This window comes from Lampetra planeri, chromosome 3 (assembly GCF_965212315.1).
Source record: "Lampetra planeri chromosome 3, kcLamPlan1.2.h2, whole genome shotgun sequence".
Classification (NCBI taxonomy): domain Eukaryota; kingdom Metazoa; phylum Chordata; class Hyperoartia; order Petromyzontiformes; family Petromyzontidae; genus Lampetra; species Lampetra planeri.
In genome coordinates this window covers 17,058,934-17,540,264 of record NC_136109.1, presented here as the reverse complement: position 1 = coordinate 17,540,264, position 481,331 = coordinate 17,058,934, and the positions used below count along the sequence as shown (strand labels likewise).

At 44.2% G+C, this 481,331-nt stretch overlaps 8 protein-coding genes across 27 annotated transcripts; 5 read left to right on the top strand and 3 right to left on the bottom strand.

Moving 5' to 3' along the window:
• Window positions 1–4,001: 4,001 nt before the first annotated feature.
• Window positions 4,002–6,983, bottom strand: LOC144734677 (uncharacterized). The gene is made up of 2 exons (XM_078616975.1): window positions 4,896–6,983; window positions 4,002–4,009 (listed from the first exon to the last, which is right to left on the bottom strand). Exons 1-2 carry the CDS (start codon window positions 6,838–6,840, stop codon window positions 4,002–4,004), a joined length of 1,953 nt encoding a protein of 650 aa, XP_078473101.1. The 5' UTR covers window positions 6,841–6,983.
• An 18,935-nt stretch (window positions 6,984–25,918) lies between these two features.
• On the bottom strand, window positions 25,919–49,101 carry MINDY2 (MINDY lysine 48 deubiquitinase 2). 2 transcript variants are annotated; one of them, XM_078622256.1, is made up of 10 exons: window positions 48,893–49,101; window positions 47,140–48,706; window positions 45,571–45,628; window positions 43,833–43,903; window positions 40,577–40,735; window positions 40,114–40,216; window positions 37,689–37,831; window positions 35,767–35,946; window positions 33,263–33,439; window positions 25,919–32,208 (listed from the first exon to the last, which is right to left on the bottom strand). In XM_078622256.1, exons 2-10 carry the CDS (start codon window positions 48,685–48,687, stop codon window positions 32,077–32,079), a joined length of 2,571 nt encoding a protein of 856 aa, XP_078478382.1. In that variant the 5' UTR covers window positions 48,688–48,706; window positions 48,893–49,101; the 3' UTR covers window positions 25,919–32,076. The 2 variants fall into 2 exon arrangements, with proteins under 2 accessions (XP_078478382.1, XP_078478388.1); XM_078622262.1 differs by having other exon boundaries at window positions 43,839–43,903; window positions 48,893–49,100.
• A 45,772-nt stretch (window positions 49,102–94,873) lies between these two features.
• LOC144739274 (hepatic triacylglycerol lipase-like) lies at window positions 94,874–121,958 on the bottom strand. The gene is made up of 10 exons (XM_078622246.1): window positions 121,621–121,958; window positions 119,829–120,034; window positions 116,262–116,441; window positions 112,710–112,827; window positions 108,933–109,166; window positions 106,852–107,094; window positions 103,358–103,484; window positions 99,004–99,228; window positions 98,568–98,678; window positions 94,874–97,801 (listed from the first exon to the last, which is right to left on the bottom strand). The coding sequence occupies exons 1-10, from the start codon at window positions 121,712–121,714 to the stop codon at window positions 97,792–97,794; spliced, it is 1,548 nt and encodes a 515-aa protein (XP_078478372.1). The 5' UTR covers window positions 121,715–121,958; the 3' UTR covers window positions 94,874–97,791.
• A 5,951-nt stretch (window positions 121,959–127,909) lies between these two features.
• Window positions 127,910–133,530, top strand: LOC144739264 (uncharacterized). Its single transcript, XM_078622236.1, has 6 exons — window positions 127,910–128,036; window positions 129,614–130,040; window positions 130,896–131,098; window positions 131,254–131,413; window positions 131,739–131,845; window positions 133,259–133,530. Exons 2-6 carry the CDS (start codon window positions 129,614–129,616, stop codon window positions 133,373–133,375), a joined length of 1,014 nt encoding a protein of 337 aa, XP_078478362.1. The 5' UTR covers window positions 127,910–128,036; the 3' UTR covers window positions 133,376–133,530.
• A 617-nt stretch (window positions 133,531–134,147) lies between these two features.
• Window positions 134,148–141,268, top strand: LOC144739259 (uncharacterized). The gene is made up of 5 exons (XM_078622223.1): window positions 134,148–134,275; window positions 135,680–136,106; window positions 137,389–137,457; window positions 138,073–138,174; window positions 139,999–141,268. Exons 2-5 carry the CDS (start codon window positions 135,680–135,682, stop codon window positions 140,583–140,585), a joined length of 1,185 nt encoding a protein of 394 aa, XP_078478349.1. The 5' UTR covers window positions 134,148–134,275; the 3' UTR covers window positions 140,586–141,268.
• Window positions 141,269–144,778: 3,510 nt separating this feature from the next.
• On the top strand, window positions 144,779–152,694 carry LOC144739238 (translocon-associated protein subunit beta-like). Of its 2 annotated transcripts, none has more exons than XM_078622209.1 (6): window positions 144,779–144,933; window positions 147,761–147,924; window positions 149,346–149,444; window positions 150,083–150,191; window positions 150,627–150,704; window positions 152,183–152,694. In XM_078622209.1, exons 2-6 carry the CDS (start codon window positions 147,761–147,763, stop codon window positions 152,291–152,293), a joined length of 561 nt encoding a protein of 186 aa, XP_078478335.1. In that variant the 5' UTR covers window positions 144,779–144,933; the 3' UTR covers window positions 152,294–152,694. The 2 variants fall into 2 exon arrangements, with proteins under 2 accessions (XP_078478335.1, XP_078478341.1); XM_078622215.1 differs by having other exon boundaries at window positions 144,781–144,933; window positions 150,627–150,769.
• Window positions 152,695–162,346: 9,652 nt separating this feature from the next.
• LOC144739097 (talin-2-like) lies at window positions 162,347–406,966 on the top strand. Of its 3 annotated transcripts, XM_078622086.1 has the most exons (58): window positions 162,365–162,554; window positions 237,807–237,882; window positions 246,684–246,844; window positions 266,308–266,405; window positions 268,224–268,353; window positions 269,764–269,994; window positions 297,149–297,291; window positions 298,362–298,489; window positions 303,616–303,679; window positions 305,103–305,207; window positions 306,862–307,017; window positions 308,992–309,093; window positions 309,494–309,570; window positions 313,378–313,558; window positions 315,583–315,696; window positions 317,204–317,312; window positions 318,186–318,394; window positions 323,950–324,048; window positions 326,012–326,179; window positions 327,094–327,496; window positions 330,162–330,328; window positions 331,956–332,084; window positions 334,507–334,620; window positions 335,865–335,978; window positions 337,222–337,356; window positions 338,758–338,889; window positions 339,724–339,826; window positions 345,196–345,404; window positions 349,162–349,281; window positions 350,437–350,634; window positions 350,897–351,036; window positions 352,360–352,453; window positions 354,497–354,586; window positions 357,917–358,039; window positions 359,053–359,196; window positions 359,859–360,020; window positions 360,453–360,593; window positions 361,059–361,240; window positions 361,916–362,048; window positions 363,599–363,700; window positions 365,368–365,538; window positions 367,615–367,668; window positions 370,608–370,754; window positions 372,070–372,171; window positions 374,282–374,401; window positions 376,421–376,734; window positions 378,170–378,353; window positions 379,569–379,694; window positions 381,678–381,794; window positions 382,995–383,180; window positions 383,841–383,948; window positions 387,457–387,562; window positions 389,939–390,063; window positions 393,631–393,756; window positions 395,362–395,424; window positions 396,664–396,846; window positions 397,656–397,781; window positions 404,021–406,966. In XM_078622086.1, the coding sequence occupies exons 3-58, from the start codon at window positions 246,709–246,711 to the stop codon at window positions 404,147–404,149; spliced, it is 7,872 nt and encodes a 2,623-aa protein (XP_078478212.1). In that variant the 5' UTR covers window positions 162,365–162,554; window positions 237,807–237,882; window positions 246,684–246,708; the 3' UTR covers window positions 404,150–406,966. The 3 variants fall into 3 exon arrangements, with proteins under 3 accessions (XP_078478216.1, XP_078478212.1, XP_078478223.1); XM_078622090.1 differs by lacking the exon at window positions 237,807–237,882 and having other exon boundaries at window positions 162,347–162,554; XM_078622097.1 differs by lacking the exon at window positions 367,615–367,668 and having other exon boundaries at window positions 162,366–162,554.
• A 3,544-nt stretch (window positions 406,967–410,510) lies between these two features.
• Window positions 410,511–469,474, top strand: LOC144739124 (tropomyosin alpha-3 chain-like). 16 transcript variants are annotated; one of them, XM_078622108.1, is made up of 10 exons: window positions 410,511–411,042; window positions 414,256–414,381; window positions 443,734–443,867; window positions 444,572–444,689; window positions 445,354–445,424; window positions 448,483–448,558; window positions 449,944–450,006; window positions 450,858–450,927; window positions 452,633–452,711; window positions 453,551–454,391. In XM_078622108.1, the coding sequence occupies exons 1-10, from the start codon at window positions 410,929–410,931 to the stop codon at window positions 453,552–453,554; spliced, it is 855 nt and encodes a 284-aa protein (XP_078478234.1). In that variant the 5' UTR covers window positions 410,511–410,928; the 3' UTR covers window positions 453,555–454,391. The 16 variants fall into 16 exon arrangements, with proteins under 16 accessions (XP_078478234.1, XP_078478243.1, XP_078478239.1 ...); XM_078622117.1 differs by lacking the exon at window positions 448,483–448,558 and adding an exon at window positions 447,384–447,459 and having other exon boundaries at window positions 410,626–411,042; XM_078622113.1 differs by lacking the exons at window positions 452,633–452,711; window positions 453,551–454,391 and adding an exon at window positions 467,563–469,474 and having other exon boundaries at window positions 410,626–411,042.
• The last annotated feature ends 11,857 nt before the right edge of the window (window positions 469,475–481,331 follow it).

Below are 481,331 nucleotides of genomic sequence, written 5' to 3'. Positions count from 1 at the left end.
CATGGCTATACGGTATTTATACTCCACCCTTTACAAACACATTATCCAGTCCATAATTTCCACAGTATATACATTTTGATGCTGCCGTGGTAAAATGTTTAGAAGATTGGATGTGAAAATCCACAACGGTTGCCAGTTCGATATCCCGGCACGGGCAGTTGAAACAATGGGGCGAGTTTCTTAAAACCTCCTGTATCTGTCCACCCAGGAATATGAATGGGAACACAACAATTAGCCAATCGGTAGGTGGTGGGGTACAGCATGGTTACTCCCACCTCTGCTAAGATATGTATCCAACGTGAAAAAGTAGGCCAAATGCCCTCTTTCAGGGGCTCTCTGCAACTCTCTAGTTGAGACCCTGTTCCTTTATCATTGCCGTTCATCTATTGTGTACCGTAAACAGAATGTGACATTAACTGCAAGTAACCTGTCAATGGTTGAGTTGCCCGCATTCGTTATACCTTGCACAGGATCTCATGGAAAGGCGAGCTGACCCATTACATCGCACGCACACTCTGTCACATTGCAGCAAGAGACATTGCTTTTGGATGCAAAACATTCACCGCGGTAACAAATCTAGCATTTTATCTTTTTTCATAGTTTTCTGATCTTATTCTTTAGTTGTATTTCCATTATTATGATTCATTTTTATTTATAGGGTTTTAAAAAAAAAATGCTTTCACCTTTTCATGTTCTGGGCCTTCATGTTTATTGTTTGTTTTCACAACATTATTTAATATTTCAGGCGAATGAAAGCGTACATCAAATGATGTTAAAATTGAAGTTGACGGCACTAAGGTGCCAGTAACAGTGCATTTAACACCATTGCCTGCTTGGGGGGCATTCATTTAGTACGTACGAATGGAGGGGGGAGGGGGGTTAGGGGCCATCCATAAATGACGTCACGCGATTTTGGACGATTTTTGACCCCCCCCCCCTTCGTCACACAGCATCACAAAAAGTCAGACCCCCCCTCAGATATGACGTCACAAAGCTCTGCCCCCCCAAACCCCCCCAAAAAAACATGCTTCAAATCGCTTTAAACTATTGTCATTGTAGTGCGTATTTAATGTGACGCTGCACTCTGATGTTGTAGGTTAAAACATTTATTAAAAAGTCTATTTTATTAAGTAGAACGTGTTGTCTATATTTATTTAAAGTTGCGCATTTTGATGTGACGTCACACTTCTCAAACCCCACCCCCCTCGTCACACATCGTCACAAATGTCTGACCTCCCCCCCCCAGGTGCGTGACGTCATTTATGGACGGCCCCTTAACCCAAATGCGTACGCTTGCGTATGGGGGGGTCTACTGACAATAATATGTCTACATTGGCCTTCAAATGAGTCAGATAGTCCGGCGGTGGACTATCTGTTTGCTTAAACACGTTAATATTATTAATCCTTCATCGTTTCTGCGTGGATTAAATATCGGCCGTTCTATAGGATTCGGGGGGGGGGGGGTGCTTCAGACGTACGTACTCCGGTGGGGGGGAGGGGGGTGTAAAAAGTCCGCGTGCGTACAGGGAGAGGGGGGTAGGGGTCAAGTTTTGACAGATTTTTGTTGCGTACGCACTGAATGGATGGCCCCTTGCGCGCGCGGTGTGTGGCATTTTTTCTGGTTAACGACAACACCCTTCTGATGTTGTAACATGCGGGTGTTGACATCCTCATCCCTCCCCGGTATCCACACAATTAGTGCCGCCTATTCGAGAAAACATCCGCGCCCGAATGTTTCTTATGGAAGGGAACGGCCGGCCCCCCCCACCCACCCCATCAAAGGAATGCAGAATTTCCACCGCTGTCTCGGGGCCACTGATGGCGATAAGCAAGCGGGCAATATTTGTTTTGAGTCACGGAGGGAACTCCACATTTAAAAAGAGAGAGAGAATGCGTCCGCAACCGGTGGGATTTCGTCTGATTTGACACAGCTCAGACGAGTCGAGATTACAAGCGCGCTGTGGTTCACGAAATCTTCATCCTTGAGCTGTACAGCCCTGTTTTACGCGTGTCCGTGCCCCCAACTACATCCTCCTTATCCGTAGAAACAATCTGAGCTCCAACTCTTAAAAAAGTAAATGCTTTTTTTTTGTCTCTTAAAAGCGTCGCCTCCACTGGCAAACCACAGTCCAAGACGTTTCGGGACGTGTCCCCGTTGTGGGGAATCACCAAACACAAAGTTGCGCTCGCGGATGCAATTACAGCGCGGATGAAAAATTCATCAAGAACTTTCGGTCACGTTTCTCCAATTTGCATGTGACTTCGCATACTCACTGGCACACTCCCCCCGCCCCCCGTCAATCACATGCATGGAATCCCATTCCCTAGCAGCGCAGCAGCAAGCACTCTGCTTCTTTATCTTTCATTCCCCTCTATGCCTTCACTTAACCGCTGTCTTAAATAAAGACGTTGGCGCAATTGTTCACTGATATATATTTTTTTTTTTACCGGAGCAAATTGTTGTATTGAACAGAGGATGGACATACCATTTGCTTGCTCTGCCTTTTATTTGTTTATGTATGATGATAATAATAATGTACTGCTTTATACAGCCACTGCTGGGTGAAGGCCTCCCCATGCACACCGCGTTAGTGATATTTCAGCTGTTTGACCACTCTTCACCATGCTAGTCAGTGTGGTCTGGTGCAGGCAAGACACCGGACTTTGTTATGTTGTCACTCGCAACTAATGATAGTCATGGATTCAAATAGCAAACAGATCACCAGGTTCACAGTCCCGTGCCACCTCCTTACCCTTGTGTATGTGTTTAAAACAACTAACACTAATTTTAAGTTTGTTTTAACGACCGATACGATTAAACACATTTTATTTCATGTAAGATCGTGTAGGTATAATGCACATTGTTTTTGCCAGGTGCACGCCTGTCATCCAGGCACTGAATAGGCGAGGGTTGGTGGATCACGCAAATGTTGTGAAACTCCCTTCCAGTAGGCGTCAAGGTGCTATTATTATTACAGAACACCGATTTATGAGTTCACAAGCACCCTATGTACGGGATTGAATGTTTCCCCCTTGCACGCGTGGGTTTTCTCTGGGTGCTCCGGTTTCCTCCCACATGTAAATACTAATGAATTGGATAAAACACCTTCATATATAGAGGACCACTGAACTTGGGAAATAGTTAGCGCCCGTTCACCGCTTGCCTGTGATTTATTGAATCCCCTGAGTCATTTTCTCTTTGAGAGTAAGCGAATACTGCGTGCATTACCAGTTGAAATTATCATTATAATTATGATACATTTTAACTATAACCCTCCAGCACCCGACAAATACAATAACATCAAAGTTGTCACATGCGCAACGAAGGAAGGGATTGTGGCAGCAGTGGATAGGTCATGGCTCCTGATTATGATTGGCAGAGGTTTATGGACACAGGCTGAAAGCACAGTATTGCACTGACATTTGTTGTAGTTAATGGACTTATAACCGAATTTTGCAATATGCTACTTATACGGGCAATGAGTCATCCTTCAGATCAGAGAACACAGAGCAGTAGAGTTTCTGTGCACCTTTCACCGCTGCTGCAAGGCTTTTAGAACATAAGATGTAGCCGGTGGAATTCACATTAAAACACTGGCATTTTGTCTTTATTGTTATATTTCATTCCAACATATCTGCCTGTGTTTGAATAAAGGGGGGGATATTTGTTCTGGAGTGGAAACAGCCTGCAGGACGCCATGCACAGCCCACTTTGTGTGTCTACCAGGGGAGATGTGTGATGGCACTGTGTGTCTATAAGGGGAGATATGAATCGCATTGTGTCTTCCAACATAGATGTTGACGATATTGTATCTACAGATGTGCACAATGGCAGTGTCTACCTGGAGATGCATGATGGCATTGTGTATCTACCAGGAGATGCATGATGGCTTTGTGCATTTCCAAAAATGTGTGATTTACTTGCGAGAGAATACCCAATAGTGCCCTCGTGAACGGCAATGAAAGTTGTCGTGGAAAGATGGACCGAGGCCCAAGGTTGCTCACATACCTGTCAACCCACACGGTTTACCCCGCATTCATGTACAGGGAAATTGAGCTTTCAGGTCCGTATGGCATACAGCCGTTTCAGTACGGGACTTTGTGGGATGAACGTTGAGATGTATAAGGGCACGGGGGGGGGGGCAATCAAGGGCAGAATTGGTCTGTAAACACATTCCTGCGGAGGGAGCTGGTAGGAACGTTGGGTTGCTCGGTCAATGGCCAGGGTCAACGACGGCGTGGTGTATTCCGCAAATATGCCCGACTGTGAGGATGGGCACAAGCCGGCGTGAGTAGGTTAAACGTTGAGTTTTATAAGGGCACCACAGGGTGACCAGCCCCTCCCCACCCTCCCCACCCAGCCCCTCCCCACCCTCCCCACCCAGCCCCTCCTCACCCTCCCCTCCCCACCCAGCCCCACCCTCCCAACCCAGCCCCTCCCCACCCTCCCCTCCCCACCCAGCCCCTCCCTCCCCACCCAGCCCCTCCCTGCACGACGGACGGACGGACACAATAATCCCCTGTGGGCTGGTGTAACCAGGAGGTTCCTACCAGTATAAGGTAGGCAGTGATAACAGGTATGTGCTCATCACAATTGCGTGCTTCGTAATTTACTTTATTTTCCGCAATATATATAAGTAATATCCTCTGCCTGGAATAATCAACAGAGAGAGAGAGAGTCAACGTTTAATGGCATTGCCCGACATGCAGCCTGAACGTATATTACCCTAGTGCACGTAAGGAAGGCGCCTCCCCACCCCGCACGCACCCCAGCAACACGAGATGCCCTCCTACATCAACACACACCCGTTGGCAGCACCGACAGTGCGTCGTTGTTGGTTGTATAGAAATCCTCTCGCAAAGCGTGACACAAAGCGGGCTGGTGGCAGTTTTACCTTTCTTGACCGTAAACTCCCCCTCGTTCGCCTCCGTTCCCTGGTGGTAGAACTCGTCCATGAGGTCGAACGAGGCCGTGCGGACGATTTCGCCCGTCATGCCCGCCTTGCCGCCTGCCTCCTTTTGCCGAGAAGCTTTCTTCCCCCTCTCGTCAACCTCTTCTCCCTCCCCGTCATCTTCATCGTCCTCCTCCACCGGCTCCCTTCGCTTCTTGCTTTTGTTCTCGCCCCGTTTCTCCTTCTGCTTTGCTTTGTCTTTCGTCCTGACCGGGTCCGCAACGTCGCCGTTGGCAGTTCTCTCCATGTACACCACGTCCTCCGCTGCCTCGTCCTCTTCATTCACCTCGGCTGGGTCAGCGACGGGCCCTTTCTTTTTCTTGCCACCTGTTTTCCCCTTTTCTTTGCCTTCCCGCTTGCCTTCGTCCTTTGCTCTCTTCTCTTTCCTCGTCCCCTTTTCTTCTAGAGTTATCGCCTCCGTGTCGGCAACTGTTTCAGAATTACTCAGCTGCTCCTCATCCACATCTTGGCTCGGTTTCTTTTTCTCCTTCTTCTTCTTTGTTTTGTTCCCATTGTTATCTCCGTCCTTTTCTTTCTGCTCCATATCTCGCTCTTCCGAGGCATCCTCTTTGACTCCCTTGTGCCTATGCTTCTTTTTAGATTTTTCAACACCTAAGTCGCCATTTTCAGAAACCTCCTCTTTTGCCTTTGAGGAATCTTTTCCTTCCACGTCTTTGCTTTTCCCGTGACCATCTTCCGCGTTCTTACGTGACTTTCCCCCTTTCTTTTTATCCACGTTTGGAGCCATGTCTGGCACGTGCTCTGCATCTCGGTGAGTGTCCTCCTCCTGTTTCGATTTTCCCTCCCTGCGTCCGCCCACTTCCTTGCTCTTGCTTCTTTTAGACTGCTCTTTGTGTTCATCATCCTCGGCAGCTTTTACCTCCAGCTGCTCCTCATCCACCTTTCCTTTCCGCCGCTTCTTTCCTTCCGCAACAGGAGGTTCAACTTCTGGCTGCCCTTCCGATGGGGCACTTTCCCTGGCTTCTTTTTTGGTCCCTTTGCGCTCTTTCTTCTTACTCCGTGGAGCTTCTTCCAGTAATTTTTCACTTTCCTCATCGCCTCCATCCTTACTCAATCTCCCTTCCTTTAATCGAGAAGGTTTCTTTTTTGTGGCCACTTTCTCCGTCTCATCCTGATCGTCGTGTGACCTGCCATGCCTCTTGTCTTTCTTTGGTGGTTCACTTTCACTCTTCTCTTGTTCGTCCCTCACTTTCCTACGTTTGGGCTTCTTCTCAGACTCCTCCTCCACGTTGCCATTAGGCTTTGCCTCGACGTGCTCTTCCACACTCTGCTTTTTCTCCCTCTTCTTGGGTTTATCTGCTGCTGCTGTTTCGGCTTCTTCATCCAGAGGAAGCCTTTTCTTTTCCCTGCTTTTTGCATCCCCTTCACCCTTACCCGTCGGCCGCCTCTTCTTTTCGACCTCGGGCTCCGAAGCATCATCGGCGGGAGCATCGTCGCCCCGCGAGTGATCCCTGCTCGGCGACTCCCGAGCAGATTTTTTAGCTTTGCTCCTTGGCTCGTCCTTTCTTGAACTGCGCGAGCGTGGCCTCTCGTCCTCGTCCCCGTCACCGTCGTCCACGGGAGCCTTTTGCTTTTCTCGCTTTTTCCCCTCCCTGTGGTGCTCCTTCTTGCCATCCCTCTCCCCGGGCATCGCTGGTTCGGCAGCAAAGCTCCAGACGGCAGCGAAAACTTCCGCGCGTCCCCCACCTCTCTCGTCCTTCTCGCACTGGTCCCTCGCCACGTGAGGCTCGGGCATCTGTTTGAACCTGATCAACCACAACGCCTGGCCGAGGAAACCCCACACTCGAGCCCATTTCATAATTGATGTTGATGAAGCAACCTGAGCATCCCCCATAGTCTGCCAACATACCCCGCACAAGCATCCCATATGTGTCCACAAACCAACTCCATTATTTACCTTGCGCGTGCGTGCGTGTGTGTTTTTGGCACGCTTACTCGTTATGCATTGCTACCGTGGTATATTGCGGAGGATTTAAAATAGCATCGACCGAGGATCTGCCATGTCAGGTCAACAGTGCGACTCCTGTCCACGTTGTCTGCCTGTCAACTGTCAGGTGGCATCGCATGGGATGTGGAGAAATGCTGCCACCTATTGGTGGCTACTTCCTTGACGTCTGCTGTTTTTTGAATGATGCTTCGTGTGACAAGCCAATGTTCCATCGCGTTTTTGTTTACACTGCAGTAAAAAAAGAAACAGGGGACAAAACACAGACTGGGAGAGGGTCTGGTTTTCAAAGCAAATGCCTTGAAGACATGCACTATTGCGTGTCATAAGCTACAGTGTACATTTTTTATGCAAACAAGATAATGATCAACCTTATAAAATACAGTATTGCTTTATCCCCAATGTAGCCCAACTGGATTCCATTAAGATTAACAAACGAGCCTCTAGACTTGAGCAGCATTTCAAGTCTTTGTTCAGGCATCCGTATTCAACAAGACATTGCCCTGTGGAGGAGGCGATTCTTGAACAAATATAGCATAATGGTAAAGACAAATATGCTGTTGTTCTGTTTCACTGGATTTAATGAGGTTTTTTCTGCCTTAACAAAATATTTCACGTGGTACACTCTTATTAGTTAGATTTAGATGACACACGTTACATTTATTAATGACGTTTATCGTGGTCCTATCATGTTTTCATTACGCATTATGGTTCACCAGTCCTGTTATATATTGCTGCTCTGAGATCCGTTATAGTTCTTGAACACATAATAAATACACATTGATGGTGATAATAATGGCTAAAATTGTATTTTTTTCTTTCCTTTTGTCCCCAATTATATATCAGTTGTGCTATCGTCTTCCTTTCATAAGATGAAGCAATCTCCGTTTTGAACAATACAGCCAGCATTACATCACCCTGTGTCAGAAAATGGCCCCAGGAGTTTGTATCAGATCAGAAGTGATCCGGTCGAAGTGGTCTGGTAAACATCTTGGTTACCGGTTTTCCGCATAGGTTTAGTCGTAAAATATGTTTTTGGCATTTTTAACTGAGAAACTAAGGGAGTTGCCGCAGTGTAATGGTTAGTGCAGTGGACTTGCAATCCGGAGGTCACTAGTTCGATTCCATCTCCTGACGCTGTAATTGAAACATTGGGCACGTTTCTTAAATTCCCTCGACTCTGTCCACCAAGCAGTGCAAATAGGAATGCCACAGTGAATCGGCAGGTCGCGTGCGGTGGGGTAAAGTTTGGGTACGTCCACCTTTTCCAAGACCAAATACTCTCTAGAGCAGCGGTGGTCAACTGGCGCATCACGGGCCGCATGCGGCTATTTCATCCACCACATGTGGCTCAATCGAAGGGGAATAACGTAGAACGTGCTATCACGGTTGCAAAGAATAATAATGACTGTCTCCCATGGTGTGCTGAAAACTCTCTGTGTACACGTGGCTTTTTGCAGAAATCATGGGTACTTTTTGCTCTCGGTCTTGTTACAGGTTGGCCACCCCTGCTCTTGAGTAAGCAAGCAAGTAATTGCACGGTTGTACATTTACCTTGTGATTGACAATTGAGAGCAAATGTACATGTAGCATGTGGTGTCTTAGGCAGTTGTGCCGTTTTGTACCTACGCGGTTGCAATCAGTGCATCAGTTGATGATTTTGGGAAGCAGAAATTGGCTATGAAATGTTACCGGTGTACAGGTTGTCATTAACAACCATGGCCTCTTCATAATACATTACTATGTAGCCAAACTGTTCACTAAATGCATTGGCTTGTTGTCGTGGTTACTGGGAAATGTAATTTTGCAAACACTCCAAAACGTGTCATCAATTACTTTTAAGAAAACACGTCTTTCAAATGATAGTCTACTTATTTTATGTCAGGAGACAAATACCCATGAATAGATCTGTCACAGCAAGTAGTGCATCACCTTGTGTCTGTATTACCCTGCAAGATGAAGCAATTCATAGTAGGTGTCTTATGGACACTAGGTGGCACATTCTTGCATGTTCTGTAGACTGTAGAGTGTACAGAATTTGTTGCATGGAAATAACACTCCAATGTTAAATTTTTATTTCTAGAATATGGCAAAACTAGCAGAAACCCACGGAACTGTGGCCGTAAGTAACAACCCAAATATAACTGTTTTTTTTAAAGAAGTCATTGCTGGCCGTTCTGAATATATAAAACTGCTACACTTGAAAACTGTGTTTCAGCATGAGTGGTTGCAGTGACGTATCCAAAAGGGGCTGATGGGGGTGATCACCCCTTCCTTGAGACCCCAAGAGTTGGCACATTTCATTGATATTGACCAGAGAATATACTGTACGTGAAATGTTGTTGTTATTATTATTAATGTCGGGGCCCTATTAAAATAAAATGATTTTGGGAATACCCACCACCCCCTCAGGGAGCTCTAGATTTGTCTCTGCATGACTGACTGTCACCAGGCCCATCTACTACTCATATTCAACATTTAAAGAAGTAGGCATTTGTATCTTTCATTCGTTCACCTCATGCACGTTTACAATGTTTTCATGAAACACAAAACTAACATCACCATAAGTGTGTGTTTATTACATAGTAAGCCATGCACACTTGTTTTATAAGCTACTAGCGGGAAGTATCCGGCGTTGCCCGGGTGACAAAAATATATTTCAAAACGTCTCTTAAAAACCTCATAAATACATACACAGATACTAAGGTATTGTGAAAGCCGTTTGTCCATTTCTCCACCAACAAAATTATAAGAAGCTTGCAGAAGTCCTAAAAGTTATATAAAGTGGGGGGTAAATAGTTGATGTTAAAGGTTTCCGAAAATTGTCGACCCCCCCCCCTCCTCTCAAAAAATATCTTTACCCCCGTGTAGGTGTATATGCCTACACACCCTACATACAACAGAGTAAGTAGTATCTATTGACTCTACAGTTGTATCTACTGACTGTACAGTAGTATCTACTGAGCCAGTAGTAGCTACTGACTGTGTAGTAGTATTTACTGTCGGTAGCAGTAACGACTGACCGTAGTAGTAGTATTTACTGGCCCTACAGTAGTATCTACGTACTCTATAGTAGTAACGACTAACTGTATAGTAGTATCTGCTGAATCTATAGTAGTATCCACTGGCTATAATAGTAACTACTAACCCTATAGCAGTATCTACTGACTATATAGTAGTTGTCTTGCCTCACGGCAGATGTGGAGCGTGCGTTCACAGGAAGTTCCTGTTTTTTTATGCTAATGTTGGTCACGTGACCAGGAAGTGACGATGTTAGATTTCCACTGTACCACGCGGGCGTCAGCCATTACACAGATAAGTCAAGATGGCGGCACGCATCGCATCTCAGTGAGACCACAGCCGCACTTGTCCATTGTGGGAGCTTAAGAAGCATTATCTGTAAGTTGTTTATATTCCTATGATATTGGAAATGCTGTTGTAATGTTGGAATGACCGTTATAGCAATGTAAATGCCTTTATGGTGCCGTTAAGTTGTTGTAGTAAATACGAGGCCTAATTAGTAACGAAGCCTGTGACTTTCCTTATTGTGGATGTTACTTGTGATTTAGTAGGTCGAGTCAGACTTGTGCCTATGTTGCGATCCTGAGAGTGATGACGAAGTATCTCATCCACAGTTTAGTGTTAAGTGTAATGCTGTACATTTGGGGTGCAGTGGGATGAACTATGTGCCTGTATGCAACGCACCAGCTTGTGCCTTTGTCTAGTTGTTCAGGGGTAATGTGGGGGCCTGGTCCTTCCAGGATCTATTGTTATCTGAGACAATGTTCTGATGCTGTGGTGTTCATTGTGTGGGTGTTTCCGAATTATAACAGATGCTGTATCTGTGTTTTCTCACCAGTTTTACCTGTTACAATCAATAAATGACGATCGGAGTTGGACGGTCATCCTGGCTCCGAGGGTTTATTGAACACATGGTTATCTACTCGACTAGCGGTGCAACGCAGCGCACAGTGAGGCCGAGATAGTAGTATCTACTGACTATAGCAGTATTTACTAACCGTAGTGGTATATACTGACTGTTTAAGTATCTACTAACTTTATATAGCAGTATCTACCAACTTGATAGCAGTATTTACTATCACTAAAGCAGTGCATACCGACTGTGATGGTTCCTGCTATCACGACAGCAGTATATACCGACTTTGGTGGTATCTACTATCACTACAGCAGTGCATACGGACTGTGGTGGTCCCTGCTTTCACTACAGCAGTGTATCGACACAAGCACTGCTTTCCCCCTATGTTCCGTTTGGAATTGATAAAAGCTACCATACTGCCTCTACTTGATTACTGTGACATCGTATATAAATCAGCCACCAGTACTGTACTGAAGAAGCTTGACTCAATTTATCACTCGGCTTTAAGATGTGCATTGAACTGCCCATATAGGACCCACCACTGTGATCTCTAAATTGGGTCAAACATAACATCTCTTAATGATCGACGGCTTGTGCATCAGATCTTATATATTCACGATGTACTTACATAAAAATCCACAGACTACCTGCTGGATCTCCTCACTGTTTCGAAGAACAAATGTGACCTAAGGTATTCGCTCATTTACCAGATTCACATTCCTTATTGCCGTACAAATACTGGAGGAAGGGCGTTTGCAATTGATGCCCCCAGGGTCTGGAATGCTATCGCCAAATAAACTGCAACTTGGATCACTACCTGTGAGATCTTCACCCAAAACTGCTCTAGAGGAGTTGTACACCCTACCTGAAATCAAATGTATCGCTCCGGATGACCGCTACAACCGGATCCAGTTGGATCCGGTTGGATCCGGTTGTGGGTAATACACGGTGTCTTGGATGGATACCAGTTCCGACTATAATAATCATTATTATGGAAATTTGATGTAGTTTAGGGATCAGTACACTAAGCCAGCACCACTGATATCCTGGGTTTCAATTCAGGTTTTGAGCTACTCGTTGATTCAATCAGATTCTCCAGTGTAGGGAGTTGGTGGTCTCATCCTGGTCACAAATGACCACACAAAAAACATAAACAAATTTTTCAAAATAATGACTCTTATTCCAGTCCTGAGAGTGAGAAATGTTGGTTTTTAATATGCAGCAAATGATCTTTGCAGGGTATTAAATTGTCTACTGCCAGTGTAGATACACAGGACTATTCAAGTGACATCAGAAGTGTTCCTGTGACATCATTTTCCAGAGCTCTTCCCTGACAGTGTGATGCACTGCTACAGTGAGGGAAAAAAGTATTTGATCCCCTGCTGATTTTGTACGTTTGCCCACTGACAAAAAAATGATCAGTCTATAATTTTAATGGTAGGTTTATTTGAACAGTGAGAGACAGAATAACAACAACAAAAATCCAGAAAAACGCATGTCAAAAATTGATTTGCATTTTAATGAGGGAAATAAGTATTTGACCCCTCTGCAAAACATGACTTAGTACTTGGTGGCAAAACCCTTGTTGGCAATCATAGAGGTCAGACGTTTCTTGTAGTTGGCCACCAGGTTTGCACACATCTCAGGGGGGATTTTGTCCCACTCCTCTTTGCAGATTTTCTCCAAGTCATTAAGGTTTCGAGGCTGACGTTTGGCAACTCAAACCTTCAGCTCCCTCCACAGATTTTCTATGGGATTAAGGTATGGAGACTGGCTAGGCCACTCCAGGACCTTAATGTGCTTCTTCTTGAGCCACTCCTTTGTTGCCTTGGCCGTGTGTTTTGGGTCATTGTCATGCTGGAATACCCATCCACGACCCATTTTCAATGCCCTGGCTGAGGGAAGGAGGTTCTCACCCAAGATTTGACAGTACATGGCCACATGGCCCCGTCCATCGTCCCTTTGATGCGGTGAAGTTGTCCTGTCCCCTTAGCAGAAAAACACCCCCAAAGCATAATGTTTCCACCTCCATGTTTGACGGTGGGGATGGTGTTCTTGGGGTCATAGGCAGCATTCTTCTCCAAACACGGCAAGTTGAGTTGATGCCAAAGAGCTCCATTTTGGTCTCATCTGACCACAACACTTTCAACCAGTTGTCCTCTGAATCATTCAGATGTTCATTGGCAAACTTTAGACGGGCATGTATATGTGCTTTCTTGAGCAGGGGGACCTTGCGGGCGCTGCAGGATTTCAGTCCTTCACGGCGTAGTGTGTTACCAACTGTTTTCTTGGTGACTATGGTCCCAGCTGCCTTGAGATCATTGACAAGATCCTCCCGTGTAGTTATGGGCTGATTCCTCACCGTTCTCATGATCATTGCAACTCCACGAGGTGAGATCTTGCATGCAGCCCCAGGCCGAGGGAGATTGACAGTTCTTTTGTGTTTCTTCCATTTGCGAATAATCGCACCAACTGTTGTCACCTTCTCACCAAGCTGCTTGGCGATGGTCTTGTAGCCCATTCCAGCCTTGTGTACGTCTACAATCTTGTCCCTGACATCCTTGGAGAGCTCTTTGGTCTTGGCCATGGTGGAGAGTTTGGAATCTGATTGATTGATTGCTTCTGTGAACAGGTGTATTTTATACAGGTAACAAGCTGAGATTAGGAGCACTCCCTTTAAGAGTGTGCTCCTAATCTCAGCTCGTTACTTGTATAAAAGACACCTGGGAGCCAGAAATCTTTCTGATTGAGAGGGGGTCAAATACTTATTTCCCTCATTAAAATGCAAATCAATTTATAACATTTTTGACATGCGTTTTTCTGGATTTTGTTGTTGTTATTCTGTCTCTCACTGTTCAAATAAACCTACCATTAAAATTATAGACTGATCATTTCTTTGTCAGTGGGCAAACGTACAAAATCAGCAGGGGATCAAATACTTTTTTCCCTCACTGTAGCTGCAGATTTCCAAATGGAATGTTCTTCATTTCACGACATGATGCCGACAACACAATAAGAATATAATTTGAGAAAAAAGTACATCATCATCGTTAATTTGTGCTTGTCAAGTTCTCCAAATCTATAATTGGTTTCTGAACACTCAACACATATTTTGCAGGACTGTGGAACTACTGTATAATAGACTGTGGAAATATAAAAATCAACATATCCATGGGAAACCATATTTTTTTAATGTAATATGTGCCATATAAACCAAGGTAATAAGAATGAACTACACGAGATATTTGATAAGGTCAGCCAAAACAAACTACGTCAAGTCAAATAAAAACAAGATGTGTACACAGCACAATATAACTGCACCATGGCTATATTTGTTCTAGATTTGCCTTTTCTGGGTCTTGTACCTCTTTCAATAAGTGTGCTTTAAATAAAGATATCAAAATCACTCATACTTTGCGAATATAATCAGAGAAAAATGAGAACGTGGAAGTTCCACAGCTGGTCCAGGGCAACTAACAGTAAAAACTAAATCTCACACCGTGTCACCAATTCATTGGTACGTAGAAGTATAATTAATTTTAAAAGCATTCCCGTTATATTTGTACAACTGGCAATGGCTGTCTCATAAATCACGAACGGTCTGCACACTACAGCCACGCTCGCCTGTAGGGCTTGGCTCAACGTACCAAGATCTATACTCCCTGTCAATGTAAAATATCGATGGGATGGGTCTCTTCCTCACCATGGCTTGCCTGCTGGAAGGAGGGTTCACAAGACACTTGTGATGTATGGGGCATTCGATAGAGTAACTCAACACCGAAAGCATAATACAAGTAGTCCTCACATTGTGAATGAGTGTTGGTAAAATAGACTGAAAATTCTAAACATCTGTGTACACAGACAATAACTCTTGGACTGGTTTCAGACTAGAAACTGTTGGGCCGCACAGTGATTGTGGATGGCTCTTACCTATAACATCAGGCAACTCGGTGGCATTCATGTAACATGCTGATGAGAGTAAGTGCAGCCAAAACCTATCGCGTGTTTGACCTTTTAACCAAATGTTAACACGGGTTAATTATGTGGAATGACAATTTGTCAATAAATTAACATTATATTGATGCTGAAACCAGCATCTTATATTTTTATTCACTTTTGATCATCTTCAATCCACTGGGACGGAGCATTAATTTTGCATCTGGCGTGTCAACATCCTGGGATAATTCTGGGTGGGGTGCCCCTTTGCTTTTTATACGTTTTATTAACAAAGCCCTCTATTTACATGAAGTCAAATATTTAGATAATTTACAGCTTAACATAGTATTTAAATATAATTTCATATAATAAATGCATTATTTGAATTATTATGCTTGTTTGCCCTGGAAAGCCTCACTGAGTCTCATGATTATTTTTCAGGAGAGTACTGGCACTTTTTTTGTAGCAGGAGGCGAAGTGTAATTAATTGCTTAAATAATCACGTTGCCCAGCACGAATACAGAGTGCGCGCATACAGTGGTCTTGCTGTGCAACAAAAAGCACTTCCTTTATAAGCAGTAATGCTCAGCAAGCAGAGAGAATGTCGTTTTTATTTGCACTAGAAATTATATTTAAATTCCGCTTAACGTGCCACGAGAATTATTAGGAATTAATTTATGGTAATATATAATCTATCTGAAGATGATGCGCGTCCATATTGAATGTCCAACTCCTGACACACTTCAATAACGCTGCGTTTGCCCACGGTGGCAATAATTTGTTTATGCATGAAAAACACTTAAGTCAAATTTGCGTTATTCAAGTCCCAGAACTGAATCGTGTAGGGTTGAAATTAGCTTTTTTTTTTAAAGCTTTGCAAATATTCATAAGTCTTTTGTGTAAAGCTATGGGGGGGGGGGGGGGGTGCAGGCTTAATGTTGGGGAAGCTGAGGAAGGAGGCATAATCTCCCCAGACAGCAAACACTGCCTCCACAATGCCCAGCAGGGGGTGAGGGACAGGCATGACGATTTACTTTCAAGAGGAGGAGCTGTGTCGGCTGGACCTGCTGCGCATTCGTCTATAATGCCGGCACGAAGCACGCCCAAGTGCACCTACGGATGCAGGTTTCGGATTTAACAGCAACACAAAATAGCCGACCCAGCATTCATTTTCCCTACCATCAAAGAAATGAGCAGCTTCGTCAAAAATAAATGAATGAGAAAGAAAAATAAAACATCGCTTGACCCGTGTAGTAGTAGGTTTTTACCCTTTAAACTGGTACAAAACTGACACCTTTATACAAGGCATCATTGTTTGCAATAACCGCAACACAAGCAGTCAAAATGCAAACAAAAAGAAACAACTCTGATAATGGTAATGATATGCACTGTCCCTGAAGTTGATTGGTCCACACCCGAGACAGCTTTTCTTTGAGTCTAGTCTCCATTGGTGTTGGACCAGATGACGCCAAAAGGCGTACAACTCAAAAACAGTGCACTATCAGAGTATTGAGAGCTCGGGGTAAGCACTTACACTATGAGACCTCCTTTACCAGTGGCAAAATATAGTAGTAGGTTTTTAACCTTTAAACTGGTACAATCGCTTGACCCGTTACAATGAACGCACCTGCCATGGGCTATATATGTAACACCATGCCTGGGTAATGTATTGTGCATATTGTGGAATTCCAGTTACATTTCGTAAACTAAGTGTTCACAAAAACACCTGTAAATGCACACAAGCCTTTGACACAACTAAACAATGTACTATCATTTAAAATTACATCACAGGTTATAAAACTACGACCAAATCACTTGCTCTTGCCCGTGTCCACTCATTAGTAATTTAGTTCCTGGTCCGATACAGATTTTGATCCATGATTAGGAACTGCCCCAGGTATACACACTCGAGTGTGTTTTACCGTTGTGTCCCTCTCACAAATAGCTGCATTTATTTTGTTGATGAGCGAATTTGTGCATAGGTGACTTTGGTTTTGTTTCTTCTTTATCTTGAGCCCAACTTAAAAGCTCTCTTTAAAAGGTTATTCAACCCTGAAATGAGTTTCCATTGCTATAAGGATTTTGTCATGATAAAATCTGAGACAGATAATGTATGTTTCCATTCATTTTTATGCCTTAATTTATCCTATCCATATTTCAGAAAGTGCTTTCTAATGTCACTGTGCATGACTTTTGTGCGTGTGACTCGACTACTTATGATATGTAACCTGTTACTTTCTTCGTATAATTTCAGTGTAGCTCTTCTACATACTGTTAAAGTATTGTTGTCATCTCTAAATGTCTTATCTATGCCTTGGTTTGCAAGAGCTTGCATGACTGCATCAATTTTATATTGATTAAAATGCCTTTTCATAGTCTACAGAAGCTAGGTATGATGGTATTTGTTATCCATCAGTCTTTACCAGACTCTGAATGACAGTATGTATGCGGTTGATTATAGAAAATCCTTTCTTTTTTATTTTACAAACGTTTATTTTGTTTTTGCCAGATACATTTAAACATCCACACAAATAACATCACTAGTATACTGCGTCCCTGCCCTACACACTCATATTGATAAAGGGTTTTTTTTGTTGGGTTAGATTGCATAAATATACATGTCGTTAACCCACCAGCACCCGACAGCCAATTAGTAAGGTTCGTCACATAAATAAAACATGCAAATTAGTTACTACTTCAGCACACCGGTGCGTTGGAGAGAAAACCTACATTTACAATTTTAGTCCGTCGTTTCATGAGTGATTACAACCAACTTCCTCAGGTGACTTGCCAGAATTGTATGAATAATATTGGTTGCGAAATCCTACGTGCCCTACAGTCCGTTTGTTCATGATATTGGTGGGGGGGTGGGGGGTTCAGGGAACTTGGGGTGCTGAGTTAATCTCATCTCGGTAGGTTCAAGAAGGTTCGTTCTCTGTACTCCTAATGGTTTAATGTCTAATAACATTATTTCTATTGATGGCATGAGAGCAGCGTGTCATTGGTTTTATTTCAATATTCACAATGGCCGAATAAAATTGTATATCCGGGAAGACCCAAAATGCGTGCTCCTAAGTTTGAACTCTACTACAGGAGCAACAGAGACAATCGGGTGAGGTTTTTTAATTAACTTTGCCACATATTGGTTGTGAGATACGTTCCGTGCAAGAAGAAAACCCTTTCACAACCCCAGTTTGCTCGTGCGGTTGATTTTCCTCTAAATTGCCCATTATTCTTTTCCCAATTATATTTTGTGAACAATTTATATACGCGTCATAGGAGGCTAGTAGATCTGATTCTCATTTGGTGGGTGTTTTTTTTCTTCAATTTTACAACAAACACACTTTTCCACATGCGGTACAATTGTCACCTGATTCGGCGGATTTGGAGCTCTCTAGTACAAAGGGGAAAATCATGAAAATTTAATCGGCCTTGATTTACTTTGCTCCTGACGACGCAAAACGCTCCGCTGGTTCTGCATTGTGTCCAATGCCGTCCATTCTGTCCTTTTCTAATTGACAAATACCCACGTTATTTAAAAACGTCACCGCAGTTAGAGCGGCCCTCGTGTAAAATTGTTATGGCAATGGCGGGAGAGGTATTTTTATTGCCTCATTCAACTTAGATATGTGCTAAAAATGGAATTGATACTTGAAACTGATCAGAATTAACAATCAGAATGTTTAGTTAAATAAATAATAGCTATGGAAAGATGTATCCTCCTAAAGCCTTCAAACATAAATATTCTGCATAAATACACAAACAGTCTGCATGTAACTCAAAACAGCTGTGTGTGGCAAGATTTCAGCATTATTAATCGCCATTTAACAAACGCATTTAAATTTAATTTTCGATTTGTTTATCATAGACTTTCCCTCGTATTTGATATTGGATTCTTGGATACAGGTAAAATCTTAAAACTCATGAAAACAGAGCAAGCAATGGATATATTGATGCAAAATGATCATTCCTTGACACATCACACTAAGCATTGCATAAGCCAAATTGACATCGGCCAGATTGTACCACTGCAATATTTACATATTGCACTTTGTTCACGTGCTGTGGCAGATCACTTTACTCAGATCATAAGTTTAAAAGTTCAAATCCCAGTCAAGAGGTCAACTCATTGTCCTACCGAGAAACTGACACCACCACTGTGGGTATTTCTCAGGGCTGCCATCGGAGATGAGTGCCACCCCATATTTTGATGGGGCAGCTGGTTTAAGGTTTTTATATAGAACCTGCATTCGTTGCCATTGGGCAAAATTCTGCAGCAGATGAAGATCCCAAGGCTTGTTTTGGCGAATGGTCCACAAGTAGGGTTCTTATATAACGAGCGTCTAATTTTGTGATGGGCAATGCCACAGCAAGACGTTGGGATTAAATGCATACACATGCAGTATTTATGTCTTTGCTTCTGTTTCCACTGAGCATTTGTTCAATGGACTAGATTTTGAGTATTATATGACATCTGATGTGATGAATAATTTTTCTGCAACTTGCATCATTAATGATCATGCACTCAGAGATATTGTGCAGTCTTATGTATGCTGAATTATGAAATGTTAAAATTCTATCCCTCAGTACACACAACACTGTACACAAGGTTTGTACAAACATTATTAAAATGGGATTCTAAAAATGCTATGTGTTTTCAGATATCACGCATTATTAAGGCCCAGGTTTATTATTGATAAGCTGTAGAATAAAAAATAAAAAAAGAGATATTTTAAAAATAATTGTTTTTTTTTTACTAAAAGTTTAGTCTTTGACAGAAGATTTTTCTAAAATACCAAAGGCTTTAATTGCACATTGAGACGATGTCATTTACAAGAGAGTCCTGGAAATATTTAAATATATAAAGCTCACATGCCACCTATAAAAACTAAATTGAAAGTCACATTTCAGTGATTGCTAAAAAAAATTACCTGCTTGGGTAAAAATTCGCTGTCACGTATTATAAAAAATGCCGTCACATATGAGAGTAATGTACTCTTCAAACACAGAAGCAATTACAAAAAGCTCATTAGGATTTCAAGAGCAAGTGATGAGATGGTCAATGTGTTGGCAAAACTTATATCGTGATTTAAATCTCAATTTTCCAAAACATCATTCACCTGACAGATTTGTTAACGTTTATTTTCCCTACAACTCCTTTTACAGACACGGATGTGGGTAGCGTTATTTAATGTGGTCCATTTACAGATACCCCCTTTAAAATAATAGCGAAGAAATTATAGAGAAAAAGCGTCTGCCGGCAATGTCAACACTTTTAACGCTCCCCTCTGTCAAGATATGGAATGGAAAGGTTGCTTTCACAATGTTTGATCGCGCGTTGAGAAGAGGGTCACAAATCAGTCGGGGTATTTATAAACGGATCTCCGTGTACAGTTATTAGAAGGAGCACATTCTAATCTGCAGAGACATACCACCCCCCCCCCCTGCTGTGATATCACTGAACGCCACAGTGGAAGCTTGCACTGAGAATGAAGCACTTTATTTACATTAACAAAAAACTATTATTTTCAAAACACATCTGCGTCTGAGAGGGTAGAGTCACTCACACAGAAGGTGCCAGGTAAGTCAATTACCGACACCAAATTGGTGATGCCAGTGCATTTTAGTATTAAATGCTCAATCAAGTGTGTTTCACTACTGCACGTTTCTGCGGGCTACACACACACAGCGAATTCGCGTCCTTTGGTGTCACGTGCTGGGTACATCGTGCCGAATGACACGCGTGGTAACCAAACTATAAACTAAATTCTCTTTTTTTTTATTTACCAGATAAGGCCCCACTGAGCCGTGTAGTTTTTTCCTTCTTCCAGAAGCGACCTGGTCACAAATGATAGCTCAACGAAAGAAGCTCAACGTGTGGCAATGTCTAGCAGCCAAATAACTCCAAAGCCGTGCGATGTTGATTCTAAATGTGGAGGGGAAAACCGAAGAACCCGGAGGAAAATCCACCCAACATGCAAACTGCAAAACTGCAAATATACAGCAGCAGCAGCAGCAGGCGTCAGGGTCGGAATAAAACCCACAACCTCCTGCATACCAGGCGAGGTAGTTAACACCTCGCCACCGCGTTTGTTTGTTGAACTTCGTTCTTAACCGTACGTCTTTGCCAAGAGTAGCTGCTATTTAATCGGAGGTGCGGGGGGAGGACAACAGACTAAACACACAAAGGTGGCTTGTGCATCGCTCCAGTACAGCAACAGCACCGCCGTCGGGATGAACATTCTCTCCGTGCTGCTTGCCATTGACGCTCTCTCCTGCAGGTGTTCAACTTACTTGTTTTGTTGTCCGGGTCGAGCAACATGCGACGCCACCACATCGCGGGCGGAGTTCGAGCAGCTGTCTCGCTGCTCGGTGCAGGTGAAGCTCCCCCCCTCTCCCCTACCACCTACCTACCTGTGTGTGTGTGTGACAATGTTGAACTTCTTTCGCACCGTACGTAGCCCCTGTCCGAGAAGCTCAGCGACTAACTCCCGTTCCACGGTATGCTTCTTGCATCACGTCCTACCAGCACATCATAGCCACGGTAACACCTCTTTCTCTCTCTCTCTCTCTCTGCCCCCCACCACCCCCTGGCCAGCTCAGACTCCCGAAAATGAAACTGGGGGGGGAGGTGTAGGGGATAAAACAAAATTATGAAATAAAACAAAACAAAAAACTCGCAGATGAAAGAGCGAGGCGGTGCACGCGAAGCGAAATGTGTCTGTCGGTGGCATGGGGGGGGGGACGTCTGTCGAAGAGGAAACTCACGATACCCGCCGCTGCGTGTGGACACCGTGAAGAGCACTGGATACCCTGCGCGGAGGAAAACGGAGCCGCTTTATGAAGACAGAGAGAGCGTGGTGGCCATGGTGTCACCATAGCGCAGTGACGAGTGTCACTCTGGACAAACTCGGGCTGAGCACGGGGCGTGTCGTGTTTTCATTCTGAAACAACAACAACAACAACAAGAAGAAGAAGAAATACACCGGGCAAAAAAAAATAAAGAGCCACTTCTTTTGGGTCTGCAAAAAAAAAACGACGCCGTGTTCGGCGATGTGAAATTGCACGGGGTAGGGAAAAACAAGGAAACTTCTCTTTTGGAATGCTGCTGCTATAGAAAATATACTGCAGTGTAATTACATTGGTTGTTTCCATTAACATGTAAAATCATGGTCGCTTTTGAAATATCTAATGCACAATAAATGAAAATGGTACGTGGTTGTCGCATTCTGACTGTTAATTGGACAAGTTTTGTCCTCCATAATTTTTCATAGGTATAAGTGATAGTAATTCTGCTTGATTGTAAAACAATTATATTTCAATTAACTGAGCTCAATTATGTAAATACGTGCTTGCATATGTGCGGACTGGTGGGTAGGCCATTGCATCACCACTTGAGCGACCCAGGCTTGATTCCAAGGCTTACACATCACTTACTTGAACCTGCACTGAACTCCGACAGGTTGACTCGACCTAAAATAAGTTGTCTCTTTTACGGTCAATATCGACAGTGGGGAAACAAGCATCTTGGACATAGTGCTGGCATTACTATTCCATCGTGTGCCATGTCAGCCTGAACTGGTGCCAAAGGCAGTTACTCCGACCGTATGATACGAGCACATATTTCTGATTGGTTTTGTTGTATGCGTTTGCCATAACTTTATGGGACGTGGCCGCTCAGCTGAAAGGTTATTTTCTCCCGTTCATATTTGGAAAAAAATCAACCACACCAGACCACGAAGGGGGAAAACGATAAGTTAAAAATGCAAAGTTAGTTGCTCCTACGAGAGCAGTGTGAAATTACAAACTTTGGCAGCCGCCCGGCGTGGAATTGGCGATTTAGTAACGGACACTGCTCAACGCGACACGTACACCTTGACTGGGTGAGTGTGCCCACGTCTTTGCCAAGAGTATCTGCTATTTAAATCAGCCGATTAGAATGCATCGTAATACAACCATGCATACAATATTCACCGTCATTAAATGTGTTCAATATTTGTAATTATATTACCTAAATGTTAACTTCTAAATAAGCCACAACTACCATATTTTCATAGATCACTCTTCATTGTGTCACACAAATAAGTGTTTGTAATGCATTTGGATATTTGTTTACATTTCGTCATCAGACGATCCACGTTTGGTTGCAGGCTTCCCTCATGAATCACCATTCTTTACGATCCCGTGATGCTATAATCCTCGATACTGTCTCTGCACATGAGCTGATCTCATCTCTCCATCTCCATGGCAGTCTTTCTATCGGACGTTCAATTTGTTTGGCTGCTATTCTGCCACCAATCTCATCCATAAGACAATGCCTTCAAAGCACGCTTATTTATAACTTAAAACTTTCGTGACTTCAGGAATTCATATTCGTGGTTCTTACGGTAAAGTCACGGAGATAGAAAAGAAATAAAATTCAAATAAAAAGTTAAAATAAATAATTAAAAAAAATAAAAGCAAAAGAACACGTAAAAAATAAAAATTTAATTCAAAATAAACTGAAAATAATAAAAGCAAAAAAACCACGACGTTTCGATCGCAACACAAGCGGTCTTCATCAGGCGGAGAGAAAAGAGGGGGCAAGCCTCCAAATGTAGCTGCTTATAAGGGTTCCAAAGTGAGTGGGCGGGGGACGAGAGTTGCGCACGCAGCACGCTAATGCAGGAGCACAACAAAGGGGGCGTTGGGAGGAGGTGAGCTTGTGCAGGGCAAACAGCATTGGCGGGGCAGCCAATCAGCCAGCGCTAATGTCGGAGCAGACAATGGGGGGGGGGAGGAAGGGAGCAGATACAGGAAGAGAGGGGGGGTAGAGATTGGGGGGGGCATTGCACCTCGCTACACACATCCACACTGCTGACGGTAGAGGTTGACAAGAAAACACAAATCAAGTCATGACCCGAAGTGGTTGATGACATCTTTCCAATGATTGCTGAGTTTATTACCGTCGTCTCGGTTGAAATTGTGTCTGTATATATGGATAGCTTCATAAACGAATCTTTGTTGATAGCCAGTCGGCTTGCAAAGTAACATCGTCTTAGAGAAATACATTTCATGTGAGCCAGCCGCATTAAAGTAATGATCAGCCACGGCAGAAGTATTGGTCCTGCCGTGTTTCAGATCTGCCTTATGTTCACAAACACGGTCCGAGACATATCGCTTAGTTTCCCCAATTTAACTGCTGCCGCAGATACAGCTTAGTTTGCAGACGCCGGGATATTGCATGTCAGTAATCTTGTCCTTCACAGATGGGATCAGGTCACGAATTTTATGCAGTGTTAAATCGGACCTGGATCTTGTGTTGGTTCAAGATTTTTGAAAGCTTTTTGGTTATCTCTGCTATGTAAGGCAAGGTGATGGTTTTGATTTGATCTTCAGATGGCTCCTTCCTAACGGTTGGGGTGATGGCTTTGCGGATTGTATAGTCAGAATATCCATTCGCCTTGAGAGCCTGGTGTACGTGTTTGAGTGAATCTTTGTCCCTTAGTGCAATTCTAATGAGCTATTTTATGCCCCTTTGCACAATTCAGATTGTTCAAATTTCTGTTTGTTTTTAATCCATGTGTCGTAAAAGGTATCGTATACAATTCTGTAAAAGTTTCCTCCTTCGGCACAAGATTAGTGCTGGATATAACTACATTTGCCAATGTGATTTGTTCATTTGATCCTTACCCATCTATCAAATTACATTTTAATGTGCAATTTTATTCAGGGAGTGCTTTTGTTGCTTTGTTAACTTTCCCAAGATAAAATCTTGACTTAAAGTTTTCGTGACTGCAGGAATTAATATTCTTTGGGTCTTTCGGTAAAGTCACGGTGATAGATTCAAAGAAAATAACAAAAAACTACGACGTGGCAGCCCTTTAATTGGTGGAAGCCCACCCCACCGGGACCATCACTGCCCTCGACTACCATGACCACTAGCAGTAGCCCTTCATTGGTGGAAGCCCACTCACTACTCGTGCCCCTCTACGAGTAGCATCACCTCAAGCAGCAACCTCCACCGTCAACAGTGTGAGTGTGTAAAGCGAGGTGCAATGATTACTCAGCAGCCTCTTCTTGGTTCTTTCGGTAAAGTCACGTAGAAGGGAAATAAAAAAATTATAAAAATAAAACATAATAAAATAATTCACACGACGTTTCGGCCGCTGCTAATCCTGCATAATGCACAGGCATAATGACTTTGAAACCCCCCGCCCACCTCCTACGCATTCCACAAGTAGTGACTAATCCCATATCTGCATTTCCCATAAATATGCTAAATTCCTCTTGATATGGAAATTCCTTTGTCAAGGCGCTCTTCCCCCTCCAACCCAGCTTAAATATACGCTGCCATGCCTGGTGGTGTTCATTCAGACGCTGTCTTTCCGACAGACCTGTTCTTCACCTGAGGACGGCTGCTTGCGTTGTGGCCGAAACGTCGTGAGAATTATTTTATTGGTTTATTTTTATTATTTTATTATTTCCCTTCTACGTGACTTTACCGAAAGAACCAAGATGAATCCCTGCAGTCACGAAAGCTTGAAATCGAAACTCGGCAGCTCTTTAATTGGTGGAAAGCCACCACCAGCGCAGTGGATGCCCTATACGAGTACCACCACTCACATTAACATCAGCTGCCCCGTCCATGCTGATGACACTTGGGCTACGCCCATTTCAAACCTTTATTAACAGTTTGCCTTTCGAGGCGAACACCCTTTTCCTGATGACGACCGCTTGTGTTGCGATCGAAATGTCGTGGTTTTTTGTAATTTTATTTGAACCTATCTACGTGACTTTACCGAAAGACCCAAAGATAATGATTTCTCAAGCTTGTATTGTGCAGAAAAATCGCAGGAATGTATGCACTTATGCAATTTGTACTTATATACTTTACTTATTTGTATTTCTTTTTAGTGGCTTACTTTTTCTATAATTTGCACTCATGTAGTTTTTTGGTATTGGTTGTTGTTGTAACTTGCCGACCCGCCCCTACTGAACGTCTGTGAAAGAGTTTCATAGCTTTTTGGCATCCTCAAGGATAAATAAAGATTCTGATTATCAAATTCAGTTTTGGAAAAGCACTCCACCATGCTTGCCTTTTTCATATTCGGATTCCATTCGCTTTGATAATTTCCCTGCGTATGTATTGGTGCTGACAATTTAACTCGCGTAACATTTTAGCGCAAAAAACACAAGACACACAAGTTACTTTTGTTAGGTTTTATTGAAATATGTAAATATTTAGCAATTAAGCGCTTTAATTTTAACCTTGGTGCGCAGCAGAAAACTTCACGACCGACAAGTTATTAAATGCTTAGGTCAAGTGTTTACAGTATACATTAAGATTCCAAAAAACAACACTTTCCATTCTACTACTCAGGCACTAATAAGCCATTTGGACAAATACCGGTTTGGTCACCAGAAGTGAAATCAAAAGTCAACGCATCTACAACCCAATAAACAAACTTGTCGTCCAGATTTTTTTGCCATTACATTAAACCAATACTCAATTCACACATTATCATTGAGAGACAGCTTAGGCTGTGTGTAATTCCAATAAATATTTACAGCATTAGAGTGAGAAGTGCATAAAAGTTGAGTTTTAGTATATTATTGACTAAATTTAATGTACTGTAGTCTATATTCATTATGCCTTTTAAACGTTAACGGATTACCTACAACAATTTACATTTACAACAATGTATAAATAGAAACTTTATAGCACACAGCCAAATTCGGTTGACTTACAACTTAGTAATGTAATTAAAAAACCCAATTTAGACATTTTTCTACCTGATGCATTCCGTTGCCTAATTACAAAATTATACGAAGGAGCACATTAACAGATGCTCCATAGTTAGCAAAACAAACTCGCTTCGACGCAGTAAACACACATACATTCTTTTGATGCACTTTTCGCTAAATGGTACATTTGAATTCACCATTTAACAAAATGTAACCTAAACACCGGTCAATACGCGAGAACCCTGAAATTCCCATCCCGACCTCTGACCTGACATCAGCTCTCCACCATAACCCATTTCTCCATGTACTCAATTCCACATCCCCACAAAAAACATAATTAAATCTGATGCAACTGCAATAATTCAGACCAGGAAGTTTAAGAACAGTTTTTGTAAAACAGAGGTTAGGATCGTTTCAATAGCCAGGTGTTTTGATACAAATTGCTGTACATTATACCCAGTTCATATAACTATGATTTTATGAAATTGAGCGGACTAAAACCTGTTTAAAGGTAATGTCATGGGGAGGAAATGGCCTTAATGCTCCAATGTAAAGAAGCCTATTGGCTTTTTGTAACAAGCTACATCGGTGATAAAGTATATGTGACTACAATTTAACATACTGCAGAGTATATGGCGATAGGTTACATTATTCATCAGTAGTATGATTTAACCAAGTACCCTGGTAAAGAAAACATAGCCACTAAATAACATTTTAATTTAAACAGGCATGATCTACTATCTAAAGCCATAACGTGCCAATGTGAAGACATAGCTCTATATGAGGGCATTGTCATTGAGGATGAGACAAGTCTTTACATCTGCGGGCAGGAATTTCAGTGGCAACATGGCACCAACGAGCCCCCACCACAAAGTTAACTCTACCACCTCTATAACATTACCTTAGCCACTGTGGCCAATTTGAGATCTCACTACTTAATATTGAGATAGAATCTGAGAAAATATGGCTCCGGCATTAACAAGCAAAAAAGCCAGTAGTTGATGTGTACATTTAACATAAATTAGTACATGTACAATCTAAAAGGCCATGCACCTTACTATAATCTCATTAATGTTTTTTTTAACAATTGGGAATTTTTTTTGTTTAAATAAAAGATAAAACCAATTTCTGGACATAAATGTAATGTATGCAGGAAGCATTACTGGAGGGGAACAAACAGCACACGTTGAGACAGCAAACGATTAAAACTTTAAGTGGAACGTATCACAAATGGTCAAGCATACATTACACGACAACACGGCAATGACACACACAACGCACTAAAATCTCAACGCTTTTTTGCCAACGTTTATATGGACCAAGCAATTATTACTGCATAAATTCTTATATTTAATTAGACTAGGCATTATATGGCATGCATCATTAGACTAGCTAATAATTTCTAAATAAAATGATTCAGAAGTTATTTCATAGCCTTGCAAGATCCCCGATCACATTCAATGAACTGACTAATTCGTTTTTTTTGACATTTTCCTCAAATTAAATAATCCGTTAACTTCATGGCAAACTTAAACATTAGTCATATTTAAAATTGTATACTGTATTGTATTTGAATAAATGCATATTGTTGATTCTAAGAGTACAGTACTCGCTTATCATTAAATAGGTGTGCAACAAAAAGACTACATCATCAACATTATATCAATGCCCGATAACAACAGTGACTTGAAATTGTCAAACACATTCGATTTCGTGTCTGCAAATGAATGACAGTGCGTCATCTAAGCAAGGGCAACTTCAGTATATTTAACAAACTCATATTTTTACTTCGGCACAGAACAAATGGTGCTTTCACTCCTCATGTTACTCAACTACGGTGCACACAGTCATCGACACTGCTTGTGACAACTTCATAATCATTCTGTCATTTTATATTTTAAAGACAAAATGGATCTTTTCCGTACAAATCTGCACACTCGATCAGGACTGGCCTAAACACTGTTGTAGCATTGCTTGATGAACGGCTGAAGAGTTGAGTTGATAAATAAGGTCCGATTGGTTTTAATAGGTCATGTTGACTGCTTCAATGGAAAGCTGGAAGATATTCCTTGCGAAGATGCTCAGTACGGACTGCTTAAAATGAACATAAGCTACAGCTGATTTATTGAGCAATATACTTGCATCTTAACAAACCACTCCTTAAATAATCCACTCAAAAGCCACAGCACCTGGATATAACGTATATTAATTAAATGACATTATTGTTATTGAAAATATTACAACACATTTTGGAGTTTATCTGAAAGAGTTCTCAATGAGAGATGTGATGATTATACAGCTGGTGTACAAAAAGTAGGTTAAATAAACATAAAACAAATTAAACAATAAAAATGATGCCTGAAATTGGACCCCCATTACAGATAAAATACAGATGACCCATTATGTGCAGATGCGTACAGCATGACTGTTGCTTTTTAGAGACCCTTTCAAATTCACAAGTGTTTCCCCCAGTAGCTTTCGCTACATTTATAACACAAAAGCATAGATTTCAAACTAACTTAAATTGTAACTCCTAACATATCCACAACTGAAAAAGCACGCCTAACCTCTATTGTAAAGTCTTTCTTACAAACAACCTCATGCTATAACACAAAAAACACAGCTATCCAGCCATAAGTTCACTCCGAGTCATATCCCTGCCATGGAAATGGGTTATTGTTTTTCTATTTGTTCATATAAAGTATGGATTGACTGATAATTATTTTGCATTAATGTACAGCCCTTTGTCAATCCACTTCTGGATGAAAACCTTTGCACACTCAGCCATAGGGGGTTGTTTGACCATACTTCACCACACTAGTCAGAATTCAGATATCACATGCCACCAATGTTGGTTGTGGCCAAGAATCGAACTCGGCGCAATGTGCTAACCACATTGGGGTTGTGGTCACATTAAAATTGTCTATTCAAGAGATAGACGTCTAAATTGCTGGCACTGAGTAAGAATTCCAATATGCTTCAGTGAGAAAGAACTGGATGCACTTGCATGTGCCAACTGTGCCATTTTACACCTTGAACTGGCAGCATCTTACACCAATTTATACACAAGCTAGCGAGAGCCATCACAATTTGGCTGCTCGGCACTCCTAAGGAACTCGATTTTGCGTAAAATGTTCATTTTCACACTGGCTTGCACAAGTTATGGTACAGGACCTCTTTGATTTGACATCCAAAAGTGCCCCTTTGAAAACCCTCAAGCCCTTTAACTGCCCAAATGTTCAAAATTGCAGTGAGTAGCCAGGCGTTACAGCTGGGATGGCAAAAAAAGTGTTCACGTTAGCTCGCTTATCCCGGTTGGATGAAAGAGAGTCACAGCGCGTGTCCACTTACCCAGCTCCACCCTCTCAAGTGTCGCCTCTCGTTCATGGCAAGTGTTGAAAAAAACCCACCTCATAAACAAAGACTTAATCCATAACAACACACATTCCATAGCTAAGGGCTGTTGCATGAGGAAAAGTCTATTGGATGTTCTGTCCGCAAATTGTTTACAACTTTTGATGTCTATTGGCCCAGTATAGGAGTGCTGGCAGGCAATGGCATTTAACAAAGTTTGCTGGTTTTTTCTGCCAGAGGCTTATATTAAGCTGTCCCCAACAGAGATGCAGTGTACATTCAAGCAGAGTTACTGGCTGTGTACCAAGTAATTTGGTTAGAATATGAATGAGTATAAAGGAAATCCACTCTCCCTGTCGCCCTCCCACCAATGTGGCTAAGGATCGATTAAAAAAGTGAGCCTCCTCAGTTTCTCGATGGATGTTTGCATAAACTCAAATATCTATTATTAAATTAGTGTCAAGCATGAACTTGGGTTGATAGAACATCCATTCATTAATTTCCATCTAAATATTCATCCAGTAGAAAAAACACCCATCCATATCTTACCGCCTATCCTTCTCAGGTGTGCCAAGTGCTTCAGATTCAAGTAATTCTCTAGCCTAACAGGCAGCACTAACTGTAAGTTAATGACACACGACTTGAGAAAATTGTGGAGACACACAGATGTTTAGCCATGGGCACAAAACTATACTCTGGAGATGTAGGGCCTAGCTTTTTTGACTTTGTAAATGCCTTTTCTATGGGTTGTGGGACCTTTTTACTCAATCTACTTTGAAACACCTAAGCATTGCACGTGGCAAAGTGGCATTTGTCCCTCCAAAATGAAGAGATGAAGGTTTTCACGACAACAGAAAGTAATGGATGGTTAAGCAAGGGATGGAATTAAACTCTACCTCAAATTAGCAAAGAGTGTCAAGACATTTTTTTAAATAGTCCACTTTTATGCAGTCCAGTGATGTTAATGCAGCAAGCATGGACACGCATTACGGAACGATGTTGGCAGTGATGTATAAGCACAAATAACATGAAAACACCTCGCCAAATTTATAATTAATACTGCCCTTTAAAAAAAAGAAAATGTGGTTGTTGTTTTTTTTATTTGTACTACATTACTTTAAACCAAAAGGTTTTAGTTTAGTAAGTTTAGAAAAAATATCACATCTTTCAAACATTACAAAACTGTACAACATAACTTCGATAAGAAGACACCGAAGCCTGTATGAATCCTAGAATGCTAGAATGCCTTAGATACGAATATCCTGAAGCTCTTACCCGGGGGCAAGCCAACAGCAATCTTTGAAAAAAACCCAGTCAACTCTTTGCTAATCATAACAAAGTTTAATTCCTTTTCTCTAGAGGCACTTATATATTTTAAAATACTGAGAGTATGGTTGCCAATAGGATTTGGATAAACTTAATCTGGGATTCAAGAGCAGTTTTTGTATGTTTTCATCTCAGTCTATGAAGACCAGACTAATCCTCTCAAGTGGGTGCCGATTATGACATTTTAAAACTGAATGCCACATGTCACCAAGATGCTAGCACAAAGCAAATGATGTAAAACGGTCCGAACACGACACTCAATACCAACACGATGAGGTTTCACCAAAGTGTGACCATCTTAGCCATGTGTAGGCATTTACAAATAAGATTTTGTAAGAAGTCATTTAACAAATGCACCTCACAAAGTGGCTTCAAAAGGCAGTCTAAAACATTTCAACCAGGCAGCCCTCTGTAATCAAGCAATTGTTTGTGTTTGAACCACACAGGAAGAGCTCTTCTAGTCTCTCTTTGGTGACAACTCTCAACTCTGTTGTTGATGCTGAAACTGGATAACACATGAATTCAGCACACTGCAGGCATCTAATTTCACCCGACATCATTATAGGATAGGGCACCGTTTCATACTTGTCCCTGTGTTGCCAAAATGTTATCAAAATAATAGCTTTACATCAAAACTTTATCTATTTATATATGTATATACGCATCCTAGTGGGTCATACCATAAAGTGTGAGACAGCGGTTCAAAATAAGCCACTTGGTTCATGTTCCAAGAAGAAATATGGTCGACGTGCTCAAACCTCCGCAAGTGGCTATCGCTAAACGTATTCACATATTGCACTCGCACCCATTCAACGTGGCACCTGCTTTTACATTGGTGGGCGCTCGACACGGCCGCACTAGCACCGGCGCCGGCTGCATGTCAACGCAGACGGACACGGCGGGTCTTGGCGTGCGAGCGCACGACTGGCGACCCGTGCTTACAGGATGACGCACTTGCTCTTATCCTCCTGCCTCCGGGGCCGTCTTTCCCGCTCCGCGCTGCCAGCCGCCGGCGTTGAGCGGTTCTCGCCAGGGGAGGGTGGCTGCTGCTGTTGCCTCTGTTGCGGTTGCTGCGGAAGGTGAGAGAGGAATGGATATTGGCACAAATGATGCTGTCATCCGAACTGTCCAGCAATGATGCCCGACTGAAGCTACATTGACGACCGTTCCTTATCAGGCCAGGCGACACTATAGTTTGAGCACTTGACTTACATTTGAAAGCTTGACAGTTTGTTTGCATGCGAGGGGGTCGACAGCCTATCAGCTATCCAGGGTCGATAAAATTAGTAGAAAGTCAACAGTGGTTGGCCTAGAGAGAGATGAGCCCGCACAACAGAAATATGGCATTTTCGCCACTGGCTAGGGACCAACAACGGTTATGAGCACTGCCCACGGAGACTGTCTTTTCAACAGCAAAGACCAAAATAACATATTAGTTAATGGAACATCTCAGGGGCATTATGCAAGTGTTGGACAGCCTGCTGACTGGAGTTCTTGCCAAATTATGTTTGCAAACAACTCGGCTGCTCACACTTCATCGAGTAATGTTCAAAATTGTTGATTTACAAAGGTTATGAATGTTCATGAAGTTATTTCATTGTATTTTCAAAAAACTTGGGAAATATAGATCAACATTTGGATGTTTCCAATGAGTTACATGTGAAAAGCTGTAAAAATGTTTACTTCCATCACTAGCCTTCTTTACATTTTGTCGTAGCATTCTGATCACTCCCAAGCAACCATACAGGCCACCAACTAAAGCTGGGCCTGTCCACGACATGAAATAAATGTGGTTTATTTTTTTGGAGAGAAGTTTATTTGAATCCGAAAACTTTTTTCAGGAGGATCCTCCTTTGGGATGTTTGGCCATTTCCTTTTTTAAATGCTCATTTTGCATGTGAAAGACTGACTGTCGTGCCACGGCATGAATCCATGCATATGCAAAGCTAATACTTAAAAAAGCTGCACAGACAGATCATAAACCCATGTGTTGTAATGCCATCTCCTGCCCATTTGAGCCAAGTGGATTTGGATGTCTTTTCAGTACAACATTTATTTACATTATTTATCAACCCTGCCTCAAGTGCTGGAAAATGGCTTTGTGCGCCACAACTGCCCCTGTACCTGGGGCGGTTGCGGTGGCTGCTGTGGTTGCTGCTGTCGCTCCTGCTCCTGGAAGTACTGCGCCGCACGCAAATTCTCCTCTTCCTGGAGCCGCTTGGCCAGATCGAGGTCGCTCTCCGCAGCTGGCAGTTCACTGCCACCCTGTTCTTGCTGCAGGGACAGTGCCACCAAATAATCCTGCGGTAAATAAAAAACAAGATGCAGTTATTATTTGGTTCTTTCGGTAAAGTCACGTATAAAGAAAAAATAATAAATTAAATAATAGCATACGACGTTTCGATTGCAACACAAGCAATCATCATCAGGTATAATGAAATAGCGACATAAAATCTAACCAGAAAAAATTATAGACAGACATATAAGCAGACAGATATCACCAAGATACACAGAGCGGGCAACACAGGTACAGAGAGGGGTGATCGTCTCTGTGGGGTGGCCTTAAATAGACAGAGGGGGGCGGAGGCAGCGAGAGGGAGGGGTTAGAGACAAAATTTACATGTCAATGAGTACAACAAAAAGGATTGAGCAGGCTTAGGGGGAGAAAGAAACACACTAAAATTAAATAACCTAGCAAAGTATCAAAATGTTAAGTAAAACGACACAGAGAGTCGGTCAACACACAATTAATGCATAGCCTGGTCGATTACGTATTTCAAAGATTGCTAAGTTTGAATTTAAGTGTGAAAATTTCAAAGAAAGACAAAACATAAAAACAAGAGGAACGGAGACACACAGACAGAGCAGAACCTAAGAACGACAAAAAACGAGTGTAGACAGAAAAAATTACACTAAATAAACAGGCAGAGAGAGAGAATAAAAAACCCAGAGAGAGAGAAAAGGTAAACTTGGAACTTCCCCGTAGAAGTGGTTCAATCTTAACTTTGGAGCTTTCGTGACTGCAGGAATTATTATTTGGTTCTTTCGGTGATATCTGTCTGCTTATATGTCTGTCTATAATTTTTTCTGGTTAGATTTTATGTCGCTATTTCATTATACCTGATGATGATTGCTTGTGTTGCAATCGAAACGTCGTATGCTATTATTTAATTTATTATTTTTTCTTTATACGTGACTTTACCAAAAGAACCAAATAATAATTCCTGCAGTCACGAAAGCTCCAAAGTTAAGATTTAAGATGCAGTTAATTAATCAAGAAACACATTACCACCAGTCCTTGTTCCAACCCTGTTTTTTTCACTTAACACAGTACCAAGTGGTGTAGCGATTAAATCACTTAACAATCACAAGGTTCATCATCAGCCGCGATGTATCAAATTCTAGTTAAAGCATCACCGTGCAATTGCCATCCCTCATTGGCTTACGATGCCACAATAATCTCGCTCCTACACACGAGTTGTGCTCATTGCTCCATCTCCATGGTGGTCATGCTCTAATCTGTGTTCCCTCCATTGTTTCTGTCCTTATCCCTATAACTGATGTGCCCTAACTACGACTGCTTACCTTTAGAAATAGTCAATGATGTCAAATTTATATTTGTTCTCTAACCCACGTGTTTTTGTCTTTCAGGGTAATTCCCTGCACATATCTCTCCATATTTTTCATCCTTTGTAGCATTGTTTTTCCATTTTCCCAGCATCCAGGTGGAAAATTCAATGTATGGTCTGTGATCTGCTCAGCAAATCAATCCTCTTGAATCACAAGAGCAGAACTTTGTGGGATGTTAACTGTGGTTGTCCTAGGCACAGATTGGTTCCCAACATAACAATTTGAAATGTCCATCACTTGCTCCGAGGACACCAATTGCTCTTTTGAGCAGGGCAACACTTGATTATATTAATTGTTCAGGAATTTAAAAGTCTGAGTTAGATGTTAAGCACATTTTTCCAAAATCCATTCCTCGCACATCCATAACATGGCCACGGTTTCCATTTTTATCAATAATTAAATTCAAGCAGTGTACCTCTTAATTTTGTCTGCATGGCTTAAACCCAAACTCCTGCAAACGTGCCTAATTTAAATTACTGTTGCTGAGCACAGGTACAAACCACCAATTGGTCGGCAATAAACAACACAAATGAAGGTGTAATAGAAAAAGTTAGGACATTGGTTGATTTGAGCAAGGATTTAAGGAACTTATGAAAAGAGACGATGTGACGAAATTCCAAAGTCGAGCAGTGCTAGGAAAAAAGTAACCAACAAGTACTCTTTAGTTATTTCGGTAAAGTCATGTAGGTATAAATAAATAAATAAATTTTAATACTAAACAGAATCAGAATAAATCAAATCACGACGTTTCGGAGGCACCTGATGACGGAGGCTTGTGTTGCTTCCGAAATGTCGTGATTTGATTTATTTTTATTCTGTTTTTTATTTTATACCTACGTGACTTTACCGAAAGAACTAAAGAGTATGGATCATTGCAGTCACGAAAACTTAAGATTTAACCAACAAGTGTTTCACCCTGCTGTGTGGTGGATGAACTTAATATTTGTCCATACAGCGCTTGTCCATGTGTGCATTCTATTCGCCCACGGTGGACAAACCTGATCAATCTGCTCCTGGTTGACTCCAGCAGGGAACAGGTTTGCGGGGTCTGACGGTGGGCGCAAGTTAAAGTCGGAGTCGCAAAAGTTTCCATCGCCATCCACACTGTGCAGGCTTTCCCACACCACCGACTCCTCTGTCAAGAAGCCCTGGTCTGTTACCAGCAGGAAGAGCTGCCCCTGAGTCCAGCAACGCACGCACACAGGAGTCAAAAACACAGGAAAAAGGATTATACACATCCAAAAAAATACGTGCTTAGCTCAGAATGTTGGCTCAAATAGCTGATTTTATAAGAAAAACGATGCAATTAATACTTAATGGTGGGCTTTGGGGTAAACCAAAAGGCGTGCAGAATAGAATATATTCGTGTATATATTATTGCTATATGGGAGAACGTCTCGTTCGAAATGCACGATGACTTAATTTACTAGGGCTGGACCATTTTAATATTTTTGTTCAAAAGCACTTAAAATCAATGCCGATCTAACTGCATCTGCCATAAAACATAAACAAGTATGATCAGCCACATGCAGCCGTGTGTAAAACATGCAGTGTTTTTGTTATGATTAGCAAATGGTAATTTCCCACAAATTAATGCCAATGACAAACAATTTAACGATTTGTGATGGACAACTGTTAATTTGAGACCTTCACAAATCACCAAGGATACTGGTTAAATTTTCGAAGCACGAACCAACGGCAGGAGCCTATTAAATATTACGTTCACATATACTTAGCAAGGAAAGCTGATAAATGTATTTGGTTGGGTATGCCTGTGTCTGCCTACCACAGGAGTTTCTTCATTATGTGACATTTGTGTCCTACAAAGTTATCGTTGAAAACAATCTCTAGTGACTTTTTAAAGAGCAAATTGAAAATGTGCCACATTGAAATACGCAGGCAGGCTATTAGTAGGCATGCAATACAATTTTCAAAAACACTCTAATTGCGTGACTTATGCCAAATATCAGTTTAAGGACTCATGGGTTTTAAATGTTTTTGTAAAATTATTTATGAGAATACAATTTGGCTACTGCCAAATGACCTTTCAACATATTTTGTTTAGAATGCTCAAAGGCTAAGTACATGATGTTGCTGCAGGGCACGGACATGTTTTGTTGGCAATGAAGACAAGCGTATGGTACATTGCTATTGGTCCATTGCTAGACAAGTTTTTCATGTCTCATGTGCTGTTATCTAAATATTGTGCAATCTTTTTCTGGCTTCTTGTTGTAAAAATAACATAGTTCCCAAAAACACAAGTCTGATTTCCGGTTGTTTTAACCGTGGCTTTGATGCTATGTGTGAGCAGCCAATATAATGCAGATGCAAGGTAACGATTTTTATAGAAACAGTACAATCATTGACACGACCTTAAAAGGTGGTATTTCGGGCGAGTTGTTGAATTATAACTACGAAAAGAAAGCAATTGGTTTTGATGCCCAGAAATGCTTGTCAATGAAATTTAACTCTGATCCTTTTGGAAAGTCTCAATGAAATGATGACAAGAGCCTTGGAGCTAACATCAGTGAAAAGTGAATGCCAATAATTTCTGAAAGCGAATGCCAATAACAATGCGTGTGCATGCGATTGTGTGGCAAGCGGTCCAAACATAACAAATTATTTGATCCTGTGGTTGGCAGTGGTGCAAACTAACAAGCACCCTCACAATTGTGCACAACGTTCCAGGTAATGGTTCTTCTATGTCACGCATAGTGAGGGCCAGATAGAGATGTCATTATCACCAGAACCCTATGGTGTTAAGTGCGATCTCCTACGCTCATCACCTCTCTCCGGTCTCTTGATGTACTACGAAGGGCCCATTGCCTTAAACGTCACCTATTATACATTTCTTCAGTTTGAAACTCCACATGACACAACAACCAATGTACCCATGAAGATGTTCAATTAAATTAGGCACCTTATGCTTGTAGATGGTGCTGAAGTGATTGTTTCGAAAGAAGACACAAATCTCTGCCTCTTTGACATGAATGTTGAGCTCGCAGAGTCCATGATAAGTCAGCTGAGTGGCTGTGCTGTCCAGAAACAGCTCTGCCACCATTCCTGTGGGTGTTATGATGACAAAAATATGCATGATGTTTGGAAGCCAACCAACACAATTTAAAGTATGCAATTAATTCAAGGCACGAGGGAGTGTATTCATATTTAGAAACGCATCGCTCTAGCCAATTATTCATAGTTTAATACTAGAACCCTTGAAAAATTAAACGAAACAGAATAATGTACAACTAGAAAAGCATATTCTGAAAATCGCTAAGGCTACCAAGACAAGAAATTAAATAACGGACCAACTCTCAGTAGCTCTTTAATGTGTATAGAAAATAAATGGAATCAAACATCGCATAATGGAAATGAAAATATTAAATCACTGAAAGATCATAGTCTGTAAAAAGTTTTTGTTACTATGCATATAAAGCAATACATTTTCTGACAGTGTACTAAATAAACATGCATCTCTCTGATGGTATATAATTCAAACTGCCATATTTCCACATCATACCCACCTCTGCCATACTGTACCATCCTGTCATCAATTTATAGCCATTACAAAGCATTGCAACACATTCCACGGCACGCCAATGCTACAGCTTTCCAACGTAGGTCAAGTGGCTGCAATTACAACTTATTTATATACGTCATTTGTCTCATTAGTTTCTTAATTCGGCAAGCATTTCTGTAATTTATCCAAAGTGTTATTTTTATTTTTACTAGCAAAGTCTCTTTGGAAGTACAGTTAACGCTATCTCATCCTGTTTTAACTTCTCTAAATAATTAATCATGAAGATAGAATGAGCATATGCAGTACAACAAGTTATGTAAATGTTTGATTTACTTTCCTCCCATCATGTGGGAACCATACTAAATTGGCAGATGGTCAACACTCAGCATGTAGTGAAGTCACGAGGTCTGTGTGGGTCTGGTTGCAAAATATTATTCCAGGGGTGGGGCCCTTTCCAGAGTTTCTGTTGAATGCATTTGGCAGTATGGGTTTAACAGAGTGTTATTCACCCAATAAAATTTGAAAACAATTCGAGATTAAATTTCTGATACCACCAATAGATATGCAGACAATAATTCTCCTTCACAAATATGTCTCTCCACTAAAGAAAGGTATTTTAAAACACAACCCATCAATCAGCAAAACGCATACCACCAATGAAGAAGATTAGTGACAGACTTGCAGACAGTTGTGTTTAAAAATAGCCACTGCTGACAAGGCAACTGCAGTAAAACTGGTTTTAAAGACACTTCAGGCCCAATGCAGGAGCACATGATCAAAAACTACGCGTGATGGCAACGTGCTCCTGCAGTTTAATTTCACAGTTTTACACCACAATGCATGGCAACAGATTTACCACGTACAGTACTATGCAGTACTTTATTTATCTACCTTTCAGTCAGCCACCAAGGTTAGCGACAGCCAAGCATTGTCAGCACAGCAAGAAACAATTCTTAAGCACAGCTGGGAGTTACTTTGGATTTTTTTCATTAGAATAATATCAAAAGTTATGACAACAGAAAAAATAGACTTGTGTTGTACAGACCATCATTCTGTATTCTTTATTTTTACATTGAGAACATAGCTGTAATCTGCTATGCCATATCTGTGGGACTATGTAATTAGCAATGTTTATTCGTAGCGTGTGTAGGAATAGCCCTAATAATACAGAACTACTTCACTCTGTACCACTGTGTGCAGCATACAAAGCATTAACTCAGCCTTAGGGGCAGTGGTGAGATGAAGGATTAATTTAAGCAAACTGCTCTTTGGATCAATACTTGCTACAAGCGCCAGACAGGGGAGATGGCCGCTTGTTTTTGCATTCCATGCAAAGGGTAGAAACTTACTGAATACAAATTTTCATCTGCTCCAAAACACTTTTTTGAGTAATGTAAAATGTATGTATAGGCAGATTTCCATATCTATAAGAAGGACATTATGTAAGTTGCACACGGTTTAAAAGCCACTGCCAAGGCCATTTTATCTCGAGCTAGGGGCACATGTTCAGTGTTCCGAATCCATGCTTTCCAGAACCTTATTGGCTGCATTGTAATTAGCTGGAGGCAAGAGGCAAAACATAAAAACAAAAACAAGCCTTAGGTGTCCGCACAGCCAATATAAACACAAAGACCTTACTCACAATCAGCATTGTGTTACGGTATTTGTTACATTGGAGCTTGCGGCTCTGTTGTTTTCTAAAGTGCCTACCATTAACACGCACGTTGTTGATTTTTTTGCAATTCGCAGCCAGAGTGCCTTCATTATACTGTTGCTCCTGACAACCAAGGTCAGTTAGGGCAATGGAGTAGTGTTTATCACTTACCCTCACTGAACTCTTCGCTGTTTTGCGATTGTTTGCTGGAGATTATTTTTTCAACCAGTTGGTTATAGCTGCACTTGCCCACCGCCTTGACCACATCAGAATTCTGGAGGAAGAGAAAGCCTTCTTTCACTGAACCACATCAATTAAACATCCTTAATTGCACTACGACTATTAAAAGGCTGGCTGTGTACAACATTAAATATAAACCCACTGCTTGGCCAATACTATGAATAAGTAGATATAAATAACTGAGAAATATCAAGCAACGGAGTTTTATCTAAAAATACAAAACTCCAAAAATAACAGCATGTTGTGATATGCAAATATATCGCCAATACACAAAAGCTATAGTAAAATATAATTGATATTATTTCCATATATCAGAAGGACCACATACAAAAACTCAAAAGTTGATGTGGTTTATGTCTTTCATTCCTCCCAATGATGAAAATGGGATGCTTACCTGTGGGTCGACCAACCAGCCATGGTATAGAGGCAGGCCCAGCAGGTCAAACACAATGCATTCGGGAGTGTACTCAAAATCCGCCACGCCCGTGAACCGCACGTTGACATCCAGCCCTGTCTGTAGCTTGTGCATTATGGTCATGGCATCGCTGATGTTCTGTAGACACGTGTACGCACAGGAGAAAACGATCCTTCTTTCAGTCTTGGCAGGCAGTGGGGGTAATTACTGCTCAAGTTCTAACAAGTATTGGGGTGATGAGTATTTCCTTCAGAGAGACATTGCAAGAAATTCCACATTACCATGGTGGAGGCCAGTCTCTCTATTGGATGACAACTTTTCAAAGTAGTACTCATTTTATTTACCTCGAAAAAATAAGAGAGGCCAGGCAGGCTAATTCGAACTCCAAGCAGAATTTCAACCATAAGTTTAATATGCAGTCAGCCAGGTAAATAAATTAGGTTCAGTACCTGTTAAGATATTAAGACAGAGTTTTAAGTGTGGACAGCACCATGCCTAGCTACCTGTGTCCCCTGAATGCTGATAACGGACCAGGTACTTCTTCGAAGCAGAGGCCAGCTAATGGCGTCCCAGTATAGGTTCAGATATCCAATTCCACCTGTGCTGTGAAGTTATGCATGGCGAGAAATCGTACCAAGGTCATTACGAATCTATAATGAAGTTGACTTGTGGAACCCTTCCCCACTTACATTTTATTTAGAGAAGACATTTCACAACAATAACAAAACTCAAAGTTCAAACTCAGGTATAAGTGCCAGGAATGAAAAGTAATTGAGCACCAATGCATGTTACACTCATATATTGCAGTAAAATAGCCAAGCACAATTGACATGGCCTTGTGGTCACGCATTCACCAATTGGTGCAAAGGTTCACGGTTTTAATCTAGCGGCTGCTCTGATTAAAACTGCGTCTGTATTAAACCCAAAAATAAATTCCGTCTGCTTCACAGTGGACGTTGGAAAGCCTGCAACGTCATTTTCAGGAGTAGGCCATCATGTGCCGACGTCATGGTCCAGATTTACCATATTTGAAAAAAATCACACAAATCATTTGATTGAAATAAGACATACATAGCAATCATTGTCCCATACTGCGAAAACTTGGCAAGACCCTCCAGAGAAAGAGTCATAAGGCTCACATATGTATGCATGAATGCTGAACTTATTTTGCACCATATGTAACCAACCATGCTAATCAGGTGCGGGGGAAGGACAACTAAACACAAAAAGCAGTTTGAGGCTGTCCTGACTGAGGCTGTCCTGACTGAGGCTGTCCTGTGTAAACAAGCATAATAATACTATTAAAGCTTTTATAATACAATTTAGCATGACCTGTATAAACCCAGCAATGGAATTCGCATGCTGGAGAGAGTGTAGTGCTGAGTACAGTGTTCCAATATCAAACAATATATATTTCAGAGATAGCATGGCAATGCATTATGGCCAAATTCATATCCATGAGGAAGACAATTCCACCTTTGCTTTTGGAAACACAATTCAACTGTAATTGCCAGGTGGGATCTGGAAAAGGCAACTTAGTGGTATCACAGTTGAAAACTGCAGCCAAAAGGTTTAGTTCAAGGACAAAATGTAGGTCCCACAGACAACTTGAAGATCATAATCAACAACTTTTGAGTGACCTTCACATAGTGTTTTCATAAGCCAAGTTCAGAGATGTGGCATTTAAGCGTGTACATTGCAAAGCATATATAGTGTAACAAAATGTGTACTCACTTTTCTGCAAATTAAAATTAAGGGTTATCATTATAAATCAATGGTGTAATTACATAATTCTTGTATTGCTTTTTGACTCGGATGTCACTTGAAAGAGTTTTTGCGTCAAAAATTGTAAAAAAAAACATGACTTAATGCAATTTATTTAAAAAACTATATCTCCAAGCAATACCGTGCCATCACTCTTCAAGTGTCATAAAGTGATTCAGATTGTGCGCAAACGTAATGCACACATGTTAACCGGGTACCTTTACAACTAATGATCAATTGTTCCATCAGCACTTTAATGGATGAATGCAACTCCAGTTTCAATGGACTATTAACTCTGTAATGAGGTTACATCTCCAAACCATTTAAATTTCTCTTGCAATTGCCTCAAGTCACTTGGGAGGCATGCATGCTAATGTATACAATGTAACGTGTACACAAATAACGGCAGATTTTTTTTCAAGTGATTTCAATGAGCCCACAAATACTTTAACAGGTGATAAAATGAGGACCACTTTGTGGGAGGTCGACTGTGGTCATTCTGTACCTTGAATGACCCCCGCCAAGGCCAGAAAATATTAAATTTTAATCACGGCTTTGGGGCCGGCCATGGAAAGTGCTGCATTCAGTGATCATTTGAGCAGAGACGCTGCCTTTTCAACTCCACACAATTATACAGAATAGCTTTCTTATTCTTGGTTTTCAAGGATTATTTTCCAGTTTGGCAAACTTCATGCTTCAATGTCCATTTCACATGCATAGCAAAGAGAAGCCAGGTTTTATTTTCCAGACACCACACAGCAGGTGTTTCCAATACAGGTAATTGAAAGATTGATTGCATTCGTGCAACCCATGTGGACTCAAAATTGAATCGTGCGTTTGAATTTGTTACGGACGGTCAGCCATTTGATGCAGTTATAGCAAGTATTAAACTAAAGCACTATACACAAAAATTGTCAGCTGTTGGTGAAAATAACATCTAAATTATTCACACTTAAATAACAAATGTGTCAAGCAGTGTGCATCTGTGCAATTATGGATATAATGTACTGGTTTATTTAGCCTCATTTAAATATCGGGCTGTATTCAAAGCCTTTGTTACAATGGTACATTTGCAATAACAGCTAAATCACAGATGCAATAATAGCCCAATCTGTAAGGTAAAAACATCTGGCATCATGACTCACTGCCATACTAGTTTACAATGTAACATAGCAAAGTGGCTGTCCTGTGTGTGACAAGATAATTAAAAATTTGCCTATTAGATCTGTGACTTTCTTCCCCCACCCCTTATGTCAACTATTGCACAGGATGCATTTTAAATAGTTTATTAAGCGATTTACAAATAAAATTCTGTGCCAAGCAAGCTGCACAAATTGTTCTTTCGGGCACATAGGAACAATATCCCAGAAGCCAGCTCAGCATTCCTTACTATGAACATGATGAGGCCAACAATGCTGTTAGCCGGCTGCAGAATGGCAACTGGATATTGTCACAACATCAACTCACTCACATTTACCTGCTCATAATTGAGTCGCTGTGCCTCGGAAAATTCTTTTGGCATCGTTTCCAAGATGAAGTCACCTGCATAATGATAACAGGCATTAAACCGTCTCAACGACAATTGCTGTAGAACATTTAACGTTACTAAATTGTTCTTTCATAGAATATGCCTTGATGAACTTCCTAGAAATTTTTTATGTAATAAATTAGTTTAATGCTGCGACGGACGCTGAGAAAAAAATTGCAGCCACAATAAACACAAGCAACTAAATAGTTGTATTGAAATTCGGTTGAGAGGATGGTGAGATACAATAGCTCTTTCACAATGTACCATGACCTGCTATCACTAATAAAGGTCAGTAATCACATAAAGGTCAGTAATCGAAACTCCTTGTTCAAATATGCAATACAGCATTAATAGTCTTCTTTGGTGCTCTGAGCCAGTGTTGAAAATTACACATTCCCTTAGCTGGAGCCAGTATATCCATAGGTCAACCACTGTTGGCTTCTCAGAGAATTGTACCCATTTTGTTTGTCCTAGAGGAATTCATAAGCAGTGTCAATCTCAATAGGGATTTGCACTTAAAACCTTCAGAAAATGTTAAATGTTCTTACCACAGAGGAACCCAGATGGCTAAACCCAAAATTATAGTTGTAAAATACTCCATTCAACATCAGTAAGCTGCGATTTTTAAGAACATACATATGCATTATAAAATGACTCATGCATATGAATAACGACTATTTTAAACATATTTTTCTCATTTCACTTTGGAAAACATAAAACGGTTTAATAATACGAAATCTTTATTGTGGAAAACCACAGTTTAAGACTGAAAATGGCACTGCTCAGGATTCCAGGTGAAGTCTAACATATTTAATTGTTGTAATATTTTGATTTAAAGCTTTCGTGACTGCAGGGATTCATATTCTTGGTTCTTTCGGTAAAGTAACGTATTTATATTTTTTGTTATTTTATTATTTCCCTTCTACGTGACTTTACCGAAAGAACCAAGAATATATTGTAATATTATTACGATGCTCTCAAGTGACCGATTGAAAACATGTCACTCTTACAGAATATGTTGGTATACAACTACAATAATCTGCAAATCTCTGTAATGCATGGTTTATTGGTGGTTCACAGAGCTGCAGGAGTAGAGCTTCAGGGAAATGCAGAGGGAAGTTTTGTCTATTTAGAATCGTTTTTTCATCAGTACAGACTAGCTGTGCTGATAAGCTCCGTAAAGGAAACCATTTATAATTATTTAGACTTGGATATTAAATACAAAATGTAATTCCTTAAGCATAGATGCTATGGCACATTTGCAACATTTGGGTCTTCGAAAAACTCAACCTCCTAATCCACAAATTTAGCAACGATTAATTTAGTTACACGTCATGCAACACGCTTTCCCTATTAATTAAATTGGGCAGATAATTTTTACAATGCAAGGCACACCGCAATCACACATTTTTGTTGCAGATCACAGGATCCACAACACGGTTCCCCATATCAATGCAATTTATAGAGTTTGTTGTAATTTTCCCACAATACTGTAGCTATATCAGCTTATTACTTTTACTTCACAGAATCGTTTGATAACGTAGCATACACATCTCGCGCTTTGCTTGAGGACAGGTTTCACTCTAAAAATCACATTTCTGACAGACTCTTTCAGAGCAATCAAGTAAATCATGTTTCGAAGTCGTAGCAGTTGTGCTGTCAGGAGATAAGAACTACTCACCGAGACATTCCATTAACTGTTCAGCGTTAATGATTTCCATTCCAGCAGGGAATCGGATCTGTCCAAAAGAACGTGACACATTTTAGTACAGCTCTACATCTGAAAAACTGCGGATGTCATACAAAGCAGCAACGCAGGTTAAAGCAGTAATCAAAGCCATATTTTAAAATATCTTGAAACTAATCACAAGGGCTGGAGTATAGTGTAATTGACCCCAACATTTTAATGAAAAATACAAATAATGCTGGAATAAAATACCATTTAGAATCAAAGCTAAATTATACAAGGCAGTTACAGAAATAGTAGCATGATTCAGTGGGATATACACAGGCTCAAAATAACCAATACTTGTTCTATAGCAGCTCATAAATATGTACATACGTTCTAAAAAAAACAGAAAGGTGATCATATGCGTACAAATTAAAGCAATGACCTAGTTTAGTATTATTTGGAAACATTTACGTGTGCAAATAAGGAAGTAGGAAACCACACTGCTCTACTTATAAACGGGAGGTACTGACATTTGATGACGGTGTTAACCAAGCTTGGGCTCGCTTGAACACAGTATTTTGTTACGATTAGACCACTTTTCACAATTACCATTTCAGAATTATATTAACTGAGCGTGCAAAGCTCTTTCGAAATACAGTTATCCAAAGCAGTACTCCCTTGTTTTATAATGATTATAATACATGTGCACCAGAATCCATTACAATTGTGTAATGATAATGAAAAATACCTGCACGGTTCGTTTTGGGAAAGGAATCATGTAGAAGAAAATGAGAGGCTTTAATGCTCTTATTTCAAGTGCCAGCGATGAATTAAGGATTATAAACTGAGCAATCACGAAAACGTGTACACATTTACCGAAATCATCATGGAAAGTTCCACAACTGAACAGTTAATATTAGAATATAAATACACAGATTAGAAAACTAAAAAAATATATATCACACGAGAAATTAACAACAAAAATGTAGGTAGAAATGTTGCTGGAAGCTAATGAACTGCTCTAACCACACCTGTGTTGGAAAAGCAGGTAAATGAGGGAACACACACACACCAAGAACAGAACGAAGTGGTTAGATCTTGTGGGTGCAATATGCATATAATTTGCACAGCACTGTGAGCAGAGGTCCTGTACTAGCGTGGCAAAAGACACCCAGCCGTAAAATGGATGATGCCATCACATGACATACACTGCAAGGATGTAATTGTGCCAGATGGTTGCCTTTACAGGACTTAATGCACTTTCATCATTAGCAATCAAACACTGCACTGAACTGCAATAAAGCAGTACTCCCTTAAGTACACGTGCAGCACAAGAATCAATTATTTACAAATGCTCCCAGACAAAAAAAACCGAGTTACACAAATTACCAAAAGGCTGAGCGAAATCTCTCTCTGAACTAACCAATACGTGCTTCTCCTCTGCAATGTTTCTAAAATCTCAAACCCTGGTAAAACCTGAAAGGACTTGCGTCGTTCCATACAACTAACAGGACATTTTAACGCAAGTTTAAACGAATCACATCACTCGTCTGCAACTTAGAAACAATTCATCGCTACCTTCCAGGAAAGCAGCAGCACATTCATGATGGCCAGCAAAGGACAGGGTCCATTCTCGTTCTGCGTTATAATGGCAGTGCTCTCCCCTTTCCACTTGATCCACTTGATGTGATAGATGGACTGTCCAGGGAACTTCTCCTTAGCGGCCACGGCAGTCTGCTGCTGATGCTTGTGGAGTGGAGTGGCTTCTCCTCCTGTCCCTCCTCCCACGGCAGGATTGCCCCTTGTTGTTGTTGTTGCCGCCTGATGTTCGTCCAAGCCATCATTTGTCTTTACTGCGGCCTTGACCTCTGCATCCAAAGAGGCCGGGTCTCCTTGGCTCGCTGACCTTTCGGGGCTCCGTGTAGGCGAGGAAGTGTCCATGACGCTCCTCTCTAAAGCCCCGCACCTTTCTGATCCACCATGCGTAGAAGCCTGCACGTGCACTGCTGCTCCTGCTGATGCACCTGCTGCACCTACTGCTGCTCCACCTGATGCACCTGCTGCTACTGCTGCACATGCTGCTCCACCTGCTGCTCCTACTACTGCACCTGCTGCACCACCTGCTGCTGGACCTGCTGCTGGACCTGCTGCTCCACCTGCTGCTGCTCCTGCTCCACCTGCTGCACATGCTGCTCGACCTGCTGCACCTGCTGCACCTGATCCACCTGCAGCTCCACCTGCTGGACCTACTGCTGCTCCCGCTGAAGTTGCCATTGCTTCTTCAAAAGTTGCAGGCGCTGTAGCTGTTGTCGCTGCTGCTGCAGCAGTAGCAGCAGCAGCAGGTGCTGCTTTTGGCGATACAGACGTTGCCGATGCGGCTGTCGGTGCGGACGTTCCTGTTGCTCCTCCCGAGGTAAACGATGCAGCACCAGCTGCCGCTTCTCCTGCAGCAGTAGCGGCAACTGCTGGTGCACCTACGGCTGCTGCTCCTGGAGCAGACGACGACGATGATGATGATGAGGTCCCTGTCGCTGAAACCGCCACTGCTGCTGTGCTTGCGTCGACTTCTCCAGCGGCGATTGCTGCTGCTGCTCCTCCTCCTGTATAGGCGGCCGCTTCTGCTTTAGCAGCAGACACGGCATCGTCTCCTGCTCCTCCTGCTCTGCCCGGCGCCTCGGTCGCCGTGGCCCCGTGGCCCCCGCGGCTCGGCATCACCCGCCGCGGCTCGTGGGCGGCTCCGTCGCCCACGCCCCGGGCTCGCAGGGCCGAAGCCTCGGCCTGGCCTGCTGCGTCCGCCGACAACGAGGGCACTACCTCGGCAGTGTTTACAGCGGCGGCTACGGCCGATCTCGATGAGGTCACCTCTCGGCCGCTTTCGTCCGGTTTAACCTCACGTACACCGACGCCACCAGCGCCGTCGACAGCAGCGCGATGTCCGGCTACGCCCGCGGTTGCCTCCGTTATGCCGAATCCGCCCAGCGCCGCCTTCTCCCGGTACCCGGGCCCGGCCGCGGCCTGGTCGTGACTCGGGACCTCGCCGTCGCCTAGCGGCCCCGCCGACTTCGGATGCTCGTCCCGGGCAGGGAGGAGCGGGAGGAGGGCCCCCTTCAGTCGCGTCTCGGACATGGCTCACAGGCGCGGCGCCCTGCGAGACGTAAACACGGATGACGACAATTGTGAAAAGAACAACACAAAACAACAAATAGCCGAGTGTGACAACAACGTTAGTGAGAGAAGGCTATTGGCGAGATTAGACCGATGGGTTTATTATGTTTACGTAACGTAAGCCGACGGTGACGATGACGGGGGTTGGTGATGTGGAGCGTCTCACCCGCTCGCCATGTCGCCTCCTCTAATTCGCGGATTAAAAAAAAAGTTTTATCTCCTTCGCTGGTTGCGTTTGAGGAGGACAAAGAAAACAATGACGAGAGGAGGAAGAGGAGAGGAGGGGGGTGCTGATAGTGTTGTTGTGGTTGCTGCTGTTGCTGCCGCTGCTTTTGGAGCGAAGTGGTAAAATTGAAGCCGAGACGGGCGGGGTCGCGCCTCCCTCCCTCTGTCAAAACCACGCCTCTAGAGTCGCCGCGTACAGACACAATTACACACAACACTCTCTAAGAGACACAATGTACACAATTATACACAACACAGCACTCTCTAATATACAGTGTACATAATTATACACAACACAGCACTCTCTAAGAGACACAATGTACACAATTATACACAACACAACACTCTCTAATAGACAGTGTACATAATTATACACAACACAACACTCTCTAAGAGACACAATGTACACAATTATACACAACACAACACTCTCTAATAGACAGTGTACATAATTATACACAACACAACACTCTCTAATAGACAGTGTACATAATTCAACATAACACAGCACTCTCTAAGAGACAGTGTACACAAGTATACACAACACAACACTCTCTAATAGACAGTGTACACAATTATACACAACACTCTCTAAGACACAATGTACACAATTACACACACCACTCTCTAATAGACAGTGTACATAATTATACACAACACAGCACTCTCTAAGAGACAGTGTACACAAGTATGCACAACACAACACTCTCTAATAGACAGTGTACACAATTATACACAACACAACACTCTCTAAGACACAATGTACACAATTACACCCAACACTCTCTAATAGACAGTGTACATAATTATACACAACACAACACTCTCTAAGAGACCGTGTACACAATTATACACAACACAACACTCTCTAAGACACAATGTACACAATTCAACACAACACTCTAAGAGACACAGTGTACACAATTACACACAACACTCTCTAAGAGACACAGTGTACACAATTACACACAATACAACACTCTCTAAGAGACAGTGTACACAATTATACACAACGCTATCTAAGAGACAGTGTACGCAATTACACACAACACTCTCTAAGAGACACAGTGTACACAATTATACACAGCACAACACTCTAAGAGACAATGTACACAATTATACACAGCACAACACTATAAGAGACACAGTGTACACAATTACACACACTACAACACTCTCTAAGAGACAGTGTACACAATTATACACCACGCTCTCTAAGAGACACAGTGTACACAATTACACACAACACTCTCTAAGAGACACAGTGTACACAATTATACACAGCACAACACTCTAAGACAAAATGTACACAATTACACACCACTCTCTAACAGACAGTGTACACAATTATACACAACACTCTCTAAGAGACACAGTGTACACAATTACAAATCCACCCATATAGCCCCACAGTGTACACACAGTGACAGAGCACACACACGTCACATTTCTCAAACCCCCCCCCCCCTCGTCACACATCGTCACAAATGTCTGACCCCCCCCCTTATGCCTCTGCAACCTACATAATTACACGACTGTAATACGTCAATGTATTTCTAATCCTCCATAGACATACATTCCTTCTACAGGTAGTCCTCGACTTACGATGGAGATGCGTTACGACGACCCCATCGTCGTAAGTCAAAAATATCGTAAGTCGAAGATGGCCTAGCCTACCCAGCAGTCTTAAAGAATGGTGACAATTTAGCAAAACAGAGCAATTTACAGTACCGTACTGTATAAACTATATACTGTATGTTTTTTATTAATTACAATACAGTATATATACCATAAACATACACTAAACACATTGACAGTATCTTCTTGGTTCCATTCTTCGTGACTTTACCGAAAGAACCAAGAAGATAAATCTCTGCAGTCATGAAAGCTTTAAATCGAAACATTGACAGTAGTTATAAAAACTACACGAGACTATAGTAGAATATAAAACAGTACCACTTAGCAGTGCATATACTTGGCACTAAAGGTTTTTAGCACATTACCATAGATGTCCCCAACTCTTTGATGCGCCTAAAGGTCTTATTACATATGCATTAGACACACACTAGCTTGCGTACACGACTCTATCGTCATACACTTACATTTTAGGCATGCCTTCATGTTGCACTGTACACACTAGTTAATATAACAACTATACTTGCCTCTGTAGTGTCATTCACTAGATAGAGATATATAGATATACGAGTATCGTTCTGCATGTAACATAGCTTCTAGATCTCTATCGCCGTGCACACATTAGCATCGATGCCACGATCATCATACATTCCTGGACTTTTGTGCAAAAGAGCTTTGTTGCTCGTCGGATTTATCGAGGATGAATAAAGATTCTGATTCAGTATAACCACGCTTCATCAATGTCCAGTTATCCACAACCTTCACGAGTTATCACCACTGCCACACCAACACGTGTTACAGTTGTGCCTTTGTGTTATTGAAATTAGAGACGGGATATCCAATTATTTAAATTCAATCATCGATTACTCCAGATTATTGGTTCGTTAACACGACTAATCTCGTATAAAATGGAAATAGTTGTTGGGGGGGAGGTGGGGAGTACAGGTTGGTACACATGTCTTGTGACCATTATTTAACTCTCTAAAACGTAATATAATTATTGTCAAATCTTTTACGAACATCTTTCATATTTTTTTCTGGTTTGTGATCGTTAATGTGCCCATACGCTCACTCTAAGCCGTTCTATATGAACTCGTATCAGTCGTCTGAAATCAAAAGTAAGGTTAATTTAAAACAGAAATAAATATGCAAAGGCAACACAAAATGTTCGGGGGTCAATTATTTAGGGGGTCACAAGACACCTGGACCACCCTGTCGAGTAAATGACATCAGTTTTGCGCACGTGCCACGAGTCTTGGTGCCGCATCAGAAGCCACGTGGTGTGTATCGGGGGGTTTCCCGCCTTCAATATTCAGGATATGGGGGCGGGGGAACGTCGTTCATAATTTTGACTAATCGACCTAAGCGACTCGTCCCTGCTCTAACGTATCCACACCTCCCAAGGGTTATCAGCACTTCCACATAACGCTATAAACTTGCATGTTCCACCACATTTCCTCATCATGCACAAACTGCACATTGCTCATTCCCCGATAGGAAGGAGTAATGTACAGAGAGGTATAATACTGTGTTAAAGTTATTAACACGTAACAATTGCTAGAGTTACACAACATAATTATAATCAATATACACACAGTTATCTATTGTTACACCTACGGGTGCCTGGGCCTAGCAGCAACGCTTTCACCAATTATTGGAGAGCTTCGTGGTTCGATTGCAGTGGCCGCCCTAATTATTACTGCCGGTTTAAAAAAAAACACGGTGATACTATGCGCCATCTGCTTCACAGTGGACGTTAAAAATCCCGTAACGACATTCGCCCGAGAAGGCAATTACCAGGGTACAAAATTGCAAAGCTTGAAAATTACCCGCAAATGACTCCATTTGGATTATGCGCAGCAATCATCGCCCCAGGTCACTCCCTCTCTTGAGTTCTCACCTGGTTAAAGTAAACTTGACCTTGAACTACCCACGGTTATAAACGCACGTCTTTCTCGTGTTAGAATCGCACCCGTCTCGAGTAAGTCCAGTATCGTAAACAAACATAGTGTTAAATCGCATCCCTCTAATGTCAAACTACGCCTCCCGCCATAAGTATAACTTAAAGGCGATGTATAACTACAATTTGTCTAGGTCAGTGGTTACTTTAACCTTTGCTGCAGCCTTGCACCCCTTTGGTTCTCAATCGTAAAAAATGTGTCATGTTAATAAATACACATAGGGGGTTTGATGAAATCAAGTAGTTGTGCTTACGTGCCCGTCCTTAATTTGTGTTTCGATTATTTACTTTTAAAAACATCTCCCCCAGAAAAGACATCTCGCACCCCCAGGGGGTGCGTGCACCCCAGGTTAAGAAGAACCACTTACCTAGATCGTTATGATCACAAACCATTCTGCTTCCACAACACCGCCTCGTGTTTCCCTCGTTGTGTTTCACGCTTCTGACATTTCATGTTAATTTGGACGAATTTGCCATGGCCTCAAGTTATGATTAAAACTAATTATGTATTTAAACCATGTTAAAGCCTATTGAAACTACTTATGCACTCATATTTAAGGGAGCTGGGATAACATCAATTCAGAGGTGCAAAAACTGCAGAATAATGAACGTACGCACGTGAACATTTTTCATACTCAAAAATGTACACCCTTAAATTTAAATATAAAAGTACAATTCAATACTCTTTGGTTCTTTCGGTAAAGTCACGTGGGTAGACAAAAAATCCGTCTTCAGGTGGCGGATGCTTGTATTGCGACCGAAACGTCGTGATCTATTATTTTTTCTACCTACGTGACTTTACCGAAAGAACCAAAGAGTATGGATTCCTGCGGTCACGAAAGCTTCAAATTAAAATGCAATAGTTTCTTAAACAAACGTTAAGATTAAATATGCATATTAATCGGATCGAGCAGTAGTGCAGCCGTTAGCACGCTGCACTTTGGACCAGTGCCCTGATTTTAGTTTCCAGCCAGGACTAATGTAAGTGTTGCATGATATCTGAACCGGTTCTAGAGTCCTACCTTCAACACCTAACACGGACCTACATAGTTAAGTTTGGTTGAACAATCTCCATAACTGGAGTGGCATGGGTCTTTATCCACCAGTTGATTGACAAATTACTGCAAATTTTGGTTTAATCATCGGAAAAAGAGGAGCGAACGTTTTATACACAACAATATTGTTCCAAAAACTAGGTGTGAGCATGGTTTGAACATAAATAAAAATTATTTAAGTAGAACATTTGAATACGAAAATATTTTATTCTGAAATATATTTACGGATATTATTTGTAACTTGGAAAGTTTTTACCAAAATAGTTAATGCATAATTTAGTCATACATCTCTCAGTTACAATGATCCAGTTATTGGAAATAAATATTACATTCGTACACTCTGCCATCAAAATTTAATTTCAAGTTGTACATTGGCAAACACGGATGTAATTATTTGTAGAAGCTCATACAGGGAACTTTGGAAACCTATTGGTGAAAATGCATTTACGTTTTTACGCGATGTTGTTTGAGATTCTATTGTCGGGCTTTTTGTGCTCCGTATTTTTTTATTTTGTTTTTATAGCCCCAGTATTTATATTTAGGCTGAGTTTGTCATTTTTTTATTATTACTGTATAGTATTGAAATTATTAATAAATAATTGTTATGCAAAAATGAAACACGACTCAATGTTCAAATGAACATCTTAATTTTTGGTGGTAATGTGGTATCCGTGGAAATTCCACATTCAAATGGTAAGCAGGTATCCGCTGTTAACTTCTTATTAGGTGTTACTCTGGATGAATGACTAAATGTCCCCAGCTGTTGAAATATGCAATATTACACGTGCAATACTGTGGTCATTCAATGGTTCCCGCAATAGAAATGTAAAATTTCCATCACTGGTTCAGGATCATTGGTCGAGATTACTGCTGCCCCCATTGCTTATTTGAGCAGGGAGAAACTCTTTAACATTTAACTTGAATTCTACATTAAAACAACAACCATTCAATCCACTGCTGGGTGAATAGGGCCTGTCCACGCAGTGTTAATTTTCAGGGTTGATTCACCATATTTCACCGCACCAGTCAGTTTGGGTTGGCGAAGGGTTTGTCGAAGACTCGTTCAGATATTAATCACCACAGATGTTAGCCGTGGCCGGGAATGGAACTCACAGTGCCACCATTGCATTCCAAATGCCATTGCATTATACATTGTATAAAGATGTACACCGTATTTAGATGTCTCATTTGCCTCTATTGGATGTCTTTCACTGCACCCACACTATTGCAAGCGATAAGTCAGCCTTGTTTTAAACCCCCAACCCACAGGAGGATAAATGGTATACAGTACTTTGCACACATCATTTGTTGGAAGCTTGATCAATATCATTAGCTGGTCATTAACCTAATTAAGCCGAAACTGGGCTACTGATGTTTCAGCCTGTTTCGAGGCAATGCACTGTTTAGTAAAGTAGTGCGTATTAAGAGATCGTAGCAGCCGAAACAGTACTTAAATAATGGTGAAGAAATGTGCATTGTAGTTGATTTACACATCCGTAAATGTCAGAGGACACAAAAGAGGATATTTATATTCCAGAGCCAATTTTGTTCAGCGTCTGTAAGCGGCTTTATCATGTGAGGCAGGGTCATGCGACTTTTGTCCACGTCTATTTGGCAGCCACTCAATTGTTACCAATCTGCTCCATATTGACCCTTGTTATAGTATAGTGACAACAAATTAACAACACACAAAGGTATGCATTGCACGTACAAAAAAAAAGCTTGCAACCTTTATGCCGTGATGGGTTTACTCGTCATTTAGCGATTTGAAATATAGTGAAAGGCACGAGTTTGCCTAAATTCCACAGTATGCGTATGGGCTGCTTATCCAATAAATATTGGCCGCTTTGTATACCTTAGTATAGCACAGGCTTTCATGCGTATAATTTTTGACAATAGAGTATGTTGCAGAATGTGCTTTGGAACCTACAATTTGCTGGTTACTTCGTGCCTTGTGTGCATGGTGCATACTGTCTTTTATCTTTTTTTATTCATGATTTTTGGCACGTTAATTTTTCTGTAATTTTGAAACACCTTTGGTTATCAAGTTTGAAAAATTATTAGCCTATTGTGAAAAGCAGGCAGGCCTTCCTGAAGAATAATAGTTGAGATTCAACGAAGCTTTCCTGTGTAAACAATTACTAATACATTTATTCAAAATCACAGTGTAGTCATGTTGGCCCTAATATTTAAAAAATATGTCTTCATTATTAACATGCATACATGATAGTATGGTAATTGCATACACAATACCCTTAATTCATTATTGTATTAAATTAAGGTTGATGATTAGCTCTACAGCCCTTTGGCTCTGATAATTTACCTCCCCTCCCAAGTAACAGGAAAGCAAAGTGATTGCCTGATGTATACGGTATTTCTGAATTTGTTTACTTTAATGTATATAATTCCTGCTTATTGGTATCATACATCCATTAATATGTAAATTGAATTAACAAGGTAAACGTGCATCTCAGCATTTGCTTGCTCGTGCCACCGTTGGCTGAAGCGCCTCCTTCACGAGACAGCGCCCTGGATTCTGCCATGTGTAATGGTTCGTAAATGATATTTAATTTTGCTACGTGGCCAAATTTAGTAAACAATATGGTTTTCCTTTTATGCTTTAATGGTTTTTTTTAATAATTGCCTCTGCCATAACACGTTTCATTTGTGATCATTATTTACGCAGAACAATATTAGCTTACACAAATACACATATCTTAATGTGCACAAGACGAATCTGTTAATTGCAGAACTTGTCCACCGTACGTGTCAAGATGTCAGTTACTGCCAATCAGGTCACATTTTGTCGTGGTGTAATTGAAAGAGAAGTTGAATGTCACGTTTCCATTTGCTGCAGCAATACTGACCAGTGGTGGCGTATGCACAATTTCCTGATGACTCCACATGTTGATCAATCACAGCACATGCTCATTTTTGTATCTATTCCCGAAGCAATGAATCCCAAACAAAATGAGATCTGCCAAGGCAAGTAAAGATGGCTTTGTGTCATGTTACTCATGCTCAGATTCATGTTATTGTAATCCCCCGCCTCCGTAAAAAAACGCGATAAACAATAATGAAGACGATGGAGGAAAAACATAATCTAATCGTAAAGATTCGAATCGTAGAGCGCAGTAATAATCTCGTAAGGTGGAGAGTGGTACGCTGTTTAACGTAAAGCACCTTGACATCCGTGGCTAGTTATATCTATTTAAAAACTATGAAACCTTTTTATTTATTTTACCAAGTAAGGCCCACCGAGCTATGTAGCTCTTTTTCAGAAGCGACCTCGCCACAAATGATAGCTCAACAAAGTGGCTTATCATGTGGAAATTTATTGCAGCCAAATACTGCATCTGAATTGGTCATGCCATTTCCCCGTGGCTGGCATGGCATGGAGAAGCCTTTTTCCAGCAGTAAATTTACAAAGGGCTGTAAAAAATATAATAATTTCAGCATTTTCTTACTTTTGAAAAAACAGTGAACTTGTCCTTTTACGTTTCATCATTTATACATCTGTGAACTATTTTAATAATATAATCACATTTAATCGTTTGCACTGAGTTTATCTGTAAAGACTGCACGTTTAAAATAAATAAGATAGATTAATGGTGTAATTAGTTGCCCAGTAGTGCTTCTAGCCATAAAGATAAGGCAACATACAATTTATTGACTGAAAGGTCATGTTTCTAATGTTCTTTGCAGTCGGCAGCATTTGCTTGCAGTGCAGCAATACAGGTTACCCTTGAAGATGTAATGTATGTCATTTGCTTGCACTTTAAATACATCAGGCAAATCTCCTGAGATTTTATATAAACTACCTGAAACACTTCATGCTTCTTCGAAAAACTGTCTTAATAGTCAGGTCTAACGAGTCATCTTTGGCAATTTAGTGATCTAACCAGGACAACATAATGGCCATATCAGATGTAAGTGTGTGTGTACAAAATAAGTACCATTTCCATTATGGCAGGGCTCACAAAGTTGTGCAGATGTTTCCATTGCACGTTTGCAAGGCCGGTACATATTCACCACAAGTGTGGCAGATATGGGACATACATGTAATAGGAAGCAATTGCACATTTTGTGATAATAAAATGAAATAATGACACTCCATTAAAAAATATATAGTGAACATTGTTTTAAGGAGGGAACTAATCTGGAAATAAAAATACCATTATGGTGGCCACCTTAGAATTCAAAATGTCCACCATAAATCATAATACTGTATGCCTAATAATCTGAAATCCGAAGGCGTAGAGGAGGTGGATTTCAATCGCCATAGTCGCGTAATTTCGAGCCAAGAGAGCTTGAAAAAGACACTTTTTTAATCGATCAGTCATCTTGTATGACGATGGCTGCCATTTATTCAAGATGGTCATCATTTATAAATAATTGACCATATCCCACTTGACCGTATCCAGTCTGCTCTTTACCATAATAACGATATACATTTTTTCTCTTTCATTTGGTGAGGAAGGGAGGTGCTTGGTAATGCTCTTCCAAGCAAATTAAATTCAATATATGGACATTGGCAATGGGTGGCGGTGACTCTTAAGCCTACAACCGTAGCAGTTTTCAAAGAGAGTAGCTAATATTGCTCATTGTCTGAAGCATATTAAGTAAGAAGTATTTGTTAGTATAAGAACATCAGCTCGTCATAACACAACAGTCGTTGGTTGTAAAACGTTGGCCAAGAACCTGAGTCATTTTAGTTGCTTGCGTTGTTTGCCTTTCAATATATCCAGGTTAGATGAAAGGGATTGTATTCAAGACACTCTCATATAGATCAGTGCTAGCTAGAGTAAACAATCTGTATATACTGTATTACAGTACAGCAAATCCAGCATCCAGAGAGCGTAAAAGCAGACATCTACAGGGAGGAATGCTTCCAGCTTGAACGAGAGTAAGAATTTACCTGTGTGAGTGACCTTCAGTGAATCTACTAAGAAAATAAAATGTTTATTCTGTGATGAGGCTGATGGACTCTGGCTCCCTTCTCAAATGTTGTACCTTTTTCATGGGGTACAGATATACGCAAGCGTATTCTCTGGTTACAAGACATTTGTTTACTTACCAGGCATAGTGATGGAGCTCTTATAACTTAAGAGGCAACGTGCCATGTGTGATACCTTGTCGGTATTAACTTTTTGCACACCAAGGTACTTTGAATTGGCAAATCAAAGTGTGAATTACACACTCTAGCCATCCAGCATGTGACGATTTTATCGCCAAACAAGCGATCGAATTGTAGTAGTAGGTTTTTACCCTTTTAAACTTGTACAAAAACTGACATCTTTACCAGTTTAAAAGGGTAAAAACCTACTACTATATTTTGCCACTGGTAATAGAGATCTCAAAGCGATCGAATGTCAACAGTTTCCAGTGTTGTCATATCACACGACAGCCTGAGCTGCTCATATCAGACCATTCACACGACGCATCATGGCTACCTGTCCACATCTGTGATATGGCTCACTGCAGGATAAAAACAAAACATCTGCACTTATAGTGTAGAGTTTGCCGAGGGGAATTTTGTCATTCACAGGACCCAGCACAAGTTCTGAGAAATTCGTATATTTGCCTTAGAATTTAGGTTTTAGGTATATTGGTTGCTGATGGTAGCAATTTTTTTTTTATTATTTTTGGAAATTACGAAACTACGCCTTAATTACGTTATTTCAGCTTGGTTCCCTGTATGGAAATATTTAGTATACAGTACAGGAAATATTTCATATTCCACCAACTGTCATGGTCTTGCCCCATAGTGCACAATTGTTTTACAAATCTTTCCCACGACATAATGTCAGTTTATATTGCCGGATGACACTGGCAAAATGACTGACATGACAATCAGAAGGTATTAAAAAAATTTCGTCTTAGGGTCGACTCAACTCCAATGTCTCTGTAAGGGTCGATAAAATAAATACAACTTTGTAGAAAGGTGGTCGTCCTATGGAGAGATTGGCCTTGTCATAGGAAAGTAGAATTTTCAAGACTGACTCAATGTCACCTACAGAGATGAGCATGGAGACACTTTGACGTTTGACTTTAACCATTGTGCTTGCATCAGTTGAGTTATAACATGCTGTTTTTGCAGTCCAGCAGAGGACGCTCTGAGCCATTGAATGCAATTTGCAATGAACAGCTGCAGCATTAGTTGGTCTGCCTCGACTGTCACAACATTCTAATTGAATCATACATTTAAATAATTTCCGAAGCCATTCCCCTTTAGCCAATCATCTGTTTTATGGTTGTAATGGAAGAAAATAGATAGCGTATACTACGAATAATATTCAACTTCATGAAATTATGTTTTTTTTCATCTGGAGACACGTATAACATTTTAAAAAAGTCGTGTGCATTGTCTTCATATTAAGCATAAACATTTATATTTTAATTAAAAGGAAACATAAATAGAGGATAAGTTGCTTAATTTACACGATTCTGCTTGATGATTTCACCCTAACCCCTGCCCACCCTGGACCATTTAGAAATTGTGGCATGAGTAGTGATGGAATGGATGTTTTTCATTCGCCCAACAAGTGGCCAAAATAATTACTTGAATAAGGCCGTTTGACTTTATTACAAATGCTAAGACCTATTAAAGGAACTCCTATTTTTACACTATTTTCCGAGAGTACAATATATCAAACAAACAAAAATGTAACGAAACTATTTTTAATTTTACCAGGTAAGGCCCACTGAGCTATTTGGCCACAAATGATAGCCCAATTAAGTGGTTTGTCATGTGGACATTAATAGCATCCAAATACTCGAAATGCATGCTCCCAAATGTGGAGGGGAAAACCGGAGGACCCGGAGAAAAACCACGCGACCACTTGGAGAGCATGCAAACGCCAACTATTCAGCCATCAGGGTTAGTGATCGAACCCACAACCTCCTGTATACCAGGCGAGGTAGTGAACATCTCGCCACCGCGACACCACTATCAATATTCTATATAACTATGAAGACGTCATCATAAATGTAGTACTAGACTATAGTTACTAACTTCTACTTATGCCTGTTAAAAAATAAGATCACAGACACTAATATTTAACTGCCCTTGTGATTACACATCACATGCGCTATACAGTTTGACGTGTTTTTACGCCTGCTGTGTTCAGGGCAAGGTTTCCCAATGTATATTGCTCGCGACCCACCACGCTGCGTTTTTGTCGCGTTTTCCAATATACTCCCCGTTGAAATACAAATTAACTCTAGATTTGAAGCTTTCGTGACTGCAAGGATTCATACTCTTAGGTTTTTTCGGTAAAGTCACGTGGGTAAAAAATAAAAAATAAAATAATAAAAAATGCAAATAAATCAATTAAAGCACGACGTTTCGGAGGCAACACAGTTATTTAGCTGTGCCTTTTTTACACCTGATGAAGGAAGCTTGTGTTGCCTCCGAAACGTCGTGATTTTATTGATTTCTTTTCATTTATTTTTATTATTGAATATTTTATTTTAATTTTTTACCTACGTGACTTTACCGAAAAAACCTAAGAGTCCAAATTAACTTGTTCCACTTTGCACGAGCTCGATGGTCGTTAATCACGTCCCGCGTGACGCGCTACGCAATTGAATGGCGTCTCCGTCGCCTGGAGCACGTGCTCACAAACGCACGGACGTCTCAGTCTTAACTTGAATCGGCTCTAGGAACGCGGACAGCGTTAATTGTCGAGCGTGTCACATGGGACGTGTTTAACAATTATCAGGCGCGTGCAGCGCGGCACGCCTTAAATCTTATTTTTAGAGGGAATTGTAAACGTGGAACATTGTATCGTCATGGGTCACGAGGCCTGGCGTTTCGAAAATCCTGGATTAGCAACTGTAGGTCACCATGAACTTCGCAAGTCAAAGACACGCTTATAATTATTTTGATTCGATGGAATGGTCCAATGGTTTTATTTTGATATTTCTTAAATCAGAGGTTGTGTGTCTTTAAATGTATTTTCCTAGCCTCGTAAAGTATACCACTGTTTATTAATACTAATATTATTTTAACTACAGGTATGTAGGAAAAACTCACAAGTCAGTAATCTCCCTGGCACGACAGTTTGAAACAATCGGCACGGTTTTTTTAAAATAAATTTAAGAGTAGGCCAAAAACTATCCAGAGAGGTTTTCTAGAGCTCCCTCTAGTGGAGGCCCTTCCGTCAGCTGTGGCGTGAGCAGGAAATTCGGCAATTTCAGGACTGCAACTTTCCACTTAGTTACTGCTCCATGTATCTCAAAAAGATGCAAACACGGCATGTTTAATGTGCAGGCCATTTACCAACACAAAGTAGTGGCTGGTTTTGCAAGGTCAAGCATTTAATTAAAAATGTATTTAAGGTCACAATGACACAACATAACAGTTTTAAAAATATTTGTTTGCAGCTCATAAGATTATGGAGAGAAAAAACTATACACACAGCTATGTTGCTAATTTGCTTTCAAGCATGCAGGCCAGCAGAGGGCAACGTTTAATCAACTGAAATGATTAATGTTGGTGTATAAGCACCAAAGATTGTGGTTTAAAGGATATGCATTCTAATTTCCTTTGCTTAGGTGAGAACCCTTTAAGATGTATTCTTTTGCATTGGTGATAGGAATAATCATAGGTATGTAGATACATTCTGTGGGTTTTTGTATTTAAGTAAGTTATATACTTTTATAGGTAGATATGTTTAGACTAGAACATAAGTTTATCATTTTCAACTTTTTTACGATTTCACCAGTTTTTCAAGAAATCGTTATACTGGTAATGTCCCCCCCAAAACACCAAAGAGTTTCAGGAACTGAACCTTTGACACTGTGAAAACTGACCATGTGGTGCATGTGTAAAGACGACTTGACACACTTTCTTGAGATGGTTTATTTTATTGTAGACACGTTCACTTGAACAGGCGGAGACCCCACTGCAACAGCCCCGAGTCTCCCACGCATCTCCCTTATATACGGTCCGAAGCTACGCCCCCATTCCCGAACTTGCTCGCTGGTTATAGACCGCTCTCTCTATCAGCAAACTCTATTGTACTCTTCCGTCACCTGGCCACGCTCCTATTCTCGATCATTCCCGAAGCCACCAGTCCATTCATACTGCAAGCTGACTCCCCTGTCATTACCCTGTGGCCACCAGTCCATTCATACTGCAAGCTGACTCCCCTGGCATTACCTCCCGTGGCCACTAGTCCATTCGTACTGTAAGCTGATTCCACTATCATTACCTCCCGTGGCCACAAGTCCATTCGTACTGCAAACTGACTCCCCTGTCATTACCTCCCGTGGCCACTAGTCAATTCGTACTGCAAGCTGACTCCCCTGTCATTACCCCCCGTGCTCACTAGTCCATTCGTACTGCAAGCTGACTCCCCTGTCATTACCCCCCGTGCTCACTAGTCCATTCGTACTGCAAGCTGACTCCCCTGTCATTACCTCCTGTGGCCACTAGTCCATTCATACTGCAGGCTGACTCCCCTGTCATTAACTACCGTGGCCACTAGTCCATTTGTACTGCAGGCTGACTCCCCTGTCATTACCTCCCGTGGCCACTAGTCCATTCGTACTGCAAGCTGACTCCCCTGTCATTACCCCCCCCGTGGCCACTAGTCCATTCGTACTGCAAGCTGACTCCCCAGTCATTACCTCCCGTGGCCACTAGTCCATTCATACTGCAAGCTGACTCCCCTGTCATTACCTCCCGTGGCCACTAGTCCATTCATACTGCAAGCTGACTCCCCTGTCATTACCTCCCGTGGCCACTAGTCCATTCATACTGCAAGCTGACTCCCCTGTCATTACCCCCCGTGGCCACTAGTCCACTCACACCGTCGGTTGACTCTACTGTCAATACACTTACACGATTAACAACCCTCGTCACAGTAGTAGGTTTTTACCTTTTAAACTGGTACAAAACTGACACCTTTATACAAGGCATCATGTTTGTAATAACCGGAACACAAGCAGTCAAAATGCAAACAAAAAGAAACAACTATGATAATGGTAATGATATGCACTGTCCTTGAAGTTGATTGGTCCACACCCGAGACAGCTTTCCTTAGAGCCTAGTCTCCATTGGTGTTGGACCAGATGACGCCAAAAGGCGTACAACTCAAAAACAGTGCACTATCAGAGTATTGAGAGCTCGGGGTAAGCATTTACACTATGAGACCTCCTTTACCAGTGGCAAAATATAGTAGTAGGTTGTTACCCTTTAAACTGGTACAAAACTGACACCTTTATACAAGGCATCATGTTTGCAATAACCGCAACACAAGCAGTCAAAATCGTCACAGTTAGTGAACTACCAGGCAGTTTTTTTTGTCGCTTTTTCACAGACATTGAAAAGGGCAGAATAAATAGGACTACGCACGATGTTTAATGACGGAACCAAGTTAATGTATGAATGTTCAATACTGTCATCTTTCAGAATGATGTTACAATGGTATTGAAATATATAATTTTAAATATAAGAAAATGTGACAGTTATTTGTATGCGCTGAATGAGTACAGAGCTGGTTGCTGTGCTTTATTTGGTAACAATATTAATTCGGCTGAGAAGCATTGTAGTTCAAGTATCTGACCCACACTTGAAAGTTGATATTCCAGTGGGTTGTTGATTCTGGCCAACATCATCCTGGGGTTGATCAAAGTAGTTCTAATTCATGAGAAATCAACAGTGACTGTCCAAATTGTGGATTTTCCACTATTGGCTCTGAGTCACCAAATTAGTTGAGCATCACCCTGTTGCTCGTTTGTACAGGGAGACACTTTAACGTTTTCACGTTGAGAAGGGATATTCAACGAGCATTTGTGGGAAAACTACTACAAACTTACACTCGTCACCGACGAAAAGGGTTGAGGTGCTCTTGGATTTAATGTCTGCTCTGATAGTAATATAACACAAAGTGATAAGCGTGGAAATTATGTTTTGCCCAATGTGGGTGTCACGTTAAATTCCAAAATAATTACATTTATGGAACGACTAATCAACAAACCATCCACCCAGTTAGATAAACACTTTATTTATATTCAGGAAATCTTAATTGCTTTTTGTGTAAATAAACGAATTAAATAAATTGTGGGAAAACTACTACAGTATTTGTTTAGAATGCTGCGATTCAAAAGGTAGCGTTCAAGTGACTCCCTGCTTATAAAATAAACTATCGGGTAGTGCTCTTCTCTATGTTTAATCCTGAGCTAGTGTTGGAAATTCCACATTTCCATGGTAGGGTCATTTTTCCACAGCGAAAACTGTCCCGTTGTCGCACAATGTGGTATCGTTTCTATCAACCAGACAGATACTAGACTGAGTAGAACATGTTCAGGATTAGAACTTGCAACCTTTTCCAATTGTGGGTCATGTGCTTTAAGTACAGTGTCACCTGACCAGATGTTCATGATAATATTATCGTACAAAGACGACGATGCTAAACACGATTAAAAGTGGTAGCTCTGATTGCTGTGTGTGGGCCACTTTAAGCAATGTAGTGGAAAATGGTTTAATGGAAGAGACAGATGGGCCGACCAGTACATATTGACATTAAATAATGTTCTGTCCTATGAGTGGTGTGAATGCGAGCTTGGGACCACGTGACATTTTGACAGCTGGTGCCCAGAGCTACATGGGAGCCACGTGGTTGAAGCCAAAAGGTGATGATGATGATGGATTATATTTGATAACGCCACCCCATTTAGAAAGATGTGGCATTTATGGGGTTACATTGACCTTCAATGCCATGTAACAAAGTGATATTTAATTTGTAATTGCCGAATATTAACGCAGCCAGGTGGTGCGTTTGTTAATGTGTTTGATTCACTTTCATAAGCAGGGCTTCATTTCAGTCTGGTCTGACTAGGTCAGAGACCCGGAAAATATTTCTGCATCCAGCAAACCACATCCCGTACACCTCTTCCAATGGTTGAGGCAACACGTCACGTACCTATTCCAGTCGAATTGCAGCGACACGGAAATTATTCAGTGAGAAATCAATCCCTGGTCATAAGGTTGTGAATTCATATGTTGGTCTTCAGCTGAATCAGTTTGCCATTACTTCTGTGGTCAAAAGAATTAGCTCCACTTTATGGTAAGTCAACAGTGGTTCTCATATTGAGAAACCGGCCCCCATAATTTTTAAGTGGATTTTTTGTCCAATGGCTCAGGGTTACTTCATAACTGTTGTCCTCAAACACATTTTTTAATTGGAATCGGCAAAAAGATTATATTGAAATTGATGTACCATGTATCACATGAACTCCGGTCATCCTCGCAGCGGCTTTGGGTTGGCCATCTAACAAAGACGGCCACTGCATCATTTACTTTCAGATGCGCTTCTGTGCATCTGCCGCCGTCTGGAACACTCTTCCTTCCGATATTCGGAAGCCACGGCAGCTATGCACTTTTAAATCTCGATTTTAAAAAAATAGAACTGCTTTTTGCCTTTAGTTTGCCCCCCCCCCCACCTCTGATTAGCAGTTGGCTACGCACGGTGCGAAAAAAGTTCAACACACATCCATTCATAACGTTTGTATCTCAAACAACTTATCTCATTTTCAACGTAAAAATCATATTAACTATTAATAACTGGAAGAGGTAGTCATCATCATCAGCCATGTTCTATTCACTTCTAGATGAGAGCTTCAACACATTGTCGCTACTCACCATGGTCCCACAATATCACAGTCCATCTCACTCTCGCTCAATAGCTAATCTGTCCACTCCATCTCCACAGTTGTTGTCCTCTAGGGCAGGGGTCCCCAACCCCCGGGCCGCGGGCCGGTCCGTGGCCTGTTAGGAACCGGGCCGCACAGCAGCAGGAGGTGAGAGCGGTGAGTCCGCGAGTGGCCCGCCCCCATTGTTTTATTATTCACCACTTCCGTCCGCGCCTCTTTCCCGCACTGCGCGCTTGTCTAAGTCACAGTGTTGGTAAGCCCACAAGCTCTAACCCCAGTAGCCAACATGAGCAAAAAACAAACGTCGCTGGAGAGCTTCTTTGAAAAGGGTCGAAAGACCCAATGATGACCCCCCTGGTCCGTGAAAAAATTGTCTTCCACAAAACCGGTCCCTGGTGCCAAAATTTTGGGGACCGCCGCTCTCGGGCATGTACTTGACTTTTTTGCTGCGATTCAGTCATCAGTGTTGTCCATGGGGCATCAACCCTTTTCACGATCTGCCCTCCTCCTGCTCACTAATATTCCTCGAGGGATGTCTCAACACGATGTCTCTGATTTGCGTTGCTCGACCAATGTGTTGCATACTTTTCAGATGTTGCTCAGTTTCATGATGAGTTGTCCATGTTTTGATCCGTATGAAGAATTAGAACATTTAACATGATAACATTTGCAAGGAAGAATACTGCGGCAACAGTATAAATTACCCATACTCTTAGGTTTTTTCGGTAAAGTCACGTCGGTAAAAAGAATAAAATACAATAATAATAAATGAAAATAACTAAATTAAATCACGACGTTTCGGAAGCAACACAAGCGTCTGTCATCAGCTATTCAAGACACGTGTCTTGAATAGCTATTCAAGACACGTGTCTTGAATAGCTATTCAAGACACGTGTCTTGAATAGCTTTCTTCACACGCTACAGTAATTTTACTGGAGCAGTTACAATACAAATCTTCATATCTCTAATAAAAACACGTGTTTAAAATGTATTTCTCTCTTTAGTTACTTTCAACAGTTTTTCTCACTTCTTCTTTACTTGGTTGCTGTCAACTTTTCTCCTCCTTTCCATGCACAGCGCCCTGAGAACGATTGTTTTTAGAGCACTTTATACATTTGTATTATTATGATAACATTTCAAAGACAATGTCACGAGGCCTGTGGCGATACTCGAGTGTCGAGGCACTTATTTGCAGATCCCAAATGTTTTACACAATTACTCGTGTAAAATCCCGTTCTCCAGAAGAGATCTTTCCTTGGCTGTTGAGCTCTGGGTGCGCACCTCCAATTCCAAGTCTCTATCACAGAACGGAAGATTCAGCGACGTTTCCTCTATGATTTTGTTTAATGGAATGAGCCCAAGGATAACTGCGAACGCCTTGAAATACAATCACTCCTCTGTCTCATTATTGCCCGCAGCTGTTGCCTGGGATTTTAAAGACAACGGGTACAACACACCGCCCTGTGTTGTTATATATATGTGGTGTGTTCAGTCACCTTTGCCTTGACCTCAATGAACAGCAGCAACGACTCACAAGAGGCAGAGCTGGCAATGTTGGTTATTACTGTAGACTCACCAAGGTAAATGAGACACACCTTGATTCATTAAGGGCACACATGCAGGGCCACCGTCTGCTCTGCATTTCACCAAACGATTCCTTGCAGTTACTGCGTGGCATGAGACCACTCGCTTAATTCCCCCGTTTCCCAGCGCGCGGTCTTACCCTGGCTTTTTCAAGTCGATGCAACAGGATCTTCTGCTTTCGAGGGAGCAGCTGGTGCAGTTAAGTAGTGCACGCTACGAGATATTAGCCAGGATGTTATCAAGGCATGCGAACAATTGGTGAGTGGTCGCGTGGGAAGAATGAGCAGGTAGTGGATGAAACATTTAAAAGGGCGACGTGCACTCCTTGTATGACCGATTACTCTATGCTGCTGCTGCTTGCACATTAAATTGTAATCGAAACATTAATCTGCAGCACATTCTGTTCGACACGGGTGATTGCAGAGATAATTTGTTCCAGCGTTTGTAAAATATAGATAACACAATTTCACGCTTCTGCATATATTAATTAAAAGGTTCGGGACATCTAATAATAACGACATTGTTATTTTTGCAGACAAGCCCACAACTCAGCGGCGCGGAGCCAAGCTCAGGGCTGCTTGAAAGCCTGACCAAACACAGAGGCCTTTAGATGTTTACTTGAAAGTCAGAGTGCATTTGATGTTGCGGATGTGCAAAGGGACAGAGTTCCACACCGAGGGGGTGACTGACAGCAGATAACCCACGTGAGGTTGTAAAAATTCGACACCTTGGTGTCCGAAACAGATTTTGAGTGACGCTAAAATAAGTACCGTCATTTTTAAATGCCACGCTTTATTTTGATGCTTCATTTTTAAGCAGTAACGTGTGTTTAAAATCTATGCAAAACCATTAAAAAAAATCACGTCAAAGCATCTCTCTCAATGACCACAAGCCATTGGTGAAAACTTCCAAAATGCCATACAGTGGACCGCTCTGTCTTTAACAATGATAGTCCCCACAGAGTAGTATCTATTTTATCCATCCTGAAGAAATGATGGGCTGAGTCTACCTCCAACCCAGAATTTAAACTTGCAATTTTAAACAAGCGCTATAATTGTAGTACCACCAACCAGATAATATAAAAATAAAAGCACGTTAATCCTGTATGATATTTCGTAAAGGTATCAACAAATGTATATACAAGTAGCAGTGTCTGCTGAAGGTTCGCTTCTCAATGGAGCTTGATAATGACTTATGGAATAGTAAGGGCATTTTCATTTATCAAAATGTGCTTGCTAGTTGAATGATAAGGACGTTGTTCCAGTGTTTTTCCTGGAAAGTTTAAGCATGCTGCTAATTTTCCTAACAACCCAAAAAGTTAATTTGATTACTCAACCACAATAACCACACACATTTCACACTCACGTCTGCAATATTCACGATAAGCCCCGCAGAGACATACCGTGCCAGATTAAGTTTATATCTGCCGTCTTTGTCTTTTCCACGTTAATCCTTAGTCCTGCATCCTTTCCTGACTTATTCAGCATATGAACACTTTCCTGCAGTAATACACAGCTTTATTCCATCAGATCTATGTCATCCGCGAATCTCAGACATACTTATACCTGTGCCGTTATCCTGAGTGGCATCCATCACTCTTCAAATGACAATGCAATCGACATTGAGTCTGAAATTGTGCAATACATAGTTATTAATGATCTGAATGTCGAAAAATAGCTCAACGTCATTTATTCTTAACTGAGATTTGTTTTATCTGCCAAGATTTTCATTCAGCGGCAGATTGACGACGAGCTTTGTCAAATAAATGTGCACGTTGGGGCTTTAAAGACGTGTACTACACTTCAATGGGCAACGCCACTGTATACGGTCTAAGGATACAGCCTTCAAGGGTGCAATAATGCGTGGCACAATCACCAAATGTGAGGGTCATTGTCTGGAGGAAACTTAAAAATTAACCCGTAAAAACAAAGTTTTTCACTATAAATCCTTTATATGTGTGGCAACACAAACAATCGTCATCAGGAGAAAAAAAGATGACGATTGCTTGTGTTGCGATCGAAACGTCGTGATATTTTTTATTTACTTTATTTTTATTTAATTTTTTTCTATCTACGTGACTTTACCGAAATAACCATAGAATATTAAGTGAATCTGAGGAGTAGAAGCTTGCACACACACATATACGCACTGTAGTTTACAAACTTAAGGCTGGCGCTGCAGCAAGAACACTTGATTAACGGTTCGAATTTTGCAAGTTGAAATCGGGTTTTGGTATCAACTCGGCCTATCATCCATCTGGGGTTGCTAAAGTAAGAACCACTTTGTCTGTAGTCAACGGAACTCAATTTGTGTTGAAACTCCTGCCATGGGAATGTAGAATTTCCACGACTGTATCATGGCCATCTACAGAGATGAGTGTAAACCAATTTATCATTTCAGTTGGGAGATCAACTTTATATGAAGGCATGTATGTAGACTTTCTTTCGCACCGTACGTAGCCAACCATGCTAATCATATATGGCAAAAAGTCTGAAGATGCAAGCTTGCCGTAAAATGTAAAAGCTAATGCTAGAAGCCGTATCGTGTCCACAACTTGAAAAGTCAAACACGTGCGGATGAACCCATTGGCTGTCCTCACATGAGTCGAGGTGCATAGTTATTTCCAAATGACCGTGAGTGAACTCGGTCGCTCGTCTCCCTCCGTCTTGAGCCAATGGCAGAAGGCGTCGTTCGCACGTCAGAGCGACGCCCGAAACGCCGGATTCTCAACGATCGCGTGACAGTTGCCTGCCATGCATGTTGTTGTTGCCGGCTGCGCAGGTGATGTTTTGATTTATAATGTGGCCACTGGCTTTAAAATAGTCACAGCACGAGTACACAACAACAACTATACCGGTCCTATTTTTCGATTTAAAGCTTTCGTGACTTCTTGGTTCTTTCGGTAAAGTTACGTAGAAGGGAAGTAATAAAATAATAAAAATAAAACATAAAATAATTCTCACGACGTTTCGGCCACAACGCAAGCAGCCGTTCTCAGGTGAAGAATGAAACACCACCAAGCTTGGAGCGTATATATACCGGTCCTACTCAGATTGCCCGCTGAAACCTTGTGGCTCTGGCCATTGTTGCTTTATTTTGGTGATTTCGAAAAGTTTACTGGTTTGGCCATGTTTGTTTGCTGTAGTACGGAGTAAGACTGATGGCCATAATCTAAGTTGTCTTGTGGTTGTTGTTTGACCTGCTGGGATTTTTGCACACAACGTTGGTGTACGGTGTTTTTTTTCTGCAATATTTTGCTGTCTTTTCTTGGATTTTCTGTTTGCACTTAGTCACATATTCACTTTAAGATGTTTTCTTGTTCATGTTTTTGTTTTTTGTTTGTTGCGGTTGCACCCGATTCAAGAGCCGAATGGCTCACAGGGCTATACCTAATAAATGAACTTGAACTTGAATCTCAGCAAAAGGGAACAAAATGTCGAGTTGGATGGCTTATCGGTCTGCAAGGAAGTAACGGCCATAAAATATTACAGCTCCGCTATTTACTACAAACTTCGTGTTTTCCCTTTGTAGACCCTTTTATTATCTGACAGATAACCGCGCCTGTATAACTGAACCAAGGATGCAAGTTTGTATTTAAAAAGCAAAAGGCATTTATGGGATGCTGGGGTTCATGTCATAAGGTCATTGTGTGATAATGCAGAAGTTTAAATGGTGAAGTCTCCATACTCAAATTAACATAGGCCTGTGCTCACCTCCTTTGGAAGCTCTGAAATGGTGGAAATTCCACATTTCTGCTATTCTGACTCTCCAAAGTTTCCCTAGAGGACAACCACTGTTGACTTTCCACAAAAGTGTTCTTGATTTTTTTGTGGGACCTCAAAGGGATGACGGCTGAGCTCACTGCCAATCAGAGTCTGAGCTCACAATCTTCTGATAGTAATTCAAACAAACAATCGAACCACAGGGCAACCAAAACAGAAAATGCAACACGAATATACAGTAATGTCAAATCTGTCGTATGTTCAAGTCAATCTGTGGTATTGTTAATGTATAGTAACATAAATGTGGCCCAGTGAGTTTGATTCTCGGCCAACAAAAAATAGGAATGGCCAGTGATACCTGAACCTGCGTCCACCAACCCCCCTAACCAACGTCAGAGGAGGGGGGGTGCCAGTGGCCTGTAAATAATTGCTTTGTAAATGTTAACATGTAATAGGCCATGCAATGTTGATTTAGTGTTCAATGGAACTGTTTCGTGCAAACAAAGTGGACAGAGCATCTAATAATACCCAGAATTCTCAGAGAGCATGTGCCTTGACGAGGAAGTCAATAACTTTGCCTGTCGCCATATTTTACACTCATTTGCTTGAATTAAGTCGAGTTTCTGTCTTTAAATGGGAAAGGAGCTTCAGAATTACTTTGTTACTACGGTGGCGAGTTGTTAACTACCTCACCTGGTATACAGGAGGTCTAGGGTTCGAGCCCTACTCTGTCGATGCCTGTATATTTGGAGTTTGCATGTTCTCCCCATGGTCGAATCGATTATTCTCCGGGTCCTCCGGTTTTTCCCTCCTCATTTAGAAACATGCGTTTAGAGTATTTGACTGCTATAAATTTCCACACAATAAGCAACTTCGTTGAGCTATCACTTGTGGCCAGGTCGCTTCTGAAAAAGAGCTTTATAGCTCAGAGGGCCTTACCTGGTAAAATAAAATAATTTAGTTCAACTTGAAGGTGGTGGTAGGATATATCTTCTGTTTAAATATTTAAGAAATCTCATCGTTCCATTATAGGTATTGACTGACACAACATTCTTTATCCAGGAATAAAATGCAGATGAATGATCATCCAGCAGAAAATCATCGTAATGAATACAACCTATCAATAAAAAAGTAAAATATAAAGTAAAAAAAAACTGACAACTATGAATGATATTAACCATAAATAGTATTTTCAGAAGCTCCGATTGCGAAATCTGTAAATGTATTATTTCTTCCCTCAACATTTAATTTGACTTGTTCATATTTATGGGTCTATTTTATTATTTAATATATTGCCACACGCAATAATAGAATAGCCCCATAAATAATAAGGAGTTTTAATTAATTATTATGTAAATATATAATACATTTCCAGATATTTTTCAACAGGAAAATTTTAAAATACGTTACATAATGAGGCACATTACCTTAATGAATTAGAACATTTAAACTATGACATAATGTGACCTAACTGAATAGTGGAGCAGAATCAATTTCTAATGACATTTAAAAATAAAACGTGTAAATGTTATAGATTTATTGTATTTCTCACCTATAATAGTAAAAAAAGCTTTAATATACATGTATGTGGGACTTGGATTTTTTTTATAACATAGAATATAAACAGCACGTGTATAAAAAGTATGTATTCTTCCGGTATTCCCAGTAACAACAAAGTCTACAGACCAACACCGTTTTCACAGATGTCTACTGTAGGTTTTCCAAGCCAAGTGGAAACAACACATTTTGAACAGATTTAGTCAACAACTAACATTCAGGTGCCTATGAATCAAGTAAAGCGCTGCACATGGGACTCGGAAAACATTGCCACCAATTGGCACGGGAACATTGGGTTCGTGGAATTGAGGGTTGCTGGTCTTTACCCATGATGTAAAACTCCACCCCACCGCGCACACTCTATTTATATGGACAGCGGAAACATGATGGTGTGAGGATCCGTAGCGAATCAGAAAAAGCCAATCTCCTTTTGGTGGCCAGCCCCCAAGGTTGTGCAACACTGACCAAAGGGAAAGTCCGTGGGTTTATCTTTTGCATCGGATAATTATCCTCCCACGCCAGCGTTTCCATGCTTTGAGCTCGTGGTTTTAGCGTGGCGTTTAAGGGCTTGTTTTAAAAGTGTTACAGTTGTTGTTTTTTAATGTATAACACTTGTTTAGATTGTTGTTGAAAGGTTATATTGTGGGAGAATGCGGCTCGTGCGATGACTTAATGCTTGGCATGGACATTGAGTGGCCCGTGGCAAAAATGATTGCAATTTCAAAAAATTACATGCCAAATTATGCACTGCGAATATAAATGACCTCGGTGCCTCTGAGTGTCAGCATTAAGGAGCTTAAATGTTACATTGATATAGGGACTCAGCACGTTTAAAAAATATTAAGCTGCACATAGCTTTTGGGAACCGCATACAACTTGTAAGCAACCCATTTTACCTTGTTCCTCTTACATCAGTGGCTTTCACCCGGCGAAGGAGATTCCACCAAGTCAAGCATTGCTCAATAATTTCGAGTGCCAGACTCGCAATTGAAAGGGGTTGACTCTGCCTCTCATTCCTCTAAGGTCAAGAAAACAAGTACCACTTTTTGTGGGCACAACGGTGGTCGTCATAGAGAGACAGTGGCATTATGTGAAATGTAGAATTTCCACTGGTGGTTCAGGTTTTGCATTCAGTGTAAATTAGGAGCCCCATAAAATAAATGATGCTTAACTTGTGAGTAGACATTACAAATAATCATTAATAAGGTCCATGAACCCATAGGAAGGAATGTAAATGCAATGTTGATTAGTGACCTTGCCCTCATGCCCCGATTATCAAAGCCCCGAACTGATAATAAAAGTGTCTCGTTCCTTCAAACGAACATTGTGCGGTGCCCCCTTTTTGGCAGTACTCAGGCAGTATTGGAGATGCCACATTCCCATGGTGGAGGTCAGCTCGGCCACATTGTTGACTACCCACAAGGTGGCGTTCACTTATCCATCCTGGAGGAATGATAGACTGAGTCGATCTCTGATTGGAAATGGAACTTCCAACATTTAATTTTTCAGTCAAGCGCTCCAAAAATACTTCTACCGAACGAAATGCATGATACACACTTGTTGACAGTCTGAAAAGTATTTATAATGCTTTTAGCAAGTAGAATTGAAAATAATTGTATTCTAATGTCATGACACCTTTTTAATGAACCGGGTCAGATGACAGTTATTCTGGATATTGTCCTGAAGATGTTTGGTAAACCTTCAAGCAGGACGTCAAATCTAATTGCTGAATTTTGTTGTGAAAATTGCTCAACTTACCGGTGAGCTACAACAAAAATTATTTGTGATGCTTGGACACGTGACAATTGTATTTGTTTGGCTATGTCGAGTGGTGGGAGATTCCTATGACAGAAATTTGGCCAGATAATTACATGGCCTAACCCAAACATTAAAAAACCTAAATCAATTTTGAATTCATAGTGTTGTTCGGAGGTGGCTTCGAGTCATCACTGACACGACGATATTAAGCCAAGTTTGGCAGACCCTGTTCAGACACACCTGGATTCCAGATTTTTGGATCCAGAGTTTACACAAATATCTCTGTGGATCACACAGAGATCATTGTGTGTGTCTAACGCCCACTCGATGGGAAAAATGTGGAACCAGGAGATGGCAGGACAACAAGTAGGTTGCTGGCCTATATGCTTGTGGGTTTTCTCTGGGTTTTGTGTTTTTATATATGAAAGATACTCGTAAGTACAAATTGGCTGAACATTCAGAGCATAACTTTCCTGGGTGGCAGTGTGATCATTTCATGTTGATGAAATAAACTTGTAGCACTTTGTGGGAAGAGAGCAGTGGTGGTGAGATGTTAACTACCTTGCCTGGTATGCAGGAGGTTGTGGGTTGAATTCTGATCCTGATGCCTGTATATTTGGACTTTGGAAGTTCTACCCATGGTCACGTGGATTTTTTTCCGACATTTAGAAACATGTGTTTAGAGAATTTTTGCCGCTATAAATTTCCACTCAATAAGCCACTTCGTTGAGCTATCATTTGTAGCCAGGTCACTTCTGAAAAAGAGCTATATAGCTCAGAGGGCCTTACCTGGTAAAATATATTTTTAAAATAGTTTAGTGTTCTTTTAAAGAGACTGATCTCTGTCACAGATATGTATAATTTCTATCACTGCACCAAGCCACTTTGAGCATGGAAGCACTTTCACTTTTAATTAGTAATGAATATAATAATTAAATATTTTGTTGCCCTTTCTCAATCCACTGCTGAAGTCTTTCCCACACCACGTTGGTCATGGGGGTTGTTCGACCAGACTTTACTTTGCTGGGAATTGCAGGTTAATGAACGAGGGCTCCAGGACGAGTTCAGATTCTGCTCGCCAATGATGTTATCCACGATCTGGATTCGAACTCAGCTGCATTTGTCAAATAGTCGTGCGCTAACCACGTATTAGTCTTTGTTTTTTTTCGGTAAAGTCCCGTAGGTAAAAACAATCAATCAAATAAAATAAATGAAAACAACTACATTAAATCACGACGTTTCGGAGACAACACAAGCTTCCTTCATCAGGTGTAAAAAAAGGCACATCAAAATAACTGTCGAAAGTAAATTCCCACTCAGCTTGTGTTGCCTCCGAAATGTCGTGGTTTAATTTAGTTGTGTTCATTTATTTTATTTTATTGATTGTTTTACCTACGTGACTTTACTGAAAAAAAACAGAGAGTATGAATCCTTGCATTCACGAAAGCTTCAAATCTAAAATTAACCACTTATTATTTGTCTGAAGACCAGGGCTGGATACAACAGTGCCGTGTCCTATATGTGAAGGGTTTTTGGGCACTCTTGAGAATGGCCTATGATCAAATCAGTCAGAATGACCCCAGTCTCAACAGATATTGGAAGTTAAGCAGGTTTGAGCCTGGTTAGGGCTTGGATGCGTAATCACGATCAGCAAAAGGCAGGTGCAGTTGGTGTTGTTGGCAGCGGAGGGCAGTGAAACAAACTCCATTGTTCGGGAGTGGTGAAATATAACTAACTTCACAAACTGGCAAAATAACCCTCAAGCTACACAAGGTGTGGAGTAAGGCCGTCATCCAGCAGTGCATTGACAAAACGGGCTGTATATGTTGTTAAGGCCATAGACATGTGCTTGGCACCCCTGTGTATTCATCCTGCACTGTAATTAATGACCGTGCTTGTTGCTTCTGGCTTGGTGTTCTCCATAGGCTTTAATGACATCAATTTAACTAAAATGCGAAATGATGGGTGGCACATCTGGATGCGATTGCCACCAAGCAGCATTGGGAATCTGTGTCAACTTTAAAATGTTTTTAAACAAGTAAATTCCCACTCAGCAGTGGAATGAGAAACACTGTCGTAGCTGTTTTTAATTCATGAACTCATACCACAGTGTCAAATTCACTTTCATTAATCGGTTAATGACACGGAACGTTTACACTGGCAGGGCAGCGGGCCAGCTATTGTGTCTGTCGCAGCCCAATCTGGAGTGGGGGCGATTAGGAGTTCAGCGAAGGTTATCTGATGGACACGCGCCCAGCAATTGCAATACAACGCAATCTCACTGACTCGGTGACCGAAACCAGAGCCAGGTACATAGAGGTTGTGTACTCACGCACACACACACGCAGGCTTTCATATCGCTGGGATTGGGCGTTTGGTTTGCGTGTGCAACTCTGCACGTTGGGTGTTAATTGTAGCAGTCACAGAGAGGGCACATCTGTGCATGTTTAACATGGTGAGCTGTGTGGCAGACACTGTGAAGTCATTCACTCTGTGGTAAAAGGGCAACGTTTTCTCCCTGCTCGATCGAGCAGTTGGGGTGGTCATTGTCTGAGGCAGTGGTGGACATTCCGCATTGCCAAGGTTGAGGCGAGTCTCTCCGTGGCACATCCACGATTGACTTTACACGAAGTGGTACTCGTTTTTATCGGCCCCACCACAGGGATGATGGACTCAGTCCATCATCACTCAACCACTTTATGTTGCAGTCGTTGTATTTTTCTCATCTATGTGTGTGTTGTATTTTAATAAGCCGTTTTACTTCTATGTATGCAGAAAGCCTTGCTGAGTTCTCCGTAACATTCTCAAGATGGGTCTTGCATTGCGATGTTTAGGCAATTGTGTTTTTTCACGAGTGTTTTGTGTGAGATCAAAATCGGTAGTACCCATAGAAAACAGATGCATAAGCGGGGGTGATACGGAACCATCTATCTGTACATATAGGTCAGCATGTTCTTTTGTAGTACTGTCAAATATTGGCTACATTGTAGTCTTGTTATTTGCTTGGATGTTAACTCCCTCGCCTGGTATGCAGGAGGTCGCGGGTTCGGTTCCGACCCTGACACCTCCTGTATATTTGGAGTTTGCATGTTCTCCCTGTGGTCGCATGGATTTTTCTCTGGGTCCTCCGGTTTTCCCCGCAACATTTAGAAACATGCGTTTACAGCATTTGGCTGCTATAAATGTGCACATGATAAGCCACTTCGCTAAGCTATCATTTGTGACCAGGTCGCTTCTGATAGAGAGCTAAATATCTCAGTGGGCCTTGCCTGTAAAATATAAATAAATAAACACCGTATGCACATTTTCCCTATGTAGTTAAAATAATTAGTAAATACTCAAGTACATTGAATGTGATATATTGTATGCTTCCTGTCTTGGTGTGGTCTGGGACTGCTCTTGCTGTTGTTTTTCTGCCTTGCCCAAACTTGGCAATTGGTATACTCATGCAATTCCGACCTATATACTTAATCGATTTTACATATGCATTCATAGAGATTTGCTTTCCTTTCCTATACTTTGTACTGTGATCGTTTTTTGTATAGTTTTGTTGCTGTAACATTCTGACCGGCTCCTATTGGGCATCTGTGAAAAAGAGCTTTACAGCTTATTGGATTTCTCCAGGATAAATAACGATTTTCATTCTGATGGACAGAAGCATTTGGACAGATAAGGCAGTAGGTGTTTTACTTAACTGCTCAAGTCAATTGTACGATTTATCTTTGGAATACATTTTGACAATTTGATAGATTGCATTATTTATCACATAGCCGTGCTTACATCTTTCAGCACAGCCTTAACCATGTAGTCCTACAATTGGCATTTATTACTCAGTGTATGAAAACAACTATTGTTGTCTTATGGGGACCCTGGTCCCTGTCGTGAAAATGTGGAATCTCCACTTTTGATCAGGGTGGAGATATGGGGTGACAATCATCCCCCTTTAGTTGCTTTGAACCAGTGGTGTAAATTCCACAATCCTATGGTAGGGGCCAGATCGTCCGTAGTGTGTTTTTGTTATTACACAAGTCACCTACTTGTTATGACCATTCCTATTTAATTTCAGTTCACATTGCTGATTCATTTAAAATTAATTTCACATTTATAATACGCAGTAGTTCTTTTTGTCAATGCTCATTACACTGTATATTGCTAAATCGGCAACTATTGGTTTGAAAATTATTTTACCCATGAATGTGCTCATTTTGCAATGTGGCAGTGGGTGAGACGGTGGTATGAAGAGGAGGTCCAGCAGCTAGACGGGGTCACAGGAGCCACAATGGAGAGACGCTTATGTCGCGACACACATTTGGAGTTCGGTTCACACGCCAGACAGCCATAATTAATTGACAGGATCGTGTAAGCCCAGGATTTTTTGTTTGTTAGACATATCCAAGTCAAGTCAAAGGGTCTCCCTGCTCAAACCAGCACGTTTCAGCACTCATTCGTTCGCGGGCTTGATCCAGCATTGGAAATTCCACATTCCTATGGTGAGCCCCAGGCTATGCAATGGACAGCCTTTGTTGACTTCTCACAAAAGTGGTACTAATCACATTGACCCCAAAGGAATGGTGGAATCTTTGTCAGACTGTTCAAGATGTTTACTCTATGTGTTCATGATTAAGAAATATATTAACGCACAACTGCGCAAATGAACATATGTAAATATACGCTGCCAAGCCTGGTGATGTTCATTCAGATGCTGTCTTTCCGACAGACCTGTTCTTCACCTGAGGACGGCTGCTTGCGTTGTGGCCGAAACGTCGTGAGAGTTGTATTTTATTATGTTTAATTTTTATTATTTTATTAGTTCCCTTCTACGTGACTTTACCGAAAGAACCAAGAAGATATGTACACACAGTTACATGCACGTAGGGTGTATAAGATGGTATACATATGCACGCTCGTGCGCATGTGAAATGTTACATTTGTAATGCGGGCGAAAGCGACCTTCCGGATGTGACGTCACGAGGAGGCGGAGCCAGCTGACGTGGGTGAAAGGTAGGGGGTCCTTAAGCGGGTAAACCGGAAGGAGAAGGCAGTCGGGGTGTGAATGGAAAGGTGTGGGGCCACGCGGGCGTACGAGCCGAGGGGGCACCGTCAGAAGCGGGAGCCAACCCTGGGAACAGTAGGGAGCTACTGGGAGGTGTAAAGCTGCAGATAGAGATAGGCAGTAAGGCTGTGTGTGAGGGGCAGCGGGGTGGCTGCCAAGAGTCGCAGGAGCGACGAGAAGGCGAGACAGCACGAGGCTGTCAGAGCTGCAGCAGGAACAGCCAAGGGAGCTGTGTGAGAGTACAGCAGCGGAGCTGCTGTGGGGCTGCAAGAGCGACAAGAACAGCAGCGGGGCTGCTGATGTGGACTGGAGTGACATCGGAACCAGCACAGAGAGAATAAGAGAGACAGCCGTGTGGGAACGCAGTACGGACCGAATAAAGGACACTGAGCCAGAGATCGTGGTCAAGTCTTTTATTACACTGGGGTCAGAAGTGAAACGGCATGTCTAAGCAAGTAAGGAAGAAAATTCCCCCGGCGCCAGCATCGGCTTCTTCGTCCGACGACGACGAATTCCCTCCGACCACGGATTCTGCTGGGGTGGTGGAGGAGAGCCCTGCTGAGGCGAGCACGGGGACGGGCGTGGAAGATGTCGGCGCGATGGCGGGTCCGTCAACAACATCGGACGCTGACCAAAGATGGCAACAGGTGGCAGAACAACTGGAGACACTCAAGGACGTCCTGGCGCATCTATGTCACCTCGTTACGCCAAGGACGACGATGGAACGAGATGGTGCTCCACGGGCCGCCACGTTGCCTGCCCTGCCGCCGCCATTGGCCACGCGGCAAGAAGACGCCATCTTGCGCGCTCCGCGGCGCCAAACCGCCATCTTGGCCACGCCGCGGGCCGACGCCATTTTGAATTTGCCTCCAGAACAACGATCATTGGAAGACGGCGTAAAGAGGAGTCGGAGTCGCCACCTTACTACAGTTAAGGAATTCTCTATCGGGGGCGATTGGAGCGCTTTCGCCTGCCGATTTTTGGCGGCGGTTCGTTCAGCAAGATGGACCGATGCGGATGCCTTGGAAGTGTTGCCGACTCTACTGGACGACGAATCTGTTCGATTTTTCCGTTCCATAACGGCCGATAAGAAGAAGACTTTATGTGGAGTTTTTGAGGAAATGGCCGACGCCTATGAGCCACCTGACGACGCGCATCGGCGATTCGCTCAACGACAACGAGCACCCGAAGAATCGCCCGTGGCGTTCAGGGGTGCGGTGTTGGAGCTGGCCATGGCAGCATATCCTGACACGCCACAGGATCTGCTCGAGCCTCTCATATTGGGAAAAATGCTGGAGCTGTCTCGGGATCTGGGGATCCCCATGCCTGTGTGTGGGCATGAGAAGCTCACGTCCCGGGCGGCAGCAAAGTGTCTGGATGCGCAGTTTAATCTCCGTCGCTGGAAGCAAGTGGCGGCATGGACGGGTGGGCCCGTCAAGGAAGGAGGCGCGATGGGGTGGGACCCCACAAGGGCGATCTATGTGCCGGATGAGCGGGGTCCACAGGAGCTGACGGCTGCCTCCTCTCCATGGTCGGGACGCGGAAGGCCGGGGCCGCGCGCTACGCCATCGGGACGGGGCCGCCGGGATGCAAGACCTGCGCTTCGGCGCAACGAGGCCGATTGCTTCCGCTGCGGCCGTAGGGGCCATTACGCCAAAGATTGCTGGGCCCGCTTCCCGGGTCCGCCGCAGCAGGAGCCCACAACACCGGACAAGCCGACCAAGGAACCTCCGAAACAGGCATGTCGGCACGCACCAGACACTCGGCAAGGCTTTACACCTCACCCACCACCTTTGTTGCGCGATCCTATTGTTGTTGTTAAAGAAAGGCCATCGACGGGGCCTTGTCATTCAGTTACGCAGTGGCGCAAATTGGCACGGAGAGTTGTCGCGGCCGCTACGGGTTCGTCCACTGTACCGGGGTCCATACAAGGTGTGGACGTGCGCATTTTGGTCGACTCGGGAGCGTCTGCGACTATTATATCGGATGTCATTTTCCATCTGTTGGGCATTCCGCCGGGGGCTGTGCGTCCGGTTTATGGGTCTTGCGTCGCTGCGAACGGGGGTAGTATGGGTATCGTGGGCCAGGTGGATGCTAAGATATCTATAGGGGATGTGTCGGCTTCGGGCGTTGTGTTAATATCGAGATCTTTGGCGGTTCCTTGCTTACTAGGCACGGATTTTTTGGCTAAGATGCCCATTTTGATTAAAATCAATGAGAATTGTATTGAATTGCCGGGGGGCCGTCGAATCTCGTTTCTGCCGTCGCCCTGGGGGCGACCTGCTTCGGCCGTACAGGTGCAGGCGCTGTCCGTCGCATCTGTGGACATCCCACCTGGTTCACAGATGCTTATACCCTTGCGGTATCGGAAGCCCCTGCCCAATCGGCTAGGAGCATTAGGGGTCTTGTTGTCACCATCCGCCACGATAACAACGGGATTGGCGTTAGTTGGGGCACAGACCATCGTCCGGCCGGATCAATTACCGGTTTTACAGGTGCTTAATGCGGGGGTGGAAAACATCCGTGTTCCGGCCGGTACGGTTGTGGCACATGCCACTACGGCGTTTGCGACGCACGATTGTCCGCATCGCCGGGGAGTGGTCGCTGGTGTTTCCGAGCCAAGGGGTTCGGATAATCGTTGGATCGCTACCTTATGTGACGAAAATTCTTCCCTGTCCGTGGGGCAACGTGATGCGCTGCGTAAATTGTTGCTGACGTATTCGGATGTGTTCAGCTCCGACGATTTGGATTTGGGACGCACATCGTTGCTTTCCCATCACATTGAGACGGGCGACGCTGCCCCTATTCGGTTAAATTCGCATCGGATGAGTCCAGCGGAGCGAGAACACGTTCGGGGGGCGGTGGAAGACATGTTGGCTGCGGACATTATATCGCCATCTAACAGCCCATGGGGCGCTCCTGTGGTCTTGGTTAAGAAAAAGGATGGCAACTTGCGATTTTGTGTCGATTTCCGGAAATTGAATAAGATATCGGTGGCAGATGCGTACCCCCTGCCGCGTATGGACGACTCCCTTGACGCATTGTCGGGGGCTAAGTTCTTTTCCACACTGGACCTCTCTTCGGGATTTTGGCAGCTTCCCCTTGACGAGTCCTCACGGGAGAAAACCGCATTCCGTACGCCGCAGGGGTTATTTCAATTCAACTGCCTCCCGATGGGATTGAATGCGGCCCCTGCTACATTTCAAAGATTGATGGAGCTCGTTTTGACGGGGTTGCAGTGGGAGACGTGTCTTATATATTTGGACGATATTATTGTGTTCAGCCGCACATTTGAGGAACATTTAACGCGGCTGGAGACAGTGTTCACGAGGATGCGCTCTGCCAATTTGAAATTCAAACCAAAGAAATGCCACCTACTGCAACGGTCCGTCCGTTATTTGGGGCACATTGTGAGTGCAGAGGGGGTGTCCACGGATCCGGAAAAGACGGCGTGTGTCCGGGATTGGCCGACTCCGGCCTCTGTGGGGGATGTTCGGCGGTTTTTGGGATTTGCCTCGTATTACCGAAGATTTGTGCCGGGGTTTGCGACGATTGCGAGGCCCTTGCATCTCCTTACGGGTAAAGGACGGAAATTTGTTTGGGGAGAGCCGGAAGAGGCGGCCTTTCGGAGTCTGCGTGATCTATTGGCTACGGCCCCGACATTGGATTATCCCGATTTTGATCGCCCTTTCATTCTTGATACGGACGCGAGTGACACAGGTATTGGGGCGGTATTATCACAGTCTAAAGGGGGCGTAGAGCGCGTCGTGGCGTATGGTAGCCGAGTCTTGTCACCTGCGGAAACACGCTACTGTGTCACTCGTAGAGAACTTTTGGCGGTTGTTTTTTTCCTACGGCAATTTCGACCGTACCTTTACGGTCGTTCTTTTATTGTGCGTACGGATCATGCGGCCTTGCAATATGCACTTAAAATGGACCAGCCATCGGGACAGTGGGCACGTTGGTTGGACACGCTGCAGGAATTTTCCTTCCAAATTCAACATCGGAAGGGAGTGCGCCATGCGAACGCTGACGCACTTTCCAGATTACCAGGGCGCGCCCCTTGTAAATGTGCGTCGGGGACGCATAGGTGTTCGCCGATTCTGAACCCCCCTCAGCCGCTTACGTTGGCCGTCGGGAAGTCGGATACTCCGATGGAACCGGGACCGACTGATGGGGTTTTGAATCTGCCGCGGTCTGTCTGGATTCGGGAACAGATGATGGACGAGTCGTTGTTGTCCATGCGGAAGCGGTCTATGAGGGACAATGGGAGTCCGAGTTCGGCTGTGGGGCCGCGAACCGCTCTCCGAGATGGTCTGCTTATGTGGCAAGAAAGGTTCCAGGAAAGCTGGCGTGTGGTGGTACCAACGTCCTTGCGATTTGAGTTGATTAGAACTCTCCATTGTGACACACTATTGCATTTAGGGGTGCAGAAGACCTTGTTGACGTTACAACGTCATTATTTTTGGCACGGCATGGCGACAGATGTCGTAGGGCACGTGCGCGCGTGCCCTGAATGCGCCCGGCGTAAGCCGCATAAACATCCTTACGTGCCGCCTCTCCAGTCGATTCAGGTGTCTCGAGTCAATGAATTGGTGGCACTGGACATATTGGGACCCTTCCCACCATCGGCGAAGGGAAATAAATATTTGCTGGTAGGGGTTGAGTATCTCTCCCGTTGGCCGATGGCCTGGCCGTTGCCCGATCAGTCGGCCGCGGCCATCACCGACGCCTTTTTGTTTGGGTACATTATGGACAAGGGGGCGCCGGAGAGACTCCTCACGGACCAGGGCCGAAATTTCTCTTCTAAATTATTGGCTGAAGTGTGCGCAGGCCTTGGGACTAAGAAGATACGGACATCTCCATACCATCCGCAGACGGATGGTATGGTTGAGCGGCTGAACAGGACATTGTCTGCCATGCTTTGCCATACTGTGAGTGAACAGCAATCGGATTGGGATCTGCACATCCCCGGAGTGCTTTCGGCGTACAGGATGACGCCCCATGCGGCTACAGGGTATTCGCCGTTTTACCTTATGTATGGTCGGGAAAACGTGCCTCCGGTGGATGTGCAATTGGGTACTGGGGTGAAGGGACCTCGTAAACCACTCCCTGAATACATTCAGGACACGGTTCGCCGGGTTACGGAGGCGCGGGAAAACGCCCGCGTGGCTACGGCCAAAGCCCAGGCCCGGAACGAGCGGTATGCTCGGCGGTCTGAGGGGGAGTGCCCCTGGAAGGTGGGAGACCTGGCCTGGCTCCATTGCCCGCAGGTGCGGCCGGGGACCTCTCCTAAATTGCACAAACCTTGGCATGGTCCTGTGCGCCTCATTGAGGTTCCCAATCCACAGTCGGCGCGCGTTCAGTTTGGTTCTCGCCGTTGGTTTGTTCATACGTCGCGGTTGAAACCATATGTTGCTCCCCTACGTGATGCGTCATCTCCCAATGTTGCCTTGCCGGGGTCTGTTGCTGCTGACTCTGACTCTTCCCCGCCTGCGTCCATTGATCTTGCTAGAGCGCCTGTCGTACCTGTTCCAGACAGGCCGACCGTGACACCGCGGGGGAGGAGTGGGCCTGTTCGGAGGGCGCCTGCCAGGGCTGCGGGACCTTCAAGCCCGGCGACCCTTCCGACCCCGCTGCAGGCGCATTCGCGGAATACGACCAAGACTGATTCGTCAGGGACACGAGATGTCGGTGGACTTCCAATCGCAGCAGGGGAATTACACCCTGTCATTTCTCGTGTTCCATCGCGTCCCCGTTCTATAAGTGGGCCGCCGACCGTCCGGGACGGGCCGGCGACCCGCACTCGTTCCAAATCGCTTACGTTTCGTTGATTGTATATTGTTCTTGTTCTTGCCGTCGTATTTATCGCATGCTTTCGTACGTTCGTCGATGGTACTTGTGTGTTGTTCTTGTTGTTATATTGCATGCTTAGTGTCCTTTAAGGGGGAAGGTCGGTTCACCGCATTACGCTTTGGTGTTGTTCAGCCGAGGTCGGCTGGGTTTTTTCTATGGGGGAGGGTGGTGTAATGTGGGCGAAAGCGACCTTCCGGATGTGACGTCACGAGGAGGCGGAGCCAGGTGACGTGGGTGAAAGGTAGTGGGTCCTTAAGCGGGTAAACCGGAAGGAGAAGGCAGTCGGGGTGTGAATGGAAAGGTGTGGGGCCACGCGGGCGTACGAGCCGAGGGGGCACCGTCAGAAGCGGGAGCCAACCCTGGGAACAGTAGGGAGCTACTGGGAGGTGTAAAGCTGCAGATAGAGATAGGCAGTAAGGCTGTGTGTGAGGGGCAGCGGGGTGGCTGCCAAGAGTCGCAGGAGCGACGAGAAGGCGAGACAGCACGAGGCTGTCAGAGCTGCAGCAGGAACAGCCAAGGGAGCTGTGTGAGAGTACAGCAGCGGAGCTGCTGTGGGGCTGCAAGAGCGACAAGAACAGCAGCGGGGCTGCTGATGTGGACTGGAGTGACATCGGAACCAGCACAGAGAGAATAAGAGAGACAGCCGTGTGGGAACGCAGTACGGACCGAATAAAGGACACTGAGCCAGAGATCGTGGTCAAGTCTTTTATTACACATTTGTGACGATTGGTTCAGCTGGAATGAATGTGGAACTCGCCCTTAACGCGCGAGACTGGGGAAGGTCTGTCTGGTAGGGGTGGAATGACTCTAATGACGATGAATTGTCACCGTTCAAGATCGTAATTCAATTAATGAATTATTGATTGTATGAATATTGCAGTGAGGAGTAGCACCGATAGTGGCAGTATGAGTGATGTACAGTTATAACATGCATAATGTAGAAATGTAAACATGGTCGGTTCTTGCACACGCGCTTCGAAGTATGTATTGCGATCTTAAGAATCGATATTAAAGGGTCACTGCGTGGTACATTGGCAGAACCTAATACAATGTGCCTACAGGCATGGGCTAGCTTGCTCACCAACTAATCTATGGTTTTCATATTTCTTGACTGGTAAACCCGAGTTTTTTATTGGTGTTTTCACAAAAATACATCGTATTGAACACTTTTATTGCATTATCCCTTCTGATGATTCTGAGTCCATGCTTGGTGGATATTTAGTTTCATGAGGCTCTGATTGTTGAATTATTGTTTTTTTATATTTTATCATTCGACAAATGCTTAACACATCCCACTCACCGGGCAGGTTGATACCAGGCCCGGCTCCAGCTTCTCCCGGATGTGCGTGGGGGGCCATTGTTAACCGATGTTTGTGGGGGGGTCCCAAATGAAAGTGATTCACATCACTAACCAGAGTGCACTTGGGAGGCTCAAAAGGACATGTGGTGGTGCAGGGCCCACCCCAAACACCCTCCTAGCACCGACCCAGGTTGCCACCCTCTGGGGGGCCTCATGTGCCTGTGCTGCTGGCAGGGATGCAACTGTGTGGAGAGGACAGCTGGTTTGCTTTGGATGCGCTCGTTGCGCCGGCAGCCGGCCGAATTTCTCCCTGCTCAGCGTTAGATTGATTAGCTGGAATCCGACACTGCGGCGCTGGACCTGAGATGTGAAGCATGTGTGACGCGAACCCTCGTGGCGACCTAGCCGCCGCACCCCCAGCACGTTTGCACCAGCCTCATTTCTGGTGTCCACGTGTCGCCCGGGGTCTACGCAGAGGCCGGCCGTCAGGGCCAGAAAGGCCTTTCTCTGCTGGCCTAGAGATTGTCAGAATCAGAAAATTATATTTTTTAAATTTCGATTTGAAGCTTTCGTGACTGCAGGGATTCATCTTCTTGGTTCTTTCGGTAAAGTCACGTAGAAGGGAAGCAATAAAATAATAAAAATAAAACATAATAAAATCATTCTCACGACGTTTCGGCCACAACGCAAACTTCCCTTCTACGTGACTTTACCGAAAGAACCAAGAAGATATATTTTTTAAATTTAATATATATTTTCAATTAATGCTGCATATATTTTGCAAAGTTCGTTCCCATCAGAATATGAACGTCATTTCATTGCTAATCTCGCCCTCAGTTGCGCTGCTTCCAGTGCAGCTCATAAATTGGAGCGTTTATCCAATCGGATTTCCACCTGTGCTGTCTCCGCCTCTCAGGGTGAAAAATCTACCCTGAGGCCTTCAGAATGTTGAGTGAATCCCCTCTGCTGTTGAAGCAAATGGGGACGATGTTGTTGATTGTCATTCTTTAACCAATCAGATTTCGAGTTTGCCATATTGGGCATATTCTTTGACACGCTGGAGCCTTCTAGCTGGCCTAGCCGCCTACGTTAGCATTTTTCGTGTACAGTATTGCATTGTGTATTATTATTATGCAACTGACAAACCACTGGGATTTTGAATGTCTCAGGAAGACTTTTCAGGACAGCAGCTTGTTAAAAAAAGAGAATGATCCAGCAAAAACCAGTACAGGTGGCAACCCTGACTCCAGGCCATGTGTTTCGACATAGGTGTGGCATGTTTAAATTTCATAAAAAATAATATTTACAAACCATTGCCTACGTAGCGCCACTCTGTGCCGATGGTTCACTCAGACCATGACTCACAGAGTAGCCTCTCCCAATAGAGCTTTCATTGACCATGTGAGTGAAACATGAATTTAATATAATTTCAATTTTAAAAGATCTTGTATGTCCATGTTGCTTCACACTGGCACACTGTTGTGGTTTCAGACAACAGACATAACCACAGTATACGAATACAATTGACGCGTTTCATTAATCTGTTATTAAACGAGGTTTCAGACTGATTTTGCAATGCGTTTTAATAGTGTTTATAGTGTGCCAAGGAGAAGACCTTGCTCAACTGCTCATGAGACACAGTCACACCCGTTCCGTTGTACAGTAAAAACAAATCAAAAGTGGTGTTTATATTTTCGATTGTTATTGTAAACGATTGGCCTCTGAGGTGTTGGCTGTGCTTGTCTTACAGATCGAATTCTCGTGCTAGAATATTAAGCCGGTATATTTCTGTGTCTGCATTTAATTTTCACGGGTGGAATAAGCAAAAAAACAGAGTTTAATAGATGCAGTCCAGGTTCTGATGATTGTAGGTGTCCATGGCACATGTTGACCACTCACATTATTGTTCATGCAGTTTCAAATAGTATCGTTTGTTGTTGCCTAAATAACAACAAAAAAGTCCCTCAAAGTTTTCACGGGGCGTCTTCAAACCGCATTCTTCTTCATAAAAGACGAATTGGGTGAAATGTACACATCTTGACTTTCTCTCAGTGACAGAAAAACATGTGTTTTTAATGCTTAGCTTGCTATTGGGGTGGAGTGGTGGTGCAGCTGTTAGCGCACTGCGCCGAGTACGTGACGTGAGCCTCGCCACGGCTCACATCAGTAGCGAGCGATGTCTGAACCGGTTTTGTGCGCCCTCTTCTTAGGTTTTTTCGGTAAAGTCACGTAGGTAAAACATCAAAATTAATGAAAATAAAATAAAATAAAAACAAAAAATCACGACGTTTCGGAGGCAACACAAGTCTCCGTCATCAGGTGGGACCGTCACAGCCGAATTAGCTGCATCAAGTGAGGTTGATAGGTGGAATTCCTCCCCGTAGAGGGCATTAATTCTAGATTTGAAGCTTTCGTGACTGCAAGGAATCATATTCTTAGGTTTTTTCGGTAAAGTCACGTAGGTAAAACATCAAAATTAATGAAAATAAAATAAAAACAAAAAATCACGACGTTTCGGTAGGCAACACAAGTCTCCGTCATCAGGTGGGACCGTCACAGCCAGATTAGATGACGGAGACTTGTGTTGCCTCTGAAACGTCGTGATTTTTGTTTTTATTTTATTTTATTTTCATTAATTTTGATGTTTTACCTACGTGACTTTACCGAAAAAACCTAAGAATATGATTCCTTGCAGTCACGAAAGCTTCAAATCTAGAATTTGTACACCCTCTTCACCGGCCCACACTGACCAGCATGGTCAAGTGTGGTCATACAACCCCAACCATAGGAAGGCCTTCATCCAGCAGTGGATTGATAAAGTTCCATGAAAATAGTTGTTATATACAGCGGATAAACAATGGGAGTTGTCCTATAGAGAAATTGTCTTTTGCAATCTGAGTGTAGAATTGTCTCACTGACTAAAGAAGCACGGTTTGGCGAGAGAAGTTCAACATACATGACCACTACCAAAAGCTAATTTGAACAAGGAGACAAATCTGCAAGCTACCTCCCTGTATCACTCTGGTCAGCGACCTACAAGTCGATGGAAAGCACCCGACCATCACGCCTTGCACCCCTGATAGAGGCTAACTTCCCGATTGAACAGGCAAGCAGGCTTGTTACATGTCAGTTTTGCGAAGATACTGTTTCCCTTCCGTTACAAAGTGACATGCATGTAAGGGTAGCTCTGCAGATCTCGAGCAGGTAACATATCATATTCCTGGGCTCATTTGCATCGCAATATAAATACATTTATTCAAATGTGATTTGCTGGTTAGACTCGCAATGTTTAAAACATTCCAAGCATTATTTTAGTGACGTGTACAGAACAGGAATAATACATGTCATCTGTTATAACAAATGTGGCTTTCACAATAATACCATGCATATGCTGCATGACCACCTCGATATGTCTCACTTCCTGATGTAGATAAATTTTCACTTCTCTTCAGAGACCTCTTTATTTGTTTTTAAAGAAGTACATTTGGTCTGCTACTCATCCGAAACCACAAATTGTAACACAGCACGCATTCTAACAGTGCGTGCAACAGTGACGCGTCCTGAAGACGAAACATGGGTGCTGTGGACAAGACAGGCATCGAAATAGTACGCACAAAATACTATAAGCAACGATAGTGAATGTTTAAAAACAAACAAACACTCATAATGTTAAATATTAGTTCAGATAATAAATAATTGTCAACAGTAAAGTATCTGCTCGTTCAAACAATTGTTGTACAATGGTCATCCTTATTAGTGGCCCTTAGGTGTGGAATTTCCACATTCCTATAGCAGGTACCAGTCTTGCCAGATGGATATTTTTGTGGATGGGGGGGGGGTGCAGGGGGCCAAGATCAATTTAAATATCGCGAATAACTGCTGTTAACCATGGCTGGGAATAGAGCTTGAGCCACCAGGTGACAGGTGCACAGTGCAGTGCTTTTGGGAGAGAGTAACATTCTAACAGGCGGTGTGAATAAGAGAACCTATTTATAAAAGGACGTTTCTCTGTAAACGTTGCAGACAATACACGTAATAGAGACTTATAGCAATCAAATGGAACAATTAAAGAATTCTTCAGTCTATTAGAGAATCAGCTGATGTAATGTCAGCTACCGATGCTGAATGAAACATTTAAAAGATGTTCAATTGCATGTTATGAGAACATAAACATTATTCAATAATCTACTTTATTTTGGAAAATTTGAATGAGTCTCAGAATAATTTTGGGAAGGTCCTGTATTCGGATGTTTTACCATTTACATTTTAAGCAGTGGGAGGAAACCAGAGGATCTCAAAGAAGACCTCAACATATAAGGGTATAACACTCCAAGGTCCACACAGATGGGGTCATCAACCAATTTTTTTGTACTGCCATCTTCTGGTCACCTCCCAGTCCAGTGTTTGTTTGGGTCTCTTACACATGTATGATGGCTTTGCGTCTAACCTTCGCCTTTGTCCTCCAATAATTTCCTCCCACCTTTTCATCCGTTGCCTCCAGATGACCAGCATGCCCCACCAAGTCCACCTCATTCTCTATAGGGCACAGGACCGCCACTGTGGTCGTGAGTGCAACTGTGACCTTGATTGTTGGTAGAATGCAGTTGGCATCATTGCCGAGCACAGTTTGCAACATTGAATTATATGCCAAGGGTCACCAAATGCATTTACAGACGGGGACAGACAACAATGAAGTCAAAGGTCCTGACAGATGAACGATCAGAGGTTTCATAATTTATGTTTGGGTCAGATTTCGTGAGTAAAATGCCAGTGGATGTCGTACACCTCTCCTCCGCCAGACAGCCAGGAGGGTGCATGGCACACGGTGGCATTTTTCTCATGCGATCTGACCTAGCAAAAATATAAATGATGGGTCATGATATTGGTTGCGATCGCCTAGTGTTAAAATTAGATGTTTGATTGACATGCCAGGATTGGCCAAGCAGCGAGAGCAGTGGGCAGGCTGGAAGACAATCTTGCCGGCAGCCAGACAGCAACAAAAATACACCTGATGTTCCAGCATGTGAAAGGGATTATGACCAGGTACGTGAGTGCATAGACGGAGTTTGACTTCTATATTTTGGAGGGGTTGGAGGCGGCAGGGGTTCACTTTGCCCTTCACATTTGGAAGAGCGGGTGCAAATAAATAAATAATCAGGCTTTAATCGTTAACGTTAACGACTGAAAGTAAATTAATAAAAGTGTCAAGAATATTTTTAGGGCATTGCCCTTCCCGTGTGCCCCCCCCGCCCCAAGCTCTGCCCATGCGTGCAAGGCCATAAGTTCAAATCTCGCTCGAGGACTGACTCGTGCCAATTTCCTTTGAGGACTGATAAAATAAGCACCACCTTGGGGAGCACAACCAGTGCTTGTCCTGTGGAGAGACTGGCTCCAACCATTAGAATGTGAGATTTCCACCTCTGGCTCAGGACAGCCAGTAATGACACGCAATGCCCAACACTATTTTGAGTATTGAGGGGGGGGGGGGGGGCAGGTCCACTGACGTATTATTGCATTAATATCACTGCCTACCAGCTACTACATTGCATTACATCTTGGGTAAGGATTTGTATATACGGTAGACTCTCGATTATCTGTGTTAATGACGGGGAGGACGGCCACGGATAATTCAAAATTGCGGATGATCCAAAAATATACATTTTCCCTGGATCTCTATGCCAAAAAACACTAATATAGGAATACATTATATTTAAGTCACGTGACAACCCTTACTAGTTGGCTGTGTCGGGTGGTGGCGGGTTTTAACGACACATTTATATATTTACGCGATGTAACCCAAAAACCTCTATTATGGATGATACTGGTCGCGAAAGCCTACGTGTTGAACTGAGAACATTGAGTTTGTTAATAAACAAAACAAAAATTGTAGTAAGTCCATGAAACACACACACTCACTTTAACAGGTTTGAAAAATCCTAAAATGAATTTCTGCTTCAATGAGCTAGCTTCCTTTTTGCTACTTGACGTTTTTAATCGACGCAATACCAATTTGTCAGAAAGGAGCGCATCATCCTGCTGCTCCAAATAAGCAAGAAGACCCCTTGAGTTATTCATTCATGTCAAAATCTCAGGTGCGCGGTTATTCCGCAAATCGGATAAACCGCACACGGATAACGGAGCGTCTACTGTACATGTAAGGAATGAAATATGACAAGCTGTCGATTGACTTTACAAAACAGTGATTGTTATGAAAACGTGGGTCACTTCATAAGTCACCAATAGCATGCTGTCCTTCACGCATTTTCCAGTGAAAACAAAATGTTTGTGCGTGGATAGGGGCCGTCCATAAATGACGTCACGCGATTTTGGACGATTTTTGACCCCCTCCCCTCATCGTCACACGGCGTCACAAAAAGTTAGACCCCCCCCCCTCAAATATGACGTCACAAAGCTCTGCCCCCCCCCCAAATAAAACATGCTTCAAATCGCTTTAAACTATTGTCATTGTAGTGCGCATTTAATGTACCGCTGCACTTTGATGTTGTAGGAGAAAACATATATAAAAAAGTATATTTAATTAAGTAGAACGTGTTATCTATATTTATTTAAAGTTGCTCATTTTTATGTGACGTCATATTTCTCAACCCCCCCCCCCTCCTCATCACACATCGTCACAAATGTCTGACCACCCCCCCCCCCCCAGGTGCGTGACGTCATTTATGGACGGCCCCATAAAGCACCACTCCATTTCTTGAGTGGGATCCTTCTCTCTTTGACCTGCCTTGAATATATTTCACCACTCAAACAATCGCTCTTCAAATGATACCTGACCCGAGCATGAATGGAAATAACTGACCAATGCGGAACGTAGGACTGGATGTGCTGAATGGACTCTCATGGAAAGTCACCGGTCTGTGTGTACCAGGTTGAGTCATGAGACTGTCAGACTGCTTTGTGCCTCTGCGCGCTTATGTAACAATCACGTGGGTTTTCGAATCGAGTGCCCCCAGCATGGGCTCCATACGAAGACAAAAATCCCCCGTATAACCTTAACAAACTGTTGGGGCAAGTGTTGTTAGTGAGTGTCTATGATGGCACGGCACACAGTCAACCCATGTAAAGACTGAGTGCTGCCATGGGAATGTGGAATTTGTACAAGTGGCTCAGGTCTTCCAACGAGAGTGAGTGCTCGCCCAATGTTTGAATGAACACGAAGGCATTTTAAGTTTCCATTACATTCATAGCAAAACATGTTTTAAAATGTATTAAAAGCCCTATGTCAACTGCTTAGGTGAAGATGTTTACATTCCATATCATGAGGATTGCTAGACCTTATTTCTTCTAGATTTGAAGCTTTCCGGACTGCAAGGATTCATATTCTTAGGTTTTTTTCGGTAAAGTCACGTACTTTTATTAATTTTAATTTTTTACCTACGTGACTTTACCGAAAAAACCTAAGAATATGAAGACCTTATTTCACCAAATTTGTCCTTGCAGATTGGTAAAGGTGGATGGGATTAGGTTTTGGACCAGTTCAGATATCACTCACCACTGATGTCAACCGTGGCCAGGAATTTAACTCAGGTCACCAGGTCCAGAGCTCAGTGAGCAACCATTTGGCCACTGCTCCACCGTGATTCATGTCAAATGTGACCTATTTCCTAGAAATGCCCCCTTTTACCAATAATATAACAAATGCATTTCACCTAAAATAAAAGTATACTGTATTCAACAAACATTCAACAGAGCACAAGCGTATGTTTTATGACAATCTATTAATCGAATGCCAGTTACTAGTCAATTGACATCTTTCAGGTATGTTTTTGTTTTCCGTTTTATTTCAGTACAAAGCCAGAAAGCAAAACTGTGCAATATTCCATACACGCTGTTGACAATGTTGACGTTGTTTGAAATGTGTTGACAGAAATTGTAACATTTGTTTCCAGGAGCTGCACAAAATAAATGCAAACAGGCTGAAGATGCAAATTATTCATTAGTCTGATGCACAAATGGTATTGTAACGATGTACACACATTGAGAAAGTGAGCGCATTTTGTAAATATTTTCTTTATTAAAAAGGGATTTTTTTTTTCTAATTTGCAAACTTATTTAAAAATGAGCAATGGAATTGCAATTGTACGTGATGACCTTTTAATAAAGGGCAATTCACTAAACGACGAGCACATCGATTAAATGTGATTACCAGACTAGATAATGCCCCCTCTGTTGACTGGCCTTACCAACCAACCAGGCTGGTAAAAACGTGTGCACATGAATAAGGCCCAATATGAAACAAAATTATTTTTAAATTGTTAATTAAATCACACGTGATAATTTGATCACGTGTTTTCTGGCTAAGAACACATCTTTATGGAGACTTTGTGAAATGAGTGAAACATTTTCAATGCATTTTTTAATAGTATTTGTAACATTACACATTGTGCTTGGAGCTCCGGTGTTTGAGCACTAACAGGAGTGTCTTTTTAAAAACATGTAATTGCCTGTCACTATTATGAAAACTAAGAATAGGTTTTACTCCTTTCTGGCAATAAAACAGGTGTGAAGATGTTCAAACACCAAATAGGTACCATTTGCAAGGAATTACGTCAGCATTAACCACACTTACTTGTGGTGAACATGCAAACAAACATGCTCTGATAATTATATATACATTGTCTTTGAGACTGATTGACCTACACCAGAGACAGCATTCTGCCGTTCACTATTCATAGACAAAGGAGATACTGGCTATATGTGAATGCTTTACTTTGGCACAAATGGTACTATTGTGAAAAACACACAATGAGCGATGTGGCTGCAGGTTGTACTGTTAATTGTTATTTGCAGGCAATGCCCCTTCACAGTGAGGAGACGCAACGCAGCAGTTCCACGGTACATCACAGCAAGTCCAATAAGACCCGAACGGCGTGCGTTTGCATATATTTCATAAAGCTTCTACCACACCGCTATGTGGACAAACATCACTTCACGGTTGCAACAAAAAAAAATACACTTTTTTGTGCAAACAAATATTTGTATTACCATTAATAGTCTTTGAAGATAAAATCGTTTATTTTAATATCGTTACGTGCCAACACAACCATTGCCCATGTCAAGGTAAGGATACAGTCCATATTTTCTCATTTATAATTCAGTGCATGCAGTTAATGTACATTGTTTCACATCGTTATTAGGAATGTGCACCTAACTGGACTTGAACAATAGTGACTGACATAGGAATATGAACTGTCTGTAGCCCATGGAAGCCTTCAAGGCATTCAAGCAAAGTGAACAAAGGACAATCTTAAGAAAGAAATTCATGTCGGGTTGTAAGAATTAATTTGAGGGCAGATAGCTCTTACGGTGAATGCAACACTATACTCAAGAAGAGAGCTCAAGGCCAATTAGGAGGCATGACCAATCATAACGTGCAATGGTGTTAAATGCAAGATGATGCTCGATTGCAAGTGGAATTGTTGACACTGACATGGAGAGGGGAGGCGTCATCGAGTGCTGTGTTTGGCCGGCAGATTCTGGTTGTCCACGTTTGCAATGCCAGCCGCCACTCATCAGGGCGGTTATTGGAATTGCTATACCTGTACTCCGGCAAATGTGTTTGGATCTTTGAAATATGTGGTGTCCGTGATCAAATAGCATTTATATCACATTTACTTTGACTGCACCGGGAGAAGTATTAATTAATAACATTCACATTGTGGCCGAAAACTATGTTGGCTGGTCTTTAGCATTTCGTACCACAATTTTTAATCAAGCATTAATTTAACAAAATACATTTCAGTATAAATGAATCAAGGTATTTGATAAATCCAGGTCCTTGTTGCTGTTAATTAATACACCAAATTCGTTAAGACTGTTCATTCATCGATATCTGATTCGTATAATTATTTTTTTGCAATTGGTTATCAATATTTTTCCGACACTGTAAATATGGGCATGACATAATTTACCAACTTGTTGGTTCTTTCGGTAAAGTCACGTAGAATGGAAATAATAAAATAAAAAAATAAAACACAATAAAATAATTCTCACGACGTTTCGGCCACAACGCAAGCAGCAGAGTCTTTTCTGTCTTCTCGACAGACCTGTTCTTCACCTGAGGACGGCTGCTTGCGTTGTGGCCGAAACGTCGTGAGAATTTATTATGTTTTATTTTTAAAGCTTTAAATCGAAGCATAATTTACCAAGTCAATTTAAATACAGCACAGCCTCCTTCATAATAAGGTGGTTGCTCAATTGGTCCGGTGGGGATGATTGTTTGAAATTATTCTGCCTCTAAATTATTAAAAATTGACAGTGGCTTGGCCATTCCATTTAGACCATGTTTGCCTTTTGTTCTGCAAGCTCACATGAGTGAGTCTGCCCCCTTTGCCCGCGTGTCATTGGCACAATGTAATTCTGCAAATGAATAGGCAGACTCAATATAGTGGCATATTGATTCATATCTGGCTGTCCTTACTTAAGGCTCCAGGTGTGTGTGTATGTTTATATACATCCGTTTAGTAATACTATGCTATGCTAGCCATGGGCAAAGCGGTTCAAAGTAAAAATGCAGTTTAATTTTGATGTTGGCGAGTCTTTGGTGGTTTTTAAAAAGTGTGCCGTGCTCCCGGCAGGGTTAAACCCAACTTGACCTCTCCGTGCCGTGCATTTTTTTTCCATTCTTCACTGTGAGCCTCCTCAGTTCGTGTTTTCTTGGATGACATTGAATCTCTCCTTCAGACAGATCTGAAAGAAAATAAAGAGCAGAAGTTGAAGCAGTATTCGGGGACTTCTCTCCCCACCCCCCTACATGGGTGGCTAAACACCGACAGTCAAAAGAGCAAAGTCAAAAAGTCGTTCTCGTTTATATGAACAATAGGGTGGCCACTCATCTCTGTTTGTGGCCCTGGACTAGTGGTCAAAAGCACACATTCCCATAGCTGGGGCCAGACTCTCAATAGGACATATACAGTGAACTTTCCTGAAGTTGATCCTCAATGGGATTTGAACTCACAACCTACCAATGCCAATTCAAGCTTTACAGCTATATATGTGGGTTTATTAACAGATTAATGTGAACAAACCCAAATATATACGTTGTATGCTTACAATGTAAATGCAGCACGTTGTGGGATCTACCTGATGGGACATAAATGTGCCGGCAGCTCCTGTTTGCGAGCGCATTACAATGTCACATATCGGACCAACACATGTCCACCCTAACCAAGGAACTGCCCACACCTCGTGGAGTATTTGTGCATGGTGAAAATGTCACTTTGTATAGATGTCCACAAATATGACCTCAGATACAGGAATGTATTCTTTATCTGGCGTACATTTAATTTATTCTGTAGTACAGAAAATCATGTTCCCATATTTAAAGCAGCTCCCACTTAATTTTGTCCAGTAACCTACTGATACATATCTAACATTTTACCATATAAAGTAGTCCTCAGCGAGTCGGACATGCAATGTTGTTGTGTATGGATGGATGTGAAAGCTGTCTCATCACCTGGCATGCCGACGGCGAGGCCGATCCCACTCCTCTCGACACCTCTGGAAGGTCTGCTCCAATTCGGGACTCAGCTCCACTTTGTTGAAGTCGCTTGAGCAGAACGCTAGCCTGTGAACACGCGACAAGTTTGAGACCCAATGTCTGGAAGGAGCACTAACCTGTGCTCTCAACCATTGTTTAGTATGTAGGGTCGAAGGTTGATTTCAAACTCCAATTACCACTAAAGTTGGACATAGCAACCAGTCATCAAACCCAGATCGCTGGGACCCGAGTACAGTGCCCTAAACACCATAATAAGTTTAACTACACTGTCAGTTATGAGGAAAAGAAAATCTATTCCATTCCAGTTACATGGTGGACGTCTATTTCCACATTGGCAAGTGACACAGTGGAATTCAACTCTTGGCTGCTGGCACGTCATCCGCTCGCTCACCTCTGCTGCGATTCGCCCGACTTGACGCGAATCTTGCGCAAGAGCAGCTGATTCCCGTAGTTGCCCTTCCCTTGCGCCCACGGCAGAAGAACTTTCATCTGATGCCAGACACTTCCCCAGGTGCTCGTCTTGTCCCAGCGTATGCGGATTTGCAGCAGATCTCCCACCTCCACGTCCGTCGTCACAAGGAATGAGTAGGTCCGGTTCGGACTGACCTTCTCTACCCTGGGGGTACAGAGACGGTAGAAATCCGTTAGCTCAGCCCAGATGTTTCACTTGTCAGCACGTATGTTGAACTTCTTTACCAACCATATTTAGCCAACCATGCTAATCGGAGGTACTGATCAGGACCACCACAGGTGGAAGAACTTCCGTGGTTTTAATTTCTTCGTGTGGTCAATAACCGTGAATGATGTGATTGCCATTTTAAATGAGAGGGTTACCAAATGACTCTCTCTTATTGGCCGTGTACATACATCGGCGCGACTAATGTTCTGCGCACCTTAGGTAGTACTGGTTTCTGCTCTGGCCCATGGACGACAGCGAACGTGGGTGATGTGACAGCAACATCATTGTCATCGTCACCGTCTTCCTCGAGATCGTCACTCGCTGACTATGTACAGCCGTAAGCAGCTACGACATTGACTCAGTTTATGGTAGTACTCTACTCAGCAAGCATCACACTGGCTTTGAAATGAAAGTGGGATCTGTAATGATCGATGATCCGATGTGAATGTTGTGGGGGGGTAAGGGTGGGGGAGGGGGCAAATAAAAAATGGCAGTGTATCCATATGCTCGTTGTTAGTACTCTCGGATATGGATACGAATATATATCTAGCGTATACAAAAGGTATCACAATAACAAATCTAAATCTATTATAAGTGAAAAGAATGTCATCTAAATAAAGTTAGTTATGTGAATATTTATGGCATATGGCACTGTTGAAAAGCTGCTCAATAAAAGTCAATGTTCACAGTTAATTTTCCACTTGATGAGTGCACACAAATGGGTCCCACAATGCCTAGGCCAGGGGTCGGCAACCTGCGGCTCCGGAGCCGCATGCGGCTCTTTTGAACCTTGACCGCGGCTCCGGGGCGGATGCTAGCGAGGGGAGGAGGCGCACTGTGACACCTGCTCTGGCGTTGCCGCTGCTGACAGGTCGCCGCTCCGCTCCACACTGCCCGCCCGGTGACAGGCAATAACGTTGCCGTTGCTTTGTCACATGTTTGGAAGAAGTAAAAACCTTCCTGGGCAGCAAAGAGCTCACCTTTGCTGAGCTGGAACAGCCAGAGTGGCTGGAAAAATTACATTTTATGGTAGACATGACAGCACATCTAAACACGCTAAATACAACCCTTCAGGGGAAAGGAGGCACAGCCCTGCACATGCTGGAGGAGGTTTTGGCATTCGAGCGCAAGTTGACAGTGTTTGTCAAAGATTTACAGAGAGGTACACTGTCTCACTTTCCCTCTTTGAGAGAGTTCAAACAAAGTCATGATACGATAAATTTGGAATATTTCAAGTCTGCAATCACCACAATGCAAAGTTCGTTTGGGAAACGATTCTGTGAGTTCAGAGAGGAAAAAACGACATTATCCTTCCCTGTCACTCCCCTGGCGATCGATCCATCCCTATTGAATATGACTGCATTTGCAGGTGTAAGTCAACCTGATCTTGAGATGGAACTGGCCGATATAGCCGACAAAGATATATGGGTGTCCAAGTTCAAATGCTTGACCGCTACTCTTGAGGATGTTGCCCGTCAGAAGGCCATTCTGGCTCAGAATCATAAATGGAGTGATATTGAAAACCTTCCCAAACAGGACAAACTTGTATTCGAAACATGGAATGCCATCCCCAACACTTATATAAACATGAAAAAGTATGCATTTGGAGTCCTGTCGATCTTCGGCTCCACATATGTATGTGAGCAGGTCTTCTCCAACATGAACTATATTAAAAACAAACATCGATCACGCCTCACAGATGACAGCTTGCAAGCCTGTGTGAAAATGAAGGTGACGTCTTACAGCCCTGATGTGCAGACACTGTGCACTGAGGTTCAGGAGCAAAAATCCCATTAACCAGGTAATTTAGCTATTAATTTGCAAAAATATATTTTACATTGTTAAGTGAAAAAGTCATTTTTTTATTCAGATTGACAGCTGACTGCACGATCCTGTATATAGCAATAAGGTAAGAAACAATATATGCAGTGTTATATTTGTTTTAATAGTTGCAATGGTTTTGCGGCTCCCAGTTTATTTTTTCCTTCGGAAACGGGTCCAAGTGGCTCTTTATGTCTTAAAGGTTGCAGACCCCTGGCCTAGGCTCTGTGTCCTGTTCTGCAGAAGAACACGATGTGGCCATGTGCATGCACAGTCCTTTATCTAGTCCACTGCTGGATCAGGGCCAATCGAATGCTACAGTATAGTCACACAATGAAATCACTGCTTTAACATCAAATAAACAGGCTTAATACAAATATGTAAAACGCTCTGCCTCGAACAGTGTTCTTCATTGCAAGGCCCGCAGGCTACCAACGACCCCTGGTGGCCTTTAGTGCGGCCCCCGACAATACACGACAACGTGAAAACACCCCCCCCCCCCCCATCGTCGTGCTGTCAAAGCCGCCAATGGTTTGAAAGATCATATCGGTGAAAGTGGCGCCCCTAAGAAAATCAGTGAAGAAAACTGTCCTAGAAGCTGTATCCGGTGTGGCATGTCAGATTTGTATTAGTAGATCACAGAGTAAGATGGAAATAATAATTTGACCAAGGGCAAGTTGAATGGTAAAAACGTAAACAAAATACACAACTAAACCCCACGAAAACATCTCTTGAGGATCAAAAGTCCTCCTTTGCTGCTTTGTCACCTGTTTGCACAGAATGTACACTGTACAGACAATCACATGAAAGCTTCTACGAAGACGTGCATTTGCAGAATGTCTTGCAAGTACATGGTTGTTGATGAAGGCAAATGAGCGAGTCACTACGTTGCTTATGAATGCCTAGCTCGTGATGTGGTTAGAGAACTCGACCCACAATACACGATTAGAACTCTGTGAACAAGAAAAAAACAGCAACAGTGGTTGCCCTATGGAGGAACTGGCTACCACCATGTGAATGTGAAATTTCCATCACTTGCTCAGGGTTAAAACAACAGATACGATTGCCCTAGGGCAGGGGTCGGCAACCAAAATAACAAGAAGAGCCATTTCTTTCCAATTCGGTACAAAATTCAGTATTTCAAGAGCCGCAATGCATCTGAGTACATACTGTACATACGTACATATTGTCAAGAAGCAGCCCGTAAAGAGCCGCATGCGACTCCGGAGCCGTAGGTTGCCGACCCCTGCCCTAGGGAGATTCAGATGTGACGAGTTTTGTGTTGAATTAGCCACCGTGACACGAGGATCATTAATGGCGAAATGAAGGCATCGTAACCTTTGCGTAGGCATTTTCCATTCACTACAGAATGGAACCTGCCATTTGCTACTGCTACTAGGCCCATGCAGCTCTGGAATCGGTCAATTATTTCAATCAGTAAATTTTTCTACAGTCTACACTGGTGTACGAGAGTCATGAATGCAGCATCCCATGATGAATGCATGAACCTGTGAAATAATGTATGGATTAGTGAATGCTATAAAAAATTAACACATCAATTACTGTTAGCAGTGATCGCTGGGGTTATTGTCGTGGTAATATTGTATTGAAAAGGGGCTTTAAATTATGATTATATTGGCTTTACATTCATAGTTAAAGTGAAAGTGTACCAATGTTCAAAATAAACATAAGCAAGTACTAATTTCAGTGGTGGTGAAATATTCCACATTCCGGTTGCTCAGGATCCACCTCACCTGCTTCCCTGCATATAACACAAAACTATGAGCAAATGCATCGACTGCAGAACAACTTTTCGCCTCCGTCGAGGACCCAGTAAAAATATTGAGCGATCGTCTTTAAACTCGCCGTGGCTTCTGTTTAGAATGGAACCAGGATGCGTTACATTCTTCTTTCATACGGCTGATGTAGTAGATGCAGAGCAACAACGACAATTTCCCATTTAGGTGGTCAAGCCAGATAACTGGGATGTCTCCTTCGTATTTGTGGATCTGTAATTGTATCTTTATATGCTGTACGGTCTGTTCTGGATTACCACAGTCGCGCACGGGAGAGTTTTCCATTTGTGCATCATCACGTATCCACATCTGCCATCGTTTGTGCTGATGCGGTTTAGGGTGAACCATGAGCTTCGTGGAAGGTCAAACGTGACACTGATAATAACGAGCCGGACCTTCGAGTGGCACGAGCGGTCTGACCGCGCGCTTATTTTCTACAAAAAACGTACGTGGACATTTTGAGGTCGTTTGCCTCTCCTTTGGTGCCAAAGAGCGAGACGCTCAGCGCCGGTTCCAAAAACTCCTCGACCTTCTCGGTGAGCCCCATCAAGTGGACCTTCAGCTGGTAGTGATACACTGGGAAACAGGCACAACATCGACGCACGTTATCGCAGACAGCTCGCACGTAGGAATGATAACACTAATATTGACAATACTTAGCAATGCGTTCCAAAGCAAGTCACATAGCCGATTCTTCGGTGCTAATATGCAGTTTAAGTAAACACAACGAAGAATTCTGTTTTTTTACGACAATGTTACTCTTCTTTCTTGAATGTTGCAAAATATAATTGCGGAATGGTTACAAGTTGAACTGCTGTAACCCTGAGCTCAATAAAACATTCGCTTTTTCAAAGTTGCAAATATGTAGGTACAATCGTCATTGTGTTTGGGGCATAACATTGCATGTTTAGTACACTCTCAAGAACACACTGTGATGTTTGCAAACGATATTACGTCAAAGGATACATGTCCTTGTGCTGTATACTATATAAGCAGAATTTAATTATGCATCTCCATAACACACCTCTTTTTAGTCTAGCTTTTTTGTTTTCCAGAGGAATATTAACAAGCAGCATTTGGTTAAGCAAGCAAACCCGAGACCGGTTTTGACCTTCTGGGTCTAATCAGCATAGTCTGGCATGTAAAACAAATGCGAATGGATCACAGGGCGTTATTGGCAAGCGAGCTTCCTCTCAACTATGGGACCCCATTAAATTCACATCGCGGTTACAGTATCCTTGACAGTAAATACGTGCAGCAGAAGCACACAGTCGCAACACGACGATGTGTTACCCCATCAGCCCCGGCGTAGTCCAGAACAACATTTTATTCACTAAGCATGTTCGTGATTGATTATGACCATCATAAATGCATTGAATCCTGTGTGACACAGAATATATGAATGGCTGTACAGTGTATGCAAATTATATATAATACATTGGTGGCAGTGGTTAGTGCACTGCACTATGAACTTGAGTTTAATTCCTGGCCACGGTTAACATCGGTGACGAGCGATATCTTATCGGGTCCTAGGTGCACTGCCGAGTAAGGCGAAGTGTGGTCAGACGGCCGCATGGCTGACACGATGCAGGGAATCCTTCATCCAGCAGTGGATGGACATTATTTTTTGTTACAAAATTTGATCACGTTAAGGGAGCAAACAAAACCGTACAATTGAGACGAACTTTTTAAAAGAATACTGTGCAGTTAACATTAAACTAAGAAAATAACAACGTATTCTTGGATCAGTACACACATTTCTGAGTGGGTGACTGCATCACTACTTAATTGCCTTATACTGTACAGGATTCGCATTGGACTCGGCATGAATATTGCAGTCTCGAGTCCTCAACTCGCATTTCTAAAGGCTTGCCCTATAAAATCCCATTCGGAGTTTCTACTCAGCCTATCATCTTTCCGTGGTGAGTAAAATGATGGGAAGTCCACAGCGTTCACTCTCTACAGAAGCCTGTCCCCAACCATTAACTTCAGCAAATTTCTCAAGTGGCTCAGGGCGTGCCAGCCAAGGTTAGTTGCCACATTTCAGCAGGGCGACACCACAACTTTGGACTTGAATGCTAATTACATCCAACTCATTATCAGCTAATGCACAGAGAGTGATGCGCACGAGTAAGCTAGGTTCCAATTTACCCTCATTTGAGTCAGTCTATCGCAATTGCATTAATGTGGCCCACTTCTGTGATGCACAGTTGATATAATTATTATTATTGTTATTTAAGCATCTGCCAAAAAAAAATCAATATTGCTTGCCTAGACGCAACAGAGATAGCTTGCCAGAGGGTGGTATGAGTTTGGCACAACTTGTATAATTTACTGAGCATATACACACGCAGCTGCATCTCCAGACGCTGTACATATTTGTGGGACATGTTTCATGGTGAAAAGGGATGCGTGTGTGTGTGTAGCGGTTAGCTCCCTGCACTACGAACCCGACGACCCGAGGTCGATTCCCGCTCACCGCCAACACCGGTGACGATTATCTGAACGGGTCATGGGCCTCCCCTAGGTCGACTCAGCCTCAAATGAGTACCTGGTGCGGTGTGTAAAAATTATTGCCTCTGGGGAGACAAAGGCGGTCGGGCATGGTGCTGGCCACCCACCCCCTCGTGTACCGTGCCGGTCTTCATCGGTGCTCGCTAACAGCACTTACACTAATGGTCTGTTAACGCTATACGGGGGATTTTTGTCTTATATGTATATTTTATAAAAAAACTAAAACATGAAAGAAACAAAAACAGCCAAAGGCAGTAGAGTAGTAGTGTACAGTGTTGGGAGATAACAATGACATTGTCTTAGACCATTTATTTTAGTGTATCCCCACATAATGTTTTAGTGTACCCCCACATAATCTCAAAGATATTTTACACCGCATGCCTGCGTATGCCCTCGGCTGCACCTCTGATATTATTGTTTATAGAGCAATCATCTACCTGAGAGCGTTAAAAGTGTTACTTTCCCAGGCCCTCTCCTCCCCCTCCCCATTGCCCATGGGTGTGGGGTGGGGAGTAGAGCCCTCGATCGGGTGAGGTTACCCACGGGTGGCCCGCAGGAACTCAATCGTTTTACGGCTTGCCTCCGTTTAACTAAACTACTGAACTTTTTTTTTTTACCAGGTAAGGCCCACTGGGTGCAGGTCGGGTCATGTTCATTGCATCGTATCCTCCACGCACCCGGAACGGCAATCTGTAAACACCACTGAGTTACGACCAGCTTTGCGGGTCACCCGCAGGTATCCGTGAGTATCCAACCCGATGAAGGGCTCCAGGGGGGAGGTAGGATGAAAGGTGCTGCGAAAGGTGTGGTGACTCCAGGTACAGGGGAATTCAGAGGCAAAGTATCTTACTGAGCAAACGAACACGGCGCATTGCTCATCCCCAATAATGGTCCCTAAAGCAGTGGTGGAAATTCCACGTTCCTCTGGTTGTTCGTTAGTACAACCACTCTTGACTAACCACAGAGTGGTACTTATTTTATCAACCCTCGAGGCATTCTGGATTGAAATGACAGGCAATAAAAAATATTATCATTAAATATTCGGCATGTAACAATTTACCTGCCAAGCGATTTCTGATGTGGGGATGCATTTAGAAGCTATATAAATCTAAATTGTACTGTCAACTCAAGGTTACTGAGATATGCCACCATCATCACTCAATATTTAGACCGCGCCTCCTATGCAGTACATTTTGAGGTGCCCCGAAGCAGGAGACCCCCCCCCCCCCGGTGGCAGCTTTCCCTGTGAGGCACATGTTGAACACAGCACCAGGCTACAAGTTACTCTGCCAATAGTGGGTTGCTGTGGAGCTCGCTTGCCAACTGTGAGATTCATATAAATAGAAAAAAGCGTTCCGCCCCTCCAAAGCACAAATGAGTGACCCCAGTACACCCGACGGTACGGCCGTGCAGATCCCAGCGGACGTACCCTTGAACGGCATTGCGGCACTTGTGCGCAGGAAGAGCCTGTGGCTGCGCCTGGGCCGCACGCGCTCCACACCGTAGCCCATTCGGTTGCAGCGGTGCCCGCCGCAGCTGAGGCACATGCCGCGCTCAAATCGGCCCATGTCGGTGCAGCGATAGGCCATGCTCTGCTGGTCGGGGTGCAGCAGCGAGTCGATGAACAGGTGGATGGAGCGCTCGTGCTCGCACTTGACAGTCTCCACGATGCCTGTGACGGGGGAGGGGGGGGGCGTGGTTGGGAAATGTGAAAAGATTCGCCACTGGAGCTACAGTGGTGGTGATAGCAACAACGACAATCGAGCCCATGGAGCGCCGGTCAGTACAATGAAAAGAAAGAGTACAAATGTCGTAGAATCATCACCATTCAATTGCATAACCAACGACTGAAAAGGGTAAATACGCCTTTTAAACCGCAAATCCGTAAAAAAAAACACAAGCAGTACAAGTTCATAAAATGCATGGATGCACATTGAGTCCTTAATATATAGAACAATTCATGGAAGGTAGAGCATGGGCAGGCCGAAATTGAAATAGAATATGTACAATATATTGGGAATCATGGGACACTAACCACCTTCAACTCTGTAAAATCTTTCCACAATAATAATATAATTTCTATGTATACTCGGAGTTGGTTTTACCTCAAGTGTAACTAAAAAGTCAAAGTATCTCCGTGGTGACCCTGAGCTAGTAGTGTCAATTCCACTTTCTTATGGTAGAGACCAGTCTATCCACAATTGACATTCCACAAAGTGGTACTTTATAGTCCATAGAGAGATAAAGCGGCAATGTGGCACTCTGCGATGGTGTCACATGGTTGATCTAAATTTCCACCGCATAATTCTTCTAAATGCTTAGTAAATCTCTGAACGAACCTAATTCCTTGACTGCTTTCTCTCCCAAAAATCAAATTGGATGTGCACGAAGTTAATGCCCTAGACAGAATGACTGAAATCACAGCACGGCTCTGCTAACATCTGCTTCCTCTGCAAATGAGGCAATGGTGCCCTCACAGAGTGTATTATAAATGTGCTCACAATATCGGTTTGGATTTCCCCAAGGATGTACTGCATGGCAATATATTGTTGACGATATTTGTTGTTGCTTTCATCCGATAAACGGGACAACATGTTGTAATCCGTGGCTGTGAGATGACACAACCCCAAAGCTATGTTACATAACCATCATGAGGCTATCAGTGGTCAGACAAACATTTTTAAATAACACATTTAACTTTCGCCTCAAATAAATTCGAGATACAATCTTAGTTTTGCGTTGAGTGTTCTTGGCAATAACAACTGGTAATCTAGCAGCATTTGTTTATCAAGCCTGACTCTGATGAAGAGGCCCAGAAATGTCAAAACTGATCCAGAGTTTGCTTTGCCGAAACCAGTGCTGCTTAATACTATTGGGCTAAGCCAATATAAGCAGATTAACTGACTCTTTTATCTATTTTTAGGTGGAGACACAAAATGGAACTGTTTATATTTTAATTCCAGGATTGCAAGTTCCCCATGTAATGTGTTGCTGTGTCTCACATACAGCATTGCAACCTAACGTTTGCTGTTACAATGCACAAATTGTACCTTTCAATCTTGATTTGAAGCTTTCGTGACTGCATGAATCCATTCTCTTTGGTTCTTTCGGTAAAGTTACATAACTACGTGACTTTACTATGTGACTTTACGTTACCGAAATAACCAAAGAGTGTGTGTACATTTCACTCCAGCCAGGTGGTGCTGCCAGTTTGACTCACAAATGGAAGGTTGCAAGATTAAATCTTGGTCAGGTGTTGACCCAGCCCCATCATCCCTACCAGGTTGACAACATGTAGAAAGCCAACGGAGGTTGTACTATGGACAGACTCACTCCCCTCATCGAAGGAATGTGAAGTTTGTGGAAGGGATTCATCCAGCAGTGGATTCATCATGGCTAATGATAGCAAGAAACCTGATTGAAAATATGCAATACATAATGATAAATAATTATTCTGGTTGAAAAAAACCCAACAATACAGCGAGCAAAGGCACGGTGGTACCGGCGTACCCATGAATCCCATGTCGGCGATGTTCTTGTAGGCGTTGGTGAACACGCAGCCCGGCTGGAAGTGGCCTCCGTTGGGGTAGAAGTCGGCGTGAGCCACGGGCTGCTGGATGCCGATGCTGAGGCCCAGCGTGCCCCGCGTGAACGTGTGCACCGCGTCCACGAAGTGCGCGTCGTTCGGGGACAGCCGCTCGTCGTCGAGCATTCCCTCGAAGGCTGGCCCCGCCGGGTCCAGGCCTGTGGATGGTGCAGAGCGCGGAGTTGCGAAAGCTGCACTTTAAAGCAAAAGATAAAATGGGCAGCCCTGAAACTGTTTGCTCACGCAGCTGCTGGCGGGAGGGCCTCCGTTGGAGGGAGCTCTGCGGAGATCCCCTCTAGAGGATATTTTGGGCTACTCTTGCCAGCTGGCCAGATGTCTTCAAAGACTTGGGAATATGCACAAGAATACATTGCTATATGTGAAAATGTTGAACCATCTATTGATGTGAACATTTATGGAAATGACAGCTACACCATTTACACATGCAGGTATCCCTCGATTTACGAAAGGGATGCGTTCTTTAAAAAAACACGTAAAACGAAATTTTGTAAATCGGAATGGCTTTTCCCATTAACTTAATACAAAACAATTAGGAATGCGCTTCGGACAGTTATTCCAACTCTACTCTGAACCTAAAAATATATACCTTCATCACTTTTCACAATAAAACAATAATAATAAAGAACATGGTGATGTGAAGGTGTTACTGTTGCACTGTAGTGATACCGTCACACTGTAGTGCATGGTTCTTGTTTGATCTCATGGCGTTTACCGTGCGAAATTTCGTTAACGTAGACATTCGATTTCGTTAATCGAAAAGTGTCCATAATTTGTCAATTGCGTTAATGCAAAATTTATCAGGGTAAAAAAATATGTAATGGTCGGATGTGTGACGTTTAGTATCATAATTTGCATGAGAAACCTGCTTGGGATGTAAGTCAATATTTGTTTTCCTGCAGAAACGGATGCATGCATAGATATTACATTCAAACCTTGTACCTGAATACGAGGTCCATATTTGCTGTCATATCTCCTATGGCCACCTCATTTCCCTGCAAGTATGTGTGTCGATCTATGACTCAATTTAAAGTTGAGAGTGATGAGGCATGGAGCAGTGCTATTTCCGTTGGTGGTAGAATTTCTACCTTCCTATGACTGAGTCCAACATATCTATCGACCAACCATTGTTGATTGCTCACAAATTTTAAAAATTATTATTACAAAATCCCAAAATACAGGGTATCCATAAAGGTATCATTTGATATTAATTTGGACAGCTGTTGGAACTACATCTGTAAAACTACTCTCACACACAAATATGTTTGGTGTCATGAAGATTTGATCGAATGAGTCTCATCCGTTTAAACCTCCACGGGTCGACATCGTGTTGAGATTAGAGAATCATCCCAGGTGGTCATTTCAGTCGCATTGGGCTCGAATGTTCCTGTCCTGTCCTCTCGAAGAGCACTCGGGTTTTTTTGTTGTTTAAACAACTCAAGAATGCAACATATGAAAACACAATATAAACATAACATATTATACCCAACTGCTCGCTCATATAAGTTTTATATAATGAATACCTTTATAAATACTGCATAACTCTGCCTGTAGAATTCTACAAATATTTTTCGCTTTCAATTGCCTGTGGAGGAAGATAAACTGTGTATACTTACGTGCATGTGTTGGATTGAATATGTTGCACATGCCTCGTAAAAAAGAGCTGTCTAACAATAATCCGAGCTATCAACACAGAGTCAAGCACTTACCACAATGTGCCCCAAAATTTAAAGTTCTAAATTGTGCGATTGTATTTGCAAATAGAGACATATGGTGCACATTACGTAAATATATTTTGAAATGTGTTCCATTAAATAAGAGGAAATGTCAAGTGGGGGAATATTCAATGATCACATCATGTGCACCCTCATGCAGACACACTTCCAGATGAACATTCTCACATTCAGTCATATCCATGGATAAACTGCCTTTGTAGAACCAAATAATGTTGAGTGTAGGGTGGATTCAGCAATCTGCCTGATAGACAGTGGTATATTCTCGAAATAATCCCATGCATATTCTTTGGGTCTTTCGGTAAAGTCACGTAGATAAATTTAGATTTAAAGCTTTCGTGACTGCAGCGATTCATCTTCTTGGTTCTTTCGGTAAAGTCACGTAGAAGGGAAATAATAAAATAATAAAAATAAAACAATAAAATAATTCTCACGACGTTTCGGCCACAACGCAAGCAGCCGTCCTCAGGTGAAGAACAGGTCTGTGCGTTGTGGCCGAAACGTCGTGAGAATTATTTTATTATGTTTTATTTTTATTATTTTATTATTTCCCTTCTACGTGACTTTACCGAAAGAACCAAGAATCACGTAGATAAGTTAAAAATATATACAAAACTACGACGTTTCGATCGCAACACAAGCGGTGGTCTCCACCCGATGACGAACGCTTGTGCTCGGAATTCAATCTTGTGATTTTATTATTATTAGAGTTGCACTTAAATGTGCTAGTATTTGGCACTCTGCCAGAAGCCCTTCATTTAGGGCACATCTAGTTCTTCACTTGAACGCAGTGTTCTCGAACTTACAATTACAGGAAGTGAGTACACATGTTTGTTGTTGTCTTATTATGTTAATTTACGTGTTCCTAGATCGTCAATTATTCCATAACAAGCCTAAAATCTCCACTGCAGCTTAGACACAATTCCCCAAACCCCCATATCTACATTACGTTAGCAAGCAACTATTTTGCGCAGAGATTTTTTTTTTATATAACAGCATTGATACTACAAACACCACCAATTATGTATGGCATCACGCAGTATTGGCATATGGAAAGTGTTATTAAGTGGCAGCATATGTTTGTGTGGCAAAATATAAAGTGATATTTGTGTTTACAGTGTTCCTTGAGAAGATATATAAGTTCAATTTTAGGACAAATACTTATCATTGAAATACACTTAAAATAATAATTAAGACATGTATTACCTTGTTCAGACAATTCCCAATTAATTTCATCCTAAGCATCATTCTGCTTGGGATTTATATTTTTCTACATGGGAATACACCAGGGTGCCCAGAGAAAAACACTGAAAACTCCGTGGAGATCAAATAATTATTTGATAATTGTTATAATTAACCGAATTACTGTACTGATTTATACTGGCACCTTGCTAATGCTACATATCTTGGTGCTTTAGAGCTCAGCCAACCTAAGTAAGAGCTTTGTGCAGCACATATAATTAAAGCAGTCAGTGGTATCCAATGTTAATAGCTCACGTTCGTATGCCTAGCGCACATCTGACTTTCGAGCAACACTGACCTTGGCACCCACCTCAATCACAGTCCTTTATATCCATGAAATATCGTGTCCATGTTATAAATTGCATTATTATACTAAATGTGTAAATATTTACAAATTATGTGATGTGTAGGTTTTCACTATTTAACCAAACAGTAATTAATAATCCACATTCCTTTGAAAGGGGTGAGTATATACAGAGGTTAGCCAGTGTTGACTTTCCACAAAGTAATTCCTATTTTATCCACCCTGAAAATATGGATAAAATGTTCCATTGATTCTTGATGCTTATTAAGCCTTTCTTGAGTAAAAGAAAAAGACAACCACTGCATAAATGGTATCATGTAAAAGAGTGCAGAGAGAGGTGCTGGTCATTGAGATGGTTCCTTTGTCAATAGGTGTCAAACAGGAGTATCATCAGACAGCCTTACCAGTAATTCGGCCGATTTTGCCGGGGCTTGTGATGAAGCTGCCAGCAAATCCGGCGACATGAGCACCAAGGCTGTACCCCAGGAAGTGTATTTTCTCCAGCGACACGTTGGTCTGCTTCTGTGTAAAAGCCAGCGCATGGCGATCACAGAATCCATGCGCACACAGACAAACACAAGGCAGCGTGAGTACAGACTACGGAGCATCACATCTCATTCAACTAGTGGACCATTTCGACATTTCATAAATGCTCCACTGCCATTGGGAAAACCACATAGCTAGTGGTGTCAAAGTTCACAATGAGACAATTACAAACTGCTGATGAGAATGTTCTCTGTAAGGGGGCCTGCAATAGGTGGCATTGTAACATTCGAATCAGAATGTCACATTGACATCCAACATAAAACTTGTAGGGGGTAGGATGGGAAAAAACATATTTATGGGGCCCCTGATGCCTCTGCTTCCCCTGCTTATTTAGAATTGGCAGGAATCTACGGCAAAGCAAGTTGCCAGCATTATTTGTAACTTGGCATCAAAATTGAGCATATAATGGGGAATTGCACTGTACTAATATGGTTTTTCCCCTTTTTCTGGCAACAAAACTGACACCTTTTGCAAGAAATCATGTTTACATTAACCACAATACTTACAGTCAAATGCAAACAAAAAACAATACTCTAATAATTTATGCATTGTCCTTGAAACTTATTGGTCCACACCAGAGACAGCTTTTCTTAGAGCCGAATCTCATATGGTGTTCGACCAGATGACGCCATCTGCGCCTTTTGGGGTTAGATTGTGTACATATAAATGTGTCGTTAAACGCGCCACCACCCGACACAGCCAATTAGTAAAGTTTGTCACGTAAACAGAACATGCCAATTCGTTACTCGTACAGCACATCGGTGTGTTGCAGAGAAAATCCACAACATTAATAATCTGAGTACAGTACGTTTCATATTCTTAGGTTTTTTCGGTAAAGTCACGTAGGTAAAACATTAAAATTAATAAAAGTAAAATAAAATAAAAACCACGACAGCTGTATCAAGTATTTGATACAGTTGTCGTGGCTGTGACGGTTCCACCTGAAGACGGAAGCTTGTGTTGCCTCCGAAACGTCGTGATTTTTATTTTATTTTACTTTTATAAATTTTAATGTTTTACCTACGTGACTTTACCGAAAAAACCTAAGAAAATGAATCCTTGTAGTCACGAAAGCTTCAAATCTAGAACAGTACGTTTCCCCAGTAATTGCAACTAGCATCATGAGGTGGACAAATAAAAAACCTAGAATGTTTTATTGTTATGTTTCTCATTTTTTACAAGTCCCTTGTACAGTTTTGTTTACTCCCTTACCCTAACTGTAACTTTACGTAACATTCATTATGGCTATGAAGGAGGGCCATTGCCTAACATTTTTCCTTTTAAGGCCGCAGCATTATGACAAACGTGTCGAGTTTTTTGCTAATTTTTCTTGTGTACCACTGCCAATGTAGCATCGCCAAATTATGTTGTCTAATTGTAACATTCGCGTTTTATCTGCATGTAGGGAGCAAAAATAATATTATCGCGCGCACAATGTGATGCACGACCACTGTAAAAAACAATGATTGCAATCGATGATGATTTGATGCATCGTTAAACACCCAGTAGCCTTCATCAAATGTTACAGAGAGGTCGCCATAATTGCAAGTTAAATGACAAATGTGCAACTAGTTAGACTACAGTGGTCTTGTGCCATAGCATTGCAAAGGCCGTGACGGGTCAGCTCAGCAAGAAAATGTGTTGTGACACCCTCAGTGGGTGTCTGCACGTTCTCTCACAGTCACATGCATGGTTCATGATCTCCACTTTATGACCTTTAATGTGATTTATTCTTTGCACAGCTGTGAAAGTATGACACAATGTCATACCAGAACCAAACCAAATCCACACACAAGATGAGGCAGACTCTCATATTAACCTCAATTGTAACCACTCAACTGTTAACCATTCCTTTAACATAATTAAATTTTGGAGCTTTATTAAGCACGTAATGATGCGCAGATCGATATATTAATACCGATTCTCAAAGATTGTCAAACAAGGCACGGAATCGTGTGTGAGAGAATCAGTCATGTGATTTATGCAAATGACAGTATATGCGAATTACAAGCTGATGTTATCCTTAGGTGAATGGAGTTAACAAAATTGCACGACTGCGACGGGAATTTTTTTTTGTTAGAAAGAAACAGGAACTCAACAGCGGAAACTGGACAAAAACAAATCATGATTTGTTTAATTGAATCGCGACCCTGAATCACGGTAACTGCTATGAGGACGACTTGTCACACGCTATAGTTTGTATCTAATCACAAAACCCAAGGCTGTCTATGTACTGTATCTGACTATTCCCTCCGATGAAACAAAGTTTAAACAACGAACTCTATTCTGTTGAATATGAACTCATGACTCACTGGCGAGCTGAGCACTCAACTAAGAGTGGCATAGCTCGATTGATTCACGCATGGCCTCAATTTATACTCACTCTAGCCTGTTGTAAGAAACCCTTTTGGAGGGGTCATCTATGGAGCTAATCCCTTTACTTACATCGATATTGGCAATAGTGTGGCTGAGTGGCAATAATTTGATGAGGACAAAATGCGGAGTATGTCTTTTAAAATAATCTCGTTAATTGATGTTTTAATTGCAGTAATAAAATCATCATCATGGACATCTTTTTTACGTGCAACTCACATATTGTCTCATATATTGTCTCAAGTTTTTTTGTGGATGTCACTTCTTTGCTTATACATTCCTATGGGTTCAATACATTTCGTGCAAATTTGTGGGAACTCGGCAGTGGATGTCCGGTGGAGAAACTGGGTCCTACTATAGGAATGTGGAATTTCCACCACAGAGAATAAAGTGCCGGCCCAATTGCTCAATATCACATGGAGTACATGCACAGTCCTTTGTTGATTGACTGCTGGATGAGGACCAACCCCACGCTGTGCAGGTCATGAAGGTTATGTGGCCATACTTCACCATACTGGTCAGTGTGCGGAGCATAGACACAGGTGCATGTGAATACAGTGCAACAATGGATTTTGCTGCATTGCTCTCTACTGCTCACATTGTCGCCCAGCAGTAGCCTATAATACCTGCTACACACTAGAGTTGACCTTCGAAGTGGACCACGACCCTCAAAGGAAAGGCGCCACCCCCCCCCCCCCCGCGGTCACCCCCGTGATACGTGGGATCAGACAAATCACTCGATCGAGACACTGGTATGGCAGCAAGAGCAGTCTGTGCGAATTCTGTCGCAAGAGGTCACACGTTTGGCGCAACGGTCCTTCGCTGTGAACAATGCGTGAACAAACCAATGCACGGTGCTCGACCCATCCAAGCAAGCACCATCCAGGCTCAAACTTGCCGAAAGAAGAGGACCCCCCCCCCACCCCACCCCGCGCGACAATTCCATCGCTGTGAAAATACACGGCAGCAGGAGACACCACGAGTGGGTGGACTCATGCCCCCCGTCTCTCCCTCCCTGCGTGCAGCAGGTAGCTCACGTGCAGCCAGTCGACGAAGGCGGCGATGTCCTTGCCCACGACGCGCGTGTTCTGCACGGCCAGCGGGTAGTGAAGCCGTGCGCGCCCTAGCCACTCCACCACCACCACGTTGGCGCTGCGGTCGATGTTGTAGAGAGCCACGGCCAGCTTGGGCACCCACGGCTCCAGCACGCCGCTCATCTGGCGACCAGACAGCGGGAGATCACAGAACCGTCAAGACAAAGGGTGTTCAAACAAGCCCCCCCCCCGCCCCCCGGGGGAGCTCACACCAGACTCATATTGACAGGGGCCGGTACTGACCCGTACTGCTAAGGCAGGCTGGAGGGGGCTGAGCCCCCCCCCCCTCCCTTCCTTCCTTACTCAAGGCTCAACCCCCCGATTGAAATGGTTGCAGTGAAGCTAAAAAGTGTTGGTGCAGTACTGAACACCGGTGGTGGTTTTTATTCAGCCTTGTGTCATTTACGTCGTGCGTGAGAGCTTAACATCTGCCTTAAGTTTGTCTAGAATCTATAATATTGCCCCTCCCCCCCGGCTGGGTTTCTGTATGCCCGCCACTAAAGGAGGACGAGAGGTCACCTTAAAACAAGGTCATGTTGCAAAGCTCTCCCTGGTGGCATGGTGACACACTGCTGGTTAATGCACTGCGCTGTGGACCCAGCGAAATGAGTTTGATGACTCAGCTATGGCTAACATTAGTATCGAGTGACATCTGAACTGGTCCAGGGTCCCCTTACCCTTCACCAACCTGCACTAACTTGGGCAGTGAAGAATGGTGGGGCAAACAAAAAACATACGCCCAAGGGCGACACGGTTTAACTAACGGATAAAGATAATACTTTATTGTTAATCTCAATTAGGGCTTCATGGGCTGTATGAACACCGTTGACTCCTTGTAAATTGTCACTCATGTCAGTGACGCTGAAGGGACGTTACGATGAAGGGGACGGACCAGCTGTGAGTCCAGTGCTCTATTCATCAGCCTCTGGAGCCAGGGAATGTGGGTTCAAATCTCCTTAGGGTCTTCTATTAAAAAACAATACCATATATTTATATACGAGATGATGCATGTTTAGATATGCAATCGATTTATAATCGACCCTCTTACTTTATTCTCAATGCTTTTTAGTGTAGCTATGTTGGACAAAGTATACTCGGAGATTTTTAAAGGATTTAATACGTTTTCTTGAGATTGGTGGAAGACATGTAGAGGCTGTGAAATAAAATGTTGCTTTCTCTACAATTTATTCCCATAATGTATTGGGGATATCTATAGATGGCTCACCATGTATACCCGGTGATAACAAGCATCACACACTATAGTCATGCCCACGTTTTGTGAGAAGTACGATTGCAGAGAGAAAAAACTGTTTCTGGGATAAGTTTTGAACTGTTAATGTCAGGTGCAGCCAACCCTGAGATATTTTATAGTGCGTATGACAGAATTATATTTAAACGTCAAAATACACACGTTTGCATAAATCCAATCAGATGCACCTAACCATGGCTCTCTGCCATTAGTAACAAACATGGGCAGCTTGGCAGGTACACATCGAAGTTATTTCTATCCCCACATGTTAGTGGCACTCATAGTAGTGCGAAAGGAGCCAACACATCTTCCTATTCAAATGAGCAATGGGGTTGTTCTTCTTTCCATTGATAGCCCAAAGCCACTGGTGGAAATTCCACATTCATCTACAGTTATGTATTATGCAATTGGCAAAGTTAGGAAAATTAATACCGTTAACGCAATGACAGATTTTTTTTTAGGCGTATAAAAGAAAAAAAACACATTTAATTACTTGTGACTGCAACTCTACTAACATCATCTTCAGTCCTTTGAAGTGAGATGTAATCATTTATGTTAGTTACATTATGTTGGTAGTGCTGCAGTACATTACTGTCAAAGATGAAGACATTAAATAAGTTAAAGAGCGCTTTTTGGTGGAAAGACAAAGTTTTTTCTAACAATTATATTGTAACACCATTTTTTGTATAATTACATTCTATTAAAACATGCAATGATAACAATAGCTGTCATGGTGGTTTAATAAAAACATAACATTGTAAAATAAAATATAACTCAAAGTGTGTGTGGGTGGGTGCTATATTCAAATGTATGAATGTGTGGTTGAGTTAGCAAAATGCTTGCATATTTCAATGTCACACTGCAGACGTCAACTTGACCACTGATGGATATTATCCCAACCACAGGATAAATTGTAGGATTGTAATCAAGCTATAGATGGATGTTTCAAATACTTTATTGCAACCAAAAATTAGGTCGTTACAATTATCAATATGCATATCACTCAGCACCAGCCCTTGACAAGAGGAATTGAGTGGAATAGTAAAAGGATATAATTAGGAGATGAGGGATTTGGATCCTTTAATCTTGACATGCGAAAGTAAATTTCATAGACTATAAACCACAATGTAATACAGTTAATGAAATACTTTAAGTGTTGTGGCTTAACTGAAGTATGGCATTTAATTCAGATTGTGTCATTGTGGCTGAGGTGGGTCCGTAGTGAAAATGACACATTAACATGGCAGGGGCCAGGCTCTTTATAGGGTGGCCACTCTTCAGTTCCCACAAAGTGGTTCTTATTTGAGTAATCTCAGGAGGATGATGAGCTGTGTGAAATTAATAATGGGGTTCAACTCATCTCCTACGTGTACATGTGCAGTAAAACTCATCTTATCCATGGCCAAATTATCTGTTTTTTATTATTAGAAAGTCTGAGCTGATTATTTCTATAAAGATCACAGATTATTTCTATAAAGAGCTTGCCAGATTTGGCCACTGATAAAAGCAGTCCTCGTAACCAATATTAATATTCTAGATTTGAAGTTTTCGTGACTCACTTGATACAGTAATTTTGCTGTGACGGTTCCACCTGAAGACGGAAGCTTGTGTTGCCTCCGAAACGTCGTGATTTTTTTATTTTTTACCTACGTGACAATATTCATATTTCTAAAATTTGATTATTTGGCCATGCCAGAGGATTAAATATGCCACAATTGTAAACGCTATAACTTAGTTCTATGATGTCTGAGGCTGTATATACGCTTTATTCATATATACGACTATCAAAGGATTTTTTTACGTGAAAATAATTATTGTTTTTCTTTTGCAAGGTTGCACATTCTCTGATGTCATTTAACTGCCACCACTGCCAACAATATTGGTGTTTGGTCGTTCTTGTAAAAGAGCTGAAAGAGCAACTGAGTCTAAAAGGAGTGGAATATTCATCCTATTATCCACATTTATACTCGGACAAGAGTCACTCAGAAGTGATTTTGCAAAATTAATCTCCATGCACATTTTTTTGTATCACGCATGACAGGAGTTGCATGGAAAATGAATCCTATTAGCCACAATCCCTTTTAACGTAGGATTGTTTTTATCACGGATGAGAGTTCTACAGAGCTACTTTAAATAACTACCTTCTACAGTAGAACATCTAATTCACCCAAAGTCTACCGCCGACAGACACAGTTATGGATGAGGATCGATCTAAGGAAAGATCGTGGTGAAATGTCGAGAAATGATCTGAGGCCACCCACCGACCACCCGTGAATGATGAAGAAGGTCTTAGCCGACGCGTTGAACTCGCACGCATCAAGGGACACAGGGTTCTCCAGCACGAGGAGGCAGCCATCGTCCTCCTCAATTCCTCTCTTCAAAAAAAAGTTGGTGTTCGGTTCGGCTGGAACACCGATGATGCTGCCCATGAACGCAGGGGCATCTGGGAAGAGCTTGGTCAAGATGCCTGCATCATCAGAAGGGGTTGTTGGGAAAGGGTGGAGAGGATTGAAAGCCTGAGACGAGGGAGCTTTATGAGATGTACAAATGGCACATGTTGTTGGGCTGATGAAGAGTCAGCCACGCACATATCCAGTGGCATCCCTGAGTCAGTGGTGGAAATAGTGAATTCCCTTAGGCAGGGACCAATATCTCCATATGACAACCACTGTTGACATTCTGCAAAGCAGTACTCATTTTATTCACTGTGGAATGATGGGTTGTGCCAATCCCTAACCACACATCTAATTAACTAATTTTGAAGGTTGAGAATGACACTTGACTTTTTCAAGGTTATAAGGAATTTTAAAACCGTGCTCGTATCGTGGGAATGAGTAAAACCAGACCGCAGGCTCGACGCAGTCCACCTTTACATGTCACTATTCCAACAGGTGCACGCCTGTGCTTGCCATCCTGTGGGGAACAACTGAGTGGAGGCAACTGGCTGGCAAAGTGATGTTATTAATTTCCTGTGCAAGGTAATATTGACCACAATAAACCAATAAATATGGTATAAGACGATTACATGAATCGGTTTATACATATTTTAACAGAATAAAACATGGTTTTAGAATTTGCAGTTAGCATCATCACAATTATCAGTGATACAAACATTGTCTTTGTTATCACCATAACTACTATAACTTTCATCATCATATTAAATATACAGTACTCACCATCATCATGAGTATCTCATTAGGGGCAAAGGCATGGTCCCAATTTAAACAAATATGTCAATGCAATTAATTTTGATATCTAAAATATTTTAACACATTGGCCAAGAAATCGACTTTATAAATAAAATATTATATGTCCATGGAAATTACTATATTTTCAGCTCACTAATCAAACATTAGTCATGATGATGGTATAGATGAATTTGGCAACACTTAATTGCCTGAACCATAAAATTAACCCATAAATGCAATCCTGCGAACACTAAAATACAGGTCATAGAGTTTCACCAATTATAAAAAATGGTTAACGTGTAACCACACGTCACATATATTACTCAAAACTGCATGTACGTCATAACTGAGCCGAGCCATGTTTTCAATGATGTCTTTCATGGCTTCTGCAATATGGGTAAAAACTATCACCATCACAGAAAACCTGACTGTAGAATACTACACAAACCTCTTTATCACAGCAATTAAATGCTACTCAAGACATCTTTTCACAGCATGTTGCCAATCTTAAAAATAAAATGTGGCATCCACAACAACACAAGCATTGTATTTCCTTTAAATGTTACATAACACTTTGGTTTTCGAGCTATTTATATATATTGTGCATTGCTATAATAGATAACAGACGATGCATGTAAATATGATTGATTTTCTTATATTTGACATATACCGTATTTTTATTAAAACATGATTACAAAAGATATCGTTTTCCTTGAAATGTCTTTGCCTACAAAGTTACAATATTAAGACTAGTGTTCTACGTTAATTTACACAATGAAAACTGTGTTGTGTGTATGTACTCCCATTGTATATTAAACGACTTAATGACAGTTTCAAAAACGGACACAGAAGCATGCACACATACCTGAAATTCCAGAGGCACTGCTGTTCACGTTTGCTGTCCCGGTCTTTAATAAGCATAACAAAAATAAACACACCACAGCAGTCCTCATGTTCATCTTGGAAATGTTAGTCTTTTTGATTATTTAGTAAAATTCAAACTAATCGTTTGCAATGTATTGTGTTTTTTTTTTATATCAATGTATATCGTATGGCTTGTGTTCACTTCAATTCGGCAATACTATGAGTCGTGTGTTACACTCGGGGTGGGATTGCTTTGCGTGATGTTCCAAGGTGAGAGCACGAGTGCATCTGACAGCCGGGCCAGAGAGCTGTGGTTTTAGACACCCATCCCAAGAGGAGAGAATCATCAGACCATTCATACGGGGCACTTGCTTTGGGGCAACGCTACCATTGGATTAGAGCTGTGGGTCTAGGGCGGTCCAAAAATATGAACGATAGTAACCCTCTCTCTCTGTGTGTGTTTTTTAGTTGATTCCAGTGTTGCCACATCACAGGATTTACCTCTGAACGTAGAGCTTTAATAATACTGCCCTTTAGACAAGCCACGTGAGGGCACACAAATACGACTCTTTTATACGAAACACGTTTGGAAACTAAAACACATAATAGTAAAGCGAAAAGGGAAGACAATACATACAGGGTATGTCCTCTATATAATAATGCCCTTTACCTGGGAAAGTCACACTGAGTTTCAATACCTTTTCAGGAGGGCCCTGCAATGCTATGTTTGGATAATTTCTTTGTGAGCAGTGTTTGGCTTCTGGGAGGAAATTGGAATATGCAGTGAACACCTATGCCTACAAGGTGTTAGCACTCAAAGCGCAGCACGCAGCTTCAATAATTAATTGTTGTACTGGCATCTCTTGGCCACACGTATATGTTCTTAAATCATTAAAATGTGTAAGTAAGAAATTACCAGATTTTTTTTGATGAACACAAATAATATATATATAATATTTATGTAACAATATATATTTATATTATATAATATTTTCAATAGAAATCTTTTTTTTTTATATTACAGTTTAATAATAAAAGAAAATCCTTAAAATGGCGTTAAACAGGCACCACTCATCGTTCTAATAAACTTATAATACCACGAGTAAAAACATTCAAATATTCAGAACCCTTTAGATTGCTTTAAATGTTAGTCTTATCATGCAAACCAAAATTTAAGGAAACATGTCTCCCTGCTGAAATTGTACTAATCTCGATTGATAGGCCTGGGTCAGTGATGAAATTTCCACATTCCCATAAAGCCATTTTTTTTTATTTGGTAAAAAAATCTATATTTCAAGAGGCCCATTGAATGTGAATGAATATAAAACGGTCCTCAATAAGTCGTCTTTAAAGAGCTGCAGGTTGCTGACCCCTACCATAGAATGTGTTCCTCTCATAGAACAGCGACCTTCGACTTTCCACACAATGGTGCTCGTATCGTTTACCGTGGAAAAATGATCAGCAAATCAACCCAGAATCGGGATTTGAACACACAATCAACTAATTTTGAGTAAATCGCTCTAATGCCAGTGTCAATCAGTCAGACTTTTGATTTATTATTGGTGTACTGCTATGGCTGGCAATACTATAGTGTAAGTTTTTCCATGGATACACGTGGCAAGTAAGCAAACATCGTCTCCTTCATGTGACACCTACAGTTGATGGGAAAAAAAGCCAATATTAAGATTGACTACAGATCATTTGAGGCCGTAGATAACGGGAGTGCGGTATTCGATATTAATTCTATCGATATTAGTTCCATCAAAACCAAGTAAAGTACTTCATTGGAGCCTAGTAGAGGCACTTCATTGAAGCTAAAACTGTATGTATGTTGAACTTCTTTCGCATCGTACGTAGTATACAGTCAGTGAAAACACAAACCAACCAGTCCAAAGTACAGCATGCTGGTTTGCGTAAAACGTGTTGTGACCCGTTAAGAAATGTGCTCGCCTCTCAGTGACCACATACTGGAGTCAAAAGACGTGGGGGTGTGTGTGTGATTTGTCCAGTTTTATGTCTACACAAAGAGTTATACAGCCGGATGCGTAGGCAGCCACTTTTTTAGTTTTACAGTTTTTCTTACAGGGATCAAAATCCACGTTCATAGAATGTTTGCCCCAAACCCATGTTCAAAGCAATACTCTCTAAGAAAGCCATTAAGACAGTTATGTGGTCGAGTGTACATAAGAAGTGATTGTAGCAGGATATAGTTTGACTTTGTAGTTTTAATATTTATATTTAATGTAATGTCTCTCTATGTTCTGAAACATATTTAATATACTGATATATTTATATTATAACAGTCTCAAGTAGCTAAAAGCTGAAACTGTTTTGTGACAACTACCCCAATGGGACAACTACAGTACCTTATAGGCTAGAATCCAACACGCTCTGGTACCGATTAATGCTATTTTGGATACCGTTCTGCCACATTTTGGTGGAATGATGGCCAATTCCACATAGAATCGGAAAAATGAAACAATCTTCAATTGTCATTCAGCCAATTTTGCTGAAAAATAGAACCATGGCACAATTGCCAGGCGGTGGTGACGCACGACTGGAATCCAGCACTGTGGAGGCAAGGGTTGTCAGATCACATAAATTGCAGATCACACAAATGTTGAGAATTTTGCTTCCCATGCCCGGGCATTGCCAGAAAGTGGGAAATCAAAATGTGGACTAAGCTCTATTTGATCAATCTGTGTGGGATACAGTATTGCCCCCTCGCACACGTCGGATTTATCCAGGTTCTCATGCATTGATTGGCTGAAAAAATATGAATAGTTATAGGACTGCGGAGCTTGGATAAAGATAGATTTCAAGTGTGATTAAATACTGGAATGTACTTTCTCTAACACAAAAGCACCATTTCAATATATACATTTACAGTACAATCCGTCATTGCCTATTTGCTATACATACCTGTTGTACATACTCATGGACAGAGCTAAATTGAAGGCCATGGTCGCTGACACCTTTGAGAAAGGACATAGCAGATAGACTCGTATATAACCAGGTAAACATTTCTTATAAATGACATAATACATGAATCCATGCATGTCTATAAATGTAATAAAGTAATAAAGGATGTTTTAATATGTATGCAGATTACATGCTGTTGCAATGCTACATTTGGGTTAACATGCAACATTTTGTGATTCGTTTATGTGCAATGGATTGTGATATGGGTGTAGAGTGGTGATTTGGGGAGGAGTGTCGAGTCGTGAGGATTTTTCGATTTGGACATGAAGTCTAAAGAAATGCAAAAAATATTTTACAACGATAAATAAGATTTGATCCATTTGGGTTCAAGAAAAACTGGTACTGTATTTTGCGAATTTATTGCAGATTAATTTTGCTGCAAGGCACGCACAATATTTGAGCGCCCCCTGATGGACAAACTGTAATGTAAACACTCTATGCTCGTCAGTGCAAGACATCGGGATATTTAGGGATACACTATAAAAGCATTCACATGCCGCCACCTAGCGAATCTTCTTCGATATTGTAATGTGCAAAGTAATCTGCGTCGTGGTGGAAAACGTAAAAAAACTAATTCAACTGACAATTCAGCCTCCACGTATCTGTCACTCCCATTAATTTTTTTTATGTTTACACCTGCCACCAGCTACACTGCCTCTGGTCAGCAGAATATGTTTAAAACACTCAAACTCTGGACCGGTTTCAAGCAAATGTCAGGCTTGCTTGAAACCAATGCTGGTGAACTTCGGATGTTTGAAGATGCGAGACCCCCTCATGTTTGATTCGGGTTCTCGTGTCTTATAGTACAAATCGCAACATTGAAAAATAATGATACCCTAAGGCTTTATATTCCAAAGCGGACGGTGGGAGGAAGTATATTGTGTTAAATTATATTTTTTTGTAGTATTCATGAAAGGTCATGGTATTAAAAGCTTTACATTTTGGGACTGCACCAACCACCCCATGGAAGGGTTCTCAATCTGCCTCTGGTCATCTGATGTGGCTGTTCACTGTGAAAATTCTGTCGGTCAGTGTCTGTTACACGAAGATGTTGCTGATGGCACTTGTGGAGTATAACAGAGGGGGCGGGGGGGGGGGGAGTGAAGACTTTAAAAAGACAAACTATTTTCTTTAATAACTTATGTATTCAATCTTGGAATGTTTCATGCAGAGCATTTCACAAGAGTGAAAAGTTGAACTGCATACCCACATTGTCTTTTCCAAATTAAGATGAGTGGTGCATCATCTGTATCGATTTTGTAAATGTCCAGCAAAACAACACCCCTGGCTTCCCGTGTTGTCGCACATCGCTTCCCCCGTCTATTCCTCACCGGGAAGTCCGGCGAATCTTGGTGTGATGAGACTCACACACACACAAGGGTATTGGTGCACGCGTGATTCATAGTATGCGGGCTTGTTAAATACACGAGTGGTAAATGTGTGTGCACTTCAGCTTATAGCCCTGATTAGCTGCTTAGGAAATACTTATCTATACCCAATACCGGCGTGGAAGGAGGAGTGTTTCAGTACGTTCTAAACCCGCCCCTGATGGACGTCTGTGAAAAAGAGCTTTATAGCTCATCGGATTCCTTTCCGATTCTGATAGAGGCGGGGCACGGTCAGAGCTCTAGGCGGAGTGCTGCGCTCACAGCCAAGGTGTGAGGAGGATGTGTCTACCTGCTGATGCTGCTGATGGTGATGTTCTTTATTATTACTGATAGGAACCTCCTGGTTACACCAGCCCACAGGGGATTATTGTGTCCATCCGTCGTGCAGGGAGGGACTGGGTGGGGAGGGAGGGGCTGGGTGGGGAGGGGAGGGTGGGGAGGGGCTGGGTGGGGAGGGTGGGGCTGGGTGGGGCTGGGTGGGGATGGGCTGGTCACCCCGTGGTGCCCTTATAAAACTCAACGTTTAACCTACTCACGCCGGCTTGTGCCCGCCCTCACAGTCGGGCATATTTGCGGAATACACCACGCCGCCGTTGACCCTGGCCATTGACCGAGCAACCCAACGTTCCTACCAGCTCCCTCCGCAGGAATGTGTTTTAATAGACATTGTGAACGTGGGAGCTCCTGCTGGCCGCATTACAAATGGGAAACATACACCACCGGCAGGATCTCCATACCGTGCCTCGCCACCGCCAGAAGTCACGCAGCGAGAGGTAACCTCTGAACCCGCGGACCTTAATAACCTCCCAACAATGCCACCTCAACCCAGGCGACGATGATGCTTGGAAAGCCGATAGGGGGAATCGTCAAAGAGTCTCGCGAGAGACTCCGACGCAAGATGATCCATCGCTCACGAAGCTTATGGACCACAACCGAGATTCACGTGGGCGCACGAACATTTAAAACATCTCTCCATCAGATTTGAAGCTTTCGTGACTGCAAGGATTCATACTCTTAGGTTTTTTTCGGTAAAGTCACGTAGGTAAAAAATAAAAAAGATAGAAATAATAATAGAGGTAAAATAATAAATGACTATCATTATTTTATTTATATTATTATTTATCAACATTATTTTATTATTTTATTTTTTACCTACGTGACTTTACGGAAAAAACCTAAGAGTATCTCTCTCCACCAGTGTGCGTGCCGTAATCACCACCCAGAACAGAGAACTCGTGGAGCAAAGAACGACTCCAATGCACGTGCAGTTTGTTGAACTTCGTTCGCACCCTGCGTGGCCAACTGTGCTAATCCATAGCTGTCAACCCACACGGTTCAACCCCGTATTATTGTACAGGGAAAATTAGTTTTCAGGTCCATACGTCGTACAGCAACAAAAAAGATTGTCCCATTTGTTTGAACGTAGAGATGTATAAGGGGCACGGGGTGACCAACAATGTCTGAATTGGCCTGGAATAATGCAGGGCCACTGATAAGATGTTGACGGGTATGAGTACACACAACAAACTATTCTGTAAAAAAAACCCAATATTTTTGTGTTGCCTATTTGTTTGTTTCTCTCTTGTGATGGGACTTTTGCAGGATGAACGTTGAGATGTATGAGGGGCACGGGGGTGACCAATGCGGTTATAAATTGGTCTGCAATAAGCCAGGGCCACGACTGATAAGGGGTTGACCGGTGTATGCTCATCAATGCCCGATTCACAATCACTAAAGGAGGCCGTCCGTCAACGGCGGTGACACACAACAACCACAACGTAAAAGCCGCGCTCTCGCTCGCCAAATCCGCCGTCGACGTGAGCCGTGAAATAAGAAATTAAAGGCCGGACTGATCCTAATCCACGTTTCGGGGCCACACGGGGGGAGAGTTCGATCCGCGGTCCGGGGCCCGCATTTGATCGGTGACATTCGCGGTCCAGGGCCGCCCGCCCAAGCGGTGGCCGCTGCGCTTTTTCGTGATCCTGCCACTTGTCTCTCGTCAAGTTCGCAGACTGGCGGACAATTCTTCTTCATCTTCATTAAAGAGGTAGCCGAATGGCACCGCTGACATCGCTGCCCACCCGCACCCACATCGCACCGTGTCATCACCTCCTCCTTCTACCCGCTCGCCTCCCCTCACCGCGACGCGAGAGGGCCCCCTGGCTGGTTGAGACTGGCGGGGGGAGGAGAGCGCCTATCCGCTCTGCGGAATTGTAACCGCGGTGTCAATGCGCGCTGCGATTTTCAATGCGGAGCGTTCTGCCCCCCCCCCCATTAGTCGACTGTGGCGTGGACGACCGAACGCCGTCTTCGTCTTTCGCTGCTGTTCGTGGGAGAGTTTCATCTCTGTTTCTTTGTTTTTATCTCTGTTTGTTTTTAAATAAACAAAAGCGCTTGCCTCGGCGGTACGCGGCTTGCAAGCCGTTGCGTTTGAAGGCGGGAGTTGTGTAACTTCTAATGACAAAGCTGGCCCTGATGGTGGTGGTGGTGATGATTTGCCGGGTTGTATTTATTGGTGAAACGACGCTACTCGGATTTTAAATGTGTGTGGGTTTGCTCTCTCTCTCTGTCAACACACAACGTTCTGTTTTAAGTGGCAAGCCTTACTAATTGGCTGGTGGTGGGTTTAACAACACATTAATGCGATTTAACCTCCCAAAAATCCGTTATTCTAATGACAAACTGCATCTCGGGACAATAAGTTAAATATTCTTGGTTCTTTCGGTGAAGTCACGTAGAAGGGAAATAATAAAACAAGTTGCATACGATTGAATGGAGGGGGAGAGTTGATGCACATGAGCATCCAATAAAAAAAAAACGAATTCTAGCTTTAAAAAATATATACCGCATACATTACAAACGGGGATAACCCTTTGAGTTTGTTCACTTGCACCTTGTTTTGTGTTCGTGAAATTCACATTAGGCTTCTCAGTTTAGTCTTTTAAATACAGGGCCTTGTGCGAGCTACAAAATACAAAAGTTCTGAGCCCCATGCGGTGTATGCATTACAATTGGGGTTTGTTTGTGATACGTGGAATAAGAGGGCAGGTTACGACTGTGAAGGGGTACGCTATCAGGTAGTGGGTGCTGAGATAACATCAACACTTGATACGTGAACCACTGAGAAGGCATCATCACTACACGTTCACCACTGATATAACATCAGCACTACAGGTTCACTGCTGAGATGGCATCAAGACTCCACATCCAACCCAGTCAGTGGTTGATTCAGCCCCTTATACCTTTGGGGTAGATACAATCAGGACCACTTTGTTGGAAGTAAAGCATGGTTACTCTGTAAATTGTCCCCCTGTCATTGTAAAGTTGAATTTTCACCACGGAATCAGTGCTGCAAACAGATACGAGCACTGACCCACTGATCTTTCGAGTGGGTTGACGCTGACTTTGACCTGTTCATGTTATCCTGTTCCATCTGGTCAGGTGGAACACAGCCCATTGTACCTGACCCACAATCATAAGGTCGAGATTTATTATCCTGTGCCAGGGTAAACTCAACCAATCATTACACCAAGGTCGATCAAATAAATAACACCTTTGTAGTACTGTATAATGTAAAGAAATGGACCTGAACGTCCAATTAATCTCTGTATCTGAATTGTACAGATGGAGTGCGAGGTGGCAACCCCAGTGCTGGAACCGAGTGGGGACTTCCCGGCGTGGCTGGAGGCGCAGGGTGTGAACGCGGAGGTGGCCCGGGCCATAGACTCGGAGCTGGGCATCCGGGACTACGGGGTCCTTTGTGCCTGCGTCGGGGATGGCCTCGTGCGGGCTGAGCTGCTGGCCACGGCACGCGACCGCCTGCCCTTTGGCTACTACGCTGTGCTGCGGCATGTGGTGAAGGGCCTACAGAGTTCCGAGCCCCATAATGAGACGCGCTGGGACACCGCCGCGTCTCCTGGCGATGTGTCGCTGGGAGGTCTCGTGGACGTGCTGTTTGCGCTGTTCAGAGGCCTGAGCCGGGAGCTGCTGCTGTCTGTGCAGAGGCTGGGAGGTGATGGTGGTGGTTGGGATGGTGGTAGTTGTGGCAATGGTAGGTACTGTGGTAGTGGTATTGCTGATAGTGTTTATGAGGATTATGTATGTATGTTGAACTTCTTTTGCACCGTATGTAGCCAACCATGCTAATCGGAGGTGCAGTAAGGAATAGTGGGAGATGTGCTGTCGATAGAACAGGTCAGACTTTCAAAGGACTCATACCCACATAGGCACGGCTTCAGTGAATTTTTGTTACTTCTCTTTTACATGTGTGCCATTAAAATTAAAATAAATAATTTCTTACATTAATGCGTGTTTACGCAACGTGTTTTCGTTATAATGCGGTCCCATTAGGAAACGCTTTTTGCACAACACCGAATGTGCCCGTTATAATCTTGATTAGAAGTTTTCGTGACTTCAGGAATCCATACTCTTTGGTTCTTTCGGTAAAGTCACGTAGGTATATTTATAGGTATATTTATACCTACGTGACTTTACCGAAACAATCAAAGAGTATGTGCCTGTTATAACACGGAACGCTGCCGTTATAACACGGTTTCTGGGCGGTCGACAACAAACTATTTTCTTAAGCTGCCCGGCTGAGTGCTCTGACACAGTACACGGAAAGATACAGAAACGCTGCTGCATAGCCTCAGTTATTTTTTTTGCTATCTTTCTGTTTGTGTGTACATACATCGTATCTTGCCAAACTTTATTGTTACATGAATTATGGGGAAATAGTTTTCGCTGAACATGTCCGTGTTAAATGAGAACTGACTCGTAATTTATGTCGATAGTAGTTTATACCAGGAATGATTTTATTTTATCACTGTGAATTTAACTGCAGAAATCAACATTGACAGGAATGTCAGCACTAGAAAGAAGAATGAATATGATTCCTGTGTTACAGATTTCCAGAGCCAAGTCCTACTCAAACTGGACACCATTATAGAAAACCAGATGGAGCAGTTATGCCTTCTGCAAACACTTGCGAACAGAAGTGTTGTAAATGAGGGCTTAGATGATGTCCTCCCCAACCCAATCAACGACACGGATGAACTTGAAGAGCTTTGCTGTAGAATTACCACGGATGAAAACCTCAAAATGGAAATGGTATTTTACATCTTTAGTAAATGCAAAGAACACATTTGCTTTATATTTTAGACAAGCTATCTGTTTAATGTGTATCATAATAAAGTGTATGCTATATTCGATTTAGTAATTTTAAGAACTGCTTTTTTTCAAAACAGCTTAAATGTACTTCACAGATTTCCTATCTGAGTTCACTGGGTGGATGTAATGTTCGGGAGAGTGTCCGGCGAATGATGAAAAGGCTCGGCACCAATGCACTGTGGTCAAACTATAGCCTCAGAGGGAGAAAGGGAAAGACGCCCCTCATAGAGCTTCCAGTTTTTATGGTGTTGACTAGTAAGTATATGTTATAAACCTTGCTTTTTCCCTATTTTGTCAGAAATCAAACCTGTTTCTCATGTTATTTTTATTTAATGATGCACAAGATTTGTGGCAATGACATCCATTCGAAAACATACAATATTTATACGTATGAATTGTGATATATTTAATTTTTTTCGGCAGTCACTGCAGATAATTATAAGTTATCTTTTGCGTGTCTGTATCCCAACAAGTTAAAAGTAATGATTATGCAAGCTTTCAACTAGCTAAAGTGTTTTGTTCACGTCAAACAATATCTAGAGCATGAATCAAATTCTACGTGTTTCCACTTTTTCTACAGGAGCTTGCTTAAAAAGCTACCCAAGAGCAAAGGTGAAGGAGATAGAGGTAGAGATCGCAGAAACCCTGAAGCATTCCCCGAACAAACGAGGAGGTGCAAATTACAAGGTGATGTTCATGCTGCTAGTTTATTTTTTTTATTGTTTAGAAATTTGCTTGGGAATGGTGAATTTTTCTGCTTTTGTTTCAGTTTTGACTTTCAGTCCTGTAAATGATTGCAAAAACAAGTCTTCACTGTTACATGTTCTTCAGACATCATTCAATATTTAAATGTACATTTATTTGAGAGATGGGATCCTGTATTAAAGTTTGAAACCTTTTTCAAAAGCATTTTTCTTCCCCGTTTGAATTTTGTAGTACTATTTTATTCTCTTCCACAAACAAAATTTTATTCCAGAACTAGTTCATGAGGTCTGTCTTTGCCAGGCAAAAGTTGTCAATAAATATAATAATGAACCTGATATGATTTTTTATAATATGTATCTACGATCAGACACTTAACAACTACCTAAAAAACAATTATTTTTCCGCAAAAAAATGTTTTTTACTTGATTCAATGTATCTTTAAAGACGTACCCATCGGAAACTGCTCAATTTAAAGATTCCATTTTTATTAGAAAGAACACAAATTAATGGATTTAATACCGTTTTCGAACTATTCAGGTTTGAACATCATGAAATGCATATTTTTCGTTCAAACCCACTTTAATCTGAAATCAATAAAAACAAAAGGTAGAACAATGGTTCTCGTTTTAATATTATTTTCTGTTTAACGCTCTATTAAAGGAAAAAAACGAAATCGTATATATTGAACGGTTTCTGAATGACACGCACAAAATGTTTATCGGACACTTAAAATCGAGATTTGGGGGTCTTAAAATGAAAAATCTCAGTTTTTCGGATGTTCCTGTTTGTGTCCTAAAAGCTAGCTATGTACCAAATTTAAGCTTTCTACATTGTCGGGAAGCACCATAGAGTGTTTTACACATACAGATTAAGGTATTTATATATATTGTATATATTTCACGAGAGAGTACGCTTTGTGGTAGCATTTTGTAAAGCCATTAAACGCTTATTTCTCATGCTTTTATAAGCCACATAATTCGGTTTATCGTAGTGTAATCTCTTAAATCTATTAACCATATGCTGTTTTTGCACAGGTAAACTTATGTTTGGAAGGTTTAATCAGAAATAATAGGAATTATTTTTTACCAAATTGAAGAAAAACTATTTTCTTTGAATTGCATTGCTGTAGAAACTGATTAAACTTTGTACCCGTAATACTCTAAAGTATCTTACATACTCAACGTGTGAAAAGAAATTGATTGTCCTAAAATGTATATTTAAATAGCCCAATACGTATTAAGCGTGAAAAAAACCTATATTGTATACGTACAAACAGGCCTTGGGAATTTGCAGGTGGCTATTGAAGTATTGTACATAATACAGCCTGTGTTTGAAAGCGTGAAAACAACTGCATCTAGTTCACATTGTTTCTAATGTAAACCTTATTCCTTTCAGGAACCTGAAGTCATGACGATGAAGAATGACAACCAGCCCAGCCACCCCGTGTCTTCCTCTGACATTGTGGAGACACATGGATCTTGTTCTTTAAAATGGCAATCAATACAACCTTAAAATACCATTTATATACGTTTTATAGCTAGAACTATATACATACATTTTTTGTGGCAGTTAACATTCATGACAGGAGCATGCCATCTTTAGTGACTTTTGTTTAAAGGTTGTATATTCATTGTAACTTTGTGAGTTTAAATAAATCTTTAATATAACTACATGTTGCGTGCATTTTTCTTGAATATTCAATTTCTCATGAGGTTGTAGAAATGTAAAATTGAAACGTCATTCTCCAATGTAGTGGTAACGTATTTCAAAACATACAAATTAGCCCTGCCACAATGTTGATGCCCAATGTTACCATACCGTAACGTAGCAACGTAGCAAAAACGTACACCGCCGCTTAATTACCCTGATAGCTGTAACCATCGGATGCCAGTAGTAGCTTTGGGTTTATTCTTCATGCGTTCAGGATCCCTAATCTGCCCATGATCATCAAAGGGCCTTCTTCCAAGTTGGTGGGTAAGCCTGGGTAAAACTGACGGGGCCGAGATGTGCGAGTGACTTGCAAGCTTCAACAAACATCGGTAGAGTCAAGAACAGAGGCCACAGTCGCAGCAGCTGAAACACTGCTGGCGTAAGGGTTCACCGGGACCATCTCCCCCACAGAGACCACCCCATCTCCCCACGTCCCCCTGTCACTTGGTCAGCGTGTCTGGTTTCAATTCACGGTCCGGGGCCAACCCGGGGGGGGAGGTGGGGGGGCTTCCAATTCACGGTCCGGGGCCAACCTGGGGGGGAGGTGGGGGGGGCTTCCAATTCACGGTCCGGGGCCCGCACTTGACCGCTACATTCACGGTCTGGGGCCACCGCCGACGCCGAACGACCTGAAATAATTCCCTCAATATCTCTCGTCAAGTCTCCGCGCGGGGCCATTCGCTGTCCGCCTTCATCTTTGAGGTAAACGAGGCAAGACGGATGGCGCCGGCGTCGTTGCCGTCGTCCCGCGCTCTCGCAAATCTCCGCCCGCTCCGCGCAGTGGCAGCGAGCGGTGGGGGACGCGGGGCCTGTGGCTGCTTGTGCGGTCTATAAAATACAACCGCCCTCGCCTGTGCTGTCTGCGAATTGTAAACGCGCTTGTTTATGCAGATTGTGACTTACAAACGCGCTTACCTCGGCAGTATAAACGCTTGCGAACGATGCAATGTACTCGGGTTATGTAACTTAAAAAAAAACCTGCATTTAAAAAAAAATTGCAAAGAGTGTTATCGGGTGCACTGTCAAACGTGACCGAGTGAGTTGGTTCGTGCGATCAGCTTTGCTTGTATAATGTTACATTATACATTACAAAGGGATTCTAGAGGTTTGCGAAATTCACATTGGGCTTCTCTGTGTGGTCACTTGCATACAGGTCCTTGTGCGGTCTAAGAAACAAATGCAAAGGTTCCGAGCTCCATGCGTTGTTATGCATGACAATAAGGGTATGCGAAATGTGAAATCAGAGCAGAGATTACTGAGTCGACAATCGGGTGATGGGTGTTGAAATGACATCATCGCATTTATACATGAACCACTGAGGATCGTATCATCACGACACATTTCACCACTGAGATAACATCAGCACTCCACGGTAGGAGGTGCTGGGAATCATGACTGCATTAAGCACAATGCTTGTGGTCAGAATGTAAACAAAAAACATACTCTGGTAATATATGCATTGTCTTTGAAACTGGTTGGTCCACACCAGAGACAGCTTTCTTTTGAGCCAAGTCTCTGGTCTAACACCGTTTTGAGACTTTGCTTGAAAGAAAGCTGTCTCTGGTGTGGACCAATCAGTTTCAAGGACAATGCATGTATTATCAGAGTATGTTTTTGTTTGCATTCTGACCACAAGTATTGTGGTTAATGCAGACATGATTCCTTGGAAAATGTTTCAGTTTGGTGTTTTAACATCTTAACACCTGTTTTGTTGCAAGAAAAAACGGGAAAACCTATTCTCATTCTTGCAATTGTCACTTATGCCAGTGCCCTGCTGTGGGATCACGTGAAACGCCACTTTTTTCAAATTTTCTTGCTGTGAATTTGTATTGTTTTATATTTATATTATTTTATTATTTCTCTTCTATGTGACTTTACCGAAAGAACCAAGAATATGACATGTACCTGTTTAGGTTATTGCGTTCCATCTGGACAGGTGGAAAACAGCGTTATTGCACCTCATCAGAAGTGCGAGAATTAAAATCCTGCACGACGGTAAATGCGGCCAATCATTCCAGCGGGGTTGGTAAAATGTATAACCCTTTACAGTATAATGTAAACAAATTGACCTCAATGTCCATTAATCTCTGCCTCCGAATTGTACAGATGGCGTGTGCGGTGGCCACCCCATTGCTGGAACCGAGTGGGGACTTTCCAGCGTGGCTGAAGGCACAGGGCGTGAACGCAGAGGTGGCCCGGGCCATAGACTCGGAGCTGGGCATCCGGGACTACGGGGTCCTGCGTGCCTGCGTCGGTGACGGCCTCGTGCGGGCTGAGCTGCTGGCCACGGCGCGCGATCGCCTTCCCTTCGGCTTCTACGCCGTACTGCGGCAGGTGGTGAAGGCCCTGCAGGGCTCAGAGCAACATGATGAGACCCGCTGGGACACCGCCGCCTCTCCTGGCGATGTGACGCTGGGAGGTCTGGTGGACGTGCTGTTTGCGCTGTTCAGTGGCCTGAGCCGGGAGCTGCTGCTGTCTGTGCAGAGGCTGGGAGGTGGTGGTGGTGGTTGGGATGGTGGTGGTTGTGGGGATGGTAGGTACTGTGGTTGTGGTGTTGGTGATGGTGGTTATGACGGTTGTAGTGAGGACTAGTGATGGAAGTGCTGTCAGTCGAACAGTGGTGGGGATGGTTTGTGAGTCATGGTAATGACATTGCACGGAACATTGGTCTACTAAATCAGTGTTTCATTCAGTAAAGAGACTTCATTCTGTAACCTATATCGGTGAAATGTTACTTATAAAAGGTTGCTAAAAAAGGCGTGACACTGGTACATATGTCCAGTACTCATTTTTCACTTTTTTCCACTTTGTGGTACACATATAATGTGATCAATGATGGTTATGTTCTTCCAAAACTGCACTCCTCAGAGTGTGGACAAGTGATTTTATTGGGCAGTGAAGTTGCCATTTGGTAGCAACTGTATGGATTCTGGCAATGTTTATAAAGGGGTGGAACAGCAGCATTGAGACAAGACTATGCTTTTACATGCAAATTAGCAAATAAAGCACAAACAAGAATACTGCTTTCTATATGGTCTTACATTAATATTTCCTAACATTCAGCTTCGCATGGCTTATTGATTGAACTATTCTCACACTTATCCCTTCAACTGCAGATATGTACTCGCAATACGAATTACATTATCTGGAGCGGTATCATCCCGTCTACCACTTTTGTCATCACAAACATGCTCACATCCGGAGTGCAGGCATTCTACACATTTTGATTAGACATTGCCATGATTCATTCAGTTGTGACCATATTGCAGCTCTTTACAACCTCAGGATAAAAAAACATTTCACCATTCTTGCAACTTCATCATGGGACCTCCTTTGCCAGTATCAAAATATGAGAATAGGTTTTACCCTTTTTTCTTGCAACAAAACAGGTGTTAAGATGTTAAAACACCAAACTGAAACCCTTTACAAGGAATGATGTCTGCATTAACCACAATACTCGTGGTCAGAATGCAAAAAAAAACGTACTCTGATAATATATACATTGTTTTCTAAACTGATTGGTCCACACCAGAGACAGCTTTCTTTTGAGCCTCGTCTCTGGTCTAACACCGTTTTGAAACTCGGCTCAAAAGAAAGCTGTCTGTGTTGTGGGCCAATCATCTCTCATGTCTATTCTCTTGACACGCGATGTGACACTGCTCACTGTGAAAGTTTTAAGACAGAAATGTATTAATCTCATGATATTGCTCTGATAGCACAATTTAATATTATTGGTAGAATTACGCAACTATAAAAACCACCTTGAATATATTTGAAAGTTTTATACTGTTAAGAAAATGGTTGTTTCTTGGCAGGGCAAGTTGAAGAGGATCCAGTGCAGGCTTGGCATGAAATTAAAACTGAACATGAAGACTCAGATGAAGGTAGAAGTGTAATTTAACAAATGCAATACAGTGCAATACATTACATACAATTCACCACATTACAATGTTAAACAATTCTCTATTGTACTTTGTAATATATAACATTTTAAACATGCCACGTGACAGTATTATCAACTGCAAATCACTGCACTCATATACCAAACTACACTAATGCACTCCCTTAAAACACTACACCACACTACATGAATGCAAGGCACGCTAATATACTTACGCCACACTAATTCGCGAATGCATTTTAGGATGCTAATTTCCTCACACCACACTAATACAAGATACATTACTAATATACTAATACTAACCTAAAACACTACGACTATCTTTATACACTGATGCATTAACAAACTTCACGAATGCACTAAACAATCACTTCACGACCTCAAATCTAATAATTAAACTAATGCACTAGCACACTACACGAACACTATTTCACTACTCATATAAGACCCTAGAAGTGAAGTCTCCTTTGGCCACTGCTCACACTGAGTCAAGTAATAGGAAACACGTTCATCCTTATCTCTAACGTGTGCTCCCCTGCTCCCTGTTAACCATATCAGCACTCGTGACAGAGCTGATCACAGTAATTTGTGCCAACAGGAATCACTCAAGTGTCGGAGCAACGCGGGGTGAGACCCGGTCTCTCCAGATCTGAGATGGAAGCGCTGACAGCAGGAATTCCTGCCCATAAACAGTTCGCTTGTAAGTGTGGCTGATATTCCAAACCACGGGGGGGGTGTTGTCTCTTAAAGGTCGGTGAAACTGTAATCTAATAGTCAATCAAAGTCCAAGTGTCTCAAAGGAGAATTGGTCAGTCCTCGTTGTGTTTGATAGCTCTACTGGAGGTGGAAATTGTACACACCTATAATTGGGGCCTTTTCCTCCATGAAGTAACTACTGCTGGACTACCCACAAGTTGGAACTCATGTTAGATATTCTAGGATGGTGGCTTTAGTATACCTTATCTGCAATTTTAACCATCCGACCGGTTTTATGCGCTCTATTTGCTGACCAAATTTACCTGGACATACTCAAGTGATGGCAATGTGAGTTTTAGGCCATTATGATGTTGTATACCTGCATAGCTCCCATCATGCATTCAAAGTTGCGATGTCGCTTGGGTCATGAGGTTCTGACATTGTCAATGGTGACTTGGACTCCAGCTACTTACCTGTCCACCCATATGGTTTACCCGCATTCTTGTACAGGGAAATTTAGTTTTTAGGTCCATACGGCGTACAGCCGTTTCAATACGGGCAAAAAAAATGTTTTGTTTATTTGTTTGTGTTTCTCCCTTGTGATGGGACTTTGTAGGATGAACATTGAGATTTATAAGGGCACGGGGTGACCAATAAGGTCCGAGTTGGTCTGTAATAAGGTTGGCACTGATAAAGGGTTAACAGGTATGTACTTAACAGTCCTTTCATCAACTTATGTTGGGAGATCTCACCAAAGCTGTGGTCGTGTTGGCGTTGCAATGATTGTTCACTGTGCAACTGTACGGTGTTTTCAGTCAAACATTCTACGATCTAGACACATTAGGTCGCACTTCAATATTATCACTGGAGGTCAAGATGGTGACATGACTGAATATCGCAATTTCAGTCAAGAAAGTGCATTTCTAACTGAAAATATTTAACCGTGCTTCCAACTGATTTCCAGGATATGTAGCCTTGGTGTCCCACTAGATAACTGCAGTATGGGCAATGCATTGAGGGTCTGGCTTTAAGACTGGTCCACTCAAGAGCATTTTTTTTTACAAATCAACAAAGTAGGGAGTGTTGCGAAAGGTGCTTTTCAAGGTTGCTTTGTGTAGCATCAGGCATTTTTTTCACGTGACATCAGCGTGTTAAAGACAGGTCAATTACTGAAGACTGTGGTCTAGTCTTGATGCTGTGTCCATGAGCCATGTATTTAGAGTATTTGGCTGCTATAAAATTCCACTTGATTAGTCAATTTGTTGAGCTATCATTGTGAGCAGGTCGCTTCTGAAAAAGAGCTACATAGCTCAGTGGGCCTTACCTGGTAAAGAAAAAGGTTAGTTTAATAAAGAAGTGATGCCACTTCCCAAGATATTACAGGAAAGTGCATCACACATGCTCTGTCATTAACTTGTGCATCTTTAGACATGTAAAATTATTTGGGTGTGTTAACAAATTCAAATGGGAATTCTGGGTAATAATTACAAGTTGCAGTCACTCAAATAAATTGTTAGTGTCAACTCAGCTTCGGGGTGGCTAATGCCTGTGTTGATACACTGAGCCAGCACCTATTGACTTCCTTGGTTCAAGTCCTGGGGCTGGCTACTCATGGGGGTGATGCCCATGTTTGAGCACCTAGCCCCATATTATGGTGAGGACTAAATATTCAGGTTTAATGCCTTGAGAGTTAACTCTCGGAGACCAGGTTTCATAATTTTTGTCCTACTTGAGACTCGACTCCAGATGACACATTGTCACTGAATCTATCGTGTTAATTGTGCAGCACACGACTGTATATACATTCCTCACCATTTTGCATCGACAGCTGAGAATGCAGGAGGAGGGATCTCGGAGCTGAGCATCCAGGACATGGCAGCCCTGCACGTGCAAAACTCTCACCTCCCATACGACGATGACAACGAGGATGATGTGGCCACGGCCATAATGCAGCAGCAGCAGCAGCAACAGCACGGCTCCCAACCCCGGGCGAAGATGCCGATGCGAGAGAAGGTCCGGCCCCACAAGTGCCCGCACTGCGAAAGCCGCTTCTTCAAGACGGACGACCTGAAGCGGCACCTGCGCACGCACACGGGCGAGCGGCCGTACTGCTGCGAGGTGTGCGGGCGCGCGTTCTCGCAGCACTGCAACCTGAAGAAGCACTGGATCACGCATACGGGCGAGCGTCCCTTCCGCTGCGACGTGTGCGGACGCGCCTTCGCACACTACTCCAACATGAAGGCACACTGGCGCACGCACACCGGAGAGAAGCCCTACACCTGCGAAGTGTGCGGCCACACCTTCTCGCATTTCGGCAACATGAAGATGCACCAGCGCATGCACCACGGAGAGCAGACAGGAGATTTGGCCAATGTGGGGAAGGGAGATTGGGTTTCAGGATCGGTGTTGTCCTGAGATTTTGACTCCCGTAAAAGGTTTACGATCGGTGTCTTGAGACCCATGTTCAGAAGGCTGGTTTTCAAAATTGGCTTCAGGATATGCTGTTATAGTATTGGTGTTTTTAGACTATTTTGAGAAAATTTGACCAGTTTTTAGTAGCTGAAACTTGCACCTTAGCTCCAGGGGAAGTGGTTTCAGGATCTTGTGTTTTGAGACTTGGCTCTAGGACTCAGTTTCTGGGTTCATGTTTGGGGACTTATCTTCAGGAGACCTGGTTTTAATAATGGTTTCTTAAATACGACTTGGTTCATGGAACCAGGTTTAATAATCAGTGTTTTGCCATGTTCAGGGGAGTAGGGTTTGATTTTGGATTCGAGACATTATTTGGCACTATAATGTGCGCTTGTTTCTCATCAATAGTAACTATACCTGTACCCAGGTCACTCTTGCAAATGAGACTATCCTCATCTCTTACATTCTCATCTGGCTAATGGAAATAAAGTATACACTTGAAACTGTAGCTTCCCAACCCAGTTGCTTAATTACAAATACACTATTAGTTCCACTGAGGACAAGTCCTAGAGTTAATTCCCTACCCTTTTCTCGCCTACACACTTTAGTCATTGAAGCTCACCGAGTTCTAACAGAATTCTTGAGATGACTGTCTCCGAAAAATAATATAAGGTGAATCTGACTCCATTATAATACAGTCACCATCATCATCACCACATTGGTGAGGGCTTAGGCCATGAATAGCTTGTGAGCTGACAAGTGCTTAAAGATAAAAGGGCGTGCTAATGAAGGTACTATGCTGTTCATATCGTGATTTGGCTGATTGGCATCTTGGCAGCGCAATATAGTTCGTATCTCCGCGTTAAACTCGACCCATCACTCAGGGATCAATAAAAAATTACTACCACTGTGGGAAGTCACTAGTGGTTGTACCAAGGGATAACTGGACCTTCTAATAGAAATGGGGAATATCCGCCACTGGCTAAGAGACCCACAACTGAGATGTGCACACTCCAGTTCTTGAGTATGGGAACACACTTTGTTTTGAATTATATCTTACATTAGAAAATTGTGATATTTTTTTGGGATCCATTAAAAATAGGATTCATGGATGAGGGTTTTGTGTAAGAGGATCATATATAGGAAGGGTTTTCCTTTCGTATATTATACAGTACAAGTATCACTTTATATCAGCTTTACTGTTACACTCCATAGGAGGCCAATTACTTGTTTCACTGATGATCGGGAGTGTCCAGTATGCATTTAGTACAATACATAATGCAACTGAGAATGATAAACTGACCTTGTCATAAGAGTAAAACCAATCAAACTCCGTGTTATAATTTTGGAAGCCCAAATTCAAACATTTTGGTTTTCAATTATTTTCTTGTGATAAGCAGACTCAACTATGTGCCAACTAAATGTTTTCTAGCCCACCTACAATATACAGATTTACATCAGTAACCGCCGTCTAAATGTATTAGATATCCACATGTACTCAAACTCGAGTGGTTATGTTGGAATTGGTGTAGACAAAACACCTCACCACCATTAACACTGCCGAAATACAAAACAACACGTCAGAGGCTAATGTTTTGGGCAATTGTTCTGCCATGTACCATAGTGGCAAAAGGTATTAAAAAAATATCCTTTCCAGGAAATGTCCCAGTGCCTACTTACGAAAGATAGCAAATTCACAAAATTTGCACATTTCAACAATGTTTCTCCGTGCCATTTATTGCATGCACTTTTTGTTTTATGCTGATGCACTCTTTGAATTCTACTTGTGAATGTCTGTCAGCTGTATTCGCGTCCTGATGGGCCTATTTGTGCAATGGTGGTTTGTGCAATGGCTGTGAATAAAAACGTACTGAATTTTCTTGGCAAAATGAAAGACACCTTACCACTGATGAAAACACCTCACCACCGCCATGAATGTTGCCTATACAGAATACCTATTTATATATACATATAGCACAAGACACAATCATTTTTAGACGTTGAATAAGTTCCAGATGTGACATGACACCTGAAAAAAACAACTACTGGACCAGATAAGGATAACCTAAATTAAAGAAACTGAATCAGTTGTTGGATATCAATATATGTGAATGAGCGACTTCCACGACACATCGTATAGCGGGTACTTATTTATTTCTTACACTGGGCACAACACAGGCCAACACTGGTTCTTCCTCTCTGAATATAACTCGAGTCAATAACACCTCTACAGGCTACACGCACAGCCGGTCACTGGTGGCGTGACGATGACGGTGATGGAACCCACGCAGGAGATCTTCCACGTGGCCAGACAACGGAGAGAGATGTCGGATGAACAGCGACACAGCCAGGACCCAGGACCCCACACACGAGCTCCGAGTCCGCTCCCCCTTATATCCCCCCAGGCATGGCTAGGCCCCGCCTCTGGCCACGCCCTCTCGTGGAACCTTCAAGCAGGTTCTTGGAGCATCTCGGCTAGCCCCACCTGTTACCTTGACCTTAGATACGAAAAATATGTAATAGGGAACCTTACGGACAATGGCTCTTCTGTGCTATTAGGAAGGGTCATTGCCCAAAACGTCGCCTAATATATTTTATACTTTTAAGACCACGGTATTTGTGACGAATGCGGTTGAGTTTTTTTGTTTGTTCGTGCAAGCCCTGACCAATGCAGCCGCACCAAATCAAGTATCTGTAGAGGTGGCGAGATGTTAACTACCTCGCCTGGTATACAGAAGGCCGTGGGTTTGATCCCGACCCTGACGGCTGTATATTTGGAGTTTGCCTGTTCTCCGTGTGGTCGTGTGGATTTTTCTCCGGATGTTCCTTCTACATTTAGAAACATGCGTTTGAGAGTTTTTGGCTGCTATAGATTTTCACATCATCAGCACCTCCAAAACCAAGACCATGTCTGTGGCGCGGACTCAAGAGTGGCAGAGCGCCTCTTGATCTACGGTTAAGTAGTGGAGGTCGGGGAGTATTTCTCGAGGGATGGAAGAAGGGAAAAGGAGATCGAAGCGGGCCACCACAGTGATGCGGACCACGAACCGGCATGAGGTCTCAAGACGGGAGCTGAGCCTTCAGGCAAAGCTCTCAATCTATCGGTCAATATTCGTCCAGATTCTGACCTACGGTCCTGACGAGGACACGCTCAAGGGTGCAAGCAACAAACATGGGCTTCATGCGCAGGGTGGCAGGGGCTTTCTCTCTCTCAGGGATCAGGTGAGAAGCACGGCTATCCTCCAAACTCAACGTCCGGTTAGGGCACTATTGAGCGAAGCCAGCCAGCTACGGTGGATGGGGTCGTCTGCCAAGGATTGTGAAAGAACGACTCCTCCGTGGAGACGTTCGAAGGCCGTCCTCCAGGCAATAGACCCCAGAGGCCGCCCGCGATCGTGCCGGGAAGACCGGGGCCGAGGAGAGACGGGCGATCCGGGAGCCACAGATGATGCCAGCTGGAGGGGGACAGGGCGTGGTGGAGAAGGGCCTTTGGTGGCTTTATTTTGGTGATTTTCGAAAAGTTTTTTGGTTTGGCCATGTTTGTTTGTTGTAGTACAGAGTTAGACTGGTGGCCTTAATCTAAGTTGTCTTGTGGTTGTTGTTGTTTGACTTGCATCCCACTGGGATTTTTGCACAGTGTTGGTGTACGGTGCTTTTTCTGCAATATTTTGCTGTCTTTTCTTGGATTTTCTGTTTGCACTTAGTCACATAGTCACTTTAAGATGTTTTCTTGTTCATGTTTTTTGTTTGTTGCGGTTGAACTTGAGTCTCTGCCCCAATTTAGTTCGAAAGAGCGGGCCGAGACTGATTGAGATTTCCACGTGTTCAGCCACTTCGTTCAGCGTTCATTTGTGACCCCGAGTCGCTTCTGAAAAACGAGCTGCTATATAGCTCAGTGTGGCCTTACCTGGTGAAATAAAATGAATGCAAAGTTGGGGAGAAAGCTTCAAATCAAGAAAGTTGGGAGAATTTGGGTTTCCCCCACTCCCTTACCAACCACTCGACACTTACGGGGTCTTTGCGACAGCGCGTGCGACGTTGTTGATTTACGACAGCGCGTGCGACGTCGTTGCTCTACGGCAGCGCGTGCGACGTTGTTACTTTACGGCAACGCGTGCGACGTCGTTGCTTTACGGCAGCGACGGTGTTGGGGGCGGGAAACTTTTTGACAGCAGGGGTCGGGGGAGGGGAGCTTTACGACAGCAAGGGTGGGGGGGGGGGCTTTACGACAGCGAGAAGGGGTAGCTTTACGGCCCTTATCCCTGCATGCACTGGACCCGGGCGACGTGGCTCTCTGCGATCGCTGACGTGGTGGTGGTGGTGGCAGCGGCATTAAGCGCAGCGAGCGAAGGTTCGTGGCTTTTTCTCTTTCTAACATGTTACAATAAGCGCTGAATTAAGTCAAAGATTTGTACTTTGTATACTATGCCGCGTTGTAGTGTTCATGCTGCGTTTGTTCATTCAACCCCGCGATGCGTGTGATGAATCCGTGCAGAGTCGTCTTGGCTTTGGCTTTAATTAACCTCATCAACGAGCTTCGGTATATAAAAACACAGTCAAAGGTCATAATATCTAAGTCATTTATACGGTCGTTTATATAAGTATTGTGTGCAGATGCTGTCTAAAGCTTGCGAGCTTCCTAATTGATTATCGATACGTGAACCATGTCGAGTTGATTGATAATGATTTTATTTTTTTCTTAACCGTCTCGATCTAGTAACCCTTTGAGGCATGTGGCAGTCGGTTAAAGATTGACGTCCTTTTATTAGAACGCATGCGAGGCCCGCTTGTGATTATTCATCATCGTCGTCGTTACTGATCGACGTCAGCGATCTTTGCTGTCAATTCTAACGATTGACCTTTTCGTAGAATTGACACTCATTGAGATCCAATATCTCTAAATTAGTTTTATTTTTAATTCGATGGTCGATTTTTATTATATTTTTACCGACGTCATGTATTGTACAAGGTTATATTTATTATACAAGATAAGTGCTCATTGAGCCTTATTCATTTGAACCACAGCCATGCGATGGGCTGAATGATCGTCCCTTGTTTAACCGTGTGTGCCATACAACTTAATGTAACCATTACATTTTGTCATTATTAGGCTTATCCTGGAGGGTCCTGTCAAGTTTTTTTGCAGTAGGGGGCGATGATGGCTATGTATATTGGATTGATATTTATCTCTCTCTTACATCCGGTAGTAATTAACAAAAGAATCAATCGAGTTGCATTATCTCTTGGTAACATGTGTTTAATCATGTGAGCTCCCATTGCGATTCAGTATCTTGGTGGATGTTTAATTTGCCAACATCAGCACCACGAACTTAACTTTCCAAGATTGTATCAGTTCCGATGTGTCATTTGATTTATGTAACAGTTTCCTGCTTAGTATTTTCTTTTGTTAACGAACGACCATTGTATTTTTTAAAATGTGCCCCCTGATTGAAACACTCCTTACGTGACGTATCTTGAGGCCAGGTTGTATTTAGATGCTATGCAAATTGAAATTATTATTGTTCTAGATTCTTAATTTGACTAAACAGTAGTGATGTGATGATTAGTACAGTGCGATTGCATCTTTAGATTATAATTTAAAAGAATTGATTTCAATTTTAAAATAGTATTTATTCAGGTACACTTTATTCGTGTAAATTGTGTACAGCAGAAATTCATGAAGCCACTGTGGGGGATACCATATTGCGGATCCTGTAGCCAAAGCAGCGTGCCCGCGGATCACAAGAGGAATTAGCCACACAACCCCATTCACAAAAAAAAAAATTGTGCGAATTACATAGCGGCTAAATTAATCCCCGATAAATTATTGGATTTTGAAGTTCTAATTTTTCTAAGACATCTGCCATATGGTTCTATGCGAGGGGGAATTTTGTTTACATTTTCTTCTACCAACCAAATCACATCAGCGCAGCTAGTCTGCTGTTGAAAGCAAAAAAAAAAGGTAAATTATTTGCATTTTCGATATATTATCGATAGGTATGCTATTCAGTTTAACACGTAGGCTTTCGCGACCAATATTATTCATATTCAACGTTTTTGGGTTTAGATCGCGTTATTTATAAATGTGTCGTAACCCTCCACCACCCGACACGGCCAATCAGTAAAAAAGTGTCACGTTGACAAAAGACAAATAGTTCACTGCTTTAGCCCACCGGTGTGTTGAAGCGTGAAACCACAACATTTACAATTTGAGTACGACGTTTCGCTGGTAATTGCTTCCAGCATCATCGGGCAATTCGCCAGAATGGTGAGGCTCTGCTGTGTCTCCCGTTCTTATATAGAGCAGCTGCTCTATATAAGAACGGGAGACACAGCAGAACTATTTGTCTTTTGTCAACGTGACACTTTTTTACTGATTGGCCATGTCGGGTGGTGGAGGGTTACGACACATTTATAAATAACGCGATCTAAACCCAAAAACGTTGATTATGAGGTATGCTATTCAAACACTGAACAAAGTTTGCATTGTAAAGGAGCTGGAAAACCCTTGGCAATTTGAAAGTTTTACAAATATATAATTTACATTGCAAAGAAGTGCTTAGATTAATAAATAACATGGCTCACATTGCATAGCCGCCTTTTTGCAATGTGCATTCCTTTAAAAAACTGTATAATAACATTTGCAATATCATTATAGCAAATTAAAGTAATCCAGGGACGCCGCCGATGCGGTGTGCCGTGGATTACGGGAGGAATTGGCTGCTCCTGGAAGAGAATCAGAAATCCGCTATTTCTTGGCATATTTTAGGATCAACGGCCCCGCTGATTACAAGATGAGTTGTGAAATGCAAGAAATCCGCAAATTATATGAATTTGCGCATTCTTAGAGCGTGGATGTTTTGAGTTCTATAGCTATTTGACACGTGAATGTATAGGCAGGAATCGCTGGATTATACACTATTCAGCGTATTTACTGCTCCAAAAGCAGTCTTGGTAAGCAAGGTGAGCTTTTGTCATTTATCGCCTAAGTCATGAATAATCAGAACACAATGGTATATATTTTGAGGGCATTCAATGTAAATTTTTTTAATCATAGAGAAATTAAAGGAAGGCAAGTGTGATAAACACAAAATTAATGTAAGCTTTCAAATATACCCATGCGGATGTGGATTTAAATGTCATGAGACGCATGTGGTCTGTTCCTGCCCTTCTTACAGATGCGAGTGTCACTATCCCTGTGGGTGGCTGTGCTGTGCACTCTGGCACCAGTGCATGGAGGAGACGAGGCCAGGCTACTGGCTTCTAAAAACCTGCTCAACACATATGCCGTGGAAGGTCGGGACTTGACCGTCCAGTTTAACATTTACAACGTGGGCTCCAGGTATGGCCAGAGAAAGCCTTACTATTGTATCACTCACTGTGCTGTAAAAGCACAAACACCTTTTGAGATAGTAATTGCTCAAAGTACTAATGTTCTTGTAGGCGCTGTCATACTAGATACCTTTTTTAAAATCCTTTATATTAAGTTCGCTTGCTTGCTTGCTTGCGTGCTTGCTTGTTTGCTTGCGTGCTTGCTTGCTTACGACCGTGCAAATCTTTCGGTCGTTTTTTAACCCACTTCCCGTGATCCAATCGAGCTGACATTTTCCACACAGACTCGTTGTGCGAGACAATTAATGTTCGTAAAAAAAAATTCCCAAAATTTTACACTTTTTAGGCAAAAATTTTTTATTTTACATATATTCAAATATAACTCATTCATGGCTTTGGCTGAACGTCACAGTGTAAGAGCCCACAGTGTAAGAGCCCATAGCGTAAGAGCCCATAGCGTAACCCCTCCACAGGCCGTGGCGGAGTAGCGCAGTTGGTAGCGCCCTCGCTTCCCATGCCAAAGGTCGCGGGATCGATCCCCGCGTCCTCCACAGGCGAATATATTTTTAAATCCTTTATATTAAGTTCGCTGCCACGCGCATATAAAGGATTTATAGTGAAAAACTTAGTTTTTACGGGTTATACTTATTTACAAGTCAGATTCTTGAAAGACTTTGGTTTCAACGTATACATTGCTGCATATCATACTGACCTCCTAATGTAGCAATTACATTCGAGATGGAAGATAAGGCAAGGACAAAACGCTTATCGCACGATAATGCCATCAAGCTGCACAGTTTAGTAATTTACAATAGCCACCTTAAAATATAATATTATACCTTTAATATACTAGTGTGTCCATTTGATTATAAAACTAAGATTAAAATACATATGTAATAAATGGCTGCACTGCACACAAGCTTGACAAAATCCCCTGCTTTACACTTGCGTAATTAAAAATTGGATATGTATCATTATTTTTCAACGGTGCATTCATGAGGCATGAAATTAGTTCATACACACATCTTGTTGAAGGAAAGTATTATACATTTTGATACATTTATTGACACCCCACTCATAACCCTCTTCTGCAAGTGTGATTTAATATTGTGAGAGGGAACGTCTGATATATTTAATCTCATGTTCAAAGAGATTGGTAGAAGACCGGGTAGAATCTTTTAAACAAAATGTTGCTTTCTCATTTCTTTGCACTATATTTATGGGTGACCCGTACTGCTCTTGAGCCTACAATATTCACAATGGTAAATTGCTGTGCGATTGTTATTTGGAGACTAGTTTTGAGTGAGGAGGCGGGTGTGGGAGCCGTGCAGGTTGTGGGGTGGTCACTGTGTGTGATGTGCGAGACTGGCGTTAACGGCTGTGTACACGCGCGGGGTGCTCGTGTGTGTGTGCGCGCCGTGTCCTGCGCAGTGCTGCCCTCGATGTGGAGCTGGTCGACGAGTCCTTCTCGCCGGAGGACTTTGGCATCGTCTCCGGGGCTCTTACCGCCAAGTGGGAACGGATTGCTCCGTATCCTTGTGACGCCTCTTGACAGCCTCCTATATATAACACTGCCTTATTAAGCTCTCCACTGTGCTGTGTTTTTGTTGTTGTCAATGTTTGGTCATTTGCTCTTCGTTCCAGTTAATATTGTCGCTTATATCTGGTCGGATGATGCTGAAGCAAGAGAACTTAACTCACAATCGGAAGGTTCCAAGTTTGAGTCTTGGCTGGAGGTTGTCCCAGCCTATTATTCTTCGAGAATAATAAATTCAATACCACTGTGGAAAAGGCAGCAGTGGTTGTCCTATTAAAAGCCTGGCTCCCATCATGGGAATTTCCAAAACTGGCTTAGGGCTACCAACGGATATGCGTGCCGCCTGATTGCTCATTTGGGAGAAGCTTTGACTTCGAATACTTATAACTCAAGCAGTAATAAAACATTTATCTTAAAATTTGCTTAAGAAAATAAATGGCATGTGCAGTGGAATATAATGGTGCATATTATGTAATTATATCAATTTAACTTGGATAAAAGCCTATGAGAATAACATTTATTTTTCAGAAATACCCGTGATATAATATTGCAAAGTACAAACATTAAAAAGGAATTTCTTTAAAACGTACTGTCATTCAATATAGGCCCTTAACTCCAAGTCCGCTTTTAGATCGAGCAATGTTACCCACGCGGTTGTGTTGCGGCCATTGAAACCTGGCTACGTCAACTTTACGGCAGCGACAGTCTCCTACCTCCCCCACGAGGGCAGCAGCGTGATGGTGAGTCAGCTGTTGCCTTTCCCACTGTGTGACCATCTGCTGTGCATGGGTAGCAATAAAACACGAACCGCTGATAATTTAACATTGTGGTGTGGCAACTTTCGTGTGACAGTAGGGCTGGGGTGGTTGTCCCAGTGGTGGTTTTGTTGAGTAGGCAGGCATCTTGAATTTCCCCCACAGTAACAGCTGTGTTATCGAGGAAAGAGTTGTCACCTTGAGAGGGAACGTTTTAGATTAATTGCTTCCCGCTGTGTGCATTGAATTTACTGTGCGTGACTGCTACTGGTTTTATTCATACGACTTGGATACGCTAACAAAAACTAGTGGAAAGAATTTGCTGCGCAACATTTTATCCATGACATGTTCTCTCTGTGGAGTTTGCATGCGAGTTTAAAATGCAGCGAATCACACCTGTGTTTGTGTCTGTTTCCACAGGTGGGTTTCACCAGTGCTCCTGGCCAGGGTTCCATCTTGGGCCAGAGGGAGTTTGACAGGAGATTCTCTGCCCATTATGTACGTACAAAGGAGTATCTCTCTACCTACTGGATTTAAAGGCATCTTATGTTACTTAAAAAAATGTGAGTTGTATTAGCGTACTCAAAAAAGCGTTGCATACAACGCATCTCTAGTTAAGCACTTTTATCTTCGGAACCCTTTTTGCCAGTATTAAGAAGCTGAAAAAGAAAAGGTCTTACCATTTCTGGCAGTAATACAGGTGTTAAGATGTTCATCTTAATTCTGGCAATTAGTGGAGATTACATATTGTCATGCCAAATGGATTCGACCAATACAAATTTAAACTCGAAATAGGTTGAGATTATGTCACTTCATTTATGGGTGTCCATTACAGAAACTATTTCTTCCCTAATTTTTCTCAAATTCCTACATGTTTCTCGTGAATGAAGCTCCTTTAAATGTATATTGGTAAGTCCAGGTGAGTGAATTAAAGAAGTCAAGACGCTGGGTCTGGGTAAAATCAAATGCTCATCAGGTTTCCAGTATTTTTTAAACATGTGTTTTATTAATTAAAATTGATATTTTATTGCTTTCACATATATGCATTTTTCTTTTGTTTTCATTGTTTTATACGTAGATATTGAATCCAGACCTTCCTTTTCTGCCAATGTCTCATGTCTATAAAGTGTTCATATATGGAGTTGGATTTGTCATTCTCTCAATCTGTCACCACACCATAACAGTTATATAATGTCACAAATGCCTCAATATGACCATAAGAATCCATGAGGATTACATTTGATGACCTCCAATCTTTGACTTATGCATAAAACATTGCCTACAAAGCTAATTGAGTGGTGTGCCCCCTGTTGTACTTATTGTGCTATTGCATCTGTACATTTCTAGAGCTATGTTACCGACAATGTGCTATTCCTGAGTGGTGAGCATTTCATGTGTGTGAGTGGCAATTGCGAGTGCTTGGTGAGGGTCAGGTGGGTGGTGATTGGTGAGTGAGTCGTATGTCTGGTGTCTGCTATGTGACTGGTGAGTGTCTATGGTAAGTCTTGAGTGTTAGCTGTGTGCTCAAGTGTCTCGTGAGTGACTAGTGTCTGGTTGGGGTCAGAATCAGGGGTGAGGCTCCGGTGAGTGGTGAGTCTCCTGTATTGAGTGTCTGGTGAGTGTGTCGTCAGAGTTGTGAGGATCAAATGAGTGGTCGGTGTCGAGTGGTTTTGTCAAAGTGAATATCTCGTGAGTGCATCTAGCAGTGGAATGGTGGGACCAACAGAATCGGGAGCAGGGCTGATGGGGAAGTCACCCTACCCTTAGGATCGATTTCCTTGTGGTCTAACAATAAATATATCCGTTTTCTCCCCGTGTCCTGCTTTGTGTAGTCTCGATGCAGCTCTATTTAAATGCTCCATGAATTGTGAAATAATATTTTGTACGTCGTATTGTTAGCAGCAATCCCACAAAGCCTCTGCTCGTGTGTGTTTGCAACAAAATGTGAAGCTTGTGCTCCGACCTGTGCTGTGCAGCTGGACTGGATGGCGTTTGCAGTGATGACCTTACCATCCGTGGGCGTCCCACTGCTGCTGTGGTACTCGAGCAAAAGCAAGTATGATGCACCCAAGGCCAAGACGAAGTGAGCAAGCGTGGTGCCACAGAAGAGGGGGCACTGCCACCGAGCCCAGACGACATGCAAAGAGTTTTCCTCAATGTCAGAATTTTACTAAGAAGCCAAGCAACATTTGTACATCTGGCTGCATAAAAATATAGACCCTTAAAGCATATGTGCCAATTGCATAAATTATGTATGCATTCCACTAATGTCGGGCCTTATTCTTTTGACAGTTTTTTTTTTTATAAATTCGCAAGTTTGCTTTGATATACTGTAATTGGGAATGTAATACATTGAAAAGAAAATTACAAGAATTCATGGTCTTTTTGGACACATGTTGTAAAATGAATTGTGGCACCATTTCAGAGGGAGATATTAATGATGTTTACTGTCCTGTGCCATATTTTAATAAACTTGTGTTATCTCCCATTTGTGGACTGTATTGCATCATTGATGTTTGACACATTGGTGTCATACAGTAATGCACCATTCGTATGTGTTTAACTGTTGAATGGGCTCCTTAATTTAATTATGTCACTGCCACTTTGCATCAGGCTCGAGAAGCACATCCACAGGCAGCAGTTTAGATTAAATTTATCCAAGGTCTGTTTTCAATAAAGATGGGGTTAGGGTCAGAGGAGAATATTGTTTACAGTCAGGTTTGTGTATTCTCTGAAACCCAGAATATACTTGGGATATAAAGAAATGTTATGGACATTTTTTTTTGGGAAACATGCTTTTCAACACAGCTGTTGTGAATTGTGTTTCCAAGCAGTAACTGTTAATGTGGGAGATCTTAATAGCTATTTTGAATTGTTTTTACAAAATGCAATGATTACATTTTAACGGTTTTCATAAGCTGAGTGATACCAAGTTAAATATTATATATTAGATTTATAATTTAATAATACAAGGAAATAAAAGGCTGCATGATTGCGTTATAACGTTGGCTTTGTGTATAATATCCCAAATGTCCATGACCGCAGGCTGCAATATCCTGGGCAAACGGACTACAGATGTTGGTGCAAACTTTACACGTAATTTGTTAAAGCCTTTATGCAAAATATTTGTCTCCAGCGAGAAGCACTCTCACAATAGCAGGTATTTTGGAGAGCTTTAAACGTCAAAGTGAAAAGAATGGTCATGAGTGATTTGACTCTAATTCTAGTTTGATGAGTGTGTAGGCCTTTGTCTTGCTCTCCAAAAAGTACATGGTGTAATATTGTTTTCGCATGTTTTAAATTGTCAACAAGCATACTTGGGTATTGACAGTAAATGACCCGTTGAAACTAATCCGAACTCCCATATTAAATCCAATCGAGGTGATGCTCGACAACCATGATTTTAGGCTGCACCTCGCTGGTAAACAGCCGCAAGAGAATTATGAACAATGGCCTACCTCAAGGCCCACTACTAACATTGTCACTGACATATACAAGTGATCTGCCGTGTACATATTCTCATAAGTTCACATGCAATTGACAGCCCATTGCTGCACACAGCACAAACCGTGAAAACATTCCCAATCCTCTTAGCTGAGCTAATGTTATTGTAGGCATATTTTAGTGACTGGAGGCTGACTGAATTACTTCAAAACCAACACAAGTGCTTTTCACCTGAACAATCGTGCAGCAGATGCCACCCTTAATGCGACCTATGGTAGTAAAGTTCGCTATGACCCCATTCCAAGATATCTCGGGGTTATGGACAGAAGGCTGACTTTCAAGCGTCATAAAACAGATCATTGAAATGTTTTCAATTATCCCTGCTACAGAAACGTGTGTGAACAACCTGGGATGCCTCTGCTGATGTGCTGCGAACTGTCTCCCTATCGCTGATCTCGGTTGTCGTCGGTCAGTGTCCCCCAGCCTGGTTCGGGAGCTAGTACACAAAACAACACAATTTACAGCGCAATGTGCATCGTAACCGGAACACCGAAACCAACACGAATCCCCTGGCTCCCAACATTCTACCACCAAATATACGAAAAGACACTGCAAGGGAGTTTACACGTTTTCTTACCAACGATAACCAGCTACCCATCGCTCAAGGTATCAACAAAGTGCCTCGCAGCCAACTCAAGTCCTGACCCCCCTTTCTGGGATCACGCGGTCACCTCAGAATCTCACCCAGATCCGGAGGAATGCTAGCGAACAGAGTGGAATGCGGATGTCCGGAATAAACCTCATTTGAGACTCAAATATCACATCTCCTGGCTTTGACATTTTCTCGAAAACTGGTGTACCATCAAATGCTTTATAACAGCGTTCATTGAAAGGGGCCCACAGGCCACTGGAGGCCCCTGGTGGCCTTTAGTGCGGCCCTTGACGTGCGTCCCCCGACAATACACAACATGTGAAAACACCCCCATTGTGCTGTCAAACCCACTGGTTTCAAATGCCTGGCGGCCCTCACATTAATGTCTTATTGTTGAAAGTGGCTCCCCTCTGAAAATGAGTGAGGAACACTGTTTTACAACAACAACAACAACAGGCCGATACGTACATCTTCATTAACGACATTTTTAAGGCAAGCCATCGTGTGATTGTGGCCATACAACTCGAACTAAGGACCACAGAGTAAACCAATGTGCTATTTTAATTGGAAGAATTGCAAAATTGCACAACCTTCTCCTGGAGCCCTCTCATGATGAGCAGACCTCGAAATTGTAATTTAGCTCCTGAAAATCTCGCCATACACATTAGAATAGTATTCTCAAAATATGTTCTTTGTGAAACCAAACGCTTGTTTAATGTCTATATTTATCGTGGCTGGGTTTGCTTGCATGTAAACACGTGGTCCCTAACATCTGGTTTGGAGTTTGCGGGAGATATACAATGACGAAATGTGCGTGTAAACAAGACGTAATGGTTGAGTAAATGACAATGTCTGGGTTGGCTGTGTGGTCTGGGGACCGTGCGGTAATTGCGTCAGCAATACTCGGTACCCGACAATTTCCACCACCACCTTGTTAAAATGAGGTAAATGGGATGATCGCTTGAAAAATAGAAGAATTACACGTTAGGATGTGATGCAAGCATCAAACGGTCGCACTCAGTGTTTTCCCAGTTAAAGGATACATTCTCTGTCACCATGACATTTGGTACCTTGTGTACAACAGCTGTATTTAAATGGCTGTCAAGTAGTTTCTCCATGACTTGAATCAAGCCAAAGTAAATGTTATACATAACCATTGACTGAACATTCTATGGTTACATCATCTGAATTAACATTGGGTAACAATTAATTTCATGGATACTGCTGTTTAGCTTCCATATTTCAAAATGGGAGTATAAAATGATGAATCATGATTAAACTACAAGTGGTCATATTCTCATCACTTGGCCACATTTTCAGAGTCGATGGTTACATTTCCACAGGGACATAGCCATTTCTGTATGGCAATACTCTATTACTAAAAGCACTCCCTCTACTTTAAAATTGGCATTCAATTCAAGGTGACATCCTCATTCCCAAGAGCAGAGTATTGTGTCACGTCTCCCTTGCAGAACAGATCTCGATGTACTCTCAGCTGGTTAAAAACGGGGCATTTAATTCAAAGGCCTTCACCGATGTTAAATTGATGCGTCACATTTCTTTTTTTTATAAATGAAACGTAAAACAATAATGCATCGCGTTTGGTTATTGTGTTCAATAAACATACTGTGGATAAGCCCTTCGGGATTGCCAGGGCAGGTCATTGTACAGGGTTGTCCTAATGTTTTGTGACCCACATTTAATTGTCTAAAACTTAATATTGTTAAAGTAAGATTGTATTTAAAACATAAATGAATATGCAAGGAAAACATGTTAAGGGTCAATTAATTGGTGGTCACAAGACATCTGGACCACCATATAGTTTGAAACGAAACGCGTGGCTTTTAATAACATTTGTGGTCAAAAACAGTGAGCGTTTTTATGACATTCACGAACAACACTTTCAATTACTCAAAATGCATATTCGCCTGGTAGAAATGTCTGAAAAACTCTTAAAACTTACAGTGAACTCTCTAAAAGAAACTTAAAATAAAATTGAATAGGCTTAATGATGATCACTGTTTATCTAGATACGAACATCATGGACGAGTGCCACACTGGTAAAGTCAATAGTAAGTATCCTGGTCACCACCATAGGAATGTGGATTTTCCATTACTGGCTCAGGGCTATCAACCGAGATGAATACTGCCCCTTTAATGTTTGAGTAAACACATTTAATTCTAGCTTTGATTGTACAATACTGTACCATTAGCTACCTATTTTACTAGAACGAATGTTATACTGTACTACGAATACTACACCACTTTAAATTCCTTTAATGTGGCGCCTTAAATGTGCACAGTTCAACTCAATACTTCCCTGCTGTGCTTCTTGACAACAACAAAAAGTCGAAATGACCTCGGTATCCAGAACCCGGTGAAATAAACTCACAATTACCACCGAGATCCACCTGTGTGCTCACTTGTATCTAAAGCCCAGGGGAAGTAGGCTCCCCATGAGCGACACCAAAAGGGCAACATTACAGGGGGCTTGGAATAATCACACAGCAAGTAGTACTTGCTGTGCCTGCAATCCCAGCGTGTCTCATCGCCTGGGGGCCACGCAGAGAGCATGCACGTGCACCCAAGCGTAAATTATTGAAAGAGCTGCCATCATTTTGTTCCAACATATTTGTGATTTATTTAAGTGATGAGTTCCCATTACGGTTTGCATTGTTACATGTTTTCTCCATCAGGGTTATTGATCTCACATTCAATATTTGTAACAGATGTAATGTTTTACTTGTACAGTTTTCAGTTTCAGTATGTGAACAGTACTTGCTATTATAGAGTTACATCTTTCAGGCTTTGGATGTGTTTTCAGGGTTGTTAAACGATCGTCGTTTTCAAACGATCATCGTTTTCAAATGGAAATTTGGACAGTTGTTTCAACTGGAATTGAAGTGGCTCCTTCTGGATTGCAAAAATCCAGAAAGTTAACCAATGGACCATGGCAGTTCCTTTCGTTTCTCAGTTGATTATATAACACAGTTATGTTGTTACTTCATGGGACCTCCTTTGCCAGTATATGAGAATAGGTTTTCCCCTTTTTTCTGGCAAAAAAACAGGTGTTAAAACACCAAACTTCTAGTGTTGCAATCGAAACGTCGTATTCTATTATTTATTTAATTTAATTCCCATGTGACTTTACCAAAAGGACCAAAGAGTAATTCCTGCAGTCACGAAAGCGTCAAATCAAGTTATGTTGTTGTCCTGAAGATTGTCTGGCAAACCGATAACCGTTTTTTTCTTGCGGTTACCCGAAGTAGAATCCTCGTTTTACTCGGCATCTCCTGTGTTCGTATTATTACCAGAGGTGTGGACTCGAGTCATGTGACTTGGACTCGAGTCAGACTCGAGTCATGAATTTGATGACTTGCGACTCGACTTGGACTTGCATAACAATGACTTTGTCCCACCTATGAGATGTGGACTCGAGTCATGTGACTTGGACTCGAGTCAGACTCGAGTCATGAATTTGATGACTTGCGACTCGACTTGGACTTGCATAACAATGACTTTGTCCCACCTCTGATTATTACACTCCAACAAGTGCATACTATTAAATACGCTCAAGCATATTACGACTGCAATACAATACTATATTAATAGCAGTATTGGAGTACTGTATACTGTAGATGTAATTCTTTGTATTCCTCTTCTAAAAAAAGTATTCTAAAAAGTTGTACACCGATATCCAATAACTACACTACACCACATCTCAACCACTCAAGTTTAAAGTTTCCAAGTTTCATTTATTAAGTATAGCCCTGTGAGCCATTCGGCTCTTGAATCGGCTGCAAACAAAAAACAAAAACATGAACAAGAAAACATCTTAAAGTGACTATGTGACTATGTGCAAACTGAAAATCCAGGAAACAAAAAACATTAAAAAAATTCCAGATAAAAAGCACCGTACACAAACGCTGTATGCAGAAATCCCAGTGGGATGCAAGTCAAACAACAACCACAAGGCAACTTAGATTAAGGCCATCAGTCTAACTCCGTACTACAACAAACATGGCCAAACCAAAAAACTTTTCGAAATCACCCAAATAAAGCCATAAAAGCAATGTAACAGTGATCATAGGAACTGTGACCGAATTTTCACAATAAACGACATAAACAACATGTACTGAACCACCAAACCCTACATCCATAGCTGGCTGCATGAGTCACTCCACAACATCAGGAGCATCCCATGTACAATTGAATCATTTATGTAAAGCTCCTTTGAATAAGGCGCTATATAAATCTATATAACGTAAGATGTCCATTCCGACAAAAGGTAAAAAAAACGTTTAAATCCCAGACCCCCTCTGCAACGAGGCCACGTGCTGGGTCAATGGACTCGACTGGTTTAAAGCCACGTGTCTCTCACGTGAACACACTGCACTTTAAACAACTCGGCTCACAAACTCAAGTTGCGATTGGCTGCGCCAGGCACGTGCCGGTTCTTGGGTCCTGGCGATTGGTCCAGAGATTTGGGGGCGGAGGGAGAGTCTCTGTCCAATGTAAATTAGGGAGATTTAAGCCACGCCCTCAATCCTAACCCCGCCCCTCGACCCCCCCCCCACCTCAAATTGCACTGCCCCTATAAGTCACAGATGCCACATCAGAGGTTTTTTTTTACCTTTATACATGGGTTTCCAATCAAAGACTACGAAGAAATTAGCATGAGTTTAAGTGTATTTGATTTGTTACTAGTTGCCCGGCTATTTGACAAGGTAGATCCGTGGTGCGTAAGCACTGCGGCAACAAAATCAAAATACAAAAACATCGTTAATGCAGAGAACGAGGACAGGGTTCTTTCGGAATAGTGCACAATTAACAAACGAGGTTTATATACGGAAAATAAATAAGCGAATTAATAAGCGGACAATTTATCTCCATATATCTGTCCATCCGGGAGGACTTCTGTCAGTGAATCATTTCAGCAGCCTTGGTTCAAAACAACCAATTTCGGGACCGGTTTATCATGCAAATACAATATTTTTCTTCATTATTCTGTTGACGTTTCAGACTAATCCCTGTGTCACGCAGCATTTGGTTAAGCAAGCAAATTCAGAACCAGGTTCAATCTTCTGGTTGACGTTTGCCTATAAAAAATGTTCATTGATGTTTGTCTGGAAAGCCAACTGAGGCTGATTGGACTCAGTTTTGTCAACATACATGGATACACAAATCAGTACTTTATTTGTTTTTTTTAAAACGGGAACGTAATTATGTTTTTAGAAGTTCAATTTATCTTACAGGTTTTAATATAGATGTTTGTTCAACTCGAAAGTATATTCGCAAAACAATGATTTGCTGTAAATGAACGTGCTTAACGCTAGACGGGCAGTGTTTAAAATACTTCGCTGTTAGAAAACATTTTGTACGCAATATCCATATTTCTTAGCTTTTGCATAAGGAATTTCGTCCAAAGTGATGAGCACTGCCCCATTGTTCGTTTGAGCTGGGAGAATGACCACGTTTGACTTGACACATTAATGCATCGTATTAATATGTCAAACAGACGATTGGTACATTTTGCATGAGAGTGTAGAATGAACGAGGTGACTACTCGCGTTCGCAGTTAGGAAAGATGTGAAAATAATGAACACTTAATTTATATTTCAAGAATCTAGGAAAGGGACGTGGAATAGCCAAATGGTGAAATTAGAAACGAGATAGACGTGTTATATATTTATTATAATATATGTTTAAAAAATCTATCGAGTCACGTGAAATAATGTAGAAACTTCATTTGTTAAAAAAGTTGCCAAAATGTATTGTTGGATTATATGGCTTTAAGTCTAATAAGTCTGTGTCAGTGCTGAACACATTCTAACATATTTCATAACTCGTTATTTAAATTTTAAAACTGACTGCAAATTATATATTCATTATACTAAAGGTGATGATGATAATAATTAGTATAAAAAATGTAGCAAGTGCTATCTGCATGCACTTATTGCGTGTAGCATTGGTAAAGAAAGCAATCATATTAAAGCATTGAAAATATGAAAAATGTACACATATTACTGGTGTAGATGTGTATGAAAAGCTGTAAAATCGAGAAAGTTTGAGCTAACCTTCTGGTATGTGCAGCTCTGTGCGTTTCCCATTTGTTGCTGCTTGTCCATCCTGGATGGCTGCTTGACATCAAAAGTCAAACCATTACCAGGTTCGGTGCTACCGTTCCGCTGACTTTCTGTAAATTTCTGAAGGTAATTACATCTGTCAATGATCAATGCCAGCGTCCCTGAATGCATTTGACGAGTGGTGTCTGCGCCGGTTACTCTGCATCCACTTCAGCGGGCCTTGGGGGACGCCTCGAGTGATCGCACCAGAGCCCTGCGCACCATCATCAATGGGCCACCGCGGGACTGGAGGCAGCCTCAGGGCAGACCACTGTCGACGTGGACGCCCACTATTGAGGCTTACGTCAAACAATACCAAGGTCTTTGACTGTGCTCAGAGTGGCGGTGTGCTTAGAATAGGGCCCCCTGGCAGCGTCTCGTGGAGACCGCTATGTTCCAGCCAGGGCCAGGTGATTGATGATGATAATACTCTTTGGTTCTTTTGGTAAAGTCACGTAGGTCTCAAATGAAATAAATTCAATCACGACGTTTCGGGCGCATCAGGTGAGACAACCAGCAATTGTTTCTTGCTGTGGTTGTCCCACCTGATGACGGACGCTTGTGTTGCGCACGAAACGTCGTGATTTTAATTGATTTTATACCTACGTGACTTTACCGAAAGAACCAAAGTGTATGGATCCCTGCAGTCACGAAAACTTCAAATCTAGATTGATGATGATAATGATGATGAATTGCATCTGTCGGTAAAAGCTGTCAATCCACTGCTGGATGAAGACATCCTCACATGATGTTGATCAGGGGTGGGGGGCAGGTGAGGCAAGACCAGTTCAGATGCTACTCGGTACTAATGTTAGCCCTGGCCAGGAATCAAACTCAACGTCATAGTTGAGTGCGCAAACCGTTGTGCCACCGCTCCAACCCATGAAACTATTACAAAATATTTAATGACGGCTGAGAAACTGATACTATACCTGTCAACTTGTAAATTGTCGGCATGTACAAAAACAATTTCCATTAAAAAATAATGCAAACATGTGCAATTCAGTTTCTTATCAATATTTTTCTAAACTAATTCGAATTTGAATGAATTTGGTTTTAAAAATAAATCCCCGATATCTGTATTATAAGCTCTATCTGTAAAGCTAATGCTCATCTGGAAAAAAACAGCAATGCTGACTGTTTTGAGAATCTATTAAGTCCATGAGTCCCGACCAGATATTTCACTTGTCGGGAGTGGCTCCAATTTTGTATGCGGCCAACAGCGAATTATGTTGATTTGGGCCATCGAATAATTCACGACTATATTAGCCGGGCAAATTAATTGGTGCAACTAAAGTTGTGATACCTTATGTGGTACCAACTTCTGCTCTGGCCCATGGACTAATATGGTTTTAGGTGTTTGTGCATTGGTTTCAAGGTTTTTGTGCAAGGACATCTGGCAACACAGGCAGTCCCAGCTGCATGATCGTGGTTATGGGGGGGAGTGGCTATCGGCGGGAGGGGGGGGGGCTCTGTGTCTATGAGGCGGAGTGTTGGAGCCAGTGGCGTATAGCGACGTGTTGAGAGCTACATGGGAGGTCCTGGACCCAGAGGGGGGGTGTGATTCTGAAGTCAAGAGGGCGTGGTCCTAGGGCCAGGGGGTGTGGCCACGAGGCCGGGAAGGCGTGGTTCCCGCCCGAGGGGGCGTGGCCACGAGGCCGGGAAGGCGTGGCTCCTGCCTAAGGGCCGTTGCCACGTGGGCGGGAAGGCGTGGCTCCTGTCTGAGGGGGCGTGGCCACGAGGCCGGGAAGGCGTGGTTCCTGACTGAGGGGGCGTGGTCACATGCGTGTGGGGGGAGTGGACTTGGCGAGGGGCGTGGTCATTTGTGGAGGGGCGTGGATATACACTAGGGGCGTGGCCTCGTACTCAGGGGGCGTGGTTATGTGCAAAGGGGGAGGGGGGTGGGCGTGCCCCGGGCAGCCTCGCGGGCTATGGGGCTGCGGGCACGGGCAGAGTGGGCAGAGCGGAGCGCGCATCCCACCACCTCCTCCTCCTCCACCTCCTCCTCCTCCCAGCGTGTGAGAGCGATCGGAGCACACAGAGCCACGGGACAGCACCGCTCGCCTCGTCTCCCCCCTCCAGCCACGGAGCAGCGGCAGCAGCCAGCGAGCCCCCCCCCTCTCCGTGGTAGGAAGATTCGTCCGCACGTTGCTCCTACACCCCCCCCCCCCGTACGGAGGTCTGCAACGTTCTCGCGTCCGTCCGTGCTGAGATGCGTGCGCATGTTGCTCGGTGCCTCTGTAGTGTTGTTACTTCAACCCAAACGTGCCCACAGCATGATGCCCGGCGTGAGCTCTCCCTCTCTCTCTCTAGACGTCGCTGTGTGTAAGTTGTATTGCGTCGTGTTTAATGACTCGTCCCCGCCAAAGGAACGTTGAATTTCCATCTCTGGCACAGGGACGGGATGACTGCTTAGCAGCAACGCCGCATGATAATTCGAGTATGGAGAAACGCCGCTAATCAGATTTCAGAATATGTTTACATGTGAATATTTATTCCAGCTGCGCGTAAATTGTACACGGTTCTTGGACGATGTGTGTCATATGTTACCTGTGCTGTCACACACGTGCGCTATAGTGCAACAACATGCACAACACAATGTATGTACACCGTGTGTGTGTGTCAGTCTGTAGTACGTACGATGGTGCTGTCAGTGCACGTCTGTGCCGTATACTTCACGTGCCCTGTACTTCTACATTCGCATGTGCTTGTGATCGGACATGCGGTGTAGATGCGCGTTGTACTTTCCATCAAGCCATGAATCTTCCGTCCGCACTGCTTGCAGCGCTGGGCTAGAACACCAACAATGCGACAACATAGCGGAGGAGTTGTCGCGCTGCCTTTTAATTGTTGCTTCCATAACAAAAATGCATCTGTTTCCATTTAGAGTTCTAGATTTGAAGCTTTCGTGACTGCAAGGATTCATACTCTTAGTTCTTTCGGTAAAGTCACGTAGGTAAAAAATGAAATGAAAATTAATAAAAATAAAACAATAAAAATCACGACGTTTCGGAGGCAACACAAGTCTCCGTCATCAGGTGGGACCGCCACAGCCAGATTTGCTGCATCATTTAGAGTATTTGACTGCTTACTCTTTGGTTATTTCCGTAAAGTCACGTAGGTATATTACCGAAAGAACTAAAGAGGATGGATTCATGCAGTCACGAAAGCTTCCAATCAAGATATTTTACTGCTATTATTTTTTCCACGTGATAAGCCACTTCGTTGAGCTGTCATTTGTGGCCAGGTTGCTTCTGAAAAAGAGCTACGCAGATCAGTGGACCTTGCCTGGTATAATAAAACATAGTTGTATAGTTTATGCCAGACTGATAGAGCCGTATGATTACTTACTAATGTTTTCTCTTGCTCTGACTTTATTAAAGAAAACCCAGGCAGCTCACTCAAACAAAACTAAAATAGATGTCAGATTGTTTTTCTCTTTCTCAAACGTTGGGTGGATGAGTGAGTACGTATTGGATATCTTTTTGTAGCAACCAGGGAGACTATTTGTGGATGCTTTTTGTTTTGCCAAACAAGCTGTGGGTGGTTCCGTTAATAATTTTGACACTCGGAATGAAGCTTAACACTGCTGTGCTGCATTGTACCGTAGGCGTTCAACATTTGCCACCACTTGATAGTTTGAAATACGTAATAATAATAATGCAATATATAAAGGGGCCACGGTGGTGAGATGTTAACTACCTTGCCTGTTGTACAGGAGGTAGTGGGTTCGATCCCAACCTTATTTGGAGTTTGCTTGTCTCTCTCCCTGTGGTCGCATGGATTTTTTCGGGTCTTCCGGTTTTCCCCTCCACATTTATAAATATGTATTGAGAGTATTTGATTGCTATACATTTCCACATGATTAGGGGCCGTCCATAAATGACGTCACGCGATTTTGGCCGATTTTTTACCCCCCCTCCCCCCTCGTCACACGGCGTCACAAAAAGTCAGACCCCCTCAAATGTGACGTCACAAAGCTCTGCCCCCCCCCCCCCCAAAACCATATTTCCATTTTGAAAATAAAACATGCTTCAAATCACTTGCAACTATTGTCATTGTAGTGCGTGTTTAACGTGGTGCTGCACTCTGATGTTGTAGGAGAAAACATTTATTAAAAAGGAGGCGTTCGAAAACTTACATTTAGCATAAAATCCACTTGAAAATATTCAGCGTCTAACTAAAACTGCAGATGTTCAGAATACTATATTGAAATTATCTTATAATTATAAAATATTAAAAGTAATTATAACTAAAAAAATACTTGAAACTTTCTAGTAGAAGGAAGCAAAATAGAGAGTACAATTATAACAATCACATATTCATTTCACAGAATGAAAAGCCATGGTAGAATCATTAGAATAAAAATGTTTAATAACAATAATTATTTTTTTGTACAAAATTTATTCTTCTCCATTCTCCCATGGAGAGGCCAAATGCTCCTTCATGGAATAAATAAAGGTGACCTTAGTAAATTGAAATAATCAAATAGTTAATAATGAAAATGTATCAAAATTTGTGTTGTTATAACCGGTCTATTTAATGAATATTAATTTAAAGTTGCGCATATTTATGTGACGTCACATTTCTCAAACCCCCCCTCCCCCCCTCGTCATACATCGTCACAAAGGTCTGACCCCCCTCCCCCCCTAGGTGCGTGACGTCATTTATGGACGGCCCCTAAGCCACTTCGTTGAGCTATCATTTGTGGAAACGAGCTATGTAGCTCAGTGCGCCTTACCTGGTCAAATAAAAAATAGTTAATAGTTGTTAGTTTAATATATAATTATGATAATACATGGTAACAATACATTAGAGTATCATTGGTGTTGGCCTAAACTTCCCAATACGGGTCCCACTTGGAAAACACTTTCTGGACACAGTTTGACTTTAGTGGGTAAATAAGTAATAAATCATTATTAGGGCGGTACATTTATAATTTGCAGCTCCAGTAGCTGGAATCTGCGTGAGACCAGCAGCAATGGCATTTACTTGGAAGTCTTAATCGAGCAGTAGATTGACCATTTATTATTTAGTCTTTAAGAATGCATCATGAGCATCATCAATCCACTGCTGGATGAAGGCCTCCCCAATTTTCCACCTAATTTATTGGCATATTATGATCATTAAGTTGGAATGTGTCGTTCATGTATTCACAGAAATTGAAATAAACATGAAGACGTTAATAAATAAACTAATAGCAGCCTAATGAACACGACTATCGTGATAATTGTGGTAATGGTATCAAACGTAATTCGTATTTGCATCATAATTACCAGCACCGCTTACATTGTATTTCGTTACAATACGAGTCACTGCGGCAGATTTAATTATAGTCTACCCCAAGGAGGCACACCTGTTCACCTAAAGCTAAAGGAAGATCTCATTGCATTTGTAATCCCCAGCCCAGCTCCCTCTCTCGCACTCCTTCTGACCTTACTCCGCCTGGACCGAGTGGCGAGGCTGATTGGATGAGGCTTGCAGATGGATAGGTGGCAGGCAAGGTTGTTTGGTGGGCAGGTTATGGGTGGGTAGGTTGGTTGGGCGTACTTGTGGGTGGGCAGGCTAGGCTGGGTAGATGAAGGCTGGACAGGTTTGCTGGATGTGTGGGTGGCTGCCCGCTAGCTGGAGTGTTGCTGGCGTGTATCTGGGTACAGTAACGGGTCAGACTCTCATCTCGGCGAGCCATCTGCGTGGGACAGACGTGAGCACTCCCATCTCACCACGACTGTGTGCATGCCCGTCACCGCACTGTGGGGCGTGATTGTGTTCCAGAGGCAGCAGCTGTTGCCTCTAGCTGACTGGCGCTAAAGCGACCTGCTTTTTTTTTACATTGCCACAACAATTTTTCTGTGTGAGCAGGAGTGTTTAAAAAAAAAATTTGGATTAGTCTTTTCGTGAATCCTGGGATGCACTTCTTTCCCCCCTCTTCCACTTTTTGGAGAGGGGTGGGGGGGGGAAGGGCAAATATAATAACGACATCAAATACGTAATAAAGTCCAAATGTTCGCATATTCAAACGACCAGTGAGTAGTGCTCGTCTGAATGGACAGTCCTTGACAGTTGTTGACATTGTTACATTGCTTTGGCAGAGACTAGTATCTCTGAAGGATAATCCACTGGTGACGTTCTGCAAGTCGGTACTCTTTTTAATAATCCACATAAAGACGATTGGTTGTGTTGACCTCTCGAACTGCGATTTGGAATGGCAACCCTCTAATTGAGAGCTGTGTGTTAAAACCGAATAGAACAGGACTAACGGATCGTTTAAGCGACCGAATATTCTTAATAATCATCAGTTTGACGGGCAGGGCTTGGGGATGTCATCAGTAGCATCAGCCAATTACATTTATTGCAATATCTAGTTGATTAATCGACTATTCGTCCCGCTCTAATTCCAAAGTACCATCCCAAATATTGAACTAGATTTTATTAACTCTAGTAAAATGTGTGCAGTTGTACCAGAAGTTATATCTCAAACTCTTGGAATCGGCATGAACTAGAGGCAATAAAATTAACATGGAGAAACCTTACGCCGGCAGTCGATTAAGAAGGGAATAATACTTTTGTCGTATAAATAATTCACTACTGTATTTATCAGCGATATAAGGTGGATAGTTTCTTATGATTTGGAATTAACACGGATTAATTTTTTTGCAAAGAAATAGTTTAAAAGTTATTATAGTACCGTTTGTTTATTTTAGTTGCAGTTTTGGTGCAATAAACACACTTCAGCATTCCAATTACTAAGTAAACACAAGTGAGGTATTCACAGTGGTAAAAATACCAAATTGCTGATGCCAGCCACTATATATAATATCTTGAAACAACCATAATCGTAATTCTGCAATCTTAATAAGACAAGAATGTCTTTGTTTCAACGCGAACATTCACCATATGTACAACAACTGCACAAAAACACAGTCTTAATATAGTAACGTCAAGTAACAAAAGCTGCAATTAATATCGGACCTTTCTTTGCCAGTATCAAAATATGAAAATAGGTTTTACCTTTTTTGGCAATAAAATAGAAAGGGCAAAACTTATTCTTATAAAAAGCTGCAATTGCGTACAAAAAAAATCCAGTTTAAAATCTACCAGTCATTCCACACTGCCTGTTTTTTTCTCTCTCATAATACTTCATACAGTGCTATGCTCATGGGAATTGAGTTATGTCTGACGTGAAATGTGTTCCTTATTGCACCCATTATTCCACCTGTGGCTTTAAAAACTAGCCACTGCCATTAACGTCTGATGCTGCTGCTAATGCTCTGTTATCTCACACAAAACTTGGCACGTCATCCAATTAACATCTATTCACATGGCGTGTCCAGGGGACACCAGCGCATTAGTTATCAACGCCCCCAACGAAGCGGTGACCATTTGTGAGCAGACGTCAAAAAAAGAGCAACGAGTCATGTGCTGCTTTCCAGCCATAGCCTGGAATGTAGAGGCCAGGAGGCCCCTCTGGGTGCTGGCTTGTGCTCTGGGCGTGGGCTTTTTTCTCTCCTTGAGTTATAACGGAGCGCAGCAACATCTGGAGTCGTTCAGAGACTGAGCCATTCATTGGGTGTGGTGGCGTTGCCGCAAGGCGGGTGGAGAAGGGCTTCTCCGTGGAGGGAAGGGAGGGGAGGGCATCCTGGATTTTGAGTTTGTTGGCAGTGTTGTGAGCTGAAACCATCTGCAGCTCCTAAGGCCCGGTGAGAAAGGGAAAAAAATCTATTCGTTGTCAAAGCAACATTCTATTCCTGTTTTAAAGACCATGGACTTCTAGCACGTTTATGTAACGTACAGTAAGGACATCGTTGCAGATTTCAGTGTTATAATTGTAGTGAGTTCAACTGAGTCGCAGACGTACTCTTGGAGGCAACACATTTATTTAACACCAACACACGGGCTAACTGCCCCTTAACAGAATAACAACCTATGGTGGTGACCACCAGGCTAACCACACTAATCACAACATAACTAGTGTAGTTAACCAGGTGGTGACCACCAGGCTAACCACACTAATTACAACATAACTAGTGTAGTTAACCAGGTGGTGAACACCAGGCTAACTACACTAATCACAACATAACTAGTGTAGTTAACCAGGTGGTGAACACCAGGCTAACTACACTAATCACAACATAACTAGTGTAGTTAACCAGGTGGTGAACACCAGGCTAACTACACTAATCACAACATAACTAGTGTAGTTAACCAGGTGGTGAACACCAGGCTAACCACACTACTTACAACATAACTAGTGTAGTTAGCCAGGTGGTGAACACCAGGCTAACTACACTAATTACAACATAACTAGTGTAGTTAACCAGGTGGCGACCACCAGGCTAACCACACTAATCACAACGTGACTGGAGTAGTTAACCAGGTGGTGACCACCAGGCTAACTACACTAATTACAACGTAACTGCTACTACGGACCGGGACCACAACTCGGGTCCAGGTCCACGTGTTGGAGACTCGGAGAAGGTAGAACGTAGACGAAGGTTTCTTCAAGATGAACAACAACGCCGGTCCCTCTGGAGGACCCGGCTTATATTCTCTGGGCGTGGCTGGCTCTGCCCTTGGCCACGACCACCTTCCAGAATCCTGCAGCAGGATCTGGCCCCCGACCACGTGACCACCCCTAGCCCCCACTTGGGGCCCCTTTGTAGACTTAACTGGTCACGTGTCCTCTCATGTCAACCAGAGTGCCATGGCCTTTAGTAACCTCATTCCTACGGCCGGCACTCCCACACCCTATCCTGTAGGGCCAAGCGTGGTGCCATCCAGCGCCATCAATCAGCGCTCACAGAGCCCCTCTAGGGCTGGTACTACACCCTCACCGTGTGGTATCCGCGATGTCGTTATACCGTACGCCGTGCCTCTCTTGGGCCGGCATTACACAGTGACATCCCGCGATGTCACTACATAATGATAACAGTACTGTCATTCGCAGATGCTTTTTATGTACTAATAGATGTGGGTGTGTTTTTTATTATTAAGTTTGTAACGGCTATCTCTGCATTTGCATTGTGAAACCGTTCACTGTACAGTCCGCCTAAGAGGCCATTAATCAATTTTTCGACTGGAGACATCTGGCATCAACAAAAAGGAATGCACAACATCACAGATGACCTCTTCACTGGACAGCAGCTGATATTTTACAGAACACAACCCAGTGTTTAAGTAGCTTTTGAAATTCTTCAAAGAGAAGGCTTTTTTAAAGTAGTGAACTGTAGGCATTTGTACCCAATTTGCTTTTGACATCTTATGGGCCCCAGGGAACCTTTGGCAGCCAATATGCCTTCATGCAAAACCATAGTATTACCCCAATAAGCATATGGATAATCCCCAAAAGCTGCTTACTTATCGAAGGCTGAAGTCCGTCGCGGCACAAATGCAGGGTTGTCTTCAATCTGTCAGTGATTTTTTTTTGACAAGTGTCTGAAAGAATTGAGTACTTGAATGGCATTAACAATTGACAGCACTTTGCAATGTTGAACTTCTTCCTCGGCAGTGGATTGCATTCGCTCGCCCTGCATTCACACGACTCAAGGTATCCACCACGGGCGGCAGATGGGATTTGCAAATAGCGTATTTTACACCGGCCTAAATCAGCAATTATGTTGGATATTTCTGGCCGATGATGATGTTGTTGCTGCTTGTCGTGGGCATAGATTGTATTTATAATTGGACTATAATTGGCTTTGTGTAATCACTATGTGGATACAAAAATATCCTCATCCTTTAAATTGAGTGCTCAAATGTTAATTTTAGAAACTTCAAGCTGATGAAAAGCTCTTGGTGTGTGAGTTTTTTTCTTACCTTTGTAATATTTCAAAAATGTGTTTCAGTGATATAATTTAGCGTTCTTATTTTTTTTCTCACTGCGACATAAGCGCTGCATATATAGTCAGTATAAAACTATTGTAAGAGAAGAGAAAATAAAATACGATTTGAACAAAACAGTCATGCAGGCCAGCTCAAGGTATATCTCCCAGTACTCTTTGTTAGTTGCTTTAGTTTGACACGATGAGTCTTGGGTGTTTCCGTTTAGCATCAAAAGAAATGAGTTTTCAATTTAGAAATTAAAAGTGCATATTCCCAGTGGCTTCCTTGTACAGGACGAAAGAGCATTCCAGATGTCCGTAGAAGTTCATCTAAATGCGCGTGATGCAGTGACTGCCTTTGTTCTTACCAGTTGCTTGTTTTCTCCATTTCTCGAATGAACAGTACTTTATATGAATAGTAAAAAAAATGGCAATTCATAAAGAGTGTTTAGTCAGAGTTGTTTGATTTTGCTAAGAGTTACAAATCGACTTTGCGGTAATAGCTGTCACTTGTGCAATGGCAAAATAACTAAATATTAACGATTTTCAGCCCGGCGACAATCTACTGCTGGATGAAGATAATGATGGTTGTTTACCAATATTTTAGCACGCCAGTGAGCGCAGGCGTCGGTGAGGAGGGCTGTACTCGTGACCACTTTGGAAAACCCTCTCCCATGGACTTTAGCCTTGGCAGGAATCGAACTCGGGTCGTCGAGATTATAGCACAGTGTGGTAATCACTGTGCCGCTACCATGCATCATGGTAATTCTCATAAAAGATCGACGGAATAAAATGCAACTGGTGGTAGTAAGATCCCCCAGTGACAGAAACTAATAAAGAACAGATATGACAAGACATAGTACAAACTCGGTCATTTATCATATTGCAGAGCACTACGTTGGAAATATTCTCTAAGCGTATACTAGTACAGTACAAAAAATTGCTGCATCGTCACTATAAAATGCTGATTTAAAAAAAATACGCGCATATGTTTCCAATCGGGGGAGGGTCGTTCAAAATTACATCCAAATATCTGGGCAAGAGTGTGCCCACGTAGTAGGGGCCAAGCGGCTGTGGTTTTCGTTTTAGGTTTTGCGAGAACAAAAGCGCGTGGGCCGCCGCGCACACAGCGAGACTCCGCGCTGACTTGGAATGTCACGGGGGGCACTGCTCCCCCCAGCCCCGCTCCCCCCAGCCCCCGCTCCCCCCAGCCGCCGCTCCCCCCAGCCCCGCTCCCCCCAGCCCCGCTCCCCCCAGCCCCCGCTCCCCCCAGCCCCCGCTCCCCCCAGCCCCCGCTCCCCCCAGCCCCGCTCCCCCCCAGCCCCCGCTCCCCCCAGCCCCGCTCCCCCCAGCCCCGCTCCCCCCAGCCCCTGCTCCCCCCAGCCCCGCTCCCCCCAGCCCCGCTCCCCCCAGCCCCGCTCCCCCCCAGCCCCCGCTCCCCCCAGCCCCCGCTCCCCCCAGCCCCGCTCCCCCCAGCCCCGCTCCCCCCCAGCCCCCGCTCCCCCCCAGCCCCGCTCCCCCCCAGCCCCCGCTCCCCCCAGCCCCCGCTCCCCCCAGCCCCCGCTCCCCCCAGCCCCGCTCCCCCCAGCCCCCGCTCCCCCCAGCCCCCGCTCCCCCCCCAGCCCCGCTCCCCCCCAGCCCCGCTCCCCCCCCAGCCTCCGCTCCCCCCAGCCCCGCTCACCCCCAGCCCCGCTCCCCCCAGCCCCCGCTCACCCCCAGCCCCGCTCCCCCCAGCCCCCGCTCCCCCCAGCCCCCGCTCCCCTCAAGCCCCCGCTCCCCCCCATCCCCGCTCCCCCCAGCCCCGCTCACCCCCAGCCCCGCTCCCCCCAGCCCCCGCTCACCCCCAGTCCCGCTCCCCCCAGCCCCCGCTCCCCCCAGCCCCCGCTCCCCTCGAGCCCCCGCTCCCCCCAGCCCCGCTCCCCCCCAGCCCCTGCTCCCCCCCCAGCCCCCGCTCCCCCCAGCCCCCGCTCCCCCCCAGCCCCGCTCCCCCCAGCCCCCGCTCCCCCCAGCCCCCGCTCCCCCCAGCCCCCGCTCCCCCCCAGCCCCCGCTCCCCCCCAGCCCCCGCTCCCCCTAGCCCCATGCCCCCCAGTCTCGCTCCCCCCAGCCCCGCTCCCCCCAGCCCCGCTCCCCCCAGCCCCGCTCCCCCCAGCCCCGCTCCCCCCAGCCCCCGCTACCCTCAGCCCCGCTCCCCCCAACCCCCGCTCCCCCCAGCCCCCCACCCCCCCAGCCCCGCTCCCCCCCAGCCCCGCTCCCCCCCAGCCCCGCTCCCCCCCAGCCCCGCTCCCCCCAGCCCCGCTCCCCCTAGCCCCGTTCTCCGCCACCGCCGCATGCTGCTGGCATCTGCGGCGGCTGATTGCTTCGCTTGCTGCGCTTCACCTTTCGCCACCTCTTAGCAGCCCTCCCTTGTGCGAAGTGTTTTGCTTCGGGGAATTCTTAGTGGCTGCTTTATTGTAATCATCCAGCCAGCCAGGTGGCGCTTTGGCAGACCCCCTCCATACCCACCGCCGTCTCGCTGTTCGAAGCTCCCGAGTGCAAATCCCCCGGCTCTTGGGCACGATTTGTTCCATCAACCTTGCTGGGTCGATAAATTGGCTACCGCTCAAAGTCTGCAGTTGTCGTGCTATGGGAGTGACTCGTCTTCAACAGAGTAAACTGGAACTTGTGCTTTTTTCGCCATTCGCTCGGGATTAACCCCCAGGGTTAGGCACAACCATGCTAATTTTAGTATATGGACATCACCATGACTCTTAAAAGCTTTACTATACTTTACCCATAGAAGCATCACTCAGTGTTAAGACTCATTGCTACCCATTTCAATGAACACTAAGGAGACGATGAGCTCAACCTAAGCCCTAATTAATCAAGACCGAGTGGTAGTAGTCATTGTCTTGACTATGGAAAGAATGTTAGGCCAAGTTAAACCCTGGCCAGGATTTGAACTCTCACAAGGTTATAACCATAGCGCCACGTGGCAAGTTATAGAATGCTAAGTCTGAATGCTTATAAATATCTTCCGCAAACAATAAAACAACAGCTAGAATGTGCAGTAGGTAGACCAATCGGTATGCAAATTAAATTCTAGGCATTGGATTCACATGTATTAGCTTTCACCATGAACGGCATTTAGAATGATTGCAGATGTCACTTTGTTTCAAGTTAAATGGTGTTCACGTAAAATAAATAAATACATTTTCCCTGCCTATCATTTACACGCGCAGCGTTGATACGCACGGTAATTATAATCGAGTAGAAATGTTTACGATTGTTTTTGTTTTCTGTTTTTTTTCTGTCCTTGATTCTCAGCATGCACACCGGCTGAGCTTTCGTTCCCTGTATTTCAAGTGTCTGTTTTTACAATGATGCAGCAACATGTCAGTAATGAACCCACAATTCATGTTTATGTTTGCTTTGTTTTTCTCTTCCTCTTAAGTATTTTTTTAAATTCACAATTCATTGGCATTACGTTTTAATCCCTGCTGGCCTTGAAAAGGCATTCTTTATACAAATCCAATCTGAAAATCTCATTAGCAAGTGGAATTAACACACTAAAATGCTTTATTCGTGCATTTAATTATAGGTCTATATGCCTTCACTCAACAGTGACAGTCCTATGGAGAGACTGACTTTTGTCATAGGAATATGGAATTTCCACCACTGGGTCAGGTCACTAAGCAGAAATGAGTACCAACCCCATGCTCGTTTGAGCGCAGATACTTTATGTTATGATGCCTTGGCTGTTGCATAGAAGGCATTTTTCAAGAAGTAATTTACAAACTTTTTGTTCAACACTGTAATATAGAACGTAAGACGCATTTCTAAACGGATTGAAGGCACGGTGTTGTATGTATGTTAAACTTTTTTCGCACCACACGTAGCCAACTGGGCTAATCGGAGGTGCGGATTACTTGGTGGTCATTGCACTGTCACTTAGCCAGCTCCTATGGGAGCTAATAGTTTCAATCCATTATCTCTGGTAATTCTGAATTTACATCTCTTAAGCACTCCCCCACTGAGAAGCGTGGACAGTAAAGACCAAGTGACATAACCTTGCAAGAGTAGGCATCTGCTTGCTGGTGTTGTGTGGTCATGTACTCATGTTATCAAACCTATAACGACAATGGCCTGAGCCGATTCTCAAACGTGATTTGGTGTTGAGTTGAGAAACTTACCATCGTGCCATGCATCGAACTCCACGACTCGATAACATGCTTTCTGGCTGCACCATCACAGTGGGTCTGTCCAACTTGAGTCATTCCGAGATGTGCAGTACTGTGGTTTTGTTCCAGGTATTATGAACAAGCGGCAGATACATTTTCATCATGGTGGTCCTAAGATGTAAACTTGAATTGGGAAAACCTGGGTTGTAATCTCACATTTCAGGACTATGTGGCTCTCTGATCGTACTACCCACCTAAATGTTACCCTAATAATTATAATAATTGAGAAATCAAACTTTTCTCCCATACTACTGCTCCATTGATCAGGCCCTCATTCATTGGTCTCTAACTTGTGAAATAAACTGAATGAGCATCTATTAACACAACACACTGCACGAGTATTCTTGTTTGCAGAAAATCGATTACATCATCCACAGTGGAACGCCAGGCAGAACGTTTTTAGTCCTAAAAGATGAGAGAAAAAAAGGTACGTGTTGTTTGTTTGTGACTGATGAGAAATCGAGTGTTGTGCTGCATTCTTCAAAAATTGCTGAAATTGAACAAGGACCACTTTGACTTTATTTGAACATTCCACATTCTCTGTGAAAACGGAAACTGCACTATTTCACGTTGACTAAGTGAAATGTTGTGTTTGATATCGGTGGGCGGATAAATATTATTCATATGTAGCTTTGAAGGCTTTACCGCACCTCCGATGAGCATGGCTAAATACGGTGCGAAAGAAGTTCAATATACATACGTACCGAAAATGCTACTTATTCAAAGTTTGTGTCTTTTCACACTATGTTCGAAAAGTCATTCGTACACAAAGGCAGTCAATGGGCATTCCTCCAAAACATATAATTGCCAGCGACGGGCATGACATCTTTGTGGGAATACGAGCTACCATTGACCACTCAACCACTCTCCCACTTTGCCAACTCACGCAACCCAAGGAAGCACTTAAACTGTGGCAACCAACTACCCATTTTCACTATGGGCTGTCCCCCCCCTACCCCTGCCAATTCATATTTTTTTTTCGTCTCCCTGTTGCACGCAGCTTGGTCAGCAAGAATTTCTGGCCAGAAACATGTGCGTAGTGTTAGGGGGGGGGAGCAGGAGGGAGGGAGGGAGGCATTTGGGGGTAGGAGCTTGGCGTTCATTTGCGTGCACTCACTGGCGAGCGCGCTGGGAATTGAAGAATGCCGAGCGTGAGGAAGGCCATGGCCGTCTTTGTGTCTGGCGACCGACCTTTGTGGGATGGCCCGGAAAACTTCACAGCGATGCTCGCGCAAGGCATTTTTCAACTCGAGAAACTGCATTTTGTTGTTGTTGTAATATCCTTGCAAGCGCTTGACCGAGTCCACGTTGGACAGCGGTGTAGTTTTGTAGTTTTGACCTGGCCGTGCTTTTGGGCTACTTTACTCCGCCTCATTAAATTTTAACCCCCTGGGCATCTTACCGAGTCCATGCGGCGTGCAATCTCCACCGCTTTTTTACTGCCTGCATGGCACAGGCACATTTACCTTTTAACATAAGTTAAAAGGTAAATGTCTACCTACAGATTTGAGAATATAATATTGGCGTGCAGGGTGCGCCGAAAAGCTCGCGATTGATGTTTGTTTTTGGACACGGAGCAAAGAGAGTTGAGTTTTATTTCACGCCCGCTGCTTGGGGTATGGCTGAGCAGGTACTTATTTCAGGCCGAGTCAAACTCTGCGAATGCCCTGACCGGTTATGGACATGCCGATTGAAGGACTTTAAAATGGCCCTGGTGTGGGGGAGGTTGAAATCTGAAACCACGCGTCCTTGAGAACGTCACATATGGCCTAACATTGGATGAAATGTGGTGCAGTTTTTAGCCCTGCCGCAAACTAAGAATGTAACGGTTATTGTCGAGTGAAGTTAAATTGTTAATTACTTGATTGAAATGAAGTCCATGAAATGAAATCGTAATTTTTTTTTTTTTTAAACACATACAGTTCCATTTTAGTCAAAGTCAAGTTTGTGTTAGCGTGCTCATTTGAACACGGGTGCAGCGCTCATCTCCATTGGCAGCCCAAAGTCTGCGTTGTAAATTCCACATTCTAATGACGAGGGCCAGCATATCTGTTGGACAACCACTGTAAACTCACAACAAATTAATTCTCACATGAACGACCACGAAAGGGGTGATGGGTTGAGTGAAAACCCTGTCTGGGATTTGAACCCGCAGTATTGTAGTTATGAGTTGAGTGTTTTCATCCGCAGTGCCTCTCCCTGGCATATTTAATTTGACTATGAAAATATTTACCTATCACACTTCAAATCGCAGCTGCTGTGCATGCTGTTGGCTGTATTACAAGACTTGTTTTTATCTCTTTCTCTGGATGTAAGATTGTCGCACGCAGCATGATGCGATGTCCAGGGAGGACTCGTGCTGCCAAGGAAGAGAGATCAATGTCGATGCCTGTTTAAGTTTTCCCTGCAGAGCATAGCCGCAGTAATATGGTCCCACCAGCTCATACACCACACACTTTGAGTTGTGTGCTGCTGCTGGTCTCTTCAGCAATGAACGCCGTACGCGTCCGTGCATTACATACGAGGGGGTCATTAATGGTATTGAGAAAGAGGATCAAGTATTAGAAACATTTACACCACCCTATGAATATTGTTTTCAAGTCCCGATGCGCTCTACTGCTGCTGTGTTTGTCGAGGTGGTAACGTCATTGTTCAGACGAGCCTTGGGCGGTGCTCATCTCTATGCCCGCTTCTGTGGTAAAATATAAAGGTGTAGCCCTACAATTGCTCGTCTCGTGCCACTGCTGGCAGAAGGGCCTCTTTCTAGTAGCGATAAAACCACTCGAGGCCTTCTCTTGCACGTTGACGTGATGTCTTTGAAAAAGAGGGAGTAATGACACTTTACCCCAGCACATGTGGCTTGCCGGTCAGCTAACTGTGATGCAGAGGTCGCAAATGGGTTTTGATTACTTACCCGTACCCGGCCGCACCAGGGTCGCAAACGGGTACCCGTACCCGTACCCAGCCGTACCCGTACCCTACCCGTACCCGGCCGGGTACGGGTAGAGTACGGGTATCGGGTACCTGATTGCGACCTCTGGGATGAAGCCATGTTGCAGGTGCGGGTGGGTTGATTCTAGGAACTTGAATTATGAGAAGAGACAAGACGTTGGGAAATGAGTGACAAACAGTTACTCACCAGTGACTCACGGTCTACCCGTACCCGGCCGCACCAGGGTCGCAAACGGGTACCCGTACCCGGCCGGGTACGAGTAGCCGGGTATCGGGTAGGGTACGGGTATCGGGTACCCGGTTGCGACCTCTGCTGTGATGCCACCCAATTATACTGTTGGGTGGATACAGGCGGTACGGTGGGTGGGTGGTGATTGCCCATTGCTTTAACTGCCACACCGAGAAATGGAATTGAACCGGCGACGTCTAGATTATAAGTTTCATTGTGCCTACACCACGGCAACACCCTGTCAGCATATTAACTGTCTATTATTGCGCTCAACTCACTCTGAAGGTAAAAACGAATTCGTTATGTATGCATGTGCATTTTTGTTGCATCTCTAAGGTTACTCAGAAGTCAGGATTCTTGAAGAGTAACAGCGAGAGCAGTGTGTGCGTGTTTTTTTTTCCCCCAAACCCCACGGGTGCGCATGCAAAACAAGGCCTGCTTGTGCATGCACTGCAATGTTGGCTGACCTCACTCCAAGGTACTCTCTGAAACGTGCGGCATTGTTCACATTTGGAGTGCCGATTTGTTTAATATAAACTCAATTTGCCGCCAGGCGGAGTGTTTTGGCATCCTTCGCATATAATCAGTCAATATCAAGGTGACGCCTTCCTCATAAGTAGCGTAGTGCCATGTTCATCGTTGTTGGTGGTCCTTGGCCACTCAAGGATGGCTCAGTCTTAATAAAGAACAATGACTTCTCACAAATTGGGACTTATTTTTTTTTGTCCCCGTAGGAGTTGATGGGCAAATTTGGGTTCCAACCTGGGATCCAAAATTCTTGCTTGAACGGAGATCTCAACATAACCACGGTTACCACCACCTTGTCAGATTTGTATGTAGAGTAATAAAGTTTACTGAAAATTAGAACGGAGCACCATGTTTATACGATATTTCATTCTTTGCCTTTAAGTAACGAACAAGTATGAATATGGAGCGTGGTTGAGAAGCCAGGGCTGCAGTTTATAAATATGGACTGTTGATTTAATACAGCCACTGACTGGCCAGGCTTGCAGCGAGGGACCGATCCAGCATTAAAAAGGTGTGGACCATCAATTAATAAAAAAAAATGTATATGTATATTTTTTTAATTAAAGAACCCAGAATACAAAATGTCTGGGCTCACTGCCCTACCCACGCCGCTGTAGGGGTAACGATCGGGGAGCAGCATTACAAAGCGTGCACGTTTAAAACAATAATCACGCACGGATCCGTTCACTGCCACGGTCCTCTTGGTTGAATCACAGCGCAACTGCGTTGGCGACCGTCTGCCGGCAGTGAAAATGGCACATGCCCGTACCGTGGGCCAGGACATTGATGTCCCACAAAGCGGTAGGCATTTTTATCAACCTCAGAGTGATGATGTTGATAGACTGGTTTGACCCCTGAATGAAATTGGAAACTAGCGACGGCCGTTTGATTGCAACATCAAGTGGCTCTGCCAAGACCCGCACCTCACCCCAGTCCCACTCCGCCAGATTTTCCATTATATTCTTTACGCTCATTGAAAGGATTGGTCTCCACGAAGTGTGGGCTGCATGCGCGCTCTCTAATGCTGGTTAGCCGTTCGAAATGACATGCAAGGCAAGAGAACTAATGAAGTAAGCGAGATGAGGGCCAGTGCGCTTCGAGCCGTTCCCAAGTGGGTGCTTGGGAGCGCAGCTACTTGCCGGCTGTTTGCGCCCACGTGCAATGCTTTTCCGCATTGCAGTTTTTTTTAAGGGTTAACAATACATTTTAAAAACATATATATAACGCTTATATATAAGCGTCATCTGGTCCAACACCATGTGAGACTAGGCTCTAAGGAAAGCTGTCTCGGGTGTGGACCAATCAACTTCAAGGACAGTGCATACATTATCAGAGTTATGTTTTTTGTTTGCATTATGACTGCAGGTATTGTGGTCTATGCCAACATGACTCCTTGTAAAAAAAAGATGTCAGTTTTGTTGCCAGATAAAAGGGTAAAATCCAATTATCATATTTTTTTACTGGCAATTGAGGTTCCAATGGTATATAACGCTTGTCAATGTAATCTCATCATTTTTTTGAGAATCCAGGTTTTTTTTTGTTTTCCCTCTCTGCCGGTGGCCGATTGTGCACGCCGCGTGTCTTTCGATTTGCGGCGTTTGCTCGAGATTTGTTTTTGCTGTAAGCAGGGAGCGCGCATCGCACCGCGGCGGCGGCGGCTGTGGCAGAAGCGCCCAATGTTCACTAATTGTGCCATGCGACTCCTGGCCGGTTTCCAGGTCAAATTAGCATCAGTCGTGGAGACAAAGAGGCTCCCAGGAGCAAGAAGGGGGAGGGGTCGAACAACAACAAAAAAACAAAAGCAATGCAGGGAGCTGAGGCTGGCAGCAGAGGCACGCGTTGTTTTTTTGTCAGTTCGGCGGGCGATTACACTGTTTGCTCAGCGAGAGTGGCATGTTTTCACCCGCCTCCTTGTTAGGAGACATAAAAAAAAAGCCACGGGTGGCAAGTGCAAGGGGCCTCTGTCTGTCGTTCGTTCAGGAAAAATGCAGCTTCGTCGGCAGATCTTAAGAGTGATGTCAGTGACAAAGCAAAGGACCGGGCTGGGGAGCTGGGCAGAAGATTGTGCTAATTGCTCGTAACAAGCTAAATAAATAAGTGCAGTCAAATGCTACAATGTAGGCATGTTTTTTAGGCCGTGGCCCTTTGCAACGTGCTGGAAATTGCACGTTGCGTCTGAAACACCCTCCGCTACATAAAGAAGGGGCATGTCAACCTGAGTTGTGATTCGTTGTTCTTTTCTTTATAAAGTGGAAATAAAAGTTGCTAGGAAGGTGAGGGGGGGTATCTTGGTGGTGTTTTTCTCTGGGGCAGCACGCTCCTTCATGCTAACGACTCATAAGTCAAAATCCTGACATGCGAGCCATGTGTATCCACGTCTCACGGAGGGGGGGGGGTGGTGGCGGTGGGAGGGTGTTTTGGGCATCGTCAGTTTTTTTGGTTAATATGCACATGTTTATATTAGGATGATTTGTTGGTGAATATTAATGCAACATTTAACATTTATGCGGAGGGATACTCTTGAGCTGTCGAGTATCTTGGGTTAATTTCGGATAGCTTAATTAAATATGTAGTTGAACGTCATGATATAATTCTCACCAAAATTGAACACGACTGCGATTAACACAATAATTATGATTTGTTTATCCAGTCACGAACGCGTTGAGGTGCAATCTGTTCATCACATCGCCGACCACTGCCCTATTATGCACTTACACGGGAGGTACGAACGCTGAATGTCAGACGGCTCCTGATGCAATCAAATGGATTTCCAGATTCTACATGAAGTCATTATATTTTGTCAGTTGCATTTCACATCCCAAACGGAAGAAGGGTCCAGCCTGAGCCCTTGGCTGTGGGAAGGGGTTGACTCGGCCCATCATCTGCTGAAGTCAATAAAATGAGGACCGTTGTGTGGGAAGTTAATGGTTATTAATACAATGGAGAGATTCGCCTACGCCATCGGACTGTGGAATTTACGACACTAACTCGGGGTCCACCAACAGATGTGTACTGCCATAATTCTCATGAACAGAAGAAGAGACACTGACTTTTTTCCTTGACTCACAAAAACGTGTCCTGTATTTATGTTTTGCTCAATTATTGTATTTATTGGTTTTACGCATGTAAGATTAAAGCAAACGGCTGTTTTCTTACGGCATTTCATAGGTGCAGCTGAATAAATGCACTTTTCAAGAGGCAAGAGTTTTAGTGGACGAATAAATTCAGGTCATAAACGGTTGTGGCCCATAACCATTTTCATGTAAAATATTCCTCGCGAGGCTGGCATGAATGTTGAAACGTTTGGGGTCCGGGGATTAAAATTTTCTCAAAGTTTTGTCACGGTGGAACGCAGGGAGGGTGGCAGGAAACTGTGATTGCTGGAATTTCCTGCCGAACAGCATGGGTTTTCACTCTTGACGAGGGTACGGTGCGGTGGGAGCCACAGCTTCGAGCATTTTCCATCACTGCCAATATTGAAACATTTTTTTGCCTCTCATCTTCAGAGACCGGCAGCTCATTACCTCCAGCTGTATAGACACTGCGCTGCATGCATCTCCTAAAATAGCTTGACAAATGCATAAGTGCATGAAGCAGCATCATCATCATCATAATCCTCGTTGCCCGACGACTATTCATTACTGAAAGATGTTTGTCTCCCGTTTTCATTATAAAGCAACCATCGCCCCCCCCCCCACCAAAGTCGTACAAGAGTAAGAAATGCATGGGCAATCTAACAAGAAGCGTTTGTGCTTCACTGCGAAAGTTTTTTTTTTGAGAGGGCGGTGTTCTGATCTGGATGAAACCACTTACAATCGAGAGAACTAACATCTTTTGGCAGCCCACTGCCTCACTGCCATCTGTGCATCGCAAAGCACAGATAGCGCATTACAGCGTGAACAACAATGCTCGTTTGGACAAGGTGAAGAGGGAGAAGATGGGATTGTGCAGATCATGCCTCATCCACCCGTTGGAGCGAATGGATTCAATTTGCGGACGCGGTTGTCGTAGCGAGACAGCGCTGAAGCTCAGCTCGAGTAATTCTACGGCGCATATACATGACATGCATTATCCAGCAGCGAATTGATAATTCGTGCTCTATATTGTTACATGTTTATAATGGATTAAACTGACCTCTGCAGCCACTAGAGGCATTGCCCTGAATTCGGAGTTAAAATGGAAATTTATTCTCTAAACAAATCGCAACCCTAAATCTGCATGGGGGTAAATGATTGAATATTAATCGTATATATATGTTTATGTTCATGTAACTTAACTTAATTGTAATTGTGTTATGATCATTCAGAAAAGAATCTGCCCGAGTCGACTTGGATTTATGTCCGTGTAATATTTCTGATTCTCATCTGAAACGGTTGTCTTTTCACTGATTTCAATTTGCTTCATCGATGTACTTGAATTTAGTTGTTTTGCTTGTTGTGATTTTGGTGACCCTGGCCACCCTTGAGTTCTCATCTGGTAAAACAAAATAAACTTGAACTCGTCTTTCATAATCTATTTTGCAGCAAACAATCATGCACTGGAAATGGATTGTAACACAGTTATCGAATACCATTCTCCAACTGTCAACCCCCCACATAAACCGACTTGGCATTAAATACGGTGACCGTGAGGTTATCTGCTGTAAAGATCAGCAATGCAGCACTCGTGGTAATTAAGACCAGTGTAATTGTGTGAGTGTTTTGGTGACTGTTGATGGTCTGCATGCGTGACATTCCTCAATGGAACAACACCGATTTGACGCGCACACGAGGCTTGAGAGCACGCGTGGATACACCGCCTCGGTGAAACTGCCTTCTGCAGCGTTCCACTTCCACCGGTTCATACACATTCAGGGTGTCTGGCTTCTGCAGACCACTGCTCACACTGGCTCGTACATACCCAGCGAAATTTTCTTCGGTTCAGTCTGCAAATAACGAGAAAGCCCGTCATGATAGAAAATTCTACTTCTGTAGAGCACTTATTTGCTCTGCGACATGTTTTTGAGCTATCACGGCATAATGGTTAGCTCGCTTAAATTGCAATAGAGAAGTCGCCGGTTCAATTCCGCCTCTTGGCGAGGCGGTTGAAACTTTGCAAGTTTCTTAAATCTCCCCGCCCCTGTGGTGGGATAAAGTGTTGGTGCTGCCACCTTTTCCAAGATGTCTTACCAGCGTGGAAGAGTCGGAGCTCCCCATCGTGTAGGCTCTACCGCCAGCAGTGGTGAGAGGCAAGCGACTGCAGGACTGCACCTTTACCGTTTTTACGTTCATGTGTAGCGCTGTGCACGTTTGCCTCTTTACCCTTGTGCTCCGCATGTGAGCCCGGCTTTGTGTTGTTTTTAAACAAGGATGTATAAAAAAAAGTTTGCGATGATGCAGTATTTTTTGGTGCAAATGCCATATCTTTTCTCTGTCCTTTGCCTATCGCTGGCAATTATCTTTCGCATTTTGCATTAAAACCTGAACATTAATAAGCATGCCGAGTTGCATTTTCATCTAATTTCATGCAAAAATGTGTGCCGCAAGCAATTTCGGCTCTTTGCAGCAGTGAGATTAAGAAAGGCAGAAAACAGTGCTTTTGTGTTATCGCTCCGTTTTCTCCGTGTTGTCAGATAGCAGTTACTCGGCATGTACTGGCCGATCATTACCTATGTTATTATAATTTTGCATGTTTACTCAGGAAAGCCTCACTAAGTCTCACAACTATTTTTCAGGACGGTCCTGCCAAGTTTTCGCAGTCGGGGCGATGATTACTATGTATATTTCAAATGAGTAATTAGCAGGTAATTTTCGAATTTTAGAAAATATGGACGATAACGGCAGCGCACAATGGCCTACTCTTGCCGATAGCATCACAGGATCCATAACATCCATGGTGAAGCACACGGAATGCATCTTTACGTTTAATACACGGGCAGTAATAACCAGGGCAGCCACTGAATTCGAACCGTGAACATCTGCGACAAGCGGCAATGCCACTGAAAAAGAAGACAAACTATTTTAATAACAAAGTGGGGGGGAAAAATCGTATTATTGGCTTCGGGTTATGTGAGGATAGCAGTAGCCAGTTTTGTAGGTCATCCTACAGAACCTGAGGTTTCTTAAACCAACTCCTTCCCCACGGCCTCTGTCCTCCCAGCAGTGTTCATTTATGCGACCACAGTTAGTTGATAAGCATGTTGCATGCCTGTGGGCTAGGCTGTGGGTAGACCTGCCTCTTCCAAGACATCTGGCCACTGTGGAAGAGTAGACCAAGTAGACTCTAGAGGGGCTCTCTTGAGCTCCCTCTAGTGAGCAAGTAATATCAGCAGGACTGCGTCGTTACCAGAACTCGTGCCGAGTTTAATTTAAGGTAATGTTTGACAATCTTAATAAGATAATCACAATTCATTGGATTGCGTTGCTTGGAAAGTATCAAGTATTCGGATGACGTTATTTGTAAAAGCTCCAGCTACCCATGACCAAATACAATACTGACTAGCCCCTCTGTCACCACCTATGGATACAAGGCTTGACGTGCCCCCAACGCATCGCTTCAGTTTACGTTGATTGTGCACATTTATTATCAGTATAAACTGTTTATTGCACTACGGTAAATCAACATTCATATATCCACGGATGGAAAAGCCCGTTGCTGATTCAACGTAGCACATGCTTACTGCCCTAAATAGCCAAGCGCATTAATGGAATTTGTTTTAATATTTAATTTCGTATTTATGATCAGCGATTCGCAGGAGAAACTGCGTGTCAGTCTGGTAATGGACTCTATGCTCGCACGAGAGTGACAGGGTTAATTGGCTGCAATGATAATGCGTGCCCGACACATACTGCTGGCGCTATATTTTCCGACGACGTAAAAAAAGTTGTCAATGTTCAAATGCAGCCGACTTGCAATGCGGACATTTGGCATAAGGCAAGTAATGATGCATGGATCGTTGGTTAGCATCTACTCGTATGCTAAAGATGTATGTAGAACTTCTTTCAAACCGTACATAGCCAACAATGCTAATCGAAGGTGTGGGGAAGGACAACAAAGTAAAGACTAAAATAAGTTCTTAAGAAATTAGTTGTTTTCAATCTAGATTTAAAAGTGCATAGCTCCAGTGGCTTCCTAACATCAGAAGGAAGAGCGTTCCAGAAGGCCGCAGAAGCACATCTGAAGGCGCATGATGCGGTATCCGTCTTTGTTCGGTCGCTCGCCAGAAACCGCTGTGAGGATGACAGGTTTATGTTCCTTGACGAGATCAGCAAGGTATCGTGGTTCATTTGTGGCAAGCACTTGGTGTGCAATGAATGCATTCGTTCGACAACCAGAAGCCAATGCAGCTTCGCGAGCTTCGCGAGCACTGGACAGACATGGGCGGATGTTGCAGTACCCGTCACGACACTTGCCAGGGAATTTTGTCCATGCTGCACCTTGGTAATGTTTTTGCCAAATGTCCCGTAGATTAGTGAGTTGCCTAAAAAGATAAGTGTATTGAATCGTGAGTACGATATTATTCATTTAACATTTAGGTTCTGCAGCCAATATTAAGAGATATGATAGATCTTTTGGCCCACGTAAGTGATCTGACCAATATATTGTCGTGAAACTCTCGACCGTCCGGCATAGCCAAACAAATGACATTGTCACATCTACTAGCATTTAACGCGCCAATTATTATTGGGTCAACTCAAGGACAGGTGGGAGAAGAATTCTCACAAGCAAAAATTACAATGTTTTCTCTCACATGGTGTTGGGTGTCATGAGAAATATTTAGCCAAATTATTACATGGCATAACCCAAAACGCAATTATGAATCATGTTTACACAGTTTGTATGCAAGTGTTAAGCTACAGCTATATTTGATGCTCATGAGACAAAAGCAGATTTTAAGTTTTGAATTATGTTATTGTAATTCTCATAAATAGTGTATTAGATTTGTTATTTAGCGTGTACATCTGAAATATGTGTCATTGTTGTTTTCGTGATAAGTGAAAATTTACCGGAGTCTGTGCTCTGGCTGCCTGGGTGAAAGTGGGTGACGTCTTTGCGTACTCCTGTCCAGCTGGCTTCGAGCTTAATAAATAAGTAAACACAACTGTACAAACATGACACAAAAAAGCAAAACCTATAAACTGACGTGGCGTAAAAAACGAGACCAAGCTGAATCGATTCTTGAATCGAATTGCAATCTCGCATTGTGACAATTTGTCGGATAACCGGTGAAATGTCACATGTCTTTGTTTGTAAACTATAACCCAAAACATTGTCTTGGGTTTAAAAACAATACATTTTCGTACTTTTTTATTTAAACTTTGCTTGCCCGGCCCTGTTGATTTGAGCTTGCAGCTGCTCACGTTAACAGTGTCAGCTGACCAGAGACTGAGAATAACTTGAGCAGGACACAGCGGCATTGAGGCCCAGCGTTTGGATTGCCAGTGTGTGCTACCAAACCTGGCTTTGTTGCATTTTTCATGGGTGTTTAAAAAAAAAATGCATTCCATGCCACACAGCCGTTTTACTGGGGGCTTTGCGGAATTCTGAGTTATCGTGGAAATGTCGATATATGAATGCTTATCGTTTTATGCAATTCCGTATAGAATTCACCACGCAAAAAAAATAGATTTTTTTTAATCTTCTAAATGCCCTTTGCTACAAAATTGAAAAACGTGATATTCTGATGTTACAGCACTAATGATTTTTTCTGATGCTGTGCAGCTGTTTCACAATTGGCACCTATGGGAAAATGTGTTTGCAAATGTTGACTTGAATATGTTTCACGGGCTTTGGTTCTGTACGTTTATTTGTGTTTTCCAATTTACTCCCAATTATGTTTAAACGACTGTACTTGGTGCGAAATACAAAGTAAATGTGCACATATGCTTATGGTAATGGCATGCAATTACAGTAACATTTTTCTTTACAATATTTATCGTTTAAAATCGGTCTTGCTTGTCTCATATATATTAAAAATATTAAAGGTTATTTCACAGTTTTTAACACTGAAGTGTCTTATACGTACGCAAGCGAACTAAAAATACATCTGGCTGCGTTAATAAAATTCAACCAAAAGCAGCAGGGCTGTGGATCGTACCCATCTGCCTTAACTGGGTGAGATGACAAACGCGAGTCCCCAACAAAGCCACGCCGATCAATACCACAGGCCTTTGCTCATCCACTTTGTATTTTCCAAAAGAACATCTTGTAAGTATTGAGTGTCTCTGCGTCTCTTCCGGGTGGTATTGCTCATATAATGTGGGACATTCCTGCGTCTCCGACGGCGGGGCATGTGCGCTCGTTGGTGCCAAGTATTTTTTTGGAAAGGGAACATTCCAGGCCAGGGATGTTGTAGGGGATGGGTGTGGGGGGGGGACGTGCCCCATTTGGCCCATGCGCCCCTTCGCAAAGGATCTTTAGCGCTGTCCCGACGTGCATTGAGGTTGTGTATCACGCGCTGTCCGGCACGAACCCATACTCTGCCCCCAGCACGTGGAGCAAAACGTCGGACATGAAGCCAAACAACACACACTGCAGCTTGAGAACACATTGGAGAGCGATAGTTTGTACAACTGCGAAAACGTACGCAGTGTTATTTCTCGCGCTGTTGAAGCCTCCCTGAAGATACCCAGTGGTACGAGAGTCGAGGCTCTTCATATTCTGGTAGCAAAATGTAAACTATGCAACCCTGAATTACTTCATTGGAACCTCATTTGCCAGTAAAAAATATGATAATTGACTTTTTACCCTTCTATCTGGCAACAAAACTGACACCTTTTTTACAAGGAGTCATGTTTGCATAGACCACAATACCTGCAGCCATAATGCAAACAAAAAACATAACTCAGATAATATATGCACTGTCCTTGAAGTTGATTGGTCCACACCCGAGACAACTTTCCTGCAGGTATTGTGGTCTATGCAAACATGACTCCTTGTAAAAAAGGTGTCAGTTTTGTTGCCAGATAGAAGGGTAAAAAACCAATTATCTTGAATTACTTGTTCATCCCACTGCTGCTGGACAAGCATTCATCAGAGGGAGCTCTAGAGAGCCCTCTTTTCAAAGTAGTTTTCATTACAACTCAACACGAGCACGATACAAAGCGCCGATCACCGAATGAAGGTGGGGAACAGAAATTCCCCAAACAGCTGTCCCGAGTTGGACGCAACAGGGCCGAGTGAAGGGGGACAACTGGGCTTACTTGCCCCACCTCGATGGGGACCACGAGCTCGGACATGAACGTTTATACAGGGAGGGGAAACGGGTACGGGGGAATATAGCCAGAGGTGGGACAAAGTCATTGTTATGCAAGTCCAAGTCGAGTCGCAAGTCATCAAATTCATGACTCGAGTCTGACTCGAGTCCAAGTCACATGACTCGAGTCCACATCTCATAGGTGGGACAAAGTCATTGTTATGCAAGTCCAAGTCGAGTCGCAAGTCATCAAATTCATGACTCGAGTCTGACTCGAGTCCAAGTCACATGACTCGAGTCCACACCTCTGAATATAGCTAACATATTGGGGGAAAGAAAGGGTTAGTGGGGGAGGCGGTGGAGGGGTGAGCTGGGGTGGGGGGGGGAGCCCCCTTTTGAAGGTAGTATATTTATATTCTTTGGTTCTTTCGGTAAAGTCACGTAGATAGAAACATAATAATCAAGTGAATTAAAAAAAACATTCATGTAGACTGTAGCCTGGTTATTAAGTTTGGTGAGTGTACTGGCAGTCGAAAATGTAGACTGTAGCAATGGTTATTAAGCTGGGTGAGTGTACTGGCAGTCTATAATGTAATGTAGACTGTAGCCTGGTTCTTAACCTCGGTGAGCGTACTGGCAGTCTATCATGTTGACTGTAGCCTGGTTGTCTATTTGCCAACTTTTTTCCACACTGGCCAGACGTGCTGGAAGAGGTGGGAGTGCCAACACATGAGCCCATCGCCCACAACCTGCCCATTGACTCACTGTGGTGCAGCCATTGATGCTGCTGGGTGGACCCAAGGCAGTGGGATTTAAGAAACCTGCTCATTTTGCTCCAGAAGAATTAATGAAAGCCGGCGACACTTGAATTGCAAGTCCAGTGTGCTAACCATTACACCACCGCCATTATCCCTCGTTTCCTGATATCAGGACCGAATGCGCACTTCTGGCAAAAACCACATCTCTGGGGGGGGGGTCTAGGCAGGCATGGCATGGAATTCGTTTGGCGTGGGAACTTGCTAACAGGAGCTTCCTGTTTCTGAGCAAGCTGAGGGAGAAAGCATCTTATTCCTGCTGCGGAGGAGGCTGAGACGGCCGAGAAAGAAGGCGTGTCCACAAAAGTCTCGAAAAAAAACCTCACGCAGTGCGCAAAACACACTGCTTGTAATATTAAACTAATCTTACATTTTATTTCCATCAACTGAAATTATTGCGAGGTTCTTAAAATAACAACATGAACGCAGCAGTTTTTTTTCCTGTTTGTTGGCATTAAAATGTTCTCTGGGTTAAAGTCTGGCTCGTACAGAGTAATGTTTAAGAGCAAATAGAATGCTATGCCGTGTGTGAAATTGGAAACACATGGTGGCTTGAAAGGAGTGAAGCAGATCTCGCAATGCTGAAGCTGGAAAACTGGATGGCACGGAGAAGCGAAAAGCACTGGGTGGGTTTCGTGGTCAATCGAAAAAATGCTTCCAAAAACTGTATTTGGTTACATCAGGTTTTAGAGGAATATTTAAGTGCGCAAACGCCAACTCAACACGTCTAAGAACATTTGATAATCACTCTTGAAATTTCCTCGTGAGGTTTTAGAGTGTTTGGCTGCTAATAATCTCCACATGATGAGCCACTTCGTTGTGCTATCATTTGTAGCCAGGTCGCTTCTGAAAAAGTGGGTCTTACCTTGTAAAATTAAAATAGTTTAATAGTATATTATGCTGTTTATGTTCATATTAAATTATTCAAGGCACACATAAAGCACGTGTTGTTAGTATTCTTGGCCAACTTTTTTGGCCTTGCCTACCACTTAACTCCTTCGCCCGGTATGCAGGAGGATCATGGCTTTGATCCCAACTCTGATGACTGAATATTTAGAGTTTGCATGTTCACGCCGTGGTCGTGTACGTTTTTCTCCGCGTCCTCTGGTTTTCCCCTCCACATTTAGAAACATGCGTTACGAGTGTTTGGCTGCTCGAAATTTGCACGCGATAAGCCACTTCGTTGAGCTATCATTTGTGTGACCAGGTTGCTTCTGAAGAAGAGCTATAGAGCTCAGTGGGCCTTACCTGGTAAAATAAAAACATATGAGGAGTGTGTCTTGATCATCCTGCCCAGTGGCTGGGGTGAGACGGAAAAAGGTGATCACTTTCCTCGTGGTTTCCTCTGAGCCACGGGAGCGTGGAGTTGTCATCTCTGGGGCCCATCCTGGCACTCGACCCGAGCACTGTGTGATTCGGGTCCGGCCCGTGTTCAATTTCATAAGCTATTTCAAATACTGTACGTGGCACTGGCTACATTATGTGATGGTTACCATTTTGGCTTCATACATTTTCAATCATTTGAGTTTTTCCATGGTAGATTTGACACTTAAATTGTTACAAATAACCATAATATCAAAGTAGCATGAAGGAAAACATTAGATTAGCATGTTTACATTATTGTCGATGTCACGAACTACTGTCAACTTGAAAGTCTCACCCTTCCTGCTGTGGAAAGACTTGATAGCATTATTTGATTATTACATTGTGAAGAGGATGTAATTTGACATAAGTTGACTTCAATCCTATGACCGCTTCTAAACATATACCCATTAATTTCACCGCACCGCCAGTGATCTTAATTTCCATAATACAGATTTATATACGCCTCATAGAAGAAGCTCAGTAATATACCACAGAATTGTAGGCTGCCTGTTTTGTTTTCATTATATTTTTTTAAACATTACTTATTGCTGCATATTACTGCAAAAGGGGAATTAATATTGTATCAGCAATTAATCATACCTTAATATTTTCCTTGCTTTTAGATGCATTTTTATTCCTCTCGGCAGACCTGTGGCATACTTTATTTTAATTAGCACTCTGTTTTTTTACTAACCTATCAGTTAAATTTCCAATTTACTGTAATAAATAGTGGAACATATAGTAAATGCAGTGTGGGCGTAACAATTCAGCTCCTTGCGATTTGATAAATTGCAATGATTCGGGCTCATGATTGAGTACCTGATCCAGTTATTTTTCTTATTTTAAACAATGTTTGAGTGGAACCCTTTTTACTTTCATCATCATTTTATGATTCAGCATAAATTCATACATTGTCTATTCTGGTATGTCTATGGTGTTCGTGGTCTATATTATGAGCTAAACTATTTTTTATATTACCAGGCAAGGTTCACTGAGCTATCTAGTTCTTTTTTACAAGCGACCTGGTCACAAATGAAAGTTCAACAGTGGCTTATCATGTGGACATTTATCGCAGCCAAGTACTCTAAACGCATGTTTCTAAAGATATAGTCAGCTGAGAAGTGTAAGTCCAAGTCTGTGTTGATCATACTTTACATTCTCTGTTACTGATAGTGTTTCCTTTGATAAATGACGAATTTTTTCCTTTATTTTTGTTCTTAAAGTAATCATGGGACCTCCTTTGCCAGTACCAAAATATGATAATAGGTTTTTTCCCCTTTTATCTGGCAACAAAACAGGTGTTAAGTTGTTAAAACACCAAACTGAAACCTTTTACAAGGAATCATGTCTGCATTAACCACAATACTTGTGGTCAAAATGCAAACCAAAAAACATACTCTGATAATACATATATTAAACATCAGAGTATGTTTTTTTTTGCATTTTGACCACAAGTATTGTGGTTAATGCAGACATGATTTCTTGTGAAAGGTTTCCGTTTGGTGTATTAACAACTTAACACCTGTCTTCTTGCCAGATAAAAGGGGAAAAACCTATTCTCACTTCTTAAAATAATGTCACGGTTTTAAAAAAAAATTGACAGGTTCCCTACTCTTGTAACACGTGAAGAATGTATCCGACACTCGCTGTTTGTATTGGGACCTATGCAACTATGATCGTGACTACGGTCTGTACCGCATGACGTCTGTACCTTCGCATGACACCCGTGAAATTGAGCCTAACAGCTCATTGGGCCTTTCCTGCTGAAATATAAACTAAATAAAAAATATATATCTAAACACCGTGGTGGGTGAACACAGTGGCCGCTTGTGGCCACGCGGGTGACGTGAACCGATTCCACAAAAACGTAAACAAATTAAACAAACGACGTTCATACACACCCAATGTTATGCTTGCACCGTGAGCTTAAAAATGCATGTTAATTGACTATATTCTTGGTTCTTTCGGTAAAGTCACGTAGAATGGAAATAATAAAATAATAAAATTGATGACTAGTTTTATTGTTTACACCCCTACAAATCAGAGTAAAATTGTCTGTGTACTAATGTAAAAGTCGTTGGGTGTTGCTCAACGCCGTAGGAGGCCCCCCGATCCATTGGTGTAATAAACTCTGCCTGCCGATGGAGGGGCCCAGCCTCCGCCGCACGCCCTCTGATGATTTCCCACAAATTGGTGACTTGTCGCATTGACCCCAGAGGGACAATGGACCTGAGTGAAACCCCGGACAGAGTTTTCACTCGTGGACCCGCCTGTTGTGAGTTGAGTGGTCTTACCACAGGACCACCTGGCCCGACATAATGGAACATCGGAGTACATTACTCGGAAATGGAAATGCATTACGCTATTCAGCGCTGCATTTTCTAATGCTTTTCAAAAGCAAGCCTCAAAAGCATTTTTTTTTTCAAGTTGGGCACAATCCAGCCATGTCATGATATGCGGGCAAAATTAGATGCCTTTTAAATCAAAATCATGCTGCATTGTATCTGAATTTCAAAAACATTAGGTGGCTTGCAATACCATCTTGCTTTTTATAACAAGGACAGGGTGGAGAGGAGGCACGTGGGCTTTACCCGGAGTCCTGAGTTCGATTCCAGACCATGGCTTACATCACTGGCAGATGATATCTGAACCAACCCTCATTTGACCAGTGTGGTGAAGTACCGTATGTGTGTATGTTGAACTTCTTTTGCACCGTACATAGCCAACGGTGCTAATCGCATCCGCACAGTAAAAAAGCCCCCACGACCTGCATGGCAGGTTGATACCCTCATCCAGCAGTGCATTGATGAAAGGGGCCGCACGCGTGCGTACAATGACACGTTGAGCCTCTGCAGCTTTGGAGATGAGGTTGCATGCTGCGACTTCCTTGTGCAACGTGACAGCGGTACAGGGTAGGCAATTAGACCCATGTCAAATCGGTTCGTTTCATCTCCGCGACAAGGCGCGCCCCAGCGTTCATCATTTGGGAATATTGAAAGCACTAGCATCGAGTTCACTTTGGCAACCTCTTACACTGTTGTCGCAGGTTTTCAGGAAATTAAAAAAAAGTAATTATTCAGCGGGCGAGAATGCCACGGTGTTGCTATGATACCTTTAACGGGACGGCAGAAAATAAATTGCGCGCATGCAGAGCCTTCCCACTGGTAACCTCTTGTGCATTTTACTGTGGCAGAATATCTACATTGCCAAACATAATGCATTATGGCAACGTTATTGGCCAATCCAATTGAGCAATGTTATTATGTGCATAAACGAACACTGTCGTGCATGTTGCTAAACGATGACAGCTAATTTATCTGCCCTCGTTTAACTTATACTGCACCACTGGTTATCGTATTTTGCCACTTGAGTTATCCAGCAGTGGAAAGCCATACAAAAGTAGCGGAACTTCACGTGACATTTTTAAGGATCTGGAAGTGGCATCACAGGGATTCGTCGTACACAAGTCGTAGACTGTCATCCGACCATGCGACCATGTCCATCCATAATCTTTGGTTCTTTCGGTAAAGTCACGTAGGTGAAAATACAAAATAAAAAGACCCAAAGAGTATGGATCCTTGCAGTCACGAAAACTTCAAATCATGTCCATCCAGTGCTTGCTGAGCTGCATCGTCTTCCGGTTACTGAACAAATACATTACAAGGTCGCACTCATTGCCACAATACCTTGCTGATCTCGTCCAGGAGCATACACTATCATACAAACTCTGGTCATCCTCGCAGCGACTTTTAGCTAACCATCGAACAAAGACCGTCACTGCAACGCACGCTTTCAGATGTGCTTCTGCGGCAGTCTATTAGGAAGCCACTGGAGCTGTGTAATTTTAAATCATCTAGATTGACAACGTGTTTTCTTAGAATCGCTTTTTGTGTTTAGTTTGTTGTCCTTCCCCACACCTCCGATTAACATGGTTGGCTATGTATGGTGCCAAAGAGGTTTAACATACATCGAATTAGCGTTGTGGATGTGCTGGCACATGGGTACATACATCATTGTCTGGTGAGCCACACAGTTGGCAAACATTTAAATGTTTACATTAAATAGCATACGTGTTATTTATTACACATTCATATACATATTACTAATGCTACTCAGTTTACTAAGACTTCATAAGTTGAAACTTCTTTAAGCTAGGCTAACGATTATTTCAGTAAGGTTATGTATGTGGATTACCTAATTCCATCAGGTTTAAATTGAGCATTGTGGTCAGCATTCCCCTGAATCTGTCGATCGCAAAGGCCTCTGACAATTTGTGTTCTCGTCATTTTTTCATCTATATTATTTCCATTTTTATATTTCTGAGTAATACAACGTGGTATATGAGTCGTGAAAAGAGGGATCAATTTGTTGTTGTTAAAACGACATTTGAAAAAAAAAGATACGAACTTAATAAAAGTGAAAGGGCATCGGTGTAATTTCATTTTGGCAGCCGAGCATAAAGCTACCACTGCAGCCACGTCAAGAATGTGGAACGGTATGTTGGAACCAATGTGGACTTTTGGAGAGGAATGCCTGGGGAGTGAGCTGGCCAAGTTGACCCCTTTTGGTGGAGGAATTTTCCCCACACCACCAGCAACAAGGGGGGGGGGGGCCTCTTTCACGTGCTCGCATTCGGGAAAAGTTCATGTGGCAAAAGACCGAGTCAGGAGAGGGACTGTTTCGGGTTTCTTGTTTATCTCCAGACTTTCCCGGCACTCTTCAAAGAACCCTTTCCAATCACCGTTATGCCACTGCTCATCCAAGGTTTGCCATCCATGTACACGGGACATATATTTCCATTGGCGGCCCATGAATCAGTGCCCATCGCTTGCGTTGAGGGCCCTGATCTCGGAAGGGATATTCGGCTGTGGTTTTTTTTCCATATTTTTTTCCACATATTTTTTTTCATATCAGTTTAGTCACCTGCATTTACCAAATCGTCAGCAAAAGAAACTGCAAACTGTACAGTATTGTCTCCACGCTCCAATGAGCATTTGACAATGGTCAACTCTCTTGGTTGATCTGTGCCAACAGTAACACTTCTACATTGCTATGGCAGGGACCAGTGTCTCCATAAGACGACCACTATTGTACAGACTTTATTAAAACGAACCAAGTCAAACTGCAGTCCAGTGTCAAGGTTTGTTACATTGCGAATCACAATAATTTGGTCGAAACCTCTGGTCGACCAATATGTTACTGATAAAATATAATAACGTTGCAGCAATAACAAGTGTAATTGCATACAACATTGAAACAGCTGCGAAAACAATTTAAAGCATTTTACATTGATCACACATTCTCGTTCACAAGGTCACATTTTATATTCGACCTTCAAACGCGAGTGGTATGAATGTCGATCTCGTCTGCCTCGTTGTGGAGGCGCAGATCATTGCCAATTACGAGCGCACGCGTAACGGAGACGTTTCAATCGCGAGGAAATTACCTCCTTTGGAAGCGACGTTTTTAATTGTCGCCGTTCTTTGGTCCCGTCACATATTAACGTGCCGAAAGGCAATGCTGTACGTCCTTTTAAAATTTAATTTTGCTAAATAAAAATCCGGAGGGAGAATTGCGGCGTCTTTTGCCGACCGCGTGGAGAGTGGTCCGACGTTTTATTGCAGCCTTGTTGCGCAAGCCACTTTGCCGTGCGTCGACGGAAGGTTATTTTATTGTTATTGTTGTCGCCAGAACGGCGGGTTTAATTGGCAAATGCACGAGCCTAATCAAGTGAGGAAAGCGAACGGGTTTCTAGTTATAACTGCGCAGCTCTGGGCGAGAGATTATCACTGGTCAACGGAAAAAAAAAACATTTTTTTCTGGCCTGGACTTTTGCAGCTGTTTTAGACTAATTTCAGGGTACCGATTCCAAATCTGATCTCAGATTTGCTCTATCACATCTAATTTTATGCTATCGGCATACCCCATTTTCATTGACTTTACCCGAAATTAACTCTGTCACTTACGATTGCAAGTTGTTGCGAGTCAGTGACTGCTTTAGTGTTAAAATACGATGCTGTATTTTTAGGATAGTGTGTTTATAATATCATTTTATGTAGATATCCACATTTATTTAATATTTTTCTTCTGCAGTTTTTATTGAAAATGCAATATTTGATATCTCAAAAACCTGATATGATAGACAAAAACTGTTGCCAGATTTGGAATCAGCACCCGAAAATTACCTTAAAACCGTTGGAATACCTTGCGCCAGAAAAAGTGTGACCAGTGTTACATGCCATGTTTACATGCAGGCCCGTCAAGTGATTTACGACCCGAGGCGACTAAAAGACTTTGGTTAAATTGACGGCCACGCCTTTGCGTTGAACCTTTGTGTTCAACGCAATTGTCTCCCTGGAAGGACAATAAGTCATTTAACCCTGCTGTTGCCACGGGCAGTTTGCTGGGCACATTTAAAAGAGAATCGCTCTTCTTGATTATTTTGACATGACGAACAATTGCAAGAGGATTGCATCTTAATAAAGTGTACAAGTGTATGTATCTCGACAGTTGACCGACATCACAATCCTTATTTTCGCCAAGAACGGATAACATGCTGAGTTTAATGCAGATCTAATCTTTAAGTTACGAAATTATCGTACGAGTCAATGTTTTAGAATCAAGAAAAATACTGACGAAATAATCATAATAAGAGTAATAATAAAACAAATACAAAATAGCAGCATGGACATGGCTACATTTATATTCTGACTGAGAGTGACTTCAATTGTGCTCGGTGACTGCATAACCCCTATAATTATGTGAAGCTGAATTTGACAAAATTATTTACTTGGTGCCTCCGGCAAATGTTTAATTATGGAAGATGATTAACTATGAATGTTTCTCGGTGTGGAAGGTCACTCGTGGCTGTCGGAACCTCGGATGGTCTTAGCCCAAAGTGAGATGAAATTGTATTTCGAGTATATCTCGGGCCAAGCGTGTCGTCGGAGGAGGAGGATGAGGGATTCGCGACTGGTGGGTGTGTGGTGGGGCTGGGTGGGTGTGTGGTGGGGCTGGGTGGATGTGTGGTGGGGCTGGGTGGGTGTGTGGTGGGGCTGGGTGGGTGTGTGGTGGGGCACTGGGTGCCTCTAAGCGTGGGGGCTGCTGTAGCGTTGAACAGAGGTGCAGACTCGGACTGACGGATGGGGGTCAGCAGGGCCGAGGCACGGTTAAAGCATCTGGTTTCACTGAACTTCCACTATTCCACTACAATGTTGAATTATTATTTTTATGGTCCGTGGTCAGTCAAATTAAAAAGCAAAACAAAATCACCGATTCTGGTCTTCAGGCCTTCAAATGCGGAGCACATGGACATGTCCTAACTTCACCACCCGCCTTGTAGGACTGAGTCTTTGAGCTGCAGTGAACCAATGGTTATGCCGATGAGATGTACTATGGCTATGGTTCACAATTGCCCCCAATTTCTATAACAACATTCTCACAAACTTGTTTCAGGCCCACTTGCCAGAGTCTCATCATAACTCTGCATTATTATTTTTATGGGAGTGCGGGCTGCTGGCTGGTCGTCTGGGTCATTCGGTCGTTAATGAGCATGCGACGCGGGGAATATAACGCGGGCGGCTGCCACATTAGCTCGCGCCTGGGCGCGTGTGGCAGTCGGCGCTGGCTTCTTTCGACCCTGGCCTGGGCTGGCGGTTGGGAACGTAATTGCCAACCAACAACAACAGCAACAACAGCAGCCGCCTTAAGCTCTCAATAAACACGGTGTGATTTGTTAGAGGGGGTTAAAAGTCAAAATAACACCGGCAGATGAATTATACCGTGCGATCATGCGAGATGGTGCTGCATGTTTTAAGTTTTACAAATGAGGTCATTTTGAGTCTGCTTGTATGTTATATTTGGTTGGATTGAATACTTTAGTAAAAACAAGGACATATTTGTATTGTTTAAGAGCATATATGCATGGTTTAAGTACTAGTGCATGAGAACAGATGTACACCAACCTTTAAATCAAAGAGGGCATTGCTCAAATTGAGCAATGGGACGACACTCATCTCCTTTGGTGGCCTCACGACAGTGGTAGGAAGTTCACATTCCCATGGTGGTGCCCAGTATATCCGTAGAATGACCACTGTTTATGTTCTACTAAAGTGAAACTTATTTTATCCAACCCCTGGGACGATTGGACGGCTTGACCCTCGTTCGGTAAGTGAACCTGCAGCATTTCAATCGTGCGTCGGGCACTGTAATTACAATTCTACTCATCAGCTTTTGTATACTTTGGTCCGGTTGTAGACCTTGAGCCGTTCCACCTTCTTGAGGGTGCTCGTCTCTCCTGGAGAGCAAAATATCAGCCCCGCACCCAGCAGCAGTCGAACACCATTAAACTCCACGCCACAACATGCCCTATAAGGTGTAATAACACCTTCACACTGTTGTGAAAATAACTTTTTTTTAACACTTAGCATGTTTTTAAACACGTGCTTTTTAAGAGAGATGGGAACCAGGCTCAAAAGAAGACGAGCGACAGACAGAGATAAATAAACCTGAACGAGTGTCTACTCATTGAAGGCCAGGGTAGGGGGGGGTATAAAGCAAGAAAGCGTAGTCACAAGAAATAGTTTCAGACAAACCCGACGACAAAGGTCTGCATTGCAACGAAATATAAACGACAACGTTTAGGGCTATCAACAGCTTGGCCTCGTGGACCCCAATCTGTTCTGTTTCAGCATCGTTTGTTTAAGGAGACAAACTTTGTGCTGGCTTCGTGTTTTGAGTCTCATCAGCAGGGTGGGTGTGGCTTTGTGAAAATCTGCTCAGCTGCTGGCTGCTATAGGGGAGTGCTATCCCATAAGCACCACGGGGCCTGTCCAGCGCATTGCAGCAACATTGATCGTTATGATTTGTACAGTTTAGTAACAGGAGAATTGGAAGGGAGTTAATGAAGACAACGCGGTCGAAGTTATGATCACTGACGAACGGAGAGAATTATATGAAGAGGAAAGATATAGTCGTCACGGGGAGTGAGAACAGGGGAAGATAGGTTAGCCGGATGATTTAGTCGTCGGGAAATATGACTGAATATTTAGTTATGGGAGCACAGGAGAGAGATGAGAACAAGAAGATATTGAAACAAAAGAGAGGCAGAAGATATTGAGAAGATGCAGTCACCGATAAAAAGAGGGGAGGCGGAATTCTTTCGAGAAGAAAGATGTACTGTCCTGTGGTTGTGAGAGGACTTGCAGGAGAGAAGTTGGACAAAAACAAGATTCTCCCTCGGTCTCATCTGGCAGCAATGTGTTTGCGGACCCACGTAATTTTTTTTTACATGCGTCTATTTCCTATTGCCATGTGGGATCCACGATGGAGCCAATGTTTTTTTTTCCTTTTTTGCCCAACTCCAAAACAAACCTTACCAAGTCTACCCGGCAAATTTGCACGGAGTGCAGTTTTAGAACCTCGGGTACAGAGTTACAATGCATATAGCCCCGATAGAGTTTCACGTAGCCATGATAATTGCAGTCCCTTGAAAGTTGGCGCCCTCTCGCACATTAGATTTGGTTGCTCTCCCACGTTGCCTAGAAAGCCAAGCATGATGGAGCAGCACTTACGATTTCCCCCGCTTGCCGTGTCAAAATATGTTCAAATGCATCCCCCTTTTTTTTTTACCGCGGTCGCATGCAGACACGGTTAATGTCGAGGTTGAGGGGGAGGCAAATCGGTTTTCGTTTCATTGGATGTTGTGCGATTATTTATCTGCCTTACCGACTTGCTCTGCGCCAAGTTACACGCCGGGTGTATGTCTACGCTTATTATCAATGTGGGCGACAGGCAGTCTAAACGCTAAGGCGCAAGACGTAAACCGTCCTGTGCCCGCTACTCCAGGTGCTTGTGTTGTCGAGCGTCAGATCCAAACGGGACGGGAGATGAAAAGCAGAGCTCCGTTCAATCCGCACGAAAGGGATGCCATTCTTCTGTGAAAACCCGCTCCTTCGGTCCCCAGTTTATTGCCTGCACAAGTGCGACATTGTTTCTGAAGTCGGTTTGTGAGGTGGCGGCGTCGAGCCGTTCCGACACATGCTTTACAAAACGGGACGTGTTCATGGAATTCGTGATTTTATTCTACACACAGCTGTTGAGATGTGTACGACACAATTATAAGACGCCAGTGTTGCGTTGGATATCGTGATCTTTGTTGTTGCAGAGGACCTCCAAACAAAGCAGCATCTTGCGACTTGTTTACAATGGGGGTCCTGTTTGTTACACGGAATTACTTTATATGGTGCGGCTTCAAGGAATTGCACGAGGCCTTATTTACAAAGGGGCTGCTTGTTTTTTGGCTTGTATATATAAATATATAACAGCAGTAGGGGCTGGTTAATTTTGCCTGTGCACCCAGCAGACAATGGCCTGCTGTTGAGCAGAAGAACACGGCATCGTTTAGCGTCTGTCAGCGGACAGGAAAGCCGGGACTTGACGTGCCTCTTGAAGGATGGGGCTTCCTCTCTGTCTGTCTCTCTCTCTCTCTCCCATTTGGCCCTCAGCATTCGGCGGTAGGAAGCTAGGATGGAAGCGAACCAGTATTATACTTGGTTTTGCATATACTGTAGTAATAAAAACAAAATCTACGTTGTAAGAACTTAATTTTTCCGTCCATCTGTCAATCGCAGCACTTGAGTAATTTTCGTCATTCATTGTCAAGTCAGGGCCCATTCTAACGGGAAGCAACCAGAGACCTGTGGTATTGATGATGATCTCTGTGCGATCGATGACCTTTGACTTGGGTAAAATCGCTGTGACTGAACATTTTCACTGTGCTAATCCTATGGGGGGGTTTTATGACTTTTTAAACTCGATTCACTTTCCTTCAATTTCTTTAAGTGGAGAGTTGGCAACAGTTTTTTTGTGATGTGGGGCACACATGGAACGTTTAAGGATGTGCTCAAAACAGTGACATTTTCTGGGCATTTTTATTGCAATGCAAATTCAATTCACGTCGTGTCGAAATCACACCGCAAAGCATCATTCACATATGGGGACATGTGCATTGAGATACTATGAAGCAGAGGGATTTTTTGTTCTTTGAGATGGCAGGTGGTGAATTGCAGAACGCTACAGGTCCATCGGTAGTGGCAGTTCTCAACCCGCGGTGGTCCACCCATCTGGGGATACAGGCTGTGGCATGGATACCGTGCAGGAGAGAGTTATTTTTTGTGAAGAACGTCAGCGTCGCGTTGCAGTGCCAAAATGCGGTCGTACACAACGTGAAACAAATGCGGTACTTACACTGCATTGACTAGAGGCGTGGACATGTGATCTCTGTGTATTGTGTATTGTGGAGGGAGTTGAGGCGGGTGGGCGTGCGAGTGGTCTTGATGGCGGGGGGCGGTAGCGTAGCGGTGAGTGCGCTGCGCTACGAACCCGGCGACCCGAGCTCTATTCCCTCTCACGGCCAACACCAGTGACGAATATCTGAACCGGACCTGGGCCTCCCCTCAGTCGACTCGGCCTCAAATTCGTACTTGGTGCGACGTGCAGTAAACATCGCCACGAGAGAGACAAAGGCGGCCAGGCGTGGTGCTGGCCACCCACCCCCTCGTGTGCCGTGTCGGATTTCATAGGTGCTCGCTAACAGCACTTGCCCCAACAGTCTGTTAAAGGCTATATGGGGGATCTTTGTCTTTGAGTGGTCTTAATGGGGCGGCCGGGGGCAGGAGCTGGCATACTAATCAGGTGGAGAACCACTGATTCAGGATTCTAGGGCAATGAGACGCAGTAACGTGGTAAACGTGGGAATCAAGACTCTTGGCCCTCATATCCAATTTAAAAGTACGTGGCTGTATTCCCATTCAAGGCAGTTAACATTTTCAGCAAATTGCTTCATCTTGTGTTTTCCCTTTCCCCACCACTAACGTTAAGCTTATTGACAAGCGGGGAAAAGGGTGATTGCACAACCTTTTTCAAATGTAGAAAAGAAGTCTGATGCCCGACAAACAGGAGGGTGGTAGGTCGCATAAAAGCTCAAGAGAGAGTGGTACCTAAACATGTCACGTTTTATTCTTAATGTGTAGTAAGTTAAGCCTGCAAGTAAACACACATGATGTACTGTATATGTAAATGAAAATATTTATTTTTTGACATCCTGTCTCAACAATAAAAAAAAGTTATATAAATTATCCTTCAATGTGGCACTGGTTTTCTGAGGATGTGACATGCCTTTATCTGCCTGTCACTGGCTGAATCTTGACTGTTGCCAAAAGTGTCACATGGATTGAAATGAATTGGGCCCGAGCCATTATTATTGTTCACGAGGTGGAGTTTTCCTTGACAAATTCAAAAAAATTTTCCCGTTATTTCTCCAGCACTGCTGTTGTGCTGCTCAAAGTGGTTTGTATGTGACCAGTGCACAAATGGTTTAAATGTCTCATCGTGATGAAATGTTTTTTGTTTTGTGTCACGATTCCATTATGGCAAAAGTATAAACATTTACGTCACTGGCATACTTGTGCATGTGTGTGCGTGTGTCTATGGGGAGCAATGACGCAGTGGTTAGCGCACTGCGCTGCAAACCCGGTGACCCAAATTCGATTTCTGCTCACCACCAATAACTGACAAATATTTTAACTTGTCCTGGGCCTCCCCTAGCTCCACTCGGCCTCAAATGAGTGCCTGGTGCGGTATGTAAACAATCAGCACTGGGGAGACAAAAGTGGCCTGGCATCCTGTTAGCCACTCACCCCTTCGTGTGCCGTGCTGGCCTTCGTAGGTGCTCGCTAGCAGCACTTGCCCCAACAGTCTGTTGAGGCTATCTGGGGGCTCTCTATCATTTGTCTGCGGCTCAGTGATGCAGTGGTTGGCTCATTGCGCTACGAACACAATGACGTGAGTTTGATGCACCGGCCATGGCCAACATCAGTTGCGAATAATATATGAACCAGTTTTAGACCTCCCGTCGGTCGACTCGGCCTTAAGTGAGAATGTGGTGTGGTATGTAAACATCGATCACAGGGGAAGACAAAAGTGGCCAGGTGGGGTGCTGGCCACATCATCTCCTTGAGTGTGTGGTGGCCTTAATAAGTGCTCGCAAACAGCACTTAACTCTCCAGTCTATCAGGATAATTGGGGGATCTTTGGTCCGTGTTGTTTTTTGTCCGTGTTATTTTAAATCTCAAAACAAAATTTCACCCTCTCCCCTCCGCACAGCGGGGTGAGAAGGCTGTATGTTCGTTCTTCCACACACACACACGCCGCTGACGAAAGATGTTTTTTGTGCGCACACCTCCCCCAGGCCTTGCAACACACACTGCTAGGTATTTTAATTCAGACGGTCTACATTTACACCTTGATGTGCACACACTCAACTCTGTTTTTTAGAAGAAGAAAACGTTTAATTGATGAACACGAAATGTTTGGTCGAACAATGGGCCATCCAGTCCCAGTATAACCGTACACTGCGAGGCTGTGCGTCACCCGTGTGATGTAATGTCTTCTGCAGCTGCAGTGGAATTTATATTTGCACATAGCCTCATACTTTACTAAATGCTTAATTACAATGTCCTCCATCTCGACGTCAAATACATGACTGTATTCGAAATTAAATGGTATTTTTTTCATTCTTCGTAGGATTTTTTCGCGTGCAAAATGCATTTATTTTCTTAAACATTTATATAGTAACTATGTATAGACACTCAGTATGTCATCGAAAGCTGTTATATACTTAATGTTATCAAATATTGTAATAATTTACACCCTCATTGTGAATATTTTTAGTTAAAAAAAAATTCCCGCTGGATGATGCCATGGTTTTTGAGTGCTCATCTCTCAATCATCCTTCCATTTCATTAATCTGATACAATTAGTAACCACTTTGTCGGAAGGCAACGCATGTTTCCCTCTGTAAACGCTGATACCTGCCTTGAGAATCTAGAATTTCTACCATTGGCTTGGAGCCGCTGAAAAGAGATAAATGCTGCCCTATTGCTGCTCAATCGAGTAGCGAGATGCTTGGGTATGACTTGAGTCCATGCATCATTTGAAACTTTTCCCCATTTATTTGCTTACATCCCCTGTGTTGTTCTCGCTGACCTTAAAGCAGATATACATTGGTGTCTTTGTGCCCGTCAGATCACAGAGCATTGCAAAGATGTTTTATCGGTCGTCTACAGAATAGTTTATGGTGATGTGGCCCATGTAGAAGAGCCTCTGTATGATTGGGGCTGGTAGCGCGCCTAGTTTATTTAAGCTGTCGGAGCCTCGGCGCAAAAGGGAAGTTTGCCAAGTTTATCGGCTCAGTTCTGCGTTTTCTCAAAATAACGCCTGTGCAGTAGAATGTGAGTTTGGGTGCTCATTAGCACTTGCGAAAAAATCCACGCCCTTTGCTCCACACAGCCTCGCGATTGTTTGAATTGTCAGGTTCATTTTAATGAGTGAATGAACCTGGTAATATGATCTGCCGAGCATTTAGGGGCCCGTTGGCTTCACTGTGCGACTTTCCAATCAAGGATCTGTGTTGCAACGTGCGCTAAAACAGCTCCGAGTTGCGTTTATTTACATCCGCGCTTGAAACACTGAACGTTGTGCGCTCAGGCGAGCTAAGGGGCCGTCCATAAATGACGTCACGCACCTAGTGGGGGGGGGGGGGGTCAGACATTTGTGACGATGTGTGACGAGGGGGGGGGGGTGAGAAATGTGACGTCACATAAAAATGCGCAAATTTAATGAAATATACACAACACGTTCTACTTAATTTTAAATACGCACTACAATGACAATAGTTTAAAGCGATTTGAAGCATGTTTTTTTTTATTTTTAGGGGGGGAGGGGGGGGCAGAGCTTTGTGACGTCATATTTGAGGGAGGTTCTGACTTTTTGTGACGCCGTGTGACGAAGGGGGGGGGGTCAAAAATCGTCCAAAATCGCGTGACGTCATTTATGGACGGCCCCTAAGTGTATATGTATTCCGAGGAAAGCTCGATTGGCTGCCTTGGACCTCGTCATTTTCACTTCATCCTAACCGGACGCCTAGCATGGCGCCAGTCTTACGTGCTCGTAACCACCAGCTTCTGCCTCTCTTTTTTTTATTACATAAGGAACGCTATATGGATACCATTAAATGGCTGTTTCTAAAAGTATGTTAGTGCAGGCCATTTGATTTCCCCAGAGGCACACTCGTAACATTAATGGCAACCTTTTTTGTACCAGATTTATAGCGGCAGACCTTTGTCTTTAAAGGAGCTATCGAGATAAGAACATTCAGTACCCTGTGTGCTAATCTGACTGATATTCCACTGATTTTATTTTATCGAAGTGAAACTGAAAAGAAACAAAAAACTTTGCAAAGGCTGTCCGCATATTAATGCTCTGGATGGCACAAGAGTGGGTTTGGTTTCAGGCAGTTCGACCCGTGAACATTTATTTACTCCCATTGGCTGTCAAGACACGGGGAGTTGCTCGGCTGATCACCCGCCAAACCCATCTTGCGCATTATGGCATTGAGATCACTTGATTTATTGACGATTGAAGCACGCTGTTGACTGGACACCTATAATGTCCCCCTCTTCGTTTTCTATTGCAAAATGTATGAGCCTGAGATGTTCAAATATACCTTGGGACTTTCCGAAATGTACTTTCATCATTCTTTGTCACCTTTTACAAAATAGGGATCGCAAACATAAACTTAGTACGTAGGCATTGTCCGTGCATATTGTAATAGTGTGATTCGTAGCCTAGAATCACTATTCAAATATTAGAATAAAATATAATTCTTAATGGGACGGGGATCGGTGGAATTATGGATTTTTAGTGGGGCTGGGTTGCCTAAAGCCAAGCGTGGCATTCAAGCAAGGAGGAGGCTTTTGCCACCTTAGTGAATGCAACAATCGTCCAATTCTGTTCTTACTAATTCATATTATTTCTACAGGATGTCTGGCTGGGTGGTGCTGTGGCAGTATGCTCAACTCGCAAGCAGAAGTGTGCGATTTCAAATCTCAGTCGGGGTCGGCTCAGCTCATCCCCCCTCTGGGATTGATAAAACGAATACCAATTTGTGTGGAAGTTAACGGTGGTCATCCTGTGGATAAATTGATCGGCGGCATCGTCATGCGGGATTTTCCACTGTTGGCTTTGCACCACAATGGAGATGAGCACCCTGGCCCCATGGCTCATTTCAGCATGGAGACGTTTTGACTTTTTATCACCGCAGCACTCCGTTTCGAACGTTATATTGCACAAATTGGAGCACTGGGATTCCGCCGCGTTGATGTTGCTGGACATCTGTTGACTTGTTCCGCACGCTGAATGTTTTACCCCGTCCTCTTCACCAATCTCATTAGCCCAGAACCCCCATTTGTGTTCACAACAACTTGGGTCGGCACATTCTTTTCACGTACTATAATCGGTCAATAAACACTTGCCCGAATATTTGTATTTATCGCATCATCTATGCATCTAATTTTCAAGGTTAAGAATATTAAAAAGCACTTAAAGCAAAATGTTCTCTTGGAAAAATGCGTACAGTCATCCCTCGCTATACGACAACTCAATATACGGAATTTCGAGAGAACGTAATACATAGTTTCGCGAAAAAATCCTATCTATTTATTTAAGTTCACATTGATGTAATTTTGAATCTCTAAATTATATATTTTGTTGGGGGAAAATCGGTCTGTCGTTGTCCTCGCGTGCATTTCTAAACCAAACTATTTTTTATTTTAGTAGGTAAAGCCCACTGAGCTATGTATATAACTCTTTTTCAGAAGTGACGTAGCCGCAAATGATAGCCCGACGAAGGGGCTTATCACTTGGAAATGTATAGCAGCCAAAGACTCTTAACGCATGTGTCCAAGTGTGGAGGGTAACTGGAGGTCCCGGAGAAAAATCCACGTGACCACGGGGAGAACATGCAAACTCCCAAATATACAGCAGGCGTCAGGGTTGGAATCAAGCCCATGAACCTCCTGCATACCAGGCGAGGGAGTTAGCATCTAGCCACTGCGGCGCGCCATTTCAAGCCGCTCTAGATGGATTGCGCGGCTCGCTTTTAAGACTGTACTGGTCTTCCGTGCTCTTCATGCTGCCCAAGCTTGGCTGGTTTTGATTCGGTTCTTTGTAACCTCCATTGCACCACATCTCGCCACACCACCACCACCACCTCACACGGCGATCACTGCAGTTTCTGGTAAGGCCTGTAAAGTATTTTTTATTTTGTGACTTATTTTGAGTGTCAATCTAGATTTGAAGTTTTCGTGATTGTAGGGATCCATACTCTTTGGTTCTTTCGGTAAAGTCACGTAGGTATAAAATATAATAAATTAAATCACGACGTTTCGGGCGCAACACAAGCGTCCGTCATCAGGTGGGACAACCACAGCAATAAACAATTGCTGAAGTGGGCAAAAGGGGCTACTGCAACAAGAGGCCATATAGGCAAGAGAAGGGGGGGAGGAGCCAGGGAGGAGAGAATTTTGAGTGTTTTATTAATATTTTATCATAAATGTTCGATTATCTATTAAATATGCGATTAAAAAAGGTTTGCCGTATTTTTAATCTTGATCTTTATTACGTCGTGGTGCCGAAATCTTTTCTGTAGGTACATATCTCCAATTATATAATGAATGTCTTTCGGGGAAAATAGGGCTCGAAATACGGAATTTCACTTTACGGACTTTTTCAGGATCATATCTGCCATCTATCCAGGGATGCCTGTATTTATAATTAATGCTGTGCTTGTATATATGGCTGTATTGGCTTATTGCTCATGTTAAAATTGACTTTAAAAGCTTATGCAAACATAATTTGCCCGTCCATAATAAGGGTTTTTGCCTACGTGTTAAACTGATCATTAGGCCGTCTATAAAGCATTCTCAGATGAGGTACCTCACGGCATTGCATAGGAGTTGGGGCCTTGGCGCCAAGTCTTTAAAACATGCTTTACGAGGGCTCACTTAGGCTGCCCGCTTACGGTGTGTGGCGCTGCACAAAGACGAAAAAGAAGATATCACTAAGGGGCACCACAGCTTATGAAGATGCGTGCGAGTAACTCAACCATCTTTTATGTTGTGCTGGAGGGCATCGGTTGATCTGCCTTTTCGTCTGTGGAGTTGTTTCGAGATGCAAGTCATCCTGGCCCCTGGCAGCCCAAGTAAAGAACTGGAATTTAACATTCAAATCTAAGAGCCCATGGTCATGTTTAAAAATAATGTTTTTGTGGCAGGTAGAGTGTATAAAGGGTTCATGACAGGACTATAACAAGATTTAAAATCTTATTGTGATCACTGAATTTTCTCTCTTACAATAGGACACAACTACAGGATAGTTCTATCCACGGATCTCTGTGTTATCCATTAAAAATAATTGCCATTTGTCTATAGAGTAGTTTACACGCTGTGCTATGAACCCAGCCACCAGAGTTCAATTCCTGGCTGTGGCTTGAGTGACATACGAACGGGCAGCCACTGTGCTGAAGGAGGAGCAGAAGGGCGAAAGAAGCAAGCGAGGGCAAAGGATGGCGAGTCCCTGAAGGGGGCCCAGACACACCAAGCAGAACAGGTGCACCACAAGGGGGCGGGGGGGGGGGTGATCTATGGACATTTGGCTCTCAATCATGCCCGAGCTAATACAGAGCCGTCAGTTACACCTTTGGCTCAGAGTCATCTGATGTTACATCATCGCAGGGAGCCGTCAGCAGGGCAATACTGAGAGCCTTGGAAGGAGAAATCCTGGTCCAGGGCAATTGAACTGCCGAAGGAAGAGGACGTGGAGGAGCTAAGGGATTTAAACCATCAATAGAGCCTGGAGAGTGCAGTCAATGGCGCTGAGGAAGTTAGAGCTGACGAAGCCAAGCACAACAAGGAATTGTGGCGAGCGAGGGACCCAGCAGCGGGCATGAAGAGCAAGATCATCGAGTTGCTGGAGGCAATGGAGGGCCAGAAAAGTACACGCCTCAGACCGCGTTGGGATAGGAATTGTTTTTCCTCTTTGGCTGCCTTCCCTTCACTGGGGCAGCCCCGGAAAAAGAAGAAGAATAGAAAAGGCAAATAGACAGCAGGGCACAGGGAATTAGGTGCTGAGCTTCTCTTCTTGCTCTGAGAAAATCCAATAAGTGTCTTTTGGTGTAACTAAAAAGTAAGATACCTCAGGGATGTACTCGGCAGAAGGAGTTTGGTTGCCCGTAGGGTTACCTGGTTATATTTGTCATATGATGGGGAGTGATGCCAGAGCCCTCTTGGTACACTGGTGTATAGAGGCCCAGAAGTGCCAAAGTGGTACAATTTAACTTGGTTTTTTTTAATCAGATTAATATGTCAAGCCATGCCAGCATCTGCCTATGCTAACCAGGTTTAGGTGAAAACAAAGCTAGCTTTTGTTGCCAAACGAAACCTACCAGACCATATTTATTTCATGCCCATTCGCCAGAAAGTCATTAATGTTTTATCCGCACTCCACATTTGCCCCATTGGCTCCTGCAACTTGTGCTGTAGGTTGCTTTTTTTTTGTACCAGTGGAATGCAAAATTTATCTCATTTGACGCGTGCCACGGTTGCTATGCTCTTACACAGGTTGAGATTCTTTCCATGTTGGACAGAAATGTGCAATCCCTGGGCTTCCCTCCCAATGTTTGGTGATCATTCCCATAGACAATTAAACCTCCAAGTCTGTAAAAGTCAGATAACATATCCTGTAATAAACATTAGAGGATTTGATTACAAAAGTGCATTTGCCAAAACACATTTCAAAGACTTACATTTTCGAATGTAAATTACAATGAGTCTTTCCTCATCATAACATTACCTGGAGGGTAAGATTTCCAACTCATAATCAGCTGATGGCAAGTTAAAATCTGAGTCAAGAGGTCGGCTCAGGCCATCTTCCCTCTGGGTCAGTAAACGAGTACGACTTTGTTGCAAATAATCAATGGTTGTCCAACCAAGAGACTGGCTCCTTCCTGCCTTGGCAAAAGTGGCATTATCGCCTGTGGCTCGGTGCCAACAAGGGCAAGAAGACATTCACTTTCTGAATTTGACTGTCGAGAATCCATTCACCCGCCACCGTGTAGGCAACGGATAGGCAACCGTAAACAATGCATTAAGAGAGGGCCTCAACAGTGGAGCCAAAAGCGAGCTCGCAATTATGCCCGGTTCCACCGTTCATTTTTTAAGTGGCAGCCTCTCGCGATGCAGGGGAAGTCCCGGACCGCTCGGCGGAGTTGTTGGAGCTGCACCTGATTGACGCTGATGGGGTTTTTGTGACATGGCCACGGTTTTTCAGAGTTGTCTAGATTTACATTAAAAATGGTTGAGGAGTATGGATTTGGATTTAATTGTGGTCATTCAACCAGGGAAGGAAAATAATGGTGCAGATAACTGCCCACGTTGCTTGTGCTGGCACACGCTGCACACACTGAAATATGGACACAAGGCAAAGATCCCTTATTTAGTTAAATGGACTATGAGGTCAAGTTATGTTGGTGAACGTCAGGTGTCCAAGAGTGAGTGCTTTAACTGCTGCACACCACCACCACCGCCACTAATATATTCGTTAAGTACAATGATATGTGTGTAGCTATATAGACTGGGTTGCTAATGCTGTTAATGCTGGCATGGTGCACGAGGGGGGTGGTGTGGCCATCAATGTTGAGATTTCTACACTGTACGAGATGCTCATATCCGGCTGTCTACAAAGGGAGGACGAGGACAGGTTCGGATCCCACTTGCCACTAGTGGTATCCTTGCCCAGGAATAAACCTAAGGGAATTTGATTTGCAGTGTAGCACGCTGACCAATGCACCAACATCATTCCACACAACAAGGAGTAAGATCCCCCGTAGGGCCTTTAACAGACTGCCGTGAGCACCTATGAAGGCTGGCATGACACGCGAGGGGGGTGGTTTCTTTCCAGGCTTATAACAACAATTTTTCGATTTAAAGCTTTCGTGACTGCAGGGATTCATTCATCTTCTTGGTTCTTTCGGTAAAGTCACGTAGAAGGGAAATAATAAAATAATAAAATAAAACATGATAAAATTATTTATATGCATATTCATTTGTCAAGGCGCTCTTTCCCCTCCAACCCAGCTTAAATATACGCTGCCAAGCCTGGTGGTGTTCATTCAGACGCTGTCTTTCCGACAGACCTGTTTTTTACCTGAGAACGGCTGCTTGCGTTGTGGCCGAAACGTCGTGAGAATTATTTTATAATGTTTTATTTTTATTATTTTATTATTTCCCTTCTACGTGACTTTACCGAAAGAACCAAGAAGATTATAACAACAATGTTGACCACGTGGACGCACGGGGCTGTGTGGGAGATGTGCACTGTGAAGAACGGCAGCAGGGTTGATTGGTATCGAGCGCACATTTTGTCATTCGGTTCATCGAGTGTTTTGAATTTCTTGCATGGCGCCATACGTTGATGGTGTACCGACAGTGCACAACATCACTTTATTTATGCACAATGGGTCAATCAATCAATATGTTGTGAACAGATTGTTAAAAGGAAGCACAGATGTATTTATAGAACTGTACCCAATCATCACTGCCCATGCTATGACATCACATGCTGTTTAGTTGTCTGGCTATTTATTTATAGAGCTCTCAGTTGGGTGGGACAATATGGTCCCCAAGTTGCGAAATTGTGACTTACAATTTCAGAAAGGCAAAGATCCCTTTGTGGGAAGTTAACAGTGGTTGTCCAATGCACAGACTGGCCCATAGCATAGCAATGTCCAATTTACACCACTGGCCCCAGGGCGGCCTTAAGGAGATAAAAACCTCCGCAATTATTCATTGAGCGTGGAGACACATCAGACTCGAAAAGCTTCAACACACGATCACTGAGCCTCTGGAATATGACTGCCCCATTCTGAAACACGTGCCTCACCCTTCGGGCTGCCAGCTGTCCTGGTTTTCCCAGGGTTGTTCTGTTTTAAGGTAGTTTTCATAGGAAATCTACAAGTCGTCCTGGGACATTCATAGTCCTGGCTTTGTCAGTTAAGTAAATCGTACACCACTGAAGATAAATGCATTCCACGTAATTCTCACCTCTTCCGATATTGTGAGGTATTCTTTTTCTCATGACGTATCACAGTTTATTTTGTATCTCAAATATGGTCACCCCACGATAACTTTTGGAATTGTTGTTTTCACCCCGTATCTAAACACCACCGATTGAGGTCTGTCCAATGCCTATTTGACACGTTGCCATTTTGCCTTTGTATTAAATTAGACTTGTAGGGATTAATTCATGTTATGTATATACCACTTCAATACTCCAACCTAAGTTGTTTTCCTTTATTTTCTGGACTCCTAGGTGCTTTATTTGGCACTTGTTGATAATGTCCAGGCGTACAATTTGGCAATTGCCTAAGCAACGTTGGGTTTTTGGTCTGTGCTGGGAGCCTATAACTCGGCCAAGTTTGTTCTGTTGCATAACTGTATTTGAAATATTGACCTTGAAGACCTGCTGCCTTTTGAAATAATTTCTATTATTTATACCCCATTTATTTAATACAGACACAGCAAGTTATTGTTGGTTCATTGTATATATTTTTTGTCATGTTTTATTGTTATGAATATTTACAGAGGTAAGCCTTTACTGAGTCTCATGCCTCCCAATTGAGTGACGTGCAGGTATTCTTGTTAGTGTTTGGATGTTTGGCCAACACAGGTTATTACGTTTTACTAACAATGGAAGGAAACCAGAGAACCCAGAGGAAACCAATGCAGAACAGAGGGTGAACATGCAAACTCCACACCCGAGTCAGGAATCGAACTCTCGATATTGTGTCTGTGAGGCACAAGTGTTTCCACTGCTAATATATAATTGTGTATTACCGGATCAATGGGACTTTTCCTATCACTTAATTCTCTTAACTTTGCGAATGCCCTAACATTTTAACAGTGAAACGATGCCACAGGGAAATGATGCCATTGGAAAATCAAATCCAAGGCCAATGACAATAAATTCAAAGCCTCTTCTTGCTGTAACAGGCTTGGGGTAATACTTTATTGGTTTATTTATCTATGTAGCGAATGCAAAGTCCCGAAGCCAAGCGTTCGCCCCTCCGGTCCTGCTGCGCCGAGGGCGAGAAGGCCTCCGCTGAGTGTGTGGATTGGGCAGACTTCTACTCTAGTGGTGACCACGAGCCATTGGTGGACATTACAGGACACATTCCCACGAAGAGGTATGGTCTCTCCACAAGATAACTTCTGTTGGCTTCCCACAGTGCTACTCACATTATAAACCCTGGGTGGGTGGGGGGGGGGATGATTGACTGAGTTGTCCCCAATGGGATTTTAACTCGCAGACTTCCGACTGTGAGAGCGACTGTGATAACCAACAATGCCTTGCTCGAGTTGAAAATATCTTTGACGGTGGGTTTTTTCCTGCAATATTTCCACCCATATATTGGGAATGCCCAGCAGCAGCAGCAGGTGTCCCTGAGAGTCTCCTTGTCAGCAGGGACTGCGTGCGATGCACAGTGCTGCGCAAAATTAAACCTGACGCGGTGAAATTATTAATGTGCCGCACGTCACGTTGGGCATTGCCATGTGGAAATGATGCAAAATCAGTACAACTATTTCGATGAAGCTGTCAATTAAAGATGCGAATGCTTCCCTGTGTTTGTGTTCACATCCAAATCGTTTTTATCATCACTGCTGTTAATTGAATCGCAGTGGGTCAAATCTGGGTGACAGCCGCCTCTGAGGTAACACTATAAACTGTCTTGTGATAATTTGGCACGTGGCTTTGTTGTAATGTTGTAGGTTTTATAAACAACTCGAATTAACGCAACACCGTGAAAATAACACGACTCGCGGTCAGACAGCTTTGTGTTAAAATCTCATATGGATGTTAATTCAATCAATCATCTTTCCAGAGTTGATTAAAACGAACAATGCTTTCGGGGGTCAACGTTGGTTGCTCTGTGACGAGATGGGACTATAGTGAAACACAATTCGGATGTACGTAGTGTCTAAACGCAACGAAATCTAAAGAGCGGGGTGGGGGGGGGGCGGCATATGCACCATGGCTATGAAATGGAGGTATTTATATTACAGTATATTGTGATTGGAATTTCATTATAGATGGGAGCCAGTCAGTCACAGGCAAAGAACAGGAAGGGTTTGAGCCTGGACTTGAACACGGGCGTGGAGTTGGCACTTGGGATGACCTCTCATTGAGCAGAAGTTGGTTGAGGATGTTGACAGAAGGCCAAAGCTGCTAGGACGGTGAGCAGTTGAAGATGTGTCGAGAAAAATGATAGGGCAGAGGTAGCTGGCCCAGGGCTATCAACGGGGATGAATGCCACCCCATTTCTTGTGCGTACATCTTAGTGCCACATTGCATAGCATTATTATGGTCTTCTTGTGGGTACTCTGCAGTACAGTACTTTGCACATGTAATGAGTTCCTTAAGGGTACTCTCCTGAGCAGAGGCAGGTCATTAATACTTAACAGTGGTGTAAATGATGATTGGTTTTTAGAAGTTGTAAATAGTTTAACTGGCCGTTTGGAATCACAGTTGTACGTTCTGACATCGTGAGCTCCAGGCCTTTGCTTCTGTGGCAGGCAACTGGGCTGTGTGGTTTGAGATTTAAATTAATTGGACTGGCGGGCATCGTTGTTCGCACGCTGCACGGTCACTCTGGCGAGATGAGTTTGATTTTGGCCACGACTAACATCAGTGGCGAGTAATATCTGAAGCAGTCTTGGCTGCCCCCACCCCCCCCCTCCGTCACCAGCCCGCACTGACCGGCATGGCGAAGTAGTTTCAATCAACCTCCATGACCGACTCAGCTTGGGGAGGCATTCGTCCAGCAGTGGATGGACAGAGGATTGTACATCGACGCTTGTGCTTTACAGTGGTGCAGCTTGCTTGGTTCCCTTGAGCAGTTTCAGCCCGCAGGTGCTAAATAACCCGTGACTGTCTTTTGACAAACAATTCTGAAGACCTTGATAAGTGAGAAAAATGAGACTCAGGTGGCGGATTTCCCCCCCCCCCTCCACCGCTCCCCCCACTCAGACTCACACTTTGACCTTCACGCACACCATTGCATTCAATATTTGTGAATCGTGAGTAGTCGCCACTCCTTAAAAGGGGCGCACTTAAAGTGAGTGCTAAGCAGCGCATGGCTGAGGGTGCACATGGAGAGGGAGACCCAGACCTTCACGGAATGAGGAGGATTGCAGACTTAGTCGTAAATCAATGACTTTTATTGCGCACCCCTGGCTGGGATGACCGAGGCAAATGGAATGGCATTCTTAGGTTTTTTTTTATTCCCCAACTTGCCTTTATTTGCCCAGTATTTCTTCACAGATGGAATTCTGTGTCTGAATGCACCTTATTTACCACCGACATCTATGTTAAATTAAGCCGGTTAATTTTTTTGCTCCGTGGAGAAACGGCCACACTTTGTTTCGCCTTATTGGCAGTGCCGTTGACATTGCAGGGAAAAGCCTTATTTGTTTATTCGCCTTTATAGAGAACGCACAGTTATACACTGTGCGTTGCTTGAAGATAAAACTTGAGCCGTTGAATGTTGGCGCAGGGTATTACAAAGAATAGTGGTTACATAGCAAGTGAATGCAGCCCACAAGACCATGGGTGGAAAAAACCCGATTTTTCCAGCGGCAGGCATTGGGTTTTTTCATTACTACAATTAAACCCGATTTTGGCGAATTAAAACCTGGTTTAATGAATACGAAACTCTGATCCAAGGCTTAGGCTGCTTCCTCGTCGGTGCTGCTATCGTACTCGGGGCCGTCGGGCACGGGGTAGTCGTAGAATGCATCGGGCAGGTTGGTCTTGATGAACACGAGGAGCTTCTCCTCCACAATCGTGGGCGCCAGTGAGTTCCTTAGCTTGGAATGGATGAAGCCCATCGTTGAGAAGTGCGGTTCTACAATTAGAACCAATTAAACCGGATTTCTCCCAATCTCAGATGATCGGGTTTAATATAAAAAAGATTGTAAAAAACCCGACTGTGCCATCCTTGCACAAGACAGTTCTGTGAGTTTTTCACTTCATCACGAATGCAAATGCAGTAAAAAGCATCTCGAAAATGTAATATGTCTGGGCTCTTCAAAGTACGTTACAGTAGAAGAACAAAAAAAAAGGATTTGGTGTCACAAATGTTGCATTCAATTGATATTCCTGAAATAATTTCATGACAGGAACACGAGGCAGCATCATTTGAACAATATTTTCCAGGGAATTGTGAATCATTTCATGCCCAAACTTACGCATCAGTTTGTTCAACATTCGATGACAGTCTCTTCATTTATTTTTTAAAAGTAATTTTCATATTTGAGAACTTTATTGGGTTTTCTGTTGGCATGAATTCCCACATGGGCTATAGAGAAAGGACTGTTTAATGCCTGTTTTGTTCTAGCCATAATAGATTTTTACTGTTGTATTTATCCCATCTTCAGGGATTGTCTGGAAAAATACCATTCATAGCCGTTTTTTTAAAGCATAAGGACACATTGTAGTGACTGAAAGTACAATTTAAATGCTGTCAACATACATATATATGCCCCCCCCTTCAAAAATCCTTGGGCAAAAAAATCCAAGTCCAACTTTGTGGTTAAGTCAGCCTATCATGCCTCATGAAGCCATACAATGAGTACCGTACTATTATATGGGAAGTCAGCAGGGGCTGTCCTTTGTAGAGACTGGGCCCAGTCATAGGAATGTTGAAGTTTTTTTCATGGCAGGCTTAAAAACCATCACCAGTCTAAGTACCTGCACATTATTGAAGATGCCTCTTTTTATATCAAAATTAAGCCCATGGAACCAATTATCTCAGACATTCACAGAATGGTGGCTTTGTCTTTTCTGTGTGCCCATCCACACACAACCCGTTGTATGGCAGATGCCCTCTACTTTAGCTCAACTTGTGCAGAATGTGCGAATTTTTGCTGGATACTTCAAAACCAGCCTACTGTGTTGTGTGGGATCTCTTGCACGTGGATTGGATCTTAACATAAAAAAGCAATGTTTTTTTTCGCCAGTTGAAATCCCACTGAGATTCGTTAGATCTCATGCAAGGGATATCTGGGAAACATTTATTATGTAGGGGACGTTGTTAGTGTTATCTGTTTAGTTGCAGGCAGTTCTTACTTATTTATTGCACATTTCTGAGGAATCAAATTTTAATTAACATTTTATGAAGCTGGACTCACAGGAGCAATGGCAGTGTTATGGGTACAGGACAGAGAGATGAAATATAATGAAACAATTACTAAACAATCTGGGTATATCCATCTGAGCATATGTGAATGTGAAGGACACCACAAGGAATGTTTAAGGTAGAAAGAGGTAAACAACTTATAAGGTGAGCACACTGATTTCCAGGCCATCACCAGCTGTGTATAGACCGGACGCCACTAGAATTAATGTGCGACATCTGAATTTGATCGTTGAACCAGGCTTGGCAAGGCTTAGGCTGTTTTTTCTTGTCAGGAGGAATACATCTTAAAAGTTCTGTAATCACAATCTCTTTAATGATTACACGAGGATTTAATGTAACATAATCCCTTATACATGTTTTATTTTACGCCACTGCTCCCCAACCGTGACGGAGTTCAACGTGGTTTAATGTGCTGACCCATCAGTCATATTAGACACCAATTTCCACCGAGGTACGTTCGACGCGAGCGTGGTGGGCTTGCGCAGCGTTAACGCGGCCGACTCGCGCACGCAAGCGCAGTCGGTCGGTCAGATCGGACGTTGCTCTGCAGGCCCACATCATTAAACAATCAATGTGCCGTGTTCAATCGAGATCCCATTTGGCCACCGTGTGCGTATCCGGGGTGCTCGGTGGGCTCGATGAGACCCGCGGGAATACGGACGGCGCACACAAGTGCCACTCCGCCTGTCAGGCTCACGCTTCTTTTGAGCTTCTCGCTGCTGTAACGGGTGGCTCATTGAGAATCTGGCTTCTGATTTGGCTCCTACCCACCATGGGAAAAGTCAACAAGAGAAAACTGTTAGGATCAATGTTATGGTCGCCTCTTTGTGGAGGGGTATAGGTGATGCCGTGGTGAATTTGGTGGTTGCGGAAAACTGTCACAATGCTTGAATCGATTCATGCGGTGAGAGTAATTTAAGATTCATGAAAATGTAATGTGCATTACATACCCCTGTTCTAAGTTGAATAATGGAGGTAAAACTGTAAAATCTGGATGTAAAAAATAGGATGCAAAAAAAAATTAGATGGCAGAACATAGAATACATTTACTGTGTTTTTCTTATTTTCGGTTCAAGAATTCAGCAACTCAAAAATAATTACGTGTTACATTATCAATATAATTAATGAACTCGATTTCATCCGTTTGCCAATAAATTGCTATGCCAAGGCCTCCCCTGTTGCGTCAGTTATGGAGATTTTTGGCCATACTTCACCAAGCTGGTCTATGCAGGTGACTAAAGGGGGTGGGGGGGGGGTGCCCAGGAACAGACGTCAATTGTCACCGATGTTTGCCATGGCTGGGAATCTGCCATGGCTAATATAAGAGGAGTCACCCTGAAGCGTTCTAGACTTCATCCCATTATCCATGTTTATCTGTGTATTACCGTGTGGATAAATGGAGCAATTGACGTCGACGAACACTTGAAATAGGATCAGAGGATTTACACTGCGCTACTCTGTCGTGCCCGTTACAATCACTGGTTGGTACCGCGGTGGAGGATCTGAAATTGTCATGCTGGGAGCTCATGATGCACACCGTAGGAATTCGGAATGTCACGATTAAAATCAATTTTTATCGTGCGTATGAAATTTCATTTATACAATTTAGGTGAATCATCCGCTAATATACCTTTAGGCTAATGGCGGAAAAGCGAGAACAATAAATAAGGAATAAAATACAAATGAGATGTAAAAAAACAAGGCTGAAAATGTAATTGTGACACCGAATTATGACCATTAATACAATATTTGGTGGGCGATGGAGGGGTGTCGGGGAAGAAGGGTGGGGGATGAATTGTTACATGCCATTTAGGGACGTATCTACAAAAGAACACTGGGTTATTTTAGGGTTACGTCGTTCCTCTGAGCCTCCACGTCGCTGCCCACTGGTCACTTAGTTAATCCTAACAATTATCAATTCCGTGTCAAGGTCATGCAACGTGATGCAGACCTGTCATACTTAAACGTGGAAGTGGCGGAGATATTGGTGCAGAGAAGTCACTGCAGCCATGCAGTGGCTGGAGTTCCTCGTGACCAAATAGGTGACGATTATAGATGTTGTCTGAGCTCTGGGTACAGTGTGGAGGGTATTCTTAGATCGGTGGTGCACGCAGAAAGTATGCCGTGGAGCTGCGTTACTGTGTCGCGCACGAGCCAAAATAGAGGCGGCACATTGGTTGATGGGCCCATGTTGATAACTGAAGCTTAATGGGTGCTGTAGATGAATGAGTCGTGACTGGCCTGATTTGAGCACAGCTTGGCTTTGCTGCACCGAATGAGATACAAGTCGCTGTGCTGCTCGCTTGAGTATCCACAAAGTTACGAGATTCACTTTCGTTCTTGACTCGGGAAAATGCAGCGAATCCTCTCGATGGCAAACGCCTATGCACGAATATTTGTTTTCGTGGGGGACATTAATTGTGGAGTGATTGTGTGTGTTGTGTTATTCATTTAGTTTAACGGTCATGGGCGACGGCAGTTTTGTGTGCTGATGCAATGTATCTACCACATACGAATTTCCAAAGCAAATTATGAGTCAAATAATTTGCAACCTTTTGTCAACCATTTCTTAAATGAATGAAGGCTTCCCTACTCCATGTTAACCATGGTGGTTGTTGACCATACTGGTTAAGAGGTGCCCAAGAACGGCTCAGATATCGCTTACCACCCATGTTTATTGTGGCCGGGAATTAAACAAACCACTGCTCCACTACTCCCCGCACTTTGTTACCACAGCATTATTAATGTTGTATTTGTCTAACTCGTATCAAAAGTGCCCTGCTAAAAAATGAATGACAGCTTTCCTTAAAAAAAACCGCCAGAGAGCGCTTCATCCAGCCTAAATTTTCAACCAACGAAATTTTTTTTTACAAAATATGTTTTTCACAAGATTATTTTTCGTTCTATGACGTTGCTAGAGCTGCACGTCCCTTCCATTGTCATGTTATTCCTGTAACTGGCACACGAGATGGATTTCTCACAGTTGACATAAATCACAACATCTTTATCTCTGAAGGCCTAACGAGGTTTTCTGCGTAAATGCCCTCCCCTTTGGTTTCCAGCGCCTCGCCTTGGCACGTGCTCTCGCGTGAATGGTGACTCTGGTATTTGTCCCACCGTTCGGGGTCTGTCAAGAGGAGAGCCCCCTGTTTTTTGCTTGCTCCTTCTGCCTCACCGACTGCCCGATCTTTCATCGCTCTGCAGGCTCGTGCCGAGTGATTGAGCGCGCCACATTGCTGCGTGGCAGCTGTGAGGAACATGTGGGTTTGCGTACGCAGCGGACACAAGCGACGAGCTGCAATTACTAGGGAGTTAATCGGGCGGTGACAAAAGGGAGCACACGTCCATGTGCAGCGGTGCTGACGGAGGCTCGTTGGCCAAAACTAGCATGTTTCCTTTCGAGCTCACCACCTTGAAATACTGCTTGAGATGCTGATGGATGAACATTCATTTCGTGAGTTTGTTTTGCCAAAAAACTAGTTACAATTGTCTGTTAACTGCTTTTGCTTCAAAAGATTAATAAAATTGCCTCCCTGCTCCAAAAAGTGTGGGGGGGAGTGTTTCTCCCCCCCCCCATCACTGGCCCAAAGCCAGTCCTTGATTTGCACATTCCTATGGTGGGGCCCAGTTTGTTTGTAGGACACAACCATGGTTAACTTTGGAAATAGTATAGAAGTATAAATATGATGAACTCTGAAGAAAGCATTGGCGCCCCGTGACTGTGAGATTGGAACCTGCGCACTTCCGCTGTGTGATCTGAACCACAGTGCTACGCTACTGGATTGTATTGTTTACAGTGCACGATGGAGCACATGGAATGCACGATACATGACTGCAGCTTAATTCAGAAATCACGGTCATTGCGGTCAAATAAGCGTCGCGGTCAAATAAACATCACGGTCAAATAATCATGACCGGGTATTGTGGGGAGACTGGGGGGGGGGGGGGCATCATCCTCTCTTGAGAACAGTTGCTGTTGGGCTTCCTTAAAAGTGCTGCTCATTACCCCAATCCGAGGGATTAATGGGCCGAGTTGACCCTTCCCAAGATTTGAACCCACGATCTTTAAGATCATTATCCCTGCTTGCTCCACTCTGCTGTGTTCTGGCCGTGTGAGTCACCGCGCTAAAACAATGCGTAATTAATTAGAATGCATTGTAATGTACGGTCGCAGCTTTTAGGCTGTACACATCCATTGTGAACCTTTTATTGGACCTTGTTTTTAAAGTGGAACGTTTGTCAACCCTCCCTTTGGAATTCATGGAAACTTGTGGAATTGTCTGCATTTGCATAAACATTGCCATAAAAGTAAATTTCTTAAAAATGTGCTTCATGCAAACGGATAAACATTCATAACGACACTCTATAAAGTACTGTACAGCTCACTCAACACTGAAATACAACACACACTTTACCCTGTGAAGAGCCACATGGCATTATGTGATCTCCAACTATCAGCTGAGCCCATCTTTGTGCTTTCTGTCTCCTCTAAAGAGGGGTCATTACCCAATAAGGTAAACTGACTTCATATTTTCTGTTATCAGGCAGTGTTCATGGCAATTGTGGTGATTATTTAGATTTGCTTTGTCTATAAAGAGTTGCCAAGTGTCTCAGCCAGGTGGCTCAGTGGTGGGGCGAGTGGCTGCTCACAATCATGAGGTTGCGAGTGCAAATCCTGGCTGGGGGATGATTTGGCCCATCATCCCTGTTGGATAGATAAAACACATTCCTGCGGAGGGAGCTGGTAGGAACGTTGGGTTGCTCGGTCAATGGCCAGGGTCAACGGCGGTGTGGTGTATTCCGCAAATATGCCCGACTGAGTGCGGGCACAAGCCGGCGTGAGTAGGTTAAACTTTGAGTTTTATATGGGAACCATGGGGTGACCAGCCACCCCCCACCCAGTACCACCCTCCCCACCCCACCACCCAGCCCCTCCCCACCCAGCCCCTCCCCACCCTCCCCTACCCACCCAGCCCCTCCCTCCCCACCCAGCCTCTCCCTGCACGACGGACGGACGGACACAATAATCCCCTGTGGGCAGGTGTAACCAGGAGGTTCCTACCAGTATAAGTACCACTTAATAAGAATACGTTTTACCCTTTCTGGCAATAAAACAGGTGTTAAGATGTTCAAACACCAAATAGATAAAAATAAGTACCACTTTGTGGGGAGTTCAACAGTGGTTGTCCTATGGGTAGACCCCACTACCTCTGCCATATGAATGTGGAATTGCAACCACTGGCTGAGGGCTGTAAATAGGAGGTGAGCACCGCTTCAGTGCTTTTTTAAGCAGGAAATCAAGTTAAACTTTCATGTAAGAAGAGTGGTGTATATATGTTATGCTGCCTATTCAACTATGAGTTTTGCAACGGTGTCAAAGCAGAGAAAAGCATGATTTTCTGCCAGCTTGGCGCTCACAGTGCCAGCGAGCGCCACGGTGGCAAGATGTTAACTCTCCACCTTGGTATACAGGAGGTTGTTGGTTCGATCTCGTCTCTGACGCTTGTATATTTGAAGTTTGCATGTTCTCCCTGTGGTCGTGTGGATTTTTCTGGGCCCTCTGGTTTTTCCTTCCACATTTAGAAACGTGCGTTTAGAGCATTTGGCTGCTCTAAATTTCCACATGATATAAGCCACTTTATTGAGCTCTCATTTGTGATAGCCAGGTCACTTCTGAAATAAAAGAGCTATGTAGCTCAGTGGGCCTTACCTGGTAAAATAAAAACAGTTTAGTTAAGAGCGCGTCGCTGCTCTCGATGTGTGCCATGTGCCCATGACTGTTGTCGAGGCTGCGAGTGTTAAACGGCATTGGGGATACCCTCCCTGGGTGGTAGCGGGATGGACGTTGAGACGGCGGCGTGTGAATGAGGGCTGACTTGGCCTGTCTCCACAACTTTGGCTTTGGGAGCAAACCAGGGCAGGCCTTCCAAGTCTGGCTTCTGGCTCAAAGCATGTGTGAAATAGTTTTTCTTTTGTAACTCGGCACCAAATGTTAATTCGTGCAAGATGCATATTTGTGTGTGTGCGTGTGGCGTGGTGATGTATGGTGTGGTGGCTAGCGCACCATGCTACAATCTCGCGACCTGGGTTTGATTCTGAGCTATGCACGCGATGTGAATGCCACAAGGTATGTAGCTTGACTTACAAGATAAATAAGTGCTTGATGCGGTGTGTGAATATCAGCACTGGGGAGACAAATGCAGCCAGGCATGGTGCCAGCCACATCACCCCCTCATTTGCAGTTCCATCCGTACTAGGTGCTCACTGAAAGCACCTGCCTCCGTGGTCTATAATGCTTCTGTGGCAGATCATTGTCTTTGTGTGTTTGTAACGGATTACTAGGAAGGAGACAGTGTCTACAAGTGTGTGTTGAGGCCAAAATACACAGGTGTATTGCTGTAGATAGTGTTTGCAGTTTCACCTGTAAAACATGAACCCAAGGAAGCTGGAAGTCGTTGGGGGTCATATCCGAATTGTCTAGAAAGAAACACCTCAGACGGCCACGCGGAATGAGATCTCAAACAATAATTACAGCGGTTGTTTTCTGGAGTGCTGGTAGTCAAATTGTTCCCCCATCTCTATGTAAGCCAGAAGCCAGTGGTGGAAAATTTCACATTTCTATGAACGGGGTCAGTCACACTTTAGGAACACCCACTGTTTGTTAACTTCTCACCTCGTGTTCCCCCCCCCCTTCACTGACTCTATTGGGATGTATATGGGTGTGTGTGAGCACGTGAGCATGTGTGTGTATGTGTGAGAGAAGTAAAATCCTATATTTGGTTTGCTCTGTGTTCCACTAGGCCTTTTCCAGTGGTGGCAAGGTTCAGCTGTTTGCCTGCCAGCTCCTGGCCCCAATCACTGTCCATGGGCAGAGTGTTTGGTTATTGTTATCCTCAAACAAGGAGGCCCTTTCATTAAAAAAAATCTTCACTGGTTTCACACAGAGAAAGTGTGTTTAGACTGATTGAAGAATAAGTTGGAACTACTTAAAATAAGAAGATAACTAGGATAATAAAATTGGGCTAGAATTCCATTTTGTCCCAGCATTGAAGTTGGTGTCAGGTTAGCAATGGGGCTTTGACCAAAAATGATGGCACCCTTCAGAATGGAAATGCCTGCATTTATTTATTCCAGTTGGGTGTCGGCTGTGCAAAGAGCTCTCCACTCCCCCCAAAGGTTCACTACCCAGTAAGGATCAACGCCTACAAAAGTGTGGATCTCCACAGCAGCTTTCATATCGAATGTCTGTGCCTCTGCCATGGTAATGTGGCAGTTTTACTGCTAAGAGTGGGCAGAGTCTTTGTCTCTGTCCAAGTGCGTGCACACTATTTTAGGTGCCCTCCTAGTTTTATATTAAAGCAAGTCACAGGTTCACATTGAACTCATTCTCTCACAGATCCACATAAGGGTGGGTCTTGTTTTGCTGTGCACCCTTGTGCACACCACCCCCGACGATGTGACACAGCGCTAATGTTGGAGATGAGTGCCGCCGCATGCTTATTTTAGCGCAAGATAAGAAATGCTTCTGCCTAAATGGCTTCTTAAAATATTTCGGGTGTCAATTGTGAATTGAACGGAAATGAGTAACGATCGCATTCTGTTGGAACAGCCGATGTCACGTATTTTTACACGTACTCCTTTAACGATGACGCGTGGATGCTTTGCCCCCCCCCCCCCCCCCCTGGTCAGTGCAGGGTTAGAGGCATTAGGCCATGAGCGGCAGTGACTATTGCTGGCTTCCCATGGCTATGAGATGACTTGCCACGTCGTGCCGTTGCCGCCCCACGCTCACAGCTGCTAGGGCCCACGCGCTGCTTCCAGGCCATCTATGGAATGTTGAGGAGCCCTTGCAGACCAAAGGGTCACATTTGATGCTAGCCAGGGATAGTCTGACTCACCGAGCTGTGACATGTGCGTGCGTGTGTGTGTTTGTGTGCTCGCTAACAGCACTTGCCCCAGCAGTCTTGTCAGGTTAGACGGGAGTCTTTGTCTTTTGTGTTTGTGTGGAGAGCGATGGCGCTGTGGTTAGGATGCTATGCTACAAACCCGCCGACCCGAGGTCAATTCACAACCCAACAGTGACGATTATCTGAACCAGTCCTGGGCCACCCCTAGGTCGACTCAGCCTCAAATGAGTACCTGGTGCGGTGTGTAAACATCGCCACTGGGGAGACAAAGGCGGCCGGGCGTGGTTGCTGACCACCCACCCCCTCGTGTGCCGTGCCGGCCTTCATAGGTGCTCGCTAACAGCACTTTCCAGAAAACACTGTTCGGGCTATTGGGGGATCTTTGTCTCCGTGTATTTCTGGGGAGTGGTGGGGTGGTTGATGACACCCGAAGTAAGTGACCCAGATAACATCAGTGAAAGTGCTGTCTGATCCTAGCACGGTTGGCTACGTACGGTGCAAGAGAAGTTCAACATGGATTTCTACAACCTACCCTAGAGCTTCACATCCCTGTTGGAGGTCGTCTCAGCCAATCATCCTACTCCTGGAATAAAACAGACATGATTACCACTCTTTGACACATGCATAAATGTTAACAAAGAGGCTTCTTTCTGCCAAAGGTATATTACATTGTTCCATCTCTTTAGGACTGCCAAGGGAAAGGAACATGTGTTCTATTAAGGAGAGACACTTGGGTTTTTTTTCCGCTCCTACTTTTATTCCAATTGTGTTAACCGTATCATGTTACGAGACATATTACCCAATTGAATTCTTGCAGAGAATGGCCCACAGAAAGATAGATCGAAGAAAAACGGCTTCTGACCTCCTTTCAATGACCTCTTGCATTCACACGAGGTGGTACTGCACCTGCCGACATTCCCTACACAGCGCATTGTTTGTCGCACGGTGGTCAAATGAATAATTCTCAGAGCTGAAACTTTTCCCCACCGATTGAAAAAAAATACAACTTAAATTTAACGACATTCTACCGTGGTGAGACCATCATCTCACTTGCAAATCTGGTTCAATCACATTTGGCTGCCCAGATTTGAACCTCGGCTCTCAGCATTTGCAGCTCATTGCTCCGACCACAGAGCCACCCTGCCACCTGTATACGTTTGACTGTTTTATCGTGCCGAATCCCATGAGAGTAATTTGGAAGTTTACACATTTTCTTATCGAGTCTTGTGTAATGTGAATGATTTTGAAGGGGGCTGTCGGGGGCCAGCTGCTCGCGTGCAAATGCGCAACGTGGTGTGGAGAGCGGCCGGCTTGCAGCAGAAGCACGCTTCAGTGGCCACCGATACGGGAAGCTAAGTGGGAGGTGTTGTGCCCGCTGTTAGCATGTCCACGAGCTACGTGTCTTGCACGTGCTCAAGTGTGCCGATTACCCACGTCGGCCGACTCTCGGCGTCTCGGCCTGTTCGTGTCCGCATTGCCGGGCCCACTCGAGAGGTCACTTTTGAAGTGGTGCCAGGCGATACCAGACTAAGCCTGCCTATCACCAGGCCGACGATGCCCCGAGGCATTTGCCTTTCAGCTGTCACAGCGCAGAACAGAATCGCACGTTTGTTTCCGCAAACCCACCCAGTTCTGGTCACTCTTTTGTTGGACTCGTTTTCAAGTCCACAAGAGGTTTTTTGGTTAGATCGCTTAAATATATATATAATATAATGTTTTTTTCTATTTGTGCAATCTAAATGAATATGTATTTACGCGATCGAACCCAAAAACCTATATTATGGATAATATTGGTCGCGAAAGCCTACGTGTTAGACTCGTTTGCTAGTGTTTAACGGGTGAACTTTATCACACCCAATCATCGACGGATGCTTGCTGAGCGACGATCTAAGTAACACACTGAGATTTTAGCCATTAGACGGTATCACTGGGATCTTACCTGTAGTAATCTCATCAGCTTTAAGACTTGTCCAACAATCTGTATTACCACGTTATTTAGCCATTGTGTTTACCAGGTGACACGGTAAAGTACCATTGCTTGGCATGGACGAATATCTGTTAGAGGTCTTCAGTTGAACACACAAGTAGTGCCTGCTTTTTATTTTAAATATAGGAACCAATAGGACTGTATTACAAGGCACCAATGGGATTCAATCTTAATTTTAGAACTTTCGTGACTGCAGGAATTATTATTTGGTTCTTTCGGTTAAGTCACGTCTAAAGATAAAATAATAAATTAAATTAAATAATAGAATACGACGTTTCGATTGCAACACAAGCAATCATCATCAGGTATAATGAAATAGCGACATAAAATCTAACCAGAAAACTATAGACAGACATATTAGCAGACAGATATCACCAAGATACATAGCGAGAGCAACACAGGTAACAGAGAGGGGTGATCGTCTCTGTGGGGTGGCCTTAAATAGACAGAGGGGGGGCGGAGGCAGAGAGAGGGAGGGGGGTTAGAGAAAAAATTAGCATATCAATGAGTGGTCAACAGACGTGGTGCTGCAAGTACGATGACACGGCAAGCAAGCCTGAAAATCAGGAGAAGGACACACTAAAATTAAATAACCTAGTAAAATATCGAAATATAATGTAATACAACACAGAGGGTCGGTCAACACACAATTAACGCATAGCCTGGTTGATTACGTATTTCAAAGATTGCTAAGTTAGAATTTAAGTGTGAACATTCTAAAGAGGACACAGGCAGAGAAAACGGGGAAGTTTTAAGCTTATCTTTTTTCTCTCTCTCTGGCGACTTGTTTTCTCTGCCTGTGTCCTCTTTAGAATGTTCACACTTAAATTCTAACTTAGCAATCTTTGAAATACGTAATCAACCAGGCTATGCGTTAATTGTGTGTTGACCGACCCTCTGTGTTGTATTACATTACATTTCGATATTTTACTAGGTTATTTAATTTTAGTGTGTCCTTCTCCTGATTTTCAGGCTTGCTTGCCGTGTCATCGTACTTGCAGCACCACGTCTGTTGACCACTCATTGATATGCTAATTTTTTCTCTAACCCCCCTCCCTCTCTCTGCCTCTGCCCCCCCCTCTGTCTATTTAAGGCCACCACACAGAGACGATCACCCCTCTCTGTTACCTGTGTTGCTCTCGCTATGTATCTTGGTGATATCTGTCTGCTAATATGTCTGTCTATAGTTTTCTGGTTAGATTTTATGTCGCTATTTCATTATACCTGATGATGATTGCTTGTGTTGCAATCGAAACGTCGTATTCTATTATTTAATTTAATTTATTATTTTATCTTTAGACGTGACTTAACCGAAAGAACCAAATAATAATAAAAATAACCAATGGGATTCTTTGGGTTAACGGCTGAGGCTCCAAGAATTAGACTGATATCCCTAATTTTGTTTGCCCTTCAATTATTAACACCCAGGGATCACAGAAACCATCCAAGGCACTATTATGAAATTCTTAGGATACAATGTCAATGCCTGAGGCATGGAGAAAAAGTTTAAGTCGCAGCATAGCCACGCATAAGCAAGATATTGAATAGATAATCCCACGCACAATGTATAAAATATTCATTAAAAATGCATTGAGGGATGAAGTCGCGATGGGCTTCCATTTCGAACGGTGCCACAGGCGGGCATAAGGAATCGTACGGGGTTACTGACCTCTCCCCCCCCCCCTGGGTCTGCCCTGTAACGCTACACATTTAGCAGCGAGGTTGAGGTATTGATGATCGAAAAGTATATTTTTTTACGCATGTGAAATATATATATTTAAAATTGTCACATAATTGCTTCATTATAAGCTGTGGATTTTTAAAAATTTAATATACTTTTCGGTGTGCCCCATCGCGGTATATATCCAACATCAGCCTAGTTATATTTTACGCATGTGCGCATGTATGTGTGCGTGCGTAAATATTGCTAGTATAGCAGCGCGCTGCGCTCCAAACCTGGTGAACTGAGTTCAATTCCCGTTCACCACCAAACACCAGTGATAATTATACTAACCGGTCCTGGGCCTCCTTCTCTCGGTCGACTCAGCCTCAAACAAATACCTGGTGCGATCACTCGGGAGACAAAGGCGGCCAGACATGGTGGTGACCACCAACTCCCGCATACGCCGTGTCGACCTTCATAGGTGATCACGAACAGCACTTGCTCCTCCAGTCTGTTAAGGCTATACGGGGGACCTTTGTCTTTGTGTGTACGTGTCCCAATAGGGCTTCTTAACTCCAAGGTCGTCTATTTTAAATTCGGCACCAAATGACATTAACAACCTTTAGTTGCACTTCCAAGAAAATTACATCACCAGCACAGGGTAGTGCTTATTTATTTAATAACTAGACCTTTACATTTCCGCAACTAAAGCACTTTACAAAAAAAATGGAGATACAACCGGACGGTTAGGTAAAAACTCACAATTGTTTTTTTAACTGCGATGGGGAGCTCACACAGTGTGGACACATTGGTAACAATCAAAGGTAGGCGATTACTTTACGAGTCATCTCTATGGGATCATCTCCATGGGATGGGTGCCAATTCATGGGAAGTCAAAAGTTATTGTTTTTGTGCAGTGGCTAGTCTCTGCCGTAGGAATGTGGAGTTTCCAGATTTTACATCGGGCTGCTCGCGGTTGTGAGTACAAGGCCACCACGCCCTTTGAAGGAGTACAAGTATTGGCTTTTTGAAATGTATATTTAACAATTCCAAAATCCCTCCCCCAAAAATATCTTTGTGCAAAGCCCCATCATGAATCGTCCAAGACAAACTTTGATAAGCTTCCAGTTCTCATGATTCATTGGAAATGCTGAGACCCGATGCATCCAAACTACGGAAACCTATTGGGAATTACAGTAACAAGAGTAACAGGAAAAACACCCCGAGCTAGTGAGTGTGGCCATCCTGTCGTAGATATATATGTCCCGTGGAAAAGTATCATGCGGCTATGAATATTGTTGTCATGTCATTCGCATTTTTGTCCACCCTCGTGTCTGAGAGAGTTGCTCATTTTTCATTATCATTCTGCGCAGGTCCCTCATACGGAAACTCTTTATTTGCTAGCGCTGCATGTGCTATGAAACTGCCCTTTGTCCCGGGCTTGGAATTGGCCACTCGCCATCCATCGCCTTACCGTGTGAAGCTGCAAATAGACCCACTGCTGCACTATTTTGAGTTGTGGCTCTAGTGTAGGAGGGTGCTGAGGGGGGCGGGGGGTGCATGGCAGCCTCTTCATAGATGCCACAATGAATGTTAAAATTACATCCCCGTCTGCGGTTGTCATAACGCAGATGTTTAAGAAATTTTAAACTCCGATCCATCAGAGGCTTTTTTTTGGGGGGGGGGGGGGGGTAAATCATTGTTGTCTTTGCTGTTGCCATATTTTAAATATCGTGTTCCTGTCTAAAGTACACGTTTCTTGTTCGTAATGGGCAGCGAAGTGCCACTTTGGTCACGTACGTCGCTAATTCGGAGCGCTTCCAAACTACAAGTGATGCCTGAAGCCAAAATGTCTGCTTGCTTCAACAAGCAATGTGCTAGCATTCATCTCCTGTGGTGGGCCTGAGCCTGTGATGGAGATTCGTCTTTCCATGACAGGTGTCAGTCTATCCCAAGGATGGCAGTTGTTAATGTGGTGCTTATTTTAATGACCCTTTAGGCATAATAGGGTGACTCAACCAGTGACCAGGTTTTTAACATGTAACCTCCCTTAGGTGAGTTGAATGCTATAGCCAACATGTGCCACTCGGCTCCTTCAAAACTAAAGTCAAAGTCGTCACATGATCTCTCTTGTGAGAGGTGTTGCTCCCTTTTTAGAGGTAATTTGCAGTGGGCTAGTTTAATGGATTTATTCTGCTCATCATGAAAAAACGCTAATAGAGAATACAACCTATTTACACTTAAGAATTTGACAATCAACCACAGTCGTATTTATAGCAACAATGATGCCCAATTGATGGGCAGGCTTCTACAGCTCACGCCACTGCCAAGCCATCACCTGTTGTTCTCTCCAGGCGTGGCGGAGCGCTGAGCACTAAACCACTTGCAGAGCGGATGCCAAAGCATTTTTTGATTATTTAAAATAATGCGTTGAGTTACTTGCACCAGTGGCAATATTCGTGGTGATACTGCATTTGCAGTGATGTACAAACACAGGCAAAAAAAACTTCACATGTTCGTCAATAGCGCTGCCTCAAAAGGAAATATGTTAGCAGGTGACGTTATGGGCAATGGGCCGTCTTCATGGTACATTGTTTTCCAGCATTCTGCAACACTACCAAGCTGTTATACAGGAATACATCAAAATACCAGATTGGTTAATTTACAATGTCGGATACAACTATGCTTTGGTCTACCAAAGGCCACATGCTTGAACATTCGATATTTTGCCCGTGACATTTTTGTGCATAATAGAGGTTTTTTTGGGTTAGATCGCTAAAATATATAAATGTGTCATTAACACCTACCACCACCCGACACAGCCAACTAGTAAGGGTTGTCACGTAAACAGAACGTGCCAATTCGTCACTAGTACAGCACACCGGTGTGTTGGAGAGCCAAGCCACAACATTTACAATCTGAGTACGACGTTTGGCCAGTAATTACAACTAGCTTCATCAGGCAACAGCCAGATTTGTGAAGAAGTCCCCCTGTTTCGTTCATTATACATTTACACGATCCAACCCAAAAATCCTCTTAAGGATGATATTGGTCGTGAAAACCTACGTGTTAAACATTTTTGTGACTGCTTCAGAGACCAAAAAAAACCACATTGCTTCTTTCTGAGGAGATGTTGAAAAATGAAATCCGTCTGTCACAGTTGGTTATGAACAATCAGATACGCTGTTCTGTGGGTTAGCATTTGTTGCAACATTAATGAACTGTCAACGCTGTCAAATATTTATATCAGAATGTCGTCTTTTTTTAATCAGTTCCTTACAAGATACGCTCTTCTCAGCCATGTAATACTTTATTTAAGGGGGGATTTTTTTACATACATAAAATGTATTCGCGCTGTTCTGTACATGCGTAATAGTTTAAAAATGCTTCCTTTGATTAAATCGGCTCATTAAGAAGTTCTATGTATAAGTTTTAAGAATCGGCTCACAGGGTAATGAAAATATGGACCCTATGCTGCTGCTGCGAGGATTGGTTTGAGGGCATTTCAAGTACAACATTGGTCTCTTGGAAAAAATCGGAGCCTCGGTGGCGTTTTAATGAAATGAGGACACGGGAAGATGTAAGCGGTGCTCGTTCTTACAAGGCACAGGAGGTCTGCTGGCTGAACGCCTTCAAAGACGCCGTATGGCTTTGAAGGAAGCTACCGGCCATGATGCATCACCGCTGCTGGCAAGGAGGGCCCCTCCTCGCCCTTGTGGATGCACGAGTTAGCTTGACACAGATATGGAATTAAAGTGCCCTCTCAACGGAACCATGCCCACTAGCAATTGTTGAAGGCAGCCCCTTGTTTCAATGCGTGGTAGATTTTTTTTAATTGCCTGCTCATAGTAAAAAATAAAATTTTTAATTATTTAGGCACCTGTGGAGTGATGGAGCTGTAGGGACTCATGGTACACCGTTCTTAAATATAGTCTGCCAGCTGCAAATTAATTTAAAGCTTTAAATTAGCGAGCTTAGTCGCCTGCCACTGAAGGGAAGACCTGGAGCTCAGTACAGAGATCATGCAGAGTGCCTCCATGAAAATGATTTACAACTGAAACTCATCGTCAAACCTCTGCAGCAAAGTAACGTTCCTTGGTAGGCATGTACTCAACTCAAAAAGGGACTCATTAGAGGTGCAAATGTAGCTTCCACGAGTGTAACAGACAGCCATCTCGTGCAAGAGTTAAAACAAGCTCGACCAAGTTTCCTCGCCGTACTCGCCTCCGTTCGCAGTCATTGAGTCGGCAGTGGAAATTCCACATTCCCCGGTGGGTGCTAGTCTGTCCAAAGTGCGACCACTGTTAACAGCCTTCGTTTTCCCAAGGAATATTCCCCATGCTGCGAGGTGGTTACAGCATAGAGTCGCGTTGTTGTACCTTTGGCGGTGGATAAGAGAAAGCCCTCCTTCATGGGTTCCACCCAATAATAGTAATAGGAATGACAGCCACACTCCTGGGATTACATGATGGTGCTGAGAGGAGTGATTCGGGGTATGTGTAGCAAGCGACGTGGATTGAAGCTGCAGGGAGCTGGAGGTGATGGCACGTGACACAACAAGCTGGTTTTCCATCATCACGTCTCGTGAAACGGCCAATAAGGATGGTTGTGATAAACACCGCTATTACAATGCCCGATATTTAAAGATGTCGTCATCTGAATGGGCAACGCTGGTGAGAGTGCTCCACTCACAATCCGAATAGTTGTGAGGACAAAGCCTGGCTAGGGGTCAATTCAGCCCCATTCATAACCTTGCGAATGATAATCAAGTACCACTTGTTGCGGTTGTCCAAAGGAAAGACCGGTTCTTGCCATGGGAATGTGGCATTTCCATGACTATCTGTCTTAGGACCACCAGCGGAGATGAGCACCGGTTGGCACTTGTGTGATGAGGGAAACACTTTGACTTTACGTGAATTTGACAACATATTACAACAAACTGTACTCATTGTTAGATGGTATCGGTCAAACTTTACAACATGAAAGTCCAGAATAAACACCGCATTCAAGACCCAAACATTTCCCCCTCCTGGATTTTACATTGCTTGAAGACAACGATGGAACCATCAACCTCTTCAGAGCACCAGCGGGCTAATGCGCACGTCAGAGGTCGCAACCGGGTACCCGATACCCGTACCCTACCCGATACCCGGCTACCCGTACCCGGTCGGGTACGGGTAGCCGTTTACGACCCTGGTGCGGCTGGGTACGGGTAAGGAATCAAAACCCGTGTGCAACCCCTGGCGCACGTCTCCTTCATGAATGTAACATGAAAGACAAGCCACAGAGTGCGACTGTGGGCATGAAAACAAAATTACGGTTCATATAGTAAACCACCATAGTATGCGCTGCTTGAATGAAGGAGGTATAGCAAAACAACACGAGCTCTCTGTTGAAGCCCTCTCATGGTTAACAGGCGTCTAACATTGGCACCTAGCTCCTGAATATATTGCTGCACGCAAGAATGGAATAGTCAGGGCTGTATTAATGTTCTCACTGAAGGGAGGAGGATGCTTTGCCTCATGTGTGCCTCACCGAGATGCATAAGCGCCTTAGGGCAGGGTAATCCTTTGCTCGAGGTGAGGGCACTTTTCCTACCACTTTGCATGTTGATGGCGGCGTTTGAGTGACGTAAGGAAGCGTACGTACACCTGCCAGTATTGAGCTTGCTGGAAGTAGCAGGTTATGTAATGAGGAAGCACGTTTGGCTCAAAACGTGAGATGTAAAATGTCGTTATTGTAACCCTGCATGTACATGTCGACATGTACAGCCTGTTTTCTGTCAATCCACGGATGTTTGAGGGCCTCCCCACACATTGCAGGCTATGTGGGACATTTTACCGTACTTCACCACGCTGGTCAATGTGAAGGGAGTGCAGAACAACAGTCGGGTTTTCTGCACTGCCCTCTATTTTCTACTCGTACTACACTGGTCTTGTGCACATGGTGGTCGCCCATCCAAGCACCATCCCAGCTCAGCCCTGCTTAGCTTTTAAGATTGGACCAAAACGGTCGAGTTTTTTCCCCAATATTTTACATTCCAATTATGCCGTTCATGTGTACGTATTATGTTGAACTTCTTTCGCACCGTACGTAGTCAACCGTGCTAAATCGGAGGTTCAGGGGAAGGACAACAAACTAAACACAAGCACTTTCAAAGAATATATTTAAACAATCTAGATTTAAAAGTGCATAGCTCCAGTCGCCTCCTAATATCAGAAGGAAGAGCATTCCACATGACCACAGAAGCGCATCTGAGAGCGCACGATACGGTGACCGTCTTTTGTTCGATGGCCAGCAGCCAAAAACCGCTGCGAGGATGAGCGGAGTGCATGTGATGGTTTATGCTCCTTCACAAGAGGAGCATACGGGAGGAGCACGCGATGTCAGGACACCGTCAAATTAGCATTTGGAACTCTTGCAATGACCACCACCTTGTGTTGGAGAATAGCGTCCAGAAGATGATATCTTCTACAGGCCCCACCAGGTGCAATAGGCCCCTTTCGGGGATGCATCTTTATGCTTTTCAAAGAGTCCTTTGACAATCAAGATACATTTTATTGTAGTAATAATAAGAAGAATGCAATTTCTAACGCACACGGTATCTTACGGACATGAATGACTGTGACTGAGGTGCGGAGCAAAGCTCAGAGTCGCTCGGATGCGAGGCAAGAGAGGTGGGGCCTTGAATGTGCCCTTAAAAGTCGGTGTTGATTGAATGCCGCCAATGTGCGGCGAGATGGCGTTCCAGATGGTGGGGGGCTGGCGGGGGGCTGGCATGGAGAAACGACGCCTGGCAGTGATGGTCCTGGTCCTTGGTTTAGAGAGGAGGAGGTTGTGAGTTGCGAGTCGCGCTGCTGCGGGAGAGTTCCACCGTGAGCTGTCATGCTGGGTGACGGCAGCGAAGACGGATGCGGTGGATGACGGAGTGTAGAGGCGCGGTGGCAGGCGATCTTACAGCTGACCCTGCTGCCAATGACGGAAGCCAGTGATCAGAGGTAGAGAATGCCTCATTACCAAATTGGCCACAGTGGGGTTTTTTTGCAGTCAGTTAGTGGTTGGGCCGAGACCAAGAAATATACGTCAACACTTGAGAAGCCAGTTTCATCGTGGGTGGCTGACACTCGGATTTGAACCCAAGAACTTGTCCAGTACTCCATCATGCTATTATCCATCCAGCTACTTCAAGCATAATCCTTATTGATGGCTTCATAGATCATGTCTATTAGATGGGATATTACGCTTGCAGTGTATACGAATGAATTGTTTATAGACACACTGGTTAGCACGCTGAACTATGACCCCAGAAAGCTGATTGTGAATCCCAGCCACTGCTAATGTCAGTAGTGAGTGATATCCGAACCTCTTTTAATTAATTTAATTAGCGACAACGACTGTGTAGTAATAAACATGGGATGCTGCCGTGGTGCGATGGTGAGCACGTGGGTTTTGCAAACCAGAAGTTATCAGTTGAATCTCGCGAGAGTTTAAACAATGGGAACGTTTCTTAAATCCCCCTCCTCTGTATACCCAGCAGCACAAATGGGAACACCACAATGATTGAATCTGTGAGTTTCTTGTGGTTGGGTAAAGTGTGGTTACTCCCACCTCTTCCAAGATGCCTGGCCAGCATGGAAGAGTAGGCCAAAATATAATATATGTATGTATGTTAAGCTTCTTTCGCAACGTATGTAGCCAACCACGCTAATTGAAGGTGCGGGGGAAGGACACAACTGTAGGTGATTTCTAGAGCTCCCTCTAGTAGAGGCTATTTTACCACAAGTGGCTTGAACAGGGCGTATACCTTTACCTATTATAGATATGGCAATATGTGTCCATGCAATGTACAATTTATACTAATCTGACTAGAGATAAATTCGAACCTCCGATTGGCACGGTTGGCTACAAACGGTGTGAAAGAAATTCAACATTACGTGCATACTAAAAGGAAGTGGCACCTGTTTACGAGGAGCTTGCCTGTTGACATGGCATGTGGTTGTAGCAATCGCCTGTGGTTGGGGGGGTTTGACTCTCAATCGGATGGTTGTGGTTTAATTCCCAGTCACTGTCTGGTTCAGCACATAAACTGTCTGCAGCACGCAGTCAATGTGTATACGTATGTTGAACTTCTTTCGAACCGTACAATGCCAACCGTGCTCATCACAGGTCCGATAAAATTACTTCTACTTTTCTGGATGTCAGCAGTGGTTATCACATTGGGAGGCTTTCCCCTGCATTAGCAATGTGGAATTTCCACCACTGGTTCAGGACATGCGATGAGCGCTGCACCATTGGCTCATCCATTCCGCAAAGCGATTTCACCTCTCTTTTGACCGGTATGTTCTAAATCTATGGTGATGTTCGATTTGCAGGTTCCATTGTATAAGACGGAGTTGCTTTTAATCAGATCACGGTTCGCAGTACAATTGCACTAAACTGGAGCCTGCCCTGTCAATCCTGCAGTCAGGATGTGTGTGTGTGTGCCGTTCAAGGAAGCGAGTGCAAAGGGAGAGTAAAAACACACAAGCTCCACCACTTGCTAAAGTGTGGGGCATTTTGTATTTGGCAGGAAGCGGATGTTGTGAGCTGTGACCTTATGAGCTCGTGGCCTTGAAGACAACCTCAGCACAGGAGGAATCGTACAGGTGAGCCATTTACAAGAACTCCTAGGAGGTCATTTCTTTAAAACTGATTTTTATATTTAGTTTGTTGTCCTTCAGCCGCACCTCCGATTAGCACGGTTGGATATGTATGGTGCGAAAGGAGGTCAACATACATACATTCGCAGTGAGCATTCTCACTACGACATAGTGCTCAGGCAAAAGTTTGCGTGCCATCTTGCGTCTTTCAACATTTCCGTGGTATATATGTTTAAGACAAAGATCTCCCGGATTCATAGCGCAGCGCTTTAACCACGTCACTATACAACTAGTGGTCCTATGGATCGATTGGATCCAGTCGTAGGAATTTAGAATTCCACATCGGCTCTGTCCCACCAAAACAGATGAGTATCATCACATACTCGTATGATCATTGCGACACTTTGTTTTTTTTCACTTACAGCAAGTGAATGGCTTCATGAGATGAATAATATGTTGGCCACATTGCAATGCAAGCCTTATCGATGTAATATCGATATTTTGTCTCGTACAGATCTGCTCCGGTGCTGCTGCGGTGCAAAATGTTGATTCACAATTTGGAAATTTCCAGTCAGGGGAGTCGACTCGACCCATATTTCCTCTAAGTTGTTACAATGAGTAACGCCCTGTAGAATTTTACAGCGGTGGCTGTCCTCTCGACGGACTGTGCCTCCGTCATGGCAATGTAGAATTTCCACCGGCGCTTCAAGGCGCCTTTTGTGGAGATTTCAGCTCGGTTCATTTATTAGGTAAAGCCCTGTGAGCCATGCGGCTCTTGAATCGAGATGAGTGCCACTCCGACATTGTTTGGGCAGGGAGACGCTGACTTATTTAAAAAAGTGAACTAAACTGCCAGAAGTACTCTCCCTCCCCTGTTTATTAAACAATAAATGGAAAGACCTTGACCCATTACTGGCTTTACACCTTAATAATGAAATATAGCAAACGTTTCCCTGGGTGTCTTTTGCCAGCATTGACTGGGGGTTGGAGGGTGGGTGGTTGGGCTGGGGGTGTATGAAGGTGCTGATGGGGGGGGGGAGGCGATTTCTTTCAGGTTTCCAAATTCAGCGTTCAGGTGCTTACACTTTTGTGCCCAAAAACAGAGTTAAGTGAGAAAAGTAGCCAGAAAGAGATCATCATGGGGCATGGTGCTGCTATCTGCGGCTTGCGCTTGCGACGCGTGGCAGACGCCGTTCCCCGGGGCGCTTGCACGTGTGCGCGCGTTCCTGCGCGCACGTTCACGTAATTTGTGAGATCCCATGAACGCCAAAACCAACCTCAGCGGTGACACGATTTGGGGGGCCCGCACGTGAGCCGTGGTGACCTCACCACCGGCTTCCACCGTGCCGGAGGAGAATGCCAGGTGCCGCTCTTCGGTGGAATTTTTTTTCATCTTCCATTCGACACGTTTGAGTAAAGCGTGCAATTTTCCAGTCGTGAAATAAGTGTAGGCTCATTGAAGTTTAAATTTGCACCAGTTGATGTTTGGCAAAGGGTCCTCCCTATTGAAATGAGTTATGGGGTTGCTTATATCAGTTGGCAATTCTAAACCAGTAATTTAAATTCCACTTTACCATGGGGCCAGTCTCATGGTAAGACGACCGTTGTTTAATTCCCACAAGGTGTGGCCACTGCTCTCGTTGTTTCTGGCAAAGTCAACTGTATTGGTTCTGCTGAGACAGCCACGCCATGGAAATGTGGAGTGTCTGCAGCTGGCTCTTGGTCATTGAAAGTTTTTTTTTGGCCGGTTCATGCTTGCACGATCGAGTCGAAATTTTGACCTTTGACTTGGTGTACTGTACATGTACTGTACACGTATGTAACAGCACATTAAATGACGTGCACTGGACGTACAGTAAGTACGTGGCATTCGCTGTATTCATGACAAGATCCACATGTGCAGACGTGCTTCGGAGCTTAGCACAAAGGGATCTCATTCCACTGGGAATACATTTGGCAGGATGCTAACTTTTGTCCTCTTCCTTATGAGGGAAATACTCAACTCACTCTGAAATATTCGTAATTTCCAAAGTATATTTTTAAAAGCCCTTGTTTTTCCTCCAACGTGACCTTCCATCTCCGCGCCTGTGTGGGTTTTCTGTGCATGCCATAGTTTCCTCTGGTTTCCTCCCACATTGACAACACTCATTCAAATGGAATGGGCCAAACATCCCAAGGGATTGACCATCCTGAAAGTCATGAGACTCAGTGAAGCGTTTTGCTGGATAAATAACGGCCATGCGTTTATTTCTTTTGGCCACTCGGAAGTGAGTCACAGCTCACGAATGGCAGCCTCTGAACCCATTTCAGAAAGGTTTAAGTCGAATGATAATTTATTTTTCTACTTAGAATTGAATTAATTTCTCCCCCCTCCTCCGCCCTCCCGCTAACTATCCATCCCTTTTATATCCTTAATGCTGGTTAAGAACCAAAAACGTGTAAAGTATTAGCTGCGAGCGAGCAGGCCAGAGAAAGGGCCAATTGTGGCACGTGCGTGCGTGTCACCGGCTCGCTTAAGCGCGCGTGCGCGCACGCGGGGGCTTGTGTGTTGCTCCTTTGTGCTTCGGGGTCGTGCGCCCAACAGCGGAGGCCTTGTACGTCTCCCGGACACTCGACCCGCCCGCCTGGGAATCCCTTGTACTTTCTCAGCCGCCCATTGTGCTCCCAAACAGTCGGTCGCTGGTCCATTCCCGATGTCTATGATTTGAATCGAGGATTTTGCGTGTATGCGTGTGTGCATCACTTTAAACTCTCTCATGCTGTAAACGAGCACAATTGGACAAAGTGTCTCTGTCTCGCCTGCTCTTTTTTTTTTTACCACTTTTGCTCTTCTGTACAACAAGGAGTTGTACTGTACTCCCAAAAAAAGGCCATGTGTTGTCCCTTCATCATTGTTTAACCAGAGCCGATGCTGCTGCCTTGCGTTCATGCTCCATTTTATAAGAAATGCTGTGATTTCGTTATCGTTTGCAACGGGTTGAGTGGGAGAAAAAGCTGACATACCAAAACAGATGTTTAAATGTTTTTTTTCCACACAGCACTGTACAAAATGGTACATTTTTTATACTCTTTCTGCTGCCTTTTCAAGATCGTATACTTAATTTTTTTGCTATAATTGGGTGTTTGAAAGATGAAAGCAAAAATCACTGAATTTCGCTTTATTTCATGATGGCCTATTAGCATTGATATACTGCTGCATTACAGAATCTTAATTTGCACAGTGATGGTGTGCGTCTGATCTAGGAAGTCTCATATTTAATGATTTGCAATAACGACACCTACTTTGCATTTGCGCACACAACGCAGGCGCTTTGTTAACTCGTATTTTAATAACACTCCGCCAAGTCCATAAAGAGAGCCACATTCCTGTTCGCACTCATTTCTTTTTTGTTAACCTGTTTCCAATAACAGTTTTTACATTGCTTCTTGTAGGCTGTGGGCACGGGATAATGAGCACTGAAAAAAAAGCACTCAAAAAATTATACGTAACTTTTACTAAGGGGCAGATGCTTTTACTTATTGGGTTAAGATATATAATTCGGAGCAAAGCTTGACACCGTTTCCAATTGTTTATTGGGACGAATTAAATATGTCCTGAAAAAGTTGTGATTCAAGTATTCTTGCACACAATCGTTTGTCTACTCGCTGTCCGCTCCCCACACAGCTGCGCGTGGAACGGACTTTGATGTCTGTTGCGTTCTTTGTTTTGGAAGGATTGCGGCGGAGGCTGCCTTTTTTCCAAATTTTGTGACCGTTATTTATTTGTGTTTTTCAATGCCTTGTGCGTCCTATTATTGTGGCTTGTTTGGCAGCGCTTCACCCGCGAGCGGTTGTGTTTCTCGTTGTCCCAACGCCACGCCTTTCCTCCCGGTTCCTCGCGTCAGGGGAGAGCAGAGACCCTGACCTCCGACCCCTCAGACCCGATCCCCCTCCTTTGCCCCTCTCCCACGGCCACCGAGCTCAGCTTGCTCAGCTTGATGACTTTCTCTCAGTGCGTGCACCGCAACGCATGGCGTGTACTATTTCTACATTGCACCATGCCTATGTAACAACTGAAACATTTTTGGTCCTATAAACATCATTGTTATTATTATAATAACAACATTGCTGAATTCGTCACATGAGTACCTTGTATACATCGGGGACAGACAAAACAAACAAAAATAGTCTACATAGCCAAAATGTACGTATTGAGAAGAGAATGGAAGAAATCGGCCAAGAGAGGGCATAGAATATGTATTTATACTGGAGGAATCCGATGAACTATGAAGCTCTTTTTCACAGATGTCCAGTAGATAGAAACACCCAGAGGCGAATGCTGCCAATGATGACAAGGGTGCTGATTTCTGACTGTCCAGTGCTCTGTGACTGCCACAATCAAACCGATTTGAACTGACCTCACCGACGGCCCTGACTGCGCTGATTGCACTGACCATGCCGAAACCCCAATCGGCCCTAATCGAACTAACCTCATCAATGATGTGGACTTCCCCAACCACACTCGCCTCGCCAGCCTGGGCCTTCACAAACCTCACCGACCACCTGAAATATGGTCATTGCGCCGATAGTCCCAATTACCCCCATCATACCAGGGACGTGCGGTCAGGGGAGGCAGGGGAGGCAGAGCCTCACCTGTCATACTCCAATGAAAAGAGCTGTTACGAACAGTAAAAAATATATATTAAGATTTATCCACTAATCTGCGTTATAAATGTAATTTCTGTACGATTCCAATAATTTTTATAGTCAAAATCGCCAAATTTGCTGAGCTCCGCTGCAAATACAGGAAGAGACGAGAGGTGAGGCAGCAACGAGCTCAGCCTCCCCTCTGATTGCGCAACCCCTCAGTAATTGGATGGAGCGCAGGCAATAAGCGCGTGCCTGTCACTATCTCAGTATGTAACCAATGTCATGTTTGTAGACCTCTTCATTTCATGTCCTCGCCTTCCATACTCCAGGTAACTTATTTCACGTATGTGTATAAAGATATTTAGGCTCGCTGGTCTCGTCATGAAACTGCAATGAAAAGCACCAGGGGAGGCAGCTATCATATCTGCCTCACTGAGGGTGACGTGTTTAACACGCCCCCCTCAGTGAGGCCACGCCCCCGCGAGGCCACGCCCCTCAGTGAAGACACGCCCCCTCAGTGAGGCCACGACCCCCTCAGTGTGTGAATCTGGCTCTGACACTAGGCAGTGCCACCCCAGCCATTGACCTCACCGCACGTCACTGCACCATACTACCCAACAATACCACCCATTATGAGAGGTCCCAGGAGGGTTCTGGCAACCACCGCTGGTATCAGCCGTTTCCAGCAGAAACCTGGCACTAACATCGCCCATTGGTGAGCCCAGGAGTGGCCATGCATTCAGTCGTGCCTGGGCCCCCATGCAATTAGTGAGGGGGCTTACAGGTGCAAATTGGGTGGCCCAGGAAGGATCTCGTGGTCAGCAGGTCATCCAGGCTGAAGGTCGCTTTTCTGGGGCATCAACGCTGCCAGAGGAGGAGGTGTCTCCAGCTTGGTGCTTCCGTGTTAGAGAGTGGCAAGCAGAGTAAATCATCCCCTTCTGCACACTGCTTGCAGGTCAGGGAGGCGGCAAGAGATTGCTGTTTAGTGCAGGCCATGTTTTGCTAATCAGTTATGGTTTGTCCATTAGGCCAGAAATTTATGGGTAAAATTATGGTGCCTTGGTTCATATATATTTTCATGACCATGAATATTCCAATTAAATCAAGGCAGTGTATAAATCATGGTAGTAATTTATAAACGCTTGCCATTGTTGTAGTTAGCGCAGTGTTCCTGCTATTTAATAGGGGATTAACAACTCTTGTCATTCTTATTGTCCCAGAACTTTGGCCTGGCGGTTAATTATTTCTGGACGCACAAAAATATACAAAGTATGAAAGTCTCAATAATAATAGGGGTTTTCCCATTTTTTCTGGCAACAAAACTGAAGCCTTTTTACAAGGAATCATGTTTAAATTAACCACAATACTTGTGATCACAATGCAAATAACAAACACACTGATAATATATGCATTGTCCTTGAAACTGATTGGTCCACACCAGAGATGGCTTTCTTTTGAGCCTCGTCTCAATTGGTGCTAGACCAGAGGACGCCAAAAGGCGTACAGCTCAAAGACAAATGCACTATCAAAGTAATGAGGGCTCCGGGGTAAGCAAGTATTGTGGTTAATGCACACATGATTCCTTGTAAAATGGTTTCAGTTTTGTTGCCAGAAAAAAAAGGGGAAAAACCCTATTATTATATTTTGGTACTGGCAAAGGAGGTCTAATGATATGCAAGTCTCCTTGCTCATATTAGTGGGGAGTGATACTCACTTCCAATAGTGGCCCTGATCTTTGATTTAAATTCCACATTCCAAAGGCGGTGACCACTTCCATCCTAGGAACACCACTGTGTTGATTTCCCACTGTGGTTTTTCTTTTTATCAACCCTGAAGGATTGGTGGTCTGCATCAACCCCTGACAGGGATTTAAACACATGGTCTTGTCATTGCTTTTTGAGTTCTCTCGTGCATCTCCACCCAGCTGGATATTTGCAAAATGATTTTTTATATTACCAGTGTTTTATACTTCTCCAGTAAAGCATCAATTAGACTGGGGACTTTTAGGGATGTTTTGGCAATTCCTATTCACTGTTTTGTGTTTGGTGGGGGGGGGAGAAAATCCAATCGGTAAATTTTTGTCCTTTGCTGGAGCTCAGGTTCAATGCCCTGAACAGTCGGTGTTGCCGATGTTGCCTCTGCATGCGTTTTCAACACTGATACCATTGTGTGAATGACGATTGTCGCTCTGTTTGCAGAGCTCGTATCAGGCCTTGCATATGCTCCATTCACAACGGCCTCCTCCCCTCTCCTCCCCTCCATCTCTTATCCGCCTTCCCCGTGCCCTCAAACTCTCCGCTGTGATTTATTTTTAAACGTGGCCATGGTGTGGCAGAATAATGTGGAGGTAACCTTGATTAATGTTTGATGTGGGTAGATTTTTGCCTTGCATTGTCCTTCGCCTGTGTTTTCATATTAGAGAACAATGTCATTGCAAGGATTAATATTTCTGTAAATTGTGGATCTATTGTCCAATTAAGGCTGATATGGACTGGTTGAAGCGTGTCTCTGACAGTTATTTTCGTAAGAATGCGACTCCCTTTTTTCAAGGTCCAAAATACATTGGCGGTAATGCTACTGTACAATACGGTTGCAGTGTATTTTGCTTGGTGGCTGCTGCCGAGAAAAAACTGTTGAGCATTTGCCGTGACGAATTTCCTAATTCAGACTTTATTTCAGCTGGTAAGGCTCATTGAGCTATGCGGCTCTGTTACGAGGATGAGCACAGCCCAAGACCATTTCCAGTGGTGGCAGTTACAGGACATTGCAGGGTGGGAATGTGCAAGCTAGCAAGAGCTAAAACAACTAATTTTTTACACAAAAACCACACCAGAATTTCCAAAAAACAGCATAAACAACAAATAGCTCTTAAAATACCAGACATACTTTAACTACCTACACATTCAACATTCTCTGCACAAAAGCTGATGTTCCCACGTGTTTCATATCTAGACCCAGGTATTTCGGTGGCTGGGCCTTCTACTCATAACCAGAAGAATGCAAGTTAAAATCCCAGCCCATCTTCTCTCTTGAATCAATGAAATGAGCATTGCTTTTTGTGAAGTTGATCGTGGTTGTGCTAAAAGAGGGACTGGTTCTGACCATAGGGATGTGGAATTTCCATTGTCACCGGCTCAGGACCACCAGTCTCATTTGGGCAGCAAGACACTGACTCATGGGGCCAGATTCTCAGCTTGGCAGAAAATGTGCCGATATCTCCATTTCCAACAAGGGGGAAGATTGGCAAAACAATTAGTTTTTTCAATTTCATCACGATGGGAATCAGGGCTCTAATGTTTTGTTCATTTGGTACAAATTGAAAAGCAGCTTAACGTCGCTGTCGAGTTCCAAACTGTACGAATATGAACATAACGAGCAATACAGTGCACTTATAACAGCACGGTTAAAATGTAAACATATCTTTGTGTTGATTAGTTTTTGCTCTGCGCATCCTAAGAAAGTCTCCGGCTGGGTGGCACTGTTTCGAAACACGATGCTTGCAACCAAAAAGGTGTTTATTTGCATTTGATTCACCTTCCAGATCAGGACTAATGTCCAAGGTATAGCAAGGCATCTGTGTCACTTGAACAAGTTCCTGTCTCTGTGCTGAACCAAGCTTTGGGGGGGGGGGGTGGGGGGTGGTCAGGGAAGCCGGGGGCACTGCTCATCACCTTCAGTGACTCTGAGTCAGGGGTGGAGATTTTCTGTTTTGGTCGAGTTTGCCGGACAGCCTCTATTGACATCCCACAGGTGTCATGATTTTGTGGACTCTTTAGTTGACTGGGACTCTTAAAGTTTTGAAGCGCAGTCTTCAGTTGTGGCATTTTGCCACAGCAGTTCTACTGAGAAATGAATCGAGGTGTCTGTAAGGCGCTGTGTTGAGCTTATCTTCTCTGTTGCGGCGTCTTCAGGAGGTTGAAGGTGATGGTGCCCGTAGGAGTGCGTGGAGTAAGCTCGAAAAAATAAATGCTCAATCACCACCTATCCCGGAAGGCCACTCTGAGGATAATGAGTGTCTGCGCAACCTACTTGGCTAAGATCATGATGTGCATGGTTGGGAATTCTGGACACATCACGAATATGAAGCGGTGGGCTTGCAATTTATTTTCCCTTCAATCGCCGTCCGCTTTTCTTTCCCCCCCCCCCCCTCCTCTTCCTCTGTCCCTCCACTCCTTCAGGTTTTGACAGAGAAGACTCGCCAAGATGGTGGCCCTTTCGCTCAAGATCTGCGTGCGGCACTGCAACGTGGTGAAGACCATGCAGTTCGAGCCGTCCACCGTGGTGTGGGACGCCTGCCGCATCATCCGCGAGCGGGTTCCCGAGGCGCAGTCCGGCGAAGGTAATGTCCGGCTTCACGAGCATGGTAATGCGTGGGGGTGAGGAGTCCCCCGTCGGTTTACACGTTGGCACGTGGACTTGAGGGAAAGCCCCGAATCTGCGAACGTCACTTCTAACACAACCGTTCTGCCAAAAAGGTGCGTCGCCGTGCCACTGTGGCCGATTGTAGATAACCGGGGTCAGAACGCTCGGCTTTGCAATTGCATTTGTAACGAGAAGACTTGAAGCCACTTGCTGAGGGGCTGTAAGAGTTGACTGAAGGTCGAGTGTCGACTTTGGAGCAACTCTGGGATCTAGCAGAAAGACCGAAGAGATGCACGGTGTGCAGGTGTGCACGCTGTGGTGGCCTCACTGGTATTGTTGACCTTCATTTGCAGTTTTAGATTTAGATGGTTTCCATAGCCAAATTGCATTGCTAATATTACTTGTTTTGACTTCGGAACATTAAGAGATAGGTTCAACTGTTTTGGCGATGGAAGGTCAACTCTGAGACTTTCCTATGGGTTGTCTGATTCCTGCCACACGAATGTGGAATTTACACCACTGACGACGCAGCACAACCAGTAGGGACGACGGATACTGCCCAAATTCTGGTTTGAGCACGGAGATTCTTACTTAGTTGCTCCTGAAGAATGTGAGGTCTCGCCTGGTTTAAACGTAGGCCTTTTTGTTGAATACTTATGCAGATTTGTCCATGACACTGGCGCATTCAATCCGATATTGGCAAAATCGCATTGAACAATCTTTTACACCCACGGTCAAGCAGAAGGTATGTCTCTTCTGAAGCATACCACTTTTTTTCCCTGTCAGGAATGTACTGTCCCATCCTGTCTGATACACAAGCGAAGATAAGACAACTCAAGGCCTTTGCAGAACAGACGCAGTTCATATCGCATTGCTCGTCAATCAATGCCCCTGTCTGATGCTTGTTATTGCATTCAAAGAGAATGGAAAGAAGGGAACATACAAGACCGTGAATTGCCTGTCGCCTGATCTTCGCTCACTGTGGGTGTGATGTTGGACTGTTTTTATGGATCAGTGGCTTGGGAGTTAACTCAATGTGTTATGGTCCCATAGTGTTACATTTATAGCTACTAGTCATAAAACATAATACGGGCTGTTGCTATTATGATCTGACCTGGGGACGATAGTTTAAAATTTATTTTATTTACCAGGTAAAGCATCCTGAGCTAATAGCTCTTTTTCATAAGCGACCTGGCCATAAATGATAGCTCAGCGAATTGGCTTATCATGCGGAAATTTATAGCAGCGAGTTTACGAGACCATGTGGCGAACATGCAAACTCCAAATATTCAGGCGTCAGGGTCGGGATCGAACACACAACCTCCTGCACACCAGGCGAGGGAGTAGCATTTCCCGCCCCTGATACCAGCTCCACTACCGCTTCTGAACCATGCTGGCCTTAACAGTTTAGACTAAAATATTAATGTTCGCATCTGTAGATATAATGCAAGATAGCTATGATCAGAAAGATGAATTTGCAATTTGATCGGTGCAAGTATAATTCACGGTCAGGGGTCCGTTCGTCTTCTACGTGTAGTGTTGCGGATTCTGGAGACGTCGGACGCAAGTTTTGGAGGCAACACTTTATTCAACACAATGTCCGGCAGTACAACCCGGCACCCTCAGGGCAACGGCCCTTCTATTCTCCTTGCCTAGCGAGGTGCTGCCTCCGGGCTAACTCAGCCGATACGGCACCGCTACTCTAGGTCCTCCGGCTATGGGTGCCTAGGGGAGGCTATTTTATTTTTATTTTACTTTTATTAATTTTAATTTTTTACCTACGTGACTTTACCGAAAAAACCTAAGAATATGAGGCTAATCTAACCCGACCTAGCCAAGGTGCGGGTTCCAACCACGGGCACGCTCAGACCCGGCCAAGGACGCCCCTACATTTGTAGGTTTGAGCTTCTTTCGCACCACACATAGTGAGTTGTGATAATCGGAGGTGTGAGTTTAGTTTCCGTTTTGGTTCATACATTGAGTAACCACAATGCAAAGTATAAACTGGTAAACTATGAACAAACTGCCTCCTGCCATGGGAATGTGGAATTTCCACCTCTGTTTTATGGCTGACAATAGCGATGAGTGGCCCCCGCATTGCTTATTTAAGCAAGGTGAGGCTCTCAGTATAATTTATATCGCTTAAGTACAGCATCATCGTTTTAATCCATTAAAGATAAACATACATTTTTTTGTTTACAAACTTAATAAATTTTACTCTTGCAATCTAAGCCAGCTGAAAGTATCTGTTTTTGTCTTTTATGTTCCATTTTTTTCTTCTCCTGCTGCACAGAGCTTCCCTTAGTATTCAGAGATATAATTAAAGTTAACGCACTGTACTATCTAGTGTATGGGTTGGAAATAATGGGATAAAAAATACATCTTTCAGATATCACTGGTATGATGACAAGGCTGTCGCAAATAACAAGGGGAAATCTCCCCTATTCTGCGCGCCACTTCGATAGACCTGTGAGATGTGATTACAGTATGCATTGTGCTTTTTGAGACATCTTCAGTGCTTGGCCTCACCCAAGAGGGTGGAGTTCTCCGTACACGCCATTGTTTGCGTGCGTAAAACTTACCGACGTTAGTTCCAGCGGACGCTTTCACCGACGTTTGCTCAAACTGTTGCAAAAGTGGTTGACATGTATGTTGAGCACAATGCGAACAAAAACTGCCTAAAACACATACACAACCAAAAAACTGAATTTCTGAAAAACAATTAAAAAGTCAGTGCGTTTCCAAGCTCAAAAATGCATCGGATGATGCTCGTGTAATGTTCGCATCTCCGAGCCAGTGATGCAAATTCTACATTCCCATGGTGGGTGCCAGTCTTTCCATAGGGCAGCCATAATTAACTTCCTATGCAGTGGTGCTCAATCCATGAACTCTGGAGGAATTGCAAGTGGAGTCAACCATCCCCACAGCTGGGATTTGATTGCACGATCCTTGGATTGTCAGCGGAGCTCGGTAATTGCAGCCCTCACCTGGCCGGATAATGGATAATAATAATAGTAGTCGTGCACTTTTATTATTTGCCCTGTTTGTCTCCTTGCACATACGGAGCACCTGGGCCACATTCGCATTTGCATCAGTACTTTATGAAACTTAACACCAGGTGGCTAAATGACCTCGTGGTCAGCAGGGCTGTCTGCTGCTCCAGATTGTGTGAGATTGATGGCTCATCTCCCACAGCCACCTGGTCAGTTCTGCGGGGAATTACCGCGAACACACCGTCTGCCGCAGAGTGAATGTTAAAGACCCCGTGGCATCATTTACAAAGTGTAGTCTATTGTTTGCTTGTGTTGTCGGCAATTTTTCTTTATTGTAATATTGATAGCGGCTTGTGCAAAATAATACATTTTCGGAAAAATAACTGCTCACGTGTATTTACGGCTTCCCATGTTGTATTCGTAACAGACACCACAATGGCAGTCGTCGTATTTATAATTAATATCGCCTTGCAGTTAGTCTGTTTGATGAAGGCTTTCACATGCTGTGTCAGTCACCTGTGTTCTTTGACTATACTTTACCATGCTGGTTATGGTGGGAAGGTGCAGGGCTGGGTTGGGTGGGTGGGTAGTTGCAGGAGCAATTACAATACACGATGTAACACGATTTTTGTTCCTGGGTAGTAAGTGTTATTTTCTAATTGTTTATGCCTCGAAAGTATAGAAATGGCTATTTTCCCCACAAACTTTGCTTTTGTGACCAGGACTTAATGTGAAGGAATGACACAAATGCACACCACGTTTTCTCATTGAAAATAGGTACATTTCAAAGTAACACTGTCCTGGTCACAAAAGCAAAGTTTGTGGGGACTACTAGCCATTTTCTGTACTTTTGAGGCATAAGCAATTGGAAAATAACACTTAGCACCCAGGAACAAAAACAATTTGTTTGTTACACAGTGATATCACTCACCATTGGTGTCAGCCGTGGGCAGGAATCAAACGAAAATCACCAAGTTTATAGCACAGTGCGCCGAACATTACACCACCCCTCGCCCGTGCGTAATATACGTATATACACTGTGCATACACGGTACGTATATACGTATATACCTCCCTTTGATGGCCTTCTGTACAGTTGTCAAAGAATTATCACATAGACCCGTATATGAGGGCTGACCTGTAGAAGATCATGTATCTTGTGGAACAAAAACGGAAATTGTTTCTGGTATTTTGAAAAGACAGGAGAGCTGATTGCAGAGGAAGTCTGTAAGTAAACATCCAATTTTTTTTTCATTTTGACAATGACTTGCTATTGCCCAGACCATATGGACAAAATGTAATGGTGTCCGATTCAAGTTTGGGACAGAAAAAAAACACTAAATTACCATGACTAAAATGGTAAAGATGAATTGAACAAGTTGAACATTCCAAATTATTTAATATTAAAGTCAAAGTGTTTATGTACTTTAGCCGGGAGCTGGCATTTTAGAGGTGAAATGAGACGTTTCAATGAAAAAAGATATATTTCAAAAGCCACAGCACTTCTCTGCTTTTTTAAAATTATGGTTGAATATTATCCAATTTTAGCTTTTGTCCTTCGTTTTTGAAGTTCACGGCACGTCTCCAAGTCATGGCTTTGTCGGGTTTTCTATAAGTTTACGTTGCCAATCCTGGCCTTAGCATTAGCATCCAATAAGGGAGGCATGTGGACGGGGAGAGTGGCCAGGTGGCTCCGAGACCCAATACTACGGGTCGAGGCATTCAGCCGTGGCTTCCCCTGGGATCCGATGGTTCAAGCCCCAGGGCAGAAAATTGACCTTGCCTCCCCCGGTCTTGAAGGGCCCTTGTGCGCACTGGGTTTTTTACACTCTTAGCCGCCCACCTCGAATGTGAAGGAAACTATACCTGCCTCCAAAATACGAGCCTAAAAGAAAGGCTCCCAAGGCATGCTGTTGCACTGCACTCAATCACAGCTCAGAGTGTACATTATAGGTGACATTTGCCAAGGGAGCGAAGCCATCATTTTGTCAGTCTGGCAAAGAAGGGCAGCTCGGCTCATGATTGCAGCCGTGTGTGTATGTGTGTGTTGAGTATCAAAGTTTTGTACATGTGGTGGGTTGAGGCTTAGCGCTGGTGCAAGGTTTGAATAAGTTGGGTTGTTTTATTATATGCCCGGCGTCCGTGATGCCGCATGCCTGTAATCCAGCTCTTTGGAGGTGGGATTGTTGGATCATGCAGACATCACCACGTGCTGTCAGACGCTCGAACTGCTGGGGTGTGAGTTGGCCAGGATGAGAAAGCAAAGCAAAGCAAGTGGGGATTTGTGATCCCTATGTGTAAAGCAGGCTTTTGAGTGTTATCTTCTTGTAAGTGTAGTTTTTTTCTCCCAGGCACTCAATATTCCAGCCATCTGTGAAGCTAAATGTGCAGTTGTTTTATATGTAGTAACGCTTACGACTCGTTGACACCGGAGTTGGAGGCACACTTGTTTATTTGAATACCAACTTTGTGACATACACAATTGAGGGGGTATCGGCCCCCTCACCCGTCTATCTGAGGACACACCTCTAGGCTAACCTTAGCCTGCCTCTGAGTCCTCCACTAATGGGCTAGGGGAGGCTATCTTGGCCCGACACTGGTCAGTCGGGCCCGGTACCCAGAGTCCAGACCAGCACTGGCTCTGGCTCTGGTACCACGCCACTGGCTCGAGCCTGCGCGGTCCTGATAAGGACGGCGTACCAGGGGGAGTCCAGGGCTCTATCTCAGACGTCTTCCTCCTCCTCTTCTTTAGCTAAACATCACTCCCGAGCCTCCCGATACATTCCCCTTTTATACACCCCCCTCCCTGAGGGGTGGGGCCCCGGGGGATCGTAACGTCCGAAGCGCGGACGTCGTAGAGGGCACCTGCCCGTGCACTGACGTAGCCCCGCCCACTGTGCTTGTTTACCATAGGCTGCCATGCATAACGGGCTCTCTGTAACAGCCCTACATCACTCCCCCCCACATAGCATGCAGCCGTCCCGGCTGCCAACATACAAAAATTTGACAATAAAGGTGCCTTCACCCCCCACGTGTGCCTCACTATTTTTTTGAACCATAACAGGAACCAGAACAAGACACAACAACAAGATGAGAAACAACCCGTCGCACCCCCCCGAATAAATACGAATTCCGTAAAAAAAACAGCTTATATACAACCAGCAGGGAACCCACCCCGCACACACAACAAACGGTGAACCCAACATATGTACATCCGAGGAGCGGGAAACACACCATCCACACAACACCCAATAAACACAACAGCTATGTACACATTTTCCGGCCTCACAACAGTTTGCGCATTTTAGCGCGCGTCCTTGCAGCGGGCCCCTCACACGGGGTAACCCCGCGTGGCGGACCATCAGGTGGCGACTGTCCGTCTTGAGGTGAGCATTCCTCTGACTCCGCGTGACCCTCGGCATCCGCAGGAGGGGTGATCGGGCGTGAGCCCGTCACTCCTGATGCTCCTGAAGGTGGCACAGCTGGCAAGGCATTAGGTGAGAGCGACGGAGACGGACCCAGCAAGTCGGCCGACCCCCCACATGTTTGGCCACGCGCGTGCGAAGTGGGGTTGTGTACCGCAGCGAAGGGTTTTAATCTGGAGGGGTGCACGAACCATTGCCGCTTCCCCCACTTGATGCGCACGCACTGCGGACGTAACACCTCCACCACTTCCACAGGGCCCCGCCACGGCCGCACCAGTTTAGAGGAGGTCGCCAGTGGCACCTGGGGGCAGTGCAACCATGCCTTGTCCCCCGGCTTCCACTGCAGCATGTGCGCTCGACTCAATCTGAGGCGCTCATTTGCCTTCTGACGGAGGTCAGAGTTTTGCATTGCAGCATCCCGTGCCTCGGTCAATTTGTCCAGATTAAATTTAACGTGGTCAGCCAGATTAGTTTTTCCCTGCGGCACAGGGATCCGCAACTGGGCACGAACAGGCGGGTCTGGTTCTCGGCCGTACATGAGGTAAAAGGGAGAAAACCCCGTAGCCGCATGGGGTGCCATCCGGTACGCCGCCAAGACCCCCTGAATTTGTAGGTCCCAATCCGTTTGCGAGTCCGAAACTTGTTGTGATAACATGGACGAGATGGTGCGATGCAAACGTTCGACCATCCCGTCAGTTTGTGGGTGATATGGGGAGGTCCGAATTTTCTTTGTGCCCAGGAGATCGCAGACTTGTCTGAGTAGTTTACCGGAAAAATTTCTGCCCTGGTCGGTCAGCAGCCTCTCCGGAGCACCTTTGTCCAGGACATAACCCTGAACAAAGGCCTCCACGATGGCTGCTGCCGACTGGTTGGCCAGAGGCCAGGCCATAGGCCAGCGTGTAAAATACTCGACACCCGTCAACAAATATCTATTCCCTCTGGGGGTGGCGGGGAATGGTCCCAAAATGTCCAGAGCGACCAGCTCGTTTATCCTGGACACTTTGATCGATTGCAAGGGCGGGTTAGACTCCCGTGCCGGCGGTTTGCGTTGTGCACATTGAGGGCACGATCCCAACAAATCCCCAACATCCCTCGTCATGCCAGGCCAGTAAAAATCAAGTTGCAGCAAGGCGAGAGTCTTTTGGGTCCCCAGGTGTAGGAGGCGCTCATGAGCGGCCCATACCACCCTACCCCGCAACCCAGTAGGGACAACCAGCCGATGTCGACGTGACTTCCCGTCCCAATGCATTAGCAGACCTTGGCACATTTCCCATGCGTCGGAAGCACCTCTTTTTCCCCCCGCCGCACCGCCAACGCGACGTCGCCACCCGAGGAGGGAGACATCCTCCATCTGGAGGCGCCCCCATTCAATGACGGGCAACCCCAACAGGGAATCTTTGCCCTGTTGTTCGATCGAATTAGGAACCATTGCATCGTCGTCGTTGGCGGCCGCCAAGACAGGTACCGATGTGTCCCCTGGAGGCCTGCAACGTCCAGACCCCAGGAGGCATGCACACTCGGAGGTGGTTGGCAAGCGTGACAGAGCGTCCGCGTTGGTGTGGCGAACGCCCTTACGGTATGTGGTTTGGAAATCGTAATCCTGGAGGACCTCCAACCATCGGGACAATTGTCCCGATGGCTGTTGAACCCTCAGGGCGTACTGCAGTGCCGCATGATCTGTGCGGACGGTGAAATGCCGACCGTACAGATATGGGCGATACTGTTGGACGAAATGGACAATTGCCAACAGTTCCCTACGGGTGACACAATACCGTTGCTCCGCTGGAGACAACACCCGACTGCCGTACGCAACCACACGTTCCACGCCGTCAACCACCTGGGAGAGCACGCCCCCAATACCCGTGTTGCTCGCATCGGTGTCGAGCAAGAACGGTTTTGAAAAATCAGGGTAAATCAGGGGAGGAGCGTTTACCAAAGCGTCCCGAAGGGAGCAAAAAGCAGCTTCCTCCTCCTGACCCCAGCAGAACCGAACCCCTTTAGATGTCAAAGCATGTAGGGGTTTGGCGATAGTCGCAAAATTAGCGACGAAGCGTCTATAATACGACGCAAACCCAATAAAACTCCTAACCTCTCCCACTGAGGTGGGAGTCGGCCAGGAGCTAACACACTGCGTTTTGGCGGGATCGGTAGAAATACCTGAGCGCCCCACGATGTGCCCCAAATAACGCACCGACTCGCGTAACAAATGGCATTTTTGGGGCTTAAATTTCAAATTAGCAGCCCGCATCTTTAGGAAAACTGCCCGCAACCTCTGGAGATGTTCCTCAAAAGTTTTGCCAAAGACAATGACGTCATCCAAATAAATCAGGCACGATTCCCATTGCAATCCAGCCAAAACCAATTCCATCAACCGCTGGAAAGTTGCCGGCGCTGAGTGTAAGCCCATCGGCAACCGGTTGAATTGAAACAGGCCGTGCGGAGTACGGAAAGCAGTTTTAGGCTTTGAATCATCGTCCAGAGGAAGCTGCCAGAATCCCGAAAGTAAGTCCAATGTGGAGAAGAATCGCGCTCCCGCCAAGGCGTCAAGCGATTCGTCCATCCGTGGGAGCGGGTATGCGTCGGCAACCGTAATTTTATTAAGGCGCCGAAAGTCAACGCAAAACCGCAACGAACCGTCCTGCTTCTTAACCAGGACGATCGGCGCTCCCCAAGGGCTGTTGGAGGGAGAAATGATGTCGGCGGCTAGCATGTCATCAACAGCCGATTTGACATGGTCCTTTTCGGCGGGACTCAACCGAAAAGGATTCTGGCGTATTGGCGCGCTGTCACCCGTATCAATATGGTGACGCAGCAGATGAGTGCAGCCCAAATCGTATTTATCCCGACTGAAAACGTCGGAAAATTCCCTCAGTAGTGTCTTAAGACGTTGGCGCTCTAAATTTGACAGGTCCGTCGATCCCGCGCAAAGCGCCTCGAGCCACCCTTCATCGCTGTCCGAATGTGGTCGCGGTGCAGGGACAGCGCCGACATGACTCGCGACGGGTTCCTCACAGGGCACCGGCGTTGCGTGAGCAAGCACGGTCCCCTGTGGGACCACCACCGTCTGCGAGCCCACATTGAGGACCGCGATGAAGGGTTCTCCTTCCCCTCTCACTATGGTCTGGGCCGGGAGTAAATTAGGTCCACTGACCCCGGCCCTAGACGGTCCCAGCAGAACCCCTTGAGCCCCAATGCCCTTAGCGAAGGGCCGCCGAAGTTTCAAAGGAATTAACATTTGCGCCCCCGGAGGAACGCGCACCGTTCTATCTACGAACGCCGGCACCGTCGCGAACGCCGTCCGGCTCGTAGCGGGGGATGGCAGAAACGCCATGCGTCGGCCCGATGGGAGCTCAATGCATCCCTGGTCGATTAATATCCTAATCGGCATTTTGGCCAGGAAATCCGTCCCCAGCAGGCACGGAACCGCCAGCGAGGAGGAAACAAAAATCGGCCCAGATAATTTAATATCCCCGACACAAATCTGGGCTCGAATTTGTCCGATGATGCCAAGTGAACCCCCGTTAGCAGCAAAGAATGGTACATTAACAGGCATCAAAGGACGGCTCTGGGCAGGGAGAATGTTATAAATCAACTCCGAAATAATGGTCGCCGATGCCCCTGTATCGACCAGGATGCGCACCTCGACCCCATCGATGTGACCCACAACGGCCGACGACCCCGATGACGCGGCTACAACCCGATGGGCCAACACGGACCACTGGCTGGGTTCAATGTGAGTACCCAGAGCGGTGCGTGTTGGTGCCATGGTACGCGATATTGGCCCCCCCTTCGCTGCAGTGTTCGAGTGTGTGACGGGCGTGTGCGTGGGCCAAACATGAGGGGTGCCGCGACTCGCCGGATTATGATGGTGGAGCTTGTGACGAGGGCCGGCGTCCCGTTGAGGTGTCGTCCCGCGCTGCCGAGGAGAGCGGCACCCCGAGGCGACGTGGCCCCGGATGCCGCAGTTATAACAGCGTGGAAGCGCTGGTGGCGACGATGGATGTTGTAGACGGCTTGAACCGGCCCGGTCCTCCCGCGCTCCCGCTCCGTGCTGCCGTCGATGGTTGATGGCGCAAACCTCTTCCGCCGGGAGGGTGGCCGCAGCGACGGCGCGCCCGCTCGCCGCCTTGCTGGCCTTCCGTCGTTGAGAGGACAGGTTTGCGTGGAGGAGACGGGCCGCTTGGAGGGAGCACATTTCTGCATCGTCCTGTGCGACAATGACGATGTCTAAGTCGTCCGCCAGCAAAAGTATCTTTTCTGTCACCATGGCGTCGATCCCCTCGTCGTCCATTCGTGGAAAGGCTTCCTTTGCCAGCGCCAGGAGGCTTGTACGGTACGCCAGGGGCGACTCCTTCGTCCCCCGCTGGCGATCGTAAAAGAGTTGACGACAGTCCGATGGTGGCCCATACACAGCGGACAGCACTTGCATCGCCTTCCGCAGCGTGGAACGCCTCTCCTTCGTTGCCGATGTTAGTGTGGCGAGGGCGTCGCTGTCGAGGAGTGCTGGCAGTGCTCGGAGAGCCTCGGCGTCTGTCCACTGTGCCATCTCCTGGTGAGCGAGGAAGCGCCGCTGGAAGCCGCCCCAGTCGCCCTCCTCGCCCACAAATTCTTTGAGCGGCGGCAGTCGCTGATGTAAGGCAGCGGCTGCAGAGGACGATCGCGCTCCCTCGTCTCCCTCACTCGACTCAGCGTCGGCCCGAAGCAGCGATGGCATCGCCGGTCGCACCCGTGGTGACGCGGCAGGCACTGTACTCCCGCCGTTGGACGCGATGCTTAGAGCGGCCACGCCCTCAACAGCAGCTGCGGCGATGGCGGGAGTTTCAAAATGTTGCTCCGTTGAAATGGCGGGAAGGCGCTGTGGTCGTTGGCTGCTGTCGCCTCGTGGCGGTCCCGCAGCCCCCAGCCGCGTGATGTTGTCGAGCATGGCGGCTGCGGCGTACAGCAGCTCGGCCAGCTTCGCGTGCGCCTGCCTCAGCCCCTCCGTCGACGGCTCCCCTTCCTCCAGCTGCTGTGGCGTGGATGCACCCAGCCCCGGCTGCTCGATGGCATCTTCAGCCATCTCGGGCCCTCCAACTGCAGCGGTGTCCTCCGCCCCTGGTACTCCGACTCGAGTCGTCCGGCGTGTATCCATGTTCGTACTTTGTTTCACTTCTGACACCAGATGTAGTAACGCTTACGACTCGTTGACACCGGAGTTGGAGGCACACTTGTTTATTTGAATACCAACTTTGTGACATACACAATTGAGGGGGTATCGGCCCCCTCACCCGTCTATCTGAGGACACACCTCTAGGCTAACCTTAGCCTGCCTCTGAGTCCTCCACTAATGGGCTAGGGGAGGCTATCTTGGCCCGACACTGGTCAGTCGGGCCCGGTACCCAGAGTCCAGACCAGCACTGGCTCTGGCTCTGGTACCACGCCACTGGCTCGAGCCTGCGCGGTCCTGATAAGGACGGCGTACCAGGGGGAGTCCAGGGCTCTATCTCAGACGTCTTCCTCCTCCTCTTCTTTAGCTAAACATCACTCCCGAGCCTCCCGATACATTCCCCTTTTATACACCCCCCTCCCTGAGGGGTGGGGCCCCGGGGGATCGTAACGTCCGAAGCGCGGACGTCGTAGAGGGCACCTGCCCGTGCACTGACGTAGCCCCGCCCACTGTGCTTGTTTACCATAGGCTGCCATGCATAACGGGCTCTCTGTAACAGCCCTACATATATATTATACATTATTAGCTGTATGACCCACAGTGTTACTAAACAATGTACCATATCGCAAACAACTGCATTCTACACCCACTCTCCGGTGGACCGAACAGTCTTGGTCGCACTACTCCTGAAGCTAATCACGTGGCTCACAAACTGAAACCTTGATGTGTCATTTACACTTTTTCCATATGCTGCAAGAGGATTAGCAGCAGGCATTGTCTATCCTTTGCTGAATTCCAAGCGAGTTTCAAACCGAGCTGCCCCTTGGTTCCACAGCTGCAGTTCGACCTGCTGAGTGAAAACTGAGAGTTCAAATTCGTGTTGGGGGTCGGACTCGGCTAATCACTATCGAGAATGGCTGGCACTCTTATGGAACGACTGGCACCAGCAATGAGAATGTAGAATTTCCTCTGCTGGAAATGGAGGCTGCCAGCATAGATGGAGGTTGCACCACACAAATTTTAGCAGGGATTTTTTTTTCAACAAAATATCTACGTAGTATACTGTACGTGGACAACACATGCAGAGGCTACGTAACTTGTTTGAATGTAATGGGTGTATTTCTCTTGCATTGTGCAAGATCAACAGAAATATGTGTGATACGGTCACTCGCTTTACTCATCAGAACTATTGAAAGTGGTAAAACTACCAGCAGATCAACACAACTCTTTGGCGACTGTTATTCTTTCACAGACCTGACTGTTACACGTGCATTGTTGGTCAACTGTCATCTCATATCTCCACGTTTTGGCTCAAGATAAGAACACCCAAAAATGCGTGTTTATGTATTCATTCTCTGCATTTTTTTCTCCATTTATATTGCGGACTAGCGGAAAGTACCTTGCGTTGCCCGGGTCTTAAAAATATTTAAGAAAATTACTCTTAAAAATCTAACAGCAGTGTGTTTGACTGTGGTGGTACCTGTTATGATTACAGCAGTGCATACTGTGGTGGTACCTGCTATGATTACAGCAGTGAATACTGACTGTGGTGGTACCTGCTATGATTACAGCAGTGCATACCGACTGTGGTGGTACCTGCTATCATTACAGTAGTACATGCTGACTCTATAGCAGTATTTATCGACTCTATCGCACAAAGTACTCACCTGACAGAGTGGCGTGGTGAGGCCTAGTCTCATGCAGAGCCTCCAGCCTCGCCTAGATTTTCCAGCCGGCCGAGGTGGCACCTTGGCAGGCTGGGGCTGGGCTGCTACCCCTGACCCAGCCCCCCACAGCCACAATATCCCTGGCCGCTCTGCAATAATATCTACGGCCTATAGTGGTAGCATCTAGCGACTGTATATATTAGTAACTGCACGCATCGGGTGGGGGGGACATCACACAGTGAATATTTAAGCTCAGCGTTTAGTGTATTTTTATAGCATTTTTAACGCGAAAGAAAATGTCCTCCTCACTCCCACCGAAGGCGTGCGACTTGGCATGGGCCCCCCCCCCCACCAAAGGCGCGTGAGTTGGTATGGTCGTGCACACGTCATAAATAAATAGCACACAAAAATCGCACTAAATCGCTAATTAAACTAATTTAAAGTTGACGGATGTGATAAAGGAATAGCGCTTTCTCACGGCATGGTACCTGGCTATTTTTATTTAACGTAAACCCCACCGTTGGAGAGGCAAATCCTTTGCAAGCGCGCAAACACACAAAGTCACACACAAAGTCACACACATACCCACAGATCGCAGAAGAGGACGTGGTGTGTGGCTCATGTAAGATTTCCTTTGCCAAATGTCCAATTTTACAAACAAAATCTTCTTTGGCACTTGGCATCGAAGATTATATTATACAATACGGTGTACGTCTCTCTATTTTTTTAAAATTGATGTGTGTAGGATTCGGCACAGATTGCCGTGGGATTACGTGCACGGCGCGGGGAGCGACGCGTGCTTTGATGTTTAATGTATTTGGGGTTCCCCGTCACTGCCAGGGAATTGAAAACAACCCCGCCTTCTGTGAAATTCTTGCCTGGAAAGTGAAAAAAACACAAAAATAAAACTCACGGGGGCGATATGGCAAGATGATTGTGATACAGGGAATATTCATGGGTGACTAGGCCGCGTGTGCATATGTTTTGGTTGTCGCTCCTTTGGCATTCGTCGGTCTTTGATCCTGGTAGATTGTAAAAGGGAAGAACCGGGAGAAATGCTATGCTGGTGCTTGGCCTCTAATCCAGCAAAATGGATGAAGGGTTGGTGGATTGGGGAGGGATGGAGCTTTGATGTGTATGAGACACCCACTTGTTTGGCAGCAAGGTCTCTTAAGAAGTCAGAATCAGAATCGTTATTTAGACTGGAGGAATCCGATGAGCTATGGAGATCCTTTTCACAGATGTCCAGTAATTAAATTAATATCCTTAACTCGACCATAGGAAAACAAACATCTGCCTGTTGATGCACATAATACATTGCCTCCTTTGTAACAGTGTTATGGGTTTAAGGCAATAAACCAAGTCGGTTACGTGACACGTCTGCCCAACATCTTAGTGGTCTCCCTTTCTATGCATTATCTTTGGGCACCGATTTCCTCGTACATCCCAAGCAAGGAGTAGTCTAAAAAAATGTGCAGACTCGTGTTTTTTTTAGAGTAAATCATTAATAGTTGTTGTCATCATATACTACATGTGATATTCTTTTATACCCAAGTCATAAACTTTCCAGGAAACAGTGCTTGTAACAATAATAGCGGTTGACTTCTGCCATAGGAGTGTGGAATTTCTACCATCATATCGTTAATGATGAACTTTTTATCATTGTTTTGTCACGCTTTATAGTTTGTCAGCGTTTAAATAGAATTATTCACTGCATTTCGTTGACAAGGAATTAAGCGTACTTACACACATTCTGTTACAAGACCTGGCAGAAGTTGACGGGGGCGCCTGTTGTTACCAATGAATGCGCGCACAGCCTCCTATGCGCAAGTTTTATATTTTTTCTTTCCTCTATATATTTGACGCAGCTGTACCTGCTGGCAGACTGTTGAAACATATAACAATGTTGGCCTGCGATCACTTCTGCTATGTATAGGTTATATTGTTTAAAGGCAATCATAAGGTCATTTCAACCATGGGGGCGGATGTGATTGCTTGATTTTTTTGGCCCTATCTCTAGTGCGCTTACACAAAGACAAAGATCTCTAGGTTAGCCGCAGAGTCCACTGGGACAGATGCCGGTAGCGAGCACCTATTAAAGCCGGCATTGCCTACGAAGGAATAGTGTGGCCAGCACCACACCCTGATGTCTGTACCTCCCGAGTGGTGATGTTTACACAACATACCGGTACTTATTTAAGGCTGAGTGGACCTAGAGGATGCCCAGTGAGCTCTCCCATACCTTGTCCTCCTCCTAGTGGTCCTTCTGATCGTCGACCTCCTAATCCTCCTATTCCTGATCCTTCACCCCTTGGTCCTCCTCAAGGTCCTGCTCCTGATTCTCGTCCTCCTGACCCTCTTCATCGTCTTCCTCCTGATCCTCCCACTCCTCGTTTTCCTGGTCCTTCTGGTTGCTGGCAACTGCTTCACCATCCCCTATAGTCCTGCACTCCCTCTGACCCCTACAATCCATCCCCATCCCGCACCTCCGATTAGCACGGTTGGCTACGTACGGTGCGAAAGAAGTTCAACATACATACAGACATACATACATACAGGACATATTCCAGTAGCACTTGTCACTGTGCAATGTATGGTTATACATACTCCAAAATGACTTATCGTTGTGCAATGTATGAATTACGGCTAATCCAAGGTCAGAAATCGAACCATCGCAAACATACACATCTTTCTTGGCTGGTCTTTTGACTCGTGTGGGTGTGTGGCGTTGGCCACCCACCACTTGATCTGCCATTTCGACCTTGATAGGTGCTCGCTAACATCACTTGCCCCAACAAACTGATAAGCACTTGTGGTCCCATATATGTAATCAAATTCAGGTTAATTGAAATAACATAAGGCACGACAGGTAAGTGTTTATATATGCCAAAACAGAGAATGCTGTTGGAAATGTCAAGTTTAGCCATGTGATAAAAGCTGCAATTTATCACATTCATGAACTCGAATGATAAAAAAAAACATCCTTTTACGTTTGTTTTGGCAACTGTTGGTACATCAGCTTTGTTCTTGAAAGTTTATTTATAATAAATTAACATGTGCAGTTGCTTCTGCATTATATGTAAGTACAACGCGATTCCCAACATCATTGATGAGTATATTTGATGATAAAGACTCCAAACGAGCATTACATTTTTTTCCGATTGTAAATATTGTATAAGGACATAAATCACAATAAAAAATGGTGTGTTTTGTAAAATATATCGCTCTGCCTGTTTCGGATGTCGTTTTTTGTTGGTTAACTGTGTTTGTAATATTTTAAATCCCTCACGCGAGACGGATGTTTATGTTCTGATTCATATATATATTTAACTTTGGTAATATTGGTGACCCAGGTCACTCTTGACACTCCTTTTCGTCTTTTGAGTTCTCACCTGGTTAAAAAAAACGTGCATTTTAACTTGAAACACCGTATCCAAACAGGTTGTCATAGAGCTTTGCGGGGCTGTGTGATCGGCATTAGTGGGCAGTAGCAAAGTCCATTTTGGTACCAAACTTGTCTATTGCTCTACACCTGAACCACAACCCCCAGTTACTGCCAGCATTGTGGAGTACTGCGCTGTCCAATAGCCCCCCCAATGACCAACGTGGCCCCGTCCAGCGGTGGATTGACAAAGCGGGGCGCACACATGCACACGATACACTCCTTCTCTTGAACACTCATTTGTTTGCTAGCTATTGCATTTGGTTGTCCAAGGAAATATGTGCTTTCTTAGGGTGGGATCAGGAGAGATGGCGGGAGGGGGGAAAACACGAGAGAGCCACCGTTGATGCGACATTGAGGTGTTCACGAGGAGACATTGGTACATTGCACACTATGTGTGTACATCTGGTTGAGTGGTGCTGTGGTTGGAGTGCTTGACACAGTTCCCATTAGGGTCCAGCTCTGCCCATCCTCTCTCTGCCATTGATGATATACTTTGTGCGAAGTCATTTGTTATTTTCTGTGGTATACTGGTCCCTGCCATAGGAATGTGGAATTTACATCACTGCCTGAGGATTTCCAAGACATGAATCCTGCCCCACACATGTTTTAGGAGAGAGATGGTCTGCGGAATGCATTTTCAAACAAGACCGCCATGCGTAGCCAATGACACACATTTCACAGAAGCATTAAGCTTGTGGAAAAAGACAAATTATTTCACATTTTAATAGCACCTATTACTGTACTGTCTGACGTGTCTCGCATGTTCTATGGGAATTGAGAGCTGTAATCGTCATGTTCCTCAACGTTGCGGTGTGAGACATCACATCTCAAAAATACATTACTTTTACTTCCACATTCACCTTTTTTGATTCCTGCTTGGAGTATTTTTGCATTGGGGTATAATACCCTGCAAAGTAGACTAATCTTCTGAATGGGAATTCACTTGGCTAGAGATAAGGTGCCAGCAATGCTTCGTTTTTACAGCATGTTATATGCGTGCAAAAATCTGGCTGTTTCCACGTTGCTGGGTCCCAACAATTTCAAATTTGGCCCGTGACGAGACATGACACGCACCAGAACTGTGCCGGTAAGACACTCGTGTGGTAGTATGTCAGCCCCATTTACCGGGGATGACCCTGCAAAGAGTCGTGATATCATCGGGTCACCATGGCAACGAAACGCACATATCGCTCGGCCACCTGGCCTTGTTGTTAAAAAAATGTATATACAAAAAAATTCGAAAAATGTAGATAAAGGCCACAGATAGCCTAACGTAGCCCGTGTTTTTGTTAGACTTTCTCAAAAATAACAATTTAATATCACGGTTTACCAGCTGCCATTCCCCCTTGACCTTGCCTAGAGACCTGTCCAGTGAAGGGTTGAGTGAGTCGACCTTAGTGAGTAGTGGCAGGCGGGGCTCGGGGGGAGATGACGGGGAGTGAGGGGTGATGGGACGGGATGGGACGGCATGAGGCAGGGGGGGGGTGACGCCATCTGCTTTATGGAGATGTGTCTTGACCTGCCTTGGCACGAGTCAGGCCCCAGCATAAATCTAGCCCACTTACAACTGAGAACTGTGGGATGATGAGATGATGCCATCTTTCCCGTAACCACTTCCCATCATGCCCGAGACTTCCTGTACAAGCTTTGGGATAGCCCTGTTCCCATTCTCATACCCTTACCATTTGTCTCCATGGCTGGTATCTTAATACACATTGTGTACTTGTGTCCGATATGTGTTTCCCCACTCCTCCTGTCCTCCACATCTCCATGTGCCCACCTCGTCCCTACCCCTATCCCCTGTGTCTGGCCACTGACCCTGAGAGTACGCACGGTCACTGGGCAGGAATTTAGGCAAGGTCAGGTTGTGCTCGTCGGGATAGAATGTTTTATAAACTATTAAGTTTACTGGCAGCGTAGCATAAATTAGGAAATGTTGCGTAAAAAAAGCCTCAGATTTGTTTGACCTTGTCCTTTACAAGGCCAGGTGGCTGAGCGATTAGGGTTATAAACAAGTCACCCCTCCATGATGTGGGATCACGGTTAGATTTTTTTAATCAATCCTTTTTTTCCCAATCCTTTTGTAAAATCAGAAATAATCAATTCCTACTCGTGTGATTTAATACTTGTGTCAAATGCGTATTGACTTCATTTGGATTGAGTAAATAATTTGTTACTTTCCTGCTGAGCTATGCAAGTGCTGTCACACAGCATCTCATTGTCCATGTTGCTCCATAGATTCCCCACCAGTTCCCGGGTCAAACGATGTAAGAAGGGTGAGCTCTCCATCTCCAAAAAGCCTCCAGACCACAGTCCTCACCATGATGTCAGGAACAAAACGTCTGAAATCATGGGGGGGCATCACTCAGGATAGGTGGAGTGGTCGGGCAGTCATTAGCGCATTCCACGATGAACCCAGAGACCTGAGTTCGATTCCTCGCCATAGCCAACTGATAACTGAAACTGTCCTTCCTCTGCATGAAGCCGCATTGACCAGCGCGGTAAACCATGGTCAAACAATCCTCATCACTGAGACACACAGGAAGGCCTTCATCCAGCAGTTGATTGATAAAGGGCAGTACGTTATACATTATTATATTGCTTATAAAGAACCCAGGTCTGACCTATATTAAAACGTGCCCTGGAACGACAAGGCACCCAATGCCTGCCTGTTCCCTTGCCTCCAGTGTCCTGCTGTGGCCACCCACGTGCGTGTGCTGATTGTGGCGATCGCTGTGTCTCTTCTGTGCATGCGTGCGTGCAGTGATGGACTTTGGGTTGTTCTTGGCGGACGAGGACCCCAAGAAGGGCATCTGGCTGGAGGGAGAGCGCAATCTGGATTACTACATGCTGAGGGACGGGGTGAGTCGCACTGCTCCCCCACCCCTTTAAAGGAATATTCCACTGCCGACACACACATCTGAAAGTGGGGTTTTTTTTGCTTGAATGTTCAATGAATGTTGTTGCGCTGTGGAATGTTAAAGGTGCGGTAGAAATGCAATTTTCTCCTCGTGACATTGAATATGTGCAGAATGTCAGTTCAGGCGTCTGCATGCATTTGACAGTGACGTGGAATAGCGGTAGCGCACTCACCCCTCGTGGCCGAGGTGCACGGTTCGAATCCAGCGGCCGCCCTGATTATTACTGCGGGTGTAAATAACCGTGGTAATACTACGTGATGGCCGCTGCACAGCATTAAAGGATCCCCTGACGTCGTTCGCAAGAGTAGGCCATTATGTGCCAGCGTGAGGGTCCTAACTTGCCAGGCTTGCAAATTTCCGGCAAAATACTTAATTGGGATTACACAAAGCAACCATTGCCCCCCTCCTAGCAAATCAATGCCCCAGGTCATTCTTAAAAATGAGTATCTTTAGTTCTCACCGGGTTCAACTAAATATACTTGAAACTTGATGAATAAGTGCGAAGTTGGTGGTGTTCACCTCTCGACTTGTAAATAAGTCCACAATCCTAATGCAGGAGATATTCTATTAAATAAGATAATCACTTGTTGACTTCCTTCAAAGTTGTACTCATTCTATTCATACATAATGGATTTGAATTGGCAACCTGATTTCGAGTCAAACTGCATGCTCAAAATGTATATAAGCTGTATGCCCAAACATATACTGTAAGCATATATATTATGCATACATGCAATGGCGGAGCCAGGATTTTCAGGTAGGGGGGGAAACCCCTCCAGCAATGAAAAATGATCAGAGTTGTTAGTAAGTAAGGACTTGTCCCTTGCTTTTTGTTCGATGCGTGTGCGGCCATGGCGCGGCCATCCATCGAGGGTCGAATTCGAACCGCGTTGTGTGATCGGCATCGCGCGCTCGCTGAAGGTGAATGCCTTCAGGGAAGTCGTGTGCTGTATACGCAACTGCGCACAATTCTGTGAGTCACTTATAACTGCTTTGCCGTGATTTATTGCCAATTATGGACTCAGACTATTGTCCTATCACCTCATAGAGTCCCTGGCACATAATAATTTGCTACACAGTGGCAGTGGGGGTCGCAAAATGCCGATTTATTACTAATAAACCACAATGATCCGATCGAAATTAGGGATTTCGATTGGATCATTAGGGGGGGGGGGCACGTGCCACCCCCCCACTGGATAATTTGATTATTTCTATTAAAATAATAATAGATAATTTGATTATTTTTATTTTTTTATTTTATTTTTTCACCTACGTGACTTTACCGAAAGAATCAAAGAGTTAGCTCTGATAATATATACATTGCCTTTGAAACTGATTGGCCTACACCAGAGACGGCCTTCTTTATGGCCTAGTCTCACCAGTGTCAGACCAGCAAACAGTACAAATACAATGCAAGTCTCAAAGCTTTTAAAGCTCGGGTTGAGCAGCGACATCATGGAAGTTTTTTTGCTGTCTCTGGTGTAGTTCATTCAGTTTCAAAGACAATGCATATATTATCAGAGCTTGGATGTTTGCATGTTGACCACAAGTACGTGTGGTAAATGCAGACTTGATTTCTCGCAACATATATCTATTTGTTGTTTGAACATCTTAACACCTAATTTTATTGCCAGAAAGGGTAAAACCTATTGTTTTTTTTCCATATTTTTGGAACCAGCAAGAAAGGTCCCACAGATAGTGTTTTATTGCCCACAGAGACTGCCGCGTCCTCACAGGCAGCTGGGTTTCTCTCCCGCAGGACCTGCTCGAGTACAAACGCAAGGTGCGCCCTCTCAAGGTGCGCATGCTTGATGGCATGATCAAGACTGTGATGGTCGACGACTCCAAGACGGTCGGGGATCTGCTCATCACCATCTGCACGCGCATCGGTGATCTAACCGCGCGCGACCATTGGTTTAGTGTTCTCTTGTAACGGATTTTATTATCGCCGATGAAACATTGATATAAACAAGCACGGAGAATATTCAGAAGGGCTGTAAAGATTCACCACCCCCTTACACCCCTGCGATTTTAAATGTATTTTGTGATCCAGCGTCACAATTCAATAGATGAAATTAAGGTACCGCAAGTGAGCGAGCTACAAAAAGCCTGCTGATGAGAGAAAGATCTGTAGCGTAATGGGAGACAGGGGTCAAGCTGAATGATTCTTCACAAGGGCATAGGAGGGGGCCATGCTAATCCCAGTAAATCGTGCACAGGACGATATGAAGTAAGGACTCGCTAATGGAGTGAACTACGGGAGGAACTATTACAAATAGAGAACCTTTTATGACTGAAATGTGTTCTTGGATTTGTTCACAGTCCGAGCTATAAGTCCTCATCATGGGCATTGCTAAGCATAATTGACCTCTTCCTCCTGAAAAACAGCATGGTATATTGAAGCCCTGAGCCAGTTCTGCCAATTCAGCCCATCATCTTTACTTGGTCCATAAAGTGAGGACCAATTTGTATAAATCCGTCCTACCACTCTGTCACAATCCATGGGCCCTGAGCGAATATCTTCGTCAGGGATTGACTTGTCCTGTAATATATCTGGGGTTGATAAAATAAGTACCCCTTTGTGTGAAATCCAAAGTGGTCATTCAATGATCCATATTTGTATTTGGCATATAACAACGTAGGTTTATGCCAAATTACATGCCATTAACCCTTCGCCATACCACACCATTGTCACATTGACAACACATTAATTCAACTCATAAATCAATAAATCAATAAAACTTTATTTCTCTAGCACTATTCGTGCAAAAACTGCAATACATAGTGCTTCACAGGCATGAACAATAAAAGTGAAATTGTAGGCAAAATAAAGTCACGTAACAAATTTTTAGCAAAGACTTAATACAAATAACACATTATTTGAAAAGTGCTTGATGTTTCTGAAGCCCTCAGATCCCCTATCAGCCTGTTCCAAATACGTTGATTAAACTGTAACAAATAAAGCTTAAGGCTTCTCGTGACTGAATTTGCATAGACTTAACTACCGCCGTATGAATGTGGAATTGCTATTACTGGTTCAAATCTGCAACCGTAGACGAGCACTACCAGTGCTCGTTAGACATGTTTAATTTCACTCATGAATCAACATTCACTCACATCGCGAAAAAAAACCCCACCGCATTATAATTCCATCGTTTCGAGCTCTTCATAGTTCCGTCACCAACGGCCATAACAACAGGATCACCGTGGAGTGCGGAGGAGAAGCTGCATCCGTCACTCGGAACAATCCTGGACTGGGCCTTGGCCAAAATGGGGTTCGGTTTCTCCCCGTGCGGCAGGCATCACAAACTATGACGAGTACTCGTTGATCTGGGAGGGTGGCGGCGAGGAGAGGAAGGAGGATGGCCCCACGTCGCCGCGCACCGGCACGCTGAAGGGTGGCGCGCCGCGCACGGGCACGCTCAAGGGTGGCACGCTGCGCTCGGGCACGCTCAAGAAGGACCGCACGCTGCTGCGCGACGAGAAGAAGATGGAGAAGCTCAAGCATAAGCTGCACACGGACGACGAACGTGAGTCTGTCGTGCGCCGACCGGGACCTGCTTAAGATCCATAATGGAGTTTTTTTGGGATAGATTGCGTAGATATATAAACGTGTCGTTAAAACCCGCCACCACCCGACACGGCCAACTAGTGAGGGTTGTCGCGTAAACAGAACGCGCCAATTCGTCACGAGTACAGCACACCAGTGTAGTGTATAGTGTAGTGTATAGTGTAGTGTGTAGTAGTGTAGTATATTGTGTATAGTGTAGTGTATAGTAGTGTAGTGTATAGTGTAGTAGTGTTGTGTATAGTAGTGCATAGTGTAGTGTATAGTGTAGTATACTAGTGTAGCACACCGGTGTGTTGGAGAGCCAAGCCACAACATTTACAATCTGAGTACGACGTTTCGCCAGTAATTACAACTAGCTTCGTCAGGCGACAGCCAGATTAGTGAAGAAGACTTACTGTTTCGTTCCTTATAGAGAGGCGTAGATGTGGTGACCACCCTTCTGCGCTCTTGCGCAAAGTGGGGGGGGGATTACTGAGGCAACGTACATTATGCATGTGCATTATGCGAGCCCTTTGAACTTGTCCTTCCTGTCTATTGTGTTTATTAAAATAGCCCCACCAACGGTAATCCCTATTGAAGTACGCTGCCCTTTGTAGGCGTACATTTAAATCGTGTATTATTTGATGATTCGCTTCCATGCAGCACTAAGACGGTAGCTATCCGAACGGTTAAAGTTATTTTGATTCCTTTCAATTAGTCTTGGCCAGTAGCAGCTAGTTTTGCACAAAACTTCAACATTATGAAAATCAATTGAGTGTTCTTGTTGGCACGCGTGTTCTACTACTGCTGACAGTTGCATTTGGGAGAATTTAATATTTCTCTGATGTTCTTTTAGTCTCATGCTGATCATCCATCCTGTTTTCCCAACATAACATTTACCACACATGCAGTTAATCCTGTACACACCTTCTGTTGATAGCTTCGGTAATACATCTTTTGTACCAGATATTAAATTCTGTATTTTATGTACCGTGCCAAATCTGACTCGGATGTTTTGTTTTTCCAAACATCTTGCTACTTTATCGGTTACTCCCACAATGTACGGTATTTTGATCGTTTTAATTATTTGAGCAGTTTCAATGCTATTGTTATTTGATTTGGTTTTGGTATTCAATGCCCTGTTGATTTATGCATTATTGTAACCGTTCATTTGCAACGCTTCTTTAACATGTTGAATTTCACTTCTCAGACTGTCACCATTTGACACTTTCTTAACTCGATGAATGGGCATCTTGATAAGAGCAGATGTCTGTGTGGGGTGATGTTGTGACTCTGCATTCAGATAGGCGTCAGTATGCGTTTTATTTCGGTAAACACTGTGCGTTATTTTACCATTTCTACCCCGTCTGAGCAGAATATCCAGAAATGGTAGAGTTCTGTCAGCTTCCACTTCCATGGTGAACTGGATGGATGGGTTTTGCGAGTTGAGATGATTTAGAAATGCGTTCAGTGTATCTTTGCCGTGTGGCCACACCACCAATGTGTCATCCACATATCTAAACCAAGCAGATGGTGTTAGTGTGCTTGAAGCTATTGCTTTTGTTTCAAAATCTTCCATGTACAAATTCGCTATCACAGGAGACAAAGAAGAGCCCTTTGCTGCTCCTTCCTTTTGTTTATAGAAGCCACCTTAAATTTCGAGTTAAAGCTTTCGTGACTGCAGGGATTCATCTTCTTGGTTCTTTCGGTAAAGTCACGTAGAATGGAAATAATAAAAGAAAAAAATAATTTTTTATTATGTTGTATTTTTATTATTTTATTATTTCCTTTCTACGTGACATTATTTTATTATGTTTAATTTTTATTATTTTATTATTTCCATTCTACGTGACATTATTTTATTATGTTTAATTTTTATTATTTTATTATTTCCATTCTACGTGACATTATTTTATTATGTTTAATTTTTATTATTTTATTATTTCCATTCTACGTGACATTATTTTATTATGTTTAATTTGTATTATTTTATTATTTCCATTCTACGTGACATTATTTTATTATGTTTAATTTTTATTATTTTATTATTTCCATTCTATGTGACTTTACCGAAAGAACCAAGAAGAAGAAGCCACCTTTCCACAAGAAGTAGCTGTTCTCTAGACAGTGTTCAGCTCGTCTTGGGATATCTTTGGCTAAACTTTTGTTAGTTGACAGAGTGTCGAGCAATTTAATTGACTCGTTGATCGGAACACTCGAGGTAAAATCAAAACTTACGAGAATATCATTAGGATTAAGCTTAATATCTTGAATTATTTTTACGAGATGATCAGAGTTTTTGATGAACGAAGAGGTCCTACCGATGTAGGGGCTGTATTTGGTTGCAAATGCCTGCGTGTTAAACTAAGCTACTTAAGATATTTTTTTTTTAAATATCTGAAGCTCTTTGTGTGCAATTTCCGAATGCGTTAATCTGGCCCTGGTTACTTTGGAATTGATCAAAGTGAGTCGTGCTTTGCTGTCATTGTCATCATCAACATCAGCTGCAGCCTCCCCAAGTTGTTGCCATCCCTCATGCTCTCTTGATGCAACAATTCATGTAGCTCCTGCACGTGGGCTGATCTCATTGTTCCATCTTCGCAGTGGTCATCTTCTCAGGATATGTTCCCTACTTGGGTTACCATTCTGCTGTTGGTCTCCATAGTGATGTTGAATTTCCACCGGTAGATCAGGGTCAGCGATGAAAATGAGTAGTGCGGTGTGTTACTGGGATAACCCCAGAGATTACTAGTATCTTCCAATTAGTTTCTTACTGAATCCTTAGAGTGTACCAACCCAGTGGATGCGAGGTTTGCTTTGAAAAAGTGTTCAGTTTATGTTTTCTGATTGCTTAGCGTTTTATAAGTAATGTAACATGACTCCATATTGATTGCAGCATTAGTGGCACGATACGTATGCATTGGATGCTGGTATCCTTCCATGAAACCAAAGTGGCCTTTGACTAAATCGCATAGGGTGTGGCCAGTCTCATTAGATCTTGGAAGCCAAGCAGGTTTCAGCCTGTGGACAGTGCATGGATTGGCGACCGCCATGCATAACGGGACTACGTGGTGGGCAGCCAAGGGCAGTGCAGAAAAATAAATTGTTGTCCTGTACTTATATGTTCCGTATCTCTGCTCCCTGCCTTTACAATCCCGCACTTTCCAGCATGGTTAAATAACTCCCACGACCCACGTGGTGTGGGGTCGCCCTCATCCAGCAGTGGATTGGTTCTACATGCACTGAACATGATTGTTCCCTGCCATATTTTTTTTGACACGTGTCATTTTTTTAAATATACAAAACTGCAAAGTAATTATGAAACATCATCAGCTGGCGCGTGATGAATAGCGATAATCTGATTACACTCTGAAAATGGAGCACTAGTTATGGAATGACCAATAACCTGCCACACGGTAATCGTTCCTCTCCGTTGTTGCGCACAGCCCTGCGCGTGCAAGCGCTGCCACAGCTCACGCTCTGTCTGTCATGGGGACTCACTCGAGTGACAAATGCCCGTGCCTCTCATTCACACATGTGGATAGCAAACCCATTACTAATGCTGCGCACATGCATGCACGCACGTATGCACTCGCTCACAATAAGCTCGATGCCAAAAACAGCACACCGAAAAAAGAGCAGTTTAAGATTACGGACTCCATCAGGGTCAAATTCAAATGCACAGTCGCTGCCTTCATGTCTTTAGCAATGTTCGTTGAGAAATGTTATTTTCTTTCAGTACGTGCGTGTGCGTGTGCGTATGCCTACGTCTGTGTGTGCGCGCGTGTGCTCGCCGTACGTGTGTGTCACAAATTAGCTATTCATTCTAAAATTGGGACGGGGTGGGGGGTGTTTGGCGGTGCGGTGGAATTTAGTTTGAACTGTGTCACGCTGGCATCTGTCGCCGAATAAAAATTTCGAAATAGGCACGCGGCGAGTTAAAATATATAATGATTGGGTAATGAGATGGAAGTCCATGGGGATTTTGTTTCTTTATAGACTGTGCTTCTTCATGAGAATGAAATATCCTTTGTGAACTTTGACTGCCATCAATTTTAAGAGATGAAGGCACAAAGGAATGTGTGTTGGCATGCATACACAAACTATATAGCACACGCGCAGAGAATGCCGGTACACAGATATGCAAAGACAAATGTCCCTGTTTCGCCACTTAAGTTATATCAGTGGCGATAACTAATTAACGTCACCTTGCCTAATCACGGAGTGTCGTGGTTGACAACCGCATGCGTTTAGTTGCCTTTGCGTCTGTGGTGCTGATGTTAACACACCCGCACTAGACGCTCGATTTATGACAATGATTGGACCTTGAGGAGGCCAAGGGTAGGTTTAAATTTCAATTTACAGCCGTGTGTGTGTGTGGTCAGTATCCAACTCCATGTCACTGCGACTGCGATGCCATGCACCAACCACTGAGCCATCACGTGCCGCATATATCATCACGTCGACAACAAGATGCCACCGTTGTCTATATCACGGTAGTGATGTCACCATAGGACCTGTGCCAATCTGTGCCAAGATTGTCATTGAACAGGGCGAGGTTGTTATGGTGAATCGACTTGTGTCCCACTGTGCCGGATGGCTGTGTTCAAGTCAGTAGATACTCTGCCCATTGTTGAGGCATCCCTCCTCCATCCCTTGTGGCTGCCACCAACTCACCCAGTAGCGTCATTTATGAGCCCTTTTCACAGAGGCTGAATCAGGCCCAGCTGGAAACAGGTCCATTCTACTGCAGGTCCTCACATGCTAGACATGTGCAATAGTTATTGTCACACAAAAGTTATTTGGGCATGCAGTGCTGAGGCATGTTTGGTGTATGATCCAGCCAGAACTAGGCATACAATTTGTGTATCGTAAAAACTGTGTCCATATTTTTCTAGTATCTGTGGGCTCCTTACACCAACCGATACTTGTTAAAGTCAGAATGGATCATAAACAGGCCTGCTTGAATGTTTCCAGTAGACGAAAGTATTTCTGTGATGACTCCACGTGATGGTTATAATTGTGGTAAAATTATGTAAAGCTTCATATGGAGTATTTATCCAGGCGGTTTTGATGGCGACATGAATATGTTAATGAGATGCACACACTCACAAAATACACATTACCCGTTTTCGCCTGAAAGATAGGCGAATCAGCGAGCACATATGAAGCCTCGTTTCACATGAGAGGGGGTGGACTGGGCGTCACCAAATCCTGCCACCTTTGTCTCCCCAGGCCTGCTGTTCTCATTCGGTGCCAGGTCCACATTTTAGGGGTGGGGTTGACCATTTTAAGGCACATGCTGAGTTGAGGATACCGTTTCCCACCGACATGGTGGATGGTCAACAATTGAACCTAGATGGCTGGGATTTCAGCCCAGTGCTCTCACCAGGATGACAGTGGCCTTCGCCGCACACAGAGAGAGGAGTCATGCGCATATGCTTTACGTGTGTGTGTGTTGGCATGTTAGGGGGCCAGAAATTTTGAAGAGTTATGGTGGAACAATTCAAACTCATGTGCGCCATGACCTTGTGAGTCGTCACTTTTCAATTGACCAATGCATCGTGCCACCCCCACTGGAGCAGCCGTCACCTGCAGGCCTCGCTAGGATTGTGCGGGCGATGGACATATATAGTCTGTAAAGCGCGTCTGTATCGCCGGCTATGTGGGGACCTAGGCCAAACGCGTAAGTGAAATGACCGTTGTGATGTTGAAAATAGCAGTTCCTGCCTGCAGGCAGACATTTAGGAAGATCCGATGAAGGGCCCCTGGCCAAAACATTTGCTGAACCTTGTTTTTTTTAATCCTGTACCATTTTATATTGCACAATGTCATAATGTGTTGCACAATGTCATAAAACAAAGAAATGGCTTTCCGTCATTTTGTTTTTGTGAGAGTCTCATGAAGAATTGGTAGTGCTCATAAAATAAAGCATTGCCTCTGCAAAGTTTTAAAGTGTTCGGGAGGGAGAGCATGGCTGATGAGAATATTCCAAACAATCTTGGGATAAATTTATTATTTTATTATTTCCATTCTACGTGACTTTACCGAAAGAACCAAGAAGATGAATCTTGGGATAAGTAAGGTGGGAAAACGTGTGGAGTTCCTGCGTTTACTTGCTCACACCACTGCTGGGCTTCCACTAGAGGGGGCCCCAGAGAGCCACTCTAAAAGGTGTTTGGCCCTCATCTTCCATGCTGGCCAGACATTGTGGAAGAAGTTTTGGCGTACACAAACTATACCCCAATCACGTGACCTGCCCACCAACTACCTGTGGTGTTTCCATTTATTCTGCCGGTGGACAGTGGTTTGGGAGGATTTAAGAAACGTAATAGTGAATAATATGAAAAATGACCAGTGTAAAAGTAAAAAAACGGTTGTAATGTGCGTTTGGCTTAATTTATTAATTTGATACGTGGTACAAAGGGCAATGAAAGTTTTCAGAATTGCATTTCAATGTACACACAGCTCATGTCTTTTTCTTCAATTGGGAACCCTTCACATCAATATATGTATTAAGTTATATTCTTAATACCTTACAAAATTGGCACAGTGGTTTGTGCGCTGTGATATGGGGTGCCACGATGGCAAGATGTTAACTACCTGGCCTGGTATACAGGAAGTTGTAGGTTCGATTCCAACCCTGACGCCTTTATATTTGGAGTTTGCATGTTCTCCTCGTGGCCGTGCAGATTTTTCTCCGGGTCCTCCGGTTTTTCCCTCCGCATTTTGAAACATGCGTTTAGAGTATTTGGGTGCTAAATCATTTCCACATGATAAACCACTTTATTGATCTATCATTTGTGGCCAGGTCGCTTCTGAAAAAGAGCTATACAGCCAAGTGGGACATTACCTCGTAAAATCTACATAGTTTAGTTTGTCATAGTTTATAGTCTCTATGATTCCAGTGATCAGACTTTGATTCTTGGCAATCCATAATGCTAGTGGAAATTGGCATCGGAACCCTGGCCCAGGCTTCCTTGAGGTTGACTCTGCCTATAAATAGCAGCTTCTGGTGCAATGTGTGAAATGTCAGCACTGATGAGGTGCTAGCCACCCTACACCCTTGCGCCCCATGAGAGCCTGAATTTCTGCTCACTAATCGCACTTTCCTGAGTGTCATCTCCATAGGAGGAGTGATCGGTTGAGTTGACTTTTTTTTATGGATTTGTACTTACAACCTTCACAATTATACGTCAGGCACTCTGCTACAATGCCAACTGGCTGGATTTTTGTATGTCATCTTTGTAAATAACAACAAAGGCCTCCCTATTCTGTATGTATGTATGTTGAACTTCTTTCGCACCGTGTGTCGCCAACCATGTTCATCGGAGGTGCGGGGGAAGGACAACAAGCTAAAAGTAGTTCTAAAGAAACAAATGTTTAGTTTCTATTTAAAAGTACATAGCTCCAGTGGCTTCCTAATATCGGAAAGAAGATTATTTCAGATGGCCGCAGAAGCACATTTGAAAGCATGCGATGCAGTAACCGTCTTTGCAGTGACCGTCTTCGGTGTGTAGGTTGTGAGAATTATTGACCATACCTCACTGTTCACTCTGGGTTGGTAAAAGTGGAGATGGGGGGGGTGGAGGAGGAGGAGGAGGAGCAGCAACCTGTTCATTTGTCACCAAAGTTCATCAAACTCAGGTTGCCAATGTCACAGTGCAGTGCGCTCAGCACTGTGCCACCCTTCCTCCCCCCATACCCAGTGTCCTACAAGTTGCACATTTTACAATTGCATGCATGTATGTGGCTTGGGGTCGTATTCAAGAGAGAGAGAGACTCCCAGTGTGTGGTCTACTCTGTTTTCAGAAGGAAATTGGCTGCGTGAGCACCCGGGCGTTTCCACAACACACCGAATTTCAGTTGCCTTTCTTCACCTCTCTTGTATCCTGTAACACGGACAACCTTTGTTTAATTTGATGAAGTGGCCAAATTTGTTGGACGTTTAGCGCAGCACAAGCGCATACATGTGCCAAAACACACCTCGAAGAACAGAACCACGGTGCTCGCATTTTCTGAGAGCCGTTGAGACATTTACAAAAATGTAAATTGTTGTTCGTGAGCATCTTATGAATTGTGATCCAGAGCGGGAATTATACGCGAGATGACGCTGTCGTTAGGAAAGTTGTATCGTTGCTAGTAAAAGACGAGCCATCCCGTTATTTATGTTATTTATTCCTCTTCCAAATATTGGTTCAATGACATGTCTAATCGGACAACACAAAATTATTTGGGGGCAAAAAGTCTCTCCTCTGTTCCAACATAGGCCCGTAGGACGGGGCTTGGTGACGTCGTCAGCATAATCAGCCGCATCGTGCTGGGAATGGCTTGAAAAGGGGGGTTTCCTGCCTTTGGGAGGTAGGATATGGGGCCTGATAGACGAATCGTCCCATCTCTAGTTGTGAGTTAACATCCCAGTCAGGAGTAGACGTGGCCCGTCATCTCTCCAGAGTTGAATCGGCACCACTCTTTGGGGACTCAACAGTGGGTTTCCCTATTTAGAAACTGGCCTTTATCATGGGGAAATGTGGAATTTTTACTGCTGGCTGAGGGTAAGTAGTGCCTACGAATGCCACCCATTTTCTATTTTTTCAAATAAAAAGCATATATAACCCGTAGGCTTTCGCGACCAATATCATCCATAATAGAGTTTTTTTGGGTTAGATTGCGTAAATATATTAATGTGCCCTTACTAGTTGGCTGTGTCGGGTGATTGTGGATTTTAACGACATTTGTATATTTTTGTGATCTAACTAACCCAAAAAACCTCTATTATGGAAAAAGCATATATGTTTTTTTCATCGTATTTGAGACTTTCGGCTCAGCCCACACATACAGATACCTCCCTGGTTTTGGCTCAGAGCTGTTACCAAAGCAAACAGTGGCTCGTGACGAAAGAGGCCTTGTAAATCTCGTGGACTGCCACCCACAGAACATGGCGGTATCAGATCCATTTCATGTGCGGGGTGTAACTTCACCAGCGCTTGACAATAGAGGCAATTTTTTTCTCTCTTTTATTTTTCTCGCATTGTTGTGTTGGTTTAGGGAGGCAGTTGTCATGTGGGTCAAGGCCTCAACAGATGCCTGGGCTTCGGCTTGGCTTCCTGCATGCCAAAATTGGAAGACGTCACAGCTAGTTCGCCAAGCCTGCATCCTGATGCTGAGCTTGCACCTCGCTTTAATAAGTCATAAAAAAACCGTGTATGATATGAGGTCACAATTAGGTCATATCCTATTCAGACTATTCACTTTTAAAAATCGAGACCCGGGATACACGTTTTGAAAAAGCCACAAATGTTTCCCGACCCAGATGAGCATGGGGCCGTGTTGATCACCACTGTCAGCCCTGGGCAAGTAGCTGAGATTCCAATTTCCTAAAGCAGACAGCAGGCTCTCCAAAGGACAACTACTTTTAGTTCCTCGTAAAAGTGGTACTTACTTTACCAACTGTCAAGAGTATGATGGACACATTCGATGTCTTAGAGATGTTATATTTCTGACTAGTAATCGAAAATTGCCAAAGTTGCAAAAATCTAAAACCATTAAAAACAATAAAAAGCAAAAAAATGTATGCATTGCATGCAAGGCAAAACTTGCTCTAAAAAGTTTCAGACAAATAACATTTTGAACAGAATTACAGAAGAATATGAAATAACATTTTAAAACATTCTCATAATTACATTTTAATAGGTTTGGACCATTTCTCTAGTTGCCTGCATTGTTGAGTTTCCAAAACATTCCCATTTGGGAGGGCCAAATAGTGATTCAGTCTGTGAAATTAAATTTGATTGAGAGTAGAGTGGGGGTGGGGGTGAACGTGATTAAAAAAAAAAATTCAAGTGCAATTGTTAAGTTGCATGGAATGTACCGTGTCATATACCATTTATTCTATTGCACTGAAATTTTATTTCACAAATTGAAGCCCTAATTGTGCAAACGTGAATGTAAATGTTTTTGGAAATTTGCACAAACGGCTGCTCAGAGCAGTTACTCAGAATAATTTGTATATAAATTGAAATTGAATTCATGCCGTCACCCAACTTGGGTATTCATAATAACGTTTTTGGGTTAGATCGCGTTATTTATAAATGTGTCGTAACCCTCCACCACCCGACACGGCCAATCAGCAAAAAAGTGTCACGTTGACAAAAGACAAATAGTTCACTGCTTTAGCCCACCGGTGTGTTGAAGCGTGAAACCACAACATTTACAATTTTTGAGTACGACGTTTCGCTGGTAATTGCATCCAGCATCATCGGGCAATTCGCCAGAATGGTGAGGTTCTGCTTTTGCTCCCGCCTCAAATCGTTGTTCCTGATGAGTTAAATGGTGACGTCACCCTGCTGCTGCTCTATTTAAGACCGGGAGACAGAGCAGAGCCTCACCATTCTGGCGAATTGCCCGATGATGCTGGATGCAATTACCAGCGAAACGTCGTACTCAAAGATTGTAAATGTTGTGGTTTCACGCTTCAACACACCGGTGGGCTAAAGCAGTGAACTATTTGTCTTTTGTCAACGTGACACTTTTTTACTGATTGGCCGTGTCGGGTGGTGAAGTGTTACGACACATTTATAAATAACGCGCTCTAACCCAAAAACGTTTAATATGAATAATATTGGTCGCGAAAGCCTACGCGTTAAACCAACTTGGGTATTATGTTAAACTTCTTTCGCACTGTACATAGCCAACCGTGCTAATCGGTTAGCTACGGAGGTGCAGTAACTGCATTGTTCGACTTAAAAATATGTTTTAAAGGTTCATATCCCAAACAAGAGTCGACTTGGTCAATCATCCATCCGGGGTCAGTAAAACAATGCTCAATACAACTTTGTTAGAGGTCAACAATGGTTTTCTTATGGATAGACTGGCCTCCACCATAGTTGTGGAATTTCCACCACTGCCCTCAGGGTTTCCGATGAAGTTGAGTGCCCCCCCAATGCTCGTTTGAGCAGGGAGACACTTTGACATTTGTATACAAGTTGAATGTGTTGTTTGTGCACTTTAAATGTATCATGTTAAAGAACGATATCTTCTTCTTGGTTCTTTCGATAAAGTCACGTAGAAGGGAAATAATAAAATAATAAAAATAAAACATAATAAAATAATTCTCACGACGTTTCGGCCACAACGTAAGCAGCCGTCCTCAGGTGAAGAACAGGTCTGTCGAGACTCTGTCTTCTCGACAGACCTGTTCTTCACCTGAGGACGGCTGCTTGCGTTGTGGCCGAAACGTCGTGAGCATTAGACTGTCTTCTCGACAGACCTGTTCCTCACCTGAGGACGGCTGCTTGCGTTGTGGCCGAAACGTCGTGAGAATTATTTTATTATGTTTTATTTTTATTATTTTATTATTTCCTTTCTATGTGACTTTACCGAAAGAACCAAGAAGATGAATCATTGCAGTCACGAAAGCTTTAAATCGAAATTTAACGATATCTTCATTTTTGTATTTTTGTGACTTCTGGAATTATTTCAGCAGATATCTTTTGCCCAATATGAGCTGGCACTCCTGCATGGAGGATTTGGGAGGCCGCAGAAAATATTCCACGAGTATTAAGCCCTCTGGAGCAAACGAAAAAAACCCTAAAAAAACTCATGCATATGTGTGTTTTGTGCAGCCATAAGTAATTAGCCTAAGGCCATCAACTCACTACACTTGAGAAACTCAGTTTAATGATTGATAAATACCGACGATCTCAAATGTAAACCTGCTCAGGGCTGGATCAGTGTTCTGTCATGGAAATTTAGCCCCCATGCCACTAAGCCACCACTGGGGTGCATTAATTATAGCCCACTGCACGTGCCTTTCACATGTGCGACTGATTTGCAACATTTAATAGGAAAACTGTTGTTGACTAATGCAGCACGCCCTGCCCCTTGCACCCAGTCGTTAGCCACCAATAGTGATCGGCTGTCTCACCGTCTCAATAATTGCCTTGAGTGCTGATTATATTTCTATTGTCAACTTGCGATTCCTTCCAAATTGAACAAATTGCCCCAAGTGCTCTTGTTTAGTCTGCAAATACTTTATATTTATTTTTTCCAGTACCATATTTCAAAATAATCTCCCTGTGCCTACTCTGCTGTCGGCAAACAGTGCAGTCGGTTTGTGGATTCTGCTGTATTCAGAGTGATGACTTTGTTAGGTGTAGGTTATCGTTATTCTATGGTGCACCCACAAAGAGCCCGAGCCCAGTTCTGTGCGGAATGTTTTCTTTTCGGTTCCCTTTCCTCCGAGGTGCAATTATTAAGCCCGTAGCTCGGAGAAAGAATTTTAAGAAGGCGCGCGCATGTTTTAGCATTTATGGAAGAAGTGTGTCTACCTTGGGCCTTCGGTGTGCTTTGGTGGGTGAGTCATTTGCTGGCGTCTTGGATTGCGTACAAAATTCCCGAATGGAAACAAAACGCTCAACCGCTCACCAATGGCGCTCTAGGGATATGTCAGTTTTGCTTAAGCCGTGTGATTTCCTTTCCCCCTGGTATGTCGCGTGGAAAGGGGAATAATGCGTCTGTATTTTTTGAGATTTTGTGCGAGTGCACCATGTCGATTGAACGTCGCGTGCCATGGTTGCTGCTGCACGGGAAAGCCTCGCGAGCGCTGATTAAGCGAACACATAAATGAACAAAAGGGAAACGCGCTCACGCCAATGCGTAGGTGTCAGTGTTTTCAGGAACATTTTATTGTAAAAAAATTCACATGTGATCACATTGAATCATTTCACTGATCTGCTTTTTTAAACTAAATATGCATTCTAGGAACTGTTGGTATTTGCATCTGACCTGGGCCTCTAATAGGTCACCTTAAATTAAAATGATATCAAGAACGGCACAATAAACACAAACGTGGGTGCTTATGCGTGCTGCTGGTCACATCACCTTCTCCTTTTCTATGTTAGGCTTGACAGGCACTCACCACAAACAGCACTGTCTGCAAAAGGCTACCAAGACCAAACAGGATAACTATACAGCCGGGTTGTGTTGTCATTATAAAATCTTGACTCGCTATCAAAAGGCTCGGAGTTAAAATCCCTGCCAGGGGTTGACTCAACGCTTCATCCCTCTGAGCTTGAAATAATGAGTGGCACATTGCGGAAAATTACAGAACTGGCTCCTGTCTTAGGAATGTGGAATTTGTGTTACCAGCCAGGGCCACGAAAGGAGATGATAAATATTCGTATGAACAATGATACGCTTTGACTTCAAATTAGAACCAGGTGTGAGCCCTATGTCATTTATACTGTAGTTTATTTTCAGGAAAGACTTGAATATACAGAATAGGGGCCATTATAATGGTTAATGTCTGCAGTGTAGTTTCAGGTGATTTGGGATGCGAGCCATGAAGAGCTTTCATGCGACTCGCTGTCAAATCACCGCAGCTCTTTGGAGATTTTCCGTGCACTTACTTTGTGGCTACAATTGCAATGAAACGCTACTTTGTGGGAAATTATTGGTGGTTGTCTTATGCATAAACGCAAATACGTCAAAGTGATTTCCTGCTCAGATGAGCATTGAGGTGGTGCTCATCTCCTGTTTACAGCTTTAAGTCAGTGGCGCAAATTCCACATATCTATCCATAGTACAACCACTGTTGTCTTTCCCAAAATGTGATACTCATTTTGTTGATCGCGGAGGAATGATGAGTCAACCCCCAACTAGGATTTCAACTCTGAACCTTTCCGATTGCAAGCTGCTCCCTCTGATGCTGAGCCACCTGCATAAACTGACACACATAATACGAATGTAGAATGTCCACCACCGGCTCAAGAAGAGTTATAAGTCTTCAGAGGGGGTGAGATCATCCACAGCCCGAGACAATGTGGCATTGTCATGCTCAACAGATGCATTTTTTGAAGACCACCCCGAGTAGGTATTGAGAGACAGCATGGTGGAGCAGAGATGTGAAGGAGGAAGATATTTGTGGTAGACCTGTCGAGTCGTGACCTAAGGATGAAAAAAATATATTTTTTTAAAGTGATTATGAATTGGTGGTGGGAGTGATTGACTTTTATTTGTGGTGATAATGAGGTATAAAGCGTGTGGCCATATGGGAGGTGAAATTAGACAAGTTTGGATACATCCATGGATTCCAAGACTCACTGAAGGATGTTTGAGATGGATTGAGATGGATTATCAACGTGGATGTTGAAATCACCAGGAATGATGATCCAGTGGACAGGCGGAGAGACCATAAAAGACATTTTGGTTTTCCTTTGGCGGACGATGTCTCTTGGAAGAGTTTTAGATGAGAGGGCTTTGGAAATTGAAAATGCATGGTCGATCTATAAAGCTGAGTTGTATTGTCGACACAGACACTTAGTTGGAATCCAGGGGTGCCACTTGAGAAAGTGAGTGGAGCTCAGAGGGTGTGTGCCAAGTGTCAGTGTGTGCCACGTCAACAGGCTCTTAAGTGCAACATGAAAAAAAAGGTTGGAATAGAAGAAATAACTTGTTGATTTATAAGTTTCACTTTTATTGTACGCTTTTGGTTGAGGTCAACTATATTTTCGGCTATTTTGGTCTCGCCTTTAGTTCCCCAAATCACTGCTTTTCCGACATTGGCAATGCTGATGGATCGTTTAGTTTGCATTCTGTAATTGTCACCGTTTTGGTGTCGTAATGTTTGTTGCATGAAAAGGTTCTGTGCCTCTCTGTTCAAACCAACAGTGGAGCAGCCATCATCTCCACTGTCAGATCTGAGACATTGGTAACTTTGACAATATCTACGATGGTGGTCTGGTCTCCGGGATGGACAAGTGGTTTGGACCTCCCGTCAAGTGATTTTCATTTAATTTATCCCTGAAGCATTATTGGCTGAGTTGACTGCAGACTAGAATGGAAACTACCACCCTTCTGCTTTGTGTGCCGAGCACTTTTGCCGCAGCTCCACTCCACTGGAAGCAATGGGGTCAGATTTGATTATTCACCTTTGTCTTGCATCCCAGTATTAGGGCCTGCTCAAAAACCCCTGCACTGGGTGCTAAACATATTATGTATGATGCATTCATTTATCTAGTAAAACATGATTTTTACATCATAGGGCCGCCCTTTCCAGCATCAAAATGTAAGAATAGGCTTTACCCTTTCTGGCAATGCAGACATGATTCCTTGCAAAAGGTTTCAGTTTGGTGTTTTAAAATCTTAACGCCTGTTTGATTGCCAGAAAGGGTAAAATCTATTGTTATATTTAGATTTTTGCAAGGGAGGTCCCATGATGTAGCTGCTCACCCCGAGCCCTCATTGCTCTGATAGTGTCTTTGTGCTGTCCGCCTTTTGACGTCCTCTGGTCTAACACCTTTTTGAGACTAGGCTCTAAAGAAAGCTGTCTCTGGTGTGGACCAATCAGTTGCAAAGACAATGCAAATTATATCAGAGCATATATTTTTGTTTGCATGTTCACCACATGCATGATTCCTTGCAAAAGGTTTCAGTTTAGTGTTTTAAAATCTTAACACCTGTTTGATTGCCAGAAAGGGTAAAACCTATTCTAATATGAATTTTACACCCACCATCTTTCGTGCATTGTGCTTGGAAGAATCGATGATTTATGGTTTAAACAAATAGTATGTAATTTCTTGACTTAAAGCTTTCGTGACTGCAGGAATTCATTCTCTTTGGGTCTCATTGGTTCTTACTGAAAGACCCAAAGACTATGTATGTAATTTATACTTGCATTTAGGCTGAGGGAGCAATCGGAACTCTACAATCATAAACAACCGTGGAATACCCCGTTTGTTAATTGTGCAATTCTTCTTAAGGATCCTTTACCCGTTCTCTACAACATCGATGTCTTTGTCTTTTGCTTTTGTTGCTGCTGCTGCTGCTGTGCTTTTGGGGCATCATGGATCTCCCTGGGCGATTGCCGGGCAGCCGGGTTAACGGGACCAATCCTTGTAACGAATCAAATAAACTTAAACAAATACCAGAAATGGGACAAATGACACTGTAAAAGAAACATTGACAATTCAACTTAATTGTGCCCTGTATAGTGAGCATCTAATGGCAGGAGATGGGGAGGGGGGGTCAATGAGAATTGATTCTCGCCTGTTGGCTATTATTAGTTGAATCGTTTGGGGGCATAGCGAGCGTGGTGGTTGGTAGCGGTTGATTGTAATCGCAGTGAGCACCCAGCCGTGAGTGTCGTCGCATCAGAAGGAATTAAATAAACCAGGCTCTGTTTTGACGTATCCTTTATTGACACGTGTCCTTGGTAAGTTCGTAAAAAGGCCTCGTTGCCTGTACTATCTGAATGCTAAGTGTTGAAAACGCTCCTGTACAGTTGATTGGGAATGTGGTTGCAGATTTTTCCAGGAAGGCATGTAGATGAGTGGTATTTTGGTTAATGATTAATTCTCCAGCATTCACCCTCTTTTGTGTGCACGGGACAGATTTGTTTGTTGCTTTATTAAGGGTAAGCGTAGGGATAAAGAAGTTGAAACGACTGTGTGCATATGATAAACGTGTCATGCACGCACAGAGCTTATCCCCCATGTACAATGTACGTGTTTCATCTTCTTGGTTCTTTCAGTAAAGTCACGTAGAAGGGAAATAATAAAATAATACAAATAAAACATAATAAAATACATGTTTAATTATTTATTATTTTTGTTATTTCCCTTCTCCGTGACTTTACCGAAAGAACCAAGAAGATGAATCCCTGCAGTCACGAAAGCTTTAAATCGAAATTTAATGTACGTGTTTGTATCATAGTATCTCAAATTCAAAAGTGTGTCTGCTCAAGCCAGCGTGGGGGATTGCCATTTCTCCATTGACGTCCCTGAGTCCCGCGGTAGACAATCCACACTCCTTTTGGCAGCAGGCAACCTTTCCACAGAACAACCACTGTGTACTTTCAAAAAGCATGACATATTTTTTTTGATATCAACCTCAGGGGGAATGATGGGTTGTAGTGACCCCCTGACCTTGATTCGATGTATTGTATTACTGAATGACCTTCCTCTCATTTGGCTTGTCTGCCAGTGAAGGCCATCCAGAATAAACGTGAAGTGGAGCGAACAGACCATTGCTGTGTTGATATTTCTCTTTTTAATCAGCCTGCGTGATAAGTGAACGCAACTGCAGCCTAATTTCAGAGCAGTGCAAAATGGTGAGATGCTAACTCCCTTGCCCGGTATGCATGAGGTCGTGGGTTCGACTCTGATGCATGTTCTCCCTGTGATTGTGTGAATTTTTCTCGAAGTCCTCCGGGTTTCCCCCTCATATTTAGAAACATGCGTTTACAGTATTTGGTTGCAATACATTTCCACACGATAAGCCACTTCGTTGAGCTATAATGTGTGTCCAGGCCACTTCTGAAAAAGAGCTACGCAGCTCAGTGGGCCTTACCTGGTCGAGTAAAAAATTAACCCGTAAAAACAAAGTTTTTCACTATAAATCCTTTATATGCGTGGCGGCTAGAGTCCTCTCGTCCTCTGGCTTGAGATGGCTGCCACCTATGGGTCAGATGATTGCCTGCCACCATTAAGAAATTGGTAATTAAATATAATTTTTTTTTTCCTAAAAAGTGTAACATTTTGGAAAAAAAATTTCACGAAAATAAATTGTCACGCACAACGAGTCTGTGTGCAAAATGTCAGCTCGATTGGATCACGGGAAGTGGGTTAAAAAACGACCGAAAGATTTGCACGGTCGTAAGCGCGCAAGCAAGCAAGCAAGTGAACTTAATATAAAGGATTTAAAAATAGCTTAGTTTAGTAATAGTTTTATTCATCATCAGCCATGGTCAACCCAGTGTAGGATGAAGACCTCCCTAAGCCTCCACCATCGACCACGGCTGTGCGATGTGAAAATCCACCCAGCACCTGCACACAAGCTAATTCATGACTCCATCTTCTTGGTGGATGCCCTCTCGGACGCGTTGGCTGCCACTCCATTCCTTGGCTGCCACTCCATCGGCCGTCATCCCTTCTAGTGACGTGTCCAGCCCAAGCCAACCTACTTTTCTATTCATATACATGTGCTATACATGTGCTATACATGTGCTATACATGTGCTATACATGTGTAGTGGTGATACGCGCTGGGTGTATATGTCGTGTGCCAGCGCGTATGTACGGGTGTGTGTGTGGTGACGCGCGCTGACGGGGAGGAGCAGGCGTCAGTGCGCGGGTGGGGGTAGTGCTGCTGATTGGCTGTGTGCCGGTGACGCGCCCAGAGGGAGTGATCGGGTAGCAGCGCGGTGTGATTGGTCGGGGAGTGGAAACACGCGCTGAGCGGAACCGGATCGTAGGGATAGCGCGTGGGGATTGGGTAACTGAGGAGCGGTGCCGACGTTGAGGTCCGCATCCGCTCCGTCTCCCGGGAAGAAGGGGTATATAAGGTGATGCACAGAGGAGCAGGGGGAGAAGTGGAACCATCTAAGAATGAAGACGAAGGTGCAGAGATAGAGCCCGGAGAGGAGAGTAATGGAGAGTAGAGGAGAGTAATGTATAGTGTGTAGCCAGCGAGAGAGAACGGTCTACACGAGCTGAGTAATGTATAGTGTGTAGCCAGCGAGAGAGAACGGTCTACACGAGCTGAGTAATGTATAGTGTGTAGCCAGCGAGAGAGAACGGTCTACACGAGCTGAGTAATGTATAGTGTGTAGCCAGCGAGAGAGAACGGTCTACACGAGCTGAGTAATGTATAGTGTGTAGCCAGCGAGAGAGAACGGTCTACACGAGCCGAGTATGCATACGGTGTAGCCAGCGAGAGAGGAAGGTCTACACGAGCCGAGTATGCATACGGTGTAGCCAGAGAGAGAGATGCAAAGTCTACACGAGGCGAGTGGAGAGTGTAGCAGAGGCGCAGAGTCTACACGAGGCGAGAGAGGAGTGTAGCCGAGGCGCGGAGTCTACACGAGGCACAGAGAGCCGGCAGCACAGAATCCAGAGTCAAGAGAAGCGCATTGTGAAGAAGAGAGGCCACGCGTTGTATTGTTACAAGTCAAGATTTAATAAAAGAAGTGTGTTCCCGTCAAGGAGTTTCCTGCCGTCATTTTCCAATACTTCATCTGGCGTCAGAAGTGAAACGGGCTTCCAAGTATGGAGACGAGGAAGACCCGTAGGACCCATGGGATTGACCGCGAGGAAGACCTGGACGACTCGGGGCCGCTGGTGGCGGGGGGTGAGGAAGAGGACTTGCCCACGCTGCAGGGTCCGTCGACGGCGCCGGCCGAGCGACCGGGGACAGACGCCGGGCTTCGTGAGGCGCACTCCCGACTGGCGGAGCTGCTGCTCGCCGCCGCGTCCATCTTGGCGGAGATCAGCTCGTCGGGAGGAGCGGGGACGGTGGGGGACATTTTACAAGGTCGCCCCGCAGATTCCCGCCAAAACGAATGGGGGATTCCCGCCATTGCGCCTGGGCCTACTTTTGGCGGGAACGGCGAGCGCCACGTGGTGGTGGGTTCCCAAGCGCGCGCATCGACGTCATCAGCGCGCGAGGGGGTCCGCCATCTTACGTCTGCTGCTGGAGCCGCCATCTTAGACACCGACGGACAGGCGGAGAGGAACCACGAGGCGGATGACTTCATTTTTCAGCAGCGCCTGCCCACGTTGTCAGCCTTCAAGGCGGAAGGCGGAGACTGGGGCCAATTTCAGCGAAGGTTTTTGGCGCATCAAGAGATGTCAGCGTGGTCCGATGCTACGGCGCTGCGGGCATTGCCCGCCATGCTGGACGACGATGCGCTCGCGGCCTTCAGGGCTGCACGGAAGTCGGACCGCTCCACGCTGAAGGATGCGCTGGGGTTGTTGGCCAGGGTCTACGGGCCTCCCTCTACGTGCCGCCATCAGTTCTACGCAAGACGGAAAGCGGCCACGGAGACCGCGCTGGCCTATCGCACGGCGTTGCTGGCTCTTGCTGATGCTGCGTTCCCTCGGATGGACGAGGAGGGCCAAGACGCGATGGTTTTGGAGCAGCTGCTCAAGTTGGCGCAGGACCTGGGGGTCCCTATCAACACAGCTGACGAGATTGATATTTCTTCTTTGAGAGTCGCCACGAGTATTCAAGCGCACGAGGCCCTACAACGGAAGAAAGGCGTTGGTTGCAACGCTGCTGTCGTCGCAGCCCCGGGTTTGGTGGTCGCCGAACCCCAAGTCGTCAGCCCACGAGAGGAGGCGTTCGCCACGGGACGACCAGGGGACTGGAGGCCGGGGGCCCGGTCGCCTCTGCGATCGGGCCGAAAGTCGGAGCAACCAAGATCTACTCCGACCCTCGTCACGTGCTATAACTGCGGCCTCCGGGGCCACGTGGCGTCCGGGTGCCGCGCTCCGCGGCAGCGCGCCATGGGAGCTCGGCTGGACGACGACCGAGAGCCCAAGTCATCTCTACAATCCCCGGCAAGTCGCGGCACCTCACACGCTCGGCCTGTTTATTCGGCACACATGGGACGCCGCGTTGCGGCGGAGGAGGGCCGGTTAAGGTTCGGGGATTCGGTTCGGCGAGGGGGGTTCGGCCGGGACCAGGGAGACATTGAATGGGCGGAATTGGGGCATAGAATTGTGGCTGCTTCGGCGGGTTCGTCCGTTGTTACGGGATCTATTGATGGGGTTGAGATTAGGGTGTTAGTGGACACGGGGGCATCGGCAACTATTATATCGGACCTCATTTATAATATTCTTCCGGTCCAATGTCGTCCGCTGCTTCCAGTGGATGTGCCATTTTACGCCGCTAATGGGGGATCGTTGGGCATTATCGGTCAGGTTAGGGCGTCCATTTGCATTGGAGATATCAAATTGTCGGGACCCGTTTTCGTTTCGTCTTCTTTGGCAGTTCCGTGTCTTTTGGGCACTGACTTTTTGGCTAAAATGCCCATTAAAATTCTTATCGATCAACGATGCATTGAACTGCCATCGGGTCGCCGGATTTCATTTTTGACGGGCCCTACTGACATTCGGACGGCGTGCGCTACGATACAAGCGGTGGCGACGCAGACAGTGCAAGTGCCCCCGGGTTCACAGATGTTGATTCCCCTCCGGTTGCGGAAACCATGGGTGAGGGAGGCTTCGGGACAGAGTATGCTTTTGGGTCCTTCTAACAAGGCTGTCGGGGGTCTTGATTTATCGGTGGCTCACACTTTGGTGCGGGCTGACAGGGATCCGTTTGTGATGGTTTTGAACGCGGGGTCGCGACCAGCTGTCATTCCGCAGGGCACCGTGCTGGCTCACGCGGCGCAGGTCCCTGGGGATGATGGGTTGGTTGCGCAGGTGGGCTCGAGCCCCGCGCGGAACGTTGAGCCAAGGGAAGACCTTGAGTGGGTCCATTCGTTATGTGCCGCCTCGGACGATTTGTCGGCGGCGCAGTTGGGTGCGCTGCGCGAGTTGCTCATTGAATTCTCTGATGTATTCAGTAAACATAAGTATGACATTGGGTGCACGGATTTGTTGCACCATCACATTGAAACGGGCGATGCGGCGCCGGTCAGGCTAAATCCCTTCCGACTGAGTCCCGTGGAGAAGGAACATGTTCAGTCGGCTGTTAACGATATGCTAGAAGCCGATATTATTTCGCCCTCCTCTAGCCCGTGGGGAGCGCCTATTGTGCTGGTTAAGAAGCAGGACGGGTCCCTGCGATTCTGCGTTGATTTCCGTCGCCTGAATAAGATCTCTGTGGCTGACGCGTATCCGCTCCCCAGGATGGATGAGTCCCTCGATGCATTGTCTGGTGCGCGATATTTTTCGACTCTTGATTTGTTATCGGGGTTTTGGCAGTTGCCGCTCGACGAAGAGTCGAAACCTAAGACAGCATTTCGGACTCCAGGGGGGCTGTTCCAGTTTAACCGGTTACCCATGGGACTTCACTCCTCTCCAGCGACGTTTCAGCGACTTATGGAGCTGGTTTTGTCGGGCTTGCAGTGGGATACATGCTTGATTTATATGGACGATGTCATTGTTTTCAGTAAAACGTTTGAGGAACACCTCCGGCGATTGAGAGGGGTGTTCTTGCGAATGCGATCGGCTAAGTTGAAATTTAAACCGGCCAAATGTCACCTCCTTCGTAGGTCCGTTAGATACTTGGGTCACATTGTCGATTCTTCGGGGATCTCCACCGATCCCGCGAAGACGGATTGTGTCGGTTTGTGGCCGACACCTACGTCCGTTTCCGACGTGCGTAGTTTCATCGGGTTTGCTTCTTATTATCGGCGGTTCGTTGAGCACTTCGCCACTATTGCAAAACCCTTGCACGCTCTAACGGCGAAGGGAGTGAAGTTCAAATGGGGACCGGAGGAGGAGGCCGCGTTTCGCTCCCTCCGGGACGCCTTGGTGGGTGCCCCACCCTTGTGTTATCCCGATTTTGCCAGTCCCTTTTTGCTGGACACGGATGCTAGCAACACGGGCATTGGGGGGGTGCTATCCCAAGTCGTTGGGGGTGTCGAAAGAGTTGTCGCCTACGGTAGTAGGGTGTTGTCTCCGGCGGAGCAGCGCTACTGTGTCACCCGTCGCGAGCTGCTTGCCATTGTTTTTTTTGTGCAGCAGTTTAGGCCATATCTTTATGGTCGTCACTTTACAGTCCGAACGGACCACGCGGCGCTACAGTATTCATTGAGGGTCGCCCAGCCCTCGGGCCAGTTGTCGCGTTGGTTGGAAGTCCTCCAGGACTATCAGTTTACGACTACGTACCGTAAGGGGTTGCGACACACGAATGCCGATTGCTTGTCGCGGTTGTTGCCTTGTGATGAATGCGCGTGTTTGTCGGGATCGGCGCGCTGTAAACCGACGCTTGCGGGGGAGATGGGGGCACTGGCTGCGACAGCGGGCGCACCGATCGGGGATGATTCCACTGCCTCTCAGGGTCGGGACTCGCTGCTCTCGCTGTCGCTCAGCGAATGGGGCCGCCTCCAGATGGCGGACAGCTCGCTGCTAGCATTGCGCCGCAAGGTTGGGGGTCCCGAGGGGGACCAGGAGCGTACCGGCTCCTATGTACTTGAGCGGGGCGTGTTATTGAAATGGGACAGTTTGTCCCGGCGGAACGCACTCGTGGTGCCTTCCGCTGTGAGGGGGAGGGTTGTCTTGGCGGCACACGAACGCCTCTTGCACTTGGGAGTTAACAAGACGCTTGCCCTGCTTCAGCGTGACTATTACTGGCCGGGAATGGGAAGTGATGTGGTGCATATTCTGAAGGGGTGCGTTGAGTGCGCCAGGCGTAAACCACCGGCCGTGGCAGCTAATCCACCGCTGCAATCTATTCAGGTCTCGCGTACCAACGAGCTCGTTGCACTCGATATTTTGGGGCCCTTCCCAGTCACGCCGAGAGGGAATAAATATTTGTTAGTGGGGGTCGAATACTTTACCCGATGGCCTATGGCGTGGCCTCTCGCTAACCAGTCGGCAGCGGCTGTGACGGATGCCTTCGTCCAGGGCTATGTCCTGGACAAGGGGGCTCCCGAACGCCTGCTGACCGACCAAGGTAAAAATTTTTCGAGTAAATTGTTGCAAGAGGTGTGCGATCTGTTGGGTACCAAGAAGGTGCGTACCTCCCCGTACCACCCGCAGACTGACGGGATGGTGGAGAGACTCCACAAAACCTTGACTTCCATGCTGTGCCAGCAGGTGTGCGAGGCACATGTAGATTGGGACCTGCAGGTCCCGGGAGTCCTTGCCGCGTATAGAATGGCCCCCCATGCAGCTACGGGGTTTTCCCCATTCTATTTGATGTACGGTCGGGAAGCTGACCCGCCAATAGAAACGCAACTTGGCCTGTCCGCTCCACGAACTAATTCTAATTTGGCAGAACATATTAAGTTTAATATTCACAAGCTGACAGAGGCGAGGGAGGCCGCGCGGCTTAATTCGCGGGCTCGCCAAATTGCTAATGAACGGTTGCGGGCACGGAAGGTGTCCATGCACGAATGGAAACCAGGTGACAGGGCCTGGCTGCATTGCCCTCAGGCACCCTTGGCTACGTCGCCTAAATTGTTGAGACCGTGGAGGGGACCCGTGGAGGTCGTGCGCGTTGCACGGCCCCAGTGCGTTCAGATAAAGTGGGGAAAGCGCCGGTGGTACGTTCACCCCTCCCGACTGAAACCGTTCTCGCCTCCATATGGCCTCCCCTTGTGTCGTGATGGCCGGGTGTGTGACGTGACCGGCGACCCAGAGGGGGAAATGTCTCTGCCTGATCCACACGTATTTTCGCCTGATCTGCTCCCAGGTGTCTCGGAACTGACAGCTGCCGATCACCGGCGGCCGGATCTCCGCGGCGGGGCCGGCCCTTTCAGGCCCGTTCCGCGCCGTCTGGAGCAGCCGGAACCGCCGGACGGTCGTCAGTGTCCCGCCCCATACGATGGACCAGCCAGACGGACTCGCGCCAGGTCGTGCTACTTTGCATGACCTGCCTCGTGAGGAGTCGGGGCAGTTGGAGCGCCTCGTCACTGCGTGTAGTCGCAGGGACGTGGGGCGCGTTCGTTTCGAATTTGCTCGTATCGTGTTATTGTTGACTTTTCGGGTTCATTGTCAATCTGTACATAGTTATTCTTGTTGTTGTTGTTGTTGTGTTATGTTACGGGGCACACTCGGGGGGTTACGGGGTTTTTTTTTGTTGGTTGTCGTTTTATCGTCGCGGTTGGTTGTTGTTAGCAGCCGGGCCGGCTGCGAGCTATGTGGGAGGGGGTGATGTAGTGGTGATACGCGCTGGGTGTATATGTCGTGTGCCAGCGCGTATGTACGGGTGTGTGTGTGGTGACGCGCGCTGACGGGGAGGAGCAGGCGTCAGTGCGCGGGTGGGGGTAGTGCTGCTGATTGGCTGTGTGCCGGTGACGCGCCCAGAGGGAGTGATCGGGTAGCAGCGCGGTGTGATTGGTCGGGGAGTGGAAACACGCGCTGAGCGGAACCGGATCGTAGGGATAGCGCGTGGGGATTGGGTAACTGAGGAGCGGTGCCGACGTTGAGGTCCGCATCCGCTCCGTCTCCCGGGAAGAAGGGGTATATAAGGTGATGCACAGAGGAGCAGGGGGAGAAGTGGAACCATCTAAGAATGAAGACGAAGGTGCAGAGATAGAGCCCGGAGAGGAGAGTAATGGAGAGTAGAGGAGAGTAATGTATAGTGTGTAGCCAGCGAGAGAGAACGGTCTACACGAGCTGAGTAATGTATAGTGTGTAGCCAGCGAGAGAGAACGGTCTACACGAGCTGAGTAATGTATAGTGTGTAGCCAGCGAGAGAGAACGGTCTACACGAGCTGAGTAATGTATAGTGTGTAGCCAGCGAGAGAGAACGGTCTACACGAGCTGAGTAATGTATAGTGTGTAGCCAGCGAGAGAGAACGGTCTACACGAGCCGAGTATGCATACGGTGTAGCCAGCGAGAGAGGAAGGTCTACACGAGCAGAGTATGCATACGGTGTAGCCAGAGAGAGAGATGCAAAGTCTACACGAGGCGAGTGGAGAGTGTAGCAGAGGCGCAGAGTCTACACGAGGCGAGAGAGGAGTGTAGCCGAGGCGCGGAGTCTACACGAGGCACAGAGAGCCGGCAGCACAGAATCCAGAGTCAAGAGAAGCGCATTGTGAAGAAGAGAGGCCACGCGTTGTATTGTTACAAGTCAAGATTTAATAAAAGAAGTGTGTTCCCGTCAAGGAGTTTCCTGCCGTCATTTTCCAATACTTCACATGTCCCATTGCCTGTTTTTTTTTACATGCCGTGGTATGTTGGTAAATGTGTCAAGATGGCTGGTTTTGTTTTTAAATATGTACACTTAGAAAATTACTTTCCATTCATCTGCGCCATTGCACTTCAATAATATGTAACATTCTATCTTGATTTGAAGCTTTCGTAACTGCAGGAATCCATACTCTTTGGTTCTTTCGGGAAAGTCACACAGGTAGAAAAAATAATATATCACGACGTTTCGATCGCAACACAAGCAATCGCCATCAGGCGAAACGTCGTGATTTATTATTTTTTATACCTATGTGACTTTACCGAAAGAACCAAAGAGTATAACATTCTTTTAAACAATATAAAAGAAAACACACATTGTTAGTTTCGTCTAAAAATGTATAATATTTCAAGCCTGAACTGCTTCCTCCATTTATGTGTGTGTATGCCAATGTACTACACAGCCAAAGGGTCACCTATCTATTATTTCGAAAAATGTCCTGGCATTTCATTTGTACAAATGAGATGGGGGGGGTTCCTCTGTACTATGTTTGTGTGTGTATATAAACATGCCATAAACTTTCACTACAATGTTTCCCTGGTGCCACACCCATTATTCATTAAAGTTATTCACAGTAAATGAGCAGCCTTCTGGTTCTCCAAAGGTTACATTGCATTATTCATTAAACCCATTCACAGAATTTTGGGCGTTTGTTCTCGTGCCAATATTTACGGTTGAGGATTGCAGTTAGGGCTCTGAAGGCGGAATGATAATTGCATCTGATTTGCAGTGAATATTTCACCGGCTTACACTTATTGGGGAGTCAAATCGTGGCCATCCCCATGGGGGTTACTGGCCCCCCACCGTAGGAATGTAGAATTCACACTGGTGACTTAAAAATGCTCTTTGTGCATATGCTGCAGTTGGAGAAATAGCTCTTATATCTATGGTTCGAGTGCCCAACTCGCGTTCCTAATAGTTTCCAATTTAATATTCGAAGGCATTTTGTCCATCTGTATGGAGTTTTTGTCACACGTGTCGGTGGGCGTGCCTGGGCTTGTATGCAGGCGTATGCACATGTGCACAAGGGGTGTTACGAGCCTGCACGTTTGTGTTGGTGGGGGGAGTGAGTGACAGCGTAGTGTTTACCGCACGGTGGTGCAATCTCATTGACCCGGGTTTACATCCTGGATGTCAACAACATCGATGGTGATTAGTTTCTGAACTTGGCCTCAACTTTCTCAACATTTAGCTCTGTGTAAAATGAATACCAGGTGCCTTGTGTGAACATCACCACTGAGAAGACAGAGGCAGCCAGCTAGGCTTGCCAGTTTAGCTGCCTTTGGACAGGCTGCACCACTCCACCGTGTGCTACGCTGTGTTCGCTAACTGCAGTTGCCCCAGCAGTCTGTGTGGCTAAATGGGGGAGAGTTTGCTTTTGTTTGTGTTGGTAAGTGCGCTTCGGCCATCTCGTGTACGTGGGAGGCTGCTTGTGCATTAACGTGCTCTTTTGCCTCTCTGCGTGCATGCGTGTGCGCCTGCATCAGTGAACTGGGTGGACCACGGGCGCACGCTACGCGAGCAGGGTGTGGAGGAGAACGAGACGCTACTGCTGAGACGCAAGTTTTTCTACTCGGACCAGAATGTGGATTCACGTGATCCTGTTCAGCTCAATCTGCTCTACGTGCAGGTAATCATTCTACGTTTGCATCTCAAGTCACGTGCAGAGTGCCTTCCTCTTCGAGCGAGCAGCCCTCATTGTCCAAACTCATCTCCCTTGGATTGCCTTGACCAAACGTTTTAAAATGACATTCCCATAACAAGGGGCATCCTGTCTCCACTTTTGACTCACGACAAAATGAGGATAATTTTGTTGCAAGGGAGGGATGTAGCGCTCAGTCGACTCACATGAGGGCTTTGAACACCCGTCGCGTTTTCAGCGCCGTGTTAACATTGGACTGGGCCACGGAGAGCATGGTCACATGTGTGGAATTTGCAGCATTAGCTTAGAGCTGTCAACATAAATGAGCACCACCTCCTGCTCATTTGGGCAGAGAAACACTTTGGCTTTTAGCCACAACTTTAGTTGCTTTCTTGAATCTGCCTTGCAAATGTGCGTTGTGCAACTATCAAGACTAGGCATGGGCAATAATTGGCATGAAAGCTCGCGGTGGCACTGATGTAAGTCGGTCAAGTCAGTTTTTTTTTTAAATAAGGAAGATTGAGCTTCATCCCGGCTAATGCAGCTGGCATGCTACATATGGGAAGGGAGGGTTTACAGGAGTTGCGAAGAACAGAAGTATAGGAATGTTGGAAATATGGTTAATACATAATAATAAATTATGATGAGCAAAAATTATAAACAACCAGAACTATGTACAATGGAAATCTAGTCAGCATTCTTTAAAAAAAAAAAAACATATATAACACTAATGAAAGGAACGCACATATTGCATTTAAAATATCATTAATAATGGAAAGGGTTACAATTGCATTTCCATCGTTTGAATTAAAGCTCTCCAAAAATTGCATTTTAAAGTTCCGGTTGCAAAAAAGGCTTTGCTAATGGTTTTCACAAATGTGGTAGTAAAAGTTATCAAGCAATGCCTTCAAAGCAGATTAAGATGATCGGGGGTCAGATTGTTTCGGAGTAACCAATTCATCCTATAATTCAGGCGCCGCAATTGAGAGAAGACCCCCTCGACCCGTGTTACATTCTGAATGTGTGTGGTTGTGGCTCCGTCTCATGCCCGGGTATAGGCTCGAGATGACATCCTCAACGGCTCACACCCCGTCTCATTCGACAAGGCGTGCGAGTTCGCCGGCATTCAGGCGCAGATCCAGTTTGGGCCGCACGTGGAACACAAGCACAAGGCTGGCTTCCTGGAGTAAGGCGACCTCACTCGCACCCAACCCCGACCTCCACCAACGATAGCTTGCGACTCTTACCCATGCGTCAAATCCTCCAGCATATTTATATCTTTGAAGCTTACATTCCCGTGCAGCTCATCTCAAATCTCCTGTCTCGTAAGAGTCTGGAATGTGCTGAGAGAAAATAAAATGGAGATGGAGCAGAAGTGGCCAGCAAGCTCGGGCAGTAATGCCACCCGGCACTGCTGAGAATCGGAACAGCCACGCGGCATTCGAACAGGTTCTCAGTAAATGTTGTGGGGTTGCTCTTCAACATGCCGGTGTGCTGATCTTAGTAACTAATTGGTATGGGGCAACCTTACTAATTGGCTGTGTCGGGTGGAGGTGGGTTCACGACACATGTACATTTACACGATTTAACCCAATTTTTTATTATGAATTACATTGGTCATGAAAGCCTACGTGTTAAATTGAGTTGCTCAGTGTCTCGGGCATAACAGGTCCATGTTATGAGCCTGTTCACCAGCGATTACACAAAATACCATAATGTAAAATTTAGCTTGTACTTAATTCAGCTTATGTAAAGGCCTGTGGACTGTAAGCTTTTGTGTGATTTCCTTGCCTTGAAACGTATTGCACTGAGCATGAATAATTTGCCTCTTGATGTGCATTTAAAAGTACGGTAGTTCTGTAGCATCTTCCGGAGGCTCTGTGCAAACATGCACGTAATTCTTGGACATTTTATGAAAGAAGGTATTTATATCATGAACATACTGCTATTCACGTGTTAACATAATAGCATTTAATGGATATGCTGCATATATATATTTATTTTTTTCATCAAAGTAAAATTACGGGTTATTAACCTCCAGGTTGTTTATAGCTTTTTGTTGAGTGTTTCTACGATTTCATTTTAGGAATCTGCTCATGAAAATGTTATCAGAGCTAGTCATTTGATTTTCTGGTTGCTACAACCAGGTGTCTTCTGCCACTGCGAAGTGCCACATTTGTGAAGATAGCCCTTGCAATTAAGAAGCTACTCAAAGTCAAAACACATTTGTTGGAAAGTGCACATTTTTATCCATCGTTGCCAGCGACCACAGCTTGTTCTCTTGCCAAGACGTTCGCGCTGCCCAGCACGTGATACAGATCAGGCTTTGTGGGGGTGCCCACCCCTGCCACCTGACTCGCCCCCCAGAATGCTTGGCTCTAGAGACATCTCTATTGACTGCCGTGTGAAGTAATACTCTTTTTAAAATCCTTTATATTAAGTTTGCTTGCTTGCTTGCGTGCTTGCGTGCTTGCTTGCTTGCTTACGACCGTGCAAATCTTTCGGTCGTTTTTTAACCCACTTCCCGTGATCCAATCGAGCTGACATTTTCCACACAGACTCGTTGTGCGTGACAATGAATTTTCGTGAATTTTTTTTTCCAAAATTTTACACTGTTTAGGGAAAAAAAACTCTATATTTAATTACCAATTGCTTAATGCTGGCAGACAATCATCTGACCCATAGGTGGCAGCCATCTCAAGCCAGAGGACGAGAGGACTCTAGCCGCCACGCATATAAAGGATTTGGAGTGAAAAACTTTGTTTTTACGGGTTAATTTATTATGACCCACGTTGCAATGATTGGCCACCCCCAAACGGGATTCGAACTGGCGTACTAGTTGTTTGTTGAAACACACTACAAACTGGCTGGATAACATATATATAATTTACACTAAGAAATATTTTTTTCCCAGTGTATTTATGACGTATGCAAAGCCTGAAACATTTAGTGTGCAGCCTGCCTGGCAGACTGCAAGCGATGCACTGCATTGGCTCAGCCGTCAAGTACAGCACCACGTGCATGATGTAACACATGGGCGCTCGTAAGAGCCAGACAGGCCTGGCAATCCAGTGAGTGGCCATTCGATGTGCACGTCTCTCAAGCATTCCTTTCATTGCAGACACGATTTTGTGGATTATTCTCAGATGGCGTCGGTTGTAGAATAAAGCCCCCCAATGTAGAATGTTGCTTTGTTGCTCACTGTCTGAAGCCAATTGTATGAAGCCATTTGAGTTAAGGCAGAACACACCACAACGCTATCTGATTTGGATTGATAACAAATGCCTTCAAAAGATGAAATAAACTCGTGTGAGGTGGATTATCACATCGTGAGATCTTGAGAGATGGCAGTGGCTTGGATAGAGGTCTTCATCCAGCACTGAATTGGTCATGGCTGATGACGATGGTTATGGTCACGCTATCCTGCTGAAACAAATAATGAAGTGTTGCTCCTATACATTTTCAGCCCAGGTGAAAATTCCACATTCCTATGGGCGACCACTGTCTGTTAATAAGACAAGCCACCGTTGACTTATCACGAAGTGGTACTCATTTAATCCCCATGGAGGCCTGTTGCTTTGACTCCTTAACCAGCATGCGAACTTGTGTGCATCAAATATCCACAACCACAATGCCACGTCGTCGGATTGATTTCAAACACATGACAGCATGGGTATTGTGTACTGGATAATTTCCATACGACTACAAAAATACATTCACTTACAGAGGTGTAGTGACATCACGGGATGTCACTGTGTAGTGCCGGCCCTAGAAAGGCACGGTGTGCGGTGTAACGGCATCGCGGATACCACTATGGTTTGGGTGTAGCACCGGCCCTAGAGGGGCTCAGTCAGCGCTGATTGATAGCGCTGGATGGCATCACGCTCGGCGTGCAGTGCCAGCCCTACAGGATAGGGTGTGGGAGTGCCCGCTGTAGGAATGAGGTGACTAAAGGCCATGGCACTCCGGTTGACATGAGAGGACACGTGACCAGTTAAGTTTACAAAGGGGCCCCAAGTGGGGGCTAGGGGTGGTCACGTGGTCGGGGGCCAGATCCTGCTCGAGGATTCTGGAAGGTGGTCGTGGCCAAGGGCGGAGCCAGCCACGCCGCAGAAAATATAAGCCAAATCCCCAGAGGGACCGGCGTTGTTGTTCATCCTGAAGAAGCCTTCGTCTACCTTCTCCGAGTCTCCAACACGTGGACCTGGACCCGAGCTGTGGTCCCGGTCCGTAGTAGCAGTTACGTTGTGATTAGTGTAGTTAGCCTGGTGGTCACCACCTGGTTAACTACTCCAGTCACGTTGTGATAAGTGTGGCTAGCCTGGTGTTCACCACCTGGTTAACTACACTAGTTATGTTGTGATTAGTGTAGTTAGCCTGGTGTTCACCACCTGGCTAACTACACCAGTCACGTTGTGATTAGTGTGGCTAGCCTGGTGTTCACCACCTGGTTAACTACACTAGTTATGTTGTAATTAGTGTAGTAAGCCTGGTGTTCACCACCTGGTTAACTACACCAGTCACGTTGTGATTAGTGTGGCTAGCCTGGTGTTCACCACCTGGTTAACTACACTAGTTATGTTGTAATTAGTGTAGTTAGCCTGGTGTTCACCACCTGGTTAACTACACTAGTTATGTTGTGATTAGTGTAGTTAGCCTGGTGTTCACCACCTGGTTAACTACACCAGTCACGTTGTGATTAGTGTGGTTAGCCTGGTGGTCACCACCTGGCTAACTACACTAGTCACGTGGTAACTAGTGTAGCTAGCCTGGTGGTCACCACCATAGGTTGTTATTCTGTTAAGGGGCAGTTAGCCCGTGTGTTGGTGTTAAATAAATGTGTTGCCTCCAAGAGTACGTCTGCGACTCAGTTGAACGCACTACAGAGGTATAAAAACGTATGATGTAAAACATTTACGTGATTCGATAGACAGGGGCCTATTCAACGCGTTATATCATACGTAATCTTGCATGTCGAAACCCCTCTGCACACCTTAATGGTTTTTACTTTTGTCTGCATTTGAGACCGCTGAATAAATAAGGATGGTGCACAAACTTTGAGAGTCGTTATGAAAGCAGAAAATCAACAAACTTATAGAGTAATGGAACGCAATCTGAATATTTCCTTAAGCATTGCAGCTCCATATTTTGAGGGCCGTGGCATTTTGTCAATGCAAATGATCGATGTGTTCTAACCATTCTTAATTAGATGTATTAAGTTCCTATTTATTATTCATGGTTAATGAATGCCACAACAAGTCTATGTTAAAACGTGGAGTGTTTAATAATCATATTAGCGTGTGCAGTTATTTATATATGTGTATGAAACTTTTGCACGCCAATTTATGCATAACAAAAAGGGAATGTTAATTATCTCTATTATTCCTCATGCGTGTATATCGTTCATGATGTCAGAAAATATCGAAAATGTTTAAGCATTCGATGCAAATTAGGATGGCAACTTTTAATGAAATTACTTATTACAATTCCCCAACAAAAAGTGTAATACGGCAGAGCTGAATAAATTAGCTGCTTAAACATGATTCTTATTACACATTTATATTTAAGTGCTGTAATCCCATTGTATATACATAGAAGTTCACTCCTATTGTAGAATTTAGATGCCAGGATATATTTAAGCACCCACATTTTCTTGTTTGCACCTCGTGAGATGTTAACTACCTACCTTGGTATACAGGAGGTCATGGGTTGGATCTCGACCATGATGCCTGTATATTTGAAGTTTGCATGTTCTCCCCGTGGTTGTGTGGATTTTTTTGCCAGGTCTGGTTTTTCCCTCCACATTTAGAAACATGTATTTAGAGTATTTGGCTACTATAAATGTCCACGTGATAAGCCACTATCATGAGCTATCATTTGTGGCCAGACCGTTTCTGAAAAAGAGCCGTATAGCTTAGTGGACCTTACCTGGTAAAAGTTTCCTGCACGTTTTTTAATTTTTAAGAACAAATGCTATCTGCAGCTGTACATTGGTTTGAAAAATTCAAAACAAGTGGGTATGGGGCAGCGGTGCTCATATATGTAAGAGGCCCCGAATCATTGGTGGGAATTTCCTTATTGGGTGCCAGTCTCTCCATAGGATGACCACTTTTGATTTTCTACATGGTGGTAGTCAGCTTCTAAACCCTCTGGCAGAATTTAAACTTTCCACTGTCCAGTTATAGGTCAAGTAGGTCTAATGACAATGTCAATGGGCGAATATTTTAACATGAAAGTGATGTACAAGTATTTATACAAGAATGTTTAACATGTAAGTCTGTGTTTCTTATTAGATGGTGTTTGTCTTTTCAGTTTAAAGGAGTTTTTGCCCAAGGAGTATGTGAAACAGAAAGGATCAGAAAAGAAGATTTTTCAGGTATGATATTTCCCCCTCAAATGAATGATCAAATTTAAGATGTGTGGTTTAATCACATCCCTTTCGGTGTTGATTTCCAGTTATTTTTGGCATTATTGTTGGTTTTTTGGGCACTATTTTTTTGTGTATACCTTTGACGCGTTTTCTTCCGTTGGTGCCTTTTCCCCCTACGGATAACTTTTACGTTATTCTGAGCTGATGCACCACTGATCTCCCTTGGGAACTAACTGGATAACTGGCTAATTGGGACTTTCCATGTAACAAATAAACTGTGATGAAAATATTTTGTAAAAGTTTTTTGTACACTGCAATGCATCGATGTGACTCACTAGCATCTTGTGTAATTGCCAGCATCATGGGTGTTAACTCAACAGGATGTGTGTCAATATGAATAAAGTGATCCTAAAAGTAAGCAAGTAATAAAATTGTGATTTTAAGATATGAAGACTAAAAAATATATATATGGGCTTAGGTCACAATCGGATGTAATAAGCATGGGAAGATTCGGTGGCGAGATGTTAACTACCTCGCCTGGTATGCAGGAGCGCGTGGGTTCGATCCCAGCCCAGATGCCTGTATTTTTTGAGTTTGCATGGTCTCATAGCTTTTTCTCCAGGTCCTCTGGTTTTTCCCTCCAGCGCTGAAAATGAATTAATGACCTGGAAGAATATAATGGCATAATAACATTGCATTTTAGATGTGAGCCATATTTTGAGATATGAAAATCCACATTTTCTTCTAACAGACATCATTACGTCGATGTTGGGATGTATGTATGTTGAACTTCTTTCACACTGTATGTAGCCAATCGTGCTAATCGGTTTAGGTATTTGTTTATATCTGTGGTAGGTTGCCTTCACAAGCCATTGGCCCCATTATGAATGAATATGAAAACTCTATTTATTTTACTTAATGATTTATGCACACATGCTGTCATTTTTCCTCTAGTTCTTTGCTTGCATACACGTCAAAGTGTATCGTCTTTGTTTTACCTATCACTCAATGTAAAAGCCATCGTGCCTCTCATGTAAATAAGCAATGGGGAAGCGCTCATCTCCTTTGCTAGCCCTGAACGAGTGGTGGAAATTGCACATTCCCTTCGCATGGGCGAGCCTATCCAGAGGACATGCAATGTCAGTTCTTCGCAAACCGGCACTCACTGTGTTGGGTCAGGAAGATTATGCGCCGAGTCAACCTTTGACTTTGGTTTTAAACTCACAACCTTCTGCTTGCGAGTGGAGTCGTGTGTGACCAGTGCCATCTGGCCGCTGTTGCGTCGTAAGCATCTTGCCATGGATGCCCTTTAAAGAATACGATCTGAATAACAAGGAACATTTATTTCCACGATGTTTACCGTTATTGTTTTGGTTTAGGAGGGGATATGCGAGTGAACGTGTCACTTCTTTTGTTTCTCCTGAGGCAGGCTCACAAGGAGTGCGGCGAGTTCAATGAGATCACGGCCAAGTCCAAGTACGTGAAGTTGGCTCGCTCGCTGCGTACCTACGGAGTGTCCTTCTTCCTCGTGAAGGTGAGAAATGGCCTCCCAGCTGCCCGCTGCAGTAGCCACGAGCAGACATTGGCTTTTGTGTGGCGAGCAATGAAAGCCGACTTCTGTGTCATGTCACATCCCAGTGGTGGAGACTATCTCTCTTCCGGAGAGCCTCTGCTGACTTACCACAGTGTTACTTGTTTTATTCACCCTGAATGGATGAATAATGGATTAAGTAGGACTTTTAGATGTGAATTGGCCACTGCCAAAGCACCTTCTGGCTGGAAGTATGTTATATTGTGGGTTTTTTACACCAGAAATAAATTATGCCAATATGATTATATGCATAATTATTAATATAGATACATGCCCAATATGACAGGTGAAGTTTTGGCATGTAAAAACACTTTGAAATAAGTTGCTTAGTTTAGATGCCAGTCTACACTGCTGAATAGAAGAAAGGGGCAAGCTTCTGACATTTATTGAGTTGGGATTGGGAGGTGGCCAGCCTGGGATGTGATGTTGTTCTTGGTTTTGTTTCTCTGCTTTTTTAAGACAAATAAAGAATAAAATCAACATTTATTTCCACGATGCACCAAATTGTTCTAGCCACAGTTTAGTATATTTATGTAAACTGTATGAATATTCTCGCTGCCAGCTTGTGCAGTCGGGCAGTCTGGATTGACATTGGATGCAACTATTGGTCTTGTTAAATTAGTCTGGCTACGGGTATTAGTCTTGTGCAGTGCCAGCCAGTTTGCTTGAGTGTGTGTGCACATCCTGTGTACGTGTGCAATTTTTTTCTCATCCATCTGTGTGGGAGCAAGTGGCTTAGTCTGTAAGTGTGCATGGTTTTTAAGGAATTTATTCAGATTGTGTAAATACTAAAGCTCAATTAAGACACTCTAACAGCAAAGTCAAATTGTCCCTTTTACTTCCAACAAGTGTTGTGCGGTGTTACATCATCGGAATGGAATTGTAAGAAAAACATGTACGTCGTTGGAATGGGAAAGGGTTACAGAGTATTCTTCGCATAAGAGGACATCGTAGCAATTGGAGGAAACCCACACATGTGAGGGGATGAAACTCAAAATACTCCACAGGTCTAAATAAACCCATTTTCCGTTCTGGCATCTAATGTCCACCTCACAGTCCAAGTTGTACATCTGCATGACCCGCCAACCCTTACCTTTACAGTGCCGGATTGTGTGTGTTCACCACCATCGCATTTTTGGGAAAACAACCCAAATATCCTGTAGAGGGCCTCTCTCGAGCTCCCTTCTACCAGCAATGGCATGGGAAGGCAACTGCTTCACTGCACATTTATCTTTTTACCTTGACCATCTTGTGCCTGGCACAGGAGACACTAGCCCCCCCCCCCCCCCCATCATTGAAATGCATACCAGCTCAAGGCTGCCAATGAAACCTGATGACGGAGACTTGTGTTGCCTCCGAAACGTCGTGATTTATTATTATTTTATTTTTTATTAATTTTAATTTCATTTTTTACCTACGTGACTTTACCGAAAAAACTAAGAGCATGAATCCTTGCAGTCACGAAAGCTTCAAATCTAGAATGAAACACAAGTTTGTGGATATTTGAGCGGAGAGATCCCTACGACTTTTGATGCATTGAACAGCGCTTCTGCCGTCGGCTCGCGTTGCTACTTGTGCGCGCGTTTTTGTCACCCAGGAAAAGATGAAGAGCAAGAACAAGCTGGTGCCTCGCCTGCTGGGCGTCACCAAGGAGTCGGTGCTGCGTGTGGACGAGCGCACCAAGGAGGTGATGCAGGAGTGGCCGCTCACCACCGTCAAGCGCTGGGCCGCCTCCCCCAAGAGCTTCACCCTCGTGCGTAAATCTCACCTCGTGATCCTCGTGCGCGGCTACGGGGCGGGCGGGGTGGTGGAAGGAATAGTCTGACATTTTCCACTGCACTTCAAATGCGTGCCAGACCTTCTCTGTACCAGAATTGTATATGTGTGTGTGTACTTGTGTTGCACTTCTTTGTGTGTGTGTACGTTGGATTTGTAAGGCACCCTTAGGTTTTTTCGGTAAAGTCACGTAGGTAAAAAATAAAATTAAAAGTTAATAATGGAAATTAAATAAAATAATAAATCACGACGTTTTGGAGGCAACACAAGTCTCCGTCATCAGGTGGGACCGTCACAGCTAAAAGCTTCAAATCTTGAATTGTAAGGCACCGTTACGTAGCCTACCGTGCTAACCGGAGGTGCAGAATCGTACCTAGTTGTCTGTGTGATGAACATCGTGGCCTTGTTCCCTTCTTTCCCCATCCCATGTTGTCCACTCACCTCCCAGCCCCTCTTTTTACACATCCTGATCATGATTTATTTTATCTGTTCACCTCCTTCGGCCTAGTGTTTGACTGAAGGAGGCCAAACCTTCACTGCGCAGGGTTCTAGGCGACATCGGAAGGTTAGGGTCGGGGTACAATGTTATCTTTAAAAATGAAATCCTGGGGTGCCCTAGTTTCAGCCGTGATTGATAAAACAACATTTGAGAAAGGACAATAACGAACAGCAACATTATAACTGTGGCCCGTTTTAATACGGACATCTTGGAGTGACCTTGTTCGATTTGTGATAAGCATCACTTTTACTTTTTCGAAATGTTGGCACATCTCCCACCACTTGCTATGCATCCCAACTGCACCACTTCCAATTACAGCCAAAAAAAACACATCACCATAATTTCATTTAATTACATGGTTAAAAATAACAGGTCAATGATTTGGCCAATGGCTTAACTCTGTAAGAGGGGCTTAGATTTGTAGAACAGCAGAGAAACTGTCCTTTCTCTTGCTTGAGTCAGGATAGGAGTGCAATAGATTCACAGCCTCATTGGCTGCGCTACGTGTGATGGACTCTGCAAACTCACTCTCACATTCTCACATGCCCGTAAAAATCAGCTTTGCCAAACAAAGTCGCTGGCTCCACGTAGCACAGCAGGGAACACGGCAAAGCACCGTTAACACTGGCAGTGCATTAATACAGAGTGTGGCGTGATGACTTCCCTGAATACACGGTGGCACGTGTCCCAAGCTGTGATGATTGTGTGTGAGCAAAGCCTGCAGGCTTTTTGATTTTGTTGGTTGTTGTGTGCTGGATGGTTACTCTCTCAAACAAGATGGTAATTAAGCCTGCTACACAAGCCAGTTGGCCAAAGTGATATATGGCATGAGAAAGGACTTCTGAAACTGCTTTCATAGTCTCATTTGATCTACTTAAGCACTCCTGGGGAGCAAATAGCGTAGGCAGCATCGTGAGCATGAAGCGTAGAGTGTGGCAGCCGTTGTGTTTGTGTGAGCGTGTATGTATGTGGGGAGTGGTGGAACAGTGGTTAACGCGCTGCACTACGAACCCGGAGAGCCGAGTTTGATTTCCGCTCAAGGCCAATACCAGTGGCGATTATATGAACTGGTCCTTGACACCCCGTTGGTCGACCCAGCCTCAAATGATTTCCGAGTGCGGTGTATAAACATCACCACTCGGGACAGCACTTGCCCCAAGTTAAGGCTATATGGGGAATCTTTGCATATGACTTATGAGATTTGGCAGTGTAGAGGGTTTTGACACTGTTATGATCCACAAACCTGGGTTCAATTCCCAGTCATGCATACATCACAAGCAAGTGTTAGCTTGTGCATTGTTGGTCGTCTCAGCCCGAAATGAGTACTTAAACATGAACACTGTGGAGGCAAAAGTCATGCTACCAGTGTCGGCCTACAAATTTCCTCCCCCGTGACATTTGTCTTTATTGCGTGTGCTTGCATGCACGTGCACGCCTGTGCGTGCACTCCAGGACTTTGGCGACTACCAAGTGGGATACTACTCAGTGCAGACGACAGAAGGCGAGCAAATTTCTCAGCTCATTGCTGGATACATTGACATCATCCTCAAAAAGGTGAGCGTGACGATAAGCACGTTTGACTTGTGATCCAGCATAGATGGCTTTTTATGGTTTGGTTCTTGTGAACAAAAGAGGTGGAACCTTATTCATCGTATTCGTGAATTATCCCAATGGGCTGTTGTTGAAGGGAATTCAAAACGAAAGTTTCTAGGCAATCAAAAGTACCATGTTTATTTCTGTTGGTCGATAACATACCTTGTGGGTGGGCTTCATTGCACAAAAGATAGTGTTCACCTGGGTGAACCCAGCTTGATTATTGGGAAAAAGTATTCAGCTATAGCTGAATACCCCAGGCATGTTTTTTTTTTGCATTTGTTTTGTCAACCTTGAACTGTGAGCAGATGGCAAAGTGAAAAAGGTTATTTTTATTTTAAATTATATTTTTTGTTGACAGAAACAAGCAAAGGACAGGTTTGGGCTGGAGGGCGATGAGGAATCTACGATGCTCGAAGAATCCGTCTCGCCCAAAAAGTATGTTTTTAACACTGTTTAAATGTGTTGTTTTATAAAATGCAGGCTTTGTGTATTATTCACTGAATGTAAAATTAGTTTACCCAGGAAAGCCTCAATGAGTCTCGAGACTCTTTTTCAGAAGGAGCCGTTTAAATGTTTGCAGTAGGGGGGAGGGCAACGATTTATATGTGTTTCCTAATAAAGACATTTACGAGTAAGTTTTTTAATTTTGAACATTTGGACTATTATGCCAGCGCATAATGAGCTCCTCTTATTAGAATTAAATGACAGGATCTAGGTCCACCCTCAACCGCATTCGCACAAATATTCTATACCTGATACACAAATGGAATATTCAAAACTCTCCAAATTGCGATGGTATCCATCCAGAACCGACCATACAACTCGCAATGATGCAATGCCCAATCCACAAATACGAAGGAGACAATCACAGCGATACAACTCCGCTGCTCCTGATGCGGTTGTCTGGCTTGGCCACCTGAATGTGAAATCGTCACTTGTTGCTCTGCATCGACATCAGCCGTACGGAAGAAGATGAAGAAGACGCAGAATAAGATGAAGAAAAAGGATCTTTAATGTCCACAAGTGAAACAGACGGTGAATATATTACGGTTCATTCAGTGGAATTGAACAGCGAATCTCTGCAATAAGCTGCGAACGTGCAACTGCTGGGCCATGTCGACTGCCCCCCAACACATTGGATCAAATTTCAGGGAAAAAAATATATAAGTAAGGGAAAACATGTATTGCATCATAAATTGTGGGATTATTATCTGAAAGAAAATACTACATCTAAAAAAAAAGGCCACACAGTTTAAAATAGTGAAGTTCTTCAAATGGTTCCCTTTGGTGCAAAACCTGAAGTGAAATGAATCAGTCAAGGGGGCTGGGGGACAGGGACCGAGGGAGAGCGCTATTTAACCCCTCACTATCCCGTCGAGGGCGACTTTCGGGCAGGTGGTGGGGGAACGTGGACGTACGACCACCGCACTTGTGTTTTTTTTATTTTAGCTCGATCCCCCAGCCCCCACCTCCCCTTTCATACCCCCGACTCTTGTTTCCCCTGGAGGCCTGTGACAACCCCTCCGTAAGTTGAATGTACACCCCCCCACCCACCTTCTTCCCTTACCATCCCTTCCCCCACCCAGATCAAAGCACATTGGCTTCCCAACGCAATTCCTTTGTGTGAAAGAGGCGATAGATGTAGACCCCCCCCCACCCACACCCCAGCTCTGAGGGCCCCGTGTTTGTCCCCGTCCGGTTTTGTCACCTAAAGCGTTGTCATGGGCCTGTTGTTTCATAAAATCCTAATTAACAAAAAACTGTAGTGAAGTACTTCCAGGCATATTTGCCAGTGACATTGAACTGAAAGGGGCTTAAAAATGTCACGATAAGCGCATCGGTTTGATTCAGCTGCAGTGCCGGCAGTGGCTGTGAACACGGCCGGAGAATCTGGGGGTGGATTGGACTGTGGAGAATTTTTTTTTTTAACCGTGAGCCATGCACATCCCAAATATACCAGGAGATTGCTTTGTAGTGGAAGAAATTCACGTGTGACTTTGATTGAAAGATAAACACCCACCGTGCTTCATGAGAACACCGACCGGGTGGCGCTGCTCAAAGCACTCGGCTCAAAGAACGGCTCAGGTACACATCACAATCTGTGAGTAATTTGGCACATCATCTCACTGGTATCGAATAAAAAAGGGGGTACTAATTTATTGTAGATTCATAATAAAGGTTTTTGGGTCGGATCGCGTTATTTATAAATGTATCGTAACCCCCCACCACCCGACACGGCCAAACAGTAAAAAATGTGTCACGTTTACAAAGGACAAATAGTTCACTACTTTAGCCCACCGGTGTGTTGAAGAGTGAATCAACATCATTTATAATTTGAGTACGACGTTTCGCTGGTAATTACATCCAGCTTCATCGGGTAATTTGCCAGAATGGTGAGGCTCTCCTCTTGCTCCCGGTCTTAAATAGAGCAGCAGATAGATACTGGCCCCTGCAATGAAAATGTGGATTTTCCACCATGTGCTTTGAGCCACCAACAGGAATGAATGGTGCCCTCTTGCTTGTTTGCGGAGAGAGACACTTTGCCGTGGGTTTCTACCAGAGGTCGCAAACGGGTTTTGATTCCTTACCCGTACCCGTACCCAGCCGCACCAGGGTCGCAAACGGGTACCCGTACCCGTACCCGGCCGGGTACGGGTAGCCGGGTATCGGGTAGGGTATGGGTATCGGGTACCCGGTTGCGACCTCTGGTTTCTACACCGCCTTTGAGAAGAGGTGCCCTGGCAATGTCCGTGAATTGCAAGAGCCACTTTGATAAATGGGGTTCATAACATTGTAATTTTATATTGTACTTGAATTCCCAGACTCGCTTTTCTTTGTTGTGCACTGCGGCTAGTGGGATGAAGCACAGGAAATCGCGAACCTCGAGTGTGTCAATCACAAGGGACGCATTATAATTAACTCATTGATGCCGTCAGATTACCAATGGAGGCAGGTAACTGTGTAATTCCATTCGGTATATATATAATGCTCCTCCTTGCGTGTGCAGTCAAATACTATTTCCATCTTCTGGCTGATTAATTTGTTATGATTAAATTTAACGTAACAAAAATTTGCTACAGGCATTAGCAAAACAATTGAAAGGGGGATGGGGAGGGAATGGTCATTTTTTTAACTTGGGTTATTTTGAGGTCATGAGGCTATGTTATTTTGGGAACAACAGCAAGCGTGATATAAAGATCACATCATGAATCCACAATGCTTTCTTCGAATTAACAATTTCAGGTTGACTTATGCTTCTAAATTACAGCCCTCTACTCTGACCGTAGACTCTGTGGAATGATTTTGTATGCTGGCCGTTGCTGTCCTCACATTCAGCCGAGTGAGCTGCTCACGTGATCACGCCTGCCTTTTAATTGCCTTTGGATTCCTTGTGTCATTGTCAAAAAATTGTAATTTATCATGAACTATAATAATCTGTTGCATGGTAAGTAGCGGTGATCCAGTTATACACCGTAAATAGCGTAATAAGAGATCGTCGGAAACAGAATCTGGTCATTGATTTAGAGTTCGGCATTAACTGTAACCAATTATTTCCCAACAATTACATTGCAGTCATCATCATCATTGGCCATTATCAATCCACTGCTGGATGAAGGCCTCCCCAATCCACCACTGACTTTGCCCATTCCTTCGATGTAACAATCCACCTAGCATCTGCACACCAGCTGATCACATTCCTCCGCCTCCACAGTGGACCTCCTCTCGGTTCTAGATTTGAAGCTTTCGTGACTGCAAGGATTCATACTCTTAGTTTTTTCGGTAAAGTCACGTAGGTAAAAAAATGAAATTAAAATTAATAAAAAATAAAATAATAATAAAAATCACGACGTTTCGGAGGCAACACAAGTCTCCGTCATCAGGTGGGACCGTCACAGCCAGATTTGCTGCACTTGATACAGAAAATCTGGCTGTGACGGTCCCACCTGATGACGGAGACTTGTGTTGCCTCCGAAACGTCGTGATTTTTATTATTTTATTTTTATTAATTTTAATTTCATTTTCTCCTCTCGGTTGCAAAGTGCCAAACACATGACTTCAAAACGGTTGCTTGTAAAACCTCGAGCAATGGCCAATCAGGAACCGATTACTCTGCAGAAGTAACTCTCCCAACGCTTAAGCATACGCATGCCTCGGGAGGAAACGCTCGCGCTGTTTGCAGTCCACCGCCCTCTCCCGCTCAACCCCGGCGGGTCCCTCTCCACCGCTCGCCGTTCCTCTCAGGTCCACCATCCTGCAGCAGCAGTACAACCGCGTGGGCAAGGTGGAGCATGCCTCCGTGGCGCTGCCGGCCATCATGAGGCCGGGCGCGGGCGGGCCGGACACCGTCAACTGGGGCATGATGCCCGTGGCCCAGCAGCAGGTCACCAGCGGACAGATGCACAAGGGCCACATGCCCCCACTGGTGAGTGCCACCGCTCCGATAGCTAAGATTGCCTTGATTGCCATGAAAGTAATCTTTTGTATTAACCCTTTGCCCGATCCGAGACGTTTCCAAGTTGCAGAGTGGATCCCGTTGACCGCTGTATCTCGGAATGCGCAAGCGGTTTGCTTTAATTTTTATTTGGCGAGGCATAGCGCCACTGTTTTAAGAGAAGTACTCACCGCAGAGAACTGTAGCGACACAACCGCACTCTGTGATAGCTGGCTCCAAACTGTGCCACATGCCCTGCCGCATGGCCTTTTACTTACGATCCTGTACGTGTACGTCATTGGAATGGGAAAGGGTTAATATGTTGCATCAGTCACCAGACTGTCAGGTACATTCTGTTACGAGAAAGGCCACGAAGACAATACCTTGTCTTCGTGTCGCACTCATTTTGTAAATTTAGTAAGTTCAATCTGGGACTGTTTACAGTAAACATTAATTGCAAGAGGACAGGACAGACTACATACAGCCAGGGTATATATATGTGTGTGTTTCTTCATCACTGTCCAATATACCAATAATGTTTGAAAAAGACAATTTGCGAAGTATACTTTTGAATGGATTTTTTTCACCTTTTCAATGATAAAGTGATGTTGACGATTGAGTATATAATTGAGTGTTAGCTTTAGAATGTATAAGTCGCATGGACGTGTGTGTGTGTGTGCAGTGCACTAGTGCTCACTAACATCACTTGCTCCTCCAGTCTGTTAAGGCTATACGGGGGATTTTTGTTTTTTTCTTTGGTGCACAATTCATCACACTACGTTACGAGCCGAGTGACTTGGGTTTGATTTCCCACCAAGCACATTCATGACAACTGGCATGTAGATCTGTCTTAGGCCTCGCCTAGGTTAACTTGGCCTTAAGTGAGTGCCCGGTGCAGTTTATAACCATCCGCACTGGGGAGTCAAAGATGGTCATGTTCCATGCCGGCCTTCACTAACAGCCCTTGCCCCTATGGTGCTCACTAACGATGCTTTCCCCTATGTTCTATTAGGGTGATGAACGCAGGAATGTTGGTGAATTCGTAATGTCACTTGCAAACTGCACTGCAGCCCCCGATGACCTGATTATAACTCCTCAGCCCTGGACATGGGCAGAAAGTGATAACTTTCCCAGGCCATGGGCCTCCTGCATGTAAACTTGGCTCGTAACGTGTGTCGCCTGTCACATTGTAAATGATGAATACACTGGCAGAGATATCAAAGGTGATAAGGAAAATGCCGCTTGCCCCCCCCCCCCCCCCGTGTGACTGCAGCCTCGTGTGCTTTGCTTCTCAGTTGGTGGTCAATTAAGAAACGTTTCTGCACGCGACTTTTTGTTTTACCTTCCAAATTCTCCACGGCAGCTTTAGTGAAATATTGCAAACTTTGTCGCTTTTGTTTTGCAGCACAGTTGCACTTTATTGAGCCGTTATAGTCAGTCACGGCCCATATATTTCATCATTAATACTTTTTACTGGCTGGTATAGAGGCTTGAGAGCCAACCATCTGCTCCTGCATAAATGGCCCTTCCCCAGCAGCGCACATGAGCTAAGCAGGGGATATAGGCAAATAATTGCTTAAATTAGGGGACGTGTAATAATGATCTCTGGAACGTGATTTTATTTGTAATTCTTTTGTACAACTTCCCACCGAAAATCGGCCACCGTTTTCTTAATTTACGACTCGATGCCCCCAACGATGCTGTCAAGTCTGTGCGACCTCATTCCAGCCAATCACATCATTTTTGCGTGTGCAGCATGAATTTTTATATATTTTTTTATGATTCGCAACATAGTTAGACCCAAATTAAGTTATATTTTCTCATCGTTGGAGCTCATGCTAAGTGGAGCAGGATCGAACAAAAAAAAATTGGTGAAGGCAACATTATTATACAACAGTTGCTGTTTAATAACAGCTTTAAAATCTCTACCCATGTGAGACTGGCGAGCGGATGTTAATGTTGCGCCTGCCTGCCCACGTGTGCGTGTATGCGTGCATGCCTGCGTACATGTGCAGTCTTCAGCGCAGCAGGCTCTTGTGGGCACCATAACGTCCAGCATGCAGGCCGTGCAGCAGGCACACGGGGACCTGGGAGACATGGATTCCCTGCCGCCCCTTGGCGATGACGCTGTGAGTATCCCCCATTCGCACCGCCCACCTCCCTAATCTATACCCTGCTTGGATGCAGGAACACGATAGCGCCTGTAGCACAGTGCAGTGTGTCGATTGCAGGCCCACGCACATTTTTCTAAGCGACCGAACTTGAGTCGGAAGTGAGGGAGATAACGCTCTTGACACAATTATCGCACGTAAATGTTAAAACACGACGCATTGAAGACGCAACCCTTTCAGCCGTTGCTACGGTACACTCGCTAAGGTCTGTGAGTGCTCGAATGTACGAAGCAAATTAATTAGGATCCTTTGCGACAGCACTTTTAAGACACGTTTTGCAAAGCCAGTATAATTGGACCACTTGATCACTTTTGCACACGTGCCATTGTCTGTGGGAGATGTTTCCCATTATCTTTTCTTTGTGTCAGTTTTCAAACTATGACAATGGTCATCAATGACTTTAATTGAGAGTAATTCAGAAAAAATGTCAATTACACTATTAGTGATTATCTTCAATACAAATCATTCTAGATTTGAATCTTTCGTGACTGCAAGGATTCATACTCATAGGTTTTTTCGGTAAAGTCACGTAGGTAAAAATAAATAATAGAAATAATAATAGAAATAAAAATTATAAATCACGACGTTTCGGAGGCAAGACAAGTCTCCGTCATCAGGTGGGACCATCACAGCTAGATTTACTGTATCCAGTGAGTGCTTCAATACAAATAATCGTTTACTTTTACCTGGTAAAATAAAAAAAAATCCGTTTTGTTGGTTATCGATAACAATCATTGACTGATTTCTGTTTATAATAACAGAACTAACCCTAACACTTCACAAACTCGGCACCGACTCCCTTCACCACCCCACAATGACCAGCGTCGTGAAGTATGATCAAACGACCCCCATGACTGACTCGGCATGCGGGGACCTTCATTCAGCAGTGGATTGACAAAATTGCTTTACAACATTACATTTTAATTTTAAACCTCACACTTAAGTTTTAGTTTTATGTTAGGTAAGTGTTCGTGGTCGCAATTGTCTGGAGCTTGGTGAGCATTGCCATTTGAATGAAAGTGGCGGGCACTTGGATAGGACATACGGAAGGAAATGTAGATCGATTTAAAAGCAAATCGAGCGGTTTCACTTTACAGCGCCACGAGCCCACAGTCGTGGGTCTCGCGACACAGCGTACACCCACAACACAGAGATGATTTTGCTTGTGGTCAGGGGTAACGTTATACTATACCCCACCCTTGCAAAAGAGGCTCTGTTCATGTGTCTGAATGGGTTTTATTTCATCCGCAGGTTAAATAAAACGATACTTCAATTGGTCACACGTTCAGAGTGACTCTTTGCCTCCAGAACCCCTGACTCTCTCATATTGGCGGTGCCATGGTGGTGAGATTTTAACTTCCTCACCTGGTATACAGGTGGCAGGAAAAGGGTCACTTTGCAAATAACGTTGTTCATCTCCCAACGTGAGAGGTCTGGCGTCTTATCAAGGTGCGGCTTCTTGCAGGAATCCCAGTCGTGGCGTCGGAACAAGATGGACGAGTCAAAGCATGAAATCCACTCGCAGGTGGACGCCATCACCGCTCACACGGCTTCCGTCGTCAACCTCACCGCAGGTACTTGATAGGTGGTTTGTTGTTGTTGTTGTAAGCATCTTTGGTTTTGTGCCGTATGATGTCACAGCATTTCATCACTCTACCCAGGTGCGTGTAAAACATCTGTAATAAAAAAAATCACAGCCGTTCGTCATTTCCACTTGCGCGTGAAGGCCTCCCCTCATTGTTTCGGTCGTGTTGGGTTGTTTAACGACACTTCTCCACGCTGGTAAGTGTGGATTAATGAAGGGGAGGCTAGGCCAAGGGGAGGAGACACAGGACCAGTTCATTTATTCACTCGCCACCGATGTTATCCGTGGCTGGGAATGGAACTCGGGTGAACGGGTTCAGAACACAGTACGTGAACCACTGTGCCAACACTCCATCTGGATTGGTATAGCTGTTGTTTCAATTGGACAGCAGTGATCCTCTTTAAGCAAGCAGTCGGTCAATATAAGCAACACTTGGGTGTTGCCTGAATTGGGAAAAGAAGTGTTAACAAAGGCAATGTTAACGTTGCCTTTCAGGCAATCTCAAGGGTGTCCCTCTCATCAAGCGGCGTTGTGTAGTACGCGTAAACAACCCCCACGAAGCAACATGGCATGGGGGGGGCCTTCATCCAACAGTAGATTTGACAGTTCTGTAAATAATGTCTTTATTATTATAAATTTACATGTGAATATTTATATTAAGGCAGTCCATTATCCCTCCGAGATCCATGAAGTGAAGACCATTTTGTGAGAAGCAAACACGGGTCTCCCCTTCGGCAAGACTGGCCTTGCCACAGCCATTCCCAATATTCTGTGACCACCGGTGACCTCCGTGCCAATATCGTAGCCTCGTTGGTGACCCATGGTGGGTTCTGAATGTGCTGTCGCCGCTGCTGCCACCCAGGAGACCCCGCAGACACGGACTACACGGCCGTGGGCTGCGCCGTCACCACCATCTCGTCCAACCTGACGGAGATGTCCAAGGGCGTGCGTCTGCTCGCTGCGCTACTCGACGATGAGGGGGCCAACGGGCAGGACCTGATGCAGGCAGCTCGAGGCCTCGCGTCCGCTGTGTCCGACCTGCTCAAGACGGTCGACCCCAGCACGGCCGAGGTGAGAGAGGAGTTTTGTGTCGAGCGGCGAGCGATGGGTTGCCGTGGTCAGGAACCGTTTTCACAACGTGGGCGGGATGGCTGAGGGTGTAAATGCCTTCTCAGAACACTTTAACTGTAAAAATCTGTTTTAAAAAATTCGACTGGGTTTTTAGCTGCTCTTGAGTTCTCAAGTGGAGTGCATTGATAGGTTCATTCGATGGTCAAAAAAACCTAATCATGTTAAATTGTGTTTTTTTTACATTCTTCAGCGTATTCCATATCTAAACGTAAAAAATATATATTTTAATTGCCATGGTGTGCTTGTGGTGTCGATACAAATGATTCTTCAATGTCATTCAGAAGAAATATAGATGTTTTACAGTGTTGTACTCTCATACAAGGTGGTGTGCTGATCGCTGCAAGGATTCCAGTTGTAATTTATTCATCCCATGGCATCTCTGATAGCACAATTGTAATGTAATTGGTGCAAGCTGCTCCGTGGAGCCTAGTTCATGGTGGAGTAGGTGTGGCATTTGCATTAGATGTGTGTTTTGCAAACCAAATGATTCTTCATTCACAAGCACATGTTCATGCATTTGCTTGCTTATACCATGTACCAGCACATGTTGCTCTCATATCATGTTTTCACTTTGTTTTTATTCGTGTTTGTTTTGTTTACGACTGCTAAACAATCTAGTTAAGGGCCCTGTACTCTTTCTCTGCAATGTTTACGTCTTTGTATTATGTATTTGTTGCTGCTGTGCTCACGCACTACGGACCTCTCTTGTAAAATAGCAGGGCAACTGGCTCAACAGAATCATCCGTGTAACAAATCAAGTAAACTAAAATACATATGATCACACACTGTATGTGAATGCGTGCATGTAAATATAGACCGGGTAGTGCTTAACCCTGAACTTGCACGTCACGTGTTCAAATCCTAGCTGAGGGGTTAGCTCAGCCCATCATTTATCTGGGTTGATTTTAAAGATTATCACTTTATCCGAAGTCACAATTAATCATCATATCTTCTTGGTTCTTTCGGTAAAGTCACGTAGAAGGGAAGTAATAAAATAATAAAAATAAAACATAATAGACTGGGCTTATTTTATTACTTCCCTTCTACGTGACTTTACCGAAAGAACCAAGAAGATGAATCCCTGCAGTCACGAAAGCTTTAAATCGAAATTTAATCATCATATGTATAGACTGCCTCCTGCGATAGGAATGTGAATTTTCGCCATCAGCTCAGATTCATGCCACCCCGATGCTCGTTAAAGTTTGAAGACATTGATTTTGAAAGAAATGTGTGTGGGATGAAGTTCTCTGACCTTAAAGTGGAGAACAAGTCACGGATAAAAGGTCATCCTGACCTCATGTTAGTCACAGCCCTACCTCTGTGACCTAACCACCACATAATGTTATTCTGTAGCTTGCATAGTAGTCGGCCTTGTAGGTATGGAAACTCTGAAGGTACAGGTCTGAAGACCCAAAACGGACTCAGAAATCTGAGGCCAAGACTTCTGTTCCCAGAAGACTCTAAAACAGTCACTACTCATATGATCATCAGTGCTGATCAATACACTGCTAGATGAATTCCTCTTCAAGCTATGGCCATCTCGCAACGGTACATCGAGCATCTACACATGAACTGCTTTCATCATTCCATCTCCGTGGTTCACATTTTGCTTAACTATTAGGTGGTGGAAGAATCATGTGCGTATGCACAAACATACTTATGAAAAGCAATCAAGAGTGGCAGGAGAAAATAAAAATAACACCAGCATGACGTCATTATTAGGTATGACCGACCTTGCCTTGTTTACCACTTTTCATATCGCTAACGCAGCAGCCTTCAAGCAAACGGCTTACTTGCGAGTGTTTGGAAATGAGGTCAGGGGCCAGTGTGTGCCGGTGCTATTTTATTTATTTGCGTGCAGCAGGTGTTTCCTCGGCACGTGTTGTTGTAAGTGCTATGGCCACTTCATTTGGACCTAATCCAGCTTCGCTCCTCGTGAGCTTCTGAGCCAGATTCGATTGTCGTGCGACTTGACGCACATCCACGCAGTGCAAATCACTGCCGCTCGGCTCGAGCCTCTACTCTCTCACCGTGAGCTGCACTCAGCGCTCGGAGACTGGGCTGAAGTTATGGTGATTTAAAAAAAAAATATTCGCTGCATCTGGGAATCGGTGGGCTTTATCGAGTGTTGGTACGTATGTATGTATGTTGAACTATTGTACGTAGCCAACCATGCTAATCGGAGGTGCGGATGGGCACAGGTGTGGATTGTGAAATCGGAGTGCTGTTTGCTCTTAACCTCAAAGTGTTCGGCTGCCTGACTCAATCATGCGCTGACCTGGGGAATCAAAACGTGTGATCTCGTCTGGGAGTATTAGCACATCCCGGAATGTAAATATGAACTTTCCCTCCACCAGCGACCACCGCCACCAACTATGCCACAACTGACGCCACCCCTCCCCTCGTCTCGCCCCTGCCATCGTCAAGCTTGGCTTGGTGTCCCCATTCATGCGTCACCATTCCCACACAGCACCGCTTGAGAAATACAATTGAAGACACTGCTGTGTTTGCATTGGGGACCTCTTTTTTTTCCCTGCTGATGGAATCCATTTGCACAATTTTTTTTGTTTTAACTGTTGAACAATCAACAACTTCCAGATAAAACCAAATTGTCTCACTGCTTAAATTAGCAGGGGGATTTGGAGAATCATCTCGGCCAATCGCCATAACCGCCAGTACGTGACATTCCACATTCTTGTTGTTGAGGTCAGTCTATGTCAGTCACTCTTGACTCCCCACGTAACGGTGCTTATTTTATCACCCCAGGAAGTAGGATAGTCTGAGATATCCACAACATGGATTTTAGCTTCTGATTGTGAGTTAAGCATAATAAACCTCAGCACTGCTCAGTCCGATAGGATGGCATCAGACGTGGCTTGACAGGTGTCTTATTATGTCTGGGAAACTAATAAAAATAAAATAATCGCAGTTGATGCTGGGCTTTATATGTGGCTTGAGCCGGACAATTTTGTAATCGCAAGCAAATTAGAGTGATCTATCGAGTAGTCTCTCTTACAGTTTAAGGATCAGCAGAGTGATTGTGGTATTTAATAGTTTTGAAATCACAGTTGTGTTTTGGGTACGATAAACCAAGGCCATTAATACGAATTTACGAATTGGTTCCATGTTTAAAATAAGACACTGCCTGCTTGTGTTTTTGGTTATAGAAAAAATATCCCCACACAAATACGTAGCCTGTAAATAGTTATTATATTTATAATATATATAATGAATGCATCATATATAATTAATACGTAACATTATGTTTACGTTAATGTAAAATAGATCATTAATATTGCTATATAATCTATCTAAGTAATATATAATTGATGTATGCATGTATGGGTTATATATAAATATATTAATATCTAATAATATTTATACAATTTTCTTTATTATTTATCCCAGTTCTCCTTTGAAATAAAGTTTTCTCATTGAGCACTCATCTGGTTTGAAATAAGAGGTCACCGGTTGATTCAAGACAATTTGACGTTATTTTATTTTGTTTGTCTTGCTCTGTGTGCAATCGCTATTTACCTACGGTGAAAGTAATCAATATATTTCTGAATTTGTGTTTAGCATTGGGTGATGTCCATCTCCATTGGTGACCCTGATTCATTAGGGAGAGTTGTACATGATAATTGTTTTTTTACCCTTCTATCTGGCAACAAAACTGACACCTTTTTACATGGAGTCATGTTTGCATAGACCGCAATACCTGCAGTCATAATACAAACAAAAAAGATGTCAGTTTTGTTGCCAGATAGAAGGGTAAAAACCCAATTATCATATTTTTACTGGCACATGAGGTTCCCAGAGTTGTACATGTTTATGGCGGTAACCTGTTTAAATAAAGACTACCTCTTTATATATGTAATTGGCAGGTTGGCAAACATCTGACATTCCCCTCCTAACAATAACAACAATGTATAAAAGTAAAACATGAAAGTGGTTTGGTGTTCAAACAAGCATGTGGGCAGCATTCACATCCTGTTTACAGTCCTGAGCATGTAATGAAAGTGCCACACTTTTATGGTGGGAATGAGTCTGTTGGCAGAACAATTATACTGTTCATCTTCCTCCACAGAGCGGCTCATTCTATTGAGGGCCCTGTGGGAGAAGTGGCAGATTGCAAGTTGCACACTCTGACAATTGCACCGCCATCGAGCCAGATCATTTGTATATTTGTTAAATGCAAGAGAAATACTTAGCTCCATTTTTATGAACATATAAGGCATGGAGCGCAATACCTCACGATGACACATTTGTTCCGTAGTCCGTTTTATCTGCGAAATTCCTCAAACCAAGTGGCAGGGTAATTTTAATAGCATAGTAACAACGTAGATCAAAAGACATCTCTTTACCCGCCGAGTGTAGTATTCCAAAACAAATGAATGTTTTTTTCATCTCCGTAAATGCACTCAAAGGTGCCTTTAACTCGGTGTTAAACAGATGGAGCGGCTGAGTAGATAACGCAGCTTTGTGTCGAATGGCAATCACATCGAGACGTGATAATTACGTAATAATATTAATAATGCACATCCCTGTTTGAATCTCCTGTTTGATGAAAGTCTTCCTACACTATGATGATTGCCGGTAACACAGACAAACTGCAGAAATGTCGAATTTTTCTTTATATTACATTTTTACATGAAGAGTTTTACGATTGTAATTACACACTTTACATTGTTTTCACGTTCACCCATTCCGATGACGTATGTGTACGTCATCAGTTTTTATTCAGATTCTGTTCTGATGACGTGTGGGTACATGTACGTCATCGGAACAGTTTTTTGTTTATTTTATTTTTATTAATTTGAACCTGTCTACGTGACTTTACCGAAAGACCCAAAGAATATGAATTCCTGCAGTCAAGAAAGCTTTAAGTTCAGATTAAATATATATGTTTGGTGAGGTTTTTTTCCGCTTTGTATTTATAATTTTGTTTCAGGGCCCGAGGGAATGTGGAATTCCCATCATTGGCTTCAGGCCACTATTAAGAATCAGTGCCTTCACATTGCTCGCATGAGCAGGGAGACACTTTAACTTTCCTGAACATTGTTTCTATCTCACGCCGTTTGCTATTGTGCCACAATAAATTCAAGCTCAATTCCCCCATGTTCCTGTATTAGGCTTTGAAATTGACCAAGGAATCCCTTTACAAAAGAGCATTGTGGTCCCACCGGGCTCTGACCTGGTTACGCGCAACGCATACGTGCATGCATAGACACATACGGACGCAGGCTCAATTTTCCTGCACATTTAATCAACACCGCCGCAGATAAAAACGTGCAAATTATAAACTGACATGTTTCACAGTTTGCTGGTTGCCATCCCCTCTGGGAACGTTCACCGCCAGCCACCCGCAGTCCTGATTGGCGAGTTGTAGCGTAAGAGGGTGTGCGTGCTTCTGTGTGTGCGCGCTGCTTGTGATGATTATGACGACGATGTGCTTGTTTTTTTTTTGCTATGATCATTTGTCATTGTCACCGCAGCCCCGGCAGAGCGTTTTGACTGCGGCCGGGAACGTCGGGCAGGCAAGCGGGGAGTTGCTGAGGACAATCGGAGAGGACGAAGCCGACCAAAGCTTCCAGGTAGCGCCCTTCTCACCTGGTCTCCGGTTTGCCCACCCATCTGGTTTGTCCATCTGCCCGCTTGCCTACTTGTCCATCTGCTTGCCCACTCACTGGCCCCTTCCGCTGCTCACTCATCCAGTCTCGTATCCGCTTGCTCGTCCTCGTCACCGCTTGCTCACCTGTCCCTGCCCCGTGTTTATTCTCTTGCTCGTCCACTCATCTGTCCACTTGCCCATCTCGTTTCTCGTCTGCTCACCTAGCCACTTGTCACCTCCCTGTCCACTCACCCGTCTGTTTACTAAGCTGCCTGTTGACCCACTCCTGCACTGGCTTGTTCGCTTGCCTATAAATGTGTTTATGTGTGGGCCATCTGTTCACTAATGCGCTCATTCATCCGATCGCTCGTCCATTCACCTATGCACTCACCCGTCCACTGACCCCGCGACTCACTCTCTGCCTCTCTAACTGCCTGTTAACTCTCTCACTGGCTCTACCTGTCCTTAAATGTTTAGATTTTCCAGCGTTTTGAGATACTGCTGCATTTTTATATATACACACACACACAATAACGACAACTTCAAAAGCACCTTAACATGTTAAGCCATTACAAGGGCACTGAACAAACGACACAAACATTCGTCATTCCAATGAACGTCAGATATCGTGTCACTTTTGACTGTTGAAAAGGTTAGCTTTTGAACGATAGCCTATTTGTTTGCTTTATCAATGGAAATTTCGTGGAATCCTATACCCGGAGCTACGTTCGGTGTTTGCTTCCTGTTGGCTTCCCTCCTATTGCCGCCATCATCCCTTAAATCCCTCTCGGAATTGTGCTTGCCCACAGCCTTCTATTTTTAATCCATTTCCAATTAGCCGGGAGTGGCTGCCTCTGTGTCGTTGTGCCAAAGTCACCGTGATGCGTTGCGTTTTGTTAGGATCGTGTTTGCATAAAAAATGAATGCACAAACACACGCACACATCCTCAAATGCACCAAATTTTCACTGTGTTTTTTTCCGGATGTATTGTTTTGTTCATTCCATTGCGGATCCATTCTTGTACATTTCCACACATTTCCCCTTGCTAAAGACGCTCCTTGTGTTCGCAGCTGGATTGAATTGAGAACGCGAGCGGCTGAATTGCTCAATCCAGTTCAACTGCTGCTGTCGTGTCATGCAGTGGATGTTTATTTTGTTATTTAGTTTTAGCCCAAAAATCTAGGGTCGACTCGGCTCATCATTCCTGTTTGTTTGCTAAAATTAGTACCACTTTTATTTGGTTGTTGTCCTATGGAGAGACGGTCCTCCTCCATAGTAATGTCGAGTTTCCACCACGAGTTCAGATCTGACACTGCTCGTTGGAGCATGACGATGCTTTTACTGTTTGATGTTTAATTTGATTAATTTGGAATTTTAGGTTAAACTTAGCATTCTGTGACTATCATGATCAATTATATTACAGTACCGTTTTCATTTGTTTTACAGCAGTATATGAATGCTTTGATGATTCCCAGCAGAATGTGTACATCTGTTCAATGAACTGAATTGCTGAAGCTTTGAAACCTGGTTTAGTTTCATAACTTGGATTGTTGAACTGATGTAAAAAAGGAGATCATAAATACCAAGGAAATAAATGTGAAAAGTCAACACAGACACGATTACAATCCATTTTTTAAAATAGTGCCGATGGTCAGATGAGATTATGAATGTCACAGAGGCTACACTCATCGCCATTTGGGCCTTGTGTCAACTGGAAATTCCATATTCATCTCTCTGGTGACATCTTAAGGATATCTCGAGCTCCCACAACATGCTGTTCATTTCCTGGACTGCATACAGAGTGATAATGGGTTTGTTCGACAACAGAAGGCACTTTGTCTTCATAAAAACAGTGGAACGTTCAATGAACTTGAGTGGGGTGGCTCGACATTTAGTTCTTCTTCCTACGAGTTGACCTGACCCACTTTGGACCTGATCGGCCCAGGACATGCTGATGCAGCTCGCCAAAGCCGTGGCCAATGCAGCCGCCACCCTGGTGCTCAAGGCGAAGAATGTGGCTCAGCGTACCGAGGACCCGGCGCAGCAGAACCGCGTGATCGCCGCCGCCACCCAGTGCGCCCTCTCCACCTCGCAGCTCGTCGCCTGCACCAAGGTTAGCCACTTATGTCATTGTCGTTGTTGTTTGTTTGTTTGTTGTTGAACGTTGCTCGAAAGGGAGGGTCGAAGCATGTTGTCATCTTAACTACCACAAGGCGTGGAGTGGTCAGCCACTCCTCGCGAGTCAGTGGTCTATTATGATTTGGAGTCTTGATTCAGTTGTAACCAGAAAACACATCGAGGAGGCATTCTGCACATTTGCACACACACAAAAAAAACGTTACGCGGTGGTAATTTGAGTATCTGTCTTTTGTCACATTGTGGTGAACATAGCGTCTTTATTCGTGACTGCGGTTGTCACAATCATCAGTTGCGTGCAAAATATACGATTTGATAATTGCTTTTTGCATGCATGATTGGAGGCGTGTCTCTAATTAATTTTTCAAAGGTCACCAGCTTTAGTTATTTCTGTGCATACTTGTAATGTGTCGCTTTTGACCAAACTACCGAGAATGCACATGCTTTCATAAGGTCTTGGAAGCTAAGTAGGGTTTAGTCTCAACTGTGCGTGGAAGGGCGACCACCATGAACAGTAGGTTGGTGTAGGCTTTGGGATTCGGTGGTGGGCAGCAGCGGTGCAGTGCCACAAAATCCATCGTGGTGCTGGACTTCTGTCCTCCAACATATACGCTCTCTTCATAATACGCTCTCTACTTTCACCAACCCACACTGACTAGTATGGTAAAATATAGCGAGGTACAGGGGCTACGTGGCAATCAGGAGAGGGTAGTACAGCAAAATCAATCGTTCTTCTTTGCTGCCACGTGTATTCTCCGCGCCTTCACCAACCCACGCTGACCAACCTGTGGGGAAGCGCGGTCGAATAACCGCCCCCCATGACCTACACGACGCCGGAAGGCAGCGTTGACAAAAATGTTTGCCGCGCGTGTCATTCGTCGCCCTCTGCAGGTGGTGGGTCCCACCATCCGCTCGCCGGCGTGCCAGGAGCAGCTGATGGAGGCGGGCAAGCTGGTTGCGCGCGCCGTCGAGGGCTGCGTGCAGGCGTCGCAGGACGCCACCGAAGAGGAGGAGCTGCTGCGCCAGGTGGGAGAGGCAGCCACTGCCGTCACGCAGGCCCTCAACGACTTGCTGCGCCATGTGCGCCAGTACGCCGCCAGCCTCACGGGCCGCGCGGGCCCGGGCGGACGCGTTGAGGATGAGGAGGACGAAGAGGAGGAGGAGGAGGAGGAAGAAGAAGAAGACGAGGAAGAGGAGGAGGAAGAAGAGGAGCTGCAGACGGAACCGTACGTCCAGGCCACTGACACCATCCTCACGGCCACGGAGAACATCTTCGGCTCCATGGGCGACGCTGGTACGTGAGGTTTCAGCGGTGCATTGTAATTCCGCTCTTTGCTGCCACTGGTTTTTTAGTTGTACACACTACAGCACGGTAAAGGTGGTGGGTCTCTGCTATTCCTTATTCAGCCCACTGCCGGTAGAACGACCTCCACTGGAGGGCGCTGTACAGAGGCACTCTAGGCAATATTGTGGCCTGCTTCTCCACGCTGGTCATACATCTTGGAAGAGGTGGGGGGTACCCGCACTTGACCACACCACCAATTGACTAACTGTCGTGTGCCCATTTAGACTGCTGGGTGGACAGAGGTTCAACGAACTTGGACTGTTGTTGCAACTGCTTTGTCGAGTGATTAAATCGAACTGGCGACTTCATGCTACTCGTTACGCAAAAGTCTCGCTTCACTGCCGCAGCGTTCTTAATTATATGTTTCAGAATGGACCGAGCCTCAATTTGGATTTTAAGCATCCATGTAAAATGTGTGTAATAGTTTTCTTTAGGTGAAGATGTAAAATACTCTTCTATTCAGTGAGCCCCTCAGGTGGTCCCGACATGAAGTTGCCACCTCAAACAAAACATCGTGATTTTGATCGACCACAAGTTGAAATGTATTCATTTGTCATATAATACAGAAATCAATGTTATTTATGCCCCATAAATATCTGTTTCTGGTCCTTTGGGCAGTTCGAAGCCAGTGGTGGAAATTCCACATTACCTCCCCACGATGACCACTGTTCATTACCCTCAGTCAAGTCGAAGTTTGTCCGCTTATCTGAGTCACGGCGTAGCAATCGCTTATCTCATTTGGTGGCCTTGAGCGAGAAAAGAAAAAAACATTCCACTTTCCTATCACAGCGGCCACGTTATGCACAGCACAGCCACTGTGGACTTCCTCAAAAAGTGGTATTTAATTGGCCCCAAGAGCAATGAAAATGGGCTGAGTTGGTAACCAAATGGAATAAGAACCGATTGTGAGTTAGGTGATGTTATGCCAACCTGGGGAGTGGTGGGGTAGCAGTTAGCGCTACGCTGCGCTAGGAACCCGGTGACCCGAGCTCGATTCCCGCTCACGGCCAACACCAGTGACGATTATCTGAACCTGGTACCGTGTGTAATCATCGCCACTTAGGGAGATAAAGGCGGCACGTGCGTGGTGTTAGCCACCCATCCCTTCGTGTGCCGTGCCGGCCTTCATAGGTGTTCGCCAACAGCACTTGTCCCAACAGTCTGTTAAGACTATACGGGAGATCTGTGTCTGTATTATGCGAACGCTGCAATCCCACCCGGCCAAAAAGGCATTCACAAACACCAATGCGGGTCCCGACGGAGAGGCGCGGCAAGCTCCTCGAGGCGACCGAGTGGCTCGGAGGTCGGAGAGCTGAGCTGTGACACTGCGGAGACCCCCCGGTGTGAAATCCAGGCAGCATCCTTGTTTGGTTCAACTGGGATTTTAGAGTGTAATGGATGGATGATTGAAAACTAATTTTTTTGGAACTGCTTTTTGTGTTTAGTTTGTTGTCCTTCCCCCCCGTACGCCTCCGATTGGCACGGTTGGCTAAGTAGGATGTGAAAGAAGCTCAACTTATGTACATACATGGTCTCATCTCATACCGGTTACAAATTACTGCACAAAAACACATTTCAAATTAATTTCTGAACTTATTTTGCTAATTCCAAATAATATGTTGATTATAAACATCGCGACTAGCATTATTCTCAGAGGTGATCGCAGAGTGCTGAGGATTATTGTGTTATTCAGACATTATTCGGGGATCATTCCATCGTTACATTTCTTTTGAGATTCTCAAATCCTATTGAAATGACCATTGGGCCCAGGGAGCCATCACTAAGTAGGTTATGCTAATCCATGAGTTTGTTTAGTAACACTTTTTAATTATGTAAGAGTTTTCTGTTAAATTTCGATTTAAAGCTTTCATGACTGCAGGGATTCATCTTCTTGGTTCTTTCGGTAAAGTCACGTAGAATGGAAATAATAAAATAATAAAAATAAAACATAATAAACATAATAAAATATTATTATATTATTTTAAACATAATAAAATATTATAATATTATTTTATTATGTTTTATTTTTATTCTTTTATTATTTCCCTTCTACGTGACTTTACCGAAAGAACCAAGAAGATGAGTTTTCTGTCACTCAAAAAATAATAATGGCTAACTTTTCCTTCTTGCAATTAAATACATGTTAATTGGGGAACATTTTAATGATTGAATTCTCATTTTTGGCCCATGGTGTAAAGTGCAGTCTCCAACTATTATTATCCACTCGATCTCTCTTGCCTCTGTTGATGGGCTATGTATAAGGCTGTCATATTTTTCATTCCAAAGCACTGTTACCGATGAACGTGTTGAGATTTTTACGTGAATCACAGAGATCACTTGAAGGGATTTCAGAGGTAGCTCTGTGATATCCACTTCCGTGGGCTGTTTGTTTGAATGTGCGAATTCTTTCACACCTTCCATAGCCAACCGTGCTAATCAGAAGTGCGGGGGAAGGACAACAAACTAAACATAAAAAGCAGTTCAAAAGAAAGTAGTTTACGTATCTATGCATGTTGAATTTGCACTGCTCTGCGAAATATCCGAAATGGTTTCTTCGCCTAGTGACACCGAAAGCACAACTGGGAAATAACGTTGTGGACGCTCCCATTCGCAGGCGAGATGGTGCGACAGGCCCGCCTGCTGGCCCAGGCCACGTCGGACCTCGTCAACGCCATCAAGGCGGACGCCGAGGCCGAGCAGGACCAGGAGAACGTCCGTAACCTCCTGGCGGCGGCACGGGTGCTGGCGGACGCCACGGCGCGCATGGTCGAGGCCGCCAAGGTGCTGCCCCCCCCCCTCGCCGAATTCACTCGACAGGCATTTAGGGAGAGCACATGAGAGACCTGCCTGAGGGTAGCGGTTAGCGCGCTGCGCTACGAACCTGGGGACCCAAGTTCGATTCCCGCTCACGACCAACACCAGTGACGGTTATCTGAACCGGTCCTGGGCTTCCCCTAGGTCGACTCAGCCTCAAATGCGTACTTGGTGCGGCGTGTAAGCATCGCCACCTAGGGAGACAAAGGCGGCCGGGTGTGGTGTTGGCCACCCACCCCTTTATGTGCCGTGCCGGCCTTCGTACGTGCTCGCTAACAGCATTTGCCCCAACAGTCTGCTCGGGCTATATGGGGGGATCTTTATTTTTTTCTATATAGAGTATAATGAGCTATCCCAAGCCCAGCCTCGGTATAGGGTGAATCTTTTTTCTATACTACCAACGACAAAATAATGTTTTTTGACGTTTAAGCTGATTCGCCTTCTTTACGAAATGATGAGGTGTATAGTCGTAAGGGTCTTAAACAGAATGCATGGAGAAGGTGACTGAAGCTGAGTTGATGATGATGATGTTAATGCAACGCTGACTCGCTATTAGTTGGGGACTGTGTTAAAGTAGTTTAATGGATGAGGTTGGCTCATAACGCATTTAGCAGCACCCGAATTGAAGCCATCTTTAATCCGCACCCCATGGTGATCTGCTGCTCTGTGTACGCACACGCGTTGTGCGGCGACACAGCCAGCGCAGTTTCACCGCGGGCTAAGGCCGGAGGCTCTGGACTCAGGCTACCAGCGGCAGATCTTCGGGATCCATCCTTGAGTCTGAGACAGTTTGGCAAAATACTTATAGCAGCGTTGTCATTCCAAGGCGCTTTCGCTGTGTGATCTGTGCGCATTCATGTTGGACAGGATTTTAACGAGTGCGCAATAGCAAGACTTACGAAATAATAAAATATTTCCAAGCTGCCTTAACGTTATCTCCTCTGTCCCCTTGAGCACGTGGAAGCAGTGACCCCCCCCCCACCCAGGCCCTCATGCTTGCCACGTGTTGTCAGTGCAGTATCATATTCTTAGGTTTTTTCGGTAAAGTCACGTAGGTAAAAAATTAAAATTAATAAAAGTAAAATTAAATTAAAATAAAATAAAATATTTAATTTTACTTTTATTAATTTTAATTTTTTACCTACGTGACTTTACCGAAAAAACCTAAGAATATGAATCCTTGCAGTCACGAAAGCTTCAAATCTAGTGCAGTATCACTCTGATACAGTCCTGTGTTAGTGCCACTTAGAACGTCAAGCTCAGTGTTACTTAGCTCCATCACGAATATATTTGTTTACTTAGTGTGAGCGTTCATTGATTTATTTCACTGGAGTTTAGCATTGTTTATTTGTACTTTTACTCCATGTTCGCACGTATTGCTTTTCTTTAATCAGTTTCAGCATGAATTCGCTTTGTATTTTCCCAGCTGGACCAGAGCTATTAGACCGGCGAGCCGAGGTTTTTCCATACATTTGCAGGTCAAAGACGATCGCTTAAAAACAATTCTAGGTATCCAAGAAGCGCAACGGCCATGAATTCTGTCATGCCGTTTGTTTGAACGTTTCCCTCGTGCGTGTTTTTTTGTCGGTGGCAGGGAGCGGCAGCCAACCCGGAGAATGAGGAGCAGCAGCAGAAGCTGCGGGAGGCAGCTGAGGGCCTGCGCGTCGCCACCAACATCGCGGCACAAAACGCCATCAAGAAAAAACTCACCAACCGCCTCGAGGTGTGGTATGCACGTTGAACTTCTTTCACGGCGTACGCGGTCAACCGTGCTCATTGGAGGTGACCTCCCCGCTCCTCGCACCTGATCGTCACTCTTGCTCTGGCACGCGCACGCATGCACGCGTGTATGCACTTACGAGCAGTGACGGTTCTGGGTTTTTCTACAGCTGCCATGGCTGTGTGTGAGTGTGTGTGTCTCTGCGAGGGGAGTGGTGGTGCAGCGATTAGCGCGCTGCACTACGAACCCAGGAACCCGAGCTCGATTCCCACTCACGGCCAACACCAGTGATGATTATCTGAACCAGTCCTTGGCCTCCCCTAGGTCGACTCATCCTCGAATATCTGGTGCAGTGTGTTAACGTCTTTGTCTGCACCTAGCCTGGCACGAGAGCTCCTTGGTGACGTCACCCTCACTTTGTGGTGGACGGCGGTTCTTTTTGTGTGAAATGAGCTCGATTCCTAACATCCATGGTGATTGGTATCTGAACCACTTCTGGGCCTCCACTAGATCAGCTCAGGCTTACATTTCCATCTGGTGAAGTGTGAACACATCGGGAATTGATTTCTGAATTTAATCTTTGTTACCATTCATCAAAGGGTAGTGGGGTCAATATTTAACTCCAGATAATGAGTAGTTGACGAGTACACATCAAACACCTCCCCATCACTTCCTGCCGTCAAATTGCGTGGCTGTTTCTTGGTCAACATTGGGCCTCTGAGGCCTACTCGTAGAGTATCTCACCACCTGGCTTTTTCAGCCTTCCTCTTGGCTGATGACCTCTGGATAACACCCCAGTGCCTACGATACCTTCCTACCACATTCAGCTTTGGACTTTGAATGTGCTTTCTCTTTCCTTCTGTGCAATTCCCAGCATGGATCATATAAACTGATACCCAAAGGCCGGAAGCTTATTTTCTGGTTTCTTCACTCCAAGCATCTGTCTCATACTTTTAACGCTGAAATCAACCACTATCCTCTTCAAAATGGTTTATTAATTCCATAAAAAAACCTGTCATGAAAACACAATACATCTACAACCTCCTCATAGCAACGTTCTGTTTTGCTCATTGGTGCCTATTTATCTCTCTTTTTTTTCTGTAAGTTGTCACATGATGGCTGACGATGAGGCAGGATGACCTCCACTCTTTCGTGCTACCTAATTCGCCAATTTAATTTTGGTGGCGGCTTCTGTGTAATCGAATGGAGCCTCTATGTATTGCTGCCTCAGCATTGTTCAGCTGGCTCGGCATTTTTGAACCACCCAACCACTTTTGTGGCTGATTAGGTCACATCAAAGGGTATTCTTGGCATCGCTACAGAAATGCCGTAGCTCCATCCTGGCGATTAAGTTAAAGTGTCTCTCTGGCTGGTGGCACTTGTTTTTTTATGTGGCTTTGCGCCAACTTTGGAATTTCTGTTCTCCGTGGTTATGGCCAGTTATTCCACGCCTCTATATTTGGAGTTTACATGTTCTCACCATGGTTGTGTGGATTTTTCTTTGGGTCCTCCTGTTTTTCCCTCCACATTTAGAAACATGGATTAAGAGTATTTGGCTGCGATAAATTTCCACAAGATAAGCCACTTCATTGAGCTATCATTTGTGGCCAGTTCGCTTCTGAAAAAAAGTTATATAGATAGCTCAGTGGTCCTTACCTGGTAAAATAAAAATGGCTTTAGACTTCCCATAAGAAATGCTGGTGGGCAGTTGGCTGAGCCAACTGCCCACCAGGATTTAAGCATCTTTCTGATTGCGATTTGAGCACCACACCAGAGCGCCGCCAACCCGGATTTTAACTCCGCTTCGCTGTTGCCATCATCGCGTAGATTGTAACACAGCTCGCGTTGCCATCATCACGTAGATTGTAACACAGCTCGCGTTGCCATCATCACGTAGATTTTAACTCCGCTTCGCTGTTGCCATCATCGCGTAGATTGTAACACAGCTCGCGGTGCCATCATCACGTAGATTGTAACACAGCTCGCGGTGCCATCATCACGTAGATTGTAATGCAGCTCACGGTGCCATCATCACGTAGATTGTAACACAGCTCGCGGTGCCATCATCACGTAGATTGTAACACAGCTCGCGTTGCCATCATCACGTAGATTGTAATGCAGCTCACGGTGCCATCATCACGTAGATTGTAACACAGCTCGCGGTGCCATCATCACGTAGATTGTCACACAGCTCGCGTTGCCATCATCACGTAGATTGTAACACAGCTCGCGTTGCCATCATCACGTAGATTGTAATGCAGCTCACGGTGCCATCATCACGTAGATTTTAACTCCGCTGCACTGTTGCCATCGTCGCGTGGATTGTAATGCAGCTCACGGTGCCATCGTCGCGTAGATTGTAATGCAACTTCGCATTGCCGCCGTTCACTGCCATGCACGTCGTTTCGTCGCCCTGCCGTTCCAGCAAGCAGCGAAGCAGGCAGCCGCTGCCTCCACGCAGACCATCGCGGCAGCGCAGCACGCCGCCTCCTCCAACAAGAGCCCCAACTCTCAGCAGCAGCTGGTGCAGAGCTGCAAGGTGAGCGAGCCCCCCCCCCCCTCCCCCCCATTCGGGAAGTTGTGAACCACCGTGGTCCAGAAGTCGCCTAGCCTGATGCACCTAAATGTTAATAGGTGTGTTTCTTTGCGATGAAATGAAACATTTAATATTTGTTATGCAGTATTCCCTCATTATTCACGACTTGCTATCTGCGATTTTGGCTCTTCGCAAATCGCATCTGAACTCTATGCAAATGCATCGAGAGAGAGAGAGTGATGAGAGACAAAGTGATGAGAGAAAGTGATACAAGAAAGTGATGAGATAGTGATGGCATAGAGAGGGATGAGATAAAGAGATGAGATAGAGAGGGATAACTTCTCGAAGCTTTAGAAGCATCTGCAGACGTTGCGCCTTCGATATTTGGAGGCCAATGTCATTATCTGTGCAATGTGATATTCATGAGCATCTCCAAAATGTATCCCTCGCGAGTAAAGAGGGAATACTGGAGATAAAAAAAATCTGACTTGGTCCCAACACCCATAACGACTTCAGCAATTGCTTTGGCAATGGCCAAGCAATGGACTGTTGTTGTGCTTTGCCTCCTGATTTAACATATAATTGGTTTCGATTTAAAGCTTTCGTGACTGCAGGGATTCCTCTTCTTGGTTCTTTCGGTAAAGTCACGTAGAAGGGAAGTAATGAAATAATAAAAATAAAACATAATAAAATAATTCTCACGACGTTTCGGCCACAACGCAAGCAGCCGTCCTCAGGTGAAGACCAGGTCTGTCGGGGAGACAGCGACAGACCTGGTCTTCACCTGAGGACGTCTGCTTGCGTTGTGGCCGAAACGTCGTGAGAATTATTTTATTATGTTTTATTTTTATTATTTCATTACTTCCCTTCTACGTGACTTTACCGAAAGAACCAAGAAGATATAATTGGTTTTCATCGCAGTTGTCAAGCAGATGCTCTAAAGTGTACAATATAGCAACCAAAGAACGAGAGAATGGTGAGTACGTGAAGGCTGCTTCCTTGCCGGTATTCTCTATGATTGTGACTCCGTGTGAGAGTATTGTCTGTGATAGTCGCAGTAGCAGAAAGACAAGCGGGGGCAATAGATGGAAAACGAGAGAGTGACTGCCCTGAATATGTGAGCGGCGAACCATCGGTCGAGCGGGCAGCTTTTAATCTGAGAAGGACTAGGTTTTGCTGCTTCTCCGCTGTCGTTGTCTGTGGTTGTGACTCCGCGTGGCCCGTCGTTTGCGACGTCTCCATGGCAGGTGGTGGCGGACCACATCCCCCAGCTCGTGCAGAGCGTGCGGGAAAGCCAGTCGACCCCGGACAGCCAGCAGGCCCAGCAGAGCCTCATCACGTCCAGCCTCGGCTTCCTGCAGGTAACGCGGCATATTCGGTCTGTGTGGACTTCATTTATTAATAATTATTGATGAGATAATGCTATGCATAAGACAAGGTGATTTTGAAAAACAGAAGCACAATGGGAAGTCCCAGCGTGCTTTGCATCCCAAGGTGACAACACCATTCCTGCGTACATTCTTGCACACAGCCTGCAATGGAGATGGTGCCATTTTTATTTTAGGCTGCAGCAGAACAACAAGGCAAGTGTGTACCGTTTCCACCCTCCTTAGAGCTCATCGGTACATTATAGCCATCGTTGCCTACTGCTGCCGTTTGTGTTGTTGATGAGGTACATGTTGATCAGTCCTCCCCCGAAACCGTGGGGACCATTTGGCACAAGCCTACGAGCAACAGAGACCACATTCAGGCACTTTCTGTTGCTAAAGCGATGGTTTTTCTCATTAGCTGCAGGAGGAAGGGCTTGAATTTAGATCATATTGATTTTATGACCAATTCAGTGGGCATAGCCTCCCATTACATGTCTTTTTCCCAGCTTGTTTTTTTTTTACTACACATGGGTACTGGCATCTCATGAATGTAAATCCGGCTGGCTGAACTATACTGGGTCGTACTGTGGGGAGATCGCTTGACTTACAAATCTAGAGGTTTTGAGTTCAGATCCCAACTCAGCCCATCATCTCTGTTGGGGTTGATAAAATAGGTACCACCTTTCTTTGGTGTCTGAAAAAAAATCTACTGTTGAGAGTGCTTGTGATAACCAAACTCTTGATAATGAATACTTAGTCGTTATTTGGCGTGACATCAGAATACTGCCCTTGTACTCCCTCCAAATGACAGATGTACGATTCAAGTGGAATCTCATTGTCATATAATGTCAGTGCTCTCCTCGGTTGAACACTCAGTGCTCTAGTTCTGCATAACTAGACTGATATCTGGATTTATGACTGAAACCCTTCACCTGGTTGGTAATGAAGACAACATCTTCACAAAAAAAGGCTGATAAAAGTGAAATTTGTCTGCACGTGCAAATTGGGCCGTACGTGTGTTCTGCTGAAAATCCAGTGTTCTCTCTGAGATTAGAGGAGGGGGGAACACCCTCGTGGGTATACCCAGAGTGGAGAAGGAGCAATGACTTCCGTTCGTGCGTCGCAGCACCACGGGGGATGGCGACGGCAGTGGGTAGATCACGCGCTGCGCGTTATTACGGCGACGATGACTCACCGCTCGCCCGACCGCCTCGGCGTCTGTTGCGCTGCGCAGCCCGGCAACCATCTGGTGGCATCAGCCCGTGCCGCCGTGCCGACGGTGGAGAACCAGGCGTCGTCAAACCAGCTGGGCACTTGCGCCAAGAACCTGGCAGCCTGCCTGTCCGAGCTTCGCGCCGCCGCGCACAAGGTGCGTATGCCCGCAAGAAGGCGAATTAGCAAACCGTTGGTTTTTTGTTGTTGTTACAGGATGCATTGACATACATGGGCATATTCTTAGGTTTTTTCGGTAAAGTCACGTAGGTAAAAAATTAAAATTAATAAAAGTCAAATAAAATAATTTTTATTAATTTTAATTTTTTACCTACGTGACTTTACCGAAAAAACCTAAGAATATGAATCCTTGCAGTCACGAAAGCATCAAATCTAGAATACATGCGCATGTGATGCTGCGTTCAGAGCAGGGTTACTGGACACCTGTGAAAATGAGTTTTATAGCTCACCAGATTCCTCCGGTATAAATAAATATTCCGATTCTGTTTTCCGAAGTCCAGCCCTCACGACTCACCACCACGCTACGTCTTTCCGCGTTTTACCGATTTACTCTACATCCGCATACAAACTCATTCTGTGCTGATCGTGCCCGTTGATAGTTAAACACGTGCCACATGTCGCGCTAAGCAATTTACGCGATCTGTGTTAATAGAGCCAATTCAAATTAAGACTGAGATCTCAGTGTGCGTGTGCGCCTGTTCCACGTCGTGATCTCTGAACATGTTACACGGGACGTGTTTAACAAGCATCGGGTGCGTCTGGCGTGGAATGAGTTAACTTGTATTTTTTGGGGAGTAAATAGGTCATTCGGAAAGACGCAGCGTGGTGGGGGTTGTGGGGACTGGAGTTTTGGAAGCCCTGGTTTAGAGCATGCAGCTTGCAGTCAAAACTTTTCAAGTTACAAATCACAGTCGGGAAGTTGCCTCGGCTCTTCATTTCCTGAGTTCGATTCCCAGCCATGGCTAATATCAGTGGTGAACGACCTTTGTACCGGTCTCCCCTTCACCAGCCGACACCAGCGTTGTGAATAATGGTCAAACTATGATAATTGGTTCTTTACCCTTCTATCTGGCAACAGATAGAAGGGTAAAGAACCAATTATCATATTTATCATATTTTTTACTGGCAAATGAGGTTCCCATAGTGTAGAATGGTCAAACTAGCCCCTTGACCAACATGGCATGGGGTGGTAGCGCATGTTGAACTTATTTCGCACCATACGTAGCCAACCATGCTAATAGGAGGTGGCCAGCATCACTCCCTGCTGCGTTTATCTCTCTGGTGCTGATGTTTACACACTCGGCACTCATTTAAAGCTGAGTCCACCTCTGCTGGAAGGTTCTCCTATTGTTAACCACTAATGTTCACCATGGCTGGAAATTGATCCCAGGTGGCCAGATTTCTTAGCTCAGTGCGTCAACCGCTACACCGCGGCTCCACCCCACACACCGTGCGTGCGGGACCCGCGCGGCGCACACTGTGTGAAACCCGCACGGTGCGAGCGGGTTTATCTGAGCGCCGTCTCCACGTGGCGCAGGCCCAGCAGGCGTGCAGCCCCACGGAGGGGCAAGACTCGGCGCTGGAGCTCGTGCGAGCGCTGGAGAATGAGCTGGAGGAGGCCAAGACCGAGGTGGCGCAGGGGCGCCTCAAACCGCTGCCTGGCGAGACGGTGAGGGTGCCAGCTGGGCCTCGGTATAAACCATTTGTAACTATTTCAGCAGTTTTTTTTTTCAGGTAAGGCCCACTGAGCTATATGTAGCTCTTTTTCAGGAGTGACCTGGCCACAAATAATCGCCCGACGAGAAGTGGCTTATTGTGCGGATATTTATAGCAGCCAAATACTCTTAAACACATGTTGATTCTAAAAATGGAGGGAAAAACCGGAGGACCCAGAGAAAAATACAAGCGACCACGGGGAGAATATGAAAACTCCAAATATACAGCAGGCGTCAGGGTCGGGATCGAACCCACAAACTCCTGTATCCCAGGCGAGATAGTTAACATCTTGCCACTGTGGCACCCCTCAGAGGCATGGAGGCGCACACCTACCAACTTGTGTTTGGAGGCAGGGCATGTTGAATGTTGTCACCTCGTAATGAGCTGTGAGATGGGCAGGATTGCGGCAGTACAACAAGGGATTCTTGAATATATCTGTGCGGAGATTTGAGCGTGACTGTCTTGTCTTCACGGGGCACTCCGATTGACTTCCACATACCAAATGCCTGTTAAATGAATTGGCCAAACATCGCAATGCAGGCCATTCCTTGGCCTGATAAATAATTGAAATAAGTTCAACTGTTTTGGGGAAGTCAAACGACGTTTTCCTGTGGACATACATGCCCTTGCCATGGCGCATTTACCACTCACTCAAGGCCACCACCACTAGAGACGAGCACGACGACCCCATCGACTGATTGATACTAATGGATGGCAGACAGCGTCTGAGTTTCTCTGGAGAGTCATGGTGCGTCCTGTGCCCTGCTGCCTCGGCCGTGTGTTGTAGCTGGAGTCCTGCTCTCTCGAGTTGGGTTCCGCCTCCAAGACCGTGGGCTCTGCCATCGCACAGCTCCTCACTGCCGCCTCGCAAGGAGACGAGAGCTTCACCGGTGGGAACTGGGCGACGATTCCCAAACAGACGCACGTTCGCTCACACACACACACGCGCACACACGTTAATTCGTGCTACAGTGTAACCAGGGGGTGTGAGAGGCGCTTCCGAATATCGATTGGAGTATACGTGACAGCCAGAGGTCGCAAACGGGTTTTGATTCCTTACCCGTACCCGTACCCGGCCGCACCAGGGTCGCAAATGTGTACCCGTACCCGTACCCGGCTGGGTACGGGTTCCCATTCCCTACACGTACCCGTACCGTACCTGAAATGAGTGACAAACGGTTACTCACCGGTGACTCACGGCCTACCCATACCCGGCCGCACCAGGGTCGCAAACGGCTACCCGTACCCGTACCCGGCCGGGTATGGGTAGCCGGGTATCGGGTAGGGTACGGGTATCGGGTACCCGGTTGCGACCTTTGGTGACAGCCCTCTGTGTGAATCCGGGGAGCAGGAAACCATGGCGCAGTCCGTCAGGGTGTGCCGGGGGGACTTGTTGCCCTGCACATGCTGCAAGAAGAGGCTGGCACATGGCTCTGTGCCCACGTGGACTGATGTCCACTCGCATATAACATTGACAAGTTATTTATTTATTTACTTTCTTGCATATCTAGTGCTTGTAACTGTATGACAGTCACGCGTAAAAGCATTCGCTAAATGGAACTTAGTGTTCCCTCCTTGAAGCTCGCTGCTCCGAGGTTTTCACGAGCATCGTAAAATCCAGCCGATTGTCCGCTACGCTTATGAGTATTCCACAAGCTGTGTGTCGGGAAGTTGCTCATTGAAATATCAGTCGATGGTTGATTCAACCCATCATTCCTTACAGGTTTATACATTTTTTATAATTTTGTGCGAAGTCAATCAGTAAAATCAGTGGTCGTTATTTTGGGAAGATGTGTCACCGGACTCTTATAAGGAAACCACTGTTGCATCCCCGAAACGTGGTTAAGTATTATAACTTATTGATTTGAAGTTCGTTTTAGAGAGGTGGTGTGCAGAGTTTTGACACTGGTCGGAATTTAAACTCAGAACTTTAAAGTTGTGAGTCCACTGTTCTACTGACTGAGTTACATCCCAGCCATTCCATGGACCTTTCCATAATACAAACATAGACCATGATGTGCAGATACTCATGACTTGTAAGGAAATATTGTTACAAAACGCTCAATTGTGTGCATGCCAAATCAAAGCTAGTGACACCATAATTTACTACAGTTAGAGCCACAAGGTTGCTGCAGTGGGGATAGCAGTGGCCTTTCAAAGTTTAAAAGTATGACATATATTGTTGTTCTTTCAGTGAACTTATAAAACAAGGAACACATTTTTAAAAGTATTTTTTCCTGACACTGAGGAAAGAATGTTCTTTGTGTTACAGCCTACTGATCTTCTTGAGGAATGATTGAGGCTGTTGTTAGCTTATATACATAAAAGGGAAATTTGTCAATGTGTGTCTGTTCGAAATGTTTAGCATACTTCCCGACATGCAACAAACTTGAAATTTGGCATGTGGCTAGCTTCCAGACTGTACACAATGCAAAAAGTATATAAATAGACTTTGGTATTTTGGGGGGCAGGGAGGGGCGCAATAATAGATATATTTTGCACGTCAAGTGAGCAGTGACGTCACATCTATGATGTCACCCGCATGCGGCAGCGTCACGCAGTGTGCCTGCTGACGTCACGCATCCCCCCCCCAACCCTTCGCATAGACCGTGTATTAGGGGCCGTCCATAAATGACGTCACACACCTAGGGGGTGGAGGGGGGTCAGACATTTGTGACGATGTGTGACGAGGGGGGAAGGGGAGGGTTGAGAAATGTGACGTCACATCAAAATGCGCAACTTTCAATAAATATAAGCAATAGAATTGTTATAACAACACTAATTTTGATTAATTTTCATTATTAACTATTTGATTATTTAAATTTACTAAGGTCACCTTTATTTATTCCATGAAGGAGCATTTCGCTTCTCCATGGGAGAATGGAGAAGCATCAATTTTGTTAATTTGTTGAATGGTTGTTATTAAGCATTTATATTTTAATGATTCTACCAGGACTTTTCATTCTGTGGAATGAATATGTGATTGTTATAATTTTACTCTCCATTTTGCTTCGTTCTACTACAAAGTTACAAGTATTTTTTCATAGTTATAATTACTTTTAATATTTTATAATTATAAGAGAATTTCAATTTAATATTCTGAACATCTGTAGCTTTAGTTAGACGTTGAATATTTTCAAGTGAATTATATGCTAAATTTCAGCTTTCCAACGCCTCCTTTTTAATACGTGTTTTCTCCTACAACTTTTTGTGACGCCGTGTGACGAGGGGGGGGGTCAAAAATCGCGTGACGTCATTTATGGACGGCCACTTAATCCAAGACAATAATCCAAGTCTCGGGCGAAGCCGGGTAGTAAAGCTAGTGATAATATATGTTTTAATGGGTGGAGTTAGGTTAATGGTGCTTTAAACAGCAGCAATTGTTCGAATAGGGTGGTTGCTACTGCCAGGTTTGGTGAATATTTATGTGAAAAGGCTTACATTTATATTTTGTGATATATTTTAGAATTTAGATATTGTTAAAATCAGTGGGAATAAGTCCCTCATTTAACCAGATAATTAGTTAATTAGAAAGAAATTTGAAAGCAAGATGAGGGTTAAGCATGAGAGTTTGGATGCCTACAATAGAATCAGAATACGTATTTATATCTACTGGAGGAATCCGATCAGCTATAAAGCTCTTTTTCACAGATGTCCAATAGGACCTGCCGGGAAAGCTTGGTGGTGGCTTTTACTGTCATTGCAGCCACGTTATGGAGTCCAAGTTGCAGGCCTTAATTTCAGCCGGGTTGGCAATCAGGATATTAGTTCCATGCTCAGCACACTAATATCCAGTATCCCTCTCGCTATGATTGTCTCGACTTAGTCATGTGCCTACTGCAGTCGACCAGCGACACAAATAATGTTCAGTGAGACGTTAATTCGTGACAACATGTTGCACAGCTTTCCTTAACACGAAGTATGTATTACATTGAACTTCTTTCACACCGTACGTAGCCAACCTTGCTAATCGGAGGTTCGGGGAAAGGACAACAAACTAAGCACAAAACGCAGTTCTAAATAAAAGAGTTTTCAATCTAGATTTAACAGTGCATAGCTCCAGTGGCTTTCTAATAAAAGTTGCGTAACTCCCATCCATCAGAGCGGTGGCCTTCACAGTCGCATAGCATTTTTTCCATAATAGAGGTCTTTTGGGTTAGATCGCGTAAATATATAAAAATCCGCCACCACCCGACACAGCCAACTCGTAAGGGTTGTTACGTAAACAGAAGATGCCAATTCGTCACTAGAACAGCACACCGGTGTGTTAGAGAGCCAAGCATTGTTTCCTCCAGATTTGTGCAAGGCGGATCAGATATCACTTGCAACTGGTCGGGAATTAATCTCTATGGTCGCCAGGTTCGTAGTGCAAACCGCTGCCCCACTACTCCCCAGAGGGGACTTTGAATCTGAGCATGGTTTGAGCAGAGGACCTGGTCAGTCGGTGATTCTGCACGCCTGGCAGTTGAGATGGCTGTGGAAGATGTGTATAGGATGTACCTCGAGTCAGGTGCCTTGGGTAGTTTGTTTTTCAGGCAAAAATCATGGTACGCATGTAACTTCATCTTTTTATTGTTGCGTTGAATCGTGGCGTTTAGAGTGCCTTTGCATGACACTATCACAGCTCCTATTGTGAATTTTCTGCAGTTGCAATTTTATTTTCTTGGATAAAAGAGCTGTTGTTTAGTCTGTGTGTGTGTGCATGTGGGAACACTAGCCTGGTGCTTTGCAGCGTGCACTGTGATCCTGGCATCATCCTGGACATATCTTCCCTGGCCACACATTACAGAGACAAGTGGCGTGTGAAACTGTTCTGGGCAACCCCTAGGACAACTCAGTCTCAAATGAGTACCTTCTGTGGCATGTAAACATCAGCACTGGGAAGACAAATCCAACCGAGTACGGTGCAGGCTACACAACGAACCCGTTCGTGTGTCACACAGTTTTTAATAGGTGGCTTGTTAACTTGCCCCTACAGTCTAAACGAGGGGAGGGGGTGTGTGCTTTATATCTGTATACGTATGCGTGTACAACAAAAAAAATACATTTCAAAGTCTTAAAAAAAATCTAAATCTTCTCGGGAGGTTGGAATGTGGATCAGAATGAATGGCTTGGGTCGTGCCAAAAACAGCAGCTGTCAGCTTTTCCAGCCACAAAGTCTCTTGAGCGGCCCGGACAATGCACGGATTTCCTGTCGGGCCTACACGGAGGCCATACGTCACTCCAGGGCACATTTGCGGAGGTGTTTGCTTTGAGCGTAAATTGTTTTGCGGACAGACGCTTTTGAGTGTTGGTGTTTATTTATCAATCGGCAATTTGTGGGGAGCCAGACATTGTCATTTTGTAGCAAAATAAATCAAACTTAGCCCTGTATTTCTTTTTTGTATTTATAAAACACTTTTTTTACTCGTGCGTTTGTATAAATTCCGTGTGAGGAACGGTAGTGCTACAGGCCATGAAAAACCCGGGCTCTTTTAGGGAAATGTTCTCTGCAGTCATCACTGGCAACACATTTACCATGAGCATCTGTATCAACATGGTACATCAATGGCATAGAGTGGTGATGTTATGTTTCCCCAAATAAAAGAGTTGATTGAAATTTGTGTTTCAACATAAATGGCCCTACAAAGGACACAACTTCAGGTAGTCACATGATCTCTGCTTGCGATGTGGTTGTAAGTTTCCTTCTCAGTTGCCCAATAGGAGGAGCAGCGACTTGTCCAGATTTATGCAATAAAAAATGATACTTGACAAAAGAGATGCGGCCACTATTGCTGGTGATGAATATCTTGTGATGATTGCGGTAAAATTGCACAAGTGTATAGTGGCTTTTACAGCACTGGTCTATATAGTCTAGAAGGCCAAACATTGTCTCTGTGCGCCTCTGTGTTTGTGTGTGCACGTGCGTGGGTGCCTGCGGTAGTGTAGTGGTTTGCGCGCTGCGCTACAATCCCAGCGACTTGAGTTAAATTCCCGCTCATGGCCAACACCGGTGACAATTACCTGAACCAGTCCTGGATGTCCCCTGAGGTAGACTCGGCCTCAAATGAGTACCTGGTGTGGTGTGTAAACATCCATCACTAGGGAGACAAAGGCGGTCAGGGGTGGTGCCAACCACCACCCCCTCGTGTACTGTTGCCGGCCTTCATAAGTGCTTGCTAACAGCACTTGCCCCAACAGTCTGTTCAGGCTATACGGGAGAACTTTGTCTTTGTGTGTGCCTGATAACGTGCATCTCCCCCCCCCCCCACTTCTGCAGACCACGCGGCACATGAGGCGGCGGAGGCCCTGCGCGGGTTGGCCGCGGCGGCCCGTGGGGTGGCGGCCAACACGGCCGACCCCCTGGCCCAAGAGGCCGCCCTGGAGACGGCGCGCGACGTCATGGACAAGTCGGCCAACCTGCTGCAGGAGGCGCGCAAGGCGGCCGCCAACCCCAGCGATCCCGACAACCAGCAGCGCCTCGCGCAGGTACGCGCAACTCCGCTCGGGCCCCCGTCTTGGTTTCTATGAGCCACTCGAAGAGGACCCTTGACTCCTGCAATGGACGGCCGTCATTGTCGCACTCTTCTCACAACCCTGTACCTGGAGCGCTAAAAAGCAAATCCACTGTTTTACGTATTAAATGTCAGAGCAGTGTTCTTCATTGCTATGGCCTGCGGGCCACTGACGGTCCCTGACGTGCGGCCCCCGACAATACACAAGTGTGACAACAGCCCTTGCAAGCGATGTGGCGGCCCTCACACTGATGCCTTATCGGCGGAAGTGGCCCCCCTATGAAAATGAGTGAAGAACACTGGGTCAGAGCAATTTCAATTGAACCGTGTCAGTCTTTTGCATTCGTTACTCCCGCCTCTTCAGTGTCGCTATCTAGTAAGCGTCTTCCGAACGTCTTCCGCAGTTTCAATTTGATGTTCATTTGTTAAACATAAATTCCCGTTTTTGACGGTTACCCAGCTAGTTTCGCTGGCAACGGCCCACAGCCACTAACAATAGTTTGTTTTGTTGGGGTGGAGAGGGGAGCCCAGCCAGCAGCCAGCCAGCCAGTCAACTTTTGAGGCATCGATTACGTTTAATAGTAGTACGGTGTTTGTGGGAATTTGTATCTCAATTGTGATTGTTGTCAACTTGGTGCAGTGGGGAAAATAAACGTCCCTACGTTGAATATTATTGAATGACCAGGTTTTCTAATTGCCCTTATATTTACACGCAGTCAGTAAATTCACGACTTGCAAAAACATTTAAATGGCAGTAAAAGTTGCGTGTTCAGTTTTTATCTTCATACAAATATTGGAAACATACAAGTTATTGTTTACACTGATTTGCTAATTAACATTTTCATCATTATAAAAGATGTGAAAGTCAAACACCCCTCCCTTATATATAAAATAAAACATAGGGCAGAGCTCATTGTGAAAATTCCACATTCTCATAGCAGGGCCCAATCTACCCATAGAAAAAAACACTATGTGATTTTCCACAATTTTAGTACCAATTGTATTGCCCTCAGAGGGATGATGGACTGAGTAAACCCTCAACCAGAGTTTTTAAATTGCAGAATTTTGTTTGAATTTCGACCACTCTGCCAACAGTGCCACCTGGTGGTGTAAGATTGCTGTTTTCGATAACTATGTTTGATTCAAATCTTTAAACCTCTCATATCTTGGAGGTGATATTTTGTTTTGTATGAATTCCAAGTTGGTTTCAGAACAAAATAGTTATTAATATTGGGTCTCCTTTCCAAGAGAGACATATTTCAATGGGCTGTCACCCAGTCACAACTAAACTAAATGGATTTATCAATTTATATTATGCTTCGGTTGATTACTGAAGATGAAAAGCGTCTGGTTTTGTTAAAAGCCTCCTTTTAACCAACACGCAGCTTATGACGACTTTTAGGGGTAATTCATTATTTTAATTGACGTAACTTTTAATACACTTTCTTTGTGTTGATTGTACGTTTCATCACGAGGCTTCCAAAGCATCACATGCTGCGACACGAGCATTAGTATGCTGTCGGCACGCTGTGCAAGAGGATACAATTGAAAACAGGAAGCAGCTTGTATTGTCCTTGACATGTGTGCCACATGGTATGCGCTTGTGTGCTTGCTTGAGCTCCTCGGTTGTATCGTGTGCGGATGTAGCAGCGCAATGTTTTGCGCGCACTGCACTCAAATCCCATTAGCCTGGGTTCGATTCTTGGCTGTGCACATTGAGAGGGGTAAACTGCTTTTGCTACTTGTCTTGTGCTTCCTGTAGGTTTCCTCTCAGCGTCGAATGGGTGTCTGTTGCCGTCTGTAGACGTCAGCTCCGGGGAGATACAGATGGCCTGTCATGATGGTGGTTCAAACCATCTCTCCCATCTGCATTGCTGGTCTTAATAGGTGCTCGCGTACAGAGCTTGCTCCAACAGGGTTTTATTAACCAAAGGAGCCGTTGTGCCTTTGTTACATATCAGTGAAAAAGCTGTGGCATTTGTTAACCACATCACGGAATGGGAGTATATCGTGTTGTGATTTCTGTGACACAGGTTCAATTGCTGTTGATGAAGATCAGTGAGATTTGATATTCTAAACTTAGCAAGGGCTTTGCTAAAGTTTGATGTAAATTATTGGCATAGAGCAATTCACAGCAGTGACTCATTGGAATGTGATGATTAGGGGTCACGGTTCAAATTAAGAATAGATTATAATTTTTGTCTCCTTAGTATTGCTATTTTTATTTTTGTCTGTCGTGTTTTGCAGTTTCGTTCAATCAATTTGCCTGAATATATCATGAGCATACCATTTGCATGCATTTTAAAAAAAAATAATGTTATTTATAACATTTTCATACTCACCATTTCATGCATGAATTCTAGATTTGAAGCTTTCGTGACTGCAAGGAATCATATTCTTAGGTTTTTTCGGTAAAGTCACGTAGGTAAAACATCAAAATTAATGAAAATAAAATAAAATAAAATAAAACAAAAATCACGACGTTTCGGAGGCAACACAAGTCTCCGTCATCAGGTGGGACCGTCACAGCCAGATTAGCTGCATGTATTGTAAATGTAAGTATCTACTATTATCAATGAATCAAAGAGTAAGTCAGTGGCTGCTAAATTTAACGTCTTCTACACTTTGTTACCCTCGACAATGGGAGACCAAGGGGCCCCTGTGACCAGCTGCATAAAACATCTCCAGTGGAATGTTTCCTGACTTTGTTATTCAAAAGTAAATTTAAGACCGCAAGAGTATCAGGAACTTCTTCCTTTTTTCTGGGAAATTTTCACCTCAAAATTTCACGCAATCCGCCATTGCATCTAACCTCGGTAATCACGTGCACCCCAAACATTCCCATTCTGTGGCTCAAGAGGCGAAGTCAAAACAGTTCCCTGCTCACACGGGCAATGGGGTCAGTGGCCATCTCCATTGGCAGCCCTGAGCCGGTGGTGAAAGCTCCACATTCTCATGGCAGGGATCGGCCTTTGCATTGGATGGCCACTACTGGTCCCAGATGGGTTTTTTTGCCACTGCAATGGGATTTGAACTCTCAACCTTCCAGTCGTGAGTAAAACTGCTCCTATCCACAGCACCGCCCAGCCATCAGGAATAGGTGGTCGCGAGTAGCACTTTCCCCAACAGTAAAGCATTTACAGTGAGAGTCCCTGCAGTGAAACAATCGTGTTGCCAATGCTGATCGGCTAATGGCATTCACCTTGTGTACCGGTGACTCCCATTATTCTCTATTTGGCCAAAGCATTACAGCTGTGTCCCACGCGTGACTCTACGTGTCAGTCTGGAAATTCATTTCGTGAACCCAATTTGAAATGTAGAACTCGCTCATTGCAACGCGTTTGACATGGCGTGTGTGCGTGACATTGCGCGCGCACGCGCGTATGTGACATTGGGTGCGTGCCATCGCGTGCTTAATGCTGAGTATGGTAAGCGGCGGTGCCGTGGTTGGTGCCTTGCCATACGATTCCTTTAACCTGGGTTCCATTCCGTAGCCAGGCACGTACCGAACGTGCATCCCTAGCTCACCTCAGTCTCACGTGAATTGAGTACCCAGGGGCCTTAGCACTGGGGCGGTAAAGGGAGCCACGCGTTGTACTGGCCAGGACACCCTCGTGCAGGTGTGCCGTGCTGGTCTCTATGCACCCCCCGTGAACAGCCCTTGCTTGTGCAGTCTATGAGGCTAGAACGGGGGGGAAGATGTTGGTCTCCGTCTCTGTGCTGCTGAGCAGGTAGCCAAGGCAGTGTCCCTGGCTCTCAACAACTGCGTGAACTCGCTGCCGGGGCAGAAGGATGTCGACTCCGCGCTGCGAAACATCAACGACGCCAGCAAGCGCCTCCAGGCTGACTCGGTGCGTCGCACGTGGCTTCCCCCCCCCCGTCCCTCGCTCGTACGGCACACGAGCCCACCTGTTCAATTGTCATCAATCAACCAGGGCAGGAGCCTCCTGCAAAAAGAGAGTCGTGAGACTCGGTGACGGTTTCTTGGGTACACCAGCAGAATAATTAAATAGTTATCGATGGTAGTTAAACGCCGCTGAGTAGTGTGGCGCTAATTGGCAACGTGGCGCTGTGGATGTCACGCTCGGCTCGCACATCGGACAGTCGTGAGTTCCAATCCCTGTCGGGAGTTTACGAGAACCAATGTTTCACTGCTTTGTGTGAGAGCCCTGAGAAGGATTGTTTAAGGGTGCTTTATACATAATTATTATGACAGTCTCAAATGTGGCATTCTCTGTCTTTTGACAAGATGCTGATGGCACAATTGTAATATGATTTTGGGGGGGAAATTAAGACAACATTTTTTGGGAGAGTGTGAATGTACGTAATTGTGTCTCAGATAACATTGTTATTAATCAACTTTCATTGTCATGCTTTGCTCCCGATGTTGTCTGCTGGCGAAGCCGCCCTTGAAAGAGAGCCGTATAGCTCGTGGGCTTTATTTGGAAATGAACGTCTTGACTTCCACAAAATATAATTTAAATTCACGAGAACTTCTTCTTCTTCTTTCGTACGGCTGATGTAGATGAAGAGCAACAACTACAATTTCACATTCAGGTGGTCAAGCCAAATAACCGCATCAGGAGCAGCGCAGTGTGTCGCTGTGATGTCTCCTTCGTATTTGTTGATTGGGAATGCTCTTCCTCTCGTTATTAGGAAGCCACTGGAGCTATGCACTGTTAAATAATCTAGATTGAAAACTCGTTTCTTTAGAGCTTATTTTTGTGTTTAGTTTGTTATCTTTCCTCCGCACCTTCCGATTAGCATGGTTGGCTATGTGTGGTGTGAAAGAAGTTTAACATAAATACATACACGTTGTATGGTCTGTTCTGGATGACCACAGTCGCACACTGGAGCATTTTAAATGTTCCACATCCACACAAAACCATGGCAGACGCGGATACCCGATGCACAAATGGGAAATAAAAAACAAACAAAATCAACAAGAACTGTCTCACTCGCCGCCTGCCACACCGTGTCTCTCGCTGTCGTCACGGGCCGTGCAGTTCCCACAGAGTGGCCGCTCGTACCACGAGGCGCAGAGCGGCCTCACGCAGGCGGCCGCCGGCCTCAACCAGGCCACGGGCCGCGTGGTGCACGCCTCCCACGGCTCCAGCCGCGAGCTCGCCACGGCCTCCGGGCGCTTCGGCCGAGACTTCTCCGACTTCCTCGACGCCGGCATCGAGATGGCCGGCCTCACACAGGTGCGGCAAAGCAGCGGCGCTCATCGGCACCGTAGTCGCAGGTGTCGGGAGGGAGGGAGGGATGGCTCGCGTGATGATTCATCGATTAAAGGCGTTTGTTATGCTCACGATGTAGGCAACAGAAAGATTGTCTTTCCGAACGAATTCCTGCTGCTGGGAATTTCAAATTTTACTTTGATTTAAAGTTAAATTATGTTTGTGAACTAATTGTAGACAATACAAGCCGTTTTTTTTAATTGTTGGTTGCCACATGACCCCGCAGACTAAGGAGGACCAGGTGCAGGTGATTGGGAACCTCAAGAACATCTCGGTGTCCTCCTCCAAGCTTCTGATGGCAGCCAAGTCGATGGTGATTGACCCTGCAGCCCCGAACGTGAAGAACCAGCTTGCGTCTGCCGCCAGGTGACTGCCTGTGAGGGTGGCTGCCTCTGCTGCTCACGATGCAGCGTGAGCTGCGGGCATTCGTTAAGGAAGGTTCAATTCAGAATCAGAATGTGTATTTATACTGGAGGAATCCGATGCGCTATAAAGCTCTTTTTCACAGATGTCCATTTGGGGTGAGTCAGGACTTTACAACAATAAACAGTAAAAAAACGGAGTGCAAAATTTCGGAAAGGTAAATAAATCACTTTTTAAAAAATATATACAAATAAAACTGACCTATGTTTTATTTTACCAGGTAAAGCCCACTGAGCTATTGGCTTATTTTTCATAAGAAACCTGGCCACAAATGATATCTCAATGAAGTGGCTTTTGTTTATAGCAGCAAAATAATTTAAACGCATGTTTCAAAATGTGGAGGGGAAAAAACGGAGGATTAACTAAACTGTCAACTGCTGAAATAACGCACAGCGAGCCAATGACCACACCACTCGAATCTCGTTAGATCTCGGAAACTAAGCGGGGGTTGAGCTTGGATAGTCCTTGGATGGGTGACCAACATTAACCAGAGGACGGGTGTGTAGTAGGCGTTGTGAGCAGTGGGGGGCAGTGGAGAGAAGTCCATTGTTGTTCTGCACTCGCCCCAGACTCACCAACCCAGACTCAGACGTGATTACATCAGCTGGTTAGGGCCATTGAGCTAAGCAGCTCCCCTTACAAGGACGACCGCAGCACAAGACTGTTGATAGTGGTGACAGTTACAGTTCCAGGACATTGCATGGTGGGGTTCGAGGTCAACTCAGCCCATCATTCCTCCAAGGTGGATAAATAAAGAAATAGTTTGCGGAATGTTAGCAGTGACTGTCCAGTGTCTCTACTGTCCCTTTCATGGAATGCCCACAGCTGGTTTAGGCCAGATTACAGAGATGATTGCCACTTTGTTTGACTTGACCATTGATGTTGAGTTGACCGTTGACTTTTACATTCAAACCAATGTAAAGAAAGGGTGCAAGGACCACAATGTTAGTGGTAGAATTAGCTACCCCTAGCCAATGCCCTAACTCTAGCCCTGGCTATTCATAGAACCTATCTCTGGCGCTACTCCTTGTATACCCTCGCCCTCACCAAATGCCTCACCTCATGATCTGTCTAGGATTAATGAAATGTGTATGATTTTATGGGAAGCCATCAAAGATTACCCTTTAGATAAACTTTTCCCCCACTGAAGGAATGTGGAATTTCCACCAATTGCTTAGGAGCCACCAAGAGCAATGAGTTCCGTCCCATTGCTCGTTTGTGCGTGGAGACGCTGACTTCTGGCTCGTCGCTGTGCCGTGTTCCCAGGGCGGTGACGGACAGCATCAACCTGCTCATCAGCATGTGCACACAGCAAGCGCCCGGCCAGAGGGAGTGTGACAATGCCCTGCGTCAACTCGAGGTGACTCTCGCACGGCCAACGTGGCAGGTTGGCCCCTGGTGTTGAAAAAAATAAAAATCCGTTTCATCATCGTCAGCCACGCTCGATCCGCTGCTCGATGCAGTCATCCCCAATCCATTGCCATCCCTCGTGATGGTGCTGCGATGCAAAAAAATCCACCGAGCAGCTGCACACGGACTGATCTCATCGCTCCATCTCTGCGGTCGTTGTCCTCTTGAGCGTTTTCTCCCCTTTGGCTGCGTTGCGCTGAGATTTTGGAACGCACTGCATCTGTACGTGAGGAGGTCCATGTGTGTTGCAATATACAAATATATTATTATTATTATTAACCAGCAGCATTTTCATACGAGGCCCCGCTCACTCTGTGCAATTTATTGCTGCAACCCCCTTGCGTGACACGATTCCTGGACATGGGGAAAGTGTCCAATCGTGGCATGAGTTTAAAAAACATCTGTCTTATTACTTAGTCGCAACATTTTGCAGTCGGTCCAAAAAGTAATGGGAAGCAAATTACTTCTCCTCGATTTGTTTTTTTTGTGCAAAGTCTGTAAAGCTGCAGTAAATCCCTTCAGTCAAGAAAGGTTCTTCAACCTTTTCCCAGTGGAAAACATTTTTTTGGCCAACGATGAGAGGCTACGAGGAAAGCAATTCCAAGCCACGTTTTGTTGTTGTCGCTATTGCATCAGCCGGTGTTTTCATAGCGAGCAAGACATACAATGACTTCCAACGATAGCAAAGAGTGGGACAAAGTGGGGGGGGGGGGGGGCATTTGTGAAGGATTTATGGACGATCTTGATTTGAAGCTTTCGTGACTGCAGGATCCATACTCTTTGGTTCTTTCGGTAAAGTCCCCTAGGTAGACTGTGCAACAGCTGCCAGATCTAGCATGAGGATTTCTATTTACGTGACTTTACCGAAAGAACCAAAGAGTATGGATGTATTGACAGTTTAGCAAAAAAATATATTTATGTTTGTAAGGGAATATAGCTGCAAATCCTGACAGATGCTGGAGTGCTTGACTTTTACTTTAATGATTGTAAGTTACAATCCTGGTTCGGGTATAATCTCGGCCCATAATGCTTATGGGACTGATACAATTATTACCACTTTGTGGGAGGTTAACGATGGTCAAATAGCCCAATGTGGAATGTTCACTCCTGAATGAGAATCGACGGAAGATGGTACAATCCCTCGCTTGCTTGAGCAGTGGGACACTTTGACATCGACTTTGCATCCCCGGGCCCAGGGGTGTTTATCCAAAGCATATTGTCTAGCAGATGGACATCTAAAGTTGAGCATTAATGCACAGCATGTGAGCATGCCGTGCTGCTGTAAAAACCACACACAGTTCCTCGCGTGTAACGCGGATCTGCGTAGATTGCGGCCCCCCGGGGGTGAGTAGCAAGTGAGATAGAGGGTTAGCACACTCGGAGCAGGCGGGCGGGCAGGGGGGCAGGCAGATTTCCATTGACTACAGCAAGCATTCTGGAAGAGTAGAGGGTAACCTCGAGTGTTGAGAGTTGGCCGCTTGAAGGGCGGCGCTCGTAAAATCAATGGCACTGAAAAGGTTCAAGGGCTCGACCAGAGGTGGCTACCAGAGGAGGAGCCCCTGACCTTTGAATGTAAGTGCATGCAGAGGGTGCTCGAATGTTCTTGGCAGGATCCGGTGAGCAACTTTGACATTCAGAATAGAAAGTGAGAGGAAAGAAATATGGATGTATTAATGGTGCAAGTGGTTGGAACGAGGTGGATGAGGTCGAGCTACCGAGACATCGGAGTGACACTCCGTGGTTAGCGTTGAAGGGGAGCACCGAGAGCGCGATGTGGGATTCTCTACGAGCAGACCTTGGAGGTTCGGTGTTGACTGTGCAACAGCTGCGAGACCTAGCAGAAGGATTTCAGGGATGGTGGTTTCATATCATTGGCCGGAACAATCTCTTGACATTCGTGTTCAATGGTCTCATGGTTTGGTTGGCATTTTGTGTTCAGTTGGGACTCCCTGGCTGACTCTGACCGCCCCCCCTCCCCTTATCCCACTTACAGGCTGTGCGTGGGATGCTGGACAATCCGACTGAGCCGGTCAATGACCTTTCCTACTTTGACTGCATCGAAAGCGTCATGGACAACTCCAAGGTGAGGGCTTTACCGTGACACATCGTCGATGCTGCGGTGGGATGGATGGGTGGACACATCGCCGTCCTCTTTTATATTTGGTGTCCACGTTTCTAACTGAACAGAACATGAATGTACACCGGGCTCTCAGAGGTTCTTGCCTGTGGTGCAGGCACTTTGAAGGCGTGGTTCAGTAAATTGTGTTGGCACCCAAACTCTTTATGCTCGAGGTGGCTAGTAGGTGGCAGTACAGCAAACAGGCTCCTGGCCTGTGTGTTTGTGCGGATGTGACGTCACATCAAAATGCGCAAGTTTAAATAAATATAGACAACACGTTCTACTTAATTAAATAGACTTTTTTAAATAAATGTTTTCTTCTACAACATCAGAGTGCAGCGCCACATTAAATACGCACTACAATGACAATAGTTTAAAGCGATTTAAAGCATGTTTTATTTGGGGGGGGGGGGGGGCAGAGCTTTGTGACGTCATATTTGAGGAGGGGGGGGTCTGACTTTTTGTGACGCCGTGTGACGATGGGGGGGGGGGTCAAAAATCGTCCAAAAATCACGTGACGTCATTTGTGGACGGCCCCACCTGAACACGTTGGCCTGCACGTCTGGACAGCGATGAAACTGAACATTCATATTTAGCATCCATGTTACAGCAAGCGGTGAGCTTTAACAATGCTCCACGCATGTTTCTGTACACGTTGCAGAGATAAAACACCTGCTCTGGTTAAGCATGCTCCGTAGCGGTCGTGCTAAATTATTCAAGTCAAATGTCAGGCACGGGGACACTTTGACTCTGACATTCATGGTTTGGTAAGCACGAATTTAGTTGTTTATCTGGCTTAAGATATTGACATATTTGCCCATTTCAATTGGGGTTGCATCTTTTTCAAGAGACATCGTTTCTGTCTCATTTGTACTATTTATAATTATTTTGTGTTGTTTATATAGTTTCCTTTGCTCCTTTAGCTTCAGTGTTAAAAGCATATAAGTGGAAAATGACTTGCATTACATTCTAAGTAATAGATTCTCCCACGCGTGATCATTTTCACCGTAAGAATACATTTTAAATTATAAATGTATTCATCAGTGCATGCCTACTTATTAGCACAATGATTTATTTAAAAGTGCTGAGTGTGTTCAGGAATCATTTAACAGCGTAGAAAGAGATACTGTTCCGACCTTGTGCGCACACTGCATCCACTTCATTTAAAAGTGGCATCAGAAGAACAAGTGGTTAGTGACAATGGAGCAGTATTCTTCTTTGGCTGAATGTAGATATATCCATGAGAAGGTACGGCGGTGTTTAATGGTGCCCCCCCATCACTCGCTGCTGATACGGTTGTCTCCGATGAGGTGTTCTTTGTGCCTGATATGCAATTCCGGGCCATCAGCTGTTTGGAGAGTTGGAGCATTATATATCACTACATTTTCACACTTATTGCTTCCTTTTTCAACACAGGGAAAGCATTAACGTTAAAAAAAACACTCGGTCTATTATGTCAGATTAGATTATTAATGCACCTTGCACGGCAGCAAAGCATTAAGTGCTTTCACAATCAGTTGAGTTGGCCTTTGATAACCCGCTGAGAGGTTTCACAAAAGCGGGGTCTATTTACCAAAGGTGAACTGGAATCGGTACAAATGATGAATACAAAAACAAGGGGCCAAAGTGCCAAAATCCGGACCCAATAATGCAAGGTGACCGCCAACAGAGAGAGAGCACTAGATTAATGATCATACGTGAGCCTTGACAAGCTGATTAAATTGGGTTAGGTTAATGTGAGGTTGAGAAGGCAGATGTGGAAATGCCAAGATGTAGAGCCAATCCTAACACAGTCTTATCAGGGATTATATTTTTAATATGCATCAAGTCCATGATATTATTATAACACTATTCTTCAGTTCCCTAGGCATGTCCATGTGTGTCCCCTTTTGTCTATTCACTGCTGGATGAGAGGGCCACCCCACACCGTGTGAGTCCTAGGAGGTTATCTGGCCAAGCCTGATCATGGCGGTCACTATGGGTTGGTGAAGGCGGTGTACATAGAAGTACAGTGCAACAGTGGATTTTTCTACCGTGGCCTCTGCTGCCTACAGCAATTCCAAAGCGTCAGTTGAAAACTAACAAATTAATACAACACATTCGTCAATAACACTGCCTTAAAATAATTAAATATGTAATTGACGACGTTTTGGGCAATGGCTCTTCTTCATAGCGCGTAAATCATTTGATAGATGTGCGTTTGTGCACCACTGCCCAATGCAGCATCACCAAATAATTTGTTTCAATTAGAAAATGATATTGCTTCGTTTTAAAAAATTTCAACATTGGTCATTCTAGGTGAAATCTGGGCCTTGCCATTACATTTTCTAAGCTCAAGTGATCTTGGTAACAAAGCATTGCGACACAGCAGGTATCTTATTAAACATTTACATCAATGTGTTGTCTCCCCTATTGGGATACCCTCGTCATGTGGTTGCAATGTTTGTATCTCAAAAAGCTTCTTCACTGCAAGGCCTCGTGGTATAAGTGCGGCAGCATGCAGGAGCTGGAAAAAGGACTGGCTGTGTTGTACAGAAAATAAAATCACGAACTGTAAATGGAAAAATAATTAAGCCACAGATGTTTAAAGATCTCAAAGCAGAAAGCGGTTTACAAAAATGGGGGAACAACCTGGATGTTGCAAACATGTGCTTTAGTGCTGAACTTACAAGTGGGCACACAAATTAGGAAATCATGGTTAATGGACATTGTGCATTTCAGAGTAATGCCCTACCTACTAAGTAAAACTAAGAAATATAAATGAGCGATTCTTATGATTCAGTAAATGCCCCAAATCCCTAATATAACTAAACAAAGATTTATTTAGCGATTAATAAACAAACAAGTTACTGTTGCTACAGAAAAACAAAGAAATATTTAGTTCCAGCAATTTTATGAACCTTGTGAAAAAAAAATTGCCAGCAGCACTTTTTTCTGCAGCAAATTCTGGGCCATTTATTTTACTTCCAGTCTCTTTCGGCAATAATCCCGATGCTCATAAAGTCAACACTCGATGAGAGTTTTGACTGCTTAAACAAATGCTTCTAGAAAACACTGATCCAGAAAGTACATTGAAGAATTGACCTAAATGTTATTTTTGTGATGGTCAAACATACCCTTAACTTTTTCTTTTATTCACCACAACTTACTTATACAAAATACATTTACAATAAGCGTGGTAGGAGAAATCTTCTCGGCCGACCTGTGTGGTTGCCTTGTTTGACTTTCCTTTATAACGCGTTGGGAATCGTTTGTGTGTGTGTGTGCGCGTGCGTTTTTTTGCGTGTGCCGTAGGTGTTGGGTGAGGCGATGGCTGGCATCTCCCAGCACGCCAAGACAACCGATCTGCCTGCATTCGGCGAATCCATCGGTTCCGCGTCAAAGGCCCTCTGTGGCCTCACGGAGGCTGCGGCCCAGGTGACGATACAGCAAAGGCGGCCGACACTGCCGCTTGGGCAGCTCGGCCATCTACAGCCCTTGGCTTTGCGTGGTGCCGCCATGCAGACGAGTGGGACAGTGATCATATCACGAAGACTTAATTCTGTCGCTTGAGCCCATTCATTCCGAAATGTGGCGGTAAATACACCTTAGTTATTGCGCATTTAATCTCGTACATAACCTTATAAGTGACCTAAAGATATTGCTGCATTAAGCCAAGGCTGTAAAATGTATCTGCGTCCATCCTGCCATCGCCACTGGTCGTTTAGTTATTCTTAACAATCCGCAGGTCTCGTTAGGGTCATGGAATGCGATGTAGAGAGAGACTTCTGGCTCTGAGCCTACCCTGCAAGCAATTCAACCTTAATCCTAAACCTCTTGCCTAAAGACTTAACCCTACCCATACTCCAAGTGAAGTTGTCCATATAACCCTACTTATTTAAACACCGCTCGAACTCAATTAACTGTCCCCACCATTGGGACAGGGAATTTGCACCACTGTCTCAAGGCCACCGATAGAAGTGAACGTCTTACTGTTAAACAATTTTCATTTTCTTTGACGTCGACGTTGTCTGGTTGAGTGGCGCTGTGGCAGAACGTTCTAATTACAATTTGAATGTTGTGGATTCATATCCTAGTTGGGAGACAAATCAGCCCATTGTTCTTCCAGCATCTATAAGTCGAGTACCACTTTTTGGTAAATAAACTGTTGGTATTCCGCTAAGGCTGATCCCTGCAATGGGAATGTGGAATTTCCACTGCTGGTTGAGTGCCGCTAAAAGAGGCGATCCGCTGCCCTCTTGCTGGTTTGAACTCGAAGACACTTTGACTTTTCACTCTAGACTAATGTGAATATTGAATTTTTTTTTAGAATGACATTGCTTCACCTTGTGGCATGAGCTCCGATGGCAATGTTGGGACCAGAATTTAGTCGCGCACTGCAGTTCCTTTCCTTGACCCCTCTTTCTGCCTGCGATGTTTAACGTGTGCAGTCGGCGTACCTCGTGGGCGTTTCGGACCCAGGCAGCCGGCCTGGCCAGCAAGGTGTGGTGGACCCGGCTCAGTTTTCACGCGCTTACCAAGCCATCCAAGTGGCCTGCCAGAGCCTTCTGGACCCCGCCAGCAACCAGTCCCAGGTACCATCCCCTCGTCACCTTATTTATGAAAGTCCGCAATGCTTCTGAGCCAAATAAAGACAAGCGATCGTGTTTTTAATCAAACGAGTCGCTCTTTATCATTAAGATTCCCACTTTGGAAGTCACGAGTTCAAATCCTCGGGTGGGGTCAACTCAACCTCATCGTCTTTGTGATCGATTAAATGAGTACTGCTTTGGGAAAAGTCAACAGTAATTTCCCCATGCAGTACCTGGTCTCTGTCTTAGGAATTTGTGATTTTCAACACTGTCCCAGGGCCATAAATTAGGACAATCGGCACACAAACCTCTTGTCAGAGGGAACCCTTTGACATTTAATCAAGTACTGTCGATCATAAATAATCTCAAAAAGGATTTCAAGTTAATCTCTTGAGCCGTAAGTAATAATAATCACACGAACAGAAACGATGAAGATTGAATATAAAATAAAGAAATATTTTGTCAAAGTATTTTTAAACAATCTTTGTTTCAGTATTCTGATTGATTTATACAGTTTATCTCTACGGGTTTTTTTAAAAGTCAGAACAGAATAAGATCTTTGTCTTCATTCACCCTCCTACATCCTAAACCCCCCCAACATTCCCTCCCCGCCATCACCACCCCCCCCCCCCCAACTTTACATCCTGCCCCCTCGCCGAGTGCAGGTGCTGTCAGCAGCGACGATCGTGGCCAAGCACACGTCGGCGCTGTGCAACGCGTGCCGCGTGGCCTCAGCGCGCACCCCCAACCCGGCCGCCAAGCGCCACTTTGTGCAGTCTGCAAAGGAGGTGGCCAACAGCACCGCCAACCTGGTGAAGACCATCAAGGTGCGTGAGTTCTTTGACTCTTACGCTAGTGGGTGGAGGGGGGGGCTAGACTCGGGGATGTTGGGTCGAGCCGACTACCGGCTAGTAATTGAGTCGAGCGTTTGGAACCGCGGCGCCATCCTGCCACGAATCTTAGTTGGGTAGAAGTGGGACTGGTGTTTGTGCGGGATGGTTGTGATTCGTGTTGTTGCTGTTGTTTGCGCCATATCGTCCGTGCTTGATGCGGCTTGTGTACAAAGACAGTCGCCGCATAGCGCGCTTTCAGATGCGCTTCTGCGGCCGTCTGGAATGCTCTTCTTTCCGATATTAGGAAGCCACTGGGAGCTATGCAATTTTAAATCATCTCGATTGAAAACGAATGTCTTTAGAACTGCTATTTGTGTTTAATTTGTTGTCCTACGTACATTGCAAATGTGAACCCGCGCGTCACAGGCACTGGATGGGGACTTCTCGGAGGAGAATCGTGAGCAGTGCCGGACGGCCACGAGCCCCCTCCTGGAGGCGGTCGAGAGCCTCGCCGCCTTCGCCTCCAACCCGGAGTTCGCCAGCGTCCCTGCCCACATCAGCCCCCAGGTCGGTCGCGACCCCAGGGTCAACCGCACACACATTCTATTACACGCTGGATTCCGCCACGCCTGGGCCAAGCCGGTTACAAGGGATAGATCCGTATCATCGATGCAAAAATTTGGCCCTTTCTCGATAAACAGACGCACGTTTTTACACTCTCATAAAAAATATACCTCCATGCTTTCCGGTTCTCTCCAGCTTGCCATACATCATATTTGGTCAGGAAAAATGCACATTTCATTACACGAAGGCTTGTTGCTCTATTACTGTTCAAATTAGAAATGGGAAAAAAATCCACCAAAGTGGATTTGTTAACTACCATTACTGTTCCAAAGGCCTGACCCACTAGGCCACCAGACGATGATGTCAGAGCTTGGGTGCTTTCTGGAGGGTCTGAAGAGTTGCTATGCCAGTGTGTGCGTGGAAGTGCCTGAGTCTTGAGTGACTGTGTGTCCCGCTGGACCCGTGCAGGGCCGCGAGGCACGGGAGCCCATCCTGGCTTCCGGGCGCTCCATGCTGGATGGGTCCAGCGCTCTCGTGCGGACCGCCCGCTCGCTCGCGCTCAACCCCAAAGACCCGCCGTCCTGGGCCATCCTCGCTGGGCACTCGCGCCTCGTGTCCGACTCCATCAAGAAGCTCATCACCTCCATCAGGTGAGGGGGGGAGATGATCACAGACCACCTCTACGTAATGGCAGTGGTGTAGCATGGTTGGTATCGGTTCGGACGTAGTCTAGCGCCTGGGTCTCTCCGGCTCATGGGCCCCCCAGTGCAGTTGCACTGCCCGCACACTCAATCGCTATGCTGCTGAACAACATTGTTGGCACGATGATATGGCCAAGGGCTGAGCAGCAAGCGTATTGCCCACTTTTTGGATAGGTTCGCGGTTTGAGCTCAGCAGCCAGCTTGGTTAATGCTGCATGTGTATTAACCTGGGTGGGTGTTTTAACCGTAACTATCCACCATCTGTTTCACAGTGGATGTTAAACATCCAAATTCGATCATTTGAAAATGAGTGAGCCATGTTTGCCGTGGTCGTAGTTCACATTTGCCCAATTTGATACGTTATTCGCAAATTACACGATTGGTAAAAAGCACAACAAATGTGCCCTTATTGTCAGACTAGGGCCCACTTGCAGGGCAAGTGGTGCATACAACTTGTGCCACAACAGGGACAGTTTCCACTGGGGTCACCTTGGCTGGATTGCAGCTGGGCATTTTGTAAAGGTTGAGATGATATGTGAGGAGCTTTAAGTCACTGAGACATTTAAACAGCAAGTGTCCTGCACACGCGCACACCCTTATGCGCGCGAACGTCCGACCCGACAGAGACCGTGCGCCTGGGCAGAGGGAGTGCGACGAGGCCATCGACACGGTCAACGGCTGCATCCGAGACATCGACCAGGCATCCATGTCGGCCATGAGCAACAACCTCTCGCCCCGAGAGGACGTCTCTGCCGAGGTGAGCCATTCACCCGCAGCACTGCAGCCCCTCCTGCTCCTCCCTGTGGCAGTATGTGAAACTCGGGGTGGTTGTTGTGTGTAGGTCTGTGTGTGTGTATGTGTGTGTGTGTGGATCGGTAGCGTAGCGGTGAGCGCACTGCGCTACGTACTCGGCGACCCGTGTTCGATTCCCGGTCATGGCCAACACCAGTGACGATTATCTGAAGCGGTCCTGGGCCTCTCCTAGGTCGACTCAGCCTCCAATTATGACCTGGTGTGATGTTTAACATCGCCACTAGGGACACAAAGGTGGCCGGGCATGGTGCTGACCACCCACCCCCTCATGTGCAGTGCTCGCTAACAGAACTGCCCCAAAAGTATGTGAAGGCTATATGGGGGATCTTTGTCACATAGCTGTCGCGTGGTGGCTAGTCGACCTGTAACCATTCATCTCCTCCCATACAAATTGAAGGATTGACACAATTTGGGGTGATAATTCGAAAAAATATATGTTTACTTTAGTCTCGTTTGTATGGTCCTCCTTAGTTCTGACCATTAGCCTGAAGGAAACGCTTGTGTAAATGGAAGATGATAATATATTCAGATGTATGATTGATTCTTAGATCAAAGGCATAGGAATTGATTTTAATCAATGAATTGTTACGTGATTAGTGGGGAACGCAGTACACCCCATTTCGGTTGGATTGCCATGCCTCAGCCTTCAATGAATACCTTAAATATTGAACACTTTCTAATTAAAGGCAGCTGGGCATAGTTTTAGCCACACCACCCCCTAATGCGCCTTCTTAATAGGTGCTTGCTACCGGCACTTTCCCCACCATGGTCTAAAAGGTTAAAGGAAAGATCACTCTTTTTTTTATTACAGCTCATGCCATGTGCCTCCCCAAGGCAGTGGTTGGTTATTGCCAGATATAATTGAGAAAAATAAAGATTGATTTCAATAATACTTAATGTAAAATTTGGTGAATGACGGTCATTTCTTGGTTCAGGTCATGACCCTCATATTAGCACAGTTGAAATATAGATCAGTGTTAAAAAAAAAAATACCAGTGCATATTACCTGTGATGGCAGGTGGATCAGAGATACTGACAAAGAAGATCATTTTAAATCAGTGTGTACTACCTGCTATGACACATGCTTTAGACACGTGCTTTTCATACATGGAACAAAAACTAAGAGGTGCTTGCAGAGCATAACACTGAGATGCAGAAAGAGAAGCACATTGTCAAAGGCCAAACAAAAAATTCGAAAAACCGTATTGACTGCTAGGAAAAGTAATTTGTTTTGGGCTGGGCACAAGAAAAATATTCACGAGAAAAGTCAATGGACATTCTCATGCAGGACATGGTTAAAAGTGGAGCCTTGATTGTTAGTAATAAAAAAAATATTAATAAAAATGTATGACTGATAATACAGTGGTCACCGACACGCTCCGAATATAGACATAAGAGCACCATTCCAGTGCCCAGCATTTACATAAACGACTTATTTTCTCCCCCCTTGGTTCCATTCACCCCTCCCCTGCTCTGCGTCCATGATCTGAGCAGGCCCTTCAGGAGCAGCTGATGGCAGCCGTGCAGGACGTGGGATCGCTGGTGGAGCCGGTGGCGATGGCAGCTCATGCCGAGGTCTCTCACCTGGGCGGCAAGGCAAGAACCGACCCGGCTTCCCGCCATCGTCTGACCCATGCCAAACCAATCTTGCCCCAACCCGCGTCAAAATGCGTGCACTCTTCGCCCCCCACATTGTCCCCACCCGGTTGGTGTAGGTCTGGCCCCCCCTTCTAATGACAGTTTGTAAGTGGGGCCGCACCGCTGCTCTGGGGCCACTCCTGTGATATGATCGGTCCGCTTTTGCCAAGGTCAACTACTGAAGAACCCGTTGGACGCCGTATGATTCGTCAAATGTACTCGGGCAGCTGCCCATGTTTGTTTTCAAAGCAATGCGGTTTTGACCAAATATAGCCAGACATAACTTTTCATAAAAAATGCGTCTCAATCAAACATTTTAAACATCGTTTACCCACCACCACCTACTGACCTCGCCTAAACTTTTGTCCAGTTAAAGTGCACCCTGCCTGGGCCACTCACAAGGCCATTGGGCGCTATAGAGAGCGAGGGACATGGGGACATGGTACTGGGTGGCATGTGGCGACATGATTCCTGGATTTTAGGCCTGGCACAATACAGGACCAGCCAGTGTTGTGGCACATTTAGCATGGGTGTCATGGTGACGTGATGTTAACTACCTCGCCTGGTAAACATGAGCTCGTGTATTTGGAGTTTGCATGTTCTCCCTGTGGTCACGTGGATTTTTCTTCGGGTCCTCCGGTTTTTCCCCTCCACATTTAGAAACATTTATTTCGAGTATTTGGCCGCTATAAATTTCCACATGATAAGCCACTTCATTGACCTATCATTTGTGGGGGCCCAGGTCACTTCTGACAAAGAGCTACAGTATGTAGCTCAGTCAGCCTTACTTGCTAAGATAAAAATAGGACTTTTTTGTTAGTAACGTGTGCAAAAATGAAATGAGACTGCATGATGTCCAGTCCATCACCACGGTTGTTTACCCCTCTCACGCTCATTAACTTGCAGTGCTGGGTTTTTGGACAAAGTCAAAAGCTGTGGGAGTCTGGCTGCAAACAGCGGGCTCCCTGGGCTTGTGTCTAATTGTAATACAAAGTGGGTACTAATGTGCATGGCACAACATGGCAAAGCATCTGGCAGGCTCGTTGGATGCTCTGCCATAGAGCGTTGTATGCATTTGCACTGCATGGGTAAATGCGTAGTGTAGGCTGTTGGCCACCTATGCTGATCACACCTATTGCTCCCTTACGTCGTGTTTGGCTTAGTTGTCAATACAGGTCATTGGAATGTCAAACAAAGAAATTCACCAGTTGGGCCACCGTTCCCTGTATTCATATATCAGCGCTTGCAAACACGGACAAATTATGGGTGTACAGTCAATTGCAACAGCTTAAAGTGTCTCCTTGCCCACATAAGCAATGGAGCAGTTCTCATCTAAGCCAGCGGTGGAAATTCCACATTCCCATGGCAGAGTGCTGTTTCGCCGCAGGACAACCGCTGTTGGCTTTTTCCAGAGAGGGTAGTGCGTTGAATGTGGAGGAGCGAAGATGCCGTTTGTGAGTTGGCCCTAGGTCAAGATTTGAGCTTTGCCTGCCTCCCTCCCGATGGCGAGTTGGACGCGCGCCGTTCACCGAGCTCAAGTCACACTGGACATTAAAACTATTTTTTTATCGAGTGAACTAACTTCATCTTCCCCCCCCCACATCCGCCGCCCGCTGCACCGCCAGGTGTCCCAGCTGGCGGGTCACTTTGAGCCGCTGACCCAGGCGGCTATCGGGCTGGCCTCCCGGACGGGCACGCAGCCGCGGCAGATGGCCATCCTGGACCAGACCAAGACGCTGGCCGAGTCGGCGCTGCAGATGCTGTACGCGGCAAAGGAGGGCGGAGGCAACCCCAAGGTAGTGCCCGGCCCCTTCTCCCCCGCCCCCCCCCTCCTCGTTTTGTTCCCACTCCCCCCACCCCAGCTGCCCCCCTGTCTCCTCGACAAACCGACGGCATTGTTCGCCAAGAGACCCAACGCAACCGTGCCAACGTGTTTTCGGTCCCATTGTTTTGTTGCACTGCTGTCTGTGTTGCTTCTTCGCTGGAAATTCCAAAGTGTTATTCATATTCCAGGTAATGCCTTCCTTCCGGGTCCAGGCAGCCCTGGGACTCGATGTTCGTCTGTGCGACAGCTTTCCTTCCAATGCTCACTCCCACCCCCACCACCTTCTTGGAGAAACTTCCCATGCTTTCGTCCCGCTTATTGTTTTTCTGTTAGGCTTTATCTTATCCCACGTTTCTCTGCGCAGTTGTAACCGATGCGTGCCGAGTCGGTTAGCATGACTTCCGCACGGGCTGCTTGGCCCCGTCCCACCTCTTGCTGTACACAGTCTCACTCTCTACTACTCCTAGGGGCTGCGACCTCTGGAATACAAAACACTAGGATATCGTGGAAATAACTACTTGTCAATGCATTATCTTGAGTGGTGTATTACTGTATTGTGCTGACTGACAAAAAAAAGGGCATTTTATTTTCCAGGAAGACCCACAGATTTCCTGGAACAGCTGTTTCAATTGAGGCCTCTTCCTATTCTTGAGCTTTGAACGTCATCCTGCAGGCCTTCTCCATGAGAATATCCAGAACAGGAATATACTCCACGTGTGCAAGGGTGCCCGTGCCCCCAACAATACAGAGCTCTCGCGGCGTGTTGGCTCTGCAATCGGCACCATCTGGCGGTGCTATCAATTGGAATGCATTGCGTTGAGAGCAGACATCGTGACAACGTAAGGTTGAAAAACAACAACTACAACAACAAAAAGCACAATAAATCTCTCCGACGTGCTGTTGCGTCAATGGAGGCTGCAGGCTGCAGGTGGTGCTTGCCGCTGCGTGATACGTACATCTTCTGCATGAGACCTTTGTCGTTTGAACGTCTCACTTTCCTCACCCTTCTCTACGAGTCGCCGGCCTACTTCCCCTGCAGTGCCATTTAACCACCACTGACTGCCGTGTGATCTCATCCCCCTTGTGTGTGCAACCTCGAACAGATGCGCTTCTGCGGCCGGCTAGAACGCTCCACTGGAGCTAGACACTTTTAAATCATCTCGATTAAAAACTCATTTATTTGGAACTACTTTGTGCGTTTAGTCGGTTGTCCTTCCCCCGCACCTCCGATTAGCACGGTTGGCTACATTCGGTGGTGTGAATGAAGTTCAACAAACATAGTACCTGCCCGTTATTTATCCGATTCATTTTTTTATCACAAGAGCACAATGACCGTCATGCAAACAGATAAAGACACTTGTATATTGAGCGCTCACAGTGAGCGGTGTAATGTCACGTCACGATAGGGAACAGCTCCTGCAAAAAGACGTCGAACTAATCCCCAAGTTATTTCAGTTGAGTTCTCACCCACACTGTGTGATGCTCTAAGCACCACAACTGCAGTGGAAGCCAACTGAAATCGCTAGTCTTGACAGCTCTGCAACAGAGTTCGCTACCGAACCAAACACGATCTCGACCTGTGGCTCTAACAATGTAGCCAATCAAACACAAGGGCAAGCTGTACCACCGAGTTTATAAAGAATCTAGCCCCAGCACTTTACCATGGTCGCTTTTCTATTTTTGCTTGTCTTCCAGTGTTGCTGTTGTCAATTAACCATTTTGTGCGCCCTGAAAATAATGTTTGTAACAACGAGTGTTCATTATCAAAGCTGGACTAAAACTACTTGGAAGTAAAACTTAAGATATCTTGTGTGTGCAGTCATGAATGGCTATCACCACACTACGCTTGAAATCTTAGTTTAAAGTCAGGTGGGCAGTGCCTGGATTCAAACCGAGGAGGATCTGTGGTGTCAGCTCAGTGCTGCTTCATGGTCGTAACCTCCTGAACCTGCCTGGCTGCTTGTAGTTTTTTAAAATTCCCAGCTGCCCCGGCCCCCTGCCATAACACGTGTGTTACTTCCATCCCCCCCCTCCTCGCCCTGCCCAGGATTACTCGCTGCACATTCACGGATGGGACAACGGCCATGCCTGTCCCCAGATGGTTTGTACCCAGCGCAGTCATCCCCCATTACTGCTGCTCCCTTCCCTCCCATCCATCCACCACCACCCTGACCCCACCACTCCCGGCTCGACCTCTCTGACTGGCACTCGCCCTACTAATGACGATCACCTCTTTTCAGTAGCAGACCTTGAGCATGCCCTGTCCGTTGCCTGCACTCCAATTGCCGCGAGCATGTTGACCGCTACTCTCTCTCTCTCTCTTATTCTCTTTCCTCCCAATCTCCCCCCCCCCCCCAGCAGCCAGACCAACGCCACTGAACTCTAACGAAAAATATTGGCTTGTGACTTTCTTCTCCACAGAAATAACACGTCACCCACCCCCCACTCCCCATCCCACGCAAGCTGCTAATGGCTACGATTCTCTCCACAGCGACAAGATGGAATGTCACCTACGTCTGGCAGGATGTTTTCTTTTGATCCCGCTCTCTCTCTCTCTGCTTGTCTTAGCCAAATGTCCGTAGTTGCCTGTGCGCAGCGTGAATTGACAGATCACGCTCACGTCCGTGCGTCTCGCTGTCTCGTCCGCTGCCTTGCATGGCCTCCTTCATGGCATCTCAACTAAAGACTCTGCCCATCCTTCTGCTCACAACATGCAAACATTGCTTTCTGTTGAAATAGTTAATGGTACACATTTGAGTGTTATACATGTGCTTGCAATATATATATGATGTGTATTGCTTCATTATATCATGCGTTAGCAGTTTACAATGGTACTGTGGTGCAGCGGTTAGAGTACTCCACTTTTAATTGGAAGGTTCAAAGGTTCCAATCTCGTTCAGGTGTCAACTCAAACCGTCATCCTTCCTGGGCCGCTAAAGTAAGCACCACTTTTGTGGGAAGTGAGCAATGGTCTTCCTGTGGATACGCCATCTCCTGTCATGCTACTGTGGAATTTCTAGCCAGTGGCTCAGAGATGAGCACTGCCCGCCCCGATTGCTCTTTTGAACATGAAGACATCTTTATTTTAATTGGCTTTGCAGGTTGTGTACGTGGCCTGTGTGCTAAAGTCAGTAATCGTTAGATAGAAATTATAGCGCAAGCTGACCGTTTTTGTATTAAACAGACGTGATTAATCACAACAATAATTAAGGAAATGCTTTTAACTTATGGATGGAAAGAGTGCATAACCACAATTAATATAAAATATGTTCATCTCCTTTGGCATATAATTACTAAAAAGTGTATTTGGCTTGCTTGAATATTTGTCAAGTAAAACTACCTGCATTTTACGATGAAGCAAAACAATTTAATATGCATGTACATTTGAAAATTATTTACCTCTTTGTAATGTTTTTTTTGTAAAATGCAAGTCCATTGTTGTCAGGTTCGGTTTTTTTCGTTTGCACATGCAATGCATTTCGCTTTGACTGTCTATCCTCATCACACATCCAAGGTACTGTGCACTTAAAAGTGTTCAGTAGACATTAAATCCGTTTTCTGTTTGGCTGGTATCCTTTGCATTACAGAGAGTGTCTTATTCTTTCACACAGTGTTGCTTCGCCGTCTTCACGATGTTTTCACTTCTCCCAGCTCTCATTTCCAACTTGTCATTTTGCCGCGGGTATCTCATAATCCAATATTCGCACAAGGAAGGCGTCAACATTGTTTCGGGCTGCCTAGCAGCACATTTAATTCATGGATGGATGTGTCGGGGGATATTTCCGTGCACCCCTTACAGTGTCTCTCTTGCCTGCTCGTGACTTCTGATAGCAAGAGTGAGCGTGAAACCGTTCATCGTGAGCTTCCTGGGGGTTCATTGGGCCTAGGTTTTTGGTGCTGCGCGAAGCAAAGAGGGGAGAAAGTGAAAACTGAAGCATCCTTGATTTTGTTCAAATGTGGTTGATCAAGCACGTGCGTAGACATGGGAGCTTTAGGACGAAGAGAGATCTTTGCCCGCGAGCTTCAGCATTCCAAGATAATACAAAAAAAATGTCTAACTGCGTAGCTGTGGAAAACTGACATGCTGTCAAAATGTGCTGCATGCTTCTGAGCTTCATCTCGGGCTGACACAGCGCAATATGTAAAGAGAGCTTCACTAGAGAGGTTTCGGTGGGGGGGGGGGGTAGGGTGGGTCTCGTCAAGTGATGTTCCACAGCTACAGATGCGACAACAGTTGAGATGACGTGCTGCATTTTCAACGTGAAAGTTCCCTTTAAAGGAAACACCCAAGTGACTTGGTCGATGTATTTCTCGCATCGGAGCAAAGAGCCGACACTCCCTGAAATCCTTGGTCTCAAATGTGCTTTTCAGCCATTGTGATTGAACATGATTCTAAAGCATAGAAAGTGTACGATCTAATTACGGATGACAGTAGTAGCGCCAAGAAAAACATTGTCATTTAATTCCATCTCCTGCGGCTCTGAGCACTAAAACTATAATTTTGTCAGATAAAGAGAAACTTTACGACCAAAGCAAACTAGAGAGTGCCACCTACTCGCACAAATCAAAGGCCAATTCATTTGACTTCAGAACGTTGCCTGACAAGACGCAACACACTCCTCAGATTGCTGCGATTGCTAATTGGATGTCTGCCTTGTTGCTCCATGTGCTTACCCACTTTACCTGCCACAACGGTCTGTTGATACAGATAATTTCATTATTTCACAACTGAAGAATTTCCCGCCATGTGGAGCGAAGCGTCGGACATCATACGAACGGCATACAGCACAACTACAAAAGCACACCGGAGAGCTCTATAGAGCACAGCTGCAACAACCTACTCGGTCCTATTTGTCGATTAAAACCAACCTTTAAGGCTTCTTCTGCCAAACCCCCTGTTCCAATCTTCTGCTGACTTTGCACTGTTTCTGTCTCTCTCCGGTCACCGCAATGGGCGTGATGCGAGCTCGTGGGTCCTTGACCGGTGTGCGTGCCCTATGCCTCCTCTCTTGCCCCCTCTCTCCGCTGGGCGTGTTGCAGGCGTCGCAGGCCCACGCTGCCATCGAGGAGGCCAGCCAGCTGATGAGGGACGCGGTGGACGATATCCGCGCCACCCTCAACGAGGCGGGGTGTGACGGAGGCGAGGTGGGCGGGATGGTGGAGACGCTCACTCGGTCCCTCAACCAGGTGAGTGCCGCCCTCCTTGCTCCTCGCTCGCTCTCTCTTCCCGCGACTTCCGCCTCTCATGTGTTGTCTTCCCGTCTCGCTTTCCTCCTCCTCTGTCTGTACTACAATGCCTCCTTCCCTTGCCTGTGTTGTGTTTGTTGTCTCTCCCGTCTCTTGTGTCTGAGCTTTGCCAACCTTCTTTACGTGTAAAGACATTCAGTGAAAGAGAACGCTTCATGGCCATGCCTGATGTAAATTGCAAAGCCTCCTTATTATTTTGGTAGATGTAGAGGGTACTTTTGACATTTCATTTTAATTCTTCCACAGTACGCATTTATGAGGAAGAGATTGACATTGATGGCTAAAGTGAAATGTTCTGTTTTCTGTTATGCTGCCACAAAGGAAACGACTAATGTCATCAAACGACATGGTCATTGCACGTTTCGCGAACAGTGCACTGTCACTATAAATATGAAGGTATTTCCCTGCAGCAGAGACTAAAGAGCCATTCTCTGTCCATTGCCAATACATCAAAATGGTTATCTTGGTAAACCTGTTAATTGTGTATCTGGTTATTGCTATTATCTAAACCTTTGTCTTCATGTGTACCGATGTCTACGTTGCCGTCTGTCTTATGTCCTATCTGCCTCCTCTTTTTTTATGTTGCTCTTTTTTTTTCTTAACCTTTTCATTATTACCATTGACATCATCATCATCATCAAATCTCTCCACATTGCAGCCACCATTAACAATACAAAAGCTGGTTACTTGCAAGGGGCTGTGGGTACAGCTAATTTCATCATGTCATTTCATAAGCATTTCATCCAGGTATTTTGATGTTCTTATTAAATATCAGAATTATAATAATAATGATAAAATATAAACTTGGCAGGCCATCACTTAGAATAATCCTGCTTAGTTTTGTGACTAAGTAACGCACGGCTCTAGAGGCATTTATGGATGGCCATCATCCATTTTGTTTTCAGATGCGTGGTTGCCCAGTGGTTACCGCTATGAACCTGGTGACCCGAGTTTGATTGCCGGCTATGGCTGACATTGGTGGCGAGTGATATTTGAACCAGTCCTGGACCTCCACTTCACCAAGCCGTACCAACTGACCAGCGTGTTAAAGTCGGCTCATAGAAGCCGCCCCCCCTAACCAATATAGGTTGGGAGGCCTTCACGAAGGGCTGCAAATTATTATTATAATTATTGTTGTCCATTTTGCCTGTTACTGGAGTGTGCCACTAATAACGCGACACACACACACACACTGTGTACATGTTTGTTCATGTTTTAACCGCATGGCTGACACCCTGGTGTGGGGCGGCTCTAGCTGGAGGAGGGCTCCCCCGTGCAAGTGGAGGGCAGCTTTGTGGACTATCAGACTGTCATGGTGAAAACAGTGAAAGCCATCGCGGTGACCGCACAAGAGATGGTGAGGGCCTCCTCTCCCCACTTTCTTCGTATTAAAAGGGGTGAACAGGTGGAGTCCGGTGGGAGGGGGGGTGGCTTGGGAATGAATCAAAGGAGGAGAGGGCTGAGGTTAAGAGCGATGGAATGAACCTGCAGCCAGAAGGCGCTTGGTGTTCCAGTCCCAGTCTTGATGAGCAAATGGATTTGTTCAATGCTGGGCGAGGGGGGACTTTTTGGAAACGGATTGGCTAATTACGATGTGCAGGTATTATTAAAATATATATATATATGTTTTAATTCTGCAGACGGTAAACAATATAAAGAGGGAATTGAGAGAAAGGTTTAATGAAACAGGAGTTCACTATGAGTAGTTGCCACGATTGGGTGCTAATTACTACGAACGTTGGAGATCAGTCAATACTTTTCACAGCTGTTTCTATTGCAGTATATGGTAATGAAGTGTCTCCCTGCACATTGCCATCGGTGGCCCAAGGCCAGTGGTCAAAATGTCACCTTCCTGTGGCAGGTGTCGGTCTCCATACGATAACCACCGATGACTTCTCACAAGGTGGCACTAATTTCATTGACCCTCGACCGCCCGACGCTAATTTCTCAACAGAGGCGTGACACGCTTGGCCTTTTTTTTATATAATGATTGCAGATTATTTTCCGTGGCATTCTTTCAGTGAAAAGTATACACTGTTACTTTGCTTGGAGAACATTACGTTCCAGCACTGGTATCGAGGGCCGAAGAGAGAATGGAAGTGGCAGAAGGAATGAGAACGAACGAGCGGGGGTGTGGTAGAACAGAGAGGCACCGAGGGCTAAAGCTGGAAAGAAAAAAATAACTTCTCTGTTTCTAGAGTTTATTTCGTCTGGCATCACTGAGCTGGAATCCCACACGGGTGCTCACTGCTCAGCATGGTAATGCATAGAACCAGCAAATCTCGGTACTAATAAGCGGTGGTGTTAATGCCCGTGGAGTGTTCCATCGTTTTGACATTCATTTGCATGCAAAAGCAGCGTGGCGTCGAGTGACGCTGGCTGGCAATGTCCATGGAGTGTTTCCATTTCAGTGGCGTAACCCCAACATAAATAAACGAGCGCTGGGAAACAGTTTCGCGCTTTTAATTGTGTACTTTTGAATGTTAAATAGTGAAACAAATATGATGTACTATGCTGAGTATAAATATGATTGTTTTTGGTGATTTTCTTTGTAATTTTAAGTGTCACCTTCAGGTATTAAATTATATCTGCATACTGTATGTTTTCTAAAGAGACCGCTGGAGTAATTTTATTGTGACCATAACCACATGTTGTACATTCAGCTACGTGGTTCTATGAACAGGGCAGTTGATTTGGAGAAGGCCGTGAGTTAAAATCCCAGCCAGGAGTTCACTTAAACCAGGGGTGGGGAACGTCCGGCCCAAGGGCCGTATGACGCCCGCAAAATTATTTGGTCTGGCCCTGCCAAGGCAACCGCAGGCGGGACTCTAAATTCAATAAATCTAGGAGCAAACCTGGAAAAGCAGTTGCGAGTAGCAACATAATCAATACCAGCTAACATCACCACGCATCACCAAAGAGAAGCAGTTCCAGCCATCACATTAGGGGTGAGTTAATTAAATGTTTGACCAAATATAACAGTCTAATCTTTAAGTTGATAATTTTGTATGGCCCGCGAATGATGTTATAAATATCCAAATGGCCCTTGGCAGAAAAAAGGTTCCCCACCTCTGACTTAAATGAAGACACAACACTAAAGCAAACATCTCTCTCATCTCCAGTTTGTTGTCCCGGGCTATCCGTGGCGAAACTTTTTTAATGACAGAGACTTTAAGGTTACAGTTGGCAGCACTCTAGTGACCTCACTACAGTAATGTTCTGTTCTAGAGTACGGACGTGACACCAAAGTGTCACCAATAAGTGTGCCTGACCAAAGCTTTAAAAACCTAGTTTCTTATTAATAAAATCCCAAACTCATGTCGAGCGGCCAATGACACCCAAGCAGAGCTATGCATCTCCAAGACAACAGCTATTTGTTGTTGGGATTGTGTCTTCCTTTAAGCTAAACGACTGCAGTAGCTAATAAAAGGGACACATGCTTAACGCCAGGCATGTGTGGAACATAGGTCACCAAGTCTGTGAGCAGCCCCGAGGAGCTGGGTCCACTGGCCAATCAGCTGACTGTGGACTACGGCCAGCTGGCCCTGCAGAGCCGGCCGGCTGCCGTTGCTGCCGAAAACGAGGAGGTGAGGGCTTTCTTTCTTTCTTTCCCTCCATCCCGAGTGACTTTGAATACTCATCGCAGCATTGGGAGACCATCAATAACCTTGTAGAGCAACCAGCTTGAAGGTGCTGTAACAAAGATCACCCGTGTAGCCTTACCAGGCTCTTTGTGCAGGTGCTGTTAGCGAGCACCTATGAAGGCTGGCGTGGCACATGAAGAGGTGGGTGGCCAGCATCGTGGCCGGCCACATTTGACTCCCGAGTGGCAATGTTCACACACTGCACTAGGTGGTACATAATTGAGGCCGAATCAACCGAGGGGAGGCCCAGGACTAGTTCAGATAATTGTCACTGGTGTTGACCGTGAGCAGGAATTCAGGTCACGAGGCTCATAGTTCAGCGGTCTAACCGCTGAACTACTGTATTATTGTAACACATACACACAGGGAAATGCACGCTTCATATTTGAAGGTTAGCAATGCTTACTGTGCGTGCACTCAAGTGTTTGGCAATAATATCACGCTTACAGCAGTAACACAATGTCATTACATATATACGAATAGCGGTTGTTCTAGGGAATGAGGCCTATTGCCATAGGAAGGTGGAATTTCCACCACTCAATCAGGGTGCCAGGGTAGATGATGGTCACTTCACTGCTCATTTGAACAAACATTAAATTACATTTTGCCTTTTTTATACAATTCTGTTTCCTTTTTAAATTTTCAATGTCACTATCTTAACCTTCTGAGCGTTTTAAAAGCATTTTCGTGAAGGCAGAGCCATGGAAATTACGGGCCACCGCACCTTTTGCTTGTGTGGGTTTGCACACGTGTGCATGCATCGCTTGTGTGGGTTTGCACACGTGTGCATGCATGCATGCCCATGTACGTATCAACAATTGTAAAGATGTATCGATTCATAGATTAGAACCAATTCTTATGCTCACAATACATGTACGTATCCAATCATACATTTTGTAAATATGATATGGAATAAACAACCAGTGCTTTTAAAGACACTGTAAAAAATATATGAAGACTTGAAAATGATTCATTCTTAACTCGAATCGCGACCCTGAAAAATGACAATTAATCTCATCTCTCGGTGGAGATAATTCGTCACATGGTTAACTCACAACGTGCCTGCTGAACTGCACGTACACACCTGTGTGTGCACACTTGCATGTGCAAGCTAGCTGGCACAGTGGGGACCACAGGTGGTGCATCTTTTATTCTTCTTGGTCCGTTAACCCAAAACACATGGGTCTGTCCCGTGACCGCCTGCAAGCGAGCCTACATCACTTTACGTGGTCTCAAACTACACTCATTACACACAAAGTGCTTGCCGCAAATGAACCACAATACCTTGCTGATCTCGTCAAGGAGCATAAACCATCACGCGAACTTGGGTCATCCTCGCAGTGACTTTTGGATAGCCATCGAACAAAGACGGTCACTGCATCTCACAGTTTCAGATGCGCTCCTGCGGCTGTCTGGAACTCTCTTCTTTCCAATATTAGGAAGCCACTGGAGCTATGCACTTTTAAATCTAGATGGAAAACTAATTTCTTTACAACTGCTTTAGTGTTTAGTTTGTTGTCCTTCCCCCGCACCTCCGATTAGCACGGTTGGCTATGTACAGTGCAAAATAAGTTAAACATGCTCTCTGGTTCTTTCGGTAAAGTCACGTAGATAGAAAAAATAATAGGTGACTTTACCGAAAGAAACCGAGAGTATGGATTCCTGCAGTTACGAAAGCTTCAAATCAAGTAAAACATGCTTACATGCAAACCACACCTAGCATGGCACAAATATTGTGTCGATGTCATCGTCACTTAAGCGGCGAACGTCGACTGCTGTTGTTGACCGTTCTTGTGCAAATCGGCGTCTGTCCTTCATCCGTCTGTCCTCTCTTCGTCGTCTCTCCGTCGTCTGCCTGTCGCCTGTCCATCATCTGTCCATCATCTGTCCATCATCTCCCCGTCGTCCGTCCATCGCCCGTCTGACCGTCTGCGCTCACCGCCCCCCTCCGTCCGCCACCAGGTCGGCACCCAAATCCGCGGGCGTGTGCACGAGCTGGGCCGCAGCTGCGTGCTGCTGGTGCAGCGGGCGGGCGCCCTGCAAGGCGACCCGGACGACGGCTTCGCCAAGCGGGAGCTGGTGGAGAGCGCTCGCCGCGTCACCGAGAAGGTATCGCTGGTGCTGGCGGCGCTGCAGGCGGGAAACCGCGGCACCCAGGCGTGCATCACGGCCGGCAGCGCCGTGTCGGGCATCATCGCAGACCTCGACACCACCATCATGTTCGCGTCGGCCGGCACGCTCAACGCCGAGGGGGAGGAGTCGTTTGCCGACCACCGGTGAGCGTGTGTTGTGCGGTGCTAAACGTGGGTTGCGCACGATAGCAGCGCTGTTCTTCCATCCAGCCTAAATCCTCGAGTGTGAGACGCTGCCGTGGTGTGGCGATTCTGCACACTGGGACTTCCATTTCAGAGGTCACCAGTTCAGTGGCTCACCGCGGTAATTGAAACAATGGTGCAAGGTTATAAAATAACATCCCGCCTCTCTACCGCCAAGCTGTATAAATGGTCAGACTGCAGTGAGTCGATTGGGCAGGCTGTGTGTGGTGGCATATAGTGTGGATACTCCCACGTCTGGCCAGAGTAGGCAAAATCCCGTCGAGAGGGTCTCTTCTTGAGCTCCATCTCGTGAATGCCCCTCGGCCGTTAGTTGCGTGAGCAATACATTTCAGGGCTACACCTGAAAACATGCAGAAGATTTTCACGACTCACAATTTGGAGGTTTTGAGTTTCCGTTTGGGCTGTCAACTCGGCTTACGGGTCCTCCAGGGTCAATAGGATAGGTACCACTTTTTCGGACACCTAAAGTGGTTTCCCTATGGGCAGACTTGCCCCTGCCAGGGGAATGTGGAATTTACACTGCTGGCTCAGGGGTGCCCAACAGATGTAATCTCCACACCACTGCATGTCAGAAGAGGGAGACACATTGATTCATCCTACAAAGACATTGACCATTGCCATGGGAATTTGGAATTATACTGCTGGTGCAGAACAGCTGACGGAGATAAGCAATACCTGTCAGCATGAGCAAGGAGATAGGTCGGCTTGACTTTTTTTACTCGCTTGTATGGCCTGCATTGATGTCGTTGGTCAGTATCTAATCTAAGCTTGGACACATGTGAATTGCAGCAATTTTAATTTGGCAGACTCACAATGCAAACAGCCTGCAGCAAAGGCAGCTTGATTAAATAGGGTTGGCAAGAGTTGACAAGCATTTTGAGTTGAGTCGGCTAATGTGGGTTTGGAAACATAGATGATGTTGTACTTCTTTTGCACCGTACATAGCAAACCATGCTAATCGGAGGTGTGGGGGAAGGACAAACTAAACACAAAAAGCAGTTCTAAAGAAATTCGTTTTAAATTATTCGCTCCAGTGGCTTCCAAATGAGAGGAATCCACTGGAGCAATGTGGATGAAGGAAGGCAGCTCCAATGACAATTGGAGGAAGGATAAAAATGAGGGTGCTCTGTCTTGCTTTATTACTTACGTATTTATTCATCACAGTTGCAGAGCACGGGCCCAAGGGCTCAATATGCCCAGTAGCCAGCAACAAGAAACTGTGTTATTGAAGGTGTTGTAGATAAGAGTTGATGTGTTTCTTGAATTGTGAAAAGTTAGGTGATCGGAAGTCAATGGAAACCGACGATAATGATGATGATGATGGTGAAGCTTTCGGAGCTTGACAACAATGAGGCGAATGTGTCTGGCTGGGTAGGGAGAACATCCTGAAGACAGCCAAGGCCCTGGTGGAGGACACCAAGATGCTGGTGGCGGGGGCGGGCGCCAGCCAGGAGAAGCTGGCCCAGGCCGCGCAGTCCTCGGTCGCCACCATCACCGACCTGGCTGAGGCCGTGAAGCTCGGAGCCGCGAGCCTTGGCTCCCACGACCCCGAGACGCAGGTGCCGATGGGTGACGGGCGGACGTGGTAGGTACTCTTAGTTCTTTCGGTAAAGTCACATAGGTAAAAAAATGAAATTAAAATTAATAAAAAATAAAATAAAAATCTCGACGTTTCGGAGGCAACACAAGTCTCCGTCACAGCCAGATTTGCTTGATGCAGCAAATCTGGCTGTGGCGGTCCCACCTGATGACGGAGACTTGTGTTGCCTCCGAAACGTCGTGATTTTTATTTTATTTTTTATAAATTTTAATTTCATATTTTTTACCTACGTGACTTTACCGAATAAACTAAGAGTATGAATCTTCGCAGTCACGAAAGCTTCAAATCTAGAAGGACGTGGTAGGGTTTGCCACCTGTTCCGGGTTTTTTCAGGATTGTCCTCTGTTTAAAGTGGCTGTCCTGGGAAATCTGTATATTTTTTTGAACATTAAAAATCCTAGCTTTTGCCAGTCTTGCAATAAATACACCTTTCAAAACAACGCTTTTATTTGTAGTTCTTCCATCTGGGGTGTATTCCTCCCGTGATACGTCCCGGATCTTTGTACCGCAGAGGTGGCAACCCTAGCGTACAATGGGGGAACGCAAGGGAGTGCAAAGATGAGGGTCGTGAGAACTGTGGACACTGACTGAGAGGATTAGGAGGGTGAGGGTGTGACAGCGCAATGGGAGTTTGGCGATGGAAAGGTTAGATGGGTACGCAGACGGATGAATGAGTGGAGCTTTTGGAATAGTAAAAACAATTTACGTGGTATACAGTGGTGGCGTGTGGCTCCAGTTTGCAGGTTTACCAGTATTAGGCGATGTGTACAGGTGGATTAAGCAATTCACTGCGGGGGGTGGGACGGTAATTTTGTTTTTAGCTATTTACTATTTAAGATCAAGCCCACTGAGCTATTAGCTATTTTTTGCGGTGCCCCGGCCACACAGGATAGCTCATCGAAGTGGCTTATCATCACGTGGGAACTTATAGTAGCAGCCAAATAAACTAAATGCATGTGTCTAAATGTGGAGGGCAAAACTGGAGAACCCGGAGAATAATCCACATGATCACCACAGGAAGAAGATATGAACTCCAAATGTACAGGAGTCAGAGTCAGGATCGAACGCACGACCTCCTGCGTATCAGGCGAGTGAGATAATATCTCGCCACTGTGGTGCCCCATGGAGTCGTAGGTGGGAGAGTAACCGACCGGTGTGTCCACATCTGACCCAGGTGGTGCTGATCAACGCGGTGAAGGACGTGGCCAAGGCTCTGGCGGAGCTCATCAGCGCCACCAAATCTGCAGCCGGAAAACCTTCGGATGACGCTTCCATGCACCAGCTCAAGGGAGCTGCCAAGGTTGGCCTCTGGCACCCAGCCTGACACCAGTGCATGCGGTGTTGAGTCGGCACACCTGCAGCAGAACGAATAGGCGTGACGCAATTCACGCCCTTCCTCAGCAATGTGATGAATTGTTAAGGCCCCGGGGGGGGGGTCGCAACTTAGTAAACGAATCGATAGCTAGTTTGTCTCTTGTTTACTCTCTTGTTTGTATTGTTTCTCGTGCGTTCTGCTTTGATTGTATATACCGTTTGCGTAAATGTCTTGCTCCTCCTGGATATTTTGCAACCTCATGTTGTGGTCCTCATTCTCCACTCAATCCCATCCTGAGCCATCTCCAAGTTCATGCCACAGTTTACTTAAATGTACTATTTGCATTTCATCTGATTTCTGCACGTTGTGAATAATGTTATCTAAATTGCACAATTCACTGAATCTTTCATGAGCATTGGAACAAATTCTGATTGATGAATCGATGAATGAATTGCAGCTAAACTATTTTATTTTACCAGGTAGAGCCCAGTGCACTATTGGCTATTTTTCAGACGTGACATGGCCACACATGATAGCCCATCGAAGTGGCCTGTCATATGTGGCAATTTACGGTAGCCGGATAAAAAGTTACGAGACCACGGGGAGATAACCGCTTGAACTCCAAGTATATACAGGCACCGTACGGGTTGGGATCGAACCCACGACCTGCGTACCAGGCGAGGGAGATAACATCTTGCCACCCAATAGTTGAATTGTGTACAAATTGCCTTCATTAGCAACCACGTGTTTGCATTACAGCAGCTGATATTTGCTTCCTCATTGTGTGTTATCAGAGGGATTATTTCCAATGGAATTGGAGTGGAAACACGCGTGAGAAGCTGTAATTAGCTCTAACTCTGTATATTTATTTTTGTTAAAAAATTTTACCGCAAGGTATTAATGAGCTCAAGCTGTTGATTACAAATGAAAACCAGGGACTCATAATGCATCACATTTAACATTGCAAGTGTTACAACTGAGCATGTATAGCGCGTCACATTAAGACAAACTGGGAAGCCAGTCTATGAATAGAGTTTCCATTGGGTTATAGTATCTGACTCACTAAGAAATGTGTACGCCTCCTATCCAAATTATATTACTAACAGTACCAGTCTGACGTTAATCAAGGAAAGCGTAACCGAGTTTCAAGACCTTTTAATGAGGTTCCTGCACTGAGATATTTGGACATTTCCCATAATCAGTGTTATGTATGTATGTCTGAGGAAAATTGAATACTTGGAACAAAAACCCCCCATGTGTATGAGAGAAGAGAGCTAGATCGGTGACATAGTTGCTGTTCTAGCTTCTTCCAGCTACGTCATAGCCTTGGATTGCTGGGATCCTCACAACTGAGATGATTTCTGCATGAGCCTCCAATCCAACATCAAAAGTGATGAATTCTAGACTTGCACCAGCACAACACCACCTTGACTTGAACTCAGGATGCAGGAGCACTCATTTAGTGCCCTGTTTTGGCCATTATAAGCCACCTGAGCCACCTCGAAAATTAAATACATTAGCAAATGATTGCAGTCGCTTTGTCCCCTGTGAGATAGGATTCCCTTTAAATGTTTTGTAATTTTAGAATGCATCGCCTTGGTAGTAGTATTATTAACGTGGTTGTCCTCTGCGCCTGTGTGTGTGCGTATGTGGGGAGTTGTAGTGTAGCGATTAGCGCGCTGCACTATGAGCCCGGGGACCCGAGTTCGATTCCCTCTCATGGCCAACACCAGTGACGATTATCTGAACAAGTCCTGGGCCTCCCGTAGGTCGACTCGGCCTCAAATGAGTACCTGGTGCGATGTTTAAATATCGCCACTCGGGAGACAAAGGTGGCTGAGTGTGGTGCTGGCCACCCATCCCCTCGTGCGCCATGCCGGTCTTAACAGCACTTTCCCTAAAAGCCTGTCAAGGTTACACGGGGGACCTTTATCCTCATTTGTCGGATGCGTGTGTCTGTGGTGGCAGGTGATGGTGACGAACGTGACGTCGCTGCTCAAGACCGTGAAGGCCGTGGAGGACGAGGCGACCAGGGGAACGCGCGCCCTGGAGGCCACCATCGAGTGCATCAAGCAGGAGCTCACGGTAGCCACCGCAGAACCCACCCCCCCACCTGCCCCCCTCCACCCCGCCCCCACGCCACCCCCCCCATGCCCCCATACCCCCCCACCTGCCCCCCTCCACCCCCCCACACCCCCACGCCCCCCCACCATGCGTTTAGAATATTTGGCTGCAATAAATTTCCACTTGATAAACCACTAAGTTGAGCTATCATTTGCGGCCAGGTCGCTTCTTTTAAAGAGATTTCTTAGCTCGTTGGGCCTCGCTTAGTAAAACATCGTTTAGTTTTTAAATTTTTTTGGTGTAATTCACTGCTGTCTAATTTCCATTGTGACCTGCGTTCAATTCCTCACCATTCACACCAGCAGCAGCAAGCGCTATTCAAACCTGGCAGGGCTTACCCCAGGATGTCTCCCCTTGGTGTGCCGTGTTGGATTTCATAGGGGATTAACGTAATAGCAACTTGTGTTTATGGCTAAATATTTGTCATTTGAGGCATTCGTGCACTCCAATCTCGGTGAGCTCAAGTCAATGCATGGCTATGCACCCCAGGGACACTGGTTGGGTCTCTGCTAGGTCAACTCGACCTAAAATGGTAACCCGATAGAGCATATCAGCATAAGCACAGGGGTTGGGAAAAAATGTGGCTGTGTGTGATGCCAGCCTGTATCACTCCCATGCATGTGTTGCTGCCCCTTTATAAGGTACCCATTGGCAGAATTTTGTACCTATCTATATATATAAAAGGGAAATTTGTGAATGTGTGTCTGTTCGAAATGTTTAGCATACTTCCCGACATGCAACAAACTTGAAATTTTGCATGTGTGTAGCTTTCAGACTGTACACAATGCAAAAGTATAAAAAATAGACTTTTGTATTTGGGGGGGGGGGGCACAATAATGCATATATTTTGCACGGCAAGTGAGCGGTGACGTCACATCTGTGATGTCACCCGCATGCGACAGCGTCACGCAGTGTGCCTGCTCACATCACGCATCCCCCCCCACCCAAAGCCTAGGCCGTGTATTAATCCAAGACAAGAATCCAAGTCCCGGGCGAAGCCGGCTAGTATAGCTTGTAATCAATAAAGCTCGACAGAGGCTCTTTGAGTTTTGACATCGGTGACAGAATCGAGTGCAGGTAGCAAACAAACACTTGTTGGTGTTTTTTTTACGAGTGACTGATTGATGTTCCGCTGCCACGTGTGCTCGCGCACGCACGCAGGTGTTTGAGTCCAACGACAGACCGGTGGCCGCCTCCACGCCGGAGGAATTCATCCGCATGACCAAGGGCATCACGCTCGCCACGGCCAAAGCCGTCGCCGCCGGGAACTCGTGCCGCCAGGAGGACATCATCGCCACGGCCAACCTGAGCCGCAAGGCCATCTCCGACATGCTGTCCTCGTGCAAGGTGCCACGCGTAGCCCCGGGCACAACATTCTTCGGTGTGGGAGCGTGCCAAAGATAGGGTACACAACAACTTGGAAGTTTGAAATATGATGCACCAGGATAGTGGGACACCCAGAGGTCAGCGGTGTGTGAGAAGAATTAATTACGTTAGAGTGCCTTTCAGAGCCTTTTGTTATTTTCCTTCCAAGACGACAGCGGTCTCAGCAAGAATTGTAACCTGACAATGCTGGGTGTGGTGGTCTGAGCTCACTCGTCAGCTTTTCCACAACTCGCATTCATTTACACTCCGATATCCATGAGTGCCGTTTCCTATAAATCACACTCTTTGTGTAGCCTTGGGCATCTTGTCTTGTTTCCATGACATATTGAGTTCTTGCCAGAGAAAATGTTTACACGCCACAAAAATAGGCCCGTGCTGTCGTATACACATTACGGCTTCGGGCCACGGCTTGAGTTCTTCCCAGCCATGGGCCCAAGGTGCCGTAACCAACCTCGGAAACGGTCACGGGTCACTCGCTCTACCACACGTGGGGTTATGGAGGAGGCATGGAGCTAGAAGCATGGAGATGAGGAGCAGGGGGGGGACAGAAGAGACCACGCGAAAGAACGTTGCGACTGACGTGCGTCACGTCCGTTTCTGTCGCATCTCGTGCACGGGCAGAGGGCGGCGTACCACCCGGACGTGAGCGAGGACGTCCGCTCCAGGGCGCTGCGCTTCGGCCGCGAGTGCACCGTGGGCTATCTGGAGCTGCTGGAACACGTGCTGGTGGTACGTGCGCAGCCCTGACACGTGCACTCATTCTACACTCTCTCTCTCTCCATCCCTCCGCCCAACGCCTATCCGTGCATCTGCCATCGGCACGTGCTGGTGGTACGTGCGCAGCCCTGACATGCGTTCACATTCTGCACTCTCTCTCGAGCCCTGCACCCAAACCCTCTTGTATGCCCCCCATGGGCAGTAAATGCAGGAGGCGCATGCCACGCAGTCAAATGCGGCGTTCTGAAAGACACCTGTGGACTTATCCATTTTACAGCTCTTTAGTCAATCGACTACTCGATGTGGTTCTGGGGTTTTTTTTCTAACAACACTTAACCATGTTGGTCAGTGCTGGTTGGTGAATGCGGGGAGTATAGTACAGCACTGGATTTCTGCTGCACTGTCCTTTGCTGCCTGCAACGTAGCCCGTAGACATCTGTGTATAAACATTTTAAATCGGCCAGCATCTTCACTATGGCCAATTCGTTTGAGTTCACGATCAATACAGTAAATGTTTCTTTGCTCAAATGAGGACCGGGTATTGCTCATTTGATATGGCAACCCTGAACCAGCTGTGCAATTACCCATTTCTATGGCGGGAGGCCGGTCTCCCCCAAGGATAGCCACTGCTGACTATTGACAAAGTGGTATATATTTTAACAACCCCAGAAGGATGATCGGCTGAGTCAGCCTTCAACCAGGATTTGAACACGCAAACCTCCGCTTGCGAGTCAAGCGCTCTGCCACATTGCCATCGAGCCAGAGTAACATCATCATGATCATAAAACTAACATGCCTTTTGTCATTCCACTGCTGGATGAAGACGTTCCCAAGCTATGTTGATGAGTTTTTTTTTACCATACTTCACCATGCCGGTCAGTAGTGCGGCCATGTGAACGGGAGACCCAGAACTGGGTCAAATATCGCTCACTACTCTTGGTGACGTGCTCTTCAGATACCCCGGCATAGTGAGCGCTGTATCACAAACCAACCGTTATCAGGAGTCGAACTTATAATGATTACTTATTTAATCATTGACCATTTAATGTCATTTAAATGTTAAATATCTACAATTTAGTTCGTGGGTTTATTTGGATATACGATGGTCGTTTCGCATTGCGGCCAGGCGTGTGTTTAATCTTATTAATTCCAAACTTCTTCTCCTGCCTGCAACATTTTTACTTGCCACGTATGTTTCATTCTGTAACGTTGACGGCGCATTTTCTAACTATTATGTGCTCATTTTTGTCTCATTTCCATCCCCTTCATTAAACATGGCAGCCGGTGAGTTGCATGCTGGGAGTTGTGTGTGCCGTGCTTCTGCGATCTCCGTGATCTTTGTTTAGACTTTTAACATGATCATGTTAACATCACAAATTTTTTTTTAAGGAAAAAAGAAATCAAATGAAATTCGAGTGCAACAGAGCTTGCAGAAATCATGCAATAATAATAATATAAAAATATAAAAAAGAAAAATCAAAAGGATTGTACAATGTATTTTAAATGCAGCCGTTCTGTTTGCTATTGTACATTAATGGAAGCTGTATGGTCAATTACTGATTTTAAAATGCTAAATTATAGCATGTGCTGATTACTGATATTTTGAAGAGCTGCATGAGTTGTTCAATATAATGGCTATGTTGTTACCTATATATTATTGCCCAACAAAGTGCTTTATTTTAAAATCAAAAAGCATGAGTGTGAATGTGAGCCGTTTGTGGTCTGTGAAGTCATATTTCTACAGGGGGCCCCATGAGCCACACATTTCCGCTGCGTGATTATGAAATTGTTCTTGGATATGATGGAATATACAGAACAATTTCAAACCAAACAATACTGGAACTGTGAAGTTTCCCAGTGGCTTCCGTGATTCTCTCAGTGCTTGATTTTTGCCTCTCTTTTCGACGATTTTGCTACGTCATGTAAAAGCATAACCTCTCACTGTTGTTATCACAGCAATGGATCGACACCTCAGTCATTCACCAACATTTTCACATGGTACTTTTTCGCAATCCTTGGTTGGCTCCACAAAGTCAAGTCAAAGTGTTTTTCCCTGCTCAAAATGAGCAATGTGCCAGTGGCCTATCTCGACTGGTCGCCGGAAAACAAGTGGTGGGCATTCTGCACTCACACTGTGGGGGCCAGCCATGACCTCAGTCGTATCATCCCAGCTCCCAGTTGGTACTGAGTTGAACCCGTTCTTCTGCGGCCGCACAGAACCCAAACACCGACACGAATTTTGACTTAAAACCTTCGTGACTGCAGGAATTCATATTCTTTGGTTCTTTCGGTAAAGTCTACGTGACTTTACCGAAAGAACCAAAGAATACTCACGCGAATATTTGGTTATATTTTTACATTTTCAGAGGTATGGAGTCTGCACTTGGTTCTGACCCTTCCTTTGAATTACGTGCATTGTGCGTTCCAGCGGTGCATAGGGTATGTGAGGTTCACGCCCTTGGCGCTCACCCACCTTTGAACAGCTGTTAGTGTTGTACGGCCTTCAAAAGAGGGCCCATCCGGCTTCCCAAGCAGCGTATAGCTGCATCAAGGGGGCGTACAGGTGTAAGGGACAGGCATTAAACCAGTGCTGTTAAACATCACTCTACCAGGGCTGTGGCAGCGTCCTGGGCCAGCGGAGCGGGAGTGTCTCTGGATGTAGAGCAGCGGTGTGGGCCACACCGCATACGTTTGCACGGCATTACCGCCTTGACGTTCCGTCCTCTCAGGATGGATGGTTTGGTAGGAGGGTACTGTCAGCTGCGGTCCAGTAATGTATATCTAGTAAGGGTGGGCCGGCTTGAATTTACCCACCTTCAGTGTAGGACGGCTCTGGTACCGGTTCATTAAATAACGACCCGCAGCTGGGTTGATATTGCTGAGGTAATAAACTAGGATTTCGGAAAAGTCTTACCTTAATCCGGGTTTTACCAAGTAGTATCACCCCTGGCTTTGCACCCACCCGCCTACCCCGCTTAGTTCTAAGTTGACGTGTTGTCGACCACCCAGGTGTTCTATAGGGGATGTATCCCCTCCATTACACGGATGAGATACCTCTAAGAAAATGTAAAATGTTGAAATATTCACAGATATTAGCGAGCATGTCTGGGTTCTGTCCTGGGATAATACTACAAATGAATACCACAAAAAAAAAATTGCAACGAAAATGTCACGTTTCATCTCAACCCGATGTGGATGGTGGGCCAAGTCCAACTCCCTAACCAGGAATTAAATTCTGAACCTTTTGTTTGCTGGTCGAGCTTTCTCACCACACTGCCACAGAGGCCAGACAAACAAGGGGGATCGCCGTTTCCCGTCAGAATCGCACGATCACAGGTAGCCCCCTTGCTCACACTCGCGGAAAGGCGTCCCCTTTCAACGGAGATGCTGGCAGCGGTTACTTCCAGCCCACGGGTCGCCCAACGAGCAGGCGACAGCTGCGTGCCCTTTCATTCACGTCACATTCGCACCCCCCCCCCTCCCCCGCTCCCTCCCAACACAAACCCCCCACCAAATCCAGATCCTGCAGCGACCCACGGCTGAGCTGAAGCTCCAGTTGGCTGCCTTCTCCAAACGCGTCGCCAACTCCGTCACCGAGCTCATCCAAGCAGCCGAGGCCATGAAAGGTACGTCGGGAGCGCTGGCGGTGAGCGGTGGGCGGAGGGTGGGGAGGGAGGGCGAGGGAGGAGGTTGGGGTGGCAGGGGAAGGGGGGCTGTGCACACCGCGTGCTCGCTCTGCCTCCGCTGCCTTGTAGGGGTCGTCAAACGCAGGGACGAGTAGCGACCGTAGCGTGGGGGTTTGTGTCGTGAGTAAAGATAGCTTTGAGGGATCGCAATGGGTCGTGTGCACCTGAGAGATGTGGAGTATGCAGATGATATAAAGGTTTTGTTAGCTTTGATCAGGAGATCCCTCCTCACTTGCATGGAGCAAATGATCTCACAGCAGAGTATATGGGAAAGTGTAAAGTAGTAAAGGAAGTGAAGTTTTTTAATAAAGAGATTTCAAAATCCTGTGAAGAATACCCTCCGTAGCCTTTCGCTGACACGGAATACGCTGCACTTTGATGTTTTAGAATGGATTCTTCATCTCGTGTAATGATGCCGAGAGCATAATTTGATCAAAATTGGTGCAAAAATATAATTTTTAATTTGAGCGTATCATTAGTTGGGCACGTGTGGATTGGAAGAGGTTTTTTGACCGAGGGTTTTTTTTTGTGGGCACCCAGAAGTGAGCAACCAAAGGGAAGGTCCGAGCCATGTGGTTGTCGTACACTACGTGAGCGGAAGACTGAAGAGGGGTGTTTTTTTTCTAAGACGGTGCGAGAATTGTGGGATCTGGCACAAGGAAGCTGTGCTGAGGTGTCCTCCCGTTGGCCCATGGTGACCTCGACTTTAATAGCAGGTTGTGCCCCATTAATATTTCTCGAGGTAAATGATCATTGCGTTGGAAAGTGGGGGGATATACAATTAAGTGTAGTCGGACCTATGTTGCAGAAAGGGAAACCTGCATGGTGGAGAACATATTTGACACACGTTGTTCACAAACAGGAATTTATTGGCCGAATGTTGTCAGAGCTTCTGAAAAGAAACTCTCGGAATTCCCTTCTTGTGAAGAGTTCTTGCATTGGAGGCAACAAAGCACCAGTTTCAGACAAATTAGTTTCTCCGTTTCATTCACGTCCATGTATTCTTAGGTGGTATGTAATTGTGTAGTTATATTTTATAGCTATTCCCTGGCATGTGTGTTTGTATCTGCATATCTTTGCGCATCCATGCATTGTACACGTCCATTACTGCTTGTGTGCCTGCCTGTATGCATTGTTCATGTGAGCGTGTGTGTGTGTTATATTCCTTACTGGATGCATCATACACTTGCCTACGTGTTGCACCTTATGCGTTCACATGCATGGAGAGCAGTGGCGCAGTTGGTTAGTGCACCGCGCGACGAACCCAGACACCTGAGTTCAATTCCCGCTCGTGGCCGACACCAGTTGGCGAACATTTGAACAATTCATGGGCCTCCCCTAGGTTGACTCAGCGTTAAGTAAGTACCTTGTGCGGTATACAACCATCAGGGAGACAAAGGCGGTCGGGCGTGGTGGTGGCCACACACCCCTTCTTGTGCCGTGCTGGCCCTCACAGGTGCTTGCTAAATAGCACTTGCCTCAACAGTCCATTAAAGGCTATACGGGGGATCTTTGCATTCCTTCCTATGTGCATCACACATTTGCCTGTGCGCATGTGTGCGCTTTTTGCATTCACATGCATGCACGCTTGCACGCCTGCGTGCACGCCTGTGTGTCTGTGTGCATTACATGTGGGTGTCTGCCTGCCTGTGTGTAGTTGTATGCATGCAGATTAGGCATGCGAAGACTCACACACCCCTGGTGGTCCCTCGAACTGTCCCGATGTGCTTTCATAATTAGACTCTCGAATCGTATTTTTTTCCATCATCATTATTATGATTGCTGTATTCTTTTTTTTTTCCCCCATCTCGTATATTTTTGTTCAATGCAATCGTATAAATATAAGTTAAGCACATTTGTATAATTATCATGAATTGTAAATGTTCATCCATTTTTAGACACATGCGATGAATTGCATTTATTGTGATTGTATTTCATCAGAATTGATGAGTCTTGCGTGTCTGCATCCGTTTGCGTGTGCATGCATGCACATGTTTGTGGGGAGCGGTAGTGTAGCGGTTAGCACACTTCACTATGAACCCAGCGACTCCAGTTCAATTCCCACTCATGGCCAACACCGGTGACGATTATCTGAACCAGTCCTGGGCCTCCCCGAGGTCGACTCAGCCTCAAATGAGTACCTGGTGTGTAAAACATCGCTCCAAGGGAGACAAAGGCGGCTGGGCTTGGTGCGAGCCACCCATCCACTCGTGTGCCGTGCCGACCTTCCATAGGTGCTCGCTAACAGCACTTGCCTCAACAGTCTGTTAAGGCCAACCGGGGGGGGGGTCTTTGTGCGTTCTTAACTCTGTACAGGCACAGAGTGGGTGGACCCCGAGGACCCCACGGTTATCGCGGAGGCCGAGCTGCTGGGAGCCGCTGCCGCCATCGAGGCCGCGGCAAAGAAGCTGGAGCAGCTGAAGCCACGTGCCAAGCCCAAGGTGGGGTCACGTGGCACGTGCCCACGACGCCACTCGTGCTCTCTCTCTCTCTCGCCACTGCCGCCGCCGCCTCACTACACCCCTACGTTGTGTGCGTCTTCCCCATGAAGGCTACGGTGGTGAGATGTTAACTACCTCACCTGGTATGCAGGAGGTCCATGGGTTGGTTCCTGACCCCTGTTGTATATTTGGAGTTTGTGGTGTCTGTCTCTCGCTGTGGTCATGTCGATTTTTCTCCGGGTCCTCCGGTTTTCCCCTCCACATTTTTAAACATGCTTTTAGAGGATTTGGCTGCTGCTATACATTTCCACGTGATAAGCCACTTAATTGAGCTATCATTTGTGGCCAGGTCGCTTCTGAAAAAGCGCTACTTACATCAGTGGGCCTTACCTGATAAAATAAACATAGGTTAGTTTATAGTTTAGTTTTGTCCATTTCTCTCTTGTTTCCATATCACTTGTCAAGACAGTCGTTTAATAAACATCATAGTGGACCACTTGAAGGCCATTTAATGTTGTCTTTTGCAAGGGAGAATCGCAGTAAGCATCTTCGTGCACAAACGAGTCCTGAGATGGCAACTCATTCACGTTGGTGTGCATGAGCCAACGGTTGATGTTCCACATATTCCCCTGTTGGGGGTCAGTCTCCCCACGGGGTGAGCGCTCTTGAATTCCTACAAAAGTGGTATTGATTTTAATAATCTGAGAGGAATAATTATAATCGGAGTCAAACCCCAGGTTGGGATTTGAATTCGTAACCTTCTGATTGTGTCTTTTTGTTATTGCTCGAATCACTCACAGTGCCACCTGGCCAGTAACATTTACGTTCAGAAGATTTACTTAGGCTGCGCAAAACTTGTTGTTGAACACGTGACACGCATTGCAGAAACCCAATTTTTGGGCCGCATGTTGGTTTTGGACAGTCCCACCCTTGTTGTATTCAGGTTACCCAGCAGCACTCGGTTAATTGTCCATACCTTACTGATTAGAATGAATTAAGTAAAATATTGCCCCAGGCCAAAGCCTTGTTTAAATTAATTTTACTGGGAAACGTTAATTATGCTTACAACCGTTTAGTCTGATAAATTAAATGTTATAAGAGAATATTTTTTACGTTTTCTTTCTTAACAATGGTGAAATCACTCCTTGCATAGGGATGGGTTGATGGTAATTCTATAGACAACGTTTTGCTTTGCTACAATACCAGTGTTCACGACTGTTAAAAATAGACATCTGTCAAAGCCTCGTGGACAACAATAGCACGTCGTGCCTGCTGCGCGGTGACGACGCTGCCAACGGCGGCCGCACGGATGCTGCGGAGTAAATTTACGGGGTCACGTGCTCGCCGAGTCGAGCCAAGAGCGGGGAAACCCGCGCTGCCCGTTGACCACGATGCCAGAAGCCTGCTGCCCTGCCGACTGCTGTCTGATATGTTTGGTATATAAGGTTGTATTTGTGGAGACCCAACTATATATCAAACATATTCTCACAGAGGCCTGCCCGCCACATCTGCCTGAACACAGCTTCCTGCTGTACACGTGCCGTCGTTTGCGTTGACCGAAATGCACCCAGCACATGCTCACTCGCACGAGCGGCAGCGATCTTAGGTGGTCACGGCAGGTAAAAGTGCAACAAAATCTATTCGCACTTCGACTGTTTGCAAATGAAACTTTTTTTTTATGATTTAGTTGTATTTTTTTTTTATCAAAGGTTGTAATCCAAAGCGCTGTGACCCATAGTGGTGGCTCTCAGCGGGCTTCACAATCCACCAGAAAGCTAAGACCAACAATTACCCGGATTTAACCCGATAATGTCCAAGCATTTGTTGTTCAAATGAAGGAAGCTACCTTTTTCATGTAACTATAATTCATGTTCTTGTTCAAAATACCTTTTTCATGCTGTCCTGGCACAATTTACTGCATATGAAAATCGTTGAATTGGAATGCTATGTTTTCAAAATAATAGTATAGAGATGGCTTTATATTGTATCATCGTTGCTACGGTTTAATATAATACTTGCGCTATCTATTGGTAAAATTTATTTTTAAATATAGGATTGCTTAATTGGGGATTTTTATTTGCCATCTGCCATAATGCAAATTATTGTCTGTTCATATTCGCGTTTGTCCTGATTTGTCCTGACATCCACTTAAAAGTCTTTTCTGATCCCCCCCCGTTGATCACGATCCACGTGTTGGCCACCACTGCACCAAAAATTATTGCTCGCAAAAGCCTACGTGTTAAACGTAATGTATAAAGTGGAGCAGCAGAGCGAGCTATGTGCTATGACGAAGGGGCATTCCATGAAACCTCGCCTATTAAATATGCATGTTTCCTTTTTAGGTAGCGTTGTTCATGAATGCGTGCAGAGTAAGGATGATAGGTTAGAGACGAGAAGCTTCTTAAATTGAGTTGGGTTTTACGTGGCTGCAAAGACATACGAAAGGGAGTTCCAAAACGGAGCCCTGCGGGGATAGAAAGCAGAGGGGGGATTGACGAGGTGCAGTGAGGCAGCTGCATACGGTACAGATGAGAGGAATTGAACTGCATAGACCAATGTCCCAGAAACCGGAGAATCGAGGTAAGTCGTCATATGGAGGGAGAGACGAGCGGGTGGGAGATGAGTTTGTGGCTAATCGGTGAGTCTATAACTAATCAGGCATACAGCTTTTTCTTAAGTGGTATACAATATAGCAGTATCAGTTGAAGTGCAGGCAAGATGAGCAGACAGCTAGGCCTGTAATTCCTGGTACGCCTTGTGGAGTTGTACACACATTACCACCTCAAATCTCATCACTGAACGTCAGCTTCCGTATCTACAAACCTCTGCAGATACTCGCAGAACAAGGTACTGTCCCTGCTTGTTCCAAAAGGAGTCCTGGATTTATGGTAAACGATTGCATATGTGCTGTATTAAAAATGAACGATTGAATTTGTGCCGTATAAAAAATAACTCTTCGTGTGAAGAGTTATTGCAGACTGCATCCGAGATGTTTTAAATGTTAAACAAAGCTCACGAGAATGGAAGAGTGGGAATAGATCCATGATGTCTTGGCTTGTGTCCCTTGCAAGTCACACCCTTGGTGTTGCACGTAACATGAATGTAAATTTGCTCGTCTCAGATTTTTTTTTTCTTATTCTCATTTTGCCGCAATAGCCCCCAAGGGTTCCATAACGAAATGTGGCCAAGAATGATAATTACCCTTCGGCAGAAACACCTGTATGGAAATCTCTCCCTGGCCCCTCGCGTAAAGACGAATAAAATACACCTTGCACCGATGGCAACAAGCAGCGGATAGACCAATGAAAGCAACTATTTACCAGCAACCTCGAGCGGACAGCCTAACGGGGTTAAGGGCACCTTCAAGATGTCTATTGGGTAAGATGATGGAAATTCCCATCGCCTCGTCAAGGCTGACCACTAGCGCTCATCGTTCATGAACACGAGTACCGTTTCGTAACTGTGCTCGCGTCTGTGCTTCTGTGCCTGGCCTGCGCTTGTGTGTGCACTTCTGTGTGCGTGCCACATTGTCCCCCCGCCACCTGCTCGCGACCTGCGTGAGCCCAGGAGGCGGACGAGTCGCTCAACTTTGAGGAGCAGATTCTGGAGGCGGCGAAGGCGATCGCGGCGGCCACGAGCGCCCTCGTCAAGTCCGCCTCAGCCGCACAGCGCGAGCTCGTCGCTCAGGGCAAGGTGTGTGCGTGTGTGTGTGTGGGTTTGTGCGTGTGTGTGCGTGTGTGTGGGTTTGTGCGTGCGTGTGTGGGTTTGTGCGTGTGCGTGCGTGTGTGTGGGGAGCGGTGGTGTGGCGGTTAGCGTGCTGCGCTACGAACCAGGTGACCCGAGTTCGATTCCCGCTCACGGCCAACACCGGTGACGATTATCTGAACCGGTCCTGGGCCTCAGCCTGAAATGAGTACCTGGTGCGGTGTGTAAACATCGCCACTGGGGAGACAAAGGCGTGGTGCTGGCCACCCACCCCCCGTGTAATGTTCCGCCCTTCATAGGTGCTCACTAACAGCACTTGCCCCTACGGTCTGTTAAAGGCTATATGGAGGATCTTTATCTTTGTGTGTGTGTAACACAGACTATGCAGGCTGTTCACCAACTCTCCATCTCATGCCTAGATGTGAGCACTGAGCCCGCAGCACAGATGCCCAGGGATTGAATTCGGGTTTGAGCCACTCACGATTAAATCATCATCTTGAGTGGCGTGAATTTTATGGTGTGAGCCCAGTCACCAGTGGCCACTCAAAAATACGCTCTCTTATTCGGTGTTTTCACTAAATTAAGCCTAGATCAGCACCGAGAGCTCAAAAATCTATACTTACATTTGATGCCTGCTTTGCAACAAAACATTATAATGTTGGCACGTCATCAAGAGTCAAGTTGTCTCCTTGCTTCAACGAGTAATAGGGGGGCAGCATTCACATTCATCGGTGGACTGCAGCTGGTGGTGGACGTTCCACTTTCCTCTGGTGGAGGACAGGCGATATGATGACCGCTGTTTGGCTCCTCAAAGCGGTACTAATTTTATCAACCTTGGAGGGATGATAGGTTGATTGAACTCCCTACTGAGATATTAGCTCTCAACTTTCAAAAGATATATATATGCATTTTGTATGTTTTTGCAATGTATTTTCTTCAAAGACAAATTCTGCAGGAAGTACACTTTTGAATGATAAAATGCAGTCTCTAAAATGATTTTACGTTTTAACATTTACTTATGTGTTTTATCCATTTTGTTTGGCCAAGAATGCACGGTCTTCAAAATAGTTGCATCTAGTTCACAGTACGCAAGGTTGTATGGCAATTATTTCACATTTTTTAATTAGATGGTGAAAAGTGTATGATGATGGAACAGCTGCACAGGTAAATTACAATGCTAACACACACACACACAAAATCACTCAAGCAAGAACTGCATCTGGTATAGAAAATCGAGGAAAAAATTGTGAATTATATTTCAGAAGGCAAAGTGTCTCTTTCCTCAAATAATTTCAGGGTGGTGCTCATTTGTGTTGCTGGTCCTAAGACAATGGGAGAAACTCCATATTCCTATGCCAAGGGCTGGATAGACAACTTCATTTGATGTCCCGCGAAGCACCACACCTCGTTGGGTGGTGGCACTTATTTCCCAGACCACAGAGGGCTGATGATGGATACGATTAGGGTGGGGCTGACCTTCACTAGGATCGAACCCACAAGTATTCTGCCAACTGAGCAAGTCTCCCAGGCATAGCAATGGATATGTTTAACAATTGCGCTGTTCATAACACTCACTCTTTTATCTTGTTTTAGGTCGGAGCCATTCCTGCGAATGCAGCAGACGACGGGCAGTGGTCCCAGGGACTCATCTCAGCGGTAAGTGGTGTCATTTAGCACCTGAACCCAACATGGGCATTTGATAATGTCTGTCTTATCACCATGTTATTCACCTCCACGCTCTTCTTCAATCGTGCAATTGGCCATTGCATTTTACATTGTTCAGGCTTTGTTGATAATACGTCAAAGTATCTCTGTGCTCCAAGGAGTGATCGGGTGGCAGCAATGTCTCTTGGCAGCCCCCAACAACAACAACAACCATGTTTCGATTTAAAGCTTTCGTGACTGCAGGGATTCATCTTCTTGGTTTTTTCGGTAAAGTCACGTACTTCCCTTCTACGTGACTTTACCGAAAAAACCAAGAAGAACAACCATATTGGCGTATATACCAATTGATAGATATGACGTCATCTCAAGATTCTGCACTGAAGTAGTTTTAAAAACACACCTTTCAAGCGACTGTTTTGCGCCTTTGACATTGCCATGGCAGGATCCAATCTCTCTATTGTATGACCACTGTTTGACTTCCCGTAAAGTGGTACTCAATTTGATCAACTTTCAAAGCATGATAGGTTGAGTCGTCCTTCACAACGGGATTTGATCTAATTTTGAGTCATATACTTTATAGTTCCACGTGGTTTCATTCCATAGTTGATGAAAAGGTTAATTGTAAAAAAAGAGTGTATTTTTTCATATTGAGAGTAAAAGATCGTCTTCAGCCCGTGGAACACGATGTTAAGATATTTTTTACTCCCATTTACCGAGAACAATTTTCGTGCTTATATTCACTTACTGTTTATTTTGTCATGTTATAAATAGAAACTTGTTTTATTTTCCATCATTGCCACCATTTACTTGAACACTGTCCACGGTTGGATAAGTCGGCAGCCCGCAGCCAGTTGGTGCAGTGTAGAAATTCCACATTTCTCATTGCGGAGTTTCATCTCTTAAATAGGATGAACACTTTTCATCTCGCACACAGTTTTTTAAAATTATTATCATCGCCATAAAATTATCACAGTTGTCATTCTGCACGGAGCTTATATATGTCTTCTACTTAGTGGAAGGCATTCAAACATGTAATTTGTGCCGGCCTATTTTTGCCACCTAATTTTCCCCCCCAATTCTAAAATCTTTTTACCACCACTGCAATATTTAATTTTAACACCACTCCATCGCACAATGTTACAGATGCTTGCCTCTACTCACCAACTCTGTCCTGACCATTCACCCACCACCACCCACCACCCGGCCCCCCGGGCACGCTGACGCTCGCAGGCACGCATGGTGGCGGCCGCCACGAGCAGCCTGTGCGAGGCGGCCAACGCGGCCGTTCAGGGCCACGCGAGCGAAGAGAAGCTCATCTCGTCCGCCAAGCAGGTGGCCGCCTCCACGGCACAACTGCTCGTCGCCTGCAAGGTCAAGGCCGACGCCGACTCCGAGGCCATGCGGCGGCTGCAAGTAAGTGGGAGGCGACGAGAGCCGACGGGCTCGTCTCGCCAAGTTCATCTGCGGAGCGACGCGTCGCTGCTTGAATTGCGCGCCGATAATAATTCGGGGGATGCTACCGCAGCGTATTGAGTTGGCACGCACTGGACTTATGATTCAGAGGTCACAGGTTTCGATCTCCCAGCGAGCAAGTTGAAACAATGGTGCAAGTTTCTTCAATCTCCACGCCGCTGTCCACTCAGCAAATTATAAATGGGCACACCGCAGTTCGTTAATCTGCAACGTGTGGGTAACTCCCACCTCTGTCAGCAAGAGTTGGCCCAAAATACCCTCGATGGGGACTCTCTAGTGCTCCCTCTAATACAGAGCCCTCCCACCAACAGTGGCATGAGCAAGGCATTGCAGGGCTGCACCTTTATCTACTAATTCAGGTGCCTATGGCCTATTAACCTGGAACGTGCCCAAAATAAAGAGCTCAGATGTTCAGTAGGGTTAAGCCTGATGAACAATCCTTGGACCGATGACCACCACGCATGCCAGGCTATTGCGGGTGGCTACATGTCTGTGCTATGTGGTGGTGGTAAGCAGGTTCAGTACAGCAAAAATCTATTGTCACACCGTACTTATATGCTCCCGTGCATACAATTTCTGCCTTCACCAACCCGCACTATTAACAAAGAAAATAAAAAACGTGCTCAACACAATTAACGGTGAAACGTTTTTGTTTTACTCATGCATTGCCAAACGACTCCTGATGCCGCTACCATTGACCCCACGTGCGCCATCCCCCCCACTCCCCCCGCCCCCCCATGTCTCCCCAGGCCGCCGGCAATGCGGTCAAGCGAGCATCTGACAACCTCGTGAGGGCTGCCCAGAAGGCAGCGTTCGAGCAGCAGGAGGAAACCAACGTCATCGTCAAGTCGCACTTTGTGGGTGGCATCGCGCAGGTAAAGCAGCCACGTTTCCATCGCTGCGATACGCGTGCCCGTATGTGTGTGTACCGCGCAGTAGTTCAATGTGGCGAGCGGAAGTGCAATGGTTAGCGCACTGCGCGACGAACCCAGCGACCCGAGTTCGATTTCCACTCACAACCAAAACCAGTGACGATTATCTGAGCTGGTCCTGGGCCTCCCCTAGGTCGACTTAGTCTCAAATGACTACCTGGTGCGGTGTGTGAACATCGCCACTCGGGAGACAAAGGCGGCCGGGTGTGGTCCTGGCCACCCACCCCCTCATGTGCCGTGCCGGCCTTCATAGGTGCTCGCTAACAGCACTTGCCCCAACAGTCTTTTGAGGGTTCATGGGAAATCTTTGTCTTTGTGTACCGTGCCGGTCTTCATAGGCGCTACTCGCGAACAGCACTTGCCCCACAGCCTATTAGAAGCTACACGGTGGACCTTTGTCTTTTGTTGTCCGATGAACCTTGATGGGGCTGCCTCGTTGTAAGATATTCTGGAGCAGTAGGAAGAGACTGATGAGTCACTCAATCTCTTCTCAATGGGGAAGCAAGCAGAAGCACAGTCGCCATTAGAGATAGGTAATTATGTCACAGCTAATGTCGTCCCTTGCTGATTAGACTCGCTTAGAAGATTCATTACAGATTACTAATTAATTTGCAGCTCAAGATCTCCAATGATGATTCCGCAATAATGTTCGAGAGTAGTTATACAATGCAGATTACAAATTATAGAGCTTTGGCAAAACCATTTTTGATTACCGATTACATTACATGACGTGCTATTACGGGATTGTTACACGGAGTAGAGATATTGACTCGGTAGAAACGTCTCCTTGCGCATTTATTTTGCCAGCCGTGAGTCAGTGGCCAGGAATTCATTTTTATATCTCTGAGGTCCGTCTTCCCGTAAGGCCACCGCTGTTGATTTCCCACGAAATGGTGCACATTTTACGAACCCCAGAAGAGTGATGGACTGAGTCAGCTCCAGATCAGGATTTAAACTCGCTGCCTTTTGATCGATAGGCGAGCGTTGTTGTGACATACTAAATAATGTTGGTTACCCTATTTATTCGTTTTAATCAATTAATTCTAAACATGATGATATGCCTCATATGTTAAAGCAATATTCAAGTTTACTCGCTGTCTTTTTTCAGTGTTTTCTTCTCTTTTTAAATCCTTTATGTTAAGTGAGTGAATGTCCAGGAGTGCGTGTTTTCCTTGCCTGACAATTACTGCTTTGCAAGATCAGTTTATTCATCATTGAGATGTGTAGAGGTCACATCCCTTATACCGTTAAAGTATCTTATTTTTGTATTCATGTGTAATGTGGGGCATTGAAACATTTGTGGGTATGGCATTTTTCTTCCTATTTATTTTACTTTGAATGAATCTTACCACAATGCAGATTGCCTTTTATTGAAATAATTATAGTCGTGAAATGATAAATTAATCTGCGCGTCCTTCAATGTCCCAATCTGAGAGTGCTTGCTAACCCTCGTGTATATGTCCTTTATGTGTGTGTGTATCCACACGCACAAGACAACTATAATTGTGGAGAGCAGTTGCACGTTCTACAGCACACCGAACTATGAACCCAGTGACCTGGTCATAAACAATAGCACAGATGAGACCAAAAGTGGAAATGTCCTGCTTTTAAGTTGTTTGATACATATCCACATCATCAGGGGTCATTGGCATACAGTAGTGATTGCTATGCCAGCCTTCACACATATGCGGTAACTGCACTTGCCTCAGCCGTATATCGTGAAATGGGGGACCTTTTTTTGGCTTTGTGTACATTAGTACATAATCAATGCCATGGTAAAGGATTTACAAGCACAGTGCAGGCATATCTATCGGTTAATAAAAAAAGGCTTATTATTTACATATTGCATTAACCAATGTGGTGAGTGAGCATTTTTAGACTCCGTAAAACACCAAATGATACCGATATTAAAAATGTTTGCTCGCCTGGCTCTGTGTTGTAATTTCAATAGCATGGTTCAAATGAGCATATGTATGTAATGTATAGAAATACTAAAGTTGAGCACCCGTTTAAACCAAGGCACAGTGTATTTAAGATCATTTATGAATACTAGATATAGTGACAGTGAATATACCAAAACCATCTCTTCAGGCAGTAAGGCATCTAGGCCCTGGAGCGACTATGGGGCAAGGTTGGCTATGTATGGTGCAGAAGAAGTTCAACATACTGTACATGCATGCAAGTGAAAGATACCAAATGTCTCCATGGTCCTTAAGGATCTTAAGTTGAACGTCGTTTCCAAATGAAGTCTAAAGATACACCCGACAATTAGTCAGTCATGCTCCTCTTTCGATAAAAAAAAAATCACTGACCAGGAGCAGGAAACATATTTGTTCAAGGGCGCATGCTTTTACGATTATAGAATGATTGTGATACGTTAATAGGTTGGCCCTGATGTATACGAGATACATAGGAGCAGTCTGTGCCTCAGAACGGCACGGACCTTTGATTTGCATCTTGTACATGCCTGCAAGCATCCAGAGGTAGGCAACAACCCACCAAAAGGATATTACTAAAATAATACAGTTCCAATCCTAATTGGGTTATTGGGTTAGGCCAGAATGATCTGGCCAATTGAAACGAAACCTCATCTCAAATTGATCATTGTGGTTGTGAGAATTCATGTTCTTGGGTCTTTCGGTAAAGTCACGTAGATAGGTTCAAAGAAAACAACGAAAAAATAACAAAAAACTATTTTCTTTGAACGTAGCTCGGTGACTTTACTGAAAGAACCAAGAATATGAATTCCTGCAGTCACGAAAGCTTTAAGTCAAGGTTGTGAGAATTGTTCTTCAACACCAGTGAGCTGAAACAATGATACTTGTTATGATAAACACTTGCACGAGTTCAACACTTTCATTTGTTTGTCTCCGTTGGGTGGTGGTGGGGTTACACAACACAAATTTGGCCAGACCATTTTGTGTCCTCACCCAAAAAATAAATATATTTAATCATTATTAGAAGCTACAAAAAAACATACTTTCTGAGATAAAGTAATGCATGTATTTTACCGGTAGATGAGTTTGCATTATTTTAGTATGAATCTAAAATAAATAATTGGAACTTGAAGATGCAAACACATCACTTACGTGGCCAAACGTTCATTAAAAAAAGCTTTAATCAGCCAAGTAGTTATGAACTGGGGGATAGAGCCCTGGACAAGAAAAATACGTCTTATTATAATATGGTAATAATATAGAATTTCTATATAATATAATAATTTACGCTGTCCATTGCGTGTTAGGCTGGGTTGTACTGTAGGTAGTGTCTGTCACAAAGCCAGCTTCGAAAGCTGGGTGGTGAAAGAGCGTGCATTATGATATGAAGGGAGGAGCCAATAAACTGGCCAATATTAAATTATTTAAATAGCATCGAAGTACCTGTTCGTGCTGTAAGAGCCGATTAAATCAGTTTTCGTTTGAAGAGAGTTAATGTTTGAGCTCTTCATTTCCTTAAGTGCAGCGTGCCTCAATGATACATTTCAAGTCGCTTGGCGTTCAAAATCCTATCGCGCATTGCGGCACCTGAGGAAAGCACCAAATCGATTTTAAATGTTTTATTCATTTTGAGGTTCTAAGGATGATTTGCTGTAAAGCTTTTATTGTTCAATGACGGCATGGTCAAGCTTGAAAACCTAAAGGAAAAAAGTAACATTTATCGGTTGTTATTTAATTAACAAAAATCACTTGTACCTGAGTAGCATATAGCTGCAAAGTTAAAATGGTGGCATCCTCTCTCCTCTTGATTTCCAATTGAAAATGCACCTGCTTGCATAACCATATTACCAAAATACACAACCTGCACATCCCCTTAGCACGGTCGGCTACGGTGCGATAGAAGTTCAACATACGTACGTACGTACAACCTCCACAGAGATCAGTGGACAAGCTCATTCATTGGGATGTCCCTTCCCTTTAAATGTGAGCCGCTCACCAGCAGCAGCAGCTTATCCATGGAGGTCCCAAAAGGTACTTGCAAAAAAACTCTGCATCCGGAGTGAAATCCAGGCCAGGGGACGTTCCCTCCTCTCCTTGCGTAACGTCTTTGTCGCCGTGTCTTGTTGAAGGTTTTCAGAAATGAGCTTTGCTCGTGGCGGAGTGGCAGCCTCGAGAACTATAGTTACTCTTACAGTTACAATTGTGAGTAAGCGGGAGTGTGTGCGTGGGGGCGGCGCGTCCCCATAACCCACACCGTGTGCAGCTTCCTTCCTACCCGGGCTCGAACATCATTCTCATCGCCATCACGAAACCCCCCTCCCCCCCCCCCACCCTTTAACCTCACCCCGAGCACCCAGACGTGGAGCGTTAACGCACTGCAGTGCAGCTGCAGAGAAACCACCACCACGCTGTCTCATCCGCTGACAACTCACCATCCCCAAGACCAGTTTGAGCTATCAAGTCGCTGGCGAGTCCTAAAGAAATCTGCAGGAGCACGTGCTGTCAGAGGGCGGAGTCCCCGCGCCGCTCAGACGAGCAATGGGGCACAAGGCATTCTTCTCCATTGGTGGCCCTGAGGCAGTTGTGGAAATTCCATATTTCCATGGCAGGGCTTATTTTTTCCTTAGGATGACCACCGTTGACTTCCCATAAAGTGGTACCCATATTGCCAGGATTGGCAAAGGGATGAGTTGACCCAATGAGCAGGATTTTAATGCACAACATTTATATATGAAATATATTAAATTGCTTGTAAATATGCACGTATATAATTTAACTGATAAACATTGATAGTCTCCAGAATAAGTATTTGTTCACATTCATGAGTGCTTCCGCAGGCTTTAATTTACTTTGGCCACTGAGGGTTTTGTTAAAAATTAGTTTTTTAGTGTACTGGGTTAAAAATGTAATTGTCTTTTAAGGTTAAGTAATATATTTTTTACTTCTTCTACTCATTTGCAATGTCTTCGAAATTTCTCGACATTTGTAACACCTTTCTCAGGGTAGATATTGACCATTGCAATGATGCTGTTTTATACTTGGAATTTTGTTTTTAAATTTACTATTTCAGTGCTATTGGTTAATTATTATTTTTTTCGCCAAGAATTGTTCTGTGCAAAATTAGAACATGTACTTGTCTACATATATGCTCTAATCAACATAATGAATGTTTCTACATATATACCATGGTAAAACGCAGTTATTTTAAATATAGCATTTTGGGCAAACTATCTCGTATTACCATACAATGAAAATACCATTAAATACAGAGCAAAGCAAATGAAGGTCACACAGTCAAAGCATCCTCATGGGAAAATCAGAAATGGGGAGGTGCCCTTAACTGCGCTCGAATCTGAGCTCTTGTACTGCCACAAATGTGCTGAGACCTGAACCAGTCGTGGAAATTCTACATTCCTTCAGCAAAGGCCATTCGAACCACCGCTGTTGTTGAACCTCAGGAGGTGCTGGTTCATGTGTGATGGGCCGAGTTGAACCGCATTTGAAATTCAACTTGCAGCCTTACGCTTGTGAGACATGCTATAGACACAGTCCCGCCTGCCCAGAAAGTAATTTATGATAGTGAAGGTATAGTACTGCCACAATACCTTATGTGTATATATATTTGAAACCATGTTCATTTGAAGGTCGTACCTGCTTCCCTGAGCCAGCCATGTGATATAACATGTGAGCCTGCCTAGATTGTGGGCTTAGATATGTTTTAAACAATTTAACATTTCTGGTCTTGGTGATTTTATAAACTAATAAGTAACTTTCATGTTTTTGATGGCACAATTTTGTTGTGGCTAACATCCATATGCTGATGTTACGACGCTGTGTGCTTTTCCACCAATAGCTGTTAAATATCTTGTTTTAACAAGCACTTTTACTGTCACAAATGTTAGTTAACTACATCAATCAGAAGTCGAGTAACATTGTAATAGTGATAGTGGTGTTAAATGGTCTGCTATTTGGATTTAACAATCATATATTCCATTTGGCTATTTTATTCACAACTAATATACTCTGCGAGAAATGTATTTTAAATCTATCTAAAAATCTGATTTACACTGTTCGATTTGTGAATTGGACACCATGGTAAATAACTACATGTATAGTTTAATCAGGGACTCGGATGGAGATATCCCGTTGTGCGTATACTATCGTTTTCCACTTGTCCTCCAGTAGAAGAATTGCTTGCCACTTTCAGTTTGTATGGAATCACATTTGTGTGCCTCTCATCTACAGATAATAGCGGCGCAGGAGGAGATGCTGAGAAAGGAGCGCGAATTGGAGGAGGCCCGCAAGAAGCTGGCTCAAATACGGCAGCAGCAGTACAAGTTCCTCCCCTCGGAGCTCCGGGACGACCAGGAGTGAACCAGATGCCCCCCCCTGGCATGACCGACACCGATGCCACCTTGTGGCCGAACAGTCCCACTCTCTCCTCCACCAGTGCCAGCTCCTTGCTCTCCTCTGTGCCAAAATCCCTTTTCGGTGACGCTGAATGCCCGTCCTCCTTGTACGTTGCCACTCGTTTGTTTGTCAGTACGCAAGACATGAAAGATTTAGAAGCCCAGTTTGCCAGTCCGGTTGCTGGAGCTTCAAATCCTCTCCGTGCTGAGTTTGACCTCTTCTCCTCCTCTGCCAATTCTTGCCCTGAAATAAATGTTCCCATTGCCAAGTCCTCAGTGCCAGATGCTGGAGACTGCCACCCTGGTTCCACGTCTTTAAAAACTGATGGTACCTCTTCATAAACTGATGTCTCCCCACCTCCTGTTTAGGTGGAAAGTCACCCAATAAAGATGCCAGCCACTAAAACCTGCAGCGCTTGCTGCTTTTAGCCAGTCCGTTGGCAAAAATGATGGAAATGCTTATTATCGCTGAACTCTTTTGGCTCGTTTTAGTTTTGTATTGCTGGGAAAACGTGTTTTAGTCAAATAAAAACAGCACAAATGCAGCTAGAATTCTTTTTTTTTTTGCTATTTCCCAACACTTGTCCACGTCTGTCAGTTGGTTGTTTAGTTATCTCTGAATGTGAGATCGTACATTCTGGGGCTAAAACAAATGTACAGAATGACAACCAAAATGATCACCTGTTGCTTTAAGACTAGGTAGCTCATCCACACCTCTTGATTAAAAATGTGCATGCGATGGGCAGTGATATTTCTGTGGATGATGCTTCTGGCCTTCAAATTCTGAAAAAATTGCCATTAACTCTTTTGTGAACCAACATTTTTTTTGCTAGTAAATTCGCCCACTGATGACATGCATGTATATGCCCACCATTTCTAGTCGCTAAAACTGGACTGAATGAATACTCTGGAATAGGTAAAACTGTTCCCTGGCTGCAGATTTCCTTAACAGTGTGCACCAAGTATGCTCCATGTAAACTAAATAGTGGGTGCGTTGGGGGAGCAGCAGTATAGTGGTGAGTTGATTTCGCTACGAACCTGGTGACACCGAGTTCGATTTCTGCTCACGGCCAACATCGGGGACAATTATCTGAACAGGTCCCGGGCCTCCCCTAGGTCGACTCGGCCTCAAGGAAGTACCCGTTGCGAAGTGCAAACATCGCCACGAGAGAGAATGGTGGCCGGGCGTTGTTGCTGTGACCACCTGTCCTCTCGTGTGTCGTGCCGGCCTTCAGAGGTGCTCGCTAACCGCACTTGCCCCTACAGTCTGTTCAGGCTTTACGGGGGATCTTTGTCTTTTTGTCTCGTGTGCCATGCCAGCCTTCATGTGTGCTCTCTAACAGCACCTGCCCCCAACAGTCTGTTGCGACTATATGGGGGGATGTTTGTTTTTTTGTGTTGTAAGTGTGTGCAAAAAAAGACACTCGCACATCAGCAAACTCTTTCAAACTCTCCGCTCGGTTTCCAACACCTGCTGCGGACATAATGGAAAGTCATAGCCCATCATTGCTCAGCCTTGCCCGAATTAGATTTACCAGCCAAGGCATTGGCAAGTCTTGCAATGGTCATGGAGACCCAGGTCTGCCCGAGACAATTGAGTCGCGACTACATTGTTTGAATAAGCATCGTGACAGTTACCTGCAAATGTAAGAAAAGCACTGCCGCTAACACTTACTCCCACTTCGCGTGAAGTGAACATTATGTAACTATGGTGCTGCCCAGATGTGTTAAGAATAATAAGCACACGCTCATGAGAAAATTACTTTTGCATTGATTGTTTTCCTGAATTAAATGTGTTTTCTTTCCTCGCTTGCTTTGATCTGATTAGCGTTAATTAGCACAATTCAAAGCACACACAAACACCTGCAAAATATGGTAGACTCATTTACTCGTATTCCTTTCCGTTCAGCATAATCGTTATCACGAAATGCAAGGTTGCAACACAACGTTATCCCTCGGCTTCGAATCTGATACGCGGCTGTGTAGGTTTCTTTGGCGAGCCGACACATAAGCATCGATTCCCCAGGCACATTCTTACAATTATTGTTATCGTCACGAGACGAGAAGTCGTACGTGGTTACGATAATCTTGAAACATTCACAGTATTACGAACGTACACGCTTGACCGCTGTGATCTGTGTGTGTGTCGTGTGCCAGAGGGACGTATCTTAGTCCCACTTCATCTCTCCTCGTGTAAATTGCATTGGGACGGACAGCATGTTTTTGCAAGTGGAAGAGCGCTCCATCATAACTCGCATCGTCAAACATGTGGTGCTCTCGTTTGAATTATTATTATTTGCAAAGCGGGAATACAATAGAAACACAACAATGCTCGCTTACCTTCAACTTTTAACAAGATTTTTATGATAAATGTATTTACAGTATTCTTATATTCCTAATTTTAAAAAAGAGCGTGTTATGTAAGTTCGGGTTTTTTTTTTGGCACGCACAGTATACAATCGTGCATATATCTTCAAGTTTAAAACAAATCCCAGAGCTCATATGTACCACCATTGTTACGCAGCTTAACATGTAAGCCATACTCCTATGCATATAACCCTATACGCCATCGTAGTGTTGTTCCCCTGCACACGTTTGTCTCTGATGCCCTCCCTGGTTTGTGGCTGGGTTGTCATTTTAAGCAAAAAAAAATCCGTGTATAAACCGCCATACCTTTTAAGCCGTGTTACCTGGAAAGTTGAAAGTGTACCGTTGTAAGGAAATGCAGTGTATATTCCTAATCATTAAAAAAATTATAATAAACGTAAGCATTTCTTCTTAACCGTTGGGAAACCTGATACAGTATTGCTTTTGTGTGGATTTTCCCGGTCTTGGTATGTTCCCCACTGACTCAACAACAAAAAGAACCGCCCACCATATGGTCCTTGTTAAGCAGATTCTAACTCGAGTGTCTGATGGATCTGTCGAGTTAAAGGTTCAAGTGATTTCTTGCTCGAGTGAGCACGGCATGATGGCTCCATCTCCATTGGCCTCCTGCTGATCCACCTGGCAAGGTTGCTCGACGGTTGAGCGAGCAGCCCGCAGTCGGAAATGTGCGAGGTCAGGCCCTGGTGTTGTGAGGGGTTGACTCAGCCTGGCATCCCTCTGGTGTGCTGATACAATAAGTATTTTGTGGGAAAGTTCAAATAGTGCGTGTCCTATGGGAAGACTCATCCCTGCAATCGGAATGAGGAATTTCCACCATCAAGCTCAGGGCTATAAACAGGATATGATCACTGCCTCAAAGTTCGTTCAAAAAAGTTAATTTTGGTCACCCTGAACCAGTGGTAGAAATTCCACATGACTATGGTGGAGACCGGTCTCCATATGATGACCACGCTTAAATTCTCACAAAGTGATTGGAAATGTTTTCAACCCTGGTGGGATCGTGACGTTGAGCTGACCTCCAACTGGAGTTTGAGCTGGGAACTCCTGATTGCGAGCTAAGCAACATTGTGCATTGCTGCACCATATGTAGACAGCATCTGTATGCGTGTGGTCCCTACTGTTTGCTGTGAAGCATACTTAAGATATTTTAGAACATTTATTTTAAGCAGAGCACAGCTGCGCTATGATGATGAAACCAGAAAGGTGTGGGTATGTGCAACACCATTGCTTGTCTGAGCTAGAGGAATGCAGCATATGTACATGCACGTGCGTTCACACAATCCCCTCAACAGGACAGTTGGACCCTGTGCTGGTAGGGTAATGTTTAAATGGCCCTGCAAAGGGGAATGCCCCAGAGCTGCAGTAATTGCAAACAGATTTGTTCTGCTGAAAAATAACAGCTCCCGTGTTAAGTACAAGTTGAGGTCACAGTCGTCAGAGAGAAGCCAGCCAAGAATGCACCGTTTAGCCTCAGCACTTGTACTCTCAGCAAAGTTTGTTTAGACTATAGGGCAACAAAGAAGATGGTCCAACACCATGTGAGACTAGGCTCTAAGGAAAGCTGTCTCGGGTGTGGACCAATCAACTTCAAGGACAGCGCATACATTATCAGAGTTATGTTTTTTGTTTGCATTATGACTGCAGGTATTGTGGTCTATGCAAACATGACTCCTTGTATAAAAAGGTGGCAGTTTTGTTGCCAGGTAAAAGGGTAAAAAAACAATTATCATATTTTTTACTGGCAAATGAGGTACCAATGGTGTAAATGCTTACCCCGAGCTCTCATACTCTGATGGTGCATTGTCTTTGAGTTGTGCGCCTTTTGGCGTCATCTGGTCCAACCCATGTGAGACTAGGCTCTAAGGAAAGCTGTCTCGGGTGTGGACCAATCAACTTCAAGGACAGTGCATACATTATCAGAGTTCTGTTTTTTTTGCACTATGACTGCAGGTATTGTGGTCTATGCAAACATGACTCCTCGTAAAAAAAGGTGGCAGTTTTGTTGCCAGATAAAAGGGTAAAAAACAAATTATCAAAGAAGATTCTGTATTTAACGCTCAGCGTTTGACAATGTTAATAAAAACACACGCTGGCAGGTAGAGTGACATCAGTCCAGGGCTTCAGGCAGGCCCGGTCCCAGCTCTTCTTAGATTGGGGGGCCAGTAGAGCTGTTCTGTGGGAGCGGGGGGGGGGGGCTACCATAATGTTATACCTTTAAGCAGAGTGAACTTGCGTGGACTACATGGACATTTGGTGGGGCAGGGCCCACCCCCACCCCAGCGCCTAGCTTGCGCCGGCCGTGGCTTAAGCCAAACCGTGCTTGTCGGACGTCCGATTAGCACAGGTGGCTACGTACGGTGCGAAAGAAGTTCAACATACATACATCAAACATGGTATTACAAGTCCTGAGATATGCTCGACTTTCTAACTGATCTCAACTCTGTAGTTTAACTGCCACGCATTCACATTCGGTCCGCGATGCCATCTGGGGGCCACGGCATCAATTCGTGATTCGTGGTGGCAACGATTCGTTGACAATGATTCATGTATACGTCCAATGAAAGTGAATTAACATGAAAACCAACTCAAATAACTTAAAAAATGGAGCGGAACGAGGTTGTGAACGTTCACTTCTTAACCAGGATAAACTCTTCAGAATCATGTTACATTTCTAAGCGAAGCATTATTTTGACCAGTGAGTAGGTGATCACGGGTGGAATGGTGACAGTTGTTGGCTCACTATGCCATGAACACAGCGACCCGAGTTCAGTTACCGGCCATGGTGAACATCAGTGGAAGATTAATGTACAAGGCCCGCGAAATCATTTGGTCTGGCCCCGCCAAGGCAACCGCAGGCGGGACTCGAAATTCAATCAATCTATGAGCAAACCTGGAAAAGCAGTTGCAAGTAGCAACATCATCAATACCAGCTAACATCACACGCCTCACCAAAGAGAAGCAGTTCCAGCCATCACATTAGGGGTGAGTTAATATTTGACCAAATATAACAGGCGCATTTTTAAGTTGATAATTTTGTATGGCCCGCGAATGATGTTATAAATATCCAAATGGCTCTTGGCAGAAAAAAGGTCCCCCACCCTTGGTCTACACAAACCACACTGACCAGCATGGTGAAGTATGGTCCAACAACTTCCCCCTCCCCCCATGACTGTCATAGTGTGAGGTGGCCTTCATTCAACAGGGATATCAATTCGTATTTAAGTATGATCAAAATGAAAATGTTGACCATATAAAGGCATCGGTGCCACAAAAGCTTGCACCGCAAGTAGTTCCAAAGGGTGAAATATCCAGTCTTCGTAGGTCTGTGCTTCATACAAGGATCGCCCCACTGTCAACCATATGATTGTCACCAGATAATGCTCAATATTGACCCATGGAGAGCTGATAGGTGGACTTAAATATCACCGACGTGGGTGAGGTCATTGCATTACCATCACAACTGTTTAGGTGCAACAGGTAATATCGAATGACTCATATAAATCTCGACTCCAAAGATAAAAAAAAATCTATCCTAAATTATTCGATGGTTAAAAATAAAAGTAACCACCCACACTCGTGGAGTGGTGGGATAACTATACATGGATAATGGATCGCCAAATGTTAATTTTTAATTGGGTGCAGTGTCATTTCAAAAGTATTCCTTGTCAGCTAACTATGCTGCAGCTGCTGTCAATGGAGCAGAGGGTATCCTGTGATGGAATTGCTGGCTGCTGGTAGCAAAAATTGGCAGCAGAACTAAAAAAAGCTGGTACATCGGAATATGATGAACCGAGGCATCCCCCTTCCATTGCCACCAGAACTTCCCCAATCCCACAGTGACCCTCACCATGCCCGCCATAGCTTCATCATCGCAATACCTGCCACTGAACAGAGAGTGCGGGCACACACACACATTCCGTGCGGTGCTCACTTAAAAAAAACATCACCACTTCCAACCTAAAGCGAGACGGAGGGGTAGGGGCGAGAGAGAGCGAGGCGGGTTTGGAGTTTTGTCGGCTACCGAGGGGGCTGGGCTGGCTCGCGGCTGCTTGCGGGAGTGGTGCCCGGTGGGAGGAGGAAAGGGAGGAACCTTGCTCTCTCTCGACAGTCTCTCCACCCGTGCCCCTCTTCCTCCATCTCCTCCCTCTGCTGTCCTCCACCCTCGCCCCCTGAGCTTTTGTTCAGCTGCACTTGACCGAACACGCTCACTCTGCTCGGCAGTCTCGCCACACTCCCCCCTCCCCCAGTTGTCCAACAAACCAGAGAGCCAACTCTGATCTCTCTCTCTCTCATCTCGTCTCTCGTCTCGCTCACTCTTTCTCACGCGCGCAAGCAGGACAACACCAAGCAGCGACCATGGAGGCCATCAAGAAGAAGATGCAGATGCTGAAGCTGGATAAGGAGAGTGCCATCGAGAGAGCCGAGCAGGCTGAGGCAGACAAGAAAGCGGCGGAGGAGAAAGCTCGCCAGGTGGGTTAGTTGCGATGTACCGTGGGTTCGCGTCCGGCACCCGGTGCTGAAGCGCACACAGAGAGACCCAGCCCATATTGCCACTGCAGCGGCTAGTACCGCAGACTGACGGTGCATTTTCATACGGGGGGAGTGGGTGTTCCGTCATTTTCTGACGGGCAGGGAGGGGTCGAGTGCAGAGTTAAGAGGGGGGGGGGCAGTGTTTGTTCTCCGTTAAGAGAATTAGATCCAGCCGGCAATCGCGCCACGCGCGCCTGCGTAATTGTGTGCGCGTGTTCGTGCGCACGTGGCCGGGTGTCACCGCGTCGCGGCGCGGCATCGCGAAGCGGCTCAGCCGAGCCGCGCTGCCAAGGATATATACTGCACTGCAGTGGAGCCGCGTGAACACGTGCGCAGCGACGACGCACCCCGTTGCGTGCGTGTGATCACAAGCGTGTTGATGGAGGAGACTCAACTGCGCAAATCGGGAATTTGGGCGGTTGCTCATCCCAGCGGGCAGCTCTGAGCATCTTGCGGAAATTCCACATTTCCGCCAGTTATCCCTTAAAATACGGGCACGATACACCGTACAAACAGTTTACAGTTATATATTCCTGTAAAAGTACATGGGTAGGTGATATAGAGGTGCATAACCTGCACTGGATTCTTTTTACGCAAATTGCACGGACAGTATTATAAATGGGAGATGCGGTAGTGCGGTGGATATCTCACAGCGCTATGGAGCCAAGTTCGATCCCTGGCCACGGCTAACAATCAAGTGACGAGTAATCATTTGAATCGGCCCGGGGCCGGCCCCTTGCACCACACCTCACCGGTTCCGCACTGACCAGCCAGCAGCACTCCTCCCCCCCCCCCCATAAACAACACGGCATGTGGTGAGGCCTTAATTCAGCCGTCTGGACTGCTAACTAACAAATTAATAAAAAAAAATCAAATAGCAGATGTCACAGAGAGGAAAGTCATTCTCGGGACGTTTCGGCCGACTGGTCGGTAAATGATTTAAGAGAGATCACAGAGAAGGCTCAATTTGCCGGATAGTGAAACGACGCCGTTTAGTGTGCTAGAGATGAAGAGCGGATGAGTTCACGTCCGTCAATTCGACCGTCGCTGTCATCACGAGAGGCGATTGCTAACATCGGCTTGAGACCGAACCCCGTGGCGGGTTACGTTTCAGTCCTGACCGTAAGGGTTTTAAATCTACGTGATGAAATAGCGCAACACGTCGGAAGTTGTGATGCATGGCAATATATGCCTTGTCTGACTACAAAAGTTGACGAGATGTTAAAATATGTATCGGTGTGTTTTACCACAACTAGACCGTGACGAGTTCAAATCCCGGTAAAGGGGGCGATAAAATCAGCACAGCATATCTTTGTTGGAAGTGAGCATTGGTCACAATGTGGACGGACAGGTCCCGTCATAAGAATGTCGAATTTCCACCAAACTTGGCTCAGAGTCGCGAACGAAGATGAGTAGCAAGGCACGTTGACATTGCAGTCGCCTGTTTTCCTGTTGCTTTTCGTCGAAAACAAATTTTTTACAAATTTCAATCCGTTCACCACAGTGTTGTGGTGTGAGTGGACCAGCGGCATGGTTATCGAAGTCGGCAGAGGGAGGCGAACTCATGCGGAAACTCTCACGTTGTGCATGACTGCGCCGAGCAAAGTTTGCCGGGGAGTATGAAGGCTAAAGCAAATAGGAGGGCAATTGAGTCAAAACATGGACCCCCCCCTTCTCCCACTCAGCTCTTCCATCACTTTAGCTACATACAGCTCCTTCATTCGTTACCAGCTACTGCTAAGACTCTTCAATGTCATCAGAAATATCAACAAGCAGTGGAGCTGTGGCACAGCTGTTAGCACACTGCACCCTGGACGTCAGTCTGATTTTGGGCCAGAGTTCACTCGCATCCGTGGCGAGTGGCATCCCAACCGGTCCTGGGTTACCCACCCCCGTTACTAACTCGCACTTGCCAGCGTGGTGAAGTATGTTCAAATGATCGCCATGACCGATATGACGAGGGAAGGCCTTTTTCCAGTCGTGGATTGGAAAAGGGTTGTAATGTAATTGATGGAGAATTAATGTGATGGAAAAGGTAATGAAACGTTTATATTTCTAACTTAAATAACACAGACCACTGATTAATAGTGTTTATGAACTGTGGACACTATTGCTCTTAATGTACTATTTTCGTAAAGGGCATTCAAAAGTCATAGATTTATCTTTGCTCAAATGCGCAGGAGGGTGGAACTCATCTCTCTTGGTGGGCTTGAGCCAGTGGTGGAAGTTCCACATTCTCATGATGAAGGCCAGTCTATTAATACATTTGTGAATGTTCACATTATGATCTTAAAAGTTATAGAGGGATTGGATCATGCCGTAAGAATGTGAAATGTCTACCACTGATTTAGATCCGCTAATGGCAATGAGCGCTGCCCGTCTTGACTTCAGCAAGACGGGGATATTTGGGCAGCGACCTTTGATGTATACAATAAAAAATAGTTTTACTGATAAAATTATGGCAAAGTTGCTGTACACAGTGCAGCAATTTTATCAATACTCTAAATTATTTAAGCCAAGTTAAAGACTATTAGGAAGACTAGTTTATTTTATTACATCTACAATAAATATAGTATGCAATCATACTATCCCATTCAATATACATTCATTTATCTTTCCAACATTTTAAAATACATCTCAAAACACTGATGAAAAAAAAAATATATTTCTTGGAAAGTGCCAAAACATTATTAATGTGTTAATACTATTTGTACTGTCTACTCTTACATTATTCGTGTCTCTATTACTTCCAATGTCTACATTGAAACATTCTTATCACACAATCTGGCCAGGTGGTGCAGTGATTAAGAGCATTGTTCAAATGGAAAGCTTGCAAATTCAGGGCTCGGCTCAGCCTGTTAACTGTCCTGGGTCGATAAATATTAGTACCACTTTGTGGGCCAGTCAAGAGTGACCTTCCTGTGAATAAACTAACCTCCGCCATGGGAATGTGGAATTTCCAGCAACTGGTGCTGGCCTCCTGACGGAAATGAGTGCCCCCCAAAGTGGAAACGCTTTTCAGTTTGGCTTACGCCTTCGAAAGGAACTCCCCTAGCGTTGTTAGTTTTTTGGCATTATGAACAAATGTGTTTTTATTTGACAATGCAAAATTAAGCCAGAGTCATCCCTGTGTTGCCTCACCGTGCCTCGCAGATGGAGGATGAGTTGCTGGGTCTGCACAAGAAACTCAAAGGTACAGAGGATGAGCTGGACAAGTACTCAGAGGCGCTCAAGGATGCCCAGGAGAAGCTGGAAGTGGCCGAGAAGAAGGCTGCAGATGTAAGCAACAAGATCGCGATATTGCAAGCAATGCAGCCACAATTGTACTGCACACACACACACACGTGCGCGAAATAACCACTGCCACACAGAGCACGACGTGACGATCGTACACACCTCACCGCCACAGCCACGCCCAGTCACGACCACAATGCCCACAATGCCACCACACACAACACTACCGCAAACAAGAACTGAAATCAGAAAAACAAGAGGGGTGCTTAGGGTGGGCCCTCTACCACCAAATGTCCCTTTGGCCCATCCAAAGAGGCATTCCTCAGCTTTTTGTCACTATTTTGGTGGCCCACACAAAAGTTCGACTGGCCTCCCATCTGAGAGGAACTGGATCTGGGCCTGATCTTGACTCTGGTACTTGGCACTTTTTCACGTAAGCCATTCTTCTCCTTTCATTTGAAGAGCAGGTGGCATTCATATTAATGATCCATTTACCAATCAAAGCCTTGCTGTGCCTCAAGAGTCATTCTCAGATGGGTCTTCCTTTGGAGTGTTTGGTTAATTGCTTATATGAGTATTTTCATTTGTAAAAAAATACCATAAGGACACACGATTGTAAACCATTGAAATGCCACTTACACAGATTAAAAACATGGATGGGAATGGGCTCTCAACTGACGTAGTAAAATATCTCAAATCAGTTTGAATTGTCATCTCATGCATATTATATTGTATTCTATTGTGTTTAACTCGTAGAAATAAATGGCATCGCTTCACTGTTGGATGCAAAGATTGCCAGAGCCAAGTCACCTACCCAATCACTCATTGTCTAACGAACAACGGTGCCATTGCACTGGCCTGCCCATGTAACGAGATCAGTTGCAACGATACTTGTAGTTGCTATGCGATTCTGGGGATAGGGCCGAATCTCATGAATGGCACATTCATACGCGAAGCCACATTCAGATATTCAGGCCAAGGGGAGAAAAAAAACACTTCTGGGGCTTAGGCACTGCATTCAGTCCATCCTTCTCACATCTACCATTAGTCATATACATAGGTATATATGTAACACTGCACACTGGGCAAGTGTGACACGGTTGCAATGGCCATATTATAGATGGCAGTCACTGTATATATTTAATGCGCATGCTTGCACCAGTCGCACCTAAATGACGGCAAATCTAAAACATCGGAACGAATGATAACACCGCATGAAACACATTTTTGCTCATATTTCGCTTGCTGGAAAGCCGTGGTATTTTTTTTTCGAGGAATGGCCCTCGATTCGCGTCAAATTCAACGCGCTGAGCTTGAAAACGAATGAGATGGAAACGCTGGGCTGTGGATCGCCCTGGGGTCCCCCGAGGCCTGAAGTTCGTCACCCAGGTCCATTCACAGTCAGACACCATGCACAGGTCCTTGAACAACATCAGCCGCAATGCCATCAACGCTGTACGAGGAAGATTCACTGGACCTTTTAAAAAATCTCGTAAACGTCACTCGTTCACCGACACCGGCTCACTTAAACAACTTCAGCAGGAGACGAGGAAGCTATTTCACGCGCACTTCATCTTGGTTGTAAAAGACAGCTGCTTTGATGCCCAGCAGCCACCCACAAGGGCAATGTTGGCAACAACTTACATGCGTGGCCCGTAGTGCGAAGAAGATCATGCGTCTGTAACACCACCCGCTGTTTCCGTGGATGGAAAGCCACGGCCGACCGTGCCGTCGTGACACCAACGTGTCTATCTAGCTCACTATATTTGTCTAATCGCGTAAAAGCCAACGAACGCACTGCATGCCTGCATACAAAAACACCCAGTCACCTGGTGTCAAAACTTTTCCTGGCTCTCCCCTTGCTCAACTCAGACTTGATGAGCCAACTCACCTTTAGGTGAGAACTTGATGTGTAATCATTGGCACTGTGATTTCCTTAATAGATGCTTATATCAAGGACAAAGATCCCTAGTATGGCCTTTAATGGACTGTTGGGGCAAGTGCTGTTCGCGAGCACCCATGAAGATTGAGACGGTACCTGAGGAGGTAGGTGGCCAGTACCACGCCCGACCGCCTTTGTCTCCCTCGTGGCGATATTTACACTCCATACTAGGTATTCATTCGAGGCTGAGTCGACTTAGGGGAGGCCCAGGTCCGGTTCAGAAATTCGTCACCGGTGTTGGCTGTGAACGGGAATCGAACCCTGGTGGCCGGGTTCGTAGTGTAGCGCACTCACCACTACACTACCGCTCCCCACAGTTTAAAAGTACACATACGTACACACACTTGCATTAGGGCTAGCACAAGTAAGCCTCTTATGGAAAGTGAAGGCAAGTCATGTCAGTGCCCATTGAGTAATGGCTCTTTGTTGAGATAATGTGCTTAAAATAGTTCCTAAATGATAGCTTGTAGGAAAAATAAAAATAAAGTTGTGTTCATGCGTAACGTGCCAAATGATGTCAAAGTCGCCACCCTGCTGTGATGTTGCAGGCATTCTCCCGCTGTCCCGGCGTATGGGTGAATCATATGAATACAATTTTGATTAGCACATAGCATCGAAATATAGAGTCCTCTCTAGATGCCGTACAGATGTGACGGGATTTCAAACATCAGCAGGGTGTGGTAAGGAATAACTTGATCAATCGGCTCCATGTGAATTCTAACCAAAAGCTAGAGGTCAATGAATGCATCGAGCCAATGATTTAATTACTGCAGCTGCCTGGTTACTTTTTCCTGCTAATTATTAAAGTGCACTGCCTGGCATACAGTGAATGTCGTGTTAACGTGTTGAACTTCTTTCGCACAGTATATAGCTAGCCATGCTATTCGGGGGTACGGGGGAAGGACAAAAAACTTAACACAAAAATTAGTTAGAAGTACAAAGCTCCAGTGGTTTCCCAATATCAGAAGAGCATTCCAGACGGCCACAGAAGCAAATCTTAAAGCGTGCGATGCAGTGACTTTCTTTGTTCGATGGTTAGCCAAAAGCAACTGCGAGGATGATATTGGAATAATCACAAGAGTCTGCTGTTTTTGTGTTGATATCAGAGCCTACGTTTGATATATAATCTTAATAATTACTAAATATAGTGGGAGGGAATTATCCAATGTGATACTAGTCATCAAGTCTCTCTGGCATGAAAAATCATGACTGGGTTGGTTCTTATCTGATTAATTAGATGATGATACTTTATAAGATATCAAATCTAGAAATTGAAGGGGGTGGCGGGGGGGATGTAGCAAAATTCATATTCAATAGCCTCATGAATCTGAATGTAAAAAAACAACATAGACATGCATGCAGTAGGAGCTGCACAACAGAGGGCGTGACCAACAGTAGTGCCGCTCTTGATAGGAAGTTGAAAGAACAGACAATACGATTTGTTTGAAACGGAGTGAGCAGGAGATAGAGATATTATTTTAGCAGGCATGATGCAAAAGAACATAGCGAACTGTGTTTATTTTACCAGGAAAGGCCAACTGAGCTATGTAGCTTTTTTTCAGAATCGACCTGGCCATAAATGATAGCTCAACGAAGTGGCTGATCACGTGGAAATGTATAGCAGCCAAATATTCCAAACGCATGTTTCTACAAATGTGGAGGGGTAAACCGCAGGACGCAAAGAAAAATCCACGCGACCACGGGGGAGAACATGCAAACTCCAAATATACAGCAGGCGTCAGGGTCGGAATCGAAACCCACGACCTCCTGCATACCAGGCGAGGTAGTTAACATCTCGCCACCGTGGGGCCAATGGCATGCTGTGCGCAGATAGTGAACAGATATAGTCAATGGAAGGGCCTTAATAAGGACAGGTGTAAATCGGTCCCCTTTTGTTCGTTTGAGTCGTGATATAAATAAACGTATGAATGCGTCCCTGTGTGTGTCGTGAGGGCGTGCTTTCCGCGTGCATGTGTTTTACACACTGCTCGCCACCGCGCTCCCGGATAATTCACATGCTTGTTCAGCAGGCAGCACTTTGCAGCCAAGGTCACTGCTTCGGGCACAGCGTAACAGGGCAGGAATAACACCACGAACAGTGCAGTCACAGATTGCCCTGTGTATGGATGGACCCAATCGTACGAATGTAGAATGGACAACATCGTTTTATCCTCCTTTTGGCTCGAGACGCGCACGTTCCGCCGTATCGTTCTCCGATGTGTCGTCGGGATGTGCGGCGCGTTGTGTTCGTCGCGTTTGGCTGAAGAGTTTCGCTACAAGTGCTGGGGGATTCTTCAGCAAGTGAGAGCGATACAGCTCCACCGCAGAAACAAAGACAAACGTCCCCCGTATAGCCCTAACAGACTGTTGGGGGCAAGTGCTGTTAGCGAGCACCTATGAAAGGTCGGCACGGCACACGAGGGGGTGGGTGCCTAGCACCATGCCCAGCTGCCTTTGTCTCCCCAGTGGCGATTTCTACACACCGCCCCAGGTGCACATTTGAGACTGAGTCGACCTAGGGGAGGCCCAGAAACCGGTTCAGATAATCGTCACTGGTGTTGGCCGTGAGCGGGAATGGAACCCGGGTCGCTGAGTTCTTAGCACTGCGCACTAACTGCTACACCACCGCAGTGAATGCATACGGTACATAAAAATCATACACATTCTGTGCATGTCTATTATTTACTGTCATATTTATACAACACGTTCCACAACAATTACATATGTACCACAAACCCAGACAACACAATTTTCATACATTGAGTTAAACACTGATTACATGAATTACTATGAAGCAAATTAGCATGTAAAGAAATACAATAATAAATGATATAAAATATATAAAAGGAGCCAATCTGTTAAGATTTAAGACTAAAAAAAATTGCTGAAGATTTGGCCATAAATCTTTACAGATAAATATGTTTTCATCGTTCTTTTGAATGCTGGCAAAGGAACTCTCTTCTCAGTTCCGAGGGAAGAGCATATCACGATCATGGATCTACAAAATGGGAGCATTTTCCTGATATGAAGTTAATTTGTTACATATTGTCGCATTTATAAGCATGCTACAGTCCATTAATATTAAGCACTGCATATAAGTTTGTTCATATGTCAACCATTTTCAAACTTGTCAACGTGTTAGTACACCGCGTCATGAAGTGAGACGTTACAATTCAGTCAATCTCGCTGGTCCTCTCTGTTCTAAATAAAAGCCATTGCCTGGTGGATTAAACTAATATTATTTTAACAGGGGAATAATGAGGACAAAGCTGGTGGAGTATCTTGGCGCATGCTTGTACACCACATCTAACGCAGGCTCCTTGGTTGTGTATTTATTTATGCTACAATCGAAGGCGTAATACCTTATTTATCTGTCTAAGTAGAGTTACTAATCACGAATTAAAGTAGAAGAGGTATGATATTTTACAGTGCATTAGTGTCTTCTTGCATCAAATTAATAGAGGGATACGGTATAACAAAACTCTCATTATGCTTGCACAAAAGTTGATAAATGGTCATTTTTTGGCGTGAAAATCACCAAACCGGTGTGCAAACAGGGCCACGGGCCACACGTGACGGTTCTCACGAGGCTTCACGGGAACGCGCTCTCCTCCGGCTGATGCGTGTCATTAATTAGATGGTTGCGAGACTCCCCCCATAGACTTCACAGACGAGTAACAGAGGCCCCACGGCCCCATGCGTACGCCCAGTGCCCAGTTTATTATGCACGCTACAGTCATGGGTGACCTCCGAACCGCATCGCAGAGATGCATTAAAAACGAATTCTTTGCGTTTGAATAGTTTTGTTTTTATGCAAAAAAGACACGTATTATAATATTCATATGTTTTATAATTATTACTTGTTACCGTGTATGAGGAGTAGTGCCACTCTGGGAGAGGTCGACGGAGGCAGGGCAATGGAAAGACTGACCTCTGCCATAGGAATGTCACATTTCCAACCCTGGCTGAGGGTCAACAACGGAGGGCAGCACTGCTAATGGCAGCTATTAATGTACCAACAAAAAAAACATTCTCTCAAGATCTCAGGCTTTCAAAGTCACGTAGTAAATTTAAAAATTCTGTCTCCAACGCAGTCACTAACTGTTGTCCTCTTTCTCCTCCTTCTTCTGCTTTGAGGCCTGGAATGTTAACTTTAAACAAATCTTTCATGTCTTACCACCATTTCATGAAATTGGTGGTGAAGTATTTTCATCCTGATGTTTCATGAAGAGATGGTATTTAGAGTTGACAAGTCAAGTAGATTATGTAAACATACAATCCAGCAACAGGTGCCACATTTTTATTTAAGCGTGGAATTTAAATGTTATACATTCCATGATACGATTGTAAAACACTATGCCAAGCTATCAGTTAGAACACATTATTCCTAAGCAGGTGATAGATCATTACAACATATTTTGTCATATGCAGGTCAGTTCTAATTGATGCTTTTTCATAGTTTAGCCCATAATGATCTGCCCAGGTTAGATAAGCTATGGTTAGAGTCTTCGGATCTCACAGTCAGAAAGCTATACGTTCGAATCCCAGTTCGAGGTTCAATATGCTCATAATCCTTCCAGCTATGATAAACTGAGTACCACTTTGTGGAAACTCAATAATGCTTGTCCGGTGGACACGACACTTTCCTCTGCCAAAGAATGATGAATGTCCACCACTGGCTGAGGACAGTGAACATGAGATGAGCACCACCACATTATCGTTTGAGCGTGCGTACCTATATATAAAGTGAGAGAGAGTGGTATGGAGGCAGTACTTAATTTGGAAATTCACAATGCTAGGGATTAGAACCGGAGTCTGCAGAATGCATACCTCAGCGTATTTTTATACTGTACGGGCGCAGCTGGATACCTCCCCAATGGCAAAATAAGAAAAAAACATTTTAGGAGCAATAACGTTTACGGTGAGAATAGTGGGGTGTGGGTCGAGGCTTGGAATTTGTCCACATTCGCACATGCAGCCGCACACATTACACCAACTCTTGCAGTCTGGGCTCTCTCCTAACATTACCAGAATGACATCTGTAGGAGCACAGGTGGATTAATCAACAGCAGCTGAACCTCGCAGCGTGTAGCAGTATCAAAAGGCATTGTTGACCAGGTGTGGTAGCAATTCACAGGTGTGAAAGCAATACGTTTGAAACAACACACGAAGACGTATAAAAGGCACCCATCAATTTTGGAATCATGCAACAACCATCAGTAGTTACTGAAGAAGTGCATCGTGGTCCTCTCCTGTCTAACATCATCAAAATACATTTGAGAAAATGTGCCCGACCGACAAGTAGCAGTGATACAGATAACTGTAGACCAATCTAGATTTGAAGCTTTCGTGACTGCAGGAATCCATACTCTTTGGTTCTTTCGGTAAAGTCACGTAAGTAGAAAAAGTAATAGATCACGACGTTTTGATCGCAACACAAGCAACCGTCAGCAGTCCTCCTGCTGTGTTTATTTCACACCTGACGACGATTGCTTGTGTTGCGATCGAAACGTCGTGATCTATTATTTTCTTCTACCTACGTGACTTTACCAAAAGAATTGTAGACCAGATTCACCCTTATTGTGACTCGTGAGTTCAGTATAATCACAGATGCTCACTGTTAAAAGTCCGTCTCTGGGAACTAAACATTTTGAGTCCCCACCTTCACACTTAGCTTGGCTAATGCCAACATATAGTCAAACCTGTCGATGATGAGAAAGTCCCATCATTACAGAAAATATATATGTGGATGCTGATCTAAGACAAGGGGACCACAATGCACTCATTCCGTAACTCCTGATGGTTTTTTTACAAAATGCACAAAAAGCTGAGTGCTTTTTACACATTTTCTGCGTGTTGTTTGAAACTTGGTTTACCGCACCTGCAGTATTTGTCTGTTATGATGGAGTTGTCTTGTAATGTTATAGGTTCGATTGTGTTACTAATGCAGGCTGACAGTCAAGAGAGTAGGAGGTAAATAGAGTTGTGGTATTGTGCAGCGAGTTGATGGTGCCGAATCCGCGTGGGACAGCCAGGAAGTGAGGTGTCTGTGGCAGGCAGTACAGCAGGTAGGTTTATTACTGCAATTGGTAAAAATGCCATTTCAGATCCCAGTTGAGGTTTGACTGAATGTCACCTTTAGTAGGATGATGTAGCTCGTACTGCTCCGTGAGAAGTCATCAGATGTAGTCGCACGGGGTGATTAGCCCACAAGAAAGCTGGAAAGTGTACATCGAGTTACGATGTTATTTATGCATTCAATGGTGACTAGTCTCAGACCATCAACCCCTTACACTTGAAATCCTGCTTATATTCAGGATGGCTGCCTAGATGTGACCCAGGATCTGAACAGTGCAAGTTGACCAATCTGACATGGTATCACAACAATTGGGAAAATATTATAAGTATTCTGTATTGCCTCTTTACCTTGGTCAAATAGTTACATTAAGTATATAATAGCAAAACATGTTTTGTTTTCTGAACTTAATGATGATTACACCCTTTAACCGCTACATAGCTTCTCGTAATTTGTGTGTCTACCAAGGAAGTTATCAGAGGTAACATATCACCATAGCCATCATTCTCTCTTCACTGCTGCTCGTAATCTTCTCTGGCTGTATGGCCCTGCCTGTAACTGCTTGCAACTCACATGCTCCTGCTAGTGTAGCCATTTCATCTCGTTAACGATTGTTAAATATCACGTTTATTAGTTGTGCAACGTTACTTAAAGACCCCGTCCTCGTTCTCTGCGATATTGATGTTATTGTAGCTGCTGTGCTCAAGCATCACGGATAATCTTTTTTTTAATATAGCCAGATAACTGGCTAAACGGAAAATCTGTGTAGCAAATCGAATCAACTCAAACTCTATGGTGGAGCCCTCCATCTGCCATTCTGCCTTGAGTTGGCTCATCCCGCCAAAGCCACACTGCGAGATTCCTCCAAAATCGCGGTTGCGCGACTGTTATCCTTTAAGTAGCTTTAAATCATGCAAATCATTAACCAACCATAATTCCAAAAACTGCACCAATACACAGGGGATTAATGAGCTGGGTAGTGTTTTGCTTAACAATTGTGAATCGTAACGCACTTGCCAGCATGACGAACGGCCTTCCATGTATGGTAAAGTATGTAAGCCACGGATGATGAAGAGGGCTCGTGGCACACACCAGCGCTGCTATTAATTGTATCGTGGCCTCCGATAGCCCGTGGAGCTGGCGTGTAATGCGCTGTCAAGGATGTGACCTCGACGGGCGTCCAACCCCCACAAGGGGTTTGGGGGAGTGGGTGGGGGGGTTAGAAGGGCCACCACAGCCTGGTGTATGAGGACCAGAGGTCGCAAACGGGGTTTGATTCCTTACCCGTACACGTACCCGGCCGCACCAGGGTCGCAAACGGGTACCCGTACCCGGTCGGGTACGGGTATCGGGTAGGGTACGGGTATCGGGTACCCGGTTGCGACCTCTGATGAGGCCCCTGAAAGTGGCGTGGCCCTATAGGCAATGGGGATTGGGGCAGGTTTTTACGTGCCGCTTTATGTCCACTGAACAGACGACTCTCTGAAAAATATGTGTATATATAAAGTTGAAAAATAATGGTGGAAATGTTGACTAAGATTCAGTTTTTAAATGTTCACCTATAACCTCGTGCGCATTAACTTCACTGAAGGTTAGCTCGCCAATAAGTTAGCTCACCGATAACTTGGTGCAAATGTAGCAACAAAGCGTTGGTTGATCTGCATTGGAAATCTTTAGCCCGCGATGTGAATGCACTGGTTCTATGGCAGGAACCAGTCTATCCATGTCATACCCACTGTTGATATCACATCAAGTGATGGTTATCAGTTGAGTCTCAATTGTTGGATCCAAGCAGGATGACTGGGTTAAGTTGACCATGGCCAGGATCTTAACTTGTATTATTATTACTACTATGCTTGTTTTCCCAGGAAATCCTCGCAGTCTCATGATAATGAGGGTCCTGACAAATTTTCGCGGGTGACAATAGTTGCTATGTACAATCCCCAGTTCAGTAATTACGGGTACATGACAAACGAGCCCCATCCCAGCCTATAGTGCTTGTTTAGGCACACTACATTAATTTTGCCGAGCTACCAAGGTGTTCAACTTTAAATGATCTAGTGTCACAAAAGTGACTCCGGCTACGTCAGACAGCCGTAACACAGCGGCGACGCTCCACACTACCGTGACGAAAGAGTCAAACTTTGCCAAATCTGGGTATTGCTACAGCTGTTCCCAATGGTGTAGAGCTATTCTTATGGTTCTGTTCATACGACTTAGACACTCTGACGGCAAGGACAATAGAGCAATTTCATATCTCGTATAGAATATAGTAATTGAAGCATTCAAAATTGGAAATGTATGACCCTTTTTTTTCATTTGTAAAGGGAAATCACATGGTGAATAAAGCAATACAAACTACCTGGGCTCATTATCACACTGTGCAGGTTCATGCCAACTAGGCAATGCGATAGGTTTTAGTTCTGAACATTTTGTACTTGAAAAAATAATATTCATATGAAATACTCTTTGGGTCTTTCGGTAAAGTCACGTAGCTAGAAAAATAACAATAAAAATCACGACGTTTCGATCGCAACACAAGCAATCGTTTTCAGGTGAAAAAATACAGCAGGCGAACTGCTGAGGCAGTGACTTTACCGAAAGACCCAAAGAGTATGAATTCCTGCAGTCACGAAAGCTTTTAAGTCAAGATTTATTCACATGAAAGTTAAAACATTGTATACTTTAAGCTGTCCAAGTGGTAATACGAGATTATAGGGAGATATCGCTAGAGGGCAGCATCATTTAATTTTCTTGTTGAGACATTTTTGTTGATGTTTCTGTTGCAATGAGAAAGGGGCCAAGTTTGTTTAACATAGCCATTTATACTTCTTTACAGCCTTTGACATTTCATATAACTTGGCTCTTATTTCAGATTTCACATCTTTTATAGGCTTTTCTAAATTGGCTATGTTTGTACATTCCTCGTGCTTTTCTCATACATACATCGATACATCACCCAGATTTTAAATAATTTTCCGTGGCAGAGTGCTTGGCACAAAATAGGAAATGTTACGAGTTAAAAAACTCAGTCGGAGGTCCTCTCAGCCCATAATCCCACTGATGTCAGTACAAGAGGTACTATTTGTAAGAAGTCAAAAGTGATTGTCCTCTAGAGGGAGCGATATTCACGACAGGATTGTGGAATTGCCATCACTGGATCAGAACTCCTTATACTCATTTGAGTGGAGGCAAGGCATTGGTGTGACTTGTCCCATTGTTAGTTTCATACGGGATTGTTGATGGTCTCTTAGTTTGGTATTGGGAACTGTGTGATTTAGCCTCGGCAGCATGAGCCCTGGCGTCAGCAATTCTTGGTAGATCAACCTTGGATCGGTCAGATGTGTATGTTTATTAGAGGTCAAGGTGATGTTGGGTCTCAATTTTATACCACTTTTCAAAATGTTATAGTGTACACATTTTGTCAACACTACCTTTTAGTCACACCAGCACACTCCAATAGATACTCCACTCCAATAGAGTATACAGTCCTCCAACGTATGGAATTTGATACACATGTCCATAAATTCCGAGGAACTTTTTTTTTTATAAAGTCTCTTTTATTTCCAAAATTCTATGAAATTGTTTTATACTTCCACGAAACGGTATAGAATGTATTTGTTACAATCATACTATTGTAATATATATCCTGAACAATCATAAATGGGTTAATTGACCATAATTAAATATCAAATATGAATTGAAATGTCATATTCGCGGATGTACCCAAAGACAGGAATGCAGTTGTGCACACAATATGGGCTCTATATGCGGATGCACAGTGCGCGCTCTGACGTGGATTGATGGTAAGTGGCCGCAGTGTTTCAGTGGAACGCGAGGAATGGCAAACACGGTGTCTGCAGGGGCTGTCGCAGAGCACGGAGTGGGTCTGTCTAAGTATAGTCGGCACGCCGCTTGTGTGGGCCTTGGTCGTTAATCCGTTATGCCAATGGACAGGGTATCATGTTCCTGACGATAACCATACACCAAATTATTCCGTACACATTTACACAGTGCATACTAACAAGTGACAGTTACTAAATCACGCAAGACACGCAGTATTTAAAATAAAACAATTACGTAGCGTCAGAAGCTATTATAAAATAAATCCCTAATTGTGTATGATGATAAGCGATTGTGTTACCTAAAGGTGAGAAATGGATTGCCAATACACGATATGAATATATAATTGTACTAAGTAATTGATGCAATGTAGGTAATTACAACTATAAAAAATTTTCATGTGCACATTGCGTCCACATTTTTTTTTTATAAGTGCGTGTACTGAATGACAAGTTATATTCGGTAAAAATATAGTTAGGTCTATGCATTCCAAACATTATGTCCTGTGTATACATGATATGTTTTATAAAAGCTAAAAAAGACCACACCTACAATGTAACTGGTATTGGCCAAACATCCGAGTGCTAAAAGTTACATGCAAAGTACACAATTTGGATTTCACATAGCAACATCGTTAAGCTATCATTTGTGATCAGGTCGCTTTTGGAAAATAACCTAATACCTGGTAAGAAAAAATATATAATTTAGTTTTATTTGCATATATTTGTAAGTGATTTCTTTACATTTCGTATACTTTGCACTGCTATCGTGATTTTGTACTGTTGTTGTAACGTTTTGACATGCCTGCCCCTCCTGGACATCTGTCCAAAACAGCTTTATAGCTCTTCAGATTTCTCCAGTATAAATAAATATTCTGATAAACAAAAACCATTCTACACAACAAAGACTAATTTCCTGGCAGCGATTTAAGCCGCATCATCTCTACATAACAAAAAGGCTCAGTCCCTTTTACACGCACCTTTACATCATCCGCACCAAGTTTACACAACAAAGGCTCGTTCCTAACAGCGTGCTTCAGCCGCACCGAACCTCACACAAATAATATTCAGGGCCTACCTTGGCTCCTCCCACCCTCAACCAGTATATATAAAAATACGCTTTTCTTGGAATTTCTCTCACTTGATACAGCAATCGTGCTGTGACTGTTCCACCTGAAGACGGAAGCTTGTGTTGCCTCCGAAACGTCGTGATTTTTATTTTTTATTTAACTTTTATTAATTTAAATTTTTACCTACGTGACTTTACCGAAAAAACCCAAGAATATGAATCCTTGCAGTCACGAAAGCTTCAAATCTAGAAAAAAAACTGATTCAGAACATCAGCTGTGACATGGCCCAGCGGTGACGCATCCACCACTTATTGCATTCGGTTCACCGTTCTGATCCAGCAGCTACCTTGGTTTATTACTGTGGGTGTTTTTTTTACATTATAAACATGTGCCCCGTCTGCTTCACAGTCGACATTAAAAATCCTGTGAAAGTAATTTGCAAGAGTATGTTATTGTGTGCCCAGCGTCATTGTCTAAATTTGAAAAATTACCCACAATTGACCCAATTTGAATGTGCATAGCAATTATTGCCCCCTGCTACCAAAAACTTGGTAGGACCCTCCTGAAAACAGGATAATGAGACTCCTGGGAAAACAAACGGAATGATACCATTGAAACTAATTATTAGTGTTACTTTTTGGCAGTGGTGCACAAGCAAAAAAAAACTCCACACATAGAGAGAAAGATTAAGTGGATAAGAGTTGGAGACTGCACTTTTAACCACGAGGTCTGATGAGAATGACATTTTAAAAATGTTTTCTGATGACCAGTTTTTAAATTAGCACATGGATAGTTACCTAATAGTAGATCTATTGAGTAACAGATGACCCTTAAAATGATATAATAATAAAAATACTCAATAAACTAATTTGTATTAAAGTTGAAATTATAAAATGGTACTAGCAAAATGCATTGTCAGATGATTTGTTCTTGTAAGTACAAGGCACAATCCACTTCGCAATGCATTCCTGGGTCAAATTACCATTTCAGCAAAAGGAATTTAACTGCTTTACATTCATGAGGTGGAAAAATCGTAGAAATAAAACGTGAGGTATACATACATGAAACTCAAATAAATTAAATGAAACTAAACAAGCATAAGGCTTGTCGAGCATTAAATAATATGTTTAAAGAGGGGTGTTCATTTTGTCATGCCCACTGAACGGCATTCAATTTATATATCAGGTGGCCTTCTTTCTGGTCTCATTCCCATCATAGATCATGACAAGGCCACGCACTGACATGCCACTCATGTGCTATGAAGAAGTCTCATTGGCTAAAATGTCACCTATTTAATGTTTTCCTTTTAAAGCAAGTGTCATTGAAAATAACATCACCCCCTACCACAAAAAACTTGGCAGGATCTTCCTTAAAAACGGTCTTGAAACACAGTGAAGTTTTCATTTGTTAACAATCATAATAATAATGTAATTTTAAGCCGACATTCCTATGCTGGACGCTAGTCTGTCCACAGGGCAACCACTGATGACTTCCCACCAACTAGAGATCATTTCACCAGCACTGCGGGGGATGATGAGTGGAGCCACCTCTAATCTGGGTTTTAATGGCACATTGCGGTTATGTGACCACCATCCTGCCAACTGTAGTATCCTACTTTTGGCAATACAGTCTTGAGAAGTAGCATAACCAAGAAGCCCGAATGCTAATTCTACTGACTGCCTGTGTGTGGGAAAAGTATTAATTTTCTTACCAACACTTTTGCCAACAGAAGTGGAGCGTGAGTCCAGTTAAAAGTCAAAATGTCTGACTGCTTAAATACTGTACCATGTGGTGGGGCTCATCTCAATTGGTGGGCCTTAGTGCTATAAATTCCACATTTTTATGGTGGGGATCAGTCTGTCCATATAAAAGCAAATTACACTACTATACTTGGAAGTTAATGAGATTACAACATCAAACATTGATCTAGGAAACTAATTTCTTTAGAAATGCTTTTTGTGTTTAGTTTGTTGTCCTTCGCCCACACCTCCGATTACCACGGTTGGCTACTTACGGTGTGAAAGAAGTTCAAAAACGTACGTACATAGAAATACACTGGAATCCTTTCAATTATATCGTGCAAAGTCAAAAGGTGGATTAATGTATTGATGGGAACGTGCTTCGAGCCACCAGGAGGTGGCAGCCTCTGGTCAAATGACGCAGTTCCTTTTTGGGACGGGGGTCCAGTTTTGTAACTCGAGCCCTGGGTCTCCTATGAGTTTCCGATGAAATTAGTGTATTGTGATAAGGCTCAATTCGAATTGCACGTGTAAGAATATGATGTTTTCAATGTCTGATCATTATATGCGTAGATATGCTAATGCATCATTACTCTTAAACTGATGGAGCCAACACAATTATAGAAGTTAGTTCGGGTCAGAAAAAAGATAAACAAAACGAGTTGCTAAAAATGAGAAAAAGGAGAATTGATTATTGAATTGAGTCGTGGCCTCAAATTGTCACAATTGATTAAATCGCAGGGGGAATGGGGAAGGTGAATCATTATACCCCAACGAATTAGAAGTGTGATGCCTTATTTAGCACTAACATTGATTAGTGAGCTCACAATATATGCATAAACTTGCAGGTGTAAAATATTTTTTCCATTTTCATATCCTATATGTAATGGTTAAATGTCACTCCTATGGCCAGAGGCTGCATCATTCAACGCTATATTAATATGAATTTAATTAAGATCCTGAATCATGACAAATCGTCAACTTACCAGGGGGTGACATTCTTCCATCCCAAGTAGAAATGACTCTTCTCACGCTCATAAAAAATTGTTATCTTTCTTTTGCATTCGTTAAATTGATATGCTAATAAAAATACATTTCCTTGCAACATCAAGATGTAAATTTTATCCTGGTATTAAGTGGCATATATGTAAACTTATTTAATATTATTATAATTTATTTTGCAAACATGTTTTACTTGAATAAACAGCAGTTACAAATGCAAATACATTTTTTATTGGAAAACCAGTGACATCGTCCAAAGGGAAGACTTGAAGCTGTGAAGAATTTCATGACTGAATTGAATATTAACATACATTAACATACATGTATATTTCAGTTAAATTTAGTCATGAAATTTAGTCATGAAATTGTTTAAGCCACCGGAAAGGAACTTAATTGGTCAGAACTTTATTGGCACGTTTCAATACATTGATATGTACCAATAATATATTTATACTCTTTGGTTCTTTCGGTAAAGTCACGTCGGTAGAAATAGCAATAGTCCGACTAGGTCAGCAGTCCTCCAGCTGTAGTAGTTTCACACCTGATGACGGTTGCTTGTGTTGCGATCGAAACGTCGTGATCTATTATTTTTTTTACCTACATGACTTTACCGAAATAACCAAACAGTATGGATTCCTGCAGTCACGAAATCTTCAAATCAATAATATATTTGTAAACGTGACAATCTTGTTGGGTATTTCAGAATTTTGGCATGAAACTACTATGTGGTCAAACCCCAAATTAAATATAGATCATACCTCAATGTGTTCCCATTACAAAGACGTAAATCTTCATGTATTGCACCACAATGGTCATTATATGGCTGAACAGCAGAGCTACCTGCCATGGTTAACTTGGTCCATCTCCCCTCCTGGCTCAATAAAATTGGTGTACTACTCCAGAACTTTGTCGCCAGTCAAAGAAATTGTTTTGTGGAAGACCTGCATTTCAATGCACAATGTACACAACCTCGTGGCCACCAAGAAAGATGTGCATCCAAAGCTAAACTAAGGATGGGGACATTTCATTTGTATGCTATACAGGATATTGTATGAAATGTAAGTGCAGTTTCCCCATTTGTCTTTGAAATAATGTGGGATAATACCGCACAAAAATGTCAACGCAAAATAAAGATAATCGTACCCCCGAAGCACAAAATTGTAACAGCATTCAAAGGAATTCTGAATTGTGTTAGCTGTGTCTCCACGGTGTACAGAAACATCACACGCCAGCGAGGTCTGATTCATGTAGTACTGTGCTGTATGGCAGCTACGGCACAACAGCATTGGATTGTGTGTTCTAGAACCAGTTCATGATGTTTGGTGATTTCAGTGGGATTTAGAACAGAAAATCACTCAATATAAATACCATTACAAGCTGTACAGGGGCAAAATGTGGTCTTCATATAACAGGGGTTTGTTAATAAAAAAATAGCACACTATACCAGGACACCACACCATTGAATTGGCCCGTTATTTTCAAGATACACTATACAGTATCTTTGAAATGAAACGGTGTAGAATGTTCAGAATGTACAAGCGGATATTCGCACATTGTATATGCGAGTCTGGGGCAATGTCAGCCAGGAGGCTCTGTAATGAACTCATATATACAGCTGGAAAACGGCAAGGCCCTGGGTAATATGTGCTAACTTGCACCTGCGAAAATAAAGCTCCAATAGACGGAATTCTTTGTTAATTATGCTGCAAGGAGAAAACAATGGAAACTAAGAAACTACAAGATTGGGAAATGAGAGTTAAAAATCAGACGACATTAAATATTAAACGCAAACACAGCTGCATGTTGGAATATTTGATGCTTAAAGTGTTGTATTACTTTTCACAATGATTGAATATCCGATCTGAAATTTCGTTATATGTACTACTCGAATGCAAGTGTTTCGGTAAGCATCCAAAAGGGCACAATTAATTTCAGCTTCACGTTGATTTTCTATTTGCACCTGTATAAATGTAATGTTTTCTTACATATAAAAAAACAAATCCCCGGTTTTTTAGTTATTTCTAGTTTGAGAAATCTTCTTTAATTCAATTTTCCCAAAGTTTGCATTACTTCCACCACATTGTATTAAACACATCTCAAGTTCACCGAGCAATGGCATAAACTGGTGGATTTTGCCAGTTTTCTGCCAACTTCTGGTGGAAACTGTTTTGCTCGGCCTTCCTTGCTCAACACTGCAGATATTTACCCTCGGTGATCTTTCACCTTGCTTAAATGGGACTTTAGTGTTTCTATATTTTACACCAATTTTATCCAGATTGTATCTTCATCAACACATGAAGTACAGTCGTGTATTGTACATTCACATCTCTGAGAGTAGTGCAACCGTACATGTTAGAGAATGACCCAAAGAAGCTGCTGATATCACAGAGCTAACTTCCCAATATCCCATCAAGTGACCTCTGATCCACGCAGCAGCTTGACAGTCAACCCGATATTTTTAATTCTCAAGAGCGTGCAAAACCACATTTTCTGCAATGGTTTGTTTTGTGACATCATTGGTGACCGGGCTGAGACCATTAATTCACGACACGAGAGAAGTCGGTCTAATGAGAGGTGGTCGTCTGTATTCCAGCACAGGAACTCAGCAGTGCCCGATGAGACATCTGACCTCAGATCAATCTTAATGGCCACCTCCTACTTAAACAAAGCTTAACATTACATCGAGATTTAATGGGATATGCCAGAGGGAATTGGATGTCATAAATGTAATTTAAATTATTTATATTTTATTTGAAAGGTGTATGTTGTACGACAGGTACTTTCCAGTTTCCACCCATTTATTTATACCTGGAGAGTTGTTGCTGTACATTGTAGCATTTATCCCTATTCATGTAAAAATGACTGTCTATAATATAACCTCGTTGACGAACGGGTTGAGATTTTAGTTCAATAAAGGTCAAACACAATTGAGGTCAGTGTAGACATTCTTGAATGAATCCTTCAATTGCAATGGTGAAATTCCTTAAAATAATTGTATAAACTTAAAATTTCTGCAATACAGGACTTTCAACATTGTCCAGAGACCAGCCATATCCTTATTCATATTCTTAGGTTTAATATGCTATAACTACTTAATTTGCTAAATATTCACGCACCACCGGACATTCAATTATTGACGTTCAGGGCCTCTCAAACGTAACTCTGGCCCATTCTGATATGACCGTATCACTCATCGCACCCCATCAAAGTAAATACAACGTAGTCCCGAGCAGCAAAAATAAAATTATAAAAAAAAACGAAACTCGCTCTCGTAAAATATAACAAAACAGTTCACTCAACCACACACGCAGAAACTCCGCGCGAATGTAATACAGTGCAATAAATCGTAAAATGAATTTCAAATTTTATGAAATAACGGGGCAGTTTCCGGCGATTCGCGCCGCGCAGTGATTCGTGAGGGGGCGAGGAAGGTGGGGAGGGATAAGGGGGCGGAGGTGGTGGGGGGGGGTGAAGAGCGCGGGGGTGGGGGCGAGGGGGGGGGTGAGAAGGGGGTGGGGGCGAGGGGTGTGGGGGCGAGGGGGGGTGAGAAGGGGGTGGGGGCGAGAAGGGGGTGGGGGCGAGAAGGGGGTGGGGGCGAGGGGGGGTGAGAAGGGGGTGGGGGCGAGGGGGGGTGAGAAGGGGGTGGGGGCAAGGGGGGGTGAGAAGGGGGTGGGGGCGAGGGGGGGATGAGAAGGGGGTGGGGGCGAGGGGGGCGAGGGGGCGTGGTCACCCCCGAGCTCGTGCGCTCTCAGTCGGCTCCATTCATCCACCCTCAACGACCATCACCGCCGCCGCCACCACTATTATTTATATTTACAAAGCAACCGAAACATTACACCGGCAAATAATCCGTGCAAACCCCGCGCTGCCGCTGCTGCTTCTGCTGCTGCCGCTATCGTCGCTGCTTAATTTTTTGCGGCGGAGTGACGCGGCGGGAGGGGAGGAGGGGGGGTGCGCTAGTCGGCTGTCATCTTTGGCGAGATGACGGGCGTGAACTCGATCGAGGCGGTGAAGAGGAAGATCAAGAGCCTGCAGGAGCAGGCGGACGAGGCGGAGGAGCGCGCCGAGAGCCTCCAGCGAGAGCTCGACACGGAGCGGCACGCGCGCGAACGCGTGAGACACGGGGGGGTTGGGGGGGGGTGGGGGAATAATTAATTAATTAATTGCACGGGGTGGGGGGGGTCAAAGGTTGTGTTGGGTGGGTGGGTGAATGTGGAGGAGTTTTGGTGGTGGACATCTGTCATTGTCGTCGTGATCGTCGTCATGAATCTCGTTTTGTCCCCAATTGGTGTCACATCTGTTGATTGTGCCTACAAGGAGGGGACGATTGGTTGGTTTGTGAGAGGGTTGGGGAGTGATGGTGGTGGATTTTTGTCGCCGTGAGCATCATCTTTATCATGAGTATGCTTTTGGGTTTTTGTCATCGAGAGTGGCATCTGTTGATTGTTGCCGACAGTGCATCAAGGCGGTGCGGCGTGGCATGAGAAGGTTGAGTGGTGATGGACTTTTGTCATCGTGAGAGTGATCAACTGATGATTAGGATCATGTTGGATATCGAGGTGGGTTGGGAGCTTGGCGATGATGGGGACAGTTACTGTATTACAGATGTTCGAGTTCTATCATCGCCATTAGAAATTAGTTGATTACATTAATATATTGAGGGGAGGTGGGGTTGTTGGGATTATGGGGGAGGGATATGATTAATTGCTGGAATTATCATAATTATGAATATATATCAGGTGCCCTCATGGGTATGAGGGGAGGTAGATTTTAATGGGGGGGTGGTTAAAGGAGTGATAATGATGAATGTCTCTCATCGTTGTGAATATCATCATCTGTTAATTCAGTTCCTAAATTCGTGGCGACTTGAGAGTTGTGTTGGTGGGGGTGGATTGGGTTTGGTGATGGATGAGGGAAGGTGGTGGATTCTTACAGCGTCAATATCATTATCTGTTGATAGAGAAAAAGGTGGGAGAAAGTGGGGAGTGGTGGTTGGGAGGGGTCGTTTTGACGGTGTAGGTGATGATTGTGGAGTGATGTTTTTTCTGCCATCGTGAATATTCTTATCACCTGTTGATAAGGTGCCTGCATCAGTGTCATCAGAATTGGAGGATTATATTGTATTGTCATCATTTTGGTGCTTAGATTTCCATATGGGGATCATTCTAATAATCAGTTGCGTTGTCATTCTCAGTAAATTCCTTTTTTCCATCATAAGCAGAATCTGTGAGTAGGTTTCTATGGCAACCTAATTCTTTATAGACGGAATTCTAAGCTCAACAGCAAGTGATATATGTATATATTTACATGGCAATCATAAATTACTGGTTTACATAATTTGTCATCACTGAATTATTCGATTCCTACAATCGCATAATCACCATCTCTGGTTTCTGGTGTCAGTGTCAATTATTTGTGGATTGTATTATAAGATTATTATTTCGATATTAGATTATTACTTTAGCCTCGATATTATCACTGGCATATGATCATATCCCAGCATATTCTTTGTCAATTTTGTCATCCACTTAGTAGCTTTGTGAATTAACATTAAAAATCTGAGGATTTGATGCTAAGGTAAGGTATTTATTCCTGCATTTGTTCTATGACATCATCTGTTGATTTGTTTTCTGTGTCAGCATCACCAGCTTGTGGATGTTGTAAGATTACCATCAGTGAGCGTTTATATCAGTACAGTACAGTGTTGACATCTTCATGTCGTCATTTTTGATTTGGGATAATTTTTGGGTTAATCGTCAGAAGTGGGTTATTCGATTATTTTCATTAATTTGGCCAACATCATTAAAGTATATTCCTGTTGTGTTTCCACCATCATCTGTTGAACATATTCTGACATGAACCGCATCATAATTTTCAGGTTATATTAATGAAGATATTCTTCATAAGATTGTTATATTCTTATATTAACCTTGCCGTCATCTGTTGGTTGTGTTCCTACATCAATACGTATTTTTGGGTTGACTGAATTTATTATCAGTCGTCGTTTAGACTCCCACTTTATTGTAATCATTAATAGTATGATTACACTATTAGATTCCTACATTAGCCATTCTCCGGATCAATATCAGGAGATTACTTTATTATATTTCTAATCAGCATGCTGATGGTGTTAGTTATGTCAGTAATACTACCATCGTCATTACATGATAATATTCCTACCACCGCATTAGCACAATATCCTTAGATACCTATACTGTACCTCATAACCTCCAACAAACGGTTATAGAATTCGCCATCAACATAATCTGAATCAGTAGACTAAATTCATAATCTCAATCATCACCAACCACCATCAGCGGTGCTGATGTGCGATTGTCTAATTCAGCAATTCGTATACAGTAGACATACCCTCATACTGCTCAGCAGGCCTTATAATTATTCGGAACATGTTTGTTGCTTATTGTCATGGCAATCACTGGCTATTTTTATCCTCAGCAAATCAATCCTCGTGGCTGTGAGAGTAAAATTTTACTGTCATGATTGACATCAATGTCGTTATGATTGTGTCAAATTGTGTAATGAAATGTATAATAATTTTAGTATTTAAGTGTTTTACGTCACTGTTGTCCATAACCTCAGTCATGGCAGGCGATGGCAGTGACACTTATCTTGAACACGTGGCTTGTGAATATTTAAAATGCATACTTCAGCAACAAATCATGGTCATTCCCATTAATTCATCCAGAATAGTGGGGTTTTTTATGTTCTTGTGGCACATTACAATTCTAATTACCATCAGTATCATCGTCGCGGTGGGATGTTGTTACATTTCTTCCTCTGGCGTACAGTATATTAACAAGAAGGGGCCTTGCGTCAGTCGCTGTCCCAGTGTTTTCCTCATCCCTCTGAGAGCCGTCCGTCATCTCTCAAGACGAATGGGCCATAATTCAAACAACATTGCTGTCAAATATTATTCGAGCGTGCCCTGTATGCTACCGTGCCGGCGAGGATTCGAATTGTGCTTCTGAAGTCTGAAAATTCAGGCTGTGGCATTTATGTACTGTACTTGGCAAGAGCCGAACATCATGCCATTTGAACGTTCAAGTCAATGCGCTAAAAGACATCGTGACTGATGTTTAATGGTCGTATAATGATTCGCATAAATGAAGCCAGGGGGTGATTTTGCACAAGTACACTGTAAACTCCGAGCTAGCAGTTTTGTATAACACCGCAGTACCGTAGTGTAATCTGTCTAGCCAGCGCTCAATTAAAAATATTCAACTGTATACACTTGTAAGTTAAATATAAGCTCGTTTATTTAATGAAATTCACGCGTGCAAGGCGAGGCAATATATTTAATCTGCGTGTATGCACATTGCAGTAGGTTCTGCTAAGTAACGAATTAAATAATTCCACATTTTCCTTTTTAACAGCTTGGGGAAAATCGCAGTGAATGCAGTTTTGCACATCATTCTGTAGGAGCATTCATCTGTGCAACATCAATAGGGGCCTTTCACTGCGGGCATTAGGCAAGGCTGATGACAGATGCATGGTGCACTTGGAATGCGAGCATAATCCCCGGGGGGGGGGGGGGAGCTGAAAATATGAGCATTTGTTGATGCGATTTCGACTCTGATCTTGAAAAGCTTATTCTAATGCTAGTATTAAAAACAAAAATAGAATAACGACTTCAACAAGCGAATAATGTATTGCGATAAAGTTACTTGCTGTTTGTTTACATTGTAATGTACTTAACGATTAATGCATACCTCTTAATACATTTCTGTAATGCACACTCTGGGAATGCTGCCGTGGTTATCACACTGAAGGTCGCAGGTTTGTTCTTCTGGTGCTTCAGTCGAAACAATGGGACTAGTTTCTTAATCCTTTACGCCCCTGCCCACCCCAGTATATATTCTAAATGCATATACCACAGTTGGTAGCACCTCTTCCAAGACATCTGACCCGCTTGGAAGAGGCCATCGACACTCTAAAAGGGGCTCTCTAAGAGCTCCAACTTGTGGAGGCCCTTCTTCCAGTAGTGATGTGTCCACATTTACCATGGCGGTGAGGTGTTAAATACCTCGCCAGGTATACAGGAGGTCTTGGGTTCGATCCCGACTCCGACGCCTGTATATTTGGAGTCTGCGTGTTCTCCCCGTGGTCGTGTGGAATTTCCTCCGGGTCCTCTGGTTTTTCCCTCCACATTTAGAAACATGCGTTTCGAGTATTTGGCAGCTATAAATGTCCACATGATAAGCCACTTTATTGAGCTATCATTTGTGGCCAGGTCGCTTCTGAAAAAGAGCTATATAGCTCAGTGAGCCTTACCTAGTAAAAATAGTTTAGTTTAACTTTTTATAATCTCAATACGCTGAGCCAAATGCATGTTTTAATATATACAAACAGATCCATAGGCTGTTGTGTTATAATGTGGCATATAGTGCATTTGTAAATGGAAAAAAATATAGAATGCAATATATTTCATTCGATTTAACAAAGCACACGTCATAGCTTATCCACATACATGTGCACGATTTGAGAATACTGTACTGCACTGTTAGCCAGTTTTGGGTGCTTTTAAGGGGCACACAATGACCACCTTAACAGAATCACTGATGAATAGACTTGAGTTGCTGAAAAACGTCTCTGCGTGTGAATGCGCGCTACTTTTTCTTTGTTTGTGCCCAGTGACCTCTCCGTTGACCTGTGGCATTGCTTAACGGTTGGGTAGAAGGCCGCTAAATTAAACCTCCCATAAGGATCTCATACCGCATGTTTGCTGAGCATGCCGTGGTTTATGCTATACGGAAACATTTTTGTTGCCTCTGGTGTTGGTGGAATAATCGATCAATTAACGGTATTATTGTGGCTCTTAGACAAACATTTTGCCAGGAAGCGTTCAGTCATGGCCTTATTGCCAAGAAATGGATCTATGCAACACTGTAACTAAGTTACTTATTTTGTGTGATAGACAGTATTTGTGCAGTTAGATATTACAGTAGAAAACTCCAGACAGACTTTTATTTTGCATTGCTGGGCCATCATGATTCTAACTTGTATCTGCTTACTTTGGTTACACACAAATGTTGGTTTTAATGTTATAGATTCGAAGTTTTCGTGACTGCAAGGATTCATACTCTTAGTTTTTTTCGGTAAAGTCACGTAGGTATAAATAAATAAATTAACTCACGACGTTTCGGAAGCAACACAAGCCTCCGTCATCAGGTGTAACTGCTCCTTCATACGCTACAGCAATTTTACTGGAGCAGTTACACCTGATGATGGAGGCTTGTGTTGCTTCCGAAACGTCGTGAGTTAATTTATTTAATTTTTTTACCTACGTGACTTTACCAAAAAAACCAAAGAGTATGGTATTAATGTTATTCTACAGTTTATATGTAACTCGGTTAACTCGAACACCATGCTTGCAAAGCATGCTGACAAGTTTAAAACATAATACTGCAGGTTAACCTGCCACATCTTCATGAAATATTAGCAGTATGTGGAGATGATAATGAGAGATGTCCCAACGGATAAGTGGACGTTTTTGTATGCACTTTTTAATGATTTGGTTTTGTTACGTATTGTGCTTTATGTGCATAGGACACTGTCATATTTTATGAGGATAAAATAATAATGACTATACCAGTTTTTATATAATTAAATTGTTACCTCATTCACTGTCCTGGAGAGAATGTTTAAACTAACTTGGTCTATATGTTTCCCCATTAAAAGGCAGCCACAATACAAGGTCATAGAGTTACAAAACAAATTACATTTTGCTTTAGGGTATGGTTAATATCCTTTCACAGCTATACGATTTGACCATATGTAAGCAATTTGTGAGGTTTATACATAATTTTCACAAGACAAACTGCGATACAATTATAGTTTTCATTGGCCTGATGCAATACATTTTAGATGTTGGTAACAGTGATTGTGAAGATAAGTCTTTGAAAAATAGCCTAACGTGGTAGATTTTTTTGTTGCAATTTTGTTTAATTGATGGCTTTTGCAATCGACATTTTCTGTAATGTGGAATAAGCCTCCAGAGAAATTAAGAGCATCATTTAAATCCATTTGCGAAGTTCCAGGAAAAATAGAAAACAGTTTCTCAGACCAAGATAAATCAGTTGAAATGTTTATACCCAAGCCCATAATCCATCGTTGTCTTTTTAAGCATCACACTGTTTTGCATTGCATGCATATATGCTATGTAATTAATGGTCATGTTAGGCCACAGTTGCAACAGAAATGGGAGTTTGGAATTAAATTTCAGCAGCGAGCAGTTGACATTTCAACATGTATTAAATATACATGAAAACCTCTGTTGGACATCAGCACAGTTTAGTTCTGTTGAACATACGCACTCTTGTTACCCGGTCAGAGACTGGCCCAGTAATATATGCAATGCAATTTACCGCAGCACACGTATTGAAGTCTAAAATTTATTCATACATCTATTTGTACCGTTGTAACACAACTAATTGTTATCTTTCGAGCAGACATTTTATGTGTTTTATACGTTTGTGAGTACTGTACATTCAGAAGTTTCTGTACATTTTCATGTATAAAATGGTTGTGACTCGGGTTATGCAGTAGTGTATAGCTTACCAAAATTCCCTTATGATGTAGGCCCATGAATGCATGTTGCAATCTGTCATTCATATTGGCTTCTTTATTTTAACCAATGCTCTTGGGATTCATTTTTGCAGTAATTTTATGTGCGGGAGATATTTTGCCAAAACTTTATAAGCTCGTGCTAACCAGCTCGGTGGAGGTAACAAGTTGTGGGAATTTGTAGATGCACACTTAAGACCTGCATTTATTTGGTTATATATATTTTTCATCATTTGTCACAAAAAATGTATAGCAAAAATACAATATAAATTGAAATTTATACAATTTTGATTTAAACCTTTCGTGACTGCAGGGATTCATATTCTTGGTTCTTTCAGTAAAGTCACGTAGAAGGGAAATAATAAAATAATCTAAATATAAAACAAAAAAAATTCTCACGACGTTTCGACTGCAACACAAGCAATCATCATCAGGTGCGAAATCCACAGCAAGAATATTTTAACAAAGTGGCGGTTTTTCACACCTGATGATGATTGCTTGTGTTGCAGTCGAAACGTGGGAATTTGTATTGTTGAATATTTATATTATTTTATTATTTCCCTTCTACGTGACTTTACAGAAAGAACCAAGAATATGAAATTTATACAGTTTGATACCTATTATCTGTGTCTCTTGCAAAAAAAAATTGACTGGCTGAATGAATGTGCACCTAATCATTGGCCAGCATTAAATTTGCTTTCACGGGATTTACTGCTCAGTAAAAGCGACGAGGCATTATTATTTGTCGCCGTAGCCATTACTGAATGTTACGGTGCATTTTTTTTAAAAATAAAACCAAACTGCGAATAATACATTCTCCAAAAAGCCGGAAGCAGATTGCATTCGTTCCAGAATTGAAAAAAAAGCATAAAATACCACAAATGTAATTCCTTGTAGCTTCTTTCTTGCTCATAGAAATGATTTGGTGTTGCTGTTTCGGCAGTGGTGCATAAGCACGAATAACAAAAAAAAACATCATTGACTGTGTTGAGTTGTTCTTATTATAGATGTTGCTACCGTTGGAACAATACTCGCAAACATCTGTTATCGCGGATTGGTTTCTCGAAATGGTGCGGCTGATTTAAAACGTCCTTGACAGCCGTTTGGCGAAAACTTTTTTTGCATAAAGAACGGAGGAAATTTGTCAATGAGCGCATGCGAGCGTGGACTGCTCTGCCTAAAAGCGTGAGCTCTGCTTTACAGGGAAACCCAACAGCAGCAGCAGCAGCCGCCCTGTTTTCAAGGGCTTTTGAGGATTTATTTTCCAAGTTACTTCATCGCCAGACCGTAAACTGGGCATGAAGACAGAAGCTGGCTTTTTTTTTGTCAGGAGGCAAAGATCCAGGCGTTACCTTATATGGCAAAGTATGGTTTATACTGTAGGTTTTACTTCTCCGTAGAACAGGTATATTTATAGTTTATGTATTATTCATTGTATATGTAAGGGCGACCCCATTGAAATGCAGTTTGGTTTAATTTATTGACTTGGTATTCTTTAGGGAAAAAGATGTCACAATTGCAAGCATTACTGCAGTTAATGGTATAACCTGAATTTATAATGAGTAAAGTGTACATATATACTTGACCTTTTAATACCACTCTGCTCGTGTTAATTGGGAACTTTCCGCATCTTACTTAGCTTCAATGGCGATGTAGTACGCCATGTTAATGTATATGTGAGTTACTTATTAGCTTATTTTTCATGTGCCCTAGTTTAATCATTTAATTTGCACTAGTTTCAGTCTGAACATATAACATTCTATTTAATCCGCTTGCTGAGCTGGTCCTTTAAACACTATTTTAATAAACAACATAATTGGATCGTTAGCATATTCCAAAGTCGTAAACTTGTAATGTTACAAATCACTACTAGTTAATGTCGGTAGTGGTAGAAGACTAGTCTTGATACCAAATGTATTATAGAATGCATTCACGTCATGTAAGAGGCTTTAAGTGGATTAGAATCAATTGCAAGGCTGAATGTGTGCAAGAATGCGTGGAATGTTACAGTGAAAGAGCCCTCCTCTCTTCTCGTCTGGCTAGACACTGCTGCGAAGCATTGAAGCAAACATGATGTAATGCGTGCTGCCACACTGTAGAAAAGTGATCTGTGTTTGCACCCCATGAGCTGATTTTAACAGTGACTTAAAATTTGTAATTTTATATTTTTATTTGCCAAGTTCAGGTCGGCGTGAAAATGTTACTTTGAAAACCTCTGATCGTACTGGAATGGCATGATAACAATGTAAACATGTACTTTCAAAAGAAAAGTAATGTCACCTATCATTATGGTAACAATTTCAAGCATTTGTTCTGAATACTTTTATTATATTATTGTTTAGTTTCACAAAATGTATTCCTGATTGTCAGGCCGGCTGAAAGTCTGGCCTCATAGCTGACAATTTGTATAGGCGAGCTATGGTATGCTTACGGAGGAAAAAAATAGTGGCAGAGTAATTTGATTACACAGTGAGACCCCAATTTACATCTCCCCCCTTTTTACGAAGTTTCGTAAATACCTCCTCACTTTATTAATACCACGACCTGATTTGTGTCGCCTCATCCCACACTTATGTCGCTGGCAGCATCCGTCCTTTTTAAATCCTTTATATTAAGTTCACTTGCTTGCTTGCTTGCGCGCTTACGACCGTGCAAATCTTTCGATCGTTTTTTAACCCACTTCCCGTGATCCAATCGAGCTGACATTTTGCACACAGACTCGTTGTGCGTGACAATTTATTTTCGTGAAAATTTTTTCCAAAATTTTCCACTTTTTAGGACATTTTTTTTTTCATATTTAATTTAAAATACCAATGTGATAAAAATGAAACTCTTACTCAAGAAAATCAGAAATGAATAATAAAATAAAACTGATGCCACGCATATAAAGGATTTATAGTGAAAAACTTTGTTTTTATGGGTTAATTTTTTCGTATCCATCACCTCGGCCTTCACCTCCACCTACCCTGTAAATTGCTTTGACTTACGTTGTTTCAATATTCATCGCACCTTTCAGGAACGCATCCCCGACGTAAACCGATGTATTACTTATTATTATGAATGAATGCTGAGAGTACATCCTATAAATGTGTTTGTGGCTATATGACTCAATGCTGCTCTGGTTTCTCCTCTGTAAATGCAGGCTGAAGCCGATGTGGCCTCCCTCAACAGACGCATCCAACTCGTAGAGGAGGAGCTGGACAGGGCTCAGGAGCGCTTGGCCACAGCCCTGCAGAAGCTTGAGGAGGCCACCAAGGCTGCGGATGAGAGTGAGAGGTAATGTCAATGCGCGTGGTGAAAACTCCACGATAGGGAACGTACACCTATCTGCCAGTGCTTCCGTACCTTTAGGATAGGAGTGGCCTATGGCGTCATAGTGAGATGTGCAGAATGCTATGAATTACTAATGGTAATGAATATACTCATAGTGATCTGTCTGGAAAAAACAAGGCAAGCTATTTGTATTTCACAGTGTAGAACTTCGAATAAAAATATGAGCCGTAACTGTATGTACAGTGGCATGCCAAACTAAATATTGCGAAGACATATTTTGGTAGTACAAATACGAGCTGCTGCAAGCTATTTCTTTAATCATTCTTTCTGATTAATAGTATTTCAGTTGGCATGCCATCTAATTGAGTTTGGCGACTGCAATTTTGTTTCATATTATTATAATTGAATCTTGCTCAAATGTGATGTGCTTTTGTGATGAAAAGTTACGTGTGTGGTTTACAGAAAACGGAAACTTAAATTGGTTTCGAAACATTGTGCTCATCAGTGGATAAAGTGTATTATCTCAATTCGGTTACTGACCACAGTGAAGGCCACTTGCTCGTGCTTAGTCTCCTCTCTCTGCCGATACATATTTTTTTATATTGGGTACATGATAGCACCTAAACACCAGCGGTTACGCACGTGTATCCCACTGAGCTGAATTTGATGTCCTTCACACGATACAATTGAATATACTTTATCCACAGAGGCATGAAAGTTATTGAGAACCGGGCCCTCAAGGATGAAGAAAAGATGGAGTTGCAGGAGATCCAGCTGAAAGAGGCCAAGCACATCGCTGAAGAGGCCGATCGCAAGTATGAAGAGGTGAGCTTTGTGGTTTTTAACTCAGTGTCCCATTCATTTCTCAAGCTATCATTTGCTCTTTTACAACGCTGTCCCCTGGGTTATGCCTGGTTTTGGAAAGCGCTTGCCAAGTGTGCCGTAGTTCCAAGAAGCAATTCAAACTTATTGGGGGAGTGCTGGAAGTCTCTGAGTGATTCCTGGCCATAACCAACATCAGTGGTGTAATATGTGAACTGGTCTTTGGACCTAGGCTGCTCCCCCGCTCTTTAACATGCACTGACAAGCGAGGTGAAGTTTAATCAAACCATTCCTACAAGGGACATGGGTTAGGGAAGCTAGCAGTGGATGAACAAAGGGATTTAAATAATAGTTAATCAAAAACTATAGCACTCTCTGAGTATTCGTATTGTGTCTACAACATTAAGTCCCGCACCTCCGAATAGCATGGTTGGCTACGTAGTGCAAAATAATTGCAACATACATACATACACACTCTAATTGTGCCAACACAACTTTGTGCAATATAGCTTGAAACGTTTTATTTGTGCATTATAGTTACAATTATAAATAAGCAGATCTGTCTCTCATCCATTGATTACCTATTGTTTCAGTGTAGGATGATATTGGCAATGTAGTACAGGGCTTAGACGAGATACGTGTGTGTATGTGCGCGCGCGTGCCGCAGGTGGCCCGTAAGTTGGTCATCATCGAGGGGGAGCTGGAGAGGACAGAAGAGCGTGCGGAGGTGGGAGAAACGTGAGTCTCCCGCAATCTAAATTTCACACTTTCATGGAAAATAAAAATGTTATTTTTTTACCAATTACATGTACACCCATGGACAATACACAGTGTATATACACAATTACACATGTATATGTCAAGCGAGGTGGAACCATGGATGGTTAGGGCACTTTATTTACAATCTGAAGGTTGGAAATTCAAATCCCAATCGTGGTTTGACTTTGCTTTTCACCCGTTGGGGTCCGTAAAGTAAGTCATCAATGATCATCCTTTGTAACCAACTTCTTCAAGCCATGGCATGAAGAACGTCCACTACTGGCTTTGGACCTTTAACAGTCATAAGTGCTGCCCCATTGCTCATTTGAGCTGGAAGACACATTGATTTTATATATATATGAATATATTTGTAAATGTGTATAATCTAATGTGCTGTTTTTTTTTATATGCACATACAGTTCACCTATGCAGTAAATTTCGTGTTGTATCATAGCTGTTTCATAATTGTGTTCTGCTTGTATTTTATAAAAAACAAAAACCCGATGCATTTATTATGAAGTAATTGTTATTGGTTCTCAATGTCATTTGCAGCTAGCTGTTCAAATTATGTTGCAGTCTTGTATAAATACTGTAGTGTAACACACCAGTCACGGAGTAACTCATCCAAATATTGATAGATAGCATCAAATCTTCCATCATCACTTTTCCAAGTTTAAAAACTGCTGGCAGCAGTTGACATTGCCTTGAAATGTCATGTTAGTGTTGTCTCTTGTGTGCTTTTAATATAGCTGCTAATTGTAAGACATTTTTAAATGTGCCTAACGCTATTGTGTCAGTGTTGCTTGCATGAAGGCCGGCTGTTAAAGTTCACTGTGTCCTTATAGTTTGGCATGCAGTTGTTAATAGCATAATTTGGTTTTGCATTATATCAAATCCGTGTACGTTTGCAGTACCTTAGGAAGGAGAACAGGTTTAGCAGACTACTTGCTATTGTCTAGGTTAAGATTTTAAAAATACAATTTGTACTATTAATACTGCCCTTTGATTGCTAGTCCCTGCTGAATATGAAGCAAATTTGTTTTGATGTGAATGCCATTTCAATAGGTGGTGTGTACTTGATGATTGTTAAAGTCACTTAACACCAAACCTTCATCTTGAGATGGCCCCGTTATAAAACATCTATTTCAAAGCATTCATTTTGATATTTTAAATTCAACAGTTTATTTGCGAAGTATTTTCGGCTCATTCTTAAAACAAATCCCAACGTGTCTTTTTGGAGGTTTTCTTTACATTCAGCAATGACCACCAATGTTGGGCAGCACACATTATCCAAAATCCCTCATCAGTTGTGGTCACTCGAATGACTATTTAATCAACCAATAATTAAAAACCTTTTAATTTACTCTTCATACCGTTTCATACACGATTAACCAAGGGATGAAGCATATTTCTGCACAAGTATGTGCTTGTGCTTAAACCCAGTGTGAAACCATTAATAATTAACATTTTGTTCGTATTGGGAGCAATATCATCAATGTATACACAGAAATATACAGATATTAATTGTTGCTTTGATTGGTAGGCTTTTTTCAACTCCAAAGGCTGCATGCAATCTAAGGAAAGCCTGTCGGCTAAATTATGGATTCGTTTGGAATGTTGTGTCTCTATCAGTACCATTTCAATAACTATATACACTTAGATTCATAAATAAAACATCAACTGAGCAACACAAACACAAATTCACATATCAAACTCAGCCGTGATACGATATACTCCCAAAAGGAACTTAGCTTCCTTGGTAGACTTGATATATCCTGCATTTAGTGGCTTTCTCTTGCCCTGTGGGGCAAATTTTGTCATTCAGTGCAGCCAGTCACGCATTGCTGCTGCCTGCGTATAATCGCTTGTGTGCATGGTTTGACCGCGGGTGTGTACACTAACCCTGCTGGCATCGGCGGCTTGTGTGCCAACTAACAGCCGGGTTCGGCAGCTGGAAGAAGAGCTGCGAGTCATGGACCAAAACATGAAATCTCTGCTGGTTGCAGAGGAGCAGGTACTCACTGGCGCATGTGCAATCTCTTTGATCGCTCGACGTGATTTAATCTCCACCTTATAAAGTGCAAATTGAGCCGGTAATATGTTTTTTTTTCTTAAGAGCCAAAGTGTCCTCCATACTCAGGGTTGGCACGCAATTAAATTTGTGGCCTTGAGCCAACATTGGAAATGTTGCATTACTGGTGAGGACCATTGCCTCCACAGATTGACAACTGACAACATGCAACAAATTAGTAACCACTTTACGTATCCTGGATGTATGATTTACTAAATATATCCCTGACTGGGTTTTGAACTAACATTCTTCTGAAGGCGGATTAAGCCCCCACCGGTAGTTCCATCCAGATGGATCACACATTAGTAGCAGTTCATGAACCGTTATCACATTTCAAGTTGGCAATTTTTGCACTTTAAGGCGGATTTTATTTCAATGCGTATCACTGTATATGCCACCACGCTTGGTCAAAGCTCCTGCGTTGCTGTCCTTCGTTGCTTGCATTTTCCTCAGGCTTTTCCTTCTTTTTTTTTTATTTATCTCTAAATTATTTATCTTGTCAGATCCAAACGCTTGCTCATCACCAGCGTCAGCACTTAGGCAAGGCATTTAGACGTACATTTTAATACACACAGGATCAGATACAGTATTTATACAGGCAGCTTTCATAAAATGTTGATACAAATTGTTGGGAATAATTACATTATAAATACTAGTTGCTTGTGTGAACATCCTATTACATATTCTAAAAGGAAATTATTGTGACCATTAAAAATGGAAAATGGTCCCGTTTTGACTTCAAATTGTGAATATTCCTCAATGTAGTTTTAGTTTTTGGAAGATCAGTTAAAAAGTAATGTCCAAAACCAGGACCATAAAATGTGCTCTTCAAAAATATAGGTTTCTTTTCTTATTCCGGGTTTTATTTTGTTGTATTTCTTTATTTCCCTTGTTTTTCCTTTCCCCTACCTTATCATTCCTTCTTCCACAATCTCTGCTGTTGCCCGGTTGTGGGTAAATACACAGTAAATGTGCCGAGCTTGAGGAAGAGCTGAAAACGGTGTCCAACAATCTGAAGTCTCTGGAGGCTCAGGCCGAGAAGGTAGGGTGGTTGTTTAGGCAATGGTTGACTTGATGCTCACTGGAACTCACGTGAAAATGGTATGTGGCAGTTATATACCTGTGTGTGTGTTTGCGCATGCCACCAATGATGGGGAGTGGTAGTGCAGTGGCTAGCATGCTGCGCTATGAACCTGGGTACTCAAGTTCGATTCCTGCCCATGGCCAACACTGGTGATGAATATCTGAACCAGTCATGGGCCTCCCCTAGGTTGACTTAGCCTCAAATGAGTACCTGGTGTGGTGTGTAAACATCTCCACTAGGGAGATGGCGGTGGCCGGGCGTGGTATTGGCCACCCACCACCTCATGTGCTGTGCTGGTCATCATCGGTGAACTCAAACAGCACTTGCTCCAAGAGTCAGATATGGATATTCGTACAACCACAGGATTATTTTGTATTGTTGTTTGTAACCCATTGTTTAAAAAATAGTTTTGTTGTAGGTGTTGTATGTGAAATTAAAACTTTGCTTTAAAATAATTATAAATATCACCTATAGTAGTTTAAAGGTACAATTGATTATCCTTAGTCATATTCAATGGTTCAACTTCAGGAGAATACTGAACAATGGTCAGATTGCAAAGTAAATCTGTGTATTCTGTCTTTTGAATGAACACTGATAATGTACTTTTTGCACAATTTCAGTTTTATAGCTCCTATTTATTTGGCCACATTATTTTGGAATATAATAAAATAGATGTGAGAATGTTGGGTTACTTTTTGAATGAAGGGACAACCCAATAAAAGCATGTGTATATTTGACGTATAGCTACCGAGAAATTTTTACTTTGAAGATCAAGATCATGACGTGTGTGGGCGTTTAGTATGACGACGCTTGAATGCAACCGATATTTGTGAACATGAAGCACACTGCAATGGAAATGTATTCGCAAAACTTGGCCTTGCTACTATTTCCTCTTATACATACGCTTTGGAGGTATATTTTTACCCTAAATAAGTATCAACACACTTGACGAAATGTCATGACATTATGTTGTTTGGGCTACATATTCAAGTAGAAAGAGAACTTGAATTGTGCCTTTGTTATGATGCACAGCGTATTACGTGATCACCCAATGTACTGTAAATGGGTTCAAATTGTGTCGGTTACACTCCCTTGCACTCATACTCTTTGGTTCTTTCGGTAAAGTCACGTGGTTGGGAGTCGAAGACGAAGTCAATTTTTATTTCAGAAACAATTACTTTTCTGTTGTGTTGGTGTGATAGATTGTTGTGATGTTTAAACAAAATAATCTGTATTTGTTATTGGGGTTCGCTGTTCAAGAGGGCATATAGTACCATTGCTTTATTTCTAAATTCTCATTTTAAAATAAATGATGTGTGAAAATATTGTTTGTACCTTCCTAGTATTCACAAAAAGAAGACAAGTATGAGGAGGAGATAAAAATTCTCACCGACAAGCTGAAGGAGGTATGTTCTGAAATAAAGTACCATTCATTCTGTGCAGAGACGATACATTTAATGTTGCAGACATTTAGACCTTCCACATTAAAGAAAAGCAAGGCTCTCTTCTATTAGCAGAGCTGGTATTTTAGATACCTCGGAGTAAATTTCAGTCTCATTTTAAAATGTATGGATTAGCCATTTGGGCAGGTAACATCACATTTATGGTTACAGTGCCTTGCTGCTGTAAAAAAAAGCACTCGTAGGGATCAATGATGCAACGTTATTAAATCATGACCAGCTAGTTGGGTGGCACTGATTAGATCCTAACAATACATCAGAAGGTGTAGTGGACAACATTACATATTGCTATACAGTACGGTGTATTGTATATCCCTAAGTGTACACTGTGGTTAGAGTTCCCGTCTCACAAACAGAAGGTTACGAGTTCAAATTCTGGTCAGGGTTCAGGTCAGCTTATCATCCTTCAGAGTAGATAAAGTGAATACCACATTGTTAGAAGTTAATATTGGTTGTGCCGTGGGAATACTGGCCTCTGCCATAGTAATGTGTTTTATCCACCAGTGTCTCATGGCCCCCAGAAGAGATACGCACCACCATTGCGTGTTTGAGAAAGCAATGGGGTGGTGCTTCGGCTAGACCAAAACATGTTGTCTGAAAGCAATAGAGAGATACAAATATTTGGTAAGATTATTGACAATAACTCTGCTTCTTTAGAGATATCATTACGATTCCATTTTTTATTGGCACTTCATGTCAACGAGTGTTCTGTGCCATGGTCAATAATCCATACTTTTACACACTTGCCATCTTGATCTTTGTACTTTAGCCAATTGTTTTTGTTTTCTGCCTAAAAGGCTGAGACACGTGCTGAGTTTGCGGAGAGATCAGTGGCCAAGCTGGAAAAGACCATCGATGATTTGGAAGGTGGGTTTATGTTAAAAACCAGTGTGGTCACTTGTAAGTGTTTTAGACAAATAAGTATATACCGCTCTGTATACTACCATTTTCAGAATTTGAATTGCTTGTTGTATTTACTGTATATGCACTTTGAATGATGATTCACTCTTGTAATATGTACATTAAATTTCTGATGGGGTAAGTCTTTAATCAACACATTATATCATGTATTTTTTATATTCAAGTAAGTATTAACATTCAACCTGCTGATGCTGCGATTAAAGTCATAAACAAATTGTCGGAAGGATCAAAAAGTTACAATGCCAGTCGCAGGTCGACTCAGCGTCTCATCCTAACAGGGTCGATAAAAAAATCACTTTATAAACGGGGGTCATGTTCGGAGAGACTGACCTCTATCTAGCATTGTAATTTCAATTTCCACCACAGCTTCAGGGCCTACAATAGAGATGAGCACCGTCCTCTTGCTTGCTTGAACAGAGAGAAACAATGTATGCTCTTTAATATAAATACTGAATAAACACGTTTGTTTAAGAATTGAGAAAATGCAGCTGCCAAAAATCAGGCAAACCTGTCTACAATCACGTAGGTGCACATCTGTGGAGCCACCCAAATGAATTGCAATACAACATATAGTTACATTTAGATTCATAAAGCATCTACATGTGACTGCATATCATGACTATTAATGGAGTGGGTGGGATTCGTGCATATTGAGGCGACTTGAGAGAAAAGAGAGCATTTTTGTTGTCAAGTACTGTATTTTTGTTTAGTATTGGGAAACGAGACAATGGTATGGTATCTGTAAATGAAGATACTTGATAGTGAAGAGAAAGTCAGCCTCTAGCCAGAGGAGAAGAGGAGGTGGGGGAGTTGTAAGCCTGGACTTGGTCAGGGCACACATCTCAGCAGTGTGAGAATGGCAAGGAGTACGCGGTGTCCACAGCTTCTGGGTTTTATTGTAATCTGTGACGTTCTGAGTTTTCATTCCACTGCATGGTCTTAGTTTGTATTGCACAGATGCATTCATTCTACATATGTAAATATAAATACATTTTTATTCATTCAACTCATACCCTTTCATTTCTATAAACTCTATATTTTCCTCTGCTTAAATATGTGCATTGCATCTGTGTTTGAAAGGATTTTATTTCGCAATTTTTTTGCAACGTATATCAGTCATTTCTGTTTATTTTATATACTTTATATTTGACTTGCATTCTGACCATACCACCTGGATGATTGCTTTCCTGCCTGGATATCTGCTTCTACTGTTCTCTCTTTGGCTACTCACACACAATTCTATGCAATGAAACCTACACACTTTCAAACCTGGAATCAAACATGCACACCTATGGCTTATACTTACACACAACACATCCCACACACACGAGTCAACGAACATCTCTATATTATAAAACCTGCAAACTCATACCGCCACTCGCACACAAATAACTACTTCACAAGTACACTTACACTCGCGAATACTCGCCAACACCCAAATGCATGTACACACAAACATTTTAACACACACTTGACTATACACACACGCACACAACAAACATACCTGATCACGTACACATCGTTTCAACAATCATATATATGCCCACTCACATACACACGCTTTCCTCTCCTCTTACATATACAATGCACCACACATTTGTACACACATCGTACACACATACTCTCGCATGCACACACATGCAACAAACAGATGAGCTGTACTCTCAGAAGCTCAAGTACAAGGCTATCAGCGAGGAGCTGGACCATGCTCTCAACGACATGACCGCCATGTAAAGGCCTCCCTCCTACTATGTGTGCCTTGCCCCCCTTTGCATTGCCGCTTGCTGGGGCTCACTGGCCTCTGACTTCCCTTAATGCTGCATAACTCAAACAGACCCCCACATTCCCCTGACTGCAGTGTTTTTTTTTACTTTCTTTGTTTTTTTTTACTGTGTTTTACTAACTAAAGTTTGCAGTTGCTTGGCTTGGATCGTTTAACGTTGATTAGGTTTTTGCTTATATTTTTTTAAGGTTACACTTTAGCCTTGTGAGCCTTTACGTAAATTTAAGAACGTTAACATTCACTCACGTTAAGCATGACAGGACGCTTAAGGTTCCCTTGTAGTTCTATGTAAATATTTTTACTCGTGTTCCCTGTAGCTGAGATGTCCACTTTGCATGGAAATTTATGGGCATTGCCACTTTTCCATTACGGTGCAATTTTTCTGTTTGGAAATGGGTCATATATTGATAATTGCACACTACATTGTAATGCAGTTTATATTTAGTAACACTACAGAGCTAATACTGGACTAACAAATCTTACAAATGTTTTATTTGTAAGGTACCGTGTCTTTGTATATACACTACCTATGTACTGTATATACAAGTATTTGCGGCTCCGGTGTGTTTTTTTGACGTAGATTTTTTTTGTATTAAATATTGAGAAAATAATTGAAAAGATTTTATACTGTTAATGAAAATAATGTATGTAGTTCAATCAAGCACTTTATCCGTTGTTATTTATTGAATGGTACATATCTTTTCTCTTCACTTTCACTTTATGTAGTGTGTGATAGATCTTCCTCTGCATCTTTTTCTTTTGTCTGTTCTTTGTCCGATCCAACAGATGAGTTGTATTCACAAAAGCTCAAGCACAAAGACATCAGCGATCAGCTGGGGAACACCCTCACTGAGTTATCATCCATGGCTGTGGCCAGCTTACATTATTAGTGGTTCATAGAGAAATCTGCGGAAGCACCATTTTATCTTTAAGAGAGACCCATGTCTTAGGAATTATTAGCACACACCTTTACCTCAATGTACGACCACGACAATGTACTTAATTGGTATAGTAACTTAGTGCTTCTCTGAATTTCTTATGACTTCTCATTATCCTTTTCTCGCTTCATCTTTACACTGTCCTCTTACTCTCAGTGCCAGTTGATTCTTTGTGTTGCCCCCTGGGTCCATCCTTGAGCATTGCCCCTTCCAACTCGAACAAAGAGTCTGGCTGCCCCAACGTTGCTCTTATACCAGGGTAATGACGAACTATGATTGGAATTCCTGGAGAGTTTACACGACTCAAGTGGGTTTTTAACAGACATGTGGCACGTGTAAATTCCTGGGTGTAATCATGAGTTGGTGCAGTGTAAATCTGGAACGTGAAAAAATATATCTTCATTACATGTGAACGATCTGAGTAAAAAAAATAGTCCACGAGAACGTGAATTTATAACTATCACCAATGCATTTCAGTCATCATGAATGTTTGAAAATGTTATATTTTCCAAGAACATACCTGTCCTACGTTCTTTTTTCGTGAAAGTAAATATATATTTTCTGCTTTTGGTGGCGTTCCCAGAGGGACATACCAAGTGTCCATTTTTAACATCAATCATTTCCATTTCCTGTTTCATCTGCACACTGGCTCATGGGTATTACAATAAAATACAATCACGTGTACGTTACAGCTCGAGCTGCCTGATTCATTTGGTTTTCTGTTTCTTGATTCCCTTGGGTTTCTGCCTACAATGCAGTGCCTTTGTGTTTTCAGATTGCATTTGTTTTTTTGCGCAATTTAATTTGAGATGACTTTTCATTACTTTTGTTTTCTTGCTTTGCCTGGAGCATTTAATTAACATTCTTAGTCATGGATTTTGTTGTTGTTTTAGAATAAATCATGCATAGTGTTAGCAAGATACAGTTGCTCTCTTTAATAATCTCTGGTATTAAACATGGACAGAGTAAATTAAGAAAATGGAATCATATAATTGAAACAATGGATATTTACTTTCGATCATTACTTGTATACAGTGATACCTCGGTTCACGAACTTAATTCGTGAACTGACTCTGGTCGTGAACCGAATTGGTCGTGAACCGAGGCACATTTTCCCATAGGGTTCAATGTAAATCCGGTTAATCCGTTCTGACCTTTTTTTTGGTTTTTGAAGCACAAAAATATGAAACAAATGACAATACACATTACTGTAGTACTGTACAGTATAGTAATGTATAAAGAGAGAACACTAACCTTGCTTGAGATGACTTCTGGCATGGAGGAAGGCAGGTGGGAGGCGGGTGGGAGACAGTAAGCACTCAAACGGGTGAACTGTACAGTACTGTATGTGCTAAAAAGCACACCAAAAATCAAAAAGTCACTGAAAGTGTCTTCACAGTACTCAGTACTTCTTTCTGTGTCTCTGCTGCTCTCCACGATCTTCCTACAGGAAGTCACGACCACGTGACAGCCTGGAATTAGCATAAAAATGGCCGCGGCTCCTGTTCGTGAGCCGAAGCGGAGTTCGTGAACCGGAGCATATTTTTATGAACTTTTCTGTTCGTGAACCGAGTTGTTCGTGAACCGAAGCGTTCGTGAACCGAGGTATCACTGTATTTAAGTTATTATGTGCAACTTAAATTATGAACAAAAGTAAAAGCATATGTAAAGTAACAATTTCTCGAATTAAGTACCTGTAGGACCTTTTGCAATATTGAATGCTTATTCATAATACTTCTGAGTTAAGTATTTTACTTAACGTGAATAATGTAATAGTGCATTTTTCGTTCTGATTTATCTGAGTTATATCGCACATGGACCCAGAATTGAAAGGATGCAGGTTTCAATCCCAATCAGGGATCACCTTAGCTCATCAATCAAACATACACCTGGGGTTGATAACATGAGTAGCTTTTTGTGATAAATAGTGGTTGTCCTGTGGAGATACTGCTTGTCATATGAATGTGGAATTTCCATCACTGGCTCAGGGTCACCAAAGAGTTGAGCACTGCTAAATGCTCATTTGAGCAGGCATAAACTTTGACTTTTACATGTTGGTTAGGCTCTACAAATACTACAATCCACTGCTGGATGAAAATCTCTCCATTGTGAATGGGATGTTTGACCATACATCACCACACTGTTCAAGGGGAGATCACAGCCGTTGCAGATCTCCCTCTCCGATGATGTTATATGTGATTTGAAACTTTCGTGACTGCAGGAATCCATACTTTTTGGTTCTTTCGGTAAAGTCACGTAGTTAGAAATAAAATAAAACAAAACAAATCGACGTTTCAATCGAAACGTCATTTCAATCGAAACGCCGTGATTTGTTCTATTTAATTTTATTTCTAACTACGTGGCAATTGAACTCAGATCGCATGGTTCATAGCGCAGTGCAGTTTAAGCACTGCACTACCAGCTTTGAATTATCCACACTTGTCTTGGCAAACTAAGCAAAGAAGTCTTGAGCATTTGAATGATTTATCAGCTTCATATTCAGATATTAGGACCATATGATAGAGCTACAATATAAAAAACAAAACATTTCCATAATGGCATAGATCAATAGCACCACTCACAGCTACAGAATGCATGGCCCACTTCGTGTGCACTTGGCCTTCAAGTGCTGTTTTAATCCGTTTACAAACATTGATTAAAGTTTCTTCGTAATCGGCTTAAAACCACTTCCGAAGCCACTTGTTGCTGGAAAGTTTTCTTAACGCGCCCCTCCAAATTAATCAGTTTACAAAGAATAGTCTTTATACACAGGTGCGTGAGCAGGAGAGCTTGAGCCACTTAGAAGTTCGGATTGGAATCTGAGAAAAGCATTGCAGATGTAATCAGCAAGAGGAGGTTGCAATGATGGGTGTTGCAAGAATGAGGGTGGAAGGTTGTTACAAAGACAGCTTTTGGAGTGGACGTGCATCAGATTATTGACCGAGGGGAAAACCTAAAGCCAGTTGGTGGGATCCTATCGGAGCACACTTTTGAGTTTGGTGCTGGCTGCCACTGTCACAGGACCTAGCAGAAAGAGGTGATGATGTTGAGGTGTTGTGACGTCGGTGATATTTTCAGTGCTGACGTTCACATAAACCTCAACTTAGGAAAACAATGTCATTGCAAAATTTTACTTGCAAATGTGATATTTTAAAACAAACATGGTATTTTGGTATGGAGATTGAGTAGAATATTAATAAAATGATTTGTTATTATAGCTAACGTTTACAGTTATTACTATGCAACAGACAAACGTAGCTGTCTTATCCACACCCGTGATTTATTTTTGCTGTATTTGAATAGCTTGAACAATTCCAAGGAAACACTTTGCAAATACCACACTGCTTCAAAATGAGTGTGGCTGGTTGTGTGTTAATTCTTCATTGACTGCGACTTCTCTGTATGTTGCCATGTCGTCGTATTCCAAGGTAATATGGGAACACGAGATTTCCAGAATGCAAGTTGTATCTGCTCTCATTCCTCCGTGTATCTTATCTGCCCCCACATAACCCTTGTGCCCTGTTATTGCATCTCTAATTTCACTAGCTACTTGTTGTCCATTGTGTCTGGTATGTCATATTCACCAACCGTGCTCTGTGTGTTCTCTCCCACCTATGCTTTTTTGTCCACTTATTTTCCTTATCGTATGTCCTCCATACATCTTGTTCTTCACAACGTACGTTCACATATTTGGCATCCCTCGTTGTTGTGTTCGTCCCCTGTGCCGTGCATCCTTTGCGTTCACGTGTGAGCGACACACAGATCGGCACCAGCGGGAAGTGGACAGGACGGTTCTCCTGACTAACCAGCTCAAGCTTGCCCTCTCAGAACTCAATAACTGACTGTTCTCTGCCTGCTGCCACTGGTGCACACATCTCCTCCCTTAACACTCGGCTCAAAATGCTGCACTGCATGTTTGTACCTAACCTTATTGTCTGAAATAATAATAACAACAATCTTTTTTATGGACATCCTCCGGCCAGATGGTTCTCTGGTTAGAATGCTCATCTCACAATTCAGAGGTTACGAGTTAAAATCCTGGTTTGGGGTGCAGACTAATTCAACTGTCCCTACAGTAATAATGAGTACCACTTTGTGGGAGTCAGCAGTGGCTGTATTGAAAGACTGCTCCGCCATGGCAATACGGAATTTCCACCGCTGCCCCCTATACTCATTTGAGCTGGGAGACAATTTGACTTGTAATGGACAATGGCACGGGGAATAGCGAAATAGGTACTCAGATGAGTCAGAGAGTACACAAAATACGTATGCGTTAAAGTGTGCTGCACCAGAAGCGGGTATTAATCGATACTTTAATACCTTTTGCTGCAAAATACTATGTTAATGTAGTTGCATGTCTCTGTTGTTCAGCAGCTGCTTTAGATAAGTCGACTTTCCAAAGGGTAGAAGTGCACGTTTTCTGCTGACGGAATAAGGCACGCCGGAGATAATGCATGTTTTTTTGTTTAACATCGCGCACATTTTCTGAATTCTAACCTGCTTGTGTAATGTTGTCTTGTTCCCATTAATTCTGCCCCCTCCCCCGCACCCCGCCCTCCCCCAACCCCACCCCCTTCCACACACAGACAAACTTGGCCAGGTTAAAGAAGATAACGTGGGTCTGCACCGGGTGCTCGATCAAACCTTGCAGGAGCTACACAGCTTGTAGAGCAGCCTCGCGACTCGCGCGTGTAGGGGCCGTGCGTCGTGCGTCTCGGGAGTTTAGCCCGAGACAACTCGCACGCAGTTTGTGGGATAATCATATATATATACAGTCTTGTGTTCTCGTGTAAATGCAACACATGTTACTCGTCCGTAAAACAGAAGGTCACGTGAAAATGGTAAATAGAGAATTTTGAACACATACTGGATTCATGAACTAATGACCGTAACTAATTGTGAAATTACACAAATTGTCGTGCAAATGTGAAATGGTGCATGCTGCCTGAGAAAACCTAGACAATGACTTGGGAGTCTTGTGAAATGGATATTTCGGTTATTGGGGTGGGGGGGTAAATGTTACTGATCTGGAACTTGTGTATTTTTCTCAAAGCTGAGTAATCAGCACTGGTGAGCAATGTCAGAAACCTGTGCATATTGTACGCCTTGGCTCTCGCCCAACTGTTGGCTGGCTTCGTCCAAGTATTTTCTTTCCCTCTCGTTTATTGCATGTGCACCTGGAGTGTAAATCGACACAGGCACTATGCAATATTCATCAGTTGTCACAAGCGCTGGCAAGCACTGACAAGCTCTATATTGGGATTATAGATTGGTCGCACGAGTGTCTGCGAACACTAAATTAGCCTGTGCATTACTTGAATACGCATGAGTGATATACAGAATACGTTCATCGATTGAAAGTATGATTTGGAAGTTCTCTAAGACTTGATTTGGCATGATCGAATAACAATAATGGACCTTCTAGATTTGAAATTTTAATATCCCTGACAAAGTACTGAGCCAGAGCCACAATGCCTGGTTTTGGCCTTGCTCAAGCAACTGACGAAATAGCCCTAATCAAATGCTAATTAATGTACAAGTCACTTCGTCCTTGCTTGACACAGCATCGGGATAAAGCACATTTGCATTGGCAGGCTTGATCCAGATGTGAAATGCGACATTGCCATGACGGGTCAGCCTCTGTAGGATAACCACATTGTACCAAACCCTGCCGGAAAAATAGTATGCACTTAATTCAGTTAAATGCCTGCCCTTGAGAGCATCGTCTAAGTAAATGTGCTGAGCGTAACACTCATCTGCACAGGTACAGAGATGTAGTTCTTGGGTGAGGTAGATCATTTAATGATTTCAATATCACTTTTCTTTTTCACCGTAATGCCATTTATTTACACACACAGATCAATCAAGAGTGTAATGTGATTTACTTGTGAAATAGACACAAACAGCACAAATGGAATATGATTGATATAACAATGGTATCTCCTGCTGCTTACAGCACCCTTAATCCTTGTGACCGCGTATTGTGGTTGCACAGGCGTTTTGCATATGTGGACACTCATTATAGCTTCAAGCGTCTCGTGCATTGCAGATGGTTCGAATCTGCTCACTGGTGCACACATTGTGTGACATCTGTAGAGTAACCAATGTGTGTTCTCAGATGTGTACAACATACATTGTATGGCAGTAAGAGCTACCATGTTATAATTATTATAACTGCTTGCAGCATTCTTCATGATGTGTCCATGGTGATTGACGAAATGTGCACCGGTAAGGTAGAATAATGGATTGTTCGTGCTGTGAATGGAGTTTACAGTTCAATACGTAAAAAATTATAACTCAGCTTGGTGGGCTCTGACACTTTATAGTGATTGGTAATGTTATCTGCGAGGTGCTTTGTCCATTTCTTCTGTAAGGTTTCCTTTGGCGAGATGTTAACAACCGTGGGGCACCACGGTGGCGTGACGTTAACAGCCTCGCTTGGTAGAGGAGGTGGTGGGTTCGAACCCGACCTTGACGCCTGTACATTTGGAGTTTGCATGTTCTCCCCGTGGTTGCATGGATTTTTCTCTCCGGGTCCTCCGATTTTTCCTCCGCATTTAGAAACATGCGTTTAGAGTATTTGGCTGCTATAAATTTCCACTTGATCAGCAACTTCGTTGAGCTATCATTTGTGGCCAGGTCGCTTGTGAAAAAGAGCTACACAGCTCAGTGGGCTTAAATAAAAAAGTTACTTTGCTAAAGTTATTTCACATTTCTCTTACCTATCAAACTATATCTCGCTTAATCGAATTTGTGGTATGATGCTAGATTTAAATATTCTCTCGTGTCCAGGCAGGCAGCCCATCATACTTTTTTTTTCTCGTAGTTTCCTGCACAATAACCGCATCACTCTCACACTGTGACAAACACTGTGGCACGTGATCGATTGTCAGATGTGCACTGTGAGCCTAAGATAGGCTCAATTGGATAAGGCATACTCTTATACTGGGCTCAAAAGTGGTTTAATTGTAAACCAAAAAGCTTGTTTAACCTGATATTCCAATTGTAATATATCGCTGCATATGAGCTGTTTGTCCATTTGTTATATTACTTAGAGATCTACCGAGTGCAGAAATTACGTATTTGACAAAAGCACGTGGATAGTTCTACGCGTATTTGTACAGTTCTTACTCTTGATAAATCGGCAGTACCATTGGATATTCACATCAGTTGCTCATGGGTCAGTTGAGTGTATTCAATTTTCAAGAGTTGGCTTAGCCGCTAATGAGCTTGTACCTTTAAGCCTGGCTCACACTGGAGAACACAACCTTTGTAATCCAACGCCTCTGTAATGAAAACTACACAAAGGAGTTGATTTGAGCTCAATGTTAGGTCAAAATTGAGTAGCTCACAACATGCAAGCCAATTGCACAAATCATTCTATAAAGCTAAGAATAATGAAGACATTTCTATGGAAAATTTACAGGTTAAAATTACTCTGTCTCATTATATCATTACTAGCAGGTGTACCCGTTCTTCGCACGAAAATGAATAGTTTAGTCCTAGTATATATAGTACAGTATATAGATCCCCCCCCCCTCCAGACGCGCATTTGTGCGGGATACACGGCCTACGTGGAGAGTTGGGGAGGGGGATGTGTGACGTCGGCAGGTACACTGCGTGACGCTGCCGCATGCGGGTGACATCACAGATGTGACGTCACCACTCGCCGTGCAATACATTATATCGATTATTGCGCCCCCCCCCCCCCCAAATACAATTGTGTAGAATCTGGAAGCTCAGTTTAACACGTAGGCTTTCGCGACCAATATTGTTCATAATCAACGATTTTTGGGTTTAGATCGCGTTATTTATAAATGTGTCGTAACCCTCCACCACCCGACACGGCCAATCAGTAAAAAAAGTGTCACGTTGACAAAAGACAAATAGTTCACTGCTTTAGCCCACCGGTGTGTTGTGGTTTCACGCTTCAACACACCGGTGGGCTAAAGCAGTGAACTATTTGTCTTTTGTCAACGTGACACTTTTTTTACTGATTGGCCGTGTCGGGTGGTGGAGGGTTACGACACATTTATAAATAACGCGATCTAAACCCAAAAATCGTTGATTATGAATCTGGAAGCTACCCACATGCCAAATTTCAAATTTGTTGCATGTTGGGAAATATGCTAAACATTTCGATCAGACGCAAATATTCACTAATTTCCCTTTTATATATATAGATGGGGTAAATGTCGATTTAAAGCTTTCGTGACTGCAGGGATTCATCGTCTTGGTTCTTTTGGTAAAGTCACGTAGAAGGAAAATAATAAAAATAAACAATTCTCACGACGTTTCGGCCACAACGCAAGCAGCCGTCTTCAGGTGGAGAACAGGTCTGTCAAGTAGACAGAGTCTGAATGGCACGCCCCAGGCTTGGAGCGACTATTTATGCTGGGGTGTTTGCCAGTTTTCCTCAATGTGTTTCACCAATACTACATTACATCCATGACTTTCTTGAGCAGAATCGTTTAATATGAAGATGGAGACAAATACCACCATATATTTCGGGCCCTGTCTCCCATCTTCAAGAGATCGCTCTGGAGAACAGTTGGAGAGAACGACTGGACATCTGTGACTCCTCCTTAGATGTTTGGAGTCAAGTTGGAAGCCAAGTTCAATGTAGAATCCGGTCAGGTGGCACTGTGGGTAGGGCGATAACTCATTGGAAAGGACACGAGTTCACATCCTGATCCGGGCTTTGCTCAGTCAATCAAGTATGCTTTTATTGGAAGACATCATTAGATGTCCTATGGATAGACTAGCTAATGTTATAGGAATGGTGAATTTTCACGACTGACTTTAGGCTGCCTTTGTAAATGTATTGACGCAAGCTTTATTGAGTGGGGAAATGTTTCGTGCTTGGCTCATAAAGCATTGCACCATGCAGTTTGTGCTAAATGTACATCATGTAGCCCTCAATTGTACAGCATCATGAGTATGACTACACGTTTAATAATGGTGTATGCCATCTCTATGCAGGTATTCGCATCGTGTTGGCAGTGGGAAGATGTATAAAAATCACGGAATTATCCTTCAAACCCTGTCACTCAGCATTCGGTAATTTAAAAAAATTGCTGTGGTATATGAGCCGACACACCTGTGAATGCACACCTGCAGCTTCTGTGACGACTATGTACAGTTAACTCGTGTTGAAAGTTCCTGTGAATGCCATTGTAGTGAGCTGATCAGGCTGTAGACATGATACGCGGAACATTTTCACTTACGGAATTAAAGCCAAGTCGGCACAAAATATGCGATGTCACAATTTAGTCTTTTTTCTGACTTTAATCTGCCGCCACTTGTAGTTTTAAAATAGTTGTGTGAAAGCATGCACATCGCAGGAAACATAGAGGGGAATAACGATCCTAAAATTACAGTAATACGTGAATCTTATAAATAATTCCCTCTACCTACTAAAGCGGATGTTATAGTAATTGTTAGCACCCTGAAATTGCAATTCAGATGCCACCGGTTTACTGTCCTGGCACAGCAGATGAAAGTCCAAGTTTCTTAAATTCCATTACCTCTGTCCACCCAGCCGTATAAATGGCGACACTAGAGTCAACTGGCAGGTCACGTGTGACAGAGCAAAGTGAGTAAACCACCTCTTCAATGACGTCTGGATAGTGTGGAAGAGTAAGGTCAAATACCCTCTAGATGGGCCCTCTAGAGCCAGCTATGGCATGAGCAAAACATTGCAGAGCTTGACCATTAACCTCGATTACTTTACCTGTAAAGTCCTTGCGGTGTCCCAAAACCTCTTGGGGAAGATCCCGTATTAGGGCAATTTCATTCGTGGGTGTTTTGTATGAGAGAGTAAACTCATGCGTACTCATGAAGCCACATAGATTATATAATCCATTGTATGGCCACCGGTCTATTTTGCCACGAAAGACCACACCACCTGGTTATTCCCGTGACAGTCTCCCGTCCGAGTACTGATTTAACTTTAACTACTATTTACTGCCTAATTGTGACCTCCGCATCAGCCTCTTGACCAACATAGCATATTTCATCTGAGTCTCATGTACATTCAGTGATCATCCGCATACACTTCCCACTCGTAACGATTGCATTTGCATCCTTGTTTCTCTGTATGCTGCCGCCTCAACGCAGATTTCAAAAGCTGCCAACTTTTGCCTGAAGGAATCTTGCGTAATAGCATGTTTAGCATGTGCTTGTATCCATATTGAAGTCTGCAAATACATGCAAATCAACCGCTAATAAATGTGTTGATGTTACACTCGGTATTACGATTTTTTTTCTACGTACAGCCGAAGGTCTGGCTTCAGCAAAAAAAAACCCCATTGATTTCTTGCAGCTGACAGATGGAAAATGCATTTGAGCAGAAGAATGTTACTGTACATTAGCGTACACCTCCATTAGCGTGCCACTTATGTGGATTAGTAACCGCCCAGGGAATCGTTTAGGAAGTCGCTGGCTGTAGAAACCCTAGGAAGGCGTGTGCAGATTTTCCATTCGCACGGCATTGCGATCTTTATTTCATCCACATTTTCCATGTGCTCACAACTTTCATTTTGAATGTATGCTGGATGTTACCAGTGAAATGTATCATCTGTCACTCACATATATGTTCATTTCCTTTAAAGGAAATATCAGGCATCTAGTAAACCAGAACCAGGACTTGTCCTGGCTGAGCGACATTTCTCCATGGGCGCACCATCCGTCTGGAACTCCCTTCCACGGAAAATTCGCAGCTTGTAAGCTCCATTTTCAATGCTCAACTGTTCAGGTTGTATTATGATGAACTTTGAGCTTTGACTCCCAAGTTCTCAATCGAGCAATGCGTCCGATTCGCGATATATCTCCACGCTATGAATATTGTTTATTTTATCACACCAGTAATGCTACGTAAATAAATATGGGACGCTACGATCACCAGCTCTGCTGTGTTTAAGACCGCCGTGGGATATTGCAATACCTACTGTGGAAGCAAGGTCCAGTTTAATGAAGTTTTCAATTAAATTTGGATGTTGTATAGCATCTGTGTGCAACCTCATCTCAAGGTGCTGTACATAAAATAATGGGACTCATGCATCTCTCGTTTTATAAGCGCTGCACCTTGAGGATGCCATCTGCTAACACTCACTGCCAGCACATCTGCTTATGACTAGTTCAGATACTCCTATGTGAAGTGATGCCAATCACCCTAGGAGACATAAAATATCTGTTGCGTTCTCCCATCAGTGGTTACAATGGCCAAAACGAATGTGGTGTGGTGTTCATGTCCATTGGTGGCTCTGAACCAATGGTGTAAATTCCACATTCCTATGAGGGGGCAACTACGTCTTGCATTGGACAACCACGAGAGTATGGATATATGCACGTTGAACTTATTTTGCACCACAACTAAGATGATACAGAGTATACATTATGATACGATTAATGGGGTTGTCAAGTAATACTTTTCGAGTCTCATGCATGTTTAAAGTATTACGTGGATACTGACAATAGCGTAACCCATTTGAGTTTCACTCGACCTCCATGGATCTGCCTTATTTTCATTTAGACCACCGGATGTTTGTACTCATGACAACCGTAAAAACAAACACAAAGATCAAATAACTTTGGCCATTAAACTCAGCCTTTTGTATTGTTGGGGAAACCTGGCAGGTGTTTCACCTTCATGTTCAACTCGAGCTTGGTATGGTTTCAGAAACTGTACTTTGCTAAAGCAAGGTTAAAGGCACAGCCCTGCGATCGCTTGCTCTCACCACTGCTGGCAGAATTTACTTCTTCATCCAGCAGAGCCACACTGAGTCATATCACTCTTTTTTCAGGAGGATCCTGCATTGGATTGTTTTAAAGATGTTTGAATCCCATTAATGACGAGTGTTTATACAAATGGGAGGAAACCGGGGCACCCGGAGAAAATCACGTGCACACGGGGGGGGGGGGACACCCCATCCCCGTACAGATGGGAACAGATGGCGATTAGTCAAGTTCTGGCGAGCCAGGGTATGGCACCTCAACTCCCACGGGAAGAGGGTTTCACTAAATGTGTGTGTGCTCCACCAACCCTCGCCTCCACAGTGCTGGATTACAGGTATGCGCCACCACTGTCGAGGGAGCTCCAGAGAAGCCCTCTACAGGGTATTTGACCTCCCCTTTCACGCTGCGAAGAGGTGGAAGCGCCCACACTTTACCCCATCACAAGTGCAACCTGTCCATTACTACTGCTGGGTGGACAGAGGCGGCGAGATTTCAGAAACTTGCACCATTATTTCAAGTGCCACGCCGCGAAATTGAATCGGTGGGCCTCTGGATTGCAAATGCGGTGTGCTAAACTTTACCGTGCGGCAGCATCCACGTGCTTACAGTATCGATAATTATGAAGACCAGGCTTTAAAGGCAGTGAGTAGAGATTGCCTATTTAAAATGTTTATTTGGACAAGAGGCCAAGTGGCTTGAGGGGGCTGATCCTCTGTTTGAACAATGAGCCGGGAAATGCTTAAGGATCCTGGGTTTGACCCCGACAACCAGCAGTTGTTAAGTCGAGCTCTCAAGTTTAGCCAGTCGGTTGCAGCCCAGCCCAGTCACCAATGGCTGCACAAAAACCACTCATCACGTTGAACGTGGCCTCTCGCTTAATTGAGGATATTCCAGCGCTGAGAACTAACAAGTGTTAACTCTGTCATGTGATGAGCACTTCTACAGCAGGACGTGTGAGATAGTGCATCACATAATGTGGATTAATGGTAATTTGAGGGACTTAAGATTTAATACTATGAAGTCATATTTCAGAAGCTGTTCTCTGGTATGCACTATTTTGTGTGACAGTTTTGAATGGCAATTTAATCTCACGATTCGACTACAAAGCAAGTGGCTGAAATAGTTTTAAAGATGTTGCTTTTTACAAAGAAAGTAACTGAATCACATACGTTCCTGTACATGCTGAAGTGTTGGCAGTGTAGGCATCAACCGTTTTTTTTTATATGGATGAACTTGACTCTGCCGCAGTAATGTGGACTTTCCATTAGGCCACCAGAGGAATTTAACATTGGCTCGTTACTCATTTGAGCAGGGAGATACTTAGAATTGTAACTTCTAATATCTCAAGCAATAAATTAGAAAACTCATCACATTCCAAAAGTACCCCCACCACCACCAACGCCGCTTTTCCCTCTGGGTCTCCTCTGCTACCCCGTGGTCTGGAATTCCCTTCCCCCATCCCTCGGCGCTGTACATGCCTCGCGCCTGTTCAAGTGGAAGCTCAAGCCCTTCCTCTTCCCCTCTCCCCGTGACTTCATTCTCTGTCAATGCAGCACACGCCCGCGTTGTCTGCGCAGCATCGCGAGACGCGACTTACACGTGGACGCGCCATTCATTCAAATTGTAACTTACGGTGCAAGTACAACAGGGGAGCCGCGGTGTGCGAGATATTAACTCCTCCGCCTGGTATGCAGGAGATCGTAGATTCGATCCCGACACTGACGCCTGTAACGTTTGGAGTTGGCATGTTCTCCCTGCTGTCGCATGGATTTTTCTCCAGGTCCTCCGGTGTTTCCCTCCACATTGAGGAACGTGTGTGTCGAGCGTCGATCTGCTATGAACGTGCACACGACAAGCCAAGTCGTTCTCATAGCCAGGTCGCTTCTGAAAAAAAGAGCTATATAGTTCAATGGGCTTTACCTGGCAAACATCAATAAATATCGTGCATCCGACTCACTTGAGGCTGAGGTATTCGTTGTGCATCAATACTGCAATGGATGTGTGTGCGCGGTTAACTGGTCAGGGCGAATACGCGACTGTTGGATGTGCGTCGTTGTGCTGTATCGTGCTGGTTCGCTCGTTCCTGACGGCTGAGCGTACGTGCTTCTGACACGCGTGTTGCAGACGGGCTCTCCAAGGCCAAGGAGGAGAACGTGGGCATTCACCAAGTGCTGGACCAAACCCTGCTGGAGCTCAACAACATGTGAAGAGCCCCCCACGTAACGTGACCCAAGCGACGTCTCCTCGACCTCCCCCCCCACCCCCACCAGCCTGCGCAGCCGTGGCCACGACGTCGCAAACGCAAAAACAAAAACCGCAACAAAGAACACGCAGCCAGTTTGTTGGTTATGGACCAATCCGAATACGAGCTCCACATAGGCCAACAATTGAGACATTCCACACACGCACACGTCAAACGAGTCCCGCGTCTTAAAGATGGGACTTTTCCCACTTTGCACAGGGAGTGCCGCGTCTTTGCTGTCTCCTCACTACTGGCGATTGTTGGTCGAAGCGATTACAACAACAACAAAAAACATTTTTTTTCTGGCCTGGACTTTAGCAGCTGTTTTAGACTAATTTCAGGGTGCTGATTCCAAATCTGATTTCAGATTTGCTCTATCACATCTCATTTATATGCTATCGGCATACCCCATTTTCATTGACTTTACCCGAAATTAACTCTGTCACTTACGATTGCAAGTTGTTGCGAGTCAGTGACTGCTTTAGTGTTAAAATATGGTGCTGTAATTTTAGGATAGTGTGTTTATAATATCATGTTATGTAGATATCCACATTTATTTCATCTTTTTCTTCTGCAGTTTTTATTGAAAATGCAATATTTGATATCTCAAAAATCTGATGTGATAGACAACAACTGATGCCAGATTTGGAATCAGCACCCCAAAATTACCTTAAAACCGTTGGAATACCTTATGCCAGAAAAAGTGTGTTGACCAGTGTAATTTGTCTTTCTCTCTCTTTGATGTGTGTGTCGGCTTGTACCGCGTGAATTCAGTTCTTGTAGAAGCTCCCAGAACGTGGGGTGTGAAATGTTAGACACCGTTCCCAACACCACGAGGTACAATCTGAAAAAAAATCACACATCGGGGAGCTATAACAGCGCAGACTTACTCAGTGAAAAAAAACGATTATGTTATACAAAACGTCAAAGTGTATTTGTGCTCAAACGAGAATTGGGGTGGCAACTCGTTTTGTTGATGGCCCAGAGGCAGCAGTTGAAATTCTGCATTTCCATGATGGAGAAAATTTCTCCATAAAATTACCACTGTTGACTGCCTACAAAATAATCATGATTTTGTCAACCTTTAGGAGGTGATGATCTGATCTATCTCAAAAATGGGATATGAACTTCCAATCGAGTTATCTAACTACAGCACTGCCTAGCTGGTCGTTTATGCCATGCATGGTTAATGTTGCCCGATATGCTTTTGTCTTTAGACTCCAAAATTAAATCACCACTATCACCACTTAGAGATAATGTAACTTGTGGGCCTCAAGTAATCATTTACAAAGCATTGTGCCAGGGCTGTGAAACGTGATTTTGTGCACACATATGCGTCTTTCGAAGTGTAAACGTGTTCGCAGAGATTGCGTCATTTGTTGAATAGATATAATCGAAAGAACCGATCGATTTTATTAGAACTCCTTGTGCACACTGACCAAGTTGGCCTTAATTTTGACCAAAAATGTACGTGCCTTGGTAGACGGTATTCCTAATCAAATGTGGCACCCATTCGTCCATCGTTTAAGTCTGCCTCTTATCATCTTAGCTCGTCCCCGCCGCCGTAGAAGGATAATGTTTTTCATTGGCTTGCAAGTGCCAGTCCTTGAGCCTCCTCGCAACGACTTACCGTGACTGTTATTGTGGTGTGGGCAGGAGGTGAGGTTGATATTGTCTTACTGGTTAAATGAAGCTACCTTAACACATTTGGCATTTATACGTTATGCAAAACAAGGCTGTATAATCGATTTGAAAGCTGTGCAATTTTAAATAAAGTTCTTAAATAAGTGAAAATGTGACCATTTATATGTTTTTTACATGTTTTTGTTATATGTAATATTTTGTTTTGTTACGTATGTGATGAAACAATATATACCATGAAGATAACCTATGTAATGTTTACATGTAGTTAAATCTTTGGCATATAAGTATAGCCCATATTACAAAGGCATGGACTACAATAATTGTTAACTTCAAGCACATTCTATAATTCAGCTTCATGCTAAATATACTGACAAGGTAACATTTACAAGTGACAACTTTCTGTCAAATCAGATCTGCACCGAATGCATCTGTAGTGTTGCATGTCTTTCCACACGGCAAAAGCTGTTCGGTTGTTTAGCTTGCGGGCAAATTATTTGTCAATTTTTCTGCCAAATGTTGGCAGAATCGTCTTATGTCAGGAAATGAACCTGGCTCCTGATTTAGGGCATACATATGGAGCAGATGGCAGGGAAGCAAAAATTCAGAATAGGAATATTTATCTTGGATAAATCCGATGAGCTATGAAGCTCTTTTTCACAGATGTCCAGTAGGGGCAGGTCAAAAAGCTACAACAACAAAATATACAAAAACAATGGGAGTGGAAAGTATAGGAAAGGTATGCAAATCACTACAAATAAATACGTAACATATATAAAGTATATAAGTTAAATTCATATTATCCCTGAAATATACTCTCTGCATTGGCTTCCAGTAAAATCTCGGGTATAATTTAAAGTACTGCTGAAATCGGAGAATCAAGAGAAGGGTATGCGCATGAGCCCTGGAGAAATGAACAACTTTTGGTGCGCCCAATGCCGATTTCACATTAACATAACCATCTCCGCTTGAAGTTGTTAATTTCCTAGATGAATATAACCATCTCCGCTTGTGCTGACCCCAGGGTCATTGTGCCCCGCCCACTTCGTTGGGCGCACTGCAAGATGACACTTGGACCACGCCCATCTTAAACCTTTAAAAACAGCTTGCCTTTTGGAGCTTTCCCCCCTTTTGTCCACCTGAAGACAGTCACTTGTATTGCGATCGACACATCGTGGTTTTTTGTTTATTTTTAATAATTAGAACCTATGTCACTTTACCGAAAGACCTAAAGAATATGAATTCCTGCAGTCACGAAAGCTTTAAGTCAAGCCATAAACTAGTTGTTGAAATTCCATCTTACCGTTCCTGGACCAAGACAACAACTTATCATGCAAATTGGTACCTATTGTATCTACCTTGGAGAGATGATAGGCTGAGTCAATGGCAATGGCTTTATAAAAAAAAAAGTGCATTTATTTAGTCCTGGAAATTCTAAAGCAAATGTCACTTCTCCATGAATGCACGGCAAAGTCAAAGTAGGCTATAAGTTACAGTTGGTTTCTATTGCTCAACACAAGAGTATTTTTCATTATGTAAAACTTTTTTCACATTTACCGACTTGCAATGTATTTACCCATAATCTCGAGGAATGTCATGTTTTAACAGGAACAATAACTCAAGCTGTTTCAATCTTACCTCCACTGTTTAACCGGCAAGTTGACGAGCACACCAGTTCATGGGAATATTTCAGAGCCACGGTCCGCATTTTGCATCCTGTGCGAGAGCTGAACTGGCACCGTTACAGGGAATCTAAATGCCAAACACGCCGGCAATGCTCGGGATGGATTGGTGGAAAGTTTGGCCGATTGAGAAAATTCATCACTCCTTCTGTTACATTAAATCCTTCACGAAGGGGCTAAAAATTGGCAGAGATTGATTTTTGCGAAGCAGAAAATTGTCTTACAACAGTACAATTTAAATTGCGTCTAAATGCAAATGGCATTTCAGGATGCTTTATGAGAGGGACATCAGGGAAGAAGGTGACATGGGCACAGAGGCAAGGAAGGGAGAGGGGAAAGAAATATCGATGCAGGGCACACAAAGACAAATGCCTCCTGTATAGCCTGAACAGATTGTTGGAGCCAGTGCTGTCAGTGAGCACCTACGAAGGCCCGCACTGTGGCACACGAGGGGGTGGGTAGCCAACACCATGCTCGGCCGCCTTTGTTTGCCTAATGGTGATGTTTACGCACTGCACCAGGTACTCATATGAGGCTGAGTCAACCTAGGGGAGGCCCAGGGCCGGTTCAACAGCAGTGAACCCGGGACCGGTTCACTGCTGTTGGCCAGCAGCGGGCCCGTAGCGCAGTGCGCGCTCGCCATTGCATCACCGCACACAGTGCACAAGATCCCTATTTAAGCAGGGGCGGTTTCTTCATTAGGGCGATTGGGCGACGCACCACCAATGTCATTCAACCACAGAGTCACGCTAGCCGTCACTGTGCCTCTGGATATAGTCCAATCAGCGTCATGCTACGTTCTGTGGAGTACCGCCTCTTTTTGGGCGATTTCCCTCCAGCTGAGAATCGCCCCGAGTGGTCCCATAGACTTACATTCAAAGATGTTTTTTTTCGAACGGGGGCGCTGCAATGCATTCTCTATGGCTTCCGGGAGGGCTCGCCCTAACGTGCTTACGTCATCATACGTGCTTACGTCATCATACGTAAGCACGTTTCATCCAACAATATAATTTGTCGCCACCTAGTGGAATCTTTAAAAAAATAAACTTGAGTGGTTTGTTTTAATAGTGAGTATAGAAACAAACAAGATGTATTGTAAGAGTCACTTTATTTTTCATTAATATTAAAGAAGTGAAGTTGCCTTTACATGCTTAAGCTGTTAATTTATCCATTGCATGGGTGGACCTTATCCTTATCAATCATCCTGACATTTGCCCCTCCTGAGAGATTTTGCAGGAGCCGCCACTGTATTTAAGGCTTATTCAACTCATGTGAAACCCAGAACCTGTTAATATTATCACTCGCCACTGAATTAGCCGTGGGTAAAAATTTAATTCACTCCACCACGGAGTGAATTCAATCACAGATGCACACATACACACTCTCCATCCTCCATGCATACGCACGCGCGATTCCACAGCGTTTCGTGTTTTTCAATCCAATTACCTTGTGACGCCACGCCTGTCTTTGGGAGAGGATTATCCCAGATTCGAGTGCGAGAGCGACCCGGAATCCAGACAGCCAGATGCTGCTTCTTTCTGTCGGTAATTCTGCTAGTGTCGTGTGAGCCCTCGTGATGCAGCATACGAAGCATGGCTGCTCCCGAGGCAGGCGACCTGGGTTCAAATCCCTGACAAAACTTTTGTGACGGTGACACGGCCTAACGGTAGCGCGTTTGCCGCTTGTCGCAGAGATTCGTCGTTCGAATCTGGCCGGCCACCCTGGTTACTACTGCAGGCGTGTTAACCGTAAACATGTGCACCGTTTGCATGGCAGAGTAAGCCATAGTGTGCCGGTGTCATGGCCCAAATTTGCTAAATCAGAAAAATTACCTGCAAATTACTCAATTGGCATTACACATAGCAACATCGCCCACGACTATGAAACTCATGCAGACTGTGTCTGTGAGGATCCCGCAAATACATGGTGCTTCAAAAAATGTTAACACTTAAATGGGACTAACGTTTTTAATGGAAAAAAAAATGGATAATACACTTTGACATGATAACAAATGTCATGTTAATAGCTTCAAAAAGTCTTCACTTGTTCGCCATCATTGTCAACGCGTGCCTGGAATCTTCTCCAGGTGGTCTCCAGAGCCCGGAGGCACATTTCTCGTGGTGTTGTTGCTAATTATCGGAAGTTTTAAAACTTTTTTTGAAGCACCCTGCACAAAATGTACTCAATACCTTAGTAATAAGTTTTTACCCTTTCAACTGGTACAAAAACTGACACCTTAATACAAGGCATCATGTTTGCAATAACCACAACACAAGCAGTCAAAATGCAAACAAAAATAAACAACTCTAATGATGATAATGATATGCACTGTCCTTGAAGTTCATTGGTCCATACCCAAGACAGCTTTTCTTAGAGCCTAGTCTCCATTGGTGTTGGACCAGATGACGCCAAAATGCGTACAACTCAAAGACAGCGCACTGTCAGAGTATTGAGAGCTCGGGGTAAGCATTTACACTGAGACCTCCTTTACCAGTGGCAAAATATAGTAATAGGTTTTTACCCTTTCAACTGGTACAAAAACTGACAGCTTTATACAAGGCATCATGTTTGCAATAACCACAACACAAACAGTCAAATAGCAAACAAAAAGAAACAACTCTGATGATGATAATGATATGTACTGTCCTTGAAGTTGATTGGTCCACACCCGAGACAGCTTTTCTTAGAGCCTAGTCTCCATTGGTGTTGGACCAGATGACGACAAAAAGGCGAACAAATCAAAACATGATGCCTTGTATAAAGGTGTCAGTTTTTGTACCAGTTGAAAGGGTAAAAACCTATTACTATATTTTTCCACTGGTAAAGGAGGTCTCATAGTGTACTCAATACCTGTTTATTTAGCTCTGCCCTATTACTCCTTTGAACATGGAGACTCATTGGCTTTCATATTTATGAACAAAGATTCGGCCTCTGCAAATCGATAATTTGTAGCAATGCTATTAAATAATCAATTTGTAATGGGACCTCCTTTGCCAGTACCAAAATATGATGATAGGTTTTCCCCCTTATTTCTGGCAACAAAACAAGTGTTAAGATGTTAAAACACCAAACTGAAACCTTTTACAAGGAATCATGTCTGCATTAACCACAATACTTGTGGTCAGAATGCAAACAAAAAACATACTCTGATGTATAATATATTCGATCTTAACACCTGTTTTGTTGCCAGAAAAAAGGGGAAAACCCTATGATCAATCAATGTTATGTTTTAACATCGTGTCGAATGGGTAGTACCGATAGTGGATGTGGACATCACAAGAACCTATTACATGCAATATGCCTGACCTATAAAACCACTGATGATTGCACGCACGATTCGATATATGCATCGCGAGGTTAACAGTTTATATTAAACGATACATTGATGCACATTGACACACCTTGCGAGCGTTGAGGTTGTTCTAACTTCATGTAATTTCATCTGCACACTGTACCTTTAGAGCACAATGGTGACTATTTAAGTGAAAACAATGTAACAATTCCCGGTAGTGAGAAAATCCAGGATATTTCACAATTACAACTAATTACATAAGACTCTTGCAAAAAATTATACAAAATTAGTCAATTGCTTTGTTTCAGGCAGGAAATGACTCAAACTAACATTTTTTTTCATAGCCTCAGGTTAGAAATTAAAATAATGCTAGTTTTATACCTTTAATAATGCCTATATTTCTTACCCAAGTTATCACTGCATTTTTATGTTATTTTTCTAGCACTACTTACAATACAGTTTCCGCCCTACTGGTGTCACGGGATACGTTCTTCCCATGATAACTCCCGTTTATTTTATTCTTAGGTTTTTTTCACGTAGGTAAAACATCAAAATTAATGAAAATAAAATAAAATAAAAACAAAAAACAAAAATCACGACGTTTCGGAGGCAACACAAGTCTCCGTCATCAGGTGGGACCGTCACTGCCGAATTAGCTGCATCAAGTTTATTTGTACCTCAGAGCTGGCAAACAACATTCACGAAGAATGGAATGTGATAAAGCATGGTGCGGTATCCAAGTGCTATGCTGTAAGGGGCTGTCCATAAATGACGTCACGCGGTTTTGGACGATTTTTGACCCACACCCCCCCATCGTCACACGGCGTCACAAAAAGTCAGACCCCCCCTCTAATATGACGTCACAAAGCTCTGCCCAAACCCCAAATAAATATAAAACTTGCTTCAAATCGCTTTAAACTATTGTCATTGTAGTGCGTATTTAATGTGATGTTGTAGGAGAAAACATTTATTAAAAAGTATATTTAATTAAGTACAGCGTGTTGTCTATATTTATTTAAAGTTGCGCATTTTGATGTGACGTCACATTTCTCAAACCCCCCCCCCCTCTTCACACATCGTCACAAATGTCTGACCCCCCCTCTCCCCTAGGTGCGTGAGTCGTGGAGTTTTTCCATTACTAGTACATTTCATAAAAGCGTGTTGAAAAAAAGTTTTTTAAAATATTACTTATTGGTTAAACGGTAACAAGCATGTCCATTCTGCAGCAGCTGTTTGTTCGAAACGACTTTACATCCTACAGGTTGTCCATGAAAAGGGAGGTTATTAGGAATATGGCTGACCTCTCTTTTGTCACAATTGCTCGCACATGTAAACCAGTTGGTACATTAGCCAAAGTGATGAACTCACAATTTTCATCATTTTGAGTCAATAAGAACAAATTTGCGGGGAGTCAGCAGTTGTTGTCTTATGGAATAGATTGTTCCCGTCATAGGAATGTGGAATTTCCACAATTCGCTGAGGGCCATAAAAGGATATTATCCCCCCCCCCTCCTTGCCATCATCCCCTTGCTTGTTAGAACAGAGATGCACATCAGGCCAAATTCATAGCCATACCAAGCACATCAACTTCATCACCTTGGAGATTTGCCCCTCTATTGGTGATAGAGACATTGGCACTTCTTCTGCAACAAATCTTGGTCCCCATCATGTCAGTTCAAATCCTACTCCAAAATTAATCACGTGAGCCCCATAAAATTATTGTTTCTTGAGAAATAAGTCCCACACATGCTGGAGTGAAACGCAGTGGTTCGGGTAGTGTGTCAACCACTACACCACCGCTCCCTCCCACTCTGCTTATGGGATATCCTGCAGATCAAAGCCGGTTCGTCATTGTCTTGTGTAAACAAATGCTGCTGGATAATATTAGTCTGGAAAACCCGTGGACCGAAAGTCAATTTACTTATTCCATCACCCATAATGCTGCACAAGAGCGCATTGACTTCTCACACTGCATCTCCCATTCATGCTGCTGCGGTGTCATCTTCTTATTTTCCTCGTCCACCCAACAAAGTCAAAGGTCCTGCCAGTGGCGAGCACATCCACAGCGCTCGCAGGTCGCCTGCTGCGAGACCTCGCACGGCACAGCGGGGGCCTTCCTCGGGCAGTGCAAAGACCAAGACGCGTCGCACGCACGGTCGGCCTCTCACAGCCAGAAGGGGTCACGACCTTTCTGGTTGTGCGGAGGCACCGCCATGTGGCCAGGTTAGACCTTGACCTGGCCACGCTGGGCTTGCAACCCAGTGGATCGTCGGTTCGATCCGCTGGAGTGGCAGTTGAAACGATGGGATTTGTTGTTCTTAAATTCACCCACTGTTGTTCACCCGGAAAGAATAAATGAGTCATCCACAATTAGTGGTTTGGTAATTAATTCGCGTGTGGTGGAGTGTCGTTACTCCCCAAGATTTCCGATCAGCGTGGAAGAGTAGGCTAAAAACGACAAAATTGGCATGTTCCGTCTACGTGACAACCCTCACTAGTTGGCTGTGTCGGGTGGTGGCGGGTTTAACGACACATTTATATATTTACGCAATCTAACCCAAAAAAACACTGTTATGGATTAAAACACACCCTCTAGGGGGGCTCTCTAGAGCTCGCTCTAGTGAAGACCTTCACATTAACGTTCCCATTCTGGCTCCCATCGCCAGTAGGGTCACATACAAGATCGCCTGCCTCTGCCACAATGCCTTCATATCCGCCTGCCCGCCGTACCTTTCTTCATTATTGACAACTTGCAGCGCAGCACACGGCAGATGCCTGCGCAGCGCGACTCACGACCTCCTCTTGATACCAAGATCCAGGAAGGTCATCACGTCTATGCGCCGCTTCTCGGTGGCAGCCCCAACAGTCTGGAATGCCGTCCCTCTGCACATTCGCAGCATCACCTCAATCGCCTCCTTCAAGAGAGACTTAAAAACTCACCTCTACAATCATGCTTTCGAGCGACTCTGAGCTCGGCTCCGCGCCTCTGAGTTGCGGCCATTACGTCCGCAAATTTGCGCGTGTTATAAATTGAACTATTATTCATCTTTGCACGTATTCATTTCTGAAACATCACATATTTTCCTCCGGGAATTGATCGGTTTCTGATCATGTTGACGTCGCACGCATTAACCCATAATGCTTCCCATGCCTAATACGGTGATGTGCATACACTTGTTTTTTTAGTTGTCGCGGTACAGTATTGTGAAAGGCCTGTTGTCTCCCCTAGCCAATTAGTTGCGTGGTGCAGTGCGGTGGCACACACACACATGCTGAACCCAGTGCCATGACTCTCCTTGCTAAGCTGACATAAAACAAACACAGCCGCACATTCATAGTGGTCATTTGTATCTGGGCCAACAACATTCCTGTTATTCTGCCCAAAGTTCATCACTTTATTTAGTATGTTGCACGTGTGTGTGTGTGGCTCATTCAGAGGGATGGGGAGACAGTGTAACGGTAAGCGCATTGCGCTACGAACCCGGCGACCCGAGTCCGATTCCCGTTCACGGCCACCAACACCGGTGACGATTATCTGAACCGGTCTTTGGCCTCCCCTAGGTCGACTCGGCCTCGAATGAGTACCTGGTGCGGTGTGTGAACATCGCCACTGGGGAGACAAAGGCGGCCGGGCGTGGTGGTGCTGGCCACTCGACCACCTCGTGTGCCACAGTGCCGGCCTTCATAGGCGCTACTCGCTAACCGCACTTGCCCCAACCAATCTGTTAAGGCTACACGGGGGGGAGGGGATCTTTGGCTCATTAAGGTCCACTAGTGAGCCAAGTGGTCGTGAATCAAAGCGCCTTTGTTTTAAAAGCGCTTGTGTTTGTGCAGTTACGCCGGAAGTTGCAATGTGCCCCCGTCGATACGTGAACGCACCTGCTGTGAGGTATTCGCAAAACGAGTTGTCAGGTCGAGCACAAAGAGTCATGCGGGGAAATGAAATTTCAAGACCGTCAAATGTCGTCACAATGGCTGGGAATTGCATTTTTTTTAAAACATTAATAAAGGTGTTTCGGTTAATTATGACTTACTTATCCATTCCACAATGGGCTGAGGGCCGTCAAAAGAGATGACCCCCCCCCCCCTCGTCCCCTTGCTTGTTTGATCAGAGATGCACATCACGCCGAATTCAAAGCCAAACCAAGCACGCCATTTATCACATTGGCTTTGGGACCACGTTCATAGCATGCACTTGAGCAGATAATGCAATAATGCTAAATCTCACAGTTTCTGCCAGATTCTTCTGCAAATTTCCGACTTAGCTTGACGTAACTCGCCACAACATTCCTAGCATCCATCTCATGCACTTACACCTCAAGGCCAGAATCCCCAATGACAAGAGCTGAGAAATACTTTGATCAACACGAGTTAGAGCCAAGAACATTCTCTGAAAAGTACAAACAGTATTACTTGCGTACCAGACCAAGGTTTTATCAAACTCCATTCCTCATACCCAACCGTTGACGTTTAACATTTCCACATTCCACTGATCTTCTCCAAATATAAATAAAAATCCATGGTGCCTTGGGACCACATTTAAGGTAATGCATTTGAGCAGAATATGCAATTCTGCTAATTCCCCGCAGATTTTGAATAATCGACGTTCAACCCCTATGGCCTAATGTATGTATGTTGAACTTCTTTTGCGCCGTACATAGCCGACCGTGCGAATCGGAGTTGGGGTGGGGGGCGGACAAAAAGCTAAACACAAAAAGCAGTTCTAAAGAATTGAGTTTTCGATCTTGATTAAAAAAAGCTAATCTCAGAGTCTTCCACCATCTGGCTTCAGGTCTTCCCATTGCTCGCCGCTCTATGGATGACATTCCAATGCCTGTCTCGGTAAACTGCCCTCCAGTGCAACCTCCCTCTCCTCAATGACAGCTCCGATGCTGAATTGACACGTGTGTTTACTTTGACAACCAGCATTGGCAATCCAGTGTTGAAACTACAATATATCACGACAATGTTGCATTTGACAGCATCCACCAGGTTGGTGAGTTAAATCCAATCACCTGTGCAAATGTTGGTTTTCACTCTACGGTCTGTGTATGTTCATGATATTTTTGTGACCAAGAATAACATCCATAGGGTTTGTAGTGGTGTCATATGGCACATGTCTTTGAATTTGCTCTGTAGTTGAGCAAATCATGATTCGTGCTTGACACTGATGCATGCTTTGTAGGCTTAATATTAGTAGTATTATGACGTCTGAGAAGTGGTGGGTGTACCTACACTTTACCCCACCATTCTGATGGACTCCTTGTGGCGTGTTTCACATATGTGCAGTCTTAGTGGAAGATAAATTTACGTAAATGAAAGCCAGACTGTTCTTTTTGCGCTTCACTAAAAGGAGTCGGAGATTTTGGCACGGATCGCAATCAGCTGTAAAATAAGTCACTGCAATATTGTGGCAGTGCTAAGGAAACATTAAAATAATAGAGGGGGTTGTTTTTCAAAATCTGGCTTTGATTAAAATGATCGCTTGTGTATGCTGCCAAGTGTCAGTTTGAGGTTTTGAGTATTGTGGTTGAGATCAATTGAGACAGATCGTAGGCTATGTCATTTTGTGATGTCACTCAATTATATCAATGTCCAGCTTTTGCGTAATATGCCAGGCTGAGACATTCACATTCAGCTGGTTGTTGAGAAGAGCACAGTGTTTGTGCGGCAAGATAAATATACTCTCATATAATAGACTTTGCAAAATGACATGAAACACTACATCACATTGCAAAATTGTTTTTTTTTTACTAAAACCAACGTAAATATAATTTGTTTCAGGTTCTAAATGCTCTTTGTGCTTGCGATTTTAAGTGCCAGCAAAAGTTTATGGTTATATGTCGATTGTAAATTCTAGTTAAAGTAGTGTAATACATTTGGTGGATTTTTTTGCCAAGTAATATTATGCAGTTCCTACTTTAGGCTATAAAAAAAAAAATTTAAACACACAAAAATTTGAAATTACTTAGCAAAGCAGACGTGCCAAAATATTTTATAATTATGGCATTACAACGTTTTGCCAACGGTAACATACACTCTCCACTTCCCAGAGTTGCATTCCAATGCCATTCAGCATTCCTGTCCCCCGGAATCGTACACACAGGAGTAATTTCACGTCTCTGTGTCGAGTCGAGCTCAGGCGCGTGTGCGTGCGTGTGTACATTATTGAATCGCGTATTAAGCCATGAATCACCCTAGAGCCCTGTTCACTTGTGTGTCCACTATATTGGCACGCTGCTCATAAAATCCAACAGATGCAAGTTAAAATAAAAAAAAATCACGGTGCCCCGTGTGGCCTCCAGAAAGCCACTCTTGCCGTTTGATTCTGTCCGTGGTGTGTACAGAAAAGCTGCGTGCTGCGTCATTTGCGTTTTTCTCCCGTTGAGAAAATGTTTCATTCTCTGTTATTTTGATATGAGCTCCGTGTGGCAAGATATGATAAGCAATGTGGAAGTTCAGAAGACACCACGGCAGGTAAGTGTTTCAGATATGATTGGGCAAAAAGAGACGTCACTGTGTATGACGTCTGCAGGATGGATGAAGGCTCTTGACTGAGGCCGGCATGGGAGTGATCTCAGTGATTTTGTCCACCAATGGAAAGCCCTCAGAACAGATACCGTTAGGGTGGATCTTGGAGGTCGGAGGAGAGAGAACGTTGGCAGTGAAGTGTGGTGGCATCAACGGCTTGGTTCACGGTGACTTCTTGATCTTGAATAGCAGCACTTGATCTTTAACAGCTCCAAGAGTGTTTATAAGAACAATTGGGAGATATGTATTGTGTACTCGCCTATAGCCCGTCCAGGGACGGGTGTATTGCAATAAATCTGACATATTCAAGCGAAAAGCAGGCAGTAAAATCATATTCAGTGCATCCATTGGTGTGCCATTTGTAAGGCCGGTAACACAGACTTTTTTTTTTATTTCACGGTTATATCCCATGTTCATCATGACGCCCTTTTACCTTCTATGTCTCAATAGGGTTACAGAGTTCGCGTGGCACGAGGGTTCTGGCTTTTTCATGAGGGGTTAAGTT

Coding starts and splice junctions, on each gene's coding strand:
- LOC144734677 (XM_078616975.1), bottom strand. CDS start 6,840: ATGGGATGCTTGTGCGGGGTATGTTGGCAGACTATGGGGGATGCTCAG.
- LOC144739124 (XM_078622113.1), top strand. CDS start 410,929: ATGGAGGCCATCAAGAAGAAGATGCAGATGCTGAAGCTGGATAAGGAG. Junction 411,043..414,255: donor CGGAGGAGAAAGCTCGCCAG/GTGGGTTAGTTG, acceptor CGTGCCTCGCAG/ATGGAGGATGAGTTGCTGGG. Junction 450,928..467,562: donor GACCATCGATGATTTGGAAG/GTGGGTTTATGT, acceptor CGCGTGTTGCAG/ACGGGCTCTCCAAGGCCAAG.
- LOC144739238 (XM_078622209.1), top strand. CDS start 147,761: ATGCGAGTGTCACTATCCCTGTGGGTGGCTGTGCTGTGCACTCTGGCA. Junction 149,445..150,082: donor AAGTGGGAACGGATTGCTCC/GTATCCTTGTGA, acceptor GTCCGCTTTTAG/ATCGAGCAATGTTACCCACG. Junction 150,192..150,626: donor ACGAGGGCAGCAGCGTGATG/GTGAGTCAGCTG, acceptor CTGTTTCCACAG/GTGGGTTTCACCAGTGCTCC.
- LOC144739259 (XM_078622223.1), top strand. CDS start 135,680: ATGGCGTGTGCGGTGGCCACCCCATTGCTGGAACCGAGTGGGGACTTT. Junction 136,107..137,388: donor TGGTGGTGGTTGTGGGGATG/GTAGGTACTGTG, acceptor GTTTCTTGGCAG/GGCAAGTTGAAGAGGATCCA. Junction 138,175..139,998: donor TGCCCATAAACAGTTCGCTT/GTAAGTGTGGCT, acceptor TTGCATCGACAG/CTGAGAATGCAGGAGGAGGG.
- LOC144739274 (XM_078622246.1), bottom strand. CDS start 121,714: ATGAACATGAGGACTGCTGTGGTGTGTTTATTTTTGTTATGCTTATTA. Junction 112,828..116,261: donor CCTTCGTCGACTGGCTGCAC/GTGAGCTACCTG, acceptor GCTTTTACACAG/AAGCAGACCAACGTGTCGCT. Junction 109,167..112,709: donor CAAAATCGGCCGAATTACTG/GTAAGGCTGTCT, acceptor CACCATCCACAG/GCCTGGACCCGGCGGGGCCA.
- LOC144739097 (XM_078622090.1), top strand. CDS start 246,709: ATGGTGGCCCTTTCGCTCAAGATCTGCGTGCGGCACTGCAACGTGGTG. Junction 269,995..297,148: donor GCTGCACACGGACGACGAAC/GTGAGTCTGTCG, acceptor CGCCTGCATCAG/TGAACTGGGTGGACCACGGG. Junction 317,313..318,185: donor CGTCGTCAACCTCACCGCAG/GTACTTGATAGG, acceptor GCTGCCACCCAG/GAGACCCCGCAGACACGGAC.
- LOC144739264 (XM_078622236.1), top strand. CDS start 129,614: ATGGAGTGCGAGGTGGCAACCCCAGTGCTGGAACCGAGTGGGGACTTC. Junction 130,041..130,895: donor TGGTGGTAGTTGTGGCAATG/GTAGGTACTGTG, acceptor CCTGTGTTACAG/ATTTCCAGAGCCAAGTCCTA. Junction 131,099..131,253: donor AAAACCTCAAAATGGAAATG/GTATTTTACATC, acceptor TGTACTTCACAG/ATTTCCTATCTGAGTTCACT.
- MINDY2 (XM_078622256.1), bottom strand. CDS start 48,687: ATGTCCGAGACGCGACTGAAGGGGGCCCTCCTCCCGCTCCTCCCTGCC. Junction 43,904..45,570: donor ACAGTTAATGGAATGTCTCG/GTGAGTAGTTCT, acceptor ATCATTATGCAG/GTGACTTCATCTTGGAAACG. Junction 32,209..33,262: donor AGCCACCGCAACCGCCCCAG/GTACAGGGGCAG, acceptor CACCTTCCGCAG/CAACCGCAACAGAGGCAACA.